This window comes from Strix uralensis, chromosome 1 (assembly GCF_047716275.1).
Source record: "Strix uralensis isolate ZFMK-TIS-50842 chromosome 1, bStrUra1, whole genome shotgun sequence".
Classification (NCBI taxonomy): Eukaryota; Metazoa; Chordata; class Aves; order Strigiformes; family Strigidae; genus Strix; species Strix uralensis.
The window spans coordinates 129,535,990-130,112,705 of NC_133972.1; the positions used below are offsets into that span (position 1 = coordinate 129,535,990).

The 576,716-nt window shown below is 36.8% G+C and overlaps 1 protein-coding gene across 5 annotated transcripts; it reads left to right on the forward strand.

Annotated features, from left to right (window-relative positions):
- The first annotated feature begins 69,475 nt into the window (after window positions 1-69,475).
- Window positions 69,476-432,941, forward strand: SNTG1 (syntrophin gamma 1). Of its 5 annotated transcripts, none has more exons than XM_074880871.1 (19): window positions 69,476-69,927; window positions 245,235-245,291; window positions 248,170-248,224; window positions 263,914-264,048; window positions 277,061-277,117; window positions 283,392-283,449; window positions 286,090-286,133; window positions 286,241-286,282; window positions 309,295-309,397; window positions 311,795-311,877; window positions 314,850-314,980; window positions 324,577-324,706; window positions 352,763-352,801; window positions 375,630-375,746; window positions 380,196-380,267; window positions 394,515-394,667; window positions 400,548-400,640; window positions 418,243-418,353; window positions 426,597-432,941. In XM_074880871.1, exons 3-19 carry the CDS (start codon window positions 248,198-248,200, stop codon window positions 426,753-426,755), a joined length of 1,554 nt encoding a protein of 517 aa, XP_074736972.1. In that variant the 5' UTR covers window positions 69,476-69,927; window positions 245,235-245,291; window positions 248,170-248,197; the 3' UTR covers window positions 426,756-432,941. The 5 variants fall into 5 exon arrangements, with proteins under 5 accessions (XP_074736972.1, XP_074736963.1, XP_074736998.1 ...); XM_074880880.1 differs by lacking the exon at window positions 69,476-69,927 and adding an exon at window positions 241,568-241,897; XM_074880862.1 differs by lacking the exon at window positions 245,235-245,291.
- Window positions 432,942-576,716: the final 143,775 nt, after the last annotated feature.

Here is a 576,716-nt window from a genome sequence, read left to right on the forward strand (position 1 = left end):
AACTGGCCAAGGTTTTCAGTCTTTTAAACACTGCTATCAGAGTGATCTCTAATTCTATTAACTGAGATTTATATATTTACATATACATATGTATAACCAGTTGCAATAAGTTCAAGACAACTGTGATTATGAATCATGATAGTAAATATTAAGAAACAGCATGTGTAAGACTGAACTTAAAAGTCTGCTAATGATGTAGCTTCTGGTTAACTAGGAATGCAGGCAAAGTGCATGTAGGTCTGCTTGTGTAAGACTGCATAGATACTCTGCAGGAATGGTGCATTTTCCAAGGCGGTATGCCTCCAATCCCTGATATATCAAAAGAGTATTTATGTGATACAAATCTTTGTACACCAGCAAAAATGTTATAAATAACAATCAGACATGCTTTAAATATAGCTTATGTTTTCAATTTGTCTGAATAAGATATTGGACCATGACATCTCAAAAGAAGCAAAATCAACAGAAATATACCAAATCATAGGTTTTTAACATGGATCCTTTTGATAAAACCAGGCTTGTTCTTTAATTAGGTTCATCCTTCTGGACAGACACTTAACATATTTATGATGTGTAGAAAATATTGTTATTGTGGAGTAAAAGCAACCATTTATAACTTAAATCCTCTTCACAATCAAGTAACTTTCTAACAATTAAATTTGTTTTGGTTTTGTGACTTTTGGTTTAGAAACAAGATGAATATGAGCTATTAGAGGCCTTTTTGGAAAACAGCTTCTTCCTCCACCTTGATATGCTAATTCACAGAAATATTTTTAAATTATTAGTATTGGTCATACAATCTTCTCCATAGTGTATTATTTTCTTCTAACAGTTCATGTAATGGCAGACCATTTTTTAATGTTACTGAATCATCAAAGTTGTATAGTAAAAAAAATTAACTTTGTGAGTATCTAGGAAAATGCAGTCAGTAGGTTTCTCTGTGAATAAGCAAGTGGCAAAGATGTAATGATTGCATTTAACAAAGTCTGTTTGAAAAAAAGGAAAGAAGGCAACAATGCTTAACACTTTAAAACAACAAATTTATTAATATAGTCAGCAACTCCTTTATGCAAAGTTTTTAGTTAAGTATAGTTTGGAAGAAGGTAAGTTAGGAAAATCTAGGTGTTGTTTGAAAATAGACAGTTCAAAGCTCTTAATATATAATTAACTAATTAGGTCTGCATTTACATGGAAAATGCACATGTATAAAATTAGTGTGACTGTGTCCACACTATCGTGATATTAATTCTGAGATTTCAGTAATTCTGACAAGTTATTGGATATTTTTAAATCATTGAGCTGTAGGTGTTGGCAAAAACTACATAAGTAGGGCTAGGCAACTTGTTATTATGTAAAACTATATAAACCTTATAACTTATATACTTTGTTACTTTATAAAAGTATCTTACATCTCATCGGGTTTTCTCTCTAAATTAAGGGAGAAACTCGCTCTAACTCCAGAAATGACAGATCAAAAAAGTTTCAGTCATAGGGTCAAAGAAGACTCTGAGTTGTGAATTGTTCTAGCTTTCTTGTGCTTTTCTGTATGTACCCATTCTTGACCACTGCTGCATATCAGACTTTGGGACAGGTGAATCTTTGTCCTAATTCTTCTTTCTACTACTCTCTGACAACTAACATCTCCTGACTTGCATATAACTAGTCTTGTATTTCTGTGTTTTTCAGTGCCTTCTAATAAAGAAACATTTAGTACGTGGGTTTTTTTCAATTCAGTATGAACATTCACTTGAAAAATTTAGTCCATTGTTGTACAATTGTTTGTAAAGTCATAAAAGCAGTCACAGTTTGGGGATTACTCCCAAAGAAGTGAAAAAAACCCCAAAGAAAATAAATGGAAGCTATTGCATGACTGTCAAGGTATTCACTTTAGAAAAAGTGATCATATTGATACGAATCTGTTCACTATGATTCTATCCTACTCTTCCACAAATATGAAAGGCCCAGTCAGAACATGAAGCATATACAACATTGTCAAAATGTTACAGGGCTAGCCTCATGAGCTGTATTTGTTTATGAAATCCAAGTCATAATTTAGTTGTCTATAGAAAAAAAGAATAAGAACTGTCAAGAATATGTTTATTTTTGGTGTGATATTATCACTCTTGTTGATCAAAATACAAGAATTCAGTTCTCCTTCCAGAAGGTCAGGTCAACAATAACTGCAATTCTAAACCATGCTGTTCTGATGCACTTCTGCAATTATAACTGAAAATGTATGTTCTCTGAATGACATAATCATAAAAAGCCACTACCTAGCATAACAATAATAAAGTAATGGATGAGCATATAAAACTAGGAGCGCAGTAAACATTGTGAATTAATTTTCAGTTTGTTGGTTGTAAAAAAGTGTCTCTGACTATTTCATTAAGATTACAGCTATTTATAGAATAATTTTAAAGAACCTGTATGAATGGTATTTTTAGAAATATTTTCACATGACAGTCTATTTGGTTGCACGCTACGTTGATTTTCATGTTCAAAATGGAAACAAAAACAGAACCATAAGGAGCAGTAAACTATTAAAATTAAGTAATCCAAGGGAACATAGCCAACCATCAAGAGCTGTATATACAGATGCTGTTTATATGAATGCATGAACACATTTTTCATCATTAAATGAGCACTTTTATGTGAAAAAATGCAAACAAACTACCCGGTGTTACTTTTATTCTCTCTCCAGCTACTTTTTGTATTGATCAATGAGAGTGGCAGAGACATGCATTTCACAATACCCTTAGTCACCTGCCATCTTCACACTTAAAGTAATCTTGCATTATTTTTCAAACTGTTACAACTGGACTGAAAGCAATCTAAGACATGATGCTTTCTCTCAGATTATTTGAAATTGTGGCAATCACAATTCAGTGTTGTCTGAAATGTTGGTACTAAAGTTAACCAGCATATTTTATAAGAGAATACAGTGGCTAAACAGAGGGTTCCTTATTAGTGTTTTGCAATATTGCTTTAGAGTTTGTTTGGTTTTTTTTGTTTGTTTTTTTTTTTTTTGTTGTTTTTTTTTTTTTTTTAATGTCTGGATGTATGTGACAACATTCAGCTCACCCCAGAATACACCTGGCAACTCACAGGACTTGGTGTTATAATGGACTTCTGTTTTGATTGTGCATATTCCTCACTTAGTAGTAGTACTAGTGAAATTTTTTTCTGATTATTTTTTGTAACATGGTTGACAGATTTTTTGTGATGGAATTGTGCAAAGCAGGTTGCATGAATTTGGCCAGTGTGGACTTGAAAAGATACTGTCTGCTGATCTCTTTTCTTTATTTCATCCTATATTCAGTGTTCAGATTGTTATTTTTTGCTGCATGTATCTCAAGGAAAATCCATTAGTACTGTGAAATACTCTGATTCTATAGTGATGAATGCCACGCTTTAAACATTTTAGCCTTGTCTAGAAAAAAAGGTGAATAAAAAGTGAATATTATCAACTGTTGATGTCCTGTTTTAATTTATTAGCTCAGAGTACATATACTAAAATTCTCTGGAATTAAAAGCCTAATACTTCACTGCTACTTAGTATAACAAATAGGCTGTTATTTTATATAGGTGGTGGTACATCTCAAGGCCATAACTGGAGACCAATAATAAAGAGTTAATCTCTTTCTTTGAAAGATTTAGCATGTAAATACAAATTCTAGAGGAGCAGAATTCTGGCTGATATACAGGTATCTTCTTCCAGTTTCCTGGCTGCCCCAGAAGAGCATAACTCCACCACAAGCCTCAGCAAAGTTTCTCCCACATAAATTCTTCTTTTTCATTCTTTGAACCATCCAAACATCTATGTTTGTCTTCACCTCTCCAGTCTCCTGAAATTTCAGTACCAAATTACATATATGTTATGGCACCTAGCTAGGTGTTTGCATTCTGGCTTCTCAATTTTTCACTCTGAAGTTGCATCCTCTCCAATGCAGTTTGTAACTTCAAGAGTGAGGAATTCACTGTGTCACCATCCTTACTGAAGTTCAGGTCTATAATTCCAAGGAACATTGTAGGATACAACCCTACTGGTCTACTGAAGCAGTTACAAATCAATGCATTTAATCATTGTTAAAACAAAATTTAAATTGTCCTTTGGTTGAAAATCCTTTCTACCCATGTGGGAACAAGTTCTAAAGTTAAGTTATAATCCTCTCCCCCCTCTCTCCAAAAAGAGATGTATAATGGAAATGTAAACAAATCATGCACATTTTGGCTGTGTATTGTGCTTCAGCCAGAGTAGACGAATAAAGACCAGACCTCAGTGCAAATGTCTGGGTAAGAATGGCTTTCTAAAGTAACTAAATAGATAGTGACACATTTCTTTATTGAAAATGAATCATTGTGTGTTTAGCATGTTATCAGTAATCAAGACACTATTGGGACCATGGAAGTGGTTTGAAGTCCTAGTTTACCACAGATGAGGTATGATTTGCAACAGGAGAAACAGAAAGACAGGACATGTCTGCAGGCCTCGGAGAGTGTCTGAGCTCTGGGGCTTTTATTTATTCAGATCCTGAGAAGGAGAATCTGTGGCTCTGCATGTCGGGAGGAAGGTAAAATTTGGAGCTAGTGCTCTTTCTTGAAGCAGAGACACATACATCATCAAGTGTCATAAGAAAAGGCATACAGTTTTGCTTTTCTTACTTCAAAAAAACATGGTCCTGAAACCCTAAAATACCAGTCATACAGAAGTCATGGATGGTAAATTACAGGTAAAACTGTCACCTAAGCCTTCCTTACAATGTTCAGAAGTTCACAGCCTTGGGCTGCTCAACAGATCAATCCACCACTGTTAGGACAGATTTACTCCTTCTCAGGAAGCAAATAAATGAGTTCTGAAGGCTCAGCCATTCTTAAGGAACTTCTCTCTTCTTCCCAAACCTGCAAAACTGCTGAGGGCTGCTGCCCTCCCCTCTGGTGGGCTCTCTAAGGGAAAGCTGTTGGTCCACTCCCTGGCTTGCTCTGAAGGCAGAGGGCAGGGTGCCCCCCCAGTAAGTGTCCACAGCAGGTCTGGCTCACCATGATACTACAATGTGCAGAGAGTGACACACTATATTGCCAGTCACCTAATCTGTGACTTCGTTTTCAAAAGCTACTGAACAGCTTAAACTGACTCTATACCTATTACAAATAAGCAAGGCTACAGCCAAACAAGATTCGATTAGCCCTTTTGTCCTGCTACAGGGGAGCCTGTGTTCTCTTGTTTCTTTTCTGGTGCTGTTCCTTGATGCTGTTAGTACAGGACATGCTTTTGAAACCACTTTGTTTCCTGCTGTCAGGGCCCTGATGGCGCAAACTCTTTTGCCCTCAGATGCCTGGCTGTTTGTGCCAGAGGCCAGCTCTAAGACAGTGCAGCCATGGGACCCAGGATTGGGTGAGAGGGAGCAGGGAGCAACCCTGTGGGGCATCGCCGCTTCTGCTGCAAGCTGCATTCATGCCCAGTCCTGGACATCCTAATGACTGTCTCTGGATCTGTTTGGCTCTTCTTGTTTGGACACTGTGGGACTGCACCCATGTCAGTGAGGCCACTGCCACTCTTGGTTCTATCGCTCTTCCCTGAGGACCTGCTGGGACTGCTACTCCCCGACACCTACTTGTTGCAGCCTTCAGACTGTTTCAGTGTATATTTTATTATCCTGAGATGCATTAAATGCAAGCAATTTGTTTGTTATCAGAAAGATAGGGTTTTTTCTCTTGTGTTACCTGGAAACTTTCCAAACTGTATTGTTTTGGGACCCACAGTTCTGGCTGAACAGCAGTGCCTTCCACTGATCCTATGAAAAAGTGCTGCAGCTTGCAGTGTGCTGCAAAAGGCTTGGGGAAACTTTATCCACCTTACCAGCAGCAGTTCCCAGCTCTTGAACTGCTGGACATGTCATGCTATTATTGGAGCTATCTTTGAAGATGGTCCAAGGCTATTCTTGGAAGACATTACCTCAGAAACATCGAATCATAGGATCACAGAACCATAGAATCATAGAATGGTTTAGGTTGGAAGGGACCTGAAAGATCATCCAGTTACAAACCCTCTGCCATAGGCAGGAACACTTTCCACTAGATCAGGTTTCTCAAAGCCCCATCCAACCTGGCCTTGAACACTTCTAGGGAGGGGTCATCCACAACTTCTCTGGGCAACCACTTCCAGTGTCTCACCACCCCTCACAGCAAAGAATTTCTTCCTTATACCTAATCTAAAAGTACCCTCTTTCAGTTTAAAACCATTACCGCTCATTCTATCACTACACTCATTGATAAAGAGCCCCTCCCCATCTTTCCTGTAGGCCCTCTTTAAGTACTGGAAGGCCGCTATAAGGTCTCCCCAGAGCCTTCTCTTCTCTAGGCTGAGCAGTCCCAACTCTCTCAGCCTGTCCTTATAGGGAAGGTGTTCCAGCCCTCTGATCATCTTCATGGCCCTCCCCTGGTCCTACCCAAACAGGTCCATGTTTTTCTTATGCTGAGGGCCCCAGAGCTGAACACAGTACTCCAGGTGGGGTCTCACAAAAGCAGAGTAGACAGGGAGAATCACCTCCCTTGACCTGCTGCTCATGCTTTTGATGCAGCCCAGGATATGGCTGGCTTTCTGGGCTGTGAGTGCACATTGCTGGCTTATAGTCAGTTTCCCATCCAATAACACCCTCAAGTCCTTCTCCACAGGGCCATTCTCAACCCACTCATCGCTCAGCCTGTATTTGTGTTTGGAATTGCCTCGACCCATATGCAGGACCTTGCCCTTGGCCTTGATGAACTTCATGAAGTTTGCACGGGCCCACCTCTCAAGCCTGTCCAGGTCCCTCTGGATGGCATCCCTTCCCTCCAGTGTGTCGATCACACCACACAGCTTGGTGTCGTCAGCAAACTTGCTGAGGGTGCACTCAATCCCACTGTCCATGTTGCCAGCAAAGATGTTAAGCAGCACTGGTCCCAATACTGACCCCTGAGGAATGCCACTCGTCACTGCTCTCCACTTGGATATCGAGCCATTGACCACAACTCTTTGAGTGCGACCACTGAGCCAATTCCTTATCCACCAAGTGGTCCATCCATCAAATCCATGCCTCTCCAATTTAGAGACAAGGGTGTCATGCAAGACAGCGCCAAAAACTTTCCACAAGGCCAGGCAGAGGACGTCAGTTGCTCATGCCATGAGCATGAGCAATAAACATGCTCATGCTGAGTGTAATAAGCAATTGCTTTAGTCTGTCCCACACATAGACTACAAGCACAAGGGTTGCAGCTTCCAGACATTTCTGAAGGCCCCTCAAAACCTGATCGTTCATTGGAGTCATGTATCTGTCAGATCCGGCAAGTAAGGCACAGACAGCTAACCCTATGGGATAACATGGCTGAGTCTGTAAGTAGAGAAGGTGGAAATTAGAAAAGTACTGGGACAGAGAATTGATGGGGATGGAATAGGCACATGAAAGCTTTGGGTTCCTTCTGTGACATTGTCAGCCAAGTGCTGAGATCAGAGCCATCTAGGAAGGCAAATCTACCAAAGAGCCAGAGGCAGAACTAATGTATTCCTCAGAAATCTTCCAGCGCTGGATGGTGCTGCATCCTGTGAGAAACCTGTGGGTTTCTCACCTGTTTTTCCAAGTAGGCATCTGTCATGCACAGCTAGGCTTGCACAGACAAGCTGCAACCAAGATCATGCATACACAGTTGATGAAAAAACAATACCTTACTATATATGGAAAACATAATACCACCTTTAAATAAAGTTCCTGATGTATTGTTATTCTACAAGTGTCTGTTAACTTTTGTGTCTGGAAATCTGATTTTTCATTTTGTTCTTAAAGTAAGAGTGATTGCGCAGTTGGTTAAATTTTATTATGTGTTTTGTTTTACAATTTCAGCTGAAAATGATGAGGTTTTTTTTCCCCACACAGACTGTATGGTGGCAGAGGGGAGGGGAATAAATGACTTTCCTACAGTAAGATTTGTGTGATTGAGTGGGGAGAAGCAGGCCACTATAATTGCTGTTCTTTACTGGCTGTAGCATTAAATAGCAGCAAGTGCTTTCCTTTCTTTATACTTTATTGAGTAGACGAGATTCATTGATCTGCTTTCCCTCCTGATTTGCCATTTGCTCATATTACATTCCCTTCTATTTGCCTTCTTTATGAAGAGTTCAATTTTACTTTATGTTCAGAGATTACTTTTTCATGACTTCTAAAGTTTAGTGAGGTCACTAGTCAGGTTCTGTCTGCTATTGTATTCTCTGGAAAAACACATTTCTCAGTTTTCCCTTTGTATCTACTGTCAGGTTTTATTCTGTATTGAGAATAGCTTTAGGAAATGGCTTGTATTTATTTCAAATGTGTCTGGTGATAGGTAAAGCTTTCAGGGGTTTACAGGTATAATTGGCCTTGTACTTGGGCCACTGTTATCTTGTACACTGTGGCAGTCCAGTGCCCAAACAAAACAAAATCAAATATTGTCCAAAAAAACGTCCACTTGAACAGAGGAGTATTCTGAATGAAATACAGTAATTTGCTAATCCTAGAGACAAGGCTGGAGAGAACAAGTTTGCTTTGGGGTTAGAAAATATGTACTCCTGCCATGGAAAAAATCACCTGGTGTAGCAAATGTCACAAAACTATACTGCTACTAATGGACCTGTGGTTACAAATAAAGGAACTGTAGGCTTCAGAGGATTGTGAAATAATGTATGTAGGATTCCCACTGAGAAATCAAACAGTCTTTTCAGTCTGAGTGCACATACTTTGATTCATATTTTTTGATGCCCTGCATGGTAACTGATGTGAAATCTAACATGCATGTATTAAAAGGTATCATTCTCTATGCAGTCCTTGTGCTTTCAAGTAAATAACACCTCAAGGTGGAATTCTTGGGAAATTCGTAATGAAGCTAGACAGTCAGAGTTTTGTTCCATGCCTCCTGATCCCAGCCAAATGTTACACATAATAGTCTGATGTTGTTGCCTGCTGAAAAAATTAAGTGAATTGTCTCAAAAAGGGATTTTTTTGGTGTGAAAGCAAGGTATATGAAAAGAAGAAAAACAAAATGGATGATCAGTGACAGTGTCCATAATATATCTTCTAAAAGTTCACATTTTATGGTAAACATATTCTTTAGTTCTTCTGTGTTCTTGTACAGTCTTTATAATTTACCTTTAAAATGTTTAAAAATCAAAAAATAATAATATGACTGATGGAAGAAGGAGAAGAAATTAAGGCAGTGGGTGTGAAACAGGAGAAAGGCTAGAGCAAGTTAGAGATATAAAGCATAAGCTGTATTTATAGATTTACGAAGATCCTTTCCTTCAAACAACATCCCTTCTGCTGTTTGGAGGAAAAATAGGTGATTGTGTAAATAGAGTGAAGAAGTTTTCATACTTACAGATTACTTGACATTGCACATCTCAGCAAGTAGCAAGTTTTCTTGCTGTACAAGTTTCATTTTATGTGTGGTAACAGTAGAATTGCTCTCAGACGCACCAAATTAAACTAGCAATAAAAATCTGAAATAGGCTATTTTTATTGCAAAATTACATTATTGTGTTGTGTACTTTCATAAGTGACTTAAAGTATAAAAGTCAAACCCAAATCCATTTTTACTATAGGGAGGTTGGTAACTCTTTTGAGGGATCATAGAAGTTGTGAGTGTATGGATTAGCAAGGCTGTTACTCCAGGAAACAACTACTTTTGTGAGCAATGTCAGAGAAAAAATATTGATTAGAATTTCAATGATTAGTGAAAAGCTGAAACTGCATTTGATCTTGCTTGTTTTCAATGTAAAAGCGATATTATCAAAGGTTATTTTAATATCTTACTACTCTGGTTGAGCAATTCATAGTTATAAATCATGTTGAGATGTAGATCTATATTAGTCTTGTTACTTATAGATGGTCTCCTTGTTCCTCAACAAAGACCTTTTTTCCTTGTTGAGACTAAAAGCACAAATTCCAAGTCTTTATATCATTATATTAGTTATGGGGTTTTTAGGCATGGAAATGCATGGCCAGATATACTCCACCAGTTCGTCTTCTATTTTCCATTCAGGCCTTTACCCACATGGCCCTCAGGAGGAATGTGCTGGTTGTCCTCCCTCCACAGAGACCTCCCCGTTTTGCTCATTCAGCACAGTGGTTTTTCTGTCCAGTTTTCCACAGGTCATTTCAGGACTCACCCGTTTGCCAGTCTCCTGGCTACCTCTACTGCATTTAGCTAGTGACTGTTGAGCCGTTTAAAATCACATGTCCTGAAATATGTGATGGGCTTATAGGATATAAAAAGGAAAATTCACTAGGGTTAGTCAATACAAAATTTTTGCTCCACATTACTGGTATGAGTTAAAAATATTTTTTGAATTCTGGATCAAGCAGGCCCTCATTGGTTTGGCTGAAATTGATGACTGTCTTCTTAACTACAGAAGACTGTTATGTTTTCTCTTTTGTTGTTCATGTTCATTTTTCTGTGAGTGGAAGATAGTAGGCAAATAGAACTGAAAGAAGGAAGGTAATGATAAGTTCCGACCCAGAGAATACCCACAAAATCCAGAAATGTTTTCCTAATACTATTTAAAATACTCTAGCAAAGTGATTTCTTTTTAAAGTTTATTTCATAGTCAGGTATTTCATCCAATTTAGTCCAATTTTTCAATAGACAAGAAACCCAACTATTTGGTTGGATAGCAAATTGTAAAGAGTAGTCTTTCACATGACAGCACATGACTATTCACAGCACAAGTTTAATTATCAAACATCTGGTTTCCATAGCAACAGAAGGACATTCACTATACAAAAATAAATTGCACATTCCTTTCAAGGCTAAAGCATATCTAATTAAGATGCAAGCTCCTAAAGCTTGGACTAAATAAAATCAAAGTTGTAGTGATGAAATACCATGTTTGAATATAATGTCACCCCCAAAACATCTAAAAAGTGGTGGCATCTTGATGTCTGTTTTCAGTAAGTATGTTCCTGTCTTTAAATGAAAAGGCAGCATAAATAAATGTGCAGCTAGAGAAAATTTCAGAAACTTCTCTTTCTGGTTTGCTGATGGACAATTCCCTGTGCATGACAATATGTGAGTTGTTTTCTAATTATCAGTCCTCTGTGGGGGACAAAAACTCAGTGGAAACCTTCATTTAAAGTCATACTCTAACTTTAGGCAGTCATTATCCAAGTAAAATTAATGTTAAAGTATTTTTATTCATGGTTATTTTTTTGAGACTGGAGATTCAGTGTCTGAATTGCTACTTTGCAGTGGCTTTACATCAGTGATTGCTGTAGGGTGTATAGCCATAGAATACATTAAATGCAAATTCAGCAATTCTAAATTCAGCAATTCTAAGCTGAAAGAAAGAAAAACACAGACCTGAGCTGCCCAGGCTATTCCACTGGCATTAACTATTATTTTATAATACTAACTGATTGAAAATTAAGGATTTAGCCCAAATAAACAAATTTCTCTGGTTTACACCTTGTAGGAGGTCATATTCTATAATCAGAATGGTCAGATCCAATCTTAAAATTCTATCAAGATATATAGTACGCTTCCATTATGCAAACAAAAATTGGCCTTTGTCAGAATAGTATCAGTTAGTTGCAACGACTGTATTTAGGAATTCAGCAGTTGGACTCATGTTTGTATCTAATAAACTTCTCTTTCTGAGTAATACAAGTTGGTTTTGGTGGCAGTACCATAGCAAAAATAAAACTCCACTTTCTGGTCCACTCTTCCACGTTACTCTTTTCTCAGCTTAGAAAAATTGTCAGGTTTTGAAATTTGTTCTGACATTCAACACATCCACACTCTAATGATCAGAGTAGAAAAATTAATTGTAGACTGCATCCCTTTCATGGAGAAAGCTTAGTTGGCTGCCCTCTCCTGTTCAAGCTTTCATGTGTGCATGGTGTGTGTGAGCAGGGAGAGCAGGAGTTTGAAATGAAATGTTTCCACTTTGCATCAACAACTTCAGATAATTTCAGCTGATGAAAGTTGCATGGAAAGGAAACACTAATAAAGGTCTAAAATCTTTAGTACTTTGCAGGCTAAAAGCAACACCTTGAAAGGCATCCAGAAACCAACTGGAAATGAAACTGTAGGCAGTAGAGTAGAATATTCTCCTTGCTATGCAAAAGGACAGACATCTTTCACACCTGGTGAAATAGGTGGCAAAGGTCTAGTACTACAGGCGTCATAAGCAGTTTTTACAAATTTGTGTTGGAAGGAGGAAAAATATACTTTATGTAGCAGGAATTGCAGCTGAAAAAAGAACAACTGTGGTTTCTTTACTAAATGGAAATACACCTTACCGTGGGATACTGAGATGAATCATAATTCAGGAAATTGTGTTGTGAGTAAAAACTTTGCCCCTTGAAGTTTTTAATTGAGTCAACAACAATATTTCACTCAACAGTTTTACAAGAACTTCTCTTCAAAACAAACAGACAAGCAAAACTGTGGAGTCCAAGCACTGAGTAATGTATCCATCCGTCCATCCATCCATCCATCCATCCATCCATCCATCCATCCATCCCTCCCTCCATCAAGGCAGCCAATATCCCTGTCAGTCTCTTCTTGTGTCTCTTCTGAATGGTAACAGTGCCTGGCTCTGGCTGGGCTGTGTCTCAGGCGACAATGTTCATCCCGGCTGCAGTCTTCACTGGGTAGGAGTGAGCTGACAGTCCTCACTGTCTTTTCCAATGAGATAGAGTTGTAGAGCTGAGTGTCAGTCGCCTGGCTCCCACAGCCAGTGACAAAGATCAGAAGGGACAAGTAGCAAAAATAGAGATTATTTAAAAGGCTGAAGTGTCCAGCAAATGATGTCTTTTAGAGATACTCCAGAGCTTTAAAATTCAGAAGTCTCAATCTTTCGAGAGAGAATGAGGCAAACTGAAAATGGTACAGAATTGATTTGTTCTCATGACAACAGTTTTAATGAAAATAGAAAAGGAAATTAACCCATTCTTCTCATGAAGTGAAGATTGTAATCAGTGTATTAACCTCTAAATGCTGAAGCTTTTGAAGTCAACCAAATTGAACTGGAAAGGGAGCTAAGGTGATTATGCTTTTGTTTATACACTTCACACATGTTTTTTGAGACCAGCATGGCATTGATGGTATTCTATTTTGCACTAGTTAATGTTATACTATATACAATGTATTGTTCTTTTGTATGATAAATAACAATTGGACAAATCTGTAGTTAATGTTTTTCCATTTCCATAAATATTACATTAAAATTGCTTTATTAAGGTTATACTCTTGCTCAGTTGGGTTGTTTCTTACACTACAAGTTTCCCCACTGTTTCCCCTCTAACACACAGAATCTGCCCTGTAACTGTTTTCTACTGATGAAGTGAGACACTAAAGATTGGATTTCCATCCCTCTTGCATAATCAGTTCTCCAGGTCCCATTTTATAACATGAATATTTTTTCTATCACTAATTTCTAGTAGATATCAAAGCTTCTTTTTAATTTACAGATCCTAGCTTAAATCTCTTTTTCTTGTTTTTGTTGTTGTTTCTAATGATCTTGATGCTGCTAAGATTAAAAGAGGCTTGAAAAAAAACAGCTTTAAAACAGCTTTGATCTCCTAAGGTGAAGCATATTTTTGTGCAAGACTTTTTCCTCTGAGGCATGATAACAGTTGAACTGATCTGGAGGGAAAAGAAAAAAGAAAAACAGGTGGGTGAGAAAATGAAGAGGAAGAAAATGTGGGAACTTATAATGAAAATTAGACCTGCTTACATTTAGCTTGCATTAACAGCCTTTTCCTACATTTTATTTAAAACATAGAAAGAATTCAAGACTCCATTGTTCTAAATTCTCTGAAGAAAATTAGCTGATTTCCCAAAACTTTTTCTTTGATATAAGAAAATGCTCTTTTAATTGGGTTATTCTCAAGATTACAAATTAATTAAAAATTAAGAGAAAGGGAAGAAATTTTACATTGGATACATGTCTAAATAACTTCCTGGCTTGTCAGAGACTAGTTTAATGCTTTAAATGGTTTAAATAGTCTAATGCCATATGGCAACCTAAATCTAAGAATGGGACGTCATTCTAGATATTGTGTACACATGTACTAGGATTAGTTCCTGTTCTATTACCAAAATTTATCCAATGAACAGAAGGTAAAATCAAACAAACAAAACTGAGTGGTAACGTGTCAGGGGCAGTGAACTATCAGACTTGCTACAAGAAGTAGCATGCATGAGTCACATGCTACTTTGAAACATTCCTGTTTCAAAGACATTGTCAGTTGCTGTGTTTGCAATTTTGGGAAAAACAAGATCTAAGAAAGGAGAGGGGTTGTTGGGTTCTTTGCTCCCTTGTTTGCTTTCCTTTCCCAGGGAATTCTTCTCCTGCATGGAAGCTGACAATATTTTTCTTGCTTAAGAGGACAGAAAGGCTTGGGATTATGTTCATCACATATCACAGCTTTACTTTCAGTGTTGATGATAATTATTTATAAAGGCGTAAATGGAATTAGACATCTGACTGTCCTTTGTGTCTTTGAAAATCTCACCCTCCATTCATAATTTAGTGCATACCAATTACTTTTTATCAGTTTGGTCTAGAGATACTGAAATAAAATTACATTAGGAGGAAAGGGCTGTTAGTTTTTTGATCCTTTTCCCTTTTTGCCAGAGATTAATATTTTGCTTTCCTCACAGTGGGTAAATAAAATCTTTATTTCTGTGGCAAATAATGCTGTGTTAATATAATAGCATTATATTCTCCTCCTCAAGGCGAAGCTAGATTTTCCCTGCAAAATTTGGACCTGGAAAGTTACACAACCTCAATGCATCTCACAGTGAAAGGGGAATCCACTCCCATCCTGCATTTAGAGCTAGTAAAAAATAGGGTTTAAAATTCTCTCATTGTTGCTTGCTAGGGCAGAATTTTACTCCTGCTCTTTTCACGTGGCACAGTCCTAGTCAAGTTTCAAAGTCCTCTTAATTTAGATTGGGAAATTGTCCAAGCTTGACCAACTCTGATGATTCATAGTATTGCGCATATTGGGATAAAATAAGATCTGATATATTTCCAGAAAGAAAAAATCAATTACAGAGCAGCAAATAAATGTACAAATATGTTACCAGTCTTTGCGGTTGCAGAGCCTAAAAACAAGTCTGAAAAACAAGAAATGTTCCTTTCTCAAAGCCATTACTTCTTAAAATTACAGGTCTCAGGAGCCTAACTCATGACCCTCGAATGCCCAGAACTGATGTTGCTACAATGGTTATTGACCTCAGGGCCCTCTCAGTGCCCTCTGGATGAGGCAAGGAAAGTGGAGATAGATGACTGACAAGGACCACCATCTCTTGTTATTGCAAAAACACGGAGGAAGTCTCCTCATTTGTCAGGAGGATCTGTAATTGGAAAAGTTTGAGCCTGATGTATACTACTTGAAGTAAGGGGAGCAAAGGCTCTGGCTTTTCCTTCCCTAACATGCAGAGAGGTCTCAAGAAATTTATTTGTGTGGATATACTGCTGATAAGAACTGTGTGTCTACACAGTGTTCAGCTGGGCTCATGCCATCTCAGTTTCCCTAATTAAAAGAAAGCTGCATTATGAGCAAAGAATTAGTAAAAGTGAAGACCAAGTTAAAGAAAGAAGCAGAAGAATCAGACAAGTTATTAGAGATAACAATACAGATACAGGTTATGTCAGTAAAGTCAAAAGCTGAGCAATCTTCAAATGTAAAATTCTGCAGATGTGATGCTTTGCTGGGAATGCCTTATCTGAGGATTGCTCATTTATCAGAGGGGCAAGTGGATATGTTTTAGATTTATGGCTGAATAAGCATTTCTTTATGTCTCTTAATCCAAATAAAACCATAATTTAAAGATGAATCAAGAAAATACATTGAGGAACTTTCATGCAACTGCCAAGTATCAATTTAATTTTATAACAGCCAGCAGAGAGCAGTGCTACTTTGCAGTCCGAGTATGATCACATTACAATCTTGAAAGCTTTTTCAGCAGAAACACAGCAAAATTCTATCTAGACCTTTTATAAATATACATCTTTATACAAGGTATGGGTTTATGTCAGTTATGAACTTTTACTAGTTTTTCTCTGAAATTAAGCAGGTGTAACTGGAAGCATTCTGGCAAATATGCAAAAGGAAATAGGGGAAAGAAATTTAATTTCTGTTTCTAGAATTCTTTTTGTATAACCCATATATTCAAATTTTATCCTTATTCATTTAAATGCTGTATTAAATCACTGTAGGAAGATTTAAAAAAATAATTATCAACAGTTAATTTGAATTAAGCAATACGTAAATAGAACATATCTCATACATGCTTACCAGAACTGCTAGTGAGGTCTCCCAATTTCTTAGTGCCCCCGCTGTTTGGATGCAGTGAGGATGTCTGAAGTGAATCATGAAATGGGGAGAATTATGTCAGGTGGAAGAAGAAAAAAATGTTTAGAAAAAGAGAGAATAGTCATGGAAAGCTTTTTTCTTTCATCCTTGCAGCTTGTTATAGTGAAGGCAGATATGGTTGATCAGACATCCATGTTACAACATAGCTTCTTTGAGATATGTATATGCAGAAAGTTATGTATTATCTGAATAAAGTCTTTCAAGATGAATACCGGAAGGTTTGATCTTCACAGGATACTGCATACAGAATCTAAACCTGAAGTAGTACCATAATTCTAGTCAACATCAATGGCCATAAGTAACAGGTTGCCAAATTAATCTGATTGAGCAGATTAAACTACACTCTATGTACTTAAAATCAACGCAAGTAGTGTTATTGATCATGTCTACTTCTTGGGAAGTAAAATTCCCAGCTGTATATTGGATTCTTCTTCTTTTTGCTTCTTTTTTCTTCTTTTAATTTTTAACCTCAGTCTCAATTTATAAAACTGGAAGTAGATTAGAGTTTTTGAAGAGTGGATTATAGGTTTTTAAAATTTTTCTAAGAACACTTTTAAACATTTGTATGATCATTAACTTGCCATCATGCGTTATTATTCATAGGACTCTTTAACTGTTATGCTTATTTTCTTCTTGGGCCATCCTGAGGTACTCTGGAGACTCTTCATCCCAAAAAAATATCTAAGAGTAGACAATATTTTTAGAGATTCCTAATCACAACATAATTAATTAAAAAAAAAAATAAATAAAGGATGAGATGCCAAATTTATGTTGCAGCTCTTAATCTGACTCCTGACTGTGAAAGAGCAATGGAGAATCCTTTAGGCATAAAGGGAGGTACCCTAAGAAGGCTGAAATCATCATTACCACTTGTCACACTGAAACTTGTATCACTTCAGCATTCAAGTCAGTGCTGTGAACACACCAGAAATCCAGTGATTTCTCATTGTTTTGCTTGTCCTTAAATTAATCTAGTATATATGGTAGTTTGTGGCATACAGTGCAGCAAAAGGAAATATGCAGATGGACATATAAACATAACCCCAAAGATTATAAAGCTATGCATTAACTAGGTGACATCCTCACTGTAAAAGGACAGTTAAGACCCCATTAAAATGAAGGCTGGACTATAACTCATGCGTCTTACTGGGTTGACTAATACAGACTTAAAGAACTCTCTGTTCAGGTCAGAAGTCTTTTTATGCACCTGGCTATAAGTTAACTCTTAGCAAAGGCATACTCTCTTGCAGGCAGTAAATGTAAGGTTATATCATACTTGCATTACTAATGGATGCAGATCTAGGTTCTTAGGGGACCTTTGTATGAAGGAATATCAAGCCTGTAATATTTTGCTTTTATATTGTTGTGTGATTAACAGTAAATATTTAATATTTTATTAAGCACAAACCTTCCTTAAGAATTGCAAGGTGCTTCAGGGAGGTGCGTGTTTCCATGCAATAGCAGCAGCTTTTTTTGTCCTCTTGATTTGGTAAACAGAGATGAATAATATAGTTGGAATAGTGGAAGAAGAATTGTACTTGTAAACAAACATCTGGCAAGTATATGATATAAAATGTTCTAATACAGTGTAGACAGAAAGTAGGCAAACAAGGTATTTCTCTGTAGACGATTCATTAAACCTATCAGTGGTACCGACTTGGTAACTGTTAAAAAATACAACTGTGAAGTACTTCAAAGAGAAACACACAACACTTGGGTTAGACACCTATTGCCTGACAGTATGTGATATTATGTGCAACTAGAGAGATCAAAGCTCTGAACAGAGGAACTGTTAAATCCTTTGCCATGTGAACTCTTTTGTGAATTGACTGGCTGATGCAAAGTTGTAAATCTCTCATTTTTATCTTAAATTATCTCTGATACATTGATGTCAATGTTTTATTTTTGTGATTATAGCTATATACAATACAGTTCTGAATTGGACTATGAAATTAAATATAAGTAATGATAGGAGCAGGAAGACAGTGGTCCAGAGAGAGGATAAGACAAGGTCAGTTGTAGTCACTGCCTTTCAGCTGCAAACCTTTTCAGAAAGCAAATGGATCAAGGAAGGTGATGAGTCATAAAGCTGTAAGAAAAAGAAACATCCTCAGGGATATAGACTCTGCTGCTACAAGCTTATCAGTGAAATTCAAGCTGCATTCTGCAGCCTGACCCAGGTGTTAGACTGGTTTCCACTCTCCTTGCCAATGAAGTGGGCATGAAGGCCTTACAGATGCCTTTTTCAAGCACTCAAAATGTCTTGCAGATATAAACCAAATGAGATTTGTCCTGACACATCAGCTTTAACCATGAGTCTATAGTTTTGATGATCCTTCTTTTTGTAATACAAAATTCTCAGCAAGATTATTAACTTAATCACATCCCCAAACCCACAGTGTGTCTGTTTCTATGCGAGCTGATCAGGAACATGCTTCATGTTTCTGTTATGTCTGTGATGCTGGCATTGAACAGTATCCACTATACTGCAGAAGTAACTGCACAACATGAGCTGGTTGGTTTCCCAGTTGTTTGGCCTTAAGTATTGGTCAAATACTTACCATCTAAAACTTAAGCTATTTTAACCCTCCCAACACTTTCTGATGACATTTTCTGTGACCTTAGTGGAAAGAACTGCACTTTTAAAATTTCCCTGGCGTGATAAGACAAGCAAGACCTGTGGCAGGTCAGAAATGGCTTTATTTGAGTGTCTCACACTGTTGAATTTGGTTTAGTGTTTAACTACATTGTGTCTCTGCTGAAATATTTTGAATTGGATGTAAAGGATTTTGTGAGAATCGTACCGTACACAAAACATGGCATATGTCAACAAACATGGTTCCCAGCTTCTCCTAGTGAGAAGAGGAAGTAGCAAGGATTTTTAATGGCTACTGTAGCTCAATTGTAACTTAATCAAATTGGCAGTGAAAGGGAACTCTCATAATCATCAAATTCTCTAGGAACTACTGCAGAAAGGCAACAAAATCAGAAGCTGGCTGAAAAAAATAGCCAAGAAGTAAACTGGAAAATTTTTTCCTCAGATTCATTGGCAGATAATCTGAGGACACCATCTTCCTCTAATTCAATTATGCTGTCATAGCATATATTGACAAATAAAACGCAAAGCAGAAAATCATTTGACACTGATGGAGGAGAAAAAGGGAAGTTTTTCAGTGGTTTTCTAATTTTAGATTTTTAAAGCAAATTTTAAGACTTGGCTTCTCTAGAATTACTCTGTGAGATGGGAATGGATTTTCTTAAGAACTTTGACCCTGCAAATATTAAACTGCATAGCATGTCTTATGTATCCATGACAGTTTAAGTCCAGACATTCCAGGGAGATGGAAGGATATGTAGTTTTGCTTAATACTTTTTTCTTGTTATTCAGACTAAAATTACCAGAATTCTTGTGACTTTGTAGGGTTTTTTTCTCTTTAGCCCTCCTTTTTTTGACTGTCTATGATCTTTTGAAAATTTCTTGTAGGCCTGGAATTTTCTGTACTTAAAAGTAATGGAGATAGCTTATTTTGAAAATAGAAGTACAAGTCATGGAAGTGGCCCTCATAGAGTGCAGGAAGTCAGAAATATTTAAATATTTTGAGATGGTCAAGTTGAAAAAATCTGTGTAAGTTCTGCATGGTATTCAGATACATTTTTTATTTTTTTTCTACTGTGCAATGGCCGTTGTCCAGATAAAGAAAACTGCATTACAAATATATGTGACAACTCTCTGGGCTCAACCTCTCTCAAATTTAGCTGCCTAACTGTATGTATTAAGACTGAACTAGTTAGCTGTCTTGGTTACTTATTTAGTTAAAGGAAATTCCACTCTTATTTATGCAAGGACAAAAGGAGAGGGGGGACATGGGGCCTGAACCCTTAGCTTCATAAGGTGTGTGCGGTTTGGTGGAAGCTAGGGTTATCCCCACATATCCTAACCTATGCTGAAGGAGTCCCTCTTGCTATACAACAACATAATTCCAGGTTTTGAAATTCCGAAACATCAAACTGTTAGTAGAGAGATACATTCCTAAACAGTGATGATCCTTTTATTGATTTTTTCTTTGTATTATAAACAATAAGAACAACAACTCTTGTATGCATAGGTAATAAGGAATTATAAATAAATGAACAGTATCACAAAGCTAAGTTTTGCACACCTGAGAGGCTTAACTGTTTTCACAGCTTTTGTACATAGAAAATTTTATTTCTGTTTTGGTTTTTAGGCCTCATAGAAAAGGATGTTTGTGGCCAGGTAGACTGACCATCTTGCATGTACAGGGCACAGGGATACTCATAATCAGATTTTTTAGCTACCCAGAGGAGTATTCATATGCGTAAAAGTTTAGTATTGACTCTTTTCTTATGATTCTGTGATGAATATAACTTACACAACTTCAGGTGAAAATTTAACATGTACATTCATTCAGAATGCTGCAGGCACAAAATATAGGTTCTTAAACCCCATCGTCCCATACTGAATTCAGAGACTGTTACTCCATGGATAACTGCATGCAGTTTCTAAATGAAAAGCAAAGTTAGTCGTAGGGGAAAAAAAAAAAGCACAGAAGTTGAAGAGAAAGAAGTGACCCATAGTCTACAGAGTATGGAAGCAGAATTCCTACAATAGCTGAACTCTTCTGCTCAGAAACATATAGTTATTTCTTTCTCAATATACTTTTGATTATGGCAATGTGAACATAAAATTCAGCTTTGAAATGTGAAGCTGTAACTGAACCCACAGAAACACTCACATCACTCCTACCTATCTTATTTTGAACAGCATATGAGCACACAACTTGAACACTACATTTTTACAAGTGGTATTTTCTTACAAACCAGTTTTCCTCAAGTCTTGGGCTGACTTCTTAAGGCAGCATAGATCAATCTGACTAACAAAACTTTGGCTGAATTTGATGAATGTGAAAAATGTAGCACAACAGCTTTAGATTTTTTTAAAAGCATTTGATACTGTAAATCACACTATATTATCAAATAAATAGTCACTGCAGGGTAGTCACGGGCATTATTTATGCTGGTTGAGGTCTTATCTATCTAGTGAGAAACAGACTGTAATATCAAGCTCTCCCACATCAGGTTTTGCTCTGGTGGGAAGTTGCAGAACACTACTAGGAATGGGACAAATTCTCTGAAGACAATTTAAGAAGGCAGTGAACTAGCATGATCCTACTCCCAGAAGGAAGAGATTCTTTTTTGTATAGCCTCCTTCTCACCTGTTGGCTCTAACATTAGGAAAGTCCCATTGAGAAGATTTAGTCTCGACTTTATCACCTGAAAACACTCTCTTTAGAAAAGACAAAGCCTGTTGTGAAGCTTTGATTTTATTAGATTATTCTGTGTGGAGTGAGTATGAATTCTAACAGACTAAAATAACACTATTAATTCAAGTTTATTTTGTGACCTATGCTGAAGAACTCAGCAAGAGGCTATAGCATTGTACAGGTAAAGAGAACTGTGTAGCCTTTATCTCAGCACTAGATGGCCAAAGCAGTTGAAGTTTACTGCATAATATGACTATCAGAAAGGTTTTATATCACCTGATTAAACAACAGCCCGAAGAGACATAAATAGATATCAGGATGGTGAAAAGACTAGTATGAAAAGTCATTCAGACTTCAGTTTGTTGTGGACATCCATGAAAGCAGAGTATTTGGTGGTAGACTAAGATTCTTACTCCACCTTTTTCCTCACCATATTTCTAGTTGTTATTAACTCATTCTGTTTCTTTCCTCAGTCTTCTGTGTCTTAAACCAGGTTCCTTTGAAGTTGCTCCTCTCATTTCTCCCCTGTACCCACAACCAGAAAGCCCCTTCTTGAGGGTTTGATTCATCTTTGTATCCCTGTAGTTTGTGCTGGTGGAGTCAGCTTCATTTTCGCCATTGTAGGTTTGTATGATAATTAAGATTACCCTTTAGACTTAGATGTTTCTCCTATATAATAAAATGCTGTAAGGATTTTTTTGGTGTGAAAACATCTTTCATCATAAGATCCTGAAAGGTCAAGTGGATAGTAATTGATTCAACAAAGAATTGCAAGGTATTCACAGCTAAATCTTGAGTAAGAAATCTGGGAGAGTTTCTATTTTCAAAACACTATTCACCAGAGAATAATTCTTCAAGATTGTGAGTACTGAGTTCGTAAGAGAATTTGGCCTTAATTGTTTTCAATTTAGCAGTGAACATATGAAAAATGTACCTTGTCTACATGAGATAAAATAAACAGCTAAATAAATTTGGCATGCCAGGAATAGAACTGAGATTACTAAACTACTTGACTCATGCTTTATTTAACTACTAAGTCAAACAGCTAGTCTCCTGTCTAGATATGCATGAAAAGTTTTAAATTAAATTCCTGCTGGAATCCCTATTTTGGTAAAAGATGGCTTAAGCAAAGTTGTATCTCACAAGGGGTGGAAATACATTTCAAAATGATCTGAATGAAGTTGACATCTACAAAACACTTTCTCCTTGTCTGACTTCCTTTTAATACTTAAGTCGTAGTTAAAATGGTTAAAAGCTAAATAATGTTTATTAGAATGATAAAAATGAAATATTTGCATATAATGAGATTTGAAAGTTCCTATGAATTAAAAATGGTGCAGATATTTAGATTTTAACTTCTGATCTAATTCAAGTCATTGTTTTTGAAATAACTTTTGCTGTACTATATAACTCTCCTAATTCTACTCATACCCCTATATTAATGATTAAGGTTCTTCTAGCAATTAAACTGTCATCCTTGTGTAGTGTAGTAGGTATAGTATATTAAGTATAGTACCTAAGTACCTATAAATGAAATGCTGTAATTAATTTTGTCAGTCCATTCTGTTAGTATATCACATATAGAAAAAAAAAAAAAGCCAAGATTGTTCCCCCTTTAGCATATGGATAAAACAGATTTCACTGCCCATATCTGTCCATTTATTGTGTCCTTTGAACACAATATGAATACAGAACAGGTCGTACTTTTGAGCACGATACAAAATTTTGATTTTGCATAAACTCAGTCTGATTGGAACCAAGTAATTTTTAGTATAAATACCTGTACCTAACGATGTGAACAAGTATGGCAATTCACCCTTTGTTAAATTGTTTTGTCTCTTGCTTACATTTTTTTTTCTTACATGCGTTTTCCTATAATTAATTCCCCAATTTATCCAAACAATTAGTTAGTCTATGATAAAATGATAATTGAAATTACTGGCTGCCACATCGCTAGCATGGGTTGCTGGTGCTCATTTCGTATTTATGAAATGATTCCTAATACACCCTTCTGCACCCCCTACATTCTTGGGTATATCTCATTTGTTGCTAGTTAGCTTGATAATGATAGACTAGGATAACAAGAGAATTAACTACCTGTGGGACTGGTTCTGTATATGTGCATGCTGTGTAAGGAGCTCTTGGTTTGGGGAGACTGGGTGTTCCTTTTGTTGTTGAAAACTGACAGTTAAAAGAAAAGGAGAGGTACACAGATGACGCCTACGTATCAGGATGCTTCAGAGTATGTGCCCATCCACTGTGACAGCTTTGTGCTCCTAAAGAGAAGCCTTGTGGAGAGAGGAGACCAAGATGAAAATGAAAGATATAATGTCTGAGATGAGACCATCCCTCTAGCCAGTGAGATAGCTCTTTCACCAAGGGTGTTCAGCAGCAGGCTATCAAAAGAAGCAGGTGATAACAAGGAATGTGAGGGTGCATGAGAGGAGCCAGGAGTCATGATTTGAGCTGGTACCAGTGACTTGGGGCAGTGTACGAGTGATGCTCTGGATGGCTGTTTGGGCTGTCCAATAGAAGACCAAAGTTAGGATTTTCATGGTAGCACTCTCCAAACCACTTCCATTTTGAGGACATAAGACATGAGAGGCAGGCAAGGATCCAGAGTTGCAGTGCACAGATGAGATCGTGGTGTAGCAAGGACAGGTATTTTGGTACTTCAGGAACCAGGAAACCTTCCGAGACTAAAGGAACCCATAAAGGAAAGACAGGGTTTATTTTAATCCAGGTGGAGACAGACTGATGGCTCTGAAAATTAAAAGGTCACGCAGGATTATTTAAACTAGGAAATTGTTGACAAACATGGAGAAATTCCTTGTTCAGATTGATTTAACTTGGCAGGGTAACCTGGATGATGATATTCAGTGCACCTCTGAAGAGGCCAGAAAGGAAATAAGCAGAAATAGGGAAGGCAAGTCCGTTTGTCTAAAGTGGCAGCTGACTAGCATGGCAAAGCTAAACCAAGGGCAAAACTAACAAATGCTGTCTTCTACACCAATGCCAGAAACCTTAAAAATAAGATGGGGAAACCAGAATTTTTGGCAATAAACAACAACCCTGATACAATAGGCATCTCAGAGACCTGGTGAAAGGATAATTAACAGGATACAGTGTTGTCAGGCTACCAACTTTGAGGGATGATGGAATGTGATGTACAGGTGAGGGAACTGTATGTGAAGGAAAATATAAAATTTAACAGCATAAAAATATTGTGGGAAAAGAGATACTATGGAATTCTGCATGGAAATCCCATACTCCAATAATAATAAACAAATAGCACTAGAATGATACTGTGGGCTCTTTGATCTCAAGGATGATAATGCTTAGGTAATGCTGCAAATTTAAGACAGGTTGCAATGGCATGACATTTTCACTATACATATACAGACTGTATCATTTCTGCCTCAGGACAAGTGGTAGAGATAAGACTGTTGTATGCAAGAAATGACTGCTTCCTAGAACAACTAATCTTAGCACTCTCATGAAAAGCTGCCAATTGGGCTTTGGTCCTGAGTAATGCACAGGACCTAATTCAAATGGTATTAGTTGAAGAGCACTCTGTAACAGCAATCAGAATAAAATTAGGCTTAGTATTGCAGTGGGAGAGAACAAGCCAAATAAATCCTGCATACAGAGATTCGATTTCAGAAAAGGGAATTACATAAAAATGAGGCAATTAGCAAACATACCCCTAAAATGAATACTCTAAAAAGCAAGAAGCCTGAAAGCAGCCTTGAGACTGTTTGAAAATACTGTATTAGTAGCCCAGGTAAACTGCTCAGAAAAAGAAAATATAATGACCCAGTAAAAACCCTGTATAGTTAAACAGAAAACTTAAGGACACTACTGTACAGAAAGGATTGACTTTAAAAAACAGAAAGGTTGTCCAAATGAGGAGAGCAGTAAAATCATGGCATATCATTTATACACAGGAACTTTTAGGGAACATAAATGAATTTGTAAAAGATACTCAGATTGAAAATAAAAAGTTCTTTAAATACCTTAGAAGCTGGAAGTCAGCTCGTGAAACAGCTGGAACACCTGATGACAAAGGTGTTAAAGTGTCATTTGAGGATGAGGCCACAGTCGAGAATATGATATTTATTTTTTGTATAGTTTTTTTAACAGTTAAAGATGTTGGGGAGTTTCCAGCATCCTGTGCATTATCAGGAAGCTATATCAATTTGAGCTAAGTATACAGGAAGTATTAGACCTCACAAAATAAGTTAGATGTCAACAAGTCACTAGGATCAGCAGCCATTCACCCAAGAGCTGTGAAGGAACTCAAATGTGAAATTGCAGAGCTGCTGGCCAAAATGTGTAACCTATCATTACAGGCAGTCACTGAGCCAGAGACCTGGAAGATTGCCACTGTAAGTCCCATCCACAAAAAGCACTCCAGAGAGGATTCTGGAACTGCAGACCACTGAGTCTGTCTTTCATCTGTGGTAAAATGGAAGTGTCTATATTAAAGGATGAGATTACTGAGCACATGGATAAACACAGCCTGTAAAGAAAGAATCAGTGTGACCTCTGGGAAGGGAAATCCTGCCTCACTAACTTGTTCTGGGTACACGGTACATGGATAGAGCTGCCAGGAAGGGAGCCAGTGCTGCTCTGACCTGAAAAAGATCCAAGTGCAGGTCATGGGGAAAAGGCAGAGGCTGTTGAAGCAGTACCAGAAAATGAGCAGGACTGTCAGGAAGACAATGAGCTCATCTTCCCTGAAGACAAGGACCCACAGCAGACCTGCATACCCACTCTGACACCCTCACCTCCATTTTGTCCCAGTTAGGAAATGAGGAGGGGTTCGTTGCAGAGCTGTGGATGCCTAGATAGTGCAGCATGTCTGTGTCCTGTTAGATGTTGAGGATGGGGAAAGGACCTCACTTGTCCCCAGCCACCAGGCCAGACTGCTTGACCTGCTTGCCCAGCAAGGGAGACCGTCAAATTGGTGGCTTCACATGTTTTCACATCCATTAAGCCATCTGGGCTTTTATCCAGCTTTGTAAGCACCAGCTTTCTCCTCCTAGGGAAGACAAAGATGGCAGGTCAAGAGGCAGCCATGACACTCTCCCTGATGAAAGCCAACAGTCTTGTGGCAACAGTTTATAGTGCCTCAAGGGATCCCCACAAAGCAGGAACTTATACCAATGTATAGGGATCCCTACAAGATACCTGTGATTCCCCATGTCAAATATTTTGTCCTTGTTGAGGGACAGGACGCAAATGACAGACCAGGTGAAGGATGTTTTGGACCAGATAGGAGTTATCAAAGATGCTTTTTCATGGGATCACATAGGCCTGATCTGGTTGAATCACATCCTCCAGCATGGACACCAGTCACAGCAGATGGCCTTGATTACAGTCTTGTGCTGAGGAGAGGAACTGGGAATTTGTGCCTCAGGTCTTCAGAAATAGGGCTACTATGGCTCTCCTATACAATAAGGGGAGCATCCCACACACTGAGAATTCATCCCAGATGTTGGCATGGTGCAAGCCAAACTTGTCCCAGAACACAGAAAAAACCTTCAGTCAGCCTCTCCATGCATGGAGAAAAGCAACAAAGAGCTTCTGTGAACATGACCAGACTGCATGTCAGCTCCAGCTGGTCTTGGTTGTTCTCATTGGCCTTTGGGAGTCTGTTCTACAGGGTGTGATAACCGATGCAAACAGTAGTATCTGTAAAGAAGAAGACTACACTAAAGGCCAGTCGTCTTTCACTCATCTGCTCCAGACCCATAAGAGGGGGTCTCTCTTCTGCCAAGAAGTGAAAAATGTGTTTCTTGGCACCTCTCTTCTTCCCTGAAGTGTAAAAGTGCCTGACATGATCTTTGTCTCAGAAGAAACGGATGCCTGAATATATCGCAGCACCCCACATCCAGCAGACTTTCAGGGTCCAGAATTTGTTCCACTTCTCCTTATGTTCACTGGAAGGTTATGGACTGTTGCAATGCATGGCCAGGCACCCTTCCAGCTCTCCAACCCTTGATCAGCTGTTCCGTCACTGTGTCCTTCTGCCGCGGGTAACCTTCTGGTTACCCATGTATAGCTGCAGCAACAGAGCTTGGTATGTACTTTCCCTATACTTCTGCATCTCTGGGCTCAAGTGACTTGGGAGACATCCACACATTCCCAAAGAGTTTCTTCACTTACCACAGTCCTCAAGAAATACTTTTTTCTTTTGATTTTGTGATATCAGTTCTCTAGTGTGCAACATCTTTTTAGGTAGACAGTTGGTGGACAGTCTATGTGCTATTTGGCTATTTTGAAGAGTGTGCTGGAGTGAGATAAAGATTCCCCAGTAATCCAGTCTTTTTGTTTACTATGCCATTGGATGAAAAGTGCCTTGATATTATTCAGTTACCTCGAAATCCCTATTAGTTTAAATCAGGTAAAGTAAAATGCTAATGAGAGTATTTATTTATATCATGCACAACTGACAATATCATGAAAAGTAATTAAGAAATACAAGAGTAAATACATTAAAGAATACCCATGCATTAATCTATTACAGTGTGGTTAGGTTGGAAATATCTCCCTCTCTCTCTCTCCCCTCCTCCTCCTCCCTCTTTCTTTCATTTTTCCTCCCTTCAGCTGACTTACCCTCATTTTTCTTAAGACCTCCCTATCAGGTCTTAACTGTGCTTAACCAAAGGTAAAACTCTTCCCACTCTGCCTAGCAAGATGATGTTAAATAAGATGCATGAGTAATCTGAGAGTCTGTTGACACAAAAAAAGCAGACTCCCCTTGAATCATTACTCAGTAAAGTGTGTATCAAAAAAGCTGAATAAAACTGTTTATGTCAATCTGATCAGTAAAAAGTCTCTGATTTCTGCCAATTAGGAACAGACAAATTCTGTTTACCTGTGTCTGCCTGCAGCAATTCAGTTAGAATTAACACCTTTTCAAAGGGAGTTTAGAGGAATAGTCACAGCTGTGAGAATTGAAATGAAGGAAGGAAGAAAGAGGTCCTTGAATTAATTCAGAGTAGTGCACAGGTTTGGTGGATTGTTTGTTGGAGGAAAAATTTCACTATCATTAGACATTTTGAGGAATTTTAAGAGTAAATGTTTTTTATTAGTTTCCCCTGTTTTAATTCTGGTGTTTCCTATATCATTCCCACATGAATTTCAGCGTTGAACTTCTTTTGATTTCTAAGTATATGCAGGAAGTTATTAAAAGTTTGGGTGTCATATAATGGATCTTGTACAATTTTTGAGAAACAAAGTAGATCATTCACCTTGATGAAAAGCTCAAAAGATGGCAGACAGTTTGTACTCAGGATCAATTTACAGCAACACAGCATAGAATCACAGAATCATAGAATGGTTGGTTTGGAAGGGACCTTTAAAGGTCATCTAGTTCAAGTTTCCCTGCAATGAGCAGGGACATCTTCAACTAGATCAGGTTGCTCAGAGCCCCATCCAACTTGACCTTGAATGCTTCCAGGGATGGGGCATCTACCACCTCTCTGGGCAACTTGTTCCAGTGTTTCACCACCCTCATTGTAAAAAATGTCTTCCTTATATCTAGTCTAAATCTACCCTGAAATAAGGATGCAGTAAGGTATCCCCAGAACCTTCTTCTCTCCAGGCTGAACAACCCCAACTCTCTCAGCCTTTCTTCATAGGAGAGACGTTCCATCTCTCTGATCATTTTTGGGGCCCTCCTCTGGACCCACTCCAATGGGTCCACGTCTCTACTGTGTTGAGAACTCCAGAGCTGGGAACAGTACTCCAGGTGGGGTCTCATGAGAGTGGATTAGAGGGGCAGAATCATTTCCCTTGACCTGCTAGCCACACTTCTCTTGATGCAGCCCAGGATATGGTTGGCTTTCTGGGCTGGGAGTGCACACTGCCAGCTTATGTCCAACTTTACATCAGCCAGTCCTTCTTGTCAGGGCTGCTCTCAGTCCCTTCATTCCCCAGCCTGTATTGATACTGGGGGTTGCCCCAATCCAGATGTGGGACCTTGCCCTTGGCCTTATTGAACCTCATGAGGTTCACATGGACTCACTTCTGCAGCTTGTTCAGGTCCCTCTGGATGGCATCACATCCCTCAGGTATGTCACTTGCACCACTCAGCATAGTAGGCTAGTTTCTGAAAATCAGTGCCAGTCAATACATGACAGGCACAGTAAAATAATCACTTGTCTTTCCAAAAATTGATTTTGAAATTCATGGATTTCAAAAGAAGAATTACTTGGATACTAAGGCCTTTCTAAGATATAGAGAAAGTAAGTATTGAAACAATATTCAGAAGAGTTAATTTTTTTCCTGGTTATCAATTTTGACTCTCGCTACAATCTGATGTCATGCTGAATACTGACAGTGGCAGAGATTCTGGGATAAGACACTCATCCCTCATGAATCATCCAGGAAAGTAATTGTTAGGGGAAAGAACCTGTAAAATGGGATTGCAGAACAATGAAATTAAATTAAATTTAAAATAGAATAAATGTGCTGTGAGAGAAATGAACTTAGCCTTGCAACAATTAGAATTTAAGGATCTCTCTTTTTATTATAAATATACCAGAGACAGGATAAAGCTGGTGAAATTGTTCCCTGCAAACCCAAGTTTGAAGAATACGATCTGCTGGCAATTAAAAAGAATGAGTTCACCAGCATCATCTTCCTTACCTTGTTTATAGGCTTGAGCATAAAATTCCAGACTTCAGCATAAAATTCTGTAATGTCTGTTCAAATGGGATCATTATTAAACTGACAGTTAATCAGAAACAGTACAAAACCAAGTGAAAGTAAATATAAAAGTTTTATGTAGGCAATAGGCTGTGAGTCCACATACTTAATGGAATGGAGTTAGAGATGTGTCTGCAGGATATTTGGCAACAGAAATATGGAGATACCAAGAAGGAGCTACAGAGATGTGTAGGTGACTAAGTCAGAGGTTAGAGATACGGCAAATCTAAGCATTTCTTAATTGCAACAGGAGAGAAGTCAAAAAGCTGAAAAGCATGCAAGAACAAATATATCTTTAGATCACATCACAGGCTGACTGAGTGGACACCTTTCTTTCTTAAACTGATGAAATGGAAGTTTTTTAAAACTGCTACCAAAATGGCTAGCCAGTCTTCTGAGAGAAAAAAGTTTATAAATGTGGATGAAGAAAGAACAGGAAATACATTCAAAAGCTGTCATTTACTTTGTTGCCTGGATACGCTGTGAATCATCAGAAAACTTGGAGACAGGCTTACAGGGGGTAGTACACTGTAAAGCACTTGTCCTTTATTCACGTTAATAACTTATATAAGTTGGCGCCTTTAAATTCTTTTTCTAGTACAGTTATTTAAAGATTGAGCTGCAGCTGGAAATAAAGATGCAACTGTCTTAATGAAGTTCCCTTTCAGCATAGATTTAGAATTTGAATAGCTACAGAATTTACACAGCTTTGCAGGGCTCTACTGTTAATTTCTATGTTATTCAGGATTATGAGCATTATGCACTTGGTTGCTAATGAATGTGAACTATTCTCAAACAACTTACAGTTATTCCTCTAAAAAATTTGATGGCTACTCTCCAGTAATGAGTGCATTAAAAATCTTAAGAAAGAAAAAAGCACATAGTGTAAACAAATAATAAATATTTTAACCAGTTATACTGCTATAGCAGAAATGGTTTCACACAATTTAAGTGTCAACATTTCAAAAATTTTCCTTACATAAGGAATGGTGGAGGCTGTGGAGCATCTAATAGTATCTAATGGGAAGCATTGATACAAAAGTGATTCCCATTTAGCAGAACAAAAAGGAACTGTTGCTTAGGTACCTCTGAAGTAGGACCTGTACCAAGAGCTGTTTGTGTGCATGCTATCATCAATTTCTGTCACTGTATTCCATTCAGCCATTGCATGTATGCACACAAACATAATATTATAAATTCATAAGATAAAATGTTCTGAAATTCCTAAATTCTAAAAATATTTGTAAGTCCTGTGCAGTTAGTGATGTCTAACTTGTGTAATACAAATAATGATCTCATAAACTTCAGGTACATTATACCACATTATATCACATTGTTAGGTAAGCAGAACAAAGGGTATATGTAAGATAAGACACTATTCATCTGCCCAGTTTCAGCTGGGATAGAGTTACTTTTTCTTGAGCTGGGAGGGGGCACAGCAAGAGTGCTGGACCTGGATTGGCCAGCGGAATAATCCATATTATGTGAAGTTACGCTCAGTATATAAAGGAGGCAAGTTCTCTCTTGCTTCTGGTCTTTGCAATGGCAGCATCTTTGTTCTTTCAGGATCTTTGACTGGGCTGGGTATCGGTCAATGAGTGGTGAGCAATCGCATTGTGCATTACCCATTTGTACTTCCTATTACTGTTATTGTTTTGTTTTATTACTACCACTAAAGTGCTTTTTATCTCAATCTACGAGTCTCCTTTTATCCCTCCCCTACTTCCCAGGCAGGGGGGAAGGGTCAGCAACTGGCTGCATGGTGTTTGGCTACCGGCCGAGTTCAAACCAAGACACCATCATATTCGAGAAGTCATGGTGAAGTTCTCACTGACTGGAAAATAAAAGGGAAATAAAAACGACCTGGGGAACCTGGGGAACTACAGGCCAGTCAGTCTCATCTCTGTGCCTGGCAAGACCATGGAGTAGATCCTCCTGAAAACTATGCTAGGGCACATGGAAAATAAGGAGGTGATTGGTGACAGACAACATGGCTTCACTAAGGGCAAATCATGCCTGACAAATTTGGTAGCCTTCTATGATGGCGTTAAAGCGCTGGTGGATAAGGGAAGAGCAACTGACGTAATCGACCTGGACTTGTGCAAAGCATTTGACACTGTTCTGCACAACATCCTTGTCTCTAAATTGGAGAGACATAGATTTGATGGATGGACTACTCGGTGGATAAGGAATTGTCTGATGGTTGCACTCAAAGAGGTGTAGTCAATGGCTCAATGTCCAAGTGGAGAGCAGCGACGAGTGCCGTTCCTCAGCAGTTGGTATTGGGACCGGTGCTGTTTAACATCTTTGTTGGTGACATGGACAATGGGATTGAGTGCACCCTCAGCAAGTTTTCTGATGACACCAAGCTGTGTGGTGTGATCGACACACTGGAGGGAAGGGATACCACCCAGAGGAACCTTGACAGGCTTGAGAGGTGGGCCCATGCAAACCTTATGAAATTCAACAAGGCCAAGTGCAAGGTCTTGCACACTGGTTGGGGCAGTCCCAAACATAAATACAGGCTGGGCAATGAGTGGATTGAGAGCAGCCCGGAGGAGAAGGACTTGGGGGCACTGGTTGACAAGAAGCTCAGCATAACCCAGCAATGTGCACTCACAGCCCAGAAAGCCAACCATATCCTCGGCTGCATCAAGAGAAGTGTGGCCAGCAGGTAAAGGGAGGTGATTCTTCCTCCCTACTCCACTCTTGTGAGACCACACCTGGAATACTCTGTTCAGTCTGGGGCTCCCAAAATAAGAAGGACATGGACCTGTTAGAGCAAGTCCAGAGAAGGCCACAAAGATGATCGGGGGACTGGAGCACCTCCCCTATGAGGACAGGCTGAGAGAGTTGGAGTGGTTCAGCCTGGAGAAGAGAAGGCTCTGGGGAGACCTTATAGTGGCCTTCCAGTACTTAAAGGGGGCCTACAGGAAAGATGGGGAGGGACTCTATCAAGGAGTGTAGTGATAGGATGAGGGGTAACATTTTTAAACTGAAAGAGGGTAGATTTCAATTAGATATAAGGAAGAAATCCTTTGCTGTGAGGGTTTTGAGACACTGGAAGTGGTTGCCCAGAGAAGTTGTGGATGCTCCCTCTCTGGAAGTGTTCAAGGCCAGATTAGATGGGGCTTTGAGAAACCTGGTCTAGTGGAAGGTGTCCCTGCCCATGGCAAGGGGGATGGAACTAGATGATCTTTCAGGTCCCTTCCAACCCAAACCATTCTATGATTCTATGTCAATGGAGTCTTTTTTTTTTTTTTTTTTTTTTTTTAATAATCTCTGGAAATCACAAGAACTTGTGAATCCTACCTGAACATCCTTTTGTGAGAAAAGCATAAGAGATTTTTTATATTTTTTTGAGAATGCTTCAGTAATTCAGATGGCGAATCAGTAATGGTTTATTCCTGAGTAGGTCAGTTGGAGTAGGATATTTCATGTCAGCCATCTACCAGTAGCAAAAAGGAAAGTGGTATAAGCAGTACTCATATATATCTTTTTTCCACTGCCAAGACTGTATGACCAAATTTGTATTTACAGCCAGGTCAACTGATATGAAGGAGTGCAGAGTCAGACTTATGCCTTGAGGACAACAATAATATATTCTAATCACACTGAGGAAATGAAAAACAAAAGAGGAGAATATACAATGAATGCCGAGTTTTAATGGTTCACTGCTACAGGTGTCCAACTCATAAGCTGTGTAGGTTACTGTAAACAATTCAGCTGTTCAACCTGAATATTACTGACAAATGAGTTTGGCAGTAATGTCAAGAGCTTGGGTTCACATTTTTCATTGGGGATGCTCTCAAATAGTAGATCTTCCTGGCTAAGAGAAAATGATAAATTTATTGTTCTCAGTATGATTGCCAAAATATCAATTTGCACTCACTTAAACACAGCTAAATTAATTTATATGTTAATTTTAAATGTCAGTTCAAGGAAGCATACCCTGGAATGAAAAGCACATACTTGTGCCACAGATTCACTAATATTTTATACTTCATGAATTATGTCATTCTTAGAATCAAAACTTGGAAACTAGAGTACAGTCTTGATTATTACCATCCTCAAAAAGGAGCAGAAAGTTGTTAGAGCAAGAACCAGGGCAGGAAGAGCTGAGTCTACACCTGATGCTGCTATTCACTTATCATGTGATAGCATTGATAAGTTATTTAATATCTGCTTCTTTTATTCTGTATTATGTCTTCATGGGGTGATATCCTGTAGCAGTGTGCTCTGCTCTGGCTGAATCTGTTTCATTTCCTTTGCAGAAGGCTTGCTGCCATGGAAGACAATGGAAAAATAAAACTGCCAGGCATCTATCTTCTACCAGTTTCAATAGAATTTAGGAAAAAATAGCAGAATTTAATCTTAAAGACTTTCATTATGGTCTTTCAGCATGATACAAACTGCAACAATTTATCCCTCAAACAGTTTATTTTAATGTAATGTTAATCATGCTTCACCAAAAATCTCCTTAAAACTGACACTGGCCTTAGAATGTACTCAATATTTTAATAATGTTATGGCATGGGAAAACTTTGATCAGGATAGCAAGAAGTAATATGAGAAATTAGAGTTGAACACCAGGCTTAGATCAATAGGTGTTCATAGCCAGGAAAGAAGGATAGCAATGAGGAAAAAGCTGAGATAGGTGGAGACAATTTATGTGTAATTTAGCAGATTTAGCTTCTGTTTCACATTTTAAAAAATATTTCATTTTAACATTTTGCATTAGATCATCCCTCAAATTTTTTGAGTTCTTATATTCAAGAGTTTTATTCATAAGAAAACTGGTGAAGCAAAATAATAGACAGCATGTTTGTTCCTTGTTCTTCTGTCATTAGCAGTCCTGTGCTTTGAAAGCACGTAATACTTTTGTACATACCAAACTCCCAGAATTTCAGCTATTTTACAAAGGAATTGAAAAAAAAAAAAAAAAAAAGTGCAAGCAAATCTTCTAGTTATGCATTATTATATAAATGTAAGCCTAGAAAGATCTGACTTGTATTTTTACAGAAAGTCAACATTTCAGTTTGACTTTTATTTTTGTTAGCTGCCATTTTCTGCCAGTTACAATTCTTGACAGTTTCAGACTCTTGGCCTTTCCTCCTCCTTCTTTGCCAGCTCTTGGAATGAAGGAGTAGGTTTGGGAGAGAGCCTTGTGGGTTAGAGAAGGCTGAAAATAGCAATTTCAATTTGGAGAGAAGCAGCAATGTGAGGAATAGAGCTGTAGAAACATATATATTTTACTCTCATGTTTTTGCACTTAAATATCAGGAGTTGCTGTCCTTCCCCTCCCCCCCCCCCCCCCCCCTTTTTAAATTACTATTTATTGGCATATATTGCTGGAAATGGAAACCCTTCCTAGACTTCCAGTCTTTGTCCAGGTTTTCTGTCAGTTAGATACATACATCATAGATTTCTGCAGTAAAAAACAGTTACAGAAAGCTATTACTTTTTGCTTTAAATGTATAAAAAAGATGTAGTCTGATCAGTTTGTGTCTAAAATCCTCCAGCTAAGGGGCATAATTTACTCAGATAGCTTTGAGGGGAGCTAATAAGTAGTTTGGTTCACAGAATCAGAATCATAGAATGGTTTGGTTTGGAAAGGACATGTAAAGGTCATCAAGACCAACCCCCCTGCCATGGACAGGGACATCTTCAACTAGATCAGGTTGCTCAGAGCCCCATCCAACTTGACCTTGAATGCTTCCAGGGATGGAGCATGTACCACATTTCCGGACAACCTGTTCCAGTGTTTCACCACCTTCATTGTAAAAAGTGTCTTCCCTATATCTAGTCTAAATCTACCCTCTTTTTAAACCATAACCCCTTGTCCTATCACAACAGGCTGTGCTAAAAAGTTTGTTCCCATCTTTCTTATAATTTCCCTTTAAGTACTGAAAGGCTGCAATAAGGTATCCCTGGAGCCTTCTCTTCTCCAGGCTGAATAACCCCAACTCTCTCAGCCTTTCTTCATAGGAGAGATGTTCCATCTCTCTGATCATTTTTGGGGCCCTCCTCTGGACCCGTTCCAACAGGTCCATGTCCTTCTTGTGCTGAGGACTCCAGAGCTGGGAACAGTACTCCAGGTGGGGTGGAATCACCTCCCTTGACCTGCTGGCCACACTTCTCTTGATGCAGCCCAGGATATGGCTGGCTTTCTGGGCTGGGAGTGCACACTGCCAGCTTATGTCCAACTTTTCATCAGCCAGGACCCCCAAGTCCTTCTCCGCAGGGCTGCTCTCAATCCTTTAATCCCCCAGCTTGCATTGATACTGTCCCAACCCAGATGTGGGACCTTGACCTTGGCCTTATTGAACCTCATGAGGTTCACATGGTCCCACTTCTCGAGTTTGTTCAGTTTCCTCTGGACAGCATCCCATCCCTTCTATTAACAAATCCCTTGGCTCATTAATAGTTTGTGATAAATAGCAAAAATTCATGTGCCCTGTATCTAATAGAATTATTAAGTGTTATGGGGAATTGTACCTAACATGCCTGGAACACCACTGCCAATATGTGCATCTCCACATCCCCTGCAGAGTATTGAGAAAAACTACAGAAAAAAGCCTATCAGGCACTCCAACAGTGAAATTAATGTCAAAGGAAACCAAAACTATTTCCAAATAAACACCAGTTTTTACTGTTGTCTTCCTCCACTTTATTTGGCTGCTTGCTACCAAAGGAGATAACATCTCCTTTGCTACCTTAATTTATCCCTGCTCAGTTACCCTTCTATATCTGCCCCTCCGTTTTCTTTTTTTAATCACCCGGTCACAGTTCTGTGCTTCATACCACTTCAACACTGTTAACTTTTCTATGGATATCTATGTTCATATGGATTGTCTACAGATAGTGAGGAAGGTAGAGCTGCATTCCTCTCCCTTAAAACCAGAAGCACTAAGGTGTGCCCTCTCTTTTCAACAGCCAAGCAAATCTGAATTTGGCCAACATATCTGTGTTCTTATTCTTTCCACAGAATGTAACAGAATAATTCCATTATTCATCCACTTTTATAATATAATTTTTATTAGGATGAACATTTTGAAAATAAAACATGTAAAGATGAAAAAACAGTCTATACATATTCCACTTAGTAGGTATTATCCTTCGGTTGTATAAAGTCCCGGCATCTACAGAGACAATTTCCTGAATTCCTTGTTTCAGTCTGTTTCATATATGTAAATCTCTGATCTGAGCTCAAGGCTTTCCATGATTTGTTTGACTTACCTCTTAAACAAGTATAAGAGACAACGTACAGGGTTCTTTTTTTTTTTTTTCCCCCCCCTCAGGCTTCTCTCACTTTCTGGGGATTTTCATTAATTGTATCCTCATCCAGCGTAGAACCCAAGAATATAAACACTCTTAACAATAATAAACGATTCTTCAATAATATTTTTTCCACATGTTCAAACCATCTGTTGTGGTTTGAACTTAGCCAGTAGCAAATTGCCATGTGGCCAGTTGTTTACTCCCCCCCAGCTCTGGTGAAATAGGGGAGGGACAAAAGAAGAAATTTGTAGATTAAATAATAATAAAAAAAAATTACTAGCAAAACCAACAGTAATAATAGTAGTCCAAAACAGGTAAAATGCAGTAGTGGCTCACCGAGCAGCGACCGGTACGGAGCCCGTCCCCAGCAGCAATCAGACTGCACCAGAGAACTCCACCCAGCTGATCCAGAAACCGAAAACAAAACAAAAAAACGCCCGTGAGAGAGCACGCTCCTGCCTATATGTTGAGCTTTGATGTCACATGATATGGAATGCTCCAATGATCAACCAGGACCCAGGCCTTCAGCTGTGCTCCCTTTCAGCCCAAGGAAAGTTAACTCTATCCTGGCCAAAACCAGGACACCATCAATAACAAGATGCCCATGCACCCAAATCTATCACATCCTTCCTAACTCACCAGTGTTCTTTCATTTTCCTTTCAGAATAACCACATGCTTACAGAACCAAACTTTGTCATCCTGATGTTCACTCAGTATATGTGCTACAGCCTTTGTTGTTTTACTTTTTTTACCTCAGTCAGAGTCTGTGTACTCCTCCTATTTTGTAAACTGGCTGACACATTAGGACTCTCTTCTTGATTGGCTCTTAGGCTTTATTGCAGTTTTGAACACCATTAATAACTAACAAGACATCTACCGTAGATTGTTTTGATCTGTCTGTGGTATAGACTAACACTTTACTGGTATTGCAATCTGAAATATTTCCTTATTTCAAAGCAATGCTGAAAAAAATAAATCTAACACTGGTTATCACTATTACAAATGTGATTGATTTGCTAGTAGAATTTCTGATAGAAATAAAAAAAATACTTAAAATACGTTGTGCATAACTGGGATTGGACACAGGATCCAAAAGAGTTATTTTGATTTTCCTAACACTAAAGCTATCACAAGTGGAAAAAAGCTGTAAACCACATACTTTTTAGCTCCATCTCTTCCCACAGCTTCAGAGTTTGTCTTGTTTTATGGCTGGGGGAGCAGTAATTACTCAGGTCTGTATAGGTCATGGGAGGCCCTCCTGCCATGACTCTGTGAAACTGAACCATTGACTGAACAACCACTGAAGAGATGAACCGGGCAAGTCAGTCATTGTGAACACCAAGTGACTATCTGTAGCAGGCGAAAGAATTCCTCTGTAATGTTTCTGCTACAGTCTGTGTCATGTTTTAACACAGAAACAGAAGAGTATGAAATCCAAGTCACCCAGTCTTTGGTAACATCCTCTGATAGAATCTATTTAAAAATTAATAAAATCACTAATCATGACTGATTGATTTCTGGGATGACTCATAAAAGCCATGCAAGTTGCCTTGAACCTCCCCTTTGTATCTCTGTTTAACCTTACACTAAGCATAAGGTAAGGGTTACACAAAACAGCATTTGTGAAGCTCAAAGCAGACTTGGAACAGGACTCGTGAGCCAACTACACTAAAATCAGGAATGCAGAACAAAACATTTCAGTATGTTTTTTCTGGCCTTAGAGCTTATAATTTATTTTCTCAAGTTAAAAATAAATAAATAAATTATGAATTTTTGAAGTTAATTTAGACTTTGGGTCATATTTTGAAAACAGCAATAGTCAACACAGTACACTCTCAATCTTATTGTCAGAAGCCAGAATTTCTCCTTTTTTCTCCTAAATTATTTTATTTTATGCAGAAAACTAACCATTCTTGACTTTAAATATGATCTGACTTCCAAACGTCATTCAAATCTTATTTTATCTCACTAGTAGATAACTGGAAAATGTTCAACTTTCCTCACTTTGAGTGAATATTCTCAAAATAAATGCTTTGCCTAACCAAATTACTTGTTTTGAGTTCTCCTGGTTCTAGTAGGGTTTCTTCCTTCATAGAAATGCAGAAAAAATCTTCCAATTTTATTCAGATACATAGTTCCTTAAACAGAAACAGTATTTCTGTTTTCTTTGTCTTACAGCAGAGAATCAAAATGGAAGACTTAGCCTACCCTTGGTTTTGTTATTATTATTTAGCAGCCCATATTTTTTGTTGGCAATACAGAATTCTAGGTTGGAAATTGGCTCCTTGTCATATAAATATGAATCTTTCTCATTTTCTTCCAGACATACACAATTATTCCTGTCATAACACCTCCCCATTTTTTTCATTACATGTTTTCTAGTTCTGGGGTAGGTGTTTTTTTCCAAGGGGGCAGTGCTATCCTTATCAGCATTCAGTTTTGAATAAACTACTGTACAAAAGAGCCCTTCTGAATAATTTATCAACTTATTCTTCTTAGAAATTATCTGTGAAAAGGTCAACATTTTTAAAGTGTGTATGCTATTTGCATTTGTTCAATATACAGCAATTTAAAAACAAATTTTTGGCTGATTTATTTATTTTCTGTCCTGTGTAACACTGTCCAGAAGAGAAGAATAGCCTCTTACAGAAATGCTAAGATTTCAAACTGTATTTGCATTTCTTTAAAGCAAGTGGGTCCCTGAAACTTGGATATTGGGCTGGATGTGCAGTGCAGCAACATACATCATCTTTTACACTGGTTCTAGATTAGGGGATTTACTGATATGTGTTTTGACTCTCTTTTCTATTCTACACATTTGTGTTTCCTTCTCATGCTGTGAGTTTTGGATTTGTCCTGACATGATACTCTGCTTGGTGAAGTGATATCCCACAGTATAAAGTAGCTTTTTACATCTCAGAGAGTACCCAGAGGGCTGTTTGCTCTCTGCAATTATATCGTCCCTTTTTCTTCCTCATAGGTCTACCTTAGACCTAAGAGAAGTCATGCACAGCAATTTCTGTGAATAATTCTGGTTTTCTGAAAGTGGTGGTTTCTCAAAAAAAATGTGTAATTGAAAAAACCTTCAGTGGAGCTAGTAATATCACATGACTACCATTTTCTCACTCTCAGAGGGGAAAATCTTCCTTTTGTGTATATGCATCAGTGTTAAAGTTCTTAGTTTATCACTGACTCCGTGAAACATTGCTATTAATATAAAATTCTTGAAATGGCCACGACTTCATCTTCACCATAGGAATAGAACCAATAATTTTTCTTTCAACATTGGGGTAACATCAAATTATGTCTGTGGCAACTGGAAGCCTATGACTTCTTTTCTGAACAGTTTAGAGTTAATACATTTTCAATTTAAGTGCCCAGTTCTGGGTTTTATAGCTTTTCTCATGAGATCAGAAGATAAATCTTAGGTCCTATGAATACATATCAATACCCTTCAGCATTTGGCTTCTGTTTATGAAATAGTTGTCTATTTTGTGAGTAAAGTGCACAGTTAGTGCACTTGGAGAGTAATGATTTTTGTACAACAGGTTTGGGAGTAAAAGCTTTTTCTTCTTTACTTCTATTTCTTCTTCTCTGAACAGATAATTTTTGAATTATAATTTTTCTTAGGACATTATTTTTCTCCTTATTGGGATATTTGAAAAAAAAAAAGTATAAACATTCCTTTAGTTTTGTCTAGAAACCAATATGATCTTAAAATCTTATTCACTTCACTTTTTGCTGCTAATTTTTCTTCAGCAGTCTTTTAAAGAAAAAGCACAACTAAAGAAACATTGGCCAGCTGTATAATATATTCTGAGTGCAATTTTCCTGTAACAAATAATTGTAAAAATATTCAATAGCTTTAATTACTACTGAAAATGGTGCAACAATTTCCCTCTGCAGAATTCAGGCTGGGCCAGCCACCATTTTCATATCTCTTCTTGTATTTAGACAGTTGTACTCCCAGTGAGCATTCACATCTGTATTTAACATGCAAGACCAAGCCAACAAAGAACTCTGCAAATGCCAAGTGCTGTTCCTGTGTCCACTCAGTTTCCTTTTTTGTTTAATTTACTCAGTGATTCAATTTTGCCTCCAGGGCTCTATTGACTAGTCTGAAGTATAGGCAGATTTCTAGAAAACGGTACTCATTGGTGGCTGCCTGCTTTGGTATAGGAACGAATAATGATTAAACTGCCTTACATTAGAACAACCAGAATAACTGCCTCTGAAAGAATTTAATTCTTCACTCCTTCAGCACTGGAAACTTGAGGGTGGAGGGGCAATCACCAACAAAGAGGAGATACCGTGTTGTGGAAGATGAAAGTGGGAGGGGAGAAGAGTAGGTACCCGGTTCACCCTCCAGCTAGCCGCTGCAGGGCAGCCCACCGGGAAGCCCATCTAAATTACTCTCAGAAAATTCATAAATAAAGGGGAACTGGTTTATTAAGGAAGATCTAATGTCTTTCATACCTGCTCTCTTGTGATAGCTGATACTTACATTGAGAATTTGAAAAGTAAACATGAAATTAATACTAATGCCACTTTTATTTACAAGTGCACAGCATGAAAGTGTGTTTTCTTGTGTGAGCACAATGCAAACAAATAGGAAAAAGAGAAAAAGTAAGATGTTGTAGCAAGGGATCCAATGCCTATCATCAGGTACCGTCCTTCCACCAATGTCATCCCCTCCCTCAAAGCAGGTTTGGGCTGTCCGGTGGGTAAGTACCCTTCTTACTGTTTTCCCACATTCAAACTTTCAAAAATGTTATCCCTTTTCAGGGTTAGGTATGGAAGTTTTATACCCACAAGAAATATTAGATTTCTGGCAAGTCTAGGAATTTTTGGATTACCCATTTTTTTGTCATCTAGCTCCATGAGAACAATGGAATAAAAAATAAATATTATCATACCTTACTTTATATCTCTATTTTAGTGTTGTATAATGCTACATTGTATTTCTCTGAAATTTTATCTGAATTTCTAAATCTTCCCTGATAATTCATGTTCTTGTATCATTTTTTTTTTCTATTTGAAGTTTAACTTAAAAACATAAAGATAGCTTTCACTTCTGTGGTTCTTCAGAAGTAAGACATAAGATATAAATGGTATTGAAGCAAAATACCATAGAATAGGACTATTTCTTCACCAACCTGAGAACAAAGATATAAGATATTTTTAATAGAAAACTGCTTTTTAAATCAAAATAAAGATGTCAAGAAAGCCATCTAGCATGGTGACATTATAAAAGGTGTAATTTATAATTATGCAACAAAAAAGGCACTATATTTCTGACAACGTTGTAGTCAATGACAAAGTATCACTGATATGTTTAGGATTCAGTTACATATGAAAAAGTAATTCTGAGTCACTGAATTGAATTATTTTCTCACCACTGCATTTTTACAGCCGCCTTTGGCACATTCAGTTGCTCTTCAGGACACTGCAAATGAGAAAATGCTTACAAATGTGCAGCTGAGTGGCTGGACAACCTTCCCACTCAGGTAATGTGAATTTCTGGCCAAACTGTCATTGAATGGAAGGAATTTTTAGATTTACCTTCTGTCATCCCAGCACATCTAAGATAACAGGACTATTGGTTTCCTGCACATTAAAGGCAAATTTCTGAGGCAAGATCACAGAGGCCAAGAACCATGTCACATAGAAAAGTCCATCTTTCACAGTTCCACCTAAGATGGTACTCCTTATCTAGGCAGCTCCTACTTAATGGAGTCATGTCTTAATTGTACCAGGAGAGTATTCAGAAGCTGGAGTCACAGATGAGGGCATTACTGCGAAAAACATGAAACAGAAAGATAGTCTCTATACCAAAGATGTGTCTAAATTCACGGTGCTCCTCCATAGAATATGGGGCATTTGAACATAATGTTTAAAAACCCCAAAAAACACACACAAAAAAAGATGGAAGATGATTGACAGAGTAAAACAAAGGACAGTCTGGCACAATATATTAAATTATTGTCATTGGGCTATTTCCAGCTCAATATCACTCTACTGTGGTACAGAATAGTAATATTTGCCAAGAATGAAAGACTGACATTAAGTAACCTGCAGCAGATCTGACTGCCAGCCTGAAAAAAAAGCAAAATCCAGTACTCATACTGTACATTTCTAGCATGCAGGCTGGGAGAAATAATAGATCAAAGACTTACAAAGTGTACAACTAAGAAAGCTATATGTCCTTTCATCAAGAAGCTCAGACTATTCTGATGTGTTGCGTTGCATTCTGAATAATTCCTCACTCTAGTGTAGAAAGATGAATAACCAAAGCCAACTCAGTATATGGGAGGGAGAGGAATGATGTAAAGACAAACCCTGGAGAAAGGCTTAATATGCTGCCTTTCTGTTTCTGCTCAGCAAGGACAAAGAAAAAGTCCTTAAGTAAAAGAAAGGCAGCGGTTGATGATATGGTTAATACTAAATTTCCTACTTAGATACATTGGGGTGGGATTGGGGGTTCATTGTAGCTGTTCGTTGTTCATTAGAAACAGTAGTATCAGCAGGAGTTACAGATACTGCATAATACAGAGGACTGAGACATTGACCTACTATGCTACTTCATCACCTGGGGTGGTATTCATCTCATCCAACATCAGCCACCTAAAAATTAGGTGCCTAACCTATGCTAGTGATGTGGGTTCCTTCAATGGAGATAAATGAACTTCCTCAGTGTGATTCCTCTCATCCCTAGGTAGGTATTCACAGTGCATAAGATGAATTGTCCTTTGGAGATGCCTCACTCTCTGTGCATTTATCTACCTGATTATGATAGATCAGGTACCTGCATGCTAGGTGGATAAAGTTGGATATGACAAAATTCATGCTTATGCATTTCATAGTAATGGTATGTCTTCACTGCACAGTACAAATCCATGAAGGCACGCCTTACTATCTTACTAAAAGGCACCTTGGGAATGAAAGCAGGGAAATTTGTGAGGAATAATTTAGCCTGAGAAGACTGATTTGCTCCAGAGAAGGAGCTAAGCAGACTATACAAAAATGTCTCCATACCGTCTGCAATTCATAGCAGTTATAAAAGAATGGGAGAAATACCTACTACCTGGGAGGTTTAATACCCTCAAAAGATCTTCTGTATAAAAGTTATCACATAAAAGCATAATGCAGAATACTGGCAATATCTAGGGAAGCTCATCTGATTATTAATGTTCTTTTATCTCCATTCTTGAAAAAATAGGCGGTCCTAATTTTTAGAACAGTATTCTATTCCTGTGACACGGGAACTGTCAGTTTTCATTTTCTTAATAATGACAATTTACCTTTTGCAATAATAATTTACAGACAGTAATTTAAATACAGTTTAAAGGGTATCCACTTTGAACAATCTTGAGATGCCTAGTTGCAAACAGTGTTAAAATATGATTTTTTTTCCCCTCCAACCATTCAGAATTGAACTGTTTCTCCAGAAGTGGTGTCTACTCTGTGCATTTACATGCACCTCTGAACCTAGGGGACATGTGCTCTCTGAATATTTTCAGACTGTTATCCCTGTCACTTAAAACATAAAGCAGTAGATTACTTTTAAAGAAAATTGTTAAGTCAGTACTGATATTAGAGAATAAGAATCTCACAATAATGTAAGAACAGAATGTATCACATAAAGCAAATACAATGAGGAAGCTGTGGATATTTTTTATTCTATACAGTAAGAGAAAGAAGATACATTCCATAAAATCATACATAAAGTTTGTTTTAAATCACTTAAGCACTTAAGGAAATTTCATACAAGGAATGATATGTAACTAAATGTTACACACAGCAATTTTAAAATGGATGATTATTAGAAGCATTTTAAGGATATATGACTTTGATCAAATTATATGTCAGTGTGACATGAGCAGAAAATCTTTGCAGCATTTTTTTAGTGATATTGTTTAAAGAAATCTTGAAAATTTGCTTGTGATTGAAAGTTCAGTAGAAAGGTTCTCTCCCTCTCTACTTGCTTCGTGGTGTTTTGACAGATCTTATATGCTCAGCTGTAGTACTGACTAAAATAAAGCTGTAGTTTTGTAAGCAGTAAGCTAAGCAGGTACTATTCATATTAAAAGAAAACAAAACTGAAGCAGCACTAAAGGTGAAGGAAGTTTATTCCAAAGAATATGTTTTATGGTACAAAATTTTATCCAAAAATGCAGCACTACTAAGGAATTTATCCCTCTTTTTGCCATCTTTTCTTTTCAGTGAATTAAATATTCTCTGCACTAGGATCTTGCAGTTTTGGCTTTCTCTTTTAATACTATTGCATTTTTTCACATTTATAGAAAAGCAAAGGTGCATTTTTAAAAATGTGAAACATGATTTGACAATAATGTGATTTTAAAGTATTAGAATTTAGAATTAGAATTAAATTACAATTTATCTTTTATTCCTGTTATAGTCCTGAGGTTACTTTCAACAACTTGATACATTCTGAGGTCAAGTATCATTAGGGAAACATTTATTTTAATGAATTAATTTAAAAGATAGCATTGGTAGAAGAAAGATTAGAAGTTCTTTTACTTTGTCAGTACACTTTTGATGAACAGAGGTAGATAATAGGTACAGTTTTAAAAAGGTTTCTACATAGACAAGCTGTGATAAGACAAAAGGTTTGTAATGATTAAGGCAAACGTATACTTATTATGTGACTTTTGTTCTTCCCAAAGCAGTTCCAGAGCTAAAATTCATAAGCCTTGTCTGAATGTTATTCACAGTTGCTAGAGTTCATGACAGCCAAACATTTTCAAATTTGGAGAGAGGAGAGGAGAGGAGAGGAGAGGAGAGGAGAGGAGAGGAGAGGAGAGGAGAGGAGAGGAGAGGAGAGGAGAGGAGAGGAGAGGAGAGGAGAGGAGAGGAGAGGAGAGGAGAGGAGAGGAGAGGAGAGGAGAGGAGAGGAGAGGAGAGGAGAGGAGAGGAGAGGAGAGGAGAGGAGAGGAGAGGAGAGGAGAGGAGAGGAGAGGAGAGGAGAGGAGAGGAGAGGAGAGGAGAGGAGAGGAGAGGAGAGGAGAGGAGAGGAGAGGAGAGGAGAGGAGAGGAGAGGAGAGGAGAGGAGAGGAGAGGAGAGGAGAGGAGAGGAGAGGAGAGGAGAGGAGAGGAGAGGAGAGGAGAGGAGAGGAGAGGAGAGGAGAGAGAGGATTTTTGAACTGCTGTCTGTCCTAAAGGCATCATGAGAAATAATAGTAGTAATGCCAGGAATATTGGGCAGCTGCTGTGGCTGTCCTTAAAGGCATGAAGACCTTACTCCAAAGTGAACCATTTTTGTCAACCACAGCTCAGGATTAGACACTGCTGGATTAGAACATGCAATTTTAGGTTTTGAGCCCTGGTTCAAGAGAACACCTTACTTTGGGACAGTGATTAAATTTATGCACTTGTCTAACAATTCTTTCTTGGACTGAAGGAAATTAAGAGATAGACTGTTAGGATGGACAGAAAAAGATGTTAACAGATGTTTGAATTACTATTACATGATATTTACTACTATCTGATCCAAACCTACGGAATTTAGACTCTTGATGCTTCCAATGAACTACTGCTGACTGTTTAATGGATTTTTATAGCAGAAACTCAAAATGTATCTTAGAAATATTAATAAACATTTACAAGTGGGAAGTTTGTGACTCCATGTAGAACATACAGCATTCAGCACTCTAATGAACTTTAATGGTTGGTTGAAAATCTGTGAATAACTGAAAATTTAAATGTCTAAAATGAATCTCCTCTGAGGGGACTTTTCCACTAAACCTTTCTGAGAGAGTAGCAAAAGTGTAGCTCTATTTGTTGTTTTGTATACACCCACATTGTCCTCAAATTGAAATAAAATTCTCTTACACAAGTGCAGTGCTTGCTATGAGGTAAAGTAGTAGATGTAACTACCATTGCAAGAGTTTTGTTCAGAGCATTATAACTTTTTTAATGTCATCCTGTTCATCATTTAAGCAGACAGCTAAGACATATACTTATATAACCATCAATATTTAACTAAGCAAAAGACGTTTCTATCTCTATTCTAGCATAGCCTGAAAACAAGGAAGCTCTAAGAAGATACTTTGCTTTCTTCCTTAATATCTCACTGTATAGTCCACAAATGGCTACTTTATTATTTTGCTGAATACCACAACTCTCCCTTTTCCCTATCAGTCAAATTATATATACTTATTTTTCCTTTAATTAAATATGTTTCAAGTTCCCAAATACTTCACTCCTCAAAGGATTAAAAGTGTAAAACAAAGGAAAGCTGAGGAGAACAGGATTAACAACCATATTCAGTTTCAACAATTTAGTTTCATGGACTTATTCCTGTAACAGAATTAAAAATCAGGTCCCATAGACACAGAGAATCTGTCAGGGGTTATGTGGAAATTTCCTGTTCTTGACCATTTGATGAATCCAATGGAGCTGATAGCTATAATTAATTTCCTCCCTGGTTTTCTGAACATTCTGCTTTACCCTTGGAGATAAGAGATGATCTCTTTATGCATCATTCCTGGAAATACCATTTGTTACTTTTAACTATGGATTTATTAATAGACACAGACACAAATTTGGAAGCCTTTCACATTTTGAAATTTCACCTCTGTTCTTCATTTCAGCCTGTCACACAGTGAATTCATCAGTGTCACTTATGTCTCCCTGTCATGAATTTTTATTGAAACCTCAGGCATTGCCATAGTCAGTCCAATTGAAATATGTTCAACATGTTTTGAAAAGTTGACTACGCTGCAGTTGAAAGGGTGAATGATCCTGACTCACCTGAAGCTTTTAATAATTTATGTTTTAAAGGTGTTGCTGATTTACTCTATTGAGTTTGACTCTAATGTATTTGATAAAAAATAATTTTAAGGATAAGTCTTAAGTTTTCAAACTTACCTCTGATTCTAGGTGCATAAATTAAATGCAAATGGCTAAGTATTTAGCTCAGCCAAAAACTTACAGCTCTGAGCTGCAGCTATTCCTCACCTGTAATAATCAGGTCAAACCACACAGCCCTATATACTTAGACTAACAAGTAAAAAAAACCAACAACAATAAGAAAAAAACCAGAAACCTATGTTTCAAAATATGGGATGCAATTGAGACTTGGAACTATTGCTTAGAATATACTGGTTGTTAGGACTGAATTTATCCTGCATTATTGGGCATCAAGGTGAATAATGAATAGTGAAGTGAATAGACAGGGTGCTAGATAATGTCATCTGGGCTCCCTCTCCCATGAAAGGTTGGACCAGGTGAGCTTTTGAGGATCCTTCCAACTTGGACAATTCTATGAATAGTAGACTACAAGAAGTAGCTGTAGATTTTAGCAAACTCCAGCCACACTCACTAAATACTCTACACTATCTATCTGCTATGCAATCATATATAACTAGGGGCCTAAAATCATGATATTATGAATATTATGTGTATGGTCACCTTGGGGGATCAAAGACTAGCGAACAATATATGCTACTAAAGTGTCCTAATATTCCTCTTTGCTTTAATACAGAGTTGCCTGAACAAGATCAAGCATATATTCATCTGCCTCAGTGAGATACTGAAATAAAATCATAATTTTTGAGGGAAGTGATTCAATGGCCTGGGTCCTGAAGATACATTATTCCAGTGATAGTGAAATCTGTGGAAGAGAACAATCTGCCAAAAGAGTAAAAGACTCTTTGAAGACCAATGCTTAAGTCCACTTGGAGTTCTCTAGCCTGGTATGTATATCCTCCCCAGAAGTAAAGGGAAGAAAACCCAAGATATTCTTTATTATTATTACTCTTGTTATAGAGATATATCTTGTTATTATTATCATTATTATAATTATTTAACATACTACCTTTAAGAGACTCAGAGCTGTACAATATACTGGATTGCAATCTAAATAATGGGTAACAGAGCTGTTGATGATATTTTTACAGAGGCCTTTAGCGCATATTGTGGCCTATTTTTTGAAGCCACATCCTAAAAAGCATGCATATCCACATACCCTCTCCAGGAGAAGACCCTTAGTCAGGCTGTGCAGATTGGGTAGTGCACTTGAACTATGAAAAGCTTGGCTTAAGTCCTCTGTGGGCCTCAAGGACTGCCACTATTATCCTAAAACAAATGCCCACTGACATTGTGTGGGAGGACAGCATAGGGCCACAGCAGCTGGACCCTAGTCACTGTTTTCCAAATTGGTGACTGGAAGGTACCTCGTGATTGAACCATGCCCAGGCTTTGTTTTGGTAGGAACTGTTGCTTCATATCAAGAGAGCCTGGGAGTGAACTAATGTATCATGAATAAACTTGGGACCAGGACCAGACCCACAAAGAGCTGGAGAGATAAATAACTTGTAGTAAGCATGTACCTTAGGCTGCTGGAAACAGTGGAGATGATGCAGAACGTGCCTTTTCTCACTGTTCACTGGTGGAAGACGCTGCTTAAAAATACAAAAAGGGAACTATTGCAGTCATCTATTCTGCAGCAATACAAGGAAGCTTGAAAGAAGACCATGTGTCAGTTATTAGTCCCTCCAGAGTTCTTAGGGTCTGACATTGTACCAATATAATGGTATACTTTAAAATAAAGTCTAATTTTAATACAAAGATTAATACAAAATACACAGTCTCCATTCAGGCTGCAGATGGAAAAACAACCTAGAAATACCTGCACGCAAAATTCTGGCATCTCCTGTCATGTTGCTAGCTCTACAGATAGGCCAAAACAGCATTTCTGCCTGCTCTTGCTGTTCTTGTTAGGTAGGAAGGTGTCATGCAGAATATTGTAATTTCAAAATGTAATATGAGATAACTTACAAAATTTGTAGCATGAAATATAAGAAAGAAAAAAAAAGTTGCATTTTAAAATGTGGGTGTTAGCCTCCAGAGCCCACCCAGGCTCATGCAAATCCAGCTGACTCCAATTGGTTAGGAACATGCCTTTTCATTACCTGTCATTTATTGACTTTCTTCAAAGAGGAAAAAATATATGTAAATTTATTTTTACATTTCGATGTTTTCCTTCATTTTCATCACTACCATAAGAGTTCAAGCAAAACCAAAAATTGTACAAAGGGCCAAAGACTCATCTGAAACCAGGTGGACTCATACGAAACACCCCAAGGACAAAAAAAGATCAGAAAAAGATAAATAGTTGATGTGCAAATAAACAAACTGAGAAACATAGGCATAAAATGAGGTATGTGGCATGTTATCAGTGCTCATGGTTGTGTTTTGCTTGTCTGGACTATTGCTAGGTGACTGACTGATCATTATTCCCGCTTTTCATTCTATGGTATTTGCAACAGCACATTACCTTGCATCATCTTCTCAGCCAGACTGGCTCTCATTTTTGATACATATGTTAGGTACAGAAGCATATTCATATTTCAGTTCTTCAGAGACTACTTTAATTCTGCTCTTTCCCCCATCCTTTCTACACACAAAAGCTCTTCTTGTCTTTCCTGGATAGCATGACTTTGTGCTAAAATTAACACCAATGACTCAGCCTCTTTCCTGTTTGCTTGCTTGTAGAAGTCAAATTTTCTCATCAATCTGTTTGCTTAGGACTATTTTCAGGACACCTATTACCTTCATAACTAAGCACTTTGAGCATCTATACACAGCAATAGATCAGATCCATACTTGCCAACAGAATTTCAAAATCCTCATGTGATACAAATGCAAACTAGATATGTGACAAGCATTCCTAAACATTTCTGGAAAAAGCAGTGATTTCCACAACTTCAGCATTTTTGTGAATCTAATTGGAAGGCCATGATATATGTGAGCTATTTGTGTTGTTAGCAGACAGTAACATGGAATACTACAGAGATGATCACAATGAAATTAAATTTTCCAACAGTTAGCACATAAAATATAACTGAGAAATCTGCAAAAAAAAAGAAAAAATCTACTGAAGAGAGATTTTTATGGTATCGCTATAACAGTGGTTGGCAAGTGTTCATGTTCTAATGCCTTTGATACAAGAAAAAACACTATCTCACACAGAGATATATAAGTTACCACAATTATTTGCTTTTGCACATATAGGGGTTGTCTATGAAAGACCATGTGGTGTGTTTATTCTGGAAAACACTGACATTCCATGTGCAATCCAGATGCTTGAGCTAAACACAGTATCCCACCCCAGGATAACATATCTTGCACAGGGACTCATTACCTTGACAGTTTAAAACTGCTAGTAAAATTACCGAATGATGCAGACAGAGAAAGGGCCATAATCTGAATGTGGGTTCAGATGCTGCCTTCTACATCTCAGTGTTGTCAGGATCATTTTGTCTTTCTTTGTGAAAGACAATACTAGCTTGAAACATATTCATCCTAGCCTCCTCAGTGAATGTGTGGACTCCCTGGTACAGAGAGGATCATGAGAGCGAGATGAGAGCACCTGCATCCTGCGGACTGTGTTCCACCCTGGCAGCCGACAGCTCCACGCTGAACACCCATTATCACCAGAGTAGCTGGTTCGCTGGAGTCAGACAGGTGTAGCGCGACACTCTGTTATGCCTTTTGTAGTGCTAATTGCTAGTTTCTGGAAAGAACAAACAAGATACTTACAGTTAAATAAATATGTATGGAAATCCCTTTACAGCTTTAGATGACAAACTGAATAAAATTCTCTTCCACAGATTAGTAACATCCATAGATACGAGCTGGAATTTTGTTTTTCAGCATAACTGTCATGAGACTGAGTCTGTTATTTCTAACATCTCTGTGAACTGGTTTCTTATACTGGCGTGAAACTAACTGTACATTCACAACCTTCTATTTTCATAGCTGTCAAGGTAAAAATAAAGACCTGGTTTCAAATTTGTATAGTGTTTTATTTTTGTGAAGTGTCAGTTTATAAGACCACCTCAGATCACGTCCCCATCGTGGTCCAAAGTCTTCCAGATTTGAGATGGTTCTTCAGTTCTGAGAAAGCTCCTCAATATAGTCAGCCACCTCTCAATGAGGGGACATCAAGTACTTCACCTTGCACTAAGGTTTTTCACATCCTTAGGAAATACGAAAAATTAAGCTTTTTCCCATGTTTCAGATTTTGGAAACACAGGGAAAATCTTTTCTCCTTAGCTTTAATTATATTTGCCCATCCTTCCAAAGAGGGCATTCAAGGGCTATGTTTAAAAATCATTGTATAATTAATTGATATGTTTAATAGTATAATATTATGTTTATTTGTGTTCTCCTCTTCATATGAGTCAAGGGCAAAGAAATGGGAGGTGGGCTTCTATGATCTAGTGAGTAGTAATGCCATTTATAGCTGTGAAAACAGAGATACAAATCTTGCATAGAAAACAGTGAGTTACCCTTCCTGAAGTAATGAAGGAAATTGTTAACAGAGTCTACTGCTGAGGTATTTTGCTTTCAAAGTTAGGTATGTGAAATGTGACTGCACTTGAAAGTCATCTGGCTTTTATTGTCAAGTAATTATTGCTCAGCTCACCTTCTCACCACTTCTGAGAAATAACGCTATCTCCTACAATTTTAATGGGATGATTTTGTTTGGTTTCTTTCTCTTCCCTAGGTATTAAAGTTGTTACTGGTCTTGCTATCAACCCCTGTTATGATCTGCCAGCTATGTATATGTGCAAAAATTTTAAAAGATGTTGGCAAGATGGATTGCTGTAAGGAATGTTTTTTCACATTGTAGGCACTTATGCATATTTAAACCAACTTTGTATATGTATTTTTGGGTTTACTTCATGTCAGAAATTCCAGTGAGTAACTGTGATATAATTATATCCTGATTTGAAAGTGAACCATTTGGTACCTTAAATAAGACTCAATCTGATGGCAGTTTGCCGTTTTTACCAGAAGCAAAACAGCCATTGTGGTTCCAAATCCTACAAATCTTGGTGTTTTTTCTTACCTTAATGATGTAAACAACTGTGGTTCAGAAACGGAGTCACATGTATTTAAAATCATGTCTATTGACAAGGACTTGTAGGATTGTTTCTTTAAGTTCTTGATAGGTCTTCATAAAAATTCAAGGGAGGAAGATCCTATGGGAAGGCTTATCTTTTCATACCAAAGACAATTATATTTTCCCATCCACCTCAATCTAGTAGCTGGTATCTCGTGATTTCTTCCATCCTAGTGCAAAAAAGCTTATAGCCTCTTATGACTAATGCCATCTACTTCTCTTTGGGCATGTACTGGTTATTCAGCATCTGCAGAAAAACTCAACTTCCTGTCTTGAAGTTAAATTCTTAATGATACATTTATCTGACAGTTCTAGTGTTGGCTGTAATACAACTATTGACAAGTCCCCAAGGAAGAAACATACTATTCATCTTCTTACTTCCACCACCATTTTCCCAGAGGCAATTTGATTTCATATCAAATCTTCCATTTTCTCCCTTTATCTTCAATCTGAAATACTCTCAAGCTCAGTATGACTGTACAGGGATGAGAATCAAGATACAGCAGTCATTTGCTGGATTCTAATTATTAACAATTTCCACAGCTGTCATACAGCACCCCAGTTTTAATTGGTTGTACTAATAAAAGGAGTAATTCTGTGCATTGAGATGCAGACAGGTAATTTAGGCAGCCTCCTGTAAGCAGCCTTATGGGTAAGTACTTAGGGACTGCTACTTACTACAAAAGGCTTCACCTAAATTAAAATAGTGCATTTGAAACTAAAATAGTGCATATGTTGCACTAATAAAGTAATAAACCATGTTCAGTCAAGCTGCTCTATGTCACTGGAGAAGTTTTAATCAATCAGATTGTGTTCTCTTTTGAATATTGTTCCATTTGGAATTGTTCGGAGACCTGTCCTGAAACAGAAGATCATTATTTTTTTTTTTTAAATTATTGAACATGAATGGTCACAGCAGTTGCAGATTTTGCATAACTAATAAACTGAGATAAAAGTCTCTTCTGGATTTAACATTTACTTCTATTTGACTATTTGATTCCTTAACAAAGATGGAATGAGTCAGTAGTGTGATAGCTTGAGACCCCTGTATGTCAGCTATCAAAACAGATCAAACAAGACATTAATTATAGTAAGTACTGTTTTAAAGACGTGGCCTAAATCTAGAAAAAATGTTGCATCAGGTGAGAGGTATTTTGACTTTCAAGTTTTAAGTACCTATCTAGACAGAAGCAACTGTATAAATTCTGACCAATATCACATACATTATTGGGTTCTAGAAGCTCTGAAAATAAATTATTTTGTCAATTTTTAACATATTTAGCAGTATTACAGACTCTTCTGAGCATCACTGGGATTTGAAATTAGATAAATTATTAATTTTCATTCAGGAATGAGTCTATCACCCACTCTGTTGGCTGCATAAAAATGAACGGACTGATAGTAAGAAAAAATTTAAATGGAACAAAATCCATTTGAAATTTGTAATTTGGTGAAACTAAAATGTATTGTGTGAGTATGACTTACATATTTCAAGTTTCTGCCTGGCTGTTTTTTCCAAGTCCAAGCTTTAGCTTGTTGTAAGTGGTCAAAATCAAAAGACCCATGAAAATAATACAAAATATAATAGATATGACATAACAAATGCAAATCCTGGTTTTAACCCAGTCTGACTATTCTCAGAGCTTAAGGCAATCTGAGTACTTGTGGTTTAGCATAAGTACACTTTTTCTCAGTTAGACTTTGTTAGTGTTTTTCTTTCTATAACCTCTACTGTCATATGGAGAATTTGAGATAGATGTTTACTTGAAAAATTCCCACTGACTTCAGTGGGCATTAGGAGAGTCTCCAAGACTGTATTTGCACTGCAGGACCCCAGAGAATATCAGAGCCAGACCCAGAAGTGCACCATCACCACATTCTCCTTCTCTCCCTCCCGTACATCTTCATCTCCATGTGTAAGAAAGTGGGTGATCTGACCAGGGGGAGCAGCATCACACATCTGTGATCAGGGTGTCAGAGGATTGGGACCTCAGGCGTGCCAGAATGCTCATCTGCTGTTCCGTCTAGACATAGCCTAAGTGCACTTGCTAGAGCACTCTGAAAGCAGTACTGCAGAGACATTTTTCTTTCTTTAAAGAAATAGAAATGGTAAAACCTTGTAAACGCAACATCCATTTTACAAGGTTAAAACAGAAGGCAGTAAAAGTAAGAGTCAAGGGGTTTGGTTCATCTCATTTTCTGTCAGTGTAACTTCAGGATAATTCAGACATCTTCTAAGAATAATGGTATGTGGAATATTTTTTTCAAGGACCAGAAAGGTTTTATACATGTGTAGGGTTTATATGTAATTCACAGATTTTTTTGCATCTATGCGCATGAACATTATGTGTAGAGCTGCACCCATGTGTATGGCTATGTATGTATGTGTGTGTGTGTGTGTGTGTGCACCTTTACTGGCTTTTATAATGATAGATAAATATTACTCATTAGAAAAAGAATGTTTTCTGATAGCACACATATTGCTTAAAGCTGTGGGCAAAATGCATAATCAAAAAAGGCACATTCTTCTCCTGGTGATATTATTTATTTATTGTTCCTATTGCGTCTACAGATACTGAATTATTTGTTTCATTATCTCTTTGTACTTTCCAATACACAAAATCCTTATCTACAGAGAAGCTTCACTCGAATTCAAATTCTTTCTAAAATGACTTGTAACTTACTGGTTATTTTCTCATTTGTTGGATAACAAATATCACTAATGACATCTGAATTAAAATTACTCTTTTAGGCAAAACAGTCGGACATTTTGTTAATATTTTGAAGCAAGTAGATCAAGAGGTGAGAACATTTATAGTGTGTATTAAACAGAACATGAAAATATAATTCTAGAGTATTCTGCACATACAATTCCTTTATCTAGGGATGAACACTGACACCATCATTGTCTTACAGGATTTGAAATTGAATAACAAGGCAGTTGTGACTCTGTTATTATCACAATGCTAGTAGCAATTTTCCAGTTTCCTGCTATAGCCATTTATATTCCTTTATCTGTGCCTGTCAAATATCAAATTAATAAATGCACCATGATCATCATTAACAAGAAATCAGTACTTGCTATACTTTCTAGCATGTGATCTGGGAGTACCTCATCCTCTAAGTTTAAGGAATTGCTACAGTGATTACATTATGTACCAAAAATTAAGAGGTAGTGTAAGTCACATTCACCACCACAGTTTATATATGTGTGTATAGTTAAGACATACAAATGGTTTTCAGATCCTTAAGAATGGGAAGTGTTACAAAATGCTACATGTCTGTTGGTAATTCCCCCACAGATACTCACCAGTGTTTCCCCCACAGAAACCAATGAGCTAGGCCAGTAAATTATAGGAATGGTTATAGTGGCTACCAACCTGGCTGGAAGATAAACCAGTTCTGTCCCATTCTGAAAGACTAAGGGTACTCCTGACTTTTGCAAGTGGTTCCAAAGCAGGGCGGGCTGATTTTTGCTTTGTATTACATTGTTTTCAGTACCTTTTTAGGAAACAATATTGGGAACTAGGAGATAGCAGTGATGATTCCAGCTCTCCATGGTTTGCCACTAAAGAGAGATACATTTTATATAATTTTTAAAATACATTTTTCTATAATAAAAGATATTCACATATTATTTTATCTTTTTTTCCCCCTACTTGTTTTCCTTTTGTGTTCTCTTTTCCTGTTATCTACTGACAGAGTATAGCACAGCTTGTTGGTAGGAGAACTTGAGCAGTAATATTTTACTGTTCTAGCTACTGACTCAGTAGTCTGATCTAGGTCACTGATACACAGGGCTTTCCGTTTTCATTTTTGTCCTCTGCTCATGGGAGAGACATAAAGAGATTAAAGGGATAATGGGTCTGATCCAAAGCCCTCTGTGGGTAATAGCAGAGCTGACAACAACTCTGTTTCACAGCAACTTCTGAGACTTGGGGATTTGTTTCCATCCACTTTGGAACAAGTGGACATTTTTGCTAATTGAAATTCTTTTGAAATGTTCATTTTGACTATAAAATGTGATCTGTTTGAAACAGGAAGTCTGCTGCCTGGTAATCAGAGAAACGGTATGAGAAATGAGGGTTTCATGTTAATCCCCTCTTCCTGATAACATGGAACCAGGTTTTTCATCCCCAAACTAAATAGATCAGTAAACTAATACTTCCTTCATCCAGACCATCAGGCAATTATGTATAAGTGAAGAATAATTTTCATTGACTCCAGTAGTTTTTGAATCAAAATCAAAGAAACAAATATAGGCTTCCCTTTTAATTTTTATCATGTGAAAAAAAATATTAATGATGCTATTTCTATATTCCAGTCCACACATAGTCATGGAACAGAGTTTGTTTTCTTTACTCAGTCTTAAGTGCTGTTGCACTAAAACCACACTGAGTTTTGTTTCTTTTAGTACTGCTTTTACTATAGGGAACTCTAATACACCTGACTATTCTGTAAAATTTCTAATTGATAAAAAGTCTTTCATAGCACTGACTTAGAGGAACAGTAGCAATTGTGATTTTTCAGAGTTTTTTCTTTGATGGACTTGGTGGGATTGATTTATGAACTACACAGAAATAATGTTGAGTGATCATCCAAAATGAATGTCCAGTTTGTAAACTGAAAGAATTAATTCTCATCTAAAACACACCTATACAGAACTACATCACTGTCACACATGATGAGCAGACATTGCTTTCAAAAGCCATTTTATAAATATGAACGAGTTGTTAGAAACACTTAAGAAAGTTATAATTGGAAGTTTCAAAAGAATGAGTTGTTTCTTTTTTTTTTTTTTTTAGATTTTGCTATTTTTTAAATTAGAGAAGTCTCAATCCTGAGATTATGCAGTAAAGTATATTCTTCGCAGTTGCTGGGGGCTGCCTACCAGAGCCTGCAGGCAGGATTGCTATTGTCAGTAAAGAATGTGCCCATAAGAGCCATCAGTATAATATATTTTCTTTTTACTTTTTTTAGACAACCTATATTATGACAATTCCACATATTCTCAACATTTTCAACTTGATTTGTTCTATGTGGCATTTCAATTTTTTTAAAGATATTTGTGCATAGATTTACAACACATAGATTACATAAACTGATGCTGGTGCTGTGATCATTGAAACAAAACCTTTTCTTCAGATGTCTAATACGCTTTGTGTTGTGTACATTCTTTTAACTAATGGTTTTATTATTTACATGTGAATGAAAGACACCTAGTGAGAACAACACTAAAAATTTAGCATTCAGTACTTCAGAGTTCTTTTACAACTACAATATTTTGCTGTATTCAGAATAGTAGAGCCCTGATTGCTGATTTGCAGGGACTTGTACTGTGTATGTGCATGCATGCACACAGCTCCCCATGACCATCTGCCATTAAAAGATATTACCAATAGCATTCCCAGTTCTGTGAAGAGTTCTCTGTTGTATTATTGCTCTTTCCTTCTTGGAGTCTCAGACGTAGCTGGGTAAAATGTGTAAAACAAATGTCATGTTTTCATGCTTTGAATGAGCAACAGTGGACAGGAGATATTCACTGACTACAATATCAAAAGGAATCAGACTGAAGACAGCATCTGAGCTGTTACTATTTGAGCAGTATGCAGTGTAGTGAAGCCTGTAACATGGGAATAGCTCAGGGTTGAAAGATCTCAGGGTGTCTTGAGACTTTAAGCCCCATTATCTAAGAGCTAGCGATATTAAGGAGGCTTGGGGGAACACAGTTTCATGAAAGATCTTGGATTATCGCCCAGACTAGAATATCAAGTTCAGGAGAGTCGATGGGAATAAATTTGAGTTTGCCAGACAGATGTAAGAGGTTTTCTAAGATCCTTTTTAGCTCCAAATGTCAGTCTTCAGAGTCTCTCCACAGGATCTTCATGTCTGGGTTGTAGTTTTAATAGAGTGCTTAATCACAAGAGACTGTAGAGTATCTCCTAAGTGATTCTTCTCTGTGATCTGGGAGCATTAAACCATTCTGTGACCAGAGGAAGCCACAAGCAAAAACCGTAATTTAGACAAGAGAAGCGTAAAAGCCAGACAGAGCCTTTTGCCTGACAAACCAGGAAGAATACAAAGAATATATTATGTATGTGGCAGTTCCTTGAACTTCTCTCTTCCTATCAGAAGGAAGCTTTATAATGAGAATTGCCATATTTCAGCTTTGACATTTTTTTTTCTCAGTATTTCAGTTTGTCAGAATGTGTCTCTTTGTCCATGAAATGGCTTCAGGTTAATAGGCTTTTCTCTCGGCAGAGAGGGAGCCAGCATGCTAATGTAAAACCTCTAGGAAGTAGCCAGCACAGGTGTTGAAAGTAAATGATTTATCTGTTGGCAGCTGTACATCAACTTCTATACAGGAGCTGCTGCAAGTGATTGTTCCAGCCTTCAGTTTGATACAAGGGCACAGAGAAACTTCGATATATATCAGCACCCATCAATACTAGCTTGGATTTAGATGCCAATCAGTCAAAAGATCGTGTATGAGCGGTACATAGACTGGTACATAGACTTTCTGTTATAAACAGAATTAGCCTGATTTTTTTTTTTTTTTTTTTTTTTTTGGCAGAATGCTTCCATTGCAGAAGAGCCAATTTATCAAAAACATTTCGGTGGGGAGCCACAGTGGCACCAAGTCAGCTTGAACAAACTGTGTTTTGAAGTAAGCATCAAAATAAACGGATATTATCAGAAGAGAAAATACGTATTTTTTCTGGTTTGGAATTACTTCTAATTTCACTATACTGAATAAAAGATGAAAACACTATAAAGGTTTTCACTGGTGAGAAAGGTCACTTTTCTGAATTTTTTATTTCTCTAGACAATTTCGAGATATTTTATCAACAACACAGCATTACCTACCAAATAAAAATGAAATTTCTCCCCATTTCTTCTCTGATATAACTGATAAATTTCATGAAGATTTAATTTCTAAAATACATCTATTGCATATGTTTACAACTCTGCTTTATGCAAATTCTGGGGTTTTATATTTGTTTCTTTTAAGAGTTATTAATCAACAGTGGAAAACAAATGTTAACCCCAAATGTTAACTCAATATTTTCTTTTACAAAGAAAAGTACAGAGTTAACATTTCTTTAAAAAATTCATAATAGTATTGGCATAAAAATCTAACTCACTGGTTAGTGCCACTTAGAAAAAGACAGGAATTCATATTAATTTCATAGCCATGCAACCCTTCCTGTGATGGGTTTTGCTAGGGATTTCATAAATTTGTGACAGATCTGTGACCCCTTTATACTTAGTCTCCCAGTAACATCTGCAGTGAAAAATAAGATTGCTTTGAGATTCACATCTACTTTCTTTCTTTTTTTTTTTTTAATGCTGACACCCATGTTGAAGGCTAATTAACCTATAAAAACTACAGTGTCCAACTATTGCATACTGACAAGTGGTTTGTTTTCATCATGAACAAGCTGCAATTAATATTTGAGTACATATTAAATTATGGCTGTTTTCACATCTGCAGATAATATCAGATCATTTCTGAGAGGTATTACTAAGGGAGAAATGGAATCAGAATATACTTAAGCGCCAATTTACTCTTCTGAAAGCAATAAATAATATAATTTGGTTTATATAAATAGTACTTAATTTTTTTCTCAGTCAACCTTTTGTTATGATAAGACAAAGTCTACTAAAATAATTAAATATGTACAGAAGAGAATAAAGTAATTATTTTTACACAAATATTTGTAAGAAAAGAATGAAAAGTGTCTTGATGAGCTAATGAATAGGCAGTGTGCACAAAACAGGAAAATCTGCAAAAGTCAGCCAATTGAAATTCAGAGGGAAGCTGATGATCTGAACTCAACTTCCGAGTCACTGATGGCAGAAAATACGATACATGTTTTTTCTAGAGAAAATGGAATAATAAATGCAGTATCAATATTTTAAAACTATAACTCTGCAACACTTTTCTTGGTCTTATTTTTCCCCTATAGAAATAATTATTAAGGAATTGTTAAAATGATGGGTTAAATTTATATATAAAACATTCTTTTTGTTACTTCCCTGTTTCTAAGTGTAGCTAAAGCTTTCCCACAGATGTCTGGGTCAGTGAACTTCCCTCCAGGAAGGGGGACGATAGTGAAGGCAGCAAGACCAGAGCACTGATATGGGACTAAGAAGATGCAGATGTCATTCTTAGTTTTAGCAGAACTCATCTATAACTTGAAAAAAACACCAGGTTTATTCCATCCTTCATTTTACTTCTGTGAAAAAAAAAATATTCAGAAATATATAATATTTATAGAGAGGTAATACCTGGAAGACAGATTATTACTGTGAAAGATGAGTAGAGGTGGATAGTCCAAATTCATTCCTAGGTTTCACTGCTGCTGACTGCATCTCAGAAAGAACACTTCTAAGATACCATGTCAAAAAGTTTTTCCTTGTATGAAAATGAGAAACATTTTGCACGAGTGTTTCTTACACTAATTAAAAAATACCCATTTCATAATTTCTGAGTGAGATGTTGTGGGTGGTTTTTTATATCTGTGAGCAAAACAGTGCTGGAATTGCACAAGGACTTGCTTTGCCCTGGAATCGACAGCTCTTGGGAAATGCTGTACCGAGCTGGAGCTTCAGCTTGGTACCTTCATGTTTTTGTAATGAGTGATAATCTGGTACACACATATGCAGCACAGAAAACCTTTGTGGTAGGAATGTCCTGGAGTAGGTTTACTTCAGAGAAGTGGCAGGCCCTGCCTCACCGCAGTTTCAGGTGAAGTATATTTTCTATTTGTATCTACAGCTAGCGCCCTGACGGCACTTCCAGTCCTTACTGTCCCCATCCAGCCTCCCCTGGACCCTCAGCCCTGCCCATGGAACCAAGACCATATTTCAGGCAAGCAGTCCCTGCATTAAGGCACAGGCAGGTTTGCCATGTCCATGCCTAGCCATGGATCTTGCTGAATTGGACCCTGATCTGTGGGTTGTCTTCCCAGCTTGACCTTGGCATTGACTTTGTCACTATACCAGCCTGGTCCCCAGGGACCCATCAAGCCTCGTAGCACCCTGACACCACCCAGGAAGGTCTATGTCCTACAGAGTCCTCAGCAGCAATCTGCTCAGAAGAGCTGTTCTGGAGCAGCACACCAAGGCAGAGGAGCCCCCAGGAGTGCTCCTTCCAAGGTGTGGATAAGGGAACCATATGAAGCTGTTCTAGTGATGTCATTTGTATCAGACTGAAGCAGAAAAGTAGCAGACAACATTAGGTTTTGTGGGACATCATCGGAAGGCTAGCTTAGTAGATAAAAACATCTTTGTTGTGACTAAAAGTAGTCTGTTAAAAAAACCCCAAAACACAGCACACCAAAAAGTGTGCTTTTAATTGTATTCCTGCTATTGTCCTTCATCTTGGTTTTGGTCCCTGGCCAACCATGGAAAAACACCCAGGTGGCAAGCAATGCCTTTTCTGACAGACAGCTAACCAAGATGGCCTAAAGGCAGGGATGGTCTGTGCTGAGAAGAAAGGGCTGTGCAACATTAGGTGGGGGCTCAGCAAAGACCAGGGTCACAGAGCTCTAGGGAACTGGACTATTGGGAGCGGTGTAAGAACCATGTTCGTGTTCAGTAGATGGCACCAAAGTGTGGTGGGAAAAGGACACAGTGGTGTTGGGGATTATTTCACAGCTGTGAGCTGTTAATCGATGGCTAGGAGAGGGGGGAAAAAAAACCCCAAAACTTCAACGCTGTCTACATGATGGAAGAGCAATGCTGATTATTCAGTAGCTAAGGAGCTGGAGTGTTTGGCTCATTAATGCAGAGATCCAGTGAGTCACACAGTTCTGAGATGGGGTCAGTTTCTTCAAGAAACATCAGCAAATGGTGCAGCTCCCACAGCCCAGATGGTTTTCCCTAAGGTTAAACATAGGTCATGCACGCAAACCTCATGCATCGTGGCGGAAAACTACTCTGATTTTACAGAATAGTCAAACTTGGCCAGGTTCTTTCTTTTTCATGTGCCCTGAGCATCAGCACACAGTGTTCAGCATACATACACCTATCATGTTCCTCACACCAAGAGACGCAACACGACATGATGCGACACCCCACCCCACCCCCATTTCTTTGTCAGCCACAGAAGGAGCTCCTTTTTATACCCTCCCCCTGACCGGGTGCTACAAGTGTGAAAAAAATATTGAGCCATCTGAAAGCATTTGCTGATTAAATAGCCATTGCTGTCTTAACCTCCCACAGGCAGACGCTTGGGCCAGGTTGAAGATGCTGGGCAGACCATATCCTAGTATCCATCTGTCAGGGATTACCTGTAATGGGTATAATTTTGTGCCTAAGTCTTAACACCTCTTTGCAGCGTGGCTTTAACTTTGGGGCAAAACTGTGATGTTTATTCCATCCACAAAAATTGTCCTCAAGTATATACTAATGATCTTTAATGCCAGGAACATAGCAATAATTTTATAAACCATGGCTGTTTTCAAAATGGTTTAATCAATCAAATTACTTGCAGATTACATCTCATACATGAATTTCACTGTCTCATCTTTTAACTATGACTTCAAAAATTGCGAAGGTAGCAGAAATAAATTCTTTCATATCCTTAGTAATCTTTTGTCTTTTTAGTTGTCTTACGGAGACTTATAATTACTACAGAGTGTAAGTTAGTTATTTTCAAATGATACTTGTCTTTTATCAGTTATTTGGCTTTCAAAGGGAAAAAAACAGTTTTGAACTCGGCAATGTGTAAAATTGATTTTTAAATACACAGAGGGAAATTTTATCTTCTTTTGGTGAAAAAATAAGATAATTGTGATAATGCAAAGATTTTTTTACTGAGGATAATGCAGAAAAAAGTAATTGATAATTGTCTTAGATCCTACTATTTCTAGCCTATGCTTTGCTACTCACCCTTTCTAATTTGTGATAACTGATTTTAATAAATTAATTATTAAGGAAAATAACACAGATAATTTCCCTGAAACTAGTTAAAATGCTTTGTTATAATTTTATCCAAATTATCTTATAGTTTAAAAATACCCATTAATGAGATGCAAGTCAATTACAGACTGGCATAAATAATAACAGTACTGAGCATGACGTATAGGCTGTGTGTAAAATTTGGGATTAAGGAATGAAGACTATTATCTTCACAGTTTGGCTTCTTTGAGATTCTTTGCTGTTTGGTTTCAATGTGTATGGGTTTAAATTCTCCAGGCTTTGAGATGATTTGAAAAGCTCAGAATTTCAAAGTAAAATTCACATGGAATTTGTAGAATTGCTAATATCCTGTTTACATGTGAAAAGAGGGATTTTAACGTATAAACATATTTGGTTCCAGTCTGAATAAACCCCCATGTCTCTGGGTCTTTGTGAGTGTGAGTTTTAAATGGATTGACAAGACCTCTTGAGAAACAAATCACAGCAGCAAGGAATATTATGGAATATAGCTGCAGATTTTTTGGCCACCCACAGACTGTAAAAGGCTATTTTGGTCTCCATCATTTCCCCAGTCAGATTTTCAGATTACAAGCCACAGTGACAAATGACACATTATTTTATATAAGTGTGCCAGATACTGGTAAATCAAGTATTTTTTTGAAGTTTAGTTTAGACCAGTTGTGGGGAAAAAAAGGGGGAATATGTTCATAGACTTTTCTGGACTTGCTTGTCTGGATTCTTACCAGTCTGTGAATGGAAATTAAAACCAAGACATATTCATCAGAAACTGGGAATATGCTCTGCATTTGTAACTCAATACGGAGAGTACTAAGGTGCTTATAGGTGACCTTGTGACCTACGTATTACAAAGTGTGTGACACCTGTCCTTGAAAGAGTTACATTTGCTATTCTGATTGATATTTTTTCCAAAAGTGGATACTGAAAATAATTATATTCTCATAGTCAATGAAATAGTCAGCAGTGCTATACGTTTCACTTCAATTTGTTTGGTATTGTGCTTAAAAAGATCTTCCTACAGACTGATAGTGTCTTTTTATTGAGCATATTTATATGAATAAATAAGACCCAATACTTTGTAAGAATTAAAAACACATCTAGAGGTCTATTAAAGGCACTTTGTCACTGAAAAAAAAAAAGAGTGGTTGTAAATAAACATCAACCATGCCTGGTTTCCGCTGCAGATTTTCATATTCAAAATAGTATACTCTGCCTTCATTTGCAGACAGAAGTGTGTTTCATATTGCTGATGGCCTAAAATTAATTAAGAATAAGGTTCTGTCAAGGAAAGAATAGGTAACAGTGGAGAGCCATGATATGTTCCCAGGGGTGCTAAGACCTGCTACATGAATGGAAAACCTACTCTTGCAGGGATATCGGATAAAAAGGCTCTCCCTTATATTCCCAAAGCATCTGTAACATTTTTCCTATATATTCATCTTAATTGTCCACTACTACAGGTAGTTTCTTTTGCCATGCACTTTTTCAAAGCCTTAGTTCTCTGCCCTTCATCTCCCAGCACTTTCACAGTGAGGATTATGTGTGACAGACATACGCAACAGTGTTTGGCTGCCAAATGTCAGAATCGCTGCCCACAGTCAAAGTGAACTATACTTTAACTAGAAAAAAGAGATCGGGTGCTGTAATAATTTTGCTAAGGAGAAAGAAGACAAATGACCTCTTGCAGATAGATAGTCAATAGAGTTTTACAAAGGATGTCACTTGCTTTCTTGTTGGGTGACATTCTTCCTTTCATCCCCATCTTTTTTAAACAATGCCATTTCATCTTGATGCTTAGCCTCTACTTCTTTCATTTTTAATGCTATTCCTCCTCTGTCACTCTATCCTTGTTGGTGACTTGTGTGGTGCCAGTCTGCTGAAGCTGCAGAACCTACAACAGAAGCCAACCTACCACCAGCTTATTATGTGAAATTTCTTAATTAGCATTGCCCATACTACACAAAACCAATTCTGGCTCACCCACTCTGATTTTAAATGATGATTCATGCTCTTGACTACATCCTAAGCTTACCTTAAATATGATTTATGTATATGTAAGAATTCTGTGTTGTGTTTGTGCTGCCCGAAGCAAAAATACAACACAAAATTAACTTTCCAATCATGTGTAAAACTGGCACACTTATTTCACACAATCATGTGGCATCAGTTTGATAATGATTAAAAATATTGCACGCTGTTTTCACCTGGTTTGGTAGAGCTTATCTTCAGCATATTCTTACTGCTAATGAAACTTGTAACTAACAAGTATGTATTCCACTAAACGTAGGAATAGTTCGAAAGATCCTGCAATGAATTAATTATAACAACATTTTCTTGTGAAAATTAAACTTTCCTGCTTACATAATCTATCATACTCTTCATCGTCACATTAAAAAAAAAAAAAAAAAAAGAAAGAGCTCTCTATGAAACATGACAGATCTTACCACAGTTAGGGGAAACATGGTATGTACCAATTAATCTAGGTCTGAGAGTGGTATGTGAAAGTGCCTTCCATGCTGGAAACAGAGAAGGTTGTCCCTGTTGGAACTCGAGTGTGGGATTGGCTCTATCCAGGGTAGTTAAAAGATCGTAAAAGATTATTTGTTTCCACTTTGTTTAAAAACTGTGCTCTCAAGGGTTGAGTGTCGTCCTCAGCAGGGCATGAGCAAGGAGGGTTACAGATCCGCTTTACTTCTGTGTTTGACTTTGAATAGTTTTTGGTTCATTACATTTCACTTATTTCAGTCCTCAGACATGTATTTTAATCATCCTAGTCCTAATATATGTATAGTTGTAATAATTTATTTTTTCAGTCTTGTCAGGAGAACTGTCAGTTCAAACCATTCAATCTTTCAGTAGAACCACAATAGGGCAGATAACTTGATTAGCTTGTAGCTATCAAGAACTCTGTTAACATCAATCAGTATTAAGAAACAGGGAAAAATAAGGATATGTATCTCTAGATGAGAACTGAAGTACAAATCTGTTCAATTAGGCATGAAACCTATCACTGCATATTCCCATGCATTTATCAATTCAACACTTAACTACGCTCTTCAGAGCAACTCTGCTATCTTTGCATTTAGCTTGCATGAAGCTGTCTTTTAAAATCCTTTCCTCTCTTACTGACTCACTGCGCATTACTGAAGTTAATATTTATTTATTAAATATTTTTGTTTGCATCGGCTTGGTGGAAGAAGACCCCTTAACTGTAAGATGCGTATGAAAATTACTTTTCATTCCCAGAAACCTAAACGAGTTGAGAGAAAAATGGGCTGGCAGACGAGCTACAGAAAACCAAAGCTCAAGTTCCTTTTACTGGTCTTTTACTTTTGACCACCGTCCCCGAAATCCTCACCCTGATTATGTTACCGTAATCAACCGGTCTCAAATAACTCTCTAAGAGTCCTTCAGTTATTGTATCAACTACAGAAAAGCACTTCCAGGAGCTAAAACGTGCCCCGGAGGATGCGGATGGATCCTGCCACCCCCAGCCCGGCAGGAGCACCCCGACGGGCCGCCTCTGCCCCGAGCGGGGCTCCCCCGCCCGCAGCTCCGCGCCGCCCCCCGGGCCTGTCGCGGCAGGGGGAGCGGCTTGCTGAGGGGCGGCCCCGTTGACACCTCCCCTCGCCCCCCCCGGGCTCCCTCTGTCTCTTTTTCCCTCCTGCCTCAATTCTCTCCCCGCCCCCCCCCCCGACCCCGCAGCCTTCGTGGAGAGGGGTCGCTGCCGGGCGGCTCCGTCCCGGGGAGGGTGGAGCTCCGACTCCCCTTCGGCGGCCGCCCCTCACCGGCTTGTGCATACGGGGTGTGTGTACATACATATATATATATATGTGTGTGTGTGTGTGTGTGTGTGTGTGCGTGTGCGTGTATACCTCAGTGATCTGCCCCGTTACACTGTACCGTTTCACCGCTGCCCCACGGGGAGGGCGGTGCCTGCGGGCGCTCTCCCGCGGGGCGCCGTGTGCCGCTCAGAGGCACGGGCGCGCGGAGGAGGAGGAGGAGGGAGGGGACCACGCAGGGCCATAGCGGGGAGCAGCCCTACACACTTCGCGCGTTTTGAGTCCCCTCTGTGCCCGAGGCTGCCCGGGAGAGCGGGGCTGACTGTGCTCCGGTGCGGGGCAGGGGCGGCAGAGCCGTGGCCCGGGTTAGGGGCTGGGAGACGGTGCTGGGGGAAGGTCGCACCCGAACCGTAAAGGAATAAAACCGGCACCGAATTTCTTCCAGGCGGGGGGGGTCGATCCATTTCCTCTGGCGAGTGGTCAGTCTAGACCCACTCACGCAGCCGGGGAAGTTGAGCAGCAACGGAGACTCACTCAGGCGGGAGCGGGGGGCGGACAACTTTCCCGTCTGGGCACGGCGGGGAGCCGACCGCCGCAGCTTCCCCAGCACAGGGGAGGGGCCCGCACACTCCCGGCGAGCCGGCTCCCCCGCGGCCGGGGGGTCACCGCCGCCCCCCGGGCGGACCGGCAGCTCCAGCGGCGCCGAGGCCGGGAGCGCGCCGCCCCCGTCCGCCGGTGCTCGCCGCGGCGGGACGGGCCGGGACGGGCGCGGCCGGAGGGCTGCGCGCCCCGGGCGGGCCCGACTGAGCCTCCCGCTGCCCGCCGGAAGCGGCCCCCGGTGCGGCGCCCCGCCTAACCGCCCGCTCGCCCCGCTCCGCTCCGCCACGGGGGGGGTGCGGGGTGTGCGAGGGGTGGGGGGGGGGCAGCGGGCACCGCGTCACCGGATCGCCGGCAGCGGGGCGGCGTTACGGAGCGCCCCGGGAGCGGCGGGGGGCGGGCGGGGGTCCCGGGCGGGGCCGGCATCGCCGCGGCTGGCTGCGGCCGCGGTGGCGGCGGCGCGCCGCCTCGCCTCCCCTCGCCTCCCCTCGCCTCCCCTCGCCTCCCCTCGCCTCCCCTCGCCTCCCCTCGCCTCCCCTCGCCTCCCCTCGCCTCCCCTCGCCTCCCCTCGCCTGGCCGCTCGCCACCGCGGAGGGGCGGCGCTGCCTCCCCCGCCCTCCCCCGCCCGGCGCCCCCGCTCCGTCTCCGGGAAGAGCGCGGGGAGCCCCACGCTCCCGCTCGGCGCGGCGGCGGAGTTTGAGCCGGTGGCGGCGGCGTTGGCGGCCGGGGGGCGATGCCGTGTTAGCCGGCGGCCCGCCCCCGAGGTAGCGGCGGCGGGAAGGGGCGCGCGTTGCCGGGGCTGTGGCTGGCACCATGGGCAGCGGGCTGGGGGGCGCGGCGGCCGGGCTCCCTGCGCGCTCCGCCTGAGCCCGGGGATGTGCCGGCGCCCGGTGGAAATACCGTGGAAATAGCGCGGAGCGGTCCGAGGAGGGCGAGCGGCAACAGCGTTTCACCAGCGGAGAGAGGCGGTCGCCCGGCGGTGGTGTATCGGCAAGTAAGTGCTCCGCTTCCGCGGTCTTGCCGCTGCGTTCCCTTCGTCTCGAGTGACTTTTTGGTTTTTTTGCAGCTGTCGGTCGCCCGCTCCTGGTTTGGAGGCAGGATCGTCGGCAGTTTTCAGGCGTTTAGGTGCAGGAGGTTTGTGGCTGGGATTGCAGGGGAGCCCGGCTCCAACTCCGCCGGAGTCCGCCGCGGGCATCCCGCCGGTGCGGTGTACGGCGCGGGAGCCGGGGAGGAAGCATCGTGTCCCAGTGCTTCCCGCTGCTGCGACTCTTAAGAGATGATGCCTTCTTACGGGCGTTAGTAGAAAATGCCTTCTCCTTTGTGCTGAGCTGTAACAAAATTGTAAGAGTCTCTTAATTGCTTTCCATCGGTGCTTCTTGTCGGAGAGAGGCAAGGCGCGTGTTAACCTTTCAGACCCACTTAGAGATTAAGGATAGCGAACGCAGAGTTTTGATTTTTGTGCCTTTAACTTTCTCGTGCCCTACCTGGTGGTTTTCTTTGAGGTGCTCTTGCCGTGAGGATATGGTTTGCCCAGCCTTTTTTGTTTGCTTACTTTTAGTCTGTGGATATTTATTGCTATACTTGACATTGCCATGAAACAAAAAGTTGACTGTAATTTATTTCAGTATATGGAGCACAGATTGCAAGCAGGGGATTAATGCTGCTCTCGGGGGAACTCCAGAGGAGGAAGCCCATGGGGCTGTAATCTCTTGCTAAAAACTCAGAGAGCTTAGAGCAGACCTGTCACACTGCAAAGAATGAATTCAGTTCACCTTTCAGCACTGATAGCGTATAAGCTGAGCAGCCTGCCTTCCCGCATCTATGAAACACCCGTCTCTGAAACGCAGGGGATAGAGATGTGAATTCTGGGCAGGTTTGGGAGAAGACAGAACTTCAGACAGTGTTTAATTAAGTTTGCTCTTATTGATTTCCTTGGTGTCTTCTCTGTGAGCCTGAAAACGACAATCTTTTACAGTGACCTTGATGTACGTTCTGTTCTAACACAAAAGCAGCACAGAATAAAAGCATTTACACAGATTTATAGCTAAGCTCTGACGTTTCACTAAGAGCTCAGTCAGCTCCAGTGAATGTGGTAGCTTCATCAGGGGCACTGGGCATAGTATATGTGTAAGAAATAACTTGGGGAAATAACTTGCTAGTAGTGATGAAAGTATAAGTTGTGATGTTGGAAGCACATGCTCCTGCAGAAGTGTCACTGTGCATGAAATGTTTGTTGAGTTTTGGATATTTTGTTTTCCAGTCAGTGAGATCTCTAGTGAAAAGGGTGTGTGGGTGTGCGTGGCAATCTCAGAGCTTCCCAGGTTAATGCACTTTGATTTGTCAGCAGCAAGAGATCTTTTTATGCACCAAAATACACATTTTTACATAGATGCAATATTGACATAATAAGATTAGAAGATGTTGGGATGTCAGTATGGTGAACGTGTAACTAACTCAAGTTTATAGCAGAAAGATAAAGTAAGCCTTTCCCCTAATGGTGGATGGAGATCGCTGTGGGTAAACCGGCTGAGGGTAGTGTCATTTGTTTCAGTGCAGTTTATGGAGAGCGTTCTTGTGGTTCGTATTTCTGACTTTGAAGATACTGTGAAACACAGAATAACTGTTGCTAGACAGTGGGACGCAAACCTATCCATTACTTAAAACACAGCTTCTTCTGTGTCATGTCAAAAAAAGTATAGTTTTTAGCAAAGTCTGCCTATGGTTTTATTGTAGTAATTCCTTCCTCTGTTGCAGAGTGGCAGGCTTTCACTAGGCATGTGCAAGGGAGATCATAAAACACTGAAGCATGCACTGATCTGGAATTCATTTGGGCTATATATTACATTTGAGGTTTCCACTATTAACATAAGTAACTGCTTATACCTGATTATATAAATAAATGGGGTTTAAAAATTGCATCAGCTTTGTCATTTCTGATGCCTGTTACAGAACCCTTTTCTTCCTTTTCTTTTTAGTCCTTCAAACTAATCTAATTCTACACTCGCTCTTTGCCTGGAGAGAAAGAAAACATAATTTAATGATGTATCATTTGGCTTTTGCAGTATCTTGTCCCATAGCTATGAGATAATCTAATGACAGTCCCCATCACTGAATTAAAGAACATGGTGCTCTAGACTTTCACTTACAGCCGGGTTTTCACTCTGTTACATGGCTGAAGAACCGAGTTTTCACAGGGTCTGACAGAAAAAAACCCAAACATTTATTTTTTTTTTGTTAGAAACTTGAAAGGGGAAGGTAAGACCTGAGTTCTTTAAGGATATAATTAAAAATTATGACTTCTGAGATATTAATCAAACCCATTTATCTTCACATATTTTCTTTATCTTTTACTTGGTACTTGTCAGAAAGCCCTTCTGCATATTTATACTTCAGTTTAAAATGTGTGTAGTTCTTAATTTAAAAATTCAAAAGTGGCCATCATACAGGTCACTGTAAGGTTATTGTAGTATCCTCTTTAATGTTCTGTATCCTAATTTGCTTGTGTCTTTCGAATCAGAGGTTTCCAAAGTACAATATATTCAGCTTTATAGCATGCATTTTATTTTTAATACTATGCAAATCTCTTTAATAGCAAAGATGTTAATTTGATTCAGAAATTTCAGGGCAAGCTCAGAGATTATGTTTCTTCCCTGATTTTTTTCATGTTTGCTCAGACATGCTGTTTGGCTTGTCAGGCATAACTTTCATGGACTGACAGAAAGACCTGTAAGCAAAATTAAACATATCAACAGTTAAGCATGGTTCTTCTAGTCAGCCCAACCCAGCTGAGTGTGTCATTTCTATTTATTCATCTTAAATGAAATATTAAGACAAACAAACAAGAGCTGTAGTCTGGTCTCAGTTCTTCTCTCTGAAGTGCTCAGGTAAGTACCATTTCTTCATGCTCGGAAATTAGCGCTAGTCCTTGTGCCCAAGCTACTAGGAAAACTGTGATATTGTCAGTATTTCTTACCAGTAGTCATCACCAGGTCTGCTTGCATGCATTGTTAAAAAGATAAGGAGTTGTAGTGAATGATAAGAAATGTCAAATGTATTTAATGTGTAGTCTTTCTTGGCCCTTCTCATGGCTGTGCTTTCAGTGCAGGTTTCCAGGGAGAGGACTGAAGGTGGGTGGGTTGAATCCCAGTTTGAGTCTGCTTCATCAACATGTACCTCTGGCAGTCTGCTGTGACATTGGCTCAGCATGATTACACAGCTGACCTTCTGTATTTGCCCCAAGTTTTACTTACCACAACTGGAAGAGTCAGAAAGCCTTACTCTCGTCATGGCCAACCTAAATTTTCTGCATTCCTGTTGCAGATCAGAGGAGGGAGAGAAAGCATACATTAAAAAAAAAAAAAAACCAAACAAAACAGATCATGCCTCAATGATTCAGCTTTAATCAACACGAGGGAATGCAGCGGAGACACAGCCAGTGAAATTCACATATATATTTAATTACCCAAGGGAGAAATTATTATCCATCTTGAGATATTGATTTAGTAGGTGATGTGTCTACTCCCGATGAAGAAGAGGAGCTACGTGAAATGGAACCAAAGCTTTTTTCCACTGCGCATTTCAGATGTGGCTGTCACTGTTCTTTGGGACTCTGAGCCTTATCTTCAGTAATTACCTTGGGTTGGCCAAAAGAGGTGGAACACTCTGTTGTGTGATAAGTCTGGTGGTGCAGGAGCCGAGGGCTGTATTGTTTCCTGGGGACATGCTCTCTTCAATTTATTAAAGTAACTAGTAGAGTGAAACTAATCAAGAAGAGTGTTTGGGATGTGATTAATTTCATGACTTGTTCTCCAGTTTACTTTGGGTAGTGTTGGACAAAACCTTAAAAGTTCTTCACTGTGATATTAATGTGAGTGTAACAATAGATTTGAGTTATGTATATATAATTGTTCTAAAAGATGGGGTTGGGGTTTTGCTCCTGAGGTCAAAACATGGATAAATAATACTGCTGGACAAGCTTTGCTGTGTCACTCAGGTATTTGAAATGACTTCAATGATAAGACATGGATGGTTAGTGGAAGACTGTACTGTACCTTCCCCTGTGAGAAGCAGGAGGTCCCCTATGCCAGGAGCTGAACACAGCTGAACACAGTCTTGCCCTGAGAATGGAAGTGGCTGTTCCCGGAGTGGAACAAGCCCTGGAGCAGAATGAAAGTCCTACACTGGTGCTTGCAGGGTGCTTTTCAACAGCTGCTGAAATTCCTGTTTGAGATGTGGTTGAGGTAAACACACTGATGTTTTACTGCTTTAATACTGGCACTGCTACTGAATCTGTGAAAGAACTCATAGCTTCAGAGATGCCGTGAGTGCAATTGATTGTTGGCTCGGTTGATTATTCTGCAGATAGTTATCATCTCGATCTCATCTCAAGAGTGTTGGACTTTTTTATGTTTTTCCTATGAAGTATTTGTTACTTGCTGTTGGATTTGTGTGTTCCTTCCCTGGGTGGGTGAGATTTTGGTTCAAAGGTGTGCTTTTAAAGCTGATGACATCAAGCACTTCTGAAGTGTTTGTTGCTTGGAGCTTCTGAGGTAATGTTTCTGAGGTGGTGTTATTAGAGGAGGAACAGTTTATTCATTGGATTATTCTAAAGTTTGGGTTTATTATATTTTTTATTCAATCTCAATGTATTCTTTCAAATAGTGGACAGTGTACTGGCTTTATTGTTGAAGATGTTAGAAATTACTCTAAGTAAATTTTATATTGCTTTTGGTCAAATTATTTAAATAGACTTACACTTAACTGCAAGCAAAAGCTGTTTGAATAAAACAACACACATGCCTTTTTCCCCTCCACCTGTTATGTTAATTTTTTTTTTTTAATGAATATGGCTATCCATACAGAAGTAAGAATGGGAGTGGTGTTGATGAGATTCATTTTTCTTCCCCTTTCTGTCAAAAAACTAAAGGGAATTTGAAATTTTCCTGTACAGATGACAGAATCTGATGAGGGATAGTAATCCTACCCTCTGATTCTTTCTTGGTATAAAGATTATTTTGCTATTTTTATTTAGTGTAAAAATGTGACTGATTTCAACAGGTATAATACTAAGTTCTTGGAAATCTTTTCAAAGTTTGATATTCACACATAATATAGTTGTTAATATTTGCCTTACTATAAAGCATTGACTCTCAATTACAGAATTGTTTCTGAAATTCTTTTTATGAAATGCTTTGATATTTCTAAATATATATTCATTCAAAATCGTGTGAGATAGTTTTTTCTAATTGCTCCACATGGCAAAATGTTTTGATAGACTATTTTAACAGTTGTGAATAATGAACTGTATGCTTCAGCTTCTGCAACACAAATGGACATTGATTTTCCTTGGATTGCTTTTGACCCCTAAAGTAAAGCAATTAGAATTATGCTTGTAAGAGAACTCTCTTCTCTCTCTCTCTGTCATTTTATATATATATATATATATATGTTACAAACAGCCTTTGAGAACTGATTTACATTAATCAGGTTTTTTTTCAAGTGAAAAAGGAAGGGAAAATCATCAGCACTACAGTTGTCTTGCAGCTCTAGGTTTCATCACACACAGCTGTCTGCCTGTATCCATTACCGGTTGGTATCGCAGCTGTATGTTCCTGAATGCAGCAGAAGTCACAAACAGTTCTCCGCACAACTGTTTTAATCAGTTATTAAGTAGCAAACATTTATGTAGCAATATTAGGGTTTGGTCCAGGCAGAACAGTTGTTGTCATGTAACAAAACACACACTGATGCATGCGTAGAGCTCTTCACTGAAGATAGATTTTGAGTAAAAATCGGCGTCAGACCTGTATCTCTATGGGTTTTAACATTTGGAGTGCCTGTGTTCTCATTCTGTGGTTTATGTGTTTTGCTTTTTTATGAAACAACTTTATGAACACAGAATGTAATATATAATAAAAAGTAGTCTTCTCAAAGTCAGTGTTAGGCTTTAATTACACAGAGGAATGGATGTAAAAGCAAACTGGGGCTACAGTTCCAAGGAGCCGGAGCAGTTAACGTGTTATGAATGGGACACAATTGGCCACTGCCAGGGGTGCAGTTAGTGGCAGGGCTCCCTGTCTGCAAACCAAGCAACTATTAATGTAAGTGCAAAAATAGCTACTCTGTTGCTTTTTCAGCTGAAGGAACTCTCAGTCAAATACAGGGACATTCGTGAAGGATTTTTACTGGAGGAAGCCTACTGTAACTGTGCTAGATGTTTCCATACAAAGTACGTAGAAATAATGGCAGCATCTCATGATTATGACCTCTTGTTTTCTTTAGCTCACTGAGATTAGGAAGGACCTTCCCGCATAATTGAATGCACAAGTAGAGAACTTCTTTCTACACTATGTCATTAGTCTTTCAGCTAGCTAACTCTTAAGTGTCTGTAGTAATGGTTCATCATAGGCTTCTTTTCACAAGTTACTGTCTTACGCAGTTGTGAGGTTGCCTGGACTATTTTCTTGGGATGTCTTAATTGAAATTGCCTGTATTTCAGTTTATTGATCTGTTTTATACGGCAACTTTCCTTTTCATGACATTAAATAGCCTCCTAGTAAGCTGAGATGATCTTACTGATCAGTGATTATACATTCTTTTTGTTATTATGTATGTTCTCAATGTCATTTATATACCTATATATGTTTGCAAAGTTTTCTTGTTACTTTAAAAAACCCACCTTCCTATTTTTGGGAGATGGACTATATGATTATTTATCACATGCTTTGATTAATGGAGAAATCCAGTTGTTAACAGTGATTTGATATTCCCATTTATTGCTCCTACGCAACATGCCCTTTCCTGTACCTCTTATTGCCTCTTTTTTAACCTCTTCATAATATTACAATACTTTTTCCTGAAATGAAAATCTCAAGGTTAATCTCAAGCATTGTTTATTTTTCTCATCTACTACATTTTGCATCCAATTGATTCTGTAGCTTTTTGTGCTCTGCTTCTGTGTGTCTATGTATAACTCTTTATTAAGATTAATATATTATCCTTTATATACTGTATGTTTACAGGACTGAGTCCATGACTTTTTCTCTTTGAAATTAGACTTGATTTTTCATTTTATAGTTAACTCTCTGCTGCAATTGTCTAACAACAGCAGAGACATGCTTTTTTGTGGAAAAGTGTTTTGGGAAATGGAAAAAGAAAATATTTGCATACTGGTTCCCTTTTGGCAATTTACAAGAACTTAATCCAGAATCTGCTAAAATTAATTGGACTTTTTCTGTTAAGTTCATACCTTGTATATGGACCCATTTTTGTCAGTACTCAACAAGATTACTTAGGTCATTACTTTTAAGTATATTTTCAGGTTTCAACCAGAACTAGCTCATTTATGCCTAAAAATAATAATTTGAATTAATACAACTTTATTGTTTTCTGAAAGGAAATAAGAGATTGAGGATATAGTTTGAATATACAGAAAGATTTAGGGTAGAGACTATTACATTGTAGACCTTATTATGTCACATTTGGGGAGGAGTAAAAAGCCTGCTTGGTCCAATCAGTTACGCTGTTGTGTTGTTGCTGTATTGAATATTGTCTCTGAAAAACCTGATAATGTGCCCAAGATCATAATCATAAAATAATTGCTGTACAACTACTGCTTTTTATCAAAAGTAAGATGGAAAATTCTGCAAAGCTGGCAAGATGCTAACATGCAGATTGGTTGATATATCTGGTTAAGGAAGAAGTCTGTTATTCTGAGAGAGTGAGAGATACCCCTCAAATTGCTGTTAGGCAGGTGAAGCGAGTTTGGGGATGATGGTAAAACTCAGAAAATGATTTAAATATCCATCCTTGATCCTTGAATAAATGCTTTGTTAAAATGGAGTGAAAAGAGGATTCGTATCCGGTGTGGCTGAATGGCCAGTACAGGGGGAGGACATCCAGTTCTGAGAGGGTCATCTGGCAATGGACCTGAATCTCTGCTCACTCAGCCTCCAGGCTTTTCAGCTGAGACGTCTGTAAGAAAGTATGGGATATGAGTATTGGAGCAGTGGAGAACAACTCTTGTGACATTTTTTGTTAGCTCTTTATTCAGCCTTGTGAAACCAGTAGCTTCAAGACAGCCTGTTTTTGTGTAGGTAGTGAGTCCAGTCAGAGTGATCTGGACAAGCTCCTGTGAAGCTCTTGCACCTAGGAGGATGGATTTAAAGAGTTTGCAGACTGGTATGGCTTCCTGCTAAGCTCCTGACACCCAAGGGGGTTTAGGATTGCGTGATGCTATGTCTTAGGGGAAGAGTTTTTCTCCAGCCGATACAGACTGGCACTTTTGCAAGAGGCAGTCCTCAGAATATGGCACCTGCTTCACCACATTACATTATTTTCTAACAAACTTTTCTTACAAGAGTGTTTGCTACAGTAGATTCAAACAGGAATGCCTTCTGATGGTTTTGTTCCGTGTTCAGTTTCAGGAGATGTTTATATCCTTAAACATTATGAAGAAACATGATGCCTACCTATCTTGGAAAAGTGTATCAGAGAAGAATCAAATATGTTTTCTACTGGGTAACAGTAGGGAAGGATTAAGACCTGATCTGAAGTGCCTGTTGAGAAATATGCCCTTTAGTACTGAAGGGGACAAGCTACATTAGCTTGTTGTCACAGGAAATCACACTCAGGAACCTTTGTATACAGGTGAACATATCTATATGTGCTTTCTTAGGAGAAAATGTGGTGCAGCTGCTGACCTTAGACATTATAACTCGCTATGCAGGGGGAGAGGGTACCTTTAATGGGAATTCCTCACTCTAACTATGCCTACTATGATAGAGCCAGCAGTTATTCTCTGAATCTCAACACTGAAACCTTAAAGAAACTTATAAGCATCTTTTCCTTTCTTCTTTCTTAAAGGAATTAATTTAAATAAAGCTTTCCTTATGTCAGTGAAATGTTTACCAAGTAGAGCAGAAGCTTTTAATAGTTTATAACATGTTATGAAGGGCAGTAGTAATGACCAGTCAGTAGATAGAGCCGCAAGCTCTTTAAGTGTTATAAGATGCAGCTAAGATGTCACATAGAGCTGTTCATTAGACAGAATGATAGTAGGTGTTTAAGGATACTGATAGGGAACTCTGCTGGTTTTCACTCTGGATTTTTTTTGCCACCTTTTACCCTCAGGAGCATAAAATGACATAACGCTTTCCCTGCTAGGTACTGCATGGTAATACTGACCACCATATGTATACAGCAGCATGCCTTCTAGACAGTTCTTTGATGGCTGCAGGACTGTAAGCCTGAGATCACAAGAAGCTGGGGTCATAAACGTATAAATAGACTATATGAAAGATGGCAGACAAATGCAGTGTGTTTGCTTTTGCATTCTTTATGCTGTGATAGAGAAAGGATATATATGACCCTTGAAAAGAGGAAAAGGTGAATAGCTGCATTTCTGGACAAAGCAGAGAGAGAACTGCAAGAAGGACAGATGCAAGGTGTTTGATGAGAGAGCTGCTGTCTGTGTTCTTGAGGGGGGAGTGGTGCTTCCCAAGACTGAAATTGTTCAGTAATATTCAGAATTACATCCTTGAATTATGAACTTGCTACTTGTGCATAAGAGTTCTGCCAGAAGCATGTTCCTTGTCCATGTGAGAAATGTCTGGGAAAGACTCTATCTGTGTCATTGTTCTACAAAAGTCCCATAAGTGCCTCATGTTTAAAGCAGGACCTCGTGCAGGGATTCAGTTGCATCCTTAGACGGACCACTCACTTCTGTGGGTCCATTTGGGGATGTAGTTGAGATGCTCTGGCTCTTCAGGCTGTCTGAGACTGGCCTCTTAGTGCACAAGAAGCAAAATGGAAAATGGTGAGGTCCTCAGGTTGTCTCATGTTAGGAGAGATGCAAAAGTGTCATCATCAGTATTCCTCTTCCTTTTTGCCCTGCCATACATGTATATACATGTATCATGCTGTGATAAATTTGGCTTCATACATACACCTGTTCTTACAATAGATTCTGCAGTGCTCAGAAGTCTGTGGAGACTAAGCAAAGTTATGGATCTCATTTCACTGTTCTAATTTCCTTAAGAAAATTGTCTGGGCACCTTCCTTTCCATCAAGTAGAGCTGGAACAAATAACTGGAACCACCCGTAAAGGCAACTGTAAAAGTGTAAAATTAAGATTGTGAGTTTTCTAAATACTAATTCTGCTTCAGAAAAAGTAGATGAGAAGGAGGCTGCTTTCATGGATCAAGTGTCAAAATTACTCCAGTTACAAAGCGATACACAAGATTAATTTACATTCCTCATTTTATGGCAACAGAATTGTCTTTTCTGGATGGCGAGAAGTATTTTAGATCTTTGTACATATAGAAGCTCTCTCTGCAGGCATTTAAAGTGCTGGAAAACCCCCTGCCCAAAAGCTCACAAAGCCTGTGCAGTACTTTAAAGTTTTGCAATTACAGCTAAATGTCACTTTCTGCAGGTTTATGGGATGTAAATAGCTGGAGATGCTACTGCAGGGAAAGCTAGTCCTTTGTTTTTAAAAATACACATCTGTAGTAGTAACCTGTAGTTATGAGTGTAGAAACTGTCCTGCTGTGTGTTCAAAACCTATGGTTTTGCCCAAAACATGTCTGTTTGTCCATCAGTGCTTTTTTGTTAGCTTAAAAAGAAGGTATAATTACATAAATACCATCTTTTATTTGAAAGATTTTTTTTAACCCTATCCATCTGAAATACACTCTGGTATTTAGAAATTATGAGAAACAACCTGAAAACATGCATTTGAGTACCTCAGAGTAATGCTAGACATCAAAATTATGGTCTCTAATACAAGCCAAATGTTTTCACAGTAGTGGGGCGTATTTGGGATGCAGATTAGGGACAGAGTTTCAGCTTTGAGTTTTTGACTGTGTGAACAAATCCAGTGCAGTGATTGCACATGCGAGATGCTCTAGATTGGGAATAACTGTATATACCAATAACACCTATCTACGCAGACTTTGATTTAGGATAAGGGTCTCCCTTTAGAGTCTGCAAGTGAAATCTCCAGAGAGATATTTAAAACTAAAATAAAGGGAAGTAAAAATCAATAATGAAGCAATACATAAGAATAATTACTGTAGGTAAAATCACAGATCAGTGTATTATTCAGCTGTATGCTGGCTTGGGAAACCAACATAGACAGGTTCTTGTTCCCAAACATGCAGAGAGGTCTAGCCATGATATGCTGATTAATGTTAATTGAGAAGGGACAATTACCTTCTCATTTGTCCCACTGTTTTTCCTCCCCCTAATAGACCCATACCTCAGGGTAGCTTTAAGCTCTGGACCTCGAGTCTCTGGATATAGCATTTAAATACTGACAGTAATGCTATATGACATTGGTTCCAGTGATGTCTTGTTTGTGTGTGCTGGGTGAATGGGAGGTTGACCAAGAAGTGGTCTAGTGGGTTGTTTTTTTTTTTTTTAGGGGTGGTTTCTCATGGTTATACTTCCTAGACTGTGAAAATTCCTGTTTTAAGTAAATGATGATTCTAATTTTTCATCTGCTTGTGTATACTGCATTATTTGTGCAGTGTTATCTGACACAATCAAGATGAAAACTGGGAAGAGCCAGAGTTAGCTTTAGTACCAAAGTCCAGAAAAGAAGCCTGCATGTTTAACTGAAACAAAGGTTGTTGTTATGGGTCATAAAATGTAATTTCTTTTTTTTTTTTTAAGATGGAATACTTGCTGTGTTACATGCAGCAGATATCTGAAGTGAAGGTACTGCTGCTCATAATCAGCAGGCTCATCAGTCTTGTGGCTGCTGGAAAGGAGACTCTGTGTGTTGTTCTGTGTATAGAGAAGTGGTTCTTGGGATAATCCCCATGTCAGTTGTACTGCTGATTTCCCTAGCTGCCTGCAAGCGCTTGCTTGGAACAAGAGTGCAGGTGTTTTGTAAGAGTATGACAGGCATGATGTGTGACTGAATCAGGTCTGTCTTCCTCAACCACGGAGAGGATGTTCTACTGCAAGCTCAGTATTCAGTCTGGGAAGCCTTTGATTTACTGAAATACACAGGGCAGCTTCTCAAGTGTGAAATGATTTATATGATGGTCCCTTCCATCTGAGTAGCTACTTCATATCTGGGGTGTTGCTTGAGTATTCCTGTTAAAAGAAGACAGAAAAATGCATATTGGAGATTTCTGTGGTGGCACCCTTTTTATTTACAAGTATTGGACATAATATTTCTGTTACAGATTGTGCCCCACAAAGTTTGGGCTCTGTTTCTCCTCACAACCATGACTGACATGATGTCTCTTTCATGTTGTGGCCCATCAAGCATTTAGCTCCGGTGTTTGCAGTCAGTCAGCACTAGGAAGACCACACATTAGGTTTTTTCTGCCCATCTTCTTGGGTGGTAGCTTACAGGAGAGCGTGCGATTAGTCCTGATTGTTTATGAGATTCATAGTTCTGAGACTTACTTGCTGTAAACCCGTGAGATCTTCAGCGTAATAATCCTATAATGGCATGATACAGTGATATAAAAGTATGTAATTCAAAGAATGAATGGTAAGTGGAGAATGTTTCTTTGTTGTTCACATGTACAGCAGTGTGTATACATGGCACCTCTTTGAGGTATAAGATGCCATCATGATAGAAGTAAAAGTGACTTGAGTTATGAACACTGTTGACAACTCATCTGTAAAACTTGAGATATAACGTTTGTTTCTCTTTCTGGTTACTGATACATATATAGAGAGAATGTATTTCTCTTAAATTGTCATAAAGTTTAATTTTTGCTTTTCAGCTAACTTTTCCCTGAAGGGATGACAAAATTGCTAATTTGAGAGCAGCTGATTTTAATATTTTTGAGGATGGTTTAGTTAGATGTTCACATTTAAGTTCCCCCTCCCCCAGTATTTCTGTTCTATCCTTCACAGGCTTATCACTTGACAGTGTATGTTTCTAATATATGTGTGTGCATACATGTGTTTGTAATAGATACATGTCTGTATATCTGTGATAAATATGATACATTAAGTGCCTGTCAGCCTTGATAGGCCTGGAATTTGGAAATCTATAATAAACCCATCTTTGACCATGACAGTGGCCACATTACATGGCTGGATGTTTTTGTGGCTTTTAGACATACCTAAAGCACACATGTGGCTGTACAGGAATTGACCGTCTTTCAGATAATCTTTATTACGTTGGGTACCCTCTCCAAATCTATTCAGAACCACAAGTGAGGATCAGCTTCCTGGCCTGTTAATTCTCTTTACATGCCTCTGCTGGTTCCTCCTCCCTCACATCAAGCTGAAGGTCTCTCTTTGTTTTCAAGGGTTTTGCTTAGTAAAGACGAGCATTAGGTGCTGTATTTAGTAGCTTACTGAGATTTTTGTTCTTGCCACTGGTCCACCACTGTCTGAATTATCTGTTCTGTCCCTTGATATTTCCATAATACATATTTTCCTGTCCCATATGAAAGTAAAAATACTGTACTTGAAAATCTGCTTTTATAACATTCAGTTGTCATCTTAACTTCTACTAGGATGCTTGCAGATGGTTTCCATCTGGAACTGATTTCAAGCCTAAACGAGAAGTTTTTTCAGTGGTTCATTTTGAATAGTTTTATATGAATAGTTTTATATAATTCAGTGAGATCTTAATGCCTAATTTTTGAGTAACTGAAATTTTGTCTTTTTTTTTTTTTTCATTTTTGTCCTGCTAATCCAGTAATAGAATCTACTTAATGTATACTGTTATGTATTAAAACATCCTGGCACAAAGCAAGAAAACAGTATGTCTTGTTTCAATAACTACAGTTGAATATTTAATTAAAAAATATTTAATATACATTTATTCAGTGAGATTGCATATGCTTGATGTGAATATTTTTAGAGATCTGCCTTTAGGCAGTACATACCAGACAAGGGCAGATTACCTGGAAAGTTATTTTCAACTTGATAAAACATCCCTGTTTTGTTTATGGATGAGTCTTCAGCATTTGATGGCAGTCATGGCAGTGGTTGATGTTAGATTCCTTGGACTTAAACCTGTTTCCATTTATGCAGCAACAGAAGATTCAAAGTGCTAGTGTCAAGAGTTGAGTTTAAAAATACAGGAAAAGGACTTAAGAACAAACAGCTTGAACAAGTGAAATTGCACATATCAGTTTGAATGTACAGTGAGTTAAAAAAAGCAGTGAATTAGTGAAGAGAAATTTTACTCTTGAATCCAGACTGTGAAGATATGAAGTGTAGGGAGACCCAAAGAGAAGATGAGGTTCCGGCGTGTGCTGCAGCAGCTCCTGCCCGAGGCCCCATCATGCTCATAAAATGTTGGGTGGGCAACGAGCACTCAAATGGACAGTGCTGGGTGGCTGCATTGCTGACCTGCCTCCTCCCTTTGAAGACAGATCTCAGTCTTTTTGTTATACTGCAGACCCTCTTCCTCAGAGTTTGTAGTTCAAAAATAACATAGCAAATGAGCATACTGCCGGAATAAAGGAGTGCTGAGTCCTTCTTAACTAAAGAGAACCTGGGTTGGGAGTAGGGTTGATGGGTGGGCTTTGTGGTCTGATCAGAAGGTGTGTGAACAACCAATAGTTAAACTGGTCTGTTACGATTTTTTTTCAAATTGTCTTATCTATAATTTAGTGGAATTTTATCCCAAACTTTTCTGTGTGTAAGATTTTTTGATATCAAAGTTTAAGAAAAATTCAAAACTGTGTTTTAATTTAAACCTACTTATTTTAGTTTGGCAATGTCAAGTGTACTGAGTAGAGAGGGTCTCAACAGTGAACTGGAACTTCTGAATTGGATTTACTCTGTGATCACTACATAGTCTTGAGGAAGTCGCATAAATTGCTTTTGATTCGTTTATCCCATTTAGCTTAAATTCATACTTCGTGGACACATGGGTTAGTACTTTGAGACTTCATTAATGAATGGTTACATAAAGATTTATTTCCAGTAGTTAGAGACAGTGGAGGCATATAGTGTGCTAGATATCGATTTACATGCACTTTTGGTTTCTCAGAGTATTTTGCATGATCTAGTAGCAAATTTCTGTATACTTGAAGTCATTGCTTTCTTTGATGTATTATTTACTTTTGGAAGAACATTACACAAAACTGGAAAATAATTTGATTTGTTGTAGGAGCATTTAAAATGGATTTGTCTAAATCTATTCTTGACATAAATTAAATTTGATATGAAGTCATATTTGCTCATTTTCCAGTCTCTGTTTTCTTAATTGATACATTGTAAGGAGGAACATTTGAAGGTCTTAGAATTCACATACTATAATAAGCACTTGAAGGAATCTCTCTGCAAGCATTTTGCCTGTGAATAGAGCCACAACTGCGAAATAAATTTATTATTTTTATACTAGAGTACCATAAAAGGAAAAACTGGACTTATTTAGAGAGCTATAAATTCCCAAAATAAATTGTGTTTTGTTTGTGTTTAAACAAACAGCTGAACATATGGGATAGTACCCTGTGCTGCTTCTTAAGTTCTGAATTATAAAAACTTCCTTTTCCTACATTGGTATTTAGTTTCAAAACTGCTATAATTCCATGGGCAAATCTGGATATGGCTTTGATACGATCTTACATTTTTCCTGTTACGGGAAAGAATTAAAATAAAATGGAAATATTAGAGTAATTTGAATGAAAATGGAAAGATAGCCTAGTAGGAAGCTAGCTAGAAAACAGTCAACTATTAACACTTGCTTCAGCCTTGCTGTAGGCAGACATGCTAGCACAGGTCTCTGGCTTTAGCATTGGCCAACTCATAGACTTTCAGATCATGTGCCCTTGCTTTGCTATTATTTACAGCTGTAGGTAGGTTTTCTTGGTGAGGCATAAGATTTTGAGGGAATGATGCTAATTTACAGAAATGAAATGCTCATTAATAAGAATCAGATGCTTTGATAAGAAGCCAGAAAAGGGTTAGGATGACTTCGCCATCTTACCAAATATTCATGTTCTGTCAAGGCCTCTAATGTATTAGGCATGTGCATGTAGAATTGATGACAATTACTGTGTAAATAGCATAGTAGTAACAGTGTAAGAGACTCATCCCCTTAAAAAAGAGAGAGAAGAACCATCCATCGCGATCCCGTCTGTCCCACAGCACCTTGGCAATGACTAATTCTGTAGGGCGAATCAGCAACCAGGTGTATTAGTTGCTGATGTGAGACATTAAGCCACTTACAACTTATGTTTTACTATCGTTGCACACAATATATGCTCATTAGCAAAGATTTCTAGTGCCATTGCCTTTCTCTTCCACAGCTGTCTTGTTATCATAAGGCAACAACTGTAGTTGATACTCAGACTGCCTCACGATTAGAGCCATGCTTTGCTTAATAACAAGTTATCATTTCAGTACAGTATTTCAGCATAGCATTGGGGATTGCAAAATGTTTTCTCTTTAAATGGGATAATCTGCTGTGGTCTTGCATGTATTACATTTATGTAAATAGCTCTGTGGTCCCCACCACGGTAGGACCTCGGTTCCCCCACAGTAGTTGGTAATTCTGTAAGCGGTGATTTCATTTGTCTTGTCTTTATTTTGAGGTGGTAGGTTATCTGTCAAGAATAAAAGCTCACATCCCTGGTGGATGTGTTAATTGCCAGTAGGATTAATAATGGAGACTCTGTTTTATCCGGCTATGTGTTTGCACAAAACCTTTAGGAACTTTTATGGTCAGTACTGCTCCCTCTATGACCCATTTTGCTGAGATTGTGTATGGGGAAGAGACTGCAAACTCATAAAGGCTTTTGGAGATGTTCAGACATGCAGGTATTTCTCACCTGTTCACTCTTGTGTGGGCATACACATGCAGCATTTTCTTAGGGAATCGAATTAAAAAATAGTGACAACTATGCCAACATGTCTTTTGGTTTTCTGTTACTTTCTGAATGTTTTGCATACTATATTGTGTATTGATAGAAAATGTATTGTGAGTCCTACTTAAAGCTTATTGTAGCCAAATTGGTAATTATGATACAGCTGGGGAATTCGGTTTATTAACATAGCTGGGAATATGAGACATAGGCTTCCATTAATTTGTCTTGAGTACTTTTTAAATTATGGCTGGGGGACTGTGAAATTTACTTTAGTGTTCAACAAATGGGCTAAGAGAAGCCGTGATCAGTGGCAGTAGTCATTTTGCAAAGAAACTGTGTATGGATGAAAGGCTAAAAAGCTTCTGCCACATAATTCTGGGCTCCACAGTTCATCATTATCCAATCACAAAGATTAAAGCAATTTAGAGCTTAGAAGCTGTAAACCCAGATCTGCCCAACAAAATGTCCAAAGGCACAGTCCTAAAACCTGATTCAAATGAACCAGGATAAACTTCCAGAACCCCTATTTGCATTTAAAATTTATTACTCTCTTAACTTTTTATTTTCCTCTGACATATGTCTCTCTCCCATACCAGTCTTTGAAAGAATAGTAAACATTTCTCTCTCACAGAAAGAAGAGACACTTTGTACTCTTTCATTCCTGTGGCAGTGACAGCAGATTATGTAGCAAAATTTTTTTCTGAAATAAAAATTTTTCCACTTTTGAGTTTTACTGGTTTTTTTTGTGATATCTAACACACTGCAAGGAACTTCAGACAAATTATAAAGTTTATTTATTGCTCCAAAATTTTCAGGGAGAAGTTGTTCCTAGAGTTACTCAGATACTTCAGTATTCATGCAGTGCGCTTGAAAATTAAATGTAGCATTCAGACTTGCATTTTTAAACTGTGTTAAACAAATTACCTCTAGAACTGAGGGACAAATGTCTCACTGCTAGCAAAATTGGCACAATTTGTAAATTGGCTTTGTGCTTTCTGTTGGTTTCTGTTCAAATGAAAGAGGTGTAAAATGCTTGTCTAGCTGAGTATATTTTCTGTAAAAAGACTAAAATTTCACAATGATAAATTCTAGTAAAATTGTGCTACTGACAAAATATTAGTGCATGCATGCCATGGATCCCTAGGAAACTGAGAGCCTTGTGCTGAATCGGTCTTGGGAATACTGAAAAACATTTGTTCACAGGAATTTGTAGAAGTGCAAAACCAAGTGTGTCAGTATGGTATGTACTTCAGAGGCTTTTCATAAATCCTGCAAAGAAGGGAAAAACCCAAATATATCTTACAGGTCAGGGTAAGGAGCAAAAAGAAATCTGAAAGATATGTAATTTACCTTGGCTGTTTTGAGTGCTGTGTAAGAACTGAATGCAAATCTGTAGCAGAAAATGTGAAAGGTGAGGAATGTGGTCACATGCAATCTTTTTGTACACTCTTAGACTGCTAATCTTAAGGGCTAATTCTGAACCAATAACAGAAGCAGTACGCAGAAAACCTTGTAAGCACATCCATGTAATTTAAAAAATAAGTTTTTTTAGCAGGGAGAATTTATTTTCATGTACAGTGCTAAAACACACTGGTGGATTTATATTCCTTTTATGTCTTCAAATATGAGTAACCTATTTTGCTGAATATATTATTTCTCTTTCTCACATTTTTCATCCTCTTCTAGCCACTCAGTGTGCTTTATACTCAACAAGAAAAAAGAGTAGTTTTACTTTATCTGGTGGCATCAACCAAGTGAGTGAGAACTGTTACTCTATGCTATAATAACTTTCATTTACCAGAGGTTGACAAATCACTACTTTATACATGGGAAACAAGTCAGATAGGTTTATGTCACAAATGAAATAGTGAGGTGTGTCTAATAAATTTGTAGCTCACTGAAAAAAGATAAACTAAGTTCATTGGGCCTGAAGACAAGAGAATTGCTACAGGGAATGTATAATGCGCTTTGATAGCATTTCCAGTGGTAGCTTTATGAATGAGAGGATAGAACATATTAACAATTATGCCGATGGCTAGGACTAAATTGAATAATAACTGCATTAACTGTAGTATCAGTTTTACCCTTTTCCTTTTCCTTGCAATTATTAGGAAATTATTTTATTTGAAAAGAAAACAAAGCAGATTATTACAAAGCAAGCATATTGTTCCATCTTTGACTATAATGAACATTCATTGGTCGATGTGAGTAATTATATTTTTTTGAAAATACAGATTTATTCAGTGAAGTCTAGCCTAGGGTGTAAAACAGCTGAAATGCAAATATGAAGCTGAGCAATGATGACGTTGGTCATTTTAAAATTCCATGCTAAAACAGATTAAGGTTGATCAAAACCCTTCTGTTTGTTTTTTTGTCCTCCATTGAAGAAGGAACTTACTAGGATTCTTCTTAATTATTCCTGGGCATTAATTAATATAGAAAATGATGGCTTTATTAAGTGACATTAAGGTATCAAACCGGAATAGTTGTACTTAGCATTCACCTGTGCACAGTATTTTGTGCCTATGATGTCAGATGTGCTGCTCTGTGCTATGGACTATTACGAACTGAGAACAATCAGAATTACGTCCAAGACCAAAGTATCATAGAATCATGGAACAGCCCAGGTTGTGAGGGACCTTGAAAGGTCACCTGGTCCAACCTTTCAGGAAGTCATAATCTGTTTATCCCTGCTGTCAATGTCCACGTAGGGACTGATAAAACATATTCTTGATAGATATCATGACTGATGAGGTTGATTAAGATTCTATAGTTGAGGAATGAAGCTTTAACTATGAAAGTGTCACCTAAAGCACTGGAACAAGAAGCATGGATGAGCTGAGTTTGCTTCCTGTGATGAAGCTGGTGCTCGCACTGTTAGTGCTAAACTCTGAAAGGGTTCTTGCACCTGACCATTACTTTCTGAACTGGAATCTTATGAGTGCATGCAATTATTCATGAATAGTTTCAGATGTCCTGGAGTACTTACATTATAATTGTCCACATTTGTTAAAGAAAATAAAAGCCTACTTTTTACTTCTAGTATTGCTTAAAGTGTCATCATTTTCAAAGTCCTGCAGTTTTCCTCTTGTGGTGGTAATTTTATCAACAATACCTAGTTTATCTATACTTACCTGTCTTTAGGTACACATTGTTTATATACAATTTAAAGACTTTCTCTACCTCCTTACTTCTCTTTATTTTGCGTGCTGTCAACACAATTTTCTTTGGTGTTACTGGTGTAACTGGTTTTACTTACCTCTTTTACTTCCTTTACCCATTCCTTGAAACTTAACATTGTCTCTCTCCATCCCATTTTTGTTTTCTTCTTGAATGTTCGCAGTCATGGAAATGGTCATAGCTGAGAAAAGATTCTTCGGTACATCATGGAATGGCAGAATTTTGGATAGTATTTTCACAGATATAACTGTGAAATAGTGATCAACCAAGCTCATTAAAGAGCTTCATCTCATCAAAGAATGTTAAACAGTTGTTTTCAGCCTGACCACCATAGAAAATAGAACCAGTCAGCCAGTAAAAAAATATGTTTAGTAGGTATGTGAATTTGGATAAAAGAAAAAATGAGACAGTGAACAGCAGGAGATCATGTGTGATGGGTTTCCACCCTTGACAGAGCCCCTTGATCATAGTTCCTGTTTCTGCCCCTGGTGATCTTCTGGAAGCTGGCTAGGGTGCTTCTGGTATGCTGAGAAAATACTGCCATCCAGGAAATTCTTCTCTTATTGACTGCAGCCTTGGTAGGCTCTTCACATTTTTTTATCACAGAGATGGACTTCACTTTGCTTAATGAACAGTGAGACTGGAAGGGATGGGCCTTAATACATCTTGGAACGCACTGTGGAAGAAAACTTCCTTGCCACAGATCTGCTCTGATGAACATTAAATCTCTTCTTATAAGGTGCTTGCGAGCTTTAAAAACTGTTTTTTTTTGTTTGTTTTTATTTTACATTCTCTTGCAGTATGTCCCCAAGAAGGGCTTCAGCCCTATTTATTCAGTTCCCTTAATTACAATAGTGTTTATTCACTGATTTGATGTTGATGACATATGTAGTCACGAGGGGTCAGAGCAAGTAGTAACTGCCATAAGGGAAGTGGGATGTAAAGCTGACACTGGAAAAGCAGTATTTTAGGTAGGAGCTGGTGTGTGGAGGAGGCAGTGGCGGTGGCTGGGTTCCTCTGAGTTTGCAGGCAGCAGTGGCAGTGGTACCAGGAGAGCAGCGTGTGCTGCCGCTGTCCTTCTTCCCTCCTGGCCACACCATGCAAACGAGAGGGAAGCATATGGTGGGAGCTTTGTTGGGGACATTGCAGGTGCCAGGGCTGTTGGTGCCTGCGGTGACTCTGTCGGCTGTGCTGCCTCTGGCATCCAGCCCGCTCAAGCCCAGTGTGGAAGGCATTAGGGCACATAGCTGGTCCCGACTTCACTGCTGTCTGTCAGGCTTCCTCACCGAGGTGGCTGTGTGGAAGGACTGGCTCCAGCATGCGTTTGCACGTGACATTACTTACTTCAGTGATTGCACTGGAGTATAAATCAGTAGTGGTCGTGTGGCCTCTTTGTACAGTAAGCTAATACTGTCCATAACTCAAAATTAACAGTTCCTTTCTTATGCTCTTATCTTACTCACCGGCTTTCCTGGTTATACTGTAAGTGGTCCTTTTAAGACCTCTTGCCAACCCTACTAAAGAAAGATGGTAAATTGTCTAACATGTTTCTGTGTACTGTATGACATTCTGTTCTTCTAAATAATCTATTAGCAGAGAAATTGCAATGAAAGCGTGACTCTGGCTTCTTTGAAACATTCATCTTGGCAATTTATAATCTTTCACAAAATATTTATCTTGTGTCCAAGAACAAAAATGAACCAAGAGAGAGATTTTGATCTTGCGTCAGTGAGTTCATGTCACTTTTAGATGTTTCTTAGTAAAAAGGTATTTGAATCACAGCTAATCAAAGTTGAATCAGCTCAGATAAAATGTTAGGATGCCTTCAGTTCTGAAGACAGCATAAAAGAACTGGAGTGCAGAGTAGGGGAGGCAGGTTGCCACTGAAGCTGTCTGGAAACTCAGTATGTTGCAACAATTACACAGTGTAACCTGTTTCATGTTTGTTCCTGTTGCTTTAGTGTCTCTATTGCAACTCTGTAGATCCCATTTTAAATGTATTGTGAATCTTTATCAGTTGGTTTGAACATTTTGACAGCCATTTTGGTTTATACAGATCAATGTAGAAAAAGTAAATTGTGATTTCTTTGATAGATATTTTGGGATAATAATTTATTTCCATGTTGCAAATAGATACATTCTGCTGGATGACAAAGAGGCAAGTTATCATGCTAACAACCACCTTTACATTACTCTGTCCTTATGTATAATACACGTCAATAACAGTTGTTGTAAGTTTTAGTTGTTTGTTTTTTTTCGTTCTTTCTTTTAAACCAGACTCAAACTAAATTTTCAGTCTATAGTTTGTCTTCATCAAAATCAGGAACTTGCTTTTGGAATCACTGCCTTCCCTGGTTTTAGAGTTAAAGGTAAAAAATGGAAGCTAATTCTGCACATAATTCATACCCACTGAAATATGTGTTTAACATTGCATTCATTAAGCTGATGCAAAGCTCTCCTTTGTGTTAGCAGTAAATGTTGAGGTGCACGCTGAATGACTCTTAAACTGCTTTGTGTCTACATAAGACTGTGCAGGAGTTAACATTAGTCCTAAGGTTTTAAACTAGTGCAACCTTGGTATCAGGTTGGTCATGATTTTCAGCTTCTTTGCTTTTGCGGTACTAGTTTATGCCTTTGCTAAAAAGAGCATCATTTGCTGCCTTTCAGTGCCATCATGCTGTGCTGGTGGCAGGGACAGTTCACTTTAGCTAGTCAACATATGTTAAAACAGATTCTCTTTCCCGTATTAGCTAGTGAATGAGTGCATGAGTTAAATAAGATAATACCTTATAGCTTTATCCTGGAAAATCCTCTGAAATTCCAGTGTTGTATGAAATTATAACCTTGTCTGGATGTAGCATAAGGTCATGGATCATCTGATTGTTGCTTATAAACTCAACAGCCAGTTGTTGAATCAGGACACAGTTAAGAGGGCTGCCATAGTAATACCAGCACTGTTTTACTTGCAGGTACCAAGCAAATGCAGAGTGGTAGTTTTCACTGCTGTACCTTTCCAGATCTCCTTAGTGTGTTGTCTTTAGGCTTTCTTTCCCTTCTCCTCCTCGTTTTCTCCCACCCCTGAGGTCTTGCTTTGGTCGCACAGTGCAGGAACAAGTTGGATTTTTGAATGCACTGCTCAGCCAGAGAAAATGTGCCCAAGGCCTGTTCAAGGAGTGTTGCTGCCTGTCCTTTATGCCAGAGGGTTTTGTGATGTGTCAGTTCATCTAGCATAGAAGATAAGGTAAGGCACCTTTAAAAAATGGAGCCTCTTAAAAAATGGAAACTATGTTAGCTTTAACAATGACCGAGCAGAACATAAGGAAATGTTTGCAGCTTCTGAAAACTCAGATAATCTCAGGAATTAAATGAAATTTTGAAATTATTTTTTTTCCACATATGTTTTGGCATATCAAGAGATTTGTTTCTCAACAAAAAACCTGTACCATGACACAGTCTTATGTCTTCCGTATTTCCATTTTTCCTCCTTTTAAATTTATACCTATATCTTGGCAACCAAAGCCCATTTTTAACCAAAATGTGTTTTGTTGTCATTCTCCAAAAAGTTTAACCCAGCTGTAGCCACCCATCAGTTCTTCTGTGTGTGCCTTGTCACAGGCTGCCCTCACTCTCCCTACAGAGAAACCACCTTCTCAGTTCTGTATTTCTTATAGATAAACTTCATTTTTTCACAATCAGTGTCTCCCTGGTTGCTCTCTGAAGCTGATCCCCACACCTGTCCACTTAACAAGATTTTTCCTCAAACATTCAGTGGTAATGTTGTGAAGAGGGAAATGCTAAGAGTAACACTGAAGGAAGTCCAGCAGCTGTCAATGAAGTGGCCTTCAGGAAATCCTGCCAATGTTAATAAACCAAGCTCTTTATAAATCTCCACTCTTCTGAGAAATTAATGCCAGCAGAAGATGTATACTAAGGGGAAAGAAAAAAAAAAAAAGAGAAAAAAAAAGTGCAAAACCCCCCAAACCCTTTGTAGGTCCATAATCTTCCTCTCTTTCTGTTCCAGCTGGCTTAATTTGATTATCTCCAGATCCCAGGATTTTCCTTCTGGGACAATTAGTTTATTAGTCCAGTTTACAGGTAGGATTGTTGAAGTTCCTCATTCTGTTTCTATTCATAGCCAAGAATAAGTTATCAGGTTATTTTTCAGATATCCACGTTTGCACAGCACGGATCAGCACAGTTTATGGTGTGGATGGACCTCAGTTTGTCTCCAGGTAAGAAGTGTGTGGAGTAAAATGCCATGTTTCTGGCATCCAGGGGACTTGGGAGATCACATTCCAGTAATCATGAGAGACAGATTCTGTGTGCACATAAATCATGGTGTTCAACAAGAAAATGACTGTTACATTTCAGTTTCCAAATAAGTCTCTCCTGATAATTTTATAGCTTACCTGTATTTCTCACAGTGTTGTGTGGTGGTTTTTTTAAACTTTAAAGCTATGCATTAAGCATAAACCTTGAAATTATATACCTTCCTTTTTGTTTCCAGTAATGTTTCCATGGGAAAAGGGTAGAGTGTGCACTGTTTAAGCATTCAGTGCTTTGATTTTTGTTCCTCTGCTTGTAAATAATCTGTATTCATCTGAATACAGCACCAGAAAGGTAGACAAATATGAAAAAAGGGTATTTTTTTTCACCATAATAGTTTGAAAAGAAATAGAAAGAACCCTTTGCACTCATTTCAAAACCTCAAGATATTTTTTGCATTTGTTGAAAATCTCTTCAAATGTATTGCATAATCAAAACTTACTTACAAATTTATTTTACTTTAGTTTCAGAAAGATTACGATTTTTACAAATCTTGTATCTATCTTTTGCGTGAAACTTAGCTACGCTGATGACAATAGCATTTTTCACCTGACATTTTTTCTTGTTGATGGTAGGCATTTTAATGTTTCTCCAACCATGAAATGTATATTAACACTGCTTCTGACACCTGGGAAGTGAGATTATGTTTTCTGGCTGGTAGGAAAAGCAGATGAAAATGCTGTTTCTTGTTCACAAACCTCTTCCACAAAGTGCAGTGCCCCTTCCAATTTCTTTTGTCTATGTAGCAGGAAAGAAGTGTGATGAAACAAAAGTTTTGGCTACCTTCCTTGTATTACTGTTTGCCAGAAATAAGAATATGTGTGATTTTCTTTTGTAGATGGACTTTTACAGTACATCTGTGTTCATGAACCCTGTACTTCAGTTGTTGAAGGATTTGGGTAGGGCATGAAGTAGTTTATCAACTTCAGGGTTTGGTTTTTTTTTTTAAACTCTTCCTTTTTTTTTTTTTGTTTTTGTTTTTGTTTTAAATTAAGAGATAAAGTTATTAAGATTGCAACTTAAAGTGTTAAAACCAGTAAATATATCTGTTCCTCCACTTTGGCCTTATATGGCATGAAACTGTCCAGTGACATGACAACATACCTGTATTCCACTGGGTGTTGCAGCATTCACTCAATAGGATAAAGGGTAGTAACAAATGAATTTGGTTTCTCATACGTTTGCAACATGATGAGTTGGAACATCACTTGTGGCTGGTAAGATGAGGCATGGAGCCACAGAGTAAATGGAAACAGTGATGTGAAATAGTGAACATTGGTTGTATACCCTGCACAAATACTGATCTGAATGTCCCTTGGTGAAAAAGTAACATTTGACTTTTTGATTTTAAAGTACATTTTAGCTAGCTTTTCTTGTGTGACATCTGCGTACAAAATGTGGGTGTATCTTATAGACCTGTTTTATATACACCTGTTTTATTTGGTTCGATATGGGAAATGAAATTGACTTCTAACTGGCTGACATTTGTATACTTTTTACACACTTCTACTAGGGAGTGGAGCAATTCAGATAAATACTTTTGTATTAAAGAAAATGAGTTTGACCTGATACATGCCAAAACCCCCTTATCTTGGTAGTTTTACCATCTAGAAACTAAAAATAGAATTTAAGATCTGTGAAGTGAACTAAACATTCTGGACTGCTGTTTTAATCCTTTATTGAACAGGTGAACAGTTTTGCTGACCTGTCCTCATTTTTACTAGGTTATGGACAAGCTTTCAGTGTGAGAGCAAAATGCCTTTTTTTGCTTTTTCAGGTATTTTTAGAAAATACGTCTCAGTGTCTGGTACTGGGAAGCAGACAATTTAAGATTAAACAATGGAAAATTAATCATGAACTCTATATATTCACTGTGGCCTTATAACCAAATAATAAGAAAATGTGCTTTCGGATTTCTGGTATGTAATGATGCCTACTGTAGTAAACACTGTCCTCTTTAAAGTATTGGAGCAAGCTGAAAATGAAAAAAAAAAAACCTAACTTGTGAACTGGAACATGGTTTAATGTACGACAAATCTGAAGTGTAACTCAAGAGTACAGTGGGATCTTTCATTATCTGACCAAGATGAGCTAAGTCTATGTCAGATTGTCTGACCAAAACAAACAGGAGAGCTGAAACTGCTCTGACTAATCATTTATTACTACATGAATGGTTGTGGGGTTTTTCAAATTACTGTTTATTATGAATGAATGAACTTGGTTCAGGAGACCTTTTCAAGCATTCAGAAGGTACTTTGATATTTTCTTCTGAATATTAGAGCTAAACAGTTCTATTTCTCGTGTCAGATTAGTTTCAGACATTCTTTTCCTCCCTCAGCTTCCCTGTCTCCCATTTATGCAGAAAAGCCCCTGAAAGTGTGAGCAAGACCCAGGTTTAGTTTCTGGAGCCTAGCATGAATATTAAAGCAGGCTGCAGCTAGAAACAAGAGTGAAAAATCTGGACAGGCTGGGTCAGTGTCTAGAGAATGAAACACTAAGAGATACACCTAATGAAGAAGGGTCCTGCGGATGAGCTAAGCCAGGCTGGGTGGGACAGGGAGAAACCAGGACAGGTCTCGCAGAGTCCAGCAAGCAGGAGGACTGAACTGGGAGCTGGCGTCTAAATGTGTGTCCACAGTAATGAGGGAGGAGAATTGGGTTTTTGTGATTAGCTGATCAGTTTAATAGTTAATCTGTCTCAGCTCCCTTTACTCTAAAATATTGACAGGTATCTTTAATTACCTCACACAAGTAGTAATTAGTCTTGGTTTGTTTCAGTGATCATTCCTAAGGTATTTACTGCATGTGGCTTATATTGTAAAGTCAGGCGAATTAAAAATACAGATGCTCCATTTTGCTGTGGTATACATGGTTCTGTATCTATATTTAGTTCAGGGTATGCTTTCTATTTTAAATATATTTCTGTACTTAAATTCTGATAATAAAGGCTGAAAACCAGATTTTTTTAAACTTAATGGGACTCTACAGTTATAGTAGTATTTCCCTGTATCATTCTGAAATGAAAATGTTGCAGTAACTAAAATTATTCTAGAATGGAGCTTTATATGGAACAATGGTTTCATATCCATTTAGAAGAGCTTTGAGTTACAGTAAATGACTAAAGCTGGAACATGGCTCATTTCAGGTCAGTACATGGAGACTAGCAAGCTCGTTCAGAGATCCTCTGGAAAGTAATGTGCCAATTCAGGAAATAGAAATCAAATACATATATCCACCAATGGAGTTCTTCATAGTCATGAATTGATTTTAATGTCAGCTCCAATTTGTTCTTAGATTTTTGAGGCATTTCCCAACAGACAGGGCTTCAGTGATTTATTTTTTTATTGTGAACTGAAGTGCTCAGTTTTTCCTGGGTAACACTTATTCACTGCTCTTGAGATTTTTTTATTACTGTTTTGAAGCGTGTCTTGTTTTTTGCTTTGGCTAGAAATGTTGCTTAGTTGAGTGGTGATTTTCTCTGGGAAGAAAATGAGGAGAGAGGAGTGTAGGATAGCCTTTCTGAAGTCTTGCAAACCTGTTGCAGAGGTCTTCATGGGGGCTATCTTTGGCCAAAGGAAGCTTCTCTGGAAATATTTTTTGTGTACTTCTAAGTTTTACAGTTGATTTTACTATTTAGTCTGAAAAAACCTTATTTCTAGAGTCATGCTCGTTCTTTTTGCTTCCAGTAAACACCTAACCCACACAGAAATAAGTATACTTTGTGATGTATTTGTAATATTTGATTAAATAAATATTCAGAAACTGTAATAAATACTTACATTTCTTTGCCTTGCTAGGTTATTTATTTTAATAGGTAATTTCTTAAATATAACTAAAACTAAACCTTCCCTGTTTAAAATTGAATATGTAGCTCTTTGCTTTTGCAGTTTAATATGTAGCCCTTAGCTTTTGCATCAGAGAATTATTTTCTCCCATCATCTTCATTACATAATTGTTGGGAATCCTCAGTTTATAGAGATTGAATTAAGTCATTGGTTTCTCATAATTAAATAATGAACAACAGCAACTGACCAAGTAAACACACTCAGAAATTATGTTTGAAATACTTTACCATGAGCCTGACACCAATTCAATGACTGTATTATATTGGATAATTTGATCATAAATTTGATTAGTCCAACCCAGTCAAGGATGACTGATTTACTGCTAGAACAGCTTAATTGTGATGGCATATGTTGTCATTAAGGCTCTGTTTGTCAACCATGGTTATCAAAGGCACCACTTCTCTTAAAGGCATTAAATTTCTTTATTGCAATGATATTCACAGAATGACAGTACAATAATTCTCCTTCTTCCATGTTCTCCTTCTTCCATGAGATGTAATAGAAACTTAATCTTTATTTCAGGAAAGAGGGAAGAAAGAACAGACTCAGTTCCCATTTAAATGACTTTGTGTTGCCTGCTGCCTGTGTTTAGTTAATTTGGAATACATTTACAGTGAAGTAGCTAACATTTGATTTCAGCGTTGTGTGACTGCCTAAACATCCTCATGCCCATGAATTAATGGAGTAAATTGAATATCTAAGGTTTCTGTGTGGGAATTATCAGCAGAAGGGCAATTTCTTTGTGACTGAAGACTCTTACCCATCATTGGAGTTCTTTGAGCATCCCTGTAATACAAAATGCTGTTGCCATCTCACCTCCCAGATCTCAGTTGTTTTGTTCTAGCACAGTCACACAGTGGAAGTTGTCATCTTCCCTGGTATGAGAAAGTGCTCGTGTTACTTCACCACTGAATGAGATTTCACTTGCATTTTTCTTATTTCATGAGAAAGTTTGAAAGGGGCGAGGCAGAGCCATGACCTTCATTCTGCAGAGCTTCTTTGGATAGGAAAGGAAACGGGCCCCTTAATGCATGAAAATCAGTGTTGAGATGCTGCCTTACAGGCTGGCCTGTGTTTGTCCATATTGCATTGCCTATTCCTGTCCCTGCAACAAGAACAGGGCCAGACCCAATCTGGCCTTTCGCTAGCTTCGTTTTTTCACATGCTTTGAAATAATTCTGTACATTACTATGTCTTTTTTAAAGGCTTCCATCTTCAAACCATTTCATTTTTTTTTTTTTTTGGCTTTGCAAGTAAGCTTCTAAACCTTGCAGCTTGTATATAGTAACTGATACCTATCCTATTCTACCCTCCATGACAGCAGAATTACTGAAACATAAGATGAGCATTACTTTCAAGCTTAGCTTTACTGGTTTGGCATGCAGCTGTTTTGAAAGTGCATTATACTTCAGAGGAGCATAATATTATTTGAAATGTGTGTTGCAAAATAGAGATGAAACAAAACCTAAGGTTTCTTGTGTATTTAAGCTATATAGTGCTTCTAACAGTCAGAAAAAGTTAGGGCCACATTGTAATGCAGAAAGTATGAGAAGTCTTTAGGGAGATGTTTTGACTATTACAGAATGTGAGGTGTATCATTATTCAGTGTGTAGTTGAAAGGAAATGACACTGTGATTCAAGGGTGATGAAACACCCATGAGACCATTGATTATGCTATGAAAAGAGATTTTTGCAATGCTTTCAGTTTATAACTGGATTATGTTGCAAGATTCAATGGTACGTAAATGATCTTGTAGGAAAGCTTTAACATTCATATCTTCTCCAAAAGGGCAGAGATAATGATGATAAAATACTATTAGTATAGGGTGAATGTGTTTTTTGTTTTATTTACTGTTGTCTATGCAATGATGCAACAGGTAAGTAAGATTTTTAAGTCATGTGTGAAAGCTTTTACCCACAGTGTTTTGTGAGAACATTTTAAGAAAACACTTTGCTCCATGTTTCTGCAGTCAGTACTCTGATTGAATAATGAATGAATTTAATGAGATTCATTTGGATACATACTGTAGTGGAGTTACATGATTATCGGTTATTGCCTGTCATTTATGCTTTAGTAATGTTTTAAAATTCTCTGTTTCTGTTGATGAAAGACTATTTTGGGTGTTTATCAGATAGGAAAACCTTTCTGAAATTATTTGCTAACTCATCCACTCTATTCAAAAATCTGTTGTTATATGCTTCATATTTGTAGTGAAAAATTTTTTCTTATGAAAGGGAAAAATATTTTGAAGCAAATCATACATAAAAAATGGCTTACAGACTGTCTTAAAAAGCCTGAAAAGTGATTTTAAAATTATCCTGGTGGAGTAGTATTTTTCTTGTCATGTTTGTTGAGATTAAGATGATAACTGATATTTATTATTCAGTAGGACTGACAAATAACGATCAATCTGTGATTTCCTTTGATATGTTTTTATTACGTTCAGAGCAAGAATCTTGCTTGGTGGTTGTATCTATAATTTAATCAGTAAAGAATATGAATTTTCTGCTTTGACAGCCTAATGATGTAGAAAACTCTGAGGAAGAAATGGTCAATAAAGAGGTAAATGCTTACAGATCATACCCTTTTTCAAAGGAAAAATCTTACATCTTCTGTGTTAGGTAGGTTATGATTTTACTGGTGCAACAGATACCTTAAATGTCAAGTAACACAACTTGTCCATTAAAAACAAAAGGAAGTTTAACCATGTAAACAAGGTTTTACTTTGTATAATATGTATAATCCAAGAGATTGTCCATACCACTTGAACTGTCAGTGATGTAGGCCAAGTGTTATGTTACTCATTAGTGTTAGTGTTGTGGAAAATAAATGTACAGTGTAAAGATACTTCTTTTTTTTTTCTCATTTTTCTTCTTTTTTTTTTTTTTTTTTTTGCATTTAATTGAAAAAGTAGTTTTTCCCAGTCTTTCTCCATAAGGGCTAATATTCTTGCAGATAACTTCAACTGCACCAGAGGCCTGCTATTTTTTGAAATAAACCTGGGTTACTGATTTTGAGTCCATTTAATATTTTGGTATTTTGATACTAGATTTTATTGGATTTGAAAGTGGGTGTTTTTTGGTATGCGCAGTCTAAGTCCATTCAGTCTTTAATTGCCAAAGTTTGTGTACTTCATTCCAGTATTGACAAAAAATAATTTGCCCAGTCCCTGTAAGAGGAGCATGGTGAATACTTTATCTTAAGGTCGTGTTTTTAAGAAAGTGTGCAGTTCTGCCCCAAACAGAACAGGGAGGACTTTGACTTCCAGTTTCTCAGAGTCCTTTTGTCATCTGAGGATATTTGGAAATGATGGAGTCTTAATTTTGGGAATGACGATGTTATTTCTAGAATGGAGTCAAGCAGAAACAAATAAAAGATCTGTGAGAGGTCAGTGTAATAAGAACTTGAAAATTTGTAGATGTTGTAAGTATCTGCCTAATAAATCTAACATGAGTTAGTGGTGGTGGCTTACAGACAATGTAGTAACGACAAGGTGTAAGTGAAACTAGAATGCATAGTGCAAGAAAGAAGAGGGAATTGTAACAGATATCTATGTCTAAGTATCTTTCTATATTTGAGGCCCTAAGAAGAAATATTTGTTAGCAAGGGAAATAGTTAACACTTTATATTGCGACAGTTGTTTCTAATAGGAATATATCTAAGAAGACTAAGTTAACAAAGTTCAGTGGTTTATTAATTATAGCAATTTACGTAATCTGTATGTTGTAGCAGTCCTGGTAAGCTCTGCATCCCACCACTCTTACCGGAGACCAGCTGAAAACACAGTTGCATACACTGTTCACTTTGCTGAAAGTGTAAATCAATGAACAATATTATCAGTGCCCTTCTTGTTGGCTTGTCAGAAAACAGGCACAATATATGCAGTTATTTTGTCAAATACAAAAACCAAAACTTGTTTGTAGGCATTTTGTGTTAGGCACCATCTGGACTCTGCGATTTTAGGATTGCATTAACACAGTACTTGGGATTTTACAACTGGAGAATAATGGAAATCTAATTCACAATTTAAGATAAGGCAGGAAAGAGGCCTTTACTCTTTCAGAAGCAACATAATTTATTAATTATCACTTATCTAAATTTGTTCCTGAATCAGAAATTGTACAGATTCCTACCACAAGTACTTGTGTATCTAGTATTAAAGGTATAAACTTGGTAACGTGTTTTTTATAACATTACTTATTGTGACTTTTGGGGGTATTTAGATGTCTAAATTGAGATTTCTTCTCAGACCTAGTGCATGGTAAGTGTAGCAGGGTAATTCAGAGCACCCAAATTAAACTCATCCTTAATAAGCTCCAAAAAACTCTCTGTATCTGTTGCTTTTATAAAGAAGCTTGCAGAGTGTAGTGATCTTGCTTAAGCATGTAGTATACTTAAAGTTTGGTGTTGTGAATACTCTTGTGTATTCTTGTGACTATGCTACTAAAATAACCCAACATAACAGATTATGGTTTGATACCTGAAGGCAAATATGGAACTCAAATAGCCTAGAAACCTGTCTGTTTGCCTTGTCTGTAGAGGTCGTTCCACTTCAAAGCACACTGTGATTTCATGTATCACAACAATTCAGGGATTTTACATTAGGATAAAGTAAATGTCATTACAACTGCTATTTGATAGGAAATTTTCTGTAAAATAGATCAATAAAAGCTGTATTAGAAAGGACATAATAGCAACATGGGTAAAACTTTAAAAAAAAAAAAGTGAAAAATGCAGAACAAAAAGGGGGAAAGCCAGCCATATATATATATATATCTTTTTTTACTGTTTAAAAAGCAATGTATTGGTACTTATAACAAGCTTCAAAGTGTTTGGAACAAGTCTGTTCTTAATACAACCAAGAAGAATGGTACTAGCCAGGACTTTGGCTACTTAGACCACGGGACTCGCTTTGAGAAGCCTGGTCTGCTTGGGGCTGATGGGGTTGGTCTGTCAGAAGGGGAAGAGCATCTTTGGTCATAGGCTTGCCAAGCTGGTGAAGAGAGCTTTAAACTAAAGTTTCCGGGGGAGTGGAGCCTCAATCCATCCCACTCCTACCACCTTCATGCCAGTGCCAGCAATAGATGCCCAGAGCCTGGAGAGAGGACACAGATGAGCAGGAGAGCACCTGAAGAGCAGCACAAAGGAATTCCAGCCACTCCAGCCAGCAAGTCAGCTTCATTGGGGGGGGGGCAACTTAAATGCCTCTGTGCAAATGCATGTAGCATGGGGAATAAACAAGAGAAGCTAGAGATGTGCGCATGCCTGCAGGGCTACAATCTTCTTGACATCACAAGGACATGGTGGGATGACTGCTATGACTGGAAGGTTGGAATGGAAGGATACAGGCTTTTTAGGAAGGACAGGCAGGGGAGACAAGGAGGGGGTGTCGCCCTCTGTCAAGGACCATCTGGAGTACATGGAGCTCTGCCTGGGGATGGATGAGGAGCCAACCCAGAGCTTATGTGTCAGGATTAAATGGAGGGCAAAGACAAGAGATGTTATAATGGAGGTCTGCTACAGGCCATCTGACCACAAAGACTGAGTGGATGAGGCCCTCTGTAGACAGATAGGAGCAGCCTCACATTCACAAGCCCTGGTCCTCATGGGTGACTTCAGCCACCCTGATATCTGTTGAAGGGACAATGCATCAGGGCAGAAGCAATCCAGGAGGTTCCTGGAATGCATTGATGATAACTTCCTTCTCCAAATGATATAGAGGACCCAATGAGGAGAGGTGCTATGCTGGACCTTGTTCTCACCAACAAGGAGGGGCTGGTGTGGAGTGTGACGCTCAAGGACAACCTCATCTGCAGTAAGCATGAAATGGTGGATGTCAAGATTCTTAGGGTAGTGAGGAAGGCACGCAGCAAACTCTCTGCCCTGGACTTCAGGAGAGCAGACTTTGGCTTCCTCAGGGATATGCTTGGCAGAGTACCATGGCCCTGGAAGGAAGAAAGGCCCAAGAAAGCTGGTTGATATTCAAGGATCAACTCCTCCAAGCTCAGGAGCAATGCATTCTGACAAAGAGGAAGTCAGGTGAGAATGCTGGGAGGCCTGCATGGATGAATAAGGTGCTCCTGGACAAACTCAAACATAAAAAGGAAGCCTACAGAGGGTGGAAGCAAAGACAGGTAGCCTGGAGGAATACAGAGGAACTGTCCGATCAGCCAGGGTCAGGTTAGGAAATCTAAAGCCCTGATAGAAGTAATCTGTCCAGGGAAGTCAAGGGGAACAAAAAAAGCTTCTATAGAAAGACTAGGGAAAATGTGGGCTCTCTCTGGAAGGAAAGGGGAGACTTGGTCACCCAGGATATGGAGAAGGCTGAGGTACTCAATAACTTTTTTGCCTCAGTCTTCACTGGCAGGGGCCCCAACCACACTGCCCAAATCGCAGAAGGCAAAGGCAAGGATTGGGAGAATGAACCACCCATTGTAGGACAAAATCAGGTTCAAGACTGTCTAAGGAACCTGAAGGTGCACAAGTCCATGGGACCTGATGAGATGCATCCATGGGTCCTGAGGGAACTGGCTAAGTGAAGTGGCTAAGCTACTATCAATCACATTTGAGATGTTATGGCAGTCTGGTGAAGTTTCTGCTGACTGGAAAAGAGGAAACATAACCCCCTTTTTAAAAAAGGGGAGTAAAGAAGACCCACGGAGCTGCAGGCCAGTCAGTCTCATCTCTGTGCCTGGCAATATCATGTAGCAGATTCTCCTGGAAACTGTGTTAGAGCACATGGAAAATAAGGAAGTGATTGGTGACAGACAACATGGCTTCACTAAGGGCAAATCGTGCCTTACAAATTTGGTGGCCTTCTATGATGGCGTTAAAGCGCTGGTGGATAAGGGAAGAGCAACTGATGTCATCTACCTGGACTTGTACAAAACATTTGACACTGTTCTGCACAACATCCATGTCTCTAAATTGGAGAGACATAGATTTGATGGATGGACTACTCGGTGGATAAGGAATTGTCTAGATGGTTGCACTCAAAGAGTTGCAGTCAATGGCTCGATGTCCGAGTGGAGACAAGTTGATGAGTGCCGTTCCTCAGCAGTTGGTATTGGGACTGGTGCTGTTTAACATCTTTGTTGGTGACATGGACAGTGGGATTGAGTGCACCCTCAGCAAGTTCACTAATGATACCAAGCTGTGTGGTGCGGTCAACATGCTGGAGTGAAGGGATGCCACCCAGGGGAACCTTGACAGGCTTGAGAGGTGGGCCCATGCAAACCTTATGAAATTCAACAAGGCCAAGTGCAAGGTCTTGCACACTGGTTAGGGCAGTCCCAAACATAAATACAGGCTGGGCAATGAGTGGATTGAGAGCAGCCCGGAGGAGAAGGACTTGGGGGCACTGGTTGACAAGAAGCTCAGCATAACCCAGCAATGTGCACTCACAGCTCAGAAAGCCAACCATATTCCTGGGCTGCATTAAGAGAAGTGTGGCCAGCAGGTAAAGTGAGGTGATTCTCCCCCTCTGCTCTACTCTTGTGAGAACCCACCTGAAGTACTGCATTCAGCTCTGGGGCCCCCAACATAAGGACATAGCCCTGTTCGAATGAGTGCAGCAGAGGGCCACGAAGATGATCGGGGGGCTGAAGCACCTCCCCTATGAGGACAGGGTGGTTCAGCCTGGAGAAGAGAAGGCTCTGGGGAGACCTTATAGTGTCCTTCCAGTACTTAGAGTGGGTCTATAGGAAAGAGGAGGGACTCTTTACAAGGGCATGTAGTGATAGAACAAGAGGTAGCAGTTTTAAACTGAAAGAGGGTAGTTTTAGATTAGATATAAGGAAGAAATTCTTCACTGTGAGGGTGGTGAAACACTGGAACAGGTTGCCCAGAGAAGCTGTGGCTGCCCCCTCCCTGGAATTGTTCAAGGCCAGGCTGGATGGGGCTTTGAGCAACCTGATCTAGTGGAAGGTGTCCCTGCCCATGGCAAGGGGGGTTGGAACTAGATGATCTGTAAGGTCCCTTCCAACCCAAACTGGTCTGTGGTTCCATCATGCTATGAACAATGGGACATTTGAGCCAGAATAAAAGGAAGAATGGAAACCTGTGAGAGTGTAGGACACACTGATGTTGTTGGCTGAGTAAACAAAATCTGGGTATCAGCATGTCAATCAAAACACAGCAGGCAACGTTCTGATCGGTCAATCTATGAATAGGATCTCTGCAGGAATCATACAGAATAATTAAAATCTGGGAAAGATCATGTTTCAATCCATGACTTCTTAAATAGTGATAACTCCAAATTTGAGGGTTGAGCAACTTCCCAAATTAAACACATGCATTTTTTCAAGACTACAGTACTAAACAGAACCAAAAAAAACCCCCAAATGAAATTTTTATACATTTACATGAACAACTATATATATGTATGACAGATTCAATTTGGTTGTTTGAATAAGTTAATGATAATATTGCTACGACTACTACTACTGAGAAGAAGTTGTACTCCGGTCTGTCTACCCGGCTCGCAAATTGCTCATCCTTAATAATGCCGGTGAGATTTCTAGCACTGCTATAGGAAGAAATTAAATTTCCTGAAATATTTTGATCACAGAAGCTCTAACTTCTTGGAACTCCATTAACTCTGAAAATTTGCAGCCCATGTTTTACATACAGTACCTCAAGGTCAGCAAAAGCCCTTGCTGTGCATGCCCATGTTGATTGCTGGAAGAGTATTGTTGTAAACACAATGCTGAAGGAATTGCCATGCTTCCTCTTCAGTGTTTTACCTCCAGTGTGTATGCTAGAGTATCTTTAGAAACATCTGACAAGTCAAAATGAAATATGGATAACTTCCTGATAATGCCTAACAGTAAACAGTTCATACCCATTATTTCTTAGCTTTTGAACATATGGTTGGCTTGGCAGAATCAGACTAGGCTATCTAAGCAAATTCAGTCTTCTTCCCGCTGGATATTGTTACTCTGGCAAAGTCTATGTGTGCCAAATCCTTTTATATATTTGCAATGGATAACTAATCAGTTTTATGTGCTCCCAATCTATGAGAATAAGATATACAATGTACCCTCTCATACCTGCCAACTCCCATTCAATTTTGTGAGCACAAGGGTTTTCAAATGTTTATACGGTTGATCACATTTCTATCCAGACTGCTGTGTGGGCCACCTGCCCCTTCTTTGCAAATATATTCCGGGAGAATTAGAGCAACTGAGTCCTGAGGGATGTCTTTACTCTAGTTTACGGAGTTTTTAGTGAAGGTCAGCAGCTGGAAATAAGGAAGAAAAAACAGAGCAGCATAATCTTATTTACCTGTCTATGAAGCACAAAGACATTTAGAGTTCACATGGGCCTGACCCACCATGCAAGAAAACCTCTGACCATTCCGCAGCAATGTAATTGCTTTGAATGTTTTATTCTTCATACACAGGTGAAAAAAGGAAAGTTGAGATGATGTGCTGGTGCCTATCCAGAGATTTGTTAATGAGTGGGAAGAGAAAGCTCATGCCTTTAGAGTAGTTCAGGGACAAAACTGGAGTGCCCAAGTTGGTGAAGTACTGCTGTTAGACTGACAACCCTATGAGACGTACACAGAGTCACCCTGCCTCCCCTGCTTCCACCACATGTGCCAGCAATAGCCTCTCTGTGACTGAGTTTCCAGCTTACCAGCATTTTTGTTGACTAGTTGAAACTGCATCTGGAGCTGGACTTGGTTTTGGACTGGTGGCCATCCCTGTTCAGGAAGACGGACTATTTTTAACAGGAAGCTTTGCAATATGTTTAAAACTAAGACCTTTCTTACCAAGTGTGCCGACAGGACACTTCTGTTTTAAGAAAATGTTCTGATTAATTTATTATTTGTTTTTCAGGGAGGATATTCCCATAATGTGATTCCAAAAAAAGGCCTCTTTGGAAGTCCTTTCATGCTCCGTTGGACATTGAGGCATGTAGTTAGCTTTAAATGGGGAAAAGTTTCTACTGGATTACTGTTCGATAACTTTTTTTACTGAGACCTTAACAGAAGATAGGTTTGTGAAAATGCTGTGCTCAGACTCAGAGCAAGCCTGTACTTGCAAATACTTTTAATTATTATTAAATATTAATTAAATTAATAAAATTAAATATTAAGTTTTTATTACTAATCAATATTAAATAATAGAGTGATTAATAATCTCTCCTCCGTAGTTACATTTTGTCCTACAAAGTTTGTTTTCATTTAGTACACTTGAGAATTGCTTAGGGTGGCTAAATGTGATTGCAGTGACTTGAAACAGTATCTTCTAAAGATGCTTACTTGAGTTTGTGGGTTCCCTGTGGTGGTTTAAATTAGATTTTTATGTTCATCAGCGTGATAGGAGGACATGGAAAAAGAATATTGTTTTGCAAAGACTTGTGTGATGAGTTCTGAGTGACAGAATTGATTTGGGGTGGGAGAACTCAAGGAAATGAGGCTGGGAGAGAGTAGCATTTTTCCTTTCAATTAAGGATCCAAGAGCAATTTGCCTAAAACTCACCCACCCACCCAACTAAGAAAGAAAAATGTCATGCAATCTCACAGGTTTCCATAGGGGAAGCCATGCATTAGGAGCCCATGCAGATTTATTTATACTTATATATACTGATTTTGTGGAGTTCAATGACTAGATAGGATCTTACTCTAGAAATTCTGATCAGTCAGTTACGATATAGAGATCCTCGCATTTATAGTTTTTCTTGTATTTATCTAATTTCTTACTGTGTTCATTAGTTTTCAGTGTAATTTTGTAGAAGTGATTTTATATCCATGTTCCTCACTTTCTTGACTGATTTCAAGTTAGATGTTATTCGTCTGTTTTACAACCTAGTCAGGGTTAAATACTTTAAAAAGTGTGACAGATTCAAATCTTGTGGTTATAGCGGTCATGCACATACCTTGTTATAGCTATACTGCACATGAAAATATGAGAATATTTTGATATTTCCTCTATTTCTGGATCAAAAAATAGTGCATTTAAAGTCAGAGTACTGGAAATTGACATAATACTTAGTTTTACACGTTAGGCATCTTTACTTAATGTCTTTGCTTGCCTGTCTCAGAGGAAAACAATTTGCACCAGAAGCCATAGAAATATTTCTACAGTGTTGACAGTGTATCAGGTATTTTTGTTCTATCCTATATTTGCTTGTGCATGCAATTCTGTATGTATAGATGCATCTATAAATATAATTTTAAATATTTAGCAAAATATGCATTTATAAATAAACTTTTATACCAAAAAAGTATTTAAGCATGTTTAACCTGTATTCCAGTTAGCGAAAATATACTAAATTGTACAGCAAGTACCAAGTAGTATTCATGTTCAAATTACATTTGCATTTTATGAAATATTTTTCAAGTTCCTTTTTCGGTTCTTTCATGTTTTAGAATTGTAGAGCAGTGCTTATAGCTGTTATATTTAGCATTCTTTGTTCTTGGTGTTACTTTTATGTAAGAAAGCAACTGTGTCAACTGAGGTTCACTGATCCTTACTCTTTATTAAATATTTCCATTACTGAGGAACAGCTTGCTTTCCCATGGAAGTTTGAAATACAGTTTCAAACTCTTTTTTACTTCTGTTTTACACTACTTTTAACTATCTGAAGGACTGAAGATATTTTAGGTACACACTGTCTTGTACTGTGCTTCATTGAAATCCAATATTAGTTCCAACAAAATAGGCTGTAAGTGTCTTCCATATTTCTGATTTAATTGGCTCTTCTCTGAACGAGTTTTATCTGGTGTTTGGTTTTTTTTGTTTTGTTTTTGTTGTGGTTTTTTTGTGTTTTTTTTTTTTTTTTTTCTTCTGGCACCTTTTTGATCTTTGGCACACAGCTGCAGCTTGTAGCTTCTGGACTTGGAGGCTTTTCACTGAAGCCCTTCATAGGTTCCTTGTGGTAGTCTTGTCACCTCAGTTTTGAACTTCCCTGGCCCTGGAGGATGACTGAAGCCTGGGAAAACTCCTTTAGTTTGCTATTTACTGGAGAAAAGTTTTCTTATTCCCTGGAATTCAATTCTACATTTTTAACAGAGAACCCATGTTAAGGGAGGTGCTATCTTTGGGCTGATTTGAAGTGACCCATTCAAGTAGAGGAGTTTATTCCATGTTTGTTGTTAAATGTAGATGAAACCTCTAGTGCAACATTAGTTGGTGACTGTAACTCAAAATTGTAGATCAGAAGGTCTTTCTTGTCTGTTACCAGGCCTGGCTTGTTAGCAGTTCCATTGCTTCAGACTAGTCTCATCCACTGTGCATGTTGTACAGTCCTTAAGGGAAATGGGTGGTAGAGTAAAGGTGCATGTTAGAAGAGAAAGTGTCTTTTAAACAATGGTTTAATCTGGGTGCACAAGTACTAACGTGCAATTCAGAATAATATTGTTACTGCCAGATGAAGCACAGATTAACATTAAAGTTGTTCGTGTGCCTGGCTTGCACTCTTTTAAATCACTTTGAGTACCTATTTGCAGTCATTGAATGAGGCGTTATCAGTGCCTATTCAGAATACTTGCAAGATTCTCAGTCATAATCATGGTGGGTGTCATAAGACACAATGATGAGGCTTCCAGAGTTAAATTGGTAGATCTACACTTGTTTTATTACCTTCTGTTTCAGATTTAAGTCTGCTCAGTTCATCTTCACTAGGCATGCTCAGAGCCGTAACCGAGACATCAGTATATGTTCTCTCCCATACTAATATTAAATAAATATTTGCAAAGTCACTCCTATGTTGGTAAGCTTCTTGTACGAGGTCCCTTCTGGTCTTCTGGCAGTGTTACAGCAGCTATTCATCACTCTCTTTAGGATTTCCATTTTTATTCTGCTGAAATGCATTCACATTGTGCTATGAAATCCAGTGATCTTAAGTGTTGACAGTGTTTCTAAGTTTATATGTTCCTGTTTTCTTTGACATATCTGGACTTGAAGAAGCATTATACCATATGCAGTGATTACCTATCAGGTAGACAGGGTGAAGACCTAATTTGTAGAGTTGCCCATTAAATTTATATAATAAAATAATTTAAATATTTAATTTATTATTAACAAACAATGCATTCCTAAAGAAATAATACAGAAGTGAACAAGAAATTAATAATTTAATAGATAATTAATATCATAGTTATCTCAGTTATAGATATCTATAGTTAATAGAGAATATTTATAGTTATATAATTTAAATACTTGTATTAAAATAATGCTGCCTCAATTTAAGTATATTAGTACTTTTATTATTTGGTAGCTTCAGTGCTTGTGGTGTATATGGCATCTGGACTGACTTTATGTCACAGCCAGCTATGCTTTGATGACCAAATTTTGTTAAATATTTTCAGGTAGAAATGCTTTCACTGAATGTCATTTTCAAAAGTGTAAAAATGGAAATATTATTTGAAAATTTAATCAAAACTACTTTTGCAATCCTCAAAATATGCAAAAAGATTATATTCTGTAAGAAAAAAAATCACTAGAGGTTTTGAGTATAGTTTTGAGTATAATGTATGTAAGATATGTCTTATATAAAATTGTAGATATTACTTTTTACAGAAATGACATGGTCTGTAAATGGAAACAGCTTAAAAATTATTTTCCTGTCCCAGTAACATGGCTCTAGTGCACAGCACGTGCTCATACATACTAATGCAGTGTAAATAAAAGTGGATGAGAATCATGATTTTGTTTTCACTCAGATTCTTTTTTTCTTAATTATTAGTCACATGGATAAATCCCTGGGTAGTCAGTCCTTTGAAAGTTTGGAGATGTGTTTTCTATAAGTAATCTCAGAAAAAATATCAGAATAAAATATATTTTTTCTTGAAAGATATATGAAGCAAATCATGGGCTGGGGACTAAAAAGAAAGAAGGGGCTTCAGAATCCCAGTTCTTTTTGGGGCACATCAGGAATTCAGAAATTGCAGGAGCTTTAAACTGTCATGGAAGAAATGATCTATCTTATATAACAGACCTCAGATACTGATACTTGACTTTCTGTTGAACCTACATGAAAGTCAGCAACACAAAACCTAACATGCAGCAAGTATGTTGTTGCCTAGGTAGTATCAACACATCATCAATCAGTTGCAGCCATCCTTTGAGGGCAAGAATACAGGAGTATTTTGTAGTTGCTGCGGTATATTGACTGAGGATGAGTTGGTTTCATGAGTAATGATCCAGCTAATGGGATGGAACAGTATCATCGCAGAATGAATACTTTTAGTTATTCATCAGTAGCCTCTTACACATACTGTGCTAAAATATTCTGTGGTAAAAACAGTCTTAGCAATGCCACAGTGGATTGAAACGTTACCATATTCTGTAACTTCATAATTAAGCCTATTTTTTTTTGCAAAACACATAAACAAGTTTTCACTTTGCTTTTTTTTTTGCTTTCTCGGAGTTTCTCTCAGGCCTGGTTTCTCGTCTCTCACATCAGGTTTAAATCCTGTTGTGTTCCACAGCATTTCAGACGGAACTTGTACTCCTTCCAAGCCAGCAGTAGACCTGGTAGTAGCCTTTTCAGTAGGTGATTTCAAGAGTAGAGAGCAATATACAACTCTAAAGGCCATTCAGTTTAAAATAAGCAATGGAGATCTTACTATTTCTCATGCAGTTTAATTGATCTGAAAACAAGGTGCAAAGCTATATGAGAATTTTCATCAGTAACTATTAAAACCAACTATATTTGGAAATATAAACTGTCAGTGTCTTCTTCAGTTTTATAATTATTGTGATATCAAATTTATGTTAAGAAATAATTCCAAAGATTGGTAAAACTTCAGTAAATGAAACCTACAATAGTCAATATATTTTTCCAGACAAAAAAGCCCTACATAATTTGCAAGTTTGTGAGTTAGTTGTGCACATAAGCACATTGTGTTAGTAAACTGTTAACAAGAAGTTCTGTATGGAAATATACTGCCTGTATTACATGAATTAGATTCTCTGCTGCATAAATCTCCTTCATTAAGTGTTAGTGGAGGAGCTAGTTAAAGAAAGAGCTTTAAGAGCAACATTATAGGGTAGAGAGGGATCTGTGATGAAGGAAAACATGTAACAAAATGGTACCTCATATAGACTATCTGTTTAAAAATCCAATTTTAAATAATGGTTACAATTCAGATATATGGGTGAAATGCCACATGATTCTGAAATCAGATGCTGTTATAATCACTGAATCAGTGTGTCTACGCAGTTATAGCTGAAGCTAGTCTATTACCAACTCTTTTTTTCATAGTTCATATAGGAAGTCTTTACATACACCCTTTTAGCACTGTGGACTTTAAGAGTATGTTTGAAGGAAAAAAACCCGTGTCCTTGTTATGGGGAAGCAAATTATTTAAGACAGTTAAGTTCTGGAGGTGAGTGAAAACAAATACTAATACACGTTTCTCAGAGAGAGACAATATTAAAGAACAAAAGCACACATAGCTTGAAAACCACAATAAAAACTTTTAGAGATTATTTGATAAATAAGGAAAGGATTACTCATAATTGCTAGTAAGTGATTAATTAGTGGATTGTGTATAGCCAAAGTAGATGTACACTGCAGAAAGACAGTCTGATAGATGGACTTTGATGTACTACTCAGTATCTGCAGGAGTAAGTGATAATTAGAAGTAGTCTGCATAAATAGGAAACATGGAAGGTGGCTTTTCACCATCAGAATTTTGTCTGCCAACTGTCGCTGGATTTCTCAGAGCCAAATGTTGATTCTGTCATACGAGATTTAGTAAGATAGTCACAGGAACTTGCAAATACCTCCTACTTTAGATGATAGGAAAATATTGCCTCTACTGTGTTATGATTTCTTTTACTATATGATGTGTTTTATTGACATGAAATAGGAAAAAACATACATAGAAGTATGCTAAGACATATCAAAGAACAATTTAAAAGGTCTATTGAACAGGAAACAAAGAGTAAAGATGTTGATAGAGATTTATTCTTATTTATCCATTACTGAGAAGTCATCTTAAAAAAATATATATACAGAAATATATTTTGAAGTGTTGTGACTTGCATTGAATTCACAAACATACAGAAAAGTAGCTACTATGCATCTACCAAGGTATTGCAGCAACATTCATTAAAAATTATATTTATGTCTATAAATTTAAATGATCATCTGCTATAGAAAATCACTATTAAGATGTGCATGCAATACAATACTCATGCCATACAATACTTTGAGAGGCTGTGGAGTTCACATGGGATACGCCTGAGAACAGTGAGAACACATTTTGGAAGGGTTTATAGTTTCTACCAGCAAAGCTTGATAACATTTGTCTTACTTTTAAAAATGTAAATTACATTCATTTCTGCATACCACACTTGATTTCTATTTGATCTTTTAAAATAGTTTTTATTTTCCTGTGTATTTTCCCTTGTGGTAATCATTAGCTAATTCATTTGCTCAACAGTAATTTTCTTTCATGATTTGCTTTCAACCAAGCCTGCCTTGCATGTCTTACTAATACATGGGTTTAAAAAAGTAATAAAAAAAATTCTGAGTTGCAAATGTAAACAGCACATAAGAGCATTTCCAATTACTTTGCAAACAGGTTCAGTTTCTGTAAATATGTTTACCAAGGTGTACTGGAGTATAGTGAGAACTGCCTATTCTGAGTTGCTATAACTGGAATACTGCTTGCAGCTGAAAATGTGTGTTTTATGTGGGAAAAAGAAGGGCTCGCTTGTCCCTTTGAACTCTTACAAAGTTGTGCATGTTTCTGGATCAAGCAAGAAGGATTGGTTTGAGTTTTTTTTGTATAGAAAATGGACAGATTACAGCAAGTCATTGCTTTGTCAGATTTAGTATTGTGTTTATGAAAGTCAGTGCTGCAAGCGTGAGGTACAGTTGCAAAACATTAAAGTCACATAAACATGATTCAGCTTTCCCAATCTGAGTGTCATTCTTCATCTTCTAGTTGTTTGTTTTTAAACTTTTTTTATTTAGCTAATTAAACTTTTATTTAGAATCATAGAAATACATCACTTTATTTGCACTTTTTTTCAAAGAGTTTGTACAGAGATTATTATGGGTGAGTTTTAAACTGGTGAATGCCTCACAGAAGTGTTGTTTTGTGGGTACTTTTAATACCAGGGCATCTCTGAGAATAATTGCTTATTTATGCTTCTTGCTTCTTTCCAAGTGGACAAATTTCACTCTACTTTGAGAATTACACAAATCCTGTAAGTTTTTATTTTGGACCACAGTGTTGAAAGGATTAATATGAAACTATCATCATAGGTTGTGCAGTTGAGATTCAATTTGCTGGCTGATATGCTGGGACGACTGCCAGTTCGCTGATGTCTGTCTGTGAGGTAACAGGGCAGGAGCTGGGTGAGGATCTAGTTGTGGTTTCTCAACTTTGCCTGGAGTCCTCATACTGTCCTTGATGAACACTGGCAGATGGGGATGGCTGGCACTGAACTCCATCATAACCCTTAGGCTACATCTCCCTCTTCTCCTCTGTTGCTCATCCTTCACTCTCCTCTTGTGTGCATACCAGAAGACATTCAATATTCAAGGTCCAGGAGGAGATACAGAAACTTCCATTGTTGGTCCTGCGCTTGGTGTGGCTTCTCCTTGCAGATCTGTCCACAGCACCACAAATGAAACAGAGCATGCAGGGGACAGCTGCTACAACTGATCAAAGCAATGTGGTGAAAGATGCTGGTGCCAAGTAAGGGAGGCATGATGAGTTGTTCAAGAAACTTGGACACAGTAGGAAGAGAAAATGTATTTGTAGCAGCAAATTTAAGTGTCTGTAAGTATGCATGTGTATAATATGTATGCATTTCTCTTTCATATAGTCCATATTTATGGCTCCTTACCATTCAAAAGAGTGGCCAACAGACTTCTGTGGAGTGTAGGCAGAATTGAAATAGGCTAAGGAGCTCTTGGAGTCAGTTTTTTAAGGGAGAATCAGGCATCATAAAATTCAGTGTTTTAGTTGCATAGAGTAATGAAAAAAATCTGGGTTGGAAGACAGCTCTGGAGCTCATCTGGTGCAACTTTCTGTTGAAAACAGGGATTTAGATTAGTTTATCAATGGCCCTGTCAAGCTGAGTCTTCAATATTTCCAGTGAGGGAGGTTGCACTACTTTTCTGGCAACTTGTTTCTGACGTTCAGTGATCCTCACAGTGGGGATTTTTTTTTTATATCAAGTTGGTGTTTCCACTGATTCAGTTTCTACCTGTTGCTTCTGGTTGTGTCATTGTGCCTCCTTATATAGAGTGTACCTCCATCTTCTCTGTCAACTCCCTTTTAAGTATTAGAAGCCATTCTTACTGTAGGCTGAACAAACCCAACTACTTCAACCATCTTTATTATGTCATGTTCTTCAATGCTTTTACTCATCTTGGATACCCTCCACTTTTGCGAAGGATACTTGGTGGCCTCTCTGATTTTTTCATTGTCTCCTGAACTGTGATTACCAAAGTATAACAAATGGAACATATTGAAAATGTGGACTACTAAATGCTGGAGAAAAGCTGGGAAGTCAAATGGGAGAGGATGAGGAGAAGGAGGATGAACTTACAGTGTGGTATTAACAATACTGCAAAATATGTACTTCTCTGTTGTGTCTTTGTGTTTTAGACACATTGCCCCTTGTCTCCTCTCAGTGGATGTGTAAATTTCTGTTTTTTTTCTATGCTTTTTAAGGAATCAGGTTAGGAAGGGCTTTTTCATGATTCCATGAAACCAGTATTAGCAGATTCATTCCCACAGAGGGTGGTGATCTTTCTATCCTTAAAACTATGAGTCATGGCATTTTATTAAACTAGCAATCATACATAATTCAAAGAAGCATGGCCCCATGTCACCAACACAGGTGATTCATCATACTGATATTGCCTGAGCAGTCTTGAAGGACAGTGGAATTCTAGTCTCTTCTGTTGTTATTGGAGGACTCTGCCCTTGGAGTTCTTGATACACATGAATCCATATTCCTTCAGACAAATCCAATGAAATGTCTTTTTAACAGGACAGAAGGCAGTATCTACAAACAAGTTTGCCTAATATGATATGGAACAAAGTGCAAACATGACTATAGAAGCTGGGTGTCAGATGAAGCATAGATTTGCCCAGAAGGCATAGAAATGGGAATTAAAAAAATGAAGACACTAATTAGTCCTACTGAGGTGAGTTAATAATCATAGGTTACTCATGGAGCTGTATTGCTTCTCATACCAATGCTTGTATTTCCCCTTGGTGTCACTCTGTGTTCTCAGGGTGTACCAGCTTGCTTTGTAGTAGCCTATTTGCACAATTTGGATGGTATGAAGACCTGGAAAACTACCAGAAAGTAGCATACCTATCATTGTTAGATCATCACCTGCCATTGCTCTAGACATCTGTGCTTTGGTGATCTACTGACAGTCAGTTATGTCCTCCTAAACTTTTCCTTTCTTCTAGGGTGAAACATGCAGTTCTCCGCTGGGGCTGCAGGACTGTGTGTGCTCTTTTGACTCTGCAGCCTACATTTGGATGCTGATGCTTTTTCAATTGCTAGTGGTTTATGACCCATATTCTATGGCATACTTAAAATGCAACCAGCTCATAGTCTTTAATAGTGGGTTACTTTCAGAGGGAAAGAATTATAACAAAATAGTCTATATATTTTTATTAGCATCCTGCTAATAAAAGTAATTGTGGTGACTTGTTTCTTTTAGAAGTCTTAGTCTCTGTATGCTGTTGTCTAATCTTCTTTTGCTTGAAACACTCTCAGTGTCTTTGTCAGCTCCACCACCTCTTTACTGTTTGTGGGGGAGTCCTTAAGAAAAAAACACCACTTTGCCTGTCAACCACTGTCTTTGATCTGTGTACCAATTGTTCATGAGACATGACAAATATTAGGTGAACATCTAATGGTTAAAAACAGGACAAAAAAGCGCAATACCCTTATATAAGCATGGAAACCAACAGAGGAGAAGAAAATTCAATCATTAAATATCTTCCCTATTCAATATGCTTTCTTGTTTGTTTAGGTAAGTCTGTCTGCCATCAGGATGTAATACTGTGTGGGGAAAAAAAAAAACAACCACCGAACATTGTGTCATCTTAATATCACTGGAAATTACCAAAACACTAAGGGATATGCTGAACAGCAGCTTAGTTCTTGGAAGGGATCAGACATGAAAGTAGAGGGTAGGAATAATCCCTAGTCCTTTAGGCTGGGGGAAGAGCAGTTGGTTAATTTATTTGTGCTGTGCTTCCTAGTCCAAGAAAGCACTTAGTTCTAGAAAATTCGTTGTAAAGTTAGACATGCACATAAATCCACCAGCATTTCATCATTCCCCTGTCTAAATTGTGGTACCTGAAAGTGGTACCCATCGCTCATACCCTGGAATATACCCCTATGTGCCATCTTCTAGATGTGTGTTGGAACAAGTTCCAGGTATGCATTGTGTTTTCTCATATGCTGTGATTCCCTTTGAAGACTGGCATGCTTAAGGCAGGGAGGAAGCTAACAGATGTAATGCAGGTACCAGGGTTACCTGGTACTCTGTAGAATGCTTCTGCACCACAATTTATGTATACATAGTATTTGTAATCTGTCTGTAATGGTGTAATAAGGTTGTCATGGAACACACAGTGATTATATGGGACCCCAAGGAACTAGGGATCTTTGAAATTCATTTGTGCTCTTGGCAAGGTCGCACAGTAAGTGAAGGATAGAGATTCAGAAAGAGGCAATTTGTGATGAGCAGGAAAGACATAATCTGACAACATTTCGGACTAGAGGAGTCCTGCTGTGAAAAAACTAGACTAAGATTAAAATGAACTTCTGGGACATTTTATCTCCTACTGTTGTCAGGCAAGTCAGTGGAGCTAAGATGAACGAGGTTTTCATGTAGTGACTACCGTGCTCTTGTCGAGAGCTCCCTAGGCACTTTGGTGTTAGTCCCACTGCTCTGAACACATATGCAGATAAATCTTCTGCAGTCTGAATAGGGTGCAGTAACTTTCTCTGTACCTTTTCATTGGCATTTGGGGCTGCGGTTTCCTTTTTTTTCTGCTTTCACTGAAGGCTAGGTCCCACAGTGCAGCCGTTCTTGTGTCTCTAAGACAAGGACTGGCACTCCAGATCCCCAGAGGTGGAGATGTACCCTTACCAAAAGCCCCATGTTTGAAAGAGATGGATAGTTGAAAACAAAGTTATTTCTATTCTATTAAATCAGTTTGATAATTTGTGTGGCATCTACTATTTATTATTACTACAACTGCTACAAAACAGCAATCTTTGAGGTCACTATTGTGCAGGAAATTAGAGTAGGATCATCACTTACGATTTAGCAAGCAAAAGTGCCAGAAACTGACTGGAATATTTAAGTTTCCATACTATAAATAGTGAGTATGTTGATTTTAATCCTTTTCTGTTTAGTTGTTAATTCTTGAGAACTGAAAAAAATTTGCAATCAAAATAGGTACAACTGCCTTACCTGGAACTGTCTCTGATTACTTCTCAGCTCTGTTTCTGTAGCTGTTTAAGTCTGTATGATCCATATGGATTTCAGTGATGGATGTATTTACCATGTACTTATTTAGATTTCTGGTTTACATGAGGTAGGCTGTTATTGCATAGCTTTCATACTCAGTGATGATAACTTCACCCCATGTTGCTTTTCCAATTATTTTTCTGTGATACTTGGGTTGCACAGTGAGCCTATTTATTTTATGAGGTTTGGGAAATCAACCCACAACATTTTCAGAATTTATGTGTTCCATTTTTTGACAATCACCAGTAATCTTGTGGATAGTTATGATTGCTGTCCATGGTGTGTATCAGGGTCTTGCTGAGTATAGTGCCCAGGGACTTTTTCATTTTACCTGAGCTTTGTAAGAATATAAAAGAAATGAAAGGGGGATGGAGATCAATTATATATATATTTAAAAACCTCACAAAACCAAACAGAGATTGCATTATAATGTCAATGTATTTTAAAATTATCTACAGGTGTTATCTTAAATAAAGATATATAATTATTCAGAGACCTACTATTTCACTGTCCTTGGAACACCTGCATTCACCTTTTTCTGTGTATTTAGGAAAAAAAAAAAAAGCAGTGCTACTTTTCTGGAAATATTGTTTCTAAATCAAAATTTCTGGAAGTAATATGTAATAATTCACTCTTAGGCACAATCAGGCATTGAAATGCATGCACTAGGTAAAGTAATTCAAAGTCATGAACTCCATCTCAAAATCATTGAGTAGACTAATGACACTATACAACTCTTTCTTAAACCATCCTCTTTATCTGAATTCAAGTAAAGGAAGAGTGAATATAAGTATGAAGATAACTCATTGCAGTAGGACTTCTGAAAGAGTTGGGATCAGATTCATATGTCACAAGGGAGGACCACTGAATAAGGATGATTTGGGAATATCTGTGCTATACTGAGTTAGCAATCTGTATTGTGCTTCAGGAATAACATCTCTTCAGTCTATATGCAGGAAACAAGTTGCTCCTGAGTGAAGGTGTCAGTGTGCATGTGACAAACGACTGAATGTATGTGCTTCCATATAGCTGAATCGGGAAATACTGCCATATTGGGGAAAAAAAAAAAAAAATCTACATTTTGTCCATATTTGAAGAAGATGCCGAGTAACTTTTGTAGTAAAGATCTTCCTCCTGTTGAATTGACACTTTCTCGGTTACAGAGTTTTTGGAAAAAAAATAAACCACCCACAAAACCAGGAAAAGTTTACACATGGTTTCAGGACTTACTAAGTGAGATATTGAAATGTAATTTACACACTTAAAAACTGAAGGAATAAGTAAGCACAGTTCTTAGTAGTTATATAGACCATAGGTCTGTGCGGTACCTGCCTCTGAGTGATCACATTCCTAATTAATTGCTCACTGAATATAATCACTTATTTGATAATTTTTTGTTGCAAGACTGTTAGCGCCAAGGTTTCAGTTTGAACAGTGTCCTCTCCCTGACTGCAGCTAGTCACAGATTTTGAAATGGAAAATGCTGCAAAATCTCTGATAAACTTTTATGGCATAAAAAATCCAGAGATAAAAATACCAAATAGAAACTGTAACTTTGTAAGTTATTGACTTAAGCCCTAAGGCTTAAGGGGGTTTTAGAGGGTTATGAGGATTTAGAGATCTCTGCTATCATGTCTTCATTTTATCTAATGTGACTGTAATTTATAAAATCTTGGGAGTTAACAATAACATATCTTTAATTCCATTTTGTTACTTTTCTTTACATTCCTTCCAATATAGCAATATTCTTTTGGTGCTGGAATACCTGTTATTCCCTGATATAATTTATTTTTATCAGCCCTGGTTCTCTTATACGGTAGCTATAGCCATGGATCCCTAATTGATACCATATTGTACTTAAAAGGCCTGACTAATTTAATAAACTATTTTCCTTTCCGTACAGTAGGGCTGTACATGAGTAGTCTGAAGATGTTTTTCTTTACATTTTTTTGAGTATGAAGCTGTGTAATTTTTCTTCTTTTACTTTCCTTTTGATTTTTAAGGATGTTGTAGTTTACAAAGTGACTGGTGTTAAAGATATGTTGGATTTATCCTAGCAGAAAGGCAGTCTACAGAAGTGAGAAGAAATAATAACTGTGTGTATACAATCCTATTGCATAGGATAGGCATCAGAACAATATTGGTTAAAATCGGTCCATTACCTTCTTTGAGAAGGAATGGATAAAAGCACCCTTGTGTCTCATTTTGTCTGCTTATGGTCATGCTTGCTTTGGTGCTTTAATATTTCATTAGTTGCTTTGTTTGTAGTGTGTTGTTTTTAACTGTAAGGCATATCAATTGTTCAGCCCACTGAGCACCTCATGGGAAAGTGTGGGACAAACTCAGTTGTTTGCTATTATCATGATGTACTCAAAGCGAGTTGAACACATTGTGGCATAGAAATTACACAGCAGAAACAAATACGTAAGGAGTACAAGACATTTAGAGCTGTGCTCTGGCTACCTTGTTATTCCTTTAGGCATCTTGTTACTAAATATAGCTGCCCTTAAGTTTTATAACCCAATTACTTTGGTAACCAACTTCAAGTCATACGAACAAACGTGTTGCAAGTCACTGAGCCTGAATGTTTTCAGTGGCCTTTGCATAACTTCTTAAGCAGATCAGATTGTACTACTGGAATCTGAGACAGGTATCTGTTTTTCTGGCGTTTCACCTGGGATATATACTCCACAAGCTTGCTGTTGTCGATTGCAACCAGGCATTTTAGGGGAGAAGGACTTGGTCCTTTGCACCTTTGTTGGAATTTCTTAGTGGTCAGGTGCAGTCTCCTGTTGTGGTAAGCACTTTTCTATCACTATGTACTTATCCCTTCGTAGTTGATTTCTGTACTATTCTAGGAAAACACAGGCTAAAATATCTGTTGTTTTGTGTTGTCCAGTATTCATTTCAGAGACATAACAAAAAAAACCACACACCCCACCCCAAAACCATTTCTAGCTATGACCAATTTCTGAAGTGACCTTGCCCTACCATTTTTGCTGGTAGTGGCAGCTGCTCCCTGTATCTACCATCTGCCCTTTCTTGCTATCACCTGCTTGTAATCCACTCAAGCATCATTTCTTCTTAAAAAGAAGAGCTTGTGCTAGAGGGTGCCTGTTAGAACCAGAGTTAGGTTATTCTAGACAGAAAACCAGGGCTGAGGAAGGGATAGAGCTTCCATATTCAGGATGACCAGGGCAGTGTCGTTTAGGCATGAAAATAGGCTTAGCAAGAACTTGTCCCTGATGTCAAACAGAGAAGAGGCAGATCCCCAGATTCTCCTGACAGACTACTAAGGGGCTTGGTGATGGGAGGAGGAGACATTTTATCGATCTTCCCCAGTTCCATTTCTCTCTTCTAATAGCTTGGAGAGTTGGTTTTTTTTTTTTTGTTTCTTTTATTCTGAATCTTTTGTGTTTTCTTGAATATATCTCCCTGTAGAAAATGAAAATTTTTTGCTTTATTGACAGGGCCTGAATGAGGCTGCAGAATCTCCCTAAAATGCTGCAAAACATTATCTAATTACAGATCAATATGGCCCCAGTAACTAATGAAATTTTACAGAATAAAACTGTGCTAAAACCTCATTATCCTTGGATTTGTTGTAAGTAATTGAATATCCTGATTTGCTTTTGTGAGGGTCATACACTGCAGGTAGGAGAAACTGGCAGTTTGCTCTAGAAAGGAATACTCGTAGTCTGAAATGTGCATAATGTGGTTTAACTAGACTGACATCATCTACACTTCCATTTCCCATTCTGTGAACTGAAAGAGAACTAGGCTGCTGTTCTAAAATACAGATTTTTAGAAATATCTTAAAAGGATACCAGCTTTTAAGGAAGCTTTTAAAATTTATTTATGAACCTATTTATTTTTATTTCTTATAACCTGGCTTCAAACAATTATTGTTCTGCCTAGTCAAGTTGCTTGTCTACCTTTCTAAACATCTTGAAATTATAAGGCATTTTAGGCCCTCTTTAGAGTGGACCCACAGATAGCACGTCACTGAGAGCTACAAGGAGATTGTCAAAGGGACATTCACATTTACTAATAAGGAAGATCTAGCTGTCTAGGAGAAACAAACAAGCTTTATTAATAGCTGTTCCCACTTGAGGCAATTCAAGAAGGTAAAAAAGTTTGGAGAACGGCTCAAGAAAAATTATAGTCTTTGGGGTTTTGCAGCTGCATATGCTTCTTAGACCCCACATTCTTAGTCCAGCAGATACTTAACCCAGGAAAGTGTTTATGACCATTCCAGTTTTTATCTCAACTATTTTGCTATGTGCCTGGCATTACTTACAGCCCTACCCCAACAGGATTGCGTGACTGTGTTATATTCACCCTCTTTCACATTCTCTACTGTCAGTGATGGTAATGCAAGATAAAAATAGGCTGTAAAATCCATGCCAAAAGTGAAGATGCCCCAAAATTAATGTCTTGGCAGAAGGATCTATCCCTTAGTTGGTCTACAGATCAGGAGAAAAATCACTAAAGTGTATCAGCCAGTGTGCTAACTTGCAGCGGACAAGGTGGCAGACTTTACAGATTAGCTTCCATTGAATTGCCTCAAGAGCTCAGTTCTCTTTCCACAGAGGAGCTACTAAAGGCTAAAACATCCTTCCAGGTTGTGTTGCCTTGAGATTTATGAAAGATTTGCTGGTACTGAAGGAAAGGTGTTTCATACTGAAATAGACGTGATTTTACATTCACTGTGAAACTTTCCATTTATCCTTAGACCTGAGGGTCTTTACATTAATAAGTAAACATTGGAAACCTTTGACCTCCCCTGTTTCCTCTCAAATTTATTACAATACAGGCAGAGGCCTTCAGAGGAATCCCATAAGGAGAGCAGATTCCAGAAAAAAGAAGAAATATGTTGTCTGTCTGAGATGCTTGTAACTTTCTGGCATCCTTGGTGAGAATCTAGAGCTGATCCTGTATTGCTTTCTTCTTTTCTTTTTTTCTACAAGGTATGGCTTGAAATTACAATATGTCAGTGAGTCTTGTGGCTGGATCACAAAGGAGAGTTACTTCCTTGTGTAACTTGTCCCCCTTCAGAGGACACTCACGTCACCTGAGTCATTGCAATTGCATAAATGTGGCCAGTGGAAAATATTATGCTTGTCTGTGTTGAGGGCACATGTTGGAAGATTCTTAAAGAAGCATAGCTAGTAAGGATAGGTAGCTGCCTTGGTTGAATAGCAGTAGCAGTGTACATGTTGTTTGCCATAGTATCTTTTTTCTCTTTTTTTTTTTTTTTCAGTCATATAAATCTAGGGTTTTTAACTTGGGAAACGAAAAATCGCATAGTTTTTCTTTGTTTTGGTGCCTGTTGAATATAAAGACATTTCAGGTTAATTTAATCCTATTTCATTTTGTTTTTTCTGGATCATACTATTTGTTAGGCAGACAGGTTTTCTGTAAATTGTGATTTTTGTTATCTCATTCCTCTTAGTTTAAAACTAGCATTTCTACAATAGAGGATGTTTTCTGGCCTCATTCATCTTAATTTTTTGCCATATAGCTAAGGTCCATTTAGCTTTTTTCACTTATTAAATGTACCACGCATGGCCAAACTTTTGTGGTGCCTCAAATACATTGTTAGATACCTGAGAGCTATCTCATACATCTCACAAGTAGGTTACTCTGACCTCTTGGGAGATACTCACACCCATGATGTAGGTCACAACTTCATCGTACTGACTTTTTTATTCTTCCATCATGTAAAACGTCTCCGTGATCCAGTGCTTTCAGTCTCACAGTGATGCCCTTTTTCTGTGTTCTTGGTTGGAAGGACAGCCCTTGGTAGGGAGTGGGATGTAGAGTAGAGCAGGAGGACACGCTGCCTCATATGAGCTTGAGTGCTGTGACAGCAAATGTGCTCACGTGTTGCTCACTTTATTTCTTTAAAATATTTCCTGCTTAAAATAATTTCTGATCAAGTTTCCTTTGCATTCTCAGGAGGATTATCAAAACCCATGCTGCACCACTGGTAAGGAAGCTGCATTTAGACCAACTGTAAGCCAAATTTGGCTCTTGAGCCAGTTTTTCCATTCCTGGTACATTGCATACTTAAGAGCAGACAGGCATTAAACTGTGATTCAGTTGTCTGTTGAGATAAGAAGGTATGTTACAGGAGGTGCTTTTTGAAAGGCAGGGATAAAACATAATTGTCGTATCTCAATAAACACAGTATGGACTTAATCTGATAAGTGCAAGAAAAATAAATTCTGTATTCATAGAAAACTAGTCAGTAGTCTTACATTGACTCTTGCTACCTAACAGACACACAGCATGAAATTATCATGCTTTAATAATGCTTCTTTCAAAAAACTTGTGGAGTTCATTTAGGGATATATGTTGACAGCTTCAGTACATACAAGCAAAGTTTTTGCTTTATCTACCTCACTTTTGTTTCATCTTCCATATGTGCCTGAATTTTTTTATAGCCACTGTCCAAATTCTCTTCAATTTTAAAATACACTACAACTTGCATTTCACAATTTTCAGATCCCTTCTTCCTTCTTTTTCTCTGTTGCGTTGGTCATATTATGTCAAAAGGACATTATTGATAAGCACTAAATAAACACTGAAGAAAAGATAATACTATGTCTGTCTTTTCCAAGCAATGTGGTAAATCTGGTTTATAGTAGCTACGTTTGTGATCTGAGCCATCAATTAGTATAAAAATTGTGAACTTAAACCCCATTTTTGCTCTAGAAATATTAATCATATTTCTGGGATTTTGCCTCTTGCGTTAAATAAAGGTGACACAGAACTAGTGAAACTCATGCTGCTTACTGCCTATCAGGTTATCCTTACCTCTAAGTACGGGTGAGCCTCTCAGAGTGCAGGTCTATGAAGATGTATCTTTGAAGGCTCTCATTTTGAGTGTCAAAATGTGAGATACTTTACAGTACTTAGGGTCAATTTTCTCTTGGCTTCCTTTTCTGCTTTTGCAGGCCCTTTTAATGCACTTATGCTGCCAGTTCTGTAGCTATTAATATTTCAGTTTACATCAGTATGTCAAAGTAGAATTTGTCCTTTCATTATTCTGCACCTGTAGATGTGGTGATGTGCTTTATTTCCATAAGAAGGGAAAACAGAGTACTGAAACTGTCCTTTTGGTGCTGACAGAAATGTACAGGTCTTACTGCATCAGTGAAAAATGATTCTGTATATGCTTCAAAATGTGCAAGAGTTCTTGAAATTTGTTTTGTGTGCAAACTGTCATTTCACAGTCCAGCTTGTTTTCATTTCAGGTAAATAATTTTTTGTTTGGTGATAACAGTGTCTTATGCTATTGATCATTCCACTCTGATGTTGGATTCCAAGGATAAAATGCTCTGTGATTTCTCAGCTTAAAAGTCTTGGGCTTGGCCAGCCATGGGCTGTCCCAAGATTATTCACACAATGGGAAGTTCTTCTGATATTAAACTTTTGCTTCATCACCTTATGTTGTCTGTGTTTTTCAGAACTGTATTTCAAAGTACAGCTTCAGGAATATTTTTCTGTCCAAGGACTCCCATTTACTTTCATAGGGACTGTGCACATTCAGTTTTCTTAGGACAGTGATGGTCTTTCAATGTTCCAATCCTTTGTAATAAAGGAGTGTTGCTGTATGTGAGTGGTTACGCTTCTGCTTTTACTAGTTTTTATAACTAGAGATAAAACGTTTTATCTATATTACAGATTATATTAGGTGGAGCAAAATCATTAATTCCTTAAGTATATGTTTATGAAAGAGAATAATTTAAAAAAATATTTTTAGCATAGGTATTCCGTATAGAGAAATCCTAGTCCAGCTATTAATAACAGTTTGTTTTTCATCAAATTTCAAGGGTGAAATACCCCTTGCTAAATATTTCTGCAGTTTCTTAAACAACTATTTTCTCAGTTGTGTAGTTCCTGGCAACCAACAAGATAATTTATGGATGAAGAGAAAATATATTTTTATCCATTTAATTAAATGGACGTTCTACTATCTGGTTTACCTAAGGTGAGTGGCATGGTAATAGACCTGCTTACATGATGTACATGATGTATGTAAAGTTTGTCTCATAAAATTTGTGTTATGGGGAGAAAATGGCAGAGAGGACAGAAATGCAGATTCTAAATGTATGTGCTGAGATGCTGCGCACAGGGTGGGACAGTCTTGACAGGGTTTATATAATCCAGGTCGGTTAATTTGTTGTTTCCTTAGAAACTTTCCATGATAAAGTATGAGCAAACCTTTTATTTTGGTGGTTTTTGTTGTTGTTGTTGTTTTGGTGTTGGTTTTTTTTTTTTTTTTTTTTTTTTAAGTTCCTAATATGCATGTAATGTTATCTTTGGATCAGTTTTCCTAGCCAGATTAATAGTGCATAGTGATTGTTCATGTCTATCAAATGTCTTTCCAGCATTTGCCAGTGTATAAATAATAGCCATTGACATCTATGTATTTAAGAAAAGTTTCATTTTTATGAATTTGTCATGTTTCTGCTTTTTTTAAAAAAAATAATATCGACAGTATAGAATGCAACTATTAACTATGTTTCTGGTAAGATGCCTTGATTGTCATTTGTTACACAAAATTATCACTTTGTGTAACATTCCTTTTTCTTTGAACTGATATTTTTGTCAAAAGGTAATGATAAGCCATTGTTGTGGCTCTTTCAGTTAGAGGTTTGCCTGGGATTGGAAGCCCAAAGACCTGCAACACTCAGGATAAGCTAACTGTAGCATCAGAATATGATCCAGGATCTGCGACAAAGTAGATTCCTTTGAACCACTCTTTGTTCATGTTGACTTTAGTGAATATTTTGGGCAAACTGCACCTCTTTTGCTAGTCTGAAACTGGAATAGAAAAGTCAGACATGAAACAAAAACATCTGTTCAGTCTCCTGTGAAGACAGGCTGAGAGAGTGGGGGTTGTTCAGCCTGCAGGAGAGAAGGCACTGGGGAGACCTTATAGCGGCCTTTCAATACCTAAAGGGCACCTGCAAGAAAGCCAGAGAGGGATTTTTTTACAAGGGCATGTAGTGATAGGACAAGGCGTTACGGTTTTAAACTGCAAGATGGTAGATTTAGATTAGATGTAAGGAAGAAGTTCTTCACTGTGAGGGTGGTGAGGCACTGGAACAGGTTGCCCAGAGAGGCTGTGGCTGCCCCCTCCCTGGAAGTGTTCAAGGCCAGGCTGGATGGGGCTTTGAGAAACCTGGTGTAGTGGAAGGTGTCCCTGCCCATGGCAGGGGGATTGGAACTAGATGACCTGTAAGGTCCCTACCAACCCAAACCATTCTATGATTCTATAATTCTATGATTCGAAGGATTAATTTATGTTATGTAATTTGTACTTAAAGGAAGAATGTCTATAGGTACTTAAATTCATAGGCTAGTGTAAAGAACAGTCTGTGTTTGAAGAATAAAGAATTAATATCAGGATTTTCTCCATTAAATATAGATTTTTTTTTAATACCACTGTATCCGTATGACATAATGATGCTATTTTTCAGACATTTTAAGAGCAACAAGGATCACCAGTGGTGATTTGGTTTACTTCAGCCTGACAGTGGATGGCTTTTTTAGCCAGTAATTCCTGCATCAAACAAGTAATGGCAGGTTAGTAATGAGTGCTCATTTTGGAAAACTATCGAATATTGCTTCCAAGACTTAGAATGAAGACTGTATTGCACTCTTTATAAGATGATAGTTACTTTCACAGTTCAACATATACAGCCTCATTTTTTGTTTGAATTTGTTTGACTTCAGTGTCCAGGCATTGGATCTTATGACTTTATTGGTTATCAGCTAATGATTATTTTACATGTAGAAAGTAAATTAATCTCAATTGCATAGTTACGGAATGCACCTTATCTGCCTTCAAATGGCTCAGTATTGCGATATGAAAGGGAAATAAAGATTGTTATCCACAAATCACAGTTTTGCAGTTTGCATGTTGTGACCTTAAAATGTGCAATCATGATGTGTGGCTGCTGTTTAGGAACAGCTGTTTGCGACCAATTCAATTTCTTTAAGTGAGATAGATTACAGAAACAGCTGGCTATCACATTATTAGAGATTAAGTCTTAAAGACACTGCAATTACAATAATTATGTTATTGTTTTCTTTCTGGTTACAGAAATGCTGTTGGGGCTGCGGAGATTAGTCTTGTCCACAATGACTCTATATTCAGAAATGCCTGACTCTATTTTAAATGGAAAAAGAAAAATATGGGACTTCAGTGTAGCTTTTATAATAGAGTCATTTTTTTTCTGCTTTGTTTGCCATTCCGCTGAGAGGGCTTCCCACCCCTTTAAAGGTCTGTGCTGTGGGCAGGTGTAGAGCCATTGAGAACTGCTCTTCAGGAAGCTTTGACTCCTCTCTGCTGCCACCAAAATGGGTGGAATGCAGTACAGAATTTGGATGATATCAATAGGTTGTTAGTGTTATCTTTACCATCACATTGATTTAATGGATGGCAGACCTCAGGCACTTTCACTAAGATGACTGTATCATGCGGAAGCTTATCTTTAAACTTACATAATCATGCAGCCACCATCCTCTTTTTGCTACTCCTGGGGGTTGAGTCATCCCCCCAAAATAACCCCGAAGAGATCATGCAACCTCGGTATTCTTTAGGACAGCTGTGTTGCTTTCTTTTCCAGTTTAACTGAAAATATTAGATACACACCTCTCTCTATGAACGGAGACTGCTTTCTTTCCAGGGCCAGGCTATTTTCATTTCCCCTAGGAGCCTTGTCTTCAGTGCTACCTCTTGTTTTATTTTTGGTACAGCCCAGGACAGTCTGGAGTGTGTTTTGGAGAGAGAAGGTGTAGGAAGAGTGTTTTCTCTCTGGTTCCAGATAGTGAATAAATGATTTGATTGTTCCCTGGAGAGCAAAGCAGCGTGGCCTGCCAGTGAGCTTCACATTGCCCACAGAACCTTAGGAGTGAGACCAGATGGGCTGGGAACCTGCCCAAGCCCTGGCTCCTGTGTGCTGGCTGCTCCCCGCCAGCCTGCCCGCTGCGCCCGGTGCTCCCATCAAAGGCATGTGAGGATGGTGCTCTGAGGCCAGGCCCTAAAGCGAGCCAGCGTTTGAGCCTATTTCTGACAGGCTAACTAGGCCCTTGGGTCTTATGGCCATACTTAGTGCTTTCTGGAAAAACAAGAGGGAGATAAACTAGTCATAGAGGTGAAAACTGCTGCTTCTGTAGGCTGATAGGAGAGGCTGGTTCTGAATTCAGTATGTCAGGCCCTCTTCAGTCACTAATGATGCTGAAAAGTGCTAAAATGTCATGATTTCCCATTGTTCCAAATTCTGGTGTAGGGATCTTATTAGCTAGTCGGGGGCGGGTGGGGGTGGGGGGGGAGGGGAAAGTAACAAGGCCAAAAAAAAAAATCTTGTCTGTAAAAGAGATGGGAAATGGCAGAGGCATTCTGAATGGCCATCATATGATTTTTCAGATGCAAAATGTCAGCCTTCATCGTGGCTATGTTACCAGAATTACTTCAGCAGAGCTTCAGCTTGACTGTTTAGATTAGAGAGCATTTGTTTGTAGCTCTGAACCATGGCAGAAATATGTGATCAATATTTAGCTAGTGGAACTGTAATTCCTCATCTGATGAAAGTAGAATGACAGTTAGTGAAAGATATTTTACTACCTGAAACTATTTTTCCTTGCCACACTAAAAATCAGTCTTTTCCCAAGGCCCTTCTCAAAGGGCTCCCTGACATGACTTCTGGGATAACCTGAGTTGTTGAGCTGCTTTTGTTAAGATGGTGATGTAGTCATGTTCAGTGATGAATATGCAGAGAGCAGTGAGAAACGTACCTTCCCCAGGACAGAGTCATGACCACTGATGGTGTCTTGGAGATACGTATCACGTAGCCTGGCTACTCATGTCCTTCTGCCCAGGTATTTCATTACCACAGCAAACAAAATTCAAACAAAAAAAGATGGTGTATGCAAAATAGCTAAAACAACAACTTAAATAGCTGTGACACCAAGTGAAATGACAGAACAGCCAAAATTTCTGAAAGTGCAGTCAAAAAGGGTGGAGGCAGTAATTAATGATGGAGTCAAAGCACATGGGGTGTAAATGTATGTTCCAAGAGTCATAACAGTTATATGGGGATGCAGTGGTAGAGCTGTTCTTAAAATTCTGCTGCTATTTCTGCAGATAAGGAACAGTTTTTATCCGATTAGGCCTAAATGAGGTAGGTGCCTAAGACAGTATGGTGGAAACTGTGGATATGTTCTGTAATTATCCAAGGATAGTCATGTTTAATAATTATTGAAATAAACTGTAGAAAATATTTGGAGTGCTCTTGTGCAAGAAGCCACATAACATATGGTAGTCATCAGCAAAGCACACTTGAATGACTGTAGGAGGACTGTGAACAACACATATCATGTCCTTCTATGATATAATATTTTCTTTATATATATTCATTCCTTTGGTTTTTTATGGGACTTGGAGCCTGAATATCAAATGTGGAGTGAGCAGTGAAAAGTCTTAGAGGCAGAAGGGTATGGGCACATCATTTGCCAAGACATGTTCAAAGGTTTGTTGTTAGCACCAGCATGGATAAGCTGAAGTATAGCACATCTGTGCTGGACAGTGGCTTCATAGCAGAGAAACCTTAGGGTTACTGCAGCCCCCAACTGATATATCTGCATGTTACATCACAGGAAAAATTAGCCTGAGCATGGCATTGCTCTTCTGTGGCCAAGGACACCATAAGTTAGTTGTGTGTCTTTTCTACTGTACTATACTACGTGGTAGCATGGAGAAGCATTCTGTAGGCTGTAAGAAAATTAGACCTAGCAAGATCCTCAAAGGAGCAGGATGCTCAAAGGAGCATGGGTATCCATTTAATAAGCTAGATAGATGTTTATTGCTTCAGTATTACTGCATTTATTGCACTGAGAATTCTCCTTGCCAGTATGGTTTTTTTTAAGCTAGTAAGTGTACGATATTTACCTGAATACAGAAGTGACTGAGTACCAGGTTTGGTGGTATGACTCGTGATGCGTGGCAGTGATTTCAGAGAAGACTTCTCAAGACATGACTCTGAAACCGTAGCATAAGCCATGTAATGACTTACTCCTTGCTTAGGAATAATGCTTGGCATAGTGGGCAAGGAATAAAGGATAGTTGAACACTCAGGTATGGTACAGGTAGAAAACTTGTTTCAATTCCATGTTGTAGGTTTGCTTTTTACAACTTAAGGGAGAATAGGATCAAGGAAAAATAAAAAAAAAAAAACCCTTTTAAAAAATAGCCTTCTAGTAATTTTCACTCAACAGTCTCTGAACCACTACAGATAATTTAACAGTATGAACACAAAAGTAAATTCTATTAAAATCTTTCTACGGTAGCATTTAGTAACCATAGTAATGATCAGAGTATAAATTCCCTCATCATCATAATACACTATACTGGCAGATCCTTGACAGTAGATGTTGACAGCTGCTGTTCAAACACACTGCAGATAAGCAGGGAGCTGGTGAAGGTCAGTTATTCTATAGATAATAAAATTGCCAAGTCACCAAGTTTTGCGGTATGTCTCAAGATGTATGACAACAATTTCAGAGAAGTCTTTTCAGCCTCCTCAAGACACATCTCTGGAACCATAGCACAAGCCATGTAGATAGAGAAGCAGCATATGTCCAAGAGGGAGGCAGCAGGTTGCTATAGTGAATGTAAATGTTGAACTGGTGTATATCTACCGCTAAGCTGCTTTGATGTTTTTATTCACTATGGAAGGTCTAAATGTCTTTCCATAAACAATTGCAACATGGTTGTTCTTTGTCTTCCTATTAAATCAGATTTTAAGGACTCTATATTCTGTGGTTTTTGATCATTCTTTTATACAGGTATGAATTATTAGTATAATTTTTTTCACTGGCCGGGCTGTGTGATTTCCAGCATAGTTAATGATGCAGATCTTAGCCCTGATAGAAGAGAGCATGGAACATCTGTCAGCACATAGCTAGGTCTGTGCTCCCTGGTTTCTGGCAACACTAGAGGAACAAAACTGCTGAACTTATGCCTGTTACTCGTGACCCAGAGGAGGTTAAAAATGCTACCAGTCATTGTGCTAGTAGCAGAAAGCCAGGGTGATAAAGGAGTTGTCATAGAAACTCCAAGGGATGAAATTTTTAACTTTGTTTTTCACACTCAAATTTAAATTTCTGAATTGGGTTCCTGTTGTGACTTGGCCTTTGGAATAACCTCTCTCTCTCTCTCTCTCCATTTTCCTGTACAGAGGAGCTATAGCTAGAGGTTTTTCATATCCTGTAAGCATGTTTCACCTTTGAATGTGAGTAACCTGATGTGTACTGCTTTCAAGATTCTCTGAAATCTTCACAAACAAAAGGAAGAAAAATGTCTCAACTAATGACTGGTGCCTGCGCATGCTGCCTTCTTACCTTTCCATTGTCTTTGTGTCTCAATAAGTATTGAGGTGCTTTACATAAAATTATTTCTGAAAATTTTTAACTATTGGACTAGGATAAGACACCACCTTTTTTTCTGTAGATTTCTAAATCTAGTCATTTGTGTCTGCTGCTTTTCTAATATGAAGTGTTGGGGTTTAGGGGAAGAGAGTATTACAGCAAGAGAAACAGAAATAACACTTCAGCTCTGAAATACTTGCTGTGGTTCAGCTTCAGGTGCTCTCACAGCCTCATATCCATCTGCATCGAAAGTGATAACCATTCAAATTAAACAGATTCTGTTCTTTAATATCCTTCATTAAGTCTCCTCTTTTTTCAGTAGTTCTGTTTCGAGGTGGGATTTTTCATTGTTTTTGTTTTCTTGTTTTCTTGTTTGTTTTTTTGTTTGATAATATTTAACTTTCTTGCTTTGTTCTTTGTTTCAAGAGCAAATCTAAATAATTCAACCTTGAAGCACTTGTCTGATAAGGCGTTCATGTCCACTTTTCACTGGGCTGTCTTGAAATCTTACCACCAAGGAATCCAAATATTAGCTACAGTTAGACTTCCTTTGTTTTGTTCTAGTGTGGTCCTGAAGTCTTTTTGGCTTTGAGGGATTTGTCAGGTTAAATGTAGGAAGAGTGTTTGTTTTTCAGGAGTCATGTTGCACTACTTCTGAAGACATGGTGAGTGTTATTGCTTGTCAGCTTTGTAACTGCTTTTGAAATCTCTCTTCATGTTGGCCTTGAGCAGCTAAAGTAATAGGATGGGATGAGATAGACCACATTTAGATGAGATATTGGAGAGGTAGAATACTGGAAACAAGAAAGAATTCGAAGAAAAAGCTCAGTGTCTTTTGGGATAATGTTCACCTTTTAAAATTTTACTTTGGTTTTGTCACTTAAAACTGGTTGAATGTGCTAGCCACAAAAACTTCCTTAAACTTTCAAGCCTGTGAAATCATCTGGGTGCTAGCTTAAAGAACTTGATTAAGACAATGAATGACGATCTGCAGATGGTCAAAGAGATTTTCTGACGCAGATTTTCTTTCTTCACTGCCTTTCACTGTTGTCTCTGCTGTATTTCAAGGGAAATATACAGATGATAAAGAAGTTTTGCTCTTTAGGGAACATCACTGGGCTATCTTCAATCTTTGGCGGAAATGGAAATCTTTGCTTTTGGTAGAAGGATGTTTGATGCTGTGAATGCAAGTGGGAGTCTTCAACATTACTAATGAGAATCTTTTGTGAATTACCCATGTTTTATGTAGATAACCTAGACATAAGCTAAATCACATATCCTTAAAACTAGAACTTGACGTAGATTCTCAGATGAATGTGCACATAACTGCATGAAACGAGTGGAAGAGAAAGACTATACTAGGGTGGAGAAAGCAGTCTCCAGTGGAAGTAGAGGTGTTAGAATGGTTAAACTCACCTCAGCACTTCAGGGTCTTAATAAATACAGTGGCAATAGAGAAGGAGCAAAAATCTTAATACTATAGATGGCACTGTATAGGTAAAACGTGGAAATAATTCTCAATTTAGTCTCAGATAAATTGTGAAATCTCCTCTATTAATCCAAAGCAACGAAATATTCTGAGTTAGTCAACCTCTGCTGAAGATCTTTCTATAGCAATCTGTCTCACAAGCCTTTTGTTTTCTCTTGATCCCACTAAAGCTGAAAATGGAATGAGAACAGCTGTGATTTTGTATTTAAGCTTCTTATTTGTAGTCCCTAAGTGCAAAGGAAGATATGAATTTAAAAAATGAAGAGATTGAGACTTCCCAGGAGATTACATTGAGCTTTGGGATTTGCTGATTCATAGGTACAAACATAGTTGTAATTGTCAACTGTGTCAACTGATATTTTAAATATCTATTATGAGGCCCTTAAATGAACACTTCACGTTTTCGTATGAGCAACTTTGTACATAAACGTATCTGCCCATATTTACACCCTAATTTTTCATAGTGGTATTTGAGCCTCACAGTCCAGACTAAAAAATTTTGAATTTTCTTTTATCCTCTGTTGAATGGCTATTTTTCCAACATTCTGCAATTAGATGAGTCCATGGCCTTTTTTTCAGAAGCAACTTGTCTGCATTATCTGTCACCCCTGTATTTATTCATAGATTTTATCCATATTTTTAAATCAAAATGTTTTCTCTGTCTCACTGATCCCAAATTCCTTTCAAAACAAAGAAACCAAAGTCTGTTTGAGTACTGAGCAAGGTTTTTTCCATTTTTGAAACTTGCTTTTCTTTGGAAGTTATAGCAGTATGGATAAAACTTGTATCAAGGTCACCATAAGTACAGCTTTTGCATTTCTCCTACTCTTTATGAATTTCTTCTTGGAATAGCTTTGCCATGACAATATATTCATTTTTAGTAGGTTTGTAGAAGGTTTGTGGAAGTTTCTTTTTCTAGTCCAGCAGGAAAGTAGCTCTGTTCTTTTCAGTGTTAGAGAAAGGTAGAATTGATCAAAAGTCAGTGTGTAGAATATTTCATTTCTGTCAGAAGGTTGAAAATTTAAAATGTAATTTCATTTGGTTTTGAGAATTGTTTTAAGTTTCATGTCATGAATTTCTGTCATGCCTAGAATTCTTCCTTGAATTTTTTCATTGTAATTAGCTTGTGTTTCTGGCCAACCCTGAAAAATAAATGAGTCAGATGAGTGTGCCTGTGCTGATGACTCAAGATTACTGTCTGGAACATGAGCCCAAAAGAACAAGGAGGATACTGGTGATTTCAAAATGGGTATTAATGTGTTAGCAAGTGAGCAAAACTCAGAACTCATTTTCCCTAAATCAAGAAGGAGCTGTCAGATAGTAATGTATTTTTGTTTTTATGTGACTTGGGCAGAATTTACTTGAACATGTTAGTGGCAGTGTGCTCTTTATGTCTCCACTATTTCTTTTATGATATTTCATTCTTTACAGACAAGTGAAAATTGAAACCAAAAACATTACGTGTTGCTACAAATGATTGATTCCTCTGTCTTGACAACCCAGAAGTGATCATTTGTCAAGTTCTATGACTCAAAGAGCAAAAGTAGCTGAATTTGCAAGGTGCATTTTAATATAGCTTTCGTATGGAGCTCAGGTCACTTTAGATAATGCCTTTACTTTTGATATTGAGTGCCAGATTCTAGTAAATTCTGTATTTACAAGGTATCCTGATGAGAAATAAATAAATGAATATATACATGTAAACATATGAGTGAATATAATTGTAAGTGAGCTTCAGTTACCTATGTTAAAGATCCCATGTAATACATATAATAGGGCATTCTTTAATAAGCAAATAATGCAGATGGATTGCCGTTATTTTTTATCAGTGCTATGAAAGAGACAATTTGGAAATTTCAGACTGTATGAACAGATAGCTTATCTCATGTATTCATACAAGTTCTGCAATTAATCCACACACACAAAATTCCACTTCGTGGTAGCTAATTTTTTCACTGAAGACTTATGCATGTAAATGTAATTAATATTTTCCTCTTCCTAAAGGTGGTATCAGAAAGCAAATTCTCTTTTATTAAAAAGATAATTTAGAGAAACACGTAACTTGGTAAACTCAATATGAAAGTATTTTCTAACAGCTGTGTATGTTTTGATAATGTAAGTAGAAGTGGTTTTGCTTACTTGCTTGAATGAAGGAGTGGAATCTCTATGCTTAGAGATATTAAAAACTTGACTGAAGAAGTCTCTGAGCAAATTAGTTTAATGTTGAAGTTGGATCTGACATCATATTTCCCAACTTTGAGTGAGGGTTTACCAGACCTCTGGAATCTCTCTTCCAACGTACATCTTTCTATGATTCTGTTAAGGAAAAAAAAAAAAAAAAAGGTTGCCCCATGAATGAAAGAGATTTTTGCTTTTTTCATGCTTTTTTTTTGACAAGTAAACAAATCCTTGGGTTTAAAATGTACTGCAGAGGGAAGTGAGTATTACATTTTTAAGTCTGTTATTTTGTGATAGTTTTCTAAGAAAATAAGTCTTACCTTTGACACTGGGTGAGCTTAATCTCTTTGCAGGAAATTTAATTCTTTAAATTAAATCATTCTTCATTTCCATCTGTGCAGCCATCTAAGATACCATGTAACAACCTGTGTAGCACTGTCTCAGTGTTTGATTTATCTCTATTTCTGTGATAATATACTAGAAATAAAACTCCAAAAGAATGTGTTTTGTCCAGGTAATATAGGAAGGCTCTGAAGAAAAACTGTAATTTTTATCTCAATAAAATGTTCTTTGTGGAGAATTAATAACCAAACATGCTACATAGAAGCATAGAATACACTGAGAAAGTTTTCTGATATTTTTGTGGTTAGAACAAACAGATAATACAGTACCAACCATGTAACTGAGACTGTATAAGACATTTTTGGAGCTCAGCATTGCAACGACTTCAAAAGATGTGGCCTCAGGTGGCTCTGGACAGGTGTTGGGACGCATACAACATGATTTTATTCTCTGAAAGCTGTAGGAGAGCAGGAAAGTACCGTGATAGGGACAGCTTAAAAAGAAGAGGGATATAACAAAGGCAAAACTCCTTTGTTGAAACAAGTGGTGAAGGAAGCATGCTGTGTGGGAAAAGGTCATCTGAGTGGACGTGTTGGAGTGGACCACCTGTGTATATTTTGAATCTGTATCTTGGAGAACTAAACAGGTCTAAGCTTCTCTTCTGTGTCATTTGAAGTAGATAAATGAGTCTCTGGTGTGAGTAGGTAAGTGTCCCTGGGAGATGGGAGCCATGGAGGCTGAGATCCTGCAGAGGGTGGTCTTCAGCTGACCCTGCTGGAAGCTGCTGTGATGAGAAAGTAAGACAGCAGATATATTGGAGGTATGCTGTTAAAGTGTAAAACTGAGTTACTAGATGCATAGACTCATTTTTCTGCAGCTTGAGTTGGAGACATGAACTTACATATAATGTCAGAATTTCCAAGCTGACTTGAACTGTCAACAAAGGTCAGCAGATAACTATGTATGCTTTCTACCATGATGCTGTTAGTTGTGCTTCTGTAAAACTGATTCCAGCTGATAGAAGGAGGTAGACTGAAGAGGTAGGAGTGTTCTTAAAAGGTGTATGTCTAGCCAGTGTCATAAGAAATCTGAAGTGGCTTGGATCCTGTGTACCAGTAGTACCAGAAAGTATAAGATAGAAAGAAATGAAATTTGAGTAAAATGGAGAAAAGAATGGTATTGACAAGTCCCGTTTAAGTAGGCCATGTAAGAAGACATGTATCTCAAACAAAGTGTAGAATGCTTCTATGCAGATTATAGAAATGTATGTCCTGAAATGAGGATTCCCTGTATTTCCAGGGTACACATGGTATAGAATAGTCCAATGCTGTGTTTTAGACAAGAAAAGATGGAGCAAAATGTGTTGATTACAAATGGCTAACTATGTCATCACATGCCATTGAATCTCTGTGGGTAAAATTCCAGGCATAAAGAAAAAGGAAAAAATATTAAAATAAAAGTGCAAAGCAGACAACTAAGATGGTTACAGGAACTGAGGAACACTAATGGAGAGAAACTTTGGGAGAGACAATACAGCAATGATAGTCCGTTTGATTCCCCATGTATGGACTAGGTGAATGTGGAATGAGATAGAGCCAGAACTGTTGTACTCTCTAAATGACTGAAGTAATATTTAGAGAGCTCACAAAAGAATACTCTTGCTTTAGTACTGAACAGCTCCATGTAAATTTAAGATGTAAAAATTGAAGAATCACTTTGAAGTGGTGATTAACAAAAAGTTGTTACACCTTGGTGCCAAAATACTTTTGACAAATTTCCTTAACAAATGCTTTTAATGAAACTGAACTAAATTGGAATTCACAAGAAAAGGTTCTTACAGATTAATAACTAGTTAAAAGATAGCAGCTGAAGGTGAGGAATATGGGTATTTTTCCCCAGTGGAAGGAAACAGACAATCCTCCAAACCATCTCTCCCAGGCTGTGGATGTAATCATGTTATCTGCAGTGGAATTGGAAAGTATAATAGGACGTACTGTATGCTGTTTCCTGTTGTGAGAGTTTAGAACTAAAGGGTGTATTTTTTCACCATTAATAATTAATAATACCATTGTGGATGTTATGTAGCATAAGTGAGATAAAAAATAATAAGACGTAACAGAAATTTCCGTATAGGAGTATTAAACACAAAGACCCTTATACACAAACGTTGGGTATTTCTGACGCAGTTCTGAATAAACTGCCAAATGGCGGGTAGCTGGGACATAAATCAAGGATAGTATTGTCTATATTTTATATGCTTTTCTGTATGCACTACAGATTGTTCATTATTTATATTATATGCTGCATGTTTATGCTTTTTTAGCATATCTGATTGTCATAGACTCGGAAAGTCCAGAATTATAGGAACTGCAATATTTGCAATTTATCTCTGAATAATATTCTCTTATTTTATCTTTCTGCAATTTGTGCAGTTATTTGTATTTATGCAGTTATTTACTATAGTGCAAAATGGAAACAATCCATTCTAATTTTGTTGTATTTTAACTCTAATTTACACTAATTCAAATAACTGTACAACGTGAAGGGCAAGAGGACATCAGAGCCAATAAATTCAGTTTGACCTTTGGTCAGCGGAACTTGTGAGCAGAAATCTCACACCCTTAAGGAGTTGTATTTGCTACTGGTAATCCCAACAGCACACATAGTGTAATTTGAGTAGAAAATTCTTAAAACCACAGAAAGTATGTGCACAAAGTCAATGCTGGGTTTTATTATTGATGTGTCCACACTTTTCAGCTATCTTCAGTAATTATGAGATGCCATTAGTATCAACTAAATTATGATTCAAGATATGGTATCCTTTCTGTGAGTCACTTGTTTCTTGAAAAGAACAAACAAGCTCTGCAGTCTTCCAGGGAGAGCACATTTTTCACTAAAGAACCATGACCATAATCATTTAAGGTTATTAAAAAGGCCATTATTAAGGATATGAATATAGGTTCAAAGCAAAACTGAAAATAAGTCATTGCATTCCCATGAAGCGTTTCTGTGTTAACCAAAACCTTTGCTTTTTAAGAGGGAATTCTTGATCAAAATCAGTGACCTTTGATTGATGTTGCTGTCTTTCATCCTAAAATTGCCATCAATGTAGTTGTGGTTAACATTACTGCCACGTAACTTCAAAATTCTCCTCAGTAGGTGTTAGCCAATTTTGAAGTGTGATATTTGAGTTTGGACAGTGAGGTTAATGAGATTTCCATATACCTGTGCTTCTTGTTAGACTTCCTCTGTTTTGTGGAGAAGTTGCTATATGCATTTTTAGCAGTGTTTCCAATGATGCAGTAGGAATGACATGTATGTCTGCGGGGGGTGTGGAACCAACCCCCTATGGGAGGGGGACACAGTTTTGTCTCCCTTCAGCACAGCAGAGTGATAGATTCAGGATGTTTGAGCTGCAATCTGCAGAAATCCCTGGGGAATGGGGATTTCCCGTAGAAGAGAAACAGATCTAGTTTGAACAAGTCAGATAGTCTGAGGAACACAATCTTCTCTTACCACTAATTATGTACTGTAACATTGTTTTCAAGATGGACCAGCTTTAAAAACAGAAGTAGTAAAGATAAATGTAGCTCAGACTCGGTTGTATAGTTTGGCTACACAAAAAGTAAGAAGAGATGAGGTTCAGCAAGGAGTTACGTTTCTATGTGGGCTGCTGAGGCTTACTATGTCTGGTCTCTCTCACGCTTTCTCTTTCTCTCTGCTTCTGATACTTACCTACATATATTTCAGCTTAGAAGCCATGGGCAGGTGGTGCTACCAGCTGGGAAGGGCTGAAGCAGATTCCTAGGTCATGAGGAGGCTTCAGGGGTAGATGTCTGAGATGTTTCTTAGTTTCTCTGAATGTAAATCAAACAGTCCAGATGTCCTTTTGTCCTTCAACCTTTTCTTCTGACTTGGTAACTATGAGAGTAATTATTATATCATTTGAGGGCAGTATGCAAAAGTACAAGCAAGCATACTAATCCCAACAATTCAATGTTTATAAGTGTTTTATATTAAAAATATGGAAGATGTTGATTGGTAAGCTTTTAGTATTTCAGTGATGAAAGGAAACAAGTTGCGTGCTGCATTTAGGTAAAATGAATAGTCAGCACAAGGTCTGATTGGATTGAAGCCCCTTCCATCAGTACCTGCATTTAAGCCTATGGTACAAGGTAGCTGTCTGTGCATATTGTCTCTGTGGTATAATTCTTAAAAAAGCTTTCTGTTAATGAAAACTTGCAAGCATCTGATTCAGCATTTTACTTTCCCCTTAAAAAGACAGTTATATTAATATATTAATGATAGAAAAGAATAATTAGTGGAAATATCTTTGTGAACGCTGATAAATGAACTAGAGAGACCATTTGTTACTGTGTATGTACTTCTTGATGAAGAGATAGGTGCTCAAGTTCTTTTACAAGGACAATCCCTCAAATGCAAGAAGAGCAATGATGCAACACAGATACAATGAATATATGTAAGGAAACACCAAAACTGTATTCAGAAGATGTTGTCCTTAATGTAAAACTTTATTAAATCAGTAAATGAATACAGTAGGTTGTACCCGCTTCATTGAGCAGGAGACAAAATTACAGCAAAAAGTCATTGTGAAACTGGGTCAGTGGAGCCTCATGAAGCTTAAAAACGAACAATAGAACTGAATTTAAAAGAGCCTTAGTACTTAGTTTCAGATTCTGGTATTTGCATCTTAATTTCAAATTCAACTCCTCATTCCTGACTACCTGAAAACAGGAATGAAGAGATGCAAAGATATCTTGAAGAGAAAGATTTCTGAAATAACTTAGAGTTTCCTGTAAACCAGAGAGGAAATGACTAAAAAAAATACTATCTTGAGACAAACTGAGATTTTAATGGTGTTTTTAACTTTAGAAGCTGTTGATCGTAGTGAACTAAGTGCTGGAATGGGAGAAGTAACTTGAAGGTATTTCAATGGTGGAGGTAATTAGGAGGGGAATTACAGAAACAACAAAGCCATTGAGTTACCTGCTGCTTTCTCTGCAGCCACATTATGTGCCAGAGCGTGGCTGCACATTTGTCCAGCACACAGGTCTCGTTTTACCAATTCTCTTCACAGATATTTAGGAAACCAGATACAGGCAGATAAAAGCTAGGTAAGAGAAAAGACTTCCAGAATAACGAAAGGGGCTGTTCCATTAGAGGAGACCCAAGAGGCTGTTTCTGCCCTGAGTTAGAGTGGTCCGCGGCAGCCGGAGGTGCCCATGTGGAGCCGCTCAGGCAGCTCTGCCCTCTCCCACCCGGCAGCACCTGGATGGTGCCCAGGGGCCGTGCTGTGTCTGGTTGGCTCTTCAGCCCAGGCACTGAACCTTTTGAGGGGGTCTCTGTGTCAAGTGCAGCTCTGAGGTTAGTGAGAATACCTGCTCAGGTCTCTGTACTCATACTGGAGCATAGATGGGTCAGGAGGTGCTTACTGGGTTTGCTCTTCAGCACTTGGGTAGGATCTCTTTCGAAATATACCACATAACTCCAGAGAAGCAGGATTTGAACAAATTACTTTTGACACAGGAAAAGAATTATTGCAAATTTAGGAGGGAAAAAAAAAAAAAAAAAAGTTGGGCTGAAAATTAAGTGGAAGAGTGCAGTTCTGAAACAATATTTTAATGAGAGAAAGAACAAAAGCTCCAGCTTTTGAGGTGGTGTCTGAGATAATAAGAAACTAGGCTTGATCTTACAGTGGCTCCCTTCCAGCCCTGTGACCTTTGCAACCTATGTGTGATGATGTGTTGTGCACAGTGAATCCTGGAGCAACCAACCTGATAAAATAAATCATTAGTATTTCACTGCCTCTGTGGTGACTGGAGAGCAGGGTTTGTGCCAGAGGAGAGCTGAGCTGTGGGAGTGCAGCTGTACTTCTCCACGTTCCTGCCCACTGGTCCTGGAGGCACCCAGAAGTGGTCTGCAAAAGGACAGGCATTTTTTGCTTGAGAATTTTTCTGTGCCAGGCATTGTAACCCTGACCCCAGAAGTGAAAGGCCTTTTAAAAATCATCCTTATTTCAAAAACTTCTGATTGAAACCATAGATTATGAATTTGCAGAACAGTCATATTTTGTTTGCCTAAATGCTAAATATTTTACCTGTTTGCTGTCTCTTCAACCTATCTCCCAGACAGGATGCTTGGTGAGTTGTGGGTTTCATTGTTTTTTCTTTTCTTCCAAAAAGTGGTGTAGTGCTGGTTTATGGGGAGGTAGATGTTGGAGCCATTGGAACTGCCATCTGAAGAATTTGTGGGAGCAGTACTACATCTGAGTACATGTGAAGTAAAGATTCTCCTCTGGGATATTTTTCTGCCTTAGAGAAGAAGATTGTAGGGCATGCCTGGTTTGTTTTCTATTAATGAAGCTATGCTTTAGCTTCTCATATTATGCTGTGCCTATTGTCCTGGACAACAATACCCATTTTTCACTTTAATAAGCACTAAAACTCCTGCCAGTTCTGTTTAAAAGAAAGAAAATCTTGAAAATACGTTTCATGTAAGAAGTGCAGATTCAATATGAGTAGTTTTATATTTGCAAACTTTTCTCTTTCAGTGTGGCTAGGTAAATGTTTTACGCATTTAGTTTTCACTATTTTAATATAAGTTTCTTCTTTCGTTTTTCTTAAGTTCTCTCTTTTTCTATCCCCCCCCCCCCCCCCCCCCCCTACTGGATGGAAGATGTGTACAGGAACTTTATAAACTAAATATCTGGACTTTCTGCTTACAGTTCTACTATACTTCCAGACACACATAGCTATAAATACAAAGTATACATTCTTCTAGTTTTCTAGAGAAGAAAAATGACTGCTGACGATGTTACAATGTTCCTTGTATACATAGTCGGTAGTTCTCCTCAACTTGTTTCCATAATGCCATTATGATAATCTGATCATCAGGCTGCCAAGGGAAAAGAATCTTGCAGAACCATGTTATGTGGCAACTAACGAGTGAGAAACTTTGGGGGATTGAGTTGCTTTTACAATTACAGGTAATTACAATGAATGAATTAATTACAATTAATTAGCTACGTAATTGGGATTCACAGACATGACATTAATATGGCTATTTGTAAAACAAGCACACAAAGCAATCTTCTCTCCGAATCCATTTTGGATTCTAGAAATGATTTAGTCAGAATTACTAACACTACATCCAGATTTGATTTCTACTTTAATCTCCAGTGTCCTCGAAGTACTAAAGGCTTGTTGAGACACTGTGGTCTCCCACACTATAAGATTAGAAAAAGCCATCATGGTCATTTAGTATCTGTATAAGGCCACAGATGCTCATAGTTAGCTGAATATTTCCTTGTTTCTGTGTTCTTGATGAAGTTAGATAATAAGCTCCAGATATACAGGGTGGATCTCTCTGGACCACCGATAATACATTTTAACTGGCTAAAATAATCACAGTGGAATAATCTGGTGATTTTTTACTTGTGAAAAGATTAAAGCTAAAGTGTTCAAACTGAGGTCATTAGATTTCAGACCTCCTGTATGTAGGCTTAAACCGAACAGAGCTCGATTGCAAAGGTGTTCAGTTTGATGTGTCTTAATGAGTTCACTGGAAGATTTCACAAGAGGAGAGTAATCTCTTAGTTTATTGAGATTTTATGAAATCTTTCAGAATACCAGGAAATTAAAATACCAGAGAAGTGGAGAGAGAGCTTTGGGTGGAATGATTTGAAAAATAACAGGTGAGAACTCTCAAAAAAACCTTTTTTCTGTTCAATTTCTGATTTCTAAATAGTTTGTCTTCTTAAATTCAATTAGAAAGTATTCAGTGGTTTTGTAAATGTGTCTCATAAGACTCAGTATTTACAATACTCTCCGTAGTTATCTGTGAGCAACTGTCATGTCCTTGCAGTGTAGTACAGAATTCCATAGTGGCTTTTCAAATCTAAGCCTGATTCTTACCAGAATAATTCTGTAGTTTCCCATTACAATATCAACAGCATTTAATGCCTGCTGCTACTGCTAAGTAGTTACACCAAGGTAATAAGTAAATACCAAATGAGAGTTTCAACATACTGCATTTACCTATTGATCCTATTAACAGAATATCGAAATTTACTGTAAAATTAATATATAGTGTTGGCTAAGTAACTTTTTGAACAAATGCCTATGTTATGCTGTTGATGAATGTCGATGGTATTTTAATAGATTACTGGATTATTAATGACAACCATTTTTTTCTCTCTCTTTTTTTTTTTTTTTTTGTTAATTGTCATAGAATCATAGAGCCATAGAATGGTTTGGGTTGGAAGGGACTTTAAAAATCAACTAGTCCAACCCCCCTGCCGAGGGCAAGGACATCTTTCACTAGATCAGGTTGCTCAAAGCCCTGTCCAGTCTGACCTTGCACACTTCCCATTATGGGGCATCCACAGCTTCTCTGGGCAACCAGTGTCCCACCACCCTCACTGCAAAAAATTTCTTTCTTATATCCAATCTAAACCTACTACCCTTCGTCCATCCTTATGTCCAGTCTAACTGTGCCACCCTTCATGGCATGGGTTTTGTGTCAGTTGACTCGAGGTTGAATTCCAGCTTTCCTTCCCCTTGCACAGCCCCTCTTGTGACAGTTGCTGACTGCTCCCTCCACACACACAGCCCAAGGGTGCCAGCGGCCAGCAGACTCCTCAGACAACCCCAAGGGTCCTGAAAGCCTCACACTCCTTGCAGCACACAGCAACTGCTACCACTGCCGCTGCTGCTGGCGTCGGCTTCCCGCTGCTTGTCAGACTAGTGCTGTTCTCTCATAACTGTATTGAACAGTGAGAAGTTTCTAATAAGATCCAGCTAAAAGAAAGTAGCCCTTAAAGTCAGCAATAATATGACATTGTTACTAATAACAACTCATTCCCGTAGGTGTTCCTGCCCCTTTTCCAATTACTTGTGCCAAGTGTTTTACAAAGAAAGAGAACTCTTGAAATATATATTTATTTCCAGATTTATCAAGCAAGATCTTAATCATAACTGTATGTTATTCTTATCTGTTATAAGAAGAAAAATAGAAATTCTAAATCCTTGTGGGAAAGAATAAATGACTGTAAACAATAGTATCTTTTCTAATGAAGTGTATCAGGTATTTTGTGGTTTTACATTTGCTGGCTCTCATCCTCATAAATAATGAGTTATTTTTAGAGGGAAATAGCATTTAGGATATTTTATTATGATGATTTTCTAGGAATTTATTTCTCTCTTTTATTGTAAGAATACAATAAGAAGGTTGTTAAGAAGCAACCAGTTTATCAAGAGTCTGTAATCTGAAACTAGTATAATGTTGCTATATGTCAGTTGAGAGTCTGTAATCATTGTATACATCAGAGTGCATTTTTTTGTGTGTATATTACATGTTTTCCTTCCATTAAAACAAGTTGCCTAGGCTGTCATGAAATGTGTTAAACCCTATAAGGTGAAGATCATGCATCTATACTAAGCATGCAGTACCTGAAAAAAGTGAAATTTCTGTGTTTACATCTGTACTGAGTACTCTGATATGCCACAATAAACTCATTTCAATACTTAGTTATTTTATCTTGCCTCTGGGAGCTTGAATTGTGGTCCACCGTGCTCATTAGTTTCTGATACTTGCACAGTTCCTTCAGCTCAGTGGAGCTTAGTGGTCAAGAAATGCTTTATGAAATATTGTTTGTGTTATTTAAAAGCAAAACTTCTGATTGTGTATTAAAAAAATAATGAAGCAGAGTAGTAAAAGAAGTAGGATATGAAAATAAGGCTGTATATTGAGCTATGATATTATTATTTATATAAAAATATTTTGTATTTAATGCTCTGCAGCAAAACCAAACTTGGAAGTTAAGTATAAACAAATGTCTCACAATTGAAGTCATAGTATCAGTTTAACACAGTTTTAGATTTTGAATTATGGACTTCTCATTTTTTTCTTACTTACATTTGTCCATATAGAGACAATTGCTGCAAGTTCATCCAGCTGTTATTCTATAATTGGACAAATAAAGTCCTTCTCATTTCTTGAACAGATGTCAAATTTACAGAGATCTGGGCTTGTTTAACACTGTATGTAAATCTGCAAAGAACTATTTTGATTTCTACTATCTTAAGAAATCTTTTTTATTAATATAAACAGAAATGTTTTCTGTTCATGCAATAATACTTTGTCAATCCTATCTTTAGTATACTTATCCTAAATTATACTTCACAGGTGGTGTCTTATTGGGAAGAGATAAAAAGGGATGTGCTGAAGATCACATAAGAAGTTGTGGTGCAGTAAGAAACAGAAAGCAGATCTCTGGAATGAACTCCTTGAGCCATGGGGCAACCCTCTCTCCCTGTGTAAGAACGAAGGCTAGCAGAGGGGATCTAGTGCCTACAGAAAAAACAAATTCATTGGCATGTTAAAAAACCCACTGGTTCCAGAAAACAAGACATAATCTTTGCAGACACAAATACTATCTCGGGTCTTTTTGCCTCACTGTTAGACTCTCATTTACCCTCTGACATCCAGTAATATCTACTGAAGATTTTATCCCAAGATCTCAGCAGTACTTGTCTCCTGTTTTAAAGATTAACCAACACAAATCCCTGAATATAGTGGGTTTGTTAATTTTTTTGAGCCATGTAAAATTACTAAATTTTGCTCCAGGTATTTTTTCAAAGAATTTTGTCAAAGTATAGGAAGACGTGAATTCTTTTTTCTTCAAAGAAGGACCATTTTCTTATATTGTAATTCTAAGATAATGTATGAATAGAATTGTTTAAAAAGAAAATTAGACTGTTACAGTCTTTAGATGTTAATCCTCTAAAAGCTGCTGCTTTTGAAGTTTTCCTCGAGTGAAATCTCACCTTTCCCTAACACGCTATTTCTTTTAAGAGAGAAGTAATTTCATATCAAGCAGGCTAAATGTGAAATTCTTTGTTCCTTTTAACTGCCAGGTTTGTGTAGGTCTTTTCAATACTAGAAAAATATCTAACCTTAAGACAAATGGGTACAGATACCTTTGAATGAGCAAGCAGGGACAGGGTGTTAAATGTGCTTGTATGATCCTGCCAAGTGTATAACCATAAGCAGTTAGATAAGTTTGGGGACTTTGAGAAAACGTTAGTCTACAGTAAATGTTAAGCTGATGCTATAGCTCCAAAATACCTTCCTAGGTAAGGTGCCCAAAGGAGGGGGAGCTGTGGTGTGCCAGAGGACTTTGCAGAGGGAGCTCCATGCTCACCCTGGTGTGAGCTCTAGGCTCGTGCCTAAAGCAGGCACCGCTGCACTCTGGGTTTTAGTGGGATGCTTGTAAAGCTGGCTGGATTTGGCTTCACAGCCGAAGAGCCTCTCACTCATCAGGTAATGCTGATAGACAGTCTGACAAGATCTTGCTTCTGTGAGTGAAGGGGGCTCTTGCTCTTGCCAAGCTCAGGCTCAGCAGGAGCTGCTCTGTTCAAGGGTCTAGCAGGGAGTGAGGCACTTTGCTTGTTCAATGATAGGTGTGTTTTTCATGCATAAGAGGCAGCAGTTAGGAGATTCTAATGAGCTGGGAGCTCAGCAAGAGATTGTGTGAATTAAGAGCTCTTGTTTGTCGCAGGGGCAGATGTTGCTTCTGTGAGCAGCAGGCATGATTGCTGTCTGGATGGGCTTAAGATGTGACAAGTGTTATCTGGCTGGAAATTTGTCATGCTCGACCCCAAGCAAAGACAGAATAAAGCTTGTCAACATAGAGATAGCCTACAGATACGTCGGCCTGCTTACCATCCAAAATCGCTGTGAGTTTTTTATTAAAAATAGAGAAGAATGAGAAGCAGTTCAGTCGGTTTGAATCTGGAATGCTCAGTCAAGTTTAATTGCCTTTAGCTGTAATAACCCTGTGGAAGAGATGGGAGTTTTAGGAATATACTTGCATATTTATTTATGAGAGAGAGATTTTTATTAGTTGGTCTGACAAAATAAAAAACTTACAAATTCATTAAACCTGACTGTTTAGTTGAGGTTTACATTCTTTGTCACTTTTCCTACTCCTTCCCTTTTTTTAGAGTCAAGATCTTGAGAACTATATTTTTCAATATACTCGTTTTTACTGGGGGAAGAAAACCCATACCTAGCTCTAAATGCAATTAGTTTAATAAGGGAAACTCCGTATCTTCCAAATGGTGTTGAAGGCACATGTTTGAAGAAGCTGTTTGATATACAGTGCACCTGTTGTTTCTGATTACATACCCACATCTGGAAGACAGAAATAATGGAAGAGAAAAGTACAGCAAAGAATACATTGTTTCTGTTATTCCTTCTAACTCTCGCTGGTAACTTTAGGAGAAGTTCAGGAGTGGCACACCATTTTGTCAACTAGTTGGACACCTGGTGGACTTTTATGGACCATCAGATGTTCAGTTCTCTTCAGTTGTTCCTGTGGTCCTGAGCTCCTAGTCAAGTAAGCTCTGTTTCTGTTAAACAAACAAAGGAATAAAGGTCAGAGGGAGGGAGAAGGGAGAGAGGTTAATCAAAAAAGAGATGAGGAACTTGCACAGTGATGGGAGGAGTGATGCATTTCAAATCCTGAATTTCAAAGCTGGTAAAATGATAATGTTCTTTCAGTCCTCCTCTTTAGCCTGTAATAGCCAGACTGAGATGAAGATCCTACATTTCCAGACAAGGAGTAGATGCTGTGTTTTCAAGGCAGACCGCTATGCTCCATTAAGCCATGTCACACTACTATATTTTCCGTGTCATCTCAAAACCTTCCTGTAAAGTTTCCAAAAGCTCTAATGAAGGAAATAGGCTCCATGCTGAGTCAGTTTTTTCTTGTACTTCTGATTTTATTCTTCTGTAGTTTTCAAAAATTATTTTAACACAGATCTTTGGTGGCAAGATCAGAACTTCTGTTTAGCGACTTCAGACTGTTTGCCCTCTAGGTAGCCTTTTTATTCTGGACCTGTTCTACCTTTGACAACATACAGGATATCTCTCCTAGTGATCTGAGGAGTAAGGAGGAAAAGTGACAAACTCTTGTCATTAGAAAAACAAATCTCAATGTTGTTTCTGAAGTATTTAGATTTTCAAGTGCTCATATATGGCTGATATGAAATGGATATAGAAGAGTATTACCTATCATTATTTACTTCCATCAAAACTATTTATTAGTAGAGAGGGAGGCTGACTTTCCAGTGGAAAGTTGAAGCTTGAGAAAATACATAACTGGAAGCTAGATAATAATAGAAATGCTTTTGTTGTCTTATGTACCCAACACATTAAACCATACTTAACTTGGTGATCTCTGTCACTTTTAAACTAACATGTATGTTGAAGAAGTTTAGTTTACACTGAATAAAACAACATAATGTAGGCTTATGTTAGAGATTTGAAGGCCTTCCAAAACTGATGTAAGAATGTGAAGAATCCTTGTTTTCTGATTGTACAATTTCATGACATTTTACATATTCATCTGGATGTATATATACATATGTGTGTATCGTGTTGATATGCATCAAGAAGATGAAAGCTGATGAAAGAACATCAGTGTCTCACCTTACTGTCTATTGCCCAGATTATCAGTAAGTCCTGCATGATACTTAAAAAATCATCTGAAATGAATCTCAAGATACCTATTTAAAGATCGATTTTTAAAAATTCACAAGCTACTGGAAAATACATGAAAGACATGAGTCATTAGAGCTAGTACTGCAGTACATACAGAAACCGACATCTTATGTGGCTACTGCCTTTTACATGTGAAGGAAAGAAAATGCATTTTCTTCATATATCACAGTGGGAATACCTAAACCAGCTGTCCAGTAATGCCACTGCTGGAGGAAATAAGCTAATTATTTTGTGATGCTTGTCATAGCTAACAGCAAGTGGATTACAGTGCACAAAAGCTAAAAATAACTTCTTCAGGTGTAATAAAGATGAAGGAAATGTCAGCCTCTCCGATTTTAATGATGGTTGAATCTCAGAAGACTCGGAGTATTAGGTTTGGTTTGTTGTTTGGTTGTTTGGGGTTTTTTTAATTCTGTTAATTTATTGTTGATCCTCCCTGAATTTACCTGAATGTGTCAAATTAATATATATTTCACACACAAATATATGTATTGGATTGATGAGAAAAAGTACAGTTGATGAAAAAGAGAATGAAAAAAAAAAAAAGGACTTGTCATAGACAGCGTGGGAGGAAAGATCTGGGAAGAGAAGAGGCTTCTTACTGGATATGTTTGCCTATAATTATGTCAGCCATAGAGACAGTAATAATAAATTGCTGTATCACATATTAAAAGGGAAGGTGTCGGGTCTGTGTGGAATAGAACCATCTAGGACAAGAACAGGACAAATTCTTTCTATTTCTGGTTTGAGAGCTCTAGATAGAGCAGTAGAATGTTGGAATTTCCTGTGAAGTGCAGTACAACACCCTGTTTTATGTAACAAAAGTATTTTTCCCCATCTATTTGTTTAATATATTACCAGAATCTCAGAGATACAGACATGTATGGCTCCCATACGGCATTCAGCCTTATATAGAACCATGAAGTTAAATCATTATGCTACATTAAATGCCATGGTATTATAGTCTCAAGTAATTTCTTGATGCATCTGTAGGTTATGAGAGCGGAGTGTATAATTAAGCAACTGCCTAGGAGACTGGAAAATTATAAGGTATGGGTTTTTTTGTAAAGGCTTTTTGTAATGGAGCTTCTATATTAAAACATTCACCCTTAACATACGACAGCAAAGAAAAAAAAAAAAAAAGGGGGGGGGGGCTGAGCTTAGAAAAAAGAAGATAATACAATGATTCAAGACCAGACTATAGGCTAACCCTTTCAAATGTCTCTCAAGCACTGTCCCTGGATTTCAGTGTGGCACATACATTTAACCAGTGCAATTTCCTTCTGCAAGCCCCACCGGAAATGCTATAATTTGTTCAAAGAACATCACTGAGCAAAAAGAGAGGTCTCAGAAACTCATGTCTTAGAAGAGCAGTGTTTCAGAGCGAATTGAAGCTTCTTGACAAGAGCCTTAGGCTTTCTATTTTGGAGATATACAAAGTCTGTAAACAACTTACATATGCCACTTGCTTGATGCCAGATGCTTGCAGCCAGGTTAGTTGAGTCTTCAGAAGCTGCAGGGAAGAAAATGTATCCTGATTTTTTCAATGCCTTTTTTTTTTTTTTTTTTTTTTTTTTTTTTTGTGGATTGTTACTTTTCACAATGCTGTTGGAAGGCTGAAAAGAGGACTTGACTATGTGAAGGTTATAAAAGAACACCGGAGTGATCCATTAGACTTTGTTTCCTCTTGCTGTTTTCCATAATGAAGAAGCAAATTCTGAAAAAAGTCATACTCTGCCTTAAAAATCATGAAAAACACTCATTATGAATGTGGTAGGCTTTGAAAATGAACATATACATTTGTAGTTTGTTGTGATTCTCTTCACAGCCTAGTGATAGGGCACAAACTCTTGATGGTACTGTTTGTCAGAATTTGATCTACAGCATTAACCCACAGTTATCTTTTGAAAAACCTTGCTTTTTTCCTGAAATGGTCTAACCATGACTGCTCAATGTTCTTTGATACAAACCTTCATATGTTCACTTGTGCCAACAAAATAGACTTCATAGAAGAGTGCATAAAAGGTTGTACTTGTAAAGTACTATTACATGTCTTTGTAAGTCAATACTTGACATGTCATCAAAGTGAAATATACTTATTTCCTTGCAGCATTTTTGTTTTAAGTTTTAGTAATTCATCTTGGTCTAAGAAATATTAGTTAACAAGAGTAAGATTTAGAAGACTTACTGATAAATAAACAACTTCTAGCCTTAAATCCAGATTGTGCTTAGCACTTGTTTCTCTATAAAGAAATAAGCAACTGTCTTCCTCCTGTGCCTTATGACAGCCTTGTGAGCCATCTGTGAAATCTGCTGGAAAATAACTTAGACATGTCTTCCCTTGCATCAGTCCTGAAGATAGTCACTTCTAGAAAGTGGTTGTCTTTAAAGATCATTTATGTAATACAACTCAGCTTAGTAAAATGTGTTTGAAATATGAACCAGCCTGATGCATCATAGATTGTAATTAAAATGCCGTCCAAATTAAGCCTTGCATAAGCTAATTAGACATCTTTTATGTAGTGAGTCTATAAGTTTGACAACTTAAAAAATTACAAACAATACCAGTCTTGCAAAGTGAAGAATGTAAACAAAACTTATAACTTGGGTGGGGGTGGGGGTGGGGGCAATAGGTCTTTCTTAAGTATAATATTACAATGGCATCACAACTTTTTAAAGTTCAGTTTCTTATATATCTTTTTCCTTCTAATATATGGTTGATCTGCCAGCTCTGCAAATGACTATGGCTTATGATAGATCTGCTGGGGATCTGCTGTATGGTATTGCATTGGTTCTGGGTTATGGTATTATTTATTTATGAGAGAAGGGATACAACTCTGATTCTCTTGCTCTTGAACCATCTCATAGTTGGAATATCTCTGGCCTGTTTGCTTTATCTTAAAAGATTTCTTTTACTGCAAAAGCAAAATAGTACTCTCATTTTACCTGCAAGGTAGTATGAATGAGAGAGTGCTGATGTCAGTATGACCTGGTGAATCCACTTGGTGAATCAAGTCTTCCTCTCACCTTCATCTCCTAGTTTGTTGACTGAATCCTCACTTTGTTTGCTCACACTATGATAGGAATTTCTTCTGAAACAGTTAAGAATTATAGCTTGAAAGGCAACAAATTTGAAGTAACAAAATTTTTTCCTAGTTAAAATTTTATATTTTGGCTTTCATGAATTCAGCACATTATTCCAGTGAATATGAAATTCAAGAAATACTTATGATTCTTTAGGGTCTTATGAGACAATAAAGAGTAAGGCATTTTGTAAAGAAAGATAAATATATTGCTCAGTGCTGTTGGAGAGGAGCTAGTGATCCCACACCCTGCACTACCTGAGTAGACCTGTCATGATCTACTTCCAGGGTTCATCCTAACTTTTTTGCCAGAAGATTACCTTAGTATTGAAGAGGGTCAGTTATGTTATCAGGACTGTATTTTTGGTCTTAATGGACTATAGAGTTTTAGGAAGTATTTTGTGGCATGTGGTGTGCCACTGGAGATGGAGTAATACAGTTAGGTCTTAGGGGTGTGCTTCTGTGTGTATGTACTGAAATCTTTCAAATGTATGCCATTCACATAGTTTTATCCGTAGGGAAACTGAACAGTTTTATTTAGTAAAACAACAACAAAAAAAGCTGTTAATAACTTGCAGTGGACAGCTATTCTTATTTTCCATTTTAAATTGGATTGAGTGGAATGTCTTCTCCCAGGTCTAGCATAGCAAAGGCATGCAGAGGGCATGGCTGGTGCCACCTGCAACTCTGTGCCATTCCTTAGGAAATTCTTTGCATTTGAGGACGCAGGGACAAATTGTGTCAGGTACTGAACTGCTCTGATTGAGGAAGGCTACTGGCAGGGAGAACTAAGACTGACATTGGAAGACAAGGAACATGTAAACTTCACCTTTAGCTTAGAGATAATTAATTTAAAAAACTGCCATACTGACTTGTATAGGTTTTTTTTTTTTTTTCCTTGTGGTTGTAGTAATGTATGAATTTATTGTTCATATGTTCACATAAACCCTTCTCAGATACTGATGTTGGTTAACTTATATTGATTCTCCAGCCTTTATTTGAAAGAGTGAAAGACCTTAAAATAGAATGATGTTTTTGCAGATATTCTCACTATCACTTGTGAAGATAAAAAATTGTTACAGGGTAAGAATAATAAATCATGTATTGAAAACACCCTCTTCAGAAAAAGCATTTGAGCTTATTGACTGTATTCACTACTTGCAAAACTATTGTTACCCATTCCAAACTATTAATATTTACAATTCCGTTATTTGTTTCATAGCTTATTTTCCATGCTTTTTAATATTAAAGAAATTAATGATATGAATTAATTTTTGCCATTGTCACAGTTTTTCTCATTGTTTTTGCAAATTGCAGATTGTAATGTTTCAAAAAAATCATGGCAATAGAATAAATGAAGACAAGGAGTTTGATTACTCATACAATGAAGCTTGATGCATTTACAGACAAGATTACATGCTGAGGCTGCTTGAAGTTGCTTGAATTTATACTCAGTAACTGAGGAGAGCTCTTTCAGTCTTATATCCTGTACTCCGGTGAGGCCAATACAAAGTTCTGGATACCAGGCTGGTTGAAAGACAGACTGCTTGCCTATAGCATTGGTTTTTGGGGAGGTTCCTTTCCTTTTTTAATCCTTCTTGAAAATCTTAGCCACAGAGACCTCAGAGATGTATAGTAGGCTACAGTAAAATTTTAATGATGATAAATTCTGTCAAATACCTGGCTTCTGTGCCTCGCCCATCACTAAGTGACATTCTATGGTTCAGAAGGGTTCCTCTCCTAACTTACATTGTTAACCATTGCTGTCTTTTTATTTTAATCTCCTTTATTGTTTGGGCTATAGTCAGGAATAATTTTTTTTTTTTTTTAAATGAACAAACAAAATCCCTGAGGTATATATTGATACTGAAGGGAAGTAGTTGTGGTTCAGGGACTCTAGGTCATAGTGGACTGTGGGGTCTGGAAAAATATTTTGTGTGATGTGTCGTGTGAGGATAGATAGCGTATATGTTCACTTGACCCTTTTGGACTAAACTTTTGCAAAATTGATTGAGATTGCAAGAGGCTTGAGTTAGATGTTCAAGACTGCCAATGTCAATCCACTGTTCCTAAACTTAGGATTTGACAAACTGCAGATTTGGTGTAATGTCTAGTGTCCATATGGAATGGGATGTTTTTCTCAATAGATTGCCCTCAGAAAGTGTTTTAACCAGCCTACATTTTGCGGTGTTGTCACTTAAATAAGAAATTAGGAACATGAATCAAAATACTTCTTAGATTTATGGGTACTGGATGCAAGTGATCCTGGATGCATCATATTCCTACATATGGAAACCTAAAGAAGAGCTTAATTTTAGGTTGTCACTGTATTACAAGATACTGTTTTTTATAAAAGAACCACTGCTGCTCGAAACTATTATTTTTGGAAGAATGGAGAAAATACCCTCCATTAGACTTCATCAGACACTTGGAGTATTAAGGCATGAATTAAGCTGAACAAAGCTTTTGTGACATTTTTGTAAGAGTCGTTTAATTCAAAATTTCTGAACATTCTTGAAAGTGTATAATATTTCATTATTTATAATCCCTCTAATCACTCATCACTGCATCAAGTATCTGAAAAAATTAAAAGGTGATGCTTTTACACTCCTTTCCTGTCAACAGTAGTAAATCAACCTGAAAGCAAAATAATTATAGTTCACGATAGCTAGAAAATATTACGCTTATTAAAATGCATGAATTCTATAAGAGAACTATGGAGAAAAAGTACAGCTAACACTCAGGACTTTGATGGTTGTCAGATTTACATTTGCTATATTTTTAACATTCATGTGCAATTCCAGCTTGTTTGCTTTCAGTGACTTAGGGATGGGACCCATAACCTTGGATTCAAGTATCTCCCAGATAAATTTCAAGTTCTATATTTCACTTGCCATTGCAATCAAAGGAGAAGGGTTTTCCTAACATTAGAGCAAGAGTTGAAAAACCTTGCCTCAGTACATTCCTTGCTTCACTGTATGCCAGAAATGTTTTACCAAGGTTTGCCATGTTTCTAGCATATGTCTGTAGAGGTATACAATGGTATACCTCTACAGACATATAGGACAGGAAAAGGGAACTCCCTTTATTTGTTTTACTTCAGTGCCCTCCACCATAGAAGACTAAGTGAAAGCTTGAATTTGATTTCTTGTTTAAAAAAAAAAAAAAAAAAGTGCAGCTACAATGTATATATTATGTGAAGAAGTCTTAGATAAAATGCTAACCAAGGAAGTATAAATATATAAAGTGGTTTTGTGTTGTATGTTACCATTTATTATATGTAAAATGCAGGCATCTTTTCCTCATTTTAAGAGGCAGTGGCCTGCTTTTTAGAGGTAAGAGAGCAACAAATGAGAGAAAATAAAATAATAGCTTGCTTTCTTCACCGCCATTCTCAAGGTTGTGAAGTCCACCTTACATTTCCCAACTGCTTGTCTTTGGTTTCACATGTTCTCTTCCTATAATAGGCTAGACTGTTTATTTTGATCTCCCACCCAAAGGACCAAGTAGGTCCTTGCTGTAGGACCTGTTGACTGTTGGCCATGCCATAGTCCACAGAAGTGTGCAGAATAGCTGATCAGTCAACTCTTCTCATTCCATCAGCTGTTGTCCTGTTGCCAAGGTCTGACCCTATGGATGCATGTGGTCATTTCTGTCCTGTATTCCTCCATTGTATTTCTAATCTGATCAGTCATTCTCCTTCACAGGTAGGCTTCAGGTCAGACTCTCCTTTTCTTTATTGTGTATTTTAACATGACTCGTGACTGCAGAATCCAGCTGTATCACATTTTAAAAACATTTTATTGTGAAAGGAGAATGGACAATCCAGAAGTGAATCTATGTGATAAGCTTTAATCTAGAATTTTCTTGCATAAAATGTAAGCTAATTTAGCAAAATGGAGTATCATAAAGCAACAGGCTTTTCAATTCTGTACGTAACATTACTTTTATCATTACATACTTGCTGCAAATAAGACTGTTTTCACTGAAATTCTGCTTCATATAGCTAAATGAAAAGGTAAAGTTAGACCTATGTTTCAAAGGTGGACCTAATAAAGCAATGTGGTTGAAATCTCTGGAACATTTATACTGAACAATTCTTAACAGTTTTGCAAAGATTATGTGTTAACTGCCCTAAATTGCTACATACTTTGTGTCACCACAGGCATAATCTCCTTTTCCAGATTTTCGAGTCATTCTGTGTTTACTTACTGCTGGAAAGACATTGGTGCTTGGAATCCAGCAGTCATACAAAGGTAGGATAGGAAGGCTTAGTTATCTAAGTGAGTGGGGGAAAAAGGGATTTATGACCTTTAGTCTTTATTTGACAGAAATCAATCTGTGAGATTTGACATGTGTACATTCAGTTTGTAATGGTCTTATGTGCCAGGAATGAGGGTCAGTATGCCATTTACAGTGCTGGAATGAGGATTCAAGTGTGAACTTGTGATAGGAAGCTGAAACAAAGCGTTAGTTTTCATTGTGTAGAGATTACACATGCTGAGTATAACATACAGAAAAAGGGAAGTGCAGCAGAAGCTTGAGCTTGAAAGAGCTAATAATGACAGAGGAAAATTTGTGAGTTAAATGTTCCGTGAAATACTGTGTAATTTACACATTTAAACGGTCTGAAGAATTCAGTTTACTTCATATATTGATGTAAATGAATATTTTAATTGGAACAGTAAGTACTGTTGGAAAAATAAAGGATAGAATCATAGAATCATTGAGGTTGGAAAAGACCTTTAAAATCATTGAGTCCAACATAAGTCTAACACTGCCAAGTCCACCACTAAACCATGTCCCTAACTGCCACATCTATATGTCTTTTAAATCTCTCCAGGGATGGTGACTCAAGTACTTCCTGGGGCAGCCTGTTCCAATGCTTGACAACACTTTCAGTGAAGAAATTTTTCCTAATAGCCAGTCTAAACCTCCCATGGTGCTACTTGAGGCCATTTCCTCTTGTCCTATTGCTTGCTGCTTGGGAGAAGAGACCAAGACCCACCTCACTACAACCTCCTTTCAGGTAGTTGTAGAGAGCAATAAGGGCTCCCCTGAGCCTCCTTTTCTCCAGGCTAAACAACCACAATTCCCTCAGGTGCTCCTCATAGGACTTGTTCTCCAGACCCTTCACGAGCTTTGCCCTTCTCTGGACACGCTCCAGCACCTCAATGTCTTTCTTGTAGTGAGAGGACCAAAACTGAACAGTATTCAAGGTGCGGTCTCATCAGTGCAGGGTACAGGGGAACAATCACTTCCCAGTCTGTCTGCTGGCCAGACTATTTCTGATGCAATCCAGGATTCCATTGGCCTTCTTGGACACCTGGTCACAATGCTGGCTCATATTCAGCCAGCTGTTAATTGACACTGCTAGGTCCTTTTCTGATGGGCAGCTTTCCAGCCACTCTTCCCCAAGCCTGTAGCATTGCATGGGGTTATTGTGACCCAGGTGCAGGACCCAGCACTTAGCCTTTTTGAAACTCATACAATTGGCCTTAGCCCATCGATCCAGCCTGTCCAGATCTCTCTGTAGAGCCTTCCTACCCTCAAACAGATCAATACTCCGCCAAACTTGGTGTCATCTGCAAACTTGCTAAGGGTTCACTGGATCCCCTTGTCCATATCATTGATAAAGGTATTAAACAGAACTGACTCCAATACTGAGCCCTGGGGAACACCACTTGTGACTGGTTGCCAACTGGATTTAACTCCATTCACTACAACTCTTTGGGCCCTGCTATCTTTCTAATTTTCTCCCTGCATAACCCCACAACATCCTTGTAGTCCTCCTGAGTTGCCTGCCCCTTCTTCCAAAGGTCATAAACTCTTTTTTTTTTTTCTTGAGTTCCAGCCAAAGATCTCTGTTCAGCCAGGCTGGTCTTCTCTGCTGACTCGTCTTTCGGCACATGGGGATGACCTGCTCTTGTGCCTTTAATATTTCCTTCTTGAAGACTGTCCAGCCTTTATGGACTCCTTTGCCCTTCAGACTGTCTCCCAAGGGACTTGTCAGCCAGGCTTCTAAGCAGGCCACAGTCTGCCCTCCAGAAGTCCAAGGTAGCAGTTCTGGTGACCCCCCTCGTTATTTCTCCAAAAATCGAAAACTCTATACTTTTGTGATTGCTGTGCCGAAAATGACCTCCAACCGTCACATCACCAACAAGTCCTTCTCTTTTCTCAAACAAGAGGTCCAGTGGGGCACTTTCCCTACTTGGCTCACTCACTAACTGTGTCAGGAAGCTATCTTCCACACACTCCGGGCTCCTCTTTCACTGTTTCCTCTCTGCTGTATTGTATTTCAGGTGCCTTGAGGCACATAGTCTTTCTTGCTAAATGCAGCAACTTTCTAGCAAAAACATGTTAAAAACAATGGTTGTTATTTTAATCTAACTTTGTTAATATTTGGATAGCTTAGAGGAAGTAGTGGTTATGATCTAGATATGTGTTAGTTGAAGATGGAGGTAACCATGCCTTTGACTCCCTCTGACAGAAATAGAAATAGTACTCAGTAGGGCCAGCAGGGATATAAGACATGAAAAATCCTTTTTGCTGTAGAATCAACATCAAGACATTTGTCAACAGCAAAAATAGCACCCTGCAAACCCTAGCAGAGACCAAAACAAGGCCACCATAGCCTTCTATCCTATGTTGGAATCTAGGTAGAGAAATCATTAAACAATTACAGTTTATAGGAAAGATAAGCATAGTTTCAAATAAAATTTCCTAGTTCCTTTTACTGTATATTTCATATAAATACTTATAAATTTATATTTCATATAAATACTTATAAATACTGAGCGTTAAATACTTTTCTTCACAAAAGGGGACTTATTATTTGTGAATTATTTTTAAAAGTTCTTTTATTTAGCTGCCGTAGAAGTTGCTCCATGGAAACAGAACTGTATCAAACTTTAAGAGAATATAGATTAATATAGACCACTGAACCAACTGGTGATTTACTGCGCTGAATAAGGATACAGAATCCTTCCTTGTCTCCATTCCCTCTTCTTTGTATTATATCACTTGCATATTCTTCTGGAATAGATGGTACCTGAAATGCATATTAAAGTATCTAGAGGGAGCAATCCAATTTCCTAGGATTCTTACAGAATTCAGTAGCACCTAGAAATAATTTGATCATCTATTATATGTGACTTTATGGTCGCAGAATTACTTTTCTCCTGTATCTGTGGTTAAAAAGTTATAAAGATCCTTAGCCAACTGCTAGTACATTCATCTTTGTTACTACAATAGTAATCAAGTGATGGCAAATACACACAACATATGCTTTCAGGATGTCATTATTTTCACTAGTTTACCTTTTTTTTCCAAATGATGCCTTTTGTTTTATTAATAACCTGTTTAAAATTATTTTGTCCCTTTGACTTTTGGTAAATTGTATCTAGTGTAAAACAGGTGTGAGCAAAAGGGAGAAAATAATCAGTGTTGAAATTAAGCTCACAGAAGTACTGGTATAAAATGCACGTTTCAGGATTTTAAATATTTTTTGTTGACTTAATTATTTTAATATCACAGTAGTTATATTAATTGCTATATATTGCTATATAGTATAATTGCTTTAAAATATAATTAAGAAATCTTTAAATGCAAGGGTATCTTTGCCGAAGGTCATAGCGCTACTTGCAGTTCCCAAGCAGAGAAGAGACTTACATTTCCAATTTGTATTTTACATTTTATAACTAGTGATTTTTACAATGAGAGCAATGTATTATATCCTGTCATGGTTTAACTCCAGCCAGCAACTAAGCACCACGCAGCCACTTGCTCACTCCTCCCCCACCCCAGTGGGATGGGGAGAAGAATCAAAAAAAAGTAAAACTCGTGGGTTGACATAAGAACAGTTTAAAAACTAAACTAAAATATAATCTAATAAAAATAACAATAATAATAAATTATAAAAATTGTAATGAAAAGTAAGATCACAAAAAGAGAGAGAGAAATAAAACCCAAGAAAAGACAAGTGACGCAGAGTGCAATTGTTTACCACCCACCAACTAATGCCCGAGCAGCTATCCCCCTTGGGCAGTTAACTCCCCCAGTTTATATGCTGAGCATGACGTTCTATGGTATGGAATATCCCTTTGGCTAGTCCGGGTCAGCTGTCCTGGCCAGGCTCCCTTCCAGCTTCTTGTGCACCTGCTTGCTGGCAGAGCATGGGAAACTGAAAAATCCTTAATTTAAGATAAGCGCTACTTAGCAACGACTAAAACAGTGTGTTATCAACATTATTCCCAAACTAAATCCAAAACACAGCACTGTATCAGCTACTAGGAAGAAAATTAACTGTATCCCAGCCAAAACCAGGACATATCCGAAGGTGTTTAAGGGGCTATTGCTTTGTACTTTAGAAGATGATGGATTTACAAGCTATGTATAGTAGCAAACAGGGCTAGAGCTGTTTAGTTGTTGGCATGTTTCCTAAAATGCTTTGGCTTATGCAATTAACACTTTCTCAAACAATATTCAGGGACAATTTAGGGACTAGCATAGGTCAATCGCAGTTCCTGATAACTAGTATAGATAAGACCTGTGTTCTGAAATAGAAGAGATTTTAACATTTTGCATGCAAGCCATGCCACTTGCTCCCAGTGCTATCAAACAGGCTTTGGCACATCTAATTTACCAGAGTTCATGTAACCACAGAGTCCTAAGCTGAAATGCTTCCAGAATTACTTCTGTGGTCTTAGAAGAAGTTGAAAATAGCAATGAATATAGAATTTCACCATACCACTACTCCTTCTCCAGATTTACCTGCTAAATTGTAATGAGCTATAAAGTGAATACTTGTGAAAGAAAAATGTTAAAGTAAAAATAAAAATAAAATTATTTGAACTATTTTTTTTCTGTCATAATCATAAACCAGAGGATTTCAAAGAAGTAACTACACCTGGTTTCAAAAACCTAAGAAGTTTAATTGTTGGAAGTGTGCAGCAGATGGGCTATTATGGGAATTAATATTTTATTTTTAAGAATCTTCACTGTTTTAGTAAGACCGAACACTTTAAAGGTTGCTCACATGACTTTCCATATATAGCAGTATATTCTAGTTCAAATGAATGTGAAAGTTGGTATGAAGAAAGAATAATAAAGAAAAAGCAGTAGAGCTCTGGAAGGGAGAAGAAAAAAGATTAAATGAAATAGGATTGCCTGAGGACATTGCTTTGTTGATTTTCTTTTTCTGTGCCCAGAAAACTTTTAATCATTACAAATTAAGTATTGGTTTTTGTCCTTACCATTACTGGGAAAAAAAGTGCTATTTGAGTTGAAGCTCTGCAAAGGTAAGAAAACTGAAGACTTCCTGGCGTTTGATGTATCTTAGCCAGGTTGCCTGTCTGATGCGAGGTTTGAATTTGGACTGTTGGTTAGCTTTTTCTACCCTATAATATAAAGTTTTTATTTGACTGACTGAATTTTTTTTAAAATCACAGTAGATTGTTATAATAAATATGGCCTAAGCTCTGAAACTTTAAGGTTTTTTTCAAAAGTATCTTCAGGAAAAGGAGAGTTGGAGACTGATGATGATATTTCATAATTCCATTAATTATTCTGGGATAAACTAACATTCAAATTAAAAAAAAAAAAGTGGTAAAGTTGCAAGAGGAACAAATAAAACCTGTGAATATGAATAAAAACTCCAATTAATTTTTGCACCTATTGCTGTTCCCTGGCAGGATTACAGAGTTAAAACCCTAATCAATTGCAGTTCCCAGATCACAGAGTAGTATTCAGTGGAGTTAGGATTTAACCTAGTGACAAAATTCCCATTGACCTTACACATATGATAGCTAATGTTGTCAGCTAAGCAGAGATATGAGCTACTTTCATCTGAAGATCATCATGAGATTTCCTCTCCATCATGTTAGTCACACCTGAGCCTATGCTAGGAGAGATGTACAGTGAGCATGAGAGCTGGTTGAAGGGGAGACCCAGTTCATGTTTCTGTTTTTGCAGGGTCTCATCTGTCAGGGCATAAGTGGGTTTGCATACGTTCACTTGCAGTCCACATCCAGTGATCCTAGAAAATATTTATCCCAGCCACACCAACCAGTGATTGCAGACAGAAAACTGGTGACTTCTGATACTAATTTTGCTTAATGCATTTTTATTCTTGAAACATAATTTAGGATTTAACCCAAAATCACCAATCAAACCCATGAAGTAAATAACTAGGAAGAAGAAATGAGGGTTTGTTTGTTTTTTTGTTTTTTTTTGTTTTTTGTTTTTTTTGTTTTTTGTTTTTTTTTTTGTTGTTGTGTTTTTTTTTTTCACCCCAGAAAGCCTGATTCAGTAATCTGCATTCATCACAAACTAACTGGTTAAGTATAGAGACAGAGATGCTTAAAATAAAGATCATGTTGAACTGAGTGAATATTTTGTGAAGAAGAAATGTTAAATATTTTTATGCTGAATTGAATTGAATGTAAGTTCTAAACATTAAAGTTGTTTAATGAATTAATGATTTTTTGTGAAGGGGAGTAAATTAATCATTTTAGAATTCAGCTTCATTCTATTCCAGAGTGCCAAAGTGAAGGAAAAAAAAAATCTTTCATAACAATTACTAGCAGGATTTTTTTGTAGTGAAATGTTGATGTGGAACCATCCATGAACTGTGTTAAATGTCTCACTTCTGTGAACTCCTTTTAACTCGATTAAAAAAAGGTATCTTTAATAAAAATTGAAAATTAATGGTAGCTTAAGGACAGGAAACAAATGTTGAGATCTACACAGTATACTTACTATCCCTAAATTGAAACTAAGGTATACACAGCTAAAGTACTTACATTCTATTTTAAAAAAAATCGTAACCAAATATACTAGACTTTAGAGAAAGAAATCACCTAGTCTTTAAGTTAAATAAATAAAATAAATTATAATAATGCCAAAAATAAAACTACAATAAAAACCTTGAAAGTTATATTTCTCCTTTTCTTCCTCTCCATGATGATGCTACAGTGGAAAATCTTTTTTCTTTGTCCTTCTCTGTTCACACAAACCAAGCACAAAAATGATGCAGAGATGTAAGCAGAGATACTACAGAAGAGACATTCCTACTTTTTGTATCCTCAACTCCAGATGTTCAAGATCTGAGTTCTATCCAGTTTCATTTAGGAGGGGGAAAGAAAAAAAAAGAAAAAGGGAATTCTAGTTTAACAAAAGGACGAAGTCTTCATTTATGAAAAAGGGAAACTAGCTTCTGCTGTTCAAGTCAAAATGGTAACTTGCCAGGAAAATGAGCTACCCAGTGTTGACCAAAGTGGAATTTTGATCAGTTCAAGAGTAACAATTGTTGATTGTATACAACATGAATCTAGGTGTTGAACAACTTGTTAAACCTTCGTAGTCTCTCATTGTCCATTATCTTACTTCATTTGTTATTTCGTTCATGTCTTGAGACATCAGATAAAACACTCAGCCACTACATTATATTGCCTCTTGGTTGATACCTGTGAATGATTAATGCAGTAAGCTGGGTACAAATGAATATCCAGGATAAGCAACAAATTTTTTTTTTCCTTTTTTCTCCAAAATGGTTTAACAGAGGAGCGGAGCAACTTAGATTTTTTTCCCATTAGCTTCTTCACTTATCATGTTTAAGATTAAGTCTTAAAAATAAACTTTTCAGAATCCAACACTGGAAAATCAGATTAGAAGTACTGCAAGAAATACAAGCGTAATACAAGTCTGATCTTTTTATAACCATGCAGATTGAATAGGCTGAGAAAGAAATAAGCCAGCACTGTGAACAAAGCAAACACTATCTGCTAGCTTTGTTTATTATGATCGATTTAGATACCTAAACATTTTTTAACTGTGTTTGTACCTCTTAAAGTATATAACTCTAATGTTTTCCTCTTGTGTTACCAGAATCTTAAGATGATTATCATCTTGTACACAGTAGGAATCTCAGGGTCTGAGATATCAAATAGAGTTTAGCCATTGAAGGCATCTGTTCCCACAGAAGAAGCATTTCTGATACACTTAAAATGAACTGCCTGATGAACAATTCACAGTATGAAGATTCAGATACAAAGGGCCACTGCTCCAGGCCTTCACCATTATTAGAATGTTTCATCATATGCCGTGCATTACATGATATGTGAAAAGACAAAGATAAAACACTGTTCTTGCAAACATGCGTGTACTTAAGCATTTGAGTAATTCTGTTGAGCTTCTGGAAGCCACCATGTTCTTAAAGCTAAGATGAAAGCATTGGAAGAGAAAAAACAGAAACTTAGAAAAGAATAAATAAATACAATATACTAGCTATCTGAAAAGCATGGGATTTGAATTGTGAAATTGTTTCATATGTGTGTTTCACTACATAAAACTTGAGTGATCTGTAGTGTTTCCTGAAAGTTTCCTGAGCATGCTGAAATTGCATAAGCAAAATAATGGGATACTGTAAATCAAGTTGGAATAAATGGTTTGGCCTTTCTGTTTGCCATTTGCAAATGTCTGGTTTGCACTTGGTATAAGAATCATAGATTATAACCCAGGCACAAAAGGAATTAATGGAATGAAAACTTGCTTTTGTTGTGGAATCTCACTATCATTTTCCTTGTGTCAGTTCTGCTTACTGGGTGAAAAGAGTCTTGCCCTACAAGTGACACTGTTAATGAACAGATGGAATTTTAGGTGGAACGTGAATATAAGGAAGGTTTAGAAATTCAAATGATCAGCCATGCAACCTCTGAAATTGTCACAGTGACAGGAAGGTGCATTATTTTTAAGAGCAAGATGAATTAGAATTTACATATATTTTTCCTTCTGTTGAGGAAGTTAGACAATTAGTAGAAACATTTAAACAAGTACAACTAATGTGTGATCTAAACTACACAGTTGTCCTTTATGGACAACTGCAGCCTGGTTGTTCACTGCGATAGCGTGGGTCCATCTTGCTTTTGCAGATTTACAGAATTTATTTCTGAGCAAAATCTCAGTTTACAAAGCCCAGTATTAGATCTTGGCTACTATGATAAAGGCCACAATATAAAGATCTAAAGGACTCATGGAAATTGTATTTCGAGGAAAAAGAAAAGAATAAAGTTTATGACTGCTGACGTTTCATGTAGGAGGGAATGACTTGAAAGTAACATGTTACTGCTGCTTGTGTCACTACTCTTCTCACCTGATCCCTATTGAGCAAAATGCATTGCTTAGCATTTACAGTTTACCTCAAGGATCCGTTCACTTGATTATCATCTAAAGACTATAACTAGCTTTTCTTTTATGTCACCATTTTAAATTTTTCCACCTGTCCAAAACCTCTGTGTTTGCTGCCAGTGTCCTAGTAAAACAGACCTGGCTAAAGGTGAAGGTAAGGTAACTAGATGGTCATGTGGTAGAGGTGCTGTGAGAGGCACTCTGAAGTCGTCAGAAGCTCTTCAGGAAAAAACACCACAAATCACAAATAGTGGAGTGAGTCTTGATTCAGAAGTGGGTGCAGAATCTCCCAGTATTTTCAACTTGCATTTGCTGTTTATTATCTTGTGGTATTCCCTGCCCAGCTTCTGCAGGTGAGACTATGTGGGTTATCTTACTCCCATGTAAAAAAAAAGCATTTAAATTCCAGTACACCGATTCCCATGTTTAACTTGTGTCAGCACTGTGTTTTGCTTGGGACTGTTGGAAGCCCAGTGACTTGAGCACTTTGACTGTGATCATGTACTTGACAGTGGTCCTCTTTTTCACTCATTGACTGTGATCAGAATCAGTGCATGCAACTTGCTGTTTGTACTGCAGTCAGAGTTTCTTCTGCTAAGCTTTCTGCTGTTTTGAAATTGTAATCCCTCTGGACATCCTGTGAAGCATAAGTCTAATTCATCTTCTGGAGAGTTGTCTCTTGATTTTACAATTTGTACTGGACAGTTACATTTTTGAAGCTGAGTGAAAATACACATGCCACACTGGCTCATCTTAATCTTAGTTTGAGATTCATTTGGCCTGAGGTCATATGTCTTTCAAAAGGGAAAAAAAAAAAAGCCCATATCATCAATGTTTAGTCTACAGGATGGAAGCGTGGCATGTGGAACTCCTTGTAAAGTGGCTTTTTAATGCCTATGATGATTTCAAAGATAATTATCTTAGTTTTACAATGAAGTAACTTCCTGTAGGAATTTTGAGCCTAAGCCTTAGGATTTAAGAACAATCATTTATTTCCAGTCCAGATAATGAGAATGATCAAACAGTGATCTCAAAAATACAAAGGTTGCTTGTCAAATACTATAGAAAGAGCTGAACTGCTGAAGTTCAAAGAATTTTAAGAACATACTGACTCCACAGGTTTTATTACATAAGTAACTCAGCATAGCATCTTCAGTAAAATAAAGATAGAGCAAATGCCTGAAAACTGAAATAATGTGAAATGAAATTTCTGATTGTGAAAATATCCAAAAACCACTGTTTTCTGAAATACCAGCATCTGTGTGAGTTTGATTATGCTACTTGTAGAAATTTTATAAGAGAAATATGTCAAGTAATGACAGGATTAGTTCTTGTGAATTTATTAAATGACGTTTAAGACAGTTTTGTCTCTTAACAAATGTTGCCAGCTTTAACAATGAACTTGATGAGAGTTTCTGAACCATATCTGGAAATTTTTCTGGATCTACAGAATTCAATGGCAATGCTTAAATCAATCTAGCAATAATTCAGAATTTCATTTTACTGTTAGAATAAAATAAATGTACATAAATCCCTAATTCAAATTATGCTTTTCTCACTTCACATGGATTTCAGTTGTTTTCAAGGATGTTTTAATTTCTAACTTGTATGAAATATGAAATGTATCACTACAAGTACCTTCAAGAGGTATTTTTGTTCCTTTGATTCCTATCCCTTTGTTTCTTGCCGTAGTTAACCTTATTCTCTTCACCGGTGATGTCTGTTATCATTTTTTTTTTCCTCCCTGTCCTTGCAAAAAGGCCAGGTTATAACAATATGTATGCTAAGGTTTTCCACAAAATCATTTTCTCCTTTAAAATGCTCATGGACATTTATTGTAATGAGAATGTGAAGTATACCTCACTGAACTCCTGTTGGGTATGTCATCTTCAAAATCACTACTTGAAATACTGATCTTGTAAGAGACCACTCATTCTTGGTGGAGGACAAAATGCTAATGCTGTGAAGGAAACAGAGAACGATACAAACAAAAACTGGGGCAAGGATTGCTTTCTGACAGATGGAGGTGAAAATAATGTGTTTAATTCAAAGCCAAAATAAATAAATACGGGAAAGCAACATGTGGCCAAATGTTAAATCAGTCTGTGCTACTGGAAGCTCTTCTAGAGTTCTATTTTTTTTTTTTTTTTTGTTCTTTCATTTACTTCTTTATATCATATCTCTATGTTTATACCTTTGTATCTTGCACCAAGTCACCTTTTTATAAATTTAGAAATTACATGTTATATGTTAGATAGTGTCATAGTCTAGATGAGACATCTTAGTTGTATCTTTAACTTTTGTTTAACTGCAGTTAAGAATTGACAAATGGAGTTAGAACCTGTACACAGCTTTTAAGTAAAGTAGTTTAATAATCTGGAAAATATTTTTGTTTGATGACTCATCAAACAAAGAAATTGTGGGATAAATGCTGTAAAATATGAAAAATGGTATAAATTACAGCCTAGGTCAGCACACAGTAAGATGTGGTGGACATTATTAAAATTCTTTTAAATTATTTTCTTAAAAAAAACCCCACATTGTTACTGAAAGTTTGAGAGAACTTAAGTTATGCTCTAATTCTGTGCAAGAATGTTCTCCAAATGCTTCTTTTTGCAATAAGCTATTGTTTCATATTTTTAATTTCATTTTGCTTTGCTCCTTTGTTTGCCGTGATATTTTATTATTTTTGTTCTGTGTTTGCTTTTCATTCTTCTCTATAAAGCAAACAGCATGGGATGTAGAAAACAAACTGGAGAAAAATGAATACTCTGAGCATTTGTCTTGAATTATTGAGGAGCATGAAATTATGTTGTCATTCATTTGCTTATTAAGAACTGAACAGAGAAGAGTCTCATGTTCTCATATTTCTGATCAGCCCCAGACTGTGCACCAGTGTTATATGCAGGTTATATGCAGGAGAAAATAATTCATAACTTGTGTGCACAGACTCTTCTCCTTTTACCTTATTTCAGTACCTTGATCTTTTATGTTTTTTAGGTTCATGTTATAGGAACAGTTTCCCCCAGGGGCTTGAATATACATGTGGCTGATAAGGTTATATTAAAGGATGTAATCCTTACTTGTGGCTATTTAGATCAGATACAAGGTCTAGCTTTCATTAGGGTACTGAACATGTCAGCTTTGTAGGACCCCTGGGATCACTTGCAATGATAAAGCCAAAATTTATGTTGTCAGGATAGAAAATGTCATGTCATAACTGCCATTGCTGAATGTGAAATATTTCTGAAACTTTGTGGAAACACTTTCAGGATTCTACTGCCATAAAAAAACCCAAACAAAAAACAAACCAAAAAAAGAAAACAAAGCAAAAAATACCCCCTAGACATTCAGAAAAACTTATAAAAGCAGGATCTTCAGGTACTTGAGGGTTATGAGAAATGACTGCCATGACTATATTATGCCATTAGGTTAAGACTTAGTATCTTCTTCCAGAGTGTTTTACTAATTAAAATCATAATAGTATCCCACAAACCAAACTGAAACAAAAGGGTGGATTTCTGCCAGTCTTCTCCCAATACATTTCACTTCTGTAAATCTTTTCTTATATATATATTTTCATAGTACATATGAATAGTGGCATATACAGACACATCTATCTACATATATGTACGCACACAGACCCAAAGAACAATTGCCAAACAGCTATTTAGTAATTAACACCCATTTGTATTTTTTATATTTCATTTTTATATTTCAGTTTTTATATTTCATTTTTATATTTCATTTTTATATTTCAGTTAGTTCAGTTGCATGCTGTACAATAGTACAACACTGCTCACTTTCTAATGCATTTTAAATGGCATTGGTCTCAGTCATACCTGAATGATGTTGTCAAATAGGATTCATTTCCTTATAAAGAAGTTCTCTAAGCTAGGTAGAATGAATCACCCTTTGAGATGTTGATGCTTTTCTCTCAACTAATAGGAAGCTAAGGCTAGATGTCTACCTTTTAGGTGGTTGAATCAGGCTCAATAAATTCAGTTTTCTTGCTATCATTCTGCTGTCTTCTGATTAAAGACTAATTGTACATTTGTGTGTTTTAATCACTGAAATATAAAAATACTACTTCATCTTCCAAGGAGAAAGCATGACTTGTTTGTTAAGCAGGAGAGACAGCACTGTCACAGAAATGACTGAAATCGTCAGAAGGGAACCTGCTGGTGAAGAGTAAAACAGCTGAGATGGCAGTTGGGTATTCTGTCCTTCTGACTAAAGGAAAAGAGTGGAAGATCATGGGAATGACAGATCACTGTCAGTAGTGTACTGCTCTGAAAGATATTCTTACCTATTTATCATGATTTCCATGACTAGAAAGAATATGTCATGAAAGAAAATCCTTAAAACTATGAACATTTCTCTGTTACTTGAGTTTGTTAGTGTTTTATTTAAATATGATATTCTGCAGTAGAGAAGTTTTGTAGTAGTAAAGGATCATTCCTTATTTGAGAAATAAACTTTGGCCTTTTAAAAACTCTGCATTTTTCTCCTTCAGATTGTCACTGGAGAACTTTTCCCTGTAGCTGTGAGTGATGGGCAGAGTTTGATATATTATTTGCTATAATTAGATATTTTTGGATGAGTAAAGACATTATTTTACTTCTTTTTAGAAATCATTTGCTAATTATTTTCATTACTTGATGTGGATGATAGAAGGTCTATACAGTAGAAGGAAGTCATTCAGTGATGTAGATAACAGTTGTTCCTTGAAAAGAACCTCAAATCTTCGTAAATTAGCAGAGTTTGCTTAACTTCTTTGAGAAGGAAAACAGCTTCCTTAAGTCTTATCTGAGCATTTCTTTTAACATTTCCATTGACTATAGTTATTCTAGTACTCTGAAAATGCTGAGCCATACTTTATTTATCTTGCAGTAGTCTTGTTAATCTGCAGTAAATCGTCTAGTGTCCTTCTGCCTCTGATGTAGGATTATGATGAAAATCTACTCTCCTTGCTGTAAATTCAATAACAAAACCACTGTTGATTATATTCTGTTTGTATTTATGCCTTCTGGGAACCATCCATACTGTACTACCTATCAAGTAATGCATATGGTTATATTTTCATCTGAGTTATTAATTCATTCCAAACTACATGTTTTTCCTTTCAGCTTTAACGGTCTAGTTATCTATGTTTTACAGCCATGGTCAAGATAATTACTTTGAGTCCTTGCCACAAAGAGAAAAAGCCCTGTGCACTGAGGTGAACATGCTTGTACTCATGCATAAAGAGAGGGCGTAGACTTTTCTGACATATTTGCTGACAATGCGACATTTAAAGACATTTCAAAGTATTGCTGTTATAAGGAGAGGTTTTCTCCATCTCTTTCTTACTAGGATGTCCCTATTCAGAGAAGAAACAATTCAGTGTCCATTTTCTTTTTCCTTTAAGCATTGTGTAGGAAGTTACAGATCCTTTTCTCAGGCAGATCCATCCACTGTGTTAAACTCATTAACCATGATACAATTAAAACAAGAATTCTAATGCAGAGTGAATGAAAGAGAATAGCAAAACACTGAGGCCTGGATTAATCCCCTCTAATGCTAGATGTTTGAGTGTGGTGTGTCTGATGTGCAGCCAACTGTTCTATTCTTCCCTGCAGTGGATGGAGGGAGAGCATCCTTAGGGGCAGTGAAGGTTTAAATGGGCTTGACTGTGCTGCAGAAGTTCATGTCTCTCCACCAACTGCAAAGGGAGCAGAAGGCAACATTCCTGTTATCTTGTAAGGCTGTGTGCCCACCAGGTTTTACTTGTACAACCCTTGCAATCAGAATTCATAGCAAAACATAGTTCTAGTGCCCTTCTATTGAGTCCATCTTCAAAACATATCTGCTCTTCCTTTTTCATAACCAATACATCTGTGGCTCTGGGTTCCTAGGTCAAGATAGCATTAGTCGTCAGTTGTTTTATCATAAGAGATATCAGTGCCATCAAGTTAGTGGTGGCAAAGATAATGTGAAGGAAAGATAATGTGAAGCAAATCTGTCATATGGCAGCCAAGCTAATGATGCAGACCAGCAGTACTGTGTTCATGGTGATCAATAGTGTTAGTGGAATAGTCTGCATTCCTAACAACAAAGTATTCTTTAAAATCAAGTGTTCTATTCAGAAAGCTCACAAGAAAAAAAAAAAAGTAATAACTAGAATAACCTGCATGAATATCTATACTACACACTTAGCATAATGAGTCAGTTGTGGTCATCCCATCTTGGTAATGAAATCTGAAATAGCACAAAAAATAGTGTTCTGCACTCAACTAGTTAGTCATGCACAGAATTCTCATCATTAACCTATATTTAGCCTATGTTTACTATAGATGTGTATTAAACTGGTTTTATTATTGTCTGCTTTAATTGCTACAAAGTCATTGATGTTAACCTTGTGAAATCGTTAAAAAATTGTGTAAAATCTTTAAAATAGCGCAAAATATTTTTTTCTCTTTCCTTTAACAAATACCTTACTGAACAAGGGAATTCCTGCTCACCAGAATAAATCCGGTGTTTTTCATCTCTGTAGATCCAGAAGAATGCATTAGTTGTGCAGCCAGTCCATGACAGAAGCATGTTAACCTTGGGCACTAGACCGGAGTTATCTCGAAGGAAAATGCAACATATTGGAAGACAGAGGAAAATGTGTGTTGTGGGAGGTTCTTTTTATGAAATACGAAGTCTTTGTGAAAGCTGCTGAGAAGATTAGAAAATTGGATTTGATCCAAACACAGATTAATAGACACACTTCAACTAGCAAGAGAGTTGACAGACAAATTACCAAGTAGTTGCTACAATAAAGGATACAGTACCCGAATCTCATCCTGTACATTGCAACTGGCGTGTAGTTGTTTGAAAAATTGCTTCAGAAATTAAATTTGGCTGTACAGGTCTTGTATCTAGTTTAAATTAATTTTGATGGCTGCATGAATCCAAGTAGAAAGTCAATGCATTCTTTCTTTTCTACTTAAACCGTAAAAATTATGCCTGTTGCTATGGTGTCTTCCTTTATTTGTACATCTATTCCCTAGGTATTTTTCTGATATCCCACATATCCTATAACTATCTAGTTGCTAATTTCTGTTTAAAATCGATTTAAATTAGTAACAGGATTTAAAATTCTGAAACAATTATCTAGCAATCTCTTCTGAAATGTAGATGGTAAAATCTTGTTTCTCTTGAGTTGGTAGTAGACTCCTGCTAAACAAGTCGAATGGACATGTGTAAGTAGAGTTGCCTTGTATTTGCATGGCCCTGTGTACAGGATGCTAGGACCTCAGTTGCAGACCAAAATGGATGCTTGAATATTGTTTATAAAATTTAATGAACGTAAGAAGACTTTTTCAGGTGGAGTTTCTTCACTGTGAGGAAGACTACACTGTATAAGGAGATTTTGAGTCAGTGTGAGTGAAGATCCTTCGCCCTGGAACATTTAGGTGAAAGAAAAGTACTTTGGTCAAATCAGACTCAGAGTTCAGGCCTAATGTTAAAGAACTAATAAAGGTATTATGGAAAGTCATGTCTGTTTTACAAAACAAATAATATCTCAAATCAAAATGGGAAATAAAAAGTGTTACTAGTAGGCAAAAATCTATGTATCAGGAACTTGTTCTATTGTGAAGTCAAATGCCGTGAGATGGGTGCAGAGATACAAGATAGCATTTTCTCCATCCACCTCTGCGTATGTTTTTTCAGAAATCTCTTGTGTACTGGGCTGGCTGGGATAGAGATAATTTTCTTCACAGCAGCTGGTATGGTGCTGTGTTTTAGCTTTGTGACCAGAACAGTACTGATAAGAGCCTGACATTTTAGCTGTTGCCAAACAGTGTCAAGGCCTTCTCTCCTCACTCTGCCCCCACAGTGAATAGATTGGGGGTGGCCAAGAGGTTGGTAGGGCACACACCTAGTTGGATGACCCAAACTAACCCATGAGATACTCCATGCCATATAGAGTCATACTCTATAGGGAAAAAGAGGGGGGTTTAGTTAGGTTAGCCATCTTTGCTCAGAAAATGGCTGGGCAGCCTCCCAGACCTGTGGGAGGTGGTGGGTGATTGCCTCTGCATTGCTTGTTTCATTTTGTTTTCTTTCTCTCTTCTTCAACTTATACTTCATTAACAAACAGTTTTTATCTTGATCCCTAAGTCTTCTTGCTTTTACTCTTCCTTTCTTCTTCCTCCATCTCACTGGGGTGGGAGTGAGCAAGTGTGGTTGTTACTGAGGTTAACTCTCAACATCCTTCTGGTCTAATAAGACACTTGCCTCTCCCCTATCCCACATGCTGTTAAGACCTAGGAACTGTAGTGTTCAAAAGTACTGTATGATATGTATAATATTCATTACAAGTTGGGAAAATGTGTATCTTATTTCTTACTGAAAATACGGATTATGTATCACCTGATTTTATTGTTTACTGCCTGCTTGAAGTCAAAGGGCTAAACTGTGAATTGGCATGTGCGATAGCCAAAAGAAGGCCAAGATTTAAGAAAGCATTAGGTTTTCCTTTTCAAGGTAACTTTTTTTTGCACTTGCTGGACCTTGGGTTGTTCAGAGCATTGAAAACAAGTTACTGGCAAAATGAGGGGAGGTCCACAAACAGCAGAGGACCTTCCTGTACATTGTCTGCGACAACTGACAAGACTGCAAATTTCCTGTGCAGCGGTTCCCTTCTGGAAGGTGGTCGAGGAATGTTAGTGCATTGGTAAATGTTCCGCTTGTCGATTTCTTTGTTAGAGAAACCCACTTTGCTTAGTACAGACTGTGTGCCCTGTGTTCGGAAGTAAATGGTACTTGTGTTGAAGGCTCTGTTTCCATGCATTTACCACCAGCAGTTACCTAGTGGAGGACCTGGCAGAGGCCATTACTTAGATCAATTGGTAATCCTTGGATTAAAACCTAGAAGGCTGAATTAAGTTCAGGATCTGATAAAAAAACAAATAATTGGCAAAGGCCTGGGAAGAAGTTTGGGGAAGTCAGAAGAGCATCTTGCAAGACACTACTCACTTATAGATATTGATGTACATGATGTGTAGAACAACTATCAGCTCCTGTTCCAGAGGAAGTCAGGTTCTGGTGAGAGTTTGCAATACTTTTCTCTGCATTGACATTTCAGGTAATACATCCAGACAACAAAAAGATTTGGGCCCTTTTCTCATGAGATCTGGCATTTGTAGTTAGGATTGGGAACTGATTTTGTATTCCTGCTTTAAGGGAATACCTGCAGAATAATAGGTATTACAGTGTTTAGCATAAAGAAATGCTAATTTTTGAATGTGTGAAATGCTGTGTCATTTTATATCTTCTAAGAAAATGACAAATTAAATACTTGTACCCTCAGATTATCTTTTTTTCATCACTAACAAGTTCACAAATTTCACATAGATATTTGAGAACATATCTCATTTTCTTCTGTGCACTTCATAGTCTGTGAGTGGGGACAGACCCATATAGAAGCTTTGTAGATGGATCTTCAATGTTTAATGCTTCTGCTTGTTGCATACTGTAGTGCTGATAGGAAGGTGTTTGGCCCTTTTTGTGTCCACCTGCCACCAACTTAATAAAGAGGCATTTGGCTGGTTCCGCAGTCTCTGTATGTCATTTGAATTAAAGCTTTGGCTGAAAACTTTGATTGGATTTACTGTAGATATTAGAATATTAAGTTCCATATATTCCAAAAAGGCTAAATGTCATTACAAATCTCGCCTTACCTCACCTTCTCCCAGTGGTGACATTTAAGCATGTAATTATTTTGCTTATTTTTAAACTATGTAATGGGTATGAAGAGAGGCTTGCATGTATGCAAAATCAGTTTCCTGAGAAGTTTCACTGTTTCAGAAACATGAAAGCAGTAATATATTTTCTCAACATTAGTTTAAAGTTATATTAAAGAACAGAACTTGCTATGTCTTTACTTGAAGTTAATTGCTTACTGACAATGCTAGTTATCCTCAGAAATTTTCTGAGGGTGATGTTCAGATTTATCAGCCGTTTTTCATTATAATTTGTCACACCTTAATACAGGTTTTCCTTCAAAAGAATGGAAGGAACAATTAATTTAATAATGTATTTCATTAGTAGATTTTTTTTTAGTGGAATCCCTATTAATCTATTGTAAGATATTTGTGTAATAGTTTCATTAATAGTCGTTGTATTAATGAAAGCACCTGCAGGTTAATCCCTAAATGTGATCTTAGTTTATATACTGCTAGCAGTCATGTTCATTTCCTACATCTTTTTCCTCTTCTGTATTTCCTCTATTACACTGACAGACACCTGTGATTTCACAATGCGATGTTTCTTTGACTACATAACTGCCTTGGCCATCAAGGCATCTTGAAAATCAAATCAAAACTGAAACAGCCTTTGACTTTCCTGGGATTTTCTTGTTTCCACATTTGGATGTGCACTCACAGCGTCTTGTGATTAAGAAACAGAATAAAGACATCAAAGCTAGAAATTGTTCGTGGAAAGAACATGATAAACAGATACCTATTCTTCTCCTCCTTGCCCTTTCCTTACACAAATGCTAAATGCATGAAAAAGTAACAGGTTCATAGGCGTATGTAAAAGTCTTATATGGCAAGTTTTAAGCTTCTGGGCCAGAAGAAGAGTACAATGGAAGGAACATAATTTTATATTTATACTAGTTATGAAACTTCAGGATCTTCTGTTATTTCCAGCATCTTTGGATCCCAAGAACCTGAGGGCTGTCCAGCTTTTGATCGTATACATCTCTCTGTGTGTCTCTCTGCTCTCTCCTGGATCTCTTCCTTAGCATGAGTAGTTCTGGACTTTGATCTGAAGCTGCTGTCTTTGAAAAAATTTTACAGGTCAAAGAGTTTGTTAATTATTTGCTTAATGGTAATGCAAATTGCATGTAAGACTACTCTGGATGAAAAAAGGTTGTGAGCTAGCATTAGGTTTCCCCTGAGGTCTTTGAAATGATTACATTTTTCCTTTCTTTATACGATTAAGATCATGGAGTTTACATCATGGACAGGTTTCTGGCTAGAAGGGCGTGAGCACTGCGTGATATACATACCTTTGTGTTCTGCCTTGATTTGTTCTGCATGCCATTGCTTTTTTATCCTTCTTGTGAGATAGGCATGTATTATCTCAGAATTGAAAGAGAAGCCTGTCCAAGCTGTACACAGATATACACATAAATAACACTGGAGGGAAAAAAGCTCTGAAGATGAAATTTGGAAATCCTTTTTGGTGTGTGATAGATACGAGATGTACACCAGTCCTTTCTCTCTTCTAGTTTGCTATTTGTACACGAAGAGCAAATGTTTAGTTATCTCAAAGGTCCAGAGAAGGAAGCAGGGTGCTTATGATAAGTAAAATTGGATTTGGTGTAAAGATTAATAACACAAGAGACATGCAGTGGAGCTTATTAGCCCAGAAGCTTAGCCAGACAGATGGATTCTGGGTTTCTACTGAAAGGATACAAATGGTATAAAACTCAAGTGATTTATTAAAAAAAAATAATACTCTCAACCTCAAATGTCACCACATCAGGAGCTGTGTCAAGGTTTCATTACTTTCATTTATTAAAAGTGAAAACTTTGAACCTCAGTGTAACTTACTTTCACCATTTATTTATTTACCATTAGACCCCTGATTTGTTGGACATCCCATTGGAGAGACATTTTTTAGTATTCTAGAATGATTTTGGAGAATTTATTTTAATGAGAAACATAAATTTCCTGAAGTATTGTAAGGACAGAACATATTTATTGGTCTAAATCTAATTTATAGTTGTCAAGGATTTATTCCGAGTGCTTTTTTCTTTTTTTTTTTTTTTTTTTTTTAAACATGGATAAAATGCTGACTACAGATCAGTAACATTTTGAGAATGCTTATTTTCAAGAAAGACTGGGATTCACACAGATGAAATTAGTCTCATGTCCTGCAGATAAAAGAGTGATAAAGACCCATGGACCTTGAAATGCCATCATAGTTTTAATAGACGGTTGTTGTCCAGTCCAGAATATGTTGTTATGATAAAAGAACAAGAGAAAGTTCACTTTGGTTTTTATTGTCTTATAATTGCTTTCTGGGAATGTGAAGAGCATTTTGCCCTACTTTTTCAATTCCACTGTTCTAAATAATTTTTTATAGTAAATATAGCTGCGATTACACTATTGGAACTGAATGGAACTGTTTTAAAAAGATGGATGAACACACAAGCTAATTGGATTCTATATTTGTTCTTGCTAAATTGTCAATGGTAATTAAGGAAGTACACTAACATTTCACTTCTTTATAAAGAAATCTCATTTGGCTGCTGTGGAGAACATTTAGTAAATTTTTAAACAAAAAAAAGTGTCAGTGTACACACTGGAGTATTTGGAATAAAGGATATTTTCCTGTAAAAAAGATTTAACAGCTCATAACAGTGTTATGTTCACTACCAGGTCAAAGGTGTATTTTGACAATTCTGTGTCAAACTTGCTTGCCACTGGAAATTCATTCAACTCCCACCTAAATAAATAGAGATTTCACTGATTTTTGAAAATTCATTACTTATTTTTTCTACAGCTCTTGAACAAAATTCTAGATTTGAGAAATGATGTAATTCCTTTTAAATAGGCACAGGTAATGTTTTTTGTCCTGTGTGCACCAACAATTTCTAAAAGCCTGCTCCCACTCACTGATCATTCTAAAGGTTTGAGTTATTGTATTGTATGGGTTTGTATTATATTGTGTTTTATTAGTGTTTTTCCAGCACTGCTTTTACTGTGGGTATACCAGGTGAAGAAAATTGAAGTTTTTGTCTTGATAGAAAATTGTAGCAAATAATTAAGTAGACAAGCCTTTGCATTGTTGCTCTTGCTGTGACTGTAGGAAGAACACCGTATTCTGTCATGCAAACAAGCTTATCAAACACCCTTCATTTTTCCTGCAGTCTTTATGCCCTTTCCTATTAGTAGAGGTGGCTTATTTATTCTATAGCTGTGTTATCATAATACTATATTAATTTTAGTGAGGAAGGTAAGTGCCTGTTCTGATTCATCATGACTCCTATTAAACTCTGACATCTGAATTTGTTTGAAATTACTGATAGTCCACAGGCTTAAAAAGATTCATTAATGTCACCAATTTTAAAAGTATCTGCTATGTCGAGATACTTTTAAGGGCAATCATTTAGTCAGGAAAAGAATTTGGAAAGCTACAGACCACCACTGAAGTCTGTTGAAAATATTCTAATGTCTGTAAGATCAGGTAGGCATCTGCCACTTGTGCTTAGCTTATAGAGATCACATTTGTCAAACATATTATACAGCATTATAGTTCTTAATTATTTTCCTCAAAGGTCGGTGCAGCACTTTCTTTTACTGCTTTTAAATGCATATTCTTCTATCGTATCTTCACTCTCCTATTAAGTTTGACTCTTATTCAACAGCACACCCATTTTCTGATGATAGATCAGGTTTGCTAGCACTGTCTTAGAGCTTAGGGGTAGAATCATAGAATCACAGAATGGTTTGGGTTGGAAGGAACCTTCAAAGAAGCAAGAACCTTTAATTTAGTCCAATGCCCCTGCCATGGGCAGGGACACCTTCCACTAGATCAGGTTGCCCCATCCATCAATGTGGTTTTCTTCACACAAATGTGGTATCTTCATGTGAATAATCTTTTAAAATTTTGCATTTTAAATTTGATATCCAGAAGGATTCTTTCCTCCTCCCCTGCCTTTTATTACTTCCCCTAGGCTTAAATTTAATGTTTTCTGTCAACCCATTCTTTATGTCTTCACAATCCATCAATCTATACAATTCCTCTTTCTCACTTCATTTCTTACTCTCTTTCCTTCCTTTACTTTGCAATTTTTATCCTTTTTAATTTATATTTAGAAATGTATATTTATATTAAGAATTTATATTTAATATATTCTTTTATATTATTTTTTGACTTTTTTCCCTATATTATCCATGGTCTTCACATAATAAAAAAATCTTTTTTTCCCCTTCTTCTGTTCACATACTAACTTCATCCTCCCTCTTTGCCTTTGAATCTTTTTTGGTGTCCCTGCACTGTTCTTCCATCAGCCATGTTCTAGGATATATACAATCTGGCCTTCCTGTATTTTCCTCTGTAAAAACAGTCTTACTGTTAAACATAGATTTCTCTCTTATTTCCTTATGCCTTTTTTTTGCTGTCTCTCAGGTATCTTTATTACAATATATCATTCTTATTCCTCATCTAGTTTCTCCCTTCCTGACCTTATCAACTCTCCATTTCTTTCCTCATTGTAGTTCTTCCCTTTTATTTTTTCACCTGCTTTTTTAGTTAGTCCCTTCATATCTATCCATCCTCTCTTTCTTCTCTACTCATATATCCATTCTGAGTTTCAGCTCTCCCATCTAACAAAAATACCACTATTAAAAGTCATGTTCTTCTCACCACATCATTTCTCTCTTTACATCCTTTTGTGTTGTTTTTCCTTCAGAGTCATGTATCTTCTCTTTCCCTTCCAAACCATGGTGTACTTTCTGATCTGCTGACCTCAGCGTCATGCTCCAAATATCTCCTAATTACGTGTTGCTTCACTCTTGTTTTAGCTCCCTTTGTTAGCCTAAGGTTTCATCTTCGTCAATTCTGCCTTTCATAACAGTGCCCCATTTCCTCTTGGCTAGGGGCTTTCCTGTTTTCTGAGCACCTGTTTTCAACCTCAGAAAAACATTTCTCCTTAAATCCCACTGCATCACAGAAGACTTCCTAATTTGTTCATCTCCCCAGTGATAACTGTGTGCTTTCTTTACTGAAGCTTTACGCCATACCTGATCTTGTGAAAGATGCTCTGAATTGCTGATGGTAAAGTGCCATGTAAAAATGCAGTGTTATAGAAAGGATGATTAATATTATTATGAATTAATATTATTTCAGACAAATTTAGAAATCCTTCTAAGATACTTATGCTTTGTGTTTTTCATCTCATCATTTTTGGCTCTCACCTTGTAATGTACTTTCTGCTTCACTAAAAGTATGATAATGAGGCATGCATAATTGAAATGAAAATCTCTTCAGAACCCCTTCTGATTGAATATGTTGAGAATCATAATCAAGCACTCCTGAAGTTACAAAAAAACTATGCATATTGATGCACAGCAAAAGTCTGGGCTCTGCATGAGTTGCTTAGTTGGCTGACATACTGTCTTTTGAATTATTCTAATTACAAAAAAGTATCAGGGATACACTAATGGGCAGTAAAAGAAATCAATAATCTTGCATATCCACAACAAAAGAGCTCTATATATGAATTAATTAAATGACAGTGCTAGTTATTGGATGCATCTTGTGTACAGAAATGGTCTTCAAAGGAGCAGAAAATCCACAAGAACAAGAAATCCCTGTGTCTCTGATACACCCACAATTTTCTCTGCAGGTGCATTTTTTCCTATTGTTGTAAAGACTTATGCACTTAGTTTGCATTTTGAAGCAATTCTTTCCTGACTTTTGGGATAGTGATGCATGACCCCAAATATTTCAGTTCTGATTATGAATCTTCTGACAAGTTTCTTTTGTTTAGGAGGATTCTCCTGAACAGCTGATTTCTTTCTCTGAATTATGGATAGTGCTAAGTTCTATAATATATGCCATGCTTTAAATGAATAATTACATATGTAGATAATATGAAATAGAAATGTGTTTAAAATACTAATGTAAGAAAACCAGGGCCTGTAAAGTTAAGAAATGGTATCAGTAAGATTCCCTGTGCAACCTTAATGCGATTTCTAATCCATATTTGGGTGGATAAAATTTGTAATTGCATGATGATATATTAAAAAATGAAGTGCCTCATTGGATGCATAAGGTAGACAGTACTTACCAAAGCTGTAGTAACACAACATATAGTTTTCACACAGCATCAGTGTGCCATATTTATTTTGAACCACCAAGGTTCCTTTTTATGGAATATTGTCATTAGCTGTTTTCTTGTGCTCCTGTGATAGTTTTAGGATGCTTTATTATATTAACAGCTTTCTTTTTATAACATACCTGTTATATATTTTCCTGTTTACATACCTGTAAAAGTTACACAGAAGACAATTAAGGCCAAAATTAGAATAGCTGTCAGCTCATTATTTCAGACTATTTTGCATACTGTAATACATTATTTTTTCAAAACAGGCCTCCATTACTAGTTAAGTAAACAAAGCACTTGCAGGATCCCAGGGGTTGAATCATAAGAATATTATAATACTAGAAACATATCAAAGCTGCAGGTGACACCTGTGGTTTATGTTCTTGTCCATCACCATGCAGAGACTGCATGGTCATGTCAAGAAAAGAATCCAGTATTTCAGAGTAGTGTATAACTGTCTTAATTACAGCAGTACCCGTTACCAGCTTGTGATGCTTAGCCTATGATGGAGAAATTAATTCTGAGTACAAGTGAAGCAGAAGTTCTGTGGGGAGAAAAATGGTATATGAAAACACACAATTAAACACATGTTAATTTACATATACCAGGAACTTAAAGTAATATGTGGTGGGTGACTCAGTGTTACTGTTCACGGACTCTGGAGTACTTGACTGCAGCTGTAATTTATGTGCTTTTTATCTGTTTGGGTTTTTAGTATTGTTTCTCTTAAATGTGCATTTAATGTGCTCTATTTCTAGTGGGTTTTGGTTTTTTGTAGGTTTTTTTCCCTCTGAAGAAGCTGAAAAATTAGAAATTTAATCAAATGTTCCTATTCCCAGTTTGGTTTAATTATTTTCTTTAGACACTTCAAATATTTCACAGCACAACCCTCAGTGACTGAAGGTAGTAGTATAAGTGGAAGAGGTGAAAGCCTTTTTTTTTATAATAGAGACCGGATGCCTCTGGTCAAGAACAGAGGCATCCTTTTCCTATTTATTTTCTAGCTTTTTGCTAGATAGCATGGGACCATGAAGACTTGACACTGGTTGATTTTAAGCCTGTTGAGGAACATCCTCAGTTGGTTACAGACCTTTTTTGTCTGTTCTTCACTGCTGCTTTGTTCTATCTTTTCCTATCACCAGCTGCCTAAATCAAATATTTTCATCCTAGCACTTTGGACATCAGTAGAATGAATATAAGAAGGAAAAACATTTAAATCTATCTATTTATCACTGCTGTGGATCAGGAAGCCTTAAGTAATAATTTTAGAGACAAATCTAACAATTCCTACAGCCATAGGATGCTGTTCTCAGGTACATGAAAAATCTGTAATGAATTTACTATGCACCATAAAGCTAAAGTCTTCAAGGATTAGAAGAGCAATGAAGCTGGTGAAGGGTCTGTAGAACAAGTACTATGAGGAGCAGCTGAGGGAACTGTGGTTGTTTAGCCTGGAGAAAAGGAGTCTCAAGGGAGACCTTATCACTCTCTACAAATACCTGAAAAGAGACTGTAGCAAGGTGGGCATCAGTTTCTTTTCCCAAGTAGGAAGTGACAGGAAAAGTGGAAATGGCCTCAAGTTGTTCCAGGGGAGGTTGAGATTGGATATTAGGAAAAATTTCTTCACTGAAAGAGTTGTCAAGCATTGGAACAGGCTGCCCAGGGAAGTGGTTGAGTCACCATTCCTGGAGGTATTTAAAAGACTTGTAGATGTGGCAGTTAGGGACATGGTTTAGTGGTGGACTTGGCAGTGTTAGGCTTACAGTTGGACTTGATGATTTCAAAGGTCTTTTCCAACCTCAATGATTCTATGATTCTAAGTCAAAGTCTTAAAAGTCTGTGTGCAATGTATGTCTGCTAAATTAAATCGAAGGCCTGTGCCATGTCTAATTAGTTCCATTTTCTATGGAAATGCCTGTAAAAGTATTTCTGATGTGAAAGCCAATTTCCTGCTGAATTCCCTGTGTTGCTGGATGTTATGATGCAAGATCTCAATTTCTAAGAAAGCATTTGTAACATGGGGGAAATAATTTTCTTTCCTCAGTTTCACTCTGAAAATGAATGAGATCTTTCTATAGCTGAAACTTTCTGGTAGAAAAAAACAAGGGATATCCAAAAAAACCCCACTACATTTTTTGTCTGCAATATTCTCTGTGTTAAAATGAGTGTAGAATGCTCTGCATTAAAATGTTATTCTGGGTTAAATTGGATTTAATATAGATCCTTCTGTTACAGGCAGACTTTTAAGCTAAGGACTGCAGCTCTGGACATCATCCAACTTTTGCAGTTAATTATGGCTATAGACAGTGTTCTAAATTTTGAAACTCAGTCGTATCTGTGGAGCTGCTTCTTCAGTGTCTGAAAGAGGTTTGGCTATTAATGGAAGTCTGTTGGCTGAGATTCTGTCCAGAAAGCCTGAAATTATATCTGTGAGCAAAAGGATTAATTTAAAGAAATGGAGGACTGTTGGGTCTGTTTCTCAACATAGCACTGTGTACTGTCTTTTTTCCAGGAAAGGATTTTTCTTGTAATTCTCATCTTTACAGAAAGGCCCCTTGTTATCTTTTCCATGTAAGGCCAGTCCTAAGACTGTCAGTTTTCCCTAAGCTACAGTTTTTGTTCTGTTCATTTACACTTTCGACATGTTTATTAATGTTTTTTGGAAATTTTAATTTTAAAGGTTGTAATGGTTATGACCTGAGGAAGTTGTAAAAATGAACAAATACATGCCATACATCTCTTGGCTTCTTTTTCAGCTGTGTTACCAGTCCTTATGGATAATTCCTACAACACCACCTGTTGCAGGAGCTATCTTCCCTTTTTGACTTCTCACATTTATGCACACTGTATTGTTTTCCATGTCAGACCATGGGGCATTCTTAGCTGTCCCTCTCAGCCTCTGAGCTTCTTTTAGTCTTCATGAGAGTCCTACTTTGATAAAACGTGCCCCAAGCATTTAATGTTCAATTATGCTTTTAAATTAAAATTAACCTGACTTCTTTTGTCCAAGATTTTTATATAGATGGCATAACACTGTGTGGTATTTAGTAGTATACTAAGGCATTTGCTGACCTTTGTAATTAAATTTTATATAAAGGAATATTCTTTATGAAGAAATAATTAAAATCATAAAATCAGGTGTAGAAAAAACATAAAAGAAGGACTATAAAATAGTCATATGAGGAAACATGCAATACCGCCAATGTGCCTTCTTAAGTGCATCAGATCCAGAAAATGGAGAGTTTAAGTTCAAAATCAGGTCTTATAAAATAACTGTTAGAAACTTTTAACCACTAACATGTACAATATTTGACTATTCCACCAATAGTAAAACATTCTACTTGTTAAATATTAAAGCATGGTAGAGTTTTGCTATACTTAATACTTAGTAGTAGTGCCCAGTTACTATGCAGTTTACTCCAACCAGCAAGTTACTGTTGTTTCCAGCTGAGGCAAAGTATCTTGCCTTTCAGGTTGGACTCCTCTCCAGCCTTAGACATTTTCACGTACAGTGACTGCAGGACTGGTCCTCTAGTTTCTGTTGGTCTTTATTGTGTATTTAGTAGTAGTTTTGCTTTAGTTATGATGATCTAAGGTTATGATAGAGACAAGGAGAAATACTATATGGTTTTATTTGAAAAAAGAACCTAAAAGGTCAGGAGATGACTATGGAATAAATCAAGAATTCCCATTTTCCTCTCAAATATCCTTCAACACTAAGACTACTGTAGTTTTCACTTACAGATTCTGATTAATTTAATTAAAATTAGTTATTAGGAGGTAGAAGGAGAATGGGAGCCATAATCACAACAGAGGAGTAAAACTCAGGAAGAGTAGTTGCAAGGCAAATGGGTCAAATTAAAGCATTACATTGTGTGTGAAAGGAAAATATGTTGGAAGTGAATAGATGTATCTGATGGAGTTTGAAGACTGGTAGCTCTTGGGGTAGAATGCTGCAAAAGCTGAAAGCAAAAGGCTGAAATAGCAAAGGCATTCAGATAATGAAAGATTAAGGATAAAAGTGTACGGATAAGGGATAAAATAAGCATACTATTATTATTGTTGATAAGGAAGAAAGATGAAATATTTCTTTTATACTATTGGGAGGCTTTATAGATCTCAGCTTCTTGCTTCAGGAAGCCTTGTGTTAGTAAAGTATAAGGAGGAAAAATGTTTTTGGTAATTTTTACCTTGGGAAAAAAAAAAAAAAAGTGCTTTGAGGAAAGTGAAAACATAAAGCCCTCTGTGTCCTTTATGTTTCTGCCCTACTGTAATGAATCTCCTGAACTAAGGGCTTCCAATCTGTGTCTGTGTCCCCAGTCCAGGCAAGAAAAAATGTTTGAGAAATGATTACATACAAAACTGTTCAGACATAGTGGTAAGGAAGAGGTATAAATATCATGCCTGTGATTTAGGTTATGCAAATCTTTCAGGGATTTGTCTATATTAGGAAAAACAGAGCTATATGTTTTGTGATAAATTTATAGGGTTTGTTGCAAGTTTACTCATAATGTTTTTTTCAATATTTAATTGAGCTGCTGGATCCCAAGAGTAGACTATAAGAAACTACAGTCACCAGTGTTGTTGGACCTTGTCTTTATGCCAACATGAGCCTTTGTCATGGGGGTCTGGAAGATGTATGTTATCAGCTAAAAAAAGCCATTCCTGCACTGTAGGACTCAGTGTGGAAAGGCCCTAATGGTTATGCTTATTTCCATGCCATCCATCTTTAGTCTTGGGAAAGACTAACAAAATATATCAAAAGAATACACTGGAAACCTGTATGTGGTAATGGAGCTCAGATGGAAAAAAAGGGCCAGTCCAGTAAGTGACTGCCAGGCATGGAATCCTAATTTTGTGCCTATGTAGTGTTTTGTTTATGGGGTCTTTTGCTTGTTTGTTGAGTTTTGACTTGTAAGTTGTTTGGGGTTTTTTTGCTTGGTTGGTTGGTTTGGTTTTGTTTGGTTTGCTTTGGTTTGGTTTTGGGTTTTGTTTTTTTAACTCTAATGGGTTAGAAAAGACTTGGTCGCTAGGTACTTGAACTTTACATTTCTTTTATATCTGTGAAATAATTTTATATGTTGAGGTAGTTGATGTTGTGTAGGTACGTGGGATGTAGAGAAGGATGAAAATAAAAGAGGTCCCTTTGGGGAAAAAACCAAGTATAAAGGTTGTTTTTGTCAGTTGATGATGCCAATCAAGTAAATGACAGCTATCCTGACTGAGGTAAAGAATAATTTCTGCTCTCAAAAAAGACTACTGCCAATGTCTAACTGATTCTTTCTAGGTACTCTGTAGCAGGTAGTCCCCAATGGTAGAGAAAACTGCAAACTAAATATCATATTACAAGTAATATAGTTTCCTTTGAATCAGTAAAAAAATTGAAACCATTGGGGTTAAATTTCTCTGAAGCAAAGTTTTTAGAATCCTTTCTGAGCTATTTAAGCAGAAAATCATTCTACTGACATCTTGGTCCTTCCCTGTTACTCTGGGGTCTCGTGCTTTGTTGCACTTTGTATCTCCTTAATGCTGCTGTCTTTGTCTGCATTTCCCACTTAGTTCATTCCTTTTGATTTGCCTCTTATGTCTGTAGCAGAACTCTCTTCTTGTGTGCTGTTTTCACCTAAAATCTTCAAAACTCACAGCTTTTGAGCTTATGCTAAGCTCCTGAGTTGACTGGCCCAAGAAGCAAAAGGACCTCTAGCGCATAAGCTAGAAATTGCTTGGAGGACAATGGCTGCCACTATCCAATAGCTGCCCAACTGGAAATGCACAAACCTAAAAATTTTCATAAAGCAGCAGCATTGGAAGAAGCTCAGATTGCAAGGCAGGAGCCAAGTAAAGATATAGCACTGTAACAAGACAGTGAGTTGGAGGAAAATGATTCCCAGGATTAACAAGCTGCAGAATTTATGCTTACTGAACTGTTAAAAACCAGTGAAGGAGGAAAATGAGAGCTATCAACAGCTGCAGAGCATGAGAAGCATGAAAAAATGAGAGGTGCAGGCAAATAGGATGGCTAAAACAATGACATTTTGGAGTGGAAAAGATTGGAAACATTCTTTTTCATTTTTAATTAGACAAACTCTGATTTGAAAATTGATAGGAAGCAATCAAGAAAAACTGTGAGAGTCTGGTGTCTTCTGAAAAGTCAGTTAAAGATTCCTGTTGCTAATGTGCCAAACGTGACATATTCCTTGCTAAAGTAGTGGGAAAAAAGACACTGAAAATGTTACCTAGATGACTAGCTTTATCGTGATCTGTATGTCTATATAAGGACAAGATGTTTGGCAAGGGAGGAAGTGCTTATCTGTGAAATGGGGCAGTTACGTTATAGTCCACCCCAAATTCATTTGCAATTAAAGAAAAAAGTCCTCTTCAAGAATTGAAGTGAAAATGAGCTGCATTAGCAAATGGCAACCTATGCAATACTTCAGTGGGCTTTACAAATCTCATCAAGAAGTGCTTTCATATGTGTGTTAACTCTTAAAAGCCAAGCAATTATAAATACGCAATATGTGATACTCTCTTGCCAGACATTAATAGTTGGAGCAAGTGATTGTGGACGTTTTGATGAATACTTTGTATTTTGGTTCTATTTCTTGTATTCAAGTAGTTTAGTTAGCAAAAGAAAGTATGTCTTCTGAGAAAATGTATTATGAGTGTTGCTATATTGATGGAAGCATTTTGAAATCATTAAATATCTTAATTGTTTTGATTATTTTCTTTCCTATCACACCGTCTTTAAGTAATTGAAAATCATTACAGCAGTGCAGTAGTTATCATTTTCTACAGAAGTTAACTGTAATAGTGAAAAATCAATGGAAGTTTGGAAGTGATATTGGCAATATTTAACTTGTTTTTCCCATGTTTGTTTGCCACATTACTAACCAGGGTTTCTGGACAAAAATGTTTTCATGTATGCTGGGCAGTGAATATGTTGTAATATGATTAATTTGAACATTTTGTTCTCACTACACACATACTGTACAGAAAACATCGCGACTCTGAATTTACTGAAATAAACTATACAGTTGTTAGGACTTTGTTAGCCTTTGAGAGTGAGCAACTTTTGTTGATGTTTGAACTAGCTGTCCAGAATCCCCAGAAAGATGACATGAATTTTCCAACTTCCAGGAAGAAAAAAAAATATGCAAACCAGTTTAAGTGCTTTATTGGAAACAGACAGTGCTGCAAAGAATTAGTGACTCCAGCAGGAAAAGTAGCAACCTGTGCTTCTCAAAAGCTTAATAAAATTTTGCAAATGGAACATAATAGAGAAAAGACAGAAATGGCGATGAGAGTGAGTGAATGAGTGTCATCTGTGAGGCAAGGCAAAATAAATCTCTCTGGCAGCATATACTATTAGGACAACCATTTTGAAGTGGATTCAGTTATTGATGCATAGCTCCTAATGAAATGGACATATTCGTTGAAGAACCATGGCCAAAATGTAGAAAGCAATCTGTAAAATGACTTGCTATAAATCTAATGGTTTCAGACCTATAACATGAGTATTAGGGAAGTTTTTACTGCAAGTGGTGTAATTATCTGTTGCTATGTAGGTGGACATTTAAATTGTACTATATAGCACTCAGCTATACAGTTATTGGTACAATTTTTGCAGTAGGCTAAATCTTTCACAATGTAGAAAAGTTGAGATAGTGTCTGAGACCCAATTTAAACACCTGCTTTGAGCTTCATATTCTTAAATTCTGCAAGATTAGCAAGATTCAGGAGTACCATAACAAAGAAAATGGTAAGAATAAAGGCAGAAATTAACTTGAGGAATGAATAAAAATTCAGACGTAAGAAAGATAAAAATAAAACCAAATTCTGTTTGCACTTAAAAATTAGTCAGGGTTGGATAAAGGAGAGTTTAGAAGAGAATACATCGAAGCCTGATTTAAGTAGAATTATTGCAATTTACACTGAAAAAAACTTGTGTAACTCTGCTTGTTACAGTCTGCAAAAATAATTGTAGTGTCTAAATTAAAGTAATTAATCAAAGATTAATTATGTATCATCAGATAGTCTGCTGCTAGAAGTGTATGAATTTTATTGTTCAGCATGGGTTCTTGCCAAAACATCTTTCCTTTCTTGTATTATAACATAGCTGAAAAGTTGTGGTTTTGCTAATTCCTGCAATTTAAATGCTGTCTATTTTACCTCCTAGACAAACATTTTTAATTGTTTAAACATCTAATACATACGTAAGTGTGAGAATTAGAATATACTCTAGATTTTTTTAAGCAGATTTATGGTTTTGAATTCTTTTGCAGGGGATTGAAAAAAGTTGACAGGAGTTGGTTGAAAAAAGAACACAACCAATAGTTGAAAGTTTGGATATTACTTTTTATATGTATTTCATACACTGTAATTTGAATTTTCTTTTTATTTGCCCATTCAATCTTCTTGAGTCCTTGCAGGTGTGTGTTTTGCTGATTAAGGATACCAATTAAACTCGGACACCAGAGTGAAAAGAGTAGGTGTACTTTACTAGTGATAACCAAATAATGTAACAGCGTAAGAAGAAGCAGAACAGTGCACTTAAAGCAACAAACAGGAAAATACAGGGTAATGCATCAAATCATTACTACAAGAGAGAGAGAGAGAATAGTAATTAAAAGAAATACATCACCACTTGCATATATTATCATCATCATCCAGATCCGCAGTCGCTGGGGAGCCCTGGTTACAGCGAGGATTTGGAGAGCCTGTCCCGGCAAGTGGGAAACCCTACGCGGTGCGTCCACCCATAGGTGAGGCATCCAAAGTCTCTGCAAACGAGCCCAGCCTTATATACCAGAGATCAACAAGCCAGAATAGCTGGCACCTTTGTTTTGAGCGGAAAGTTTCTGGTTTCATTCTTCTGTTGGATTCCACCCAAAGCCTGGCCAGGGCTCCGGGGGGGAACCAAGGGAGTTTCTAACAAGGCCAAATACTTGGGTTCTCAGCCTTGAACAAGGCTGCAAAAGGAAAGTTGGATACATTCTCTCCTCACTACTAATTATATTTTGTCTTTCACTAGCGAGTTTACATATTTTACTAATGACTACATGCTAAGTTAGCAGCTTCAGCTTGGGGCCTGTTGTTCAGGCTGCAGTATTTCAATGCTTTAGCACTTTTTACACCAGCATAAATAGGTTGTTATAACTTAATACAATACCTACTAGCACAATGGTTATCGGTTATAAAATATACAGGATTCATCTATAGGTCAACTCAGGCTTGGGCCTGTTGTCCAAGCCTTAGCACTTCAGTGAGTGGCAAGAAGCATATATTAAATTCACCATTAGGCTACTCATTACTAGTTATGTATTCTTCTGAATTTTAATCTTTCATTTATAAGCAAGGCTAGCAACATTACTGGTGCTATGAAAGCCTGACATTTCCTATGTTAAGACTGTCTTCTGTTGCTCAGAAACTAATCTTGCAAAACTAAGTATGTGACTATATAATTAAAAGCTGTATCACAAAGCACTGGCAAAAGACTTCGTTGTGATAAAGCAAGCAGTCTCAGCTGTAACACTCCTGCATTTTTGAGGAATGGTTCTGAAACCTTAACAGCATTCTTATTCTAGTTTTGTTAAGCTGCTTAACTATAAAATATACATTGGCCATCAATGTTAATTTAGCATAAATGCTTCAAGTTGGCATCCTATCCCTCATTTAGAAAAAAAAAAAAAAAGGATCACTTGAAGAGAGAATGAGTGACTATTCTTTCCCTTACCTACTCTTGAGCTCACACATATGCATAAATTCATAAAATAAAAAACAAAAATGTGTAGAGGTGCATATGTATGTCTATATGCATTCACCTTTTTTTTCTTAAAGATTAAGAATACTTCTGTTTCCTTACCCTCTTTTAATTACTTTTAACAAAATCATAGTGAACCATTTGTAACATACACTTTCTTATGTAATATTTACAATTTTAATGATCATTATCTATGCAGATATGTTAAATGTGAAAAAAATGTTTCATATTCTTCATAGTGTCTCCTATCAGCATACTCTTAACTACCTGAACTGATCTGGCAAACATGATGAAGATTATATGTGTCTTTGAGTGTATTTTCCTTTTAGTATAAAGTGATGTTCCCGTTTTTTTAGTAGGCTACTGAGGTGGGGTTTTTTGAATTAGTGTATCAGCACTATTAATGTGTTGCTATTGATACCACTAAAAATGCATTGCTGTATCTATTATCATTTTAATCTTCACTTAGAGTCTCAGTCATGTACTGTAGAACAATTGGCATTCAGTTTCCTCTTCTTTAGCCTCATACTGTAGGAAGAATTTCCTGTCTTCATTTAAGATATATTGATCAGTGGGAACTACATTATTTTCATTGACTTATTGGGTGTCAAGTTAGGATCTAAATATTATTCCTTAAAGGTATACAAGACTGAAGTAAAACACATGCTACTTCAAAGAAAGAACAGTGTATTCCCTGTAGAGTACATTGCTGATAATAGTAATAGTAATAATAGCATTCCTATAAAACCCCTAAATCATCTGAAGATAAGTGAAGTGCAAGGAATTGACAAAGATCTATTCATTCAGTGTTTGAAATAGAAGAGCTCAGGTCTGCAGGAACAATATAAACTAACGTTCAGGAAAAAATGTAGCAGTTTTCCATCTTAATAACTTTTACAAGCCTATCAGCAAGGTCAAATATGTTCATTTACCATGTGAAAAGCCTGATGTTTCATTCGTGGCACCATATCTGGACTGGCTGCCCTGGACCACAGTCAGCCCGAGCTTCCCAGCTTCTGTGAAATGGCTTCTCAGCATCTCTCTGCTTTGGAGGATTTGGTGAAATTGTTGACCGTCTATTTGCATTATGAAGTTCTGTCCCTTGAAGATGTCAAAAACTTAGCAATACAGAGTTATTTTGGTAATATAATGTTAGTAAATTAAAAAGGGGGGGAGAGGAAAGTGAGGTGGTTTAGGTCTTCCTCATTGAGGGTGAAATAGACTCAATAACATCTGCTCTTCTACAAGTTTTCTGTATAGCAAAAGAGGAGTCACATTGCCTTTCTAGTTATTACGTATATGTCTGTATTTTTATATTTTATAGTGTATTTATATTTTGTATTTTAAATTCAATCATCAGTCCATGTTAAATCCCATTCTACATTCAATCATTCAGTAGATATGGTGGAAATCCTGGGTAGAAAAAAAAAAAAGGTCAAGTTTAAAGGTGGAGTCTACATTATTCCTTAGTGCATGCTGAAACACAGAATCATGGAACCATAGAATGGTTTGGGTTGAAAGGGACCTATAAAGATCACCTAGTTCCAACCCCCCTGCCATGGGCAGGGACACCTTCCACTAGACCAGATTGCTCAAAGTCCCACCCAACCTGGCCTTAAAAACTTCCAGGGAAGGGGGATCCGCAACTTCTCTGGGCAACCTGTTCCACTGTCTCACCACCCTCATAGCAAAGAATTTCTTTTTTATATCTAATCTAAATCTACACTCATTTTAAAATCGTTACCTCTTGTCCAATCACTGCAGGCCCCGGTAAAACGTCTCTCTCCATGTCTATAGCACTGACTCTGTGGTAGAGGAGCTAAGCCTAAGACCTTTTATCCCATACTCTCTTGGAGACACATCCTGTGGTTGACAACAGGACAGTTTATTGGGCTACTTCCTAGAACAACCCAACACCATGCACACTGTAGAAGATTAAATGTGCCCAGGCTTCAGGCATCCTTTAGGGTATCCAGTCATCCTTTGGATTCACTGTTAATCTTTTAAGCATGTTTAAGGCTGAATCTTCACTAAACAGTAGCAGAGAACTGCTAATGTTTTCACTGTTGCTATTCAGTAGTGTTTTTTCAATACACCCTTATTTTTAAATGCATTGTAAATTGCAAAATACTTACCTGAGGTGATGTTGGAGAACATCAGTAAGTAATGTGCATGTGCAGCAAGAATGAACTTTCTTTTAATCACTTACTCTAGGTTGCATATTTGTTTTGTTTTAATTTATTCTGAAATGTCTTATACCAGTCATTGTTAGGAACTGATCTAATGTGACAATTTCTGTTTCTATTTTCCTAAAGGTTCCCTATGTATCTAATGATAGACATCTGTGGAAGGGAAGATTACTTAGGAAGAAAGGAGCTTAAAAAAGAATCTTGAAACCTCTGGTGTGATCTTCATGCATTCTAAATAGCTGATTTTTTGAGTCATTTCACAATGGTTGTGAATGCTTCTGACTATGCTGTTGAGTTAAGGGAACGCATCAGACAGCTTTCTTTCGCAATATATAAAAAGCTAACATCCAAACAAAAATTCTTCCTGACAAAAGCTGTGGCTTGTGTCAGGAGTGAAAATTAGATGCAAGATGGATGATTCAATACAAAATGACACCTTAGCCTTGAGGACACACTACAATTTTTTTATTGTGCAATCTGTAATTAAAAGCCAGACAATATCTCAGTGTCCCAGCAGACAAATGAAAATACAAAATATGTGTGTTTTGCAAGCAACTGTTAATTTCATTTTTAGATTACAGTTTTTTCATAAAGTCAGGAAAAGGTAAAATATGGCAGTCACAAGCCCTGATTACCAGAATTGTAACTGGGCATAATGCTCATTCTTGAATTTACTTAATGATATAGGAAAGTACAGCAGTAGAGAAAGCAGAGACATCCTATTATCTGTGAAATGAAGACATGATAAGAAATAGCTAATGGATGAGTTCAAAAGTTTCATCAATTTTGATATATTAACAACAGGTGTTGTGAAGTTAAGGAAGAAAGAAAACTGGCTCTTTGGGTAAAACTCTTAAATGAACATTTCTTTAAAACATACATATGAAAATATATTTATATGTTTTATGAATGCATAATAAAAGAATAGGTAAGTGGAAGTTGTATTTCCTGTTTATTTTTATTGCTCACTTTCCTTTCTCATGTAAAGTAAGATTTTCATGCTTGTTCATTTAACTGAGTGCAATTTAAAAAAAAAAAATCAAACAGAAGTTACTTAGTCTCAGATATTTCCAACTCACTGTTGTTAAACACAGGGTTAAAGCAAAGGGTTAAAAATTCTTTATACCTAAGGTCATCTTAATACAAATAAATATCCTCTTTCATGTGAAAATAAGTATTAAATGTTTTAACTTTTTGTTAAAAATTAAGCAGTATTGTACTCTTTTCCAGAGAGGGGTTAGCAAAAGAAGGCAAGAAGGAATGCATCGAACATAAGCAGAAACAGTTAGTTCATGGTATGATATATAAATACACATAGGATTTTTTTTATTTTTCCGTTCTGAGAAACAACCTTTTAAAAATCACCAACTAAACTCAAACAATTTTAGTACCTAATACCCTATTCACATATCTATTTACATAAAATGTCTATATGTAAGAAGAATTATTGGAAGAGTACACAAACTATTTTGGGATTTTTTTTTTCTTTTTTTAAGGCTACTATGCCTAAATCAGTATGATTCTCAGCTTTATGTGAACACTCAGATGCTGGACTTTTAATCATACAGTTTTGAGCTCTCATGCAGCTGTAAACCATCCACAAAGGTAGCTACAGTAACAGTTCTAGACTGAAGCAGTATCAGGCATACACAGCAATTTTTTAGAGTCATTCTATATACCCCATTTAAAGAAATCTCAAAGTGTGTTTATTAAGAAATTGTAAGTCTAAATCTTACGTAAGATAATAAAAATCTGTCTTGTGAGAATATCAACTGTTAGTGTGGTGTCCTGTTTTCAGCTGGGATAGAGTTAATTTTCTTTTAGTAGCTGATACAGTGTGTTTTGGATTTAGTGTGGGAATAATGCTGATAACACACTGATGTTTTAGTTGTTGCTAAGTAGCATTTATCCTAAGTTAAGGATTTTTCAGTTTCCCATACTCTGCCAACAAGCAGGTACACACGAAGCTGGGAGGAAGCCTGGCCAGGACAGCTGACCCGGACTAGCCAAAGGGATATTCCATACCATAGAACGTCATGCTCAGCATATAAACTGGGGGGAGTTTGCAGGGGGGGCAGATCGCTGCTTTGGCATCAGTCAGTGGGTGCTGAGCAATTGCATTGTGCATCACTTGTCTTTTCTCCTCTGGTTTTATTTCTGTCTCTTTTTGTTATATTTATTTTCATTATAAGTATTATTATTCTAATAATATGGTTTTATTTTCGTTATTAAACTGTTCATATCTCATCCCACAAGTTTTACTTTTTTTCCAGTTCTCCTCCCCATCCCACTGGGGCAGGAGAGGAGTGAGCGAGTGGCTGCGTGGTGCTTTAATTGCTGGCTGGGGTTAAACCATGACATGTGGTAACAAGCTGTTACAAATAATGGCACAGCCAAACTGTATGTACTAACCTACTTGTACAAGAAATACTACATATATTACATTTCCAGTTCTCCATGCAACAATATACGTAGTTCTCAGTATCACATAGAACAAGGAAGGTAAAGTATTGTTTGCAAGGATTATGTGTTTGCAAGGATAATGTTAAACTTGGTACATTACTGGACACAGAAATCTTTTCTTTTACTAGGAAGGAAGGAGAGAAAGAAATGTCAAAATGGGGTAATTTTAACTGTTCCTTTGCCTGTCTCTGTGTATGGTATTTAAATAATGTTTATTTTTTGCATGTGTGGGAGGCCTTATTCATTAAAACCAAACTAACACATTTTCATTTTTGATTGCGGTTGTGTGGAGGCAAGCATAATGAAAAGGATGACTGTCATGTTAAGAGTAATGGGGCTAGGTTGCACCTATGGTTTCCAGGTCTTTATTTAGGCTGGATTTGCAAAAATGATCAGCAGTTAGTTCTGCCTCACTGTGGACACTAGTAACAGTGACTCCCAGGGATTTCAGAGATTTAAAATTTCCACAGCTAAAGCTGCGTATCTACAGTATGTCCTATTCCTAATAAAATAGCTGAGAAAGCAGTGCTCTATGCTGTTTTGAGTTGCCCAGAGCTTTCCTAGCATAGCATTTTTTTCAGTCTTCAATTCATTTTCTCAAAAATATCTTTTATTCAACACATGCACATTGACTGTAGAACAGTTTTTATCGGCATGTCCCTTCCCTCTTAATTATTTTTGCTCTTTTGATATGTCATATCCAAAGTAGCACATGGTTTTGTCTGTTGTCTTTTTGGCTATTCCAGATCGGTAACTTTAGTTTTCATTGTCTGTGCACAGATCAGTCATCCAGTAGCTAAATCTAATACGTAATTATTAAATGCTGAATTGTGCAAGCCATGCAAGTTTGGTTTGCAGATGTTGACAGTAGGCCAAATCTTAAGCTGGAAGAGAAGGCTGGCTTTGGGCCAAACTCTATGCCATGGCTTAATGAAAACTGAACTGAAGACTTCCCGCTACTCATTTGGAGCTTCATTGCAGATGGCCAAACTATCCTGTGTGAAAAACTTCAATAGCCTCCTACCAAGTAGAATGGAATCTAGTAAAATATGTATTTAGGACATAAAGAAATAGCAATCAATACAGCTTAATTAGCCTCACACCTACTTTATATGATCAGTATTATTAGTTTAGTGTTTGCTATCAGGTTTCTCAGTGATTAAAATGCTGTATGCTATGTTATAGAATATTTGGCTCAAGCTTTTCTAGTGCTAGCCTTGTGGCAACCATGGTCACCATCTTAAAATGGGGCAAGCAAAGCTTCCTTACTTCTTGGGTACATTGTCAAGATGATAAACACACCTAGATCACAGCTTCAATATAGAGATAGAGCTTCCTCATCCCAGAAGTAATCTGTGGATTTTGTTGTTATGAATTTCAGTGATTTTACCACTAAAGAGGACCTCTGAGTCCATCAGTCATAAAATGGTGCAAAGCTTTCCACTTCATGTAGCAGAAATTTTGCACAAAGAATCTGGGACTGGTCACAGATGAATGTCAAGGATTCTTTAGTGCATCGTCTTCTAGCATCATCTGAAAGACCCCCATGGCAAATAAAATCCCGTTGGACTTCTTAAAAAAAAATTGACTTTTTTTTGGTTGTTTTTTAACCCTAAGTGATCACGTTCTTTAAAAATTGTAAACATTTTGAATAGACAAATTAAAATAACAGTTATTTCCTCTCTTATGTGTAAAGTTCATTGAATGAAATCGTATCCAAAGCAAAGTGATGAAGAGTGCCCTGCTGGAGCTATAGTTACTGTTATTTAGTTTGTGGTTTCATTTTCATATTTGGGATTCACATTTCCAAAAAATCACAAGTTTAGTCATAGTATTTGGTAATATTTTCCTTAAAACTTATGGTCATAGTGTATTGGCTGCATTTGCAGTATGCCTTCTATGGATTAGATACAGAGAGATGCATTTTAAATTTGGGAAAATTTATATATTTAAAGATTAGGGAAAGGGTTTTGTCAAGGCTCTGGTTTTATTTCTATTCATGTGTCTTATTTATTGCTATTACACAAGACAGTGTTTTCTACACTCACTAGTATTTGTAGATTGCTTAATAAACATCATGGACAAAGGCAACACACTGTATTCCTTAGTCTCTCTCTTTTTTCTTTCTCAGTTTTTCACAGATTACAATTTATTATAGCTAGTACTCTCATCTTTATCTACCTGGGTTTATTTAAAGCATAGAAGATAAATGAACAGGAGATGCCAATTATGTATAGGCATCCATGCTTTGAATTTTGTTCCTGTGCTTAGATTTTAGACATAACATGTACATCAAAAGGAATTTGGGAATGGTAGAAATTCTCATTGGCTTTTACTTGAGTTCTTTATCATCCTCATAAAACAGTGCTGGTGAGAATTATGCTGTTACTAAAAAAAGTATAAGAAGATACAATGGTCTAGCCTCCCTGCAATTGTATGCTCTGTATCTCAGATTTTCATGTAACTTTAACTATGTTATGAAGCAAAAAACCCAGATTTTGTATCTCCCAGCTGTAGCTTTCCCACTTGCATTTCACAGACCTGCTGCAAAAGTGGTATAAGAGTTTTGATGTCATGATATGTAGTGCCATGATGCTTAACGGTTAGGTGGACAGCTAACAGTGAGCTTCAAGATGCTTAAGTCATCCAAAGGGTAGCTAGCCTGAGAAAGTCATTAATGAGAAAGCTACTTTAGTGCATAATGAAAACTAAGCAGTTAGGAGGGAATTTGGTGCCTGAGAAAATCTTTGTAAGCATAACCAAAAATACAAATGTCTAGGTCATGCCTGTAAAGACTTGGGGTTCTTTGTTTCATATTCTATTTTTCATTAAGAAATGAATGAATGTTTCTATTGCACTGCTTCCTTTTGTTTTCTTATTTAAACAAAATACATTAAAATCCTTATCTAGGAAAAGAGTTTATACCCTTCATTAGTGGAACTATTCATCCAGAAATGTACAAGTGAATGATGAAGTATCTCCTGTACTGGATGATTTGCCTTAGGAAAGGCAGTAGAAGTAGGCCCAATGGAAGTAGCAATGATGCATTCCAAACAAAGCATTTGAGCAGATTCAAGTAGTTTCAATGTGTATGGGTAAAGCTACAACATTCACAAATTAGATCTGCATGTTTCAATATTATTATGTCATGCATTGTGAGGAAAATGATTGCACTGCCTTTATTAGTATAGCTTTTGATTATTTAAACCAAAGGGATTCCAAAAATCCGATTTTCTTCTCACTGTTTTATAGTTTGATTTTTACACTTGTTTGTTTTAATAGATGAAAGTCTCTGTAGTTTGTTTCATGATCAGACTGAGATTATTAAATGACATTGTGCAGTGGAATGAGAGTATAGGACCTAAGCCTCTTATATCCCCTAGGAATATTTTAAATGAGTTCAGTAGTACATGTGAATGTTTGAATTGTCAATGCTGCAGGAGAACGCTTGTTTATTTAAGAACAATTTTAATGAGATTTTAAAAATGCTACAGTTACACTGTGATTTAATTGAAAAAAATCCACATTTTGGCCAAATCAAAATTCAGAGTTCCTTCAATTTAATCACTTGTATTTCTATAAAATTAAGCTATCCTTATGTTGAATACTTATTGGCCTTGGTTATCTAAACTACATTTCAAACTAACATAGCCCAGACAGTATTTAAGTCACAAAGGATTTATATAATTCGATTTATAGGAAAATACCTAATGAATCAGACACTGTTTTGCTCTTTACTCAGGACCAGCTATGGCTGCCAGTCATTCTTTGCAGTTACTTCCCAGTGATACATTTCATTATTACCTGATAAATGGTCTGAGAAGATGTCTCAAAAGTGTTAATGGACACGTCTTGCTAGTTTTGGAATTTCACTGTGAATGAATGCCAAATAATGCTCAACTTTTTTGGAAGTAGATGTAGGTAAAGGTACATTGTGAGAAGCTTTTCTGTATAGTGTTTCAGCAGGAGACAGCTCCTTCAAAGCTCGCTTTATGTGCTACAAGGAAAGCTTAGTGAAGAAAAACTGAACATTTTGTTCAAAACTCTAAGCAGCGTGCATGTAAAATTACTATTCCAGATATTGCAGATTTATTGTGCACTGGAGTAGTCCCAAATACACTGTAGATGAAAGAAAGTGCAGTGTTATGTTTGTGTTGTACAAGCTGAGCAGCCACAGGCTGTTGAGTTAACGCTGGATGCTGTTTTGGCAGTCTGTGTAGTTCTTGAGCTGGTTACCTTTAATACTTCAGAGGTTAGATCTACATTTACTGATTGTGATTTCTATGTCTGGAGAGCTATCCTATAAGTAAATATGACTTTTGATATACCATCTGTAATCTGCTTCATTCTCTGGTGTGCTTACACTGGTACTGGGCCAAATATCACTAAATAAGCAAACACTAGGTGTGCTTTAACAACTAAATTATTTTGTTGTCAGTTAACTAATAATGTAATTATTAAGTACTAGGATAACAAAGTTATTCTTATATTAAAATAGTGACTGTAATAAAATAGGGCTATGTAACTTTGTAATATTTATGCAGGACAATATAAACATTGCTGAGATACAAAGAGGAAATCAAAGCCTTTCCTGAATGGGTTGCCTTCCCTTGGAGTATTTAGCTCTGGATTCTCCACAGATTCCCTAGGCTATTTGCCATTGCTATGCTGTGCCACTCTTATTCTTTTGTATCTCTGGATAAATACCTTAAAACCCGTGTTCATCATTTCTACCTGCGTGTGCAACATTATTCTGGTCTTTCTCTTCCTACTTTAAATTCCTAAGGAAACTTTTTCTTCAGTTCTTGTGTTACCAATTTGTTATGACCACAGTTAAACTCGCCCTTCTCATTTATATATGTCTTAAACTCACTCCCTGGGCCAGGTCACTTTATGTCCGGTGGGTTCCAGCAGCTTTCTCTGGTACCAGACTCTCTGGCAAAACTCAGGGCACAAAGGAATATTTAAAATGGAGATCTGATTTGGAAAGAAATGTTGATCTCAGAATCAGTCTAGAAAAATAAAAATTAATCAAAAGAGTCACTCTGTGGAGCTGCACATGCTGTGGTGAGTGCAAGCCAAGGTAATGTGTTTGAAAGCTGAAGCATTTGGAAGAAGCAGCAGGAGCCCTAGTGGCTTACGTGACTGACCGAGAGCTTGTAACTGGTAGCAGAATGTGCACAGCATGGGCAAGCAGGAGGACTAGTTCAGGAGAATTATTCTCAGAAGGAATGAACAACTTTGCAGGAGACAATGAGTGCTTATAAGCAACTTGGGAGGTTTGTTAGTTCTATTTCTGAAAGAGGTACGTAAAATAATGTGGTGCCAGCAACGGTAGTATTAGTGACAAAATAACATCAGCAGTTATGTAAAGGCAGGACTTACCGGGACAATCTCATTCACACTGACTGTTCAGATAAATACACTTTTCTGTCAATGTCCAGTGAACTGGCTAGCTAGCCATTCCTACTGTGCAACAGAAAGGTGCCATGTGTTATATAGGGGAAGAATATCCATTGTTTGATTAAATGAAATCACTTCAACTATGTTACATATGTTCCCCTGCTAAGGGGAAATAGTCATTGGAAGGACTGGGAGTGAACACATAATATTATGTAAAAACACCATCCTTCAAGAGAAGAGAAAGGTTTTAAGAGATCGGTGAGCAGAAATCTGAGTGTCTGGTTCTTTGAGGGTCAGGATCCAAGAAAAGTTCCTTGGTCCTAAGAGGTTAAAAAAGGGATGAATTTATTAACTGCTCTGGGAAATATGGAGAGATCATAAGAACTCATCACTTAGTATTCTAAAGGAATTACACTGCTGTGTAAAAGAGAACCTTTTCATTATTTGTGTGGAACTGAAATGTTTTCAGAAACAGCAGGTGATATTTTTCTATACTTGGTAAATAGGTTTCTGGCAGCTGGTCACAGAAAACCAGGGCAGAGGTTTATGATCATTGATGACTCCTTGTGGGAGTGATATTTTGGTTGTTTTTCATCCTAGGTGTTTCACTGGAAAAAATGCATCAATGTTGTGATGACTCTGGAGTTAGGGAAGTTCATCTAGATGGTGTTTTGGTCTGGAGAGAAATAGAAGAAAAGGACTGGTGACCCTAACTGGCTTTAGAAAGAACCAGAACCTGAAAAAGAACATGTTGTTGAGGAAACTAAGTTTCTTAAAAAAACCAAAGAAAAAGCAGGCTTTCTTTTGGTGTCTGCTGTTGTCCTTTCTTTCAAAATGCAGACAGAAGAGGTGGAAGTAAAATAAGAATGGGTTAAATGGCATTGTTCATTCTGTGACTGGGTTTTCCATACTGTATAGGTCTGAATTATTGCCTCAATCAGAGATGCTTATTAAATGGCCAATTCATTCTGCATTCACCCCTTCAAGATAAATCCAGCTCTCATAGATCAGGACCTTTTGCTTTGCAGCCAGATAGACAATCTAAACCATCCACGGATCAGGACAGTATGGCCTAAAGTTTTAATCCTTTTCTCCTCAATGCCTACAATGTAATTCCTCACAATCTAACTTTGAAATTCCTGTTTACTTCTTCATAACTCCTTCAACCATATCTTCTGTAAGGTCTGTTACTGTGCCTGAAGGAGAAGCAAATGAGACTGTGTGAACTCTTAGTCTCTCTTTTCCTTAGTCTTTATTTTCCTGTCCTTTCCTTTAATGTTAGGAATGTTTTAATTATAGAGACATTTGGATCTTAAATGTGCAGAGTCATGTGCAAACAGCCCTATATATTGCCTGGGTGTACGTATCTTTTCCTGTGATTCTTGCCTTTGTGTGATGGTTTGGTGTACATGACAGCCAGTGGAGATTTTGCATGTTAGCCAGATACCCAAGTGCAGAATGCAGCAAATCACCCTTCATTGTTCATCAAACATCTTGTACTTCATCTATACAGTAACTGACAGCTGTGGTGTTCTTACTGCAGCCTAGCCTCACAAATCCCCCCAAACTAGCTAGATCTTGTCTCCACAGAAGTTATTTAGGCAGGGAAGACCATTCTTTTTTATGGCTGTTGTTTGTTGATGCATTAATCTATACCTGCCTTTCATGTTATTAGCCTGGTAATGACCTTTTCTTCTACTTGCATCTGTAGTTCCCTTGGCCTTTGTTCTAGCCCAGAGACTGTTTTTCAACATAGGCAGAAGTGCTCTTCTGTTTGCTAATATATGGTCACAGGCTAGTAGTAGTAGTTCATCTAAGCAATACTTAAGCAGACCTATTGGAAACAGTGGAATTTGTCATGGCATGAGATGGCAGTGAAGCCTTCATATTATGTTGTTTTACCTTGTATCTGTATTTGCAAATTTTTTTTGTCGTATTTTGTAAAACCTTTATGAACTTTTTTACTAAAAAAACCCCACATTGCTATACATTTACCTTGAAATAAGGCTTGTAAATTATGGAAATCATAAATAGTTTTGTAGCCTGCCTTCTAATTATTGAAGACACTTAGTTCACCTTTTGTTCCTTCTTCACCTTCCTGTGAAGTCATGAATGTTGGTTTATTCACTTCTTTGCCTTTCCATCTGTTATGTAGTAAGCACAATATGACTGCAGTTTGAGCAGGAGCACATTTTTGCTGAGTTCCTAAGGATGTAGACAGGACAAGGGAGGTAAGTAATATCCATAGTTAAAGTAACTAGGTGAATTCCTAGGTATACAATCCGCTTTTCATTTTAAGCTGAAAAAGTAGAAATATAGCTGAAAGCAGGGGAAGAAAATAAAAAATAAATAACCCAGGTTGTCTTCAGCCATGAAGTACATGTATTGGATATGGGATTTTGTGGAAGTGGTTACCCCTTTCTAAAATTTTTTTCTTGCATCATGGTAGCATCAGAATAACTTTTTGTTGTGTGTCAAATCATATTGTTCATTGTCCTCTCTTCTCTCTAGGAGGAGAAATACATGCAGTGGAGTAAGAGTTTTCTTCTTGAAGATTTTTCTTTATAGTATATGCATATTGCTGTCCATTTATGTCAGAAAAAGACTAAAATCCATTGTTCTTAATTCCCCAATATGCTGGGACATGCTGACGCTCTCAAAAGCTTTATATTGGCATTATGGGCAAAGATTATGGTTGTCTAAGAGAATTATTTTGTCCTAGAAGGTAAAGTAATAATTTCAGTCCATGTCTGGTGCTTTGGTAAACCTCAGTTGTTCTGAATCCCAGTGTGGAGATCCCAACATAAAGATGAGAGCAAATAACTTGAGTTTGATACTACACAATGGAAAATCAGTACATAGAACTTATGTCTGATAATGTAGCATAGTCAGGCTTCATGGGTAATTCTGTTGCAGCTTTCTATATTTATTAGGGAGGGTGTCCTAGATACTCAAATACTTCAGTATCTCCAGGTTTACTGCAATTCTATAACTGAACCATGGGAGGATAAAGAGGTGAATAACAGGTAAGATTCTTATAATTAGGAAAAAAATCTCTTAGTCAAGAGGGAGTACAAATCACTTTAAAAGTAGTATGTGAAAGCTAAGCTCTAAGCAAAAAATTCAAAGGTACATTTGGACTAAGGTGGGAATACCATTTGACATCGATCTTTTAACTCAAAAAAATTATACTGTGGGGTGGGCTGGTTTTGGGGTTTTTTTGGGGGGGGTTGGGGGGAGGGAGAATTTTTTTTTTCAGCTTTGGATGCTTATTCTTCACCAGTGGCCTTATTTTCTTCAAAGCAGTTGGTCCAGTTTGGTGTCAGCATAGTAGTTGTATTGAGTAGGTAGAAGAGTGTTTATTTGCATGTTAGTAGTATGTTACTAGCACTTGAGAGTGTGCTATTACAGCACCTCTTCTGGAAGCAGCCTTTATTTTTTGTAAAGCATGAAAAAATAGTTGCACATGAGGGAGATCACAAATAAGAGGCCTTTTAAGCAGTTCCCCTGGAATCTGGCCATACCCATCATGCAGTACAAATTTACCTTATGGTCAACTTCACTGAAGCCTGCAGAGAGGAATGGAACAAGAGGATGGCCATTTGCCCTTTATACACTAAAAGGAGAATGGCCCTGAAGAATCTGAAATTCACTTTTAGCTACCTCTGACCTAATGTACCATCTCTATCATATAAAAACTTCTGCCAGCCCCAGGTATGTGCATGTCTCCAAATGATTCTTCATCAGCAATGCACACACACTGAACTTTTACCCCGCACAGCCTTTCTAAAAACTTTTGAAATCTTACATTCCGAGTGAATGTTAAAATATATCTTGCCATTAGCAGTTTAAGATTTCAAACTGTTCTTGTCACAAGCACCTGTGCCTGACTTTTGAAGACTATAATTTGAAAGTTTCAATGAAACTTTTCATATTTACAGAAACTCTAAACCAAGTTGCACTTTTCCATTTAATACCTCAGTAAAACAGAGAATCTATAACATCAATTGCTACTTTCCAAAGGCTCCATTTAATACTAATAATGTCATTCTAAAGCCTGTCCAACTCAGCTAAAGAGAAGCTATTGGCTGCATACTGTTGTGATCATGGTGACAAGATCCCACTGGGAGATGTGTTTGCACATTTTCCAAAGTCCCAGTTTTGTTCTGTTTCCACAATGAAATTTTTTTCCAGTCCTCAATGCTTTCTAATAAAAAGAATGATGATTTAGTGTAAAAGTAATAAATTACACAGTAGACAATAATGCTCTGCAGTAAGGTTAAAGAGTGGGTTTGACCATGTACACCATCTCTGTACCACAAATTGGAGTTTTTATTGAATGGAGTGATGTGATCTGGAGAGACAAGAGTTGACTTACCTTTGCTGGAAATTTAGGACAGTCTGTGTTTAAGTGGATTTCATTTATAATTATATAAAAACTTAGATGGCTATATTGCTTTATAGTGTGTTTATGTGATCTTCAGCTTATCCTGGTTTTGACTGGGGTAGAGTTAATTTTCTTTTAGTAGCTGGTAGAATGCTGTGTTTTGGATTTAGTGTGAGAATAAGGTTGATAACACACTGATGTTTTAGTTGTGGCTAAGTAGCTTTTATCCTAAGTTAAGGATTTTTCAGTTTCCCGTGCTCTGCCAGCAAGCAGGTGCTCAAGAAGCTGGGAGGGAGCCTGACCAGGACAGCTGATACAGACTAGCCAAAGGGATATTCCATACCATAGAACATCATGCTCAGTATATAAACTGGGGGGAGTTGGCCATTAGGGTAGATCACTGCTTGGATACTCTCTGGGTATTGGTCAGTGGGTGCTGAGCAATTGCATTGTGCATCACTTGTCTTTTCTCCTCTGGTTTTATTTCTCTCTCTTTTTGTTATATCCCTTTTCATTACAATTATTATTATTACTTGTTATTATTGTTATTATTTTATGTTAGTTATTAAAGTGTCCTTATCTCAACTCATGAGTTTTACTGTTTTACGATTCTCTTCCCCATCCCACTGGGGCAGTGGAGGAGTGAGCGAGCAGCTGTGTGGTGCTTAGTTGCCGGCTGGGCCTAAGTCATGACACAGCTTTACCAGAGTTTCTTGAAACTATTCAGTTAATATATCTACCAAGAGCTTCTTCCCCTGCCTCGAGTACAAATGGGTCTTTCTTTAGTTTGAAACATGGGCCAAAAGTACTCAGCTGCATGTGTAGTAAGATCAAATTCTGCAGTTCTTGTGCTCATTATCCCAGAGAGAAGACACCCATTTCCTTCCACAAGCTGTAGGGAAGGCTGCTAAGTCAGCAGACTTAGTGGTCACACGAGTCAAAAAGATGAGGGTTGTTTTGGGAATCAGTGTTTTCTTGACTGCTTGAGGTGCTTTGCCCTGCCGTATTTGAGAAATGTGCAATTGGGTCAGCTATCTGATATCTTCACTATGTTGGGAAAAGTGAGTAATTTCCTTCGAAATCTTCCTTAGAAATTCTTGCATTTTCAGTGAAATAAAATGGAATTTTATGTTTGGTTTGTTTTTTGGTTGTGGTGTTGGTTTCGGGTTTTTTTTATCATGAGATATAATTTTGCATCTGTCTTACAAAAGACCAAAGACATAAAATAAATACTCTCCAATAACAGAGGGTAAAAGTCCTAACTTGAGGTAAGACAGCAACAACGTTGAATACCAGTTTCCAGATATATGTATGTATACCCATATGATACAGCTTCAAGATGGGAACAAATTTATTTTGTATAGTTGGTAGTGCAGTGGCTTAAAGAAAAGCAATCAGCTTCTGCCACTTGTCCTTTCTGTAGGATTTGTCTTTCTCTGGAGACTCTGGGCCCTTGCTACTGTCTCCTAGTGCTCTCTTAGTCCCGTTGGTCCTGCCAGCACTTCATCTTCAGGGGACTGAAGATCACATATCCCCATAGCAGTAGAAGAGACTGAACAAATGCATCACCGTGTGAGAAACCCTCCAGGGAAAGGCAGCCTTGCTGTGTAAAAGGAAATCTTCATCTAATGAGTTACTCAAATTCCAGTCATGGTGCTTTCAGGCCACACTAACCCTCCTTCTCGGGACTGTGGCCTACATCTGCTGAGACCCCAGAGCTGCCTGCTGGCGCCGGCAGTAGCAATTCCTCATGGAAAAAGGAGGGCAGAGCTGCAGCTATTGGAGTACCCTGGGCAGAGCGAACAGTTTCTCCTTGAACGGATCTTCAGCTGGATAGCCTGTACATGTGAACCATCTGCACACCTGTGGCTGTCGTCTGTCCTCCCACCTACCCCCTGCACAGCCGTGGAGTGAGGAAAAGCAGCAGGGAGGTAACCTGGCGTACGAGGTAGGTGTGAGGACAATAGTCGGTAGCTAGGAAAGACAAAAATAAGCCTGAAGCTGTGTGATAAAGGGTGATGATGAAGCATTTTGAGTGTTTTAAAACCTACCTAGAAATGGATTTCTAACAAAGTGACTTACGTTTTAAGGACTGTAGCTGTAAGGTGAAGGACCGAACATTTAAGTGGACACTTTCATTGTGGAAGGGCTAATATTACTGAGAGGTCCACATGCACAGATTTAATTGATCCCTCTTCTTTTTTTTCATAAATAGGTATAAGCTAATGAGGAAAAAAAATACCTCAAGTTACAAATGGGGATATTTATTTGATTCCTATTGTCAGATATTTCAATAGGTTGATTGTATATTGATCTTTATTTTTATTTTAAGTCTGATCATTCTTTGACATTGGGTAAACTGTAAATATTTTTTAAAAATAACAAAGTTATGGTTATCATTTTGGGAACCCATATTTTATCACACTGATAAAATGATGTGTATATGAGTAGACATAATATACCAGAAGAAATGGTGGCCTATTTTATTTTATACGCTGCTGTATATGTTTATGTTGCTATTTAATTGCTTGGGTGGGAAGATAATGAATCCTTGTGCATATGCAATGTTTCTGTTGTAATCATTTGTAATTTACATTAGAATAAGCTAGTAGAGAGTCATATAGGAAGCCCCGAAAATATTTACACATCCTTCACTAAAAATTTTAAATCAAGCAGATTACTTGCAGTTAATTAACAGCCTTAACGACAGGATCAGTCAATACCTCCAAAGACATTCTAGAATCAATGTCTTCTTGAATCCAGTGTGGTCATCTGGCTTTTATTTTCTGACTAGTCCATCCTTTGTAAACTGTGTTTTAAGGAAAATAATTTATGAAGGCTAATTAACAGATATCCCTTACAGAGAATCATTCACCCATATTAACTGTATCATCTGATCCGACCAAAAGAGCTTGTTTCTGTTCTCTGATAGCGAAGGTACCTTAGAGAACAGAGACTGTCCAGGATTGCCCAGGTGAAAGGTAACCTCTGTGTAGATGACAGCTCTGGAATGAATGGAGAATGTAAAAGGAAAATCCAAAGGATGAGATGATTAGTGGGATTTCTGTAATCAGCTGTTAGGACCACAGAGTTTGTTAAGAACTTTTAAATTAATTTTACATGTCTTGTGCCCTAAAATATTTTGTAATTTAAAAGATTAATTCTGAAGGGACTAGGAACTGTTTTGTGGTTTGTCTAAGCTAAAGCTAAGGTGATTGTAACAAGACTGATAATCATAAAGAAAATGATCCATTAGAGCAAATATGGCTTTCCTGAGACAAAACAGACTTCAAGTTGTATCCGCACTATACCTGGGTGGGTTTTTTTTTAGCTTGGACATTTTCTTAATACATATCTGTATGCTCATCTGGGTTTGCTATGAGAGTCTGACCATGTGAAAACATTTTTTAAACTGAGTTCAAGATAGGGATGTGCCTAGCTTGCTAACAGTTTGTTGGCTATGCTCTTAGGGTGATTACATAGCTTGATATATGCCATGCTTTGGGCAGGGTGGTGGGGGTGTGTGTGTGTAGGTATAGATACAGCTATTTGTGTGTGTGTGTGTGTATATATAACCTAGGGTAGACATATGGCTTGATTCATTATTTTGTCAATTACCATCACAAGTGCAAGGCTGCTGAAAGGTGGAAGTAAGACATATGTTTGCACGAATACTATATTCAAAGGCCAACAGCACCATTTATGTGGAAAATGAGAATTGATATTTACACAACAACAAGCCTGTCAAATAAAATTATAAATGGAGTATCTCTTTCGCCATCTATAGGTATAAGTTTAAAATTTAAATCATACCTGTAGGAAAATAAAATTTATTTACATTTAGTCTGGTGTCGGAGTCACCATTAGCCGGGGTCCTTATTTCTCCATGCGGGAACAGAAACGATGCAACACCAATGTGATGATCAGGTTGTCCATCTTTTATTATAGTTATTGTTCTAGTTTTTTTCTATTCCTTTTCTGGTTACATTTATACTCTACTAAGTTCCGTACACGCACTCATCTATCTTCTAATAGGCTACAGGTCATCTACACGCGCTGTTCACGCGCCTCTACAAGCATTTGCATTGGTTAATTGCAATTAGCACGTAAAGCCCAAAACTTGCCAAAACTCCCTTATCTCATACCCTGTTTTGCTCAGACTTGTGTGCTTTTGCTGACCACAGGTGTTTCTCACTTATCTGCTATCTTGTGTGTTTTTGCCAGCCTTATTTTGCTGGCCTTGTCTTCGTCCTTGCATTCTTCTGTCTGCACTAACTTTCTCCCAGCGCGGCCCAGACTCCTACAGTCTGGATATTGTAAAGTTCTTCGAATAAGGGTGAGAAATATCAGTACATATTTGTAATGTTTATTACTACCCATTTGGGTTAATTTATTCTGTTTATTTTAAATGTCTCATTTTCCTGATACATAGTCTGGTTTCTATGGATCCTCATTATTTTCTTCTTTGTGAAGGAGAATAACAGTGTAGTAAAGTTTCAGCTAACTTCGCGTATGTTTGTTAGTTGAAGACTTTCATGAAAATCTGCTAATAAAAAACCTGAAGATGCTGAAATAAAGCTGATGCTTTTCTTCTGATTGGCTATATGTATGTATTAGCTGTCTAGATATTCATATTGATTGTGCATGAGCGAAGTGTAGGACTGAATTTTTGTTGGTAGTGTATGTCTATTGGCTAAGTGACAGCAGAGCTTTCTGTGGTTAATAATAAAACAACTAGAGAATGCTCTTCCAAAGAAGTTTATCTACATTGCACAATATTGCTGTAATTCCAAAACATGGAACCAGGCACATTTTCTGCTATAGGAAAAAAAAAAAAAAAAAGTGTAATGCTGATGAAATAAAGCATTTTACTTGTTCTGTACTTCTGGATTGCATCTGTGCTTAATAATCTGCTGTTTACATTAACTTATTATCAGCAGGGCATGATGACTGTACTGACAAAGTTTATATGAGGACCTCTCCAAACGTCCTCTCCAGAGTGATTTGACATCCTCCATTGAATTAACAGGTAAAAATAAAAAAACAGGAGGCCACTGTGAAAACTGTTTCATTTTTGATCAGTCTAATTTATTCTAAATAATCACTGGACCAATACTGAAGAGTAGACATAGCTTCCATCTCCTAGCTGCCTACATCATGTGGGCACCCTGTAGATCTGGGTACTTAGGAAATGGAGAGGAGCAGCCAGGCGAAAGTGGTTAGGCCTACCCCATTTGCAGACTAATTGCATTCTTTGTGGGGTGCCTTGGGTTCTTTCCAGATGATTAAACCCACAGCTGGGTATTGTTGCAGGAATCTTCTCTATATTTTCAGGAGAAGTAAGAATTAGATTCTTTTTTTTTCTGAAAACTATATTTGCATCACTAGTGTTATTGGTATTCTCCATATGCAGCACTGCTGATGCTATAGTTTAACTGTGGACTTTGTCATTCAGAAATTTCTTAGCAGACAGTCAGCGATCTGCCACATTCAGTATCTAAAGTCTAAGGTCTCAGCTTTGTGTATCAGTGTTTGGTATGTCCTAGTGATGAGCTCCTGCTGTATTTTTTTAAGATTTTTTTTTTTTTACTTTTTCATTTACCATGAAAAATACAGCAGTTAGCAATCCCATTTAAAATATAGATACAGGATTCTGAAAACAGGGAAACAGCCTACATTCCACCTCGGTTCTGGCAGTATCTGAGGCTCCTTTTCGAATTGCCTTTTGCTGTGTGCTATGCTGACACGTACTTTACCTCTCTGGTCCCTGGATAGCAGTACCTCTTTAGAGTCAAATGTCCTTTGCATGAAAACATAGGTTCAGGATGAAAGGGAAAAGATGGAAGGAGAGGAACGTTTACCTCTGTTGAGGAACGGGAAGCTGCTCAGGATGCATGTCTGGGATCACCCATCACTTCAAGCAGGACTCACTGGCTGTGAAATCTCAATAAGGAGAGATTGTTGCCAGCCTATGGCCTTATAAATAAGGTGAAGAATAGGCTGAGTGATCAGAATCCATGTTTTGTACAATGTTGCGTTGTTGATCATCATTAATTTTAAAGTGGTTGTCATGTACATCATGTATCTTTAGAGTGTCAAGCATTTTAAAGCACATGTCTGCAACCAGTTAGCCTATATTAATATTCCATTAAGAAAATTTTTTTTGTGGCTGAAGACAAAAACCTTTCTTGGTCTGATTAACTTAAGCAAACATTTATCTAATTTCCTAAAAAGTATCTGTGAATAATATGTCCATCATTGTAGTTTAAGGCAGGAATATTTTAAAGTATTTATTACTTTGGACAGAGAATATATTGAAGAAATGGCATGCTTAAGGTGCGTGTTTAGGAGAGTGAAGCAGATGAGTCAAAAGTTATTTTTGTAAGATTGGCTCCCCTCTATCCCTCCTCTCATACTACACTCTAATAGAATTCCATCTTCACTTTATTACTTTTTTCTGTTTCAATCTGGACTTCTAAACACCTGAGATTGTGTTTGTTACAAATCACAGTTCTGTAGCTTTATTCCTTTCTTAATTGTGTTCATGTTAGTAAAATCTCCTCAGCTAGAAATGTGAATGTTTTCTTTAACCATTATCTGTATCTAAGATCTGTAACTTATGCTAACTACCTTCTTCTGTACCATTTCCTACCTATATTAGCCTTTTTCACTATGAAGTGACAAAGATCATGTGTAGTGTTTCAAAGCAACCTGGATAATCCTCTTAAAAGTATGAGCATTATTATCTCTGAGACAGAATATAGTCAGAATTTTAACAGAATAGTGTTCTTTTACTGTAGTTCACTTTATAATTTATTTCATTCATAACCAGTTTCAGGTTTTTTACTATTTACTACTTTTGCAATATATAAATGCTGAGCATTTATACCATGTTATAGAATGTTATACTTACAGTATTAGCATGTGATACATTTCTGTACATTATGCACATGTCTTTCTTGGGAATTCATACGTACTGATGTTTACTATTATGTAATTTTATTATTTACTTGATATTATCATTAAGTTATTTATATGCAAAGGGATTATTTAATTTCTATTAAATGGCTGCAAACTTCAAAGGCAGAAGAATAATTTCCAAGGCAAGGAAAACACTCACTTATCCTAGACATACTTAGTCCCTCATAGATTCCCCACACATCTGCAGAGAGATGTACAGATTCCCCACACATCGTTATCTCACACATCCTGTTTCCAAACTGAAAATGGTTCTAAAAACTGTGATACTTTAGGTCCTCAGAGATACAGGTATTGAAATTACCTGTGTATAGATAGTGTGTTTTTCTTTCCTGTCCTCTGCTTCTGTAAATGCAATTAAGTATATATAGTTTCATATTTCTTTTTTTGAATACTCAGCCAGTTTATTTACCATGTCTTATTTACCGAGTATACTCTTCCATTAATAAACAGCTGTGTTCCTGATGATGGAAAGAAACATCTCTAGAAAGTGTTTCAGAGGGTCTAAATCTCAGTGACTGCCTGCTACTGTCTTTTTTGTGGACAATAGAGAGAGCGGAGCCTACCTTAGCATTAGGTACCTGGTCTAAAGTTAGGAATACTGAAGCCAAGCATTTTTTGACAAGAATTTACTTTGAAACTACACACATCAATTCATTCATACATTTCTGTTCTCCTTCAGAATCACACGCCTACATGAAAATGGGTATTTTGTGCATGTTTCCTAAATTTATTGGGCTGTAGTTCAGGACTTTCTGTTTCTCAACATTGTTTTATTTTCTTTAAATGTCCTCTTATCGAAGTAGGTCCTGATGGATGATTTTACAGCTTTTCATCTCAGCTCCCAGTTACAGACTTTTTCACTGTAAAATTACTCAAGATTTTTTTTCTTTTGCCTTTCTATTAGTATGTTACATTACTTAGAATTTCTTGTACTGCATTTTCATATTGCTTCACTTGATATTCTGTTCTGGTTTATATTTAATACATATAAATATATTCCAGTTTCAATGGAATTATTTCATAATCCATATTATGTTAATTATTTGCTAATTATTTGGATTTTCCATAATGATTTCCTATTATCTTTTTTCTTGATTATCAAGCTATTATAAGTCTCCATTATTTGTCTTTCACATTCTCTATCAAAATTACTTTCTCTCTCTTTTCCAAGATAGTAGTGAAGCATTTTTTTTTCATGCTTTGTTCTTTCTGATCTTTCAAAATTACCTGTGCCCCACAGTATTCAGATCCCACTTTATGTCTCTTGTTGGCATGCAACTTCTTATCCCCTATTACTCTCGTTACTGACAGTGTATCTTTCTTCTACCATTTTTAAATGTCCACAGTCATTTTAAAGTCTTTCTACAAGGTCTCTGTAGTACAGACAAATACCCCTCACAAGCTTAGCTTGAAATCTCCCAAATTTGGAATAAATGCAATATTTTTTCTACTAAGGAAATAGGTCACAGTTTGGAAGTTACAATAGCTTTCTATAATAAAGTCTGCTTTCTATGAATAAAAGAAAAAGAGCTTCTCACAATACAGGGTGGCTTTTGCAGCTGGGTGATAAAAACCTGTCTGTGTAGGTAGTATTACCCTGATTTAGGAAGTCAGCATAGGTAGCTGTCATCTGAGAACTGGGTCTTGCAAGCAATCCTACTTGCTGGATTGGTAAGGGTCGTGGATATTCACTGTCAGCACCTCAGTCCCTCTTTAAGACTCACTCCATCTCACCTTTAAAGGAAATAGATGGGCTGTTCATTTTATTCATATTACACTAACAAGAAGACAATAAACAGCTTCTTTTTAGCATTCCTCAGAAATGCTGCTATTCCACTCCTCTCCCTTCATTCCTTTCTGTTGGGAAGCAGCAGTATAGTGCGATCATTCTCTTTCTGAGCAATTTTCTGTGCTTTTGTCCTTTAGACAATTCACTCGATTTTGTTTCTGTGGTTGAATATTGATGATTTCAGATAACAAAAGAAAAAGAAGGTGGTCTTTGTCTCGTATAATGATGACATTGTGCAGTGCTCACAAGTGGCAAACTTCATTACCCAAACACCTGTTTTTGAAAGGTGCATCTTTCCTGGCACGTGAAAGCGGCAGTCCCCATTTTCTGGCCTTGTGATTTACTTCATTTGGGATCTCCTGTTATGTAAAATTTGGAACTGCTCATAGGGTCCACTGCTTTCCTTTTGTATGCAAACAGGATCAAAGAAAGAAGCAGTCCTTTCCTCTGGCATACTTGCATGTTTCTGGATACAGATCACTGTGAATCTTTTTTGTATACCTTTGATTACCTACCTACTTACAGGATTCTTCAGCAAATCTGTATAGGCTCCTTCCCTTTAACTGCTGCTATGAAAAAAAGAAAAGGTTTGTCTACTAAGCCAGAAGCAACTTTTGTACATATAATAATAATAAATTATATAAAATATAAAATATTAAATATAAATATTAAATATAATATTATGAATTATTATTATTATTCAGCCACAGAACTGACATATCTGTAATATTCAGCCTGCCAGAGACCGAGGATTCCTCTTTATTTTCTCATATATGCTGTTTTCTTAAATATATGGAAATTCCTAGTTATAAAGAATGACCCAAAGCTTCCCATTTCATGGAAGGAACAGCAAAAAAGGCAGGTATCCCTGAAGATGTACAGAAAATGATCTAGTTTACTGTAGTTGAAGTTACATTCCAGAATTAATCTCTATTAAGTACATAGGAAGTGAAGCCTGGCAGGATTTAGGTAGACTGGGTTGTGTCTCCAAGGTTTTTATGGTCAGACAGGTAGTGGGATTTAGACCTATCTGTATTAAGCTCCCTGTCATTCTTCCGGAGAGTCAATGGCAGAATTGCTCTGAAACAGCCAAGAGTCATTTGAATGGGCGAGCTATACTGAGTAAAGCAGATTAATATTAAAATGCCTGCAATTCAATTTGCTTTCAGACTAATGTTTTCCCTGAGGATATTTTCAACTTTAAGGGCAATAAAATCATAAGCTTAGATTTGACAGCTTGAAAATTACATAGAAGATAAGATGATTCCTTGTAGAGCAGTCTGTTTTTGCAACTAACAAATCACACCAGTTTGCCTGTAGGTTGCTAGCTAGATCTAGAAACTTGGAATTTGCCATTTCTTTTGCCTGCAGCATTTTGTTCTTTAACTCATTGGTATGAATTTGCTTATCCCCTGACAGTGTGCTCACCATTTGGTCTGACTTACCTGCAAAAATTACCCTCCAACTTCTGAACATGGAAACTCAGATCCTGGCAGCTGCTCAAAAGCATAACCATGAAACAGTACCAGATTTCTTATCCTCTTTATTGCCTTTTCTCAATCCTCTTTTTGATTCTTTGTGCTGTACTTTGAAAGGGAGATAGTAGGGAGAGATGAGTGAGTTCAAAGAGTGAAATTTGTGCATGAGTGATAGAATAGCAAAATAAGTTGGCAGTTGGCCCAGTGGGAGACACTTAGCAGATAGTACTTCCAAGATCTTAGAGTGCTACTTGACAACAAAATAATGGCTCATTAATGATGAGCAAAGTATATCTTTAAATGTCATTGATTATTTTTGTACTGTAAGGATATTCATGTATGTGAATTCCCAAATCTTGTCCAAGGTGGACCAATAATACTGGATATTCGTATAGATTATATGTTCGGGAGATATGTGCTTGTTTATTTGAAAGATGTAGTGGAGGTGGTCAGAGTCTCAGTTACAGTTCAAATCCAGCGGAGTCTGCACATCTGGATCACGTTGTCTGCCGCATTTTGTAAGCTCTCAGGAGCATACACCTCTGTTTCCTTCTCTGTCAAGAGAATTTCTGTGCAGATTCTTTTGTGTACAAATTATTGCATATGCTGGATAGGGACATACTGTGGATTTTTATACACACGATGTTGAAAATAGCCCTAACTTTTCCCTTTCCTTGAATTTGTGAAATGTGCCCACTTCAAAGTGCTTTCCTGATTCATATTTTTTTCTTGGTTTACATCTGTCTCTGCACACCATTACAGCCTAAGATCAGACAGCTTACTTCCGACTATTGATTTAGATACATTTATGAGTAAAGAAACTACCCAAAACTTTTTACTCTTATGGATGGAGAGAAACAGCTTTCTGCTTCAGCAACTGCTTGGCATATTTATTGAATAGCTTCTTTGAGGATGTTATGATGAGCTTGCTTATCAGTGAAAATGACTTGAAGTAGTCTCAGATCTCAATATCTGTGATTCCAATTAGGAATTTAATGAATGCTGAAACCTTTTAAATCTTTCATTTATTCATAATGTAGCATGACAGTAAACAGCTGATGTCAGTGGAGAAATTCAACATGAATCTATTGTCTAGATTGATTAATTTTTTTTTTTTGTTAGCTTGCAGAGCCTGCATCTGTGACCATGACATGCTTAACTTCAGAGAACTCATTATTACTTCCATTGTGCTCTAGCAGTTTTCATCCTTCACAGTCAGAGGTGGGCAACTGATTTTAAACTTTTCATGCTCAAGGGAGGGATAAACACTCTTTTATTGTTTCATGCCCCAATAGAACAGCCAGGTCTTCTGAAACAGAAAAATAAAAATAAGAGAGGGTTAGAGATACACATTTACCAGTGTTTTATTTTATCTTCCTACAGAAAGAGAAAGTAAGTGTTTTCTTACTTTGAAGACAAAATACATGACTGGCTAATGTTGGAAATTTATGTTATTAAAGAGTTTGTCAGTGAATTGTAAGAAATACGGACTTTAGTATTAAATCTGGATTTCTCAAAAAGGATTGGTAACTAGATTCTTTCACTTTTCTAGATGGCTTTGCTGGCTTGAGTTACTGACCAGTGTTAGCCTGTGACAAGCTAGTTGATATGTGACAAGCTAGCGAAGACAGTTGATATTTTTATAGCTTATTCTTGAGAAATATCTATAGCATACCAGCTGTCACTGATGTTAACAGGTAATACGGTTTCTGGTGTTTTAAGTTAAAAGGTAGATGTTCAAAGGTATTAAGAGTGAACCAGCTTCTCACTGTAAATAAATAGTCCAGTGTACTTGTGAGAGTAGGAGAGGATATGCTTACCTTTTCATCATATGTCTCCTACAGATTCGTATCTGATACAATCTGCTAAGTACTTTGTTCATACAGCTGCCATTCTTGGGAGGTTTGTCAACCTTCTTGCAATATCTAAGAAGTTCCTCTGAGTGAGTTTTGCAGATCTGTTACAACTACTGAGACCTTCTGTGTAGTACTATTTGAAGGACTGCTGCATATCAGAAACTTGCCACCGTTACTGCATTGTGTGCTTCCTAGGCTTGTGCGGTCCAGTTACAGCATTCAAGGCAGCACTTTGGACATTTCAAGGAGGTACAGACTTGCAGAACAAACACGTATCAGTAGTGTGCGCATACATGCTTCTGAGCTCGAGGCTTCCAGATCATCCAGTTGGTGGGTGTGTTAAATATATCCCAGAGGCATTGAATTTACCATACGTGAACAAAATGCCTTTGCAAGAAATGCGGAATTTATGTAATCCAGCTGTTATACGGCGTATTTGCATATAATTCTGTCTGAAGAAAGGTGGTGATTGTTGACATTCAAGTCAACTAAAACTGCTTAGATAACTGTATACTGTCTCCAGTAATTGTCTCCTCAATAGCATAATTTATTTCTGATTTGCAGTCTATTTTGCCATAGGAGACAAACAGGAAATTGTAGAGTTTTTTTTGTTTTTCCCAAAAAGGTGAGAACTGATAACAAATTAGATCATTATCAGAATTACAGATGTTAGATGGATGTTTACTGTATTGCTTTGTTATGGGAGTGGGAAAATAAGTAGGAATTATCTTATTCTGGAACGTTCAAAAAATTATATCAAATTTTGGTGCTGCTTGCAAATGATTTACATTTTTGTTAATGACAGAAGTCATCAACTTTGGACATGGCATATGAGGACTGGGACTAATTTATAAATACAGGTACAGATATAACCACACATACTGCTTCATTGTCCTTTAAACTTCTATACCATAGGTCCTGTCTTTTCAGGCTTGTTAATTGCCACTGTAAGTTCTTCTTTCTTCTCTTGAGAGTTGCTTCATGAAAAGATTAGATTCCAGAAAGCTGTAGACTTCTGTAGCTTTGAAGCACTCCATCCATAATATACGCCAAAAATATTACAGTGTGTGGCTTGATGCTTATTTAAAAAAAGTGTGTTATTGATGCTTAGAGTATCAATGGATTTCTGTACTCCAGTTTTCTCAATTAAAACATTGTCTTCAGAGTATAAGATTTAATGTACTTGTAATCATTTGGCCAATGATTATAGACTTCTGTCCAGTTCATTTGAAAAAAAAAAAAAGGGTTACTTTTTAATGGAATAAATGTGTTATTTTTCATAATCTTTTTCTATAGATGCAGTTTTCCAAGAAAAGGTCATGACTGGAAATAATCCAGGCATTCTGGTTTTGCAGGTTTAATGTTTTCAGGGGAGCTCAGAGATACCAGATTCATATTTTTTTCATTTTAATTTATTTTCCCTTTGAGCATTTCTGTCTTTTTCAGGCTATGGAAACTTTCTGTGTAAATCAGTAAATTAGAGAAATTTATGATTGTGAATGTGAATTGAAATTCCTATCTATCAAAACAAAAATCTGCTGTGTCATCATCACTAATGAAACACTAGTGATGAAAAAAATGATTTGTACATTTGGAATGTCTCGTGAAGCATTTTTTTTCTGACATAATGCACATTTTCCCTTCAGTGCTTTTTTTACCAGTGAATGATTGCCAGATCCCCAGCAAAACTTCTGCAGCTCCAGTAATGGAATTTTTTCTGAATCACAGTAAGAATTACCTCTGCTGGAGTTCAGCCCTGATAGATTCTGCCAGCACAAGGTCTATGCCCCGTGAAATTCCTGTTTCAAGGGTGAATTTTACTTTTCTGGATAACATTTACATCTTGTAGCTAGCAAACTATTTGTGCTTGAGTACACTTGCACATCTGAATCATGGCACTGAGTGTTTGATGGAAACCTGGCAATTTTATAAAGAGTAAGGATTTTGTTAAATGTACATTTTATGATGCCACTTAAGCAAAAGAGAAGAGGCAGAGGTTTAATAAAATGGTTCATCACTGCAAAAATAATTAAAAAATATTTCCTACAAGATGAACAGGACCTTACAAATGCACTTAACTCTTTTCTTTTTGTAAGTATCTCACCTTATTTATATGAATGAAGCAAGAGAAATGTAATCATCACCCTTTGTAAATTGTACATAACAGTCATCCACTGCTGTTCTGTGCCATCCTGTTCTTTGTACAGAACGATTGACTCAAAATGGACACAAATGGAACAAAAAATCAACAAAGCCATCATATCCTCACCAAAAAAACCCACAAAGCACATACTGAAGGTCTGATGTTCAATATGAACAATTTTATGTTTTCTTTAAAGAGATGTTCAATGTCAACTTTAAATACTGTCCATAACATCAGCAGTAATATATAGCCTAAATAAATGACAGCAAATCACCTGATTAGAAATTAAATTAAAGCCTGGTTTTGTCCTTTCCACACATTCCTGGTTTTTCTTATAGGAAATTAAACTATTTTGAAGTTGGTATCTGTGCTGCACCCAGTTTTCGCAGCTTTAATGAACAGAGTATAAATATTTTCAAGTTGCTTTTCTAAATGCTCTATTCTCCCCAGTTCATTTTTTTTTTTTTTTAATTTTCTGTATAAAATAAATGCTTGGGAACATAACTGATTTTTTTTTTTCTTACACAGTTCTGGTTTTAATGAAAACAAAAAGTTAAATCTGTATGCACAGTCTGTATGCAGACTGCATTAATATTTGACATGTAATCAATGTATTGCATAGTCATATTTTTGGGAAATGTAATTCTAGATTTGTTTTTGTTGCTGCAGATAAAAAACATACAAGTTGAACTTTAATTTACCTGAAATTTAGCTTTTAAAAAGGGTAATATTCTAGAAAAGAGGGTTGGAATGAACTTTGAGAGATCATCCTGTCCAATCCTTCCCTAGAGCATGAGATCAGCTGTACTTGAACCATTCCTGGAATATTTTTATTTAGTTAGTTCTTAGAAAAAAAAGAACAAAACACCTCTAGTGACAGGAGTTCACAGCTTCCATAGGCAATTGATTTCTGTGAACTGCTTAAGGGTTTCTACTAGTGGAAAACTCTTTTTAGTGTGTAACCTAAATTTTCCTCACTGTGAATTAATCCCATTACTTCTTGGCCTATGCACATTAAACATGGACAGCAGTTAGTTTCCATTCTCTGTTATTTTTATATGTGCACATATATGCATATATGTATTTATTTGTGTATAGATAAAAGTATATGGCTGCATGTGTTGCCTTCTCTCAGTCTTCGCTATTCTGGGCTGGAATGACTTGAATTTTCATAGTCTATAGGCCATATTTTTTGGATGTGTGATCATTCTTATTGCTGTCCCCTGAACTGTCTCCATCTGCTCCATGTTTGGGTTTTTTGATGTATTGTACCCAAAACTATAAACAGTAGACCACAGGAGGCTTTTGTAGTCCTTGAGCAGATTGGATGGAACAAATGCTCCTTTATTGGAGTTATCTCAAGCCATCCTCCATTGGCAATGTAAGTTAGGGAAACCTTATTTCAGCTGCTAACAGAGCCTTCTGTTTCTGAAATTAAAATGAAAACTTTACTAGTAACTTGAGCTGAGGAACATTAGAATCACGCTTCAGTCTCTGGAGTAAAGAAGATCTATACATAGCAACTAGTGTCAGGGATATTTCAGATATTACATAGTTCTGAAGGTTACATCATCAAAGAAAAAAAAAACACAACAGCACAGTGGGAACAGATATTTTTCTGTAAAGTACATTGTCTGTGTTCTCAAAACTAATCTGGCCAAGCCTACTTTCCATATGTTCTTACAAATTAGTAGGTGGAAGATACAGTGAGATGCTTTTGAAGGTAGGATGCAAGGTAACAGAGATGTGTTATCAGCTTTTGACCCTTCCTACTATCTCTTTAGATCAGTTCACCATTGTGACTGATACTGTCCACTTACTGAGATACTGATACATACAACAGTAAGAAATATTTATTCTCCTTTCAGTGAATGGATATCTTGATCATGCATATGATCGTGTGACTGCTAGTACACCCTCAGTAACTTTAACACATGAAATACATCTTCCTTTGGCTTTACCTTACATTTTCATTACTTTGGTAGGCTTTCCCATATGAATAAACATGCCCTAAGGGCAAACTTCTTTTTGGTATATCCTGCTTATATTTCTCAGACAAATTATACCATTGAGGAATATACAACCTCAATGAGATTTTCAGTAAGGTTAAGTTAAAATCCAGCATTAAAATTGTGATTCCCAGTCTGTGTTTGTTGCTCTGATTTTTGGAATTTAGAAACACAAAGTACTAAGCTAAGGTGCAAAAATCCGCTCTGTTCCACATTTCCTGCTTATTGAAAACTCTAGAATGCTTTTATATGTCAAATATATTACAAAAAAAGCACATATAATCAAAGTAATGCACATAATTTTTTTTCAGTTGTGGAATTTTTTTTCAGCGGGTCTCTCAAACCTTAAAAGCTTGCTCCTGAAAAAAAGAAAAAATTTTCATTTACATTCTCTCTCAGTTTTTGCAGAGTAACTCATCCTCCATGTCTCTCTTTTAGGCACTCGTTTTGCAGTTTCTTACATGTTGCCAGGTTGCTGTTCCTGCTTGATACCCCACTGATTTTGGTGGGTCACCATGCAAACACGGCAGCCTACAGAATATGTGATCAGTGCTGTGGGGAGTTCTAGCTCCCTGAGGCGAGGTCTGCCTTGATAGTACATTAGAGAAGATGTAGAGATATTATTAAAGTTCAACATGTTGTATTATCACAATAGAACCTTTTCTATACTTATTTAAAGACTAATTCAGTCTTAAATTGCTTATCTTCATACTTTTGCTGCGTAAATTTTTATTTCAGTGGATAACCTGTTATATGATCTATTCTGTTCTGAAACTAGTATTGAGAAAGAGTACAACACTACCATCCTCTGATTAGTAGTGATGGTGCTAATACATGTCATTTGCAATGGCAGACAGCTGTGTCCAAAAACTGAGACATGTAGGAAAGCTAAAAACAAAGAAGAGGACACTTTAATTTCATTTTTAGTTCAGAGCTTCAAAAAAGACAGGGAATTATGCTTTCATACATAGATTTTGAAATGGAAGGTAGTATTTCATAAGTCCTATCAAAGGCTGCTGCCCAGTTTGTCAATTGCTTTTATATAGCGTGAATCAGGTTTGAAGCACTTTGCAAAAACAAAAGGCTGACAGGAAATTAAACTCTGAGTAAGTAATGAATTAAATATTGAGACTACTATGTTGGTTTCTTTATTCATTAAGGAAAATCTCAGTGAATTCTGCTGATATTACTAACATTTGAATGCATTTTGGGATGGCATATTTCTTGTTTGACGTTTTTTGTACCTGCTAAAAGATAAATATAATAAAACAGAGTTGATAAACTTTTCATATTTACAATATTTTAGAGCTTTGCCCTAGTAAAAGCTTTCTCCATCAAAAGTGGTTGCAGGAGTGCAATGTGAAGAGATGTCAGATATTGCTCCCATACTAAGAATTTTGGGAAGGACCCTAGAGGTTCAACCTTATTACTTGAAGAAAGAGGTGCCCACTGGAGAGATCAGAGGGAAGCTAATAACCATCTTACTTGTAAGTGGGAACTGTGGTTGGTGGTTCCTTCACTAATAATTTCCTAAAAAAGAAAAACAAAACACACCTGGAGTGGGATCCTTTCCTTACTGAAAAATAAAAATAAGAGACAAAGCCTTAGCGAGCATTCAAAAAGGATACTTCTCAGAAAAAAAATGGAGGAAGTTTCTTGTAAATTTGGAAAGAATGTGGTTCCATCTGACAAGGACCTTTCTGTAAATAAGAGGGAGACCATGAGGTTGTTTAGGGGGCTAGGGTCAGAATATATGCTCTTTATCCATCAAATCATTGAATAGCTGGTGTTATACAAGTGCCTGTACTGACTTTACAAAGTCTTTGAAAACCTGATGAACAGGAGAGGCCCTCATGCAACCAGAAAAAGCAGATTATGGGCCAGAAGTGAAAAGAAACGTTACTGCTTTTGTGCCTTTGGATTGTAATAATCACAGGCTGAATGTAATTTGGGATAATGATGATATGACTGATGGAATTTGAGAAAATGACTCTTTTCTCTTTAAGACTTTCTATCAACTTCCACAGCAATTTCTTTGATGATTGAGGCAGATTAACCTTCCATGCCACATCTCTTCTAATGAGTTTATTCCTTACTTATTACTGAAGAGAGTGGCTAAGATGCAAATATCACAAAAGATTAAGAGAGTTAGTTCTAAAGTATTGTTTACTGATCCAAAGCTTGTTTGAACTATTTGGTCTCCAAAACTGAAATGGAAAGATAGGTAGCAAGAATTTGTTCTTTTCACTAACATTAACATATAAATATAGTTTTATACATGTCTGAGATCTCCCTTGTTTTGGTCCCAGAATGAACTTTGTTTTACAGATGATAAAACATAGCTGATAAAGGTGAGCTGAACATTTTTTCAGTTCACATTTATTTTAAAAAATGGGGATGATATCTTTTTAATAAGTTGAGTTTAGTAGTAAATTTGGGACTGAAGTAGGGTCTGTGAATTTCAAAAATAAATAGAAATCATTCAAAATCATTCTCCAAAGAGAAGCATATGTAAGATTAGAAATTAAAATAAAACCTATAAACAACATTGTAGTGAAGTTGAATCATCATTAGTGTCAATAAAAATGCAGAATATAGTTTTTTTTTCACATGAGATAGTGTGTTCATTTGTGCTATTTCTTCATTTTGTAATCTTTATTTGTGGCTATTTAACCTAAGAAAATATTGATAATTTTAAAGCATTTTGTTTTAATATTGTTACATTTTACCATTACATGAGTCATAATGAATGACATTTTCTATTGAAAATCAGAATTTGTTATTTCTGCTTAAACATTTTGGTGAACAAGGCTCTTGTGACAGGTTGTAGCAGATGCCCATTCAATTACTATGAAAAGAAGTGTCATTACTTTCAATTATGTAAGTGAAAACAGTTATATTTACTGTGATACACCTTGTATGAAGGTAGATTGTGGGGCTAGCAGAATGTTGGTCTCCCAGTGAAGGACAAATGCAGAAGGCTTCTCAGAACAGCGGTCCCTGTAACCTGTTCCTACAACTCTGAGTGTAAGTGAAACTGTGGAGCTTTAGTATTATGACTGTACCATTGTGTAAAATGTCAGTCTATCTGTTACAGAACCAGAGGTTTGGGGGTGATTCCTTAATTCTGTCAGTTACTATAGCTTTAAAGATTCCAACAGGTGTGTGAAAATACAGTGAGACTCAACACCTTCTTGTTAACCAAGAATAACCTGCTGAGAAATTTGAAGTCCTTAGTGTCTTTGAAGATAATGGCAAAACTTCCAGAGATCATCAGAGAAAAATTTCATCTGCAAAACTCTGAACAATCAGATGTAATTAGCGATAGTAAAATATTGTTGGTGTCTGGTAGATTTGTGCAGGATTCATAAAAAGACAAATTGGAGAACAAATAAAATACAGGACAAGTTAATTAACAGTTTCCACTTGTAAGTTGCCTGGGTTTTCTCTTAGATATCTGATACTTGGCTGTAGATTTTGTCTTCATTGTTTAACTTCATTGGATTTCATAAAATGGACATAAAATTATGAAATTTGGTCATTACCAAAATAATATTATTTTAAAGCATTAAATAGCCTATAATGTATAGGATATATCTAATTCATTCGTATTCTGAGTAAATCTTATTACTTATGAAGATCTGAATATATAAAAATAAATGCCTGCCCAGTCCTTTGAAAATTAATGTTAGACATTGCAATATAAAACTTGAAAACAGGCCATGCTTTCAGCTACACTGCTGTAAAGACAGACTGACTTCATTCTTCATGCTGAATGCTTTATTTTATACTGAACTTTATTATACAGCATGTATTTATAAAACAATATTAGCACTGAGGTTTGGTTTTACTGTGCTCAGTCATTATTTCCCCTTACCCAGTGAAATTGGTCAGCATTATTGTAGTTGTCTCACATGTAAGTTTTCATTTGTGGAAACATTTTTCTTCATGTTCCTGGTGCAAAGTTTTTTTAACAGCGGTCATAGAAGTCAACTTTTTAATAGGAACAACTTTTCATCCAGTCACTTGTGCAACAGCTGGCTGTACAATCATTGCATTTCAACGAGAAAGTTTCACCCCATTCAGTTGCACAACACTGAGTCTAAAGAGCGATTATCTTTCACTCCAGGGTGACTGTTTCTGTGGCATGTGAGGAAAAGGGCAATGTGCTTGTGTAAATTAATCTGATTGAACATTTGGAGGGGAAATGGAAATATTATGTAGCATTTATATTATGCCATTGCTGAAGGCACTGAGCCTTCCTCCATAATTGTAGCCATAATTCCAGCTGCAGCAATATTTTAAATTTTATGGCATATGATGCCCTCAATGAAAAGGGGAACTATTAAAAATATGTTTTTGGAGCAAGCTGTATGATGTATAGCATAGTAAAGAAAGTAAATAAAATTTGTAATTGCTATATACAGTTTAAATACTATTTATATTTTTATTGAGTAAGGAAGGAGTAGCTACCATTTACAGTTTCTTACAAGCAGCATAAAGAAAAATTCATTCAGTAAGAAAACTGTGTACAAACATACATTGTTATGTAGTCTGGTTGGGTCCTAATACCCAGGATAGAATGGATCTGTTTGTCGAGTCTTTCCAGGTCATACTTGCTCCCTGTGCACCAACTTAGAGCAAAGGGACAGCCTTAGTGGGACACGTGAATGGTCTTCCTGTACTGTGTCTTAGTGTGGCCCTCTGTCATCCCTCTTTAAATACCCTCTTCTACTCCTTTACTTTGAACATCCATTATATGAATTTGAGAGTGTGGAAAGGAGGTGATTGTTGGGGTGGTGCACAACATGTTAAACTCTGGATCACTGAGGTATACTGCTTTGTCTGAGTGCTGGGGAGTTAGAGGACAGAGCCAAATGAGGGCCACCTGCCTGTGGTTTGTGGACATGTTCTCGCCCCAAGTTTACAATTAAAACCCAGATGAATTAATGGATATTCATGAATAAAAAGGTGGGCTGAACCTGAACCAAGTCCTGCTGTTCTTATTTTCCTTTACTGATTCCCTTTTATCTACAACAGATGAAAGTGAATAGATTATTATTAATCTTAAATGAGCTATTTGACTGATAGTTGGAGAGCTGGTGGCCTTTTGCTTTTGGTTAGGTGACTGTGAGTTAACATTAGGACACTGAAAGCAACAGTAAATTATCTGCGTTACCTATTTCTGATTGCACCAAAATGTGTTGCTCATTCTAATGTTATTCAGTGCAACTGTGTCCTGTGATACTTCTGCACCTGCTTTTCATGACTTCTGGCATTTGGATTTTGAAGCTAAATGTTACATGCAGATAGGAGTTTCCATTTATTGATTCAGAATTTATTTAGTGAAGGAATAGTGGACAGAAAAAGGAAGATACTCTTCTATAGCATATTAACTGGCATTAGAGTTCTTCATCACTGAACCCACAGCAGAAACAACAAAAACATTTTAAATAATACATTAATTTCAATGTTAAACTGTATATATTAACCTTTTCTCTTAAGTTTTCTTTCCATAATCAGCTTTATTATCAAGAGAATCCTTAAGAAAACTCTAGGATGTTTCTTACTGGCTTTTGCAAAATGCTTTTAATATTCAAGAGCTATATACATTTTATTTAATTTGTGTATCATACATGCCTTTAGGACGAAGTTTCAGTGTCTCTGAATGGTCTTGCAGCACTTAATTTCAGCCCAGACTGCCAGGGTAAGACACAGTAAGTAGGTGCCTACGGAATGTGACTGACATCGATTGTTCTTTTCACCTGAGGATCAGGAAGAGGCAGTTAGACCTTGTACTACTTATTGCTGTAGAGCAGAAGTGTGGATCTGTAACACGCTGACATATTTAACATTTCAACAGTTCAAATCTTCTCTCTGGAATTCTAATTCTGCTTCAGCAGACTAGCTTTGACATGGTTTTGTGAAATGTGAAAGGAGAGGTGGTAGAGAAAAAAGGAAGGAGTATTAGTGAGTGCTCTAATTTAATGGCCCTCTGAATTTTAATCTCGAAGTAGCACATGTTTCTAAGGTGCTTTGTTCCGTATTTTAGAACAGTATCTCTGAAGGTTTCTACCTGGGGGATTACAGAACAGAGAGTATTGGGGGGTAAAGACAACTTTATTCCTGATTTAACAAGCATGAGAGCAATTTCTCAAACCTGTTGCATTGTTTAAACCACAGTCAGCTTACTGCATCATTTGTCAGTGTAATAGGTGAAGGACAGTTAGCTGCTAAGCATTGCCAGGTTTATTATGCATTCTTTTTGAAGAAAGGTTGTAGAAAATTAAGAATTTGGCAAAGTGCTCGAATTCAACTAGAGCTAATATAACCTGATTGCACATTTATTTAAGCAATGATGTCATATAAAAAAAAATCTATGAGCAATAGGTTTCATCCTGGACACAGCTCATCTGTCAAATGAGCTGCATATTGAGAAACATGTTCTTTTAATGACTTTACACAGCAGATTCTGCAATGTATCACATCTTGCAGTTTTTCTTCATTTTCTGAAGCAGAACTTTTCAGCATCTTAGAGGGCAGTTTTCAAACTTCTTTCCACTAATATTTGGTCAAACTTAGGTTGCATCACTCTGTAAGAGAATAAATTAAATATGCTTAATTTTTTTTCTTTCTTTAGGATGTGAGAAACACAGCTATATTATTACAGTGTAGTTTTGTTTTCTGGTTTTGAACTAACTTCTGGTTTTGCAAGATAATTCTTTTATCTGAAAGATTGAAGAGAAGAAGAAAAAAATAAAGAAATGTTTAGGCAGCTCTTTGGGTATATTAGATCAAACGACCTGCAATTGTCCAAAAGTTTATAAATGTGATACCTCATCTTTGGAATTCGGAAATGCAAAAACTACTTGAAGCTAGAGCATTACAGCAAATTCTTTCAGGCCAAGCTTTTGAATATTTGCATACTGTATGATATTTCTAATAATCTAAGAATGGATGCTCTTAAACCTTATCGTACACTGCACTCAGCTTTTTTACATAACTTTCAGTCATAAACAGTAGGAATTTGAGTTTAGGAGGAACTTCAGCAGAAACTAAAACCAAGCCCTAATATAACTTGTAAAAAGATAAAGAGCAATCCAAAAAAATTAAAAAGAATAATAAGGATAATATCAGCAGATTGTCGAGGTGGTAAAATGGCACAAGCAAAATAGTTAGAACTGTAAAGAATAAGTGAGTGCAGATTTTATGTATTTATTATTTGCCAGCTTCTTGGTATTCTTACCTCTGTGCAAATCACTGCAATTCATGACTGTTTAAGATCAAACTTAATATAGAAAACATAGTTCGGTCATACATGATACACAGATTAGAGTTTCAGCCTCATCATCGTCCAAGTATCTTGGATGAAAAAATAATCAGTTAAAGTAGTATGTTTGATTTTTTTGTTGTTCTTCTTGGTTTTTTGTTTTTGTTTTGTTTTTTTTTTTTTTTTTAATGGCCTCTGCTGAAAATGGAAGTCAAGGAAAGGAGAACATAAAATATATGCCACATGATTAATTTCATTGAAGCCCAAAGGAATCACAGTTGTGAAGCATGTGGTCTTTTACAAAAGCCTGAAAATGACTTCAAACACTGCACTTGATCTCACCCACTGCAGTGGAGACTAGTAAAGTATCTCATGATTCATCTTTTTTTGTGGTTGTTCTATATCCCTTAAAACAAAGGATAAAAGAAGAAAACACACCCTCACCCTGCTAAAAAAAAAGAAAAGCATAAAATATATAACTGCTACTAAATAACTGCTTTTAAAGCTGTTAAATACTAGATTTCAAAATATAATTTCTGTTTTATCAGTGTGGTTCAGGACCAACTGAGTGACAGCTAAAGCAGAGTAGTTTATATTGCTTTTAAAGTACTTTGTACCATATTTATAAACTAGGTGTTGTACTATGCAGCCTTGCAAATATGAAACTTCCCTCCCTGAGACTTCCCAGTAATTGCAGTAATAGTGTATGTCAAGGATTTTACTTGATATTGCTTATGTGGACTATTTCAGATTCCTTAAATTCCAACGATTTGTCATTATCCTACAAAGATGTCATCCGATATCTTTATATCATGCACTGGTAAAATTTATTTTTTATTATATAATCAAAATTTTAATTCATTTATTACTGTCAAATTAAGAAGTCTTATTTAATCTATTACTTCTGGAAGTTAGCTAATCCCAAAATACTTTTAGTGTTATGATTTTTTTACATATAGGGCGAAGAAAATTCAACTTCAGTCTTAGTAGATGTGAAGGCTTAGTTCAGCACGATATTTAAATATGTTTCTAACTTTAAACATGGGTATTTCTAAGTGCTAGTTTCACAAAGCTGTTTCTTGGATAATGAAGAAAGAACAAAAAAAAGAAGGAAAGGAAGAAATCCCTTTGCTAAATGCTTGATTTAAAAAGTGAACAGAATGTAATAAAATGTTGTCCCTTTATCTACTTCCTTAGATAATGTCATGAAGCCTTGAAATATTCCATCAGATATTAAGTTATGGTTAGATAAAGATGTATTAATTTGTATTACCATATCTTCGAACTTTTAAGTGTTGATTTGGAGACCTTATTTTGATCTCATCATAGCTTTATCTAGTGTAATTCTAACAGTTATATAGAATTATCCCTGACTCTGAAAGCCATAATGGCTTATTCAGCAGTTTTGGAATATGAACCCATATGCTAAACAGCAGAAGGGACAGTTATGAATCATGTGTTGTCAGTTACAGTGGAAAGGAGATTTCAAAGTGGAAGATCACAGCTCTGGAAAGACATATGAGGAAAATCCGTATGTCCAGCTCACTCTTGTTTGTTTTACAATAGGAATTGCACAAACTGTTACACATATGTCAGAGTTATATAGTTAAAGAGTTATAGGTCGCCAATTATGAATGTCAGAAAATGGGATCAAAAGCTACAGGCATGGCCTAGTAAGTCTTCCAAGTCTGAGATGTATTTAATTCCAGAGTACAGAACTAGGAATGGGCCTACACCATAGACTTTCTGTGAAAGTGTCTAAAGCAACAGATAGATTATACTCTTACTGGTTATTTCAGTCTCTAAGTTTCTGAACAAGAGACTTGAAATTTGTAGGACAAATGGAATAGCTGGTTACAAGTTTTGATTAAAAAGTTAAAAAAAAAAAAAAAAAGGTTTTCCATGTAAACCTTTTGAAAGTCCAAGTGGTCTGTGAATAACTACCCCATGTTCTTATTTTCTAGAATCTGAATCCTAGGCCTCCATTAAAAGTACCAGAAAGTTTTTTACATTGAGGGAGATCTCAGAATAGAAGTTGTTCCTTTTCCTACTGTGTTTTTCCCCAACCATGACCTACCTGGCCTACTGCTGTGTGGAGGTGGTGTTGGGTGAATGCACCTGGGGGACACCACAGATACTTCCCCAGGAAATGTAGGAAGTTGATCAGGAGCCATAGCAGAACAGGCTTCTAGATGGAGTGGTGGGAGATATGCACAGGCAGCGAAAGTGATATGATAAGCTTGAGAACATAATGTATTTTTGTATTGGCTATTGCAAGGTTGGTATCTTAGGACTAAAGACTAGTTACAGGCAACTAGTCCAGGGACAGAGGAATTCCTAAGACAGCTGAGTGTAGTCAAATATACTGAAAGAGAATGAAAAATCCCATGATGCTGGAACTCTGTCTGGGAAAAGACTTCTTTTTAGCCTGTTATTTAGACTTTGTAATGATGGGATAGGTAACTGCATTCTTTAACCAAGCATGGCACTGTGCCGTGTACACTGATGCTATTATTTTTATTATTATTATATTAGAGTAAGATTTTTTACATTATTATTTGTGCCCATATAGAAAGATCCCACAAAACCAGGCCACAGACATTGTCTGCATCCCTTTTGAAGACAAGCAGTACAGTCTAGCTAAGTGTAATCTGAAAACCTAAGAGAGCACATACACTCCAGTGTTCTGTTGGGGAAAGTCTGAAGATAGAAGCTTTGTCTTCCTGCCCTGTTCCCATGAAGGAGAACGAAATGGTTCATTGGATTGGCAAATCTAAAGCATTTCTGAGGATTTCACTGATGCTTCAGGGTCCTCTTAAAAATCTTACATATAGCACTACTCTCAAGCCTGGAGCAGGACTAGTCTGTTTACAAGTGAGTAAGAAGAACTCCCAATTCTATCTATAATAAATAATTAATTGAAGAGAGGTAGCTAAATATTGTGTTTGTTTATTGAATAGAGGGTTTAGTAGTAGACTGTAATAACTGCCAAACAGTAGCCTAAATCCTTTGATAATCTCTTGTGTACAGAAGATGTTGCTATGTGTTCATATGACCTCACCTCACCATAATTTGTCAGATGCATCAGGAATGGAGGGAAGATCCAGTAAGGGAGAAACCCAGCTCAACTGAAGGGACAGATAGAAGAAGCATACTATTCAGATTCCAGATGACGAAAAGTGGGGTTACAAGGTTTACTCTTTAAAAAGAAGGCCAAATAGGCAGTTATTTATAGGCTATTCTGATGTTTTTACTAGAGGATACTGAGCAGAACTGAAGTTTTCTCAAAACTTCAGACAGAAGAGACTGGTTTGGAGTTTACTTTCCTTCCTCCTTTAATTTTTTTAAGCTGAATTTAAAAAGATGGACTATAAAGGAAAAACTCAGGTACTTGGCTGTTTCAGACTTTGTGAAGACAGTCATCCAATCCCTGCAAGGACTGGCATGATCAGTTTCATGATCCCATCACAGTACAAGGGGTTGGTTTTTTAAAGTGGAAAAAACATGGTTTTGCAATAATTGTAGTTACACTAAGATCAAGAAGGTAATGCCAACTGTTTTCTCGAACATTATGCTGCAGTTATGGCAGCAGATTGTCAATTGATTTTCTCTAAGTCTCTTTTAAAAGTCAGAGGAGATAGTAGGAGACCATGTGACTGCATACATTAAGGACAGTTCCTTTTTATCTTTTGAACTATTAACATGTCATCTCTAAAGAAATAAAATTTAATAATGAAAGCTTTTTCTCCCATGTTTTTAGCAGATGTGTCCTCTTTCTTGTTTCTTCCACCACCTCATTATAAGAATCCAAAAGAACTGTGAATGAAAACCTTGGTAGATATTTACTAGTTGTCAGTCCTTACCATTTCCCAAATCATGCTCATGTTCAAGTGGTATGCTACAAATTCTCATAGCAATACTTTTGGACTCTCACAATGTTTTATAGGTTGGCTGTTAATGATTGTTAAAACTGCTGCCTGAAAACTGCTGCTATTTTTACACAAGGAATGCAATACTCAGGAAAAAAAAAAAAAAAAAAAAAAAAAAAAAGAACATAAGCTTTGGACTGGTTTAAACAGCAAGAAACTTAAATACTTCTCATTGAGTGAACCATTTTTTTAAACAGAGGCTAATGGCTGTTAAAACCATGAAGAAATGCAAGAACCTGGAAACTGTGCTGTTGCTAGGAGAGGTTATATCAGCAGCTCACAAAAGAAATCTCAATTTTCAAAGGAGAAGCATTTCCCAAAGAGTGAAACATTGTCTAGTATCTTCTTTAATGTTCTGTTTTTCACTTCTTTTTAACTCAGGCTCAGTCAGTTATGTTTTATAAAGAATTCTTTTAAGATGTGATCAACTATCATAGACACAGGAAGTCTAGAACAACACTTCTGAAGCTAGAACCATGACAAAGGATTCCCACTCAATGATGTCAGTTATTTATTTGTGGGTTTTTTTTCTTATATAGTTTCAAGCTCAGATAAAGCTTCTTGATAGCAGGATTTCCTAGACTAACTTGTACTTTGGCATGTTTATTAACTGGCAAAAGAACTTCTATTTTGGGGACTCTGGGCAGCAGAGTCCTTGGCATTAAGTTTATAGAACTTCTGATAAGCCATCATTTCACACTGTCCTGTATATGTCTCAGATTTAACTTGTCTGTCATTTACTCTCAGTATGTCCTTGTAGCTTACCCTGATGGCATTGCTGTCACTTACACTGAAAGTAAGAGGCCAGTCTTTTCCCTGGGCTATGTGGACATCAACAATTTCTAAAAATAGCCATGTATTTTGTTCTGCAGCATGATCTTAATTTAGCTGAGCTTCCTGCCTTAATCATTCCTTTGTGACAGGTTTGCCAGATCCTCAAACAAGCCGTACAGCCCCACAACACCCATATTAATTTCCTGCATCAGTGTGTTGTGCTAACATTGACTTAATTTGCTTTAATTCAGTATGTCACTGGACTTCTGTACAGAGCTTGTTCTTTTTACATATCTCTCACTTGAATATTTCTGAAATGATAAAGAATGCTTTTAAGCAATTGTGATTCAGGTGGTACCCAAAACTGTAATTTGTTTTCAGTAGGCATGTCACAAGCAATGAACTTTGATAGTTCTGGTAATCTTGTGAAAAGATTTTAAAATACAGCACAGTTACCAATACCATGTGACTGAAGATGTACGGAAGGTATCTCTTAATGCATCTCTGACCCTCTTCTCAATGTTACTGCTTATAGTCATCTTATCCCTAATATTTACATTACTTCTCTTTCTCCAAGTTTAATCTTTTCTTTCCCAGGTCTGCTGAGGGTAGAGGGGGGAAAAAACCCAACAAAATGTAAAGAAATTAGGTTCTTTCATATACCTCAAATACTTTCCCTTCAGCTTAACAGTCATAGAATATGGAATACTATTGATGAAAAAAACAACAAATTTTATCCTAGGACATATGGATTTGATCAAGCTGAATATATATCTTTTATATATATCCTTTATATAGGAACAGTTTTGAAAAATAATATGTAATGGGGAAATGCAAATGTTTTTTTAAAAAACATGTTTACATCTTCCCTTCCTTCACATCTTTTGCTTTCCTTGGCCACCTTCTTATCAACAATCTTTTTCTTTCCTTGTCCTTCTTCTTATGAACAATCTTTTCCCTTATCTGTCATGTTTTTCTCTCCGCTTTTTATTCTTTTTTCTCTTTCATCTGTCTTCTCGGACTGGCACAATGTTACATTTATTAACACACAGACTCTGTGGATAGCTTGGAGAACTTTCTTTCATACTTCCATTGCCTTGGGGGAGAAGTATGCTGAAAAAGAACCCTATACCTCCCTCTAGTTCCATATCCCCACAGGGTGAGGGGATGGAGTCTTTATAACCTTTCTATTCCCTGAAATAGATTTCAAAGTGAATAAAGGAATTGTGACCTGAACTCTGTCCTCTCCCCTACCCTCTTGACTGAGAGTCTTGGAAAGTAAAAAGGAAGAGCAAAACTCCTGCTTTGCTTCAGTGACTGTGTCTGAAATGCAGACTGTTTAGTGTACCAATATAGATATACACCTACTATACCTGTGAGTTTTGGACACATCAATGGAATTTTTTTAAACTTGAGTCCCAACTGATTTCAAGACTTATATTTAAAATTTTTCAGGTAAGTTCAGAGTTAGAAAATACTTGAATTAAGCATAGCTATGCAATCTTAAGCCATCATATTTTCATGTATACACTATGACTCAGTTTCAGTTACACAATCACAATCTAAATTTTACACTGGAACCCATTTTAAAAAAAAGTTCATGTAAAAAGTAACCCATAATGAGGTATCTTCTGCTACTCTCATGGGTAGGCTTGAAAGCTTTAGAGCTGTCATCTGAGCTAGTGTACCAGCAGCTGTAATGTTCTGCCACTTTTTGCAAGTTTCCCAAAGATGAAGCTCCTAGTTTATCTTTATCATTATCAGTGAAACTGCCTTCTGACGTTGAGGGTAGTCGCATAAGACAGCTTACATCCATGATATTTAACTATCTTATCCTCCGAAGTAGGGTGGCTGTGAGAAAATTGCCTATTGAGAATGATCCTTATAGTGACTCCTGAATCATGTAGCCTGTTGTTTTGGAGAGTACTAGTTGGCTTGGACTAAATCTATAGGAGGTTCCATACTAACAGCTTAACGATATATACAATAAATTTGCTGACATTGCTTAATTTTGGTACTCTGTACAGTAAAAAGGTGTAATGATACCATCACTGTGGAATTTTTAATCTGTTTTTTGGGTACCATTCCCCTGGAGGCAAGTGCTCAATGGTGGTTACAAATCTTCATTTTCACTCTCCTGAAGGTTGTCTCCTTCCCCATCCCTCCTCTTGCTCGTGGCTCAAAAGCTTCCTCAGTATGGCCTACCCTAACTCCTTTCTGCTTATCTACCAAGTTTCAGATTCCCTTCCACATTCTTCTCATTCTGTTCCTGGTAACATTTTTTCAACATGAGTCCAGCTTCTTCCAGTCTGTTTGACTGTACAGTTCAAATTTTCATCATCTTCTCTCACCTACACTTAGTGGCTCCTAATCTTTCTTTAGGGCGATTGATATATTACCTATACCATTTTACCTTAGTTCTTATTCCACACTTTACATCCCTGAGCATTTTTTCCCAATTCGTAGTTTCTCCTTTCTCTAATTGCTATTAGCAGTTTTGGTTAGGTTTTTTTTCCAAAATGCAATTTATTCTGTCAAATTTCCACAATCTGTTCCAGACACAGGATTTGTAAGGCTTTTCAGATCAAGACCAATGACTTCTTGTTTTTCTGTACAAACCAATGTATTAGTCCTTATTGTTTTCAGAAACAGGTAATCTTTCTTGGCTAAATTATTGCAAAAATCCATATATACTAGGAAGTTTGTAATAAAGAGGTTCAATACAAACAATAAAAATCTGTCAAAGTTGAAAGCGAATGAAGGGTTGGAGTGTGAAAGGCAATCATAGAAGGAGTTACTGATATTCATCCCACCCATATTATAATTACATAGCATCATGAGTGTCTCCAAGACTGTACAGACAAAGAAAAATTTCTTATAGCTTTCATTTTTTGGCATCCTGGTTCTCAATGAGCTCAAGAACACATTAAGTAAAATCTAAACTGAGTAGTCAGGTAGAAAATGAGATAACCACAATGAGTAATTCCTATGAGGTGACTGCTTAAATAGGGATGGCATCTATAGCTGTGCACCTGCGTCTGTCCTGCACAGGTATCATTATGTGGCACCTCAGTGTTCCTGGACCAGCACATTTTACCAGTAGCCAGTGTTTGTCTGAACCAACCTCAGTTTTTAAAAGTGGAGCAGGCTGTAATTGGTGCCTCTTTGCAACTTACTGCTATAGCTCTATAGCAGGATTAGCAACCTGCAGGATAGGGCTGTATGGGAGCTGCGATGACAGTTTCACCATCCCAGTCCAATCAAGTCTTTCTACAGAAGGATTTTCAGTGAAGGATGCTGCTCTCAGGGGGATATTTTCTAATTAGCTTTAAGTGTTTCTCACTGGCTACTTAACTTTATTTTAATTTTGCAGTACTTTAAGTGCTGTGTTTTCCTGTGTGGCATATTTTACATACCTCAAGTTCTCTTTTTATACATTTTGACAATGTACTACTGCAGGAACAGTTTGACAATAAATAAACTTGACTTGATGATATTGCAACAGTACTGCTACAGATTCCTGCTTTCTGGATTCCAGAGGAGTTAAAGAGGCTTTTGCTGCAATCATATAAAAACTCAAGTGGAAGATCTAATTATGTTGATTAACTTTGAGCGAAGTTATTGGTGTTTGTTTTCCATAAGTACTGAATTCTTCTATATAGAAGTTTCTGCTCTGAAAAAAAGAAATGTGAAGACTATGCAAACCATGACCATAATATCTCCAATGGCTAGAATTTCCTAGTTCATGCACAATATTATTCCACCTTCCTTCACTGTCAACTACTTGAAACAGGTTACTACTTCTTTTTTCCTTAACTTGAGGAAAATTAATGTTTAATGATAGTTTTTGTAAGTGATTTTGCAGATAAGGCAACACTGTAGAAGCAACTGTTAGAAACCTTGTGTGTTCTCTGTGCCATAGCTATGCTGTCCCAGAGATCACAAATGCATAGTTTTTAATGGTGACCACTGGAAGTGTGTGCATGCTTGTTTTCATAGGCATAGGAATTCTTAGATGGGAAGGTCACTGTTGATTACAGGACATGGTAGTGTAAGCTGAGTTGCATTTCAGACTTCAATCTAAAGCTGTCAAATAGCTACTTAATCACATGAATTTAAATTAATCAACTTTTCACATTATTCCTTGTATGTTTTGTGATCAATTTGTTTATTTATTGAAAATCTATAAGTTCATACTTTAGACAAGGAAGAAGGAAAAAACCTATGAAAAATTGGTGACATTTAAGGATCAATGACCTGACACAGTAGTCTTAGCTGCAGTACAACACAGCCCAATTTAAATAAGAAATCTGGGGTTTTGCTCTATAATCTCCAATTTGTCTTATTCTCTGGTGTTTCACCTAGGTGATTCAGATACGAGTTTAGTCATTTAAGTTCAGTGACTCAGTAGAGTGTTGATCTAACAAAAATAAGTATACCTGGTTTCTTCTGTTCTGCCAGCTTGCACTGACTCAGTGTTATCTCACAGCTTCTCAATCTGCCTCTCTGCCCATCTTCCTAGGTAGCTTCCAGGCGTATTCCCTGAACCTTTTTACTCCTGATAGCCCAATTCCATTTCCAAGTTAGTGAGAAAACTGGCTAGTAGTTGCAAAACCAGTGACTATGGTAATTACTAAGTAGAAAGCAATCTCCAATTCAGTTATCAGTATGAAAACAAACACTGAAAGTTAAATTTTGCTAGTTTTTTTCATTGGGCTGTTGTGATTTTTCTTACCATCTAGGTGAAAAGGACTGATAAAGTCTAGTGTCTTTCACTGCTGCATTTGGCACCCCATCCCAAAAAGGTATCCAATTCTGTCTGAACCAGTTAGAAGCTTCTGCTACAAATCCAGAACAAGACTTGTATTCACACGTATGGACATAACAGGAAAGCATCTTAAAACACTTCCACTGCTCTCTCAAACCAATTACAAATTTATTAAATTGTGATATATAACCTGGTAATTTAAAATATTACAGACAGTGTTCTGGTTTTGTGAATGTAGAATAAGAGTATTCTTTTTAATATCAATAATTTCATAAAAACAAATTATAAAATAGAATGAAAATGTTTTGACCTTACTCGGTTAATTTGAATCCCATCAAAATGTGTAAAGGTCAAAATCAAATATTGTTTTGGTTATGAAGTTTCAAATGAAACTTGGATTTTTTTTTTTTGTCCTTGGGTTATTAAAAATAACTTGTTATTTCGTTTTCATTGAAGTTAATGAAACTTCTGACTTTCTCTGAGATTAGATTTTGTCATTTCCTTCAGTTATGCTTATTTTGTTAATTCAAGCTCTATGAAGATATGCTAGAGTTTGTGATTCAAATTGTAGCATATGAGCAGAAATATCTGTTGAGAAACTCTGGTTTGCATTTTCCTTGGTGTATGGGAAACATTTCCATCAATTAACAAGGTGGAAATATGTGCTACTTTATAGACTTGTACTCTGGAAGTAAAGCATATTCATATTCATTTGATTCAATGAACATCTTCTGTACTAAGGCTGGTATCATGTCCCTTCTTCATTTAATCTGGTTTTAATTTTCATTATTCATTGTACTTTTTTTTTTTTTTTTAATCAGGATTTTTACAATGTATCATCTGGGGGAAATACAGATTTTTCAAATTTCACTGTGAATTATTTTTCCGTTAAGACCTTCTGCAATTAACTTTGGATCTGTCATGTGCATATATACAGGTATAAGTATGTATATCAGTTATTTATACTGATCTGAAAATCACGAATCAATCTCAAATAAATATGTGGTGTTATGCTATTTCCATGTACTGAAAGTCAAAGCATATGAGAATAAAGTTATCTTTTTTTTTTTAATGGAACAATGCTTTTTTTTTTTTGCTTAAGTGAAATCAAAAGATGCGATATGATGTGGAAAGTTACACTCCTAACTGTTAGCATTAGGCAGAACGCCAGAAGCATAAAATTTGTATTTGACTGGGAAACAATTGCCTTGGCAGACGAATCCCAGTATGTCTTTTATAAGGAAATTCTGTGTTGAGAGATAATGGAGAGAAAAAACAGACTGCAGTACCAGATAGTCAGAGAAGAAATTCTGTTCGTTTTTGATACAAGGCACTATTATTTAGGCAAAATTGAAAAATGGTCTAAATCATGACACAATTCATGCAGCCTCCAGAGCAGTTAAGAATAAGCCCTGCTTGGGCTTGACATCTGCGCTACCTCTCTTGGAATTAAGTATGTAATTGTATTCAGACACTTCTAGTGAATCACCAAAAGGTAATATTGGGAAAACAAGAGATCAGGCACAGATTTTTTTTTTTTTTCTAGCAACGTTCCAGTCTTTAACCCAAAGCTAAATTTTTCTGTTCCACTTTGCCATAGAGCATTTCACATAAAGGCATGCAGTAACAGCCCACTGGCATTTAACTTCACCATTTTCAGATTATTCTCCTGTCATACTGCTTTTTCCCTCTGAAAGATTGAGTGTTGCATTGTTTTATTTATTTTGTCATTTCCATCAGTTTATTTTTGCCAAGCCAGACTGGGTTACTCGTTAAGTCATTTTGAGGGTGTTTGTTCTGAGGGGCACTAGATAATTGTTAGTGCAAAACGTACTGGATAAATAAACAGGAGTCCAAGATATGTTCATTCAGTTAATACTGCCTTGTAGCTCCCTGATTCTTGGAAAATTTGATGTCTATACAGTGAATCCTCGATTGAGCTTTCCGATTACAAATGCTTGCAACTACAATAATAAATTATGACTAGCAAATAAATATCATTCTTTTAACCAAGGTAAAATGAATTAAACATTAAAAACCTTGTTAGCTACTAATTGCCAACTTCAATTCTTTTGAAGTATGAGCTTTGCTAAGAGATGAACATTTTCTTAAAAAAAACTTTGTCAGGTGATTATTTTCTTTCCTGCCAAAAAAGTGTGCAGATTTTCAGACTTCAGAGTTCATCTCAGTCCTTGAACTATCAGGTAGATTGAAGTACGTGCAGCTTAGGGGCCTCCAGCTTTATGAGCATCTTTCAACTTAATTTATTAAAGCTGTAATTCTGTGCAAGGGATATATAGATCCCCCTTCATGATTGAACTCTATGAGGGAAGTATGAGGCTGTGTTTGGATCTGGAGACTATCTGTTCCCAACTCATTGAGAAATTTTTCACCAAATGATTTCAATATGTTACTATTGTAAATTATTAAAAATCATTATGTTAACTGAAAATAAGTAACTCAGTGTTCAAATGAAATATAATTCAAGTGTCCTGGAAGGCAGTAACTGGATAGGGTTTTATTAATCTGTGGTTACTAAACTGCTCCTTTGATTTACTGTGCTGTCTGCATGTCTCTGACCACTCTTCCAGTACTAAACACCTTGTGGCAAGCTGGATGGAATGAATATGCCTTCATGGAATTTGCATTTAAAGTAATACCTCTTTTTTCCCCAAAATATTTTTCTTTCCCCAAAATATTTTTCTTTCCCTTAAAGCACAAAGGACCAGCTATGCTACATGTAAGGATAATTTCTAAGCCTTCTTTCCCTATTTCCAATGGAGATGGTTTTGGGTTTTTTTAATTATTGCTAAAAAAAGAAGCCCCCGTAGAGTTACAAATATGTATGTTCCATTTCCTAACACACACAAAAATGACAGATAGGATTTCCTTCAGATAATCCCAGCAAAATTGTTGGTAGACTGGGGTCAGGAGAAGGACTTAAAAAGACAAACATGAAGTTTAGTAGTGAACTACTGTCACAATTAGTGACAAGTCTGATATTTGTACCTTTGAAGCGTGGTTTTAGTCTCTTTCCCAGTTAGCAGTTCAGACAGTTCTGACAATAAGAATTTCTTATGACTTATCTCCAGCAACTAAGAAGTATTCAAGCTTCAGTGATATCATATACTAAATTAAATTGCATTTGATAATACATCGTTTTGCCATGAACCTGTTATTTGTGTATACAATATTGTATTCTTACTTTGCGCCAGTAACCTTGAAAATGAAGTGTTTCCTACTGTTGCTTCTATAGTAGTATTATATTTGGCTTGTGGTATTCCAAACACTTTACAAAGTGTCTCTTATTACTGTTGTGTGCACATGAAATTTTGTTTGCTATCTTATTTTGTTAAGTATACTGTAGTATTCAGTCATGGAAGTGCTTTGTGAAATTTCATCTATTATACCACTGGATGTATGACCTGATTTATTATAAGAAGATCAGAGCATAGCTCAAGTGCTCAGTGCATTATCTTAAATGAAGCTTTGTCTCTGAGGGGTGCCATAGCCTTCAAGTTTACCGTTATGTTTTAGCCACTGATTTCCCTTTAGAACACAAATGCCGTAATAATGCTGCTCAGTAAATGTTTCTTCCATACTGAATAACTGCTTGTTCTGTCAAGGGGGTGTCAAGTTCTGTTCCCAACCTGTCTGTCGTGTTACTTCCTTTACATCTATCAGCAGAGGTGAGCTAAATAAGTTTGGTAACTCAGTTTTGGAGGAAGTGCAGATTGCAAATCAAGTCAAAAGGAAGGAAAGTAACTTTTCAAAGCTTGCTTGTTTTCATATTTTTGATTGCAGTGGTTCCCAACCCTTTTAGAGGATGCCTCACTGCTGTTGGAGCCCCTCTTTGACTTATGCATGCCACTCATGCCTCCCCCTGTGCTTGCACAACTTAGTCTGTCCTGACATTGTTGCTGTGTACCCTGCACCTCCTCCCTTCAGAGCCATAGGCAGCTCGTTTCTCACCTTCTGGAGCACAGTTTGTCCCAAAGCAACCTAAGGACGGGGAGGGACCAAAAAAAATTAAATATTCAGGCTGAAGTGTAACCAGTGGGTTGTCTAGTGAGACAGAAGGAAGCTTCTAAGAGAGCTGGAGAAGGGCTCCGGTGAACATGGCAGTGATTTGGAGATAAGCGGGTTGCAGTGGTTATCCAGAGGCTGATCGGGGTTATCTGTCGGCAGTGGGTTTCACAGTTTATAATTTTACAAATGTTTTATTTTTAAAATTACTTGGTTTTATACTTTCTGCTTTTTTTCATGTATTACAGGAGGAGACAATTATTATTGGGGCATTTTACCAGCATAAGATCATAAAATTCTGCATGGTGCGTGATATGTATTCCTGTAATTTAATCATCTAGAGTGTTTATTTGGGGTGTAAATGCTGGGAACAATGACGTTTCTGAGCTGACTTACGCACTTTGTAATCAAAACCTCTATGTGCTGTTTCTAAAATATCAAGTGTTATAAAATTGCTGATAGTCAGAAAAAGAACACTGATAATGGGCTCATATTCTCTGTATGCAGCTGCAGATGAGAATTGGTAGGAAATAGAGGGATACAGAAGCAGTGGCAGCTATATTGCAAAGATCAGTAACTGAGTTGAATGCCTGAGAAACAGGTACACTCATTGCAATGAATATGATTTTGTGTTTAGAATTATGTAGTTCCAGGTTTACATTTTAGAAAATATTTTAATAGTAAAAGGTCTTGTCACAGATCATGAAAAATTGCCTCCAACCAGCTTTCCCAGAGGAAACTGTGTGTAACCTTTCTATGGGAACCAGAGAAGTTATTTCAGTAGGAGACATGTCAGGAGAGTATTTGTTGTATATTTTATTTTAGCTAGTTGTAATTTAGCATGTAGGGGAAAAAAGGAAGTATCACCAAGGTGATTAGCAGGTGGATTCATCAAGTATGAACAAGTAGTGGGAGGCAATATTTATAGTTTGAGGACTGTCACTCTGAAGGCCAGGGTCTCTTTGCCATGACATCTCTCAAGACATATGACAGAGAACGATGGCTCCTGCCTTTCAGGAGTATTTTTAAGCATACTAGAGTTAAGGGAAGTGGTGTTTAAAATGTTGGGTTTTTTTAAAGTTTTTTTTTTTAAAAAGAGTTTTAAAAAGGGTTTTAACGGGTTTTTCCATAAAGAATTTGGTATTCATGTGACGCTTCATAGTTCTAAGATTGCTAAATTGTTATCTGAGCAGAATTAGAAGTTATTTTAGATCATGAGCTGTATATATAATCAGCTATGATGCTGCAAAGCCTAGTTGTTCTTGACTCTTCTTCTATGTGATAATACAAATATTTCTGAAATAAGCAAATAAATGCATAATACAAAGAAGAAGATAGAGTAATACTGAGTTGTGGAAATGACCTGGATTAGATAGGACTTAGATCAAAGGGTAGCTAAAAAAAAACCCAAAGAGGAATTGTCATTGACTGTGGAACTAAAGTTGCCCAAACCCAAATTTTTCAGAACTTTCATTAATAAGGTAGAACATAACATAAGTGAATACGCTTTTGACTGCAGTAGCAATTACTGACCTGACATAATCAGGGCTTAAGAAAGGAGAACACCACAGTACTTAAATCTATATTTTCAAGATACATACATTTATAGTTCCAGAAGGCTACAAAGTCCTCAGAATACTTTGCTAAAGTATTATGTGCTAAAGTATTTATGCATAAAGTACTATGAGTAAAGCCGCTTTCTCACTTAAGCTTACTCAGCACCTGGAAAGAGAGTTCATAAAAATTACAAGGAAACATACTTAATTGCACATTGACTGTTCCACCAGAGAGAAAAGTCTTCAAAATTGTAATAGTGACCTTGTTTTTTATGAGCACTTTGAGAGCAGAATTACAGATACAGTTCTTTACTGGATCTTGGTGCACTTGTAAAGCTGTTAAGGAAGGAATGATGATGGGTGCCTTTTAAATTCGTGCTTTGTAATGTAGCCAACCTAGGCTAGCTCTGCTAGAAATTAGTCTAGAGGACAGGCTATGAACCAGGCAGAGCTCAGTAAATACAGAACATTAACCTCATATGTATGCATGCACTTGGGTTTAATAAAACTGCATCCAGGGCAGCAAAACAAATTGAGAGCCTTAATTAAGAGATTAAGAGATGTTGTTATTATTGTTATTATCATTATTATTACTAGGACTTACATTTTTGTACTATGTGAGGTATAGTTTTTTTATACTATTTTAAATTTAGGCTAATGGGACAAATTTTGAGTTGGAGCTTTGAGTGCTATATTTATAGAAATCATTGTAAGCACATAATTAATACGGAATAGCAATAAAATGCTTGATGGAGAGGATTTTGTACAGGTTTCATTTCTCCAGCCATTGAATGAAATGTCTGTTTTGCCCAGGAAGTGTTTCCTGGCAGTGTTATTGGCTGGTGCATGAGTATTTCTATTGCAGAACCAGCAGCAGGACACTGTTATTATCCTCTGATAACAGCCTGTTCCAGTGGCTTTATCTCATAAATAAATGAATGCATAAGCGTGCAGTGGGATGAATACACTTTAGGTAAAGGCCAGGCAAAGTAATAATCACAGGATTTGGTGTGACATTTTGCCAGCACTCACACATATTCCTGACTTCTCTAACATTTGTTTTTTCAACTCATAAATATTTCTGCAAAGTAGGCACACTGTTAAATGACGCAGGCTTCCTTGGAGAGATTATATGTTAATGAAATGTGAGACAAAAGTAATTGATGCATACTGGATTTTAATTAGGGGAGAAAAGAAAAAAAACAAGTCTTTTAGAAGAGAGAGGATATTCTGAAGAGCAACACTTAATTGTCTACATTTCTGTTACTATCCAGTATACTCTTACTTTTGGGAAAAAAAAAAACCAACCAAACAACCAACACAAAAGAAGAAATTTACACATGCAATAAGAAAAGTAAGTTTGAATGCCCCATGGAAGGGAGGAGGTGTGGGAACATGAGCATTCCTTTGATTATATTCAATGAAACCAGGTTGTGTACTTTATAGAAACCAGGAGCAACTACTAACACCTTACACTTCCTAATCCTGTTGCAACTTTGATCATTGCTCTTTTTAAGCAATGACTATAACTGGACCTAAAAAAGGGAAGTGCAATTGCTCAGCTCAGCTAACTTTTATGTTTTGCAATATCTTTTTCATTCTAATGAAATCTTTCTCTCCATTTTAGACAAATATCACTTGCTGTGTCATAGCACATGGATTTCAGGACCGCCTGTGAAGAGGTAGGATCACATATTTTTCTTTTCAAACAATAGTAAAATCAAAATCAATGAACTTTTAATCCTTTTTATATGCAAAATCCTTTTTTTACCACTGTTTTCTGAAATGACAGGAATTATATAATCAGTTCAGCTGATCACTTTATGGTGGCAGGCAGACTGTAGTAGAAGATGAAAGAATTTGCCCAGGTGTATTCATCACTAGCTGTTCTAATTTACCTCTTTAGGCACAATGTAGGTGCAGGTAGCTATGTTTTGTGTGAGCTTTGCTCTTAGTGAAGTGTTTATATCTGAAAGCCTGTACATGAAGAAAAACATCAATGGAACCAGAAATCTGTCTGGTGCTATTCAGCAAAATCAAGGGGGAAATGTAGAAGTATGGGAAAAAGGAAGGTGGGGAGAGGGGAAGCTGTGAAGATGACCAAAATGAAAAGCAATGCCATTTTGATCTGATGAGGTAAAAGAGTTATTTTTGCTTGAAATAGGTATAGTTTTGGAATGTCAATGCAAAGTACTTCAGTCCACTCCACTAGAGATGGGGAAGTGCTTTGCTTTCTGTGTTCATACTAACTTGACCTTAAAGAAAATAAGTGAGTTGTATTTATAGACATTAAAAAGGGCATCTTATTTACTCAGTGGTTGTCTATGAACATATTGTTTTAATGCAGTTTCACAACTTCAGCAATTGAGACACAGTGAGAACCATTTACACCAAATTACATAATAATGCTGATGCATATTATGATTGAAAAATCATGACAGTTACCTGTACACTGAGAATTGCAAACAATGTTTAGGAAGTTATGACTGCAAACAAGAAAACTGGCCATATCTTTAAGTGTGACCATAAGCCCATGAAAAAATAGAAGTGGAGTGATGGGAACAGCACTAGAACCAAGAACTAACTGCAGCTAAAACCAATTTTGACATGAGAATCGATTGGTATTAATTAGGGGGAAAGAGAAAATAAGCAGGCTAAAGAACATTAAATCATGGCAGCGTTCTGAAAGGAGTAGTAGGGTCCAGACCTAATATGAAAGTGAAACTTGCCTTTGGGAAAGAATACTGTGATGGTTGTCCAAGATCCTATGTATCAGGCTTTAATTACTCAGAAGATCCATGCACAATCTAAATTCTATAACACGGTATATCCCAGATTATTTGCCTGGAAAAAAACATTCTTATAAGTTTTGAGGTTTGGTTTTTAGAATAGAATATTTTCAGTTTGAAGGGACCTCATCTAGTCCAACTAGGTCATCTAGTCCAACTGCCTGACCACTTCAGGGATGACCAGAAGTTAAACCATGTTATTAAGTGCATTTTGGTTTGTTGATTCTGTTTTGTTTTTTAATTTCTTATGAATGCACTTACTGAGGCAAAGTGGCAGATTCATATTATTTTCATAGGATTTTTATGTTATTATTTAAACTGTATGCTAGTATAGATTATCCAGTGGCAGTTAACTTCAGTCTGGGTCCAGCAGCTGTAACAAGAGCAGCCACAGAAAGATGACCTGGCATATGAGTCCTATCTTAGCCTTTACAGTGCAAGTACATTGACAGGTCTATTTCATTCTGTATATAGCTTCTAATGGGGCATTGATTTCAAATTTAGCTCTTTAAAAATCAGCTGCTTCCTTGGAGCTTCCTTGATAGACATGGGAAGGAGAGGATGACTCCACTCATCCTAAGAAAGCTCTGTAATCTGGAGACCCTAAAGAAGCTCCTTTATCTTTTATATTAATAAAATTAAATGAGCCGAATTCAACAGTGTATCTTCTTTGTGTAAAATGAGCTGTGTGCCACAGAATCAGTGGTATCACTTCCAAGAAATTCTGAAAACTATGATCTATATCTTTCCTTTCAAGCCAATCAAAGTTAATACAATATAGATTTTCAGCCTATTTTCATCAAATGCCTATATCTAAATAAATCATCAGCAGCCTTATGCTTACACATAGTGTAATTTTTAACTAAAACCTCAGCACTATCATTATAAGGCATCACCTACTTTGGTTTCTGTTTGGAGGAAAATATTGAGCTGCATCTGAAAGCCAAAGAAAACGGAGGCGGCTCTGTGCCCCGAGGTCCAACAAGTAGTGAGGGTGAAGATGTATTCCCAGTAGACATAATCACACAGAGGACACATATACACTACTTGTATCCATATATATGTATATTCTTATATATACTTATGGATGTGACCAGCCATGCAGATCACATACTGACACACAGAGCACTCACAAACACGGACAGCACCAACAGCCTCATCTGCTCCCCTCTCTGGCTGAACAGGATGGAGGTCCACTCATGAGAATATATGTATATGTGTGTACAGTGTGGATGCCTCCAGCAGCTGGCTTAGACAGTCTGCCTAGCAGCTACCCCTGGATCCCAGTCTTCCCAGTTGCTGGCAGCTGGGCCTAAAAGCCTCTGAGGCTTCAGACCCTCTCCAAATGCTGGTACAGACTATCACACACTCACACACACACACACACACAATCACACACCACAGAATCCCTCACCCAGAAAAAGAATTAGAAAAGAATTCAATAAGAGGATAGAACGGACTGCATGGATTAGTCTCATGGCATGGCCAGACAAACATACTGACCAGAAAAATATTTACATGTGAGCAACCCCTTTTTATCCTCTTAACCCTCTGTTTTCCCTTACCTGTTCCTCTCCAAATCACTCAATCCTTTTCCCCGCCTTTGGTTCTTCCCCTAAACATCCTATAAAAACTCCTGTGTAATCCAAAACTTCATCCCGTAATGTGTCCCACACCCCCAGGTAGTGACCTGCACTCAGTTCCAAAGGTGCTCTGACATTTTCTTATCATGATGGGTTTCACACCTGGACACTGGGGCTGGAGCTGTACTGGGACAGCCTTGTCACGGGACTAGGCCAGGTGTCCCTTTTTCTGCATGCTTAATTTGGGTTCCCACCTGCCATTGTGCTCCTGTGTTCCTCTGGGCTTGTGTGTGTTCCTCTGGGCTTGTGGTGATGGGCCTTCAATAGGCTGATGTCCCCTTTGCTGGAACTGGGCAGAGTGTTATTTGGACTTCCTACATCTGCCATAGTCTGTCCGTACTCCTTTGTGTGCATACAGAGAAGATTTTCTCATGTAACCTAATAGTTGTGGGTTTTATCTACTTCTTGTCTTCTGGAAGGGTTCATTTTTGTTTCTCCACTGATGTGGACACTTTCCTTTAAATTGCACCATCCATGTATTAAGTAATTACTTAATATGATTGTTCACTTTAATTCAATATGAGGTGTAATCATCTATTCTGTCAGGAATTTCAAGGTCCTTTCCAACCTAGATGATTCTGTGATTCTGTAATTCTGTGAATTTCAATTCCCAATGAATACCTTTCAGCTATTGCTTTTAATACAGTTTTCTTAATACCTTAAAATTTGCCAAACTTGTCACCAAAACGTCATCTAATATTTGAGCTTCTTATGAAAGTGACAATAGTGACTAAAGAAGATACCATTGTGGCACTACTGCCTTAATTAACTTGTGGTTCTATTCCATTGGCACATCTTCAGCAACCGTTTAGTCACATAGCCACAGACATTTTGGTATTATTTTATTTATTCCAACTATTGACATGAAACATAAAGTAACTGCAGACTTTGCTCCACATACTTTTCTTTAATTGGTTATCTAGTCAGCACATTTACAACTTTCAGCCTTCTTTCCCCTCCATCCCCTATTGTATCAAATTCTCAATTGTACTATGTATCTGGGAAAAATAACCTCTGTCTTCTATGCCAAAATAGTTGCTAGGCAGTTTTGATAATGGCAATAAAAGCTGTCATGAGACATCTTGGCTATTCAGTCTTCCTCTTCTTCCCCTCTTTGTTTTGTTTGTGGCAAAACCTCAAGCCGAGAAGGCAGAAGCCCAGGGAAGTGGGAGAGCCTGAAGCCGCCTCCCCCCTGAGCAGGAAGAGTGAGCTGAGAACGAGAACAGCGGGGACTCAGAGTGGGTGGAGACTGGAGTGACAACGCCCAACGCCCCTCACGTACAAGAGCAGCCCCCAGGGAGCATGGCAAATAGGACGGGCAAACAGGGTGTGGCACGTCAGAAGGGTGTGGCACGTCAGAAGAGTGTGGCGTGGCAGTTTGCGGCAGTTTGGGCAGGCAGCACGAGCAGGCAGGGCACAGTCCACCTCCTGGGTCTAGAGCTTATCTGAGCTAGTTGTCATCTTATCGTCCTCCACAAGTAGACTGAACTATCGTTTCCACTTGCGTCAAAACCACCACCAGAAAGAATGTGGCGACCCAGACAGAGCTGCCATGCAAACATGCAGCGGTCCAGGTCCCGGGCTGCAGGGAGTGCTGGGCCCGTCAATCCTGTCGGAGGGCAGCACTGACAGCACCTGTGTGCACTGTGATCAGCTGGATGACCTGCTCAGCCTGGTGGCGGAACTCAAAGAAGAGGTCACAAGATTAAGAAGTATTAGGCAGTGTGAAAGGGAGATTGATTGGTGGAGTAGCGCCTTAGAACCCCTGAAGCAAAAGAAAAACATGGAGGCTCCAGAAGAGGTGGGCGATCCCTCACCCTCTTGCTGCCAGGCAGAAGGAGGGGACCCAAGAGATGGGGGAGACTGGAAACAGGTCCCTGCTCAGGGAGTCAGGAAAATACCCTCCTGACCTTCCTCACCTTCCATGGTGTCCCTTCACAATAGATACAGGGCCCTGGAACTTTTGAATGAAGCACAGAAGGATGAAGAAACCGAGTCAAACAAGGAGGAAGATGAAGGTCCACTAAGGCCAGGTCGCTCTAGACAAGATATTAAAACCAATTCTAAAAAGAACCCCAGAAGCATCATTGTAGTGGGTGACTCCATTCTGAGGGGTGTCGAAGGCCCAGTATACAGACCGGACCTGCTTCATAGGGAAGTCTGGTGCCTTCTTGGGGCCCAGGTAAAGGACCTCATGATAAAACTCCCCATTCTAGTGAGACGTAAGGACTACTACCCTCTCTTGTTTTTTCAGGTAGGTAGCGACAACATTACCAGGAGAAGTCGTAAATCAATAAAGGGACATTTCAGGGCCTTGGGGAAACTGGTTAAGGGGTCGGGGGAACAAATGGATGAACTGTGGTAACACCTGTGAAAGCTCAGGCTGGACTTAGGACCTCTAAATGCAAAAAGATGCTGGGGACATCAGCCCATCTGAAGTGCATGTATAACAATGCACACAGCATGGGTAACAAACAAGAGGAACTTGAAGCCGTGATGAAACGGGAAAATTATGATGTTGTGGATATCACAGAAACATGGTGGGATGTCTCCCATGACTGGAGTGTGCCAGCTGATGGCTAGAAGCTCTTTAGAAGGGACAGACAAGGAAGGAGAGGCAGTGGGGTGGCGCTGTATGTTAGGGACTGTTATGATTGCTTCTAACACAAGTATAGTGAAGACAGGGTGGAGTGTCTTTGTGTTAGAATCAGGGGGAAGGCCAACAGGGCAGATGTTGTAGTGGGAGTCTACTATAGGCCACCCACCCAGGACAGAGAGGTGGATGAAATATTCTATAGGCACTTAGGAGAAATCTCACCATCGCTTGCCCTTGTTCTTGTGGGAGAATTTAACTTCCCAGACATCTGCTGGAAATACAACACAGCAGAGCGGGATCAGTCCTGGAGATTCCTGGAATGTGTGGAAGATAACTTCCTGATGCAGCTGGTGAGTGAACCGACCAGAGAAGTTGCCCTGCTGGACCTCCTCTTTGTGAACAGAGGAGGACTGGTGGATGATGTGGCAGTTGGAGGCTGACTAGGGCACAGTGATCATGAAATAATAGAGTTCTCTATTCTTAGAGAGGCCAGGAGAGGGGGCAGCAGAACTGTCATCCTGGACTTCCAAAGGGCTGACTTTGACTTGTTTAGGCACCTGCTTGACAGAGTCCCTTGGGAGGCAATCCTGAAGGGTACAGGGGTCCAGGAAGGCTGGACACTCTTTAAGAAGGAAGTGTTAATGGCACAGGAGCAGGCGGTCCCCAGATGCTGTAAGAGAAGCTGGAGCCAGAGAAGACCACCCTGACTGAACAATGAGCTTTGGCTGCAATTCAGGGAGAAAATGAGAGTTTATGGCCTTTGGAAGAAGGGGCTAGCCACTCACAATGATTACAAAGACGCTGTGAGGCTATGCAGGGCAGAAATCAAGAGGTCTAAAGCCCAGTTAGAAATTAATCTGGCTTCAGCAATCAAGGATAAGAGATGTTTCTATAAGTACTTATAAGTTCTATAAGAGAGCGTCCATCCCCTGCTAGACGCAGGAGGAAACATGGTAACTGAGGTGCTTAATGCCTTCTTTACCTGAGTCTTTAATAACAGAATCACAGAATCATTCAGGTTGGAAAAGACCCTTGGGATCATTGAGTCCAACCATCAGCCCTACTCTGCAAAGTTCTCCCCTACACCATATCCCCCAACATCTCATCTAAACGACCCTTAAACACATCCAGGTATGGTGACTCCACCACCTCCCTGGGCAGCCTATTCCACTGTCTGACCACTCCTCCTGTGAAAAATTTTTCTCTAATGTCCATTCTGAACCTCCCCTGTTGCAGTTTAAAGCCATTCCCTCTTGTTCTGTCACTAATTACCTGTGAGAAGAGACCAGCACCAACCTCTCTACAAAGTCCTTTCAGGTAGCTGTAGAGAGTGGTGAGGTCTCCCCTTAACCTTCTCTTCCTCAAACTGAACAGTCGCAACTCCTTCAATCGCTCCTCATAGGATTTGTTCTCCAGGCCCTTCACCAGCTTCGTTGCCCTCCTCTGCACTCGCTCCAGCACCTCAATATCCCTCTTGTATTGAGGTGCCCAAAACTGGACACAATACTTCAGGTGTGGCCTCACCAGTGCAGAGTACAGGGGGACTATCACCTCCCTACTTCTGCTGGTCACACTATTTCTAATACAAGCCAGGATGCCGTTGGCTCTCTTGGCCACCCGAGTACACTGCTGGCTCATGTTCAGCTGCTTGTCAATTAGAACACCCAGATCCTGCTCTTCCACACAGCTCTCCAGCCATGCTCCCCAAGCCTGTAGCAATGAATGCAGTTGTGGTGGCCCAAGTGCAGGACCTGGCACTTGTCCTTGTTGAAGCTCATCCCGTTAACATTGGCCCACCGATCCAATCTATCCAAGTCCCTCTGTAGTGCCTCCCTATCTTCATGCAGATCGACACTCCCACTTAAGTTGGTGTCATCTGCAAACACTGATGATAAACTCGATGTGCTTATCAAGATCATCAATAAAGATGTTAAACAGAAATGGTCCCAACACCAAGCCCTGAGGAACACTACTTGTGACCAGCCCCAGCTGGATTTAGCTCCATTGACCACCACTCTCTGGGACCGTCAAGACTAGTTGTACTGCGGGAATCCAGCCTCCTCAGTCAGAGGACAGAGAGTGGGAGAACGACTCCCCCACAATCTAGGAGGAGACAGTCAGTGACCTGCTGCATCACATAGACACACACAAGTCTATGGGACCAGATGGGATACACCCAAGGGTGCTGAAGGACCAAGGCTGGGGTGCTTGCCAAGCCACTTTCCATCATTTACCAGCAATCCTTGCTGACTGGGGAGGTCCTGACAGCTTGGAAATTGGCCAGCGTGACACCCATATATAAGAAGGGTCGGAAGGATGATCCAGGAAATTACAGGCCTGTCAGCTTGACGTCGGAGCCTGGGAAGCTGATGGAGCAGCTCATCCTGAATACCATCACACAACACATGTGGGACAACCAGATGATCAGGCCCAGTCAGCATGGGTTTATGAAAGGCAGGTCCTGCTTGACAAACCTGATCTCCTTCTATGACAGGGTGACCTGCTTATTGGATGAGGGAAAGGCTGTGGATGTTGTCTACCTTGACTTTAGGAAGGCCTTTGACGCTGTTTCCCACATCATTCTCCTGGTGAAACTGGCTGCTCACAGCTTCGATGGGCACACGCTTTGCTGGGTAAAAAACTTGCTGGATGGCTGGGCCCAAAGAGTTGTGGTTAATGGAGCTAAATCCACTTGTCAGCCAGTCATGAGTGGTGTCCCCCAGGACTTGGTTTTGGGGCCACTCCTGTTTAACATCTTTATTGATGATCTAGACGAGGGGATCGAGTGCACCCTCAGTAAATTTGCAGATGACACCAAGTTGGGTGGGAGTGTTGATCTGCTCGAGGGTAGGGAGGATCTGCAGAGAGATCTGGATAGGCTGGAGCGATGGGCTAAGGCCAACTGCATGAGCTTCAATAAGGCCAAATGCCGGGTGCTGCCCTTCAGCCACAACAACCCCCAGCAGCGCTACAGGCTTGGGGAGGAGTGGCTGGAGAGCTGCCAGTCAGAGAGGGACCTGGGGGTGTTGATTGACAGCTGGCTGAACATGAGCCAGCAGTGTGCCCAGGTGGCCAAGAAGACCAATGGCATCCTGGCTTGCATCAGAAATAGCGTGGCCAGCAGGGACAGGGAAGTGATCTTACCCCTGTACTCGGCACTGGTGAGGCTGCACCTCGATTACTGTGTTCAGTTTTGGGCCTCTCACTACAAAAAAGACATTGAATTACTCGAGCGTGTCCAAAGAAGGGCAACGAAGCTGGTGAAGGGTCTGGAGCACAGGTCGTACGAGGAGCGGCTGAGGGAACTGGGGTTGTTTAGTCTGGAGAAGAGGAGGCTGAGGGGAGACCTCATCGCCCTCTACAACTACCTGAAAGAAGTTTGCAGAGAGATGGGGATGAGTCTCTTTAACCAAGTAACAAGCAATAGGACAAGAGGTAATGGCCTCAAGTTGCGCCAGGGAAGGTTTAGGCTAGGTATCAGGAAGTATTTCTTTCCAGAAAGGGTTGTTAGGCATTGGAATGGGCTGCCCAGGGCAGTGGTGGAGTCCCCATCCCTGGAGGTGTTTAAGAGTCGGGTTGACATAGTGCTGAGGGATATGGTGTAGTTGGGAACTCTCAGTTTTAGGTTAATGGTTGGACTAGATGATCTTGAAGGTCTTTTCCAACCTTCATGATTCTCTGATTCTGTTTCTTCTGAATATCTTATTTCCCTTCTTTCTCTGTCCTCCAGTGCTGTAACCACCACCACTACAGAAGAACTGACATCGCTCTCCCAAAATAATGAGTAGGGCTCCGACTGTCATTGGTACTTCCACCCCCATCTTTGCTGTTTCCAGTAAATGGTTGGAACTGAGTTTTAATCAGCATGAAATCCAAATATTCCACCAAAATGCACTGAGGCTAAAGCACATTTTTCATAGTGCCCATGACATATTCAATTTTTTTCCTTAAACTAGTCTTTTCATTCTAAATAACTGCTGCTCTAGTGTATTGGATGTCTCTGAGGGAACATTAATTCTTTCACAGTACTGATGCTTTCATTCATTCCTTACTTTTTGTAGTGTCTAGTAGTGGGATTTGGTATGAAATTTGGACACTGAAATGGTCTTGTCTGCTTGTAGGTACCTGCATATGTACCTTATGCGTAAGTTCCTACTGCAGATCTGAATAGTTCAGTCATTAGAGCCCAGTTCTCCCAAATCCTGCTGATCAGCTGAACAGTCCTCTACGCTTTATTGCCTATAGTAAGCATTGATTATAATGAGAGCTTAAACACATATGTAGATGGGCACAGTTTGGTGTAAATCTCAAGATGATTCCTATGATCCTAATGATTATTTTCTCCCCTAAGCATGTTATCTGTAGTCTGTGCTGCCTTTCAAAGCATCTTAAAGTAGTTTTATTTTGCAAGAAAATACCTTCTGTGCTAGACAATTCAAATATTACTACAAAATGATGAGGTCTTACACACATGCACACGTTTTTTCTAAGGGAAACTACCTGCTATCTGATGGTGCAAAGGTATAGTTAATTTTTTCTTGTGGCTTCTCCACTTCCTAGTTGAAAATTTTCCATTTTTTCATATTGAATTATTCTGGATTCCACGCTCTTCTCCCTCACTGATCAGCAAATCTATCCATTGTACTGCTTTTTGTACTTATTTAACAATTTCTAAACCATAAGACTATCCAGCTCCTCTTTTAGCCTTTATCCTGAGCTTTCTGAACTTTACAAGAGCATAAATTATAGAGTCTCTGGGTTCTTTAAATGCTCTCCTGTACTCACTTGACCTTATTCTATATTCTGAAAACTATCTCTTGGAAGATAAACTGAGTCTCTGACATAATACTGTCCCCTGCAGTGAAAGTACCCTTCTGATGAAATTGAAGACTTGTGATGATTATAGTGCATTAGAACATTTTCCCTTTAGATACCTTTTTTTAAAGTTGATATATTCCATGGACTTTATGAACAAGCTGCATGAGTGGCATCGTAACTTTTCTAACTTTCTAACTTTCGAAATCTCATCCTTTAGTTTTATTAGCTTGGCTTCTTTTTCCTAATATAACTTCAAACTTTCACACTGATAATCTATTCATCTATTTTTACAGTACTGTCCATTGTTTCTTTGAAGGATTACTTTGAATTGGTAAACTGTTTGTCCTCTACTTTATGAATCCTATGAATATTCTTGTAGACTTCACAAACTTTATAATTTGATACATCCTGTTGTTCACAGGTCTAGCGACTTCTATTACAGCATCCATCTTAATGGGATTTTTTTGCCTGCCACAGAATGTGTTTTAATTTTTAAGCAGTGTTTTGCCTTCCTTGTGTCTTTATTTCACAAATACTGTTTTATACTATTTTGAACTGTTTCTAGTTGCCTTTATGCCATTTTCTGATTTACACATTTCAGCCTCAGCTGATGATTTCCTTTGTTTATAAATGCTATCAAATGGCAATGCGGGGATTTCTAATACCTTGGGTTTGTGGGTTTTTTCTTAAATCCAGCTTCAACTCATAATTTAATCCCAAATTCACAAGATAGAAGATGACTGGCAATTTACAATGCCTGTGAGAATGTCATGTAATAGGTGAATTAAATTTGAAGAAACATGCATGTTCTCACAATAGCCTTCAATATTATTTTATTATATCTCTTGGCCTCAACTGTAATCATATAATCTAGTCCCAGTAAACTCATTGAAATTCAGACATCAAAGCTTGTTTTCTTGTAGTGTCAGAAAATGAAAGTTTTTTCTCTAAAAAAGTACCTTATATATATTTCCAAATGTCTAATTTACATATTGAATTAATCAGACTGTATGAAACAAGAAAATTCTGTCTAAGACTTTATTCTTTTGAGAAAATCACTTATGAAGAATGACATAGACAAATACCTGGGAAATTCCTAGCAAATCAAAGAAAAAGAAGATTAAGTCCAAATTCAACATTTTCCTGCGCTTCTTTCAGGTTGGAGTGTAAAAGTCACATGCAGAGATGGACTTACTACCCTTTGGATTGGAAAATGTTGGTATCTGATAGAAGAGGCTCTGAATGACAAGCTGAACGCATCCCTGTGTATCTGGGCTGCATTCCAATTTTTGACAATATAAGTGCTTTTCACTTACGCTAGCAACACTTCCACAGAATGAGTAGCTGGACCATTTAAAAGATATCCTTTATGTGTTTCTGACACATATTCCTACCTCTTGTATTCATTGCCATTACTGTCTTATACCTCTGATTCACTTTTCCTTTTATTATTATACTTGCAATTACAAAGCAGTGACAGGCATATTTCCAAATAGTCAGAGGTCTGCCTCAGTTCAAATAAGCATCCAAAAGTGTAGATATTCATCTGAAGAGAACTGTGTACATATTTAACACAGTTTCTACATCCATTCTTCTTACTGGTATCGAATTGTTGATGGTAGAAATACATTTCAGGACTTAAAACTAAATTGCAGAGGTTTAATTTATTTTAGGACATACCAGCCAAAGCAAAAACTAAAAATCCAGGCCACCTTGCATAAAAAATGTGATGAGAGATTTTTTCCTGTTCCTTTCTTCCACTGGTTCATGGACTAAACTATTGTGGGTTATCTGTTGAAGTCTGCCTACTGATGTGGATCTAGAAGAAGGAAAGCTAACCAAATTTTTTTGTTATTGTAAAGCAAAAGAAATAGATAAAATAGGATAAACAAAAAGATATAGTCATGTCTTAAAAACTAATGAAAAGTATTTAAAATTGCCTGAAATACTGAATAAATCTCCTCCAGAACAAAACATCAGCTCTTGGCGCATCAGTGTTCTTGTCTAACTCAGCTTAAAAGGGTGTAGAATGAGATGACAGAGACAGTACTGTGCAGGTGCAACATTCACTGCATCCGTTCCTTAGGTATTGCTACCTTCCTTCGCCACTACTTTTGCTTGAAGTCACTGACTCTCCCATGTGGAAACTCATTATTTCACCACTGTGTATTGCTTCCATATCCTTTCCTTAGCCTACCTCATCCACTTCATAAACATGTGCAACTTCACTCAGTTTCCTTGCCCTCTTTACAGCAGGTACCAAACTCTATAAATAGGGTTAATAAAGTAGGATGGTATAAATGTAAGCAGGGCAGTTCGTGGCAATGTTGGCTCAAACATACAGTCAAGGTGTATTGACTCGAACATACAGTCAAGGTGTATTGGCTTAACAAACTGTTATCAGCTGAACTATGCTTCTCTATCCATGTCTGCTGTAAGGTGATGCAGTTTATCAAACATCTGAACACAAGAGGATACCTTGCATGACCTCACACTGACAGTTACAGTAGCCTGGCTGATGTGCCATATGCTGTTTTATTGCTGTAAGTCAGGGGTAGGGCAGACCCCTCTGCCAGTGAAATGTAGAAGGCTCAAAGGGAAAATTTTAGCACACTCTCTCATGGAATCTCTTAAAAATTAGTAATGGGAACAAAAGCTAACATCAGCCACAACCCAGCACCCACACACCTCATCCACACACATGCATGCACACCATCTAAGCTCTTCAAATGTAAGAGATGGAAGGGGTATAGTCTAGACAGATGATCCCCCTCCAACCAGAATAATTTTGTTGGGGCCACATGGATGAAAAATGTTGATGTGCCCAGTCCTTTACATGAAAGCATATATACAGGATGTCTTCCCTAAGTTGCAGCTCTGAATAAGGATGCAGGAGCTCATATCTTTATTTGATTCAGTTTACTGGATGCTTTGAAGGGGCAGGGGAGAGAAGAAAAAAAGGCATTTCAGCACAAAAAATGAAACATAATGAAATAATTAAATTCTAGTCTTTGTTCTCAAGGACTTCTCTTGAGCTCATTTAGTGAAACTGAACTACATTCTCCTTTATATGGTTGTTAATGCTGGTCTCAGGTAAGAGAGGGAAGGAGGTAGTAAAATTGAAGATTTAATTTTGAACTGTATCATAAACCAGCTTTCATAAAGCCCAACAACAGTAAAGTGGTTCATTACATTTTAGAGTGTCTGATGTAAATAAGATCCCTGAGTGTGTGTGATCAATCTTTCCAAGGGCCAAAATATTTTGCTGTTTCCCAAGCTTGGCTTCCTTGTTCAGACTGAATAAGCTCAGCCCACATGCATTTAGAAACCGATTTGAATTTTGATTTTATTCTAATGGCTAATTGTGTCTGATATATGCCTCTAATTCCCACAAAGAAGCCCCTCAGCTTCAGCAGAAAGACTCTTTGGAGATTTTATAGGGTTATTGACCAAATCAGAAATGTGTGGTCAAGTAAGGCAGGGTTACTATAATCAGTGTATATCAGAGGCAGAATTTATTCCATTGCCAGTTACCCAGAGAGGAGGAAAGGCATGTCTGCAAACTTTTCTGCTGGACAAAGGCATTTTATAAGTGGTAAATGTTTGTAGGCTAACCCCTTTTATTTGACCATAGTTATTTACAGCCTGCTTTATTCAACTTCCATTGTCACTTACTGTTTACTTCACAACTCCATGGAAAGAGGAGTCATCTTAGTCTGTAAAGCAGAAATTATAAGGAGAGGACCAGGGGAATTTAACTATTTTACATTCTCTTTATTTTATTGTTGTAATGTTTTATGTATGGTATGATAGGGAATTTTTCAGTGGTACTGAAAACTGAACTCCTGTCATGATCCATTTATTTGACTTGTCTGTCGATGTCAATCGATTTCTATCTCATCCTGTTAAAAAAAAAAAAAAAAAGACACCTAAATATTAGAACAACGCTGTATGATGTCTTCTGATGAGAGCTTCCACTGACCTCAATGTGAGTTCAGTGCATGGAACTCTTCATTTTTTTCTTCTTCTTACTTAGTTTAAAAAGATTAAAAAACAACGTCAGAGACACTTTCAAAGTTATGGCTGACTTATACACATTTGCTACTGATGTCCAAGGGAAAACAATTTCCTAAGTTTGAGTTTTGAGCAGTAGTGACAGAACAATTTGTCAGTGGAGAACATTATATAAACCTATTTAAAGGTTGTCCTCGACCTTTCCACCTCTTTTAAATCCTCTTGAGAGCAATTTAAACTTTTCTTCTGACAGTTGCCTACTGTCAGTTCCATATTTGTGTTTGTTCTCTCCATGCTATGGATGTAAGGTATGAGATCACATTATGGAGAGATCTTCCAAATCCTCTTTTAAACTCTTGTCTGAGAAGGAGCCCTCAGATTCAGCCAGGTCAACCTTGGCAGTTAAAGTTCACAGCAAGACTTTTGTTTCCTTGATCTCCTCTCAAGCCAACTTTTTACAGACAGTGGATTGAAATCTGACCCAAATGAAGACAATGGAATTTTTATTATTGACACTGATGAGTCTGAGATTTTAAATACTTTTTATATATTAATTTTGTTCTGAGATACATACATGCATACATATATATGTGTATCTATGCAAATAGGTATAGGTATCTAATACTGTTAAATTACATGCTGTAAGGCTAAATTTTTAAATTGTTTGCAAACAAATTTCTCATACCAAAAATGCTCTGCCAACATGACTTTTGTCCATTTATGAAGTCTTATAAAGAGTGCTACTTTCAATGCAGCCTTCAAGGAGAAATTATAAACTGCTGCTGCTTACAAGTGCAGACTTTTTCACTGCTCAAACATCTTACATATATTGCCCAAAAAAGTAACACAAATAGATACTACCACAAAGACACTCTTAAATTGTTAGAAAGTCACGTATTGTATATTGAAGAATCCTACAGAATTCCTGATCTCTAACCATAAATGTAAAATACAGAAGTGGAGAAAGAAGGAAGTTACTAGAGGGAGTTGCATTCTTTGATCTCTTTTCTCTTATTCTTAACTTCAGCATCCTCATTTGAAGAGGAACATAAAAGCATAAGTCAGTGTTGTGCTCACAGATCAGGAGAAGCCCACAACAGGTTCATCTAGGCTGTCAGTGCTCACATCTGTCTAGTTTGGAGTGGTGTAATATATGAAACATTAGCTTTTATTTCATGTCCAAGTGAGGTGTCATGTTTTAATACAAAGATGGAAAGTAAGAGCACAGCTACTCTGAAGCAATTTGAAAGGAGTTTCACAAATTCACCATGGACAGGATAGCGCCTTATTATAGCAAAATCTGCCTTCTCTATTTGCTACTGCTACCATCATTCTCTTGTAGTCTGAGCATAGTAAATAAATATAGTGATCACTGGTAAGAGTTTGGGATATTTGTTGATGTGCTTATGGTAACTGTACCTATCTCTTAGCTATTCTGTTTCAAAATTCCACTTCTAGCAATGCAAAGTGCTAACTGAGAAAACTTTTTTTCTTTATCCCTTCCTTTGAAGACAAAGACAGGGATTTGTTTGCTGCAGGATGGTAACCAGGAGCCTTTCAAAGTGCGACTGCACTTAGCCAAAGATATTTTGACGATCCAGGAGCAGGATGTGATCTGTGTGTCTGGTGAGCCTTTCTATTCTGGTGTAAGTAGTTTTTATTTTTTCTTTAAGTTGTATTTTATACAGAGAGAAAATACTCTGTGTGTATGTGTGTGTGTGCACATGTGCACACACATATGTATGCATTTACTCCCACAGTTTGATATTTCATTTTACATTGTTAACACTAAGTGTATTTTAATATATCATCTTTCAAGAGTAAATCTTAGCAATACTCAGCTAAGAAGGAGCAAGAAGATAATGAATAAATTATATGCATGACTATGATATTGTTTCTTTGCACTTCACCCTTGAATATTGGAGCCACCGAATGCGATAAGAATGACACAAACAGTGATTTTTGCAGTGAATAGAGATACCTCATTGTACTTACATATTTGAGTATTGTCAGTTGATGAGTAACTGTATGGCAGAGCTTTGCTGGTAGAGGAATTATCTGCTATCCTCTATTGCTTTGGTTGCTTCATATGGTAGCACAACACCAGACTTCACGCGTGCTGCCAGTCCATGCTGTGAAGGTCACTAGTTTTACCAGCAGATCATGTTAATAAAGATGGACTTCAGCTGGAACAGTGAAATAGTGTGATTTATGTATTACTGTTTTTACATGATGTGTCAGATTTCTTATTTAAGCATCATACTGAATTTTGTGGATAAGAAACAGCTTTGTAGACAATTATTTGGAAGGTCTGTAAAACGTTATATAGACTAATATTGTAATGCTATTTTTTTATTTAATTCTAGAAGATAGCTAAAAAAATAGAAACCATTTACTATTCATTTCTATAGTTATTTTTATAGATATAGTAACTATGTTTTGTAGAGATATTTTTAAGATTTATGGGAAACTATCATAAACATTCTGCTCTCTTTTAGAGCTAAATAAAATTGCCATAGGATTTCACATTAAATCTTGAGGTATAGTAGTGTAATATCTGTTTATGCAAATGTTATGTGACTGCTATTTTGTCTGTCTATTAATTAATTGGTGTCTGTTGTCACATCCCTGTATCTCTAAATACAAGTATAATAAAACGATACAAAGCAGAAACCAGAAATAAATTGGTAGAATGTTAGCAGTGCTAACAGTGTGGAATATTAATGGAAAACGTATAGAAGAACCCATCTCACTGTTATGAACATCTCAAAGTGAATGGTTCTGAGTTCTCTGAAACAAGAGTAACACACTGCCTACAGTGTCTCCATACAGGCTGGGTTTATTCACATGACAAATCTGACATTAGCTTTTGACAGTTTCATGCTGTAGAAATACAATTTACTAATACTTTATATAAAATATAGATGCTCTTTTTAGCAATCAGACTGTACTGTTCCTCAACATACAGGACATCCTGCGGCCCGGATAGAAAGAAATTATAAGTGCAAGCTTAGGCTACAGTTGTTCAATTAGCAACACACACTGTGGTACCATTATTCTACCAACCCCATTCTGGCATTATTTATTAAAATATTTTATTGCTAAAATTATTACTTTCATTATTGTGTTATAAAATGTATTACTTCTGCTGAACTTGTTATTTAAATGTCTTCATGAAATGCATATTTAATTTTTTTTTTTCATTTCACAGAAAGGCTTTCTCTTACAGTTTTGCCTCTTTAGTTTTGCAATGGCACTGCAGAAAATAGTGGAAGATTTGCTTCACCAGTTACACTCCCTGTATCTTATTTGCATATTGAATGCGTAACTCATTAACTGATTGATATTAGTGGGGTGATGAGGAGTTTCTTTTCTCTTGGAAGTGTCATTGTTAGGCTAGTGACTTTTGAGCACTTTACCCTGATTTCCTCTGGGATTAAGACTAGGTCTTGAATCAGTATGTTCATTCCAACTAAGGATGATTGGCATTTCAGAGAGTTAACTGTCCTTTTGTCACAGGTCATTTAAATCATCTGGAGTCATGTGCTTTGATTGTATAGCATGATCAGAGAAGCCCCACAGGCTTATTTTTTTTGCATTTTTTTCCTCATTCTTATTCCTGATTTACAATCATAGAATCATATTATTAGATTTCTTGTTTGTTTGTTTTTCTTATCTTTACTTTGCTTGGTCGATTTTGCTTTGTTCTTTCTGTCATTCTAGATGACTGACCACATCTGGTTTTCTTTTGCATGCATTCTACAGAGCAAGGACAAGTGTTTTCATTTAGCTACTGACTGACATTGAATGCCTCATGGAATAAACCCTAAAGAATAAGATTTGTAACTAAGGAACAATAGCCTTGTTAAATTTTACAGACAAGTAGCTACAGTAAAAGTTCTTTTTATTTTTTTTTTTTAATAAATAATCTTCAAATAATTTGATTATAACGTTTTACTTAATCACTTGTGCACTGTGAAGGAACGAAAGGCTATTTCTATGTTTCTAGTTCAGAACAGTATCTCCTCTGTTTGCTGGGTCTGAATCAATTTGCATGCTCCTCTGTGTAGGACAGACTTTAAACATGCACTTAACGTTCCAGTGGTATTCTGACCTGCATCCTACGGAATAATCTAAATGAAATCAATGGCTCCTTAGGAATGAGGTGCTGCTTAATGCAAGTACATGGGATAAGGACCTAGTTCTTAATTTAGAACATTTCAATTTTGGTGGAAAACAGTGGTAGTTTCCCAAAACTAGAGAGGTGCAAAGGAACCTTGTTTCTTCTTTCTTTGTATACAGTTTGCAGTAAGAAAAAAAAAATGCATAAAAGATTATAAGCAACAAAAACAGTGTTAAACACTAAAAAATAAAACATCTGTTTCTTTAGTAGGCTGAACAAAATTATAGTGTTAGTGAGGATCTTGCAGCAATTGTACCTGTAACAATTCCATAATGCATCAAAGATCATTTAAAGGATCATTGATTAGGTCTAAATTTGAGCATCAGTTGCATCAATATTACAGAGATTTTTTTATGTGTGCAACAAGAAAGACTTGCTTTTCAAGAGACAGAAACGTAGTGAGTTCTGGATTATGCTGCTAGTGGATATCTGATGTAGATTTGAACTCCAGTGAGAATGATCAAAAGTGAGATAAGAACATTTTGTGAAAATCAAAGTCTGGAAGGCAGTGTCTTTATGTAAAGAACTGAAGGAGTTAATGCCTCAAACGTTCATTGAGACACAAAACGAGAAGGACAAGCTGTGGCCTTTGTGATTAGTCTAAGGAATGTCACCCAAGGAAGCACAGAGTGTATCGAAGGATGCAGGTCTCCACTCCCTTGTATTGACAAACTCCTTAGATAAGCCTCAAAATGGGATCACTGGCTCCATTGTGTAGGCTTGATACTTTGTGACTGTATTGTGTAAGCCTGATACCATGCAGACGTTGCTAACTACTTCACCACTGAAGAGGTGATAAGAATTGATAAGAGGTGAGCATTCTGCCCCAGGAAGCTATACGATTGCTCCAGAAGCAGGAAGTCAGCAAAAACCTGTGGGAACTGGGGGAGAAGTAAAGGTGGCAGGGTAAGAACAACCACTGACTCAACTGGACAAGGGGGTTAGTGTACCCTGTTCCCTCTCAATGAATGCGCAGAACCCATGCCCCACATTTTTCTCATCTCTCATGGAAATAAGTTTGTGGAATACATGCCCCTCCTTGTCTAGTATGCTGATCAGCTGATAAGATGAACTTAAAAGGTGACAGAAAACTTTGCTGTGTGTGCACGCACCACCCAAGATTACCACATTTGAGACAACATTGGATCCAGGGGTGGTGACTGGATTACTTTGACTCTCTTTCTCACCTTTCTTTTTCATTTCTTTCCTTTGTTTTCGTTCTTATAGATTTATAAGAGACCACATTGCTTATTATCCTTTTCCTAATTTAAGCTATTTCTACCGCAAGCAAAACATTTTAACCAGTCGTTTGGTGTTGCTTCACCTTAATTTAAGCCGAGCAGATCACAGAACCCTTATGACTCCCTGGGCTCCCAGTCTAGGTCATGACACTTTACTAATCCGAATTAAATCCTTGCCTGTAGAGAGGCTTTACAGTATGGGCAGTGTATGCTTGAGTTGGAGTAGCCTGTGTTGTGAAGATATCCATGAGTATCTCTGTGGGAATATTGGAAGATAGGACCAGTAACTTAACAGTTACTGGCCATGTACATTTTTTTCTCCCCTAAAGTACTGGACCTTCACAAAATACTTTTTTCATAATTGTGGTATTGCTAACAGACAGCTTTCTTATAATAGTCATAAATCTCCAGGACAGTTTACTGTGGTACAGAATAGTTAGGATTTTTACTCTTTTCATCTGAAAAAGAAATGCCCTAAACCCGGCTGAAATAAACCATACAGGGACTTGATCAGTATTGATGGCAGAAGTATAGGAGTCTTGAATTACATGAAATTATACTCACATAAGTTTGCTGAATGGTTCCAGATGACAATGTGCAATGAGGCAACTCCCAGTCTTTTTAGATGTAGGTCAATAGCCTGGACTAACAAGCATAGCCTAATACTGACCTTGCTGAAAATAATGATGGGATGGAGGATAGCCAAAGATAGGGCATGTCCTATCTGAAATATGACTCTTCAGTTGATTTATTCATAGAAAAAGTTTTAATCTTTACAATTCCAGAATAAAAATATTTATTTTAGAGTTAATCCTCACAATTTCTATCAACTTTCATGAACATCTGAAATTCAAGTAAAAGGATTATTGTGTTTTATCAAAAAAAATAGTTTATCTGTCTAGGGAGCGGGGGTGTGGTTTTTTTCTATTCTTAAACAGATTTATTTGCTAATAGTACTCAGAAATTTTTCTAATACAGGGTATCTGTATGTGAGACCCATAAACCAAGGATATGACAGTGTACCATCTGACAAGATAGATGATTTGAATCAGCTACTGTTTTTTAAATGACTGAAAATAAACTATAAGCAGCTGGAAAATTTCTAAATTCAGCTACCTGGACAGTTTGTGTTTTTAAAAAATTTTCCTAAAGATTCTGTTAAAGAATCATGAATTTTCCAAAATACTGCTAATTCAGAATCACAGAATCACAGAACCATGAAGGTTGGAAAAGACCTTCAAGATCATCTAGTCCAACCATTAACCTAAAACTGACGGTTCCCAACTACACCATATCCCTCAGCGCTAGGTCAAGCCGACTCTTAAACACCTCCAGGGATGGGGACTCCACCACTGCCCTGGGCAGCCCATTCCAACGCCTAACAAACCGTTCTGTAAAGAAATGCTTCCTGATATCTAGTCTAAACCTTCCCTGGCGCAACTTGAGGCCATTCCCTCTTGTCCTATTGCTTGTTACTTCATTAAAGAGACTCATCCCCAGTTCTCTGCAACCTCCTTTCAGGTAGTTGTAGAGGACGATGAGGTCTCCCCTCAACCTCCTCTTCTCCAGACTAAACAACCCCAGTTCCCTCAGCCGCTCCTCATACGACATGTGCTCCAGACCCTTCACCAGCTTCGTTGCCCTTCTGTGGACACGCTCGAGTAATTCAATGTCCTTTTTGTAGTGAGGGGCCCAAAACTGAACACAGTAATCGAGGTGCGGCCTCACAGGGGTAAGATCCCTTCCCTGTCCCTGCTGGCCACGCTATTTCTGATGCAAGCCAGGATGCCATTGGCCTTCTTGGCCACCTGGGCACACTGCTGGCTCATGTTCAGCCGGCTGTCAATCAACACCCCCAGGTCCCTCTCTGACTGGCAGCTTTCCAGTCACTCCTCCCCAAGCATGTAGCGCTGCTGGGGGGTTTTGTGGCCGAAGTGCAGCACCCGGCATTTGGCCTTATTGAAGCTCATCCAGTTGGCCTTAGCCCATTGCTCCAGCCTGTCCAGGTGTCTCTGCAGATCCTCCCTACCCTCGAGCAGATCAACACTCCCACCCAACTTGGTGTCGTCTGCAAATTTACTGAGGGTGCACTTGATCCCCTCGTCTAGATCATCAATAAAAAAGTTAAACAGGGGTGGCCCCAAAACCGAGCCCTGGGGGACACCACTCATGACCGGCCACCAACCAGATTTAACTCCATTAACGACCACTCTTTGGGCCCGACCATCCAGCAAGTTTTTTACCCAGCGAAGTGCATGCCCATGCAAGCTGCAAGCAGCCAGTTTCACCAGGAGAATGATGTGGGTAACGGCGTCAAAGGCCTTCCTAAAGTCAAGGTAGACAACATCCACAGCCTTTCCCTCATCCAATAAGCAGGTTGCCCTGTCATAGAAGGAGATCAGGTTTGTCAAGCAGGACCTGCCTTTCATAAACCCATGCTGACTGGGCCTGATCATCTGGTTGTCCCACATGTGTTGTATGATGGTACTCAGGATGAGCTGCTCCATCAGCTTCCCGGGCACCGATGTCAAGCTGACAGGCCTGTAATTTCCTGGATCATCCTTCTGACCCTTCTATAGATGGGCATCACATTGGCCAGTTTCGAAGCTGTCGGGACCTCCCCGGTCAGCCAGGACTGCTGGTAAATGATGGAAAGCGGCTTGGCAAGCACCCCAGCCAGCTCCTTCAGCACCCTTGGGTGTATCCCACCCAGTCCCATAGACTTGTGTGTGTCTATGTGATGCAGTAGGTCACTGACTGTCTCCTCCTGGATTGTGGGGGGAGTTGTTCTCCCAGTGTCTGTCCTCTGACTGAGGAGGCTGGATTCCCTCAATACAACTAGTCCTGTTATTAAAGACTGGGGCAAAGAAGGCATTAAGGACTTCAGCCTTTTCCTCATCACTTGTTACCATGTTTCCTCCTGCGTCTAGCAGGGGATGGAGGCTCTCCCTGGTCTTTCTTTTGCTGTTGACACAGTTATAGAAACATTTCTTGTTATCCTTGCTTGCTGAAGACAGATTAATTTCTAGCTGGGCTTTAGACCCCCTGATTTCCGCCCTACATAGCCTCACAGCATCTTTGTAATCATTGTGAGTGCTTAGCCCCTTCTTCCAAAGGCCGTAAAACTCACCAGATTATAATGTACAGATGATGCTCATTTCTTTCGAGTAACGTAATTCTATGCTGCTGTGTAGTAATGCATTATTTAATGCATTATTTAATTAAACACTAATAATTCTTTTAGCTTTTTTTAATTAAGGATCTTTTGGGGAGATTGATATGAAGATCATTCATAATTTCAATGCTAATAAAAAGTGAATGTAATTTTTGTGCATTTTTAGAGCAACAGTTCTCAGAGTAGTATGGCGTTTGTCCAAGGATTTAACAGGTTGATACAAATGTATCTGAATGTAACCTATGGACTGTAATTGGTTGTTTGATAGAGAAAAAAACCTTCCATCAGTAAACACCTTTTCAAGGTCAGAAAGTAACACTGATTTAAAGTGTTGAACTGTAGCCAGACCTGATTTCTGTCATTATTAATCACACAATCATTCTTCTTTTTGTTTTAAAGATAAGAACATATTGTATCTCACTTTTAAAGTTGTCCTTTTGCTATTGTGATATCAACTGTGTTGAAAGATTTATAACCCTATACAAAGCCCATAGCAACATTAATGAGTAGAAAAATAAATGAAGAAAAAAGTGAAAAGCTTAAAATAGTAAACATAAGGGTTTGATTTATTTTCTGTATTTTAATTATTTCTGTGTTTATTTACTATTTTGATTCTCATGTGTGATTGAATAGTTTGAACGGTGCTAAAGTGAAACTCCCTGTCCTGGAGAGAATTGCAAATATGTGTGCAGATGGGTCACCCTTCAAGCAGTTTGCATTCTTGTTAGCTTCACAAAGCTACCAGGAAGAATGTAAATTTTTTTTTTTTTTTTTTTTTTTTTTATCATGTTGGTGTCTGTCAGCTATTCGGTGGAGTGAATCCATTTTTTCACAGAAGTCATCAAATATCTATCAAATATTGGTAACTTTTTTTTCCCTGCCAGTCTGGACAGCTTTTAAGTGGCAACCTAGAACTGACAGATATATATAAGATTAATGACAGATATAAATATGATTATTTAGGGACAACCTAAGCCAGCTTATTTTTCTGCAGCTACTTAAAAATAATAAGCATAGCAATCTACTGCAGTTCAAACACATGACTGCCATTTGTAAAGCCAGATTTGAAAGCGCAGAATAGCTTTTTGTCACTGGAAGAAGGTTTTTCCCCCACAAAAAAGAAAAATATTACAAACCAGAAAACACTTGGCGAACCCAAAGCATTAATCAATGTCAGTATATGATGTGAGGCAGTAGCTGGAAACTGCAGCTATCACAGAACTACAGAGAGTGTTTGTTACTAAGCCTAGTGGGAATTCAGATCCATACTGACTTTGGGTTTGTGGTTTTTTCTCTTTTATTTCTAGATTAAGAAATGCAGTACCATTGAAATAAATCAATCCTAGGAGTAGAACTTTTATAAGTAGATATCTAGGTGAATGTTTCTGCTTTTAGGCATGTGCTGTAGGACTGGGAACATTTTGAAGTGAGAACAAGGGAAGGGTCGAGCGCTGTTGCTTGTTCCAGTCAGTGTTAGCAGTCTACACAATACAGCTGCATTCACTGCCCTCAATCTCCAGCACAGCTGCAGAGGAAGGGGAATTTCCAATTGACCAGGCATTCTGCTGCCATCCCTTACTGCTGACCTTCTCCGGTTGCATGAGGAAGTGAAATAAAGAGACAATCTTAGAATGTCACATGATGAAAGTTGTTAGCAGATGAGCAAGTCTGCTGGGAAACCTTGTTAACGCTATTAATGCAAATTGGAAGTGTGACTGACCTATGTCCTGCGTCCTTTACACTCAGAATGAGTGTAAAGTTTGACTGCTCATGTCGATTAATCCAAAGAAATGCCGGTAAGAAAGAGCAAAGCATTACCAAAAGGAAGATATAAAATCTCCTTTCTTGAAAATGTTTCAAATAATTAAATGAAAAAAAAAAATTCACATGACATTTTCTTGTTTCAAAATTAGTGGAACTACTAATAACTGATAAACTACATGAGAGCATGGTCTTGAAGATATTATGGCATCAAATGTTAACAGTTTGATCTATGAAGTTGCTGCCAACGTATTGGTACTATATTTATATTTCATTATTACATTTTAGAAATTATATTCTAACATTTTCCTCCTTTTTTCCCCTACCTTTTTCCATGTTACTATGCTATTGTAGATTCCGCTCCATGTCTATTCCTCTTTTCCCACCTACTGTTTTGTTCTGCAACCATTCAGCTTTTTTCCATGTTCTTCCATATGTATAGTACCATGGTGTCTGTTCTATCCACAGTGAAAAGAGAGGTCTTATTTTCTGTCTAGACCTTGACAAATGAATTCTTCATACCTTTACTCTTGTAAGATGAATAACCAGGCACACCAGTATCCCAAACTGAAAATGTAATATTTATATCCTAGTAAGAAGGTTGAATGATGAAATATTGAAATTTCACAAGCTGTTAACTCAGTTTTATGAAGTTTTGAAGTTTCTTCGTCCTTTTGTTCAACTATTACTTGACTACTTTCATAGAGATATATTATTAGATCACATTAGATTGTTGGTTTATATTATACAGAATAAGTAATCTGAAACATTACTAATTAATGATTATTGTTGAGTCAATTAGGCAATTATAAATTTTCTTTTACATCACATACCAGTTAGTATGAAATATTTGAATCTTTACTGTACCCTAAGATTTAACTGTTATAAAAAACATTAACTCTTGACTAAATTTAACTAGTTAATGTTTCCATAGGATTCTGTGTTTTCCTTTCCTGACTATTTACTGTTGCTGTGTGCTCACACTGTCATTCTTCACTTTTAATCTCATTTAGATGTCATCCGTGATCTCAAGAAGATCATATGGATTTTAAGGAGAACTTTTAATACCTTTTTAATGAAAGCCTAAAAAACATTGCTTCTTTTTCACTGCATAACTCTGAAGAAGAATTTTTTTTTTTTTTCAGAACTCTTAACTTTCCTTTCCAGTCAATGAACATATGTGTGGATGAGGAATTTTCTGAGTTAGAGGCATGGAAAATGCTGACAGCTTGGCAGCATCTCTGCGTTTTTCAGTAAAATGATAACTACTTTTGTTCTGTTCCAGGAAGCAGTTTCTAAAACACTGCTCTGAATTTTCCGTTTAAGGATCCTAAGAGCTTAACTTTCCCCTTGTTTGGGATAATGTAGATCACAAACGTGATAATGGAATTACAAGCTCACAGGCCATTTTTAGTAGTCTTGGTATTGAACTAAGTAGCTCTTCATCAACAGCAAGTGTTGTTTTGTAAATTTGGAGATGAAGTTGCTTTTGAAATTTGCAAAACCTTTGCAAATTCAATCATAGAATACTGCCCTGTGCAAATAGAGGGGAAAGTGAAACTAAATAAAATATTAAAAGACAAATCTACAGCTGACACAGATTTTTAGTTAGATTTTATTTTAAGCGGATAGTTGGAATCAATGGAGCAGCACTATCTTTAACCTCAGCAGAAATGGTCAATAAGGATACTTGTAGCACTTCTTACTAGTACAAAATGTGTTGCTTTCCAGAGTTGTTGCCATATTTTATTAATGAATAGTTGTAAACCATTTTCAGAACTTAGACCAGTGAAAAGCATTTTATTATTGTTACTGTTAATTTGAAATGCTAATTAAAGGCATCAAAACAAAATTATGTACTTCAGTTTGCTAGTCTTTATTATATCAATCATTATACTGAAATATTTTATGTATATACTTTATTAATCATTATACTAAAAATATTATTTTACATTAAAATATAGTGCTTTGCAGACCAGGTTTATTCAGTTCACCTTAGTTGAAGATGACACTGAAAATGAAGCTTGGTTTGGGTTTTTTGTGAGTCACATACAAAAAGTCACCTGCAAGTCATAAAGAAAAACTTGGATAAAAGAGTTTTCTGGTAAAGCATTTCAAAGCTGGTATCTACCATCAGAAGACTTATTGAAGTTACCTTGCAACTGTAAAGGGAAGAATTCGTTTTTCCAAAATTAAATTTGTCGTCCTGGCTGTATACTCAATGGAGGACCTGGATGATGAATATGATCACCTAACTTGGGCACCTGCTTTGAGTTACCTGGATTGAATGTGTTTATTTTTCTTTACTGAGTACAGGAGAAAACTTGCCTTGACAAATGGCTCAGTTTTAGATGGATTAACTGAGATGGTTAGATGAGTCCTACCATTTTTCTTCTAAACTTCTGGGTAAAAAAAGTGGAGCTGATCAGAGCTGGGGTCTGATCCTAAGCCAAAATTCCAGTCTATAAAATGTGTGATGCTTCTGACAGTTCTGGAAAAGCTGTTTCACTATATTATTTATGTGAGCTTTGCAACTGCAGACTAGAGGATGGTTTACTAATGAAATATATAACTTGTATTAATTCTGATTTGTACTTCTGAAGATCATTAATTGTTTACATGTTTGTAATTTCTAACTATCATGCTGTGAAGAATATGTAAGTCTTTACACTTAAGATACACCAAAGTAATATTTCTTTATTGTAAGACTGAGAGGTGTGTTTAATTAGCCTAGGTAAAATACAATGCAATGCCTTCATTACACATAACATCACTTGAGTGAATCTAGTTTGCAGTACGTTTTTAAAGTTCAGTTCAGTTCAGTAATAATCCAGACCTGAAATATTTAATATCTACTCTCAACAGAGATAGAAAAGAACCTAGAATAAAATACCAGATGAAACGCTCTGATAAGTTATGTTGTGCTGGAAAATTACAGTTGCTTGAAATTTTTCTGTTCCCTTTTTTTACTTTTACACAGTTGTTTCTACTTAGTAATCTGTTATGCTAGCAAAGTATTTCTGAAGCATACATTTCTTTCCCTTAGGAAGTAATGCTGAACTCCAGCATAAAACGTTTCTACTTTCCTGTCAGACAGCACTGGTAAACTCACAGAAGACCCCAAATCAGGTGTTGCCTTCACTGCCTTCACTTGAGTGAAAACCAAAAAGAATATTTTATTGACTCTTTTATATGGCTACTTGTGTCTGTGTTGTGCTAAGAAAGACAACAAGTACTCTGTAGATATATCATCCTCTCTGTCAGTCCTCTGTTTCTGATGAGAGACTTATGAAAATCTGACACTGGCAATCTATGCTGATTGTGCTGAAATGTATGAACGTATATAGATCACATATATATGCAGACTTATGCTATGCAATATATATAATGAAATGAGTATAAAATCTAGACCACATGTAAAGGGCATTAAAACACTATATATTCCATATATATATCTGGGCATATGGTATATCTGCTACTAAGATTTTTTACCACTAACCAAATTGACTAATTCTAAATGATCTTTGGGAATAAACTCAACACAACAGACTAGAAAAAAAAAGTATTTTTTTATAAATGTTCGTGTCTAAGACAGATACTAGCCTACAATTTTTACAGAACAAATTTTAGGATGAGCATAAATGGGAAAAAATGGGCTGCTGTAAATAATTCTGTCTATAATGACAACCTTTAAATCTATGGTTTCAATTTTTAAAATATAGCTCTGAGGTCAGCAGTGACTGTGTTCGTATTAATTTTTTAATTTGGATCAGGACTGTGCTTTGAAATGAATTTCTGGATCATGTGCACTTATCGTGCTTTAGTTCACATCACTGAGTGGTCTTGGAGTACACAAGCTGTATTCCTTTTGGATGAAACTAAATTGGAAAATGTGCAACAGGAGTGCAGATTATGTACTTCAGCATGTAGTGCTCAGCCTGCATATGGGACCAATTTAGGACTAGTTGAGGTTAAGACCTCTGAAATGCATGCATTGTGCACTGTTAAACTCTACAGTTCTGTTCTTACTGCATTGCAGTACTTGCTAGTATGGTATGAATTGAACAAATTAATTTTTCTCTGAGACAGGACCTCTGCTTTTCTTCCAGAGTTTGTCTTTTTCCTCTGCAGCATAGGTTTCATGGGATTTTCTCATTCAGGAACTCACAAGTTTATTAAAACAAGAAAAATCGATGTAGGATGGAAGCACAGAAACAACTTGTTGAAGTGTGTATATAGATGTTATGGCAGAAAACACTAAATCTAACAACACCTTTTTTTTTTTTTTTTTCCTCCAGGAAAGAACAGTAACAATTAGAAGACAGACAGTAGGAGGATTTGGATTAAGTATAAAGGTAGGATGATTTTTTTGGTCTGTTATTGCACATTGCACAAAAAGTGTCTTTGAATATAGTTAATGTTACTTTTAGTGAAGACAAACTATATTTTAGAGGAGTAGAAACAAGAGACCAAACATATTCTAGGATGTTAGATACTGTCACAGTAGGCAACCAGCAACTACACTGCCCGATGGAATGGAAGGCAATGGAAAGATCATTCCCTTAAAGCTCAAGCTGAGCAACTCTGTAATAAGGTTTGATATGAGAGTTGAAAAGTGTTTGCAACTGCACAGACTGTACTTTTGTTCAACAGCATTCTAATTTAAGTGGTTATTAATGAATGCTAAATTACAGTGGCAGGCACATGGAACAGCTAATAAGTTCATCATCAGTTCTCCTACAAAGAATATCCTCTTAATTCACTGCAATTCATTAGTAGGACAGAACATATTATTGCTTTATCATAGTTTATTTTTCTGTAGATCAAGCAAAGGCAGCAATTTATGTTACCATATATTTGTTTTCTTTGATAAGATTTAAGAACATATGTAAGTGTAGATGATCCTTTTTGAGGGAGGGAGGTAGGGATGAGGAGAGGGAGGAAGGGTTAATACTTTTTGTCAGCATAATCTATGATTTTGAAAACCTTATGCTAGCTTTGAATTTCAGTGTAGACAACACAACATTAATTTTATCTTCTAAACACAGGAGTCCTCAGTCTCAAGACAGCAATGGAAAAAGTGAAGTGTACTTCACATGAATGCAAAGAGGCTTAAATTATGCATATAAAGTGAAAGTATAGACTTTCTTGTGAACATCTGCTAGTAGTGACCTTATAAGAAGTGACTCAGAAGAGGGATTAATGTGCATTTGTGTTGTCATTGATAAGAATATTGCTGACTAGAAATACTAGTTCTTAAAATATGTCTTGGTACACTTGCTGCTATCTTGTTGACCCACTAAAGACCTCTATTCAAGGAAGACTAATTGCTATTTTGTGGCCAAAGTTTCTTATGAATTTAGTCAACAGCACACAAGTTATTTTCCTCCAATATCATTATAGGTTACAGTTCAATGAAGTAATGCGTGTCAGTGCAAAATCAACTATATGGGTGATTAAAATTTTATTTAGCTGGTGCTAAGAAATAACTGGTTACAGTAAGGACTTTTGAGGTTTGGAGAGCAAATCTCAAAAGTTGCTAAAATTTATTTTCAATTATACATTTCAGTGAGCTATCATTTAGCATTAAAATTGCTGAAAAGCTCAAGACCACATTATTTATCAGGTACATTGTATAAAATAAAATGTCATTGAGAAATATAAATTAAATAGTGAATGCTCCCTTTGTTAGTAATCCTACATTCTCAAAAAGAAAGATTGACAAGCAATTGGATAGCCAACACAATCTAAAACAACTATTTAATCAATAGAATCTGCTATTATCAATTTAAGATAGTAGTAAGAAACAATTTAGAACTGGAACTTAAAGTAATGGTCTTTGTAGCTTGGTAGACAAACTTTATGAAGACTCGCTGAAATGGACTTTTTAGGCATGCCATGAAGTGTCAATGTCAGTTCCAAATATTATGAAAAATGCCAGTTTTCTGTTTGAAAAGATACTATGCAATCATGGTATGCTTCCTCTTGCAGATGAATAACAGTTTGTTAATTTGTTTTGTTTTGGAAGACTCCTGAACTTCTATTATTAGTTTTAAATAGAAAAGTAATTATTTTGCAATAGTGCCTTAAAGTAGAGGTCTACAAGTCACCCTGTAGGAGTAAGGAGGACTGAGGCTTTTCCTCCTTGTTTCAGTAACTCTGTCTCCCACTACCTCATGCAGTTCCTGTTGTTTTGCTATTCTCAGATTATTTAAAGACAGGGGTTATCTGAGGACTTACTTTCTAGCAGTGGTGTATATCAGAGGATGCAGTTTTTCTGAAGTACAGAATTGCTGACCCTCACTTTGAAATATTTGCTTGTGCTTTGATACGAATTTGTCTAGTTTTGGTATTCAGCTCTAGTGCATTATCATGCTTTTTTTCTGCTAATTTGAACACCCATGTAAACACCCATCAGAAATTTCACATGATAAAATCACCTTTTAACTTTTTCTTGAGTAAATTTTGGAAGTGTCTTATCCCACCTTAAGTATTCTGGACCCTTGGAATTTAATTTTTTTTCCTGAAGAGCAGAAGGTCGGAATGTTAATAGTTCCAAAATGAAACTGTCTAGTTATCTTTTGGTGTCTTGTCTATTAGGGGAAATCTCTTTTGTGTTATAACCTGGGTGCTTCAACTATATTTGTAAAAATCAGAGATTCAGCTAACTGCTTAAAAAACCTGCTTGTGAGATTGATTTTTACACAAGATTGGAACTTAAACCCTTTAAAAAATTGCTTATAATCCACTCTTTGAAGGTTCAAAAGAATGAAAAAGCCCTGTTTTCTGTTTCACTGTACTTCATTTTACTGAAGTTAGTGGTAAAAATGTGATTGAATTTGAAACAGAACTGATCTGTTTTACACTCTTTAGAATGAATTACTTTCTAATTTCTGAAGCCCCTTTAGAACCCTCAGTAATAAGCCTCTGTGTGAAGGAATAGCCATGGAGTTAGATGTAGAAATTGGTAAGTGTACTGTTGTATTTCCGTCATTTATCACATCTCTGACAAGTCTGAGATGCAGAGATTTGACAGAAGAACCTGCTAAGTGTATGACTTCTGAAAGAACATCACGCTTCTCAATAATTGGAGTGTAGTGTTCTTGCGGAAATAGGCAATAAAATTGATAGTTCATTAAATAAATTAAGGTTTGCAGTTACAGTCTGACTCTTGGCTACCAGGACTATGTACAGTGCCATTTTCCTGCCTCTGTTTTGATCATTCTTCTTAAATGATGAACACCATCACAGGTCTGCTGAGATTTGTTTTGACTTTTCAAAGTTGACTCAATCAAAAAATCATGAAAGCATGTGCACCTGTCCTGCTCACACTTATGTACATACTTAGATGATTCTCTTCCTCTTCATTCATTCTGTGATTTTTTTAACACATTTTCACTGTATTTCAAATTGAAACAATTTAAAAAAGGCTAGAAAGCTTTAATCATCTAGCTCGTATTTTAAAAACCTTCATATCTTTAAAGGCTTGTGTACTTATGGAAGTTGGTGTTGAATGCATTTTGGAAGTGGGATTTTGGTTCCAGCTATGCTGTTCTATCAAAAAGTTTAAAAATTTAAGTTTAAAATTGTCCGTATTGTTTAATTGCTAACATAATTCCTGGCACAGTTTTGGCTTACACCAACTAGTATTCTCTAAGACAGTCTGTGCACGCAGTTCAGAGCTCCACATGAACTGCTTCCAATAGGCAACATGTATAAAGTCACCCTTTTTTCAGCTGGAAAGATAGTTTATCCTCATACACCAACCATATTGTGCCACTAGACTTTAAAGGTAAAACAAGCAGGCCCATTTTTGTTACTGCAATAAATGTTGCCTTTTAGTATGAAATAAAAATGTCTAACTCTGAAGATGATGAAGTCCAACAATTGGTCTAATTTTTTTATAGACTCTCTCTGCTTAGGAAAACAAAATAATTTTCTTATTATATCTGGAGACAAACATGAAAACAGCACTTGTCAACTAATGTTACTAGTTTCAGTTGCCCTATTTTTCATATGACTAAAACTTCAGGAAAAAACCTCATACATAAAAACTGGGATAAGAAAAAATCTTTAGAACTGTATCATGCAACACTTTGAAAGGAAGTGTGGGTGACTTCCCACCAGTAATGGCCAACATCCAGAACAGTGATCTTCAAACAGTTGCCAGTGATTAGAGCTTCCTCTGACTCTTCTAGCAGGACCATCCCCACAGGTGGGCAGCTACCTTTATTCCAGGCTCATCCTTGCCTGCTTAAGGGAAAATGACAAAATTTACAATACAAAGATCAGTGTTAGAGTCTGGTAGAGGTCTGAGCTGTTAAGACTTCAACACCATTACTTGACCTATTTTTGTTCCCTCCTCTGGTCTGAGGTTATAGCTACACATCCACACTAGAGGGAGGGAAAATTTAAAACAATGGAAAAGTGGCCTCTGTTCCCAGAGGTTCATTCAAGAGAGTATCTTCTGAACCTATAAAACCAGAGTTTAGACAAACATACACTTTTTCTTCTACGGTACAGAGAGTCAAGTATGGAAGATACAGGATGCAAGGCTGCAGTGTAAATCTGAAGTAGTATTCAACAAGATGTGGCAGAATATATACAATTTTTTTAGCTTGCTACAAATTGCTAATGATGACTGGGTATAGATAGGTGGGTGACTATATTCTCTTTCCCATTTTGAATTTCTGTTTCTTACAAATAGCAGACAACACCTCCTATGACTAATTTAAAAGGAATCTTTCATACTGGCCAGACTGGGATTCAGTGAGAGGAGATAACTTTCTTCAGTAGGACATACTGGATGCTTCTTCAAATCTGCAGGGTAAATGGATTTAGGTACATAGTGAGCGAGAGAGGAATAATCATGTTGTGTGCATTGTAGGCTGGCTTAGTAATAACAGTAATTTCCCTCTTTACTGGAGAGCTGGATCTAAGGATGGAGGGAGGCCATTTTACTGAGAAAAAAGGACCTATGTTAGCTATGAGCTTTAAACCCTACATCCTCCTTTGCTGAGCTTCAAATGCCCTGGATAGTGCAATGTCTGTGTAACATTGGAGGCTTAGGAAGGGAACAGACAGAATTATTTTTCTGTCTGAAAAATTTGGAAGAAATTAAATGTGCATGTGACTAACAAAAACTCTGGAGGGTGTAGGTTAAGTCTTAAAAATTTAGTGAGCTTGAATTGATTATGTTACATGAAGCCAACTTTTGCTATTGCTGTTCCTCTGGTGAAAGCCATTGAAAGATATTCAACAATTATGCTACAATTTGTTTAGTCCAAATACATCTCTAAGCCTGACTGAAATGAGGGTAGCCTCATGGTCTTTGTGCAGTGAATACTTAGTCCATGCTACAAATATCAGTATGTTCTGTGCTTGTCAACATTCATCTAGTGCAATGCCAATAGAACTTTTCTTGTAGACATATTGTTGTAATATTACTGAGATCCCTATTAACTCAGTGTTTTTAGGAGCAATTACATTGATAGCCACTAGCAGAAGGAACATTAATACTATTTAAAGTTCTACAGTTTCACAGGAAATTCATCTTTATTCTATGACAGAAATAGCTAATGAGTGCAGGAGTCTGTTCAGTTTCAAACAATAGATTGTTGCATGAAGAAGGAATATGTACTGTTCCTTAAGCCATCAAAATACCCATGTCAGTCCTTTCCACACCTCAACCCTGGATGCCTAGACCTAAGAAAACCATTGTTTCCAAAATAAAATCTAGCTGTGAAGAGAAGAGTAAGCAAACCCTTAACAGGGATTCCTCAGCAAAATAACAATGTGGCAGACTGTCATTTCTGATGATCTGAATTTTTACAGGTTACATTCAGGCTTACATTTTGATGCTCTCTACAGAGGAAAAAACATTTGTGTCTCTGTGTGTATTTGCCTTTCTCTTCCTTTGAGTTTCCTTTTTATTTAAGGTTTATTTTAAATATTTTATTCTTAAGCATTGTGAACATTTCCAGTTCCAACAGGATAAATTGAATGAAGCAACAGCATTGAATTACTGTTGAACTGTTGAATTACTGTCTGGCTTTTCTTTATTCCCCCCATTTATTGAACACCTACTGTTCCTTTTCTTAATGTTTCTTTTTCTGTTCCTTGTTACTTATCCCACTGCTTTGCTCACTCTGTGCTTGCGTGACAGAGACAGAAACAAATAAAGGCTGCTTTTGAGATTAAAAGTCCAAACTTGCTTTTCTTGGGCTTTTGTTTACCTGTTTCTTGCCAGCATGAAAACTAAGTGGTCACAGCATGGCTGCCATTGTAGTGTGATGGCCATTTTGGTTTTGCAGGACACAATTTCATACACCAAGCTCTCCAGAATTCACAGAAACTGATGTCCTTTTTTCTTCAAGTCTTGTAGAGTTTTGAACAACATTCAATTCACTTCCTGAGCTGATGATGGCAAATGAGAACTTCTTTATAAGAGGCAATAAAGAATTAATTCCAATCAAATATTTTATTTATTTTTAAAAAAAGAAGAAATGCAGGATCAGAGCTACTTTCTCAGTCTCTCTAAAAACTGCAGTTAGAGAAAGGGTAAAATGTAATTTTAAAGAAAAAGATATTTACAGTGACTGATGAGATTGCCATTTATTCTGTTTTCAGGGTGGAGCAGAACATAATATTCCAGTGGTCATTTCTAAGATTTCCAAAGAACAAAGAGGTGGGTGTCAGATTAGTACACTGTTTTTTGTCATGCTTCTTAAAGCAAGGTGCATTAAGTCTTGAGATTCTTCAGGAAGTGTTAAACAAATGCTATTGGTGTACCATTTCTCCATGTCATTATAAACTCTGTCTTTCTCAGAACTGTTCTCTGAAAAAGTACAGAATTTATATTTTGAATGTGTTGTAAACAGTCTTTCACATGATTTAAAAAAAAAAAAAAAAGTTCTTGTAAAACATTATTTTTAAGGTGAGAAATAGGAAAATATTTAGAGAATGAAAACATTTAACAAATTTAACAGAAGATAATGATTTTGTGGCTTTTATTTCCAAATAGTTATGGCCAGGAAGCTGTAGCAGACCAAATGTTTGGCCATTAAAGCATGGTAAAACAAGAAGAGAATGCATGTCTTTTTATGCTGGTTAGTAGGGTAGTACTCAGACAGAAGTGAGTAATGGCAAAACCTTGATAATACCCCCGTGTTATTTCAGCATCAGGTGCTGTGCTGTGCAAGCCTTTGCATACATAGTTAAACTGGCACTGCATAAGGTCTTAATCATACTTATTTTTAATACAAGCAAAGCTGGTGCTGAATCTCTGTATTGTCTTTAACTCGCAATGTTTTGAAATTACTGGAATGATATAATATGTTCTAGGAAGATGGGTAATTGTTAAACAGCTCATAATGTGCACAGTGCTGAGAGATGAAGGTTGTTAATCGGTACTATTATGGTGTATTTAATATCTCTGTTATGTTTGTGTATATTTGTGTACATTTGTGTAAGATCAGAAACATAAACTTGGAAGCATCTCCTTCCATCTGTAATGCAATAATTCTAGAATGCTGCTTCTGCACAATTAAAATGTGCCAGCATAAAAAAATCTCATATTCACCTATACAGATAAAGAGAGATACAGGGAAATCAGTGTATTGAGAACTGAAAGCAGCCCTGAAAGGTGAATGTGAAAGTTGTATGCAGGGAGGCTATAGAATAGCATGGAATGAGTCCCTAAGGAAGGTAATAAGGTTAACCTTAAGAAGTTATACTTGTGACTCCGTTCTTTTCAGTATACATATAAGTATGTAATACATAATAATGTGGCATATATTACCTACACTAGCTATTAAAATGCTATTAAGCACTGTGGGAAAAATAAGAAAGATAGGCTTTAATTGAGCACACAAAATGCACATTATTTTCTTTTTTTTTTTTCCCTGCAGTAGCTGATGCATTATTTCTAACCTCAATACCTAGCTGAGATATAATCTCCATTACTGTTTTCAATAAAAATACTGCTGATTTTTAGAGAGCTAGTTTTGAGGGACCTCTTGTATAGGAGACTACTGTCTTGTGGTGTAGAAAGTGTTGTGCCACGTGTCTCTGATAGGGATCTTTGATACAGAAAAGACTGTTTGACCAGAGTGTGTACCTCAAAACTCTGCAGGCTTGGTTCTGCCCTCCTCCCAGTTGACTCCAGCTCTTTCTTTGGACCTCTAAACATGAATGTGACATTTGATGCAATTCTTAAAACCAGTGATGCACATAAGGTGCTTAGGCTAGCACATTAGGTCATATATGAAGCATTAGTACATGTAAACCCAGTGTCTGAAGAAGAATATTGAGATATGCATTTATTTAAGAAGAAAAAAAAATAGTAATCAAAATGCCTATCCTCCAAAAACTTAAGCATCCTTTGTTACATCTAGGTAATAAAACCAGTCCTTCAGACATGTACTTGAGTATCATAATTTATGTCAATATTAATTTCAGTTTTACAACTTATGTAAATAAGTAAAGTTTTTGGATTAAGTCCAATTCTAGTCTTTTCCAGAGAGTGTCTGCTGTGATGTTTTGGAATACTATAGATAAATACTCCCACATAATTTGTTAACATGCCTTAGTTCTCATGTTAGGGGTTATTTATTTTTTTATAGACATTTAAATAATCTTTGTTACATTTCTTGTGTATTTATAAAGTATATTTGCATTTCATACCTCTGTAACACACCACAATATTTAAAAATTGCAACTGTAGAATTAGATGTTGTAAATTCTCATGTGATTTATAGGGTATAGCTTTGTTTTAAAAATCAAATTCAGTTTGGCTCTTGATTTTGTACAATATACTGATTGTCTAACTCTTCAGCATATAAAGTGTTATCCGGCATGAATACTCTGAGTTTATCAAACATGCAGGATCTAAAGTATCTTTGATAAAAGCTTACAAGTTAAATTTCTCATTCACAAGTAGCTCTGGAGTGTCCATGTTGCTTTTTCCTCAGAGTTTGTAAGGAATGATCTCTCACAGACAGATAGGACCTAGTCCTACAGTCAATTTCTATTCAGAAAAATATTCCATACCTCACCACAATGGCCTGAAAGATGCTAGTGACCGATGGAAGATGTTTCATAGTCTTGTACTTGGGCTGGGTAGACTCTTTCATTGTAATGCTGATATGTTAATTAAAAAAAAAAATCCAAATAATATATTTGAAAGTTGCATGTTGGGGTTTTTATTAGGTTTTTATTTAAATTTTTAAAAGATTATGTAAAAACATTAAATTAAATAGGAATAGATGTACATGATATGTAGGATGTGTTGTACAAAATGAGTGAAAAATATGCTTTCTGTTTTCAGCGGAACTTTCGGGTTTGCTCTTTATAGGAGATGCAATTCTACAGGTGAGTAAAAGAGCAAGTTCTTTTCTTTATATTTTTCTAGAAAAGTGAAATGAAATCTATACTTATGAAATGTAGAGTAAGTCTTCTCTTTATCTTTTTAATAACAGATTAATGGAATTAATGTGAGAAAATGCAGGCATGAAGAAGTGGTGAGCTTTTCTGGTTTTTTAGTCTACTTTTTTGTGTTTTGTAGTTATTGAGATGATAGTATATGCTGATAGCAATGCGCTGGTATCAGTTGTGTTATTGTTATTCTAAACAAATGTGATTACCTTCTAGCATGACAAGCAGCTAAGATCTTAGTGCAATCTCTTCTTCATAAGTTTGTTGTAGTTGCTATTCTCAGTTAGGCTTTTCTATGTTAAGGGTAATTATTTTATTATGCAGATTTTAGCTGTACATATTCCAACATTTCTTCTTCTGGCTTATAGCTATCAAATTTCAGCAGTGCTATACCTTTCTGGCTGTGTGAGGTCATTTTAATTTCCAAAGCTGTAATTTGCACTATGTTGGAGATTTGTTGTTGGGTTGGTTTTAATCCTATTTAAAAAGTGAAACAAAACCATTTATCTGCCTTTCTTCTCTGGCAGTTACCTATGAGGGTGCTCTCCTCCTTCAGTTAAGCTGTTATCAGTACTGATTTAAAATAACAGTGTATTAAGGGGATTCCTTTTAGAGAAGTCATTTGTATTTGAGAGCTCTGTAGTAGGCTGGGTCCATTGGTAAGTCAGCTTTGCTAAAAGTATCATGTACTTTTGTTATATTTGACTTTTTGACTCTTAAGTGCTTTTAGAAGTAGGAAACCCTATATTTCAGAAAAGAATGCCAGAAATGAGAATATTACCAAAGAAATCATCTTTAAATCGTGTGTAGCTCCATAGAATTTGTACCTGTGTTTTTAAAATAATGTAGTAATATTATATTTGAAAGTCTACTTTTCTAAAATTTACTTTGCCGATTCAAAGATGCTCTATATTTCATACAGCATTCTGTTATATGACAGATCATTGAATGTATGCCATTCAGATATAGAAAGCAAGAGTTAATAAGGATGAAGTTCTGATGAACAAGTTAGTGCAGGCTGAAAGGTTAGATCACTGCACTATTTCTCAGAGTGCTTTTGTGCACTGGTTTCATATTGGAAATTCGTGCTGCAAATCATGCTTCATTCTTCAGAGCCTTTGTCATACCACCTTCCGTATACACAGGCTAATAGTTGCATTTATAGTACTTTGGCTGTGCAACAGTGATCAGATTTTAATCTTTTATAAGCTTACTGCAGTTGTTTGGTTTAATATGAATTAATATGGTAAATCTCTCAATGGGATTTAAACAGGCTGTTGGAATTTCAAGACATGAGAAAAAGATATTACTAAAAATGTAGACTAGCACACTCAAAGGCATATTGAAAACTGGCAAGAACACCAGGATTATTTTTTTTTCTGAGACAATCTTTAACCATTACAATTGTACATAAATCTGTTGTCTATTTAGGATCAGATGTAAACACTTTCATGGAAAAAAAGAGATTTTGGAAAAGCCAAAATGTGCAGGCTGACAGAGTAGCAAGTGTCATCATGTTAAATTTTGGCTTATACCTTGTTTGTCAAACCTAATCTGTTTCTCAAACTCCTTATAGATAATTCTTTCTGAATAATAATAATAAAAAAGTGTATCTTACAAGTTTTGAATGTGTGTTTGTGTATGTGCAAGTGTTTTAGGAGTTTAAGAAGCAGATAAATTTTAAATTAAATCTTTATTCTAATAATAATTCTTAAAAATTAATAATAAATATAGAGCAATATTTAATGTCCATATGACATTTTATAAACTAAAATATGCAGAGGAGTTATATAAAATAGATATAAAAACAAAAGTAAATTAACTCTGATAATCTCTTTTTATTCAGAAACATTCACTATCATATGTTATATATTTGTGGAGTAAATTTGTTGTAGAGCCTGTTATAGTAATGATAGATATGGTTATGCGTTGTGCAGTAATTTGTGAGTTTAGGCATAGCCCTGAGTAAAGGGCAAGTACATCAACTGGTCTGCCAACAGGAGTTATAGTTGGGAATTTGTCTGCCGCATGCCCTTTGCAGTTTGAGTTGTTCTAGCACTTCTGTCTTTCAGGGTCTTTATCAAATACGGGGTCTGTAACTCTAATCTCAAGGTAACAGAGAAAATAGGAAGTATGTGGTGCATAGTTACTCACAGCAGGATGTTGAATAGTAGTGGAAACTTAATTTTCAATCCTTATTGCATCTAGGTTCTTTTCAAATGGCTATGCAAGGTACATGAAATCAGAGCTTTGTTTTTTTCTGATTTCTTCTGTAACTAAGCAAGATTTAGAAGGTATCATATTAAATGAGAATATATTAGTGTTCTGGGTTGTCTTAATGTCTTAGAGTATATTTATTGTAAATCAGCATGGAATTTTTTTCAGTGTGTAAAGCTGAAGATGCCCATAGAAAATTCAGACTTATATCTACAGTGTGCATCTGATGAGTGTTCGTTCTTTTTCTAGATCCAAAACTTCTTGCTGCTTGCAGAAACATTTTAAGCCTATGTCATATCTTCATAGTTCTGTAATGAAAACATGTGTGTCATAATCACTGCATCCTGTTGTATTACACTGATGATTAGCTGGCCCTGATATTTCACCATGCTTTATTGATAACTATACTACACATATAAAATTATTTGAATTTCAAAATTAAGTAGTTTAATCAAATTAGTGCTGTCTTTCATAGTAGGGAGGATTTTTCCCCAATATCTAGTGAACTTAGTTGTCTTAACGCTTACGGACACTCCTTTGTTGTCTTTATTGTCTTCCATTAGTTATTAGATCTGGTGATAAAGTATTCAGTGATGCACAGATCCTGTTACCCAAGAAATATACTATAATCTGAATCTGAGAAATAGGTAGATACATAGGTAGGCAGATAGATAAATAGGTAGATAGACAGACAGACAGACAGGTAAGGCAGATAAGACTCTTATAAGACAGAATAGATAGATAGGTTTAGTCAGTTCTTCCTATACCTTACTGGAGGCCTCTACACTGTTCCTTTCTGGTTCTTTTGTAGCTTTAGGTGAATCACTTAATTTTGAGCTTAGTTTTCTGCTTGTAGAAGGTGAGAATATTATTCATATCATGAAAGCACATTATGAGTTTTTTTCTAAGGCTGAATATCAGGTTGTTGTTTGTCCTGGGTTGTAAAAACTCCCATCTGAGTACAACATAACATTGCTTCAGTCGTAGTTCTCTCCTATGGTAAAATAAACATATGCTCTCTGTGGTGAAGTATCAGCATGGGAGGAGGTTGAGGAAAAAAAATAATATAACAATTCTCTTAAAAAGTATCTCTCAACATACTGGAAATTTGACTCCAAAAATGCAGTATGAACTTGAATTTAGAGGTAAGGAGAGTCCATTAGATCTCTTAATTTACATGAGTTTGTTCTCTTTCTACTCTGGATTTATTAATTATTCCTTTTCCAGTAGACTCTCCTTTACATTTTACAACAAGACTTTTTAAAGGCTAAAATTCGGATTATGCATAGACAGACCTACGAGTTTAGCCTTCTGTCTAATTAATATGGTCTAACAATGCATAACTTGGCAATCTACATGACTACTCTTTTAAGGGCTCACAATGGATATAATTATTCATAAGGCTGGAACCTAATCTATTTGTAGTCTGGAAACTAATGTAACTGTAGCCCTTACTTCCATTTATTGTCCAAATATAAAACAAAGCTAGATAGGCAATCACCAATGTAATACTTCTCTTGTAGCACATATGGACATTTTTGTGGTTCTGGGTCTAGCCACTACATCACTAACAATGGACAAAATTTTGGGAGAGAGTGAGAGGACCTGCTGTGAGCCAATTCCCTTGAGCTACTACTGAGTGGCTCAGAGTAGTAGAGTATGAGTCAACTCAGTTGCATATTACCAAAAATTTTGTGTTGAATCTACTGCTCTTACTGTTTCCAGGGTTCTAGTGCACCAAAGCATCTAGGTCCCAGGAAGAAGAAAGATTTTCAGTCAAATGAACAACGATATGTTTAAGATTATGTCTCTGTTGTTAATGCTGTGAATAAAGCATCTCAGGTAGTACCAACAGCTATGGTTACATATCACTGGGGATATAGCTTCTGGCTCTTAGCATCTGTTTTTCTCTTAGGAAATAAAAATAGAATTAAATTAAGGTGAATATGAAATAATTTCTTATTTCTTGTATTTGAGGAAAATTCAGGGAATGTTTCTAATGAAAAATGATAATTTGTATGTGCCAGTTAATGTGGCATTCGTGTATCCTTGAAAAGCAACAGGAAAAGCTCATGTAGATGTAGGTAGGTATCAAGACAGCATAGTTATTTAGACTTTGGTGGATTTTATGTAGAGCTAGCTATAATATGCAGCACTGATGAAACTCTTATTCTGATTTTTTTGTTTTAAAACTCTGGTTTCATTCAAACTCATTTTAAAACCCATTATGAATAGTATTGGTAATGTTTTTCATAAGTGTTTTTAGGCAGAAGAACAAACATATTGTATTTGTAAGACAGGACTGGAAACCAAATGATCTGAAATCTCACTCCATCTTGACTCTGCAGATGTGTCTTTGGTAAATTATGTTTTTATGTTATCTTTGTGTTAACTGTGAAACAGAGACCTAGACTATTATCAGATTTAGCTCACTGAATTATATGACATACTTCCGAATCTGTTATGGAGAAGGATCTTTGTATTAATATTGTGGTGTTTGGTGATAGTGATAACAGCAACCTGCAAATACAATTTACCACCTACTCATATTATGTGGCAGAGATCCTGTACTGTATAACTCATAGTTATACAGCCATTTAATCCCTTCCTCTCTAGAATGAATGGCAACTTTAAATAATGAAGCTGCATAGTTGGCTCTTCTATGAGAAGACCATAATCAATCTGCAATTTGTAACTTTTGAATTTAAAAAAGTGAAATGTAAACTTTTTGGAAATCCAGTATTTCCTTCGTAAGATGAGGCCAAGTTGTTACTTTTTCCATACAGCTGCTGTTTTCTATTTGAGATTTGGGTAATTTAAAAAGTGCTAATGTCACCTTAGCTACCCTGGTGCAATTAATGAAAACGTCTGTTGCAATGTATTTACAATGTTGAAATAAGTGTACATCAAGTGGAAAAGAACCTAGCAGGTGTAAATAGTTTACTGTTTTTTCCTGTGTGGTGGAAATTCCTTGGATTAAGGTATCTCCTGGAGCAGTATTCTTAACAAGTATTCATCTGCTTTTCTAATCTGGTTCTAGCTATGTTTTTTAGTGTTTACATAATTCATTTTTGTGCCAAACTCAGTAAAGACTTGAATTTATTCAAGCACTATGATGTTAGACTTTTAAAATACGTTAATGTGTTGCCTGTTTTCTTGATTTATATTTTCATTTCTTTTTCTCAAGATACCTGTGGATATATTAGTCATTTTGTTAAGATTTCATCTTTTAAAACTACTCATCAGTATTACTGAGTTTTAATAGAAGGGAGTAAAATATGCTGGCATGACTACTACCAAGTCTATATGATTAATATTGTTATTTCCTTATTACATAGCTACGGTCCTCAAAGCAAAAATCCATTAGGGTTTAGTGGGATAAAGATTGAATTACAAGTTACAGTGCAACATCCTTTAAGTAACTGCCATTGGTTCCTCCTTTGTCATGCAGGTCTATTAAAGCTGAAAGCCTGAGCTGCAAAGACAGTTGAGCAGTGGATTTAAAGTGTGTGCCATAAGACATGCTTTGTTTGTGATCTTATTTACATTGATATTTTACTGTAAAGGCTGGGTTTCTTTGCTTCCTTAGGAAGAAATAGAAATATTTTCATGTTTGTTTGTATGTGTGTGTGTTTTACAGAAGACTTTTTGAAAGATTTCATTCTGCACAGAATCTTCCAGTTGTGGAACCATACCTCAGTTTGACTTTGGTACAGGGACTCAATTTTTTTCTTTGCTGTGTATTGATGTAATACTGTAAAATAATTAAAAAATAAGAAAATGGGTCTGGGTCCCTGGTAGACCACCAAAGTCCCAATTATTTTAAATCTGTTTCTGTGTGGTTTATATTTGAAAAAGCATAGTCCACTTTGGCTAGTTTTTTGAGTTTTTTGTTTTACTTAGACTAATTACTTCATAATAATTGAGTGAGACTAGAGAGCATCAAAAGCCTCCAAATGGCAGAGGAAATAAACATACACAAACCACTCCAATTTAATGTAGAAAAAATGAAACCCTCTTTAGTCATGAAAATTATCTTCCATGGTCACTATTAAAAAAAATTATTTTACCCATAAGGACTAGAAAATACTGTCCAACTGGCAACAACTGTGTTTTCCTTAAACAGGTAACAACCATGTGGTATAGACTGAAAGCAAATGTTCACCTCTAACAGGCAATCTCTATATTTCTTATGGCTTGACATGGGCCCAAGAGAGCACATTGGACAAAATAGAGCATGTGTACTGATTTAGCTAGCCAGAAGGAGTCATAAATAAAAGGTGTGCTCAAAGAAGTGCAAATATGCACACACATAGAGTCTTCTGACATTTTTTCAGCAGTCACAATATCTGATTTAAATCTTCAGAATTGTCATTCCTCTGGCTATAGTAAAATCAGATGGGTACCAAGAAGAAACTTTTTATCCAGGGGTTATCTAACACCTGTACATATTTTTAGGTCTTTTTTTTTTTTTTTCTCTACAATGGGTCTTTGTCTTTTGACAGTTTGTTCGGTGGAGGAGGAAGAGGAAAGGAGAATGGACTCTATATATTTTTCAATAGTATCCAGTGTTGGACTGTTCCAGCCAGATACATGGAAGTTTCCAGATGGCCCACCCCATACTTCTCAACCACTAGTATGGTACAGTATGGTACTGGTGTTTTGGTATCTGTTTGTGAGCACTGGGCCTATTTCTAGATGTATACTTTTTTTTCTTTTACCCTGATAGTACTGGTATCTTTCTATAATTTCAATTTGGTACTACCTGTTTCCCATTAGCTCTTTTGCAACACTTTGGCCAGTAAACCAGCTTGCAGTAGTAAGAGGTTCACAGACCACAAGAAAAACTTTGGTGCAGGTGTGGTTACAGAGGGAAGAAACTCTTCATTAAAAATGACAAAGGTTACTCGTTCATTAGATTTTCATGCAGAGACCTGGAGGAGTTGTTGCCTCCCAGTGCTGTTTGTACTTTTCTGAGCGAAATGGGAAACATCACTGCTCAGGCTGAAACAGCATTACCAGTATAATGACATATATCTTTAAATGAGTTCTAGCAAATGTACATAGCTCTATTCCACTTCACATGCCCTTGTCAAGCCAATACTGACTCACAATATTTCAAAGGTTCTAATTATGCTGAACTGTTAAAAGGAAAGTTCAGGGAAATGCTCTACATAAAAAAACTCGCATATTTTAACATGTTGGTGTGCAGTGAAAAGTACTGAAGATATTTCTAGACTCCCTGAAATGCTGAAATGCTTCCCTTCCTGTACAATTCTCAATATAGTGTATTTACATTTTAAATGGGTAGACAGACAGACATGGTTCATAAAATCTTCACCGTGTCTTAGTCATCTTAAGGGGTTTTTGATATCTTTTTTTCAGTCATATTTACATGAAAAATCTAATACAAAACACATTCAAAATCCCCTGTGCACTTCAGGTCCTAATGTATTATTTCTGAATCACTGACTGCAGAGAGAAGTATTGGTAAGAACTAGCATTTACCATAATGAATGCTAACAGATGAAATCTTTTGTTTAAACATCTTTCACCCTGAAAGATTACAAGGTTTAACAGACTACATGAAGCATCATTCCATCAATCAATGTGAGGTTTTAGAGTAAAATGAATCACCTGCACAACAATGGCAACAAGAAATCATCTGTGAGACAAAGTATTATTTTTTTCCAATTAAAATACTGAGAGCTTTGGAATTTGGCAAATCCAAGACATTTAAATTTTTACTTTTACTGCTATGACTACAGCTTTTAATATCCCAGAAGATATCAAAATCTTTATATCTCAATAGGAAAGTGTTATCTAAATGGGATTGTGCTTTTTTGAATCATCTTTCTGTATAGGTGTTCCTTAGATAGATTTGAGTTACGTCGCATCAGCACTGTTTTGCCTATTTTCTACATTTTTGTAGAATATGACAGCACAGAAAAAATTGTAAAACCAGAATTATTAAGGTTTTAGAGGCATAGACTTTCTAAAAGCGAGGCTTGTAGTCTGGGCATTCATTTGTGATATTATGACATATTCACCTAGCAGCAACGTGACAGAATTTTACAAAGCATTTTGTTTTTCTTTTCTTGTTGATGTTGCAATTTTTGCTTCAGAAAACACATCCATGCTATATAACGGTCTATAAATTATGTTTTTAATAAGATTTTAGAGTCTCAAATGGTAATTAACTGCCAAGAATGGATTTCTGTGGGGCTGTTGCCTAATTAGGAAAATAAGAAAAGGTAAACTAAAGGTTGCAATGGGATAAGTAATCTGATCATTTTTGGATGAATATATCAGATTTATGCTTAACTTGGAAAATCATGAAGACCTCACTCTATAAACCAATTAAACCTGTAATTCAGCACATTTTCATCATTATGCTGAAATACAAATTAGCGTTTTTACTTCCTTGGAATTATACGTTAATCTCTTTTTTTTCCAAAATATCTGTAAACGTCCTCCAGTTAATTAACATCCAGTCCGAGTACCTCCAAACTCAGTTTTGCTAAGACCCTTAAAATTTAGATGCTGATGAAAATGATCCTAAAAATATTGAGACAATATTACTTGTGAAAATTTCATATTACAGGATAACTATGTTGGATCACAGTCCAGCAAAATATGTATGTGTTTTCATAAAAGCATGAATTTAATTATTTTAATAAATTGGGGACTTTCTTTTTTACAAATATTTATGAAGAACAAAGTTATTTTCTCAACTTCAGCTAGATGCAGTGGAATTATTCTGCAGCAAAAAGGCTGCCATTGCATTAAATGGCATGAAAGTATATTCTTATGTGTTTTCTCAGCTGGAAACTTACCACTGAGCACATTCCCTGAAGTACTAAAATATCTTTCTCAGAGATTAGATCCTGAGCTGCCGAGAAGTTTAGCAGAGTTAACTGCGTATATTGATCTAAAACATTACTTCAAATACAAATTTGTTGAAGAATTATTCTTTATGTCATTGTGGAGTTGATAACATTTAGAACTGAACAAATAAGAGTAGGCTTGTACATTAATATTTATGCAAATTTAGAATTAAAATTTGATTTCAAACTCTTTAAGACCATTTTGTATTCATTTTTCATGAGCATTTATATGCTGGGGCTTGATTAGTGTGACTATTCATTAAAAGTAAATGTTAAGGTCATATTTGCTAACAGCAAATTTTATATTGAATATGTAAATGTGAAATTTGCCACTAGCTGTGTGTTTGACCCCAGCCTTGCAATGGGATTAGTGTGAGCAAACTCTTATTCTGGAACTGATCTTTCTTTTTTCCCCCAGAATTGAGGCTCTGCTTAGTCAGATATAATATTCAAGCCATGTTTTCAACAATCTTAGACCTATCTCTGTTTATAAAAAATTTTAAAAATTGAAAATGTACTTCAAAATGCTGTGTCAACTGTATAACTTTAACTCCTCAGGTATTAGGAACAGAAAAAATAGCTGACATGTTTTGTAGTTTAGTAATGTGTATGCATTTTGAATATGACTAATTTCACAAATTGCATACATAAAAACCTGTATTCATTTAGTAATGTGTTAGAAATTTCATATAGAACTCAGCTGTGAGAGCCCTTATTCTGGTAAATTTGAAGTGTGGGCACAGTTTGACTGAAGCAGCAGGAGATTATTATATATTTAATAGATAAGCAAGCAGCTTCATTGTTTTAATAATCAGGGCCAGAAGACTCAGACCCTTTAAGTTCATTGCTATAATGAAAAAAAAAAAAAAAAAGTGCAGGATGATCAACTGTGAAAAGAAAGAACACCAAATCTTTTGAAATTAATAATTTGGTTGGGATTATTTCCTCCTATTGAGGAACACATATTACCTGAAAAATTTGGAGATGTTAATTCCAAGTTATTGGCCAGTTTCTGTTACAGCTGGAAAAAAACATTTCCACTTTCAACTTTGCTTTGTTTTTTTCTCTTTTTTTTAAAAAAAAATATTGTTGAAAAAGCAAAAACTTCTATCTATAGCTTTTTGGCTTTAGCATAACATCTTCTAGGAAAAGAAAAATATCTATCCATTCATAAAAGGATTTCTAGTGATCTTAATTTCAATTGTAGCTGAGTATTCTAGGAATTATACAGATAAACATGGAACAGTTTGGTTTATTCTGTAAATACAGCTGATGTTATTTCATTTTTCTTCATGTAACATGGGTAATGTCTTTAGTATTTTTCATTATGCTGAATATTTTATATGACTTTTATATAGAGGATGGAGACTCCTAATGACTAAGTCATTCTTCAAAGGTTTTCCTGGCTAATTACTGAAATATGGCTATTGGTTTTGAGAGGCCATACACAAAATTTTTCTTTAGTACAGCTTATAATTATCTGCTGGTATCTGTTGTGTTGTCATACACTGTTGGATAGCTTATACACTCTACTTACTTTTTTCTAGAATAGTGAATGCATTATCATGCACTGTAGGCCATAATACCTGCAGGCCACAAGCAAAATCTCAATTTCTACATAAGGTATATTGATATTATTATTTCATGACTGAAGCTCTGACCTATATCCAGCACTGAGAGTTTCTGTGGCAGCTCTTATCACCAGGAAGTGTCATTCCAGTATAGCCTGTCTTTTTGCAGATTACTGGATGGTAATTCGAAACTTCCTTAAAGATGTGTCAGGGAAATCTGTGTTGGAATATTCATTATGGTATATATTATAGTATACTACACCCTAAATAATCTTCATTTTTTCTGAAAGAATGTCTCTTATTAAATTCTCTGCTTTCATTTAAAGATTGTTTTATCCATCTGTTCCTATCTGAAATTCTTCTTAGAAAAGAGCAAAACCAATAATTGATTGGTAGCCTACAGAGACTTAATAAATTATGGTTCTGCCTTATTCTTACTACTTTTTATTATATTGGACTAAAATGATACTGTTTGCTTGAGTAATACAGATAGATTTTACAAGGATGTGCAGATATGATAAGTAGTAGGAATTTCTACATATTAACTGTGTATTAAAATATGGCCTAGATTTTGCTTAAAAGAAAAAAATCTTTGAATTTTTATGTCATAAATCCTTGAAGATAAATGTGCAAAGACTCTGGAGATTGCTTAATGTTCTACAGGTGTCGATGCCTTTTTTTGAATATTCTCCATAAGATGTAGTTGAGAGGAAAAAAAAATGCACCACAATCTCAGCATAGCCTACTGTCACAGTTGGTTTCCAATTATTATGAAGTCTAAAATCCTTGTGTCTTAAATAAGAAAACCTCTGTAGACTGTAGCCTGTTGTTCATCTGGCAGTACACACCAGCACACACAGGGTACTATGTAACCTTTTGGCAAAGCTGTGGATAAATCAGTAGATGGTATTATAAAAGTGGTATAAATACTTCTTCCATTTCAGTAGGAGTTTTGTTTTGTTTAGTAAGAGGATTGCACATTTCTCCCAAAGCGGCTTCAGTCAATATTTGATTTGGACAGTGTCAATGAAATTGATCCCAGACAAAATCTGGTTCCTGTGTAAATTTCTGAGCTATCATACCAGTGAGAGGTTTACCCAAATATATACAATTGCAATGAAAGTGTGTAGTATTGATAGAAGATGAAATATACATGTTAAAACACCTAGTTGAAACCAGAATTAGGCTTATGGATTTATAATATTTGACTGATGGTGGGGTTGAGTAGTTTACCTAAATGCATGGTGGTGATTTTATCAGTCTCACAGAGTTGTAATTTACAATTAGAAAAATATCTTAAGGTTTTGTGTTGCCCAAAAGAATTCAAGTTTCCTATTTCATATCTTTTAAGAAAATGGAGAATAAATACTGTCTAGTTTTAATCACTCTAGGAACAGTTGTACTGGTATTTCTAACATTTTCAGTATTATTAAGGGATTTGCCTGTTCCTCTTAGCCAGTTGTTTTGGAACTCATTAAATATATAACTACAAAAATATGTGTTCATGGATTAGCTCAGAAAGATAGTAAGTGCCCAGCAGCTGAATATATAATAACATTCAAAATGTGGAATGGCTTTGAGAGTTTAAAGTAGAGGACTTCTTAAGACTGTATAACTACTTTTGTAGCTGAGTAGTCCTAGAGAAATAGAGCCATACTCAGAGTAGATAAAGTGAAAACAAAAATAGGTAGTTTTGAACTCTGGCATGTACTCACTACATATAGATACACTGAAAAATCTCAGGAAACTTTGAAAGAGTTTGGGTTGAAGTCTTCTGGTGTGGCAACTGAGACACGGACTCTCCGTGAAGTGCAGAAGGAAAGAGAGAGTTTATTGTTACACTGGTACATACTTATGCTCTCGGATGCTGTCGGTAAAGCTCTTACTTCATAGTTAACAAATCAGCAATTAGACAGCTATCAACCTTCTCTCCTATCAGCATAAGACCACTCTAACACGCGCTGTGCAGGCCAATCACCTTCTTATTCATGCGCTGTTCTCGTGGCAGTAACTTCTCACAGTTCAGTACTTTTCCACAGTTTAGTGTTGCAGCTGTCCGTTGCTTTTCCCTGCCTCCTTGGCACAACTCAGCAGTTTCTTATCTTTCTTCCAAGGCCTGTTTTTCATCAAAGCCTAGCTATTTCTCAGAGGCTGTGCAAGGCTGACAGGCCAATGTCTCCCACATTCTAGTTCTTTGAATTTTTTTGTGTGTTTTCATAGGTATTTTCTTGTCATATGTAACTGCATATCATGTAGAGCTGAACAGCTAATAAATGCATCTTTGTGTATTTATTACTTCTATGGACCACAGTCCCAGACCAATAGTAGTCCATGGAATATAGGTTGGAAAACATTAGCAAGACCCATTGTTAGAAACGACAATGAACATTTACATTATAATCAACAATCTGAAGCTCAGCTGGGGTGAGTCAAAGAATATACTGATAGATCACGGTAAATAATGTATTAGAGTTGGAATCTATATTGGGAATGAATATTTTTCATTTTCCAGAATATGGTATGAAATGTTTCAGTTCAGGGACCTATGGTGTCCCCTACCTATGGTCAGGGACTCCAGGGTATGGTGTTCCTAGTTTTGATAGACTTAAAATTTTAACAAGTTCTAATTCCTTGCTTTTCGTAGTTTCTGTATTGGAGTAATGGCCTTCTAATTATTTAATATGAACTGTGATGACCAGTAAGTGCAGTCTTTAGTGAAACAGAATTCAAAATTAGGGTACATGACATAAAAATGCAAATGAAGCACTTACAGCAATATTTTTTTGTGGGTGATATTTATTAATGATGCTAGGATTAACGAAAGAACGGGAAAATGCTGCAGACTTTTTCTGGCAGGCTTTTACTTTCATAATTTTTTTTCCTCAGGTGTCTGCATTGATAGCTTTTGCGAGGCACTCCTATATTACTTTTTAAAAGATAAACACACGACTAAGCAATAATTGCAGTCAATTGCTATTCTAATTGAAAGATTACCAAACATTAATTGCAGTCTATTGCTATTCTGATGGAAAGATTACTAAACATTTTAGTGTTGATTATCCAGCATAAGAAAGTTTAAAGATTTCCAGAAAGCTGTCATCATATCTTTTAGACAAATTTGTAAGTGCTTCTCTTGGTTTTGGCTGGGATAGAGTTAATTTTTCTTCTTAGTAGCTAGAATAGTGCTGTATTTTGGATTCAGTATGGGATTTGGTATGAGAAGAATGCTGGTAATACACCGATGTTTTCAGTTGTTGCTAAGAGATCAAGGACTTTCCAACTCCCCATGTCATGCCTGTGCACAGGTGTTCAAGAAGCTGTGAGAGAGCAGTGTCAGAGCACCAGACCCAAACTGGCCAATGAAATATTCCATATCATGTAATGTCATGCTCAGTATATAAGGGAGGGTCAGCTGGGAAGGAGGGGGTTCTCTCTCGCTTCCAGGGTTGCAGTTTCAGGATCTGGATTTTTCAGATCACTGGGCATCAGTTGGTGGGTGGTGAGTAATCGCATTGTGCATCACATTTGTACTTTCTATTATTGTTATTGTTTTATTTTATTACAACTATTAAACTGCTTTTATCTCAACCTATGAGTCTCCCTTAACCTATCCAGGAGGGGGGAAAGTGAGAGAGCGGTTGCATGGTGTTTGGCTGCCAGCCAGGTTTAAACCACTACAGTACTGCATTCCACAAGTGTTAGACTTAAAAGTTTAAAAACAGATTCTTTTTTCCACCTTATATCACTGAATATATCCAAATATATCACTGAAGTGACAATATTCTCTTTTTACCTTGGAACGGCATTGAAGAAAGAACTGACAGGAATTTGTGTCCTCTGTGTCCTACATTTGGTCATCTATTGCCTGATGATTTTTTTTTTGTGTGAGTTAATTATATGTCCAATAAATTATTTATGAAATTAATCTTTTTCTCCTACCTCTTCATTACACTTATACATGTTTCTTACATCTGATTATTTTAGTCATTTCCTATGAAAGAAACTCTGTAGATGTCTCTTAGTGTCATCTAATATAAATGGCCCACTTTGCATGTAAGCTTGAAACATGATAAAATCTATCTATTTTTAAAGGTGAATCTCTTAGTTTTCTACTAATGCTTTATACAGGAGTCTTGAGGTTGCATTTTCTGCTACCTCTGTGTGTAAAGCCCATGAGCCTGTGAAAACAAGGAAGGGATCAATGAAGGAAGCCTGAATATAACTATACAGTGACTGGTACGATGTTGTCCATCTGATAAACCACCTGATGGTCTAGCTTAAATGACTGCTGTCACTTGGAATCAAGAATAATTTTGTTTCTAAGCGGTCAGTCTGATGGGACTTGTCAAAAAGCACCAAACCCTGAATCTCTATGTAGTTGCTCTGAAATGATCTTTTGTATAGTGCGTAAGTAGCTGGAGCATTCACTAAGTGCTACCTTGATTCAATTCCTGTGTCATCTTGAGAAACCATAAACCTCTATCTGCCACTTTTCAGAATAATTGCTTAGTGGTAGGCTCAATCACTGTAACTACTAATCTTACTGCATCCCTCTGCACTTTATAAAACAGCACCCCTAGCAAGATACATGCAGAATAGGGTTCTGAATAGAAGGGCACGTCTTCCTGCATCCTCGGCGTGTGCACCATTCTGCTCTGCATTTTCTTTTGCCTTGTTTGAGGGGGCTCCCAGTTCTAGTGCGCAGCCCATTTAGGTTTGTATCTAAATATCTAACACAGGTCCCAGAACCTGACAGCAGAAAATTGAAACCTACAACTGTGGTAGTGTCAAACTGTGGTCTGAAGTATACTTTGAGTTGTGCAGCCTGAGTAGGAACTCCTGTCATAAAATGGTGTTCTAGTTTACTCTGTATATCAGTAAGAGAAATTTTCTGAAGGAAAAAAAGCTTTGGTAGTTTTTACTACTATATTTGTTGATTAACATTCATTGTTGGTAAATACTGTGATAAATATTAGATCATAGGAATTAAAAACTCGACATAGAGTGATGTGTTTTTAATGCAAATATTCTGTATTGACTACATGGCTTTTACTGAATAAACCAGTTGATTTTTAATAAAAATAATTCAAGATAGTTGTGTGCATGCATTGAGCCTTCTAGCTTTGGGCCTTTATGTGATGGTACCAAAATGCATATTGTAGTATCTTGACAAACCTGATCTCCTTCTATGACAGGGCAACCTGCTTATTGGATGAGGGAGAGGCTGTGAATGTTGTTTACCTTGACTTCAGTAAGGCCTTTGACACCGTTTCCCACAGCATTCTCCTGGCAAAACTGACTGCTCGAGGCTTGGATGGGCACACGCTTTGCTGGGTAAAAAACTGTTTGAATGGCCGGGCCCAAAGAGTGGTGGTGAACAGAGTTAAATCCAGTTGGCGGCCGGTCATGAGTGGTGTCCCCCAGGGCTCGGTTTTGAGGCCACTCCTGTTTAACATCTTTATTGATGATCTAGATGAGGGGATCCAGTGCACCCTCAGTAAGTTTGCAGATGACACCAAGTTGGGTGGGAGTGTTGATCTGCTCAAGGGTAGGGAGGATCTGCAGAGAGGTCTGGACAGGCTGGAGCAATGGGCTAAGGCCAACTGGATGAGCTTCAATAAGGCCAAATGCCGGGTGCTGCCCTTCAGCCACAACAACCCCCAGCAGCGCTACAGGCTTGGGGAGGAGTGGCTGGAGAGCTGCCAGTCAGAGAGGGACCTGGGGGTGTTGATTGACAGCCGGCTGAACATGAGCCAGCAGTGTGCCCAGGTGGCCAAGAAGGCCAATGGCATCCTGTCTTGTATCAGAAATAGCGTGGCCAGCAGGGACAGGGAAGTGATCTTACCCCTGTACTCGGCACTGGTGAGGCCGCACCTCGATTACTGTGTTCAGTTTTGGGCCCCTCACTACAAAAAGGACATTGAATTACTCGAGCGTGTCCAGAGAAGGGCAACGAAGCTGGTGAAGGGTCTGGAGCACATGTCGTATGAGGAGCGGCTGAGGGAACTGGGGTTGTTTAGTCTGGAGAAGAGGAGGCTGAGGGGAGACCTCATCGTCCTCTACAACTACCTGAAAGGAGGTTGCAGAGAGATGGGGATGAGTCTCTTTAACCAAGTAACAAGCAATAGGACAAGAGGTAATGGCCTCAAGTTGCACCAGGGAAGGTTTAGACTAGATATTAGGAAGCATTTCTTTCCAGAACGGGTTGTTAGGCATTGGAATGGACTGCCCAGGGCAGTGGTGGAGTCCCCATCCCTGGAGGTGTTCAAGAGGCGGGTTGACATGGTGCTTGGGGATATGGTGTAGTTGGGATCTGTCAGTGCTAGGTTAACGGTTGGACTAGATGATCTTCAAGGTCCTTTCCAACCTAGATGATTCTGTGATTGATTCTGTGATCTGTTGATGGACTTGATACAGTGCATTGTGAAACTCTGCATAGTGGCTACGAAGGTGACTTCTACTTTATTTTTTTTCCCCCAGATGTTTTTAATTCAAGGTATTTATCAAAGAACTGAGTTTTCATTTAAAACACACTGAAGAGTAGAATTTGCTCCAGTTCAGGAGAACACAGATCTTGGGGACTATATAAGTCTTCTGATTTAAATCCTTATTAATTCATTGGTGGGTAAATGTAATAGGTAACTTAGGAGGGTATTTACAGTCTTATTTGGGAAGGAACACTTACTGAAGTCAGAGGGACTTCACGCTTAAGTGATTTCCTGAATATATTGAGAGAGACTTCAGCATATGCTCAAATGTTTTCTTGATCTGGGACTTTAAAAGGTTTTATAAAATTAAAAGGCAGTATCATTGTACACATTATTAGAAATTCAGACTAGTGTTATTATTATGTAGAGATATTATTCAGTAATATCACACATCACCATAAAATTATCTTCTTTAAATGACCCCCTTGCAGTTATTATAGCAATTTCATGGAAATATAGACACTGTCGCTCCAGAAACACTAGCTCTTCTAATTTCACTGTTTCACACAGCTACTTGTTCAGACAAGCATAACTGTTAATTTTTGCCTGTCTCACTTCACTCATGAATATCGTAACTTTATACAGGGCTATTGGTAGTAGAAGTAAATTAATTCTTGATCCCACTGTTAATAAGCTTATGCTTTGCATAAGAAAGTTTATTGACAGTATTTAATGTTTCTGTTTGTGTAGTTCTTCACATCAACTCAATTCTACATTAAATATATATTTGATTTCTAAAAAAGTAGCAGGAATTTAATATATAGCCATAATGTTGATAAGAAAAAGTTAAGACTTTTCAGTCACATCTTCTTCCTGTTACAGGGATGACTTCATTAGACACTGCTCACCAACAAATCAATAGCTAATATTGTTCACTAGATGAAATTAAAAAATAAAAATAAATTAAGTAATAACAACAATACTAAATAGCTTTTCATTATTTAATCCATACCACATCTGTATGAACACATTAAGTGTTACTACTATCCATTGTTAACTACTAAATTAAACCTGATATAGTTAGGTGAATACATATGCCTGAAATCTAGCTTTGTAGATCTTGAAAGTATTAAAAATCTAGGACTTTACAGAAAAAAACTATCTTGAATAGTCAGCACAGCCTCTGGAAATAAAACTGATTATTACCTTTCAATGATACAGAGAATAAGCAGATCTTTTTAATGGTGTCTGGTGTGTATTTTCTGCAATCTGGGATGCCATGCTTTAGAAATTGTCAGGTCAAATGCATAGACATACAGATCTCTTACTAAGGGAGTTTTTCCATGGCTTATGGTGGGGAGGTATAATCTTGTTAAACTTTGGAAATATTAGGTCTACTGCTGAGTTAAATTTTTGTCAGGCAAATATTTCGTGGATTTAGCACTATGAATTTATCTCACCTTCACCAAACTCTTCATGTATGATAAAAAAACATCTTAGGAAGTTGCTGCATTTATTTTTGCAGTTTTTGATATAATGTTTCTATATTTATTCAAAGTTAATATTCCTTCCAAAAATATGTTCCTTCTTCACTTTTAAGAAGTTGGGTCCATTTATATCTTTTCACATACTAGGGCAAATGTTTTAAATATTTTTATTTGATGTAAATTTAGGAATGTCTTCTCTATTAGCAGTAATGAACTGAGAATCTCTTATACAGCTACATTTCATTAATACTGAAATCTTTTTTTATCATTTATACACAGTGGGGATAAGGCTCTAATTCTATTCCAGGACTACTAAGAATTGTTATTTGTGGATAGCATTATCTTTGGTAATTTGATTGTACAGTTATTATAGAAGCACTGTTTCTTAAAATAGCCACTTAGTATTTAAAAGGAAGCAATTAATTGTGGACTAGTCACTCATCAAGTAAATAGCTTAATTTTAACAAGATGATAGATGTTAGTTGTATTCTACCCAATGTTGAAATATTTTTGCGAGGGATGGGATCATCATGGAAATCAGTGATCAATCAGCAACTGTATGGAGTATCCCTAGTAAAATTTATTTTTGCAAGGTCTGGACACAGTTCTATAGAATAAGAAGTGGGGGTGGAATACAATTAGCAAACTTTTTCCAGTAACCTGTTGTTGGTTTTTTAATCTACTGAAAAGTATGTCATACTACTTTAATGACACTGTTCAGCCTTCAGTGAATCAGGATCTTCACAGCTCTCTAATTTTGCTATTTAAAATACACATTACCCCTGAATATGGGAAAAAAAACCCAAATCAAACCCCACCTTTTTTCTAATTTGTGGACTAATGTATCAGGAATTTAAGGAATTTAACATAAATATATCAAAATATGGAAGTTGGGATTGCAAAATGGGAAAAATCCTGAAAGTCTTCTAAATTACTGCAAATTCTTAAGAGAGCTTAATTGTTTGCAGGAAGTAGAAAATAGTTTCTAGCTTTTTAGTCTTCAGTCATTTTTATCCCACATACAATATGTGGTGGTGCTGGCAAAAAATCTGAAGTTAGTTACTCTGATCAACCTAGCTCTAAGGTTTCTTTATAAATCAGAAAAGATGCTGTAACTCTGAAAAAGGTGTATAAAGGATTTAGATAGTCTACTTCCCTCTTATATTTGAAAGTAACCTTGACATATTTATAGAATTATCACTGCCAGAAATAATGAACACATACATTGTCAGTGATAGTGCTTGATTGACAAGGTATTGGCAGTGTATATACAATAAACGTGAGGGAGCTTTCTTCTAAGTAAGAGAACAGGATGGCTGAGCAGATATCTATCCATTTCTTTATCTAAAAATTATATCATGATTGACAACTGGTTTCTTCAATGTGTTCATGAATTGCCTTCAGTGGTAAAAGCTCACTACTGCTTTGTTAGTGGTATATGCTCCGCATTCTTCATGCCCACAGGGATATACTTGTGCAGATAAATTCATTTTTTATGAATGTACATTTTCCAAGCCTGAACATTACCAAATTCCTCATTTTACCAAAACAGCTCTATAAAGTTTTGAGTTAAACTGATGTTAGGCAATGAGGAAGACAGAAGAAATTATATAGCAATAACTCTGACTATTGGTAGAGTTCCACTCATATTTGTAAAACTCTATAAATTCATACTGTTGTATCTTCCAGAAAAACTGTTTGACTTCCTGTTTTGAAGTTGGGGGTTTTTTCATAGACATAACTCTCCATAACAATTGGTCACATTACTTTTGGCTGTTATCTTTCTGGTATATCACTAAAAACTTCCTCAGTAAGTGTAGATAACCTATTGTACCTTGTTCTCGTTCTGCATGGGGGAATGGCAATATGGCATGGTGTACACGTTGAATGAGGACACAAAGTAAGTGACTCCTATAAGGCATACTTGATTTAAAACAGTTCAGTAATTGTTCATTTCTTATGTAAAATAAAGACAAAAAATATAAAATAACAGTAAAACTTTCAACTGAAAGCTACAATAAGACAATAAATTTAATTAAAAGTTCCCTTTTTTTCAGTTAACCTTATTTCCCAGAATGGCTTTGTTACTGACTAGAAAGTAACTAAAATGGGATCAATAGCTTGTCTCCTCTTTGTTGTAATCATTACCTAGTAGTTTTCTTTTTTAATCTTTTATCTCTCTTTAGTCTTTATTCTGCATGTTAAAATCTAGTCACTTTCTGGATTATAGGTTTCATACACTCCACAGTATATTTCAGTGAAATAAGTACTGCTGATTTCAACTAAAATGTGTACCAGCTTAAGTTCTTTATCCTACGAGATAAAGAAGTTTATGAGAGAGAGATGTTAGAGGAAAAGGTCACAGTAGACTACTTATGGTGACTTCTAGTCTTTACAGAACAACATATTATCAAATGAATTCATGTAGACACGTGGCTTGTTTTACTGTTAGTAGAAGAAAGATTCAGGGGCAGAGCTTACTGTCTCAGCTTCTTTCATAAATAATATCCAGTTTTTCTTAGGTATTTTAAAAGGTGACTTTAGAAATTAAACTTGGTAATGCTGTAACTTCTTCACTTCTTCCTCATTTCTGAGTAAAAAGAAATATTTTTAAAAGGACAAAAGGTAGCTATATTTTTCCTACATCTATCCACATCTGTCGTTTCAATAGAGAATACAAGCCTGTAAGTTTCTGCTTTGGCTCTGACTATTCTGAACTGTGTGACTGCTACATATAGGAGAGGAGAAGGATGAATTTTCTATGAATGCTGAGGATACGTTAAATTTCCTCTGATGCAGTTCAGGACTTCGGAGTCTTGATCTACTGTTCTGCAGATTGCAAGTCATCATCTTTCTATGAAATAAGCACTACTTATGGATTCTAAGATATAAAACATACCAGAACTGGGAAGTGCCCATGTTACAGATGAAGTTTTTGGCATGCATGTTAAGTTGAAACTTGTTGTGATGGGTGTGTGTTTATTTGCACACACCACACTGCAAATTGTACCTTGACAACCACTGCGCTATTTTAGATAATAAAGAGCCTAAAATTTCAGAGTGGATTTCAGATACTAGATCAAATATTCTGTCATATTGTGTCTCTTCTGTAGCAACTAGTGTGGAGTAGAAAGTGTTGTGTTTAAAGGCAAAGTCAACATTTTTTCTTGAAGAATTGCTTTAGGTTAACTTAATGTAATGCAGTGATTCCATGTGAAAGCATCTCTGCACAGTTATATACATGCATGTAACTAAATCTGTAGGATGAGTTGTTGATAAACATAGATTAAAAAATAGCAAACCTCCATAAATTATTTACAAGGCTTTCTCACAAGCAGCAGCATGACAGAACGGTTACCTGTGTGTTATCCAACTACCATGAAAATGCAGCAGAAAGGGAGCAGATTCATGCTAGTTTAAAACTTTTGTCTAATAAGTTGCTGTGTAGCAGTTTTCCGAACATCGCTCCCAGTGAACTGGCTCTCAGCACGGTATGAGTGCAGTCACTGGGACAGAGGAATGGTGCAATCTTCTGTCTTTGTAAGCCCAAAATAAAGCAACCCTTGAAGAGTTTTGAAGTTATAGAGCAAGAAGAACAGGAAATGGTTGTTCTCTGAAACAGAGTTGTGTGACCTGATGCTTCTTGGCTCTCATATTCTAAATTGATTCAAATGTTACTCCTCCATTGTTAAGTATAGCATTTTGCTTGGTTGCTTTTGTGTCTCCTTTGTGCCATTCTGGGGAGGTGCCTGGGCTCCCCTTTCACTGCTGTGTGTCTTGAGGTGTCTACCAGCCCTACCACACAAAAGCTAAAGGCATGAACAAGAGCTGCAGAAGCAATTGCGGGAGAGTACAGGAGGGCTAAAAGCATTCACTGGTGGATAGGTGATCTATGCACATTCTTATGCCCAAAATGCAAGCTGCCCTTTGGCAAAACCCAAGCTTATGCTTATCTAAGACTTAAGACTTAAAATAGGTACATTTCCTCTGTGACTGTAAGGAAGATTAGGTCTCTCACCCATGCTGGAGCGCTTTGGCTAAATTTATCTCTGGCCATTGAAAAGATTTACTCATGAGATTATGGCATATCTATGGAAACTGCTGCCATTGTTTTGGTTGGAGATTTATGAGACAGCCTCAGGTTGGAAAAAAAAAAAAAAATTATTTTTTATACAGACATGCTAGTGTGGATGATGCCAAATCTGAAAGGAGGAGGTGCACAGCTGAACGGTGTCAGGGAGCAAGTTGTGCAATAGCACAGTGCAAAACCAGCACTATTATAGGAGGCCAATGCCCCCTGCCTCTAATCTGTGTGACTAGAAACACAACAGATGAACATATAGCAAGCTTTACATCTTGCTTTTTTTTAAAAAAAATATGTGTCATTACAATAAATTGCTAAGTGGTTATGTTCCGGTATGTGAAAGCTGTGTGGCATTGCTTTCATTTGCTGATGCATTTTGATCATATATTTATTTCAAGGTGTCCTGTCTCTATTTCTCTTCCAGGTTCAGGTCCTTCGCAATGCAGGGGAAGAAGTGACCCTAACTGTGTCCTTTCTGAAAAGAGCACCTGCTTTTCTCAAACTGCCACTGAATGAAGATTGTGCATGTAAGCCTTTATTACTAGGCTAAAAGAAAACTCAATTCAATGCTCATGAATACTTGAACCTAGTGTGCATTGAGAGAGCTTTTTCGGTCAACATTACTACCTGAATATGAGCTGCTTGTATTGCCAGGTCTTGTAGTAACATTCACTTCAAACAGAAAATGCTATTATTGTTTCAAAAACAGATCGCCAGGCATTTGGCTGGTGTGAATCAGCAAAGTTGCAGGTAAAACAGTAAAATTACATTAGTTTACAGTAGCTCACATCCTGATGCAATGTATATAAAAGCAGTTTTTCAGTCAGCGTCAGATAACATTTTAGTCTGAAAGAGTTTTTTCTTGTAAATGTGAAAATGAGCTTGCGTGTGTTTATTTAGAGGGCTTAACTTTACCATTTAAAATTCAGAGGCTTTGGTGGAGGTGTCTGTCTACCTAAAAATAAATTACTTTGGGATGATTAGTATTTTGTTTAAGTCCAACCGAATTTTAGTCAACTAGCCCCATGAGAGACATATGGAGACAGCTCTCTTCCTTTAATTATATTAAATCATAAGTGTGGGTGCATAATTGTAGACAGTTGCAGCATATCTAAGCATATTTATATGTCAGCCTGTGCCTTTTGTCACCACTGCTTTCCTTCTGCTTCTTGCTCTTGAGGGTAAAATGAATTGCTTAATTTTTAAGCAACAGAACAATAAATATTTGATTGCAACACTTTTAGCCTTTGTTTTTAAATTAGTAGGAATTAAATAAACTAAATAATACTTTTTGCAATCATTTGTTGAAATGCTGTCTTTATCTTTTGCCTAGGTATTACATTTTAGTGAGACAAGAAAAAATTTAGAACACCATATTATTAAATAAAAATGTATCCAAGTACATTTGTCCCTTTTATGAAAGGTTGTGGTACCACAGAATACCCTAGGTAACACACACAAAGATGCATTTGCATCGATCCTATCATATTACTTTTGAGGTGTAGCACTGTAATTTCACAGAATCACAGAATCATCTAGGTTGGAAAGGACTTGAAGATCATCTAGTCCAACCGTTAACCTAGCACTGACAGATCCCAACTACACCATATACCTAAGCGCTATGTCAACCCGCCTCTTAAACACCTCCAGGGATGGGGACTCCACCACCTCCCTGGGTAGCCCATTCCAACACCTAACAATCCGTTCTGTAAAGAAATGCTTCCTAATATCTAGTCTAAACCTTCTCTGGTGCAATTTGAGGCCATTACCTCTTGTCCTATCGCTTGTTACTTGGTTCAAGAGACTCATCCCCAGCTCTCTGCAACCTCCTTTCAGGTAGCTGTAGAGGGCGATGAGGTCTCCCCTCAGCCTCCTCTTCTCCAGACTAAACAACCCCAGTTCCCTCAGCCGCTCCTCATACGACATGTGCTCCAGACCCTTCACCAGCTTCGTTGCCCTGCTCTGGACACGCTCGAGTAATTCAATGTCCTTTTTGTAGTGAGGGGCCCAAAACTGAACACAGTCATCGAGGTGCGGCCTCACCAGTGCTGAGTACAGGGGTAAGATTCCTTCCCTGTCCCTGCTGGCCACACTATTTCTGATACAAGCCAGGATACCATTGGCCTTCTTGGCCACCTGGGCACACTGCTGGCTCCTGTTCAGCCGGCTGTCAATCAACACCCCCAGGTCCCTCTCTGACTGGCAGCTCTCCAGCCACTCCTCCCCAAGCCTGTAGCGCTGCTGGAGGTTGTTGTGGCTGAAGGGCAGCACCTGGCATTTGGCCTTATTGAAACTCCTACAGTTGGCCTTAGCCCATTGCTCCAGCCTGTTCCGATCCCTCTGCAGATCCTCCCTACCCTCGAGCAGATCAACACTCCCACCCAACTTGGTGTCATCTGCAAACTTACTGAGGGTGCACTCGATCCCCTCGTCTAGATCATCAATAGAGATGTTAAACAGGAGTGGCCCCAAAACCGAGCCCTGGGGGACACCACTCGTGACCGGCCGCCAACTAGATTTAACTCCGTTCCTAAACTGTTACAAGAACAGTTAGAACTGTTCTTCAAGAGTAATAAAAGTATTATCTGACTAACTCCTTCAAGTGAAAACCAAGCAAGGAGGTACACACATTCCTTTTATTATCAAATTTGCAAAACGCTTTGTTTTTTTTTTTTTTCTTACTAACCAGATTATTAAGTCTTTCAAGCAAAGCACCAGGAGAGGGATTCTTGAGCCTCTGCTCAGCTTAAAAAGGCACTCTGCTCAAACCAGAAGACAGATACTGGCTGAATGGAGAAAGTAAATGAATGTTAGATATAACAAAACTAGTGGGAAGTGGAATACATGCATACAGACATACACAAATTTGAATTATAGCATTATAGATTAATGAAGATTTTTTGGTGTATTCATGTTTGTATTAGGTGCCCCCAGTGACCAAAGCAGTGGCACATCCTCTCCCCTGTGTGACAGTGGTTTGCATCTCAACTACCATCCCAACAACACGGTAAGAGCTTCTATTTATTTAATGAAATTACACAGAAGAATAATCAGACTGTAACAGCTAAGTGGAGGTAACTAATAAAGGACAGCAACATGGGAGGAGCTCTAATTGATAGACAGTTCCATAGGGGCAGAAAGAGTTGCCAGATATTATGGCTGCGAATTAAACTATGATAAATTATACCATCTGAGATTGTGCCTTGATAGATATGATTACTATTTTTATCTAAGCAATGAAATAGGGATTTTGTGAAAGCTTTTTCTTCTAGATTATTTCCACAGCATAGAAGTTAAAAGTATTAAAATGAAAATATTTAAAGAAAAAGTAGAAGACTTTCTCAGAATATTTTTCCATTTTTTAATTTCATTTATTATCTAAAATTTTTGGTGAAGAATGATTTAGGTACATGTTTTTGCCTATTTTTAAGGTGAGAGCATTTTACTTCCAGTAATTTACACTTAAAATTTTACTGAAGAATGATAGTATAATGGAGCAAAGTCTCTTTAGGATGAAATGCTACAGATGTCTGATCAGATTTTCAGTAAAAGATCCCTTTGAAGTGCAACAAGGTGCTTCTAACAGTTTTCTTAGCCAGGAAATGCAAAATTTCCACTATTTTATATAGTTCTAAAGGGTTTTTTGCTGCGTATTTGGCTTTGTGATAGGTGAAAATACTCAGATAAAATAAAAAGCGCTGAATAAATAAACCAATATACAGCATAAATATTACAGCAATATTAAAAACCTAAAAATGTAGGCATTCGTTTGTAGACTTTGATGTTTTTAATTTCTGGCTTGTTTTATTGTTTCATACTTCACTGGTAAAGGTTTTAAATAGGAGCCCAGAGATTTAAAAGTCAATAGCACATATTTTAAGCCTGATTATAATCTGGAAAACTTTTAGGATTTATGCCCTTTATGGGAGATGGAGTTCATAAAAATGAGATAAAACCAGTAAAATTGGCATCTAATGTGGGTCAAGTAATTAAAAAAATATTATATATATTACTAGTGCAACAGCATCAGAAGCAGATTTATCTCAATAGGCTCTATATGTATGCATATAGAAAAGCTATTGCAGCACATCCTAAACTTATTTTGCTAGTTACTTTATTTCTAACTTTGTTTTTAGGATAAAAACCATTCTTCCATTTGTGAATCCTATTTCTGCAGGTGTTGAAACTGATCTAAATTAGCTACAGTTTCTATTTGAACTGATAATAATTTACTGAAACCCAGTCTTTTGCTCTCAGTTTAAATAATATAATCAGGCATCATGAGTCTATAACTCACCCTAAATTAAATTATTCTGCTGAAGACCAGGATGTGGTTCTTATCTCAGATGTCCCCCTGTAATGGGAATAGAATGCTTCATAAAACCAAATGAGACCTCTGTATGAATTCCTAAATTATGTACAACTCTTATATCATGGTCCTTCCTTTTTCTCAGAATATTCTCTAGAATGCATTATGACTTATGGCCATAGTCTATTTCTTAATTTATAGCCTTGGTTATTTGCGTGAAGGAGATTTCTGACTCAGAATTTGGAGTAGACAGGACTGGTTTGGGGCTTTTGTCAACAATTCAGAGTTATGCTGGCTAAAGACAGGGTTAACATTTCTATTGCAGCCAGATCTAGGCTTACAGTTTGCATGTAAAATTTTTGCCACATTTCAGCTTTTTCCTCAAGTTTAATCACAGCTGAAAAAAAGGTTCCTGAAAGCAGACAGAAAGCATTAAAATTCCACGACAATGTTCAAAACAATGTCTTAGATTAGTCTTCCTAGCCAATCTTTCATTTATGTGGATTGAATCTATGGAATGTTTCACCAGAGATTCAATGTTTTAAATAAATGAAGCTACATATGAAAATCCTGCTGTTCAGCTGAACTGATGTTTGTTATAATCTTTTATTTTCTATACATGAAAGATACATTAATATATATGTACAAGTAAAGTTCAAGTTGACAAAGCTTTATAATTCCATAGATCTTACACAAAAATCACACTCTAGAAAAATATAAGGTGTACTTAATTTTTGTAATATTTATTTTATAGAAGATACAGGTAAGAAAAGATATGAAGTCTGAGATTAAAAAATTGTAAATGATGCAAGATCGTCAGGTACAATTTTACTGATATACTGAAATATACATATATTTCAGTGAGAATCATGCTTCTTCAGAAAAATAACATCATCACTAGCACTGTTTTGTAAAGTGTTTTATAAAGAAAGGAAGAGGTGTTGCATTTTTAAAAGTAAATGTTGATTTCACTTTTTATAAGCATTTCACATTCAAATCTATACTTTGTAAAAATACTGTTGAAATTAGGCTGTAGATATTTAAATACTCATTCTTTGTAGATATGATCATAAACATGATAAAGTTTGATTTTCATATAAGTAATGTCATGTGTAAATAGTAAAATTAAAATATTAATCATAAACATGTAGTTTTGCCTAAACAATTTTCATCACATGTTAAATCCCACTCACAATTACCATATTTTGAGGTGATGTCATTAGAATAAACATGTATGTAAATGTGTACGGGGCCACAGGAAACAACTGAATTATGGTTGTATAGTGAATAATTTAGAGATACCCTTTATTCAGGGTACAGTTATAAAACTAGTAGCTGATGATGTGATACGTAGTAAATATTCAGTTCTATTCATGACTAGTTATTTCAAAAAAAGGACACAATCTGTTTTCCCTAGGTTTTTAGAATACTGTTCCTCACACTTCCTCTAAGCATATTGATGTTGAGGTTTATATAGATTTGTTTTATTTGTGAGGAAAAGTTCAGAATCTCTCCAGTGCTAGCTAAAACTAATACCAAATGATTCAGGGAAAGTGGAGCACAGTGCCAAATGAAATATAAAGTCTTTGAAGTCTACCTCTTTCTTTCCAAATCTCCTGAGGACTTATAATGAAGCCCAAAACTGAGAAGGACCTTTTGATGTTTTTCAGGATACATTATCATGTTCCTCATGGCCAGCATCTCCAGGACTTAGGTGGGAAAAAAGGTGGTGTGATCTCCGATTAATTCCACTTCTTCATTCACGGTTTTCCCAGTACCTTCCAGGAGCAGATTTGTGCAGGTAAAGAAGTTCAGAAAGTTAAAAGTTTACTTTTTGACAGATACAAGCCTTAGGGAGTTGCCTTGTTAGAGGAATGACATTATTTGTTCCACCACTGCTGTCAGAAACATGAAACACAGGAGCTTTCATAAAGGTCTGTCTAGGTCCACCTTGGTCCATGTTTTGCTCTGATGTCAGCCAGGACCAGGTATGTGGGGAAGACGTGTCATCTTCCCACTTGCACCTACTGGTCAGCACGTTTCTCAGTTTGAGATTGCACATAGGTCATCATATTTAGTAACTGCTAATGCTTCTGTCCTCAAAAACTTCTTTCTAAGCTGCTTTTCTTGTATACCTTTGGGTTTTGTAATGCACTGTGGTGTGGAGCTCTGCAATGTAATTTTTTTAAAAATGTACTTCCTTTTGTTTGTGTCAAATCTCTCACCTGATAACTTCACTGGGTGAAATAATCTTGTTCAGGAGCAGCAAGGCTGGCTGCCCCATGAGGAAGGCGAGCCAAGAGCAGAGGGTGGCAGCAAGGCTGGACAAGGCAGTGTCCATTCAGACAAGGGCCCCATCCCACTGCCCCTAGTGGAGGAGCAGACCTGGCCTAGGCGTGGTCTTCAGAGGAATCCATGATGGTGAGGTGGGGCTCACGTCAGGCTGGGAAGTCAGCCCACAGGTCAGGTCTGAATCAGTGGGATACATGTCCAGGCACAGGCGTAGCTGCAGCCAAACTCAGGCGAGGACCAAGGGTGAGAACCTGAGCTGATACACAGCTCCTGAGTGAAGGAGGGGACAGGCTCCCTACTCAAGCTCTTTCACAGCAGGCTGATCCCACATGCCACAGCCACACCATGGCAGACCTGGCCTCAAGCACAGGCAGCTGGGAACACAGGAGGGAGAGGAGGGTGAACTCTGGGCTAAATAAGCATTCTTGATTTATGTTTTTATAACTTCAGATGACAGTCTTCTGTTTTCCAGTTTGAAGGATCCCTATTGTTATCTCCTTTTAGGAACAACCTTCCATAGCTCTGATTATCCTTGTTATTCTCTCTGTTTGTTTTGTATTTCTAATATATCTTCTGTGAGACAAGGTGATCAGGACTCCAAAGAGGATCCCTCTTGATGTATATTAGGACATAGTGATGTTTTCCATTTTCTTCTCTGTTCTTGTCTAATACTTCATAATAAACTTTGACTGTCACTGAGAACTAAGGTGATGGTTTTCAGAGCATTTTTTGTAGTAACTTGCATTTCTTTCCTCAATGTTTATAGCTACAGTAATTTACATGTTATTTATATATAGGTAGGGTTATTTTTTCGCATATGTGTTACGTTGCATTGATTAACATCGAAATTCTTTACCATTTTGTCTCCCAGTCACTGGGGAAGCTGTCCAAAGCTCATAGTCAGGTTGAAGTTTAGTCCATCCTATAGACCAGCAACTTGTCCTTGTTTAATTTAATATTATCCTAGTAAATCTAAAACTGAAATAAACTCTAGCTTTCCTGTGTAGACATCTTGTCTGCCAACTTAGATGTGTGAGTCTGGGAAGAACAGTGTGTTATAGAATCATAGAATCACAGAATGGTTTGGGTTGGAAGGGACCTGAAAGATCATCTAGTTCCAACCCCCCTGCCGTGGGCAGGGACACCTTCCACTAGATCAGGTTGCTCAAAGCCCCATCCAGCCTGGCCTTGAGCACTTCCAGGGAGGGGGCATCCACAGCTTCTCTGGGCAACCTGGTCCAGTACCTCACCACCCTCACTGTAAAGAATTTCTTCCTTATAGCTAATCCAAACCTACCCTCTTTCAGTTTAAAACTTTACCCCTTGTCCTATCACTGCATTCCCTGATAAAGGGTCCCTCCCCATCGTTCCTGTAGGCCCTCTTTAAGTACTGGGAGGCCGCTATAAGGTCTCCCCAAAGCCTTCTCTTCTCCAGGATGAATAACCCCAAATCTCTCAGCCTGTCCTCATAAGGGAGGTGATCCATCCCCACCACGATCATCTTCGTGGCCTCCTCTGGACCGACTTGAGCAGGTCCATGTCCTTATTTTGGGTGCAACAGAACTGGACACAATACTGCAGGTGGGAGTCTTGTGAGAGTGGACTAGAAGGGGAGAATCACCTCCCTCGACCTGCTAGTCATGCTTCTTTTGATGCAGCCCAGGATACAGTTGGCTTTCTGAACTGTGAGCGCTCATTGCGGGCCCAGTCAGTTTTCCATCCACTGCTACTCCCAAGTCTTTCTCTGCAAGGCTGCTCTCAATCCACTCATTGCCCAGCCTATATTTGTGCATGGGGTTGCCGCGACCCATGTTCAGGACCTTGCACTTGGCCTTGTTGAACTTCATGAGGTTCACATGGGCCCACTTCTTGAGCCTGTCAAGGTCACTCTGGATGGCATCCCTTCCCTCCAGTGTATCAACTCCAACACACAGCTTGGTGTCACTGGCGAACTTGCTGAGGGTGCACTCAATCCCACTGTCCATGTGACCAACAAAGATGTTAAACAGCGTTGGTCCCAACACTGATCCCTGAAGAACACCACTTGTCACTGGTCTCCCCTTAAACATCGAGCCATTGACCACAACTCTTTGAGTGTGATGATCCAGCCAATTCCTTATACACCCAGGGATCAGTCCCTGAAATCCACATCTCTCCAATTTAGAGACAAGGATTTCATGCAGGACACTGTCAAAAGGTTTGCAAAAGTCCAGGTAGATGATGTCAGTTGCTCTTCCCTTATCCACCAGCACTGTAACCCCATCATAGAAGGCCACCAAATTTGCCAGGCATGATTTGCCCTTAGTGAAGCCATGTTGGCTGTCACCAATCACCTCCTTATTTTCCATGTGACCTAGTATAGTTTCCAGGAGGATCTGTTCCATGATACTGCCAGGCACAGAGGTGAGTCTGACTGGACTGTAGCTCCCTGGGTCTTCTTTACTTCCCTTTATAAAAATGGGGGCTATGTTTCCCCTTTTCCATTCAGTGGGAACTTCATCAGACTTCCACGACATCTCAAATATGATGGATAGTGGCTTAGCCACTTTACCTGCCAGTTTCCTCAGGACACACAGATGCACTTCATCAGGTCCCATGGTCTAGTGCACCTTCAGGTTCCTTACATGGTCTTGAACTTGATCTTCTACTGCACTGGGTGGTTATTCCTAGTCCTTGCCTTTGCCTTTTGCGTCTTGAACAGTGTGGGTGGAGCCCTTGCCGGTGAAGACTGAGGCAAAAAGGTCATTGAGTACCTCAGCCTTCTCTATATCCTGGGTGAACAAGTCTCCCTTTTCCTTCCAGAGAGGGCCCACATTTTTCCTAGTCTTCCTTTTATCACCGATGTACATATAGACACCTTTCTGTTCCCCTTCTTCCCTGTCCAGATTTAATGCTATTAAGGTTTTAAATTTCCTAACCTGATCCCTGGGTGATTGGACAGTTTCTCTGTATTCCTCCCAGGCTATCTGTCCTTGCTTCCACCCTCTGTGGGCTTCCTTTTTGTGTTTGAGTTTGTCCAGGAACTCCTTGTTCATCCATGCAGACCTCCTGGCATTCTTACCTGACTTTCTCTTTGTCGGGATGCATCACTCCCGAGTTTGGAGGAAGTAATCCTTGAATATTAACCAGCTTTCTTAGGCCTCTCTTCCCTCCAGGGCTTTATCCCATGGTACTCCACCAAGCGGATCCCTGAAGTCTGCTCTCCTGAAGTCCAGGGTAACGAGCTTGCTGTGTGCCCTCCTCGCAGCTGTAAGGATCTTGAACTCCACCATTTCATGGTCACTGCAGCCAAAACTGCCCTTCAGCTTCACACTCCCCACCAGCCCCTCCTTCTTGGTGAGACCAAGGTCCAGCATAGAACCTCTCCTCTTTAGTCTTCTGTCACTTAGAAGAGGAAGTTATCATCAACGTATTCCACTAACCTCCTGGATTGCTTATGCACTGCTGTGTTGTCCCTCCAACAGATATCAGGGTGATTGAAGTCCTCTTATCACAGAATCACAGAATCATCTAGGTTGGAAAAGACCTTCAAGATCAGCTAGTCCAACCATTAACCTAACATTGACAGTTTTCAACTACACCATATCCTTCAGCGCTATGTCAGCCCGACTCTTAAACACCTCTAGGGATGGGGACTCCACCACTGCCCTGGGCAGCCCGTTCCAATGCCTAACAACCCATTCTGTAAAGAAATGCTTTCTATTATCTAGTCTAAACCTTCCCTGGTTCAACCTGACGCCATTCCCTCTTGTCCTATGGTTTATTGTTTAAAGAGACTCATCCCCATCTCTCTGCAACCTTCTTTCAGGTAGTTGTAGAGGGCGATGAGGTCTCCCCTCAGCCTCCTCTTCTCCAGACTAAACAACCCCAGTTCCCTCAGCCGCTCCTTGTACGACATGTGCTCCAGACCCTTCACCAGCTTCGTTGCCCTTCCCTGGACACGCTCGAGTAATTCAATGTCCTTTTTGTAGTGAGGGGCCCAAAACTGAACACAGTAATCGAGGTGCGGCCTCACCAGTGCCGAGTACAGGGGCAAGATCCCTTCCCTGTCCCTGCTGGCCACACTATTTCTGATACAGGACAGGATGCCATTGGCCTTCTTGGCCACCTGGGCACACTGCTGGCTCATGTTCAGGTCCCTCTCTGACTGGCAGCTCTCCAGCCACTCCTCCCCAAGCCTGTAGTGCTGCTGGAGGTTGTTGTGGCCAAAGTGCAGCACCTGGCATTTGGCCTTATTGAAGCTCATGCAGTTGGCCTTAGCCCATCGCTCCAGCCTGTCCAGGTCTCGCTGCAAATCCTCCCTACCCTTGAGCAGATCAACACTCCCACCCAACTTGGTGTCATCTGCAAACTTACTGAGGGTGCACTGAATCCCCTCATCTAGATCATCTATAAAGATGTTAAACAGGAGTGGCCCCAAAACCGAGCCCTGGGGGACACCACTCATGACCGGCCGCCAACTGGATTTAACTCTGTTCACCACCACTCTTTGGGCCCGGCCATCCAAACAGTTTTTTACCCAGCAAAGCGTGTGCCCATCGAAGCTGTGAGCAGCCAGTTTCACCAGGAGAATGCTGTGGGAAACGGTGTCAAAGGCCTTCCTAAAGTCAAGGTAGACAACATCCACAGCCTTTCCCTCATCCAATAAGCAGATCACCCTGTCATAGAAGGAGATCAGGTTTGTCAAGCAGGACCTGCCTTTCATAGACCCATGCTGACTGGGCCTGATCATCTGGTTGTCCCGCATGTGTTGTGTGATGGTACTCAGGATGAGCTGCTCCATCAGCTTCCTGGGCACCGAAGTCAAGCTGACAGGCCTGTAATTTCCCGAATTATCCTTCCAACCTTTCGTATATATGGGTGTCATATTGACCAATCTCCAATCTGTCGGGTCCTCCCTGGTCAGCCAGGACTGCTGGTAAATGATGAAAGCGGCTTGGCGAGCACCCCAGCCAGCTCCTTCAGCACCCACAGGTGTATCCCATCTGGTCCCATAGACTTGTGTATGTCTGTGTGATTCAGTAGGTCACTGACTATCTCCTCGTGGAATGCGCGGGGATCGTTATCCCAGTCTCTGTCTTCTGGCTGAGGAGGCTGGATTCCCTCAATACAACTAGTCTTGTTATTGAAGACTGGGACAAAGAAGGCATTAAGCACCTCTGCCTTTTCCTCATTGCTTGTTACCATATTTCCTCCTGCGTCTAGCAGGTGATGGAGACTCTCCCTGGTCTTTCTTATGTTATACCCTGATGTCTCATCAGGCATTAGCAGTTTAAAATTTCCTGTTCCTCCTTTCAGACACATGTAAAATACCTAATTAATATAGAAAAGCTTCATTAATATTCCTGGAAATACTTTTTTTTGACAGAACCTCCCCAGTATCTCTGTTGTTATGGTCACCTTTACAGTGTTTCTATGGGTCCTACAGTCAAGTGACACCATCTGCCCTCAGGGATCAGTTTCTAATCTGCCCCAGAAAGTAGGGGAAGAGGATTGTTCCTCAACCTCAGTTTGAGGTTTCTGTGGGGTGAATTTTGTTTTTTCTTATCACAGCCTCACTCCTTCTCATTGGTTTTCAGCAAACATTTGGAAGTTGCACAACAGCCTCCCACGGTCTCTGTTAATTCTAAGGGCTGTTGTTCCTTAGAAGTACACTAACTAGGTCTGCCAGCCTTTTTCCTATTCGCAGAGATGAAATTAAAGCAGGTTAGGCAATAGTCATTTGACCACTATATAATTGTGAAGCTAAAAACAGCCTGCAGCTTTTGACTGGTAATAGCAAAATCATATTTACTTGGCTGCATGACCCTTGTTCTGTTGAGGAACAATGGATGGCCCAGGGAGTCAAGGTGTAAACCAAAGGCTACAATGACTTATTGCCCAAACTGAAAGGGAAAAGGATACAGTCACCACAGACACATGAGTTTTTTTATTAAATTCTGTGAAAAACTTCAGCTCAATGTTTAACAATGGTTGAAATGGAAATAATTAAGAGCATGAAACATAAAGGGCCCAAAATCATAACAGTCAAATCTGAGATCTCTTTTGCTGTATACTTCAGGTAAGATACTGAATTGAATAGAACTACTCACATGGAAAATTAGGACATATTCAACTATTCATAGGTCTAGGGGTTTAAAAGTCAGTCTTCTGCATCAATAAAACAGAAGCTTAAAGATCACATTGTAGAACTTGTACATTACAGAGAAAGATTTTTATGTTGTAATGTTATTTCTGAGATTTGAATTTCCAGAAAATAAATTTAAAAGAATATTGATATAAAACAAAGATACCTGAATTCATACTCAAACCTTGAATAACCATTTAATTTTCTTCTTGGCCTTCTTGGCCTTCTATGCTCTCTAACATGAGACAGTAAGAGTACTTAAAGGAAACAAAAATGCAGCGTAAATATGAGAAAGGAAGTGGTGTTTTCTTCATAAAAGCATAGAACCAACATTTTATCTTTCTGGCAAGACAGTTTATAGGAGTCTTTTGAATTAGAGTAAATATTTTAAAATGTGACTCCTCAAAATTTTTATGAAAGAAAGGTAGATTATTTTTAAAAGAGACTGCTATAAAGAGCAATATTAAGGAAAGGATATTGAAAATAATATAAGAAAGCAACATTAAATGGAACGTAATTAATTACATTTTCTGTATTTAAAATTTACAAAGATGTTTTCACTATATGAAGCCTAATAACTTTTTATGGTTCAGAGGTTGAAAAGACTGGCACAGAAATACATCATATCGTTATCACATATCCTATTATACTTCATAATTGTATTCTAGCTTTTCTAGTGGAATTCTTGAAATGCATGAATTCCAGAAGGTGTTCATATAAAATTCTAGAGAGCATTCAGGTTAATCTTGAAAAGCTTATTAATTTCAAACACAACTCTTGAGTTCTAGAATGCACAGAACCTGAGATGTGTAGTTGAATAAGAATTCATCAGATCTTAACTTTTTTGCTGTATTATAAAGTGATTAATCTACCATTTGTTCTATTTAATACAAAACACATATTTAATACATTATTTTTTCAGGTTTGTATGGTATTATGGACTTTGACTGGTAGACTAATTCAAGAAAATACTGTTACAATAATCTAAGGCTAAGGATATCTACTTCCCAAACACATTCAGAAGTAATTTTTTAGGCAGCCATGCATTCTTATACTCTATGCTTATTGATACTGCTGCAGGAATATTCTGGATTAATAGTTTTGAATGTGCACAGATCAAATACCTAGGAACAGTAGGAACAGTCTGATGGTCCAAATGCATCAGTTTCACAGTTTTTGTACTGTGAGGGAAATTTATGCATCAGGATTGATTCTGGAACATACTGGGTTTTCTTTGCTTGTGCAGGTTAGTGTCACACATTAATAGATTCCTTGGATTTGTACTTTGGTTTACAACAAATTGAGTATAAAGAATGGGTGTCCTGAAAATAATGCTATTTTTCTTGAAAGACATAAGCAACAAATTTGAGCATCATGCTATGTTCTTTATGTAAGGACTTACTTAGAATTTTATTCTGGAAGAATTTAGTATTTATATTTATAACCATTTAAAATAAAGGATATAGTCAATAAATGGTAGCTACATTACCTGAAGATGCTTTAAATAAATCTTCCTCAAAAAGTTTACCTGAATTACTGTGAAAATGAGACGTTGTACCTTGAAATTGTACCTTTGAGATTTTAAAGAAAAATCACTACCCATGTGAAAAGGCAACTAAAATGATAAGTGAGCTGGTGGATTTAGATAAACCACTGGTCTCTGTATGATCATGTTAGGATATTATCTGCTTTATCCTTCTATAAGTGCTAGTTCTCATGATGGGACTCAAAAAGCAAAGGCATGGCTCTAATTCATTTTTAATGCTGTTCCTGACTGAAGGAAAAGCCTGTACTTGACACAGATGCCACAAAGACCTTTAAGGTAGAGATAGATATTAGCTCTACATTCTATACAACTAGAATATAATTTCAAGACATAAACCCCCCCACCTTTGCAGAATGGATAGCTGCCTTGAGATGTCAGAAACTGTCATCAGTGATACTCAGTTTTACACTGAAGATAACACTCACTTTGCCTGAGCCATTCTGAAAGAATCTGAATGATCTACTTAATTTTAAACCATGAATTGATCACTAACGATGAGTTTATAGCAGAATGCCTTCAGTGGAATTTGGTAGTCTCTGTATGTTTAGTAATCTCTTACTCTAGGGTATGGATTAATATTGAGGTTTTTCTGGTTCTGAAGCGAGACACCTGTGAGCCTTCCAAAGGCTGTTAGCCAAGAAGGCTATTTACTGAAGAAATGAGGTCTGCTACTGCTTTAGCATCTAAAAGTTTTCTCTTGTTCTGTATTTGCCGAGCACTCAGCTGCAGAAAGTGACAGATTTTATTTTGTAGGTGCCCAGATTGGTGCTGGGGTAGAGGCACCCAGGTGGCCACTGCTTTTGTCATTGGATGTCTCTTGGCATTCCAGTGTATTTTGCTAATGATCCTATATTTAGAAATGCAATTGGAATGATCAATTTTGAATTCTCCAGCTTTTCTATCAGTAGTTTAGAAGCGGATCAAAATTTTATAACCAAGAGCAGCGAACAAGAGGTATCCAGACAGGAGCCTTACTGTGTTTAAAGAATGTATTAGAAAAATTAAACAAAAGTTGTTGAGAAAAAGGTACTGAGATTCCACTGAATTTTGCAAATGATTGCCTACAGTGTCCAATGCACACTTTACTTATCAGTCATCTGAAGTATTAAAGTCTTAACTCTTTAGTATGCATCAGCTATTTCACTTGTTTGGCTGCTGAAGTCAGGCAGTGTTGGTCAAGGTTATGTGGAGCTAGTCAGTGGAATTTTTCTGTAGCTTTAGGGAAACTTAATAGAGTCTGAGTTGACCTTTTATCATGATTGTTTTAATATGTCAGGTATTTATAAAAACAGGAAAGCCAGGAATTTATCAGTGTTCAGTAGCTGACCTTCGTTGTAGTTGAAAGAAAGGCATTTCTACAAGTATTGTTAAGATGATATGCTAGAACAGATGAAATTTTCTTCTGACCTGATCTGTTATGACATGTCTATAGGCAAAATGCGTTCCAAGTAATTGCTGTGGATGGGGTTTGCAGTGGAATAATTCAGTGTCTCTCTGCCGAAGACTGTATTGACTGGCTACAAGCAATAGCAAGTAACATTTCCAACCTCACAAAGCACAATGTAAGTATGGATCCAAGTAAGCCAGAAGATTTCCCAATCATATTTGATTATAACTGTCATAAAAGCCTAATAGGTTCACACACAGAATTATCTGCATATAAACAATGCTTGAGGCTGTCTGAGAGAAGTCAACTCAAGTTTGTCATCAAATCAGACTTTGTAAGAAATCATTGAATGGGAAAATATTCTCCCCTACAGTCATATAGTTCATTTCATTGCTATCAGAGTTACTCACTTCTTAACAATACCAGCTAGGGTTAGAAATGAAGACCAGACACACAGGAGAAAGCCAGGTGTGATGGGTAAGCACATATAAAAGAAAATAATTATGTACTTCCTTGATAGTTTAAGAAAGCACATCTATATAAAGACTGGTATAATCAGATATGAATTAGATATTAGGTCTGTTTAGGTATCATTTAACACAAGGAGAATGACAATGCTTCTGTGGTATAGATACAGATGTTCATTATCAGCAAAGATTAAATGCATTTATGCTTCATGCACTGTACTTTTATGATCTGATCTTGTGGAATAAATAGCTCTTTTTATTGAAGCAAGAATAAATGTTATGCAAAGTTTTGCCAAACTACTAGTAAGTTTAATTGAGAGGTCTTCTGGACCTGCCTAGGATATATTTTGCATTTTATACATGACACATAGTTTTGCCTGTAGAAGTCTATATGATACCTTTCCTGTTTTTCCTCAAAAAATACTGAACACATGGGTAACTCCATTATTTTGAATTGAGTTATAACAAGGAAGCCCTTGAGGATTTAATTTATATTCTCTCAGATTTCCTTAAATCTGCTTTAGCCTCCCAAACCTGCCTCTGAATTTACTTTTGTTTCAAATACAGGGAACACACTGAAGGAAGTTGTATTTCTCGGAGATTTATATTCAAGATGCAAAACTATGTTCCATCTGGCAGCAATATGTAAAAGTCATTGTATTATAAAAACTTGACAGACATGAATTCATCCACCATCTGCAAGCTTCCACTCAGTACAAGCCAACTTTATGGCTATTTATTCATCCTTACAATGCTGTTGCTATATAGAACATCTCTTGTCTCACTAGGCATCCTGAAAAATGAGGGTGCTGTTTTTCTCTCTTGCCATCTTTAGTTCAGACTATTAGTAATTCTTGCTACCTAAAGTAGTGTGTTTACTTATAACAATAGATAGATGCACCTAAATTTTATCCAATAATGCTTTATGTAGTTCTGATTAGACTATAATTATGGTTGCTTAGCGTAACAAATTTTAGTAACGCAGTGTTGTTACATGAAATATTTTCAGTTTAAAAATAAGTACAGTTTATAATTCTACACTAGTTTCCATAAAATACAGAAACAATGTTTCTGATGTTTTATAAAGTGGAAATAGTAAATTATACAACTGTTACGCCAGTCTTTGTATTTACTTTGTCTCAAAGACATCATGTAAAGTAACTGTGAGAGGCCTTATGACAATTATCCATTAATCTGTTTTTAGAACTGTCCTAATTGTTCATACCCCATATGAGTTTATGGAAACCAATGAGACTGTCTTTTCTGGAATATACTTTTAAATTGTCAGTTGCCAGAAAGCATTAGTTATTTGACAGCATATGTGATAAGTGAATGTAAGAAGCATTAGAAACACAGAGGGGAAAAAACCCAAACTGTTGCTTGGAACAATGATTAGATGTGATTAGAGGTCCCTGCATTTTCTTTCTTTACAAGATTGTTATTGACATACACATACTGTTGATGTTAGCATTTTTCCTCTGAGAAGCATTTACTCACATTCTCCCTTACTGTGGCATCCAGTACCAAAGAAACCGAGTATAGGACTTTATTTGAACTTTTGGACAAATTGATTGATTTTTAGTTTTCAGTTAACTTCCTTTTTCTATCTAGGGGTTATGGAAAATAATTTGTTCCATTTAAGTACTATGTAGTTGATAGAAATGTTAACTTACATACTCTTTCTCACATCTACCTTTTGAAAATGAAGGAAGCAGATGAAAACAAGACAGACTATAAAAACTAAATTGTTTCTGAAAGCATTTCCTTTACCAGTGTGTCAGTTTGGACTCTGTAGATATGGGTGTGATTTATTTTGCCTAACTTTCGAGATCTTAAAGCAGAATGCTTGAAGAGTGATCCTTATGATTTACTTTTGACATCTCTTTTTGGATGAGATTTATTCCCTCAGGACATGTCTTTCTTTCCTTTGACTGGTAAGGGGCCTTAGGGTGGTGAGTTCAGACTTTGATACCTAAGGAGATATGTATATCCTGTCACTGGTGTCTTTGAGGAGCCAGAGAGAGTTTCTCTTAATAAATCTGCCAAAGAAATGCCTGGCTATTTTGACAAAAAGCATACTAGTCTCAACCAGAAAATATGAATTATTTTACTTTTTTACACACAAGCTGGCTAAAAAAAATCATCTGATGGTTCAAACCCCAGAAACATGTCTGGGAATAACATGGCTTTCTCTCCCTATGTTACCACATGTATCTTACAGTTGTGAAACGTGAGTCCCTGGCTCCAAAATCTCATATTTGAGTCTATAGTTCAATCAATTTTTTTAATGATAATGTCAAAATCTTTTCTGTCGTGATCTAATATGTCCTCATCTGACACAAAGGTGATGTGACTCAATTGCAGAATCATCGGTATATCTAGTATCTACCAGAGAACAAGAAGATTTAAAAAAGGCAGGAATGGAAGCAAAACGAAAATGTCTTGACATCATCATCTTTGAAAGGAAGTGTTGCTAACAGAATAAACATAATGGACGATGGAAGACCATGTCTGCAGGCAAACACATTTTGCCTGCAGTGGTTAGACTATCAATCATTGTACAGTGTGAGATAAGACTTGTAATATTATGCAACAAGATAGTTACAGTTTTAATGCAGAGAAATAGAAAATTATATTCTGACTATTAAAGAAAAGATTAAATAAAAATATCAATATGCTGACTGATCTAGTTGACTTTATTTCAAATTTTCATCAAAAGACAGACTTCAGGTATGCACTCTTTTTCTTCGCATTCAGTAAATTAGAACTAGTGTCCTCCACTGGTTGTAGAATACTGAGAGTGATACTGATTTCTTTAGCTCCCCAGAAACCATGGAAGGATTACATATGAGATAAAATGCATCCCTTTAAAATTGCAAAACGTGAATTGGCTCATATATTAGTATGCAACCAAAATGCATACTATAGAAATGCACTGTTGGAAGTGACTTAATATTGCATTATAACTGATGATATGATGGATCCATAATGACCATTCATTTCTGCAGATGGATTCCTCTCCAACTGAAGTTACTTGAGCTGCATCTTTGTTAAAAATTCATCAGTTTTAGCAATAGCCTCAAAAAACAAAGGGATTATATTAAACCCAAAGTTTAGTCTAATCAATCCTGAAACTAAAATTCATGTGCTGAAATCTGAATACATTAAATTGAACCTAGACCTGGGAACTCTAATTCCTCTATGAATTGATGAGGTAGAAAAAAGTTTTACCTCTTTTTGTTTCCAGTTTGGATGGCAGGCCAAAGATGATTAGAAACTGCTGCTTCTACCTTTTTCTACCCATGCTCCAGCTAGGAATTTTCAGTTCTGCTGTTCCAATTCAGCTATGAATTATTGGCCTTTCCATGAACTCTTAAACTGTATTAATTTCTGTGGTAATCGATAATGATTTTTGTTCTTTACCATCTTTTTTTAAAAGAATTTTATGATGACAGTATCCAATAGGACACATAAATTTTAAAGAAACTATGTTCTAGAAGAGTCCAAGAAAACACTCCAAAATCTTGTGCTCTGAAAAATCCACCTGTTGCCAATACATCCCTAATTTATGTGGTGCAATTTTCAAGAGACACGAAGGCAAAATTTTTAATTATTTTAGCAGGCTGAGATTTTACTGAAGGTCTTTTTCAAACTTGATTCAATTGAAAATTATCTGGGTGCCACAATATTCAAGTGCTGCCAAAAGGAAAAAAAAAAAAAAAAAAAAAGAAAAAAAAAAAAAAGAAAAAACAAGGACAGAAGTTTTAGGTCTTTATAACAAAGGAATAATAAAAAAATACATTGCAGTTAGCATCTTCTAAGATATAGCTCAATAGAGTCTTTGGGAATTTATCCTCCCTACTCAATATTTGTCACTCTTTCCCATTGCTTTCTCTGTGGCAGATTTTTGTATAGTGAGTGCAGTGATACTTCTTTTCCCTTTCTTCTTCCATCATTTACTTGGGAGCCGCTGCAGCAATTGCACATTTATGCTTCTTACCTTGAAGCTAACACTTGACAGAAAAGAAACAACATGAAATTCATCAGACAGGAATGACAGGCAACTGAGGTAAGGTTGCCAAGCAGGAGGTGACAAAAAGTCCGTTTTAAATTTATCTTAAGAATACCCATAAGATCTTGCAAGATTTAGGATTTAGTTCATGGTGAGTTCATTTTATTCCATCATGGTACATCTTCTGGGTAAAAAAACCATATATCTGTGAAATTAATGAGGCACACATATGTTGATGGTGGAAGCATGGCAATAGACTGAAAGCAGTAGGAGTAAGAGGTATACAGAGTATAAGTTTGGCACAATGTGTGTGTTTTCCTGAACTTAAGCCTTTATTTTGAAAAAAGTTCAAAAGTTCAACTGAAATCATGGCTTTAAACATATGTTTAAAATGTAATGCCTAATGAAATAAACTGCTACTAAGAGGACAAATATATTTGTCCTCACTTTCACTGGAGAAAAAAGAACAATAATACTTTATCTTTACAGTGCTGAAGTTTGGATAATTGTATAGGGATTTTGTAAGTCACTGGGCAGAGGGAGAGAAAAAAAATACAAAACAAGAGAAAAAAAATTAGAATAATATGATCTGTCCCATTTGTGGGAAGAATAAAATATCACAGGACTACATTCAGTGTTTGGTAAGTTATTGAAATAAATTAGTAGCACATGTCTCTTTTTTCTGGTGGATGCTACCACCAGTAAGAACATACTGTGGAATGTTATATTATGTGAATAAATCAATGTCACATATGAATTGAACAGATTTCACTTTTTAATTTTTTAGTTGAAATACTGTGGCAGAACATCAGGATGCTCTGATGGTTAGTCATTTTGGAGTTTTCAGGGATTTTATGCTCTTAGATGCCCTGTGAATTGTGTATTACAACAATATTTAACTTTTTGTTGGTTACTAAGCTATACATGTTTGGAGCAAATCCAAAAAGGTCAGCATTAGTATTAAATCTCACAGAGTGGTATATTCTGGTACTGCAAAAGATACGTACTGTCTGTAATTTAACAGCAAATCTCCTTGTAAAATGAAGACCAAAACAACAGAGGACTGTAGGAATTCTTCAAAATATTGCTAGTAGAGTATTTTTTACATATATGATTTACTTTTCCCAAGACAGAACTACTCAGATAAATTGGGTGTTATCAAATAAATGTACGTTCAACTGGTTTTTAAGCAGTATTAGGCATTCAGGTGTTTACAGAGTTCTGAAACTTCAATTTTTTGTTCTGCATCCCATTCTCAACTTTTTAAAGGGAAGCCTGTAGAGGTAGTCCAATACTGATATTCAGGTCTCTGTGGGAACATTTAAAACTCAGAAAGGAATATGCTTGTAACATACTGCTGCCATTTTTCTTTTCCTTACATGGTTCTCTTAAGGCACATAGATCTAAGTGAATAAATGTAGTCAGTGCAGCATCAAAATTACATAAATTAAATCTATTCTATTTGTCTTCCCTTTTTCAATGTGGGATGTTACCAGTTCAACATTTAAAAACATATCTGTTTCTATGTCACTGTTATCAAGTGTTACATATGGCCTTGTGTCATATTTACTTACATTTTGGGCAATTTGCTGCATGTCTTATTTTATTTACTTGTTGCCTGTATCTTGTTGACTGAAGAATTGTGAGATATATCCTCCTGGGTGTAATGATTTATCTGCAAAGAAATGATAAGTCTTGCCATACTGTATTGCTGTTTCTCCAATGTGTTTCATCTACACTTTTATAATGTACCTGAGTTTAAAGGACAATGTCTAGCAAGTGGCAGGTCAGGAAAACAGTGCAAGAAAATAATACTTCTTTGAGAAATATTTCTTCCAGGGTATTTCTTCCAGAAGAGTCACTTTCTCTGGGAAATTTGTAGCAAGAAATTTCTGTCTTCATAGTTGGAGAATTTGTGATGACACATTCTGATTATGGTGACAGCATTCACCATTAAGACATGCAGTCTTGCAGTCTTTATTTGGAATATACATTGTAAACTTCAATTAGTCATGATAGCTTTTCAAATGAAATAAAATTGCTTTTCTGTACCAACTTTCTACCAAATGTTAAATCTATTAATGCTATTTTTAATATATTTCCAGTTTTGCTGTACATAGTATCACAAGTCTTGCAGCGGTCGATAATATCTAATAAAGATATTACTATTTGTATTCCTGTAAATGACCACTGTACAGCTCTAAAATAAAATTTAAGAGAAACAGTGTCCTTAGAAGCAATAAAATCAAAAGCCCTTCTTTTTAAATACCCTTCAAACAGAAGAACCACTGTTTACCTGTTAAATACAACCCTTAAAAAAGAAAGTGACATTATTGCAGAGAGAATATTTTTTCAGTTTTCTATTTGATGCTGTCAATTTGCTGAAGTCAAATTAAATTGTAGCCTTGCACTAGTATTTAAATAAAAGCAAAACATCAGAATATTCAATACGTTCTTTAATCTATGTAGGATTTATATTAAGCTCTGAGACTCTTTCTCTTCCTTCATTCCATTATTATTGAAGGCTTAAGTTGACACAATATAATAAAGACTATAATCTGTTTAGTTATGAGACGCTTTGGAGGGATGTCATACATGCTCTCAACAACCCACCCTGGTGAAAAGTAGCAAGGAACCAGTAATTAAGAAAATAAAAATAGAAAAAAAAATCTCTTCATCGATTTAATGGGGCAAAGAAACGATGACAAGAATAAAGGAAGTAGGAGCAGTCTGACTGGCTACGCAGGTAAGCCACTTGGGTTTTTGCAGAGAGGTAGCACATGGAAAAAGAAACTACTCATTATAAGTTGCCCTTTCCTGCCAAAATGCCAAGCTGCCCTTTCAGTAACAGTTGGAGACTTCCAGCTACTTTAACCTAGCTTTTGTTGTGCAGTAAACTGTTCAATATTCCACAATTGGTTTATTTTAAGTGAGAGTCTGTTAAAAGTGGCTGTTGAATCATAAAACAGCAACTAGGAACTGGGACACTAGGCAATAATAACCATTCTTTTTGTGTCCTTCCTCTTTGCTGTCTTAAAGAAAACCAAACATGAATATCATTATTTGTATTTTAAAACAAGGTTAGGTAGTTTTCACATCCCTTTCCTATTACTCACTTTCAAAATATATTTCTAAAAGGTGGGTACATCAAAATTTTTGCCTTTCTTCCACAACCAATTAAAAAAAAAAAAAAACCAAAAACAAACCAAAATTGAAATGCACTCAAAAAGCCATAAAACACTTCAGGGAATACATTATTAGTAGGCTAATGTGTTGAAAGCACTTTCTCCATTTGGTTGTCTTGCTTCATAAAGTGCTGTAGACATCCAGCGCATTCTGATAGTATGCAGTTTATATTTGCCTGAGGAAGAGAATGGAATCGCATGTAGAGGCAGAGGTCTGGGGGGAGAGGACAGGAATTTCAGTCATTAAGGGACAGTTTCAGGAGGTTGGGGCAGATAAACCCAGCTGACAGGGAAGCAGGCAAAACAACAGATGACCACTAGGCAGAATATGCTGCAGAGGAAGTGAGCCCCAAATACCATTTCTCTGCTAACAAAATGTGTTATGAAACTGTGACAAGTTTCTTATCTCCTAAAAATACCTCACATAGTTAAGTGTCAGGCATCTGCAGAGAAAGTCTGAAAAGTCTGAAATGATAGCCGTACTGATCATCTGTGTGGGCATCAACATGATTGCAGCAATGTTTTGGGGTTTTTTTCACCAGTTTGTTTATTTCAGAAAATGAGGTAATTACATACAAAACTTATTTCAAAGACTATCACTGAGGTCATGAAGTCAAGCTTCAAAAACTGAGAATGAAGCACCTTGTTTCATTCTCATTTCCCAATGCATGGTACTCTGTGACTTACTGCACTGAAGGATTATTAATTTCCTTTGGGGATTTTTATATTTTTGAGCTGTTATAATGGCCATATGAGTAGTTTCTGCTTTTTTTGGGTTTTTTTTAAATTGTTTTGAAATTTTTTTGAACAATATTAAAGTGGAAAAAAAGGTATTTTCCTAATTGGAAACTGTACTACAGTGAAATGAAGGAAAATTTTCTTTACTGCATGCATGGAATCACTTGAGACAACTTTAGTCTTAAATAACCCTAACTTAGAAAGTAACAGAAAGCACAGCTTCCATTGACTTCTTTGCATTGCTTGATTTTCCACCCTTTCTGATAGTGTTTCAGGTTAGGAATCCTGTAAAAGTTATTGGTCATGAATGAAAATATTTAATTTACATTGTTTTCTTGAATTGATTTAGGAACTTGCTGGCAAAGAGTGGATAAAAATAGATTTGTTGGGGATTGTAGCTACCTTAAACATGAGGGGCTTTTTGCTTTTCTGCATTTGTCCTGATTCTTCGATACAAATAACTCTGAACTTTGCTAATAAGTGAAACAGAAGTCCAAAGGATGCAGTGTTCTTCAGAGAATCCTGAATTTCATCAGGGTTGTTTCACTTGGGGAAAGAACACTGTGAGATCATAGAATTAAACCCTATCTTTAAGACTAAGAGGAAAAAAGTAAACTGCTTTCATGTGTGTGTGATCTATGTATGTATACGTACAAATATGTACACAGAGAATAATATTTAATAGGTGATAAATGTTAAGAAGGAAAAATATATTAAATCTATAAAAAATTTATATAACAACCTTTTATTGCTTCATTTCTTTCTGAAATCAAACCTGCAATCTTTGCTTTATGGAATAATGTCTCAGAATATATTAATCACATATATTTGATAGATATTAAAAGGACTATACATTTTTATATTTGATGTAGGTAATCAATTCTTTATTCCCTAATTTTGTTTTTTTATGAGCCAATTATCAGTTATGCCTGGGTAGTCTGTCAAGAGAGCACTTTATGACTAAAGTGTACATACTGGATTCCTAAATTCTATTTTGATATGAGATCTCCTGTGATAAGACAGGTAGTCACTATTTTTTAGATATAAAGACTGAGAAAAGCATAAAACATTTTTGGAAAGGAGGCAACCAGATAGTTAAATAATGCCTGTTCATCTCACATCTGCCGACTTAATGGTTCAGTATCATAAAATACAACATAAAATGCAACCAAGGAAGAACTTGATGCCCATTAATCCTTACACTTGCTTTTAGCTACATTAGCAAAAAGATGGTGTAAGGTCAATGGAGATACACAGTTCAGCTCTTTAGCTCTTTAACATGATAAATTCCAGTTTGATTCGTGAGGCTACTTTCTGAATGTCATAAGACAAACTTTATTTTTTTTGTTTAGATCTAATTGTTCAGAGGTAGATTTGAATATGTGCAGCTAATCTATGTAGAGATAATTTATTTACATGTTTCATAGGTTTCCTGTGTACAGACAAGGTGTCTTAATAAAAAAAAGCACAGTAAAATAATATATGTCCAGATTCTGAAAATGTTTATAAATCTGTCTGTGAATGATCATGCAAACTTACAGCAGTTTTCTCCTGGGAAGAATCTGTTACCTGCCTAGCAGAAAATATTGTTTTCATTGTGTTTATTTCCTAAGGTGATTTTGTAAGGTAATAAAAAGGATGAAAAACTTCCTATGGTGTGTCAACATGCTGCAGCTTCTCACATAATTCAGCTGATTTAACATTGTCAAAGGAGCTTTAGCAGTTCTTCTTTTCTGGTATCTGATTGCAAAGAACTAGACTTGTCTTTTCGTAACTATTTTTTTGTAAAAAGGTAGGAATTTAATCTAGTTTAGCTAAATTAAGTGATCTCACAGAAATGTTAGGTGTTTTCCCCTGAGAAGGCAAGATCTTCTCCACCCAAACTCCCTACATAGTCAATGGATAGAAGAAAATGTCTTTAAGATATGAAGAATGTGAACCAGTCCTCCTAACTTAGGCACTTCTATCCCATTAACTAATACAGTCATCTCCAGAGGCTAATTAAATCTCCTTGAATTAAGTACCTACCTCTCCCACTTCTAATAGGAAATGGCAAGAGGGTACTTTAGCATAATAGCCTACAGGTAGGAAGAGTCACCCTGACATGAGAGACAGGAGCTCTTCGTGCTGCTCAGCTTGCAGGCCTGGCACCATCCGTCTCGCCCATGGCCAAAGGATGTCCAGAGACAGAGCAGGGCTGAGGCTGTTCCCCCTTCTAGAGACTGTTCTCTTTGCCATCCACTGAGCTACATGTAAAATTCATGCCAATGCCATTTAGCAGGAGGCAGGGCTCTCATCCAGGCTATCCAGTAGGATTCATCCAGTAGGCATATTGCTTAAGTGCAGCAGATATGTGCTTATCTCCTGCAACCTACGTACTGTATCTCCCATATCATGGGTGGGTAGTCTGGTATTACCTGCCATGACCAAACTGGACACAGACACTTCACTCCCTATACTACAGCACAGCTTTTATTTTTGCAGGCTTTTTAAACCCAACTCAGTTCACTAATCTCATAAACAGTGTAATCTGCCAAACAGTTGTTTTAACACAACTTTTTAGTTTGCTGGGAACATAGAGTGGGTATACATACAGGAAGAGAAAATTCAGCACAAAGTTTTGCAGCCAACTTTGCCATGAAAGATCCACAAAAACAGGCCTCATAGATATCTTCAACTGAGCAACTGGGGATTTTCTATATTTGTGAATGTTGTAGTCAGATAAGCCTTCTTTACCCTTTTCCCTTTTTCTGTCTTCTTAGATCTTCCTTTGCAATCCACAGAAGTTTTAAAAACTAACAAGAACGTCTTTCAGGTTTTGAGGTTAAATTAAAATCCACGCTTCTTGAAATGCTCTCACATCACAAGAGGTGTTCCCCACCATTTTGGAATGCTGAGACTTCTTAATTTGTGGCATAATTATTACTGCAAAACTAGCTCACATTGCTTTGGGGAAGCGAGGACAATGCAAAATAGTTTTTTGTCTTTATGAGCAATGGACTTGGTCATTGCTGAATAAAGGGTGTAAATTAAAATATTTCTTATTTTCCTTTTCCTGTTTGCCTTCTCATTCACTGTGGCTGCTGGTTTCCTTAAGCCAATGTACCTGGAGAAAATAATAGCCTTATTATTGCATAGGGAAAATACAAGTTTTACTGGACATTTCTGGATAGGTATTTGTGAAATATTTCTTCACTGCAATACCAACATATAGCTGCTGTGTAGATTTAGAAGAACTCTTACTAGTGTTTGTTGTATTGCTTTACTATTCTATTCAGAAATAATAAAATACTCATTTTCTCCTATGTAGTACTTAGTTTTATGGAAAATTTAGGATTTTATTGGAAAATGTCCACTGAATTGTGAATATCATTTCTGTTAAGACCATTCATGAAGAAAGGTACTGCCAAAGAGACAAAAAGAACTGATGTTCAGACACCTGTTTTACTGTTTCAGATTCCCTTTCTGTTATACTAATGTTAATCACTTCCATGACTATTCTGAGGTGTCACAAAGATTTTTCTCCTCATCAGTTTTCCTGAGATATTCCAGATGTCTTCAAAGAAACTCTTGAAGTTTATTATTGTAAGAGGAGCCATAGAAATGCAAATACAGATAAGAAGCAAATCTTGAAGGACATTAGCTTTATAATTATTATATATTATATAAGTGAACAATGCCTACATAGATGTTTGGACTTTCAGCAGTGAGCAGTGTCATTCAACTCTACATATTTTTATGATGTTCTTGTTAGAAAGAGTGAATATATTATTTTTACCACTTGTTTTGTTCTTTGCCAGGCAGAATAAAACAGGTTACCCATAAACTTATATTTTAATAGTGTGTGCATTCTATTTAAATGTTTGCCTCATTTTGTAACAGTAGCGATATTAATTTTAAAGGGTTTTTTTTTTTTTACATCATTAATAGGGTGTTTCACAAGAAGAACTATGCCCTTAGGCTGACACAATCCTTATGGACTTGTGGAGCTAAACATTCTTTTTCAGTTCCTCTTTAAATAATTGATAAATGATAGTCTGTATGCATGTTTAACATCAGAATTATTTCCTTTTGCACCAGATTAACATAAATGGATCTTAATATTGCTGTATAAACATAATGTATAAATTTTAAAATACCATAGCAAAAAAAATTCTAAAAGGCTGTTGACAAGCTGTTTTAAACAGATTATTTTTAAAGTTATTTGCTTAACTCATTACTATTTAGCAAAGTATGCTTGCACCTTAATTAAGCTAGCTACTCTTGCTGCAGTGGTATGGAGATTAGCACATTCATTTACCAAGCAGTAACCATAAATAGCATTTTCATCTCAAAATGTAATGAGCAGAAGTCAGGAAAATAAACTATGCAATTTGAGTAAAAAACTAATAGTCACTAGGTTTGGATAGCGACTAGAACTCTCTGAGGCTTGCAGATGGTTCTACCAGTAAATTTAGTTGCCATTTACATAGCTGGATAGGTTGCAGGCCAAACCTGGCTTAAAGCAATTATAGCTGTCTGACCTCTATTTATTCTTCTGATCCAAACCTCACTTCCCATTACCTTTGTAGGTTGATAGCACAAATCACAGAAAATCACAGCTCATGCTTTTTATGCTTACATTTTTTTAAACCCTAAAGACAGACTCACAGAAACTTTTCACTCCTGGTTATACTACCATTCATTCTTTACAATGGAGTGACTTAGAAGGCAGTTTGTGTCTTGACCAAGTCATCAGCAAGTAATAAAAAAATCAACTTGGTGCATTAATGGTCTCTGTAGCTCCACTGGCCTTCTTGTTTTTGTTTGATCAGAACTATAACTCTGAGGCATGTTTTTCTTTTTTGGATTTGAATAGATGAGAAACATTTAGCTGAGAAACATTAAACTTTCAGCTTAAAAAAAAAAAATCTTACATTATGCATGTTGGTGTCTTCTATCCCAAGCATTAGAACAAAACAACAATTAACAAAAAAAGTTAACACTATTAATAGGATTATTTTCAACACTGCCACTCTGATTTTATCAGTCTGTCATCAGCATCTTAGCAGTTCTTTATATTTTTTGTCTCTGTTGCTGTTTACTACTGTTATTTCAGTAGTATTTCCTGTAGAGCACAGGGGAGTCTACCAATACAGTGTTACCAGTACTAAAGAACTTTTTTTACATTTTCATACACAAATACTTGTATAATCAAAAATCAATAGATAGCCATATTTTCTGTAAGATGCATACTCTACTAGTACCCTGGAAAGAAAAGAAAGTGCAAGAAGGGCCATGGCTAAATGATGAACTCTTCATTAACCTAAAACAGAGGAAAGAAATAGCAGAGTAGAATTTGCTACTAAGAGGGCTCGGGAAATATCACATGAATATGTAGAACCAGAAAGGTGGTAGGACTAGATGAGATTGCTCAGCTGGGAAGTAGTAAGGGTGAAAAGAAATAGTTTTGACATACACCGGTGATAACAGAGAGACCAAGAAGAGTTGGTTCACTGCATATTGAAAATAAAATTATTGGTAGATAATGACAAGAAATTCAAAGTATTGAATGCTCTTTTGGATCAGAATTTACTCAAAAAGTCAGTTATAAACAAATGATTATTGCCATTTGCAAGTGTGACACAATCTTGAATAATGTCAGAACATGTTAGAGACCAGACAGGGGGACTAGTTACATGTTGACGAGAAGAGTTTTAAATATACACATTCCCTGTAATTCCCAATGTGCCCTAATTACATTACTCTAAGCTACAAAAGATCGAACTTCTGTTCTAAATCCATTTACTAAGTACAGAAATTTTCTAGATGAAATAAATAATAGTAAAGTAGAAATTATAAATTTTGTGTGGCTTAGAACACCCAATGAATACAGTTTCAGGGTAAAAACAGCTGTTATATAGCTATGACTTCATTTCATTAGTATTTTTTTCAGTCATGACCAGCTCAAAACTAAATCTTTTGCAAATTGTGTTGTATGTGTTAATACTCACCTAATTACTGCTGAGAACAGTTAGTACTCATAGCGAAAATAATTTTTTTTCTTCTTGGGTTTGAGCTTATGTTCTCACAGCAGCCTATGCTTCATGAATAGGCATGATATTATTCGGATATTTTATTGCTTTGTTCACTTCTAAATTCTCCAAACACCCATTCCAATATATATTACTATTTTAAGTGTTATTATAATAATGTCAAGTTTATACAGCTAATTTTCACATCGTGACAATATTTAACAATGTAGCCACATACAATTTTACTCATTATACATCATCTGGTTTTGTTGCAGCTTGACATACGCATTTCACTTGTTGGAAATTATAGCTTTTGTAATCTTCTACTCATGCTACTGTCTTCATGGTTCGTTATACCTTTGCAGAACAATTTGTTTCCTGCTTTTTCTTTTAACTATAGGGCTATAGCAATTTTCTGAGCATGTTTGTGCCATGCCTTTTTCTTTCAGGAAAGATAATGTTCAGTATTGATAACTAAAACTTCACTAGAGTAATGAAGGAATGTGTTGTAGAAAAAATAACAATTTTTTTTAATTTATTCCAATAATTTGTGTCATAATGATGATTCTTCCTTTGATATTATTTTTTCTTGTTGAAACTTAGAGAAATTGACACATGTTATCTTGAAAATATGAAATGCTATTATTTGCATTTATTAATTTATGACATCATGTTTTCCTTTGGATTACAAGAACTATTGATAAAGCAAAAATCTATACTTTTGATTTACCAATCTCTTTTACTGCTGAAATGCAATTAGACAGGGAGTCACTGTTCTGAAATCTATTAACACAGGTGCACTTCCAATGAAAGATCTTAAAAATGGTTCTTGAACTTTATATACCATTTGGCAACTCTCACTTATACAGAAATATGTCATTTTTATATGGACTTGAAATTTGTTTTACCTTTCTTTCTGTTCTCTGTTGAAAAATGATTTTCAAAGATGATATTTAGCCCAGCATAATGCAATGAAGGTCAATAAAAGTTCATAGTTTTCTCATAGGCAAGTCTGAAATGCACATTAAAACAAAAGTAACCTTTAAATTTACTTGTAGTGTCCTCAATGCTTCTCTTAGTCGTGCTAAGAAATTGGTAATTCATGAGAAGATGGGGAAAATTCTGTTGATTCTTAATTATTCAAAACTCTTCCTGTTTAAGGATTACAAGGTAAGATCCAAGGCAAGAAAAATATACCATCTATTACTTCTTCGTCATTTTAACATTATTCTTGTCAAAACTGAAGTAGATCTCAAATATAGTTCGGTATTTAACACACTTCTTTAAAGAAAGAAAAAAAAAAAAAAAAAAGTCTGAGCTTGAAAATTAACTGGTTTCTGCAAAAAACTGTACCCTACCCTTTCTGGTACTTCGACATATTCTACCCTTTGGCCTGCGTTTCAGCCATGGTCCCACATAGACACAGCTCTTTAAACTTGTATATGACCATATTGCTCAGTATTTGAGCATTCCTTTTCAGAAATACTGGAAGATACTTGAGAAAGCCCATATTTATGATGACTTTTGCTTAGTATTTTATAATGAATTTTTAGTTATGAGGTGAAATTGTAGATAAGTAGAAGGAACTGCATTCTTTAGAAGAAAATTAAATTCAAGACTTTTCAAGCTAATGGCTTATCAGCTTGTTAAAGAGAAAGAAGGTTAAGGAGGGTCCAGACTTTCCTATTTACAGCAATGCAGAAACTTTATTGCAAAAGAGTTTCTCACTGAAAACCAACTAAGAGTATAACTGAATAAGGTGCGAGAGTGAGTCTGTGAATGCAGAATACAGTTAGCCCCATTGTGTATAAGGGGGAGGGACCAGAAGTATTTTACAACATATAAGGACATGACCTTTAAATATAAAAGTACCACAAAGTAATTTTGTAGTGTTTCAAGCTAAATTTAAAATTATTTGTTATACAGATGAATGGTGAGCTTTCAGCAGAAACAAGTACTGAAAAACTAAAGTTTTTATACCTGTCTCACAGTGACATATAAAAATATTTATATAAAAGTATTTAATTTTTTTTTTAGTATCAGATTTAGCAATTGTGTTCATTATCATGTGAACCTAATGCCTCAACAGATATTTTGTACTATGTCAACCAAATTATTTAAGTAATGTAATACCAGGTGATATTTTTAGCTTATGCACAAGCAGTTTGTTACCTGGTGCTGTCAGCCAAATTGTCTCATAAATATTGCTGTTCTTCCTGAGAGCTCCAAGAGAATAAAAGCTTGTAATTCTTTTAGACAGAACAAGTGAAATGTGGCACAATACAACAAAGACTAGGTGTTCCTCTAATTTTATTTTTAATCCACTCAAACTAAACAAACGCGTTAGTGGTGGGGTGGCGGAAGATATAATACCTGTAAAGACTGCAGAAAGCCACTTTAGTTTCATTGCCTCAGGTAAAGGTATTTATCTATGCCACTGGCAACTGGCCAATTTATTGAACTTTGCCAGCAGGAACTCATTTAGACCGATATGCTATCATATAAGTATTAAATGTATTTTAAAAATCACTAGTTACATTTCTACAGGGCATTAGGTTCTGTCAAGAGGGTTAATTGTCTCATGTATTATATATAATTGTGTAACATTCCCCATTTCTTCTCTCATTTTACTGCCCTCTTTGTCTTATTAAATGCCAGAGTGCGAACTGCAAATGTTGTTATATCCACCAAATTGAGGAGTCCTGAAGTAATGCAAACCTTGGCAAACCGTGAACTCTTCATGGACAAGGTCAGAAGCCTGCTGGTAGACTGTGAACATAGGAACAAAATAGGTTTAGCTGCAGTCTTCAACACACTGCCTCTCGTTCTGTTTCAGCCAAGTCAGAGTGAAAAGACCAGGTTGGCAAGAGAGACCTAAAAGGCAAGGAGCTGTGTGACAGCGTAAAGAAGCAACTCAAAAGCTGTGAATAGGACTTTTAAGGGGGAGGAAAATGAGGAAAGTTATGAGCTTCAACAAGTAAACCTTATACAGATCAAACTGATGATGAGAATATGCATTCTGTTATGAGGTATTTTTCTTCCAGCACCTGCTAATGGTGCATGTGGAAACTTTAGATGGAAACCAAAACTATAGATGTTTCAATCCAAATCTTAAACTGAATTTGTAGGAGTTATGGTTTGCAGTTCCTTTCCCAAAGAAGTCTGAGGGAGGAGGAGGATGCCACAATTGGAGCATACCTGGTAGTGAAATCTCTTAAGAAATAGGTAGAGAAATTACATGAGAAAGCTGTCAAACTGTGTGAAATCTGGAATCAGAGGGTGTGGATAAGATGATTGGCAACAAGCCAAGAAGATCCACAATAACACCTACTGTGAATGAGGACACCTGGCTAATGAGGTTTCTACTCACAGGTCTTCTTCATAGGGAAATGGTGCCTTCTCAGGCATTGATGCATTACAATGCGGCCCACGGTAACTGAAGTTTCAAGCCTAATGATGGAGTGGAAAAAAATTAAAATGAAAACCTGGCAGGCTGGAAAAGCTGTGAGACTAATGATCACCCTTCCCATGAGGAAGAAATGTATTGGTCATGAGTGACTCACTCCTCTGTGTAATGAAAAGTTTGGTCTAGTGAATGAACCTAACATTGTGGGAAGCCTTCTGTCTCCCAGGAGCTTAAATCTGAGGGATGTTGCCAAAGCCATCTAGCCAAATGACAATTAACTGGGACTGCTCATTCATACAGGCATGACTGATTTCAGTGTGACTTTAAACAGACCAAAAGTGACTACAAGACTCTTGGAGGAAGGCTGAGGGGATCAGAGCTGTTGTAGTGTGCTGGTCATTCCTCCTCGTCGTGCAGGAAAATTGTGTCCTACAATGCTCATATGCAGAGACAATGTTACCAAAGAGGGCTTTGGCTTCTTTGACAATAGCATGAACTTGCAAGGAAGTACAGGTGAAATGGAACTGAAGAAAAGAATAATGTTTCAACTTCAGAAAAGCTACACAAAGAGCAGACAGTTTCTTATTTGTTTCTGTGATGGATTACATGAGAAGTAATGGGCTTAAACTGCAACCAGAAAGAAGCTGTTTTGATATAAGGAAAACTTCCAGTGCTAAGTAGAGCTATACTTGCTAATCGATTGACTCATAAGACATTGAGAGCGCCATTGTGGTAGGACTGTACAAATGGGTTGGGCAGAGAACTTTGATCTGTTGAGTTGCTTTTCAGCCATATGTTTCTATTCTTTTGTACTGTCATAGAATGAGCATATACATATCAGTGCTTGCAACTGCATTCAGAAATACTAGGATAAGACAAACTATGGCTACCATTAGACTGAAGTTTTTCCTCCATTGCTTTGGCATACTCTGAAAATTTCTGAAAGTAAATACTACATACTAGATATTATATTGTCTGAATGTTATTTTGTAATGAAATTATAAATGAAAAGTAAAATTGAAATTGGAGTTATCTACATTATTTAATTTCCTTGAGAAATCAGAAAGTATGAAATCTGATGTTTTATATTAGGAAAGATGTATAGTTCAATTTTTAAAACTTTAAAAATCTGGTTTCTGCTAGAAGAATGACATGCGGTAGCTTATTCTGCAGTAATAACTGGTGGACAGAGGGTTTAGGAGCTGCAGACCTGTTAATCAACCATCTAAACCAGATAATCAACCCTCTGATTGATTATTTGCATTTAGATAACTATTCCTATTGAAACCCATCCTCGTTAAATACCAGTCTCATCACCTCAAGTGATGTGTCACCCTTACATTAGATACATAGACTACATACTCTTTTTTTAGGTTTGGTTTTTCCTACATTACTTTAACTCTCTTATTAGCTGCTATGAATTATCAAAATTATAACATAACTACTTTCCAAATGACAAAAACACCCAGCCTTGTTTTTTTCTATATGCATATGGTCTTGTTTGTCATCATCCAAGTTTCATAACAAGCACAAATATGCATTCAATAAATGTCAGTCTTGTGCACTACATTTATCCTTGTAAACTGTATATCAGCTTTGAAAATATTATTCCACCTCCAAAAAAAATTCTTACTAGATCAATGACATTTTTTAATCATATCTAGTACACTTGTTTAATAATGTTATTTTCCTCTTCAACAGTTTGTATATTCAAGCATTTCTCATGGTGTTTGTACAGACAGATTGTACAGACAGACAGGCAGTATTACTGCCTTGATTTTGTGAAGGAGAGTGAACCAGGGTTTTCTTCACTGTGCTCTTACTTCAAAATCTGGCTCTTTTCTTTGCCTTAACCTTAACCTCATTCCTTTGACAAGTGCAGATATCTTGTTCCTCCGGGGTGTTGCCGTTATGATTTATTGATGTGTCGAGGATATAACTGCTTCTTTTGTATTTCGTTATCTACTAAATCAGTCATTATGACCTGCTACTCCTATCATATTCTAAACTTTAAATATTTTTTTTTTGTGTTCTCAGTCAAAGTATAATAACTCAAGCATGCTATTTTAACTAACTCATGTAGTGAAGTTTGGAAGTTTAGGATCCCACAATAAGTCGATGATAGTCTGTGGAAATGAATTGTAGATTTCTAGTGCCAAGCATTATCTTCCAACTATTAAACTGTTGTATCTTTCTTTTAGCAGTGAGATTTTTGAAAGTTTAGAATTTCTTTTATTTAATTTTTAACATAAGACCTAATCGCTATCTATAGGGAAGAATATAGCAACAGTTAAGTAAAACATTCTTGAAAAACAGGATGGAATTTCAACAAAACTTTACTTGAACGTTGAGAAGTCAGAGAAAGATAATAAAATGTGTATTCTGGAGGCCTCTGATAGCTTCTAGAGTCTAGTATTTCCAGCTATAGAAGATATATAAGGTGTATAGTTGAAGTATTTTGAATACAAATGACTTAGAATTAATAATTTTAAAAAGATTAGGTAGGGAAATCTAGAAGTTATATTTCAGGTGGAAGTCCCTGTTATCTTCAAAGGAAGACTGGGTTGGTAGTTGCTAGGTATACTATATCTTTACTCAGGAATCTATGTATGTTTTCTTAACAAGAAGTAAAATGGATTTGAATACCTATGAAGCATTCAGATGGATTTCCATTGCAAACTGTTTTTCTTTGGTGCATAGTAAAATTGTTTTAAATTGCAAATGAAAGAGGTACTCAAGAGGAACATATTTCACTAATTTGGGAGTAGATGTTTTACTGATGATTACCTATACCAGCTTTTTTACTCTTAGTGTGATTGATACTGCAGTAATTATACTCCAATGAGCAACCACTATTACGATATAAACCACAATTATCCAGTTGCATTTCATTATCTGAAGAAATTCTTTTTGTATCTCCTTCTGTGTCAGCTTTTTTCATGTTTTTTTCAATTGTTGTTCACAGTCTTTCTGGTAAATCTTCAGTAGAGAGATGTATGTTTCTCACTTTCATATGGGACCATAATAGCTTTTTCAGGCACTGGCTTTCAGTTGTTACCATTGTCTCTTTAATAATATGCATGTTGCTGCTTGTATTTTAATTATGGAGGTTCACTGTCATGACACTGTGTTGTTTGTAACACAAGTATCTTCTTTAAAGAAGCACAATAGCAATATTATCATTAAGGTAATGTCCAGATTTAGGAATAGGTGTTAAATATTGAAGGATTAAATAAAGTCATTCATCTATTAAGTGAAACTTTTTTTTTTTTTCAATTTAAGAAAAAGTGATTGCAGTCCTATTATTGGAACATCACAGTTGTGGGAAGACTATGTTTTGTGCTTTTGTCCTTAGGGCTCCCACTATACTTCCATGTAATAGGCACAAATCTTTGGTATTTCTTTGAGATATCCATCCATTACTACTCTGCTGGTAGTGTTCAATGCATCACTAAATCCTTCTGAGTGAAAAAGGAAATGGAAGAAGTTTGATGGTATGCAGGTTTGAAATCATAGTTCAGATGGCCATTTGTCCTTCCATAGTGCTCTTACATGCCATAAATTGATAATAACCCTCAATATACAAATCTTTTCTTTCCATGCATCAGTTCAAGACCTCTGTTAGAAATGATTTGTATTCAACTGATTTGTTTTTAGGGGGGAGCATTCCTGAGTCTTACTAGCTATCCTTTGTTGTCTCCAAAAGGATTTATCAAATATCTGCATGTATGGGAGTTCACCAAAACATGCAAGCTCTCTGTATACTTTGTACAACTGGCAGTCAGTACAAGAATTTAAAAGGAAGCTTGTAGAATTATAGGACTGCTTTCCAGATGAGAAATCAAGACTATCTCAGGCCTTTCTTACTCTACTTATATGTAGGATTCAAAGGAAAACTTTTCATTTCCAGATGGATTAAGATGATCCACGAGAACTTTAAGTGCTGATATTGAACCAAAGCAAAGATCCATCTAGTCCTGTGTCTGGCAACAGCAAAAGTATAGCTATACCGCCCTTTGTCTTTCCAGACAGCTGCTACTTTGGGACTTCTTCAGTCAGCTGATAAGGGACTTCCTGAATGCCTACTATGTCTTAACTGTCTGTCACGTCCCGCTCAGATGAGGGAGACAAGTGACTCAGATTTGTAAATCCCCAATGGAACGGACAACAAGTCTCCAAGTCCAAACATTTATTAACTACCCACAATGTACTAATTGAACACACGATAATTAGCTAAGTATATAGCAAGTAGTGGCAAGCAATACAATATGCCTTGCATTTCTTAATGGGAAAGGGAAAAGAGGGAGATTGAGGGAATGGGGAAATACAGATCACCAGTCTGGGTTTCTGCGCTGATCCCACCAGAGAGGGTTCCAGGACGCACAGAAAGCATCCATCTTTTTCACTTGCATCCATCTTCTTTGTTTCACTGCACTCTCCAGGCCCCCCCCTTTCTTCTCCCTGCTTGAGTTATACACACTTCCCTTGGGTCCATCCCCTAGGCCGACCCACATACCTACATATCCCATGTATGGGGAGGGGTAAGGTGTTTCATGGGATGATGTCATTAGCATGATCATGTTAGCCTTCATTAGCATATTGAGGGGTGTTAACTTTAATATGCATTTCATGGATAATGAAGCAAAGGTCATTCACCAGACAGATGGCCCTTGAAATTTGGCCAGGTGCACCAGAGCAGAGCCGTCCTGTCTCCACAGGGCTCCCTCCTCCAGCTGCGTCTTGTGTTATTCAGGCAGCCTTATCATCTTCGACCTCCACAGAATGCACCCTGTGACTCAGTTTTGTCTTGCGAGTGTTTGAGGCATTTCTTCGATCAGCCTCAACTTTTGCTTTCTCAGGCTGTTTTTCTTAGTTTCTCGCAGGCCTGGTTTCTTGTCTCTCACACTGTCTATACTCTTTAATAGGATTTGATCTCTTTTTGTAATTTTTTTGACTCCTAAGAGGAATTTTATAACTATTATATAAGTTGAAACATATATCATCTTGTTTCTCACTTTTGTTCTCATCTAGAAACCATAGTGAGAATGATTCAGCCTATGGGCAGCTATAGGAACAGGCTCTAAAGCAGAGGTCACATTTCTGCTTATGCATTATTCAGTGTTGTATCAAGCCTCTCTTCTATATAAATGTTCATATATTCTGTTTTTTCCCTTTCTTCCTTCAAGGAACTTGATGCTGAGTTCATTCAGGCTGAGTGCATTTACAATCCACTTCATCTAGTCTTGAGAAAAATCTGAGTTAGGCATGAAAATATTAGAAATCATGTCATTAATCCCAATCTTTCTATCCTTTGAACCATTTAGCCGGTAAAATGTGGTCAACAGACAATACAGAATGGCATCATCCCTGGTAGGTCAGGAAGCAGACATAAGTGTTGCATTAAATAGTTACTATGCGCCCATATTTTCCAGAAGATGTTGGCAGATCACTTTGCATATCATAGCTTATATGGATTTTCAGCCTAAACTCTAAAATCTACTACAGCTTGTAAAACCAGCATCAAGAATTCTTACATTCAGTCTATCAGCAGTTATACATATATTTGAATGTATTCACCAACATATGATATATTTCGTGTCAACTGTTGGATGCTTCTTTCAAATTTTCTCTGGTTCCCTGCTTTTTTCAATGCATGTATACTCTTGGATAACAAAATTTCACAACCTTACCACAACTTACCTATCACATTGAGCAAAGAAAAGCCTAACAAGGACAGAAAATAAGATTAACCGACTAATAATTCCAAATGTTAGTTATATACTCTTTCTTAGTCATTCATTAACAGAAGATTATCATAGCATGGATTCATGTTTTTTTCCAAAGTGCTCCAAATTCTAATGATCTTTCTACCTGTTCGCAATCACTTAATATCCCAATGGTATGCACGAGATAAAGTTACGAACTATTTAATGAATTTTCATTCTTGTCAAGATATTATAGTTTAATTAGCTGCTAATGAATGTAAATCAGCAGTTATGTAATGCAAACAATTGATGAAGAAGGCTACAGAATCTAAATTGTTTGGGTAAATCCAGATATATGGCCAGCATAAATTAAAATAATAAAGAATTCTTTTTGAATTGGAAAATTTCTGATGAGGAAGGAGATCTGCAAAGTTACATTATATCTACAGGCTGAAAGAAAATGAAAGATCAAATTATATATGCATGTGTGCGAGAATCTGAGCTACTGTTTAAGTCAACAAAATACTGAGCAGGGGCTGTTGCCCTCACATTCAAAATGTTGCCCTTAAATCTTGGCTGTTCTTGTAGGTACTCCGAGGGAATGGTCTCTGCCAAGCTCTCTGTCCTGACAACTAACACCTACTATATTATTGCTTCTTGCAGAGGACCAGTTGTGATACCGGAGACTGACACTGTCATTAATCGTCTTTCCAAGTAACACATTAGAACTGTGAGCATCTCATTTACAATACAATTTTTCAGGAAATAAGATTAAAGCAAGCATGGGACACATAGAGTTTTCAAACATATGATTGCTTCTATTTAAATTTTTAAGAATTGAAAGAACCTGGAATCAGTGCCTTTACCTCTAGATCTTACTGCCTTTAAGAGTCCTTAGGGTGGTATGTGCTCATTGAAAGGCACATTTGCTCATCATCTCATGAGGTTGCTGTGATTACAGTGGAATAGCAAATTTCATTAAAATAAATAGGTAAAAAAGGTCAAACAAACCCCTAATAAATAGCAGTTTTGAGATCACACTTTAAAATCCTCTTCTGGAAACTGAAAATAATTGTTACAGTGTTGTTTGCTCAAAGAAGGTCTGAAATAGTACCTCTTATAGGAGTGAACAATTCAGTTCAGTTTCAACTGAATGTGAAAATTTAAAACCCAGTTTCTGTGAGCTTAATCAATTGTATTCCAGCAGAGGACAACAATAATAAGGTAAAATTAAAAAATAGTAGTATGGAAAAGTATTCTTCCAAATTACTGCTTCTCTGACATGAAGATTGTTACATAAAATATTTTTTTAAAAAAAAAAAAAAGTTGCAATCATTTTGCACACCTGAAGGCAAAGCCTGCTCATCTGCTCGCCCTGCTGAGGAGTGATGTGTTCCATGTTCTTATTTGTTCCTTCTGCAGAGCAGGCACAATCATCACTGTGAAAGCTATCCATCTGTGGTGGCAACATCTAGTGCACAAAATTAACTGAATTTGGCCATGATGCATTCTTCTCTATGTCTCACTTCTTTGTATCATCTTCCTGTCCAATATTCTTCATGGCTGTGATGTCCTAACATATTTGGCTAGCTGATTTTTTGGAACATATCTAGTCATATTTGTTTGTACCCTTATCACAATCAATTATGCTTCAAACCATTCTTCTATGATATCTTCCCCTAAAATCTATTCTTCCATTATTGTCTTGTATCAACAACACTTGCCTATTTACTAGTCAGATGCAACATAGTGCAGAGGTACTTTTTTTGATGCCTTCTTCCTCCTTCCATGTTTAGGTGATCATCAAATACCAAACTACTTTCTGCATGGTGTTCTTAGATTTTTTTTCCTAATCTGAATTCATGGAAGTTGAACCAGAATACAATTTCACCCCTCAGCACCTACTTTGTGAACATGAAGTAGAAGCAGGTAGTTCTTGTTAGCTTCAATTCAGCTTTCATAATGCTTCCTGTGTCTTTGCCTTCAGAACAGAATTTGTTTACTAGCTGCTTCTTTTGACTCCTTTTGGCCACTCCTGATTTTTTATTGCTCTGGATAAACACATCTTTCTAAAAGAATGCTTTCAGAGATCCTGCCTTTCTTTCTTAGGGTAGTATCTGGTGGAGTGTTTGATTTAAAAATATTATGTGCATATATGTGTGCAGTGTATCGTACTGGTGTCCTCTGATGAAAACAAATGTTACTCATTTACATCAGTTACATAGTGTTGAGTGCTGTGATTGTGCTTAATAAATAATAGTATTACAATGAGTTCAGTAACATTATGGAAGACTGAAGGAACATTTTTCTTTTAGATAATCTCAAGTAACAGTAGATTTTTTTTTTTCTCTTTTCCTTTGTGAAAAATGCTTACATTTAGATTTTGATTATTAAGGATTGGTGGATGTGGATCATCTATAGATTAAATTTTACTCAGTGTATGTTGTAACATGCTGGGAAGAACAATGTTGACTAATGTTTTTCTTTCTGTATTCTCAACACAGTGTATGTCATAATTATAAAGATCAATGGCGTCTGCTGCCTAATTGTAGAACTTTTTTGCTTTTTACCTTATGTCCCATTTTTATGCTTGAGAACAATAAACACTTAGGATGTTCCTAAAATTAATCACACTTAACAGTTTTTAATTCCAAGTAGAACTAAACACCTATAATGCAGTTTGCAAACTATAACATAATTAAAAACAATTCATTTCAAGAAATCATCACCATGTTACCTGAAAGATGAACAGGACCATTTTAATTCATCAAAGTAACAATAGTTCAAACAACTATGCAATGTAGGTACTTAGATGGTACTTTGAAAAAATGATCTGAAAACTTGTGAATGAGAAAGTGATGTTTGGATCATGCATTTTATATTGCCCGGGAACATTTAAAGGTACACAAGGCTCCTAATGTACTTTATTTCTGTTAAAAAATTCAATCTCTGTGTATGAAGTAAACAAAAATGCTACTGAAGTATTTAATAATGTAACTGAAACTTGCCCCTAAAGAGGTATTTTCAGTATTTTGTTTAGAATAGTAAAATCTCTTTTTCTTGACAATGTTCTTTCATAACTGAAATTTTTCACAGTATTGGCTGTTGTCTTTGCTTAAACTAGAAGGAAATACACAGTTTTGATGAGGATTTTAATAGAATCTACTAGCACAAACAGGGATTTATCATGCTGGAGATTTAGGAATAAATCTCAAAAGTCTTGAAGTCTCTTTCTGTCAAAAACCTGTTTTTCATCCAGCTTTTCTTTTAAGAATTCATGTAAAATAATTGTTATCTCATAAAGTGTGGATTTATTTTATTTTAATACTTTGTCCACCGAATGTTCTTGCTCCTCTAATGCTTCCACTTAAGTTACATTGAAGGAGGAAACTGAAACTGAGGTATATGCAAGAAGAGAGGGTGGAAATGTTCTTCTGGCACTTTTGATTCAGGATACATTTGAAAACCTACTGAAATTGCTTGTCAGCATGTTCTTGGCAGTAAAAATTATCCTTTAATAGCAAAACTGTGGGATGTCAGTGACAGACTTATAGACTTGCTCAGTATTTACATGAAGAATGCAAAGAGGTTTCCACTGCAGCAAACAGTCTGTTTTTAAAATCTGCAAAACACATTGCCGCTCACATCTCTGCATATAGTTGTTTAGAGATGATATTGTAAACACTGGAGGAAATTCAGTGGTGATTCTTCTCTTCTTCTAAAAAGATACCAGACCTTTGGTCAAAGCAGTGTAAATGTTATGCTGTGGTTTCAGGGCTTTCAGGGCTATACAACTGATTCCTAGTTGACAATGTCTTTAATTTAAAGATGTGGTTTACTCCTTTACCCATAGCTACAAAAAGAATTGTGAAAAGTTAACATAAAAGAACTAAAAATAAATTCTAGGTATTAAGTATCTGTCATGAATGCACATAGTAGATTTACTAGGTTTGCTCAAAAGCTTTCAGGACTTATGCTTAAAATAAAAAAAAATAAAATTAAAAACAAACAAACAAACAAAAAAAACCCCCAAAACCCAAAAAAAACCAAAAACAGGTTTGTTCTGCTAATGTCAGGAATGGGTATGTTCCACACTTAAGGAGTTGATTTGGACACTTTTGTGTCAGAAAGCTGACAGTGTTTATTCAGATGGAGTCAATGATCTGCAGGGCTAAGTACAAACTCCTCAAGAATCAGGTGTCTCAGACTGGTTTTCTCCTTTTACCTAGAGGTATTGTTAAATGTTTTAAGAAAAAATTACTTGAACAATTATCAAAACTGATTTTGCACACTTGATTTTGCACCTAGGATACAAAAGTAGAGTAAGGAATGTTTCAAAGGCTATTCCAGCCCAATTTCCCATCATTCTTTAAGGAAAGGAATTTGCTTAAAGCTTGATGACTTTGGTGGATAGTAGTAAGTTGTTCTGAATTATTTATATAGTTAAACACTCCAGTTAATGTTATAGCTTCTAATCAGAAAAAAAGAAAAAGATGTAGTGTCATAGAATTCAGAAATAATTTTGCAGGTATTTTCCTTTTTGTATTCTGAATAGCTGAATGAATCACACAGTGACCACAAAAATGTCTCATCATTCACACGAGCTTGTCTGATATATGTCTCTAAAAACCAATGAAATCCAATGGTTTGGGTTGTTTTCTTCTAATGACTGAGTATTAATCTATTTTTTATTCATTTTTATAGATTAAAAAAATCAACAGAAATTTTCCCGTAAACCAGCAGGTAAGAAAAAGAAAATTTGGGGTTGTTTCATTTACAGTTCTCATTTCAACTGTATTTAATTGTGTGGTAGCTGTGCATTATTCTAGCTCAAGAATTCTCAGTAGATTTTCTTTAGAGCATACCTTGATGCCTCAGAATAGTGGGTTTTTTTCTAAAGTCAAAGGGAGCTAGAGTGTTCGGTCAAAGTAAGATCATGCCTAATCTTTTCAAATCAACCTGTTTAATGCACGTATATATATTTTCTTCAGATTGCATCTTATCCATTTTACTATAAAAAGGGGAATGGGATTGTTACACTTTACAGAATTAGCCAGCAGCCATCAATGTTCTAAAATTCTAAAAATGTATGAATTCTATTATCTAAATGAAGGCATAAAAAAATAATATTTGCATGAGGTTATGGAGCACACCAGTAGCAGAATTTGGAACAAACAGGTCATCTGAATGTCTCCAAGCTCATCCATTAGCAATCTCATATTACTGGAAGGCACTGCAATGTCTTAAAAAAAGGGAGTAAGATTCCTTGAATAGAGATGGTTTCTTGCAAAATGCATCATGAACACAAGTGCTGCTCTTCTCTACAGCTGTGTATCAGGTGATTGGATCCATGGAACAAAGGGATAGAGTTCTGTGTCTTGAGGAATCTGTTCTTTCCACAATTATTTTTTTATTTCTAAAGAAGCAAACCTACAGGCAGCTCAAAGCTAAAGGCTGAAATTCTGAGGTTCTAGTTGCTAGAGACCATAGTAAGAATGGAAACAGCCACGCCTCCTCAAAAGGATCAGCATATATTTTACAAAACTTTTGAAACAAAACATGAATAAAAATATTCAGAGTAAAGCTCAGTACACTGTAAAGTGAACAAAGATTCATTTGGAACAAAGTCTGTTCCCATACTACAGTAATGCCATTCGTTGTTCTATGATACAGCACAACAGTTGAAAATGTGACCATTTTGTGGTGGGCTAATTATCACAGAGTACAAGTCTAGTAAATTAAACCAGTTAATTAAGTATGCATGTGTTGTGTATCACAACTATTAACATAATGGGGAGTTCTTTTTAAGAAACTTGTAATAAGGGGAAACAGAGAAGTGTGATTCATCAGAAGGAACCAATTACTTCCTCATAGGAGAGAAATATGTGTAGGACTGAGCTGTAAACTTGCCTTCAAGAGGACAGATTTGAGGAATAAATGTGCTTTCACCTCCCTTACACCATATCTTCCGCCAGTCAACATATTTCTCAGTTCCCAGTCTCTGGCCCAACTTTATTAATATAGAATTATTAATATGGAATTGTGCTGTGTGTAACTCACAAGAGGGGATGATATTACTATTATGTTTCCTGTTTTCTTCATAAGAAGGTCCACACATCATAATAAATTAATAACAATAATATTATTAATAATAGTAAGAATAATAATAATAACAACAACTATATGGGTATGTATAAATAAAGTTAGAATAAATAAAACATAATCAACAATTAGGTACATTTTTATTTGCCCTTGATTCTCAATTCTTCATCTGCACTACAATTAGTCAGATTTTTAGATACTTTTATATCACTCTTGCATCCTGAAGTCACAGACAGGAAGTGGTTTGTCACATTCAGCAATTGAAGGTAACACTTGCATTTGGGCATTTCAGAACAGTTTCTATAACATCAGTTGCTGGCAGTGGCAAAGAAATGCTCCTATCTCAAAAGAAGGAAGGACAAAATAACTAGTAAACAATAGTTAACTTGCTCCATTTTCACCAATAATTTACTCTGAACTTATCCCTCGTCTTTTCTACTGGAAAAAAAAAAAAATAAAGAACAAAAATATAAGCAACAGTTATAATGTCCCACGAGGCTAACATATTAATTCAGTGATCTATGCTGTTTTGGAACTCTTGGCACGTGTGGTCAGTAAGGCATTTTCCTCTTCGTTAGAATTCCAGTGGAAAGCAGAAATAACTTTCTTGAATATCTTGTTACTCATGTTATCTATTAGGGCAGCCTGCAATTAATGCATTCTTCTCTCATCAGCATCAATCACTATATTCCAAAGGAATTACCATGGACCATTTCAAGAAAGTCAGCCAAAAGTTCAAACTGAAAAGAAAGAGGCCTATGTGATGGGCAGTGAGATTAATAAGGCCTCACTGTCCGTCAAATACTGGAAAAGAAAAAGGTTTATTGATCTGTGGATGTCTTGAAATTTTAAAGAACATTAATTTCAAAAACAGACTCCCCTTTGGGTTTACCTTATGAAAGATGGCTTTGGTTTTTTACTGTAGAAGGAGCTAGGAATTTTCACCTAATTTAAATTTAATAAGGTATTTCTGAGAAGAATCAGAAAAGACTACACAGATCTAAGGTTAATTTCTGTCTTCTGATATGCAGCAGACATTAGCATGATATGCAGGGAAGGAACAGGTCTTTTTACTTGTTACATTAACACATCATTATTTATCTGAATACTAAATTATCAACTTGAATACTTTTCTCATCTTGACATTTATTTTAATAAAATGCATTTTTTGTCTAAAAGGTTGAATAGCTACTTTTGACTTCTTTCTGCAAGCACATCATGAACTTGAACTCCGAAACAGATCTGATTGGGATTTTACTTCTAAATTTTTCTTACAGCTTATTTTGCCTAAAATGATTAGTCCAAACTACAAGCATGTTATCTGTTTAGGGTGAAAATGCCTCTATGTCTTATTGTACACCCTATGCATCTTGTTCAATAAAAAGCTGTAATAAGACAAAACTGACAGTTTCTAAGCACCTATAATGAAATGTTTTCAAAGTCAGTTTTTTGAAAAACATCTATTTGCTAAGAATTTTTAGAGTACTATCTTTAATCAATACAGGTAAAAAAGGTTTGTGTGATCATGTGGCTTTTCAGTTCTCCCTCAGTGACAAAATTTCTACAGTATATTTTACATTTCTTCCCTGTATATCTAAAGATTACTGATAAATTTCAGTATTTAACCTTTTCTCTCAAATATCTTCCTTTACTAAGGGGATCAATATCTTTCTCACACTGAGATATTACTAGTATCAAAAATTCATGTGAAGGTTTTGATCTTACACCTTTGTCTATCTAAGAAAAATTTTCTACAGAATTTTCCATCAACAGTGGCAACATTGCAAGTTAATGCTTTGACTGCTGTCTTCATCCTATTATGCTTTAAAAAAAAAGCATACTTAATTTCACTTAACAAATACCCAGGTTTTTTTTTTTTTTTTATCAGCACTATCAAGGTAATTGAAGGTGATTTTCACTTAGAATTTTTGTATATATATGTGCATGTAAAGGAGGGAAAGCAGTTGTCAAACTAGAGTCAAGGAACCAATTGAGTTAGAATACCTTTATGAATGTATTCTTAATTTTGAGAGGAAAATATCAGCACAGACAGATCCATTAGCATTACAATGTAGAAACAAATGAACCTACATAGGTGTGGAAGCTGCTGTAACACTGACAGTGGTAACCAAATCTCTCAATGATGCAATAAGTTAGAAAGAGAAAACGTGATTAGAAAAGACTTGACTGCACATAATGTAGCAGCTTTCCTTCAAGGAAATTTTGAAGGTAGGTTTGTCTGGAAAATTATTAGAAAAATAAGATACATTTATTGGAAACTGAAAGTTCAAATATGAAGAGTAACGATAAGAAAGTGACAATTATATGGACAGCATGAAACAATAAGAAGTTTTAAGAATAGTGTTTAATAGTGGTGAAAAGGTGATGACAAAAATGCTAGAAGGCCACACAGACAAAATATTGTTGAAGAAGATTGTGGAAGAAGAGGGAAATAAAGTTCTTTCGGAGCTGACGATGAAAAGAACACTTGAAGGTGGTAAAAAATTAGAAAATTGGTTGTGTTTTCTATATTGGTACCATATGCACAGTCTACATATAGTACCATCTAAGACAATATCAGCAAGTAGTTGAGAAAAAAAATTTAGATAATTTGGTACTGAAAACACAATGCATATTTTATATATGCACTAAATACTATGTCGTAGGCAAAATTTTCATAATTTCAGAGGAAAGACAATAAAGACCTCATAGCAGAGGCACGAAGAATAGAATATTTCAAGGTTTCAGCCAGAGGCTTCTCTATTTGATCAGTCAAGATGGAAGAGGAAACACAGGTATGTTTCCTTTTCTCGGAACTCATCACCGCTGTTCAGCTGTTACACTGATTACAGCAAATGTCAGCTCCTGCAAGAGCCGTCATGCAGGTGAGTTCTGAATGGTGGCATCATCTTCTCTGCTAACCCCTTCCAAACAACAGGAAAATACACCCTACCTCAATAAACTGTGGTGGTGTGTTGAGGTCAAGCACTGCCCATTCCTTTTCAGTTCCCAGTTAGCCACCATGAGTTTGTGAATGTGCTGATCTCAGCTGAAAATTGACTTGATAGCATGTATGGAAATCAGAATTAGATAAGTCTTTCTTACAAAACTTTCTGATCTTTCTCAGAGTGGGAAATCAAATGTATTGCCTCCAGATACTGGAGATTTTACTACACATTATAACCCTCATTTTTTATTTGGGTTTTATTAAGATTTACCATTTACTGATTGTCATGCCAAGAGGATGAATTGGTTATATATGGTTTAAGTAAGCAGTGGAGTTGAAGGTATAGATTTAAATCTTAGTCTGGCTTTCAGTTCACCTCCTCCCCTCCCTACATGTACAAGTAACTACAATGTTTATAAATTGCAGTTGGTAATGTCCTATCTGTCTGATTGCACTTTTAACTTCTTTTACTCAACAAGCTAGCAGTACAAAGCAGATTCAGTACCTAGCAAGTCCAGCGAGCTCATTTTCCATTTTATTGGATTATGGCTGTTTACATACATTCACAAATGCAATAAATAAGCTCTTGCTTCCCTACTACACAGACAAAAGTTGAATCTCAGGTTTTCACATGAAACAGAGGTTAGAATATCTTGGCAGAGCAGTGTATTTCAAACTTTCTTTTCCCATGCTGTATGTCTCATCTCTATTAAGATGAATTCAAAGCTATAACTCTTCACCTTTCATTAATGCTAAATTCACAAAAAAGGATAATGGGTTAGAATGCTATAAACCTTTAAGTTGAACACTCTTCTGTACACAGTCAGCACAAGCATTTTTGAAAGATTTGTCTTGTCTCTACAGAAGATAAGATAGTCTAGTTAAATAATTTTCAATATCATTTTTAAGGAGAATCTTTCCCTCTAGAATTATCCTGCATTTATGGGAAAAGAATTGTCAGCTGTCCTGTTAACAGTTAACAGTTTATAGTGAAAATTATATGAGAGTGAGACAGAGAGTGTTTCCATCTCCACAGCTGTGTCTAACTCAGTTTTAGAACATCATGTCATAATGAACTAATGCCACACTAAGGCAAGAAACTAGGGTATAACTGTGCATGTCAGATTCTGCAGCACTCAGTTGTCATGAATTGCAGTGTTTTACAGGCATATTTATGTTCTTGATTATGTTCACAAATATACATGGATATGCTCATTTTCTCTTGTTTTTGATACAATTTAATAAAAACAACTACATGCAGCTGTACTGGATCAGCTATGTAATATCACCTCATATTCCAGTTTAACAGTCTGCTGTTCAGCTTGATTAGAGTTATGCAGTTAGAACAAACTCATTTAAAATCACTTCTAAAAATTCAAGTCAGTGAGTTTATTTAATAAAACCTAACTTCTAAACGCTGGATAAAGGTGAATACACGCAAATGTCACGTTGGCTGGCTTCCCTGTCACTCAAGCCAGCGTCCTTTGCTGCAGATGTGTTGCATCTCTGCTACACTTAAAAAGGTAATTGCATTGCTCAGCAGGACAACATCTGTTCTAGTGATAAACATCTGTATGAAACACAACACATGCCATTTTATTTTTTTTAATTGCATAATAATAACCTCCAGGATGACACTGCTGTAGTAATTGTATTAATATTTTTAAAGTAGAATGATTAAACAGAGTTCTACTGAAAGGTGACATTGTCCTCAAAATAAATCAAGTTATTACTCTACAAGTACATTAAGGACAGTATTTGTGTTCCCTCTCCTTAGGTGTATTTTGTTTTCTTATTATTCTTTTTTTTTTTCTGATTTTGCATGACTGTAGTATTAATTATTTTTCAATATGCCATTACTGCCATTCCTCAGAGTAGCCATTCCACAGCTCTTGACTGACAGTTATTGAACTTTAAGGTCCTATGGTACATCTGCTCTATCACCATCTGTTGTCACAGTAAGGATTTGATCAGGTTTATTTTGAAGGAAAATCTCTAGAATGATGCTTCTATTGTTAAATGTTTATAGAAACACACAGGGGGAGCCGAGTTCTTGCTGTTAAATTAAGCAGAAGTGCACGATAGGGTGTAAATTATGCTGTGCTAATTCCCCACGTTGTATTGTCAGCCATCTATGGCACTCAGCGTGGATTATTACTCCATAACATAACTTTACTGAGCTTTCTGTAAAATGAAACGAATAAATATATATATAAAAATATGTTTGGTTGACATGAAATACTTTTCACAGAGCAGTTTCTTTAATAGTTTTAGATGTTTCTGAGGCACTCTCTACTATAAAAACTATGCTTCCTGTAGCCGGTAAAAGATTTTTCTTCCCTTTACATTGTAGCCCAGAGTAGCTTTTGAACTTCAGGACATTAAAAAGTTTTAGAAGGGCAATACACACCATAGATTGTTGAGGAAGCCATGTTGACTTTGGAGAGAAAGGTCAGACTGCTTCCTGAAGATAGTGGATTACCTGATGAGCATTCATGTTGTGAGTCACTTGATACCGTTATTGGATAACATTGCTTATATCCTAGGGCTGCATATGCTATAGCTCATGAGAGGATGGAAGTAATTTGGACACTGGCTGGAAATTTAGATGATAGAAAAGAGTCATTAGATCAAGTTCTTATTTAAATCTCAAACTATAAGTCTAAAGCTGTGTATCAAATAATTTCTGCATGTTCAGCAAATTTAATTTTGCCTCAAGTATAGATTTCATGCTCATTGACATTTTTTTCTCATTTATCTTCTCATATTTTTTCCTAATACTAACTTGTTACTATAACAAGTATTAATTAGCTAATTTTTTCTCTGAAATGTTAATGTCACTCCATGAAAACTGCTTTCAGTAAGGGTTAGTTTTGCCTGAGCAAATGTAGTGACCACATATATGTTGGATCTGTGTTCAGATTTTAGTCAAGACAGGGATGAAAATACTATATTCTTTACTAAAGGCTTAAATAGGGCAGATGAATGAGGGGAGTCTAAACGCCTTGCTCTATAGCAGACATTTAAAATTGAATGAAATAAACAGACACATCCCACAACTAGATGTTATTAAATGGAATCCTAAACTGATAAACAAAAAACAAATATTATTATTTTCTGGTTCCAGGAGAAGAATTAGTAGATATTGTGCATATTTTAGTGACATTTCACTTAGGAATCTGCTGGGAAGTGATGTGATGCCTAGCTGTTACCCATTTGGTTCCGGAGAATGGAACCAAACTACCCGGATAAGATCCAAAACAGCTGGGGTGTAGCGCTACCTTGGGCATTTCACAGGGACAAGTCAGATAGCCCTTCTTGCTTTGTGGCTTAGGGGTCTGAGTCAAAGATTCACATCAGGTTCAGAGCTCTGAATGCTTCCACAAAGACTCTTTCTGAGAAATTAATAGAAGTTCCTGCTCTAAATAAATAGATAGATAAATAAATACATACACTTTATAAAAGAATATGTTTATGCCTATTTTGCGGTGACAGTCATGCCTTAAAAGTATTCAACTGGTAAGTGGGCAGCTTGTTCTACTGCTCACCAGATTAAGGTGTTCTTACCAGATCTTTCATTGTGCTTTACACTCCTCTCAGGTGTGAAATCAGGCTCTTTCTGATCCCACAGGTCTTGCGTGTCTCTCTGCATAGTGTCATAGTTCCAACAGAGGCTGTATACCTCACCTCTTAGCTTGATGGTTGGGTTAGAAGATGGAAAACACAGGTTTCATGCACTTAGTTTGCAAGCTGTGTAATTCCTAGGTTGTCATAATAAGGGCTTTCCCTTCAGCTGCAACTTTTTGCAACAATATGATCTTAATGTTTTTTAATAAATCTGACCCTGCCAGTATGCATCAAGGGTTCTTCTAAATCAGACACACACCCCCACACACACCCCCGCCCCCCCAGCAGGTTTAAGCAGAGGGATCATTGCTTCCTGATTTGTCATAAAGCTTTAATATGGACAAATACTTGCAGTTCTTCCCAGAAGCATAATTCTGTATCTATGAGGTCAGACAGTGAGAAACCACTGAATTTAAATAGCAATTGAAGGGATTGCTTTTGTTGAATCATTTTATCCCTGTATTATATTTCTATGCATGACATAAGTAAATCCTGCTTTAAGTCTTTAAATATACTTGGATCTGATCTTTTGCCACTTACCCAAAAAATGGGATATGTAAGTTAAATAGGCCAGTGAAAGGGATACCTGCAATTTTAAATGACAGATTTTGGGGGGGAGTTGCATATTTATGATGTCTGAGACTGGAAACATAAGTAGTAAATGTTAAAGCAAGAAAGGGCCATTTTTGATCCTAATAGAATAAATACTTGCATCTTTTCCATGTAGTTCATCGTTGAACAGGCTTTTTAGCTACTGTTCAAATGGGGCAACAAATCAGGAGGACAGGAAGCAAATTTCAGCACTCTTGTTTAGAAGTAGATGCCTTGAGTCATGCATATGTCCTCTCTGCTCTCTGACAAGTTCCTGAAAAGTAGTAACAAAGAGAAGAGATTAGAAAAGGAGAGAAATTGAGTCACTATATCCACAAAATATATAGGTTATCTTTTTTTTTACAGTTATACTTAGAAAGATTAAGTATGAGGAAAACTTTTTTTTTCCTCTAACCTCACCTTAAATCAGGAATTGTTAATATTCATAGCTTACCGGATATGAATTTGTTCTGTCTGGCCATTTTGGAATTTTCCTTGGAGGCTGAGGCTAGAAATAAAAACATTGCAATGCTTTATTGTAATGTCTCTTCTATTGCATCAAGTGAATGTAAAAGTTCCCAAGAATAACAATTTTAGTAGATTAGAATGAAGGTATTCTGTAAGCCTATATACACATTATTCCTTGGGGAATTGTATCATCTAAATAAATTAATTGGAATCAATGAAGCATATACTTTACCTGTAGATCTTCTATTGAAGGAACACATGGGACTCAAAAGGCTTAAAGAAAATATTTTTAATTACAGTTTACTTTAAGAGGAAAGGTGAATAAGCATTTCATTTTTTCTCATTCACTTATTTTAACTCTGTGTGGATGATTGGTATTTCATATCGTACTCTGTGATAGGAAAAATATTTAGTCTCTTGAACTTCTATAAACAGCGTTCTGTGGACCATAGATGGTCATTGATCTTTCCCCTTTCATCAAAATAATAGTCCATGGTACCGGTGATACAGTTCCTACCTACAGTTCCTACTGGTGATACAGAATTTCAGAAAAGAGTTGATGTGTAAAATAGTACAAAGCAATTGACAATTTATGCATTACCTACAAATGAAGAAGGAAAAAAACCCCAAGAAGTATTAATCACTGAAAATGTCTGAGGGAAAATTGACAATAAAATTGATGTAAAATGTTAAAAAATGTAGTTAATTGCAAATGCAGAGACACATCCTAGGGAGTCATAACATGAGAATGCTTTTTTGTCCTTTTAAACAGTTATATTTCCTGGTAAGGAGACACTGTTTAGTAAGCAATATCTGTTATATGTTTAGCACATTAGAAAACTTTTGCTTTCAATCTTACTATTTTGGGAAACAAAACGTATTAAATTCATCCTATTTTATGACAGAGCAAATAGAAATTTAACAGCGGTAAATAGATAAACTATTCTCAGGAGTTGACAACTGAAAAAAAAAATTTATTTATTTAATAATAAACATTTTCCTTGTTGGCCTATCAGTTATGCTGGGTTTAGAAACAAAAAAAGTTCTCCTTTACTTATAAAGAATTATTCTGGAAAATGGTGAAGGTCTGGAGAGGCAAAAGGACCTGAAGAAGTAGACAGGCAATGCTGCGGCTGGGAGCTTCTGACCAAGGTCCAGACAGACATCTGGCTTCTTTCTCTCAAACAGGTCTATACCTGATGGCTCTGATAGTGTGTAAGGGCTGAGTGTCCAGAGTCACTTGATCCAACTGACACGCTCAGAGTACCCCAAAGTCCAGCAGGATCAAGATACAACAATATGCGGTTTCTAGCTGCTTTCTTTAAATATACAGCGAGAAGTCATGCTGCTTCCCATTATTTGTTTAACAGCCTACTGTTTACAGTACTTGCTTGATAGAAGCAGTAGTCATTCATCACTCCAACTTATTGCTCCCATGAGCCTGCCTAACAGTGGTAGGTGAGATGATATGGCAGCATCTCCTTCCCCTCCTGCTGAAGTAGGCTGCAGTTCAAAACCAACCCCCAGACAGTGGAAGAGTATGCAAAAAGGATCCAGACCTCTGAGACTATGCAAAAGGGCTTGAAGAAAATATGTTCTCTGTGAGAGGAGAGACTTCTGTCTAAGTATTAATTGTGAGTTTACATCCATCAATTGTTTAATAAAGTTCCTGTAGGCCACTGTCCACTCTTTGCAGAGCCTTAAACTATTCTATCAGATTCTCTCCTTCAGCCACACAGGTAGCACCCACAGTGGATTTTCTATTTTGTCTTCCCTGTGGATGAAGGAGCCTACCTGTCCTTCTGTAGAGGTCTCTGAGGGTACAGAGCCTCAGTGTCTTAACACTGAAGTTCAAGCTTCATTCAGGACTCAGTCTTCATTTTGAGGCAGTTACATCTTTTATGGGTTGTATCCCTCAGTTGTTCGTGATGGTGGGACACTTTGCATTAAAAAAAATTGCCTGAGTGGATGAAAGCTCTGATACTGCAAAATAATTGTTACCCTGTACTCCTTAAAGACTAAGCTTTTCCAATGAAACTACAAAATACATGGAAATACTAAAATGTCAGAGACAAGCCAACTATTGGCAGGCATCACCTCACTGTTAAAAAATATTTAAGTGCAGCATGAGTTCAGTAAATGTTATGGACTCTACTGCTAACTCCCTGCCAGAGGCTGTTGGCGTATGACCAGCAAAAGCTCCTTCAGGATACCTAGGTTTAATCCAAACACCGGCCAAAATAAAACAGACTTTATTCTAACAAAGCAAAAAAATCAGCTTGTTAAAAATCAAGTTATGAAGAGAAGCATGAAAACAGTATTACATAGAATACACTGAATATCACATTCTTGATCTAATCATCCCCTAAGGTTTTTCTTAGCTCCTGGAGAGGAGATATTTTAGCAGTAGTTTTCCTCTACATTGCTGTCTTTCAGAATGGGACTGCATCTGGTTCTCTTTCTCAACCCAGTTGTATTTGGATACCACAGTTTGCAAACTGATATTTAAAGTGGTCCCAGAGTACCCCACTTCTCCTTCTTTCTTACTTACTAATTTAGGAAGACTTTTATTTACTTTAAGAATGTGTAAGAATGAAAGTTATACATCATTGCTTCAGTCCTTTACAAGCCAGCTTTTCCATTCTGTTTTAGAAAGTCAATTGAATTTTAAATAATTTCAAGATATTTAGTAACTCTTCTCATCTGACTTCTCACATCCTCTTTCCTTTCCTCCTCAACCTCCACAGAATATCGGTGTCCTTCACAAATCATAACCACTTCTCCCCTGCCCCACCCTGTTATCAACTGTGAAGGGATGATATGATTAATCTTTCATTTCTCAATAGCTGCTTATGAGCAATAGAAGAGTCCTACTGTCTTCAACCTCAAGGGTGCCTTACCTGCAAGCAGTCTGTACTAAAAATTCCTTTCAAGAGTGCATTTTAATGATGAAAGTGTGCAGTGAAAAGTTTGATACACTGCCCCACTGAAAATTAGGGTAGATATAAAATCGGTGAGTTTAGAAAATCCTGGACAGCTACAAATGGATTATGAAATGTGAATTACTACATTTGGTATGTAGTACTGTGTGTGGCACCGAAGAATAATGTGGTGCTGTAATAAAAACAATGCTGAAGCTGTTTTTCTAAGAATAGTAGACTATTTTAAAACAGTTTCCAAGACAGATATGACTGCCTTGAGATCAAAGACTGACAGAATCACAGAATTATTTAGATTGGATGAGTTGTCATAGGTCATCTGGTAAAAATCCTGCTCAGAGAATAGCCAACATAAACTAAGTTGCTCAGAACTTTCTCCAGTCAAGTTCTGAACATCTTTAAGAATGCAGATTTCATAACATTTCTTGCTAAGAGATATAATTCAATTCAGTATTTTTTAAGTACTAAAAGACATCAAAGGTGCATTGATACATGATTTCTTTTCCATAATGTCACAAGATAGACATAGTGAATAAATCTTTTTTTGTATATCGAGCAAAGTTACCACTCTGGATTTCCATTGCAGAATAATTTTTTTTTGCTTTTATAGAAATAGGTAGTTTATTTTTCAGTCAGTTGTGATTGCAAGTTCAAACTCGGAAGGAAGGTGAAAGAGAAAAGCAATGTTCTCTATTTAGCTGTAGTGGAAGATTGATACTGTTTGGTATCAGTTTGTTAAAATGCTGCAAGTTTTATCCATTCAACTGTTTGGGATTTTTTTCAAAAGTAGTCTTCATAAGTCATTCAAAATCCACTGAAAATCCTTTTAAAAGAAAAAGAGAAATCTGTGGCTTTCAGCATACTCTGATAGATGATATGTGGCTAGGAAGTATGAAATAAGAATAAATACATGCTTGATTTTGTAATGGCATTCAGGTCATTAGACTGACATGTAAGATTATCTGAAACAAAAGGGAAGGTTCAAGCTAGGTGTTTCTGTACCATTATGTTTCTGATGACAATTTAGAGACACGTTTTAAACTTTTTTTTTCAGTTAGTGATTTTTTTCTATATATGATAGATTTGGTGATTGTCTACAATTTTTACTTCAAATCAATTTTATATTGTCAAAAGCAAAGTCTTTTTTGTTAGATTTTATTCAAGATAATGATTAACAAAAAAAGAAAAATTTCAGTCACTCCTATTAATGTTGTGGATCTAGTAACAAGTGACTAATATGATTGTGAAAATGTCTTGCTTTCATAATTCTGTGTTCTGTTCCTCCTACTTTTGATATTTTTTTTACATATATCTTTGAAATACATTTTGATTTAAGGGAAGATTAGAGGATAAGTGTTGTCTGATATTTCTGATAAAGAAGGAATCATAATGTTATCCATATATGTCAACTTTATGGATTAGTTTACAATGTCTTATTACATGATATGAATTGAATTGAAATATAAACTGAAGTTTTACTGCATTGCTCATTTTTTAAAGATCAAAGAAGACTATCATTTTCTGTTTAGAAATTAAGCTTAAATAGACCTATTGCTTAATGATCTCAGAAACTGAATTTATTAGATGAAAGATTATTTGGTATAGCTAATGAATAATAAAATTACCTTAGGGAGTATCCTTTATTGATTTGAACATTAAATTTTTATACTGCCTGTTGGGTTTTTTCCCTGTTAGTAACTGGCACTGGTAATGTTAATCCACCAAAGACACTGTGCAGATGCATCAAAAATTCTCATCTGTAGATTTTCATGTTCTGTAAGAGAGCTGTGTAGCCTCAGTTATTTCTGACTAATCCACCAGTAGATAAGACTTCTTCATTATTTCCCTTCTCTTAGTAAACTTTGTTTCTATGCACTGATTTTCAGTTGCTGGAGATACTGATGTCCAGAAAGTTTAATAAGAAAATTCAATAACTGACTTTGCTTAAGAGACATCTGCCCCCATTAACGGTTGTAAAGAAGTGCTCACTACACTATACCATACAGTGTCGTATATCACTTGCCATCATGTTTCTGATTGCAGTAGCCATTAATCTTTGAAGGATTATATATATTATTATTTTTTAATTGGCTCTAATAATTGCTTCATTATGTGGATTTTTGTGAATGCGAAACAGGTTCAAATGGTGGTTTACCTTCTTGTAATAGTACAGTCCTTCCCTTGATGCTGCAAGTTTTTAGAAATTAGCAACTTTCCTTGAACCTTTATCAATTTTTTCATAATAAAAAAATGTTAGCTAACCATCAGTTGACCTTTACTAGACCTTCTTTCTCACAGCAAAATCATGGTGCTGGTAAGAAAGGAAGTAAAACCCATGGCACTACTCCTTCTTCAGTCACACTCTCTTCATTCAAAACAATTCGTTAACTGAACATGGATTATGAAAGCTGAAAACCAGAAAACTGATTGTACTTTTGAAAATAAAATTTCACCTATTGATTAGTTTTTCTTCTTTCAGTTACCTGCATTGACTTCTTAAAAAAAAAACAAACCAATGAATTGCTAAATGTAATTTTAGTCTAAATTTATTCAATTTTTTTTTTTTAGATTTTATTTATATTTATCATTCTGGGAGTGTACAAGTAGTAATTGTGTTCTCTGAGAGCCCTGAGAAAGCCTTAAGAACACTTTAAGCTTGCAGAATTCTTTTTCTTTTGATAATCAAATAGGACAGAAAATAATTGTTTCTCAGTATATATAGCAAAAGAGATTTTACAACATTAATAGCTCTTTTCATCAGTTTGTAAGTATTGCCATTTAAATGGCTAAGAATGGAAAGTAAAAATCTGGCTTCTTAACAGTTGTCACCCATTAGCCATGAATAGCATTATTCTATAGAATTCTGGTGTTGGTTTCATCAGAGGTTAAATTATTTAAATATAGTATTTTAAGTGTAAACAGGCTTTTGTATACTTACATATATATTTGCACTGCTAATTTTGTGAATAGTTCAAACTTCAATCTCACAAAGATATAAAAATATATCTAAGTCAGATCTTGTGAAGTCATTGTTACCAAAAAAGGGATTTCCATCAGATATGTTTATTTTGCTGTGCAAGCAGCAACACCAGAGACTTAAAAGACAGCTTTAAGTATACACATTATTTGCAGTTTTATTCTGGCTTTGTGAGCAGTTTGAAGTGTAAACATCTAATTCTGTAGAAACGTAATTTTAATGTTATGCAAACTCAAAACATGTATTACTAAAAACAAACAAGTCTAACCATTACCCATCATCTGTATTTTCTGTATATTCAGTCATTTGGGATTCTTCCACTTTTATCGTCACCTTCTCCTTTGGATGGAGCTCAGTAAGCAGAAATCTAACAGGCTTTCAGGATGTGAGCAAAGCAGCTACATGAGTAGCGTGATCTGACAGAGACAGCCAAGTAGCCTAAGTTGCACTACCAAGTTCTGCTTACCAGTCCTTTTCAGAGAAACAGAAAAAGGAAATCAAAAGAATATCTAGAACTAATCATTGAAATCTAATTGAAAACTACTCCTGGGTTGCATTAAGAATGATAATAAATGTTTCTGTAAGTGATTCACTCACAGTGAAACCTTAAGAAAGATAAATATGTCAGTTGTTTGCTCTGTGGCACCATTGGTAGTCTGAAAGACATTGTCTGGTGACTTGTAATATTCTGATCTTTTTCTTCATTCAGCATGTTTGAGTAGTCTAACCTGAGGTGACAAAGATAAATGTGACACATTGTTCTTCAGAAAGGAAGGGCTATGCCCTCCAGCTTGATGATCTGCAATATTTTTTTTGTTTGACCCATTTATATTTTAGAGCCTGAAAAATATATTACATTTATCCTGTGTACATTTAGAAGAGGAAAAAAAAAAAAGTCATTAATCAAAAGTCCTAAACACAGTCAATCTACTAGGCTTTAAAATAGATTATGTTTGCTTTCTTGCCACCTGAGTGTTGAGCTTTCTGTATTACACTGTTATCTATTTAAACCCTTGGAAAACCTGGAAATTTTATCCTGGATTAAAATTTACAGCCCTCCTTATCCCTGCTCATAAATTCAGTATGTGAAAAATGGACAGGCAGGAATTCAAATATGACCATATATCAAAGATGTTTTTCCCAGTAAAAAAACCCAGAATCCTGATTGCAGTTACACAACAGCAAAAAAAAAAAGGGCGGGGGGGGGGGGGGGGGGGGCGGGGGCGGGGGCGGATGATGACAGTGTGATATATAGGAAGTTTTCTAGTTAGGATGTCTGTAAGACCTGCTCATTATCAAAGAGTTTGCTGAGAGCTACTCTGATGAGAGTATCAGAGGAGGTCTGAAGTTTCTCAGATCAGCTGTAAAATGCCTGTGATGGCAGCTGGACTGAGTCTCCTCAGTGATAAACCTGGCAGTCCAATGAACCTGCACAAGGATGTGCTAAATTACTCTGAAGGTGAGTTATGTGGCAGATAAACAAGAGAATTCTCTACAAGAAGAAAGGAGGCTTATTCAAGTGAGGAAGGCAGATCACTCTAGATAACATAAGATATATTTTTTCATCATCTAGCTACTATACCTATTAACCAGGAAAATGCTTAACTCAATCCAATGTGAAATGCACACAGCCCTTATGCAATTCAGGGGGTTTACCATATGTTGGCTACCTACACTAGTTGATGATTAATTTTTTTTAATTACCCAGTCAATATCCTGCAATCCAGGACTAGCATGAGCTATTTTTGTACTGATTCCTTCTAGGAATTTCACACACACACACCCTAAATTAATATAGATTGGTACCTAATAGTGCAGTTTGCATCCAAATCTATCTTTGTAAAAACAGCTGCATAAGGTCTTTCTTGGAAAAATTCTTAACACAGGAATGCTGTACTTTCTAAATGCTAATCACCTCTATTAAAATGAACAAATCCAAGTTGTAATGAATTTAAAATACATGTAATTGTTCATTGACTTGAATAATTTAAGGGAGGAAAAAAACTTTTAATGTTGACATTTTGACAAAGGCACACAGTTGCCCAATTAATGTTCAAATTGACTTTGTTTTTAGAATTTATTTCAATGAACAGATACTTAGAAGTCTTAAGTAAAATGAGTGCTTTGAAATAAACTGTAGCTATTAACATGTAGCACTGGATGAAAACCTGAATGGATGAGACAATATGTTGCTCTTGATTAGTAGATTATAACAAGAAACCTTATAATGTGAGAAACCTGGAAAAGCAAAGTACAGGTCTTTACCTGTTCAGAAATCTGTCCTGTATCTACATGTAGCCATCACTTTTCAAATCTGTGAAGGGAGTGAAGGCATGAAGCAGTCTATATAGTCCTGATTTCTAGAAAGATCTGGTAGTTATCATTGGGTAGGTGCTAAGATTTGTCATGGATGGTGTTGGATGTAATGTAAACTTTAATGCAGGTTTTTCAAACAGTGCTGTTAATGTTGGACAGATGTCTGCAGAGGTCGAGGCAAGTTTTGTTACCCTAAACAACTGTCTTCACTCTGATTATGACATTGTAGGCTAAGGAAGCAAATATACTCCATTTTCAGTCTTTGATATCAGTTTTCAGTTCTTTGGAGTGTAAGGGAATAATCATTTTGCCCAGGTGGCCAAGAAAGCCAACGGCATCCTGGCTTGTATTAGAAATAGTGTGACCAGCAGAAGTAGGGAGGTGATAGTCCCCCTGTACTCTGCACTGGTGAGGCCACACCTGGAGTATTGTGTCCAGTTTTGGGCACCTCAATACGAGAGGGATATTGAGGTGCTGGAGCGAGTGCAGAGGAGGGCAACGAAGCTGGTGAAGGCCCTGGAGAACAAATCCTATGAGGAGCAATTGAAGGAGCTGCGACTGTTCAGTTTGAGGAAGAGAAGGTTAAGGGGAGACCTCACCACTCTCTACAGCTACCTGAAAGGACTTTGTAGAGAGGTTGGTGCTGGTCTCTTCTCACAGGTAATTAGTGATAGAACAAGAGGGAATGGCTTTAAACTGCAACAGGGGAGATTCAGACTGGACATCAGGAAAAAAATTTTCCACAGAAAGAGTGGTCAGACAGTGGAATAGGCTGCCCAGGGAGGTGGTGAAGTCACCATCCCTGGATGTGTTTAAGGGTCGTTTAGATGAGATGTTGGGGAATATGGTGTAGGGGAGAACTTTGTAGAGTAGGGCTGATGGTTGGACTCAATGATCCCAAGAGTCTTTTCCAACCTGAATGATTCTGTGATTCTGTGATCTTCCATAACTAAGAAGTATTTTCTGCTTTCTCTGGTACTGTTTACTTTAAGACACCTAAATATTTCCTTATTTTTTTGAGTGATTATTTAAAAAAACAGAACAGGACAAAACCAAATACTCAGCCTTGGTCTGTTAATAAGATGACAACATGAGTTCTTACTTAGAAAGACATTAAGCTCTACAAAATACAATAAATGTGTAATTTTATAATCTACCATAATTATTTTATAATCTCTAGTAATAAGTGAAATGATTAGAGACTGAATAATCCATCAGTGGGTAGTTCAAAAAAATGAAGGTGATCTTTGTCAGTGATAGCTCTAAAGCACATAGGATAGAAAGGAGGGGATATAACAGAGGAGAACTGATGGGGGAAACTATTTTGCAAGCAATCACTTTCTGGTTTTATACATTCATAATTTTTCTTATTTCATGGAACCACAGAATGGTTGAGGTCATAAGGAACCTCCGGAGGTCATCTTGCCAACAACACTGTTCAAGCAAGATCACCTAGAGCAGGCTGCCCAGGACCATGTCCATCCACAGTTCAAACCAAAACCAGTTAATTTCTAAATTTTGAAGCTCAGAAATAAAAGACAAAGGGGATATTGGCCAAAGCTGTTCCTTTGCTATTAATAATTTCATGGTATAATTTTCTAGAAAACGCTGACCGTTACTGATGTTTATTTGTCACAAAACATAATGAAGCAAATGAGGCTTTAAAGTATTTTAAATGTATTCTGAAACATATGTAAAATAACCTTTCATTGGCATTTATCTTCTGTTTCTTTGAGATTATTTTTCATATACAGACTGCCTTGTTTTAGTGGACTTTGTGAAGAAGATAGAAAATAATTCACAGAATTAAAAAACAATGTGGAAAGATTGTCATTTTTTTCACAAACCTGAAAAATAAGATAGGAGACATTTTGACCATATTTACAGTAGAGCAAAATTTTTCTAGCTTTCATTCAAAATTATATATGATTAGTTCTGTTGACTTAAAAATCTTACTTGGCATAAAAATCCTAAGCCTTTTAAATACAGGACTATTTTTGCCAATGATTGCATTACAGTCACACTTTTTGATCCATTTTACTGTTGTTTTATTGTTTTTCTGCTAACAATTGACTATAATGAATTTTGAGACTATCATACAGAGAGAACGATATTAAAAACAGGGTAGAGAGCATTATCTGAGTTTCTCATCCCTCATACTTTTTCCCCTGTATTGTCTGACATATTCATTTGTTTTCTGACTCCATGTTTATCCTGTTTCCCTACAGCACTCTTTCACATAATATGAGTATGAATATGAGACTTCCAAGATAAAAAAGCTGTCAGTGCATGTTCTGATCTTTGAATCGCCCCACTCATTTAATGTCACATACATTGTACATTTCATTTGAAGGAAATTTTCTTGTATTTTTATATCACTATTCTTCCTAAAATATAATCAAATTTGTGTAAAAACTCTGGAGAAGTCTTTGTGAAAGTCAAGGCTATTTGAGTAATTTTAGCAATATGTTGGACTGATATGAAATATGGCAATTAATGGCAATTTATTTTGCTTGATTAGGATGTCCGTGCAATATAAGTACATATAAATTAGGAGATTATGGATTTTTGACTGAAAAAAGTTCCTGTTTCATTTATCATTTAGATACAGATTTTTTAAAAACTATACATGATTGAACTCATAAACCATAATAACTTATTGAATCTTTGTTACTGAAACAGCAGCCACTAAGTTAACTCATTTGTGTCACTATTTGACTTTGAAGAATGATCTGCTTAAGGTACGTTAGAAACTAGTACTGCAAAAATTATCTCATAAGTGGAAGGTTATCAGAAATAAAATCTGTTTTCCCTACCACCACCACCTTTGTTGATAATGGTCAGCATTTTATAGGGACTCAATAAAACTTTTCTAAGATTAAAAAACTAACATAGTTTTAAAATTTATAAAGGGACATGCTATACACTGTCTATTTGTGGTTCACATCTATTTCCATTCATCATGTGGCTGTGGTTGTAAACATCGCTTTTCAGATGGAATGATATGAAATTCTGTATTTTGGTCCAAGTCCACATGTAGAGTGTTAAGATATGTTCCAAAACTCATGAGTCAAATTTCATTTTCATCCACTATTTCAATACATATATACACATTAACTATTAATTTGGAAAGTTAAGATCCCTTTCCAAATAAATAATTTTCTTGAAGTTGTTCATAGTCAAAACTTTTTTAGAGGTAAAAATATTTACCAGTAACATAAATGTTTCAAGAACATGGCCTCTATTTTATCTCATAAGTGAAAAATTTGTAACAGTTTCTTTATGTAAAAACTAAAATTTTTAATCTAAATTCACATGTTCAGTGTATTTAGATAAACTGAGAGCACTTTAGCAACACATGAGTAAAATAGTTATCAAGTATTTGTTCAGTTTTGCCCTGTTTTCCAGAATCTAGCCTGTGCTATTTTAATCCACACATGTGAATATGCACATGCACTCAAACAACTGTGTAAGTGTTCCTAATTATAATCATACAGCCTTTGCTTAACAGTTCTTCTGTATGTTTAGTAGTAGGTATTAAGTCTGAAAGAGAATTGCCTTTTTTTAATAAAACCTTGGTAAAGCAGGTTGTCTGAAAAATCAATCCAATTTCTCCTCATGATCTACAGAGGGAAGGGAGAAATATCTAAAGGAGCCTTAAATTGCCTTAAATTCCACAGCTGCTTTGGTATTAAGGCAATCAAATGTGAAATATCAATATAGCTACACAGCATGAGTGACTGTATCCTGTTATTCTGATGAATAGTAGAAGTAGAAATGAGGAATGTGAAAAAGAAAAATACTAACTGAAAACAGACTACATACAGTGCTACAGTGATATTAAATATCATCAAGCAAGATGATATCGTACTGTGTGTCTGATTTTAATGAAACAAATCAAGACAGAACCACATCAATTCAGTTTAATTAATTTAAAAACATAGATGTCTCAATTCCTACGAATTAGAGATCATTCATTCTCTTTCAGTTACAGAGAGGAAAATGTGCCAAACTTCTGCACATAATAGTACAATTTTTTATGCTAGTTTTACTCTTCTATGTAGCCCCTCTCAGTCACTGAGCTCCACAGATTCCTACCAAGTCAGAGCGATGGGGATCCCTACTTACCCTGCATTGGGTAACATACAAAACAGCAGAAATGAGGGAAATCTGAATAAACATTGAACTGAAATAATTTAAAACTTCTCTTACTGTACCTGTCAGTCAGGGGTTTGTTTTCTGACTATTTTTTCATTCAGGAATGAATGAGATTTCAGAGAACATGGCTTTTTAGTCATTACATGACAGTGAATCTGCTTGATTCTTGACTATTGTGGTACAGCTCTGTCTTCTTTTTCGGGTTTATAAACTTGTTTAATCACCAAACCAGCAGATACTTAAACATGTTATTCATTGAACCCGAGACTACATTACGGCATTAGTGTTTGCTATTGGCAAAAGAATTAAATGTTGAGGTTTCACTGTAAGTGTTAGAGGAATGGACCTTCTCCCTGTCTCTGTTTATAAACCATAAAATATCTAATAAAGTGTAGATTTCATACATGGTGATTTGAAGAAGCCATTAATTTCCAGTGTGTTACAATACAATCCAACAGAAAAAGAGAAGAAAAAAAAAAACAAAAGCAAAACCAAAATCAGACACCTCCCATTTATTTTAATGTATATTCCATGAAAATCCTCTTCCCAACAGTAATGAAATAAACTGTGCAAATCACTTTTTTAAATGTATGTGACATACAAAATCTCAAAGGATAAAACATGCAGTACAACCATTCATTTTAGGTACATTTGTACCATTGATAAACTTACTAACTCATTGGCTATTAATGATTGTAGTTATTTTTCCTAAACTGTTTTCCTTACATGTTCATTACTGACATTTAAGACAGAGAATGCCCCATGCCTAGTTAATGTAGAAATCAGTTTCACAAAGAGATTTAAAATAGATCTATTCCATTAACAGCACTGTATGAAATATGGGTTGATCTATATTCCATAGCAGTAGTGTACCAGTGCACACTGGAAATTGTATTTTATTACTAATGGCACGGTTATAAATCAAAAGTTGCATGATGTGTCTACTCTCTGTTCATATGTTCTCCAGAAGTTGGCATAGTGGTGACTCATACTCTGTTACTCTTTAGGGATTTGATATTAAATTACTCAAACTTAATAGATAGATAGGTAGGGAATTAGATCCTAAAATGGGTTTGAATAAGTTCTAGTTCATACATCTGTGTTGAAAGATCTACAAGTAGTTGTAAGAGTTGACGGCATTCTGGTTACTTTTTAGCTGTGGATGAAGTCTGTTCAGAATAGTGTCTAAAACCAGTCAATTTGCTATTCCTAAGCAATGGGGTTGAAAACCCCTACGTAGGGATTTTCAGAGGGAACAAAAAAATCTTGTCATTATTTGGAAATAAAATTTGTAAGATCATATTGCTTAATGTGTAATTGTGAGTTTGTGTATGGAGACTTTATCTGCATTGCAGTATAAAAACAGTTACTTGATTTAGTATTCCTGCCTGGTGGTTCCTTACATTTCACTTGCATTATATTTCTCTGACGTGATTTTTCTGTCAGATAGTCTACATGGGCTGGGCAGAAGAACGGGAACAAGACTCCCTTCAGGATCGAATGTACACACCAAAGTTTCTAGCACTGAGGGGATCTTCCCTGTATAAATTTATAGCACCTCCAGTAAGTATATTTCTCATGCTTAATGGGAATAAATGTTATTAAAGAAAATAATTTCATGTAATATGTACAAGGCTTTCACAATGAGATATCACTCATTGAGCTAACACGATTGCAACTGACAGCACTGAAAAATTACAGGGTATGTGGTATAAAAGTGATAGAAAATAGCTGTTCATCAGATGGCTGGGCATCTAACAAGAATTTCTTTTTCCCCACTTACCTGAACAATTAGAAAAATATAAAAGAAATCTACTTGTGCTAAAAGGGGACTTTTCATTTTCCTTTGGAAGAGAAAACAAGCCTGAAGCAAGATGGTTAGTTTTAAACTGAACTATCATTCTAGTGAGATCATTCTGCTGAGATTTGGGGAAATATCAAAGCTTTTTACATGCTGTGGAAATGGCAATATGTCTGTATTTAGATTTCATCCTCAGTGTAACTTTTATGCTACTTGGGAGCACCAAAAGGAAGGTAAGGAAGCAAATGAAGTTGTTTATGTTAAATATATTAATTGGAATATGACTGGCAACACTGGGCAAAATTTTAGCTGTTGTCTCATACTCAACAATTTACTTGCACAGTTTTATAGTACATCTAAACTACAATAAACTGAGATATCCTCTAGATAACTTTTAATCCAGTAGCTAAGGAGCCTGTAACAGTCCCATACCAGCAGCAGGGAGAGAGGTGTGGATCCATTTGTTCTGTTTATCGGGTGACCTTTCTGACTGCTGCTAAACCCTGTGTTGCCAGATCCAGGCTGTAGTTCCTTCCTGCCTGAATCATAAAATCACAGAATCATAGAATAGTTTGGGTTGGAAGGGACATTTAAAGGTCACCCTCTGCAATGAGCAGGGATATCTTCAACTAGATCAGGTTGCTCAGAGTCCCATCCAACCTGACCTTGAATGTTTCCAGGGATCTACCACCTCTCTGGGAAATCTGTTCCTGAGGTAGTTCAAAGCCAGCTTGCAAGTCTTTATACCATTCATCAGTCACTATTCACATTTGTTTAGCAAAGTGTTTAAGAACATGTGAAAGACATGAAGAATGGAAGTAAGTATGAACTGAAAACTTCATGTGTTCAGTGTTAGTGCACGAGTTCACTGGTGTGGGAGTTTGTTTCTCCCATGGCTAGTAATGGGAGTTTGGCTTTTGTTGGTGGGTATTTTTCAGGATCAGATTAAAATATCAGATTATGCTGCCAAGCACCTTAATTCAAAAGCAGGTCTCCTGGCTTTGGCAGACCTACCCAAGAATTTGTTGTCTGTCAAATAAAGCCAACTCCAATCTAGACACTAGATAGAAGCAGAAACAATGCTAAGAGCTCCTGTTCAAAAGAGGAAGATTATTCTTTTGGAAGCACTATGGAAGGAACTGCAAGCCTCTTTACTGAGGATTCAATCATAAATTTCCAGGACTAATATGCTGTTGGTGGCTAAATGGGTAATGGGTGATGATTAATGGGTGTGGGAGGAACATGTTTATAATAGGACTGTGAACCATGCTGATGCGAGTTAGGACAATTTTGGCAAGCTGCTGCTGTATGAGACAAGCCACTGATCCTTGAAGTCTTTATAGGTCTTGTTTCAGCTGAGCTGCAAGCACAACATGATTTTGTTTTGCCAGATTCTCATTCTTATTCTAAAATAGAAAGATAGTTCAAACTTTGAGAAAAATATTTTCTCTCCATGGAGTAGAAGGGAAGCAGTGACAAACATGCTTTTTAAAGGACAAACAGAGGAAGTGTTCCATAGAGCTACCTTAAAAACATGTAATGTATGTAATAATTGCACACTTATATGCCCAGCAAAATCTTATCAAAGACTGCAGTAGGCCTTTTAAAAGGACTTCTAAAAGCCTATTTTCTATATGCAAACTTTTACACATACAGTTATGTTTGCTATTCAGCAGGTATATGTGTTCTTCTCTTCCAGGGATTATGAAAGATTAAGAAGAAAATTTCAATGCCACAGTTTCAGAACTTCTATTTATGAGATGCATAAAGTGTAGCTATTAGAAGAAAAACAGTTTTAATTACATTTGCAGTGTAAACTCCTTGGATTAAGTTGTTTTCTGAATAAAGATGTGCTGCCAACTTTTTAACCAGATCAAATGAAAGTGTTGCCCTGGTCTCTGCCAAAGTCTAACACATTAGTGAAGCATGTGTTTAAACACTGTATGTCAGCAGCCTCCCCCTGCCTCTTTTTATCTGTTTGATCAATAGTATTTCTACGTTCCATGCTCAGATAAATAAGCATTTCTAAGATATTTTATTTCTTTTTTTTTCTTTTTTTTTTTTCTTTTTCTGTTATTTCCCGGTACATTTTCTCCTTTAGAATTATGAAGTGTGGCAAGTGTGATGAGGTTCACTTTCTTACAGGTCATAGTTGGAAATCTCAGAGACAATGGACTTTAATTGAGAAAGAGCTGCTAACACCTTTTCTCTTGCAGTCAGGTTTTTAAATTAAAATATTAAAAGTGAAGAGGGCAAGAAATTTCTATGGGTGTCTTAATTCTGCAGTTGCTTTTGCTTTGAACATATCTTTCTATATAAAGAGCTTTGTTTTGACCTGAAAAGAAGTCTCTTCATAAGTACAAACAAAAGCAGAAAACTAGGGGAGAAGGGGGAGCTCTGATATTTTTCTCCAAAGCATGGAGCATACAGTAAGCTTTTAAACATAGCTCTGAATGACTTTGTGCTTCAGCAGCAAGACTAACTATTTTTCCTCACGGGGCAGTAAGATCACCTTGTGTGGCTAGTGTTTTGGGCTCAGTGGAGCTGTAGCAAGATTCCTGTCCTCATTTCTCTGTTCATGGTAAGAAAGTTAATTTCTTGTCCACAGCAGAAAGAGCAGCTTTTTTTTCTTTTAAACTTTCTTTCTTTCCCTGACAAAAGCATTTAACATGTTGTTCATCAGGTCTCTGAATAGCGTCTTAAAACTCAGGCATAAAGATCGTATAGTTCCAATATTTCTTTACTTCCTCATTCTATATCAAACAATTTGTTGGCTCTCAGTATTTAGTCATTCCCTTCCTTAGAAAGCTGGTTTAATACCCATACTTCAATAAGACAGTGAAAACTGAGTTTGAGGATGACTGCAAATAAATAAAATTCTAATAGAAGAACAACTATGACACTGTATTTTTTAACTTTTCATTTCCGACTGTGATTTCCTCAAAGGAGTTTCAGTTACAATAGTGTTTATAAATAAAAATTAGTTAGGGATAGAATTTTCTCACACAACACCAAAATAATTTTGATCAAGCAAGTTTTATACAAAGGTGTCCAAACCCATTGATGCTTCTCAGACATGTTGTGTCTATTAATGATTGGGGCTTTTTTAGATAAAGGATAAATTAGTCTCATATAATATTTTATTCATATGCCATGGATACCATTTTATGATACATTTTTCAAAGAACTTTATAATCTTAAATTTTGAAAACCACATAAACTTCGGTCTTCATCAGCTTCTTCATACTGCCTAACAATTTTAATGATAGAACTGTCTTCCTTTGGAGCTGGGCCACTGTTCAAAACTTCTTACCATTAAGATTATTATTTTTTTCATATATGGCCTCAATTTTCATTCTGTTTTGTGTGTTATTCTGTCTTTGCAGAAAGAAAAGACAGATTCTTCTCTTTCCTTCTTGCAATTTCCTTGGAAATTTATTTATAGATTGCTGTGATATCGCCTTGACTCTCCCCCTGCTGAATATATTCATCTATCCCATTTAAGTCTTAATCCTTACCCTTGCATGATTTTATTGAACTCTTTTATCTATGCAATTTTTTGTGTAAAATAGTTGCTTAAAGTTAATACTATTAAAAGCGATTGTCAAATCCTAAGACAAAGAGAAGAAATAGAAATAGACTATTCAAATCTTTGTTAGAATTTAGGAGTATATTAATCTTGGTAAGACAAAAATAAAATGTATATTTGCCTCTGTTGTTTCTTGTTAGTTTTTTTCCCTGTATTTCAAGGCATGTGGAATAAGATGTTGGTTTTATCGATTTGCAAACAATATAGGTGTCTGGAAGTAAATTGGGGCAAGTTACAAGGAGAAAAGTGGTGAGAAAAATGCCTTCTTATAGCCAAGGTTCTGTGAGAGGAATTCAAGGGCTGAATGCTCTCAGGATCTCAGTGCAATCCCCATCAGTTCCCAGTGGAAGCCTCATCATTCAGCATAGAGCATGCAAGGCATTGTTGTAAGCACAAGGAGACAGGCAGGATGTCTCCTAAGCATTGCCTGGATTGAACAGTCTGGTAGTTATTGCTCTCAGGCAGTTATTGCTCCGAGGCAGTGCTTGGTCTTTCTGTAGATATTATATTGCATGTAAATGGTTTAGGGATAGATTTTTTAAAAATAAACTTAATTTTTGAAAAAACAAAAATAATTTACTTTCTTTTCCTGTTTGTTTTGTTTGTTGTTGTTTTTTCCAAGGTCACAACCTGGGATTGGACACGAGCTGAGAAAACATTTTCAGTTTATGAGATAATGTGCAAAATTCTCAAGGTATGATGAGAAAGCATAAAATAAATTACCACTTTGTCAGACCAGTTGACAAGCCAGAGCATAAGAATACAACTGGAAACTGCATGTGACCACCTTGCAGAAATAGATCAATTTTTTTCCCTTTGAAGTCAATAGCAGTTCTGGTGTCAGTAGATACAGAGCCAAACTAGAAGGCATGGCAAAATTGGAAATAAACTGATTTTGACTAGGAAACTATTTTATTTCTCCATAATGCTATATGGGATTTATAGCTTTACTTTAATATCACATTTAACCAGTATAACATTTCTTTTTCTAACTGAGGAGCTAAAGAAATAGTGATCAATTTGGTTGCTTTCAAATATGTTGATGCAACTGAGAGTGGCTGCAATGTAAGATTTCACTAAAACTGAGAGCAGAGTCCTTAAAATATGCAATACCATTCTGAAAACTTTTGTCTAATTTTTTCCCAATTTATTCAGTTTACATTAACTGTAATAAATGGGAAGAGAGAATGAAATATGGTTAGAAAGTTAAAGCTATGAGTAGCAAATTAATTAGGGCCATTACTATACATCGGATTTAATTATTAGTTCTGAATTAATTCAGAATTAATATATGTGGTCTTCTCTCTGTTTCAAAAACAGTCAAAAACAGTTTTCCAGATGCCTAGCATTTCTCAATCTAAAACATGAGGAGAGGAAAGGGGAGTAAAAAGAGATGAAAAAAAAATTATTTCTTTCCATTCATCTGAAGTGCTTTCCTGTTGCTTTGGGGGTTTTGGGGTCAAAATTATGTAAAAGGTAATTTGGTCTTTTCTGAAGTTTCATCTAGGCAGAGATAGACTAGTATCAAAAAGAAGTATGAAAAATTGTATTTTTAAAAATTGTTTCCCATTGGGAAAACCTTATACTGACATACATGGTACATTTCTTATTTTTTGTATGTCACATAGGTGCACTATGCTTTTCTTAGGGAGGCAGATTACAGATGGAACAGCTCAATAAAATTCAGAAACTTTTTACATCAGCCACTACAAAAATAAGAAACTAAATTTTTAGTCTCAAAAAAACCTCTCTGCTAGCAATCTAGAACAGAAAAGTGGGAGGAGTTCTTTTGCTGCTACATTGGCTGTGAGGTCTGGAGTCTCCATCAAGTAGAACATCCCAAATGCAACACATCCCATCACTGTGGTATGTCCTTTAACTACCAAGTGTGTGCAAACATTTACTCTTTAGTAGTGGTCCTGTAGGGAGAGAATTAACAGCAAAATATAGTCACTCTGTGAAGACGTGGCACTGGGGGTATAATATGAACAATGCTCTTATAGCAGTCAGGCTTTGAGAGAGATGAAGAATCTCACTTGTGACATGCACATTTTATTCTTATTTCTGGTAACCTATAATCACCTCAGGCCTTAAGCATGGAAAACAGTAAGCACCAAGGTAGTTCTTCTCTGAGAAGTAAACCCGTTGAAGCCCGGATGACTCTTCCCTGTGACTTATCCAAAGATTTTATGATACTGTTTAAATAGAAATTTACAGAATGTATGCTATATAGTTTTCTGTAATCTAAAGGTCCTTTTTTTTCATTTCTTCTACCATTTTCCTTTGTTGATATTCTTCTCATTCACTCATCTTTAGCCATTTTTTTTTTCCCCTTGTCCTTTATCTCCTGTTCTTGTATACCAATGCAGGGATTTTTTTTTTTTTTTTAATCTTTTCAGCCATGTAGCAGTAGTTACAGACAAAGAGTCAGTTCACAAAGCAGTAAAACCTAAACCAATGCCTTCCTGGCACTGTTGTGTGGAAGCACAGAAAAGAGTACAAAGATGCTATTTTTTTCTTATCATCCAGCTCTGAAAACTGTCTGGGAAGAGGTGTACATCCTCCATTCTTATTCTGTGTTAACAGAGGATGTCCCAGTAGAGAGGCAATTCCAGTTTAAGTGATATAGGAATATCATTTATGGATTTTTTTTAACACATTATTTATATTCAGTTATTCCTTTATTGTCTGTAAACCTGGTCATGCTTAGAGTGTTGAAATGTTTCAAACAGGTTCTTTAGCAGACTAAAACCTGTAAATAATAAAAAATGGAAGTTGAAAAATCATTGCGAAGAAATTACAACTTCTGACATTGGAGTATTATTCTTCACCATATTCTAGTTTTTCTACAGCAGGTACTATAGGACTTAACCATGGTTTCACTAAATATAAAAGCAAGTAAAACGAAGAAAATCAGCTTCCCATTACTACTACTGCACTGAACCTCTGTAGAGACTCAAGGTTTTGTTCAGCTTTTATGCCTGTGTCATGTCTCCATTTTAGCCGTGCATGTTTCTAGGCACATTTGCTCAAGCCCATGGATATTACTGAAGCAGAAGCAACTTAAAAAAAGTTACTCTGGTGCTTTGTGACTTAAAAAAGTTACTCTAGTGCTTTGTGATCACCTTCAAACCTCTTCTATAATACCTCACATGCTACTTTCATTATAAATTTGTTTTCCTTGGAGAATGAGTTGAATGGCAAATGGTCAGGCTAACAGGGTTTGAAGCAATTATGTTCTTAGAGGTTGATAGAAAGCATGATAGCTCAGGAAACTGAATGAAAATTAATGAAGAAAAGAAATATGGGCTCTTTTACCACAGAGTGTTCCCTCTCCTGTACTTCCTGTTCTTCCGTGGCAGAGTCTGAGTTCATGTCATTCTTCTCAGGAAAATTGAGAAGATAGAATTATTCTGTGTTTCGACTTCAGAAGAGACAATTACATGTCATTGGACAGATATAAATCCAGGAAGATAGTAATGACTGTTTGCAGGACGGTATCATCACTTAGTGTCTCTTAAGCAGCTTTAGTTCCATATTCTCGGCTAAACTCAAATTGTTCAGTCTACACTTCGCTAGGACTAAATATCATAGAACATTTCCAGATGGTGGAACACCATCATCTATTATTATCTAATTTATTATATTATCTAAATTTATTTTAGAATGATCACTAAAATGGATTTGGAGCCAAATGGACCATCTATCACTCTCCCAAACAATTCCTGGTATAGCTTGAGAGTTATCATGGGCAAAGGAGCATTTGTAATGAGCCATTGCATGTGAGCACCCTGTTTTAGGGGTATAAAGAGTTTCATAGTATGGATGTGGTCTGCTTCTTGCCAGCTCACTGTAGTGTCAACAAACAGTCCCATACTGCTTAATCTGTTAGTATAAATACAGCTTCTGTGGCTAATATTCACTTTAAGTAGAAGGTCTGTGCTAAGGTTTGTACAAATTTGCCCAGGAGTGAGAAGTAGTGCTTTAAAATTAATGTTTCCAAAGCATCTTCTATATTGATCAGGCTGTTGGGTGTCCTGAGAAGGAGCAGATTTATCATCTGCATGCAAGACTAAGTGTATTGGTCAGGACTGCTGCAACACCTCTGTAGAGCCAGAAAGGACATGGGTCTTGGGTCATGTCTTCTTTGTCAAAGTGAATTACTAAATGTTATCACATCACTTACTAATCAAAATATATCTGCATTACATGGTTTGCTTAGATTGGAATGAGATGTTTCAAATACTTTTTCCATAGTTAGACTTATAATCATTCAAAACTAGGATGCAACTTTCATCCAAGCATGCTGGTGTTTTCTCCTGCTGTATACTGGCAACTTCAATAACTGTCCCTCATGCCACAAGGACAGGACTTTACTAAATCTGTCTGAAAGCATTTTTTATCTTCATTCCACTCCTTAATTCTGACTAAAATTCTGATGAACTTCACAAGAACAGTTTTGATTAGAGAGACTTAGTACCTTAGGTTAGTCTTTTAAAATAGAATTGTAATTGTCCTCAGTTAGAGAGATTTCTCTAAGTTTCTCTTCATGACAGAAGTGCTACAGTGGAGAATATGAACTGCCAAATCATACTGAATGCACATTAATATTTCAGTGTTTCAGTATAAGAGAATACTACCACTTCTGGTGACAGTAAAAATATTAAAACACTAAATAAATATTCATGTCCACAACCAGCAGAGGACTTCACTGATTTAATCATCAGGAAGGGAATATAGTCCAAACATGTTAAATAAAACACAGAACTCAGCTGCCACCATGGCCTGTGTTTTCTTCATAGTTGTCTGCATGTGCGGAGTGTGTTTTCTCCTTTAGCATTCATTCCAAAGGCTCTGATTCTTCTTATGAATGATACAGGAAACTGGGATGCCATTTTCAATTTTTAGTTCTCTCAGCCTCAAGCACCTAAAAGGCAGAATCTTCTGCACCTTCATCAGAGATGCCAGAGATCAATATGTGATTTATAACTACAAGATTTAGAGATATAATAGTCCTCTAGTAAATCACTATTTTGTTGTTACTGTATTTTTTTTCTCTCCCCCCCCCCCCCCCCTCTCAGATTACAAGGAAAAGAAAGAGGAGGAGACTTGCCCTAAGCAAGACAATAAGTCACTATTCTTAGTATGATTAGGACTTTCTAAATAATCAGGCAGACCATTAAAATTTAAAGAATAAAAGTGGATTTTAAAAAGCTCTCTTCTGACTGGGTGAAAAACAGTTTGATTGACATAAATTCAGCAAAGGAGCACTGATCCCCTATTTCAGTATTTACAATTTTAGATAGTAAAAAAGTATAAAAAACCACCAAACCCTGACAATCACATTCATACACTACCAAAGCAATACTGGATTATAAAAAAAGGTTCTGTAGAAAATTTTCAAAATACCATTTAAAAATACATATCTCTTAAGTATAAAGCTCTTCACTGTCAAGATTTTTGGGTTGAATTAATAATTTTTGACATAAAAGTAGGTAAAGCAGGCTGAGTACAAAAATCACATTTTGATTATATTTGATTAAATTATTCATCATGAAATAATGGCAAACACCAGTGGGCTATGTTTGATGTAAAAGGAACATTTATGGAGATGCAAATAACTTAAGACCTGGGGGAATAAATACAAAAATTGATAAGCATATGAAGTAATTTATTAAGAATTCAATAGATCTGTTGATTATGGGGTGAAGGTACCTTAACAGAGAGAAAATACAAGGCACTGAAGAATTCTTTAACACTAAAAAGAAACAGGTAAAAAGGAAGAGTGAGTAGAAATCAAAGTCAGGCAAGTTCAAAAAGGGAAGAAGTTAGAAACTGTAAAAGTTCTGATGGTTGATCAGTGGAAGGTACTGGTAAGGAAAGTTGAGAGTTTTTAAACAACTTTCTTTTTTTACCACCAGTTTTATACAAACTGATGCTAGTGGGACAGTAACTCTAGCATGTGGATGAATATCTGTGATCCATGTTAAGCAATTTGTCAGGCAGGATAATCTAATGATACTACTTCTGACATTAAAATGTATCTATGAGTCATTTTCAACAGAATTGGTGGTAGAATTTGCTATGAATAAGTATTTCTAATTTATTCCGGAGGAATCTTGTTTCACACTATCCTCTATTCTGAGGGGTAAAGCCGCATTAACAGCCAACTACTTCTAAAGTTAGGATTGATCAAATCTTCAGTACTCCAGAAAAACATGAACTTATACCACTAACTTCAGAAATGGGCAGATGGCCTTGTCCTGTTCAGTATTTCAGAGCTAGTTGAACTGCTTATGTCCTTTTGGTACCGCTAGTATTTTTGATATGCAGCTTTAACATGTGTGTTTTGAGTGTGTGTGCATGTGTGTGTATATTTTAACAAGATTTAAGTAGTTTTAATAAATTGGTAAATAACTTAAATATTTAAGCAATTTTTCCATAGGGGTAGAAAAAAGTTTATTAAATTTTTCAGATAAATTATGAAGAATAATATAAAAGATTGCACTTCTCTGCAAGCAAGTTTGCCTTGTTTGAGTTACTGATGTTCTTCAGCTTCATCCAAGCATCTCCATTTAATTGTGAGAAAAAGCTGTCTGTAGCTCAGTAACCTGCCTTCCATCTTCAATGTGTCATGCAAAAAATTTGGAGATTTACAATAAAAAGCACACTTTATTCAGCATAAAACAGGAAACATATTTAGGTGTCAGATTAGCTCTGAAATTAAATGTGCGGATAGTTGTGAAAGGCAGTCCATGATGGTAATATGTCAGGATGGTGAATCATCGATGTTTATAGCTGGTGTAATTCACATCGGTGCAGCTATAATTTTCTTAGTATATTAATCAGGACCAACTTGGTGCCTCAGATTTGTGTTTCCTTTCTTATTTAACTGTTAATATGTGTAAAATCCTCAAATGCAGTTATGTTAATTTGCCCACTTACATTTCCTGTAATTTTGTTCTCCATTTCCAGTAAGTCAAGTATAGGAAAAGGATGATATAAAAAGCATGGCAACTAATGAAAATGTTTATATATTCAGATACACTTTAAAATTAATGCCAATAGACACATAAACATATAAAGTGAAGGTACAGAATGTATTTTGAGGTCTATCATTAATATAGTTTGCTCAATGACTGAGACTTACATCCTGATGTGATTCCACTAAAGTACTTCACACATACTCAAAACTGCTTAGGAGGCATAAGTAATGAATCTCTTTTATGAATAGGTAAATGCTGCATCCAGGGAAAATTAGATTTTCAGCCAGGGCTTCGGCAGGTGCCAGTTCTTGGAAAAGGTGGTAAACTGTTGAGTTCTAAACAGTTGAAGTAATTTTCAGTCTTTGATTTGCCTCCAGTTCTAAATTTAAGAGTATTTAATGTTTCCCAAGAAAAGAGGATCTGTTCCCACTCCAACTAGAATTACAGTTGTCTTATAAGAAAAATGGTAAAAGTCATAAATGATCTCCATGTCCACTGACATTAAGACCATCATTAAGTTTGTGTCAGTTATATGACAAAGGAAAACTTCTCAAGTGTTAGTTTCATTTATTACTGAAATAGAGCTCCTGATGACGCCATTAGATTTCCATCACCTGATCCTTATAAGCATAAGCTGGTGTGTAGCTGCTCCTACCTTGTGTAGATATGCAGTAGATGACCACATCTCTGGCCTGATAATTCATATTTTCTCTGATTCTGTATGTGATGTCAGTTCATTTCCTTCAACATGTACAGAGTGATACAATCCCTAATCTGTGGTGTGTTAATTTGGATAAATTTAATGGGCCCTGTGTCTTGAAGATGTTGATGTTCCTGTAACTATACAGCTCCATGTAAGAGACTTTTTTGAAAGCAAAGAGGCAATGTTATTAGATGCATGACAACTGCCACTGTATAAAGGCTTATTAACTTATTATTTGATTCAGAAATGTATTTCTGACTATTCCAATAATTAATTTTATCTTAAGATGTTGCAGTTTTATTGCATAAAGTATTTAGGACTGTAGGCTTTCATGCAACAGTAAACACACTGTATTTTTTCACTGGATCTGTGTCCCATTCCTTATATGAAATAAATTGTTCCTGTCTCAGGGACAGCTGTTCAGAATTTCCTTTGGTGCATTCTCTTCACAGTGAAGGTCTACATATTACTTGCAACACCCAGAATGAACACTGAAAACAGAAATATTACTTTCCTAACAATTTTTTATCTTCTTGTTTTATGGTAGCATTTTCTTTTCCATGGCACTTTTGAATTTTTTTCAGAGCACTATTAGCAAGTACATGTAAAATACCATTTTTTACACATTTGCTGATACAAATTTGCTGGCATATTGATATCCAACACAAATGCTTTGACTATGCTACCCTAATCTATTCTCAGCCTGCCATAATGTATTGACAAGCTATTTGAGTGAGTAAGGAATTCTGTTGAAAAAAAAATAAAAAAATAAAAGAAGAGTATGCAGTCACGGAACTAATGCTTTTATTATAATGGATAATCAATTTGGTGTGTAATTTTCCAGCCTTTTATTTAATCAGATTTAATTCTTATCCTTCCAATATTTGTGTCCTTCACGAGGAAGACCTTTAAAAGACCTTTTCCTGCCTTTAAAACAAATGCATCTAAAGTTGGAAAAAAAAAAAAAACCACAACAGAAAACAAAAACCACACAAAAACTTCACCATGTGAAAATTATAACGACTTTTCTTCCACATAATTTCTCTGTCCACTTCTGGTTTTGAGTCAGGTGCTTTTTTCTCTTCTTGAAGAGGTACATAGCCTGTTGAAGGAGAAATAGTGTATTCTGTTCTCATTTCCCATGGCTAGTAGCATAACATCCCCTAATAGCTGAGAAAAGCTCCTGTACACTATGGGGATGGAGCATGTTCAGAATTAAATCATCAAAATGGTAACAGCCAAATTTTGCCCAAAACATCCAAATTTTTTCAGTAGATCTTAACTTCCATTTTTTTTTCAACGGCAGCAAAAGTTTCCTTGCATCCCTGAAGCAGTCATTGCCGTTCCAAAGAATGGATGTCCCAGAGCAGCCCAAAAAGCAGTTTCAGGAGGTGGTTCTACTTGTCTGTTTGTTTCTTTGTTTTTAACATGGACAAAACAATTTAATTCATTTTCCTAATTTCTTTCACAGAACTGGTTCAGCTGTTTTAACTATAGCGTGAAAATAAAAATGTTCACAGGCATGCAACTAACATGGAAAAAAAAAGCCCAGCTACAATTGTTTAAATTTGAGAACATTGTAAACAAGGGCTCAGAAGGAAGAGATAGGATCACTCTTTAGCATTGCTATCTATTATCATTATATTCACTCTTCTGGGATCTGTTCATAAACTAAATTTTCAGCAAATAATGCCTCAAAGTTTGGAGAGGCACAAAACCTTAATAACTCTCCAAAGAGATGATCAGCACCTTTTTTTAATCTCTGTTTGTAATTACATTAGCCTCTGAATTCTCTTTAGCAGAAAATAACCACTTCTCTGGAAGTGCTTCTCTGGAAAGTAATAGAATAATTCGTTTCCCCAAAAGATTAGACTGTTTTATGAAAATTTCAAAAATTTTCCTCCTATGGCATTAAAATAAACACATTTCTGAGTGGATGTTATTAAGAAATAGGCACAATTATGGCACTGGTTCAGGAGAAACCTTTTAATCAGGCAGAATAGGAAATTAATTTCCCTATTCAGGCAGAATAGGAAAGTAATTTGAGTTTACTGATGTACCTAATAGGTTACGGGGAATAAACATCTGTTTCTCTCAAGCAATCAGATAGATCTTTCTAATGGAAATTTAATTGAAACTAAAATGTATAATTTATAATTATTTTTCCCCTTGAGAAAAAATATTTTCATAAAATTTGGCCATTGAAAAATATTCTGTCCAGTTGCAGTTTAGCTGGCATTCTGTGTTTATTTAAATGCATATATATATATATACACACATGCAATTTCAACATTTTTCTTACTTTTTTAACATTAAAATTCAGAATGGTCCAAATAAGATGGGATATGTACAAACGCATGCCTGCATGGATCATTTTTTCTTTATTACTTGATTAATGAGGATATGTTGGAGAAGCAGTATCATTTTTTTACTCTGGAGTGAATCTGTTCCCTGCTGCCTGTAAATGTTATTAGAACCATCTCCATAGCAACTAATGGTGATGCTCAAGAAAAGTGTTTCCAAAGTTTCAGATAAAGAAGTAGATCATTAGAATCCTTTAGAAAGATGTATGTTTATGTAGATGGAACTGATAAGTGAAAAGAGACACAAACTAAAATAACCAGGGCTGTGATGCCAGCAAGTGTAAAGGCATGATGTGATTAGTTTTTACAGCCACCTTGGAGTTATTGCACTCTTGAAGTGATGGAAGAATGCTTTTTATCTTCAGAAAATTTATGTGCTAGGTTTGAAGCTTGGTAATGATAAGACAGCTTTCTTTTTGCAGAACTGTCTGAACTAGTCAACAAAGAAAACAGGTTTTGTTTGTTTTCTCGTATGTGTATTATTATGAATTATTATGATTAATATCACAAACATGAATATTTACCTAACTTTAACAGCTGAAATAAAATTATCTCAAAAGTCAAGGTCTATTTTGTCTATTTAGTTATACAACTCCGATTAGTATGGTTTTGAACATCTTACATGAATTGTTGTTCATGTCAAAAACTGCTTGCCAGTGTCACTGATATTTACAGTTCCATCACCAAATTACTCTGTATATTACATGTAACTTTACAGATAAACCAGACATCCAGACAGTTCTTCAGCACCTCCTGGGTAAAAATCATGTCATGAGCATGAAACTGGTAGACCTAGCTTTGTTTTCTATTGCACAGACCTTTGTAGAATAGAACAACTCAACTCTCACTGACTATAGTAAAAGCTGAGGATCTCTTGCATCTCAGCGCATTTAATTAATAACCAAAATATGAGTATTTAATGCATTCACCATACATAAAACGAAAAGACACAAGTAATCGAAAATAAGCAGTGCTGCTTCTGGACAGGGCAGTCTTTCAAAAGAGAAAAGATTACCTCTACAGAAGAGAAGGAGATGTCACTACTTAGTGATAAAGAAGCGTTCTGCCTTAATTTGAAAGGACCTGCCTAATGAGCCATGCTTGGTTCCCTTAGACAAATTTATTACTCTCACTTAACATGGACATCATTATTAATTAGGCAAGCAGGAGTCATACCATCCTGTCAGCAGAGATTCTGGATTACCCTGAAGCTGGGTGTAAGCCAAGGACTTTCCTCACAGCCCATCCTTCAGCAGGACTACTTTCCTTCCAGTAGGGAATTAGCATACTGCTACAAGTTTTGTGACTGTTCCTCTTCAGTGAATCTGTATTAATTCACATTGGGAACATCAGGAGCAAATGGTACAGCTAATCATTAACAGTATGAAAGAGTTCTTAAACAATCAACATGAAATTGGCTCATGTCCATCATTGACTAAGTAAGTGATTATAAAAATACAGAGTCATAGCATATTCTTAAATGGCTAGAATGACATTCTGTATTTTAGCTGAAATCACCGTCTGATAAAAGTTAATTAATGAAGATTCCTGCTTAATCCAGACCTGTTTTTGAGACTCCTGACAAGTTTATCGTAAATTTGCAGAGACTTTTGGACAATTCTCAGTTGGATTCCTAAGAAAAGCTTTTGCTTTAAATTCCTACCTTTACAAGGACATTTGGATAGCTATCTTTTAGCTTTGCCTACATATTGTTTCCTGTGATTATCCATTGTACAAATGGAAACATAGTTAGAACTATAAATTTGAAATACAGATTTCACTTTTTAATTCCTGAGAACAAATGAAAAACTAAAGATCTTGCAGGAAAAAGAAGCAGAAGCAGTGCTGAAAGGAGCCTTGCACCAAATTATTTTTATAAGTAGAATGAAATGCCACTAAGAAGGAAAGAAATACCTCATATGTATGTCAGCAATTTTTTTAAAAACTGAAGTACAACATTTAAATACATTTGACTTGAACTTTTGTTACCATGCACTTAGTCATAGACATTGATATCAAAATTGCCAGTACATACATTATTATTCTGTGGAAAATTATTATGTTTTTGGAAATGTTGAATTTTGTTTTAATTCCAGATAAGAACTTCACAAAATGTAAATTCCAATAATAAACAAATACATAAGTACATATGTATGTTGTTTGTCGCAATATGATGTAGTTGTTGAAATATTCTAAAATCTTTATATGTAAAGCACTGAGGGGAAATGCTACCTAGTATTGATTAGATCTTTTCTAAATCATAGAATGTTTTCCTTTTCATATATAAATAGAAGAAACAGGGATTAATACTGTAGATCTCATTTAGCTCTTCTTTCTCTTCATCATCTAGGTTTGATGTAATGCTTGGTAAAATCTTGTACAATTATTGCTAGCAATGCTGATAATACAGTACACAAACTTTTATTTAATCACTTGAAAGACTTTTCTGAGATTTTTGTATTTTTCAAACACATTTTAAGAGAGATCAATCTTAGCAAAAATTTTAACGCTTTATTTTTCACAGTTTACATTGAGAACTCAAATGTTTTTCATAGCCACCATATTCTTCTCAATAGGAAAAAAGCCTGTAAGAATGGGAGAATCTAACAATGTAATTTAAAAGCATCAAACCTTAGCTGTGCCCAGCTAAATAGAGATATGCATTCTGGAATTGGGCACTGCACTAAACTTCTTCCCATTTGAAAACAAGGGCTATTACTTCTATTGTGATAATAACAGTCATTCCTATGATCCCACATAGTGCCATAGTCTTGTTTCAAATAAGGTTTAAGAGTCTGAATCAGTAATATTTAATTGTTCTCTACTGACTGTTGTCAAGAATAGGTGAAGATGAATTCAAAATATTTTTAGTTTCTTCTGAGGTTGTAGCTATGAAGAACTAAAACCTTTCCTGGGAAAGATACATACCTTGCACACGAGTTTTGTCAGACTCCATGCTGAAAAGTTCTGTTTGGTTATGAACCAACAGGCCCATTCAGTCACGTGTGGCTCTGGGAGCATAATGAGTTTAAGACCCTGCTTAAGACCTGTTAGATGAGAAGTAGTTATACTATACAAAGTAGCTTTTCTTTAGTGGAACAGTGAGGGTTGGCCAGTGCTTTTACTCATTCAGTTCCTATTCATGGGTTTTGTATAGTCAGGTGCAAGATGGTATGTTTTGTGCACCCTAAATGAGAGTACTTACAGGATGCAAAAAACAGGAGCAGCACAAATGCAGTGCTGCTGCTCCGTGCACTCTGAGGCTGAGCATGTAGTAGAGCATAGGTTCAACTACACAGCCCTCTGAACACTTTGAAAAAAATCTGTGAGAATATTAATTTTTTTTTGAAATGCTGTTTTTAATATCTAACAGTCTATGTACATTCTGATTTTTCCATTCATGACTTAATGCTATTGAGCTGCTAAGTTTAGGACTCAATGGAAGTAAGGAAGGAGATTGTTCCACAGTGACTGGTCATTTTAAAATCTGAACAACTAGGTGTTGTCATGGTGATTGCAGAGAGGGCATGTTGCCTCTGTAAGTGATTCTTCTAGAAACTGTAAAGCAGTTTTGAACAAGGAACATTCATGAACGCATGCTGTATTGGCTTTCCTGAGCAGGTCTGGCATATGTCTACTGAATGAAAAGAAAGAGGAAAATAGTGCTTACTCTACCATTGTCTAGTTATCTGCTTGAGAGTAATAGTTCCATACAGAATCCTGCTTTATATATTTCCATTCTCAGTCGGCTTTAAGTTCCTGATTCTCTGCCCCAGAGAGAGCTGGCTTGAATAAAGTAAGGTGCTCTTCCAGCTTGTATCAGCTGATTATGGTGTCCCCTTGGTCTATTCAAGTTGCGTATAACCAGCAGGAAATATTGTCCTGTGAGTCTCCTTTACTGATCTCAACTCTGCCCTCTGCTATGGGGTAGCATTGTAGAAATTGCATCCAAGCTACATATAGCCAAATTTCCAGATGTATTTGCAAGGACAGCTGGTGAGCTTGTGGCTTGTGACAGCTGCTTTGCTGTAGTAAGGACAAAATTAATTAAAAGTGTTTCTGCCAGTGTATTTTTCACAAGAATTAATTACATGCCAGAATTTTAGCATAAAACATCATCTATTAAAAAAAGAATTGAAAAACATTTTAGTAATGGATTTCCAGATTACCTTGGTTATTCTTTGATTTAGTGCCAATTAGAAATGCTAGCAATCATTAAATATTATATATTTATAACCTGATATTCATTGTGTGGTGTTGTGTTGAAAGTAAAGTCAAAAGTAACTTCCTCCTCCAGGTCCAAAGCCAGCAACTTAACCAATGGCATCTGCTATATTCTCTACTGGCAGTATGCATCTACAAACAAATTTTATGTTGGATTTTGTAAGCCACCAGAAATATGAACTTGTTTTGTCTAGCCTCTATAGGGAAAATAGGACAGATGGACTTTTCATACTTCTTAAATAAATCTCTTGCTTCCTTTGGCGAGCCTTCCAGAGTAGAGTGGGTGAGTCAAATAGGTCAGAGAAGCTGATATTTGCGTTCCTCTCACGTGAATAGAAAGTGGACACCTTTTATAGAATTTATCTAATTTAAAAGTGTTTAGCTGATAACATTTTTGAGAAGTGATTTGTTAAAATATTGGAAGTTATGCCAGATATGCTGTGTTGTTCTGTACCATTCTGAATATAGGTGTCCTGTTTAAAATTAATTGAAATACCCATGTTTACACCAAACCCCTAATTTTCAGTTCCTCGGTTCTCAGTAGTTACTACAGTTTTATATAATTAGAAATGCCATTTAAAAATGCTAGGTTTGAGGCATAGATTATTGCAATTAAAAATATTAATTGATGTATGCCAGATTATATAACTTCAGGTTTTCATCAGGACAGTGATCTACTGGACCGGCGGAAACATTGCTTCAGTGTCCAGTCTGAATCTGGAGAAGATCTTTACTTTTCTGTGGAACTAGAATCTGACCTAACACTATGGGAAAAAGCCTTCCAAACAGCAACTTTTTTAGAAGTTGAACGGATACAGGTGAGAACAACTGCCTTGATGATTACCTTTTAGTACATTAACAAATTAGGTCTGTGTGAAATGATACAATTTAAGAAATTCTCTGACGTCCTGCAACTCTCAAATTATTACTGTTTTATGTATGTAGTTGCATAAAAACCATTTTGGTGTTCCCAAACAGCTTGCAATCTTGCGTTTAGAAGAGATAATCTCAAATACAATCTTTGAGTCATGTGACTTGGTGATACATATTTTTAACAAAAGTTCGTGGACAGAAGAGAAAAAACAGTCTATAATCAGGGACAAAACCAGTTGTTTAGATATTCTTACATACTGTCTTACATGCTAATATATTTGTTATTGGATAACATAAGAGAATATTGCAGGAATTAAATTGTCCTTGTAATGATCAGGAATGAGAGCACCCTAAATGAGAGTACTTACAGGATGCAAGCAAGAACAAAATTATACCTCAAATACATTATTCTTTTTTCCCACATTTCTTGTCTCTTGTGTATTTATTTCCTCAATTGTCAGATGACAGAGCAGAGATGGATGACATTCAAGTACAGATTACTAGCGATTTTTTATAGCAAAATTACATATCAGAGTGTTTGAAGATAACTGCTTTTCTCACATGACCAAAAAGTCATGGTTTTTTGATTTAAAATAGGAGAAAAAAAAATACCCACAACAATTATAATTTGTCTAATCCTAGTTGTTATATTGATGTTCTAATACATGTGATTGGAACAGTTTTAGTTGATGTTTCCGTGAGTTATTCTGTATACAAACCTACAGAAATCATGTTAGCATATTAGCCTGTGCAAGTATTGGCTAATGCTCACTTTCCCTGCACTCATTTTCTGTGTCCTCCTGGGAATGCAAGCACTGACGGCTTTTTATTTAGACAAATTGTTAGTTAGTTATATATTAGCTCTTTTCTGACCTACAAACCAACACATGCAGATGGACTGAATTGGTATATACTAATGATCCATTTTGCAAAAACTACACTGCTGTCAGTTTTAACGCATGTTACCTTTGTTGGAAGAGTCGAAGAAGGTTCAACTTTTATCTTTGAATTCATGCACTCTGCTACATTTTACAGGAGCTATTCTTTTGAACTCTGATTGTCATACTGAAAAATGTAAGTGTAGTTTTTCTGTATAAAAGTTGCAACAGTATATATCCTCTGATAATAAATATTTGAGATGTTTTGTCTTTCTCATATAACTGACTGCAAGATTGTTTGTAGAAGCACTACTGTGCCATCAGTAAAAAAATATATGGCAATTTTCTTGAATAACTTTTAGCCCAGAAGCTGCTTAATATTTTTTCTTCTCTAATATTGATTCCTACTGTAGCATTCTTAGTTTAGATTTTTCTCTTGGGTTTTAGAATTGCATTTATTCAAAATTGCTCCCATGTTTCCCAAAATTAATTTCCCTAATAATCTTAACCGCAGATTAATTTTAACCTTTCCACCTTTCTTTTCATTCTACTGATGTTCAGAGTAACAATTATAAAGTCAGAGTAATGATTTCCTGAGATTAATTGATTATAGAAAATTTGTTAAAGTGAACAAACAGGCTTCTCATGATAGATTATTATTGTGAAACACACACTTATGATTTCAACTTTTTTCCTTTATTTCCTTGCCTCTCTAGACCTCAGTTTAGAAAAAAAAATAGAATGTTAATTTTTAATATAACTGGTCTTGGCCTCCTCATTTTTCTTTCAGCAATCTATTACTGCTTTCATCCACCAATTTGCAGATTCAGATAAAATCTGGTTTGACTAAGTAGTAGTATAATTTGTCTCTGACACATTCTTTCATTTCTTTGTGAGAAAAAAAGATGTCAAGTTCAAAATTGAGGTATCAACTATACATTTTTACTAAAATTGTGGTTTATGTAATCATATTCATATGAATATTCATATTTTATGGGAAATGATAATCCAGCTGTGTGCAGGTTTGTCTTACTATGAAATCATATAATTTTGGAAATATAACTGCAATTTAAAGCTGCCATCTAGAATTATTCAAATGCGTCGGGTACTATTTCAAGATCATACAAATAATAACACAGTTACTCAATGAGTAAAAATTGGCATTAACTTTCATGAGAGGTTAATCAGGGCCCTATTCTGATGTAATTCTAAAGAATACATCATAAAATTTTTTTAAAATGCCTTACTATAAGCATGTAATAAATTCTGTTTAAACCTAATTCATAGATTCTGCCAGAGGCATATCTAAAACAAAAGTTAAGCAGGTTTTTTTTTTTTTAGGAAAGAAATAAATTAGAGGAGAGATAGTGAAGGTGATAATATTTAGCAATAATATGCTGTACGATGCTGTAGTGGTGCCACTGTGGTGTGTTGCAGTCACTCTTGAGATAATTTTCTTTAGAGTAGTAAGAGGATCTAATCCATTTTCATCATTATCTATTAAAAGAAAAAAAAATTTAGTTGAAATGGAGGTCCTTTTTCCTTACTATCTCACAGCATTGTTATATGAAGAATCTGAGACTACTATAGCTTGCATAATGTTGTGCAATTATATGTGATTGTCAGGTTCCCTTTGTGTTCCTGCTGCTTTATGCTAAAATTTTCACCACTTCCATCATGTATTTTTTCTTGTTTATGTTGTAGTTGTTTCTTTCTTGTTTGTATTGTAGGGTTTTGTTCCCTAATGTATGGATTATTGTGTAAGCTGCTTTGTGTTACAGTAGTTTAACATTTGTCTCCATTGAAGTTGAATCTGAGTTTGAAAGTCTGAATTAAATCTTGGATTTATAGTATGCTTTTCCTTAGCTTCAGAGATAATTTACACTAGGTTTACAACATATCATTCTTTCCATAATTTAAACTAGATGTATTGAGGTAGTAGAATCTAAGAAACAACTTTGGGTTGTCTCCTTCAGCCCCTGTCTGAACCTAATTTAAGATTCTGTATTCTGTGAGAGAACAAGAAATGAGTGCTGAAATATCTTCTGCTTCTTTTGGGAGAAGGATGCTTCAGTTCTGATAAGCTTTCAACAACCGAAGCCAAACAGCCACAGTATATATTATTATTAGTTTTAATGATTTAAAGTGTTTGTTAAATGTATAAGAAATTTTAAATTATTAATGAGTGTCTGAAAGTTCACATTCCTACTCTGACCTGTGACCAGAATCATGTGCAAGTGCATACAACATACATAAAGCAAGGGACATTCTTCCCCAGAGAAACTAAAATCTCGCTGTCCAGAGATCCTGTTATTATTCTCACATTTTTGCTTCTCTGAATTGGTTTGAACATCATGGATTACATGGTCTGAGGGCATAGACTGGTCTACGTATAAGAATAAGTAAAAAATCAGCTATTACTGGTGGTCTGCACCTTACAATGCAGTTTCTTCCTAAGGATAATCACACTGAGCTGAACTAGATGACATTTCTCCACAAACTGTGCACTGCCTTTTGCAGAAAGAACTTTCAGTCTGGGAAGCAGGTTGCTTTTTCAGTGCAGCATTGAACCAAGGCTGATATGTCCTGTTTTTCATAAATCTTAACTCCTCAGTGAGGCTAATTAGCCCAGGCACAGTGCTGTGCTTAAGCAGAGGTAGCTGTGTCAGCTCAGTGTGTCACTACAATGCGCATTGTAGGTTGACCTCTGGTGTTGAGGTTGGAGGTCAGGTGAGTTAGATGGCAAGACATACTGTAAATCTGATATACTGTCTCCTTGTCAAATTTTAATTCTCAGTAAGGTTCTATATCTGTTCTAGATATCTTATAGGTCTACAAATAAAAATGTAGTTTACATCTTGTAGGAAGTTAGCAAGATATTTCTACAAAACTGTACATATTTTGCTTTGCATGCAAAACCTGAACATTTTTGCATATGTGAATTCATTAAGTAGTGTCACTGTGAAATATATTACTTTACACACTTTTTTTCTAATAACGAGATGTTGCCAAAGGCAATATCCTCTCCTTTTCTAACTGCACTGATTTACAATCAAAGTTTGCATATTCATAGCACTTTTATGGTGTAGCTGCTCCAAAAAAAAAGCCACTTTTATTTGCTAATGTAAACACAAATACCATATGACTGCAAACCACAGAGCTGAATCACTGATTCGATAATTACAATTTTTGGCAGTTTATGCAGTAATAGTTATAATGACTAAGTGCACCTCTATACTGTATGAATTCAGGTTTTATACATCTAGTCAAGTACATAAAGTTCTTTCAGTGTTGGAAGCTACAAGAACAGAGCAGTTGCTGCTTTCCGTCTCAACAGCAGCAGTAGGAAAGCTTTCATTTACTGACAGACAGACAGTTACAGTTTTTGAACACCTTTGGTGGATCACACAGTGACATATGAGTTACTCAGCAATAACACAAAATCATCTTGTAAGGCACATGTCATGGATTGTTTTCACTTCTGAGTTATAGATAGCCATGCTTCGTCTATAGACTGGCTTAAATGCTGCACTTGTGCCCCACTGACAACTAACAGAGATTGTCCTTCAGCCTCAGTGATGGATATCACTGTGTTTGAAACCTGGATTCTAGAGCTCCAAGGTGTGTGCACAAAGATTAACCACCAACTGTTTGTATGTAGTTGGAACCTGATTTGATTAATGAAAGCAATTCACTCAATGAATTGATCAATGAAAGCAATATTTCAGTTCCAGTAACAAAATCTGTATTGAAGTGTAAGAAAGTAAAATTTAAAATAACCAAGGAATCTATATAGGTATTAACTTTTCCATTTACCTGCTTTACAATGTCTATGTCCACTCTTAGAAGCTGTTAATGAGCCTTTCAGCTTCTTGTATTCTGGGGAAGACCCTTTAGAATCCAAAGAGCCCGCCCAAAGAAAATATAAGTAAAGGCATGTCATTTATCCTCGATAATCAGAATGCCAAAAATACATACTTTTGTAACACTGATAATTTAGTAATTTACATTGTTCCCATGTTTACATTTTATATTTTAGTTCTTTGACACATTATAGATCATGGAAGTCTTTATTTCATGTATTTAGTGGCTACAGCAATATTTGAAGAATATATTTCATTTAATCTGGAGGGTAAAATTTCTATAAAATAAGAATTGTTTCTTTAAAGAATTTACATCAGATTTGGAAATGTTTTAATTTTTTTTGCATATTTTGTGATGAAAAATACAAGTTTGTCATTTTGTACCTGAAGTCAGCCTTCATGCACAGCAATAGTTTTGATAATACTGAAAATGACACCAATAGATGTCTCACAGCACTCAAGTGTGATGTTATGGAAATAAATAGATGTATAGATTTAAAAATCATAGAACTGGAAAGTTTCGGGATTTCTCATAGAAACCTTTGAGAGATATTGGTCCACTAGCTGAAGCAAAAAAGGTATTTCATATGATTACATCAGTTGCTACATGGTATGAAATAATACCTTTTTCACTGAGATTTAGGACACACAAAAACAAACAGCATACCAAAGAGATATTTTACAAATGCATTCATTTTTTTCTTAAAAGGATAAAAGGAATATATTAATGTTAGAGGAAGTTACTGGGTAGCAAAGCAAATAAAAGGGTTCAAAAATAATGAAACTTCCCTTTTAGCAATTGTCATTGGCAAACCACTGAAGCAATTCTGATTCTGATTTATTTTTTCCCTAATGGAAGCAAAGCCTCTTTTTACAATACTTAGAAAACTTCATCACTGATATAAACCCTTTGATTTGAAATACACTGGCAATAAATTGACCTATTTACACACAAATTACTTATTTCTGATAATAATTTTGAGATATATAAACATTAGAATGAAGACACAGAAATACTAGTCCTAGAAAGAATTTGAAGAAATGTGTTCTGTGTTAACTACCTTCTCTGATTTTTCTTTTACAGTGCAAGACGTATGCCTGTGTTTTGGAGAGTCATCTTATGGGACTTACCATCGACTTTAGCATGGGCTTTGTCTGTTTTGATGCTGCCACAAAGGTGAAGTTCTAAGACTTGTTTCCATCACATTATTATTATTCCTTGTTATTTCTTATATTTTGGGATAAGTAGTACATCCTTAAAATGTACTTCTTTTTGTTATGAAACAGATCATCTCCTGCCAAATCTCTTGTGCTTTAGTTTAAACCTCGGGGGTGATTTCTAAATGATGTGAGAAGTTGTATTCTGTTACATGCTTGTTATTGAAAAGTCAATACCAATATCAATCTGAAACAAGCATCAAATATTCATTCTTTTATTTCACATGAAAGCCCAGACTGATTCAGTTTGATGTTTCTTTTGCTGGTGTGTCCTTGGTTTGAGAGGAAATAATCTTCTTGGTTTCAAGCTGATCCGTGAGCTTTGAAAAGAACCTGCCTTTCTCTTCTCCTGTTTCATGTGTGGGAGTGTGTGTTATTATAGCAATTCTCAGTTTATGTTTTAGATACTTTAGTTCAGGTGTCTGTAAAAAGAGAAATCAGCCATGGTTGGTATGTCTTATGCTTTTCCCATCAGCCTTAAAAAAGCTCAGTACAACTGATGAAATAGTTTGTAAAAGTGAATTCATTTTGAAAAGTGAATAATATGGCATCAATTTCCAGATTGTATTAGCGCAAATCCAAATCTCAGTAAAACCATCGAGAGCATACATATGTTTGTATTTGCACTGATTGCTAACAAGAACTAAAATGTAAGCAGGCTTTATTACTACTAACTTACACTGCTGTTATGGGAGAATGTGAAATATTTTTTCCGAGTTCCACTTCTCTTCCATACCTGTTTTCCTTTGAGATGCTGCAGCACTGCCGCCAGCAATTGCTGAAAATGTCCTCTTCTCTCCAGAATATGCTCCTATCCTCTATCTTAAGTCAACTCTTCCCACCACATCACTACCACTTGATTCCAATTGAACACTTTTAATCTTCCCACTCCATTCTACTGTTTGCACAAGGTGTGGTGAATTTGAAATTCAAATACTTGTGTATACATATTTCTTTTTCTTAAACATATAATCTTGTATGATTCATCAGTGAAATATAAGACTGTCAACTTCGGAAGTATTACACAAAAAATCAGTGTAACAGAATTAAAATGCAGTGGCTCAGAAAAAAATGTGTAGATTTCGCCTCACCCTCCAATAATATTATAGCAATGCTTTTGTATAAAGGCAATTTGCATCTCCTTCAAAGCTCTTGCACATCTCTGATTCTCAAAAGACTTCAGACTGTTTCAAAACCATTATCTGAAGCACAAGCATACACCAAATTTCAGATAGCAAACCACAAGCACAACTGCCTTCATACATGTGTGACATGGCTGAAGGGTGTGGTACCCTTTTGGTATGTCCTTAGAATATGTACAGCAGATTTCCAGATATAGAAAAAAGCTCTAGAAATCTCTCTGGAAATCTAGAAATCTCTTGGTTGGTACCACTCATTTACCACACTTACGTACAGGCTGCAAGGAAAAGCAGAGGGCTCCTGCTGATCTGTCAAACTTACCACCAACCCCCTTCTGTGTCACTCTGTTCCTCAAAGCTCCTGACACCACCTGGGAGCTGTATGCTGTGGCAGAAGTAATTCCCCCTGAAAAAATACTCTCTCCCATTTTACAATGCTACACTTATCTCCTAGTTTTCCTTCCACCTTTTCCACTTGCACTCTCCACGTTCTCTCTGTAATTCTTGCACTTTCTGTATTTTCATTTTAGACTGATAAAATCAATTTTGCATTAATGCTTGCTGACTTTTCTTTTAAAAATGGGTTTTATTTTCCTGAAGGGAAGGAGGACCATGCTGATAACACTCCGGAGTCAGTATCCAGAGAATCATGAAGGTTTCAGGGCTTGTTTCATTTTTCCTTGATACAGAAAGACAGGCAAGCAGAGAGTGCAGTTTAAGATAAAGGCACTGTGTTAAAAATGCCTGATCTATTAACATGCATACCAGAGATATGCCACATACTAATCTGTTTAGGAGACATGGAGAACCTGTACATTGGAAATTCAAGAAAATAAATGCATAGCAATAACTGAGACTATTAAACTCATTTACAGACTTATAATATGAAGACACCAAGACCTTTTTTTTTTCTTTCTCACTTACAAATCCAGACCTCCCAAAATGGAGTCTTTAATGCATAAAACCCACAAGAATCATTAATATTTTAGCTCTATAAACAATATGTAAAAACTTCTTGAAGAATCTTCTTCTGGCCATTGCCAGAGAGTTGTGTGTCACATATACTAGTCATACTGGGTCTTCCTATCACTGTTCACCAGTCTTTGGGAAAACTCCATTCATCTCACAAATGTTTTGTTGAACATATAATGCAATTCTTTTGGTGCCCCAAAACTCGTTATATTCTTCTGTTACCAATTAAAAAGCACATGATCTAGAAATAAAAAAAGTCTAACAAAACCAACAAAGACTGTGCAGCTCCCTTCAAAGTTAAGGTTTTTTATATGCAAATACAGATACCCATTTTTGTGACTTGAATGGAAGTCACACATAAGCAAATCGAATTAGAAACTCTCCACAGTTTTCTAATCTGGTAGAACAATATTTATGTTATCAACAGATTCCTTAAAAAATGTTTTCAGGCTTCTGATACATAGTCACTTAAATAAATTGCATAAGCATAAGTAAACTACTGTATAACATTCACAAAAAAAATGTTTTACAGAGAAAATGTTTACATATAAAATAGGTAAAATTATTAATTTTAACTTCTCTGCATATTATTTTGAAGCAGATTGTGTTACCTTAAAACTTTCAGTGTTTTAAGCAGAATGCTGTTAGTATCCTCAAAAACCTACCTGCAGTGTTGCACCTTAATTATTTTGTAAGTCAGAATAATTTATAGCATCATGGATAAAAAGTGGACATATTGTTTTGTTAGATAATCAGACATTAGGCAGTGTGAGATGGTAAGGATGGCTCTAATGCAATTGCATTAGAAGAGAAGAGAAGCAATACTGTATAATGCAACATAATCTGTTGCCAAGTGGCTGCTACAGTTGAAATTGTCAAACAAGCTATAGGAGGAAAATTTGTCTCAAATCTGCCCTAAGTGTGTCAACCACATTTTAATGAGCATCTAAATAGGAAACCCATTACCTACTCTCCATCATTTTATGGAAAGATAAAGGTTGTGATTCTCTCAAACAAAATTTATTCAGATATCTTCATTATGATGATGGCAGGTGTAGATTGTGTGTGTATGCTGGTAATGTTCTTCAACAATATTGCTATACTCACATGAACTGAAACATAAACTAGAAGTGTTTCATCACACAAGCTAAAAGTATTATTTCTCCATCTGATGAAGGAGTTCCTATGAACCAGGAGCTCAAAATCTCTTTCCAAGAAAAATCTGAGAAAACAATGAAAAATGGAAAACAGTTTTCAGGACAAGAAAAATATGAATAAAATTTAAATTAAATTATCTATATCTTATTAATATTTACATATACATTTGTGCATTAAGACTGTACAAAAGTCCTAGCAATTGTCACATGAATTAACAAACTCTGTATTAAAGACAAAAACTCTTAATGAAAAAATATCACATCTAATTCTTTATAAATTATATTATTTTTTACAATCAGTATTTGAAAAATCACTGCAAGCTATTATCTTTCCATTTCCAGTGATGGGACATCCACAACTTCTTGGGGCAACCTGTTCCAGTGTCACCACCCTCATTATAAAAAATGTCTTCCTTATTTCCAATTTAAACCTCTTTTATTTTAAAAACATTTGCCCTTGTCCTGTCACTGTAGGCCTTGGTAGAAAGTCTTTCTCCATCTTTCTTATAAGGCCCCTTTAAGTATTGAAAGGCTGCGATAAGATCTGCAATAAAAGCCTTCTCCTTTCCAAGCTGAACAACCCCAACTCTCTCAGCCTTTCCTCGTAAGGGAGGTGCTCCATCCCTCTGATCATTTTGTGGCCCTCCTCTAGACCCACTCTAACAGGTCCATGTCTTTCTTGTACATGTTCACTTCTGTTATTTTACCACTACTCATACCAAATTCAACCACTCTTTTTTGGGTAAAGCTTAACTCAAAGCCATATTCTATAGACTTCAGAGTTCAACGTCAGGTAATTCATTCAGTCCATCTCTCAATTATCCCAGAATAAAACTGCAGATGCAAAATCTTTTAACGGATTCAAAGGGGAACTTGGACAAGTACTTGGAGGACAGATCTAATGAATATAAATGATTTTTAAATTATTATTTATTTATGACATTTTCATGTTTCCCAGAACACAAAGCTCAAGTAGTAGTTTCTAAGGACACCTGAGAAGTCCTGTCTTATATTTTGATGCAGTGGGGTCTTCACTAAATCTTCAGACAATTTCTATTTTATACTTCACACTGTGCTCATGGTATTTTAAGTTTTCTTTCTTAATCACTATTGAATTGTCTGTGAACTATTTTTAATGGTCAGTAATCACTAACAAACTGAAGAGGAGCCAAGTTCTTCACCTCATGATTTTAACAGTTGTTCAGCTTTTCCAATATTCAAGTTATTTAAGCAATGAAACAATATTTAAATTGGTTTTCCTTCTTACATTTCAAGCTAATAGATTTTTTTTGCCAACATGCCTGACAAATTGCAGTCAAAATTTCACAAATGTTTTAAATCCCAGACTCACTACCAATGCTCATAAACAAGTTTATAGAGGATAATGACCCTCATTATGCTTATGATTTCCAAACAAAGGCCATACAACCCTCTGTGGCTTGTTTCCTTGTTTACTGCCATTTAATCTTTATATAATACTTAACTACGTAAGTCAAAATTAGTGGTTAAAAACTGTCATCTGTGCTAAATGTATCTAAAGTCAAACACATCATAGTTCAATAAAAACATTGTTTCTGTGTCTGCACAGACCTGTGATAAATATAAGTACACAAAGTATTAAACTGAGTTCTTCAGAACAAATCTGTACTGTGATGTGATTATAGCAGTACTGCCATAAATCATAGCAATTTCTGCTGCATATCCCCCGCTTTCTCTTACTCATTTTCTGACTGATAGCTTGTAGACCCAACAGCAGTTTATCATTTAGAGCTTTTGGTATGTTGCTTTATAACAAAACATTGTGATTACCTGAAAGGAGAATGAACAGTTTTTAAGACTGCCTAGTTAAATCAGATCCTTCCAACATTTCAGAAAATAATTTCTTAATTCAGATAAAGAGTTTGTAAACTACCAAATGTAATTACAAACACAAAGGAATTTCTCTCCCTGCACATTAAAAAATAGTAACATGTGTACTTGTTCTCTTGTTCTTCTGTAGAACTGTCTAGAGATGAAGCTCCAGCGCAAGATGTCATAATTTTTTTCGTATTAACAATGTATAGTTTGAAAGAGAACTGCGACATGTAGGTCAAGCAGACATTGGCAAGTGTTCGACTATGATTAATTTCTATCATGTTGTCATTTGCAGTAGTGATATACTATGTGAAAAGGCCACCTGCCTTCTGTGTTGGCTTACATGGAAGTTTAAATCTGATCATTAGTGAGTGTCCCCACAACATCTCTTCCACCAGCAACTTCTTCAAAAATTGTCCACCAGCTTTAATGCAATTTCATTTGCATTATTTGAAATACAGAATGTCAAATAACATCATCTTATTGAACTTCCCTCTTTCTTCCTTGCTGGTATTCTACTAAAAATGAATTTAATTAGTCTTTGTGAATACCACTTAGATATTCTTCTCCCTTCTGACTGCCTAATCAAGTTTTCTAGATTCTGTTTGGTTACTCCTTTCACTACAAGGTGTCAGTATACAGCACCTACTCCAGATGTAATTTTTCTTTTGAGATGTTTTATATGCTAAATGTTATTTTTTTTAAAATTCTGAAAATTCTAAAAACATACAAAAGTTCTGTTGCAGGTGTTAGACGTTATGAACCAAATTTTATCCTAGGCCATTTTTGCAGCATTGTGTATCAATGTCTACTGTGGAAGACATTTTCCCCAAGTCTTGCACAATTCAGATCCTACATTTGTCTAACATTAGCTAGTATACAGAAGTGAATGTTTTAATGAGCAAATATGACTCTTTTGTGGACGATTTATTTTAGGTATGGACATACACAGATATTATGATAAACATTTACAAATAAGGTTTAGCAGCAAGTGTAGCCACCTTAAGAATTAAGGATGGAGACAGATTAAAAAGTGTAACAAGTTGTGTACAGAAGTTCACAGAATCACAGAGTCGTCTAGGTTGGAAAAGACCTTGAAGATCATCCAGTCCAACCATTGACCCAACACTGACAGTTCCCAACTGCTATTCACAGTTCATCTACTATTCTAAAAGTGATATAATACATAAAACTACTTACTCAAGTGACATTCAATAACTTATTTTTACACGCTAACAAAAAAATTTTCTACTATTCAAGTATATTGGTATATATACATAGACATGTTATATATGTTTCTCTTTATACTGACATATTAAAATTGTTTTCTATAATGTGCATATTTGCATCACAGCTTATACGAACAACATATATATTTGTTTGTGTGAGTGTACATTGCAGTATACCTACCTGTGCAAAACGCTATGTCTGTACTCCATCACATTTACTGCTCGTTACAGCAGCAGTCAAAAATATGTATTTGTCAGGAGAGAAAAAAAATCATTCCTTATAGGACTGAAAATAAATTAAAGTACTGCTGAATTATATGGTGATGCTAGAACAAATTAACAAAAGGCTCCATAATGGCCCACAAGGTGCATAGCAACAAAGATCAATGTACTGGTCATCTGTTCTCTCGCAGGCACCTTGCACACTTCATCAAAAAATGAGAATATGCTGTAAACAATAAATAGCATTGTAAATATCTTTAATTTCTTTTTCATGCCAAAAGGCTACTAACTAACATGGAACAGAATTTCTCTTAATTTCTTTAGGAACAAACTCCATGTTTCCTAGGTATACATATCTTAAGGTCTGTCTCTTCACACAGCTAATACACATACAACATATTGAAATAAAACAACATGTAAAAAAACCCTGATATCCAAAGTTCAGTAATAGAGAAGGTAGAAGGAAACCAGGCTCACTTCAAGGTGGAGATTTAATAATGTAACTCTTGTGAACAAATATTTATTCCATGCTTAGAAAATGAAATACTGAACAAATAGCTACTATAACTTTAATATAAGCCATCAACTATGTATTGTACAGTCTTATGTACTGTGGCTAGAAACAAACAAATGTTGGTGGGTCATCCATCAGTACTAAGCAAATAAACTGTAGTCTTTTAACATCTGATGCAACTTAAGTAATGAACAAGACCAGTTATTTTATTAGGGCTTTCTTGCTTTTTTCCTTTGTCTCATTTTTGTTCTTTATCCTCTGTGTCCTCCCCTGTCTTTCCCTTTACAGTTATAAAGCCACAGCAGTTGACAAAGGAAATTGCCTTGCACCATAATTCTTTTGTAGTAAGGCACTCTCCAGAGACTGGTAACACAGTAGAACTGAGCATGAACAAGATCTTAATCCTACTCAGTTCCCTGTTGCAGCTATCAGTATGGACAAAGTGTCACTTTGTAAGAATGCAATCTTTCTCAATTAGGTATGAGACAAACAGCCAAATTAAGGTGTATCCCAGGTGCTTGAAGACCCAATTGCTTTTATTCTTGAAAATAAGGACATACAAGGTGTCTGCTCTTGATTTAGTTTGACTTGTAGAAGTATCACTTACTTTAGTCAGATGACAAACATTAGTTTGAAAGGTGTCCATTGAAATTTAGCATAATTCTGTAATATGCATAGTATAAAAAATTACCTTAAAAAGCTAAACAGAAGAATTATTTAATCAGTCAGAGTATCAAGAAAAAAGGAGGCAGTGTTGGAAAAGTACAGCTACAGTTTTTTGAAGATGTGATGGAAAAGACAACAAAGGGATTTGTTAAAACTAATATTTGAAAAGTGACCTCTGACACCCTTTCCTTAATAAAGATGTTTTCTTTGTTTACTCCACCATTTACAGGTGGTCTAAGATGTAGCTGTCTAATCATTATAATCATCAGACTCTCAGATTTTTTCCAAGCATCCAACTGAAGGCCAAACTTCTTTTGCTGTTACAAAATAAAACCTGTATGATTTATGTCAATGAAAATTATAAAGAAAACCTGTATTTGGTGATGTGCACCTGCCAGTCAAATGATACTGTTGCAGAATGTGGTGCAAATGCTATTTTACAAGTTCATTAAGTGTAAATGGTCTTTTTGCAAGAACAGAACTGCTGCACAGTGCATAATCCAATATAGAGGAGGCAAGACTGCTTAATAATAAATTGAAGGTAGTTCATCACTGAAGCCACAGGACGTTCTGTTCCGGTTGGAGACTCTCATGTCGACAAAATACAGCTTTTCTTTCCCAGTGCCAATGCAAAATGCCCTGTATATCCTTGCTAAATCATATAGCTATCACAGAGCCATGGACTAGTCAGACACTCATATTTCTATCCATATTCTTTAGTGTAAGTAAAAATACAGACACCTATTTATTCTGTGTTTGCTTAGTAATACAGTCTCTGTTTAGGGTTAATCGAGGTCCTTGACCCAAACCAAAACCAGAACCCTAACCAATGCTGCCGATCATACCCTAAACTAAGGTAATTGCAATGCATTCCCACTTTTCTGATACCATTATCTAGATGGGAAGTGATTTTGTTTTATGACATCTCATCAAATATATGTAGTTTAGTCCAGGATTCTGAAATGATGGGAATGAGTAGCAAACTGACATGATATGAATGTGAAAATATTTTCTAAGGTCCCTTGAAGAACATGTGTTCTAGATTTAGCGCTAGTGCTAAGAATAGAAGCAATATTATTTTCTTCATTTGTGTGACTGTGGGGAACATCAGCAAGGTATTGCAAGTACTGAAGTCAATAGCCTTTCTTGCATGTGTCATTTATGTATTGCATTTATGTCCCATCTATAAAATAAAAATATGCAGGCAGAGTGTATCCTTGGGTAATTATAGCAAAATAACACTAGCAGAAGATAATAGGCAGTAATTTGGTTACAAGGACTAGAACAAATGAGTCCTAGATGATTACTTATAAATAAAATATTTCTCATTAAAAGGTATTGGTGGAGAATCTTGGTCCCAGATATGTCAAAGGAAAAAAAAAAATCCTATTAATTTCAGTGAAGACAGGATTTTTCTTTTTGATGATTTCTTATTACAATAATTTAATAACATCTCAAAAGAAGTCTTAAATCTATTTTGTCAGCTTGTCTGCACTGTTTATTTGTTTGCATTGCATTCTAGTATTCTTTGAAGTTAATTTTATTAAATGGTATAAAATGTAAAAAGCAGCCTAAGCTATCTATTAGTAATAATTGGGAAAAGGATTTATATCTTATTGGTTGTTTTCAATGTTATGCATGATAAATACAGTATTTGTTCAGTGAGATTCTCTTCTTACAGTACATTTCTCAAAACATGGACTAACCATGGATTAAGTATGTCAAAATGTATGTAAATTGTGAAACTGGTGATATTTTCAGTATATGCTATTACCTTGGCCCCCAGTTTCTATATTGGACTGCTTGCTGTTATTCACAAGCTCTGTCTCTACTCATGGATTGGGAGTTCCCTTTTAAAGGCAATAAATAGTGTGTACCGAGTTCTCATCTTGGTCTGCTGTCAAGGCATGCTAGTTTTGTGCCTTGACTTGAGAAGTGTCTCAGGGTCCTCACAAGTAGCTGATGCCAGCATCTACCACAGAATCTTTTTGCATTTGGTTGCAAATTGTGCTTTGAAAGGAATTGCCACCCAGTCCACCTGTCAAATCTATTTTAGGATGAACAAAAATTTACTGCTTCCTAAAAATGTTACATGTAGTCCTGTAAAATATTCTCAGTGATGCAGGTTACACACAGTTATGGAGAATTATACAAGGAAAGCACTTGAAGAGGACAGGCTGCTTTTATTAACTAAAAGAAGCTCTATCATGATGTATTATAGAGTGTTGAGCTCAGTAACACTGCACCTTCAAACCAGTAAGTGCTTCTGCTTATATTTTACAATTCATAGAAACTGATTTAGGAATAATTTATATGGCACATGTGTAGATTTTTGGCAATTTGTGAAACAGCAAACATGTTTTACAAATGTACTTATTGCTTAGAAGTCAATCTATACATGTATATATATATTTGTACAAAATTATTTCCACCTATGTTAACTCTCTGAGGTAAGCATTCAACAAATGGTTCTGAGGAACCGCAGTGTTCAAAAACATAAAAAAATCATTCGCTTGGCTTTGACAGTGGTATGGATCAGTATCCCCAAGGGTGCCTGTTCCTAAGGAGAATTAGCCTTTAAAATCAGAATTCAGTTACCACAGCAAGCACTGTGATGCTGAAGTCAGCCCTTAGGAACATGAAGGATAACAACATGTGAAACTCTTTCTCTCATGTGTTTATGTCAGTTCTGTAGCTACACATCTCTGTGTAACTGGGTGTTAGGTGAATAGGTCTTCTTTTTCCTATCTATTTTGGCACTATGAGGTAGTCATTGAAAAAGAACTGGTCGCTGTTCACTGCTTATGTATTTTACAGTAATGAAAATGAAAGGAAAAAACCCACACAGAACATATGAAACCACAAAGGGAAGTAACCCAGGGATCCCCAAGATACTGTAGCAGCAGTGACAACACCTGTGTGTGCTGTGATCAGCTGGATGACCTGCTCAGCCTGGTGCCAGAACTCAAAGAAGAGGTCACAAGATTAAGAAGTATTAGGGAGTACAAAAGGGAAATTGATTGGTGGAGAAGCGCCTTAGCACCCCTGAAGCAAAAGGAGCAAATGGAGACTCCAGAAGAGGCGGGCGATCCCTCACCCTCTTGCTACCAGGCAGAAGGAGGGGACCCAAGAGATGGGGGAGACTGGAAACAGGTCCCTGCTCAGGGAGTCAGGAAAATACCCTCCCGACCTCCCTCACTTTCCATGGTGTCCCTTCACAAGCCCTGGAACTTATGAATGAAGGAGAGAAGGATGAAGAAAATGAGTCAAACAAGGAGGAAGATGAAGGTCCACCAAGGCAGAGTCACTCTAGACCAGGTATTAAAACCAATTCTAAGAAGAACCCCAGAAGCATCATTGTAGTGGGTGACTCCATTCTGAGGGGTGTCGAAGGCCCAGTATGCAGACTGGACCTGCTTCATAGGGAAGTCTGGTGCCTTCCTGCGGCCCAGGTAAAGGACCTCATGATAAAACTCCCCACTCTAGTGAGACCTAAAGACTACTACCCTCTCTTGGTTTTTCAGGTAGGTAGCGACAATATTACCAGGAGAAGTCCTAAATCAAGAAAGAGAGATTTCAGGGCCTTGGGGATATTGGTTAAGGGGCCGGAGGAACAAATAGTGTTCTCCTCCATCCCTTCAGTTGCAGGGATGGATGAAGCAGATTACAGGAGAACTCAAAAGATGAACTTGTGGCTCGGAGACTGGTGTTACCATCAGGGCTTTGGATTTTTCAATCACGAGTTAGTATGCAGCACGCCAGACCTTTTGGCATCAGATGGAATGCACCTGTCCCAGAGGGGAAAAAGGATCTTGGGGCAGGAGTTAGCTAGGCTCATTGAGAGAGATTTAAACTACATTTGAAGGAGCAAGGGGAAAAACCTGGAACTCCCAGACATAAGCCCCAGGGTAGATTACCAGAGCTTGTGGGCTGTTGTGCCAGTGGCGAACCTCACCCTGACATCTCAGTGGAGGCAAGGGATGGAGACATGCAGCACAACAAAGATGCAAGGGATATTGGTGGATCAGTAACCACGGTAACACCTGTGAAAGCTCAGGCTGGACTTAGGACCTCTAAATGCAAAAAGGTGCTGGGGACATCAGCCCATCTGAAGTGCATGTATACCAATGCACACAGCATGGGTAACAAACAGGAGGAGCTTGAAGCCATGATGCAACAGGAAAATTATGATGTTGTGGCTATCACAGAAACATGGTGGGATGTCTCCCATGACTGGAGTGTACCTGTTGATGGCTACAAGCTCTTTAGAAGGGATGGACAAGGAAGGAGAGGTGGTGCGGTGGCGCTGTATGTTAGGGACTGTTATGATTGCTTCTAACACAAGTATAGTGAAGACAGGGTGGAGTGTCTTTGTGTTAGAATCAGGGGGAAGGCCAACAGGGCAGATGTTGTAGTGGGAGTCTACTATAGGCCACCCACCCAGGACAGAGAGGTGGATGAAATATTCTATAGTCACTTAGGAGAAATCTCACCATTGCTTGCCCTTGTTCTTGTGGGAGAATTTAACTTCCCAGACATCTGCTGGAAATACAACACAGCAGAGCGGGATCAGTCCCAGAGATTCCTGGAATGTGTGGGAGACAACTTCCTGACACAGCTGGTGAGTGAACTGACCAGAGAAGGTGCCCTGCTGGATCTCCTCTTAGTGAACACAGAAGGACTGGTGGATGATGTGGCGGTCAGAGGCCGACTAGGGCACAGCGATCACGAAATAATAGTTTTCTCTATTCTTAGAGAGGCCAGGAGAGAGGGAAGCAGAACTGTCATCCTGGACTTCCAAAGGGCTGACTTTGACTTGTTTAGGCACCTGCTTGACAGAATCCCTTGGGAGGCAGTCCTGAAGGGTCCAGGGGTCCAGGAAGGCTGGACACTCTTTAAGAAGGAAGTGTTAATGGCACAGGAGCAGGCGGTCCCCAGGTGCTGTAAGAGAAGCCGGAGACAGAGAAGACCACCCTGGCTAAACAGGGAGCTTAGGCTGCAACTCAGGGAGAAAATGAGAGTTTATGGCCTTTGGAAGAAGGGGCTAGCCACTCACAGTGATTACAAAGATGCTGTGAGGCTATGCAGGGTGGAAATCAGGAGGTCTAAAGCCCATCTAGAAATTAATCTGGTTTCAGTAGTCAAAGATAACAAGAAATGGTTATATAAGTACGTCGACAGCAAAAGAAAGACCAGGGAGAGCCTCCATCCCCTGCTAGATGCAGGAGGAAACATGGTAACAAGTGATGAGGAAAAGGCTGAGGTGCTTAATGTTTTCTTTGCCCAAGTCTTTAATAACAAGACTAGTTGTACTGAGGGAATCCAGCCTCCTCAGTCAGAAGACAGACACTGGGAGAACGACCCCCCCGCAATCCAGGAGGAGATAGTCAGTGACCTACTGCATCACATAGACACACACAAGTCTATGGGACTGGTTGGGATACACCCGAGTGTGCTGAAGGACCAAGGCTGGGGTGCTCGCCAAGCTGCTTTCCATCATTTACCAGCAGTACTGGCTGACCAGGGAGGTCCAGACAGATTGGAAATCGTCCAATGCGACACCCATCTATAAGAAGGGTCGGAAGGATGATCCAGGAAATTACAGGCCTGTCAGCTTGACTTCGGTGCCCAGGAAGCTGATGGAGCAGCTCATCCTGAGTACCATCACACAACACATGTGGGACAACCAGATGATCAGGCCCAGTCAGCATGGGTTTATGAAAGGCAGGTCCTGCTTGACAAACCTGATCTCCTTCTACGACAGGGCGACCTGCTTATTGCATGAGGGAAAGGTTGTGGATGTTGTCTACCTTGACTTTAGTAAGGCCTTTGACACTGTTTCCCACAGCATTCTCCTGGCGAAACTGGCTGCTCGAGGCTTGGATGGGAACACGCTTTGCTGGGTAAAAAACTGTTTGGATGGCCGGGCCCAAAGATCTGTGGTTAATGGAGTTAAATCCAGTTGGTGGCCGGTCCAGAGTGGTGTCCTCTAGGGCTCGGTTTTCGGGCTTCTCCTGTTTAATATCTTTACTGATGATCTAGACAAGGGGATAGAGTGCACCCTCAGTAAGTTTGCAGATGACACCAAGTTGGGTGGGAGTGTTGATCTGCTCAAGGGTAGGGAGGCTCTGCAGAGAGACCTGGACAGGCTGGAGCGATAGGCTAAGGCCAGCTGTAGGAGTTTCAATAAGGCCAAATGCCGGGTTCTGCACTTCTACCACAACAACCCCCAGCAGAGCTACAGGCTTGGGGAGGAGTGGCTGGAGAGCTCCCAGTCAGAGAGGGACCTGAACATGAGCCAGCAGTGTGCCCAGGTGGCCAAGAAGGCCAATGGCATCCTGGCTTGTATCAGAAATAGCGTGGCCAGCAGGGACAGGTAAGAGATCTTACCCCTGTACTCAGCCCTGGTGAGGCCGTGAGGCCGCACCTCGATTACTGTGTTCAGTTTTGGGCCCCTCACTACAAAAAGGACATTGAATTACTTGAGCGTGTCCAAAGAAGGGCAACGAAGCTGGTGAAGGGTCTGGAGCACAGGTCTTATGAGGAGCAGCTGAGGGAACTGGGGTTGTTTAGTCTGGAGAAGAGGAGGCTGAGGGGAGACCTCATCGCCCTCTACAACTACCTGAAAGGAGGTTGCAGAGAGCTGGGGATGAGTCTCTTTAATCAAGTAAAAAGCAATAGGACAAGAGGGAATGACCTCAAGTTGCACCAGGAAAGGATTAGACTGGATATTAGGACGTATTTCTTTACATAACGGGTTGTTAGGCATTGGAATGGGCTGCCCAGGGAGGTGGTAGAGTCCCCATCCCTGGAGGTGTTTAAGAGTCAGGGTGACATAGCGCTTAGGGATATGGTGTAGTTGGGATCTGTCAGTGTTAGGTTAATGGTTGGACTAGATGTTCTTCAAGGTCTTTTCCAACCTAGATGATTCTGTGATTCTGTATTTTAAGAGAGTAAACTTGCTGCTGGTCAGAGCATCCTGCATCATCTTGTACATCTGCTACACATCCAAAACATGCAGTTCTGAATTCAGAGGCAGCACTTCATCTTCTTGGGTAAGAGTCAAGGAATTAAACGGGTCTTACTGGACATATGCTTAACTAATTCACCCAATTGTATCTATATAGAATTTGGACATGTATTTTAAGCTAGTTGTTACACTTCTAATGTAGTGTGGTACACTGAGGTGTAGACACATCAGAGTGTATCAGAGTGAACCAGTATTCATCCCAGTTCAAACTGTTATTCAGAAATTCTCTAGAACAAAAGAAGTAGCCAGGATGACTAGCTTGAATGTTTGAAATACTTTGTATTCCTGACTTAATAACTTAAATCTCACAACATTTCCTCACTCTTATTTTTGCAAAAAGAACTCTCCCTCATCTGGACATCCTTGGGAAAAAATATGTGCAATTTGTTCAAGATCACTCAACAGAAACCATTCTTTCATTTGGAAATCATTGCATCCATTGTCAATGGCATTTTTATTCCTTACACTTTAGATGAAAAATGTTTAATAGTCTCTGAGAAGTACGCTCTCGAATTGTCAGTTGTAGGAACTTGTTTTGATATGCTGATGGAAGAAGTGCAGTCTTCTTGTGATTAGTCTCAAGAAGGATTTCATCTCCTCCATGCTATAGACCTGATTTTACAATGTACTTAAGTAAGAGCCATTGCTAAGTAGGGCTCTCCAAAACCAATGTTATGCATAAACTGAAGTGTGTTCTTCTATCATACCTGTGGTTTGGTGTGACTGTCATTCTCTTTCCTCTGAGTGGAAATGAAGCAAGTGGCAAAACTGCATTGGAAATGCCAAAGTACTGCCATTCTGTACATCCTTCATCTTCATTCCAACTTAATGTGGTTGGGAATAAGGACAGGCGCCCTGGGATTTTGCCTGCCCATCTAAGGGTCCTTGTTACTACTGCACCTCTCTTCTGGCCTCCCCATACACCATCAGAGAAGAGAAAGATGATAGTTCATTTCTCTGATTGTTCTCCTGAGATAAAGAGACCATCAATGCCCTTTGTATTTCTCATCTAGGAAATGACATGCTTAAATAGATTTGCTGTTCCTGCAGAAAGGCAATGGTCTTGATCTTCTGACAAGATTTGCTGAGTTACATAGGTCTGTAAAAAATGAGTTTACAATGTAGGTAGAAAGTATGGCCACCTGAATAGTATATTGAGTTGCTTTGTTTTGTTCTTTTTAACTCACTATCTACAGGACATAAGTAAACATCATTAATCAAACAAGGTGAAAGGAATTGCACATGTTTAGAGATGAGGGAAGCTATTCTATTTTCTGTAGCACAGATTGGTGGGCCCAGGAGGACAGAATTTGAAACAACTATGATACAGTTTGACATATATTGCCAAATTCCTCTAGTTTACCTGAAACAGAATGTCCTTAACTCTCTTTATGGTAGATGGGAGCTCACCTGTCACATACACACAGAGAATGAAAGTGGTGCTGAGATTAGGGGTTTATATATATAGAGAGAGAATTTTGGGGAAAATAATTCTAGCACTTGCTTTGTGTACACTGCACAGTCAAGATACTGTCCTTTCATTATTTTCCTCTTCAAGTTACTAAACTAAACTCAGTTAACTTTATTTAGCTTGGTGCAGGTTAGAGATTTTTACCAGTCATTAACATAAGGAGATCAACACATCCTGAAGCAGAGGGACCTGCATAGATTTAGGACAGTCAAAAATTTGACCTTTCTCATATTCTCTTTAATTTCAAGTAGATACTAAATCATTCATTGATATAGACAAAAGGCACAGATGGAAGTGTCATCCTATGCCACTGAGAGGAAGTAATTTACAAACCCTTAGACAAAAGAAAATGGAACAGCACTTCTTGCCTTAAGTTTCTGTGTTGCCCGATGCATGTGAAATTAAAGTGTCCTCAAAGTAACAGCACAATTGAGTGAAGGTGACCTTATAATTATATGAAATACTACTGAAATCACAATGAAAAATGCTAGTGCTTCAAAATATCTGGAGGGTGGAGGGAATATCTTTAAATGAGGCTGAAATAAGCAAAGTAGTTTGAAATGTATTTTTTTCTACATAAATCCACATTAAATATATTGAAAAGAAAAAGATCGTATTCTAGCCAGCTGTAAATTTAATTAATTGCATGTTTATTTTGTAGAGGAATCTGTCTTTATTTTCAACAAGACACAATGTAATTCATAATACAATTACCTGAAAGGCCACTGATATGCTTAGAATTAATGATCTGCTGAAATTCCTGATTAGAGCTCTCATAAGTAAACTCAAAATAAGTTCTCATTACAGAGTTTCCTTTTATTATTTTATCATTTAAAATTAAATATTTGGTTTTAATTTGATAAGCCCTTTATGTTAATACAACTATATTTTTTAATGTGGAAAGAGAGGACTTATTTGACAGGTTATCACTGCAGATGGAGTGGGGGATCCACAGATCATCAGTGGAAAAAAATCTTTTTTTGTTTTTTGGCATGACAATGAATTTACTAACCCTTCCTTTTTTTTTTTTTGTTTAATCAGGATTGAATATAGATAAAGGAATTTCAGAGTAAATTTCACAAATGTAGTCTGACTGATCTGAATCAGACACTGCCAAAGTATAATACACCCATATGATCAAAAGTACATCAGACCACATAACAATAAATTGATTTAATTATGTACCATGGAGGGGTTAAAAATTCCCTTGGAAGGAAATCAACTATTTCTAATATGATTTGCAATGATAACTACACTGACTTGCTTGTGCATGTTTTTTTATGTTTCCTTTTTTTTTTTTCCTCTAGGCTGTACTTTGGAGGTACAAGTTTTCCCAGCTCAAAGGTTCTTCAGATGATGGGAAGAGCAAAATCAAATTTTTGTTCCAAAACCAAGATACTAAACAAATTGAAGCGAAGGTAAAAAAAAATACATTGTTTGTTTTATAAAGACAGTGTACATTAAAAGCAGTTTTCAAAGCCGTTAGGGTAACAGGCATAAATTAAACTAAATTACTTGAAATATTAGATTAATACACAAAGTCAAAGAATGCAAAGAAAACCAAAGAAATTCCAAGAAAAACAAAACAAAACAACCCTGAATCAATTGCTTGGATTTTTGCTAGTTTAAAGTCTTTTGAAAAGTGTAATTACATTAAAAAGTAATAAAATCCAAGACTCACTATGTATGGTTTTAGACATGTTTGCCAACTCTCCTCTTTATCATTTTGATAAGTTGACTGAGAGTTTGAATGCCCTGCTTTTCACCCTATACTCATATCATGATAAAATGATGCAAAATAAGTCAACCTGGGACAAAACCCAGCAAAGGTCTAAAATCTGTTTTTATTTCTCGGAGCAAAAAAGTGTGGGTAAAACACATACTCTCTTACAAGATGAAGTTTTCTGTCTGTGTCTAATTCAAAATCAGGAAAGATGTATTTTCAGTTGTGCTTCTGATTCAAGAGTTAATTTATGAAATCAGTAACCCTGAGAGATTTATGCTTACTTTGATTTATGTTTTTTGAGAATAGGGCATTTATTGTCCCAGTGTGTGTGAGGAGAAGTAATCTCCCAGGATCTTCAATAACTGGAACTACCTTAGAGTCTAAATCGAAGGTCCTTTTGACTAAAATCCTGATTTTTGTGCAAACCTAAAGACTGTTTTCCTGCCCATCTTCAAGCCTTGCTTCTGAAGCATTTACTATACCGGTTTTCCTGACTGTGTCAGAGAGAAAATTGCTGAATGAATGTAATAACGATACAGTTCCATGAGCAAAAAGGAAATGGTTAAATACATTGCTGTCTAAAAGGGCTAAATATGCACAGCATAATAAAGTATGTAAAGAAAAAAGGTGTTGTGTCGGGAGCAGCCGTTTAAATGCAAACAGCATTAAGAAGCTCTTTTTTCTCCTTTCTGCATGTCTCTTTACGTTTGGCATTAATTATTTTCTACCTAACAGCTATTGACTTGATTTTGAATGTTGTGCTCAATACAATAAAGGTCTGTAAAAGCTCCCATTAAATTAACAGCAACGAAATGTGGTGGACTGTGACTTTCAATAACTTCATGTTCTGCTACGTCTCAAAGATATTTTCGTCTGCTTTCCTTCAGAAATTGTTCTAATAGTATATAATTTCTTTTCATCTCTAATAAGAAAACAGAACTTAACCTAATGTCATGAAGATAATTTTCTCTTAAGCAAATAACTAGAAACTTTTATCATGCTCCTAAGTACAGCTGAAGGGTGAAACTCATCATTACATTTCTAATATCTGTCTGCTATTGCCATTATATTAACACATGATTTTAGGACTAAAGAATTTTTGTAGGAATCCAAGAATGGGTCAGTGTTTCTTTGTTTTCAGTAAAACTATAATATCTTTTTAATACTTAATTAAATTTAAAACAAGCCAACAGAGTACGAAATCTACATTTTGATGAAGAAAAATAGTTTTTATCAGAATGTTTTTGTGTTTTAAATTAAATCCATTATGCAAATCACTATAAACCTTAGAGATATCCTGGTACCTTTATGGTACCTATTGTTATTCCCACTCAAACTAAATAGAGCTTTATTTCTAGGAAATTTTATCTTTCTACTTCTTATCAAGGTAGAAACTCTACCTTCTACCTTACAAAGACAGAATATTATACAAACTTTCCAGCATGCTTATTAATATGATATCATGTTCTCTGCTTGCTTCTTTCTATTATAAATTTAAACTTTCACAATGATCAACTTGGAAATAAGAATTTGTTACTTCTAATTCATTTTTCTTGGTGATCAAATCATACCAATTACATCATGATCAAGAAACGTCGGATTATGTTGTCTTTGGAAGGTGCTATGGCATTTTTAGTGAGCACTTCTATCCATTCCAATTTATTTACATATGAAGTATGTTGCTTAGTCTAAGAAATATAGATAAATGTGGCTATAAAATGAATGTGAAGATTCTTGAGTCATATTTTTTCAACTTTGGTTAGTTTAAAATTCTATGGGTGGGCCCCTTCAGTATCCTTTAAGCCTTTCATGGATTTAAAGCACTATTCAGCATAAGAAGAGGTGAAACTATCTAGACTCTATTTTTTGGACTTAGCATTACAGAGTGAGAGGTATAGCTATTTGGGGAACTCTCAAGTCATTAGGAAATGTTAGATTTTCAGAAATGCTTATAATGCTAGGTTTCATGCATACTGTATGCAGGCTTCATTTGGAATCAGATGATGGGAGTTTTGTAAAACATCTGTTAAAGGTTGTGATGAATATTCATGGCCACAGCTATCATCACCTGTTAAATGCAACTCGGTGCTTCAGATGGCCTGAAGACCCACTGTTGTAAGGGGAAATATAACATTTTATTTACGTAAAGATATTTTTTACCACTTATATTACATGGGGAATAGTCAGAATATAATGAAATGAGAGCTCACAGTTGAGAATAAAACCAAAAATCTGAGGAGCCATTGCCCCAGCGTATTACGGCTCTTCAATTCTGCCTTCCTAAGCAGTAATGTGGAAGCAGGTCATGGCAGGTAACATTAATACAGTTTAAGAGAGTCACTAGAACTGAGAGTGCTTTCTTCCCTTTCATTGTCAACACTAACACACTGTATGCAGAACCTGCTATGGCATACACATACCTGATCTGAGAGTCCTGCTTTTCTTGTCTCTAAGGTCTGTTTTCCACCATCTCCAAGTTTCAGCTATGGCACTGACAGAATGTGTTAATGTATTTAGTGCACTATAATTCAGTTACTCCCTGCAAATGTGAGGTGGTCTGGCCATAGGGGGTTTTTTGTTGTTTATTTTTTTTAAATATTATTGCTTTCGTCATGGTTGACAGCTGAATGATTATGAGCCAGCAGTGTGCTCAGGTGGCCAAGAAAGCCAATAGCATCCTGGCTTGTATCAGAAATAGAGTGGCCAGCAGGACTAGGGAAGTGATTATCCCCCTGTACTCAGCACTAGTGAGGCCACACGTCAAATACTGTGTTCAGTTTTGGGCCCCTCACTACAAGAAAGACATTGAGGTGCTGGAACATGTCCAAAAAAGAACAACGAAACTGGTGAAGGGTCTAGAGCACATGTCTTATGAGGAGCAGCTGAGGGAACTGGGGTTGTTTAGCCTGGAGAAAAGGACACTCAGGAGAGATGTTATCTCTCTCTACAACTACCTGAAAGGAGGTTGTAGTGAGGTGGGTCTCGGTCTCTTTTCCCAAGTAACAAACGATGGGATGAGAGGAAATGGCCTCAAGTTGTGCTAGGGGAGGTTTGAATTAGATATTAGCAAAAATTTCTTCACCAAAAGGGTTGTCAAGCATTGGAACGGGCTGCCCAGGGGAGTGGTTGAACCACCATCCCTGGAGTTACTTAAAAGTATGGCACTTAGGGTCATGGTTTCAGTGGTGAACTTGGCAGTGTTAGGTTTACAGTTGGACTCGATGGTCTTAAAGGTCTTTTCCAGCCTAAATGATTCTATGATTCTATATTATTCCTTCCTGTGAAAATATGAGTTATCAAAAACCAAATGCTTCCTGTCTTCCTTCATTTACCATGCTGCACATTTTGTGTATCTCATGCTATCCCAGATGTGTGTAATTATAACATGCTGTATTTCTGCAGTAATATCCTTTAGCTTTAAAACACTTATTCATTCTCTAGAGAATTAAGAGTGTCAGAGTGCTTAGCTATTGATTTTTGTTCCAAAATTTGGATAAATTTGTTATTACTCTAGAAATACATTCAGACTTCTAGATGGAATTGCTTGGAAAAAAATAATTATGCATCAGCATTTTAAATTTTAGCCATACTGTCTTCATAAATGTCCAGCATCTCCTCTGTATTGTGATGGAACTTACAGAGATATCACTGTTAGTATTATAAGAATCTAAGAAAAGAACCTTTTGAGAAAAAATGCAGAACCACATCCATTCATCAGTCAGGGCATTTTTTTTTTTTTTAAGAAACACACTTGCCACCAGAGTTTATATTCCTAAGTGATAGAAAGTCCTTCACTGACAGTGAATAACTAATATTTTTATAATGCTGTCAAAATTTTTTACAGTGTGCTACATGCCTGACTTAATAAAATTCAAAATGGCATGCTTTGAGACACACAATATGTGCTATGCATTTAGTTACAGTTTAACCAGGTATACTTCTTTTCAGCTTGAAAATAATTTAAGATATTTATACATTTCCATTATTCTCTCAGATATTGTTAAAATACTGCCTTTCTTTTCTTTAGAGACTTTGTACTGATACCTTTGTTTGGCTTTTCTGTAACTAATATTATGTTACTATAAAGATATAGAGTGTAGTATAAAAGAAGTGTTTCCTCATAGATTTAAGCAATTCCAGTCTAAAAAATCTGAACAGTAATTACCATAGGTCACACCAGTGGGTCCATGGCAGGGTGCCTGGATGCAAACGTCTAACACTGAAGGTTTCTAATGAAAGATCTAAGTGGTTTTTGAGAAGAAAACCACTTAGGGGCAACATTAATCACCGATACCCCTTAGACATTCCAATCTGTAGGTTATTTCCCAGCTGTCACTCAGCAGGAGATATTGCACGAGTTTGCACAGTCAGACAGAATTTTTCTGACTGAGAGCTAGAAAATAGAGCTGTCGTCTTGGCAGAACGTGGAGCCTACATGTCCCTCTCCCTCATTCTTACTGAGCTGATGGAGTTGGGTTGAAAAAAAAACAAGCACAGAAGGACAAAGCTTTCTCCTTGTCTATAAGACACAGAGATTCACTTAGGCACCTTCCTATCTATTTGCCTATTTGTTTAGCTATAGTTTAATGATCCATTAGTGTCTCTCCAGTATCACAGCAGCTTCCAGAGGCTAACACAATCTCAGGACTGTAATAAACTCAGAGTGCTGTGCTCTTCAATTTTACCTAGCTAAGTATTGAACCACTGCAATAGAAGCTGCTTTTTATTTTTCTGACAAAAATGAAAACTATCTTAAATCTATGAGAGATCCTATTTCGATATATATATATATGCATGCTCCCAAACATAGGAATATGCAATGTATATAAAAATCAGCATGAGTACTGTTTTTCTTATTATATGCAATTTCCATTTGAATTTTGTAAGTAAATGCACCACTCAGTAATTTCTGTTAACTGAGAGTTTCTGTGCCTTGTGAAACATATGGATAACTCAGAAACTACACTTTGGTCTGTGCTTTCACCTTTCTCAACTTGCAGGGCTTTTTCTACAGCTCAACAGTTTTGTCAGAAAAACTCAGGCAAGGTCACACAGCTGTGCTGCATCACTTAGCTTTTGTTCACAGGCTAGCTGAACCCCTAAACTGAGTGTTACAAAACCAAAGTGAATATAAAAATCAGCACATCAAGATAAAGATCCAGTCAATTGTCTTTGGCTATTTGAATAAGGAGAAAAGAAGAGGGTGGAAATATGGTATCAGCAAAGAAAGAAGTGTAACTTCAAGGATTTAGCATTAATACTTATTAATTCATTAATATTACCGTAATAATAATTAATGCCAATTAATTTGTACTTGAAATTATCATGTATAGAAATCTAATTAAAATAAGACAAATAGACTGAGTTACTGCTCTTGTAATGTGAACAGAATGGTCACTTTCAAGTGTTGCAAGGTGTCTTGATGGATGCTTGCACCATTTTCCAGAATGATATTTCTGCTCATTTCAAGTATATTCTCCAAAATATAATTTTAAATTAATCCTTTTTCTTAGCCTTGAGTGGTTTTTGTGAGCATCGCAGTGCACTTCAAATTTAGAATATCATCTTTAAATCGGTTTTAAGTATACGTCCTTAGGATTTTTACAGTGATTGCTCAATTGCAGTGACTGCAGTCTGAGTTCAGATTTCTGACCTGTGTAGGCTTGTGTGATTCAATTTTTAGTTTCCCCATGTCCTGCACATGGATTGACTGTTTAATATCTATTTTAGGTCAGATTCTATGCTAATATAAAGAGACCATGTAACATCACATTTGATGAAAGAACAAGCATATTCTCATATTAGCAATTTATATATGGATGAAGGAAAATATTTTTTCTAACCATATAATGATATATATAATATATATATCATTAGATATAATACAATAGATATATAGATATAGATATAATACAAACTTACAATTGCTTGGTTTCGTAGATGTACTGCTTATGTACTTGCATCATTAATATAATGCAATAAGAGTTGGGTTTTTTTCATCTGGGGGCACTCTCTTTCTGTTTTCTCTTTTCATCTCTGTTCTTTCAATTCAGGTTTTCTTTCTGAAAGGTTACAGAAACACCTGTGATAACTGTTGGTAATAATTGTACTAATGCACTGTGAAAATTCAGTGTTCGGTAGCTGTAATTACGATAGTAAGAACTTTCAGCCAGTAGGGTTACCTAATTGACTTGAACAATTCTCAGACTGTAATATTTGTTTTAATAGGCTTATTCGGTTGAGACATAGGGGGAAATGTAGTCTTTCTACAGATAACACATGGGAATTATATTACAAATATTTCACTCTTCCACTAAATTCATATTCTCTCATCTTACGCTTCAGTTTTATTTTTATAGTACCAGAAGGATAAATAATATTATACTTGTAAAAAGGAGTTAACTGAAAAGTAACTTAATTTGAATGACTGATAGTTCTTATTCTGAAATAGCTTCATAATAGCTTCCATTGTTTTTCTATCTATGATAAATTTTCTTTTTTTTGAAATTTGAGGGAGGAAAAAGACCTTTGGCATAGTGATAAAATTGCCTTTCTCCCAGTCTTTAAAAATGAGAATGTCTCTAAACAGATTTTTTTAAATGGACACAGATGGCAGGTTTGTGAAACTTGGCATAAACTTTATCTTCTTTATTGAGAATTGGTAGTTAGAGGAGTTTAAAGAAGCTCATGGGATGTTATAAATTCGTTTCTGAGCATGTCTGAAGGACATCTGCTCAGGTTGTAGGAGAGCTGAACAAAGCTCCACTCCAGTACATCACTGGACACTGCACATGCAGCTGTCTGCTTTCAGGCAGTTTTCCCCCTCGCACTTGACAGATCTGTGAATGTATCCATGAATTATGTGAAGCAATATCTTCCAGGAAATATCAAAAGGCAGAAAATTGCAGGTTAATGTAATTTTGAGAGGTTTAGCCATATTTACTGAATTCACAACATTATCAATATTCTTCTAAACAAAAAAGCAAAACCTCGACACTACATAGCCTGGAAATACCAGTGCTGGACAGAAAGACGAATAGAATATGCCACAGCTATCTATTACTGGCTTGATATTACAGTGAAGAAATCTGTATAGGCAGTGAATCAAAACAGAAAGATGGCAACTCTGCACCACCATCCCTACACTTATATGCATCCAAAGACATCAATATTTGCTTTCAAATACAACAGATATTTACTGATTAAATGCCAACTCTAAAAACACATACTGCAGATAACCTAAAAAAGATCAGATAAAGTTAATTAGACACAAAAGAGAAGATTTATATATATAAAAATATCTAAGTTTTATTTATTTCCCCCGTAAGGGTGTCTAAAAGAGTCCCACCTTGTCTAGTCACATGCTGAGGAGCTATAAAGAAATGTAAATTAAAGTAGAAAAAGGACTTTGTCTAATATTGCTAAGTTTAAAACATGGAGTCTGTTCCTTTTTTCGGTCCAATGACAGTAACCCTCAGTGAAAACAGATCCAGAATATCACTGTGTGACAGTAGCACTTTTGATTTTTGTGGGTATGTTGGGTATACAGCAGGAGTCCAGAGATGTGTACACTGTTATGGTGCAGTCATTCAATTTCTATATAAATTAACCTGAAAAAGTGATGGATTTGCACAAACCCGAGGGGAAAAAAAAAAATTCTATAGTGGCACTTTCTTTTCCTTTTAGATGGTAGGATCACGTATTTCTATGGGGGCACTTAACTCAGAAATTTGTCCATCTTATCTTCCAAACAATTATTTACTGAATGGGGATAGCTCAATGTCTAAGCCCCTATAATGGAGAATTGCCAGGCACATTAGCAGAATTACATCAAACTATTAAATTTATTGCTATTTGAATAGTGGTTCTTTCCTGGGTATATGTTTGTGAGGTGTTCTCTTGTTTAATGTTTAATCTTTCTGTTTTCACTTCCAGGAGCTGGAGTTCTCCAACCTGTTTGCAGTCCTTCACTGTATCCACTCATTCTTTGCAGCCAAAGTGGCTTGTTTGGACCCTTTGTATGTCGGCAGTCAAGCCACATCTTCTGCTGCTCCCACAACTTCTGGTACTGGCAAATTAAAGTATACTACTTGACATCTCACATTACAGCACTGCCACTTAACAACAAGACATAACAATGTATAAATATTCATAAGATGTAGACCTTTGGTGAACCATGTACGCGGAAACCAGTCCTGGAGGCAAGACATCTTGCAGCATCAGCAGATAAATGGTCACATGGGATCATAAATTCATCTCTGTTCTGCAAGACATCAGTAAATAATCCTAGTCAAAACCCCAGAATAGGATGGATATGCTTTTAGTATGATCTATTTGTACTTACATAGTGCTTTAAGCAACACTGGAAGCAAAGGAATAAATGACGAAATGAAGCACTTCAGTATTTAATAAAATTTTCGAATTGCTGTAATAATACACAAATAGAATTGTCATTCTGTTTTCAGATGGTTTTTATGACAATATACTAATCCCTGAGTATGAACTTAATACCCTATCATTATATTATAAATGACATAAGAGCAAGAAACAAGCATATAGTACATGGTGACAAGGAGATAAGCATGAAAAGGCATTTGTGTAAAAGTATCTCCTCAAATAAGAAAGCACTTTAAGCAGTGTTGTAAATCCATACTTTTGTCCATACATGGAATCATGCTACTTTTTCTATTTTGTTCTTCTAGTCTAACAATAACAACAACAAAGATAGAGCCATATTGGACTAATAGGCCAAAAAAAATCCAAAACCAAGCCACAAAAAGTAAAACACCTTTCCATGAGTAAGTCCCTCTTCTTCAAGTAAAAATAATGTGATATGAATTTAAATTACAAATTAAGTGCAAGTACATAAAATATCCTGTCTGCTATTTACCTCCTCCCTTTTATTTTTCAAGAATTAAATTCTGTAAATCTAATAGTCTTTGTTCACAAGACTCAGCTGTTGAATTTGTTTCAGATACAATCCGCCTAATACATTGCTTCCATATTTAACCTTGATTTCACATCATAAGTAGAACCTCTGTTCCACTCAGGCTCTCAACAAAATAGACATTCTACATTATGATTAAAAAGTGAGTCCACCCTTTGAATTCTTATTAATCCTTTTTTTATATTGTTAGTAAAAGACAGGAATAAATTAAACAACCTGTAAAGAATAGCTGACAAAATGCATATTTGTATGTTAAGACTATTACATCACTCTGGACCTCATACTAGTTCCAGAGTATCACTTAAGGATGAAATCTGAGTTGTAAATTTAAAATTAATAACTTTAAATATAATTTTGCAAAATAATTTAATTTTGTGCTATTACACACATCAGTGAAGATTGAAAAATGGTGGGAGCATGTGTGGTATGTACCTTAAAAAACAGAAAAAATGAGGGATTTTTTTTGCCAGACAGGATAAGAGAACCTAAAACACTGTAGGAAGAACAGCTAGTGCAGGTACAGTGTATGCATAACATTGTAAATAGTACTTTGTGGGGTTTCTGTTTATTATATTGAAAAAAAGACTTCCTTTTTTTTTTTTTTTTTTTTCCCCCACTTAAACTTGTTATAAAAGCACATAGCATGTAAGGTTTATGGACACTATCTGCCTTGTTTAGCAGAAAGACCAGTTCTGTCACATCCTTTTCTACATATTAAGATAATTAAAACTTGAAAAGTGAAGCCAGAGGAAAGCTTTTTTGCAATAGGAACAATACAAAATGCAATGCAGAGGCAAAAGATGAATGAACTGTAGGGGCACATCATGTCACTGTTTTTCTGCTTTGCATTAGAAGTGTCTGGATTTATGTGTGTGAGAGTATCCTTGCCTTGAAGTATAGCTTATCTCACTTGATACTAGTTCCAAATAATCTGAAAATATATTTTCTGGGGACTCTTTTATCACTTTCAAATGACTTTCAGTTCATGCTTACTTCTTAGTACATCTCCAAGGGTTACACATTTATTTTCCAAGCTAAAGACAATGAAATTATATCATAATCCAGCTATTAAATGCTTTAAGTGTCATCAAAATCCAACATTTTCATAGTCATAATTGTGTGGGGTTTTATATGAATTGTTCCTAAATAAGAGGGTCACATCCTGGTCTCTGAAGACACATAAAACTACTGTGACTATCCATGGGATCTCGAGTTTGCTCCTGAGATATTTTGAATCCAAAGCTACAACAATCTAAGGGGTTTAATGATGGTAACTCATGCACTGTCCTTGTCAAGAAAGCATATACTGGAAACACAAATTTTGACAGAGCACTGACAATGCTGAAAACAGAAGCCCTATATCTGTTTATGACAGTTCTCCTCCTCTGCGCTCCCGAATCATCTCCTTCCTTTTAGTGCATTGCTGTGGCATTCAGCTATCACAGTGTTGGCATGTGCTAACACCTCAGTAAATGCTCTGGTGGTAATAACAGAATCTAAAACTAATCAGCTGCCAGTTGAATGTTTTTCCTTCAACTGTTCATGTTATGTGCACAATTGTACCTCTGAAACTGAGAGTTGTTTAAAGGACGTTGTTTAATGTGTTTAATGTGAAATTATGTCATTGCAAATTGCTGTAGATTAAGGCCCCCCAAAAATGAGACTTTTGTAACTGGCCATTAAATATGCAATGTTTAAGAAACAAACATTAGCCTGTAAATTGATTTTTCTTTGTTCTTCTAAAACCCTGCCTTTCAAAGAGCTAAACTGGTGGGGCTTAATCAATACTTTTATTTTCAGCAAGATAGAAGTGATATTGTGAGAATATAAAATGCCATAACCTTGACTGCAGGTCAGCACTGGTACTTGTAAATGCAGCAGGGGTTTGTGCACTGACCTCACGGAACATTCAGAGGTGACTCTGCATCCAGTCTTGCCCTGTTAGAGCAAGTTGGTTGGAAATTCAGTCTTGAACCAAAGAGGGAAAATTTTAAACTCTGTGTTATAACTAATCCTGAAATAGCAAAATATAATTTACAAGCATATTAATTGGCTATATTTTTCATTTAAACACCTGCAGGAGATTCTCATTTAAAGCATAGTGAACTTCATATGCATATGCCAAAACCCAGACTTTATGTTGCAGCCTCTCATTTCACATGTACCATATAATGAAAACAAGTCAACACAGCCCATTGACAGTGAAAAAACACAATTAAAGCAAGCTATCAGCTTTTGATAAAAATTTGTATGCAAGTGAAAGCAAATATTTTTACAAAAAAACAAACCAACCAACCAACCCATACCATAAAACATGATTTGTTCTCTTTGTCATGATATTCTTAAATAAGTTTAATTAAAAAAATTCTTTATAGTACTGTGCCTATTGAAGTGATGTTATATAGTATATATATTAACTAAATATATTTGGTTTGATTTGCTTTGCTTTATGATGGAAATTTTAGATGATCTGACCTTCACAGAACTAACCATATGCTAGGTGTTAGCTTAATTTTATTATGAAAATGTTACTGATTTCAATATGTTATTCTGGATTTCATCAGTGAATGAATACATTTCATTTCCTACATCTGTTTAAAAATACAGTTCCAGACTTTCAAAAGAGCTTTCCAGTAACATGAGGGCGCCTTTGAAATAAAATCACTATATTTGTAAATGTTGGCCATTTTATTTTGTTAATGAAGTGCAACAAGGAGTTTGTGGAGACAAACTAGTTGTAAGTGGGTTATTTTTTAAAACCAGTGATTTGAAGGTTTGTCTATTCAAACTAGAATTCATAAGAATGCAAACCAAAAATATGCAGTATCAATATGCTTGGAGATGAAAAATACTATTTTTGAAATTAGGCCTTGATTCCACAAAAATATATTTCTTTACTTTGTGCACGTAGACTTTATCAGAACACCTCAAAGTGGACAGTTAAGTAAGAGTAGGTAGTTGCCGATACTGCAGTCTATTACTTTAAATGTGATTTGGTTTATTCAATGCCTTAAGGTGTTTCTTATATCAAACAAAATAATAAAAAGACTGAAGATCTTGTGAATGTACAGTTGCTGCCCTTAAAAATTCAGCAGGTTTGCTACGTATTGTCTAAGTACCCTTGAGTATTCCCTATGCCAAAAAGAAAGACCAGTTTTCATTCTGGTATGACAATTCTAAGAAACCTTTTGGAAAATGTAATTTTATTAATATTAAACACTACTCCTTCTATCGCACTTTCCATTTCCTTACAGGGTCTAGTCTCTGAAAAAGTGTAGCATCAAAAAAAATTTAAGCTAATTTTAAAATGTTCAACTTTGGGCAATTATGAGTCTGTACTTTGGACTCGCACCTCTGACCAGTTCTGCATGATGGGCAACATGGGACTCTCACTTAAGCTCCCAAAATTTAAGTACCTGTCTTAGCTGCCTAAGGTAGGGCTTGAGGCTCTCAAAATGGAAATACAAGGCAGGAACATAGCTTAGGATCTATGAAAGTGCATGCATGTGTGTGACTCCAAGGAGCTAGAGGTGCTTCTACGTTAGTGTTTCCATTTTGTCAGGAATGTGCTTCTGAAGCCAGGCTCCTGCCTGCTGTCACTCACTGTGCTATTCTTCATATCGCAGAGCAGTCCTTAAGCACATATTTTTAGGATGAAACTAAATTGAGCATCACACCTATATGAGTTCCAGGTCCTGATAGTCTTTCAGACCGTGAGGCCCCACTGAAAGGAGTCCAGAGGAAAAAATACCCTGAGCTGCTAACAGCGAGGCTGCCAGGTCCTGGTACCACCCGTTTCTGTCTCTGCAGCGGCTGCTGCTCATACACTGTGGGTGCTTGAAGGACCCTAGAGAGCTGAACTTCACAGTGTAGCCCTCCAGAGCTTAGTGCCTGAAAGGGGATGATGTGCTGTGACAAGGGGCAGAATGAAGCTGAAGAAGGCTGATGGGTACCCAGGGCAGGTTATCCTGCATCACCTTTTTCCCTCGCCACACCAGGACAGTATTGACTCAAGCAGACTACCCTGGTCTGGTCAGCCCTCTCCCTGCTGCTCCTTTCTCCCTGTCTACCACAAATGCACACCTGAATATTTGCTCTGAGGTCCCCAAGCACACTTCCCTGTTTCCTAACCCCCTTTGCTCAGACAGATGGCAAAACTGTACTCTCAGCTACATAACAGAGCCTCTAAACCTCTTATACAGTCGGGGGACAGTACTAAGGATTATAGCAAGGACATCCCTGTATCACTAAGAGTGCTTGTGTGTGTGATTAACATTCAGGTTAAAGCAAATAAAGTCATATCTGAGCTTAAGTGCTTTCCTGACTTGGAGGGTTCTTAAGTGGAATTGTAGTATTTTCCTGGAATAAAGTCTGTAATGTCAACACATTTCTACATGCTTGGCTCCATTTTCAGGAAGTTTAGAAGAGGTAGTTGTTCATATTCTGTTGGAATCATAGAGAAAAGTGTAGGAATACTGGAATAAAAAGAAATTTTTGTTTGGATTCTGTATATTATTACAGTACATTACATAATCTATTAAAACACATTGAACAATGTAAAACTAAATGCTTTCATTTACATAACCTAGTCAGTTTTCACTATGGTATACATGCCTGCCACTTTCAACAACTTTCTCCGCAAGAATCCCAACTATATATTATAGAAATTCTTTTATTATTCAGTATATACTAATATATAATGCATAGTGTGTGTGTGTATGTGTGTGTGTGTCTATATATTAGTATATACTAATGGAAGATATTCAGTATATATTAATGAAAGTTACATATTAAGTACAACTATAAAGCAGAAGCATAAATCCATGAAGCTTTACATTTAAAAACTTAATCTTATAATACTATAAAGAAAAATATGTATATTAGTTGAAGAAATGGCTATTTTTGCAGGATATGCACAATCTGGATATACAATAATAAATTGATAAACATCAACTGATTTACTATTTCATACCTCCAGGAACTTTGATTTTTTAATTATTCTTATCCCTTTAGCATATTTGCAATATATGTTATAAGTTTTAATTTGTTATGGATAAAAATGACTGAAAAAATGTAATAGAAAGTGCTATATATTTTATAAATATTAAAAATTTAAGAAAAACTATTCAAATTATTTATTTCATTTTTAGTTATGGTTTTGTGATTGTTTGTAATATGTATTTGTGACAAACATAAGTCACCTAGTTGTTTAAGCTCATTAATGTACCACTAATAAAATGCTATCTTCTGTTTTGTTTTTGTTACGTTTTGTTTTGCTTCTTTTTGTAATGGAACATAACAGAAAAAAATAGTAAATAAATACTTTTTTAACTAATCTTTTGCATTCAGTCATACAGTGTATGAGTTTTATATCATTGAAAGTCAAGTCTGAGAGATCAAGAAAATACTTGAAGAACCTGGGGTGGTAAAGTTATTTCCCAATGCCATGTTCAACTGTTTATTTAATAGAAATAATAACAATTCCTTACTTGTACATGATCATTTCCACAAGGCATGTCACCCACTTAAAGTCTGACTAAGATTTCTGAAATATCTGCCTCTCCTCTGGCTATGAAGCTCACACACAACCAGATCGTTTTACCACAGAACCATGAGATTGTTTTACCACTGACATTTAATTGCCTAGTGTTGATTATAATGAATTTGGGCCTGATATTTCAGTGCTTGAAGGTATTTTTTGTTATATTTTTGCAAGTAGAGAATTTTCAACTGGTGCTGCAACTACTAGAACATAACCAACTTTAATGAGTTCGATTTTGGTTTTTTCCCTGACTGAGGGAAGAGATGCTGGAAGAAGGGGAGCCCCTACTTTTATTTAGGCACCATTGTACGTTTTCAACAATTTTAGTTCTGCAGTGCACATTTCGCAGGCTCATTTTTGGTGTCTTCCTTGTGCTTCCAGTGTGGAGAAGCCAGGTAAGCTCCCTCGTGACAGTGCTGCTATCACCTTTCTCTCCCACTCCCTCCACAATCAGTCACCAGGGCTTTCTTGGACCTCAGGGTGGGGTTGAATTCCTCAGTTCTGTACTCAAGGAAATCTCCCTTTCTGGCCCCAGCCCTTTCATCATCTTGAAGAGAAGGAAAAAAGTATGACATTTGTTGTAATTACAAGTGTGGTGAACAATTTGTTCTGAAGAAATCCTCAGTCCTCCTTCCCAGATGTGATTCATGTGATTCTGTCACATCACTTGTTAGCTTCCTGTGTCTCAGGTTTGGTTTTATACCACATTTTAGTGAAAGGCCAGGGGCAAAAAAAAAAAAAAAAAAAAAAGAGGAGAGAGGTCTTTTAAAAAAAGAGGTGAAGAGAACCATAGAATATTACAAAGTTAGGAAAATCTTGGAAGTAAGTATTCTCCAAATGTGCAGGAATCCTGTTATAGCTACTATTTCCATTTGCACTTTAAATAGGAACTACATTTTATATTAGGAGCATGAACTCACATAGAACTGAAATTCTGAATTATAGTTTTTAATCTAATTGTTTTTACATCTTCCCCGCAGATTTTGACCTCAAATGAAAATTCTTGTAATCAAAGTTTCTTAAGATACAGTCCTTGAATGAGTTTCTTTAAATTCATGGTACTTATGTTCCACAGCTAACATACTTGTTCTTCCAGCTCTACAACAATTTATTCTTGCAACATTTAAAATAAATTGTGATCTATTTACCTGTGCAATTGGTCAATAAAAGTTAGCACAGTACAATATTCACAACTTATAAATGATTAAGTTGTACAGTTCTGTAGTATCCCTTTTTTGGTATTTTGACACTAGCTATTCTTACATTTGCCTATGAAGTAGCAGCATTTTTTTAAGTATTCTTCAGACACAATTCCGTTTACAAATAGAAAACTATATCCTTTAATTTCCTTATCAGGAAAAAAAAATATTTTCCGTAGTGCTATAGTTAATATCGCTATGCGATAGTTCAGAAAAGTGAAGAGAGGGATTTACTTACAGTGGATTTGTTGGCTATGTGCTTTATGTACTTTGCATGCACGCTCTTCTTGAAACTCTCGAAAACTTCTTGAAAAGAGCAGAATTTCTTCCCAGCTCTTTTCTTCTTTGCCATGTATGGCACAGATCATTGCTACCAGACCTGGCTCAGGACTCCTTAAGCCTATGCACAAAATTTTATTAGTATAAAAATGCTGGGGTAGGGAGGTTTAATTTGGTCACAGGAAAAGAAAGGACTAGACAAGAAGGCAAATTGCAGATCTGGATGTCCTGGTAGGAGCTGTTATTGCTCTTGGGAGGAACAGCCAGCCCCCTTCCAGACCTCCAGCAGCAATCCTTCTCCCTCTGCTCCTTCCCCTGGCAGCAGTGTCTCCTTCCTCTGCTGGTCTTTTGAGGAATCCAACATGTGCAAAGTTGGATGTTGTGTACAGCATTTTTACCACCTCAACCCTTCAAAGCTATTCCTTTAGGTAGATCTGTTACTGAGTTCAGCAAAGAAACTAAGATATAAGGAAAATCTTAAATGACTGAGCACAGAGGAATCCAGTCTGTATTCTCCCTTCAAACAAATTATAGCACATTTATAAAAATGTTACCAGCGTATTAGGGACAGTTGCCTTCTTTTGCTTTATTTGCATTCACTTTGTGAATGCATTTGTGGCAGTAGAGTAACTGCAGTATTAGACACTTTAGGCACTGATCTGTAAGGGATAATCACTTCATCTTCTCTAGAGAAATTTCAGTGTTGTCAAGGAAATGTCTAAGCATGGGGCACATCCTCAGCACAGACAAGCCTATGCTGCTTCTGCTCCCACAGTGGAGGCTCCCCTGTGTGATGAACATGCCATGCTACCACAGAGTCTTCCTTAGAGGTTCAGTGCTCACCCAAGGAGATCTGCACCATTGTCCTTTTGTCCTTGTACAGACACATTCTGGAAATCAACCAAGATACAAGTGCAAAACTGATAGGTGTAGGTCAGTTCCTGCTGTCCAGGGGGCTCAGGGTGGGAAATTAAGGAGGCTACACTAAGAGCCCAGTTTCATTAAGCATTAAATACACTGTTGTGAGGATTAAAATTTTGAGTATCTCTGATGCATGAAAGAGCTTAAAGTGCTGAGACAAAGGAAAAAGGAGTATGTTTCATTGTCCTTCAATAACATACAGTGGATCAAAAGATAAATGTAGCTCATTACTAGAATAAGGATGGGAAAAAAAAATCTGATTTCAGAGAGAGCCAATGAACTTCAGAGCATTTACACTTGCATCACTGGTATGGTAAATAGGAAACATTGGTTGGCTGGCCCAAGTAATTGTATCACCAGTCTGGAGATGATTTAAAACTCAAGAGGCCATAAACAGAGATTTATTCTTTTTCCTAAAAGACACAGCATAGAAACAGTAGAAGCTGGAAGAACGTATATGGCAGCACTGCCACTCCATACTCCCTGATTTGGCCTTGCAGAATTCTGAGCATAGAAGAGAACAGTGTTTTACCTGCTTTCTGTTTTTCTGGACTACCTAAATTGTAATATGAAACTTTTTCAGACTTTTTTGCTACAGGGTGGAGGACTAGAAAGATTTTTACTAGATGCTGAGATTGTCATGTGCAGATATCTCTAGAAACGGGTTTTGGAAAAAAAAAGCTCCATGAGCTTCAGTGAAAAGACAAGACAGAAACTTCTTATGTGGCCAGATCCAAACTCTCACCTTTCACTTTTAAACAGATACAAAATCCTTTCAGCTAGATGTTTGTTTGTTTGTTTTTTTCCTTTTTCCTATTTTGCTTCAAGAGGCTAGTGAGGGAAGACAAAAGGTCTCAGAAAGGTCAAACCCCGTTGAAGCAAGGAAAGAGTGGTTGGCTGGGGTCTTTGCACTGCAATATCACCGGGGTGCAGCAAAGGCTCATATCAGGGCAACATCACAAACAACTTATGTTTTGTTAACACCAGAAGACAAGTATTTGAAAGAAACATGAAGTTAAGGCTTTCAACCATTTCACAAGAATCAGGAGCTCAGGCTATCGTTAACATGGAAACTTAATACCTGTGTGGTTCATATGTCTGGGAGCAGTTTCACAGAAGTATGCATGGGGCTCTTCCCTGATAGGGAGGTCAAGGGCCCCAATGCTGGTGTAATGTAGGAGAGATCTGAGATGTCTGAGGGGATTAGGGGAACCTAGTGACCTTCAGAGGAATATAAATTTAGGAAGAACAACCTGAGTCACTGAATCTTATCCAGCTTCCTCAGGCAGTCATGTCATGTAACCCCTCTCATAAATGTTTAAAATCCATCTTAAAAGGAATTAGGTTTTTTGGCCCTCTTCCTCTTGTTGGAAAGCCTTCTGGAATCTAACTGCTCTGATGGTTCAAAACTGTCTTCTAATTTCCAGCCTAAACATATTTGTAACTAGTTTATATCTATTTGATTTTGTGCCAGCATTATCCCCTAATTTAAATAGTTCTTTTCCAGCCCCAGTGTCAGTCCCCCCTCTCCCCTCCTCTCCTCTATGTATTTATAGCAAGCAATCATATGCCCTGACAGCTTTCATTTTGCCTGAATGCACAAGCCAAGCTCATAGAGAAGATGTCTGTGCAGTGCAGTGAAATTTGGTGCAGAGATTCCTGAGCTATTGCTGACTCCAGCTGATATGTCTACCTGTTGTGCTGCAGCAATACCAGCTCAGGGCCAGAAGCAGTTCATCCACTTTAATGCAGTTTAAGATAATAAATACAGCTCATCAGCACCACACTGTGATATATTGCTTCTAGAGCAGATAAAGTCCATGGCAGCTCAGGGCTTTCTGCACTGCTCTTCATTGCTCAGTGCAGACATTTGCTAATCAGGCTCCCTGGCTTGATTCCACAACATCCTAATGGGATGCAGTCTTATTCTAAATCTGTTCCAATTTGACTTTTTTCCCTGACTGTGACTACTTTTGCACCTTATACCACACTCTAGATATGATCTCCCTTATGTCCTGCCCTATGGCCATAATATTTGTCGACTGTCTGCAAAGACTGTGACTGGTTTCTTGAGTTATTCCCATGGTTGCATCACACTGGTGACTCACAGGCATCTTGTGAAAAGCTAGTATATCATGGACCTACTTGTTCTTCCAGTCGTATGATCAGCTCTCAGCTCATCAGTAATGAAGATGGGGTATAGAAACAGGTCAGTTTATCACCCAGAAGATAAACTAGGAGTCTTTCTCTTTTTCCCCCCTACATTACGGGGAAGAGGGGAAAAAAGATAAATGGGCCATCATTTTAAGAGTTAGCTTTCAGTGAAGCAGCTCCAGGGGGTGTCGGGGTAAAGATGCAGATTCAGATGCAAATCTTTTTTTCTGGGAGGCAGGTTAGAGGATTTATATGCCAGTCCTCCTCTTTCCACATCTTTTGGCTTCCAGCCATGACTGAATAGAAGAAAATAAAAAGCCATGTAAAGGGCAAAGGAGAAAGAATGAAAGGCTCACAGGAAACCTTTTCTTTATGATCTTCCAGAGGTAAAATATCTCAAGCATTTACCAAGTCTTGTTCCATCTTTGCAATCAGACAATTTATTTCTGAGTGATTAATCTTTCTTTTTTTTTTTTTTTTTTTTTTTTAACCCCTGCAGTTGGATTATATTCAGGCAGCCTTTGTTGGGACAGAACTCTGATGACAAAATCAGCACTATATTCTATACATATCTTTCTGTTTGGGCCAGAGAAATCACATTTTTCAAAGCCCATTCTCACTTTAGGTGAGCAGAGGTTTTTGAACACAAATAACACAATAAAGAATTTTAAAAGTTTCAGTGGGTGGCATATTCTTTTTTTTTTTGTTCTGTTTTGTTTTCTTTTTAAATATGAGCAGTGAAGCTGAATGAATCAATGGCATTACCTTTTTTCCTGTGCATAAATGAACTCCTGTGAGTCCATTTATCTTGACTGTTGTGTGATCAGTCTCAAGGACTTATAAAACAGAAGTGCAAATTTATACAAAATCAATTAAAAAAAATATTTGCAAGGATTAGCCTCAGCTAGGAGTCTGGGGAATTATCTGAAGTTATTAATAGCTTGTGCAAAACAACATTTTGTTTTAATGAACCAGAACATTAAATTTTAAATTTATATATATATTCAACATTAGCTTTGAAGTATGAGTTATGAGATGTTTCTATATAAAGAAAAATAACTTCTGATACATAATATGTCAGACTGCCTCATAGTAAATACATAAATCTGGCTAAACTTAAATCAAATAGAGTGTGGTGGCTGTACTGTAAAATGATAGATGGCTGTTTAAACTGGTGTTACACCCCTGCCATTTGGCCACTAAAAGTTATTGCAGCTGAGACCATGAACAGACTCATGTGAAGTCTATTGAGTCCATTGGTCCAAGCTGGTGCCATCACCTTCTCAGAGTAAGGCTGTCCTGTTCCTGTGTCCTTCACAAAAAGGCCTGTGTCAATCTGATCTTTTCTAATTTCAGTGAGGGAGACTTCTGGTTTTCCATTCCATTTTTTTATGGGAAAAAACACTGGCCTTACAAAACTGTGCAAAGAGACAATTGTAGTGTCATGGGCTAGTTCAGGAGGGCATCTACTCCAAACTCCCATGCCCCCACATGAGAGGGGTTTAGACCATTGCATCAGGGTTTTTTTTTCCTAATCTTGAAGTAATTTTTATAATTTGCCAGCTTTACGATAAATAGTACCTACCGTTGGTTTTAGGAACATTGGCAGTCTTCATTCCTGGGAGGCCCCAGAGAGGGGCAGAAAAGAAAGAAGGTCTTTTTGTAAACTCTTTACTGTTAAACACTAAACTTTAATAATATGATTTCTATCTCTCTAACTTGGATAAGATCTGTTATGTTTTATTATATGCTAATGTTTTAATTACAATAATTTAATTTATGATATTGCTATTGTGATTCTTGTACATTTTGCCCTCATATATATGTCCACCTCCACTTCTGAAACAAGAGATTTTATGGGATAGCTTCTGGATTTTTAGTATTTTCATTCACTTTTGTGAAAGGATGTTACATTCAGATTAGATTGGTTTAGTTACACACTGTTATATTCTGAATAGTGATGAAGAAGGGGAGGGGGAAGACGTAGGGTGTGTTTTAGTAAGAACAGATAAAATGATTGCTGCTCTCTGTAAAATTATAAATCACGTTTCTTGATGTTTTTACTTTAGATAAAAAAGAATTGTCAATGGCACTGTAATTTCTTTTATGAGTTCTGATCCTTACTGTATGTTAAGACAATAATTTTTTTTTCCTCAGAGCTAGACATGTATGTATTTATTTATTTATATTTGTTGAATCAACCCTGCAAAGTATTGAACTTTATATGTAATTTACTGAGGCTGAAGTATTATTCTGAGACCGTGTGTGACAACCTGGGGCCAAATGAAGCCACAAAATTATTGTTATTCACCTTATTTCTACTGCTTACTTTGTTTCAGTTATTAAATTTTGTGTGAACATGTGATCAGAAAAATATAACTGGATTGTCCTGGTTTAACCAGGATAGGGTTAAGTTTCCCCAGCAGTGGGGGGGGAGCTCTAGCCAGGTTATTCAGATACCATGCGGACGTCACATCCTGGCAGGTCACATTTTTCCTGGCGCGATGGTTTTGTACATCGTGCTTCTCACTGCTGTATTTGGTAGCTATTTTGCTCTGTTCATTGCTATCACTATTACTGTTATTGTTATTGTTGTTGTTTGTTGTGTTGCTATTGCACTGTTGTATTAAACCTTTCCTTATTTCAGTCTTGGGGCTTTGTATTTCACTACCTTTGTGGGGGAGGGGCAGCGGCCAAGTGGTCTCAGACCTCGGCGGGGGCTAAACCACCACACTGGATGTAAAAGAAAATTTAAGATGATCTGTTCCCAGACCTCTGAGCTTTCATGTGTTTTGCTGAATTCCAGTACCACAATGGCCAGATGAAGCTCTCAAGTTCCACAAGAAAAAAAGCTGCAAACCTCACTTTCAGAATCTCTTTAGGCAGTCTCTCTGGTTTGCGTTGTGCTCTCAAATAGTCCCTGGACCCTGGCAGATAAGTTACGTTATTTTCATTAAACTATTTTCCTACAGCTATTTATGGTGATGACATATATGACATCCATGACAACCCCATTTGCTAGGGTTTTTTTCAGCAATAACTTTACCTGGACTGTGAACTTCTCTTAGCACTTTTCTGGGTTTTGTAGTTCGTTTTTGGTTTTGGTTTTGTTGTGTTTTTTTTTTTTTTTTTTTTTTTTTTTCCTAATGTATTACTCTTTTCGACAGTTTTCTTATTAATGGACTGAACTTTCATACTCAGGGATCCCAGGGCAGATGCCCATTTCCACTGGAAAGAGACTGCTTTAAAAATAATGTATCTATAGTTAATACGTTGGTGAGGTGTCATAAGCTGATAAACTAAAATCCTCCAAATACTATTCACATGTTTAGAATTGATCTGTCAAGTACCTTTGAGACAACAGAAAAAAAGTTTCCAGACTTATTTCAGATAAAGGCCTCTACTCTTTTCATGAAGAAAATCACTCAAGAAGCAAGAGACTAAAGTATTCCTTTTCTTTAGATTCTCTTAAAACACTAAAAAAAATGGTTTTCCTTTTTTTTTTTTTTTTTTTTTTTCCCCAGTTCTGTGATGGTCACAATTAAAAATAAACATTTTGCTAACAGATTTCCCTACAAATCAATAACTTAATATTTTGAGATTCTAGCTGTATGGTATCCATTGACAACTATTGACTTTTTTGTTAATGAACATTTGTATTGATTTAATCCACTGGCTCCTTGGATGTCATCAGGGAATGGTGGGCTCTCGTAAGGTGCTTTGTGCAAAGTTTGCCTGAAGTTCCTTATTTCTACAATTATTACTTTCACCCTCTTCCTTTTCTTCATCTGTTGTTCCCTGTGACAGTTGACTTTTTGATGTTTTCTTTACCCTTAGCTTTTACCCCTTTTAAGGAGGGCTTTGAGATTTTTATCAGTCAGACACCCAGTCCTAAGGGGAAATCTGTAAGGATGGGAAATAAGAGATGATATTTAGAGATATTTCATACTTCTGCACCATCCAGAAATGCTGTATTGGTGATGATGGAAGACACATCCACGTCTTGTCTGTTTAATACATTTTTTAGACCTGTTGTCCATGAAGTTACCTTTTAAATTTGCCAGTATTTTCTGTTACCACAAACTCTTGTGGCATTATATTCCAGCAGCTCATTATATGAAGAATTCTTCTGTATGTTTTAAACAAAGCTAATATTCGCTTGATCAAAAGCCTGTGTTTCAGCCCAGTTGGATTTGGTGCTGAAATGACCTTGTCCATCACTTCCATGATTTTGTAAACCTTGGTCATATTCCCCACCCAACCTCCTCCTTTCCAAATTGAAGCATCACAGTCTCTTCTCAGACAGAAGCTGCTCTATCCCCCTCATTGTTCTAAGCATTCTCCTCTGTATCTTATCTAACTTGATTATGTCATTCCTAAGACGTAGAGGCCAGAAATGTATACAATGCTATGGTCTGGGACCGCAGGATTTCATTTAACAGCAAAATTACACCCTCCGTCTTCCTCTCAGTATCTGCCCTGACCATACTCCGTTCTGCTACCTTTTGTTTCTGCTGCTGCAGGTGGAGCCAATTATCTAGTAAACATTCATCTTTGACTCTTTCTAAAGTTCCAGTTCCAAATTCAGCCTCACAGAGCCACAATTTAGACTATTTTACCTTAGATAAATTACTTCATATATTTATGTCCACTGGAGATCAACTACTACCTTTTAGTCTAAGCGTTTATTTGATGAGTTCCTTTTCAGTACTTTGTCACTAGTATGGCATTTGACTACTTGCAAGAGGTTAATATGATGTACAAACTTGTAGATGCACTGCATAGACCCTTCTTCATGTCCTGAAAAGTTAAATAGGACTGGTCACTAGAGGATTCAACTGCTGACTCTTCTCCAGCAGGGAAAATACTTATTAAGGTCTAGCCTTTGCTTCTTATCTTTAAAAACTCCTTTTCTCCAATCTGGTGATATCTCAGTTTCTTTAATAGTCTTGGGTGTGGAACACCATAAAAGTCTTTTTTTAAAACCCAGTTATATGATTTCCATGGTCTCTCCTTTTATCCATGGCCTCAGTGACACTCATATAAGTCCAGCAGGTCAGAGAGGCAGAAGAATCTTCTCAGAAGATTTTGACTCTTCCTCAGCATGCTATTTTATGCATATACTCAGTAATGTCATTCTTTATTATAGACTCATCTGCTTTAACAGTGAGTGAGACTCAGTGGTCTGCAGCTCCCAGGATCCACTCCAGAGCTTTTTTTTTGTAGCTACAAACATGAGAAACCAGAGATGACCTAAGTGCTAGTATTTGTCTCAGTGCCAGTTTGTAGTGCTATCCAACTTTGCGGTAGTCCTTCAGTTTTACAACTGAGTTCCTTGGGTGATTGCCATCTTATCCTGGTGACATCTTGGTTTCACACCTGCATATTTCTCTCAAATTGCTATTGCTCCTGCAACATATCTGCTACCACCACTGCATTAGGTGTGGGAATCTCCCTCAAATCCCCAGACAGACTCAAAGAATTTATTGAGTTTCTTACCCCTGAAAGTAATATTTATGTCCTTGTCTTAACTGTTTGATGACAATAATTTATTGAATTGTAAATAAATTCTGGACTTATTTTTTTATTTATGTCACTACTTTACTTTTGACCACAGCCTAAAATGTTTCCTAACATTTCAAACACATGTATAGAAACATTTTTATGCTTGTTAGCTATCAGATCTTAATCCACCTTAAGCTGAGTCATGGAAATAAAGTATACCATGTACTACAAGTGGCCTCTATTTTTTGCAAGTCCTAAATGGCAGAAATCCAGAGTGGACAGAGGTGTTGGGAAAGGTAAGTAAAAACATTTATTTTCTGTTTCCACTTCTCTTATTTGCATTCTTCCCTACAGTAGATCAAAGTCTTCTCATGGTGCCAAGCAACAGTTTGATAACTGCTGTTTTACACTTAAAGTAATAGGAGGTGTAAAGAAAGAAAAGGAGACACTTCTTGGAAGTGGTCAGTAGTTTATTACAGACTCTTTTGCTTTACCAGTAGTACTTTATATGATTTTTAATTTTTTCTCTGTAGGATTAAATTAAAGCTGACAAATACCAGAAATGAGAGTTAGATGTTTTCTGAATAAAACCCCTTTTCCTTCTCATGATGGTCAACTATGTAGTCAGAATTGCAATTGTGGGCTTAGGAAAATAGGAATGTGTTCCAGAATAGAATAGAATAGAATAGAATAGAATAGAATAGAATAGAATAGAATAGAATAGAATAGAATAGAATAGAATAGAATGGAATAGGAGTATTTCAGTTGGAAGGGATCTACAACAATCATCTAGTCCAACTGCCTGACCAATTCAGAGATGACCAAAAGTTAAAACATGTTATTAAGGGCTTTGTCCAAATGCCTCTGAAACACTGACAGGCTTGGGACATCAACCACCTCCCTAGGAAGCCTATTCCAGAGTTTAACCATCCTCTCTGTAAAGTAATGCTTCTTAGTGTCCAGTCTAAACATTCCCTGGTACAGCTTTTAACTTTTCCCATATGTCCTGTCACAGGATACCAAGGAGATCAGCACCTCTCTCTCCACCTCCCCTCCTCATGAAGCCATAGAGAGCAATGAGGTCACTCTGCAGTCTCCTTTTCTCCAAACTAGACAAGCCCAAACTCCTCAGCCACTCCTCATATGACATGCCGTCCAGCTCTTCATCAGCTTTGCTGACCTCCTCTGGATGCATTCAAGGACATTAATGTCCTTGAATTGTGGGTCCCAAAACTGCACAGAGTATTCAAGATGAGGCCACACCAATGCTGTATACAGCAGGCTGAACACAGTGGGATAAATCTTTTAACTTAATTGCTATTGGCAAGTTATTTACCTGCCTTATGGCTTAATTTTCTCACCTCAAAAATGAGCATACCAGCTTAAAATATTTTAAATTTCACTTAAGTGAATGGACATATATTACTTCAAGCAAGTCTATCATATCAAAGTTACGTAAGTCAGAATGATATATTCAGAGAAAGATTATCCCTCTCTGCTTAAAATGTAACAGGATTTTGTATTAAAAATATAAAATGCTGTTGGTGCTTTCATCATGAATAAAAACTTCCTTATGAATAAAATTCATCATCTTCTGCCCTGTACAAATTTGTTCATGCTTCTGTTCATAAAGATATTTCAGCAAGCTCAGAGGTTTGGATCCTTAATGATCTTGAAAAAGAAGGAAACAGTTTTTCTTTAACCTCTTCCACTTTCAAAGAATTAAGGAAAAATATTAGTATCTATTTTAAGCTTTTAGAAACCTGTTTATATATCTTTGGGGGGTATATTAATGACTATTGATATGTATTATGAATATAGTCACTAATAGAGTCTCCTTACTAAGAATAAAGAGAAGTATCTTTACTCAGAAGGGGAAGATTTTGAATCGTTAGCCTGAGCTACACTGTCATAAAATGAACATCTGTTTTTAAAATAACTTAATAAGCTAACTTATGTTACAAGCTTCTATAAGGATGCAAATTGAAATGTGATTTTAATAAATAAAAAATACTTTAGTTTTTAATATCTCACAGTTTTGCCAAGTTCAGCTTTCAGTTGGACCTTTAAAATTTAATATAACTTCAATGTGTCCATAATTATATCAGTAATATTGGAATATCTGTAATTATAAAATAAAATCTATATGTTCAAAATTCAATCAGAACAAGTGAGTATGGTGTTATCTCTGGCAGCCTACCCAAAAAGCATGCAAACTACGAGCCTTTTGAAGAACTTGGTTTCTTTCATAGAATCACAGAATCATCTAGGTTGGAAAAGACCTTGAAGTTCATCTAGTCCAACCATTAACCTAACACTGACAGTTCCCAACTACACCATATCCCTCAGCGCTATGTCGACCTGACTCTTAAACACCTCCAGGGATGGGGACTCCACCACCTCCCTGGGCAGCCCATTCCAACGTCTAACAACCCCTTCTGGAAAGAAATACTTCCTAATATCCAGTCTAAACCTTCCCTGGCGCAACTTGAGGCCATTACCTCTTGTCCTATCGCTTTCTACTTGGTTAAAGAGACTCATCCCCAGCTCTCTGCAACCTCCTTTCAGGTAGAGGGCGATGAAGTCTCCCCTCAACCTCCTCTTCTCCAGACTAAACAACCCCAGTTCTCTCAGCTGTTCCTCGTACGACATGTGCTCCAGACCCTTCACCAGCTTCGTTGCCCTTCTCTGGACACGCTCAAGTAATTCAATGTCCTTTTTGTAGTGAGGGGCCCAAAACTGAACACAGGAATCGAGGTGCGGCCTCACCAGTGCCAAGTACCGGGGCAAGATCCCTTCCCTGTCCCTGCTGGCCACGCTACTTCTGATACAGGCCAGGATGCCATTGGCCTTCTTGGCCACCTGGGCACACTGCTGGCTCCTGTTCAGCCGGCTGTCAATCTCTCTGACTGGCAGCTCTCCAGCCACTCCTCCCCAAGCCTGTAGCGCTGCTGGGGGTTGTTGTGGCCCAAGTGCAGAAGCTGGCATTTGGCCTTATTGAAACTCCTACAGTTGGCCTCAGCCTATCGCTCCAGCCTGTCCAGGTCTCTCTGTAGAGCCTCCCTACCCTCGAGCTGATCAACACTCCCACCCAACTTCGTGTTGTCTGTAAATGTCACCTTTTACTATTTAATGCTTCTCAACAAGTCACCACAGATTGTCACATTATAAGCCAAAATGGTAGAAATTGCATTGTTAAGGCAGTCAATTAGCTAAACTCGTAACCACCTTAATAAGTCTGAATGGAGTAAAATTTGGGAAGATCAACAACTTCAGTCTGAAATATATTTAATGAAAGTTATGAAGTAAAGAGGTTTCTGAATTCAGTCCTTCTGGATTTCCTATTTGGAGTTCTGAAGGCAAGAAAAGGATTAAGTAGTATCTGGCAGATATTTCTTCTTCACATTGGTGGTCAACAGGTTACATACACATTTTTTACTTCTCTACAAGCTTCTACCAGACACCTTCTGTCACGCTTCTTTGATGTAATATAAACAGATGTGTCACATTGCATTATTTTTTTTATTTCTGAAAAGAAAAGGCTTTTATGTTTTCCTTTTCAGGTCATCCTTTTCATGAATGCCCCAAGCAGCAAAAATTTTGTTGAAGTTCACAGTGTTTCTGTAAATGTGATGCTGGAGGTATGGCCAGATAATGACAATAAAAGGCTTGGTGCAAGTGATGCAATAAATATTCCCATAGCTTTTCCCTCATGGCCCTCTATAACTTCTCGGATGCCTCTTTTCCTTCTCAGGTAGCTCAGCTCTCTCCTTGCTATTGTAGTTTAAATTGGATTAGGAGATAAATCAAGCAGGAAAATGTTTAGAAGGCACATAGAAAAAAGGAACTATGAAGGAACATAAAGGGATAACATTAGTTCAGGAACTGTTTACTCTCTCTGAGGGAAGATGGCAGTTTCCTAGATATTAGCAAATCTAAAGGCAAATAGATATCTCACCGAAAGGGTGAACAGGAAGGGTGAAATATTCTGTTTACTTGTGTATAAATTGGAGGTGACTGGCAAGTACTTTAAAAAGGGATGTGAAAAAGGGATCGGGGAACCATGTCTTTTAATTTTATGTGAAGTCTGAGTCTTTGAATTTGTCAGAGAAAACTATACTGAATAATATTCTCTCATGCTTCAACGAGAATATTAGGGAGAGAAATCACACCTGTACTACAAATATAGATCCTGTTCTTTCTGTGGATAATCTAAAGCAAATTTCTTGACTGTATGGTAGTTTTGTGGACATGTTTTTTCCTAGTGTTGTGAAATACACATCTGAGAATTAGGGCCACTTTCTTAAACTGGAAGAATCTCTTCTTATTTTGTGTAAGACTACAACCCAGTGCGTTTTGTAACATTTACATTTGTCCCCTTATGATCCTGTGTGTGTTGAGGTAATCCAACATCATTCTTAAAACAGAGTGCTTTTATTCTGATGTTACCAAAATGTTTTATAAAAATTATGGTTAGAAGATATCAAATACTTTTTATGCCTCTTTTCTTATTTCATGCCTTTCCAAATGACAATCAATTATCAGTCACTGAGAGGAGCTGCTATGGAGCCAGCCCAGTCTGCAGCGAAGCAGCAGATCTCAGTGCACAGGAGGTTTTCCTGAGACAGGGAAATGCCAGGAGCATGGAGAGACCCACCAGAAGCCAGCAGCTCTCACGGGAGATGTTGATGAGGCCTGGGCAATGCCAGAGAAACTGTGGCCACCCCCACACCTATAAAAAGCAGCCTAGGGAGCACCAGCAACCAGAGCAGGCGAATAACCAGGGCATCATGCAGCAATTTGCATGGAGTACGCATGGAAAGGCATGCAGGAAGGGCATAATCACCCTACCAGCTCAATAAGTAAGTTCTGTTGGTGGTCATCATCCTCTCACTGTGGTACTCACTCGGCAGAAAGCTATGTCCTCTGCACTCACCAGAATGGATGTGACAACACAGACAGAGCCCCCACGAATATATGCAGCCAACCGGGCCTCAGGCTGCAGGGAGTGCCAGAGCAGTAGTGAGAACAGTTGTGTGAGGTGTGGCCAGGTGGATGGTCTGAGCAGCCTGATGGCAGAGCTACAAGAGGAAATAGAAGGGTTAAGGAACATCAGGGAGTCTGAAAAAAGAGATAGGCTGGTGGAATCCTCTGCCCTTCCTGAGACAGAAACAAGAACAGTCACCAGAAAAAAAAAACAAGACCAAGGGGATCCTGTATCCTCCCCCCCCCCCCCAGGCTGAAGGCAGTAGCTTAAAAGAAAGAAGTGAATGGAGGCAAGTCCACACTCAGGGTGCCAGGCAAACTCTCTCCTTGCCCACCTCGCTTTCCCAGGTGCTTCTGTACAACAGGTATGAGGCTCTAGATGTGGAAGGACAGTCAATGGATGATGTGGATGATGGTCCATCTACAACAGAGGTTTTGCCAAGGTCAGAAAGGCCTACCCCTTGTATCATGACCACCTCCACGAGGAAGAAAAGACAGGTTATAGTTGTAGGCGACTCCCATCTGAGTGGAACAGAGGGTCCAATATGCTTAGGGAAGTCTGCTGCCTCCCTGGGGCCCAAGTTAAGGACATCACTAAGAAACTTCCTAGCCTGGTATGGCCTTTGGATTGCTACCCATTACTGCTCTTCTATGTGGGTGGTAGTGAAGCAACAATGTGTAGTCCAAGGGCAATCAAAAGAGACTTCAGGGCCTTGGGATGGTTGGTAAGGGAATCTGGAGCACAGGTTATTTTTTCATCTCTCCTTCCAGTTGTGGGAAGCAACACTGTAAGAAACAGATGCACCCAGCCTATTAATACATGGCTAAAGTAAAGTCAGGACCCTGAATTTTAGGAAAGCAAACTTTCAGTTGTTCAAGGAGTTAGCCATTAGGACCCCATGGGAAACTGCCCTCAAGGACAAGGGAGGAGAACAGAGCTGGCAGATCTTTAAGGACCCTTTCCATAGAGAACAAGAGCTCTCGATCCCCAGGTATAAGAAATCAGGAAAGGAAGACAAGAGACCAACATGGCTGGGTTAAGATCTGCTGGTCAGACTAAAGGGCATGAAGGTGGAAGTAGGGACAGGTATCCTGGAAAGAGTAAAGGGATGCTGCCCAGTTGTGTAGGGATGGGGTCAGGAAGGCCAAGAAATGGACAGAGCTGAACTTGGAAAGGGATGCAAAGAATAATGAGAAGGGCTTCTACACGTATATCAAGCAGAAAAGGAAGCTCAAAAAAGCGTACTCCCGCTGATGAACAATACTGGCAAACTGATAACAATGGAAGAGGAGAAGGCTGAGGTACTCAACAGCTTTTTGCCTCAGTCTTCACTGGCAGTCTGTCTTCCCACACCTCTCAAGTGGATGGACTGCAAGGCAGGGACTGGGGGAGCAAAGTCTCTCTCACTGTAAAAGAAGATGAGGTTCATGACTACCTGAGGAACCTGAATATATGTAAGTCTGTGGGACCTCACGAGATGCATCCCAGAGTCCTGAGGGAATTGGCTGATGTAGTTGCCAAGCCACTCTCCATGATATTTAAAAAGCCATGGCAGTCAGGTAAAGTCTCTGGTGACTGCAAAAAGGAAAACATTGCACCCATTTTTAAAAAGAGTAAAAAGGAGGACCCTGGGAACTACTGACCTGTCAGCCTCACCTCTGTGCCTGGGAAGATTATGGAACAGATCCTTCTAGAAGCTATGCTAAGGTACATGGAGGAAAGGGAGGTGAGTCAAGACAGCCAGCATGGCTTCATCAAGGACTTGTCCTGACCAACATAGTGACCTTCTATGATGGAGTGATTACATCAGTGGACAAGGAAAGAGCTATGGATGTTGTCTATCTGGACTTCTGCAAGGCTTTTTGCACTGTCCCCCACAACATCCTCTGTCTAAATTGGAGAGATAAATTGATGGGTGGACTGTACAGTGGATGAGGAATTGTTTGGATGGTCACATCCAGAGGGTAGTGGTCAATGGCTGAATATCCAGATGAAGATTGGTGACAAGTAGTATCCCTCAGGTGTCTGTATTGGAACCAGTATTGTTTAATATTTTAATCAATGACATAGACAGTGGGATCGAGTATACCCTCAGCAAGTTTACAGATGACACCAAGCTGAGTGATGCAGTTGACACTCCTGAGGGACAGGGGCCATGCTGGACAGACTCAAGAAGTGGGTCCATGTGAACCTCATGAATTTCAACAAGGCCAAGAGCAAGGTCCTGTACCTGGCTCAGGTCAATCCCTGGTATCAATGCAGTTTTGGGGATGAAGGGATTGAGAGCAGCCCTGTGGAGAAGGACCTGGGGGTACTGGTGAATGAAAAGCTGGACATGAGCCAGCAATGTGCACTCACAGCCCAGAAAACCAACCCTATCCTGGGCTGCATCAAGTGAAGTGTGTCCAGCAGGTAAAGAGAGGTAATTCTGCCCCTCTACTCCACTCTCATGAGACTCCACCTGGAGTACTGCATCAGCTCTGGAGCCCTCAGGGCAGGAAAGACATGAACCTTCTTGAGCAGGTCCAGAGGAGGGCCACAAACATGATCAGAGTCATGGAACACCTCTCCTATGAGGACAAGCTGACAGAGTTGGGATTGTTCAGCCTGGAGAAGAGAAGGCTCCAGGGAGACCTTATTGCAGCCTTTCAGTACTTAAAGGGGGCCTACAGGAAAGATGGGGATGAACTTTTTAGCAGGGCCTGTTGTGATAGGACAAGTGGCAATGTTTTTAAATGAAAACAGGGTAGATTTAGACTAGATATAGGGAAGAAATTTTTTTACAGTGAGTGTGGTGAAATACTGGAACATGTTGCCCAGAGAGGTGGTAGATGCCCCATCCCTGGAAATATTCAAGGTCAGGTTGGATGGGGCTCTGAGCTACCTGATCTAGTTGAAGATGTCCCTACTCATTGCAGGGGAGGTTGGACTAGATGACCTTTAAAGGTCCCTTCCAACCCAAACCACTCTATGATTGTATGATTCTATGACAGTGGCACTATAGGTCATGAGAAGGCCTAGCTAATCCACACAAAATACTACATTTCTGTATTATCTGGGAAGATTCTTTCCAGTCCGGATATCAAGTCATAACCCCAGACAATGCCCCTTTGAATAACACAAAGGTGTCTCCATTGTTTCATCTGTGTTTGCAGGCTTTTATCTCCCCTTAGGTCAAACTAATTCCGTAAGTCAACAGAGGCCAGAGGTATCAAATCTAATAGTTCTGGCATTATCTCTTAATGACCCTTTTGTGGGCTATAGTGAGTCATCTCCTATTTTCTGCTTGACCCATCTCAGACAATTCCAAGTAAGACACTCTTAAGTCAAAACATTTATATAGAAACCACGAGGTCAGCCTACAGCGTTATCAAATTATTTCATTGTAGCTCTAGGTGAGTCACAACAGCACAATGCATTGATGAATCCTGCAAAAATCAATAGCTCTCTGCATCTGCTCTGCAATCTATATAAATAGTCATTGTAGACTCCAGAACTGGGGCCAAAATTAAAAATTATATGTGAAAAATTACTTTAATCTTACCTTTGATCTTCAAAATGTAATAGTTCAGCAATCTTTTAGATGTCAGTGGGAGTCACACAAGGATAACAGCTGTAAGGCAGGTCCTAAAAGATTGTTTAGCATACAGCAGTATCTCCCTCAACAACCAAGATGGATTTCTGTCTAATATAAGGGACCATTTGAGGAGTGGTTAAAAGAAGGGTTTGGATCCCTTTTTTCTCCTCAGAAAGTTTGACTGTAGGTTTTGAAACTGCCCAGACTTCAAGAATACATTAAACCTTCTGCTTCTCAGTCAAAGACAAAGAATGGATCCCTGAGTTGTGGAGGAAAGGCTCCCATGATTTAAAAGTAGTTATTTTTTTCTGCCTAGAGTTCTTTTCAGTATGCATATTGCCAAGTAAACCTCTGTAATGTTATAAACAAGCACTCGCTGTACTACAACAGTAAATGGTATTGTGGTATAACATCTTATCTTACCACAATTTTCAGGACATATGGAACACTATATATTATAATAATGTGGAATGATAACAAATGTTGAATTTTAATATTGTCTTTGTGCATCAATGGCAAAGTAAATGAGCAAGAAAATTTCTGTAATCTACTTCTCCAAGGCTACAAAAGTTGACTCCAAAAGACAGGTTCCCAAACTAAGATATCAACTCCCCCTTGAGAAAAGCATGTGGGATTATAAATCAGTTGGATTTTATTTTGAGAGAAAATCAATTTACTTAACCAAGTATGTCATGGGATCACATAGTGGTAACTGCGGTGGTTTAGTCCCTGCCGGGGTCTGAGACCACGTGGCCGCTGCCCCTCCCCCACAAAGGGAGTGAAATACAAAGCCCCGATCTGAGATAAGGAGAGGTTTAATACAACAGTGCAACAGCAACAAAACAAACAACAACAATAACAATAAGAATAACAGTAATAACAATGAACAAAGCAAGGTATGTACCAATACAGCAGTGAGAGGAATGGCTGGACAAAACCACGCGCTCACCGGATCTTCCCGCGCTATGGCGTCAGGAGGTGACGTCAGCATGGTATATGAATAACCCGGCTAGAGCTTCCCCCCACTGCTGGGGAAACTTAACCCTATCCTAGCTAAACCAGGACAGTAACATAGGAATAAAAATTATGTATTTATCTGTAAGTAGATTCATTACCAGAAAATGCTGGGGGATGACTTTTTTAAGAATAAAAAATTATTTTGCATATTTGATAAGATAGTGCTGCAAAAGTACTTATTTCTCCTTCTCTCTTTTTTCTTTTTTTTTTTAATAAATATCAGCATACCTATAAAATAAAATTTCATTGTAATATATTTGACATATTCACATCATATCACAACATTTGTAAACAAACCAGACATCTGATGTGACACATATGCCCTTGTAAAAGGGGATGTGAAAATTCTTATGACTTCAGGGGAACACAATTCCCTTCAATTTTTCCATGTTTTGAATAAATGTCTCTGGTTTTTTAGACTTCTATTATGAAGTGATAGAGAAAACACATATCTAGTATAGATGACAGGGTACTCAGCCAACAAATAGGAAGCTTCTCAGTAAAAGTGATGTTGGTGATGTAAGCAAATTGAATCTGGGGAACATTCCTGGGCACTGGAACCAAACCGCTTCCACTGTTCAATTGTTATGGTCTTAAGCTCCTACTTATGTTGTTAAATGATTGACTAAAATGATCCCTGGCACATACTTGACCCAAGCTGTCTCCAAAGCAATTCCAAGTAGGATTACAGAGTGAACACTGAGCAAGACCATTAACCATAAGGAGATCAATGTCATCGCCCTGTTCTGAAGGGTGAGAGAGTACAGTGGTATGTGTGAGGGCTACTCCATGCCAGCTTGTCTCAGTGTCAGAAAACAATATTGGGCATGTTTAATTTAGTAGAATAGATGTAGCCTTGGAGGTCTTTTCCTGTGTATTAACAGAAAATCACTTCAGAAATCAAAGACTTAATTAGAACCAAGTCACTAGTTTAATTTATCCCTGTCTACTGATATTTTAATGTGTTTACGCAGTAAACCAGTGGCTGTCTGGTCATTGTTCCACATTTAAAATGTGGCTGCTACTGACAAGGCTTACAATATGTCTTCTATTATGAAAACATTAGGTCAGACCTTTCTTATACCTTATCTAAGTTTTGAATGTTGTCTCTGCTGCTGCTCAAGGGGCACAGAAACATTATATCCATTTGGATATATCAAATGTGCTTGAAAACAAAGTATATCAAGAGAAGGAAGGGACCCAGGTCTTTGCATTAGAAGGGTCTGTTGCACCATTCTGGAAGATGGAGCAGCCTGCGTAGTCTGCCTGGGATCAGAGCTTCAGAGGAAGTCTGCTATCTCACTGGAACAGAAGATAAATAACACTACAGATGGCTCTGATAACTATGCTATCTTACCAGACTTTGGATATGATATAACAATAATGTAATCATGGTAGAATTTATATACAAAATTGTTTCCTGGTCCCTTTGGATTATTGTCAAAGTATTTTAATTACTCAGCTAGGGAGATAAGTACATTTACTGGAAATATAAAGCAAAACTCAATCACAATAGATTTCTTCAGGGTATCAAATGACCTTATGTCACTTGTAATAGAATTAAAACTGTTATCATCAACTGTACTGTAAATCTCCTCTAGTTAAAGTTGTTAAAAACATACAATAATTTAACAGCTTTCTGCAAGACAACTAATCAGTACAACTAGCACAAAAGTGAAAGGTGGTCAAATGCAGCCATGTGTTTCCAGCAGATAAACTATTTCTGCCTAATGAGAAAGCTATTAACCTTTCTCAGGGAAACTGTCACAATATAGATGTGATCCATGTCCTTGCACATATATTTAAAATGTATTATCCTGCAATAAATACTGAAGATATCATAGGGAAAGGTATGTCAGCTATGGTCATGGTCATACCAGATGAGCAAATATATCTCAGGAAAGTCTGTACACAAACTGGTTTGAAAATCTGTGAGAGAGTTAACAAAAAATGTGACAGCAGCTGGTAATTAGAATTCTCTCATCTGAAACAAAGTTCAATGAATTAACATCTACCATCATCTTTTGTTTCCATTTAGAGAAGATATTGCAGCCTTCTGGAAGCTTAATGTGGAAGGATAGCTAGTACCTAGATCTCCTATTCATGCCACTGTCTTATGATGTGTTACAGACCATTTTCATTTGAGAACAGCTGAGAACATCTCTAACATCACAGCAGACATGTGGCTAAATTAATATGTCAAGTTTCTTGAAATCTGAGCAGCAAGTTATAAGCTCCAAGCTATAATTTTGTCCTAACTGGACTACTTTTTGGGTGTTAGACGCAAACCTAAAGGGGAACAGTTATTCAAGTGAATAACAGAATCTTCATGATCAAAATTTTAAATGAGCACAACCGAAAAATAAACCAGCATGTGTTATGAGTGGAGAGTGCTCTAGTAATTCTGACTTAACTTTGAATGTTTGGTTCAGAGTTTATAAACTCAGCTACTTCCAAGCATATTGTGTCTTTTAATTTCTACTTGCTTTCAGGGGGAGAGGTACATAGGGCTTTGTGGAAAAACATAAACATGAAAAATAAAAATAAAACCAATGGGCTAGGGAAATTAGGCTTTTACACAGTAGATGTTTTTTAAATGTTTATGGTGCTCACAATAGGCTCGAGCTCTCATCAGCTCTTCTAGGGCACTTCTGTAACCAGTCCCCTGAGGCACCAAGAGTGGAAGCATTAAAGGAGAATGGCTTTTGGCAGTGGCAGCCTGCTGAGAGTTTCCCTTTTCATGGCAGAGCCATGGTGCTACAAATGCCAACAAGTTGAAGCAGACAAAATCATCTTCTGCCACTCTACAATTCAAAGCCTCTTTGGATGCTACCTGTGACTAACAGATACCAAGTAATGGGGACTCAACATGCCTTACATCATTGTTCCTTTTCCCCACTTTTCCAAGGCAGATTGAAAAGCAGTGAATGATGGTTAGTACAGAGTCCAAGCTCACTTAGAGTGACTGACAGCTGGAAAGTCAAATTTTGTCTGCCATTACAGTAGGGAGAATTTATTAATTAGTATTCTTCATTAATAACTTGTATTGCTTCTTCCTCCTTTCTATTGCTAAGCCACTTTGCTTGGGAACTAAACCACACCTTCAATTATGGCACCTGGATTTGGAGCAGTTAAGGTAGCAAATCCTAAATGTTTGAGTTGTGAAATAAGATAGGATGGACACAATTAAGTAAATTTACTTGAACTTCCATTTTCTGCAATGTACTGTAATTTATGCTCTGAATTAGACAATAGATGTACTTCCCTGTTGTCAAACATATCTGCGTTAATGATACAATAGCATTTATCTGTTTTTCCCCCGAATACCTGATCTGCAGCCTATATGTGAAAAGTACTAGTACAGTTCTATCAGTAAGGATTTTAACTGATAATTTCAAGATGTTTAATGGTATTCATGGTGGTACTATTAATGGAAAATATGAACTTCTTGATAGGTTCAAAGATGTGTCTGATAACTTCTGTAAGAGCTTGACTTCTGTGATGTGCCTACTTTTTCATTTGCAACAACTGAGCATAATTAATGTCACTTTGTATGCTCACATAAATATCACCTTCATAAAAAGACATGCACTTTTTAACCCAAAATAAATATAAAGGAACAGCATTCATATAAATCTGAAAAACAGCAGCATAGTTCACAGAATCAAGACTAAAGGTAAGTCTGGTGTTCTAAATGAGGTTCCCAACAAAACATTTGTCATTATTAAAGGATTTTCAGTTCTAATGTTTTTACTTAAATAAATTAACCACCTGTAAAAAAATATCACAGAACTTTCCTATACCTTGTTAGTATTAAAGAAATAATAAATCAGGAAGGAAAGAAAATAGAAAATTTATTTTACGATTATCTGAAGTTAAAGATAATTTATGGGAAAAGAAATTAAAAATTAAAATCAGTTCACCCTGGAATTTTTACCATAAAGTTCAGACAGTTTCTGTCACTGGCCATGGTTTTCCAAGGGTGACACAAAAAGTCTGTCATCTGTGTAAATGCTGGCTTATGAACCAACTACCAGATAAGTATATTTTTAATCCCCTTTTGAGATAGGCTCTAACACTGAAACATGGAACTTTATATATTCCTTAAACTGTATCAATGTCTAAACTACCTTTGAAACTTGCTACATCCTTGGCCTCAATGTCATATGTTCCATCTCATTCTGCTGTGCAATTATTCATTGTACAGACTTAAAAAAAATACATAACTTGGTGCATTTAAATGTTGTTGATTGCTCCTATCTGTTTAGAGTGTAAGACAGAGTGAAAACTTCTGATTTATCTTCTCTATTACATATTGCTTTATGCATTTTCACCTTTTTTTCTCCTTCTTTCTTACCTTCACAGATGGTAGGCACAAGTTTCCATACCTCAAAACTAAACAAAATAACCCTCTGAAACCCAACAGAAACCTCTGGTTAAAGAAGCAGTGTTCATATTGTAGTATTATGCACTCTAAAATTCTGGTATCTTTAATTACATTGTCATCTACTGCTTTGTTATAAAGGTCTCCTGTTTTATTCATAGCACAATGAACAGCTATTCAGTATTTTGGTTTTTACTCATCATTCAAAGTCTGGTCCATACCTTATTTACTGAATGCTCTTAAAATCCACTCTAAAGAGAGAATTATTAAATCTCCTGAGTTTTCCTATGGTACTCATAATTATAATATCTGAACACTGCCTGAATAGTAACAAACAGATTTGTTTTCAGAAGGTACTGAAAGACTACTAGGCACTTTGCTTCTTTGCAGGCAGCGAATTGAAGACAATGATTAGAAGCAAAAATTCACCACTCACAGTTGATGTCAGTCTTCCAGGACAGTTTAATAGTCTGCAAATCTGTAAGTGCTTGGGCCAGAAATGTTTTGCATCAGCCATGAGTGTGCGCACTCAATAATTTGGAAACAAGCTATTTAGATCATAGTGTCAGAAACACAAGATCCAAGTTGCGCATAGTACAGAAATGTGTTACACTGGTTTCAGTAGCCGCAAAGCAATGGTATCAAAGACAGAAAAAGACCAGTCCTTCAGTCATAAGTAATTTGCTTGAAAGATAAGACCATCCTTTCTTTACCATAAAGGTTATCTCATTTGTACCATTTTGTCCCACATCTATAGCAAAAGAGGCATCAACTTTGCAGACAGCTTCATTTTCTAAACAACACTGGTTTACTATCATGGGGTGAAGCTACCAGAAAGCACTGCTCACTAAGGGAGATCTCGACTGCATCTGCCCATCTCTAACCTATTAAGTGATTCTGGTAAGTGCTGAGAAAACAAGGTGAGCAGAGATCATTCTCATGGGAGAGGCTTCCCTGAAAAAGCTGGATTATATGTGCTCTGCTTTAATGGTTTAGGTTTTCACACAGAAAGAAACAAAGAAGTACAGATGAACTCTTGGTGACTTTACATCCACTTAACACATTTAGGGCAAGACACCAGAAGGTGTCAGTGAGCTAGGTAACAGCACCTCATTGGCATTAGGTACACAAAAAAATCAAAGAGATTGGCTTGGGGTGACAAGACAAATAAATGTTGTAATAAGAAGCACTTTTTTTTCATAAAATCATAGAAAGGTTTGGGTTGGAAGGGACCTTGAAGATCATCTATGTCCGATCCCTACCATGGGCAGGGACACCTTTCACTAGAGCAAGTTGCTCAAAGCCCCATCCAGCCTGGCCTTGAACACTTCCAGGGAGGGGGCAGCCACAACCTCTCTGGGCAACCTGTTCCAGTGCCTCACCACCCTCACAGTAAAGAATTTCTTCCTAGTATAACCTAAATCTACCCTCTTTCAGTTTAAAACCATTGCCCCTCATCCTATCACTGCACTCCCTGATAAAGAGTCCCTCTCCAGCTTTCCTATAAAGGCCCCCTTTAAGTACTGGAAGGCCGCTGTAAGGTCTCCCTGGAGCCTTCTCTTCTCTAGGCTAAACAACCCCAATTCTCTCAGCCTGTCCTCATAAGGGAGGTGCTCCAGCCCCCCTGACCATCTTTGTGGCCCACGCCTGGACCAGCTCAAACAGGTCCATATCTTTCTTATATTGGGGCCCCCAGAGCTGGACACAGTACTCCAGGTGGGGTCTCATGATAGCAGTGTAAAGGGGGAGAATCACCTCCCTTTACCTGCTGGCCACACTTCTCTTGATGCAGCCCAGGATACAGTTGGCCTTCTGGGCTGTGAGTGCACATCACTGTCTCACAGTCAGTTTTCCATCCAACAATACCCGCAAGTCCTTCTCCGTAGGGCTGCTCTCATTCCACTCACCACCATCTAGCTTGTATTTGTGCTTGGGATTGCCTCAACCCATGTGTAGGACCTTGCACTTGGCCTTGTTGAACTTCATGATGTTCACATAGGCCCACCTCTTGAGCCTGTCCAGGTCCCTCTGGTTGGCATCCCTTCCCTCCAGTGTGTCAACCACACCACACAGCTTGGTGTCGTCAGCAAACTTGTTGAGGGTGCACTCAATCTCACTGTCCATGTCGCCAACAAAGATATTAAACAGCGCTGGTCCCAATACGGACCCCTGAGGAATGACACTGGTCACTGATCTCCACTTGGACATCAAACTGTTGACCACAACTCTTTGATTGTGACCATCGAGCCAATTGCTTATCCTCCAAGTGTTCCATCCATCAAATCCATGTCTCTCCAATTTAGAGACAAGGATGTCATGTGGAACAGTGTCAAAAACTTTGATCAAGTCCAACTAGATGATGTCAGTTGCTCTTCCCTTACCCACAATGCTGTAACACCATTGTAGAAGGCCACCAAATTTGTCAGGCATGATTTGACTTTAGTGAAGCCATGCTGGATGTCACCAATCACCTCCTTATTTTCCATGTGCCCTAACATAATTTCCAGGAGGATACACTCTGTGACCTTGCCAGGCACAGAGGTGAGTCTGAGTGGCCTGTACTTCCCAGGTCTTCCTTTTTTTCCTCTTTATAAAAATAGGAGTTACATTTACCCTTTTCCAATCAGCAGAAACTTCACTGGATTGCCGTGACTTCTCAGATATGATGGATAATGGCTTAACCAGTTCCCTCAGGAACCATGGATGTATCTCATCAGGTCCCATGGACTTGTGCAACTTCAGGTTCCTGACATTTTCTGACATTAATTATTCTGAGTACACTTCTGAAAAAGATATCTTCCTCTGAATCTCGTCTCACATAGCAGTACTGTCTGAAATGATACAAGCAGATATGAGATCTTATCACAGGTTCATGTAGCTGCATTAAAGCTTTGTCTGTATTATTCTCTAATCTATTCATTTTGCTAAATTTTCTTTTTTTCTTTTTTAAATTTTAATTGCATTCTGCATTTTTCACTTAGCTCTCTATTGCAATATCCAAGATTAGTCCTTAAGAATTATTTTAAGAACACTGTTCCAAACAGAATATTCGCTTTTCCCTTTTCTGAAATCCCTTGCTGGCAACTTTGCTGCCCAGAAGGCATTTCTTTCTTCTTTGTTAATTGATTCAAGGGATCTGACCATGAATCCCCATATCCCCTTCATGTCCCTTATAGCTGCATATGATTAGAACATCCATTCCCATGTCTTGATCATTCTCCTGCCTTGTACCAAGGTTTATACTTCTTACTGACTGGCAAAAATTTTGAATTAGGGTCAATTTACCTGGAAATAACTAAAATAATTCCCATCCTGAGCCATATATTAGTGAGGTCTCATTTGTTGGTTTGGGTTTTTTGTTGTTGTTTTGGGGTTTTTTTGTTTTGTGGGGGGGTTTTTTTGTTTGTTTTTTTCTTTTTTTTTTAACATCTTTGGAACCACTGAAAATTACATGTTGTTATATAAAGAAATCCTAAAATTAGTGACAGTATTGTAACTTCTAAACTGTCAGAAGCCACTTCATGAGCAGCTGGTGTGGAAATAGAGACCTCTGAGAGGGAACTGAGGAGAACAACTGAAACAGGAACTGCAATTACTACCATCCATTATTACCTTTGGAGTACACAACAGGGACATACAGATTTGAATATCTTCATGGTATGCAAAGTCTTGGATACTGATCTTCCTGTACCTTGGAACAGTGAAAATGGCAGAGCACCCTTACTTCCAGGCTATGAATCTCAGTGTCACAAAATTGTCTAATTCAGACCTATTGATAAACATTTTGTTTGGGCATTTGGAGTGCAAACACATCCTTATTGCCCAGGAAATGCTCAAGATCCTGGAATTTTTAGTGCATATTCACAGAATCACAGAATCACAGAATCGTCTAGGTTGGAAGAGACCTTGAAGATCATCCAGTCCAACCATTAACCTAACACTGACAGTTCCCAACTACACCATATACCTAAGCGCTGTGTCAACCCGATTCTTAAACACCTCCAGGGATGGGGATTCCACCACTACCCTGGGCAGCCCATTCCAATGCCTAACAACCCTTTCTGGAAAGAAATATTTCCTAATATCCAGTCTAAACCATCCCCGGTGCAACTTGAGGCCATTACCTCTTGTCCTGTCACTTGTCACTTGGTTAAAGAGACTCATCCCCAGCTCTCTGCACCCTCCTTTCAGGTAGCTGTAGAGGGCGATGAGGTCTCCGCTCAGCCTCCTCTTCTCCAGACTAAACAACCCCAGTTCTCTCAGCCTCCCCTTGTACAACATGTGCTCCCTTCACCAGCTTCATTGCCCTTCTCTGGACACGCTCGAGTAATTCAATGTCCTTTTTGTAGTGAGGGGCCCAAAACTGAACACAGGAATCGAGGTGCGGCCTCACCAGTGCCGAGTACAGGGGTAAGATCCCTTCCCTGTCCCTGCTGGCCACACTATTTCTGATGCAATCCAGGATGCCATTGGCCTTCTTGGCCACCTGGGCACACTGCTGGCTCCTGTTCAGCCGGCTGTCAATCAACACCCCCAGGTCCCTCTCTGACTGGCAGCTCTCCAGCCACTCCTCCCCAAGCCTGTAGCGCTGCTGAGGGTTGTTGTGGCCCAAGTGCAGCACCCAGCATTATTCAAGCTGTGGGACTCACCAGGGCTTCCCAGCTTCCAGGAAAGGTTACCAGACTTCAAGTGTAGCTTAATTATATCCAGACTGTATTGTTTTGACTGGTCCCCAAATTAGAGTCCCCTGGGCTCTTCTTTTATATGTAGGAGCATCTAAATAAGGTTGAACTGTAAAGATTTTCATGTTATACTTTATTCACACTTAAATATAGTATATCATTGCCTAGTTAGTTTGTGAGTCTCTAAAGTACCATGTTAATTTCTGTATGAATAGAATGACACAAAAAGAAGACCCCTCAAGACTTTGTGGGGAAAATATGCCTCTTATGAGGTAGAAAGGTGGGAATTCTTGGATAAAACCAGAATATTTCAAGATGTCTGTCCTTGAGGAATGGCTTCAGACCTGCATGTCCTTAAAAATCATGCTTGTTTCTATGGAAACAAAAAGAAAGCAGAAACACCAGGTAAATTTGGGAAGAAAGCTGTTTGTGTAGTAGTTATATAAGTGCAGTAGAAGGAAAACATCAAGCAAGCAAGCAAGCAAATAATTAATTTATTGATGGCAGACAATGATAATTATGACCTCAAAATAGCATATATAATTTATATTTGAATAGAACAGAATAGTTCAGTTGGAGGGGATTTGCAATGATCATCTAGTCCAACTGCCTGATCAATTCAGGGCTGACCAAAAGTTAAAGCATGTTATTAAGGGCTTTGTCCAAATGCCTCTGAAACACCGACAGGCTTGGGACATCAAGCATCTCCCTAGGAAGCCTGTTCCAGTGTTTGACCATCCTCTCTGTAAAGAAATGCTTCCTAACGTCCAACCTAAACCTCCCCTTGTGCAACTTTGAACCATTCCCATGTGTCCTGTCACTGGATAGCAAGGAGATAAGCACCTCTCTCTCCACCTCCCCTCTTCAGGAAGCTGTAAAAAAGCAATGAGGTTGCCCCTCAGTTTTCTTTCCTCCAAATTAGACAAACCCAGAGTCCTTAGCCATTCCTCATAGGACATGCCTTCTAGCCCTTGCACACTGTTGCCTCATATTGAGCCTGTTATCAACCAGCACCCTCAGATCCCTTTCTTCAGGGAATCCTCCCTCCTCTCCCAATTTATACTCATGTCTGGCATTACTCCATACCAGGTGCAGAATCTGACATTTGTTCTTGTTAAATTTCTTGCCATTGATAACTGTCCAATGCTCCAATCTATCTAGATAGCTCTGCAAGGCATCTCAGCCCTCAAGAGAGTCAACCTCAAAATTCAGTATCATCACCAACCTCCTAATGGTGCATTCAACTCCTGCATCCAGATCACTGATAAAAATATTGAACACAACTGTCCCTAGAAGTGAACCCTAAGGAACAGTGCCAGTAACTGGCTGTAAGGAACTGAAGGAAGAAATGCCTCAAACACTCATCGACACAGAAAACCTCAGGGACAAGCTGTAGCTTTTGGATTAGTCTAAGGAATGTCACCCAAGGAAACAGGAGTGTACTGAAGGATGCACCCCCCACTCCCTTGCAGTTGCATTAACAAAACTCCTTAGATAAACCTCAAAGGGGGAGACATGGACTGAGTGAAACCAAATGTTTATTACTCTCCCCATTGTATAGCCATTTGTGACTCTATTGTGCAAGTCAGACACCAAGCTTGCCTTGCCTAATGACTTGCTAATGACTAATGGTGTCCTCACCATTGAAGTGGTAACAAGAACTAGTAAGACGTGATCATTTCTGGGATGACTGGAAAGATCCCTGAGACCAGAGGAAAAACCAAAGCTGGGCAGAACCACTGACTCAACTGGAACCCATGCTCCACCTTTTTCCTCGTCTCTCATGGAAATTAATTTGTGGAATACCTGCCCCTCCTCATCTAGTATGCTGATCAGCTAATAAGATGAACTTAAAAGGGTAACAGAAACTTTGCTGTGTGTGCACCCACCATCCAGGATTACCGGACCTGAGATCCAGGGGTGGTGATCCGGATTTCTTTGACTCTCTTTCTCTCCTTTCTTTTTCTTTCCTTTCCTTTCTTTTGTTTCTTATAGATTTATAAGAGACCACAATGCTTATTATCCTTTTCCAAGTTTAAATTGTTCTCTATTACAAGTAAAACATTTTAACCGGTCATTTGGTGTTGTTTCACCTTAATTTAACCTAAGGGGATCACAGAACCGTTGAAATTCTCTGGGCTTCCAGTCTGGGTCATGACACTGGCCACCAGTCAGATGTAGCCCCATTCACTATAACCCTTTAAGCTTTACCCTTCAGCCAGTTCTTCACCCAGTGCGCTGTGTACTTGCTTATCTCACAGCTGGACAACTTGTTCAGAAGGATGCTGTGAAGGACTTTTTGTAGGTCAGAGTGCGGTGAACAGTAAATGTGTTATTACAGGCTCCAAACATTTAGATCCAGAACTCTGAGCAGCTGAGACAATCCTAGGGAGAAGAGTAGAGAGGGATCATGTCCAGAATACAATCCTGCCTAGGGAGAGCAAGAAAAAGACATTGTGGTAATAGAAGTATAATCCCTATGTGATTGTGAGCCTTCAGTTCAGTCCAGATCTAGACAAACTGCTCTTAACTGCATAGTTGTAGAGATTGAAGTATCACTTCTTATTCTGCAGTTATGTTTACTGCCATGTAAACTACTTGCACTGTCATAGCTCAGGAGCTGCATTATTTATTTAGAGATATTATTGTAATATGCCATATAATTGTTTCCATGTCCATTGCATTCCTCATCCAGCAGAGAGATCTCGTTATACAGGAGCTCTAAACTCTAATATTTGGCCAATGACTTGCTGAAAACATCTCAGTTCCCAACTAATTTTGGGTCATTTTTGTCTCAGAGCAAAAGTTTTATTCTGAGTTTCTTATCACCATGAACTACTCTATGCACATCCCCACACCCACACAGTGCTTTGTTGTCCTTCAAGTAGCCATTAGGTCTCACAGATGTCCACTCTCTCCTGTTATCATTACAAGGAGATTAAGTGAATGAAATCAAAATTCTCAGAACAAGTGGCACAACAGTGGAGGTCAAAGTTAGCAAAGTGAATACATGGAAAGAATAACAAATAATGAGACATCTGAAGGTTCAAGTGTTTGATTCAGCAGTGATGGCTTTCTCTGACATTTTCCTGCAGCACACAGTATCCCAGTCCATGCTTCAAAAGATCAGAAAGAGCAGTGTTCTATTTGGTAGATGCCCTGGAGATGGCAATGATATGGTAAATTTATGTCAATGAGCACCATGAGGGCTAAAGTGAGACTCTGACCACACTTGATCCTTAAAAGGCTCTTGACAACTTTACCCAGAAGCAGATTTTTATTCCTAGAACTAGTGTAAAATTATGCCTTTGGTAAAGCCTAACTGCTCTGTCAAGTTTCTTTCCTAATGTAGACTGCTGTGCAATGCTACTGTGTATTAAATGGCTTTCACACTTGGACAGGCAGAACTTAAGTTCCCTGCTATGTTGGTCTGCTAATTTACAATTTGGCACACGGAAAATTCCATGCACAAGGTGTACATTGGTTAGGCTTGTGAAATCAGTTAATCTTTTTTTCTAGCACAAACTTAGCATTAACAAAAAGTTACGGGCAAGCTGTGTAGTATTAAACTAGGATAACAGCCCTTCAAATGCTTCTCAAGAACTCTAGCAAGTAAATGATCATCTATCTTTCATTAGTTCATGTTATAAATGAGTAGAAGGGTGCATTTAAATGAAGATGTGACATAAAGGTCTTTGTACATTTTTTGTAGAAATTATATACTTTTCTAGTACAAGAAATAATTTTTCTGGTCATCTTTTCTCAGCCAGAAGAAATTATATTGTGTTATAGAATTGATATATTTTACATATTTAGTGCTACCCAGGTGGCATCCTCATTTTAGTCAATATATAAAACCATGTTCTTACATGTTCTCTGGGTACTAAAAATAGATTTTCATCCTGGATATTGCAACTGACAGTTTTCAAGGACAAAAATTGTATAACATGTAAGAAATTGCCTATTCTTTGAAAATGAAATGCAATTCTCAGTCAGTGAAGCTGAGACAGACGAGTAAAATCCCTGGAAAATTATATTTTACAACAGTTTATTTCATTGTTGCATTCTTCCACAACAAAATCAAAGTTTTCAGAGTAACATCTTATGTCTATACAATTTGTTCTCCTTGACAAGTTCTTTCCACAACCCTGAAATGCGTTTAGCAGTAATTACATTACTTATTCTCAAAACATTTTTGATTGTCAAATATACTAAAAAAAAGTAAACAATGGTTTCCAGCATTAGCCCTTCTAGTTCAACGTTTTAATTGAATTGGCTGATGAACATGTCATTCTACACATCTATTTGGCAAAAATCCTTCCTTTGTTTGTACAGCAGAGTTGAGAAGATTGGTAAAAAATTAACTACCCGTCTGCCCCAATTCCCAGCTTAAACAAAGGAATAATAGAATCAGAAATATGTGCATTTAACAGTTAAATGTAATAACTGTCAAGGTACCTATCTAACACTGTGCTTTTAGCTGTTCTGGACATAACTTCCCTTTTGAGTTCCCCAGTTGCTGAAGCATAGTCAGATATAGAGAGTCATGGGGCTTGAGGAAGGAAAATGAAAGTGTCTATATGATGGGAGAAAGCAAAGCCAGGTTCCTTTCTCTGGATCCTAAGTGAGTCACACAATTTTACAGTAGGCAACAAACAAACAACAAATCCTGGAAACAGATCTAAAAGTTGTGTATCACATTTGGAGTAAGAACTCTAACAGTGAAGCTGTAATTATGTTCTTTGTTTTTTTTTCTCCCTGTGGCTCCATCACTCTTGCTTGCTTAGCACAATGACAGGCTGAATAGAAAATGTTCCTTTTTTTATCTAAGAGTAGGTTTAAAGGCATTCCCTAAAGAAATTAGAGATATAAATTCTGATGTCCCTGGGCAGACACATAACCTTAATTCAGGTCATCCAGTTTACTGGACAAGTAAGTGTTCTTGGCCAGCAGGAAATTATGCAAACAATGGATTGTTTTCTTCAGTTCTGTTTTCAACTCAAACAGTCCAGAATTACAGATCAGGCCTATCATGAGACTATACTGTGAAGTCATTTAACCTGTGCAGTCCTCATAGGGTTGTATGTGGGGCCAACAGATTGTGAGCTCAGCATTTGTAGTAGCCAAAATTCAAATACTCAAAAATATACCAAGAAGCTTTTATGAAAATATCATGCAGACACCTAATTAGAATTTTCCTGATTAGAAAGACAGACAAATGCCAGATGAGGAACACTTCAAATAGCTAATTGTTCTTTGGAATCACACGTGCAGGTGATTTAACATCCCTGGAATGTCATTGTTTGCTACTACACCAATGAAATGTCTGAAAATGAATTGTTCTAAAGAGTGATTTACCTCCAGCTAGTTCAGAACGAGAATGGTTTGCATTCACCTCTGCGCATTTCCTTGTAGAATTACTAAATCTGTGTATAATGTCTGGTTTGCTGTATGTTAGATGGGAGAATTATACACTGCTAACTGGAAATCACCATAGACTTAACAGAGTGCCACAGTTACTCAGGAAAGATGGAAGAAAGCGCATCTGAAATCTCACTGCTATTCTGAACCTAGGTGCCTACGGAGAACTGGGAACTATTTGCACAACTTGTATTGGTAGCTCGTAAACCTTTCTGGACTTAGGTACTTAAGAAGTCATCTCTTTTAGATATATCACAAAGATGGTTAAATTGTCCTCCAAAGAAGTTTACACTCAAGTATTTGTAAATATCGATTACTGGAATTCTAAGCATCAGAACACCCTATTTTACTATTTCTAATGAGAAGACAGAATTCTATTTTAATAAATGTCATCACCTTCTTGATGTATGTTGAACTGGGTGTTTAATTGCAACGATATCTTACTGATCTTCGATGATGTGCTGTCTAAAAAGGAAGGAGAGGATGAAGGGAATTGAAAGATTTATTTTTTCAGAAAAAAACACTAATTCTAGTAGTTTTTTTATTCATATGCAGTGACAGATCACTGTTGAGATCACACTGATGATGGAAATATAGACCTTTCCTTCTTTTTCACTTCAGATTTGCACATTTCCTTGTCTAGGCTTACCCTCTGAGTAGATGTCAGAGGGAATTCTTGTATCGTGAATACCTGGCTCCATACGTGGTTCCATCAGAAACTGCCAGGCTTACCAGTGATCTGCCTATGTTGCAAAGCAATAGATAAAAATTAAGAGTTTGTTTTTTCCATCTTCTGGATAGTGATTGGACTGGCCTGTCACTTTTCACAGGTGAATAAGCTCACACAGATATTGCCAGATAGGTAAAGAAGTTGGGATTTGTTTTGTTTTGTTTTTCTGGAAGTGGACATTTCTTTGGGGGGAGCTGTGCTTTCTATCCATTAAGGAGTCAGTGACCATACATTGCCAGTTCTCAATGCAACAACTAAATAAAACGTGATAAAGCTTCCCATTAAATTTTCTGGATAATGACATATCATTGTTACTTTGGAGAGGCTATGTGGATGATCCTCCACACTTAACAAGTGGTGCATAGTTACAACTGTTGTGAATTTTAAGCAAGCACTATTTAGTGCCTACCTAAGCAGACTACTGCAGGCTCTGCTGCAGTCTCTTGCACAATACTATGTTGAAGTCAAAAGTAGAAATATGATTGAAACTTTAGTGAGACACTGTTAACCCATATGACTCAGATGTGACAATTATCTGGAAAGAGACAGGTCAGGAATGAATTGCAAAAACCACTGCCCAGGCATACGCTTCTGACAACACTTTTAATGTAAATGTCCCTGGTAATTAGCCATATCATGACAGCATTATATCTTGGTTGTATGTACATCAATACCCTTTTTGTAAAATAGGGATTATCTCTCTATGCATACACACACACACACACATATATATATTCAGCACATAGTTAATGATAAGTAAAGTACTCAGATTGTGCTCTAACTAACAACAAAGAACCAGCCAAGAGAACTTGAGTAAAGTGACTATGAAATAATAGAGGTTGTAATCTTTAAGAAAGGAAGAAGTAATGACAGGAAAATGAAAAACTATAGATTTCAGGAAGGCAAACTTCAATAAACTTGGAAAACTGTCAGCCTCTCAGTTGAAAATTTATTCAAAGGGAAAAAGAGAACTGGCAGGTTCTTACAGAAATGATACTAAGGTCACAAGTGCACACTATCCCAATGTAGAGGAAAAATAGAAAGTGGATAGGAGATGAGCTGGACTAAACATGAACTCTTCTTTCATTTCAGAGAAAGAACATCTTCAAGAAGTAAGATACAGGGAACAGAAACTAGGTTACAGTCAAATGTGAATGTACAGCATAAGAATATAGAGAAAAATTAATCGTGATCATAAGTTAGTGGGAATAGTTAGTGGGAATGGTATACTATCTACAGGTGATACCAAGGAAGTCTAACAATCTTTTTTCCATTAATCCTTAATAAAGTGGTCAGTTTTGATCAACTGACTTATAGAATGAATTCCCACAATAAAAGGGTAAGAGCTCAGCCTTCAGTAAAGACTATATAGCATACTGGGTGCTTAGATAAGATGCTTTTAAATCAAGCAGGCTAGAAGAATTTCATCCTAGGGTATGTAAGAAATAGTTTCTGAGTTCTCAGAATCTTTATGGGTTATCTTTGAGATCTCACATAGATCAGGCACCAGGAGAATGGAAAAACACGTCTGTCTTTATTTGAAAAGAGGAAAAGGAGGAAATGTAGTTCAGCCAATGTTCAATACTACTACAAATGATCAAAAAACTATTTGTGAGTCCCTGGAAGGGAACAAGGAAGTGAATAGCAGCCAAAATGGATTTGTCAAGAACAACATATGTCAAAACAATTTAATTTCTTTCTGTGACAGGACAGCAGGTCTTATGGTCAGGGAATAGCCAATAGACGTCATATATCTTGAATTTAGTAGAGCTCTTGACACAGTTTCATGACATCATTGTAAGTAGGCCATTTGGTCTATAGAAAAAATTATTGGAAAACTGTTCTTACAGAATCAGAGAATCACAAAATCACAGAATCATTGAGGTGGAAAGGGACTTCTTGAGATCATCTAGTGTCCCCCCATTATCCTCTCCTGCCACTCCCACTCAATGCTCAAGCAGGATAAGCTTGAACAGATTACCCAGGACTATGTGCAGCTAAATTTTGAGTATCTCCAGGGATATAGATTATACAAACTTCTTGGGAAACCTTTTCCAGTGTCTGATCTCCCCCACAGTAAAGAAGTGTTTTCTTTTGTTCAGATGGAGTTTCATATCTTTGAATTTTACCCATTGCCTCCTGTCCTGTCAATAAGTACTACTGAGAAGAGTCTGGTTCCCTCTTTATTCGCTCCCATCAGATGTATAAACACATCAATAAACTCCCCCTGAGCCTTTTCTTATCCAGTCTGTATAAAGAACATGAAAGAAGCTCCAGTCCCTTTATCATCTTTATGATCCTTTGCCAGACTCACTTGAACAGGTGCCTGTCTTTCCTGTACTGGGGAGCCCAGAACTGGACACAGCATTCCAGATGTGGCCTCAACAGTGCAAAGTGGACAGAGAGGATCACCTGTTGCAATGCTCTGCCAAGTGCAGCCAAGGAGGTTGTTGACCTTTTTTCCCATGAGGATGTCTTGCTGGCTCGTGGCCATCTTGGTGACCACCAGGACCCCAAGGTCCTTCTCAGCAAAACTACTTTCCAGCCAGTCAGCATGTATTAGTGCATGAGGTAATTCCTCTACAGATGCAGGAATTTGCATTTTCCATTTTTGAACTTCATGAGATTCCTCTCTGACCAACTTCCAGCCTGTGAAAATCTCTTTGAATGGCAGAACAGGCATCTGGTATATCAGCCATTCCTCCCAGCTTTATATCACTTGCAAACTTACAAGAGTAAAAGGTGTGCTCTAGGGATTTCTATAGAAATTGAAGATGTCTTTAAGAACTCTGAAGATGGAGTAGAGATTGCATATTTTCTTATTTTTCTTCCTGTCATTTTTGTTCATAGTTGTGACACTTAGTTTCTCATCTACCTACCTGTAGCCAGGTTAATTTTCTCTAAAATGTTAGTATAAATCCAAGAGCCTATGGGTTAAGATGGGAACCAGAGAGCTAGGTCCTATAAAGCGCACCAGGGCATGCCTAGCAATGTTGTGTCTTATTTTGGTATATGAGTAATCTGGGAAATCTTTTTGGGACAGTGGTTTTACAGGATCAGTGTTCAAGCTTGCACTGCTCTGTGCAGAACAGAAAGCTGTATGTACTCTACACTGAGTGCAAAATCCTGATGGTAGTCTTGATCAGTATATAGAAAGTATAGATACAAACTATGGATGCTTTCATGCTGTTTCAAGGCTTTTGCCTGAGATTCTCAGATTTTGTCTCTATATGAAATCATACACATCCAAGTTCTGAGGTCCTGTGACAACCACATCACTGAATAAATCTCAGTTAAGGGGAAGGAAGAAAGAAACAGGCAGAACAGTAGTTTATAGAAACTTTACTATCCTTATCAATTCTATTTTTGTACGATTCCACTGCCTATAAAAATCGAGTCTGCATGTGCTTTAGGCAGCACTTAATTCTCCTCTTACCCAATGTGTATTCAAAAGTACTTTGTGAGAGTACTTTGTGTTTATGTGTATCTCATTAAAAACTAATGGAAACTAAGAGTCAAAAAACAACTGAACTGAAAATATCACTTACATCAGTTTCAAAAGCTTTATCTTGCTTCTTCATCTGTTATCTTAAGAATGTAGTTTAGAAATTATAGTGATTCTTGTAGATTGTAAAAGGTAAGCACAGGACAAATTACATTTTGAAGTGAATCTTCAAAACAGGATAATTTTTCCCTCTCTGCTTAAGTACTATAGCATACTCAGTATTTAATAGGCTCTATGAAAAAATTACATTTTAATCCTGTTTATCATCAGATCACAACACAATATCAACTGTCTAATTTCTAATCCATTCTATTATTTTTCACAAATTCTGTTTTACACCTTTTATTATTGCCTAGGTTTATAGATTACCTTTTCCCATAAGAGGCACTTTCTTTTGAGACTGACATTGATGACATCAAATTATGCTTCATTGGAATGAATAATGATTCAACTCTAAGATTAAAATTGAAAAACGTTCAGTTTCAAGATTTACATTATTCCTATTGTACTAGTGAAAGGCTAGATGAGGGAAAAAGCTTATGTACATTTATATTTTTATTTTGTGATCTCAAATGCTGAATCTTTTCAAACAGAAATGATCAAATGCTACCAAGTAACATAAATATTTCATGAAAACGTACTACCTCTGGCAGATGTGTACATGCTTAGGGAAGTCACAAATGAATAAAGCATTCACATTAAATTCCAGACCTGTGCTAATAACATTCCAATCAACTCAATCACTCAGTTCACTCCAAGCAGAGATAAAAAAACTGACCCAAACAAGATATGTTGAAGATCTTGTTTCTGAGACACTTATGCAGAGACACATGGTTTTTCAAAGACATCTTCTGAAAGCATGTCACCAAATGGCCAACTCTTGTCACAATATATACACCCCACCTATTCAAATTCATTCCTACCTTTGAGACGGATGATTTCCAGATTGTATTTGTTGCAGTGTACCGTTTAAGGAAAAATGTGTCTTAAGTACTTCTGTGAATGTGAGAGCAGCCTAGCTGTTTCCATCTGGCACTAAAAAGTGTTTATTGCAAAAAGATCTAGCTCTGCAGAGAATATTCAACACCATTTAACAGTTTGCACTGAGAATAAAACTGCACAGTTCAGTGGCTGCCCATAGAAATACTGGAATCAGGTTTAAAAAATACTTCTTTAAATTCAAGAACCAGTACAGTATATTAATTTAGGACTCAGCTACAGCAATTCTCTGCTAAGAAGTAATGATAAGTCCTGCACACTTGCTTCTAAAGTACTGATAAGTTTTCCAAGCCCTGTATTTCTGATTTATGTATCTCTGTTTGAAAGTTTTTGACTCTTGACGGAGAACTGTGCCACATAGGCATTGCCTGAATTTTCAAGACAGTTTTGTCTTTGCTAAAATATTGCTCTTCTGATGATGCAAATCTTTGCAACTGAATTCCAAGTTACCAAGATTATTGACACTGTGGAAGGCCTTCCACAAGCTCCTAGTTATTTTCAGAAAACTATTTTTCAAACAAGGAAGGAACTAAGTAATAACATGAATAGATTCTTATTAAAAAGTAGGCAGATCTGTCAATACGCACTGAGTCAGCCTGTAAACTGTGTAATAGTTGTAACTAAATGCATAACTACAATTGAACTTTACTGACCTATCAGACCTTGTTCTATGTTCACCAAACAAATTGCTGTTGACTAATTGAATGTCAGACAGATTGATTAAGTTTATAGAGATTTTGGCTGTAGTTTTGCTATGAGTCTAACAGCATCATTTTGTAGGATTTCCTTCTTATTTTATTAAATATAGGGTATTTTCAACCTTCAGAGCTCATGCAGCATATATATTAAACTGTGAATGTACCAAGTTATAAGGAAAAGCTGTTCATATGCAAAAAATACTTTACACTGATTATTTCAGGTTTTGAAGACTTAAATCTGCTGTTATTTTTGTAGCAGTTATTTTTTTAGGGTCCTATTTCTCCCTTCCATTTGTATTATCAAACATTCCCTTCGTATCCTCCCCTTCTATTATACTTTACTGATCAGCATTGCACCTCAGAGCATGGTTCTTCACAAATTTAAGATTTCTTAAATAAAGAGATGTATTAAAGAGAAAAATACAAGTAGTTCTCTGCATTTCTTACTAGGCCAACCCAAGTAGTATATCTGTTATTTCATATAGAACAGAAACAAATTTTCCTGCTAAATCAAAGGGGAAAGATCAATCTGCTGGAAATGGCTACAAAATGCTAGTATTTTCCTAAAATAACCAGTAATGTCTGCTGCTGTGTTTTTCATTCACAATGGGCAAACATGTACTTACAGGCCAGATTACTGCTATTTTAGATCAAATGAAACAACAAAGAATGAATAAATTTGTAAGGAATATACCTCCAAGTGTACTTGGGCAGAGTGTCTTTGCGCCATTGTGTGAGTATTAACTGAAAATAAACCTGATTTTTTTTTTTTAACTGAGAAATTGCTATGTCATTTTGGGTTTTTTTCTTCAATGATGGCATTTCTCTGTTTTTTATCAGCATGCCTTAGAGAGGGAAAAAGAAGGAAACAGAGGGAGAGTGCTGAACAAGATGTTTAGGTATTCATCAGACTAATTCATCAGTCTATACATCCTAACAGCAATATAAATTAACATGTTATAAGGGAAAATGATCCTCTACCATTAATAACCTGTCTTCCATGGCAAAGAAATGAAGATTAGACAGAAATAAGACTACTAACTGATGTCAGGTAGTTAAAAGTTATTTCATTTCTTTCATTAGATTTAAATAACAACATGACATCTACACAAAGCATCTGGGTATCCCAACACTTAATTTATAATACAATGATGATCACAGTGAAATTACTAGAGATGAAAATAACTTCTACCCCAGAAAGTCTTTAAATGCAAGTTTAGAGAAGGGGTGCTTAGAAGATAGCATGTGACAGATACCTTCTCAAAAGTCAGAAGGAAACATGAATAAACAAGAGGAAAGCAATAAGGTAGGAAGGTTGTAGAGAACATTGGGACTGTGACAGTCACAGAAGGAAATGAAAACAGAGATATAAACCAGGATAAGACTATGTGAAAGTTTTAAAGATGAGGGTGTCCTAGAAACCAAAATGCATTACATCGAGAACAGTCATCCATTATGAGATTTTTATGATGAATAATGGAACTAAAAGAAAGGAAGAGAGATTATGCGACATTTTGAGTGCAGAAGTTGACACACTTTGAAGGCAAAGAGAAAATGATGTTCATCAAACTATGATGTAGTTGTGATGTGTATTTTAGAAGATGTATAATTAGAGAGAAATAAATAGTAAGTGAATAGTAAGAACAGAGGCATGGAGACTTGAACTGGTCATGAAGATTGCAAATAGGTATCTACCCAGATGCATTTACTGGGAAGGAGTGCATTTAGCACTTAAATTTGCAGTATTCTTCATGCAGCATATAAGAAGCCTATAGATTATATATGCAAATTTATTTTATGACCCTTCAGAAAAACATCAGGTCAGCTCTATGTTATGATACCAAGCCAGATTTTAAAATCTGGACCTGAATCCTAAGAAACACTACAGAATAACTGAAAAATTAAAAGCCACCAAAAAGCCTACTGAGTGGGAAGCTAACACATTAAGAATAAATTTATTTGGATGTAAAACTCCAGTGAGCAGAAAAAGAAGAAAAGCTAATTAAATTGTTGGAATTAACGAGGGAATAATCTAGAAGAATCACAGTTTATAAATTTTCTCAGTGATGTAATATTTATGTTACTTTTAAAATCCTAAATGTTTCTCTGGGAACTTTGACACGTAATTACTAAGAGCACATATGCATGGCCATACACCTACAGACAGGGGGGTTTTTGTCAGTGAAAAAGACTGTTTCAAAGCAGCACCCTCCAGGATCTGTTTCCAGGATACCGCTGCTCAAGGACCTGGGAGTCTGTGTGGAAGGAGAAGACAGAATAGAAGCTGATCAAATGTGGGAGTAGGTTGAGCCCCAGGGTTTCCTGTCATAGTTCATTCTTTGTTTCCAGTCTTAACTCAAAATATTGAAAACTTTCTAGAAACGTCTTTCCTGTAAATCATTCCATTTGATTACCTCTACAAGCGGGCTGACTCAGTCCTAACATGGATTTTAATCCATTTTGCAATTGGCATCCAGATTTAAACCTTAAACTGCATTCACCTGAGGTTTGTTGGAAACAAATCATCATAATGTATACACTCTTTCACCATGTGGAAGAATATTCCATCAGAATTAAAGAACAAAGTATCGCCTGTTTCCCTCTGGCTATTTTACTTAGAGGGCTCATCTATTTCAAAAAATGCAGAGCAACCCATGGGTAAAACTACACGTTACTGAACACATGCTTTTTAATGTTCTGATTTCCTATTTTGGTCTGCACTGTGCCTTTGAACTGTGGCCTTTGGAATGGGTCTGGGATCCTCAGTATAGAGCTGTGCTATGTTATATGATTCAAGATGAGCACTGTGATAGCTTTTATGATATTTCATCTGACTGTACTCTGAGAGTCCTCCATAAAGTAATCCTCAGAGATTCTTTCATCATCTGAATTACACTGCCACATCGTTTCTGTGCAGTTTTGGTAATCACAGTTGTTTTAATTATATTTTTCTTTTAATGTGACTGATGCAGATTCACCAAATCATATTGCAAGTAGGTGCCACAATTTATATTTTTGAAGGCATAGATCAGCAGAGCAGCAACCATGGTGTTAAAGAGTGTCCAGCTAATAGATTGCTCTATTTAAGTGTATTTCCAACAACAAGCTTATTTTGTAAGTATCCTTGACTGAGGACATACGTGTTTTGGATTTGAAGATGTCGATGACTTTTCAGGCAGCTAAATTTACATAAGATCATAAAAATTTACATAAGATCATCAAATTTACATAAGATCATCATCATATGCAGACCATCTCCAGTCATGGAGTCAAAGCTCCCATGAGCCACAAAGTTTGTATGCAAGGTTTGATTCTGTTCATGACATTTTTCCTAGATTTGCTATTCAACAAAATTTGTATCACTTGTACTGTACCTAGAATAGAAAGCTGATTGATTTTCTGTTCAGGTCTCTGCAACTTCATCAGTGAAACAGATCAGAATAATTTTGGCTTGTACCTTTCCAAGCAGTTGTCAGTAAAGTAATGCCCTGATGATTATCATACGATGACTGATTTCATTTCCTTGCTCACAGATGGAAACTGATAACATCTTTTAAATCTCTTTCCTAGGCTCTTAAAGTAGAGAATACTAGTTTTCTTACCAGCTTGTGCAAATCGTGTGCTTTGACATTTGCTATTTATTTGTTAGATTTCACAACTGCAGAGATACTAGCTGATCTTGAAAAGTGATCAATTATTGGAAACAGTTTGTAATTATCTTGCGCTCACTGTATACCAAATGGCCATTATATTTAGTATGTTAATGACTGACCCTTTTTCCAGAATCATTGTGTGACAGTTAATAGAAGACACTTACTGACATTGTAGCAGGAATTTAATTTTCTGCCTACACACCATACACAGCTTTCAATTCATCAGAAACAAATGTAAAGCTGTTTCGTCAGCAACAGCTGAAAGCTGGAGCTCTTCAGGTGTTTTTTTTACCAATTTTCTTTCACAAATTTTGATTGCCCATTATTTGGAATGAAGATGTTTTGCTTCCCCTGCAGACCAGTTGTATTTTTTTTGCCTGGATTGTTTAGCCTTTCACAATGCTGGACAGACAATCTGAAGACTGGGTGGTAACTATGAATTTCCTGTACAGCGATATGACAGATTTGGCAAAAAAGTTATGAAAAACAACAAAAACATGTGACACCACTTGGTGGTGTGGTTTGTTTCCTGCTTGGTTTGTCAAAACTGTTGTACAAAGAAAACAAAACCAAAACAATACAAAACCACACCTCGTTTGGCTTGTTTTTACTGTGTTGTCTAAAATCCTAATTAGTAAATTCATTTTTAACTCTAATATTTAGAGGATATATTAAAATAATGACTTTTGCCACCCCAGGAGAATTGTGGTTTTTAAGTAATGGCAGTCAAAAATTATTAGAAACTTTTTGGATCTCTCTTTAGACATTATTTTATAGGACAACTATATAGCCTATTAACAGTAATAGACTGTTGAGAAGTTGTAAAGGTCTTCTGTGAAGTTAAGACAATGTAAAAGGAATTAAATTAGAATTAACAAGAAATATAGCAACATGTTGTTTAACAGAGTAATTGTTTGCTTCACTTTTGGTCTGATTTTTTTTTGTTGTTTTTATTTTAAATCACATTTCTAGTTTCTAACTGATAGAAACAAGAGATGTAAACTGTAGACCAAACAGAAGAAGATGCAGCTATTGGCCCTGTTTCTGCAAAGAGTTACATACAGATTAATTTAGGCAGTCTCATTGCCAATTCAGTTGTGCTAAGGTCTTTATAAATTTGAAGCCATTTTTTAATAGATATTTCCACTATTGATGGGGGCAAAGAAGGGAGGCAGGGGCAGGAAATCACTAGATTTTCCCAATAGCTATATATATATATATATATAAAAATAAATCTACACATCTTCTTAAATTTAGATCACTGCATTAATGTTTTCTGTTTATTTTCACATCTTTCGTTCAATAATTGCTATCATCTTTAGGGGAAAGAGACAAAAAGAATCATAAATTCAAGTTCCTTCTTTACAATACAGTATAGCTCAAACCTAACACTAAGACTTTGCAGCAGTGTGTGTGGAAGTAACATAAAACAAAGTTATATATTTTGAAGAGTATTTTATTTTCAGGAAGGCTGTATTTATTGCCAAACTTTCTCTGACTTGTATGAAATAACCTCCTGCTGTGCATCTTAATTTTGAAGGGAAACTCTAGTCCTGAGGCACAATCTTGAGCAAGACAGGATGTATGACATAATTCATCCAAAGTTTGGCTCTAGGAGACTATGACTGTTGGGCACATATTTGAATCATAACGCCTTCCTTGAATCTTTCTTCTTGCCAAGAGAGGGAACTGTTGGGTATCTGTAACATCATGCCACCTGCCCAAATATCAGCGATGCAATGGACAAAGAGAAGCAAACTAAGCAGTGAATGACTGTTTATTCTTATGTGCCTAATACCATCCCCTGGTCACCATGTGCAGGGGTCTCAGGGTCCTTCCATCTGTCCTCATCCTGATGAATAACCCAACTGTCACTCCAATGGAGCAGCTTTTAGAGAACTTCTTATTTTTATAACTCTAGACAGGGCATGAACAATGCCCTGGAACCATTTAAAGCAATGCCTGTATTTCATAGTTCCACATATATGCAAATTGTCTCTGTTTGAGGGCTGTTTCTGATCTAGAAGAAAAATATAAAGATTCAGTACATGTAAGGACTAATGAGAAAACAATTATCTGTTCATTTGCAAAAAGATGGTATTACATTCAGATATTGCAGTTTTAATTTAATGCTTTAATGTAAATTTATTTCAAACTATAAAAGTAACGTTCCTTCTAATGTAGCTTATATTTTTCCCTCATTTCAAATCTTCTACAATCAGACACCTTTTAAAGACACACAGGATCCGATCTTGTGCAGTGCTGAGATCTCTAAACTGCCATTTAAGTTGTTGAGAATTAAAAATACTCCACACCTTACAAGATCGAGTTCATAACATTTCTATACCTTTGCCTTATTCTATTCTTTTGAGTTAGGATGATTTCACCACTAACAAGTTACACAGTTACTCTCGTGGAATTGTGAATTTGAGTTGTCTTGGCTGAGTTCATGATAAAAGAATCAATATAACAAGGTTCTCAGTTGTTTGGAAATCTTGAAAATTACATGGTGAGCTGAAGTATTTTAGACCAGTGTCCACTTGACAGTCAGTTTCTACATTCTCAAAATAATTCATGCTTTATCATTTACTTCCCTAAACAGCTATTACTTGGATACTCTTTCTGCTATGTTCTGCATTATTGATATTGCCTTTGTATTTCACCAGGTAAGCAATATTATGCAATTATTTTTTTTTCCTCGGTCATAAATACTTTGTGAACAGCAAATTGGGCTTTACTGCTTTTCTCTCTTTTTTCTTTCTTTTATTTTTTTTTTTTTTTCTTCCCAGGCAAGGAATATACAATTAACATTTCTCAGTATTTGGACTACATTTAAACATATAACATCCTTAAGGCATAGGCTTTTGCTATTAGGACTACCTGAAGTAGTCCTTCCACTTAAAAGAAGCTTCTTTTAAGGGTTTACTTTTAAATTGCTAAGTTTTGGTGCTTTTTATGCTGTGACTATAAAGTAAGGAAACAAATGACAAATCAAACATTTAATAGTATTATTGCAGTTAGAAAGGCCAAGAAGTAAGAAGTATCTTTCTAGCAAACAAGCTGATACCGTTGTAAAAGTGGACAGCTTTCAGGCACATTAACTTTCAACAGGTCTGGCACAGAGAGATCAAATAAGAAGCTATGTATAAGTTGAGGACAATAGCCTTAACTTTGGGAAAGTATTCAGCCTCTGCACAAACAGAGAAAAGGGGTGGCATCTCTTTGCAACCAGGAGTGAGATGTCAGAAATGGAGAGGTATTTTTGTGAAAAAATTTATTTCACTAGTAACTGTGTGGTCTAACTTCTACAGATTGTCTGTAGGAATTTATTGTGGTACACAGCAATTTCACTAGTACAGTCTCTGTTAATTCACCTTTCTGAAGGAAAAGAATATGCTTATGTATGATCCATGAAAATTAACAGGGGTATCCTGCCATACACAAATCCCCCCAGCTGCTGCTATAGATGAACTCATGCAATTAACTCATAAAGGACAGGTGCACACAAGGAGCAATCAAAGAATGTATTTCATATAACAGCTATGCTATCTATCTCAACCTTCAAAATTTGAATCTTTCAGGGAGATCTGCAGAGCAGCTTCAATAGATGAGATGGAGAGTAAAATTCTATTAAATGTTAAAAACTGTGGACATAATATAGATGATCCTGAGACTGGAGATATGAAAAGACCACAACAGTTTTCCTGTTTCTCACCTGCTGATAGAAGTTCATTCTCTCACAAGTGCAAAGTGCTTGTATACACCCCTGCTGAGCCTGTCATCTTTTTGCTTGTTTGTATCCCATTATACCATGTTATCACTAACTAATTTTCTACCTCAAAATGTATAATGGATTAACATAATTCACAGGTTATTGCTCTCAACCTGTTCTTGGATTAGCTTGATTATTTCTCTGCCTGTCAGAATCAGTGTGTGGCTCATCATCAGAATTTGTCCATTTTTCCAATCATATCAGTTGCTCAACTAAAGAAACTATTTCTTCATACAAACCCTACCTTGGTTATATTCTTAGGTATATCCAAATATACATTCAGTTTACTTAAACATCCGCAACTAAAATGTTAGTGTGGTCCTGCAGTTCAAAATGCTGTCTTATAAAATTAATCATTAACTAATCCTTGAAAACATAGAATGAGGGGATTTGAGGGTTTTGCTTCATCATGAAGCAAAACTTTCCTAGAGACCAAAAATTTTGGCTTCTGTTTCCTGTGGAGGCATAAGGAAAAGCCACAGAAATGGAGTCTACATTAAAATGAAGCAGAAAATTTTAAACACTGTGGGATAATGGCTTCTGAAACTGTAATGGTTTCTGAAAAATTAACTGAAATTTTCTTAGAATTTTAATGTTTATAAATCATTATCTCTGATGTTCATAACTTTGTATTCAGCACTGAGCAAACATTTTGTCTGTGAAGGATCTATTTTCATATAGCTCTGAATGTAAGCATAACCATATAAAATGATGGCTAAAATTAAATAAGATTAATTTCCCCATGTGGCAAACAATTCTTTTAAAGGAAATTCTATATTTCTGCCCAACTAATACAGCTACATCATGCCTCAATTTAAAGAACCATTTGCTTCATGCTGTAGTTAAAACTTAGGTTTCATTAACAGTGTATCTTTTACAACACTGGAAAACTCACTAATAGTGTTGAGTAAGGCTTGGAAAATCTGGAGGACTGTGGCCTTTCTAAATATTTCTGGAATTTCCAACAGACTGCCTGAGTGACAGAGCAGAAAAAGGCAGATTTTTAAAGGAATCTATATAGATTAGAAAAAACTTGTATATAATAGTTACATACAGTGAAAATGATGAGCTATAAATAAGGTAGTATTACTCCAAGAATATCTCACAAGTCTTGTGACTAGTTTGATAAAAAATATTGGTTCATTTATCATCTTCAGCCAACAGAATGTGAATGGTAGAAATTACTTCATAATGTGAATAAAAAGGAAAATACTATTGCACTGTTGTATCCATATAGTTTACATCTAGTCTTGAATATTTTTGTGTGTGCCTCTACCTCAAAATGTGAAAAGGTATATAAAGGATAGAGCCTTTATAAAGGTGAGATGGCACCTATACTAGGAGACATTCAATAGACTATGACACTTCATCTCAGAACAGAAATGATCGGGAGAAGGCATTATGGAGGTTTTAAGTTGGGGGATGTAAGTAAATAGAGAATATTAATTTTTTTCTAACCATACAGGAACACACCAAATAAAATGATCAGACAGCATGTTGGAAACACATAAAAGACTGTTTTTCAAGCAGCAAACAGTCAACAGCTGAAGTCCTTGCTAAGATGTTTACAAATTAAAAGCATAAATAAATTCATAAAAGATTAAATAAATACACAGAAAAAATACCCCTAGAAAGTGATATTTAACACAGATCTTCTGGCTGAGGCAGTCAGCCTGCAAATTGCCAGAAGTTTTCATTGCTCTGCTGTTAAAAAGTTTTCCCTAAACAGTTCTGACCCCATTCAGAGATAGGATTCTGGGAAAGATGGGTCTTTAATCTGACCTAAGGCACCTATACATATGTACTTACGCTGTCCTAAAAAACCCTAGCTGAATTTGAAACCATGATTCCAGCAAGTACTTTGATGTGCTGCCAAGCTCTAAACATTTTGCTAAAGTATTACCCTCTACAGTAATATTTCACCTTTTTGTGCTGCATAGTATATTCTCTTTTTCCATCTCTATTTTTGATTGAGCCAGTTTACTCTGAAGCAGGGGTTAGAGCTCCATTAACACACAGGTCATTTTTATTTAAATGGCAACATTGAACCATGGCAGGTGACTAGTATGTTGTAACTGGGTCCTTCTACTAGGATATACACTTCAGTCGAAACCTATCAGTAAGTGTCATTATATCAAAAAAGAAAGCATGACATCTAGCAGCCATCCTCATTAAATGCAAAAAAAAAGACATCAAAAATAAGTGGACAGCTTCTCCACTGCAGGATTTAATAAAGTGAGTAGCACTATTGAATGAGGGGGGAAAAGAAAAAACTGTCAGTAAATGTCTTTTCATATATATAAAAAGAACAGCTCATTTTGCAGAGGGAGATTATTTGAGTTTCGAATTAAATGCTTTCATTTAGGAGACAGTATTCCACCAACTTCTAGCACAAGATGACTGAAACAAATGTCCCAAAGTTCAGCTGGGTCTTTTTAGTTAACAGACAAAGAGACCTGCCCTGATCTGCCCCAGTGTTGTGTTGCCTCAGGGACATGGATTACCTTTGCTTACTGCTTAGACTTCCCTGTCCTGAGCCAAGAGAGATCATGTAGTTTCAGTCCTTTCCCCTTATTTTAATTTTTTTCTGAAATCTCTACCCTTATTTCCAACAAACTAAACTCAGCACTCTTTCCTAATTGTAGCCCAAGTAACATTTTCAACACTCAAGATTTTTCAAATGCCAGGGCAAGTGGTACAACAGAAATTGTTCTGCATGGCACCAAAAACTCACTGTAGAGGCCAGAGACAGAAAGATAAGGTCTTTTTCCTAAACCTGTTACACAGTGGTAGTGAATGTAGTAAGCTTTTGCTGTTACAGTGTTTAATACACTTACTTCCAGCAGAACTGAGTCAGAATGTGCCATTGGCTAGGTATTGTCCACTTTTGACATTTTGGTAAATGTCTCTCGCCAATCTGATGGAGGCTTATATCATTGTGACAATTGGTTGTGCTCGAATCAGTCACAACAGGCTGTGTCATGCAAGTAAAAATAAATAATTGAAGAGCTAAAAGGGATCTAAGTGCTGAGAACTGGAATGCAAATCCCTGAGTGTGTCACTTCTGAAACGTCACATAGGCTCTTCAGACATATGTCTACTTTTCATAGTTTGTCCAATGTATGAATTATTTGAGCAGTTTAGCTTAAGATTTCACTGGGGACAATTACAAATGCAGTTACAGTATTTAGGACATTTTTTTTTTTATGTAGAAGAAGGAAAGCTATCACAACAAATCACAATACCGAAGGATCACCTTGTCAAAGAGAAAAGAGGAAAAAAATCTATCTTTACACCTTCTGTTCAGTGGCAATGACAGGCTTATTTTAAACACCACTTAAGACTTCTACCAAAGCCTAGGCAAAGAAAATGAAGGTATTTAAATATGTCTAACAGAAAAAAAAAAAAAAAAGTGGTTTTCATCACTGTAAATCAAATAATTGAAATGAGCATATTAAAACATCAGAATATCTCTTAAGATTACCTTTACTTCCAGAGGAGTAAATTTAATTCTCTGTACTATAGCAAATACATGTGGTAGTTTGAACTAACATTTGCATTTTGCAGAGGCAACAGGTTAGTGAAAACCACATAGCCACTTAACATGGCTACAGTTATGAGCAGTAAGTCATTAAAGCAGGAGTAGTCAATAGATTGTTATGGTCTGTCCACAGCCTGTGAAGAAACACAATTCAGATAATTTCTGAAGGCTGTTCACAAAGCTAGTGTATAAAGCTAAACAGGTGGACAGTGATCCTTGATTTCTATAACGAAATTTGGCAAGGCCAGGAGGGCAAGTTTGCTGGCAAGCTCTGGGGAAACGCAGAGACACACACAGAACTAGGGCTGATAAAGCCTTTAGCCCTTCATAATTCCTTACATATTTTAAACTGTTGACAACCAAGTTGAAGCTGTGATAGTTTTTTGAGCTCTGAGACAAACACTGCCTTATTTATGACAAAAAATTCACATACATTTTTAAAAAATGGAAAAATAAAAAGAGGATGCTCTGTGGACTCTTATGAGATTAAATTCTGTGGGAAAATGACATAGAATTGATTCTGGACCTTTTTATGATTATTTTTAAATGATGCAAAAACAACCCCCAAATTCTGATGCCTCTGCCTCAGAGAAGAAGAAATACAGTAAAAAATCCTTCAAGGGTCTGGTGCTTTTGGAAAGAGCAAACTCACATTGCATGTTTTGGAATAAAAAGCAGGAGCATTAAGATTTCCTTCTGCTGTGAGCAGGAGCTCTGTCATGCAGCAGCAATCCCAGGCAAACAGCTACAAGTAACTAATATGTTTTACTGGTGCATAAAGACGAAGAGCATTGCACTAAACAGGTACTTCTGCCTGAAGTACATCCCCTCCTTTCATAAGAGCTGCCAATCGTGCTGCCACCTGGTGGCTCGTATTTAATGCAGCTGCCTTGGCTTAAACATTTTCTTAAAAGTGGCTTTTATTCAAAAGCGAGCATCCCTCATTGGGCACCTATTTGCAAACTGATCCAAGCAAGGAATTCAAGCATTAATTGCTATCAAATGGATGCTTTTTCAAATATCAGTTGACTGATTTATTGACGGTTCATTTTGGCATCAATACAGAGCACACGTTGTGATATAATTTCTCTGATTTTATGAATATGTAATTGAAAGTGAAGGCTGAAGGAAAATACTGAAGAAATTTAACACTTTATTGAGATAGATTTGTTGGTAACAGTACTATATAATCCATTCTAAGTTACCTGGAATAATGAGGAAACTGGGGATAACAAGGGTTAAGAAAATCATCAATAAAACGATATATAAATTAACCTATAAAAACATAAAATGAGAATAGGGACACAAACCACAAAAAAAAAAAAATGTCACCAATGGTCTACTGTAATCAAGTACAGCCTGAGTCTGTAAGGTCACAGAGTATAGTACAGTTTATACTGTGGGGATATATCACCCAGGTCTGCAGTTAAGCTTCTATAAAATGGTTTTGCAACGATTATGCAACCATGAACAGTATGATTAAAAAAAGGAATCGTTCACTCAGGTTCTAGATATTTATTACTCCAGGGATATTCTTACAATGTTGTCTAAACAGTTTTGGTAACTAAAAAATGTATGGATTAAAAATATTTAGCTCTGTCTTTGCAATTGAAATAGAAATCAATAGCTTTTATACTCTGTCAGTCTGATTATCATAAGACCTTTTCTCATTATTCCAATAGGCACATACAGGGCTTGATTTAAGTTGGAGTAGAATTAATCTGCTACAAACAGTTGGAGCAAAAGAACATTCTATATATCAGGCTGTACTTGATTTATCCTGAACAGGCAAAGGTGCAAAAGAAACTACTGATTTAATGTGAAACTTTCCTTTGAAAACAGGTGAAGATTAATTTTCCATTTACATTTTACACGTGCATACTGCCCAAGCAGTTTGCTCACACGAGCTCTAATACTTTGAATGTTACTATGAAATCAACACCAATCACTTATTTTGCTGAAATAGTTGAGAAAGAGCACTCTTCAAGTTTATCATTTCATCCAAAAGTGAAGGAGCTTATCACTACTCCTGCATCATTTATGAAAGCAAACATTAACAAGGTAGCCTATAATTACCATCTATTGGTCAAGTCCAAGATTTTAAAAAAGCATTACTTCACAACTTTTATTTTTCCTATTTTCTTATAAAGTTGTGAGTACAAACACGCATCTATCTACCAACCACATTCACTGAGTAACTATAGCAGAAGATAATATTCTGTGTGAGACTGGGGCAAATTAATGCACAAGGCTTTCATTCTACCTTATTATACTGTTTTGACTACTATGTATCTTTTGTTTACATTAGTACTAACTTCACATGTCTTTCTAATATATTTCATGTTGACACAGAATGACAATCTGTGCAAATTGCAGTTTCAGTTGACTGGTTGCAAAATGATTGTCAATAAAGTAAATCTATAGCTACTGAAATAGTACAGCTCCAACAGCATGCAAAATAACATACTTTCTCTGTTGTTTTTAAAGACTTAAATATTTTTACCTATGAACATATACAACAAGTTATGAAGGATTAGAAAGCTTTTGTGGCTTTTTTGTAAATATTATCATTTTATGCAGGAAATATTGCCGCTTTGAATAGTATTTCCTTTTCCACTTACACAAAAATTGCTGTTCAGGTACTAAACTAAGTATAACACTAATGAAGAGGTAACTATGCCAGCAGCAATTTCTGTACAGTTACACCAATGGAACCTGAGAATAAATTTACAGAGATACCTCTGTAAATGGTAGAGCATAAATTAAACTTTTTGACCAATTTCTTTGACTTCAGTCAAAGTAGATAATATCAGAGCTTTAATTCATATTTTTAATTTACTCTGAACTTAGATCTATATTCTGGCCATATTCTGACATGTCATTGCCTACCATGAAGGTTTGTCTTTGATTTTTACTTATTTTTAAGACTTCTATTTACTCTCTCCTTCCATAAGGCTCACTGTTTTCCTCCTTCCCTTCCCCGTACCTCTTATTCTCCTAAATTGCAGTGACACAATTATAAATAAAGTGACAGCATTTCTTCATGAAGAACTGGTTAAATAGAGTGAGCCACCCTGGTGAAGGGTAATTTTTTTTTCTATTAGCTATGATTAAGGGTCCTAGTATGAATGGAAATAGTCTATAGGATGTCACTGACTATGTCTTTGAAACATGCAGACTGACATTTCATAGTAGTGCACTAAGGTAGTTGTTTAACTAATGTAGTTGTTTAATCACCTGAGACCTTTATGTGTCACTGGGACGAAATAACATTTTCTTTGATAATGCAGAAGAAAGTATATCCCCCTATGGCTGCTTTTCTCATATTCTTTTGTCAGCTCAGTGTATAGCTCTTGCTGTAATTCTCTTTTGAGTAGGAGTTGCCCTAATGTAATTTGTGTAAGGCACCACCTTGATTTTCCAAGACATCAGACCTTGTGGAAAACTGCGCACCAAACATCACCATTGTCAGTGGCTCGCCAATGTTTATGCAATGTGTTTTCTAGAGTTAGCCACAGTCAGTGTGACAAATTGTCAGGGACTAGGGACACTGAGCCAGTCAGCATTGTCCATGTGCCTTACTCTCTGGTATAGAAGGAATGAGAGTGATTATAAGAAAAAGGTTATTTAAGGGTTTGTGTCATGAGTCCAGCTGTAGGCTGGGAACACATTAACAGAAGTTTTTCCTCATGAATGCTTTATTTCTGCAGGTACTGAGGCAGCTTGCCCAGGAGGCATATAGTAAATATCGGGCAAAATAGTTGTGTAGCTCATGAGGATAGAAGAAATGAATATTACAGTTGCAACGGCTGAAAAACTGGGACATGGCCTGGCAAGAGAGCTGTTCATTATGTGACTGGCTGTTGGCTGCCTCCAGTCTTGGTCCATCTGTTCTTCCTCCATCCTCTCACGAGCCCTACAGCTCCCACTGTCTTCAATGGCAGTTGATTATGGACTAGTTGATGGCAATGCAGTTTTAAAGAGACTGTGTAATACTGACGCCAGAATCTGGGATCCATTAAAAGCACATTGCAGTAGTGATATTTCTCTAAAAGATATATACATACATAATAATATACAACTTTCTTTGTAGTGGTCTGCATGAGTTCCAGTTATATGCAGACACACTATATGTTTTTATTTATTATATCCCCATTGAAAATACAGAAGATCTGTGAGTAATTCAGAGTCAGCCTCTGGTATTCAGCTGCTGATCATTTCAGATAGGTCATGACATTTTCTATATCCAGCAATGAAAAGGAAGGCTGTTAGAAAGACATTAAAAATTTCCAGCATCTTCGTTTTTGTCATTGCTTTCATTAAATAAAGCAAAAAGTTACCGTTATGATCAAGGACTCCATTTACTTCTCCCTAGGACTGAAATGTGTTACAAAGTCTATTTTTTTAGATCTTATTCAGACAAAATGACAATGACAAAATGACAGAATGACAAAATAAAACAGAAAATAAAAAACCCTAATGCATTCAATTCATGTTTCTTCTCAAATTTCTGCAGGTAAAATTAAGTTACTGCTATTCTGATTATTTTTAGGCTTATATCTAGGAAATGTGAATGAAAACAGAAAATGGAAGACAGATGCCTTTGAACATGTTTAATCAGATTTTTAAATTTATATCTGTATACAATTTTTCATGCTTATGAAGGCTTTCTGTGCATCATTTATTTCACAAACAGGTACTTAAAGACAGAATTTGAGATCAGATATTCATTATTAAAAGATATTACCGTCAAATCTTGTCTCACTAGTAATCTTTAGGTATTTTCTCAGTGTGATCTTCTTCTTAACCCTTCTTACAGACCTCTATAAAGAAATTAGTAAACAGTGATGGAGTTGATTTTCAGCCTGTGCTGAAAATGAGAGTGAGTACTATGCACAAGATACTTGTGATTGGGGTCATCGCTATAATTATTTTATCAACATAATTAAGTCTCAATCAATTGCAGTCACTAAACACTGTAACAAACACTGCAGTACAAATAACTGCTGAAAGTAATTTAGATAATGATTCTTGTTAAATTCTACTTCCACTGTCAGCTGCTCTAATAAAAAGATATTTTCCTGAGAGACCTTGCTTTGAAAATGATTTTACTCTTTCTGCTCCTCAAATACAATAAAATTAAACCTTACCTATGGCTAGCCAAGCTTCTAGAGTGCTTGTAAGGCAGTTATTGTTTGTGTTTAAACTAAATGTCAATAAAAAGGCAAGCATACTTAGAGCACAAAAATGAAAATAATTAAATTCTCCAGTCCACATTTTTTCAAGTGTTTGTTTCAGAGACTGACACTCAAACAACTGTCTTCTCAATTCCTTCTCATATGCCTGCATGAAGTTGATCAGAAGGTTGAAATTCAGCCTTCAAGAATGTCTCACAGCAGGAAGAATTTAGCATTTGATCTTTTTCTCCGTTCCATGCTGTGAGGAATGTTTTTCATTTTACAAGGTAAAAAGGTATTTAAATGGTGAAAATCTATATTTAATCTCAGAGAAAATAACTAAGAATACACTAAACAAAACAAACAAAAAACCCCAAACAACTTTGAAATTTAACCAGGAAAGAGAAAGGATTTACTTTTTTTTTTTTAACAATCCTTTCCTCCACTCTCTGTTTTACAAGACTGTTTTCACTAAATCATATCATAGCAAATTAGACAAATCAATAGAAGTTCCCTGTGTATCTTTATGGAAACATCACTTTTTCACCTTCAAAGTTACATTTTCAAAACTTTGCATGCATACATGTATAAATTTAAGATCTAAATATCTAAATAAGGGTGAAAGATCATTAATAAATATCATTATAACTTTCACTGTTTTTGTATTTTTAATTATATTTCATATTCTTCCTATTAAACTTGAAACAAAAGTGTTCTGCTTTGCTTTTTAGAGTGTTGTGGTTTGAGCCCAGAGGGAAATTGAGCACCATGCAGCTGCTCACTCACTCCTTTCCCCTCACGGATAGGGAGGAAAAATACAGCAGAAGACTTGGGATCAAGATAAGGACAGGGAGGGATGATTCACCAAACATTGTCACAGGCAAAAGACAGACTTAATTGGGGAAGAAAAAGAAGATCACAGGGTTCTATCCGGGCTGCAGGTGGGCATCTGCTCCACCATGGACCTCCATGGGTTGCAGGGGCACAGCCTGCCCTCTCACCCCAGGCTGCAGGGGACCGTCTGCTCTGGCAAACCTCCCTCCCTGTCTCCTCCTTTCTTCTGCTGACTTCAGTGTTTGCATAGGTATTTCCCTCACAACTCCTCCTCCTCCTCCCAAGTTCCCCTTCTTAAATATGTTATCACAGAGGCACAGCCACTGTTGCTAATTGGCTCAGCCTTGGCCAGAGGCAGCTTTGACTTGGAGCCGGAGAAACTTCAAGAAGTTTCTCACAGGGGCTGCTGTTATAGCCCCCTCCTCTGCAAACAAAGCCCAGCTGCACGCACAAATCCAACACATAGAGAAATTAGTTCATGCTTCCATTCCATGTATGTCAATCTAACAGGGAAGAAGGGGAGTCTGTTCTGCTCTAGTGATAATATCATGGCTTACAGAGCTAGTAGTTTTCTTTCCAAAACTGTGTTTTACTTGACTGGAAAAAGCAGATGTTTTACATGGTGCTATTATCTTTATGCTTCTGCGTTGTGACTCACAACCTGAAAGCAAAACGTATATCCTTGTATATTAGTTAGCCATTATTATCACAAATGACAATATTTAAATTATTAAATTGAATGTGGTTGCAGGCAGATCAAAACCAGTAAATATTCAGGACAGCATTCTTGACACTATAGATACAGTGTTCACAGCTGGGATTGAAATATATGTCTGGGTTCAAGTGTCTCGTTTTCTTTTTGCACCTTTGACATTCCTCTGCAGCTGAGTTTCTTCTACATCAGAGCCAAAGATATGTGTTGAAGAAAGCCAAACGTGTATTCTGTGACTGAAAACAAAAATTTTTTTCTGCTTCTAGGAATATTAAGCTGCTCAGTCATAGATGATAGATTTTTTGCCACTTGCAAGAAACTAAAGGTTTGTTATTGACTAGAACTCTTCGGAACGGAACATGAGTAGAAGTGTATGTGAAAGAAGACTCTCCATTGAGGTGAGCAAGGCAGAAACTAACAGAAAAGTAATCTGCTGCTTTATAATTATGTTTTGCTGTATTTGATTAATTAGAAGAACCCTCCTCCCTTTCTTCTCCCAAATTGTTATGTCAAGGGAATATGATATTAATTGAAAATTCTTCTTTCCCCTCAGGTATCCAAATGGTCATATGGCAGGATTAATCCTTCCTGTTAATTTGATTACTAATAAAAAATTACAGCTTTTATTTATTGCTCAGTTTAATAATTAATTTCACCCATCTGCTCTTTGACAGCACTTGACTATACCGAGATAAGAATTGTAAATATTAAAGGCTGATGGATTTGTGCCAATTTATGTCAGAGTAAAATTCATCCTGTGCACAAGCACTGTCCCATTTTTGCTGGAAATACTATTACCCTATGTAAACAGTAGAAAGTAGGACACATGTTCTGGGCTCATAAAAAAATTATTGAAAGTAATGTTGAAAATCAACCCAAATGGAGTTCAGTACAGAAACAATTTACCTTACCAATTTTTTCATGAATTTAAAGAACAAGTTAAATGCCTACTTTATCAGTTCACACTCTGAATAACCTTTTCCTTTGTACTAATTGTAAAGAACCTCGTCTCTACTGAAAGTAGAAAATTAGGTCAGTTGAACAATATATCTGCTCTAGGGAAAATGTACTCATACAGCTTTAAGAGTATATAGAGGCTCTATGTATAGATACAGGTTTACCTCCATATCTATAGATATACAGACACAGAGGCATACATATGTATATATGCATATTCACACATACCAAAATTATATGTACTTATTTCCACAGACACAAGGTCCTTATTTTTCACTTCGTACATCTGGGGTAGCTTGTAAATAATGGGAAAACATTATTTCAGTTAATAATAGATGTTTCTTTTGAATTTTATGCTACTTTCAAATTAACAACTAAATTTGACTTTGTCAAAAGGCAAATGAAGTCATATGGTATGCCAACTTTTTCACTATTCACACAGTATATAAAAGATTTTGGCAACACTAACATTAAAATATATACAAAAATGAAGACCAAACTGGTATTTTTATTTACATTTACTCCAAAGTAGATGAATACAGCTCATAGTAAATGGCCTCTGTACAAAGAATTTTCATTTTGAATAACTAATATAAATAGGACTCTTTACAGAACGGGTTGTTAGGCGTTGGAATGGGCTGCCCAAGGAGGTGGTGGCGTCCCCATCCCTGGAGGTGTTTAACAGTAGAGTCAACATAGCGCTGAGGGATATGGTGTAGTTGGGAACTGTTAATGTTGGGTTGATGGTTGGACTGGATGATCTTCGAGGTCTTTTCCAACCTAGACAATTCTGTGATTCTGTGATTCTGTGACTCAAAATCTAAGACCAAAAGAAAGTAATTTACCACTGACTCAAGTCTAGATCATCAAAAAAGGCAGCAATAACACAGATGAAATATGTTTTATAGTTGTCTTTCCATTTGAGAAAACTGAGAGCTTTTATGTTCAATGCTCATGTTTTTTTTTTTCCAAATAGCAACTTACCTCTTTCCTCCCCCCCTGCTCCCCCCCCCCCCCCCAAAAAAAAAAAAGGAGGAAGGAGAGTATAGTTAACTTTCTATATAGAAAAAAATGCAAGACTAAACAGAAATTGTACTGGATACTCTGAATATGTTATTAGTATATTAATCTTTAATAATAGCTTCCTAATTACATTTTTGTTGAATTAATGTTATAATTACTTCAGGGGAAAGTCTGTTTTACTCTATAAAGATCAACTTCCTATTCTTAAAATGGTTGTGCAGCTACCTATAGTTTTGGAATTAATTATATTAAGCTTTAGAAAGTGTAATACTGAGCAAGTATTATACTGAACCAATTTTGTTGTGAGAGGATCTAATCCAAAGTACTCTTTCAAGAGACATGTAACTTTGGGGAACAGTGGTATTACTGAACTAGCCTATGGGGTTCTAACCATTTCTTCAGAGCCAAAGTCAATTCTATAGAGAAACGACATGCTTGTGTGAAGGTAAAATAGGGAAAATGCTGATTCTTCATCTGAAATTGGAGGAAACCAAAATAATCCTTTGAGTTTGCCATGAAAAGAAATCAAATTTTAAAGAAAAAAATGCCTAAAATTAAACTTAATGTCTCTGTAAATCCTTGACTTTTGAGTCTTATGATAGATGATATAGACAAACCCCTTTAGTTTTTACCTGTATTTGCAATTAATTTAATTGTTATCAATATGAAAAAAATGTAAAATATATAAGTATTTTTAACTAATTACCTTTTAAATCTTCATTTTATAGAGAAAATTATTTTCTTTCAGTCACATGGTGGGTGACTTTATAGTTCCCTAGTATTCTCTTATCTCAATTTTTCTACATCCTTTCATTAAGAGATTATGTTTGTGTCTTATGAAAAAAGAAAAAAAAATTACCTTTGCTAGTTTATTCAGGTTTCATTTAGCTTACAGAATGTCTTCTAACTGCTGAAGTTTGTTTGAAAGTACAAAATGCTATGCTCACAGGAAAAGGTTTGAAAGAAGGCTTTCATTCAATTGTATGTGCTCAGTGGAGTACATTTCCTACCTGTATATTCTAGCTAAATAACTGCCAAGAATCAGTTTACCATCTTTTTAAGACAGTACATCTAACTGCAACTTAAAGGTTGATTCCATGAATTTCACTGCAAATTTTTGTGTTGTTTTTTGTTTGGTTTTTTTTTTTTTTTTGTAAAATATATAAATTCTACATTTGTTCATTGCATGCTATAAAAGCATGAAATAAGACATTAAAGAATTGTACACAAAAAAATATCCTTCCAGTATCAGGGGTGAGTGAATTGGGATGTTGGGAAATACTTTTGACCTCATCCTTATTTAACTGGATATGATGAGAGTTATTTGTGTTGGTAAGTGGTAACAAGGGTTTAAGAGAGCTGTATTGATAATTCAGACTAAAACTGACATAATTGGGCACCTCACATAACATTCCAGTTGGGCAGCAAAAGAACACAAAAAGAAAGTCTGGGTAGGAAGTAACGCTGACGAAAACCAAACCAGATTATGAACGCAGTAATAAAAGGTAAACTACACCTCCAAAAGTTTCAGTGTTTCCTAAACTGATACTGCCTGTGGAATATAAGAATTGCGATGAGAAGGCAAAAATAAAATACTCCAGGTGGTTGAATATGTTTAATGATTGCATTTACACTTGGAAGATTACATAGAATTTTTCTTTTGCATCGTTTCAGAAATTAAAGTGGGAAACACACAAAACCAAATCAGAGTTTACTTGACACTAGAAGGTGAATACAGGCTTCTTTCAGAGCAGTTTCATAAAATTTTGTGATGATGAAATATCTGTCAATGGCTGCCACATTTTTCAGCTCTTCTCTGTTCTCCCCTCCAGAGGATGGTTTGCATGTCCCAAATGTGTTGCTGCAAAACCCAGCCTAGATGTGCCCTATACTCTAGTGGCGAGGAGAATCACAGCAGTGTTCCTCTACTTTTTTAATTAAAATTTAATGTTTTCCATGAGAATTAAATAGTTTCAAATGAAAGTATCCCCTGCCTATATTATTCTAGTTCCCACAAGTCTAGAGACTCTTTTAGTTTATCTTGATAACTGATTAATTTAGCCTACAAAGCTGAAAGTGGTAACTACTATCGTTACATATGCAATGCTCAAAGATAAATAGGATCTTTCTGTCCAATATTAGAAGCAAATAATTTCCAAGATAAATAGAAAGAAATATTTAAGTGAGGTAAGTTAATATTACAAATACATGATATGAAATTTATACTTACTATATGTATATATTTATGTATGTGTCTGTGTAATACACAGTCACATATAATTTCAGTTCATTTGTATTAAATATTTCACATTATATGGCTACCCATAAGCTTAAGTTTTACAGTATTTTTGATTCATTTGCACATTTACAGATGAACTTATAAGGTGTATGCCCAAAACAAAATTTTGTGTGTGCTGTTAGAGTTGGATAGTTTAGAAAATCAGAATAGAATAGAATAGAATAGAATAGAATAGAATAGAATAGAATAGAATAGAATAGTTTCAGCTAGAAGGGACCTACAGTGATCATCTAGTCCAACTGCCTGACCACTTCAGGGCTGAACAAATGTTATTAAGGGTATGGTTCAAATGCCTCTTCAACACTGACAGGCTTGGGGCATCGACCACCTCTTGGAAGCCTGTTCCAGTGTTTGACCACCCTCTCAGTAGAGAAATGCTTCTTAATGCCCAGGAAGAGGACTCCTGTGATGGGTATTGCAAGACAATAAAAAGGTTACAGCTGGTGTGGTCTGCATCTACAACAGCTAGCTTCTACGGTGAAACTCTCTGAACTTCTCCCACAGAGAATTAAAAAAAAAAAAAAGAGGATATTTTCATATTTGGTTATTTAAAAAAAATAAAATCTGTCTTTATGCAAAGTAGAAAGGAAGAATTTTTTTTCCACATTTGCCAAGGGAGTTTATCATGAAAGAAATTAAATGAATTCATATGTTTGGTTTAGTCACAAGAAGTAAAATGCATACATAAATTAATTTGACTTTTTCAAATAGGAAAGGAATTGTGCTAGAGTTAAGAGTGTTCGGTTTTCCTCTTTATGAAAATCTGTTCATTTGACTAGATGTGACCTAGCAGTTCAGAAGATGCTACAACATTGATCCTTCCCCATTAATGACCTCCTTAGTACCTCTGACTAAATTTCTTTTAATAATTTATTATTGCAAGGTTGCTGTACAATAGGCTTTGCTGACCCCAGCTTGTGACTTCAGTGAAAATAATCTTTTTTTTGACAATTATTCATTGAGTTTTCAATTATATATTATCCCTAGAAAGCCCGAAGTGAAATCTAGTAAATATAGGCAACTGCTTGTTATACTGAAGGACATTTACGAAAAAGATCATGAAATCAGATGCACAGGAATACGACAGGATTTCTGTGAATCTACACTGGTCACTGGGATTTTATTAGGAATTTATATAAATGTATGTGTTTATATATTCCATATATCTATCCATATATCTATAGATATATTCCATATATCTATGGAGGCTGTAAACCTTCCTCTTTTTCATTAAAAATATATAAGTATTTTTAGCTGATTTCAGTGCTGCTGGGAAGTTTATATGAACCAAGCAGTATCTCATGTGTAACCTTTTTCCTACACAGCTCTCAGCACAGCTGCCTGTATGACATTTCATAATGTCACAGGAGTCAATTGTTCTTTTTAAAAAATGATAATCAGGATGACTTCTAATCTCAGCTCCTCATGTACATTCACCCATTTACATTATTTCCATCTGCTGTTATGGTCCATTCTCCATTCTAAGGCAATATGGTGATATTTCTCAGTAATGTTGCAAGAGCAATAGTAAAGAGATTGCACTGTAGTTTAATTTGGGCTTTCTACTACTCATCTTGCATTCTTCACACATGCAAAGCTCCTGCTAAAGTCGGGAGAAGTTTGAAAGCCTGAAGAATGGAAATTAGACCTTTTGCCTGTGTGCAGCAAGTGGAGCTTGACCACTGAGTGACAGCTCCAGCATGCTGGATGCATTTTCCTCATTAACAGCTTGTGATTGTAGTTTTACATTTACAGATATTTTGTATGGGTTGCTCTTCTCCTAATTGAATTGTATTCACTGGGACACATTGGACAGTTCAGGAATGAACAAAGAAGGGAAACAATAATTTCATATGCTCCATATTTTTCATGATGAATGTACTGGGGATTATATGGAGAGTATTCCTAAGAAAAGTCTCCCATACTGTAACACTGTGCACTAAGCTGCTGGGCCTCCTATGGAATCAGATCTCGGAAGTAAAAAAAAAAATCCAGATCTTCAATAAATTTATCCCATTCACATTAATAATTAACACTAATAAAAATTCATGCTCTTGTACTTTCTCAGTTTGTGCATTGCAATCAACTATTTGCATAATTAAAACTTCTCTGAGGTCTGGGAATGACTTTCTTTAAGTACCTAATTTTCTAACATTATTAAAGTTAACCTATAATTTTCAGTACTTATGTAAAACAAAAAACAAAAATGAAAAATATAAAATTGTGATGTTATTGTAAATCATGAGAAAAAAAGTAAAAAAAATGTATTATCAAAGTACCAATTTAAGCTCTTAACTATTAGGTAAAACCAATATTGAAGTTAAGGAAAATAAGTAGGAAAGAATTAAAAAAAAAAAAAAGAAAAATGGAAAGGGGGCAATCCAATTCACATAGCCAATTCCTGAATAGAAGGTGCTCCTCAAAATAAAGCCATAGGGCTCTGTCTTGTGGACAGGTTTTACTGCTTCATCCTACAAAAATCACTCTTTTTCAGTACATCTGGTCTCATAAACAAGACACTGTTAAAGCTTCAGGAGATAGGTGAGAGGATTTTGTGATTAGATCTACCACTCTTTTCCATCCAGACACTGCCTCCCTAGCTTTCTGCTCACTAGAGAGGCCCCTTTTAGGAAGAACTAGCCGACAGTATTTGTTTCTGGAGCATCCCTCCTGTGAGGAAAGGCTGAAATGAGCTGTGAGTATTCACTGAGGGCTCAGAGGGGACCTCATCAACATACGTACGTACCTGAAGATACCTAGGTGCAAAGAAGATGGAGTCAGGCTCTTTTCAGTGGTGCACAGTAACAAGACTGGAGGCAATGGGCACACACTGAAACACAGGAGATTCCCTCTGAACATTAGGAAACACTTTCTTACTGTTGGGGTAACCAAACACTGGCACAGGTTGCCTAGAGAGGGTGTGGAGTTCCTTCCTTGTAGATAGTCAAAAGCCATCTGGACATGGTCCTGGACAACTGGCTAGAGGTGGCCTTGCTTGAGTGAGGGGGTTGGATCAGGTGACCTCCAGAGGTCCCTTCTAGTGTCAGCCATTCTGTGACCGATTCTGTGATTTAGCAAGTTGAATCTGTTTGATCTGATGATCACAACTAGCACGGGAGTACAGCTTTCATTCTGGGACAAGAAGCCACTAGAATTTACACATATCTTTGAAGGTGTTTTGGGAAAAAATAAAATCTGTCAAGGAAACATGCATTTTAATGTTCCAGTCAGAATCACAGGAGAAAATATTGAGCTTGTTGTAAGATTCCATATGCCATTATTGGATCATGTTATTCAGCCTTAAGTTCTTTTGCCAATTTTTATTTTAGAAATGAAAACACTTACAGGTTGATGAATATTCCAATGCCCCACAAATCAATATATTAACTCTAGAGAATAGCCTTGAAAACAACACATTTCATTAAACCAAGTCTCATAATTGTTCTTCTAAAATAAAAAATGCAGCAACAACTTACAAAATGATGGACACTGTAATGAGTAATCAGGTGGAAAATATATAGAGGTCATTTCTGGAATTGTAAATACAAATATTGAAGTGCAATAAGCTATCCTGATCAAAATCATTCTATCTTCTGCAAAACTGTGTATTTGTAATATTATACTTGTAAAATTTTTAACCAATCCATTATAATTTGACAGATTTTAGTATTTCAAAAAGGGAGACTCATTGATCTATACAAAATGTATTTTTAAATAAGAATATGAAGATCTAAGTGTCTCATAACTTTCTCCAGTACCTAACTCCAAACTTTCTCCAGTACCTAACTCCAAAGTTCAGGTGCTCTAATCTACTTTAAACTACTGCATAAACTTTTACTTTATTCTTATAGTGCATTATTGTAGGTCATTAGATTGCTGCATTTCCTTATGTGAGAAAAAAAAAAGTAATACACTGTGCGTATGCAAGTGCACCAACAACAAGATTGTAAGAGCTGTACCATACTGAGAAAAGGCCATTCAAATTATTTTTGTGATCTATACATTTCAGAAGTGAGAATACTACTGAAAATATTTTAGTGCTTCATTAAACCCTCTTATTGTGATCAGAATCATGAATGACAGCGGCAAATACAATATTGACTAAGGAAATGTGACATAATGACAGGTGATGAAAGACAAGAACATCCAGCTGAATTATTTGTAATATATTTGTGAGACAAAACAAAACAAAAGCAATACCACTGTTGTGTAACAGGAGTCCAGACAGATTGGTGTTAGTCAAAACAAGTACCAGAACACAGAAAGAAAAATTGTATTGTAAATACAACAAAATATGAAGAGAGTAGAAAGCTGTACATGGATTATGCAAAAACTAATAATGGTAAAGTATCAAGATGTAACCACAGTTCAAGTTTTAAGAAAAGTTTAGAAAGAATACAGCACACTATTCCTGCCCATAAATATAGAAGGAGGAAAAGGACCCACTTTTCGTGAAGTGGGAAGAGTGATTTAAGTGAAGAAATAAAGTAAGATAGAAACTGGTGGGTATAAACTGGCCACAGACAAAGATTTTTTGGAGATCAGGAAAATGTTAACTATTTTTAAAATAAATTTTTACAAACTGATCGTATGAAATTGCTATTCATAATAACAAAAGTATGTTGTTTCACAAGTGCCTTCTAAAGCCATATTCCTCCATAATTTGTTGACTAACAAAACCAGGATGAAACTGCAGAAACTAGCATAGTACACTCAGGTTATACTTTTTTCATTTTCTTAAGGAAGGGTTTATTATAGCAGCAATTTAGTTATGGACTTACTTGTCTTAAATATCACTGAAATGTCACAACATATTTGAAAAGAGGTTTAAAACACTAAAAAGGTCACTTTTTAATGGAGTAGACTGCCTGGAGAAGAAACAGATTTCAAGAAGAGTTTTGAGAAGGCACTGTTGAGTTAGTCCAGGTACAGATAACTAAAATGCTAAGCATATCTGAAGTACAGCTATGCTTTTAATGAATACATGTCTAAATTTTGCAGGAGCACAGCATTTCATCTTACAATCCAGAATGCAAAACTTAGATTCTTTACCATCTAAATAGACCCCACACTGCTATCAGTTAATTGAACTACTACAAAAACAGGGATGATAAATGGAATGATCATTGCTCTAGTCCAAGTCAATAAGGCTTGAAGCTTAAGGGAAAGTTGAATAAAGAATACAGAAAGAACAGGTTGCAACATTTACATATTAAGATATACAAAAAGCTGGGTTGGAATAATGTTATTTTTCTTTGTCAATATGTCTGGAAAAAATATTTTTTTTTAAAAAAAAGCAATTTATTATATTTACTACCCTAAAAAAAGAAAAAAATCAAGTACTTCCAAAAATATTGTCAAAAACTGAGCAAAAATTTAAGAAAACAGATGTCTAACTAACTGGCTAACATTCTTTTTCTAGTGGAAATTTCATAAATAATATGTGACTATAGTAGCAGAAGAGATTGGAGTAATGGTTTATATTGAGTTGCGTACTGATTATTGAAAGGTACGTAGGCCTGACTGTTTTTAAGTTGTTATTTTTTTCTTTATCATTATGCCAGTATAAATTTTAAGTCAGTAATGTTGTGTGTTGTCTGCTAAGTCAGTAATTTTAACTATGAAGAGTAATCTATATCTAAAATCTTCAGGTGATATACTATGGCTTGTTAATATCGGAATTAAACATTGCACATAGCTATACTGCTGTAACATATAATTTTATAGAAATACCAGTGGTATGACTTCTGCTGTATGTTACAGTGAAGACCACCTCATTTTCAGAGGTGGTGCATCACAGTTAGCTGAAATATGTTAATATTTCACTCAGTTGTAAATGTTCATTTAGCCGTAAATTCAAGGTCTGTGAAGGTCAGTGTCATAACAAATTCATTTTAGGTTTGAGTCAGACTTTTTGAACAAGTATTGTTCAAATGATTTTAAATGAGCATCCTGTTGTAATACATACGTTGAGATAAATGTCTTCACATCAGGAGGTATGAACTGGAAATTATTCCACACAAGATTGCCAGCTACAGTCTGTAGTGTAGATGCCAAGAGACTAGCGTTTTAGCAAAAGAAAAAAAAAAAAAAAAAAAAAAAATTAGTTTGAGACAATTGTATTAAATTATGAGCAAATACCCAGAAACTAGTTGTCCTCATGAAAAAGATTAATTAATCTTCTCCTTTCCTATTTGGTGCTACTTTTCCCCATATCTTATTAATAAAAAAACAAAATACATTGATGGAATCTCTGAAGGTCTGGGAAAAAGATAAAATTACATCATTCTTCCTGAAAAAGAAGTTTGCACAAGTCTGTAATTATATTACTTAACACCCAGTAAATCTGCCCATTGCCTCATATTATCATGGTGTCACATTCTCAGTTGCACACATATTTTCACTGTTTATGAGGAACTTTTCATGTATCAGTCACAGGATAACATTCTGTGTGACTTGTTATGCAGAAAATTAAAGAAGATAACCACAATACCTTAGGGATTTCAGACCCTCAGATCTTCAAATCTGTTGAACTGTATCAAAAATCTCATTACATAATCCATAACTTTACAAAAGGTTACAAAACTTACAAAACCTCTAGCAAAAGATGAATATTATGTGACTAAGTATGATATGATTGTTTTTCCTTTTGGGGGTCTAATTTATTTGTCAATAAATAAATAAATCTTCATTCACCCTAAAAGTACTTTCAAAATTCTACTTAAACAAAATTCCCCTAATAGTTTCCAATGAAGAGGAAGAAATATTTGAGTTTGGTTTCTTTTTTTTTTTTTCACTTGGAAAAAAGTTAACTAATAGAGAAAGAGGCCTAGTACAGTTCCCTTTACAGAAAAAGACAATGAAGGAATCAGGATTTTATGTGATTTTAATCCCAGGCATTCCTATTTTACTGCAATTCTTTACACAACATTAGAGTTTTTAGTTGATGGCTGGACTTCTTCCTCTTTGGATCTCACTTTTTTGTTCTTTAGTGAAAAGATTTTTAAATGCTTATTATGAATCATACTTCACATACTTTAGCCACAGAACATAATAACCATTCAGAATCTGATCACATTATTCAATGTGAAAACAACTTGAAATAGGTATATTTAAAGTTCATTGACTTAAAAGAAGCCAAGAGAAATTAAGAAAAGATTCATAAAGTGAATCTTATAGCAGCTATTTTTGATTAAGGACTGTGTGTCTACATAGTGAATAGTGAATATTGCTGGCCAAGTGGTTGAGGGGCTTCCTGTTCTGAGTCACCACTAATAAAGGAAGTGATCTATGGAATTAATAATCAAGAAAGACAATATGGTCTTTGAGAGAGAAATAAATATCTTCAGAGCATATTTTAAATCTTACATAGTAACTACCTATTGCAATTGACTCACAATTGCAATAGCTTTTTTTTTTTAACACTAAAAGCCAATATGCTGAACTAATAGTTTCCTGGAGACATTCTGTTTTCTCTCATGCCATTACTCATTTCCCCGCTTAATATTCAGCTTCTCCTACTGAGTCACTAATTGCCGAAGGTGTAGAAAATCTTATACAGAAATAAATTAGTTTGACTTATTTTTCCACTCAATTTTAATTCTCTTCTTTGCTGTTATAAGGTAGAAAATGAAATGATCTTTAAAACCTAAAAGGTTCATCACCAATGTTTAGTTATTAGTTGCATTTCATACTTAAGCTTCATAGTAAATTAAATTGTTTCATTTCAAGAGATTATATTACTGGATAGGACAGAGATTGAAGATCTGTTTGTGAACAATTTGTAAACAATAACTATACAAACAATATTTAGAAACAATTCATAAAGTTGTGCCAACTAAGCAATGTTTTGTGTACTCTAACTCCCTCTTCTCATCTAAAAATGGATTAAATAAGCAAACTGTAAGTTAGATTCTGGGAATCGAACATTAGAAGGAAATTTGCCTCTTTCTGCTTATTAACACGGAACCCTTCACAAGAAAGAAAGAGTGGTATTTAAGTTTATGTATAACATTAAGAATTTTAAGCATTCTCACTTGTTCTTTTGGATTTCTTTTATTCTGAGTTTAAATAGTATTTTTCCCAGAGAGATCTGAAAAAAGAAAAGTGTTCATAAATATGTCTGTTTGCATAGACACCATGCATTGGAGGAAAGGTCACAGGATTTCAAATTCTACAGTAAAGTTTAAGGACAAAATAGGTCAATTCAAGCTTTACCCAAGCAGAAAGTTCTCAGTTGTGCACAAGCAATATTTTTTTTTGGTCAAGTATAAAAGACTAACAGTTGAAACCAATGGCTTCAGAAAAACCTTTAAATAAGGGTAAGGAAAAATTTAAGGTCCTTTAATTTAACAGGTATTATTCCTTAATCTCTCATGCAAGGTTACCTGCAAGAACATAAATACTGGTTTTAAAAACATGGATGTTTTCTGAATAACAAGTAGACTTATGCCAGCCCATCCTTTGTTCAAATTGGTAATTTTATAATCAAAGACAAACCCAAAAGCTTTTGGTTGTTATAAATCAGAAATTATGCTTTACACCACTGAAAATGTATAAAACTAATATACATTATTAAAAACCCAAGACCTGATTGGAGAAAATTCCAATATACAACTGGAGGTGACTCATACTATTTTCTGAAGGCTTTCAGGTCATAGAATCCTAGAATCATAGAAGAGCCTAGGATGGAAGAGACCTCAAAAATCATCTGATTCAACATTTCATGGGAAAGGGATCATGGATGAGATTATCTAGCACCCCATCCAGTCACATCTTGAAAACCTCCAGTGATGGGGACTCTGTCACATCTCTGGAGAGATTGTTCTAGTGAAGACAGAGTTCTTATTGTAAAAAAAATCTTTCTTATGTCAGGAAGAAACCTCTCCTGGTGTAACTTGTACTCATTGCCCCTTGTCTTCTCCATGTGAATGCTTGTGAAGACAGAGCCTCCTTCCTCTTTGTAGCTGCATTTTAAGTACTGGAATACAGCAATGAATTTCACTCTGAGCCTTCTCTTCTCTAGAGAGAAGAGACCTATCTCCTTCAGTCTTTCCTCGTAGGGCAGGTTCTCCATCCCTCTGATCATAGTTGTGGCCCTCCTTTGGGCCCTCTGTAGTCTGTCTGAATCTTTCTTAAATTGTGGGGACCAGAAATGGACAGAGTACCCCAGGTGCAGCTTGACAAGCACTGAGTGGAATAATCATGCCTATCTCTGCTCGAAATGCCCCTGCAGATGCAGCCCAGGACCTGATTGGCCTTTGTTGCTGCAGTAGCACACTGCTGATTCATGTTCAGCTTGTTGTCCACCATGATCCCCCAGGTGTCTATCAGCAAGGTTTCTCCCCAACCACACCACCCTGTGCTGTGTTTTTTGGTTACTCCAACCCAGGTGCAGGACTTTGCATTTGTCTTTGTTGAACTTCATACAGTCCTTGTTAGTCCACTCTTACTGCCTGTCCAGGTCTCTCTGTAAGGTGGCTCTCCCTTCTGATGTGTCCACCTCTATCCAGTTCAGTGGCATCAGTAAACTTAGTGAGGGTGCTTTCATCCCCATCAACCAGAACACCATGGGGCCCAGTATCAGTCCCTGGGGGGCCCCACATGTGACAGGCTATCACTCTGAATAAAAACCATTGATCACCACCCTCTGAGTGCACACTGTTAGACAATTTCCTACCCATCTTGCAGACCACCCATCTAATCTGTATCTTGCCAGTTTGTTTAGGAGAAGGCTCCAGGAAACAGTACCAAATGCTTTGCTGAAGTCCAGGTAAACAAAAGCCACTTCTCTCCCCATGTCAACAGAAATGTTATTTTGTTGTGGAGGGTCATCATATTAGACATGATTGCCTTTGATAAATCTGTGTCGGCTTTGCCCAGTCACCTGCTTTAACCAAATCATAGAATATCTTGAGTTGGAAGGGACCCATGAGGATTGTGGAGCCCAACCCCTGACTCCACACAGGGAAACCTAAAAGTTAAACAATATATCTAAGAGTGTTGTCCAAACACTTCTTGAACATCAATAAACTTGGGACCACGGCCACATCCCTGGGGAGCTTGTCCAGTGTTTGACAACCCTCTCAGTGAAGAACTTTTTCCTAATTACCAGTCTGAACTTCACCTGACTAAGCTTTAAACCATTCCCTTGTGTCCTATCAAAGGACATACTAAAGTTGGCTTTTCTGAAATCCAGGGTCTTTGTCCTATTATTGGTCTTCAGTGTGCACAGCAGGACTTTAAACTCCACAGTGGACACACATGATCACTGTGTCCAAGGCTACTATTGGTAGTTACCTTGTCAAGATTGTAAGCAGCAAATCTAACAATATGCTGTTCCTAGTAAGAATATTCAGGATCCATAGCAGTAAGCAGTCCTCAATACATTCCAGGAACCTGATGGACAACTTGTGCACTGCTGTGTTGCTTTCCCAACAAAGCCCCAGGTAACTGAAGTCACCCGAGGACCAGGTTCTGTTGGCGTGAGATGAAGTAAGGTTTCATCAGCCTTGTCATCCTGATTGGGAGGTCAGTAACAGATACCTAACAAAATATCACTCTTGGTGATGATCCCTCTAATATTGATCAAAAAGGACTCAGTAGAACTTTGTGGTCTTCATAGCTCACCTTCATACACTCAGATTTCTCTTTTACATAACAGCTCTACCTCCTCTTCTTCCCTTTCTATCTTTCTGAGTTTGCAGCCATCCATTGTCATGTGAGTTGTCCCACCAAGATTCCATGATTCCTATGACATCATAACTCTCAGACTAGGCACAGAGCTCCAACTCTTCCTGTTTGTTATGTGTTGGTATACACACAACAGACGATGTGTGTTGGTATATACGCACCTGAAGTAGCTGGACTCAGGGTTCTTGTCTTTGGAGAAGGTTAGGGAGCAATCCTCACTACTCTGGTAGGTGCCCGCATCCACCCTGTTCCTTATGAATATGCAGATGTCACAGCTTTGGACACTACACCTGTGTTTCTTAGTTTAAAGCACAATTCACCAGGTCAGCCAGTTCTTTATCAATTTTGGAATGTATTCACACACACCATTAGAATTACTGCTGTGGTGATATATATTGACCTCTGCAAAACTGTCACTTCAGTGCTTTAAAATCCCAAACTGTACTTTTGGTACTCCCAAACTGCCACATTCTTATTAAAATTTCTTGCTAGATTTTTATGATCATAATTGACATGTACAAGCCATAAATGAAAATGCCAAACAATTTATTAGCTGTGTCCTGTCTCAGATATGTAACTTCTCACCTTTGTTTCTTAAAGTAACATTCCTAGAGTACAGTGTTGATAACTGTATCAATGCATATGGACATATTCTGTACTATTACTGTTACATTATTTTAACCTGTGTAGACTATATTGAATGTAGCAACATTTTTTTGTCAAATCATACTAGCATCACTTATTTTACTCAGTGTTCTTTAAAGTAATGTGTTCTGACTGAATGCACACACAAACTGAAAGAATTTCACTTTACAGTGACCACTGTTAATTCATCCTTAAAATGTAAAATAAAAAAAGAACTCACTGTGCTCAATGTCGAAGAAAAGGCCAGATTCTCACATAAATAAAAATCCTATAAATCAGGAGTGATTTAAATGAAGTCAGGAGACTAGCATTATTGTAGAGCCAGCACAAATGAGAGAAGACTCAAGCCTTTCAAGAAATATTTCCATTTTAAATACATTTAAAAAGAAAACTCTGTGAGACAAAGTCATGAATGTATGTAGGTTTGTAGCTATCATTTTAAAAATTTAAGATACCATATTCACCTTAAATATATCAGCACATGAAATGACTTATCACAGGACTTGGAGCATTGCAAAGAATCTTAAGATGCTTTTCAATACCCTAGGGAACAGCATCATTTTCAGCTATCCCTCTGCTTAATGTTTTTGCATTATCTGTGCCAGCCTTTGAAAAATTATGTTACACTATAAATGCACTTCTGCCCAGGAAAGCATGAGTGGCCTCAAAATCTTGAGATAAATGACAAGTCTTTTGTAAACCTCTGTGGATTTACAGATTTAAAATTGTATTCAAAGTTGAAATAGCTGAAAATTTGCTGCCTTAATAATAGAGTTTATCTTTGTAATCATATGAATCCCAAACTTAAGTTTTAAGACAAACAGAAAACCCTAGGTCTCTGATAACTACCACGGGAGTATGTAACTAATTCTCTCTTGCTACATTGATCATGCTGCAGCAACAGTCCACAGATGAGCAAAGAGTTACAACTGTCTTCAGTTTTTAGTCTGTTAGTGATGTGTTAGCAAATCAAGGTAAAACAGGTGGGTACAGGAGGGGCATAGGAAGAAGTGGCCTGCACTTAGGTTAAATAAGGAGAAAAAAAAAAAAAAAAGACTATTTTGTCTCCTCCCAAGAGATTCTTTTAGTCTTTATTTTGTCCTTCAGTGATAGCTTTAAGCCAGGTTTAGAACTGACTTCCCCAGTTCTTCTGCTGTTTCATAGTGTACTGGACTCAAAGAGAAAAATTAAAGTCACAGACTGAAAAGGTTACTTTTTCTGTTTTTTTGGGGTTGTTTGTTTGTTTGTTTGTTTTTTAAAAATAGTGATCTTATAGGACATTTTGAGCTCACAGAATCACAGAATCATCTAGGTTGGAAAAGACCTTGAAGATCAGCTAGTCCAACCATTAACCTAACACTGACAGTTCCCAACTACACCATATCCCTAAGCGCTTTGTCAACCCAACTCTTAAACACCTCCAGGGATGGGGACTCCACCACTGCCCTGGGCAGCCCATTCCAATGCCTATCAACCTGTTATGTAAAGAAATGTTTCCTAATATCTATTCTAAACCTTCCCTGGCGCAACTTGAGGCCATTCCTTCTTGTCCTATCGCTTGTTACTTCATTAAAGAGACTCATCCCCAGTTCTCTGCAACCTCCTTTCAGGTAGTTGTGGAGGGTGATGAGGTCTCCTCTCAGCCTCCTCTTCTCCAGACTAAACAACCCCAGTTCCCTCAGCCGCTCCTCGTACGACATGTGCTCCAGACCCTTCACCAGCTTCATTGCCCTTCTCTGGACACGCTCGAGTAATTCAATGTCCTTTTTGTAGTGAGGGGCCCAAAACTGAACACAGTAATCAAGGTGCAGCCTCACCAGTGTCAAGTACGGGGGTAAGATCACTTCCCTGTCCCTGCTGGCCACGCTATTTCTGATACAGGCCAGAATGCCATTGGCCTTCTTGGCCACCTGGGCACACTGCTGGCTCATGTTCAGCCAGCTGTCAATCAACACCCCCAGGTCCCTCTCTGACTGGCAGCTCTCCAGCCACTCCTCCCCAAGCCTGTAGCGCTGCTGGGGGTTGTTGTGGCCCAAGTGCAGCACCCGGCATTTGGCCTTATTGAAAGTCCATTCATAGTTAAGGAAAAATATGTATTTGCATCAACTGAGATTAATTTAAAGATGTCTTTCCTAGGTCTAATAGTTAAACAATAATTATGGAATCATAACAGTTATTGAACCCGGAATTATTTTTCTAACACTGTGCTAATGCAATGCAGTTAGATTTCTAGTGTATTTCCCAGCTATGGGTTTGGGTGCATACTCCTACTGCCTGCTGATTCCATCGTGGGCTGGGAGCCAGACATCCACTATTCTTTTTCCTTTTCTGCCTGGGGAGAAAATCAAGTACTGAGGCCAAGCAGGAGACAAAGGATTTGTCTACATTAATGATTAAGAACGCAGCAAGGGTTGTTTTTACCAGTGAGTCTGGAGTCATGTTTTATGCATTGAAGTACAGTACCTCTACAAGAAAACCAAGCTTGAAGTCACAGACTAGGTACTACTGCGAGCATCCCACTTTAAAGGGGAGTCAAGATGCTTCATCCCAGGGGAAAATACATCTCTCCTTAGTAGTCCTCCAGTACCTTGGCTCTACAGATGCAGTGCACTGTTAGTGATGGCAAGGCAAGCTGTGTTGGCTGGATGAAAATCTATTTCATATCTCCCGTGAGGTACAGACACGGGGTAGAAATCTAGGTAGGGCACCTGGAACAAATTTTGTTTCCGGTAAACAAGTAATGGGGTCATATGGTCCCAGAACCATAACAGATGTCATCAATCAAGTCCTGGTCCTTCCCTTTTCAACTGCACAAAGTTCTGTTGTAGATGCACCCATAATGTAGTCAAGCTAGGTCCCAGACTTGTAAGTCACAGGGAATTTCAGTAAATGCATTTGTTAAACAAGTTATCATTTAGTTTTGACTACGGAAGAAGTTACATGCTAATGTAAAGATTCAACATCTAGTCTGTTCCCCTGTCTCTCAGACTACATTTCTAGAAGAAGATTCCCTCTGGAATTTCTCTAAACTAGCTCTCAGTTCATTTCTAATTATATTCTTTTTAGCAACATAAACAATTCTTTTGTCAGTAAAATAATTACAATGAGTCCTTTCTAGCACATTTCTGATCTTGGTGAAAATTTGAATTTAGGTTAATTTTGACTTAATAAATATGAATTTGTGACTGCGCACTTGTCAGAGGTAGCTTGAAAAGTGAGTGCTCTGTTATGCCTTAGTTTACATTCAGCCATTCATCTCTTATTGACTGATAGGAAAACTAAAGACCTAAAGATAGGACTTTTTGCTGGTTATATTTAGTGAGTCTACTAAGTGTAAATTTCTTAAGTGGAAATTTCTTCTGGAAAGGTACATCTGCTCCTCATTATGCCTCAATGGACACGTTTGAACTTAACATTATTATAGCTAGCATTAATATGTGGGCAAACATTTGCATAACAATAAAATTATCAAAATATTACGGTGGAGGTAGATCTACTACAAGCAGATTCTTTGAGGCACATGTATAAAGGAGACACACTGAGCAGAATCTTACTGAACAATGTCTAATATAAGAAGCAGGCACAGAAGATAATAAATATAAGCAGCCTTCTACACATTCCTGATATTGAATAAGAAGTCTGAATTAATTGTAACAAATAAGAGCCTTTATATTTGAAGAGATCTGCAAAATTATTAACTCCATTGAGATTTGTACATTTATTATTTATTTTGACAGAAGCGGTGGCAATGTTGAGAGTATTCCTGAGCATACAGAGTTACACATCTTCCAACATGGAAGCAGCAGGACTGAAACACTTTTACTTTCTCTGAATAGCAGATACTCAGAAAAATGTTGAAATATGTCTCCTGAAATGCTGAAATCATACTTGCATTGTTGATTTTTATAATTTATCAGCAAATGTTGGTTTTGTTTTAAAAATTAGTGAAGTTTGAGGTTGCCCAGAGAAGTTGTGGCTGCCCCCTCCCCGACAGTGTTCAAGGCCAGGCTGGATGGGGCTTTGAGCAACCTGATCTAGTGGACGGTGTTCCTGTCCATGAGGTTGGAGCTAGGTGATCTTTAAGGTCCCTTCCAACCCAAACCATTCTGTATGATTCTATGATTACCCACATTCAGTACTGCTTATCTAGAACACATTTTTCATAGTGTACCCAGGAGTGAGTTTACAGTGCTGCAGATTAATGTCAATGCAAACAGAAACACTGGAGCTGGTCTCTGTTCAAGCGTGTTTGTCTCCACGAGGTCTTTTTATTGAAAATGTAACAAACTGATTTGTGCAGAGAGAAAGCATTGGTCTGACAAGGCCTGCTAGAAGAGCATTAAGAATCTGCTACACCTAAACTGGCTTCAAGTGGAGACACATACCAGGACATACTTTACTAATTCTATAGGAAACATTCACTATCTTAATTGTCCCAGTCCTTCTTTATGTAGGATAACAGGGCTTCGCTTTATTTTGTAATACATGCAGTATAATTTCTGGGTTTTTTTTGTCTTTATCCTGTTTGTTTCCTCTATATTGCCTGCAATATTATAACCATCTGACAACTATCAGTACAAACTGACATAACAGGTTGTCATCCCACACCCTAGGGAGCTGTTAATTATTGTTATAAAAAAAGCTCTGTCTGCCAGATCTGTTCTCTATTGCTTAATCTGCAGATTTTAAGACTTCACAGTCTCCATTCTACAGAGAAGACTCCTTCTTGGGACATAACTGTCAGTTCTAAAGCATTTAAGGATGTATGAAACTGTTTTAGTTGAAGAGCTCATTGTGAAAATAATGTCCCTCACAGTAAACACAATCAAGTTGTTCTGAACTGAAGGCTATGTATACATATACAGGAGCCATAATACATAATCCTATTCTTTCTATTCCAAAAGTAAAACTTTACATAATGTCATAGAAACAGGATGTTCCTTAGAAGATGTCCTTTGTGGTAAGCATACCTGAATCACATATGATACATCCATTTTCCTAGGGGAAAAGAAATTTATTTCATCTTTTCAGGCCTCTGTGTTTGAGAAGTCATTCATCTGGGACTCCTTCAGCTTCACCCCAACTCCAGAAGTCCCAGGTCTATGCCCTAACAACATAGAATTAATAGCAGACTTAATCCTATGAAGATCACAGAAAATATATAAGAAAAAGTATCCTGTTAACTGAGCTGCTGCACATATCTTTTTCAGTCAATGAGGGCTGGAACTTACTAAGGATTTTTAGACTAGAGGAAAGGTGCAGTTTCTTTTCAGCTCTTTCCAAACCGAGAATATTTGGATAATTCTGGAAGAATTTCTTTATCTAAAGACCAATAAATTCTTCTTATACCTGAAAATAAACTAAGTTAAAAAACCCCCCAAAAACTATAGTACGTGTAGGTTTGAATCCCCTGGCATCCTCTGTTCTTCTTGCCTCTCCTGTCATGTAAGGAAACTGCCCAGAATGATCTAGTATTTAAACATTCACAACTTGAAGTATTTAGTAATTTTTCTACAATAGAAAGTACAAAGATGAGGATTAAGAGATCATCACTCAGCTGGAGGAAGAAAAAATCTCCTGTTGCACAGTAGTCCTTAAAATTTCTAAGGTTTTTCATTCTGTCTAGTGAAGAAAGTGGGATTGCTGTCACTCTCCCTTTACATGCCTAGAGGACACATGCACTCCAAGTAGCCTTGTGGATGAGGACATGGGAGAGTGGGTTTCCTGTGCCATCCTGACACAGCCCAGAGGACTCTCAGGCAAAAAAGAATTGTCCCATGTCATCCCTCTCTCATTCACCCTCAATCTCCCACAGTCCGAGTCATTGAGTTCTGTGTCTCTTGCTCTCACCAGAAACTCCATCACACTCTAAAACAAAAATTTAAAATTAATAATGAATGTCTTCCTCAAATGAACACATTTTCTTTGAGAGTGTTCATTCTGTCAAATTATATAAATACAAATATATATAGCTAAAAATAAACTGCTGTTCATTTGAAAGCTTCCAACAAGTTTAGTTTGTTTCTAAACCAATAATATGGCAAATAGAAAAATGATTTACTTTTGTCTCCAGATCTATAAGTCATAGCATCTAGCCTTTTGGAAATAAACAGTGCCTCAGCCACCCTGTGTAAGAACCCTGCCTGAACTTCATTGATCTGTGTTTTATAGCAGGTCAGATTAGATGCTTATAGTTATCTTTTATGACCTTCTAACAAAGGAAGGAAACACCTCGTGCTTTAGTTTGTGTCTCTGCTGGGATCCTTTCATAGGAAAACTGTGAAAAGTGGTTTCTGTGAATGCAGAGGAAGTTCAGAGCAGCTCATCTGTCCCTATGCTTGTGCTGCTGAGTACGAGTTTTGTGGCAGAAGAATAAACCGGAGTTGGTCAGGATGGGGCCCCAAATTCTCCCTTTACATTTTGACTTCCCCCAAGTACTGAAGTATAATCTCTTTTTCCATTATACTCTAATCCCCTCTGCAAGCCTGAACAAGTTAAACTTATTTGAGAGTGACTGGTTAGATTCATAAGATATTTCTAGTTTTTTTTTGTGGAACACATATTCTATGTTGAGTACAGGATACTGCCAGAATTCCAAATTATCCCTCAGTAATTAAGATATTTCTATTATTTATTATATTCACTGATTATTTGAACAAGAACAAAATCAACCAATAAAACTCAGTTAGCTGATTGTTTGTATCTTTAATTATCACTACACTTACCAGTTATATCTTAATTTTTGGACTAGCAGCTGTTTCCAGAAAGAAGGAAGGAAAGCAGGAAAACAAGGGAAGGAAGGAAGGAAGGAAGGAAGGAAGGAAGGAAGGAAGGAAGGAAGGAAGGAAGGAAGGAAGGAAGGAAGGAAGGAAGGAAGGAAGGAAGGAAGGAAGGAAGGAAGGAAGGAAGGAAGGAAGGAAGGAAGGAAGGAAGGAAGGAAGGAAGGAAGGAAGGAAGGAAGGAAGGAAGGACTTGGAAAGCATATTGGTTCATGTATGCTATTGCTTTTATTAATCCTGTGTAAAAGAAAAAGATTTTCAGGAAGACCAAATGGTTGAGTATTTAATTTTTGTTTGTGTTTCTTAAAGTCTTTCCCTGGGGTAAGTGAGTTTCACTGAATGAAAATAAAAATATTGTTGTTAGCCTGTAATTATTACATTTAAATGGAAATTTCATTCTTTTCATAATGAAATAAGGGAGTTCAAAAATTAAAACAGAACATTTCTCTCTCTCTCCCCTTCTTCCTCCTTCTTAAGGGGCAGAAACATCCTCCAAGCTGGTAGGATGTGTAGTCTTTGCTTTTACATTTTTTCTAGTTTATAAACTGTTCTTGTCACAGGTTTTGAAGGAGACTATTGTATTTTCTTGTGTCCAAGTGTAAACACTTTATTCCAAACTGAATGAGTGTTAAAAGCTGTTCCCATCTCCAAATCCTAAGCAAAGCTGGAGAAAATTATTAAATATAGCATGTATTCCCTGAAGGACAGGATCAACTTGACAAAAAGAAACTAATCCAACAGACTAAGATACAGTTACAAAAGGGCAAGAGGGAGAATTTCAGCATCACAGTCAAAACCTGTGAACCTTAAAATAATTTCCTATCTGTCACATAATCTTGGCAAGAATGAAAAGTGCACATGCTAGCAGTTTATAAAGCATGTTTCCCATAAGAGAAAATAGAGGGTCTAATTTTGGGCAAAACCAGCTCAATTTTGGCAAGCCTGAGCAATAAAGCTCAGCCAAGACCTGTGGTTAGGTTCCTACTTGTAAGTCTGCTAGGTCCTAGGCATGGTGAATGTTCTTACAGCTAACTCATGACAGGTTGGCAGGATCACATGCAAAGCAGTGGCTGCTAGTGTTGCTTTTCAGCGACACCTTTTCATGTGACGTGCTGGAGACTGAATCCAGAGTATGAAGAACTCTACTTCAGATCCCTCTTTTGTCTCAATAGGTTCAGAATCATATGTCCTACTTTGGAGAATGTATTGGGTTAACGTGGCAAGGTTTTTGTAGTGGGGGTGTTGCAGCCATATGGCCTCTATGAGAAGAGACCAGGGCTGCCTAGTTCCAGACAAAGCCAGTTTCAGCTGTCACCAAAATGAAACCACCACTGTCTAAAGCTGAGCCCATCAGTGATGCTCATATTTAAGGATGTGATAACATATATAAGAAAGGGTGAAAAACACTGTGCAGCAGCTATGTGAAAGAGAAGTGAGAAAAATATGAGAGAAACAGCTCTGCAGACACCAAAGTCAGTGGCGAAGAAAGGGGAGGAGGTGCTCCGGGTGCTGGAGCAGAGACTCACTGCAGCTCATGGAGAAGACCGTGGTGAAGTAGGTTATATCCCTGCAGCCCATGGAGTATCATGGTGGAGCAGATATCTACACTGCAGTCTGTGGAGGATCCCATGCCCGCGCAGGTGGATGTGCCCTGAAGGAAACTGCAGCCTGTGGGGAGGCCATGCAGGAGCAGGCTCTGGGTAAGAGCTGTGTGGCCCACAGGGAGGAGTCCATTCAGGAACAGGTTTTCTGGCAGCACTGTGGTCCACAGGGGATCCACGCTGGAGAACTGAAGCATGGGTCTTTCTTGAAGGACTATACCTCGTAGAAACCAGCCATGTTGGAGAAGTTTGTGGGACTGTATCTCATGGGAGGGACCCATGACTTTTTGGTTTGGGTCTATGTATTTATTTCAATAAAATTTGCACCAAGTTTTAAATCAAGGCATTATAAATGTCATTGGGAAGAGAAAAAAAACAAACAAAACTCATTTTTACCTTCAGCATAGACTAAAAAATTTCAAACAGTTGTTATGTCACAACAATTTCAGCAGGTTCTTTTATTCACTGCTTTTTTTCAAGTTGCATCTTTCATAGGACCACTACATACAAAAGTGTTTAAAGAAGGTATCTTCTGTACTTCGAGAGAAGTAAGATGAATTTTAATATGCAACAAAAATCATCTACAGACCAGCCATTTCCCCTTTTTGAATTCAGCTCTACTTTATGGGTTCAGTTATGTCAAACTGGGAGATTTTCCTGGTTTCTCTGGCATGTATAAAATTCAAATTTTAATGTCTGCTGGTTACAACAGAAGTTATCCGTATTTAATGAATTTGAAAAGAAAGTCATTACCATGCAGATAAATGCCACCCAGAGTAAATATCAAAAGAATACATAAATATAAATTAAAGCATTGATAGAGTCTCAATCATTGTTTTGCAAGTTCGTTCTCCAAGTTTGAAAATGTATGTACTGGAACAAGAAGTATTTAAAGTACCAGATGTCACACACACAATAGCAAGAAAACTCAGCATGTTTAACTATACTCTTAAGTGGTGGATTTTTTCACATTTTTCTTTTCCTAGCATTACTGAAAGCTCTTCATTGTTTGATTTTTCTGTACCTGCAGCAGTGATGCTGACATCATTTTAGCTGTTATAGAAAGACTGTAACATAAACAAAAGATTATGACTGAAAGAGGGGAAGAGACAGGGCCAAATAAGCTCCTTATCTGTCTTGTGATTGTGCAAATGTTCTTGAGCAAACTTTTGAAAGCTTTCCTTAGAATAGCTGTACTAGAGTATTCAGCAGGCTTTCTTTTACCTAAGGGATTTAAGCATATGTCAGCACAGTTATCTGAAAACATTTTAGTGCTAGTATAAAGATTTCTACCTAGCTCTACTTTTACTGACTTTTAATTTAAGAGATTAACATGATACAAATTCTAAGAAACATTGTGGTGTGAAGTTGAAAATGTTAGCTTTGCTTTCATACTTGATGAAGCGTGGTGAAACTGTAACAATCAATAAATTTTACATGCACATTTCCTCAGCAACAGTAAGTTCTTGCTACTGCAGACATACATAGTAAGTCCATATGTGAGCACTATGTGAGAAGAGGTGACTATGAACAGCGATTATCGTGACAGCATTATCATAAGCACATTGTCAGCACTTATGTTAAAAGCGTCAGCTGTTAACTTTAATTAATAGGTTTCGGACTACAAGGATTGACTAAATGTGTTATATGTATTATTTTAAGAACATTTAATTTCTGAATTTTCATATTATGCCTCATAAATGTCTACTCTCTTACAATGGGACTGGAAAGAAGAGTCTAATGACTAATGACTGCCAACAGATTGTATGTCTGCTTCTTGAAAACCACTGGTTATATAGGCTACTTTCAGCAAGAGGTATAAATCTGAACACTTCAATCTATTTTGAAAATATAAATTTTCTACAGGAACAGCAGAATAATGTAGCAGTGGAGAAATTTTATATAATAAATATGTATTAGTGAATCTTTCTTAACTACTTGATTTTTTCTTGTACTCAAATACTGATTTTAACACCTCCTGTAATCTTTGTGGGTATTGTCATCCCACAAATTTGCCTTGGGCAAGACCTCATTCCCAGTAGCATTGGTGTAACTGTATTTAGACAAAAAAACCTCCCTTTTTGTTTTCCTCTCTGCATATTATGAACAAAGGTTTTCTGAACTATGCAGGGAAAATACCATTTAACAGACCATAATGAATGTGAAAGATTAGGAACACTATTTATCATCCACGAACAGAATGAAATTAGCAATATAAACTGCTGGACAATACTCTTTTCTGTACACAGGTAAGTAGTTAGTATTCTGAGCCTAATAGTACCATTACTTTTGTCAACTCGCATGCATGCAAAAATCAAATTAATTCTTCCTTTATTCAATAGGCATTCTTTATCTAACAATTGCCAGAGTAGGATACCCAAACTTGCATTTTTCCTGGCTGCTCTTATTTTCATCAACAGTTATATCCTGAAGATTTATTCAGAGAGTTATTCATCAGGCTGAATAAGAACTTGTGTTCTCCCTAGGAAAAGGAAGGGAAGGGAAGGGAAGGGAAGGGAAGGGAAGGGAAGGGAAGGGAAGGGAAGGGAAGGGAAGGGAAGGGAAGGGAAGGGAAGGGAAGGGAAGGGAAGGGAAGGGAAGGGAAGGGAAGGGAAGGGAAGGGAAGGGAAGGGAAGGGAAGGGAAGGGAAGGGAAGGGAAGGGAAGGGAAGGGAAGGGAAGGGAAGGGAAGGGAAGGGAAGGGAAGGGAAGGGAAGGGAAGGGAAGGGAAGGGAAGGGAAGGGAAGGGAAGGGAAGGGAAGGGAAGGGAAGGGAAGGGAAATTATTATATAAATGTCAAGCTAAAGTGTTGGAAGAGTGTCAAGGGAAAGGTAAAAGGAACTATCTTCTTGTGACCCCACTACTATAAGGATTTAGTTTTAGAAGTGAAAAATGTTAAATAGAATACACATTCTGGTTATACTGCAGTGTCTGTCTAGTTTCTTCATCCCTTATGTTTACATTGTAATGTACTGGATTAGTATAGGACAGTAGAAGACCTTATGGTTTGAGATTTGATATCAAATATTGAATTTCATTTACATGTGAATTGCATCCACCTATTAACATGTCTGTGTAGTTTGCATCAGTTATATCTCATTCATTTTACCTTGTGTGGGTTATGAACAGTTTTGTAAGGATTTATGCATATTTTACTTAGCTAACATTAGCAGCTACTAGTGAAAATATGAAGATCAGGTTCTGTATCCTTCTATTTTAATATGAAGGCAAAGAAAGAGGATGAAGACCATAAAGCTAATCTAAAGACTGCTACAATAAGGGAAGTTTGCCTTTATTTTCTTTATGCTCTTTATAAAAGAGTGGAACTTGCACTTAAGTTTGAGAAGAATATTAGTATTGACTCTCCCATGCTTTCATTTTCATAATATGCCCAGCATACATAGGTACCATAGAGACATTATATTATGGTATTTAATAGTACAGAGGAAGAGCTTGTATATAAAAAATGGAGTTGTGTATATATACATATGTAGTTCAAATAACCTATATTTGTCCAATTTGCAAGGAACCTGGTTACTCTTTAAAAAGATTTTTTTGTGGTAAAACAACTACTATTAAATAAATGGACATGAATTTCAAAAATAGAACCATTTTAGTTTACTTTTCAAAGAAGAAAATGCTGTTGCTAAAGGGAAACCCTATCTCTGCCAAAAAGACAGCTTTCTCTTTGGAAGCAGATAATCTGATGCCAAGCTTCTGGGAATGCTCCAGGTTGAAAATCTTAATCTCTGATATGTGAAAACTTATTGCATGAAATTGCTTTGGGTTAGAATCAGGTGGAAAAAATCTCATATTTGTGAAACAGAGCCATCTCATACATTGATGCTTACTTGAATCCTTAGAAAGCCTGAAACAATAGTTCTGAAGTGGGGTTTCTCAGAAGCATGCACAAACGGCAATGATTTGTGTATGTTGTTTTCCCCAAGCTTAGCGTGCCAGACCTTAGTCTGCTCTCCTTTCCTTAGGGCCAGGTCCAAGACTGTCCTGGTAGTAGGTATAGGAAAAAGCAATTTCTTGTCTGATTATAACCTGTTCTCATTCTTCTCATTGTCAAAGCCCATTTAAATACTTAGGCAACTATCACTACATGATCTATGCACAGGGCATATTTTCAAACATTTATTCAAGCTGCTAAAGATCAGTCTACATGTATATTCACACATATACATATATTGTCAGCCAAAGCAAGACTATGAAGTCTCCACATGACCTAAGGAGTATGCCTATTGTGCCTGAATATTAACTGAAACTCAGCCAAGCACAAAGTCAAATTCCACAGAAAGGAAAATTATCCAAGAAAGACAACAAAATAAAGTTTTCCATTCCATTAAGTTTTCTGTAAATAGAGTAATTTTGGATCTCAGATGTGGGGAGACTGGCTGAGATAACACCTTATGAAGTTCCATCTTCCATCTTCTCTCCATTTTACAGTTCACCTCAGATTGTTATAACATTGTGCTTTCAGTGAAATTAAAAAAAAAAAACCTCTAAGAAGGATTGTGTTTTCAGATATTGGCTATAAAATGGCTGCAAAATTGAATCTTAACTGTGAAATGGTCTTGAAAGGGAGAAAGGGTTATATATAACCCACAAGTGTTTGAGGAGGCTGGAGCAAAAGGGTGTATTTTGGGTGAATGTGTTTGTAAAAACAAGACCATTGTAACATTTGAGTCATATTGCCTCAGTTCTGTTGCTTTCTGTCTGTCATCTTTTCTTTGTTTATTCATTTAATTCTTGATAGCAGATTGTCTATTTTGCAAAAAATAAATGCAAAAAAATGACTGCTATTTTCTTCCCAGCATTTCTGTTTCTTTCATCTGTAAAAAATGGCTTGTTTTCACTCAGACCTCAGGGTACTTAATGAAAGTACTTCTGGTAGCACTCTCCATGCTCATCTAACACAAGTGGTAAGAAGACTGTCATCCATGGACTTAAATAAAATGACAGCTGTGCATCACTGGGAGCTGATGCTCAGTCTATCAAAATACGGCATTTGGCAACCAGTGTTTCCTGGTATATTCACAGTAGTAACTTCTGCTCTCTATTATTCCAAACAGAATCAAGGGCTTACCTGAAGGCACAGAAAATTCCTCAATAATCAAGAAACTTGACATAGCAAGCATGTAAAAACTGAGATAGAGAAGATTCTTTCTCTTTCAATCACAAGCCAAGCAACTGGCTTATGACTTGGTCCCTCTGACAAACTGCCTCTGGCTATGATGGTATTTCTGTTATGTCCTCTCAAGGCTCTCTGTGACACTGCTATGTAATAACCACTGCAAATAGATATTAACCTTCTCCTGTCTTTAAAACTGGTAGACCAAAACCTTTTGTCTGAGGCTCCTACTGATTATAATCAAAGTCAAGGCTTTTTTGGGGTTTTGCTCTTGAAGAGTGACTGCAATTTTGGGCATGTTGTTTTTACGAGGCAAGATGTTAATAGATTCTGATCAGAAAAGGCCAGTTAAAATTACTATTAATTAAGACTATGCAACTAAGTAAGCAAAAATAAGTAACTTTTAATTATTTTCTTAATATGCTTGAGACAGTCTCTGATCAAAATTATACATCACCAGATGTATACTCTGTCACATAAATAATCAAGAAAAATGCAATAATGATTAAACTTAGACACATGCATATTTAAACAATGCTAATTATTATTTTTCATTCTGAGTACATTACGAATAGTACAAGTAATGCAGGTGGACAGGCACCTCATACTTCAATATGATTTAATTACTGAAGAACATTAAGTGGATATCTTCCTAATTCAGTGCACTTGTCAGTAAAAATACTCATCTGACATTTAATTTAATTGAGTTGTCAGCAGCAATATGTCAAATCACTGGCATGTGTGAGATACCTCCATATTTAGGTAATTTTGCTGATTGGTCCAACATTTCGTGCTAATGAATACATAGGCAAATCAAACTGCAGCAGGACATGAATGTGCATATGCCTTCTGATAACTCTCCAAGTACATTTTAGGCTTCACTTGAAGTGATTATTTTTCACATCTCAGAATCACCTCATTTTAAAGGAAAATGCAGAAATTGAATCAATTTGTACATGAATCAGGGAAACTCCAGAATTTGGCACATACTGATGTAAAAAAAAAAAAAAAGAAAGAAAGGTAAATCACCTAAGTATACATCTGACCCTGCTGTTCTATGATCAGATCATCACTGCTGGATTCACTGAAAACTCCTAATATCTAGAGTTAGATAATGAGTAAAAGACTCAGTTTTTCTGAAATCAAACAGCATTTCAGATCTCTAAAAATATTTAAAATTGTTTATTGTAACCTGTTATGTGTTCTGATTATACAGCTCATATCACATATTTAATCCCTAACAAGATTTGATTATGAATAATGTTTAATGTGCAAAACTTATTTTCCATTCCGTCATTTATGTGATAGAATACTGTATGAAAAAATGTAATTACATTGGTTCACTTATTATTTTCTTGATCATAACATATAAGGAATAATAAATCAGTCCTCCGTATAAAAATTAACAGAATACAGACTTTCTTTATGTGTTACCTTTTAACAAGAGGAAAAAAAAAAGTGACAATTTATAAATAAATTCTGAAACAGTTAAAGTTGATAGAAATTTGCTAATCCAAGTATCTGGAAACAGCAGTTTAGCAACCTGCATTAGTTACTAGTAGGTGCAATATGGTTTAAAGCTTTGTGTACAGGCTCCTTAGCCATACACTTGCAATGTAAAGGATTGTAGGGACTTGGCACTGGACAAAGAAGAATAGTATATCTCCACTGTATACAAAATCAGGTGCATAAATGGAATGTTTTGAATTGTTTTGATATGAGAATGCATGCACAGCTAAAATATGAGTTGTTTTGGTGTTTTTTTCAAAATTTGGACATGGCTGAAGTTGATAAAAGCAATAAGTTGCTTATCAGTTTACTCAGGTTTCAGAATTGTCATACTGAAAACGTCATTTTAAAATTTGCGATTTGTGCAGATAATAGTCCAATTACTTCTGCTATTATGACTGATGTAAAAGGAGCAGATAATCCTGATCTCCACTACTTTAGCAATAGTATGTGACTCATTCAGATTTAAGAGAAGTTTCTCTAAGATACTTCACTGACCTGGTGAATATCACCAGGTTCATTGGGATAATAATTGTGTTTTGTGTTATAAACCAAAACAGAAGATTCAGGAGACACAGTTTATTTCCTTGTTGCTATGCTGTTAATAATTCCAGGTTGTTTTTCTCTGTATTTCAGTTTTCTACAATATAAATTTTCCATGGTTGGCCATTAACACAACCCATTAATATAGGACATCTGTATTTTGATGACATTTAGGACACTGAAGAATTGTAAATAAATACTTTTTTAAGAGTTTGTTTTAACCTGTACAGTCTGTACGTCATGTTTGGGAAATAATAGATCACTGGAAAGCAGCCTGATTTAAAAATCTATCAGCCTGTATAAAAATTTATCAACGATATACTTTCCTTTAGGCTGTTATATATATGCGGATCATTTTTGTCACTTACTAAGCATAATTTCTTGCTCCATGAAATTAAAACTGTTTTTTTTTTTCTAGTTATATCACAGCTCCTCCCCAGTCTTAGATCATCATATACTCAATCACAGTGGTCATGAGAAACATTTTTATCTGGAAAATCCCAAGGTAATATTATTTGCTTGCATTAATATCTAGATCACAATCATAGTGATACAATTTACATTAGTCTTTCTAATTTCAATTAAAGCCAACAATTTGTCTATGTGAAATAAAATATCAGTTAACAATGTTTAGAAAATAAACTGATGGAGAGGTTTGCTTCACTTTATCACATGACTTCTTACCATGTCATGTTGTGACTGTAGGAGGAAATGCCACAGTTTGTTTCCCCAAAGTGATAGGTAGCACAGTATTCTTTCTTTTTAAAAGCAAAAATCAGACTTCATACTTGATATAAAAACTCAATCTAACATGACTACTTGGACATGCCTATCACTGGGACAATTATATCTATCTTCCCCACACCCAGTGCTAGAAATTGGGAAAAGTAGTATTCATCACTGTGGATTTGTTTTATTAAATAAATAAGAAATTAATATTGATATTTCTTTATAGAATAACAATAACAAAGAACTTTAATGTTGTTTCTAGACTTTTGGAGAACGACAAGGGGAGAGCTCAGGGGTGCAGTTCTCACACAGCAAATTCAAGTGCCAGAACCTGGTTTGGCAGCTGACCTTCTCCACATCCAGCAGGAAACAAATGTACAAACCTTGCAGCTGCTTGGCACAAGCCAGTTTTCCAATTTTCCTCTCTGTAGGAGGGTTGTAACCTTCCAAATCCTTCTCTGTCTATGTTGCCCCCTCATCTTGTGGCCTGAACCCTTCCATGCATGGCAGCCTTACCCAGGAAGAAACGTAGCAACACATGCTGGGCTAGGTGCCTGAGCTGATTGCCTGACTGGCAGAGAGCAGGCAGGTGCCTGGATGTGGACGTGAAGTGGCTCATGCAGAATGGCTCTGGCTGTCTTGTATACTCACAGTTCTCTATTGATGTCTCTTCAAACTTAAAAGTACTGGTTTCAGACAGAATTATTACTAGGAAATGGGGTAAGCATCTACTGATTTATAGGTATAGAAGCTTGGACTACAGACAGACTAGATTTCTGTAAACCATTGTAAATAACTGAATGAAGATATCAATAGAGGCAGAAAGGAATGAAGTCACACCACTGTTCCTTCACGTCTCTACCATCAGGACACTCACTAGTCAAAAACATTTTATGCCCGTTCCAGAAACATATGATAGATAATGTAATATTCCAAAACAAATTAGACTTTCCCAGCATAGAAATACTGACATTTGAGAACAAAGTAAAAATTGTGTCATCAGTTGAAGTCAACTGCAGGTATCTGGCACTAAAATAAAATATTCTCCCTGTGTAACTTAAGCCATTGGCTGTCTCAGCTAACAAATCAGATAAAAAATGGGGGCCATGGCCTCAGAGTAAGGCAGCACAGCTCCACTGACTAAGCCAATTTAGACCATCTGAGGCTAGCGTTCTGTGAAGCTGAAATTTTTCACTTGATTAATGGACCAGCTGTCTAGCTCTTATCTAATCTGGACTGCAACCAGAGTCTCTTTTGTTGTCAAATGCCAGCACGAAGTCCACAACCATGTACATCTGTAATTTAACATGTAATGAGATGAGAGACAGTACCATAATTTTTTGCTACCTTGATATATGACTTAACTGTGCAATTCAATACAAGAATTGTTTTCTGAGTTTTAAATAATATAGAAATGCTAACCTGAGGAGGAGGAAGTGAAAGCACTGTGTAATCTGTTAGCAGCATCTGTGTTTGGACCACTGACAGCAAATAGAGGAGCAAAACACTGTTGCTATTTCAATACTAAGTGCAACACTCTGGTTGAATGGGGAAGTCAGGGAGATAAAAGGTAATCTTCAATGTACACTTCTAAATTAATGTAACTGCAAATTCTACTGTAATGTATAAAGGGATTTACTTACACTCAGATAACTGTTTATAGAAATAGATTCCTAGATTGCTTGTATTTATTTGATAGTAAGAGTTTTTGCCCCTGTACTTCCTCCTGGTGCTGTCTAGTGCTAGTAGTTATGCAGTAGTTTAAATACATTACAGCTGTTTTCATTTTCCATTAAGGTAGTTACTGACTATTTAAATGAATGTCTGATGAATTCCATTTATGAATAGCAACACTATAAAAGGGGTCTATTTCTAAGCAACACCATCTTTCCCAAGAATTGTGCAATACTATTTGTATGATGACTTAATTATTTTGTAGGCACCCACGGAATTTGTCATGAGCTTTAGAAAATATTACTGTATACAAATTCAAACCAAATTGTCACTAGAACTACAAGTGAGGGTTATATTGCTCTTCAGCAGCTCTGTTATTTTGAGAACCCAGAATTTGTTCCAGTTCTCAGTTTCTATAAAGTATGAGTTGCTTCTATCCTCAGTTACCCACCTGGTATTATTCTCTTATCCACCTGTCTCACTAGTAGCTAAAGTATATTTTAAAAGATGGCTTCTACTGGCAAAATTACTTTAACAGACATGTATTACCTGCATTTGTTGAGTTCGAATGATCCAACACTTTCAGAAGCACAGGTAAACTCAGGGACACTTCAGTGTTGCGTAGGGGCAGATCAGTTCAGATTAATCAGCTTAATGGATGTCTCACTCTATGACAGACAGGTTTTGAGTCTATTATGAAAATGATTTTAAAGTGCCTCATTTCAGGCTCTTTATTAGAATATTTTTAATTAATTTCAGAGTAGTCACACAGACTAAAAATATTAAAAAAAAAATGATCAACTACATATCTGATTACATGATTATGCAACTCAGCTTGCAAAGTGAATGAAATATCAACTACCTACTACTACCATTCTCTATCTTCTCCCCATGGTTTTCCTAAAGTCAGAAAAAATATCAAATATTACTTTTGCTTTAATATAGAAAAAGCTTTTCCTGACTAAACAGTGGCAGTTTTTCTGAAGTCTGTTACAAGTGTGCACGTCACAGATAACCAGCTTGAACATTTCAAGAGCCTTTGTAGAATACAGATGCTACCAGTTGCCAAAATTTGTGCAAAGTTAGAATTGCTCCTACCTTTTCAATTTTGTTTATTTCTGGGACTAAAATCTGACCAAATCAAGCAGCACAATGGGATGATTTTTGAAGGGCAAAAAGTAAGCTGGATACGGTTTGGAGGTTTCCAATCTGGTGGTCTAATGGAGGTGAGGCTGTCGCAGATTCATGTCCCCAGGTCCAAGCTCAACGAGGTTGAGCTTATATACCCAATACGCACAACAGGCAAACACAAACATATATATACACAATGCATTTACACATATACACATGGCCAGCCACATATATCGACAGACAGAAAGCATAGCACTCATGAAAACACAGCACCAAAGGCCTCATCCTGCTTCCCTTTCTGGCTGATCAGGCTGAAGGTCCATTGTTGGGAAATATATATACAGAGGTGTTCAGTGTGGATGCTGCCAGCAGCTGGGCTCAGACAATGCATCAAGCTGCCCAGAAACTGCCCCTGGATCCCAGTCTCCCCAGCTGCTGGGTCCTGAGGCCACAGCCAGCTCCAGCTGCTGGTACAGACCATCTCTCAAACACATAGCACAGGTCTCTCAGTAGACACTTGGACCCTGCGGTCTCACTAGCAGATGGCCTGGACAACCTGGCCTCTCCAGCAGCCAGGTCCTTCACTTGCCTCATTCCTAGAGATCCATCTATAAACACCTGTGGCTTCCAGACCACTTCACCTATTTGCTGGCTAGTCCAGTTTAGTACTCCCTGTGATCACACCCTGACCTGCAAAATGTCACCCCCTCATTTACTGGCACCACAAAACCACAGGTCCCTGCAACCTGTGGTCTGATTCCATTTGTCACGTAGACACACATGCACTCTGAATAGAACCCCAGGAGAAGAGTTACAAAAGGAAATTAATGGACTGACAGGAAAGACAGAGGTGATTTGGCAGAAAGCACAGCTAGACATGCACACTGACCTGTTCATAGGTGACCTGTCCCTCTTGTCACTTTAGCCCTCTGTTTTCCCACGTTTGTTTTTCCCCAAACCACTTTGGTCCCTCCTTTTCCCCACCTTCTGTTCCTCCCCTAAACATCCCATAACAGGACTTGTGCAATCCCCAAGTCCTTTCCCTTGCACCTCATGATAAATCTGGTAGCCCTGTAAGCAATTACACTTCTCAATCTGAAAAGTGCCCTGGAGAGGCCCAGTTGTAGTGGAGACAAAGAGAGAGCCAAAGTTTCTCCTGTAGTAGCCCTGGGAGCAGCTAGGTCAAGATATTTAGGTGGGTTTCTCACACCCCAACCTTCTTTTTAAAGCTTAATACTCCTATCGGGGCAGCATATAATCTCATCATGTTTTAAGTAATGGCCTAAAATTTGCTAAAATTTCAGAAATGTAAGTACACTTAATAGAATTGCTTGCATTTTCTAACTATGCAGTCCAGCACAAGATACAAAAAATTGTGTCTCCAGGTTAGCAATCCACATTAAGTTCACTGCTGTTTTAAACCAGCATATGGGAACAATATATCTCTAATTTATTGTGCCTTCTCTTCCATGTTAGTCAAGCTAAATTATAACTGTTTTAAAAGAAAACTATTCAGTTGTCAACTTTAAATTTGAAACATTGTTTCACTTCTTATTCTCTGTCTGATAAACATTTATAAAATATGAATAAATTAGTTTTCACAAAGAATGGGGGTTTTTTTATGTTTTTGAGATATAAGGAATAAGTGCTTTAGATTCTCTTTGTTTTCCTATAGATACTGAGTATTTAGCTTTAGTCAAGCTGTTTCCTGAATCAAGCAGTCATCATGAAACCTTTCAAAAAAAAAAGCTTACCTTCTCAGATAATAATCCAATTTCAGCAGCTAGGGCAGATAGAGAAATATAAATCTCAGCAAAATCAAATACTCAATAAAATCGTAAGAGTTGAAAACTGTGTTCTATCTCGATAATCAAAATCTTCCTCATGGGAATTTCTTAAAATAAAACTCTCCATTCTAGTTTCACTGAAGAAAGACATTTCATTTTTGCTTTCACTCAATACAGTTGTATTGTGCCATCCAGATATCCCAAAATAAGAAACTGCACCACATTGTCAAAGAACTCTAGCAATATTTAAGGTGTTCAGAGCCCAATATACTGGCATCTGCTCAGAGTAACTATGATGATGACAGACCTGAAAGATGACTCTTTTTCCTCATCCACTTCTACTGGGAATCTCTGACAGATGAAAGGATGACTTTTATGACATCAAAATAATGAAAAATTATGAACTCTGACAAGCTGTCTAATACTATTTCTGTAACCAGGTCAAATTAAATTCCTTACATCGTATTCTTATTGGATTCACAAATAGTGACATGGTACTATATAGCCCTGCTAAACCTCAGCCCCAAAGGAGATGCTCAACAATCTTACCTCTCAAACCATGTACCTACCCAAGCATGTACCTTGTGTGGACCTGCAGCAAAGGAAAAGCCCCTAGCACTTGTGAACAAAAGTCTTAACCCAAAAAGTCACTGTAGAGAGAAATGCAGTGACTGTTTGGGAAATGATGTAAATCCTGTCTGGCTTAGTTATCTCAAGAATTTCACTCATATTTTTCACTAAATATTGACTACTCACCTGATTTTTAAAATTAGAGCAGTTAACTAAAAGTGCCAGGATGTTACTTGGAAATATGACTGTGAACATACATTACAATCTTATTGTTTAATATGGTAGCTAGTTGAAAAAAAGACTTTTCTATTGCTCAGATATATAATATAGAGAACTAAAGAGAGGCCTCAGATTACTCAAACCTCCTTACTTTTACAAATAAACCATATTTTTTTCAGTCTTTCATCAAAACGCTGGTCTACTATACAGTGTTAGCATTAATGATTAAAAACATACTTGTCAAATAGGAAAAAAATCTACTTTGTTTAGTATATTATTCTTTCATCTTTGTTTTCTTTGGTGATCTCAGTTAATCTCAGTTAATGTGAATAAATTCTGATCTATTAGAAAAGTAGCTGAATTTTAATTGCAAATATAAAGGCATTTGTTCTTTTAGGATGGCAAACATGCTCATAATCTTATACTTTTGTTAGTAAAGAAAGAGATTCTTCTGATTAAAATTGTGAAGTCAATTTTTCTGAAAGCTTAAAAGAAGTGAAACCCAGACATCAGGTTGCATCTAGATGGTTGCATCTAAGATTACAACCAACTATTTATTTTGGAAAGCTGCAGAAAATATTATTCTCTTCTCATCCAAATTCCCACCACACACTTTTATGTAAACACACAAAACTTGAAAGTTTTTCATCCAAACACTCCCAAGCTCCAAATTAAAAAACATCAGGCAATAACTGGAGACCAGTCATAAGGTATTTGAGAGGAATCCATGAAACTTCCTGAACAATACAATGGGTCATGAATTTCAAAAATGGGAAATGTGAAATGATACTCATAGGGAAAAGAGAGTCCTGACTTTGCATACAAAATGCTGGGCTCTGATCAGACCATTGCAATCCAGACTGATATCCTGGATTATCCCAAAGATTTTGGTGGAGACGTCAGACTAGTAGTAGTCCCAAAAGGGTTTATACAGACAGGAATGGAGAACAGAACAGTGTTATTTTACATGGACAGGAATGGTGAACAAAACAGACAGTGTTATGCTGTTGTACAAATATGTAACTAGTTTGTGTAGTTTTGATCCTCTTATCTCAAGATACTTTTTGGATTTCTAGCACAGCTAAAAAGGCTCAATGAAGGGCAGGAAACATCCTCAGAATGTGCAATGACTGAGAAACCCAGGCTAGAAGTGAGACAACTGAGGGTGTATAAAATACAGTCCAATAAAATTGTAAAAGGTGGAAACAGGAAACAATAATTCAGTGCCTCTCAGAGTTCCTAGTTCTTAATAGGTCACCAAATGGAAAATTAGATGGCAGCTTGAGACCAAATGGAGTTGATTTTTTTACATACACTAGAGCTGAGCTATAGAAGTCCTTGCAGCAAGAGAATGTCAACAAACCAAATTCATACAGGCTATTTGATTCAAAAATATCACTGCTGGTTTAGGAAAGTCCTGGGACATAAATTGTTGGAGTGGGGAATATTCTGAGGAAATATCACTATAAGCCACCCCAAGCTGTTTTCTAGGCATATGATGAAGGTAAAATCTCAGAAAAATACAAGGTATTAAATGGATTTTTGTTCTCATCCCAAAACATTGCTCTTATGTTCCACTGAAATCAAGGCATTTATGAGGTGATAGCACCCGGCTCTTTACTGACATGTACAGCAGAACAACGAGAAACAATTGTCATGCATTAATACAGGGGAAATTTCTGACAGGATGTAATGAAAAATAATTGTCACCAAAAGGATAGCTAAACACTGGAACAGGTTGCCCAGAGAGGCTGGGAAATCTCCATCCTTGAGGATTTTCAAGAACCAGAGGGAAAATTCTGTAAGTAGCCTAGTGTGAATTCAGTATAGACCCTGCTTTGAGCAGGGGGCTTGGACTAGAAACCTTCTGATGTTCCATTCAACCTCAATGAACCTGTGACTATGAAATGTAGAGAAACCCACATTAAAATAGTCATTTATTAATCTCAGAAGATATCTCTATCTTTTAGTTTAGTTCAGGATGTAGGGTAAAAGGTGGAACTGGGATATTGAAAAAGAGGTATCTGCCAAAATGGATGATCTCGTCTGGCTAAGGACCCAGCAGAGTGGTCCTCCAAGAGACAAGAGGCAATGACAGCCAATAAGGTGCGCAGGAGATTTGTTAAAGCTGGTAGGGAAAACAGACTTGACATTCACATCTAATCTTACAGAAGCAAACTGAAATACCCCCAGAAGAGCAAGTGCGAAAAGCAACTAAATTTAAATATGGATTAAATAAAAAAAGATGTTATTCCTATTTAAAATGCAGCACAACTGAGAACAGGAGCAGACCTCCGGTTTCCTATGCATCTCATCTGAACATTGCCAGTTTTCAAATGGATGATCTTGGTCAACATATCAAAATCAAAACACGTACACATACAAGCTAAATTGTCAAGGCTAAACAACCCTGCCATTTTGTACAACATTATTTTTCAGTGTGCACCATCTGTTCAGTTGAAATGCAGCTTACAAAAATTATTTCAGTAAAATAAGATATAAATCTGTTTTTTCAAATTTTATTATCCAGTTGAAAATCATTACAATGATGTCTCTGTACAGTTAACCAGGCTTTATGAATGAAATTAGATTTACAAGTCATGTAGCAATAGAAACGTTTTATCATTCTTTCTCTTGTGGCACTTCAAAAGATAGAGGGGTGTGTTCCTTTAATATATGTCTAGTTATAAACTTGTAAAGAACTCTCTGGTTGAAGGTCAGGAGCAAGCTTTATTACATGGAAGCTAGCTTATGTTTTTTATCTCCAAATTTTATTTCATGAAGCAAATAAATAAAAGCTTGGCAAACTCTTCAGTCATTTAAATTTCAATATTGTACAATAAAAAATTATTGCTTTACAGTAATTGATAGTTATGTATTTCCCATCTTTTTCTATTTTATAACTGAATAACCATTTTACACACTGCATAGAATTAAGTTATTGAAAGTCGATGGCTACATGAACAACAATTAATAGCCTGCAAAATTTTCTGTCCTACTGAATTTTGTTTGATTAGAAAGCAGATCTCCATAATGCTTTTCAGTCTTGCTCACACTGGGCTTCAGATGACTTTAATAGAATCATGCAATTATCAAAAAATGCAAAACTGCAGGTTCACTTTTGCTAAATAGTTTCAGATACAGTGCTTAAGGTATCCAGTCCACATGTATACAGCAGTCCCCAACACTCCCAAGTATATATCCTCAACATTTCTTACTCTGTCTCCCTGGCAACATCTCCTCTACTCTGCCCTTATTAAAGCCTCTCTCTCTCTCTCTCTCTCTCTCTCTCTCTTTCTTTCTTTCTTTCTCGCTCTGTTGGATTCCACCTAAGACAAGGTGTAGCAGCAGTGATGAGATTTGGGTCATTAAGTAAGACATAGTTAATAACTCCCTTAATAAATTAGATTTTCCTGTAAGAGATTTCTACTCGGTAGAAATAGCAGCTTAAAAAGAGGAATTTCACTATTTTTTCTGCCATGAACTACAGATAATATTTATTTCTTCTCAATTAGTCTTTGCAAGATCCTTTCAGGGGCAAACAGCTGTTTGCCAACTCTAGTAAAACCCTGTTCAAAGCACTCTGCATTATGGAGTCTCATGCAGAGTATGGCCAGGTCTTAAATTTGAAAATGTTAATCTGGCACCTTAAGAGTTTATTGTAATTTCATTTTTACATTTAAAATATAATTTTAAAATGTTTTTTCTTACTGAATTTTGTTCAAAGATCAGTTGGAGATTTTGAAATTGCTCCAGTCAGTGTAGCCAAAGTAATAAACACATTATGAAAGAGTATAAGACCTCCTATTATATGATTCAGTAAGCCTTGCTTCCAAACCTAACATGTTTACAATTTCCTTCAACTAATAAAAAATTCTTAAATTAAATACACAAGTTGCATAAATACCTCATTCATGCAATGAAACATGTGAACTGTTGTCAGATAGCTTGATAAGACACTACTACCTCCTGACAAAGCGGATAAACTGGGAAGTCATAACTGATAAACACAAAATCTATCAAATAATGTATGATCACAATAATTTATTTACATCCATGTTACCAGAGAATTAACTTCATGATCAACTCGGAAAATACTACTGGTGGTTCAGGGATGTTAGCCTGGGATCAGTTAAGAATATTGTGCACAGAGAGACTTTGAGGACAACTCACAGAAAACATCTAATCCCAAAGAGCTTGATCAATTATTTTCATAAAATTAAACATATTGTAAATGTTTTCTTTAAAAATGTGCTCCTCACAAAATTTTGTGTAAAGGCTATGGTTTTTGGTTTGGATTTTTTTGCTTTTCCTTTTAGCTGAGATTTTTTGAGAAAATGAAATCATCAAAACTGTTTACCCTCAACCTCTAAATGTATAAATACTCTTTAGAAGAGTGTGACAATTAAGATAGTCATCTAGATTAATGCTGATCTAGATGTTCTTGGCAAATTGATGACAAAAGATTGGATAGATGTTTTTTCTTCTGCTAAACTTTTCAAAGAGGACTGAAAAATATTTCCAGTTAATATTTCTACTATTACTACTACTACTACTACTATCCTACAGGTTTTCATGAAGATATTTCTGTTTAACAAACCCTTGTTTTCTGAGAGTTTACTGGAAATTGCATCACCAAAAGAATTCCTAACCATGTTTACTTGCAAATTTTAATTTGCAATACATTCTGCTCAAGGATAAAGACAGCGTCACTGCAAAGAAAGCTACCCTGAAATAGTAGAAATGCCTAGTACTTACTAATTTCCCCAAGTCTATTTTTAAAATTACAGTAGCAATTGAAATTGCTATTCTACAATATCAGTAGCAAATTGCATGATCAGTACCTACTACAGTGATTTATAAGTAAGATTCCCCATGAGCTTAACAACTATGAAATGTTTACATTGCCCTCGCTGACTATACAGTGATGATCTGTCAGAGTCAGGCAGTGCTGATCTGTCAGATTGCAGAATATTATTTGGCAAAAGTATCTCAATTTACTGTTGAGAGGAGGATCACAGTGTCATAAGGAAGAGATGACTGAGTCTTGCTCACAGGTGAACAAATAACTGTATATTTTTATTGTGTAACTCACAGCACTATGCAGGGTATGAGCAGGGTATTTTTCCAGGGTATGCCCTTCTGGCATACTTTCTCTGTACAACTTCATGTTCTCTGAAGAAATTTATGCTTTCTGCCATCCTAGATTTCATTGCTACCGAAGGCCTGCTTTTGAATAAAAGCCCCAGAAGCTGGCTGTTAAGTTTTATTCAAAGAAAGCATGCCTTTAAGATGTCCTTGAAATACTTTCTTAAATAACTGCATTTATTCTTCCCCAGTCCTCTTTGATATAATGTTTGTCAGGAGTGTACTGCTCAACCAAAATCCCCCATTCTTCTGGCTGAGCCTTCATGGATGTGCATTCCAGATGCTACAGGACTTGTTACTGATCATCTAGCAACCCATCTGACTCAGAATAGATTTAGTTGTGATTGTCACTGGAATACTTCCAGCTGATGAATATAATTTTTTCACATTTGCATAATACCATGATAAGCCTAAAAAGTTTTATTTTTTTTATTTGATGGAAAGTTTGATACCATCTTGACTTTATATTTCTTTCATAAACCAAGCAAGGGAAATTCTAGTCTTCTAGAAGTTATCTCACTAACTTTGTTGTTAGAATTATGCAAAATTTTTCAAGGTGAATTAGCATATGAACAAACAGAACTCAAGTTCTATGAATGGATTTGGAGGAGGTAGTATGCTCCCCTCTAGGGACTAATTCATAACTTCCCCATTTGTTAGTCCAAAACTGCTTGAAAATCAGTTTATTGAACAACTCCTAGACCTCTTTTGCTTTGAGAGGGACCAATACTTAATCTTTGGAATCAAGAATGTTGGAGAGTCTATTGGGTGACTATAGAGATTAAAACAAAAACAAGAACTCCCTAATGAAACATATTTAGTTGTGGAGAACACCAGACAAACTCATCTTTCAAAATCAGAGAAGGGATCCCCATGGTAACAGATCTTCTTTGCCCTTGTGCATCCTGATAATCATTTAATGTTTAAATTCGTGTGAAAGTAATCTTAGCCTTAAATATGAGAAAAGCTGAGGCAAGCACAGTGTAGTGCTAGGGCCTGAATAATAGACCCTGAAACAAAGTTGACTGCTAGATGAACCTCACAACCAAACATTATCCATTATTAGTATCTGCTAATTAATAAAATCTGTATTACCATTAACATTTATTAATTAGTATCTGATTATTAATGAAATATGTATGCTCACTAGTGAAAGATATAGCTTAGACAAATTGTAATCAGTAGTGAGGATGAAATGTTGTGAGAATGTGTATCCAACTCCCTGTGTTTAGCATTGTTCAAGGCTGAGACCCAAGTGTTTGGCCTTGTTAGAAACTCCCTTGGTTCTCACCGCCGAGCTCTGGCCAGACTTTGGGTGGAATCCAACAGGGGGATGAAACCAGATGTTTCCACTCAAAGAAAAGTGCAAGTCATTATGACTTGCTGATTTTTTGGTATATAAGGCTGGACCCTCTTGCCACGACTTTGGATGCCTCACCTACAGATGGATGCATCTTGTAGAACTTCTCACTTGCCGGGACAGGCTCTCCAAATCCTCGCTGTATCCGGGGCTCCCAAGCGACTGCGGATCTGGATGTTGGTAACGTATGCAAGTGGTGATGTATCTTTCTTAATCACTATACTCCCCATCATGTAGTAATGATTAGGTGCATTACCTTGCTTGTTCTTATTTTCTATCATTAACTGTATGTAGTAATAATAATGTGTACTATTCTGTATTTTTCTTATTGTTTATTTTCTGTATTACTTGGTTATATCCTTTAATTATTAACGGTAAAATAAGCCTACTCTTTTCACTCTGGTGTCTGAGTTTAGTTGGCATCCTCGATCAGCAGAACACACAGACACTTTACAGATTTCAACAGGCATGATATGCGAGCCCAGGCGACTTTTCATCTTTCACAGATATTATCGCATCATTTAGTTCATATATGATTGGACACACTGTAAAGCAATAATGGTCTGAGTGTAAGATCAAGCACTGACTTATGCCTTTGCAATTCTCTCTGTTCTTGAAAAGCATTCATCACAACCCACATAAATAAGTAAACTACTTAATCTTGGGCTCAGGGCAAGAGCATATGGTGCTTATCACCCACAGTTTTTCAGCACTGGGACTACCAACACAAATCTTTCCTCTTGTGTAATTTGGATCTATGGCAGCATTTTCTGTGCAAAAACATAGCCGCTTTCTTTGGATCACCAGGCCAAGTCTGTAAACCTGTTCAAGAAGTATACAGAAGTCTCATGGCTACATTCTAGTCAAATGTTTTTGGTTTGGTTTGGTTTGGTTTTTCTTTTGGTTTTTAGACAACATTAATAGTTTGTATATTGAGAGACAGAACACACGATAAGAACCAGATTTGGTTGTTCTTCACGAGTGTTGACCAGGAATTTCAGCAACCAGCAACAGTAACGTTCAGCTTCACATACAGTTCTGTTTAGTTTTCTGAACTCTAGTCTCTATATTAGCACTCATATGGGATTCAGGTGTAGTTTTAATGACATTTTAAAAAAAATGTGATAGGAGCCAAACTGGGAGTCTTGATATCCTGGGATGTTTAACAAATTCCTGTAGCCACACAATGATGTAATGAATAAAGTGTCAGAGATAGTCTTATTTCATATAAAATTCCCTTTTTGTTCGGTTCTGAGTAATCACCAATTAATGCAACATCTATTTACATTTTGAAACCTGAGGTAGAAGAGAATTGTCCCAAGTCCACCCACTCTTAACTTTTCTGATTACTAGAATAAATAACAGAAACATGAATCTCTTAGAATCGGAATAATTTTACTTCTCTTGGACCTGTACAAAACCATAGCAATATAGTGATCATCCACACTCCAGTATAAGTATTAACTTGTAAATGACTGGTGAAATCAGGGCTGGCAGGGCAGATAGTGTAAAGGGGGGATAAGAAAAAGTGATTTCCTGATGGTTTTCATGATAGAAGGACATGATGAAGATCTGAACTGTACAAGATTTTTTTAAGCTGTTTTAAGGTTGCTGTATGTGATTTTTCCAGCTATTTTTCTGAAGAGCTTGAGTCATGTATGTATAAAATCTGAGTTGAATGAGTGCAAAGTTTTCCCTTCATGCACCTTCTAGGATATATTAGTACACCAGTGATGCTCATATTACATTTTATGCAATTTCTAACCTTTAAAGGGTAACAGAAGAGATTTATGTGATACAGCAGGAGGGTATTTTAGTCCCATAGTTCTTTATGTCCTGATGCTCTCACAAAAAAGTGGGATAAAGTTTAAAGTTTAGTATTAGTCGTCTGAAATTTCCTTTTGCCAGACACAAGAAGTAAGAGTGGTAGATAACTTCAGTAGCTACAGTGACTTTTGGCTCTGGGATGAGCTGTATATTAACTTAAAGTGATCTGTTTACCCCCAGTTTGGAAATACTCAGGAGCCAAAGGACACAATTGTAAACAGATTTGAAGGGCTCTTTCACTGAGAGATTTTATGGTCATAAAACACAGTAAACACAAGGTCATTTTTGATGAAGGAGTCAAGGGAAGCAGATGTGACCTTAATGAAGGTTTTTAGTAGAAAGCAAGACATGCTGAGCTTTGTTGACAAATTGGCTGGTTCCAAACCCAGGTTTAATCAAAATAGTAATCATTCTGCACAGTTTTAATTAAATGTTGCAATGTTCTATTAAACTCTAGATAACAATGTAATTATGTGAATGGACAAAAACAGGTATTAAGAACTCGAAGTAAGTTACCCAACCAGCTGATTTAAATCATTACCTGTTAGTAAAGGAAGAATGTTGGCAAAGCTTATGGCATAACAACAAAAATTAAAAATTAAACCTACTGTGAAGGAAAAAAAAGGCCATGCTTTTATAGCTACAACACAATCTGTTCTGAATTCACAGTTCACAACATGTATTTCCAATCATAATGAATTTCTTTTGCAGTGAAGTGTCTGCAAGTATATCATATGCATAGGAAGAACTAAGCAGCAGCTAGACTTTTGCATCATCTGGGAGTACTTACGTTCAGCTTAATATTCAACAAGAAAAAAATAATTAGGTTGTTTTCTTCTTGAGGGGATAATAAATAATCCTACCAAATGCAGTCAGGTACAGAAACAAATGATCTTTGAAACCTCTAGTAATTCCTAGAACAACATATAAGCAAATAATTATATAGTGAAGGCTTGTAATAGGTCTTAAAGTGCTTAGATCAGTCATTCATTCACTACCAAAGGGGTTAGTCTTACTGGTGAGGCATCAGTACATTACAGAATTAGGCTCCAAGCTTCACTTGAAATTTATCATAGGAAACATAAAGCTTCCATAGGAGAAGGAAAGCAGTAATTTTCAGTGAGGGCAAGTAAGATGGAAATCAGCACCAGTGAGATCTGGAGCACTGTCAGTTTTTTCAAATAAGACTCAGCTTTAAAAAGGATGAGATTCACTGAACTACGCAGCCTGCAGTTAATCCCACAACAATTTTAACAATACTGGAGAAGAAACTGATCTGGCTTTTTGAGTTCAGACTCAGATTACCAGAATAATAATCACCAAGTAATTTAAAATATGAATCAAGCTACCAGTCAGGCTAAAAAAAAAAACCACGTTATTGTTATGGAAGTGTCACTGGGTGACACAATTCTTTACTATTATCTTCCAAATTCTTTCAATGAAACAAAAGACAAATCTAGGAAGGCATGTGAACACATACAGTAAATGAGATGACTGATGAAAGTGAGGTTCTTTTCAGATAACTTTGTACACATAGAGGACTTCAATCTCTCCTTGATCTCCAGTAAAAGTCAGGTTTTGAAGCAAAGTGTTTTCCCTGAAAGATGGGACAAAATTCCTAAGACTTGTTGCACCAATGTTACCTTCTTTTTACATGCAAGGCAACAAAGCATAAGGTCAAAAGAGTCTACATCAGGCAACTGCCAACTGATAGGCTCAGAGACTCACTTTAACTAGCCTGGATGCAATAGCACAGGTTTACTTTCATTCTTTCTTAGTATGCACTGAGGTAGTGCTGGTTTGCAGAGCACAGGTTGCTAATGTGGAATCAAGGGCAGAGAGGAGTCACAGCACTTCACAGTGTAAGAGTGACTTAAAATAACAGTGAAAAGCAGAAGATGATATCCTCCTGGGTAATGACAGAGTTGAGAACACTGATAACACAAAACAGATCAGATTTGCTGATAATCTCTATTACTGATAATTTTATTTTGCTCCCATGAAAAGCAAACCTATAAGCTCATAGAAATCACCTGTCACTCCACAGAGCTACGGCAGTGCAACAATCTAATATCACTCTTAGTTATGTTCCTTCACCTCCTGAATTCCTATGGATCATGCTAATACTAATTTCACCATGTAGAGAATTCTGCTATCATGGAGATCAAGCTATATTTCCTCATGTGTACTTTTAACTTCTAATTTTTTATTTAAACATTAAGCATTGTTGTTCTAACTAAGGTAGGAAAAAAACATTTTCTGTCTTTCCTTTTACTGAGAACTGCAGAGCTGTGGTCCTTCATATTTTGCAGCTTTCTCAGTTCTGACATTCACTCATTCAAAGCTAGTGAAATGCTTTTCTGACATACATAGGTTTGAAATGTTGAATCTGTCATGTAGTAATCTTTTCTGGATGAGGTGCAGTGGCATAGCATGCCCTTGTTTTAAAATCAAATGTCTCATCCTTCTTAATACTTTAGTTTCCCTCTGCAAGAGTAGTATGTTCCTATATTAATCAAGAATGACCGCATAACATTCAAAATCCAATATCGTTTTTATTATTCTATATTCTTAATGCCAAAATTTTGTGGGAGAGTGAGAACCGCAAATAGATCAGAAGTAGGACTGAATAACCCTATTTCTTCCTTCTGTCTTGACAGAACAGAACAATAGGGCATCTGCAATTTCTGTTCATCTTTCTCCAGAGGTGGAAAGATGTTAACAGATCATAACAGGTATAGATGACTGTCATACCAAAATTAAATAATTTGTTTTCTAATTGACAAGCAGAAAACAACATGTGTCACAGAATGCATGTAAAAAGATGGACTACTATTGGAAGATTTTCAATTTTGGTGTTTTGTGATTTTCCCTTCTTTAAAGAGTGACTGAGAAACCGTACATACAATATTATAATACTTATGTTTGGTAAATGAGTAATAGCTGACAAATCCTAGGATATGTGTTCTAAGTTTTGGACTTAGGCTGTATCCATTTTTTGATCTCTGTCATGCAGGCCAAAAGAGGTGATCTGCCGGTAGTTCTTTTTTACTGCCTTGTATATATATGATGCACTATATATACTGTATGTATATATACACACACCCAAAATTTTACAGATTTGTATGTCATATTTAGATTAGTCACAAAAAACTTATTTTCAACACATTTAGAGGGTTGGCAATACACAAACACCATGAAGTTCTTGATTTCAAGGTGTTCAGTGTAGTAGCATGAAAGATACCTTTGCAAATGGTGTATCCCATCAGCTAACCTACATCTATTGACTTAAAGATGCATTAGAAAAATAATTAATCCTGCAGACATATCCAAAAGTGGTAACAGCTGTTACTCACTGATCTCAGTCTGTTCAAATAGTCTTTTACATGAATTCGTGTTTGTACTTCTTCCATTGAATGTATATAAGCACCAACATTAATCACAGCATGACAAAGTGTGAGCCCATTTAAAGTATGACACACTAAAACAGAAATATATATAACTATAGAATGCAACATAAAAGCTGCATTAAAAGGTTATATATACATATATCACAGTGCATATATAATCTGAAATGCAATGATCAGGATGTAACTAGTCTTTACACTTCTTGAGAAATGGGAAAAAAATTGATCTAATAAAAGAAAATGTGATACCTCAAGTTTCCTTCAGTCAATATCCCTGATTCTTCTGTCAGTCACTATTTACCAGGGGAAAAAGCATGCAAAAAAATTTAAGAGCTATGGTATATAACTGATACATATATACACTGATACATATATATATATACACACAGTGTATATACACTGATATACAGTGATACAGAAATAATGGACAGCAGTGATCAACTTGTGTTTGCTCTGGTTGTACTAGCACCATTATGGTTGCATACGATCCTGTTGTACGAGATCCTTTATTGTCTTTTTATTAACATATGAACAACTGTTTAGTTATATAAAACTAACTGTGTTGATTTTAGCTGCATAAGATGCTGGAAAGATAAATTGGCAAGAAGGAATAGATGCCCTCTATCTGCACTGCTGATTATTCTTAAAATAATTTTCCCCTATGAATTTTTTGTGTGCAAGCAATTTCTAATGGGAGGCTCCTGAACTTTTGTTTGAGCTCATGTAATGTCTGTATCACACTGTATCAGTTTCTCCTCCTCAGAAAAGCTCAGCTGTAAGACTTTTTCTAAAAAAGGGTGAAATATAGTTATTTCTGCTAGTTTTTATACCAGTTTTATATATGTATCATTCTTATTGTATCATTCTTATTTGTATCATTCTTATCTGATGAAGTGAGATATGATCCTGTTATTGAAGGTCTATTTCTGAGTGGCTGTGGAAATTTTGAAAGCTCTGTAAATTCATATATTCGGTGAGATTAAGGACAGAAAGGATCATCAGGTTAGGTTAAATCTGTGTAGCACTAGTCATTACAGTCCATCAAGTTAACCTTCTGATTCCTAATTATATTTTAGTACAAGCTGCTTGTATTAAATTACTCCAGAAATCATCAGTCACAACAATACTGAAATCTGCATGTTGCACTTAAATTATCACTGTGATGGTGCTAGAATTGAGATCTCAGGGCAACAAGTGTCATGCTCATGGTAGCTCTGCAGGGTAGAGTATTTGGTCTCAAGAAAAAGTCACCACCAGGCTATCAGAAGCTATTTTTCTGTTCATAAACATTAACAGAGTGCTAAATGTTACACTCTTAAAATATACAGCCTTATCCCTGTGGAGTTTCAACCTAGAGCGAGAAAAAAGAACAAGGTTCAGACAGCTGGGGTGCTGCACAATAGTCAAGACTTGGTACACTTATGTATTTCATTAATTTTCTGTCTTGTACTGTAATCACCTTTCAGATGTCAGGAATAATTTAACTTAAAATTACCTCATGTTCATGAAGCTGTTTTCTCCACTGGCATAGAAATGTCCATTTCAGTTAAAAGAGAAAGCCAAGGTAACATTCACTGAGATGTATACAAGATGTTAATTTGGGTATATTACTGTTGGAGCAAATTTAAAATTCCATTAAGGTTTTAATGAGGGCTTTGCCAACAGCATGTATGTGGGAAGCCTCCCGACTAGGTCATCCTTTAAAAAATTGTTCAAAATGCAAGTCCAACCAAAGGCTCCAATCCCAGGATTTGGATTTATATACATTAGCATATGCTATCTTTTTATTTCTTACCATATACTATATATGTAAGAGATGAGTTGGTCTTAATTACGGACAAATAATCTCACTGCTATTTATTTTAAAGGGTGATGACTAACTGATCTTAATATATTTTCCAGAACTTTTCAAAAAGAATGTTTAGACTCAACTTTTGCCCATAAAATGCAGCCTCACTGCTGTCCTTTAAAGTCTATCTGTGTGGTCTAACAGAATGTGTATTTTTTTCTGTCTTTTAGAAGTGATAACTACCATGACGATGTAAAATAATTTAAAGATTAAGAGAGCATCCTGAAAGAAATACTCTCATAAAGATGCTTCTGTTCTTTTCATCCAGAGAGAATAATGAAAACTGTCATTCCACTCAAATAACTTAAAGACAACATTCAGGAAGATGGAATTTTAAAATTCAAATTATAATTGCCTTTCTCTAAATCTAATAACACGCTGATTTGGTAGCATGGATGATTAGTGCAAGTGCACAGAATGAACTAATCAGTTGACAACAAGAAGATTTTAACCATTACCAAAAAATTATAACACACTTTAAGACAAGAAGTAGAAAACATTGCTGAATGTTCCTGAAATAAGTGATTCATATATGGGAACAGAACCATTTCCATATCAGTCCAGTGAACCTCTCCAAAAAGTATCCTCACTCAATACAAGGTTAGCCCACTGAATCTGTGATGAACAAGTGTTAGTTAATTTATCATTTTAATCTTAAAAATGCTCAGTCTTTCTAGTCAAGAAAGCTACATGTTGAGAAGAGAGGACAATCTCTTACAGCTTGCTATTAGCGCAAATTTACTTTGTATACACCAAAGAGCAATTCTGAGTACCTATATTATTACCAATATTTCCAGATACCCCACAAATAATACTGTAAAAAAAAAAAAAAAAAAAAAAAAAAAAAAAAAAAAAAAAAAAAAAGAGTATCTCACAGCCAGAATTTTGTGCCACTAGAACAAAACCTCTGGCCTCTGATTCGGTTCTAAGGGCTCCTCTGGGAAGATGCATCTAGAACAAACCATGGGATAGTTAAACTTGTCCTGGTGCCCACAGGCTACACATCTTAATAATAGTTCTTCAAGTGTTCTTTACTCCCTGTAACTGAAGTACCAGCTGATAAGTACACAAACTTCTTAATAAATTGTATAAATTAAATTAGAATAAGCAGACCAAACTGTTTTCAAGATCCACAACCAAATGATATGAAAAGGAAGTTCTTATTCACTTTCCACTTCAGTTATAAAGTATTTCATGTGTTCCCTCATGTTCTGTATTTTTAACAAGAGAAGATGGTTGTTAAAAGAAGGAGGGGGAGTGGGGGTGGTAAAAAAAGAAAAAAAAGAATTGGTCAGCCGTTATCTTTTGAACCTTTATTTAATTACAAGGAATTTCTTTCAGCCAAGAAGAGTTTAGGCTAAAGTGTATGAGTATTTAGTATTCTTTCTTTTTCTATTAAGTTTGATTCCACAGAGTATTTCACCAACAGACCCACTACTACAGTGTTTTTTATTTGCATGTTTTACTTTAGGTATGCCATCAGTTAAATAGTTAGCAAAAGTCTTTAAAATCAAATATACTTGTATTAACACAAATCCTGCCCCACCAGTCCTGCCTCCTAGAAATAGGAAAGTACTATCTCAGCAGTGAGAAGTCAGTGTAAGATGCAAAAAAGGTGAAAAAATGACATAAGAAATTCTCTATTCTGTTTTCTGTAGCTTATATTCCACAGAAAGAGTAGATCGCACTGACTGCACAAAATATTTTTGTTATTGTATGCTTTTTTTCCGGACTAAAGTATGTAGTGTAGATACAAAAGTTGTTTTGTTCTTATGAATTAGAATTAATGAGTGTCTTAGAATGTTCACCTTCACAAAAAACCACTTATAACCTGGGATAAATTCAGTATCTCAGGAATGCATCAAATTGGACAAATTAAATCCACATTTTTTCAAATGACATTTAAACTTTGGCAAGCCAGATCATTATAGTAAAATACAAAGGTCTTTGTAAATATATACATACACATACATAGACCTTGTATGAATTCACTTTGTTATAGTCTCTATCAGTGACAACCTCCTACAGAAACAGAGGAATTCAGCTATAGATCCTCCAGTTGCAAATATGCAATCAGAAGTATGCAAAGCTCCTCCACACACCTGTTTTGGAAAAGAGTGAACACTTGTTTATTACCAGGTTGCTTCAACAGATGTTGTCTTTACTCAATTTTATGATAAACCCTATATAACCAGTATTAATTGTCACTCTGAGATTATGTCATTCTGAATTGAATTTACATCTCACATTCTTGTAATGCTTACATACAGTCTTAGGCCACTTACTGCTAATTTTGTGTAATAGGCTCAGACCTGCCAATCCCAGTTATAGGAGTTGGTACTTCGGGATAATCCACCCTTCATCATTTTTACTTCCAGAAGGGAAGCAGGATTTAATCACCTGGAATCTGAGCTTTCATATCCTTTGTGAAGTTCATTGTGTTCCTCAGTTTTGAACACATATTTTATCTTAACTTCATTATTCATTTCAAGAGACAGGGCAAATTCTATCGTCTTAATTCAATCTGCTGCTATTAGCCTGCTCTGCAAGCTGTATTACAATTACATAAAAACACATTTGGAGTTATCTATTGAGATTTCTGTCTTAGTCTGTAAGAGTGACGGTCAATCCCAAAGACATGCATATGGTACTTTTTCATTCCTTCCTTCTCTGACCTCTGCTGTATTTCACATAACTGAAAATCCCACAAATGGCACTCTGTAAAAGTGCAAGGATGGAGTAACCTGCTCAATTTAAGATCTCTAAGCTTATTCCAGAATGATATTTAGCTTTTGAAGTCATCATTTAAAATTAAGCATTTTAATCTTTTTGCTTTTAATTTATTTTAAACCCAGTAAACCAGCCAAACTTCAGTTCTTTCTCTCTCCAAATATGCTTACACTTTCCTGAGTTTCATGTCCCATCTGTTTTCCTGACTACCATGACCCTGTCTATATTCCATTCAGAACAAAAGAAATATGATTAAGGAAGTGGTAAAATAGTTTCCAAGAGAGGCAGAATAAAAGCAGCTTTGTTTACAGAAGGCTGATGCTGAGAATTCCTGAGCTACAAAGTAAACTTTGAGCCTCACCAGGATAATTACCTCTGTTTCTCTTAGCAGTGATGCCAGAACACTTTGGAAAGCTACATTTTTTTTCTTTTTGCATGCATACTCACAGAAGACATTTATCATGGAAATAAAAAGGAATAAAAAAGAAGTTTAGTTTGGAATTCAGAACTGGATCACTTACAGTACATTCCATGTCCCAGGCTTCTTCAAAAGCAGGAATAATCCTCCCTCATTAAAGCAAACTCTTTAGACAACAAAACACAGTTACCTTTGTATTTAGTTCCAGCTGAACAAGTGGGGCTTCTTCTGTTGTCTTCAACAGGAGTGGAGATACTGGTGTGCAAGGTTACCTTCAGTGTTGTGAACATTACTAGGATATTGATACTTATTTGGATATTTTAAAATAACATCTGCAGAGTCTGCATCCTCTTTATCTATCTTGGTTGGAAGCTTATTTTAGATCAAGGAGAGCAGCAATTACTGGTGCACATATGATTCATTGAATTATTTCTAATACAGTAATTTTTGTCATAAGTAGCTTAAGATGGTCTCTTGCCTTTTGAGCTGAGAACATTAAGATTTTCATCATAATTCTCTTAGTCATTTATAGGTTTCTGCCACATTCATCTATCACTCTCTGCAATTGACAAGTGTACTCTCCAGTAAGGCACATTGTTTGAAATCCTTGGGATTTTCTTTACTAAATTTTGAGATAAATTTTGTCTTTCATAAAGACTTCAGTAGAGCTTATTCTAAAAATATTGCCAATTTCAGTGTAGGTGACTGTTCCGTATAAATTAAAAAACCCCACCTGTTAGCATATTAATGACTGTCTTAAATTCAGTAAGCAAAAATATAACACTTCCTATTATAATACACAACCAGTAATTAAATTACTTTGTGATTAAATTATTAAATACCAGTATATTAGGAGATTACATTACATAGTTTATCAATGAATATTTATGAAGATGAAGGATTACAAGTATCTTCGGTTTAGGTCATTCTTTTTTCCCATTGTCCAAATTCTCTTGTGCAGTTTCACATCTAGACTAGAAAATGACTTAGAAGTATATTTGGGGGTTTTTTTCTCTCAATTATCTGGTAAAAAACATGATTTCACAGAACAGCCATGATAAAAGGGACTTCAACTAAATAAGAATAATTAAATGGACAAGTAGATTCCTAAATTTTTGAAAGGTAAAACTCCTTACATGAGAAAGAAAAACCAAAAACATAGCAAAATCTGTGCTAGATTCTTCTGTTGTTAATATTTATCCGTATTTTGACCATTTTATAACTCATTTTAAAATCAAGCATGCATTTTTAGTTAGTTGGATGCTGACATGCAGGAAATAATACTTTCATATCTTAGTAATACTGTACATGTAAAATCCCGTATTTTGGTGTAATGATAATAATAATAAAGAGGAGGGAACTTGGTATTGCAGTTAAAACATTTATTTTAAAAAGCTTGACTTGTTGCTAAGAATGCATATAATATCCATTTTCATTGTTCCTACAAAGATTTCTACTATATCTAATTCCTGGTTCCTGTTCAACACAGTCCAGTTTGACTTCATTTAATTCAGGTCAGAATATATTTATCCTGATATACTTTAGGATGAGCAAAAAGAAATGGTGGTTTTATTGTTTTCTTTTTATCATTTCCCAATACAGTAATTACACTTTAAATCATGGACCTTCATGTCGAGATAGACGTTGCATTAAAATGTCATGAGAATGTTGTAAGAGGTCACAGGCCATTCTCCTTTTCTTGGAAGATGCTATATTCCCATTTTATATTTGAAATGAGATTACCATAAAAAGAGACTGAGAGCTACTGATTTAAAGCTCCAGTGTTTGAGACATTTGGAATCATGCTATAAATTCAACTCAGTATTAACATTTCTATTCCATCCGCCTGCTATATGTGTAAGGGTCATAGTGCAAACAAGGCTTTTTATTCATTGAATCTTGGTATATATCTTTTCTATTTTACTGATTCCTCAAGTACCTCTTCTGAAATGTCTCAGCTAATCACAGATCCTAATTATGACTTTAAGATATGCAGTTTATGAGACTGAGTCATTTAAAATGAATGTCATTTAATAGAACACTTACTCTGTCATTAATGGAGATAAGTATGCATGATCCTAAGTGTTTTGTTTTCAGGTTATATACTCAAAACTCATCCCTAAAGGCTGCCCTTAATGGAAGTTCTTTTTGGATCAGCAGTGTTACAGATAAAAACAAGATAATAGGTTGACTTTTATACTTTTATTGTCTTCTCATTCTGTACCATGTCTGTCCAAAAAGTTCTTATAGTTTATTTTATTTTTTCAGATTTCAGCAAGACTCTGCAGAAACCAGTGCAAGTCTGTTAAGTAAAAACTGAATAAAATCAGATTCTTCTGACCAATCTGTTCAGTTTACCAATATATCTTTCTATAATGTTCATTACAACAGCAAGTAGTATGGATTTCTTACAAGAAAGTTAATGTCCACATTTGAGGTTTTACAGTTTATATATGTAATATAATTCTGCTCATCATCTATTCTGGGTGAAAATGGTAGTTATTAGCTCTCCTGGATAACAAAGAATTATTTAAGGTATCATAGTGAAGTAACCATACAGTCTCATGTAAAGGCCTGGGAAAAAGGCCTTAGAAAGACAATTTTCCCATCTAGTCTCTTCTCTTAATGCCTTCTCCAGTATAGAGATGAAGCATGGACTGGAAGAGGCCAGCTGTCCTGGCTGACTTCTTATTTCATAGGTGTTGAGCTCTGACTGCCTCTACTCCCTGACAGTCCACACTTCTGTACAGCAAGATGTGTCAAAGACCTCATGACAGTTTTCCCCACCTGTACTTATACATAGTGACCTGGAAAATTCATGGAAATCAGAATCACAGAGATGCCAACACAGGAAACTCTACAGGTTCAAAGTTATCAAAGATATAAGAAGATCTACCAAAGGTGGTGCAAAGCTTAAATTCACTTCTGGTAGCATTAAATACCTCCTTCCCCTTTTTTTCTTCCAGAGCTTTCTTCTTTGATGTTTATCTCAGATACATGACATCTATTTCATCCTTGATTTTGCATTTGGATTTAATGACAAACTGCATGGTGCTGAGTACTGTTAGTTTTGAATACTGCCAAGAAATAGTCTATCAATATATTCTCTAAGTAAATATCAAAGAGATTTAAACAAACAGAGTAAGTGAAATGAAATTAAATACTGAGCCTATCAGTTCTCTCTCAAGCAGCAGCTTCTGCCCTGCCACATTTCCTACCCTTTCTTCTCTCCCTAATGATACAGTGAAAATCAAACAGGCACACCACTAGGAAATAAATTACTTTAAAAACCCCCAAACCCCAAAACCCAACCCAACCAACAACAAAAAAAAAAATCAACTAGAGAAAAAAAGGAAGGGAAAAAAAAAGTCTGTCAGTATTACAACCAACTATAATGAGTTGGATCATTTGAACATAAGGTCCCAAGTCTGTGTTTCATGAATGTTAACCACAGAGTAATTTCCACTGACTTCAGTTTAATCACTCTAGGTAAGTTTAACCTTGATTATCCTTATAAGTCCACTCTGCTAATCTTACAGCCAATGCCAAATCCGTTGCTTTTTTCTGAACCATATGCACATTGGCTCCCTGTATTTTAAGAACAGTTTAAAAGTGTAAGAACAGAAGAAGGGAAAAAAGTTTGTAATAAAGAGTACTGCCTGTCATTGAGAATGGATCTGTGTGTCCAGGAAGCTTACGAAGAGTGGTATTGACTGTGAGAGTCACATGAAGTTGGGGTGAAAAATATTTACTGTTTGTCTTGACTGTATTTACCCGTGTTTTGCAAGGGTTCTTACCCATCATATCACTTCTTCTGAGGACAATGAAAATTTCTCTTTTATCACAGTCCTGGTACCTGAACATGTCTGATTGCTACTTGTGACTTGCCACCTGATGGACTTGAATTTCTAACCTATTCAGTCCCAGTTTATTATGGATGTGCAAGTAGTGTCATTAGATGCTATTAGCATCACATTAAAGTCACTAACATACCCAGCACACAGCTGAGAACACTATTTCAGGATTCAAAATGAGAGTATTCATTAAAAAAAAGTTTTACATACTGCATGTTATTAAGCCGTATTCTTGGGGCACAGACATCATGTTGAGTACACATAACGCATCTCCTGCTGAAGTAACTGGGAAATGTGCACACATAGGAGACAGGAATAATAGGTCGTTGAGACTTTTCTTTGCATGGTAAACATTTTGAGCTTCCTATCAAAACTCCTGGAAAATGGATTTCATTAGAGTTTGCTTGAAGAGATTAAAGATCATAAATATGTATGCAATTTTATTGATAGCTGAAATTTTACATATATGTGTGTGTGTGTGTGTGTGTGTGTGTGTGTGTGTCTATTCTGGCATCTTTTTAGATATAAAAGTCCTTGATATATATGATTGCAAAAAATAATCATGTGTGCCTGATTCTTCTTTACCTCTAGTTCTCAATTGCTTTATAAATAATAATTTTGATGTTGGAAAATATTATAATCAGTGCTGTATCCTTTTCTTTATAGTTCTACGTGTTTCGTTGCTGTGACTTGTTTTGTTTTGTTTTGCTTTGTTGCTGTGGGCACCTGAAAAAAAAACCACCACCACATTTTGAAAAAAAATCAGAGGAATTAATATTTAATTCTAGAATATTAAAGTTTAACAAGTATTCGTTCTTAAATTCAAGATCATTAGTGAATGGTGGTAGATAGCATAGAAAATAAAACTGAAACATACTTTGAATTATTAGCTCATGAAATTTCATATTATTTTCACCTCTTGCACTGTGAAGAATCTTGGCAAGTTTAAAACCTTAATGAAATAGGTATTTAGAAAGATTACTTTATCTGTCTTTGGCAGCCAGCCAAGATTTGCTTCTACTTTAGCATTTCTGTCTAGCATAGATTTTATGCTAGAATTAATTTTTCTTTTGGAAGAAGAAAGTTGCATCTAATATAATTTTAGAATGTTTCATCCCAAATTAACTGCCTTTTCCTTAATCACAGAATCATCTAGGTTGGAAGGGACCTTGAAGATCATCTAGTCCAACCGTTAACCTAGCACTGACAGATCCCAACTACACCGTATCTCTAAGTGCTATGTCAACCCACGTCTCGAACACCTCCAGGGATGGGGACTCCACCACTGCCCTGGGCAGCCCATTACAACGCCCAACAACCTGTTCTGTAAAAAAATGTTTCCTAATATTTAGTCTAAACCTTCCCTGGCACAACTTGAGGCCATTACCTTTTGTCCTATCACTTATTACTAGGTTAAAGAGGCTCATCCCCAGCTCTCCGCAACCTCCTTTCAGGTAGTTGTAGAGGGCGATGAGGTCTCCCCTCAGCCTCCTCTTCTCCAGACTAAACAACCCCAGTTCCCTCAGCCATTCCTCATACGACATGTGCTCCAGACCCTTCACCAGCTTCGTTGCCCTTCTCTGGACACACTTGAGTAATTCAATGTCCTTTTTGTAGTGAGGGGCCCAAAACTGAACACAGGAATCGAGGTGCGGCCTTACCAGTGCCAAGTACAGGGGCAAGATCACTTCCCTGTCCCTGCTGGCCACTCTATTTCTGATACAGGCCAGGATGCCACTGGCCTTCTTGGCCACCTGGGCACACTCCTGGCTCATGTTCAGCCAGCTGTCAATCAACACCCCCAGGTCCCTCTCTGACAGGCAGTTCTCCAGCCACTCCTCCCCAAGCCTGTAGCGCTGCTGGGGGTTGTTGTGGCCCAAGTGCAGCACCCGGCATTTGGCCTTATTGAACCTCACACAGTTGGCCTTAGCCCATTGCTCCAGCCTGTCCAGATCTCTCTGCAGAGCCTCCCTACCCTTAAGCAGATCAACACTCCCACCCAACTGGGTGTCATCTGCAAACTTACTGAGGGTGCACTCGATCCCCTCGTCTAGATCATCAATAAAGATGTTAAACAGGAGTGGCCCAAAAACCAAGCCCTGGGGAACACCACTCGTGACCAGCCACCCACTGGATTTAACTCCATTCACCACAACTCTTTGGGCCCGGCCATCCAGCCAGTTTTTTACCCAGCAAAGCATGTGCCCATCCAAGCTGCGAGCAATCAGTTTTGCCAGGAGAATGCTGTGGGAAACGGTGTCAAAGGCCTTACTGAAGTCAAGGTAGACAACATCCACAGCCTTTCCCTCATCCAATAAGCAGGTCACAGTGTTGGAGAAGGAGCTCAGGTTTGTCAAGCAGGACCTGCCTTTCATAGACCCATGCTGACTGGGCCTGATCATCTGGTTGTCCCGCATGTGTTGTGTGATGGTACTCAGGATGAGCTGCTCCATCAGCTTCCCGGGCACCGATGTCAAGCTGACAGGCCTGTAATTTCCTGGATCATCCCTCCGACCCTTCTTATAGATGGGCATCACATTGGCCAGTTTCCAATCTGTTGGAACCTCCCCGGTCAGTCAGGACTGCTGGTAAATGATGGAAAGCGGCTTGGTGAGGACCCCAGCCAGCTCCTTCAGCACCCTCGGGTGTATCCCGGCTGGTGCAATAGACTTGTGTGTGTCTATGTGATGCAGTAGGTCACTGACTGTCTCCTGGATTGCGGGGGGGTCATTGTCCAAGTCTCTGTCCTCTGGCTGAGGAGGCTGAATTCCCTCAGTACAACTAGTCTTGTTATTAAAGACTGAGGCAAAGAAGGCATTAAGGACCTCAGCCTTCCCCTCATCACTTGTTATCATGTTTCCTCCTGCATCTAGCAGGGGATGGATACTTAAGTATTACCCTACATTCTTTTAAAATCTATTTATTTATTGTGAGGGAGAAAGAAACAAATGAATATTTTGACTTCCCCAAGACAATGATTTGTTGAGTGAAATAACACATGTGTTTCGCCAGAAAATGCTTTATTACATATAAGTCAAAGTGTAACTGATAACAAAGTTATCTTCTGCAGCACAAAGGAAAGCAAAGTTGAGCTGACCCATGATAAATCTCACACATCATCCAAACACACACATGTACATACACATACATTTATTAAAGGAGCAGATATCATGATATAAGTGGACAGTTCTTATAAAGCATAAAATTGAAGAAATCAGCCTTTTGCCTGAAAGGTCTTATTTGTTTTGCACAGTGATGCTATTCATTGTTCACAAGTAAAACACATTGAACTATTCTTCCTTTGTGAGACTGTTAAAGGGTAACAATAGAAGTTGAGGGTGTACTAATATGCCTTGTCCTTGTCAAGAGTTTTCTGATGAACCAGAAGTAGTGGGATGACTTATTTTTACTGGTTGGTATGTTGAGATGACAATGTCAGAAAAAAACACATTTATAATGTTTGAGGGAATATTTACAGAGGCTGCAAGATTTGAACTCTAAGGTTCTGTCTTCTGAATCTCTTAGAACTGTAATATAAAATAAGTACATATGAAGTGGATCATGGCATTAATATGTTTATGTACACGTTTGTCAAGAGGAGGAAGAGAAGGAGAGGAGGAACATGAGGAAGAATTTTAGCTTTCCTGTTATCATCATCTGAAGTAACACATGCTCACAAATGCATTCTCTCAATTTTGATCACTTTGTATTCTTTTTGAGTAAATCTATTGCAAAATTCAGCAAGCGGCTTGATACTTGCCAGACTCTTGGGACTTAATTTAGATTCGTTAATCTTTTGGTACGTTAAAGACTGATCAGATATTTTTACAAAAGTGGGCACAGGTGAAAAAGAAGCACAGCTGTATGCTGCCTCCAGGTGGTATTTATTGAGTCCAATTTTGAATTGTGTGACATCTCTGAAGAAAATAAGATAAGTAGAAGTGATTTTAGATAAAGATCCCAGTGGCTAACTCTCTTTAATTAAAGATGTTTTAAAAGATAGAAGAATCAGGAACAAAGAAGAGAAATGTGCTATGTGAATTATCAGGTAATTGCTTCAGTGGAGAACTTTAAATTTTTCAAGTAGCCTGACTGAAGTTGAACAAAAAGTTTTTCACTGGATCTTATTTGATTTCAATTTTTATTACTTCTACAAATGTGATTTGGCAATATGTGAAGTTTGTTCTAGATTGTTAGGTTTAATTATTTCAATCTGAAATAAGGTATATACAAAAGTGGAAAAGATCACTCATTAATGTTTTTCAACTGAAACCGTAATTCCATCCCCAACATAAACAACAATCAACTTCTAAAACTAGTATGTTTGTGCTTGTTTTCCTGTTTGTAAAATGTTTAAGGAACAGATAAAAAAAGCCAGCAAGAGTAAGAGTAATAAATATGTTGATGTTTAGAATATGGTTCTAGAAATGGGTGCAAGACTGCAATGAAATGCCTGTCCTGAAATACTGAAGAGCTTCACAGAAGAGAACATGTGCACAGGAGATGTCCATACTTCAGTTGTAGCAATTTGAGATGCTGCTCTACACTGCGTGCTCATTAGTCTGCTGGAGGTTCTTACCTATAGCAGTATTGAAAAAGAGGAATACAAGTCCTTGCCATTGACATTCCTGGAAAGGCATTCAGTGATTTTTTCATTCTCTGGAACAGCAGAAAGAATACTGAAAAAAAATGCAATAGACATCATGAAAGCAGATTGTGCGGTAACCACAATTCTGAGTTTAAGATATTACAAGGCATATGCTGGGGTGGGGTGGGGGAGGGAGGAAAGAGTTATCTGAGGAAAGATTTACCTGAAGTGTTTTTTCCTTGAAGAATGGACAAGATTGTAAGTACAGGCTGTCCTAGTGGCATACAAAGGAAAAGGGCACCAAGACTAAATGATATAAACCACAAACTCTACCATGCCAGGCACAGGTGATTGTAGAGAAAATAAAGGAAGATCAAGCCAATCAGGAGAGTATAAAAGCTTCTAAGAGTATTTAGGTTTGATGATATGAACATCTGAGACTCAGGGTGAAGCACAACAGGTAAAAGAGAGAAAATATAGTGAAAATATTTTATAAATAACTTAAAAGAAGAGCCAAGTAAAGGTAAGTCCTCTGACTTCTTGTCACAAAGAGAAACCTGACAGTGCAAGGGCCAATGTCTGTAAGATCTTTTTGTTCAAGTCATCATTCTGTGCTGGAGTATCAGACAATAACTCCATCAATAAATGAATATGAATTTAAGGTTAGACTAAAAGTTTTCAAAGCAGTCCAGTTTAAGGAAATTTACCTCAGGCTGCTCTGAGAATTGACTTAACCTGTGGAACCATCAGGAGTTCCCTTGGAGTCCCTGCATGACAGGTGGGGTTGCAGAAGACTGAAACAATCAAGCAAACCTAGTACCATTTATTAAAGAGTTCAGAGATCATAGACTGGTTAGATTATCTTCAGTTGTTAAAATTGCCAGAACTATTGTTAAGTATCTACTATGAAAGAACATCCAAAAAGTATTCATAAGTCCCATTAAATTAGGAAAGGACATTCTATATACACTTCAGTATATTTTAACTATCTGGGATGACATTTTTTTCTGTTTGGAATATGTGACTTTACTACAAAGTGATTTGCCCAGGTGATAGGAAATGCAATATTCACGGAGTAATTAGTAATGGTCAGTTATCAAAGTGGAACCATATGTCAAATCCACTGTAGCCTTCTGCAGGAGAGACAAAATCCAAAACCTGCCTTTCCCTTCAGGATTCAGAAAAGATGACAGATTAAGCAACAGGACAGAGTTACTTGCTGTATTTCAGATTGCCTGTTTCTGGTATTACTTGGTGTTGTATTTATCATTAATTTTCAGCATGAAACTAGGAAAGGAGAAGTAGTAAGCACACTGAAGGTCAGAATAAGAATGTAAATAAAGTTTCCTACTGGGATGCTTCCAGAAGGACACAATAACTAATGAATATCTAATTTATGAACAATTGTGTCTGTGCATAAGATTGTATAAACAGAAGTATATTTTCATGCATCCTGCTACTAAAGATTCATTTAGATCTCACTTCAATGTTTCATGTTGAAAAACATCTGCAGTTTCAGGATCATGTATCTTAAAACATTTTCTTTGGATCTTAATTTAACTTAATTTAAAATTACAGAAGCGTCAGGCAATTCAGACAAATTGTCTAGAAAATGTGCAGTAACTTACAGTTACAAAAGCCAGTTTAAGAGCTCTGCAGACTGTATCTATTCAATATTCCTGCATGATTGTTATATATTCTTATTAAATATTTAAAAAATGTTTCATATCAGGTTCTGTAAAATGTTTTTCCTGTTAATGCAGAAGTTGTTGTACGTTACAAATGGAGACCAGATGCCAAAGTGGTACTTAATGAGGTCTTTCAAATTAAATAAGAGTTAGTGTAGGACACTAAGTCTTAATCCTGACTTTAAAGTAAATGTTTTATATGCTTACATATGCCCACCAAACAATACTTAAAGGCAGTAGTTATTATTGTATTTAGCCACCACAATTTTTTTTAATGATGGCAGATAAAATGGTATCACATCAGTCAACGCTAAATGCTCACTCTTTTTCAGTTGAACAGCATTTTTGGACCAAGTATCTAAGTACAAGCTAGTAAATCTTTATCAGGACCTCAGTCTTTTTGAACTTAAATACACATTTACCAACAATTTCAATAGAAGCTTTAATGTTTGATCTGTTTTCACCTTTTATATGGCAGTTAGCTATAACCATCTCCTGTCTGGTATAACAGTCTTTCCAGCATATGTGATCTTTCCATCTGTGTAAGAAAGAGCACTTTCTCTTTCAGATAACAGAATTAGTAAGGATTTTCACAAACACAGGGTAGGTAGGTATCTGTCAATTTCAGGCCCTTTATCCCCAGATCCTTTCTACATCCCTTGCAGGAAAAAACAAAGCCTATACTCTTCTTCAGGTGTCTTGTCATAGAGGTCAAAATCAGTGGTAAAAGAGTATTTCTACCTATTACCTTTCATGTATTCTCTGGGGTTTTTTCCTACCTTCAATACTTAGAAGACTATTTTCATCCCATTGCACCTTCTCACCATAGTTTAAAATCTCAACAGCTCCTCCTGAGACTGTTCCTGATGCAATCTCTTACAGCAGTTGTTTCTAATTGTCTTTACCACGTCAAGGATATGTAATTAGTTTTTATTAACATTTTCTAGGCTACTGTCAGATGATCTTATATGTCATTACAGTGTGAGACTGTATGTTTCTCTTCCCTGGTAACCACTGTGAAAAATCACAATTGGAATCAGTTTTGTCAAATGTTGTATGGAGTGAAAAGGGATTTCTAAAATGAAGTGTGAAAGATAAAGAAGGAAGCTTTTAAACCAAGAAAAACAGGAGACACTAAATTGTAGCTCTTTTCCTGTTTCCTCTTTGTTTTGAAAAGGAAGTAGGAATTTACTCATTGCTCACATGAACAAGTCATGGCAGAATTTTTCTACTGAATGGGCCACATCACAGACTGTGCTATTAGGTATATTGAGAAATAGTAATACTATGTTTCATTCCCAGTATCCTTTATCCGGTCCTAGAGCCGTGGTAAACATGGTACACCAATTTACTTTTGCATACCAGATTCTGAAGTCTGAGTGGGTTGAATAAAGACAAAAAAAGATGTAGAGTATGAACAATATGGATGTCAACCCATGTCAAATATTTGGGTTATTTTTTGGTCCTCTTGCCATAGTTAAGGGGTGTCTTAGCCCTGACTGACAGAGAAACAATGGAGTGAACACAAGTGAATCTGCTCCCCCTACTGCCATACCTCACAGATATATCCCCCTACAGCTGAATTCCAGGGTAGATATCATGACTGAAACACAGTATTTCAATTCTGTCTGTTAGGTCAACTCAGATATAGTTTGGTCTCTAAAAGTCCAATGTTATATAGACAGTGAAGTATCAGAGAAACAATATGAAAGATTACAGTCTATGACAAGGAAAGAGTTACACTTTAGCCCAAAATTTTCAAAGCTGTTCTGAAGCTCAGTGCCTACTGTACCTACTATGCAACAAAGAGAATGGATTTTCAGAAACGTTGAGTGCTGAAACTCACTGAACTCAGTGGGAAAACTGAGCATCTGCTCCTCTAGCAGCAATGTTACTTGTTGTATAACTCAAGAATAGTACTGGCTCTAGGATGTAACTAGTTTTGATTCCTAGAGTGGAAATGACTAGCTTTACTGACTACAGAAACTGAGAACACCTCCTTTCAGAGAAAACAAGACATTATTCAAGAAATAATTAAATAAATAATTCAGACTTCCACAGTATCTTTAATAAGTGGATAATAGTCTCTAACAGTTCTCTTATAATTTAATAGGTCTTCCTAACAATCTCATTTGTCTGTTACAGGCTGAAAGTAATTCTAATCTTTGCACAGCTAACATTAGCAGCATAACAAATGTAACTGTGTTCTTGTACATATTTCTGAATATCATTTTCAGTCTGACTGCATTATTTGACAAATTATGTTCATCACAGATTCAAGGTTTTAAAAAATTTGAATGAAAGCACTACAATAATTTTTATTAGCTCATGCTGTGAGTTTCTGGGATCATTAAATCATTACATGATTTTCGTAAGTCTCTATGGTTTACTTTATTAGGACTGACAGAAACATTTGGAATAATGTTAATTAGATTACATAGCTTTCCCTGCACTAGGTTCAGCTCTATTCTGTATTGTATCATATAACAGACTATGACTCATGGTACTACTTTGGGAAAATTATATTTGCTACTTTAAAGTTGATGTCTCCATGTAATCCATTCTAAGATCTACCCTGTCATAACAACATATTGGTTCAGAACAATGGCTGAAGAATAAGTGCGTAAACATTTCTGCTGGTAGCTTCTTGGAATAAGACATATTGAATGTAATTTTAAAAAAATGAAACACATGATCAGTGCTGTCGTTTGAAATATATGCAGATTATTAACACCACATTTACACACTACTGAACTTGAGAGTACTGCATTACTTGACACAAATCAGATGGAAACCATCTTGCAGACAACTCTTTTTCATACCCTATAACAAGTCTTAATGTGAAGCTTTCAGACTGTCCAATTAACTGTGTAGAAAGGAACTTTCAGTGTCCTAAAGTTTCACCAGATTATATCATATGTACCATTTCAACTGCCATTATCATTTCACTTAACAGCTTCATTACCTTGACCTAGTAGTGTTGAAGAGTTTTGTCTTCTTATTTGAACAAAATGACTGCCTTGTAGTGTTATGTGAGTACTTTCTAAGTCTTTCAGTAATAAGAAACAAAATGTTGACAATTGACAATATTTTTAACTTCTTACTGGCTTCTCAGACAATAGTAATACTATTGACACATATATTGATATGAAGAGGACCAAATAAGAAAAATAAAGGTATATGTAAGTTTTTTAAAAAAAAAAAAAAAAAAAAGAAAAGTAAAAGGTAAGGAATACCAGTAATCCAAACAGTTTCTTAGTCTTAACTGAGTCAGTAAGATCATGCATCCTTTGAACACCACTGCAACTCAACCACCTCTTACCTCTCTTGGGTTTTGCTTTTGGTTTAGGAGCACAAATTTGGTAACACAGTGTTTCATGTGTAGGCTTAAAGAATTGCTTCTGGATGTAAAATAGAGAAGTAATTTTAGGTAAAAGAAATCTAATTACCCAAACAGGGCTTTGACGAGTGTGGTGGGTTAGCCTTGACTAAGTGCCAAACACCCATCTGCTCACTGACTCCCACCCTTCAGTGGGACAAGGGGAGAGAATAGGAAAGAGATTGCTTACTAATTACTATCATGGGCAAAATAGACTCAACTTGGGGAAAATTAATTTATTCTCAGTTAAAATAGATTCAGGAAGTAAGAAACAGAAATAACATTAAAACAACACTTTTCCTCCCTAACTCTCTCAAGCTCAACTGCACTCCAGTCTCATCTACCTCCCCCCACTGAGTGATATTGGGTCAGGATGGATCATTACACAGCAGTTCCTCTCCCTTGCTCCTTCCTCCTCACACTTTTCACCTGATGCAGTGTGAGCCTCTCCTTCCCCTTCTTATCTCACCTTCCCTCACAGGGTTGTTTCTCACTGTTTTTGTAAATTTTTTTCTCTCACCTCTGGGCTCGGCTGTATTCCATGGTGGATGCATTGAAACCAGCTGTGTCTGGCATGGGACAGCCCCGGCTTCTCCTTATGGAGATCACTACTGCAGTATCCTGCTGTCAGTGCCTGGGCACCTGCACCCAGCACAGCCAGAAAACTTAAATTTCTTAAGAACCCCTAACTCTTGAAAATGGTTTTGCAGTGGGTTTGTGCACAGATAACAGTGTTTCTGTTCAGCATCTCCTCTGAATAAAGGTTATGCCTTATAAGTTATATTTTATATCCTATAAGAAAATAAATTCCAGGCAGATAAAACAATCAATAAACCCTTTATTGTTTACTGTTATAAAGTATCATGCTGGTACTTCTCATTTTATATCAAGAGCATCTTGATATTAATCTTTTGAAATAAACATGTATAATTTAACCACCTTTCCTGTCTGCAACAAAAATCTAATTATTTTTTATTTCACAGTAATGTCTTTCCATGAAGAATAGTAGCCTTTTGGCCTGGCAATACTCTTAATCTCCATTTTTCATAAGAGCAAATGGTGAGAGCCTCCTGACAAGTAGATGATGCAATTAAGGTTAGATTTCTTCACTACAGACTGTGGTTTTGTTCACAGTAGACATGCACATTTTATGTCACAGAAGATTAAGTATTATAGTCTTTTCCAATGACATTTGTAGCTAAGCACATTAATATTAAAGGTCAATGTCCCTTTAAGTGGATCGATAAGAAACTTGACAGTATAATATATTATCATAGTTTCTTAGCATAAAAGGTTTTGTAGGGTTTGATTATATGTTGTCTTCCTCTTTCTCATTCTTCTGTTATATAGTACAGAGAGCAGAAAGCAAGAAAAGTATTCTCAGAAGAGAGACACAAAATTGTAGTCATTGTGCTCCATGGAGTGAATACACTGGACTTTATTGTGTTCCAGAGGTATATAGGTATCTGGAAGTGCAGAGGCAAAATAAATGTAATTCCGTGACTGAGGCATCGAAAATTAACCTGTATTATGAGTAATAAAGGACGAGCAAAGAAGGGAAGTTTTCATTATTTTTTTTTTTTTTTTTTAACGCAGGGGACACTGAAAGTGATTGTGGAACCTCCATCCTCAGAGGTACTCAAAATAGGATTCAAAAAGGCTTTGAGGAAACTGATCTAACTTTAAAGTTAGATCTAATTTTAAAGCTGGCCTTGGTTTGACAAGTGGATTTCATCAGAGGACCTCCAGAGATCCCTGCCAATCTAAATTAATCTGTGAGCCTATGATTTTAATAGATTATATCCTAGAGATGGTTGTCTTAACATATGTTACTGTCATGTAATAGAAGAAAAAATTTGCATACTAGTAAAAGCACTTAAACAGTTGTATGAGAAAAATCAAACAAACAACTAAGTTAGAACAGGCTAAAAGCTTCATCTAAAAACTACAGTAGAATAATTCACTCTGTCGGTCTTATATAGTAGCAACATATAATAGTTTTCTAATGCTTTTCTAAGGCTTATCCAAACCAGAATATTATTTTGTGTTCATTCTTAGTTCCTCTGTAATAAAGGATTAAGTAGAGGGGTTCAGCTAACCTGAAATTTTTTTACCCTTAGTCTGAAAACTAAAGTTCCTGATAATAACTAGAGAGCAGCTTCTTTAAACAACTTGGAAAGTCTGTTGTATTTTCTTTTAAATATCAGGATGCAAAAAATACTTTAACAAACTGATGATACTACTGTCATTATCAAAAGTTAATGTGCCTCTGTTTAGCAGGTTAAAATGTCTTAGACATCATTAGTGGGAGTGCCTATTATTCTATTAACCTGAAGAAGAACTCAACCACTTAGCAAGTTCATTACCTCAGGTCCAGAAATCTGTCTAGGTTCTTCAAAGAATCACATGAAACTGAATTGTAATGGGGTCATGGAGCCCTGCTCTGGAAGCCAAAATATACAGGATCAGGATCCCAGGATCAAGATCTCACCACAATGGGTGGGGCTGGTCAAGCCAATCATTCAAAAAGCAAGGCCTGTGAGAAACCTTGTCAGGGGTGAGGGAAGTGGTAGGATCCATCACCTTGCAGGGTCAGAGCTTCAGCACTGCAGGGTTCTTGCCTGCTCAAGTAGGAAGTGGTCTGGAGTGGTGGTACATACCTGGTTTGTAGGGAAACTGATTTCCTCTGGAAAAGACTCTCCTGATGGTTCAGAAGCAGAGAAATCTGTGGTTTGAGTTTTGGACACAGGCACTTTTTTACAGCAGGCACATAGGAGACAACATTCAAGTCAAGCTCTTTCTTTTTTTCTGAGAAACACTGATTATTCTGTAGAAAGGTGAATTAATCCTAACAATTACTGAACAAAAAGCATTGGCCACTGATAGTGATAACAGCAAGAAACACAGTTAATCAACCACTACCGTTAAATCATACCATTAAAATGACTTCTGCTGTGAATATATAAGTGACAAATAATTTTCATAATCCTTTCACCAAACTTTTTCATTGGCTTTTAGGAATTGCATGTGGTGAGTGCAAGGATGAAAAGAAACTGATCTAACTTCTAAAGTGTGTAGAATGGTAGGAGATCAGAGCATAATGGATTCAGTGTTGCAGGAGAGACTGAAATCAAAATTGATGGTAGAAAGGAGTAGGTAAGGATAGTGGTGCCCATCCAGTTTTCATTAATATAACTTAATTCAGTGATAAAACTATAAGCTGTGAACAGGCCTGAGCCTTGTTTTTGTCAAGTCTGTTCTTTTTCCCCTCCCTGTAATGCCTTGGACAATATTCCCACTACTAATCATCACTGTATTTTGAGAATAGAAAATGAGTCAAATACCCTTCTGCTTCTTGTTTCCCTTTCTCTTTCTTTCTTTTTTTTTTTTTTTTTATTGTGTACTTTTAAGGTCACAGGTAGAGAGATTAATTAATTTTGACTTAAAAACCCATGAAGAACTAATATCTACAGAATATGTTAATCAAAGAGTATTCTTCAAGAGGTAAATCTGTCTGACACTGTCAGTCTCATTCAAGAAATGTAGCAATTTAAACCAATGTTTGTGCTGATTCTGATTACTTCCAATAAGTGCATGCTTACAATTTACAGCTCATTAAAGGTGTTCCTCTGCTGACCACAAAGAGCCCTCAGAAACCATTACAGAAGCATGACCCAAACATTTATTCAGATCAGAAAAAAAAAAAAGATTAGGTACTGAGAGAGCAGCACGTTTCTATTTGTGGTTAAGGCAATTTTAAAACATCTTGTGTCATTAGGACAGTCTTTTCAGGGAATGTATACTTGGCAGCTACCAAATGTTGTTGTAATTTTTATCAAGACTCCCAGCTGATCCTTGGAACCTGCTTAAACAAGAATAATAAGCCTTACACCAACACATGGCTTCACAGAACACAGAATGGTGGTTTTGGGATGATATAGACAGCCTGTAATATGATGGTGATACATGTTATCAGCCAATTACATTGAGACATAAAATAACTGCAACATGCCAGAAATCCATGTTCACTTTAGATGAAATTCACAAAGATAACTCTTTGTTAGTGTTGCTTCTTGTCATTTGTAATTCCCTCATGTATAAGTGGATGAAGTATTTGTCAGGAGATAATAAGAATAACTTCTGAATGAACAGAATAACTTTCCAGGACCACAAAGATGACTGGTTTTGTGTTATTTATCATCCAGTCTTCATTTAATTGAGATGTACTTTTTTTTAATGTTGCTCTCATGTTTGCATCCAGTCATGATCCGTAATTTGTTGATCACAAAAGTTAGAGTCAGTTTTTCAAATATCACAGGGTTTTATCACTTTTGAGAAATTTCATTTTGTGATTCCCATGTTACATTAACATATTGAAGAACCTTGTATTCTTTCTGAATAGTCTGCAGTATTAATGAGCAATTCCATTAACATTACCCTTAAAACATGTTCCTGTTGTTAGTAGTATGTATCATGTCCTATCACTTTAAAAACTCTACCTCTGACACAACAGGGATGGGTTGTGCTGGTCTGCCTTTGATTTAAGGTTGCCTGTAAAAGAATTGACCACTGTTTGTACCAGAAGCTATGAGATACAGGATAACCTGACCCTAATGGTAAAAATATTTTAGTTAGATCATAGTACTATTTTAGAGGTATAAAGTCTGTTTGACTGTTTTTTAACTAGTCTGTCAGAGTAGATGAAGCCAACTTAAAAGTGTATACAGGGATTTTTCTGCCACATCACTTTTTTGTGAATGATATTCTTCTGTCCTGTCATCTGTAGAACCTGGATCTGAAGAAAAATAGAACCTAACTAAAATCCTCAATTTGCAACTACTGTGTTTCAGAATTTAGTAAAGACAAATGATCAGATTAACACTTTCACATTGCCAACATGAATAAGCTTGAAAATCAGCTCCTGCTAGCCATTTTTCCTTTCTATTTTCTCTCTTGTCTGCCTTTCAGTCCTACTACAATATGCTTTCATTTTTAAGTGAGGCTGAAAGATTAAAGACACTAACCACTCCTTTGGTGACAGCATCTTTTTTCTTTTCTGAAAGCCTGAACAATCTCAATGTCATTTTCATCTCCTGGGCAAGAGATAAAGAATTTTCTTTCTATCTTTCATTTACAAGTAATTTCTGTCTTTCTAGAGGTTCCCTCTTCTCCACTTTTGAAGAAACATGTCTTCCCAATACTTTTTAAGATTTAAAAGGATTAACAAATCCAAAGATCCCAATAAGAATTTTGTTGTCTTGAGCAAAGGTCTATAGCTACCCCAAAACCTTTCAGTTTAGAACTTTTCAAATATAAATAGCAAACAACAGGGATGTAATTACAACTACAGTATTCCCTGATGGTTTCATAGTGTTTAGAGTTAGGTATACTAGTACTCTTAATACTGTTATTCAACTTGTGTTGAGCTTCCAAAGTTCTTGTTAACTGAAGGAAAAGAAATGTTTTTGTCAGATATGTACACTGATGCTCAAAAATCACACTAATGAGAAAGTACAATTTACAGTAAAGATAAGGAAGTATATTGTATTGTCAAACGGTTTTCACAAAAAAATGAAAGCAGAATAGCATGGGGTTTTAAATACTTGATAAGTACCTCCTAGCATACATACAAAACAGTGCTAAATGCCATTGTGGAAACCTGGGCAGGGAGAGAAGAAAAAAGGACAAGGACAAGGACAAGGACGGGGAGGGGAGGGGAGGGGAGGGGAGGGGAGGAGGGGAGGGGAGGGGAGGAGAGGAGAGGAGAGGGGAGGAGAGGAGAGGAGAGGAGAGGAGGGGAGGGGAGGGGAGGGGAGGGGAGGGGAGATAATTGAGAATCATAGGGATCACATATTGTCAGTAAACTTGAATGCTGTGCAGGCAAAGGTTTCAGCTGGAGAGACAGACTCCCAAAATAGTTGTGAACTATTCATTCTTTTGAAGGTAGAACAAGGAAGCCAGGAAAGATCAAAACTGTTGTTTAAAGAATGCGGAGATTTCAATTCTGATAATCAGCTTAGTAAAACACACTTCTGGGAGTATTTAATCCATTTACAAAATTTGTTTCTGGGTACAAATTTATCTAGTGTATAAAATAAATAATCTTACCTTAATCTGTCAAATTCTTTTTTGGCACTAAATAGTGCCAGTAAGTGCTGGTAGATGTTTGCAAGTTAATATTTTTCAAGATTTCAGAGAGCCTAGTGTTTTTTTAAAATAAGTTCTGTCACTAAATTACACTTTATTTGGATGTATAAAATCAGAAACAGTACTTATAATTCTTATCATAATTGTTGAATGAGGAATTAAGAGTTCATTCTAGTCTTATATTGTTTTATTAATAATCTATTTTACTTAAACAAGGACACTTGAAAGACCAGGTAATATACATTATACGATTTCCATGTGAAACAGTGATATGAACAGGGCAACTATTCCTATTTTCTTTATTAGCAGGTTTATTTTCAGCATATTAAATGTTTTTTCAAAGTTGTTTTTAGTTTTAAAATATATCATAAATTATGAGGTGTAGAATGAAACAGTGAAGCATAAGAACATTCAGAAAGGTGATTTTAAGCTTGGCAGTAAAAAAAATTGCTATATATTAGGAAATAACAAGAAAAGAAAAAACAAAATTAAAACAAAGGGATAAGGAGTTAACATGAATAAAAATCAGTGTGATACAAGAGAGGCTTTCTCTCATCTTTTTAAAATATGAGATAACAAAATGCATTTGTTTAAATAAGAGTCACTTTCTACCCTGAATTCACACCTTGGATTTGGCATTCAATTATAGAAGTTAAAAATACAGATGTAAAATCTTTATGCACATAAGTATTTGTTTGTAACCTTACTCTTTACACAGATACCTATACTTACTCCAAGTCCTTTGGTTGCATTCATCTCCAAATGCAAAGTGGTTCACCCAAGCTAATTGCTAAATTCTTTAACATGACATCTGAAAAGAATCCCCTACAATGTATCAGTGCATGTTTAGTGGAAGCACTGTTCAACACCCTTTTTCCAGCCTTTACTATCTGTTGTGGAATATTTGGTGTTTATATGAAGCTCCCAGTTAGCTAATGTTATGAGTTTAATTAGGTCATTATAAAATCAGTGTTTATTGTAATTTACAAAGCTCTAATATTTTGTCTTTTGAAGACTTCTGTAGGAGAAAACAGGCAAGCAAGAAGAGGAAAGAATCCTTAGTTTAAAAATGTTAAGGGTATGAGGGAGAAAGCAATACCTACTCATTCCTATTACCATGCATTGTCCTCATCACCTAGAACATGTTATATAATTAAGGACATAATTAGTCATCTCACCCTGACTGAGGACAGTCAACATATATAGAGTTTTACTCTAGACTTTCCAGATAGACTTGCCAGTCTTGGAGGCAAGGTAACCACGTAACAAGAAGAAGAAGAGATGAAGTAAAGAACTTGCCAGGGCATGTTGAGGTAGAGAAACTAAATATCCAGGATACTAAATTGGTTGCCATTAATTTCTTTATGAGCTAAAGAAGGTCTTATGTAAGAAAGAAAGAAAAAATAATTACAACTGCCTCCAGTGTAGGAATTTTTTTTTTTTTTTAAATTCCTGCCCTGACACAACGCAGTGTGGGATTGTTTCTTCTTTCTGCTTGCTTAGTAGTGGATTTGAAAGGTTTGACTTATTACCCATTAGATGTGGGAGTTCTCAGGAATAGACAGGGAAATCATTCACCGAGTTAGAGGAGTCTGGCTGTAGGCAAAATAACTAAAGCTGCCAAAAGATGCAGAAGGCTTTTGGCAAGAAACAAGATCAGGAATACGGTGATATTTAGGAATCAAGTATCAAGAGCACAGCACTATGCAAATGACATGAAGCAACTTCTGAGGATTTGAGTGTTGGAAATGTCTTTTTCTCACCTGTAAATTTTTTCCCTCCATATTCTCCATCTTTTATATTACTAAGGTATAATTCACTTTATATATTAGTAAAGGTTTGGAGTGTTGGGGTTTTGTTTTTTAAATTCTGTATTTATTGCTTAATATAGTTGCCATTTAGAGAACAAAAGGTACTATCAGTTTTGAGAGTCTGAAAATCTAAGGGGAAGAGTAATACTTTAATAGAAAATCTACAGATTGTCTGACATAGTGCAGGAAAAATGTGTGGCGCTCTAAAATGAGACTCTGACTAGAGATCAATATATCAGGCACAAAGACACAGGAAAGTCACACAAAAAAACCTCAGTGGGGAAAAAATAGAAAGAAACACAACAGAAGAAACTTAACTGGGGAAGTATTCTAAAAGAGAAGTGTACATACAAGATGGGATCTGTTGTGTAATGTAATTGCTCGCACTGATCACTGTGTGTAGGCAAGGAGGAAAGAATCTAGGAATGAATGCTGGTCCATTGAGTAGCTGTCCAGGCAGCTGATCTGACCATAAAAATATATGATTAAACAGTTATTCCCATGAAATTTTAGGTTCCAGGGAAGAGTCAAAATTAGAAAAGTAGTCCTATCTGAGTGTAATTCACAAAAATCTATAGTTATGTGAGGATTTCTATTTCCTCTGCTAAGGCAAATGGAATTTGCAGTTTCATGTTTTTATTAAATAGTTTTTATAAAAGCTCTAACTAAAGAGTTTGATGCAAATAGCTATAAATATTCTGAATGTGATCTAAGGGATGAATGGGTATCATATAACTGAAGTTTGATGCAGTGCACTTTGTCCCTGAAAACAATAAAAAGACAGATACATGATATCCATTTGCATGAGGGAATGCAAAGCATGATATGGTTTGTTCTTGCCAAAAATGAAGCCTGAGGTTTTATTTTAGGTTCTTTGAATCTCAGAAAATCCTGACAAGAAGAAAGGGATAAAATAGATTTTTCTCTGCTGAACAGCACTTAGCAAAGCAAATTTTTAGTCCTAGGAGTTCTTTTGACTACTACAGTCCAGACACTGTCTAAATAAATGAGACTTTTTTTATTCTTAGACATTTTAGGAAATTAATTACTGGTCTCATTACCATTATAAAAACCCTCGAGGAAAAACAGTTTTAACTCTATTGATGCAAGGTTTCTCTCCAGAAACATCTCCTTTACACAGTGTCTGGGATAAACATTTGGTTTGTGAACAATAGTTCAAAAATATTTACCTCTTCAAGCAGTTAAACAAGGTAAGAGGTTGTTGTAACCAGAACTTTAATTGTAAAGCTTATTTTGAAATTAATATCTGGAGCCATCTAATTTCAGGTTCAATGGAGAGGCTGGCAGCCCTTTAAAATATTTTTGTGATTATCGTGCTATACCTTCCATTTCTGCCCAGCTGAGATTTAGGCTGAGACTGATGATTTGGCATCAAAATGTTAAGTGTTGCATGAGGTATTTCTCCCTGTATTGACTCTTCTGTTAAGGTTAACACTAACAAATTTGGTAATTGAAAGGACTCTGCCAGTGAATGAAGTTTTAAGCAATCTCATTGGCTGTCTTCGGGTCCTTTTTAAAGCAGTTTAACTTGCATAACATTGTGAGGCACTATATCAACAACTTCCTATTGAATTTACCCTGGCAGGGATATCTTCCACATGTCTTGAACCTCTCAGTTCTCCACAGGAGGTTTTTTTTTGTAATGGAGACTATGCATCTTCTATAGTCTTTGTATGTTAAAGCAATGTGGATTATGGGATTCCAGACTTCCTCCTCACCTAAATTACATCTGTGATGGTCACTGGAGGTGGCAGACAAATTCTGACAACCCAAATTCTGACAACCCAAAAAAAAGTTCACAAGGTAGAGTGAGAACTAATAATTTCAACAGGAAAAGATGACAGGTGGCACAAATTGGTTGTCCTTGAAGATCAATATACTGTTGAGTAAAAAAAATAATCCATTTTCACATAATATGATCTCTCTCATGTCTGTGTAGTTGGTACAAATCTACTGTTTACACTTGAGTGGAAGACCATATGAAAAGAGTGGCAATTTTTCTCGCGGAGGAAATGGACAAAGGGATAGCTCTCCTAAATATGAACCCTTCAAAAAATACTAAACCTTTTCCACAGTTATAATGTGAGGGACAGAGAGTGAAAGACAGAGAGAAGATGCATACAGATAATATGGAAGGCCCAGCTATCTGGAAGAATGTAAGTGAATGGGGTTATTTACATCCACTTTGAGATATCATCAGACACATTAAGAGTGCTAATCCAATTTCTTATACCAGCTTCCCTTCAAAGTCATTAATAACTTTTGAAAATTTTGAACTAGACAACGTCTAAGAATGTCAATTGCCCACTCAATTACAAAACTGTAATTAAAATCAAGTAGATATTTCTTCAATAATCAGAAAAGACATTAAGAAACAAACCAAAATAAGAACGAAAGAAAAAGCCACAAAAAGAGAAAATATCATAAATTAGATTATGTAAAAATTAAAGGAAACTGAAAAAAAGGCTTCGTTTTTCTGCTTTAACATTATTACATTTTTCCCCATAGAAAACAAAACTATTTTGTCCCATTAAAAGGAACTTAATTCACTGGAACCAGGTATATCTTTAAAAGTGTAATAAAAGGTGTAATAAAAATGAGTAAATGTTTCGAATTAACTCTTGTCATAAGATGCTACAACAAAAGAGTGAATATTTAATTGTTTTTCAGGCAGAGAAGAAAAAAGTAATTGGTGATCTCAGGTAAGATATCAAGTTTTCATCAGCCTGACATCTGAAAAGCAGCTGTGGACATATTTTTGCCTATGGTTTATCTAAATACAAATCAGAATTGTTAACTAAATTTAGAGTATTCCTCTCAAACTTTATAAGAAAATCCATAAATTAGACCATTACTTTTCACACTTTTAGGTCACTTGCAGCTGTAAACATAGATAGTGCTGTATGAAAATTTTAAACATGAATAATTCTATCCCATATTTTATGTATATCCTTTGTTTTAGGAAGGAAAAAAATTCTGGCAACCAATGTTCTAACAGACAGCCCTTCCTCCAGTCTGGTTATGAATAAATAAAATGTTCCTGGACTGTTTCACAATATTCTCTGGATAGTCTGAGCTTCTGTAAGTCTCCTGAGGAGAAGAAAAGGAGGGATTTAATGAAGCAGCCTCTATTTATGACATGTGGAAAAAACAACAGAAGAATGTAATGTACCCATAGCTGTAAATGTGCAACAAACAATACAATTCAAGATTACAGAACGCAGTTTAAGTTGTGGTTTACTGTTTGAGAGTTGGAAGGCAAAAATTTACAGAAGAGAAAGTTTATTCACACCTATTCATATTCTATTTTTGTGGTGGCCCTACCTGGCCAACAGCAAACACCCACATAGCTGCTCACTCCCTTCCCCTCTCCCATGGGACAAGGGGAAAATAGAAGGAAGGCAAAAAGACTTGTTCGATTGAGACAATGACAGTTTAATAGGAAAAGAAAAAGCTTCTCATGCAAGCAAATCAGAAAGAGGAATTCATTCACCACTTCCCATCAGCAGGCAGATGTTTAGCACTTTCTAAAAGGCAGGGTCTCAGCAAAGGCAATAGTTGCTTGGGAAGACAAATGCCATAACCACAAATGTTCCCCCTTCCTCCTCCTTTCCCTGAGATTTTAATATTTTATGGTATGGAATTTCCCTTTGGTCAATTTGGGTCAGTCATCCTGACTGTGTCCCCCCTGAGCCTCTTGCCCAACCCCAGCCTACTTGCTGGGGGAATGGTGGTGGTGTAGATTAAGCCCAGAAGGCAGTTCAGCTCCACACAGCTGTGCACTAACGCCTTCAAGTGAGATGGGGAAGTGAATCAGAAGGGTAAAAATGAGAAAACTCGTGAGTTGAGATAAAGGCAGTTTAATAGGTAAAACTGCAAGCAAAACCAGACAAGGAATTCATTCACCACTTCCTATTGGCAGCCACCTCCAGGAAAGCAGAGCTTCATCACAGTAACAGATACTTGGGAAGACAAACACCATAACTCTGAATGTCCCCCCCTTCCTCCTTCTTTCCCCAGCTTTTATTGCTGACTATGATGTCATATGGTATGGGATATGCCTTTGGTCAGTTGGGGTCAGCTGTCCTGGCTGGGTCCACTCCCAACTTCTTTTTTCTGGGGCAGTGAGAGAAGAAGAAAAGGCCTTGATGCTGTATAAACACTGTTCAGCAATAAGTAAACCTTTAGAGTGTTAACACTGTTTTGGTCCAAAACACAGCACAATATGAGTTTCTATGAAGTAAATTGACTATCCCAGACAAAACCCATACAAGGGGAAAGGGCAGAGTGAGAAAGAGAAAATGCCTTTATATTTTGCAAGCACTGTTCAACAATAGCAAAAACATGGATGTGTCATCAACACTTTTAGTCACAAAGATGAAGCACACCACCATATAGGCTGGTACGAAGAAAGTTACTCCATTCCAGCCAGACACAGTACAATTTTTAATGTGAAATTCTAAAATGTTACTTTATGGCAATACATTATTCTACCTTAAATGCACTCCTTTCAGATTTCCGCTTTACCTATATAAATCATAAAATCTACCCAATCACAGATACTAATGAAAGGTGGCAACAATATGAGATGGAAAAGTTCATCCAATTTATAGAAACCATTACACTCCTTTTTACCCTTACTCCTTTTATCCTTCAGTCATAGGGAGTTATTTTGTGCTCCAAAACCTGCAATAGCAGTATAGGTCATAATTCTCCTAAGTGCTGAACAAAATCACAAAAAAAGTCCATAAGTGAAGCTCAAAGATTCAATTAAATGAATAGTAGGCATGCAGAAAAAAAAGATGAGGATGACACAAAACCAGAAGCAGTGCGTATGAACATAACACTTAAAAGTGGAAAGTATATATTTCAAGAGCGAAGTTGCATATTGAGAACCACATCATGAAATTTAATATCCAGCAACTTTAGGCTAGTCAGCAATGGGAGGTCCTGAGAAGATTTTTCTAGCCAAGTCATTATTTTCTGTTCTTTTGAGAGCTGGAAGTTTAAAGAAGACATGTCACTAACCTGTTGATCTACCATATAGATAACATATAGAACTTCACTAGACAGAAAGACTATATCATACATCGGGTTATACTGCTTGCAGCTCAGTTTGGAGCATAAATTCCTATCCCTGCAACATACTGTTGTCCACCACTAAAGCACAAGATTCCAAATGACACTTCTTCCTAAGGACATGAGAGCAACCAGTCTGCTTCTCAAAAATAAATGAACATTTTCCAAAATACATTGAATTTCTGAATTTGCCAAAGTACACCTCAATTACTGTGTTCAGTTTTGGGCCCCTCACTACAAAAAGGACATTGAGTGTGTCCACAGAAGGGCAACGAAGCTGGTGAAGGGTCTGGAGCACATGTCGTACGAGGAACAGCTGAGGGAACTGGGGTTGTTTAGTCTGGAGAAGAGGAGGCTGAGTGGAGACCTCATCGCCCTCTACAACTACCTGAAAGGAGGTTGCAGAGAGATGGGGATGAGTCTCTTTAACCAAGTAACAAGTGATAGGACAAGAGGGAATGGCCTCAAGTTGTGCCAGGGAAGGTTTAGACTAGATATTAGGAAGCATTTCTTTACAGAACAGGTTGTTAGGTGTTGGAATGGGCTGCCCAGGGAGGTGGTGGAGTCCCCATCCCTGGAGGTATTTAAGAATCAGGTGGACATAGTGCTTAGGGATATGGTGTAGTTGAGAACTGTCAGTGTTAGGTTAATGGTTGGACTAGATGATCTTCAAGGTCTTTTCCACCCTAGATGATTCTGTCATTCTGTGAATTTGTGTGTGTGTTCTTTATTTTTTTCATGCTATGTCATGACAACCAGTTATTAGTAGAAATGATGAAGTTGCATGAGAATGCCTGCTAAGCTTGAAATAGACAAATAAACATTTGATGGGCCGAGAGGTTTAAATGCCATGAAAGTTCAGCTTTGTCAAGAAATGGTTCCTTGCCATCAACTCTTTTCCAGGAGAACATTCCCTAATCATCTTTGTCACTCTTACTGAGAGTGACATGAGAGTATAATAATTTATATTTTTAATGGTGATATGAAACAGGAGCGGCACACATTGCATTTGAAAGTACTTATAAAACTTTAAATGATCAGACAGCACTTACTTTTTCTTAAGTATTCCACTGGTAGACTTTTACTTCTGCTTCATCTTTGTCCAGTGTCCAGGCATGTAAAACTCAGAAAGCAAATTATATTCTTTAACTACACAATTCACTCACAATGAATACAAAGACCAAATTTTGATTATTTTAATCTCAGGTATTGAAAGTTACTTTTGATTCCATTTATACATTCTTCAGCAGAATACGAAATTATGCTGAAGCAATGCTAAAGTTTAACATAAAAGGAAACGAAAACAGATCAGTAGTGAAAGAAGAGTTTGAGGTTAGCATGATTCAGTGTTAAAAAAGAGATCATGAAAGACAGTGAAAGAATTTGAACAATGCAAGATCAACAAGGGTCAAGAATGAAGGATCAGCAGGGAGAGAAATGGAATAGATAGAAAGACAGAGAGGCAGGCAGCCCAGTAAAACAAAATAAGACAATAAGACACTGTGGAAAAGAACAGAATACATAAAATATTAAATTTTAAAATGGGAACATTTAAATAAGCTTATTTTCAAATGCTATCAGTTCAGCTTTTCTTATCAACAAAGTTCAGCTCATTCAATGCCATAATGTAGAAGATCAAGATTTTTTTTTTTTTAAAAAAAAGCAGCATATCTGAGTCACTTTGAAGATCTTGACCTACATGCTGATCTACTCTCATCAGCCAGCTGTGATATGTTCTTAAGAACCATACCACAAGTCTAAAGATACCAACTGAAATTTGGGTGAACCTTTTCTTTGAAAAAGATTGCTTTAAAGCTGTTGTAATGGAATGAACAGAATCTTCCAAAATCTTGAGTAAGCTACACAGAGAAATAATTTTGGAGTTCAGAACAAGCATATCAAAGCAGACATAGAATTATAGCCATTGCTTGGTTATGTTTAAGTGCCACTTCAATATTCAGTCTGAGGATTCAGAGAGGTTCAAGCATAGTTTTTCAAAGACAAATTTATCTACCTTGTCCTTCCTTAGCTTTAGATCTTAAAAGGTTTTTTTTTATTTTTGTTTTTTTGGTAAATAACAAAATCTCAAAAAACTAGAAGATACTAAACCTTACATATTTAGTATCAGTGTGTTTGTAGCATTGTATCTTTCAGTTTAATTAGACTCATGTGTCTTTGTCAACTAAAGTCAGAAGACAATCTCTGCTCATTAGCATAGCAATAGGTTATCAGTTTAAAGATAAGACTGGAGGTCTGTACCATTATCAAGAGGAAATATCTTATTCTATACTTAACACATGGTTGCACCTGCCAGTCTCTCTTATCCAGTGAAATTTTTATCACTGAAACACCGGGTGAGGGTCTCTCAAATATGGTCTACAGTTTCGGAGAAAATCCAGTGCTTATCCAAGAGATTATACTGGAAAATTAACAAATACCTCTAGCATTTTTAGTGATTATATTTCTAAAGACAAACCACATTATAAAGAATAATCTGATCCTTGGAAAAGAACTAAAATAAAACTCTTGTTTTGAAGTTATGGATTGAAGCACGGATCAATTTTATTTTAGAGATAAGTGTAAATTGATTAACTGCTTGCAAACAATGTTACTTAAAAGTTAAGTAAAACCAACATTTCTCTACAGCCAACCTCTACGAAGAAGTATCCAACAATCTTTAAGAATTCCACATTAATTCAAGTACTTCACCTATAACAAAAGTGGAGAGTCCCATAATATTGTCTAGAGCTACATTTCTTGTCTTATCCATCCTTTCTGTTCCAACTGTAATATACTATGAGCAATTTTAGTTCAATATAAATAAGTATGATTGACCTACTTCTTCAAGGTAAGCTGTTTCTGTGATTTTTTCAAGACAAACAAGTAATCCCTTAAAGAATATCAACTCTATTTCTAAAACTACTTTCTATACTGTTTAAATTCCAGGCCTCTGAATATTTTTTGGTATTGTCTAACTTGCCTGTACTCAGCACAGTTTCTATGACTTGAATAAACACTAAATAAAAATAACCAAACAAAATATAAATATTTGTGGAAACATGCAAGATATCTTACCTGGTAGCGCCTTCTAGAATGCCAGTGTAGGTATTACTTACTTGAATATCTGAAAATAAGCACAATATACTCGAATATTCCTGACTGGCAAGTTCTTCATTCAAGATTTACAGACAATACACTGCATTTCCAGTACCATACAAGCTAGAGATAGAAGAATGTCCTCTTGATCATCTAGGCAATTTCAGGTAAACATAATTTTCAGGCCCAAATGGAAGCCTGTTTGCTTCAGTGTTTGGCCTAAATTGTCTTTAGACAAGAGTATTTTATCTTAAAATTTAAAAATTCTTTTGTCCACCGATGATGGATACTGGTATACTGAACAAATCTGAACATACGTATCTCCTCTTCCACAATCCACACTGAACTTCTTTCTCTAATTGACAAGGTATATCCTACCTGCTTTTCTTCAGCTGTTTGCATGTGCTACAACCTGTCTTGACTGGTAAACTCATTGTTTATGCTCTCAAGAGTGGGGCATTCTTCCATGTGTTTTATATTATGTTCTTGCTATACTTTTAAATGTTATAGAATTCATAAGTAATGTCTTGTTTGTATTTAGCTAAGACTTACCAATGTATTCTTGTGCCAGTGTAGGTTCTTGTACTCCCATGACCCTCCAGTAAATCTGGCAACACTTTCCACCATGTTCAGTAGCAGAAGTATGGAATCTTTGAGAATATCCACTGTTGTATCAGAAATAGCATGGCCAGCAGGGACAGGGACATGATCTTACCCCTGTACTCGGCACTGGTGAGGTCACACCTTGACTACTTGGGCCCCTCACTACAAAAAGGACATTGAATTACTCGAGCATGTCCAAAGAAGGGCAACGAAGCTGGTGAAGGGTCTGGAGCACATGTCGTACGAGGAACAGCTGAGGGAACTGGGGTTGTTTAGTCTGGAGAAGAGAAGGCTGAGGGGAGACCTCATCGCCCTCTACAACTACCTGAAAGGAGGTTGCAGAGAGATGGGGATGAGTCTCTTTAACCAAGTAACAAGCGATAGGACAAGAGGGAATGGCCTCACGTTGCACCAGGGAAGGTTTAGACTAGATATTAGGAAGTATTTCTTTACAGAACTGGTTGTCAGGCATTGGAATGGGCTGCCCAGGGAGGTGGTGGAGTCCCCATCCCTGGAGGTGTTTAAGAATAAGGTTGACATAGTGCTTAGGCATATTGTGTAGTTGAGAACTGTCATTGTTAAGTTAATGGTTGGACTAGATGATCTTCAAGGTCTTTTCCAACCTAGACAAATCTGTGATTCTGAACAGCAATGCAGTGTCATCTCTTGACTTCTTGGATTTACACTTCAATATACTAGAAATTAGAAGATTTATAGCTGGTTATCATGGTATCCATAAAGTTTATAATGGATAAATGGATGCAATTCTAAAGTATATGCATGAACGGGCTGAAATATTATCCTGCAATGTTTGTATCAATACAATATTTATGTTGTTAATTAATCAGTATAATTTTGTTTTTGAAGGATCAGTATGGCCATAAATGAGAACAGGCATCAATTCCCCAGTCACATACAACTGAGAATCATGTCATGGAAGATAGTGTGAAAGAAAACGTTCTCATAAGAAGGTAAAGATGTGTATTTTATGTTCCTTGTAGTAGCATAAGGAGCAATATGCTTTAACTGAAAAATGTTGATGCAAGAATGGTGACAAAATATTGTGTGTTCTGATTTTTAAAAATTGCAAAATTTTAGTGTCTGCTGAATCAGCATAACTGGCAAATAGATTCAGCCAGAATAAATTCTTTTTCCAGGAAACAAAGACTTTGACATCTAATAATTATTACAATCCATTTTGATTCTCCACCTTCTGTAGGCTCAATTCACTAAAAAGACCCAGCAATGTATGTTCAAGATGATATACCTTTATAGTATATTTAATCTTTGTTAATCAAATTAAAGGGTAACAATGAACATGATATTATTTAAAGAATAATAAAAGTAGTCTCCTACTCAGTTTTAGTTTATTATTCAGGTCAAAATTTCCAGATATTGAAGTCAACCTAAAGTTATATCTCCTCTGTATAAAAATAAATGTCAAAACTTCTATAGCAACAGACTATAAAACTTCCTAATCTAAACTGGCAATAACAGCCTTTCAGTATAAAATATAGTGT

What these genes read in the sequence shown, in the direction of transcription:
- SNTG1 (XM_074880871.1), top strand. Translation starts at nt 248,198, where the DNA reads ATGGATTTCAGGACCGCCTGTGAAGAG. An exon ending in TCAGGACCGCCTGTGAAGAG is followed by an intron (nt 248,225 to 263,913) that starts GTAGGATCACAT and finishes CTTCCTTTGAAG; the next exon opens with ACAAAGACAGGGATTTGTTT. An exon ending in GTTTTGATGCTGCCACAAAG is followed by an intron (nt 400,641 to 418,242) that starts GTGAAGTTCTAA and finishes TTTTTCCTCTAG; the next exon opens with GCTGTACTTTGGAGGTACAA.